Below are 483,487 nucleotides of genomic sequence, written 5' to 3'. Positions count from 1 at the left end.
CTCATCTCTGTTTTAAAGGATCGTCCCTTTAGTCTGAGCTGGTGTCCTCTGGTTCTAGTTTTTCCATAAGTGGAAACAACCTCTCCACGTCCACTTCCCGTACCAGCCTCCTCGAACAGGCGCCGGAATGTGGCGACTAGGGGCTTTTCACAGTAACTTCATTTGAAGCCTACTTGTGACAATAAGCGATTTACATTTCATTTCATTTCTATCCAGGCCTCACAGTATCTTGTAAGTTTCAATAAGATCCCCCCTCATCCTTCTAAACTCCAACGAGTACAGACCCAGAGTCCTCAAACATTCTTCATACGACAAGTTCTTCATTCCAGAGATCATTCTGGTGTACCTCCTTCCATATTCTCGTAACCTGTTCGTAGCTATACGATCTCGCCATCCTGTCAGTACTGTATCTTCCATAATCTGCTTTATCGCTGACTGACCCATTTGTGACATGAGAGCCATAGGAATTGAATGTTTCCCCAGGAACTTCTTTAAGGTCTCCATCATCTGATCGAATAAGGTATCATTATCCGCAAACTTAACTCCTGTCAAAACCAGGAGCCTATCCATATTGGACACTCTAGCACAGTCTAGTAACTTAAATGCCAACACAGATTGTGGAAATTCCAGGCGGTGTTTGTGCAACCTGTATGGTCTGCTAAATTCCATTATGTAGTCCTCAATAGAGATATCCTGTTTTCCGGAATCTATCGAATTCTGACCATGCTTCATACACACTTAACAAGTCTTATCCATAAAACGTAATAGAGCCTCCAGACCTTCATCTGAGTCTAACTCTTCCAATTCCAGTTCTGAAAACACTTTGCTTCAGATTTTACTCTCATAAGGTAGAGAAAGAGCCAATGCCATACCTTGTTTTCTCTTTCCCAAGGCAGTTACCTTAGTCCACATAATTACTGCACTTCTCCATTGGGCGTCCGATCACCTTTCAGAAAATAGCAGGGATAGTCATATCCGGCCATCTTTATCCTAGGGTCAGCCATATTTTCTTTTTTTTTTCCTTCTTACTCACTCCTTGGTTGATGTTTTTTTCCCATAAAAGCATCTTTCAACCCTTTACATTTACACAGCAACCATCCTCTGCTACCACTGTTAGCCTCTAGCTGCTGTTGAGTAAAGAGTCAAGAGATCTGCTCCTTTTCCCAAACACCTTTATTTTTCTTAGAACACACTCAGCACCAAACTCTATCATTACATCACATGCCTCAAAGGCCACCTGTAGCCTCTTTACATATCAGTGTCAATTATTGGATCAATGAGACATCTAATTGGAATGTTTCTTAACCCATTCCTTAACATCGTACACACCCCTGCCTGCACCAATGGTGCAAAGGTGGAGATGGTTCACAGCTTCAATATAAATATCACTGTAGCGCACAATGACTTACGAGAGAGACGAATAGAGATGAAGTCGATGAGGCTTTATTAAGCGTGACTTGTTCCCCGCAATTCAGCAATAGACTGGAGCGGCGGGGAGAAGCCCGGGTTCTTATACTCCGCCTTCAGGGTGGAGCTAGGGGTCAACAGCCAACCAGGACCCGGGATCTGTCAGCCAATAGCATCACGGCTTCACAGTCCCACATGACCCCTAATACATACTACCACATTCACCCCTTGTTAAAAATGAACCCGGCGGGGTGGTGGTTCGCATGGTGGTAGGGGTTTACAAGGCTGGTCCTGGGAGGAAAGATTTTTTTGGCATGTCATTACAATCCTAGCCCTACACTGGGCTATGTACAGAGTTTGTGAACTATTTACAATATTCGTAAGAGGAAAAGAACATTTTCGTTACAGTCCAACAACATTCTTGTGTTACACCGATGCCACGAGTCGAGCGGGCGGTCTGGTCTTCCTTGTCGATCGCCTCAGCCCCGGTGGTGGTGCAGGTGCTTGTTCCAGCGTTGTCGTCTCCGGGAGCTTTTCGGTGTCTGTTTCTGTTTCACTCCTGGTCGGACACGGGAGGAGGACCGATCCTCCTGGGAAGGGGGCGGTCGCGGGGTGCGCCAGTGGCAGGGAGGGGGTGATCGGTGTCGGGGCGGTGTGCGTGTTGCTGGCGGGCGCAAGGTCTCGCAGGGAGACCGTGTCCTGTCGGCCGTCGGGGTACGCCACGTAGGCGTACTGCGGGTTCGCGTGGAGGAGGTGAACCCTCTCGACCAACGGGTCCGACTTGTGCTCCCGCACATGTTTCCGGAGCAAGATGGGTCCTGGGGCCGCCAGCCAGGTCGGCAGCGACGTTCCGGAGGAGGACTTCCTGGGGAAGACAAGGAGGCGTTCATGAGGCGTTTGGTTCGTGGTGGTACACAGCAGCGACCGGATGGAGTGGAGGGCATCCGGGAGGACCTCCTGCCACTGTGAAACTGGGAGATCCCTGGACCGTAGGGCCAGTAGGACGGTCTTCCAGACCGTGCCCGTTCTCCCTCTCTACTTGCCCGTTCCCCCGGGGGTTGTAGCTGGTCGTCCTGCTCGAGGCTATACCCTTGCTGAGCAGGAACTGGCGCAGCTTGTCACTCATGAAGGAGGACCCCCTGTCGCTATGGATATATGCGGGGCAACCGAACAGTGTGAATATGGTGCTAAGGGCTTTAATGACTGTGGCCGCTCTCATGTCGGGGCAGGGGATGCCGAAAGGGAAACGGGAGTACTCGTCCACCACGTTCAGGAAGTATGTGTTGCGGTCGGTGGAGGGGAGGGGCCCTTTGAAATCCAGACTGAGGCGTTCAAAGGGGCGGGAAGCCTTGATCAGGTGCGCTCTATCCGGCCTGAAAAAGTGAGGTTTGCACTCTGCGCAGATGTGGCAGTTCCTGGTGACTGTACGGACCTCCTCCACAGAGTAGGGGAGGTTGCGGGAGTTTATAAAATGGTAGAACCAAGTGACCCCTGGGTGGCAGACGTCCTCGTGGAGGGCTTGGAGACGGTCTATTTGTGCGTTGGCACATGTGCATCGCACATATAGGGCATCGGACGGCTCGATCAGCTTTCCGGGACGGTACAAGATCTCGTAGTTGAAGGTGGAGAGCTCGATCCTCCACCTTAAGATCTTGTCATTTTTAATTTTGCCCCGCTGTGCATTATCGAACATGAAAGCTACCGACCGTTGGTCAGTGAGGAGAGTGAATCTCCTGCCGGCCAGGTAATGCCTCCAATGTCGCACAGCTTCCACTATGGCTTGGGCTTCCTTTTCCACTGAGGAGTGGTGGATTTCTGAGGCGTGGAGGGTTCGGGAGAAGAAGGCCACGGGTCTGCCCGCTTGGTTAAGGGTGGCTGGTAGAGCTACATCGGAGGCGTCGCTCTTGACCTGGAAGGGGAGGGACTCGTCGATGGCGCACATCGTGGCCTTTGCGATGTCCGCTTTGATGCGGCTGAAGGCCTGGCGAGCCTCTGTCGACAGGGGGAAGGTAGTAGTCTGTATTAGTGGGCGGGCCTTGTCTGCATACTGGGGGACCCACTGGGCGTAATATGAAAAGAACCCCAGGCAGCGTTTCAGGGCTTTGGAGCAGTGGGGGAGGGGAGATTCCATGAGGGGGCGCATGCGTTCGGGGTCGGGGCCTATTATCCCATTGCGTACTACGTATCCCAGGATGGCCAGCCGGTTTGTGCTAAACACGCACTTTTCCTCGTTGTATGTGAGGTTCAAGGCGTTAGAGGTCTGGAGGAATTTTTGGAGGTTGGCGTCGTGGTCCTGCTGATCGTGGCCGCAGATGGTTACGTTGTCGAGATACGGGAAAGTGGCCTGCAACCCGTGTTGATCAACCATTCGGTCCATCTCCTGTTGGAAGACCGAGACCCCGTTTGTGACGCCAAATGGGACCCTTAGGAAGTGGTATAGACGCCAGTCTGCCTCGAAGGCTGTGTACTTGCGGTCACATGGGCGGATGGGGAGCTGGTGGTAGGCGGACTTGAGGTCCACGGTGGAGAAAACCTTATATTGGGCAATCCGGTTTACCATGTCGGATATGCGGGGGAGAGGGTACGCATCTAGCTGTGTGTACCTGTTGATGGTCTGGCTATAGTCTATGACCATCCTTTGCTTCTCCCCGGTCTTTACTACTACCACCTGTGCTCTCCAGGGACTATTGCTGGCCTGGATTATGCCTTCCTTCAGCAACCGCTGGACTTCGGACCGAATAAATATCCGGTCCTGGGCGCTGCACCGTCTGCTCCTAGTGGCGACGGGTTTGCAATCCGGGGTGAGGTTTGCAGACAAGGATGGCGGTTCAACTTTGAGGGTTGCGAGGCCGCAGATAGTGAGTGAGGGTATTGGGCCGCCGAATTGAAACGTTAGGCTCTGCAGGTTGCACTGGAAATCTAATCCCAGTAATGTGGGCGCGCAGAGTTGGGGAAGGACGTAGAGCCTGTAGTTTTGAAACTCCCTCCCTTGCACCGTTAGGGTCACTATGCAGAACCCTTTGATCTCTACGGAGTGGGATCCTGCAGCTAGGGAAATCTTTTGCGTACTGGGACGGATGGTCAAAAAACAGCGTCTTACCGTGTCGGGGTGGATGAAGCTTTCGGTGCTCCCGGAGTCAATCAGGCATGGTGTCTCGTGTCCGTTGATCAGCACCGTTGTTGTCGTCGTCTGGAGCGTCCGGGGCCGTGCTTGATCCAGCGTCACCGAGGCCAGATGTGGTCGTAGTGTCTCAGCGTCTTCTTCGGACCCCGTGGAGCCGTCGATGCTGGGGTCCTTTGTTGTCATCCAAGATGGCGGCGTCCATGAATCGCACGCGGCCGGGGGTGGACAGAATGGCCGCCCCCACGGATCGCACGTGGTCGGGGGTGGACAAAAAGGCCGCCCCCATGCATCGCACATGGCTGGGGGGTCACAAGATGGCGGCGCCCATCCTCCCCTCGTGGTGGCCGGGACCCAAAATGGCTGCGCCCACGGGTCGCACATGGGGCGCTGGGGGGGTTGGGGAGCGTTTGGGATGCGCTGGACTCTTTCTTCTCCCGGGACAGCGGCGACCCCCCGGGACCGACACACAGCCGCGAAATGGGCCTTTTTGCCGCAGCTTTTGCAAATCGCTGCGCGGGCCGGCAGCGCTGCCGGGGGCGTTTTGCCTGCCCGCAGAAATAGCAGCGGGCCCCCCCGGGATGATCTGGCGTCTTAACCGCGCAAGCCTGTGAGGGGGAGGGGGGGTTTGTCGCGACGGGGGTCCACGGAGCCCAAGGGGCTGCCGCGCGGTCGGGGCCGTAGGCGCGGGCGTTTTGCGAGGCCACATCTAGGGAAGCTGCGATGGCCCGTGCCTCTGAGAGTCCTAGCGACTCTTTTTCTAAAAGTCTTCGGCGGATTTGGGGAGAGTTCATACCTGCCACAAACGCATCGCGAATTAACATGTCCGTGTTCAGTCGCGTTTACCGGCGGGCAGCTGCAGCCCCGTCCCAAAATTAGCAGCGCGGCGTAGAACTCCTCTAACGATTCTCCGGGACTTTGCCGTCTCGTTGCGAGTTGGTAGCGTGCGTAGACCTGGTTCACTGGGCGAACGTAGACGCTCTTTAGTGCTGCGAGCGCCGTCGAGAAATCCTCTGCATCTTCTATGAGAGGGTAAATTTCCGGGCTTACCCTTGAGTGCAGGACCTGCAGTTTCTGGTCTTCTGTGATCCGGCCGGGGGCCGTTCGGAGGTAGCCTTCGAAACAAGCTTGCCAGTGTTTAAAAACTGCTGCTGAGTTCACTGCGTGGGGGCTGATCCGCAGGCATTCTGGGGCGATCCTGAGCTCCATAGTCCTTTAAGCACGCTTAATAAATTGTAGCGCACAATGACTTACGAGAGAGACGAATAGAGATGAAGTCGATGAGGCTTTATTAAGCGTGACTTGTTCCCCGCAGTTCAGCAACAGACTGGAGCGGCGGGGAGAAGCCCTGGTTCTTATACTCCGCCTTCAAGGCGGAGCTAGGGGTCAACAGCCAACCAGGACCCGGGATCTGTCAGCCAATAGCATCACGGCTTCACAGTCCCACATGACCCCTAATACATACTACCACAATCACCAACAATCTACTCTGGTCCACCACGTTGACACGACGACCAAGACAGCACAACAGCTTCTTCAGGAAACTAAGGAAATTCGGCATGACCACATTGACTCTTACCGATTTCTACAGATGCACCAGAGAAATCATCCTATCTAGCTGCATCACAGCCTGGTATGGCAACTGCTCGGCCCAAGACTGTAATAAACTATCGAGAATCATGGATACAGCCCAGTCCATCACGTGAACACCCCCCGCCCCCACCCCCCCATCATTGACTCAGTCTACATTTGAAATTTGTTTCAGCACTGGGGAGCTGAACTCAAGAGATGGGGCCGCTATTTTGAAAGGGTGCCCCAATCTTTAAGTGAGCTTGCGGGTCCCCAACACCCTCCATCCATGGGAAATGTCACCCCCACACACATGGGCATTACCCCACACCCCCCAACTGAGGACACCCTGCTATGGGGTCCCTGAGGGCCCCCTCTTCAGGCTCCCGCAAGCCCCCTTACAGTGCCCCCTCTCTTCCAGGACCCCCACCTGCCACTCCCTTCCCCAAACCCCCGGAGGCCCCTACATACCTGCCCTGCAAAACCACACCCTTCAAACCCCCTCTCCACCCTCCTTTCATGGGCATGGTCCCCCTCAGGCCATGACTCTTGGCAGTGCCATCCGGGCATCCTTGTATTGGCACCCAGAGTGCTCCGGCCAGTTAACACATAAGCAGCGGTATTTTGGTTGATTTCAAATTTACGCATGATCCCAACAGATTAAGATCATGGGTATCAATGATAGAGCTGGTGTAATCTACTTTGAAAATGGCAGACCATTGCAATGCAGACGTTTGCAACCTGAGCCCAATAGTGACAGCCTGTTCACCAGAGCTCAATGGTGTCAGCACTGTTTACCAGAGCTCAATGGTGACAGCCCTGTTCACCAGAGCTCAATAGTGACAGCCCTGTTCACCAGAGCTCAATAGTGACAGCCCTGTTCACCAGAGCTCAATAGTGACTCCTGTTCACCAGAGCTCAATGGTGACAGCCCTGTTCACCAGAGCTCAATAGTGTCAGCCCTGTTTACCAGAGTTCAATGGTGACTCCTGTTCACCAGAGCTCAATGGTGTCGGCCCTGTTCACCACAGCTCAATAGTTACAACCGTTTACCAGAGCGCAATAGTGACAGCCCTGTTTACCAGAGCTCAATGTGACAGTCTTATTCACCAGAGTACAATGATCACCAACTATCCCATTGCAGGTTCTTTCACAGGACAATTAGCAGTATGCGCCGGGATCTGTAGTTCATTCCGTCGGAAAATCCCTCCGTACAGCACCAAGTCTGAGGCGGCCCGAACCACAATACCCACCGGCGACCGCGCTAGGGGATACCGGCGCGCCGCACACTGGGAGATGTAGGCGGCAAGGACTACGTTACCCAATGGGCTGCGCGATGGGACCGGAAGCTGAGCGCACTGAATGGAAGGCAGCATCAGGACGGTGTCGGAGCCGGTTCGGCCGGAGCTGCGGATGGTCAGTAATCGGTACCCGCTCCGGTGCAGCCTGGGCAAGGTGGTACTGGGCAAGGTGGTACAGGGCTAGTCAACACGGCTTCCCTTCGATCAACATCGCAGCAAGTGGTTGGGAGCGGAAGCAGGAGTGGGGGCGAAGTAGGTGAGGTCAGGACGACCCCGCCCCCTTTCTCGTCCCGCCCCTTTATGCCCGACCTATTCCGACATACCGCCCTTCCCCAAAGCCCCGCCCCCTACCCCACAGCCCCGCCCCTTCCTCCACAGCCCCGCCCCTTTCCCCACAGCCCTGCCCCTTTCCCCACAGCCCTGCCCCCTTCCCCACAGCCCTGCCCCCTTCCCACAGCCCCGCCCCTTCCCCTTATATCCACAGCTCCGCCCCATCCCCCAGGGCTGCCCTTCCCCTGCCCCCTCCCCCGCCCCTTCCCGCCCCTTCCCCCGCCCCTTCCCCCTCCCCCGCCCCTTCCCCCTCCCCCGCCCCTTCCCCCGCCCCTTCCCCCGCCCCCTTCCCCCTCCCCGCCCCTTCCCCCTCCACGCCCCTTCCCCCTCCACCGCCCCTTCCCCCTCCACCGCCCCTTCCCCCTCCCCTCCCCCCTCCCTTCCCCCTCCACCGCCCCTTCTCCCTCCCCCGCCCCTTCTCCCTCCCCCCTCCACCGCCCCTTCTCCCTCCCCCTCCCCCGCCCCTTCCCCCTCCCCCTCCCCCGCCCCTTCCCCCTCCCCCTCCCCCGCCCCTTCCCCCTCCCCCCTCCCCCGCCCCTTCCCCCTCCCCCCTCCCCCGCCCCTTCCCCCTCCCCCCTCCCCCGCCCCTTCCCCCTCCCCCCTCCCCCGCCCCTTCCCCCTCCCCCCTCCCCCGCCCCTTCCCCCTCCCCTTCCCCCTCCCAGTCCGGGTTGTTTCCTGTTTCCCCCTTTTTCACACCCCCTTTCCCCACCCCCTTCTCCAACCCCACCTTCCCCACCCCCTTTTACCCATCCCTGCCCCTTTTGCCCACCCCCTTTCCCCATCCCCGCCCCCTTTCCCCACCCCGCCCCCTTTCCCCACCCCGCTCCCTTTCCCCACCCCCCGCCCCCTTTCCCCACCCCCCGCCCCCTTTCCCCACCCCGCCCCCTTTCCCCACCCCCGCCCCCTTTCCCCACCCCCGCCCCCTTTCCCCACCCCCCCCTTTCCCCACCCCCCCGCCCCCTTTCCCCACCCCCCCCACCCCATTTCCCCACCCCCCCGCCCCCTTTCCCCACCCCCCTGCCCCCTTTCCCCACCCCCCGCCCCCTTTCCCCACCCCCGCCCCCTTTCCCCACCCCCCCGCCCCCCTTTCCCCACCCCCCCACCCCCCTTTCCCCACCCCCCGGCCCCCTTTCCCCACCCCCCCGCCCCCCTTTCCCCACCCCCCCGCCCCCCTTTCCCCACCCCCCCGCCCCCCCTTTCCCCACCCCCCCGCCCCCTTTCCCCACCCCCCCGCCCCCTTTCCCCACCCCCCGCCCCCTTTCCCCATCCCCCCGCCCCCTTTCCCCACCCCCCGCCCCCTTTCCCCACCCCCCTGCCCCCTTTCCCCACCCTCCAGCCCCCTTTCCCCACCCCCCAGCCCCCTTTCCCCACCCCCCAGCCCCCTTTCCCCATCCCCCCGCCCCCTTTCCCCACCCCCCCGCCCCCTTTCCCCACCCCCCCGCCCCCTTTCCCCACCCCCCCGCCCCCTTTCCCCATCCCCCCGCCCCCTTTCCCCATCCCCCCGCCCCCTTTCCCCATCCCCCCGCCCCCTTTCCCCATCCCCCCGCCCCCTTTCCCCATCCCCCCGCCCCCTTTCCCCATCCCCCCGCCCCCTTTCCCCATCCCCCCGCCCCCTTTCCCCATCCCCCCCGCCCCCTTTCCCCATCCCCCCCGCCCCCTTTCCCCATCCCCCCCGCCCCCTTTCCCCATCCCCCCCGCCCCCTTTCCCCATCCCCCGCCCCCTTTCCCCATCCCCCCGCCCCCCTTTCCCCATCCCCCCGCCCCCCTTTCCCCACCCCCCCCGCCCGCCTTTCCCCATCCCCCCGCCCCCCTTTCCCCATCCCCGCCCCCCTTTCCCCATCCCCCGCCCCCTTTCCCCATCCCCCCGCCCCCCTTTCCCCATCCCCCTGCCCCTTCCCCCTCCACCGCCCCTTCCCCCTCCCCCGCCCCTTCCCCCTCCCCGCCCCTTCCCCCTCCCCCGCCCCTTCCCCCTCCCCCGCCCCTTCCCCCGCCCCTTCCCCCTCCCCCTCCCCCTTCCCCCTCCCAGTCCGGATTGTTTCCTGTTTCCCCCTTTCACACCCCCTTTCCCCACCCCCTTCTCCAACCCCACCTTCCCCACCCCCTTTTACCCATCCCTGCCCCTTTTGCCCACCCCCTTTCCCCATCCCCGCCCCCTTTCCTCATCCCCCGCCCCCTTTCCCCACCCCCGACCCCTTTCCCCACCCCCAGACCCCTTTCCCCACCCCCCACCCCCTTTCCCCACCCCCGCCCCCTTTCCCCATCCCCGCCCCCTTTCCCCACCCCCGCCCCCTTTCCCCACCCCCGCCCCCTTTCCCCACCCCCGCCCCCTTTCCCCACCCCGCCCGCTTTCCCCACCCCCGCCCCCTTACCCCACCCCGCCCCCTTTCCCCACCCCCGCCCCCTTTCCCCACCCCCGCCCCCTTTCCCCACCCCCGCCCCTTTCCCCACCTCCGCCCCTTTCCCCACCTCCGCCCCTTTCCCCACCTCCGCCCCTTTCCCCACCCCCGCCCCTTTCCCCACCCCCGCCCCTTTCCCCACCCCCGCCCCCTTTCCCCACCCCCCGCCCCCTTTCCCCACCCCCGCCCCCTTTCCCCACCCCCGCCCCCTTTCCCCACCCCCGCCCCCTTTCCCCACCCCCGCCCCCTTTCCCCACCCCCGCCCCCTTTCTCCACCCCCGCCCCCTTTCCCCACCCCCGCACCCTTTCCCCACCCCCGCACCCTTTCCCCACCCCCGCCCCCTTTCCCCACCCCCCGCCCCCTTTCCCCACCCCCCGCCCCCTTTCCCCACCCCGCCCCCTTTCCCCACCCCACCCCTGCCCCCTTTCCCCACCCCCGCCCCCTTTCCCCACCCCACCCCCTTTCCCCACCCCACCCACTTTCCCCACCCCACCCCCTTTCCCCACCCCCGCCCCCTTTCCCCACCCCCGCCCCCTTTCCCCACCCCCCGCCCCCTTTCCCCACCCCCCGCCCCCTTTCCCCACCCCCCGCCCCCTTTCCCCACCCCCCGCCCCCTTTCCCCACCCCCCGCCCCCTTTCCCCACCCCCCGCGCCCTTTCCCCACCCCCGCCCCCTTTCCCCACCCCAGCCCCCTTTCCCCACCCCCGCCCCCTTTCCCCACCCCCGCCCCCTTTCCCCACCCCCGCCCCCTTTCCCCACCCCCGCCCCCTTTCCCCACCCTCTGCCCCCTTTCCCCACCCCCCCACCCCTTTCCCCACCCCTGCCCCCTTTCCCCACCCCCGCCCCCTTTCCCCACCCCGCCCCCTTTCCACACCCCGCCCCCTTTCCCCACCCCGCCCCCTTTCCCCACCCCCGCCCCCTTTCCCCACCCCGCCCCCTTTCCCCATCCCCCCGCCCCCTTTCCCCACCCCCGCCCCCTTTCCCCGCCCCCTTTCCCCACCCCCGCCCCCTTTCCCCACCCCCCAGCCCCCTTTCCCCATCCCTCCGCCCCCTTTCCCCATCCCACCGCCCCCTTTCCCCATCCCTCCGCCCTATTTCCCCATCCCTCCGCCCCCTTTCCCCATCCCTCCGCCCCCTTTCCCCATCCCTCCGCCCCCTTTCCCCATCCCTCCGCCCCCTTTCCCATCCCTCCGCCCCCTTTCCCCATCCCCCCGCCCCCTTTCCCCATCCCCCGCCCCATTTCCCCACCCCCCGCCCCCTTTCCCCATCCCCCGCCCCCTTTCCCCATCCCCCGTCCCCTTTCCCCATCCCCCGCCCCCTTTCCCCATCCCCCCGCTCCATTTCCCCATCCCCTGCCCCCTTTACCCATCCCCCGCCCCCTTTACCCATCCCCCGCCCCCTTTCCCCAACCCCCCGCCCCCTTTCCCCATCCCCCCGCCCCCTTTCCCCACCCCCCGCCCCCTTTCCCCACCCCCCCGCCCCCTTTCCCCACCCCCCGCCCCCTTTCCCCATCCCCCCGCCCCTTCCCCCTCCCCGCCCCTTCCCCCTCCCCGCCCCTTCCCCCTCCCCGCCCCTTCCCCCTCCCCTTCCCCCTCCCCCGCCCCTTCCCCCGCCCCTTCCCCCTCCCCGCCCCTTCCCCCTCCCCCTCCCCTTCCCTTCCCCCTCCCAGTCTGGGTTGTTTCCTGTTTCCCCCTTTCACACCCCCTTTCCCCACCCCCTTCTCCAACCCACCTTCCCCACCCCCTTTTACCCATCCCTGCCCCTTTTGCCCACCCCCTTTCCCCATCCCCGCCCCCTTTCCTCATCCCCGCCCCCTTTCCCCACCCCCGACCCCTTTCCCCACCCCCACCCCCTTTCCCCACCCCCACCCCCTTTCCCCATCCCCGCCCCCTTTCCCCACCCCCGCCCCCTTTCCCCACCCCCGCCCCCTTACCCCACCCCCGCCCCCTTTCCCCACCCCGCCCCCTTTCCCCACCCCCGCCCCCTTTCCCCACCCCCGCCCCTTTCCCCACCTCTGCCCCTTTCCCCACCCCCGCCCCTTTCCCCACCTCCGCCCCTTTCCCCACCCCCCGCCCCCTTTCCCCACCCCCCGCCCCCTTTCCCCACCCCTGCCCCCTTTCCCCACCCCCCGCCCCCTTTCCCCACCCCCTGCCCCCTTTCCCCACCCCCCGCCCCCTTTCCCCACCCCCCGCCCCCTTTCCCCACCCCCGCCCCCTTTCCCCACCCCCGCCCCCTTTCCCCACCCCCGCCCCCTTTCCCCACCCCGCCCCCTTTCCCCACCCCCCCACCCCCTTTCCCCACCCCGCCCCCTTTCCCCACCCCGCCCCCTTTCCCCACCCCGCCCCCTTTCCCCACCCCGCCCCCTTTCCCCACCCCCACCCCCTTTCCCCACCCCCGCCCCCTTTCCCCACCCCCGCCCCCTTTCCCCACCCCGCCCCCTTTCCCCACCCCCGCCCCCTTTCCCCACCCCCGCCCCCTTTCCCCACCCCCGCCCCCTTTCCCCACCCCGCCCCCTTTCCCCACCCCCGCCCCCTTTCCCCACCCCCCGCCCCCTTTCCCCACCCCCCGCCCCCTTTCCCCACCCCCCGCCCCCTTTCCCCACCCCCCGCCCCCTTTCCCCACCCCCCGCCCCCTTTCCCCACCCCCCGCCCCCTTTCCCCACCCCCCGCCCCCTTTCCCCACCCCCGCCCCCTTTCCCCACCCCCGCCCCCTTTACCCACCCCCGCCCCCTTTCCCCACCCCTGCCCCCTTTCCCCACCCCGCCCCCTTTCCCCACCCCCGCCCCCTTTCCCCACCCCCGCCCCCTTTCCCCACCCCCGCCCCCTTTCCCCACCCCCGCCCCCTTTCCCCACCCCCCGCCCCCTTTCCCCACCCCCCGCCCCCTTTCCCCACCCCTGCCCCCTTTCCCCACCCCCGCCCCCTTTCCCCACCCCGCCCCCTTTCCCCACCCCCGCCCCCTTTCCCCACCCCCGCCCCCTTTCCCCACCCCCGCCCCCTTTCCCCACCCCCCGCCCCCTTTCCCCACCCCCCGCCCCCTTTCCCCATCCCCCGCCCCCTTTCCCCATCCCCCCGCCCCCTTTCCCCATCCCCCCGCCCCCTTTCCCCATCCCCCCGCCCCCTTTCCCCATCCCCCCGTCCCCTTTCCCCATCCCCCCGCCCCCTTTCCCCATCCCCCCGCCCCCTTTCCCCACCCCCCCGCCCCCTTTCCCCATCCCCCCGCCCCGTTTCCCCATCCCCGCCCCCTTTCCCCATCCCCCCGCCCCCCTTTCCCCATCCCCCGCCCCCCTTTCCCCATCCCCCGCCCCCCTTTCCCCATCCCCCCGCCCCCCTTTCCCCATCCCCCCGCCCCCCCTTTCCCCATCCCCCCGCCCCCCCTTTCCCCATCCCCCACCCCCTTTCCCCATCCCCCACCCCCCTTTCTCCATCCCCCCGCGCCCCTTTCCCCACCCCCCTGCCCCCTTTCCCCACCACCCCGCCCCCTTTCCCTACCCCCCGCCCCCTTTCCCCACTCCCCCGCACCCTTTCCCCACCCCCCGCCCCCTTTCCCCATCCCCCGCCCCCTTTCCCCATCCCCCGCCCCCTTTCCCCATCCCCCGCCCCCTTTCCCCATCCCCGCCCCCTTTCCCCATCCCCCGCCCCCTTTCCCCATCCCCCGCCCCCTTTCCCCACCCCCCCGCCCCTTTTCCCCACCCCCCCGCCCCTTTTCCCCACCCCCCCGCCCCTTTTCCCCACCCCCGCCCCCTTTCCCCATCCCCGCCCCCTTTCCCCATACTCCCGCCCCCTTTCCCCATCCCCCCCGCCCCCTTTCCCCATCCCCCCCGCCCCCTTTCCCCATCCCCCGCCCCTTTCCCCATCCCCCCACCCCCTTTCCCCATCCCCCGCCGCCTTTCCCCATCCCCCCGCCCCCTTTCCCCATCCCCCCGCCCCTTTCCCCATCCCCCCGCCCCTTTCCCCATCCCCCCGCCCCTTTCCCCATCCCCCCGCCCCTTTCTCCATCCCCCGCCCCTTTCCCCATTCCCCCACCCCCTTTCCCCATCCCCCCGCCCCCTTTCCCCATCCCCCCGCCCCCTTTCCCCATCCCCCCGCCCCCTTTCCCCATCCCCCCGCCCCCTTTCCCCATCCCCCCGCCCCCTTTCCCCATCCCCCCGCCCCCTTTCCCCACCCCCCGCCCCCTTTCCCCACCCCCCGCCCCCTTTCCCCACCCCCCGCCCCCTTTCCCCATCCCCCCGCCCCCTTTCCCCATCCCCCCACCCCCTTTCCCCATCCCCCCGCCCCCTTTCCCCATCCCCCCGCCCCCTTTCCCCAACCCCCCGCCCCCTTTCCCCATCCCCCCGCCCCCTTTCCCCATCCCCCGCCCCCTTTCCCCATCCCCCCGCCCCCTTTCCCTATCCCCCCGCCCCCTTTCCCCATCCCCGCCCCCTTTTCCCATCCCCCCGCCCCCTTTTCCCATCCCAGCCCCCTTCGCCCTTCCCCCACCCCCCCTTTCCCCACCCCCTGCCCCTTTTCCCCATCCCCTGCCCCTTTTCCCCATCCCCGCCCCCTTTCCCCATCCCCCGCTCCCTTTCACCATCCCCCGCCCCCTTTCCCCATCCCCCGCCCCCTTTCCCCATCCCCCGCCTCCTTTCCCCATCCCCCGCCCCCTTTCCCCATCCCCACTCCTTTACGCCAGCCCCTTTTCCCAGCCATGCCCTTTTCCCCCAAACCCGTTCTCCAATCCCCCATTCCCCAATCCCTTTTCCCCAATCCCCTTCCCCAATCCCCTTCCCCAATCCCCCAATCCCCTTCCCCAATCCCCTTCCCCAATCCCCCTTTCCTCCCGCTATCCCCCTTCCCCCCTCTCCCCAATCCCCTTTCCCTCCTCTCCCCAATCCCCCTTCCCCCTCTCCCCAATCCCCCTTCCCCCCTCTCCCCAATCCCCCTTCCCCCCTCTCCCCCTTCCCCCCTCTCCCCAATCCCCCCTCTCCCCAATCCCCCTTCCCCCCTCTCCCCAATCCCCCTTCCCCCCTCTCCCCAATCCCCCTTCCCCCATCTCCCCAATCCCCCTTCCCCCCTCTCCCCAATCCTCCTTCCCCCCTCTCCCCAATCCCCCTTCCCCCCTCTCCCCAATCCCCCTTCCCCCCTCTCCCCAATCCCTTCCCCCCTCTCCCCAATCCCCTTCCCCTCCCTCTCCCCAATCCCCTTCCCCCTCCCTCTCCCCAATCCCCTTCCCCCTCCCTCTCCCCAATCCCCTTACCCCTCCCTCTCCCCAATCCCCTTCCCCCTCCCTCTCCCCAATCCCCTTCCCCCTCCCTCTCCCCAATCCCCTTCCCCCTCCCCCTCCCCAATCCCCTTCCCCCTCCCCCTCCCCAATCCCCTTCCCCCTCCCTCTCCCCAATCCCCTTCCCCCTCCCTCTCCCCAATCCCCTTCCCCCTCCCTCTCCCCAATCCCCTTCCCCCTCCCTCTCCCCAATCCCCTTCCCCCTCCCTCTCCCCAATCCCCTTCCCCCTCCCTCTCCCCAATCCCCTTCCCTCTCCCTCTCCCCAATCCCCTTCCCTCTCCCCAATCCCCTTCCCCCTCCCTCTCCCCAATCCCCTTCCCCCTCCCTCTCCCCAATCCCCTTCCCCCTCCCTCTCCCCAATCCCCTTCCCCCTCCCTCTCCCCAATCCCCTTCCCCCTCCCTCTCCCCAATCCCCTCCCCCCTCCCTCTCCCCAATCCCCTTCCCCCTCCCCAATCCCCTTCCCCCTCCCCAATCCCCTTCCCCCTCCCCAATCCCCTTCCCCCTCCCCAATCCCCTTCCCTCTCCCCAATCCCCTTCCCTCTCCCCAATCCCCAATCCCCTTCCCTCTCCCCAATCCCCTTCCCTCTCCCCAATCCCCCTCCCCCTCCCTCTCCCCAATCTCCCTCCTTCTCCCCAATCCCCTTCCCCCTCCCTCTCCCCAATCCCCTTCCCCCTCCCTCTCCCCAATCCCCTTCCCCCCTCCCTCTCCCCAATCCCCTTCCCCCTCCCTCTCCCCAATCCCCTTCCCCCTCCCTCTCCCCAATCCCCTTCCCCCTCCCTCTCCCCAATCCCCTTCCCCCTCCCTCTCCCCAATCCCCTTCCCCCTCCCTCTCCCCAATCCCCTTCCCCCTCCCTCTCCCCAATCCCCTTCCCCCTCCCTCTCCCCAATCCCCTTCCCCCTCCCTCTCCCCAATCCCCTTCCCCCTCCCTCTCCCCAATCCCCTTCCCCCTCCCTCTCCCCAATCCCCTTCCCCCTCCCTCTCCCCAATCCCCTTCCCCCTCCCTCTCCCCAATCCCCTTCCCCCTCCCTCTCCCCAATCCCCTCCCCCCTCCCTCTCCCCAATCCCCTTCCCCCTCCCTCTCCCCAATCCCCTTCCCCCGCCCTCTCCCCAATCCCCTTCCCCCTCCCTCTCCCCAATCCCCTTCCCCCTCCCTCTCCCCAATCTCCTTCCCCCTCCCTCTCCCCAATCCCCTTCCCCCTCCCTCTACCCAATCCCCTTCCCCCTCCCTCTCCCCAATCCCCTTCCCCCTCCCTCTCCCCAATCCCCTTCCCCCTCCCCAATCCCCTTCCCCCTCCCTCTCCCCAATCCCCTTCCCCAATCCCCTTCCCCCTCCCCAATCCCCTTCCCCCTCCCCAATCCCCTTCCCCCTCCCTCTCCCCAATCCCCCTCCCTCTCCCCAATCCCCTTCCCCCTCCCTCTCCCCAATCCCCTTCCCCCTCCCCAATCCCCTTCCCCCTCCCCAATCCCCTTCCCCCTCCCTCTCCCCAATCCCCTTCCCCTTCCCCCTCCCCAATCCCCTTCCCCCTCCCCAATCCCCTTCCCCCTCCCCAATCCCCTTCCCCCTCCCCAACCCCCTTCCCCCTCCCCAATCCCCTTCCCCCTCCCCAATCCCCTTCCCCCTCCCTCTCCCCAATCCCCTTCCCCCTCCCTCTCCCCAATCCCCTTCCCCCTCCCTCTCCCCAATCCCCTTCCCCCTCCCCAATCCCCTTCCCCCTCCCTCTCCCCAATCCCCTCCCCCCTCCCTCTCCCCAATCCCCTTCCCCCTCCCTCTCCCCAATCCCCTTCCCCCTCCCTCTCCCCAATCCCCTTTCCCCTCCCTCTCCCCAATCCCCTTCCCCCTCCCTCTCACCAATCCCCTTCCCCCTCCCTCTCCCCAATCCCCTTCCCCCTCCCTCTCCCCAATCCCCTTCCCCCTCCCTCTCCCCAATCCCCTTCCCCCTCCCTCTCCCCAATCCCCTTCCCCCTCCCTCTCCCCTTCCCCCTCCCTCTCCCCTTCCCCCTCCCTCTCCCCTTCCCCTCCCTCTCCCCTTCCCCTCCCTCTCCCCTTCCCCTCCCTCTCCCCTTCCCCCTCCCTCTCCCCAATCCCCTTCCCCCTCCCTCTCCCCAATCCCCTTCCCCCTCCCCAATCCCCTTCCCCCTCCCTCTCCCCAATCCCCTTCCCCCTCCCTCTCCCCAATCCCCTTCCCCCTCCCTCTCCCCAATCCCCTTCCCCCTCCCTCTCCCCAATCCCCTTCCCCCTCCCCAATCCCCTTCCCCCTCCCTCTCCCCAATCCCCTTCCCCCTCCCTCTCCCCAATCCCCTTCCCCCTCCCTCTCCCCAATCCCCTTCCCCCTCCCTCTCCCCAATCCCCTCCCCCTCCCTCTCCCCAATCCCATCCCCCTCCCCAATCCCCTCCCCCTCCCTCTCCCCAATCCCCTCCCCCTCCCTCTCCCCAATCCCCTTCCCCTTCTCCCTCTCCCCAATCCCCTTCCCCTTCTCCCTCTCCCCAATCCCCTTCCCCCTCCCTCTCCCCAATCCCCTTCCCCCTCCCTCTCCCCAATCCCCTTCCCCCTCCCTCTCCCCAATCCCCTTCCCCCTCCCTCTCCCCAATCCCCTTCCCCCTCCCCTCTCCCCAATGCCCCTCCCTCTCCCCAATCCCATTCCCCCTCCCTCTCCCCAGTCCCCTTCCCCCTCCCTCTCCCCAATCCCCTTCCCCCTCCCCATCCCCTTCCCCCCTCCCTCTCCCCAATTCCCTCTCCCCAATCCCCCCTAACCCTGTCACCCATCCCCAGTTCCCCCGCCCTGTCCCCAATCGCCGATCCCCTAACCGCCCCCTCCCCTAATCGCCCCCTCCCCAATTGCTCCCAACACCCCTGCTCCCCAATCCCCCCTACACCAAGAGGGTGGGTCCTCGAGAGGACGGGTCTTGTTCGGCACAGTTTTCGTGCTGAAATGCTCCAGTTGTATTTCCATAAAGTCTCCTAATCATTGGTATCTTTACAGTGATCATGTTTACTGGCTTCTTCCAGTAGGAATGGTGAATCAGGGGCATGCAGATTTGCTCTTTTCCATGACATGTATTTTAGGGAGCGGTTTCAAAACTGGCCTCATCCTCAGGATCATTTATAAATCCTTTAAATGCTGCATTGTTTTAAACCTCATTCTATCACTTCCAGCTTTCCTTGGTTGCTGCCCTGTCCGTGCTATTTACGTCAATGGCTACTTAGAGATCTTTGAAACAGTCACCTTCTCTCTTTGCTGCTATTAAATTAGTGTCTCTGTTCCTTTGTGGAAGTGTTGTACACAGGCAGGGTGGCAAAGGGAGAGCTTCTGACTTACGGTACGGATTTAACTTGGGAGCATGGGGCGGAGAATCGCCGGGGGCTGGTGTGAATCCCGCCCCCGCCGGTTGCCGATTTCTCCGGCACCGGAGATTCGGCGGGGGCGGGAATCGCGCCGCGCTGGTTGGCGGGTCCCCCCCCCCCCCCGCGATTCTCCGGCCCGGATGGGCCGAAGTCCCACTGCTAGGATGTCTGTCCCGCCGGCGTGGATTAAACCACCTCTCTTATCGGCGGGACAAGGCAGCGCGGGTGGGCTCCGGAATCCTGGGGGGGGGGAGGGGGCGGGGCGGGGCAATTTGGCCCCGGGGGGTGCCCCCACGGTGGCCTGGCCCGCGATTGTGGCCCACCGATCCACGGACGGGCCTGTGCCGTGGGGGCACTCTTTTCCTTCCGCCTTCGCAACGGTCTCCACCATGGCGGAGGCGGAAGAGACGCCCCCCACAGCGCATGCGCGGGGATGCCGTGAGCGGCCGCTAATGCTCCCGCGCATGCGCCGTCCGGCAATGTCATTTCCGCGCCAGCTGGCGGGGCACCAAAGGCCTTTTCCACCAGCTGGCGGGGCGGAAATCAGTCCGGCGCGGGCCTAGCCCCTCAAGGTTAGGGCTGGGCTCGCCAAGATGCGAAGGATTCCGCACCTTTGGGGCGGCGTGATGCCCGACTGATTTGCGCCGTTTTTGGCGCCAGTCGGCGGACATTGCGCCGATACCGGAGAATTTTGCCCATGGTATCCATTTTGAGCGATATAAGTTGAGCCTAATGGGTGGCTGTGCTGTGTAGACTAAATGCTGCTGTTGGGTTTGATTGCCAATCTGTACTGTTAACTAAAACCAGCCAGGGCTTTAGAGTTGCTGCTCCAATTGGCTTTTCCATCTGTGGGCTAAAGAGAGCAATGTCTTCCAGGATTGCAGTTTAAAAAAAATAGTTTTGTGGGAAGAGGGTGTTGGTGGCTTAGCCAGCATTTATTGCCCATCCCTAATTGTGCTGCTAGGAAGGGAGTTCCAGGATTTTGACCCAATGACATTGAAGGAACGTCAATATATTTCCATGTCAGTATGATGAGTGACTTGGAGGGGAACTCTTTTTTAAAATTTAGAGTACCCAATTAATTTTTTCATATTAAGGGGCAATTTAGCGTGGCCAATTCACCTACCCAGCACATCTTTGGGTTGTGGGGCGAAACCCACGCAAACACGGGGAGAATATGCAAACTCCACACGGAGAGTGACCCAGAGCCGGGATCGAACCTGGGACATCGACGCCGTGAGGCAGCAGCACTAACCACTGCGCCACAGTGCTGCCCTTGAAGGGGAACTTGCCATGTGTTCCCATGTGTCTGCTACCCCTGTCCTTCTAGAATGTGGGTTTGGAAGGGACTGTCGAAGGAGCCTTGGTGACTTCCTGCAGTGCATCTTGTAGATGCTACACACAGCTGCTACTGCTCATCGGTGGTGGAGGGAGTGAATGTTTCTGTGGGTGGGGTGCCAATCAAGTGTGCTGCTTTGTCAAGCTGCTCATTGCCTGGCACTTGTGTGGCACGAATGATACTTACCACTTGTCAACCCAAGCCTGGATATTGTCCAAGTCTTGCTTCATTTTGACATGGACGGCTTCAGTGTCTGAGGAGTCAAAAATGGTGCAGAAGATTGTGCAATCATTTGCAAACATCCCCACACCTGACCTCATGTTAGAAGGGCGTTCATTGATGAAGCAGCTGAAGATGGTTGGGCCTGAGGAACCCCTGCACTGATCTGAGACTGAGATGATTGACCACCAACAATGTTAACCATCTTGCCTTGTGATAGTTATGACTCCAACCAGCAGTGGGATTTCTCCCAAATTCCCATTGAATCCACTCTCGCCTCACCTCACCTCGAGTTCAGCTCTTTTGTCCATATTTGAACCAAGGCTGTAATGAGGTCAGGAGCTGAGTGACCCTAGCGGAACCCAAACTTAGCATCCGTGAACAGGTTACTGCAAAGTGAGTGTCGCTTGAAAGTGTTGTTGATGACCCCTTCCATCACTTCACTGATTGAGAGTAGACTGAAGGCGTGGTTGAATGTGTCCAACCTTTTGTGTACAGGACATATCTGGGCAATTTTCCGCATTGCTGGGTAGATGCCAGTGTTGTAACTCTACTTGAACAGCCTGGGCCTGAGGGGCAGCAAGTTCTGGAGCACAAGTCTTCAGTACTATTGCCACAATATTGTCAGGGCTCATAGTCTTTGCAGTGTCCATTACCTTCAGCTGATTCTTGATATCACCAGGCGTGAATCAAATTGGCTAAAGACTGGCATCTGTGATGCTGGGGACCTGTGGAGGAGACAGTGATGGATCATCCACTCAGCACTTCTGGCTGAGGATTGTTACAAATGCTTCAGCCTTGTCTTTTGCACAGATGTGCTGGGCTCTTCCATCATTAAGGATGGGGATATTTGTGGAGCCTCCTCCTCCAGTGAGTTGTTTAATTGTCCACCATCATTCATGGCTGGATGTGGTAGCACTGGAGAGCTTAGATCTGATCTGTTGGTTGTGGGAAGCCTAATTCTGTCTCTCACTTGCTCCTTATGTTGTTTGGCACTCAAGTAGTCCTGTGTTGTAGCTTCATCAGATTGGCACCTCATTTTTCAGTAGGCTGGTATGCCCTCCTGCACACGTCATTGAATCAGGGTTGATTCCTTGGCTTGGTGGTAATGGTAGAGCAGGAGATATGTCGGCTAATGTCTGAGTACAATTCTATTGCTGCTGGAGCCCACAGCACCTCATGCTTTCCCAGTCTTGAGTTGCTAGATCTGTTTGAAGTATATCCCATTTATCACTGTGGTAGTGCCACACAACACAATGGAGGGTATCCTCAGTGTGGATGACAGAATCCCTACAGTGCAGAAGGAGACCATTCATCCCATCAGGTCTGCACGACCCTTGGAAAGAGCATGCCACCCAAGCCCTATCCCCTTGCCTAACCTACACATCTAAGGGGCAATTTAGCGTGGCCAATCCACCTAATGTGCACATCATTGGACTATGGGAGGAAACCGGAGCACCCGGAAGAAACCCACGCAGACACGGGGAAAACGTGCAAACTCAACACAGACAGTCACCCGAGGTCGGAATTGAACCCGGATACCTGGTGCTGTGAGGTAGCAGTGCTAACCACTGTGCCACCATGCCGGACTGGACTTCAGCTCCTACCAATACTGTCATGGACAGATGTAACTAAGGCAGGCAAGTTGGTGAGGATGAGGCCAAGTATGTTTTTCTTTCTTGTTGGTTCCCTCACCACCTGCCGCAGTCCCAGTCCAGCAGCTATGTCCTCGGTCAGTGTGCTGCTCCTGAGCCACTTTGGTGATGGGCATTGAAGTCCCCCCACCCAGAGTACATTCTGTGCCTTTGCCACCATCAGTGCTTCCTCTAAGTTATGTTTAACATGGAGGAGTAGTGATTCATCAGTGGATGGTATGTGGTAATCATCAAGAGGTTTCCTCGCTCATGTTTGACCTGAAGACATGAGACTTCATGGGGCACAGAGTTGATGTTGAGGACTCCCAGGGCAACTTCCTCCAAACTGTATACCACTGTGCTGCCACCTCTGCTGGGTATATCCTGCTGAAGGACATTGAGAATATGGTATGATTCCGTCTGTATGAGCATGTCAGGCTATTGCCCTCCCAATTTTGGCACTGATGCCCAGATGTCACTAAGGGGACTTTGCTGGGTCAACAGGGTTGGGTTTGCCATTGTTGTTTCTGGTGCCTCGATCGATGTTGGTGGTCCACCTGGATTCATTTCTTTGAGACATTTTAGTGATTTGATACAATGGAGTCATTTGCTAGGCCATTTCAGAGGGCAGTTCAGAGTCAACCACAGCGCTGTGGATCTGGAGTCCCATGTAGGCCAGACCATATAAGGATAGCAGATTTCCTTCTCTAAACGAAATTAGTGAACCAAATGGGTTTTTATGACAATCGATGATGGTTTCATGGCCATCATTCGACTTTTAATTTCAGAGTTTATTGAATTGAAGTTCGATTCAAACCTGGGTCCCCAGAGTATGACCCTGGGTCTCTGGATTACTAGTCCAGCGACAGTACCACTACCCCATCACCTCCCCAGCATTCCTGCTAAATAGTTACAGTCATAGAATCCCTACAGTGTAGGAGGAGGCCATTTGGCCCATCGAGTCTGCACCGACCCTCCAAAAGAGCTTCAAACTCGAGAGGTGTAAGTACATCCTACATAGGCCCAATCCCCCACTTTTTTCCCCAAATCTAACCGTTGGACACTAAGGGGCAATTTAGCTTGGCCAATCCACCTAACCTGCACTTCTTTGGACTGTGGGAGGAAATTCCACAGTCACCCAAGGTTGGCATTGAACCCGGGTCCCTGGCACTGTGAGGTAGCAGTGCTAGCCACTGTGTTGCCCAAGAAAGTGATGAAGCATTGCCATTGATAACAGGATTGAGCTTGTGAAGGGGATCTTACACAGTCAAATAGCTTTCCGGAATTTATTGTCTATACACTTGCTTGTATAGACCGTTAAGAGCAAGATAGAGTTGGAAGACTAATGTCCGTGGAACCAAAAAGTCTGTTCTTTTTTGGAGAGGAAAACTGTGTCAGACTTGGCTCAGAGGATGTACTTACACCTCTAAAGTTTGACATTTGTGGGTTCAAGACATACCCTTGAACACATTATCCAGGCCTCAGTGCTGGATTGGAAGGAGTGCCTCACTGTCAGAAGTGCTAAATTTGGATGAGATATTAAACTGAGACCCCAATCCGCCCTCTCGGCTGGACGAGAAAGTCCCCTTGTACCATTTCAAAGGAGTGTCGGGTAGTATTAATTAACAACATGGCAAATTATCAGAAATAAATTAACTAACTATTTATCTCCTCGTTTGCTGGGCACAAATTGAATAATGTTTTTCTACATTAATTAGAATAGTGAGCACATTTCACATACATTTATTGGTTCTTCCGTGCTCTGGGTCATTCTGAGAATATGGAAGTAGCTATTTAAATGAAAGACAGTAGACCAGATTTAAGCTGACTCCCACAAAGATCTAGCCCTCTCCAAATGGCATGGATTTCCCCTTCCTTAACACCGGGTTGAATCTGGTGCCAAGTCAAAGGGGGGGGGGGGGTCTCCACAATACAGCAACAGTGATGTCATAAAGCGGGACACACAACCAATCAAATTGAAGTATTCTCACAGGCAGCAAGCCAGGAAGCAAAATGTTTTTGTTTCAATTTTTAATAAAATCTCGCAGAGTGCGAAATAAATGCACATGGAGTTAAATTAGAAGATGAAATATTCTCACTTCAAAAAATATTAAAATATGTAATTTTTAAAAATCAAAATGAAGAAATTTGACATTCCACAATGACAAAATTAGTTTTTCAGGGACGGGATGCTATTCAGCAGTAATTATGAAATTATTAAACCATTTTAAACCCAGTTGCCCTTCATTCAACATTTTCTAAGGTTTCCAGAGCCAGACAGATAGAGTAAAAGGTCAAGTTCACAACAATTTGATGATTTCTCCTTGGTTGCAGTCTGGCAGGGTCTTCCCATGGGAAGCCCCCTCTGGATTTTAACTCTGTATATCCTGCCTCCAGAAGTTGCTATCAGTTTCAGAGGACTACTGACGGCAAAAATTGACAGTTTCACTGGTATTACCATTGCAAAGTCTAGGCCTTTCATCTGTTCAATAATAAAAATCTTATGTCTGCATTCTTTAAGTCAACTGCTTCCATTGCTATGTCTGCATTTATAATCCATGTAAACGTATCACACTATTAACTCTCTGACCCTCCCCAATAGAAGTGATGCAATGCCATCAAGTCACATGTAACTTGGGGAGTGTGACTAGTTTACATGGGCAGTTTCCTTTACAAATGGGGACTTCATTTAGAATGAATACGTGAGTCTAAGAGGCCAGAAATTGCAATCTTTCGTTATTCATTTACAGGATATGGGTGTCGCTGGTTAGGCCAACATTTATTGCCCATCCTAGGTGTACTTCAGAAGGTGGTGGTGAGCTGCCTTCATTGAACCGCTGCAGTCCTTAAGGGTAGGTACATCCATTGTGCTTTAGGGAGGGAGTTCCGGGATGTTGCCCCAGCGACAGTGAAAGAACGGTTATATATTTCCAAGTCAGGGTGGTGAGTGACTTGGAGGGGAACCTCCAGGTTGTAGGGTTCCCAGGTATCTGCTGCTCTTTTCCTTCTAGACGGCAGTGGTTGTGGATTTGGAAGGTGCTGTATGAGGAACCCTGGTGAGTTACTGCAGTGCTTCTTGTAGATGGTACACATGGCTGCCACTGTTCGTCGGTGGTGGAGGGTTCGAATGTGAATGAAAATGAAAATTGCTTATTGTCACAAGTAGGCTTCAAATGAAGTTACTGTGAAAAGCCCCTAGTCACCACATTCCGGCGCCTGTTCGGGGAGGCTGGTACAGAAATGTTTGTGGAAGGGGGAGCAATCAAGTAGGCTGCTTTGTCCTGGATGGTGTTGAGCTTCTTGAGTGTTGTTGGAGCTGTACTCATCCAAGCAAGTGGAGAGTATTCCACTACACTCCTGACTTATGCTTTGTAGATGGTGGACAGGCTTTGGGGGATCAGGGGTGAGTTACTCGCCATAGAATTCCTAGCCTTTGACCTGCCCTGGTAGCCACAGTATTAATGTGGCTAGTCCAGTTCAATTTCTGATCAATGGTAACCCCCAGGATGTTGATTGTGGGGGATTCAGCGATTGTAATGCCATTGAATGTCATGGGGCGGTAGTTAGATGCTCTCTTGTAGGAGATGGTCATTGCCTGGCACTTGTGTGGTGCGAATGTAACTTGCCACTTGTCAGCCCAAGCCTGGATATTGTCCAGCTCTTGCTGCATTTGGACATGGACTGCTTCATTATCTGAGGAGTCGCAAATGGTGAACATTGTGCAATCATCTGCAAACATCTCCACTTCTGACCTTATGATGGAAGGGAGGTCAATGATGAAGCAGTTGAAGATAGTTGGGCCTAGGACATTCCCCAGAGGAAATCCTGCAGTGATGTTCTAGAGCTGAGATTATTTACCTCCCACCTCCAAATGCTGCCTTGATGTCAAGAGCTGTCAATTTCACCTCACCTCTGGTTTTCAGCTCTTTTGTCCATGTTTTAACCAAGGCTGTAATAAGCTCTGGAGCTGACTGACCCTGGTGGAACCCAAACTGAGCGTCCGTAAGCAAGTTATTGCTGAGTAAGTGTCACTTGATAGTACTGTTGATGACTCCTTCCATCACTTTGCTAATGATGGACTGATAGGGTGGTAATTGACTGGGTTGGATTTGTTGTGTTTCTTATGTAGAGGACACACCGTGGCAATTTTCCACATTGCCGTGCAGATGCCAGTGTTGTCGCTGTACTGGAACAGCTTGGCTAAGGATGTGGTAAGCTCTGGAGCACAAGTCTTCAGTACTATTGCCGGGATATTGTCAGGGCCCATAGCCTTTGCCGTATCCAGTGCCTTCACCGTTTCTTGATCTCAGGTGAAGTGAATCGTATTGGCTGAAGACTGACATCTGTGATGCTGGGAACCTCTGGAGGAGACTGAGATAAATCATCCACTCAGCATTCTGGCTGAGGATTGTTGCAAATGCGAAGCCTTGTCTTTTGCACATATGTGCTGGGCAACTACGTCCTTTAGTACCCGGCCAGCTTGGTCTGTGGTGGTACTACCGAGCCACTCTGGGTGATGGACATTGCAGTCCCCCACCCAGAGCATATTCTGCGCCCTTGCCACCCTCAGTGCTTTCTCCAAGTGGAGTTTAACATGGAGGAGTACTGATTCATCAGTTTATGGTGGATAATACGTGGTAATCAGCAGGAGGTTTCCTTGCCCATGTTTAATCTGAAGCCATGACACTTCGTGATATCAGCTCATTAATAATTGTCTCCTCAGGCCGTGTGCAGTGAATAGTTGGGAGTTGAATTGAGTGCAGTTAGGCAAGTGATTTTCTTCCAGTATATGGTCGGCAGGCCAGACTGCTGTTAAAAATGACCCCCGTTCTTCCTTCCTTCCCTGTACCGGGTTCTGTGCCTCTCTGATTAGGTGTCATCCATGCTTTATATGGTAGCACTTTAACCTCTTGAGTCAGAAGGTTGTGGGTTCAAGCCCCAATCCAGACGTGAGCATATAATCTGAGGTGACCTTTACGTTGTAGTGCCGTACCAAGGCAACACTGCACTGTCTGGAGATGCTGTATTCCAAACCTGACATCTGCCTCCTCAAGTAGATGTAAAAGATCTCATGGCACTATTTCAGAAAAGCAGGAAAACTCTTCCTGGTACCTGAACCAATATTTATCTTCAATCCTCATCACTGATGGAACAGGTTTTCTAGTCATTATCATACTCCTGTTTGTGGGGCTTGTTCGCCATAAAGTTTCCTTTTTTACAACGGTCTCCACTGTGTAAGATTATTCATTGGTCAGGACATCTTGAGGTTGTGATTGGCACTGTAAAGATACCCTGTGCAAGGTACTCTATATTGTCCTTTCGATTGTGAGATTAGTGCTTATCCAATTTTCCAGCCTGGACTGTTGTTTGCTTTTAATAGAGACAAAGCAGTGATGTGGAAAGAATACGTTTAAATCCTGCTCTCAAGGAAACTGCCTTTTCCTGCCCATGTTCTCAGTCCCGCTGATAAGAAAATGCTTTTGATGGTTGTTAAACTTTAGAATTCTCTATCCAATGGGACTGTGGATGCTTAGTTGCTAAGTATATTCAATATTCAAGGTTGAGATGATAGATTTGGGACACCGGCGGCATAAGGGATGTGGGCATAAGGTTGGAAGTTGGAGTTGAGATTGAAGATCAACTATGCTCTTTTTGCATGATTTAACAGGTTTTGCTCAAGCACTTTTGCCCTCTCCAGCTTCTGTCCTCGGCTTTCTGCTCGTGCATGTTCTCTCGATAGAAGAAAAAAGGAAGCATATTTAAATATTTTGTTCAATCTCCAAACACACTAAATTCTGAAGGAATGAGACTCCACATTTGTGAAATTACACATTCAGAGCCAGGGAGGTTGCTTGGCAATAACTAGGCGGTGCAAAATTCACTTACACCTGGATGCAGCAATTGCATGTTTTCCTTGCCACGTTAATTGGTATGTGCCACACCCTTGAATGCCAATTTCAACGAGTCCATTATTCAGGGTCTGTTAGAGTGCAGCATATGGAGGAGCTGAGTAACTCGAAGACAAGAAATTCCAGCTTTTTGCATTTAACTGTGCATTGTTATGGGCCAGGGTTTAGAGAACCCCAAAGTGTATCATGGAGTTCACCTGACCCACAACTTTTAATAGATTGTGGTATGGGGAGCACACGGCCCACTCTACAGGTGTGGTACAGCATAAATGGGAAAGTATTTTTTAAAGCAAAACAATGTTTATTCTATGAACTCAAGTTAACCTTTTTGAAACACAATGAACATCTTAGCAACCATTAATTCAAATACAACCCCCAAAGACTACAACACTAAGTAAACCTTTAAACTTTCCTTTTTAACATCCATACGACTGAAAAACAAAACCTTTATCAGAAGCACATCAGGTTAAAGTCACTACTGAAGACATTTATAATTCTGAATTCACCAAATGATCAAGAGATAGTCTTTTGCTGGCAGAGAGATCAACAGTACAGCTGCTCTGTCTGACTTCAGCTCCCACACCGAAAACGAAACTAAAACACCCCCTGCAGCAAACAGCCTAAAATGAAAATAAAAAGCTGACAGACAGCCCAGCTCCACCCACTCTCTGACATCACTGCAGTAATAAACACCCATTTCTTAAAGGTACTCTCACTACAGATATTTATATACACAACCATTTATAAACACCCATTTCTTAAAGGTACTCTCACTACAGATATTTATATACACAACCATTTATAAACACCCAATTCTTAAAGGTAGTCTCACATGACAGCATGTCCCTGTCAACATTTTTTTCCATTTAACAGTAAGTACTGTTGGTTGTTCCCAGCGCAAAATTTGGGTCAGTAGATTTGGGATGGGTTTGGGGGAATTGGTTGTGTCCCCCTGCCTGGTATTCCATTGATAGGCTTCATTATCTGTACTGACCTTCCTTTTTTTAGGGCCATATTTCAAAATCAGACAATGGGGAGGGGTCACATGAAGTGAACGTGGGAGCAGCTGTGTTTTTGCGAGCTTCGACTTTGCTCATCTTTCAACCCATCTTTTCATCCTTGTGCACATTTCTTTTTTGTCTTTCTTGGTTTACATGGTTGCTACTATGTTCTGAGAATTGTTGGTTGGTGTTTCTGTGTGATAGTGCCGATTTAGAATGTTTAAATCCTCGCTTGTTCGAGGAGGCTGGAAAGAGTTGAGGCGGGGCTCTGCCTTTAGTTAGCTTTGGGTGCGCTCCCGCCTTGACGGTACAGTGTGCATCGACGGATGATGGTTGCCAATGAGGAGACGATCTTAGCTCTGAGGTACAGGTTGTCAAGGCCCAATTCCAAGAGTTGCCGGGTGTTTTTATGGAGGCAATGTTGACGATGAGAGGGCTCCTGCAATAAATAGCACTCTGCCCCTGGTGGAAGCCCACCACCATGTGGTTTAATTCCTGCTGCGTGGCTTGTCGTACGGCGTAATAGAGTGGGGAGAGAGAGAAAGCGACCAGGAGAGGTGTGCTACTGAATATTGTTTCCAAGGCGAGGTGTTGGAGAAGTTCCCAGTTGAGTTCGAGAACTGGGTGCCATGTTTTGGGAATCTTGATCTGGAGGCTGGGCAAATTAAATTTGATGGAGCACATCTAATCCTGTCTTCGAGGCCTTGGGTTGGCGTGGCCTTCCAACCACTGGTCCTGTGTTGTCCTGTTCCGGATGTTGGTGATGAGAGGTTGAAGGTGGGCTAGCTCAGAGGGTCATCCCACCGAGGTTGTTGACCGCCTGGGTTCTGGTGAGATAGCATGGTGCCTCGTGCTTCGATCATCAAAATTCTTGAGAGATCCCGATGACTACTCATCGAAGCTGATCATTGATTTTGGCTTTCTTCATGCGCCAGTGAAGAAGACTTTACCTTGACACCTGCCTTGCACTTCTGCATCCTGGTTGTTATCCTGGACTTTGCTCCCTATTAATCATGTTGTTGTCTACTTGATGTTGTCAGTTTTTCTGTTTACAGGGACGTGAATAATGTGGACGTGATGGTCTGTATAATTGATTATCCTGATTTAACAAGTTCATGTCATGTTTAGCTGAATGTTGAACACGGGGTTTGTGCACAGTCTTTATTCTTTATTCTAATTGAATTTGGGTTTCATAAAGTCTGACAATCCTTGTGGTGAAGGGAAACGAGTACTTCTTGTTGCTTCCCTCCCGTCTCGCCTAGGAGGAAGATGACGGGAGCAGGGTGGAGGGTAGAGGTTGGTAGGGTTAGTTTGTCCTCGCTATGATTGAAGAAGGTTCCCCCAGTTAGAGCTAACCAGTTTCGGGCTTTTGGTTTACATTTTTTCTTTTCATTCCAATTAGAGAGCCCATTCTTTTAGCTTGTTAGGCACAGGCAGACTGTTTGTTATCCGTTTTCTTGAGAAAATATTTTATTGAGGCATTTGTAATTTTCCCAGTTTAACACATCAACATCTCTTAAACACCCGCCCAGGCGACTGTTTGTTATCCTGATGAGGGCTGGGCTCTATTTGTCATTTCCTTTTGGTCAAGTCATCTTTTCTCCTGAGGTGGGTCTCCCTCACCGGCTGTGTTCATTGGTGTTGGAGCTTCATTGAGGACGAGGGTATCCCTGGGTATCCCTGATGGAACAGTAGTTCTATGATCCAGATGGGTAACCCCCCCCTCCCCCCCCCCCCCCTCCTCCTAGGGGAGGGGGGTTCTTCTCTTGTTTTCGTCCATCTTGCGGGGTGGGAGGTGCTGGCCTGGTCTCGTGGGACCTGGGGAAATGCGATGGGGGGGGCGGGGTTGGGAGACTAGGCCTCCCTCCAATGGCATCCACGATGCAATGTTTCTTCCTCCTCGGTTCTGGGGTTTCTCATTGGCTAGGCCGGGCACCATAGTCGATATCCTGCTGTCCCCAAGGAATGTGGATGTCCTTTATCAGGGTGCCTCCAGGAGGAGCCCTGTGTGGCTGACTCCGACACCCTGGTGAACAGTGACTTTGGAATGGATCGGGCGTTGTACCTGGGAGTTATCCTTTCTTTCTTTTTTCCCCGGGATAGGCGTGAGGTCCCCTTGTGATTCAGTTGTGCGGCTCTCGTCCATTTTTGAATGCCTTGGACGGTAGCCCGGGCAGTTCTGTTCTCTGAACAGTTAGTTCTGATAATTCTTGCTCTTTCTCTTTATCCCTTTCTTCCTTTTGAGAGACCCTGGAGGTTCCCTCCTGGAAAGCTTCAGGGTATTTACTGATGGCTTCATACAGCGCTGCCCCCGTCCAGCCTAACAATCTCTAGCCAGCTCAGCCTGGTCCGCCGGAGACAATCGCTCCCCATTAATTCATAATGGTTCTTCTGTGTAAGTGGTTAATCTGACCTTCGCATCATCTAAACAGAATTGAATACCAATTTTGCGGTGATCATACGTCTGTACCCCAGTGATGGAGACCGCAGCTCCAGTGTCCACTTCCATTTTCAGTGGATGACTGTTTATCAGCAATTCCACCATTATTAGGGGAACCTTGGTCATAATGATATAGTTTAGTTGCAATTGTCCCTGTTTTTGGGAGTGTGTATGCCTGAATAGTATGGGCCTATGCTGGCCTTTGCTTCTTCCTCGGGTAACACACGTTTTGCCTATTCCTATAGCTTTGTCTTGTCTAAGCCCTTTGGCACTGCTTACAGTAGTCCTTTGTCTGACGCCCACATCCTCCCGGATCAGATTTCCTAGCTGCCCTAGGGCTATCATAATATCTCCTCGACTTCCGGGGACGAGAGCTGAGCCCCAATTTTGTAATGGACTATTTGGCATCTTACTTACACGGGTGCCTTCAGTTGAGGAATAGCCACTTTTACAAGAGGCCTCCCCCTAACTGGAGGACATTGTTGTCTGATTACCTTGGTAACTCCAGAGACCCTTTTCTTTGCATGTTCCTCTGACAGAGCTATATCGATGGCTTTTTCAAAATCCGGATTGAGTAATGACAATAACTTTTTTGAGTTGCCATATTATTTATTCTGCACACTAATCTGACTCACAATATATCGGTCAGGGATGGTCCGAATTCGCAATGTTCTGCCAATTTCCGTAAGGGGCTGGTTCCTCCTGGCGTTCTCGCTGCCTTGTTAAAACGGTATCTCTGGAGTATAACAGAGGGCTTTGGGTCATAGTGGATTTTTCACCAAGACTACTAACTCATTTAAAGTCTTCGAGTCAGGGGCATCTGGGTAGGTCAGGCTTTTTATCACGCTGCATGTTGGGGCCCTACATGCTGTCAGCAAGATCACTTTCTGCTTCTCACGTCCTTCAATATTATTAGCCCGGAAGAAGTAATACCTGCACTCTGCATATTGGGTCCAGTCTTCTCCGCTTACACCATAGGGTTCAAGTTTACCGAAGAGAGACATTTTTTTCTTTACAGGAGAAACTGATTGTTTTCAACATGAAGGTTGCCCGAAGAAAAAAACTAGTTTGCTCCTTGTCGCCAGTGTAATAACCTTGCCAAGGCCAGTCTCCCAGTACCACACCCTTGCATTAAAGTAACTGAAAAGGTCACAGCTTACAGCCCCACGCCTGGGGACTTACAGAATATTAGCCCGGGTTGAAGCAATGGGTTATAAACTCCTGCTGCTCATTCACGATTGGGCAAGCTCCCGTCCTCTTAATAGGAGAATTCATATTCCATGAAGTCCACGGGGAGATCTATCAACGATTCCCTGTGTCCTTCATGGCCGCCATAACATCATCACACCCCTGACTTGTGCCTTGGAGATGGCTTTAGGAGTCAGGGGGTGAGTGAGTTACTCATCGCAGAATACCCAGACTCTGACTTGCTCTTGTAGCCACAGTATTCATATGGCTGGTGCAGTTCAGTTTCTGGTCAATGGTAACCTGCCAGGATATTGATAGAGACGGATTCAGTGATGGTAATGCTGTTGAATGTCATGGGGAGATGGTTGATTCTCTGTTGTTGGGAGATGATCAGTGGCTGGCACGTGTGTGGCGCAATGTACCTGCTTTGCAAATTTTGTCTCGACAACTTCAAAAAAACAGCTGAAAGAAAGAGCTTGCACTTACAGAGCAGCTGGTCGGGCCCTGGATATCCCAGAATGTTGCACAGCTCCATCAACAGTAACTGTAAACAGTACTGGAGCCATAATTCTCAAAGTGCAGTTAATTAATTGCAGCAAACATGACAGTCAACAGTAAATTCCCATAAAACCGCAGATGGACGGCTGACTAGACCATTGTTTTTGATGTGTTGGTTGAGGGAGGAATCTTGGCTTGGACTCCAAAACGCCCTCATCTGTGTTTTTAAGATCCGTTCAAATAGAGTTTGGACAGGGTAAACAAAGAGAAACTATTTCCATTGTCAGGACGGAGGGTCACTAACCAGAAATTCCCAACTATGCTAACTGGAGAAAGGGAAATGCTGTCCCTGATCCATCCTGTTCTAACTTTGAGCATCATGTGATGCTCACTCTGATTTCATTCCCCTCTGAACACACAGGAACGCCACACACTTCAGTCCAGCAGCAGCTAGGAGCACCTGATCAGCCTATTCTCTTCGCTGCAGTGATCGCATGGTTAGCTGGTTCCCGACGCGGAGCGAGGCCAGTAGCGCAGGTTCAATTCCCGTACCGGCTGCAGTTATTCATGAAGGCCCCGCCTTCTCAACCTTGCTCTTCACCTGAGATGTGGTGATCCTCTGGTTAAATCACCACCAGTCAACTCTCCCCATCAAAGGGGACAGCAGTTTATGGCCATCTGGGACTGAGGCGACTTTACTTTGTACCGAGTGATTGCACCCAGTCACAGGGCCTCGGACGTACAATGGGAAAGATGGTTAAGGAAAATGTTATTTTTGCAGTGATCTGTTGTGATCTGGAATGCGCTCCCCGAAATGGGGATGGGGCGCAGGTTACATCGTGCCTATTAAAAGGGACTTGTTGGAAATGGGAGAAATTCAGAGCTGTGAGGTAAGATAAGTAGATTGGAGCATAATAAGCTGGCAGAGTGGGCTCTTTCTGTGCTGTTTGGATTTAGGGCCAGAGGATCTTTTATAATCACCTCAACTGGCAAGTAGTTTAAAGTTTCCCCTGAAGCACAGCACCTCCCCTAAGTACAGTAATGTCAGCCTGGATAATAGCCTCAGGTGAGACTGGCTGTAACTGGTAACCGTGACTTCCTTGTTTGGATGTGAGGTACTGTAAATGCCAGAGATAAGACGTGATATAATATGTACAAGGAAGGCCTGCTGAAATTTCAGTTGTGATATACCCTGCACTACCTCTCACATTTGGGTTTGACTTCATGGGCTGATATTTCTTGCTGCCTTTGTATTTTGTTTGGTTGGAGGTCATATCTCTTTTAACTTTGCCAAAGCTCATTTTGGCTTTGCTGATTTTTTACGTCATAATTATCAATGGTTTTTTGAGCAGGGTTTTTTTTTGTATCCTTTGAGGTACTGTGACTGGGTGCGCTCACTGCAGAGAAAGGCGATGAATTGATTATTGGATCTTGGCTGCCTGTGGACTGATGCGTGGAGGCTTCTGCTGTGTAATTCTGCTGAGGAAGCAGTGTGTGTTAAAGGGGAAGTGAAATCACTCTGCAGCATCACGTGATATCAAACATAATAGGATGGATCATAGAGGGGGAAGTTGTTTGCTCTTAGTTGCACCAAACGTCCCTGGTCTGAGCTGCATGATTACCTGCATACCTCATTTACCTCCAATTCCATATTTTTCTTTTATCCCAGCAGCTGCCGCAACACTAATTCATTCCGAGAAGCTCTTTGAGGATTTCAGCAAAACAAGGGCACTATATAAATGTAAGTATTCATACATTTTGTGCTGGTAAAATGCTGGTTAAAGATGACGTGGGTTGCATCACTTTGAGTGGCACTTCCTGGCATGTTGGATGTTTTTGACAACAATGGCAATTCATCTTGCTTAAAGGGGAATTGCTAAACCTGACAGTGTGAAGACTGCATGCCAACATGGTGGCACAGTGGCACAGTTGTTAGCACCACTGCCTCACAGCGCCAGAGACCCAGGTTCAATTCCGACCTTGGGTTACTGTGTGGAGTTTGTACATGCTCCCCTTTTCATTTTTTAAATAAATTCACAGTACCCAATTTTTTTTTTCCAATAAAGGGGCAATTTAGCGTGGCCAATCCAGCTAACCAGCACCTCTTTCGGTTGTGGGGGTGAAACCCACGCAGACATGGGGAGAATGTGCAAACTCCACAGAGACAGTGACCCAGGGCTGGGATTCGAACCCGGGTGCTCCGCGCTGCAGTCCCAGTGCTAATCACTGCGCCACATGCTGTCCTTTGCTCCCCGTTTCTGCATGGGTTTCCTCCGGAGCTCCAGTTTCCTCCCACAGTCCAAATATGGGCAGGTTAGGTGGATTGGCCATGCTAAATTGCCTCTCTGTGTCCAAAGGTTAGGTGCAGTTATGGGGATAGGGCGAGAAATTGGGCCTAGGTAGGGCACTCTTTCGGAGGGTCGATGCAGGCTCGATGGGCTGAATGGCCTCCTTCTGCATGTTGGGATTCTATGAATATCAGCAACGATGCGGCCGTGATAGTACTTTCAACTGTCGTACACTGCTGGATAGTTTCCCACATTGAATAGCACCGGGGCGGCAGAATAGGACAGGGAGGATCTGTTAGGTCTCAGGAGTGATTGAAGTGGAACCAAGGATCCATCTGTTTCTAGGGCAGCATGGTGGCGCAGTAAGCACTGCAGTCTCACGGCGCCGAGGTCCCAGGTTCGATCCCGACTCTGGTTCAACGTCCGTGTGGAGTTTACACATTCTCCCCGTGTTTGCGTGGGTTTCGCCCCTGCAACCTAAAGATGTGCAGGGTAGGTGGATTGGCCATGCTAAATTGCCCCTTAATTGAAAAAATTAATTGGGTACTCTAAATTTATATTAAAAAATGATCACATCTGTTTCAAATGTTAAAGCCACGTGTGGGCTAAAGGGACTTTGAAGCAAGGAGACTGTGGGGAAAGGCTCACAGGCACCAGCTTCTGAGGGCGAGGAGAAGGCTGCAGGTGGATGTAAGTGTGAGTCAGTTCCAGGAGGAGACAGACATCTCCTGCAGGAGGCAGACGAAGGAAAGTAATGGCGGTTGTCTCACAGCTGACTGGTCTCTGGAGCCTCCTGGGTATAACCGTGGCATCTGTTAGCCCACCCACTGAGCTCCAGGCATTGCGAAGATGTGGGAAAGCAGATGTAAGTGAAAAGCATAGAATCATACAATTCCGACAGTGCAGAAGGAGGCCATTCAGCCCATTGAGTCTGCATCGACCGTCCAAAAGAGCACCCTGTCTTTTATTTTTATGTTCACGTAACCCCACTTGCACATCAAGGGGTAATTTAGCATGGCCAAGCCACCTAACCTGCACATCTTTGAACTGTGGGAGGAAACCGGAGCACCTGGAGTAAACCCATGCAGACACAGGGAGGATGTGCAAACTCCACACAGACAGTATTCAAAGGGCAGAATCGAAACCGGGTGCCTGGCGCTGTGAGGCAGTAGTACTAACCACTGTGCCACCATGCTGTCCTAGCTGGAAAACAAACAGATGTTTATGTTAAGTGTCCTTTTTTAAAAAAATTTTTTTATTCTCCTCCTTTTTCACATTTCCTCCCACATTTACACCCATCAACAATAAACAATAATCAGCAAGATATGTCAATCCCCATAATAACAACGATCCCATCCACCCACCAACCCCCAAACCTCAGCCCACATGTTTACATAAACAAATGACAAAAAGGAATCAGGGATTACCCATAGTCACCCTTAATCTACACAGCCCCCCCCCCCCCCCCCCCCCAACTAATGTTCGATGTTATCCAGTTCTTGAAAGTGCATAATAAATAGTGCCCATGACTTGTAGAACCCCTCCGAGCTTCCCCTCAGTTCGAACTTAACCTTCTCAAGGGTCAAGTATTCCAACAGGTCTCCCCGCCATGCCAGGGCACTGGGTGGAGAGGCTGCTCTCCATCCCAACAGGATCCACCTTCGGGCGATCAACGAGGCGAAGGCTATGATATCTGCCTCCGCTCCCGTTTCCAACCCTGGCTGGTCCGACACCCCGAATATGGCCTCCTGGGAACCCGGGTCCAGTTTCACACGCACAACCTTGGAAATTACCCGAAACACCTCCTCCCAGTACTCCCCTAGCTTTGGACAGGACCAAAACATATGAACGTGATTCGCGGCCCCCCCCCCCCGCCGCAACGCTCACACACATCCTCTACTCCTTCAAAAAATCGGCTCATCCTCGCCCTCGTGAGGTGCGCTCTATATACCACCTTCAGCTGTATCAGCCCCAACCTCGCACATGAGGTGGAGGCATTCACTCTCCGGAGCACCTCACACCAGACCCCCCTCCTCTATAACCTCTCCCAGCTCTTCCTCCCACTTTGCTTTGATCCCTTCCAGTGGTGCCTTATCCTCTTCCAGAATAGCTCCGTACACCGCTGACATTGCCCCCTTCTCCAGTCCTCTTGTCGTCAACACCTCCTCCAGCAATGTGGAGGCCGGTTCCTCTGGGAAGCTCTGTATCTCCTTCCTGGCAAAATCCCGAACCTGCATGTACCTAAACCCTTCTCCCTGCTCTAGCCCATACTTCGCTTCCAGTTCCCTCAATCCTGCAAACCGACCCCGAAGAAACAAATCTTTTAGCGTCTTAATCCCCTTCTCTTCCCATTTCCAAAAACTTCCATCCCACCTCCCTGGCTCAAATCTGTGGTTCGCCCGAATCGGCATTTCCCTTGACCCTAAACCCAACCCGAAGTGTTGGCGAAACTGCCTCCAGATTTTCAATGAAGCTATTATTACCGGACTCCCTGAATATTTCCCCGGAGCTATCGGGAGCGGCGCTGTTGCAAGTGCCTTCAGCCCCGACCCCCTGCACAAACTCTCCTCCATTCTGTCCCACTGAGAATCCACCCCTCTGACCCAGCTCCGCACTTTCTCCACATTCGCCGCCCAGTAGTAGTACAACAAGTTCGGGAGACCCAAACCCCCTGCCAGCACCTTTCTCACTCTGGCCACCTTCCCTCCCCATATGAATGAGGTAATCCTTCCCTCAATCTCCCTGAAAAAGGTCTTTGGCAGGAAAATTGGTAGGCATTGAAAAATAAACAGGAATCGTGGCAACACATTCATTTTAACCGCCTGTACCCGACCTGCCAGTGACAGAGGAAGGCCGTCCCACCTTGCCAGATCGGTTTTCACTCTCTCCACCAAACTAGTGATGTTGTACCTGCGGAGCCCTCCCCCACTCCCGGTGTTAAGTGTCTTTAAAAAAAAAGATTGTCCATTCCTACATGAATATTTTAAATTGAGTGAGTGGAAAACAGTTCATTTTCAGTGTGTACTAGCCTGAACTTTAAGAGGAGCTATTCTTGATTTATTCCATCTCACTGGCTGTGTCTGATGAACGCAGGTCTTAGCTGCAGAAATGTAAAATAAATTTATTTCTTTTTAAAGTACCCGTGGAGTTTGGCCTTGTGAACCTATCACCATGTCAGAGGCACCTGTTGCAAGGTTCAGAGTGTTCACTCTCAATTGCTGGTAAGTCTCGAGCTATCCTGTAGTTTATTGCACATCCGCTCTGTGTACAGATAGCATCCTGTATGTTTGAATGGGTTGACAACTTTGCCTTCTCAATCTGCCTCGGCTCCCCTGCTACAGCCCTCTTGCTCAGTATATTCAAACAGTCCCTGCCATGCACCGCGCAGTGTTGTTTGTATAAACGCAGTACGTTAGAACCCTTAGATAATTGGCAAACGGAGCAGAGAGAAGATGAGAAATTTTTCTTAGGTGGCGAGTTGATCCGCAGTTGATCAAAAGGGCATGAAGGCAGATTCAGTTGTGACATTCAAAAGGGAATTGAATAAATACATGAAATGAAAACTTTGCTGAGCTATGGGGAACGAGTCGGGCGTGAGACTACTTAGATAGTTCTTCCAAAGAATCAGCACAGGCACAAAAGACCAAGTAGCCTCTCCTCTGCTGTATGACTCAATATGCATTACTCAAAATTGGATAAGTACACTTACTGCCTTTCACAAGAGGACCTTTTTAATTGTCACAGGTTTTTACCCACAGGTTACATTTGTTGCCATCCTTTACATTATTTAGTGATTGGGTAGGTTGGATCTGCTGTTCAAGTTCAGAATTACACTGGTTCCCGCCCCTGCAATTTTATTTCCTCCCTTATGCTGTGTTCCTTGGGCAACCAGCAAGCTCCCAGTAACTGGTCTCCCTGTGCCTGCCTGGACTGGTGGTGCTTCATCACTGTCAAGCCAGAACCTTCCCTGTCATGATGGTTGCATGTACCCTAACCAGCAGTAGGCACTTTTAGCAGTCAGAACATGTTGATTAAAGCAATTTTATTTTGCTTTCTCTATTTTCCTTATTGCACCTTTCTTCCAGCTAAGGGACAAGCAGACCAATGATGAGGCTTTTACTGGTGCTTGATTGAGATCTACATATTCCCAACAATAGGAGAAACTCAGAGTTGGCAGATCTGACCAGGGCTCTTGGCGTTTGGGAGAAGGAAAGATATATACACACGTTGCTGTAACCTATCACTCCAACCATCTCCCTTTCGTCCCAGATTGCAACCTTTATGCAAAAGTTTGTTCAGTCACAGCAGGCCTATGTAATTACATAGAATCCACGGCACAGAAAACAGGTCCTACGAACATACAAATTAGCAGCAGGAGTAGGCCACTCTGCCCCTCGAGCCTGCTCCAAATTCAATAAGATCATGATTGATCTGATTATAACTTCAACCCCCCATTCCTGCCAATGATTAACCGTCATTTGGCTCAACTAGTCTACACGAGTCTACATGAGTTATCCCCACACCTCATCCAACCCCATCAGCATATCTTCCTATTCCTTTTTCCCTTTGGTGCGAATTCAGCTTGCCCTTAAATGCCTCTATACTACTCGCCTCAACTACTTGTGAGGTGAGTTTTACATTCTAACCACCTTCTGAGGAATGGTTATTTGAATGGTTCAAATCCCACAATGGAAAATTCAGTTCATGGATTAAAAAACTGTCATCAGCAACGATGAGTACAAAATAATCAGATTGTTGTATTCTTTAGGGATAGTTTGATTCCACAATTCCAGTGCTGTGGTTAACTGTTAGCTGCCATCACGGGCAGCACGGTAGCATTGTGGATAGCACAATTGCTTCACAGCTCCAGGGTCCCAGGTTCGATTCCGGCTTGGGTCACTGTCTGTGCGGAGTCTGCACATCCTCCCCGTGTGTGCGTGGGTTTCCTCCCACAGTCCAAAGATGTGCAGGTTAGGTGGATTGGCTATGCTAAATTGCCCTTAGTGTCCAAAATTGCCCATAGTGTTGGGTGGGGTTGCTGGGTTATGGGGATAGGGTGGAGGTGTGGACCTTGGGTAGGTTGCTCTTTCCAAGAGCCGGTGCAGACTCGATGGGCCGAATGGCCTCCTTCTGCACTGTAAATTCAATGAAATCGGAAATGAAATCTGCAACGGTGTAGCAAGCCACTCATTTCTATCAAACTGTTACGAAAAAGCATAGCAAGAATAAAACCAGACACCCAGCCACTGGATTCAGACATGACAAAGGCTCACCCAGCTTAGTGGATCCTGCAAAGTCCAGCTCCCTAACATCTGCGCACTTGTGCCAAAGTTGCTGCCTCACAAATTTGTCAAGCAAACAACCTGACATGGTCATACTCATGGAATCATGCCTTACAGCCAGTCTCCCAGACTTCTCTAAAATCTGCCGGGGTATATTCTGCCCCACCAGGACAGAGTAACTAGAGGTGGAGGCAGCACACTGGTGGATCGGGAGACAGTAGAGAAGTATAATGTCACTGGACGAGCAATCCAGAGCCCAGGTTAATGCTCTGGGAACATGGGTTCAAAACAAACCATTGCTTCAAAACATCAATTAATAAATCCGGAATATAAAGCTACCAGAAGGATGTGGAGGCTTTAGCGAGGGTGCAGAAGAGATTTACCAGGATGTTGCCTTGTATGGAGGGCATTTGCTATGAGGAGAGGTTGTATAAACTCAGTTTGTTCTCACTGGAATGACGGGGGTTGAGGGACGACCTGATAGAGGGCTACAAAATTATGAGTGGCATAGACAGAGTGGATAGTCAGACTTTTTTCCAGGGCAGAGGAGTCAATTACTAGGGGGCATTGGTTTAAGGTGCGAGGGGCAAGGTTTAGAGGAGATGTACGAGGCAAGCTTTTTACAAAGAGGGTAGTGGGTGCCTGGAACTCGCTGCCGGAGGAGGTGGTGGAAGCAGGGACGATAGTGACATTTAAGGGGCACCTTGACAAATACATGAATAGGATGGGAATAGAGGGATACGGACCCAGGAAGTGTAGAAGATTTTAGTTTAGAGAGGCAGCATGGTCGGCGCAGGCTTGGAGGGCCGAAGGGCTTGTTCCTGTGCTGTACTTTTCGTTGTTTCTGTGTTTCTAGACTCAATAATGGTGACCATAAAACTGTCATCAATTGTGGGGGAAAAAAATTGCGTTTACTAATATCCTTTAGGAAAGAAAATGTGCTGTCCTGACCAGATCCACAGCAATGGGATTGACTCTTAACCGTCCTCTGAAATGGCCTTACAAGCCAATCAATTAATGGCCTTGCCAGTGATAACCACAGCCCATGAAAAATAACTTAAAATATAGTTAGCAGTGTGTGGCCCTACATTAACTCCATACCCCGTGAAGACACGTGGTGTTGCATCACTGACGGACACGAAAACCTCCTACTGATTATTTCTACTCCCAACTTCCTGTGAGATCCTCCATGTTGAGCACCACTTGGAAGAAACACTGAAGATAGCAAGGGAATAAGTTATGCTTTGGTTGGAGGATTTCATTGTCCATTATAGAGTGGCTGGTGTGGCAGCTCAACTGACAGAGCTGGCTGGATCCTGAAGGATTGGACACGGTGTGGGGTTGATTCAGAACAGACCTAGCAGCTTAAAACTGAGCATCCGTGAGATGCTATGGGTGCTGAGCAGCAGAATTGTATTCTGCCACAAGGCGTAATCGTTTGGCTTAACATACCCTTCCATTAGCACCAAGCCAGGGGCCAACCCGATTCAGTGAGGAGTGTCAAAGAGCATTCCTATACCTGAAAATAAGGTGCTAACCATGGTGAAGCTCCAACTAAAACCACATGAGTGCTAAACGGTGGAAGCAACATGCTGTAGACAGAGCTAAACAAACCCCACAGGCAAGAATCCGATTGAAGCTCTGCAGCCCTGCTATAACCAGTTGTGAATAGTGGTGAATGATTAAGCAGCTAACCAGAGGAGAAAGCTGGCCATCTTCAATGATGGGGGAGTTCAACACATCAGTGCAGAAGACAAGGCTTGAGCATTTACAGCCATGTTCAGCCAGAAGTACCAAGAGCATAATCCACCTGAGCCGCCTCTTGAATCCCGCAATGTCACAGAACCCAGTCCTCAACTAAATTGATTTGGTCCAAATGGTAGCAAGGAATGACTGAGGGCATTGGATGTAACAAAAGCTATGCACCTTGAAAACATCCTGGCTATACTGCTGAAGACTTGTGCTCCAGAACTTGCCGCACGCCTAGCCAAGCTGTTCCAGTACAGCTACAACACTGGCATCTGCCTGGCAATGTGGAAATTTGCCCAGGTATGTCCTGACTAAAAGTCAGGATGAATCTAATCCGGCCAATAACCACCCATCAGTCTACTCTTGATTATCAGCGAAGTGATGGAAAGTTTGTTGCCAGTTTTATCAAATAGCACATACCCACCAATACTTCCTCAACAATGCTGAATTTATGTCTACCAGGATTGATCCAGACTAATTCCAGCCTTGGTCCAAACATTGGAAAAACAACTGAATTCCAGAGGTGAGCCCTTAACTTGAAGGCGGCATTTGACTAAGTAAGGAATCAAAGAACTGCAGCAAAATTAAAGACAATTTGAAAGGGGTGGGGGAGAGAGTGGAGCATTCTACTGGTTAGAGCCATACCTAACACATAGAAAGATGGTTGTGGTTTTTAGCCATCAGTCATCTCATCCTCAAGACAGGCTGTTGGAGCTCCTCAGGGTGAGGCCCAAGGCCCACCATCTTCAGCTGCTTCATCAATGACCTTCCCTCCAACATAGGTCAGACGTGTTGATGTTCCCTGCTGAGTGCAGTGTTCAGTTCCATTCACAGATTCACAAATACCAAAGCAGCCTGTGCCCACACATCGCAACTCCTGGGCAACTTTCAAGCTTCGGATGATAATTGGGCAAGTGACAATTAAACAAATGCCAGATAATGAGCATCTCCAGTAAGAGAAGCATCAACCATACCCATGATATCAGTGACTATCAATGCCATCATTGAATCTCGTACCATCTACATCCAAAAGAAGCTTAACTGGATCAAACACATGAATACTATGGCTCAAAGAACAGGTCAGGGACTGGGAATTCCACGATGAGTAACTCACCAACCTCCTGACTCCTAAAAGTCTATCCATCTTCAAAACGGCACAATTCAAAAGTGTGATGGAATACTCTCCACATGCCTAGATAAGAGCAGCTCCAACACTCAAGAAACTCAACACCATCCTGGATAAAGCAGCCCGCTTGATCATTACCCCATCCATCATCTTAAATGTTCACTCTCGGGCGGCACGGCGGTGCAGTAGTTAGCACTGCTGCCTCACGGCGCCGATGACCTGGGTTCGATCCTGGCCCCGGATCACTGTGTGGAGTTTGCACATTCTCCTCGTATCTGCATGGGTCTCACCCCCACAAGCCAAAGATGTGCAGGTTAGGTGGATTGGCCATTCTAAATTGCCCCTTAATTGGAAAAAAAAAATGTTCACTGCCTCACAGTAACAACAGTGTGTACCATCTACAAGATGCATTGCAGTGATTCACCAAGCCTCATTCAACAGCACCTCCTAAACCCGCATCTCAACTAAAAGAATTAAGCAGTAGACGTGCAAGAGCAGCGCCACCTGACGTGGAAATATATCGCCATCTCTTCATCATCACTGTGTCAAAGTAACTCCCTAACCAACAGCACAATGGAGTACATTCACCTCATGGACTGCGGTGGACCAAGTCGGTGGTTCACCATAACCTATTGAGGTCAATTAGCAGTGGACAATAAATGCTGACCTTGTCACTGGTGCCCATGTCTCAAAAATGAACAAAATAAGTTCTCAATTTCCTCATGAATTTGTTGGTGACTATAATTATGGGGCTTAGTTTTGGAAGACGTAAATTGAGCATCTTGACATCACTTTGCTCCTGGTTGGGAAGCAGGACAGAAATTTTACTGTTCTATAGCATTTGGAGAAGGGGCATGTGTGATGCCTAAAGGTAATCCTAAATCATTTTTATAGTTTCATAAAAATACTGCGGAAACCTGCCGATTCAGAATAATGCATTCGTACTTGATACAACTGAGGAGTTGATTGACGGTTGTAGTGTTATTTGGCAACAGTCTTAATAATCTTGAGATTCAATGAGCACTCTCGATGAGCAACTACTCACACGAAGTGCAAAGCAAGAACCAACTGTTTTCCTAGTCTTATCGGATAACTTGGAATATCGGAGTGTTACCTGATCCCAACTCAATTTGAATTCTGCAATATCACTTTGTTATTTCCTTCCACTGCCTCTTAGTCCAGGCAGTGAGTGCTGACAGGCTGTTTAACAGCAGAATGGCAAGTTGTCAATCACGAGCAGAACTCTGGACTCATTTCCCACCCTTTTTGCTCAGCAATCCCTTCCTGCTCCACGCAAAAGCCTGTCAATTTGTCACGACAGAGCAACGCCTCGAGCTGGAGTAGAGGTTACAAGGGAGAGAGCTGATTATCGGGAGATTGAAAACAGCACGTGAGTGCAGTGAGAAATCCGAGTGCAAACTTGGAGTTTGGAGCTCGTGAGGTGATGCCAGGATTCAAAAGTGACGCGGAGCAAGTGAAAGCAGCTAAATGGGTGAGTAGGGTTGGGTGCTCCTCCTGCTCTATGTGGGAAGCGGGGAACAGTTCCAGTGTCTGGGGCCAGCATGTGTGCAGGCAGTGTCTCCAGCTGCCGCTCCTCGAGATGGAGAGTATCATAATAGGTATAGGGGATTCAGTTGTAAGGGGAATGATAGATGTTCCTGCAAACCTCAGAATGGTATGTTGCCTCTTGGGTACTCGGGTGGAGGATGTCTCAGAATTGCTACAGACCATAGACAGTGGTCGTGGTACCCATTGGTACAAACAAAATAGGTTTAAAAAAAAGGAATTAGGTCCTAAAAGCAGAATATAGGGAGTTAGGAAGAAAGTTGAAAAGTAGGGCTTCAGAGGTAGTGATCTCAGGATTGTCACCAGTGCCATGTGCTATTCAGAGCAGAAACAATAGGATACATCAGATGAGTATACGGCTGAAGAGATGATGCGAGAGGAAAGCTTTCAGTTTCCTGGAACTTTGGGACCGGTTCTGGGGAGGTGGGACCAGTACAAACTGGATGGGTTTCACCGCGGCGGGACTGGGACTGATATCCTCGGGGGAAGTATTTGCTGGGGTGATTGGGGAGGGTTTAAACCAAAACGGCAGAGGGATGGGAACCTATGCAAAGAGTTAGAGGAGGGGAAACACAGACAAGAACAAAAGGCAAAAAGGGAAATAAAAAAAGTGATAGGCATAAAAATGAAAGGCCAGAATAAAACAGGAACACAGTAAAAAATAATGGTAACGGGAAAAGAAATGTTAAAAAGACAAACCTTACGGGTTTGTGCTTTAATGCGCAGAGCGTTCACAATAAAGTGGATTAATTAATCGCGCAAATAGATGTAACCGGGTATGATATAGTTGGGATTACAGAAATATGCCTGCAGCGTGACCTGGGTTGGGCTGAAAATGCAGGTAATCAGTCTTTGTGAAAGACCGACAAATAGGAAAAGATGGTGGGGTTGCATTGCTGGTTCAAGAGGGTATTAACACAATAGTGAGGAACGTCATTAGCTCTGATGCTGTGGAATTTGTGTGGGTAGATTGCACCCTTAGAGAAACACCAAGGGGCAAAAAATGTTAATGGGGGTTGTAAATAGACCCCCAAATTTTAGTAGTGATGTTCAGGATGCATTTAACAGGAAATTAGAGACACATTTGATAAAGGAACATCTGTAATTATGGATGACTTTAATCTGCATGTAGATTGGGCAGATTAAATTAGTAGCAATATAGTAGAGGGGGAATTCCTCGAGTGTGTACGGGATGGTTTTCTGGACCAATATGTTGAGGAATCAACTGGAGAACAGACCATTCTAGCCCGGGTATTGTGTAATGAGAAAGGAATAATTGATAATCTAGTTGCAGGAGGCCCCTTGGAGATGAGTAGACAAAATATAGAACATAGAACGATACAGCGCAGTACAGGCCCTTCGGCCCACGATGTTGCACCGAAACAAAAGCCATCTAAACTACACTATGCCATTATCATCCATATGTTTATCCAATAAACTTTTAAATGCCCTCAATGTTGGCGAGTTCTCTACTGTAGCAGGTAGGGCATTCCACGGCCTCACTACTCTTTGCGTAAAGAACCTACCTCTGACCTCTGTCCTATATCTATTACCCCTCAGTTTAAAGCTATGTCCCTCGTGCCAGCCATTTCCATCCGCGGGAGAAGGCTCTCACTGTCCACCCTATCTAACCCCCTGATCAATTTGTATGCCTCTATTAAGTCTCCTCTTAACCTCCTTCTCTCCAACGAAAACAACCTCAAGTCCATCAGCCTTTCCTCATAAATTTTTCCCTCCATACCAGGCAACATCCTGGTAAATCTCCTCTGCACCCGCTCCAAAGCCTCCACGTCCTTCCTATAATGCGGTGACCAGAACTGTACGCAATACTCCAAATGCGGCCGTACCAGAGTTCTGTACAGCTGCAACATGACCTCCTGACTCCGGAACTCAATCCCTCTACCAATAAAGGCCAACACTCCATAGGCCTTCTTCATAACCCTATCAACCTGGGTGGCAACTTTCAGGGATCTACGTACATGGACACCTAGATCCCTCTGCTCATCCACACTTCCAAGAGCTTTACCATTAGCCAAATATTCCGCATTCCTGTTATTCCTTCCAAAGTGAATCACCTCACACTTCTCTACATTAAACTCCATTTGCCACCTCTCAGCCCAGCTCTGCAGCTTATCTATATCCCTCTGTAACCTGCTACATCCTTCCACACTATCGACAACACCACCGACTTTAGTATCGTCTGCAAATTTACTCACCCACCCTTCTGCGCCTTCCTCTAGGTCATTGATAAAAATGACAAACAGCAACGGCCCCAGAACAGATCCTTGTGGTACTCCACTTGTAACTGAACTCCATTCTGAATATTTCCCATCAACCGCCACCCTCTGTCTTCTTTCAGCTAGCCAATTTTTGATCCACATCTCTAAATCACCCTCAATCCCCAGCCTCCGTATTTTCTGCAATAGGCTACCGTGGGGAACCTTATCAAACGCTTTGCTGAAATCCATATACACCACATCAACTGCTCTACCCTCGTCTACCTGCTCAGTCACCTTCTCAAAGAACTCGATAAGGTTTGTGAGGCATGACCTACCCTTCACAAAGCCATGCTGACTATCCCTGATCATATTATTCCTATCTAGATGATTATAAATCTTGTCTCTTATAATCCCCTCCAAGACTTTACCCACTACAGACGTGAGGCTCACCGGTCTATAGTTGCCGGGGTTGTCTCTGCTCCCCTTTTTGAACAAAGGGACCACATTTGCTATCCTCCAGTCCTCTGGCACTATTCCTGTAGCCAATGATGACATAAAAATCAAAGCCAAAGGTCCAGCAATCTCTTACCTGGCCTCCCAGAGAATCCTAGGATAAATCCCATCAGGACCCGGGGACTTATCTATTTTCAGCCTGTCCAGAATTGCCAACACCTCTTCCCTACGTACCTCAATGCCATCTATTCTATTAGCCTGGGTCTCAGCATTCTCTTCCACAACATTATCTTTTTCCTGAGTGAATACTGACGAAAAATATTCATTTAGTATCTCGCCTATCTCTTCAGACTCCACACACAACTTCCCATCCCTGTCCTTGACTGGTCCTACTCTTTCCCTAGTCATTCGCTTATTCCTGACATACCTATAGAAAGCTTTTGGGTTTTCCTTGATCCTACCTGCCAAATACTTCTCATGTCCCCTCCTTGCTCGTCTTAGCTCTCTCTTTAGATCCTTCCTCGCTACCTTGTAACTATCCATCGCCCCAACTGAAACTTCACACCTCATCTTCACATAGGCCTCCTTCTTCCTCTTAACAAGAGATTCCACTTCTTTGGTAAACCACGGTTCCCTCGCTCGACGCCTTCCTCCCTGCCTGACCGGTACATACTTATCAAGAACACGCAGTAGCTGATTCTTGAACAAGCTCCACTTATCCAGTGTGCCCAACACTTGCAGCCTACTTCTCCACCTTATCCCCCTCAAGTCACGTCTAATGGCATCATAATTGCCCTTCCCCCAGCTATAACTCTTGCCCTGCGGTGTATACTTATCCCTTTCCATCATTAACGTAAACGTCACCGAATTGTGGTCACTGTCCCCAAAGTGCTCTCCTACCTCCAAATCCAACACCTGGCCTGGTTCATTACCCAAAACCAAATCCAACGTGGCCTCGCCTCTTGTTGGCCTGTCAACATATTGTGTCAGGAAACCCTCCTGCACACACTGTACAAAAAACGACCCATCTAATGTACTCGAACTATACCTTTTCCAGTCAATATTTGGAAAGTTAAAGTCTCCCATAATAACTACCCTGTTACTTTCGCTCTTATCCAGGATCATCCTCGCCATCCTTTCCTCTACATCCCTAGAACTATTTGGAGGCCTATAGAAGACTCCCAACAGGGTGACCTCTCCTTTCATGTTTCTAACCTCAGCCCATACTACCTCGGAAGATGAGTCCCCATCTAGCATCCTCTCCGCCACCGTAATACTGCTCTTGACTAGCAGCGCCACACCTCCCCCTCTTTTGCCTCCTTCTCTGAGCTTACTAAAACACCTAAACCCCGGAACCTGCAACATCCATTCCTGTCCCTGCTCTATCCATGTCTCCGAAATGGCCACAACATCGAAGTCCCAGGTACCAACCCATGCTGCCAGTTCCCCTACCTTATTTCGTATACTCCTGGCATTGAAGTAGACACACTTCAAACCACCTACCTGAACACTGGCCCCTTCCTGCGACGTCAAATCTGTGCTCCTGACCTCTATACTCTCATTCTCCCTTACCCTAAAACTACAATCCAGGTTCCCATGCCCCTGCTGCATTAGTTTAAACCCCCCCAAAGAGCACTAACAAATCTCCCCCCCAGGATATTTGTGCCCCTCAGGTTCAGATGTAGACCATCCTGTCTGTAGAGGTCCCACCTTCCCCAGAAAGAGCCCCAGTTATCCAGAAATCTGAATCCCTCCCGCCTGCACCATCCCTGTAGCCACGTGTTTAATTGCTCTCTCTCCCTATTCCTCATCTCACTATCACGTGGCACGGGAAACAACCCAGAGACAACAACTCTGTTTGTTCTAGTTCTGAGCTTCCATCCTAGCTCCCTGAAAGCCTGCCTGACATCCTTTTTTTAAAAATATATTTTATTGAAATTTTTTTCCCTGAGCAACATTTTTCCCGCTTACAAAACAAGCGAAACGATAACAGTAACAAAACAGAAATTTTAAAACTTTTTAACAATAATAATAATAGTAGTAATAATATACAAGTAACAAAACCTCGTACTCTATTGACCTATACTCAACTGCCTCCCCCCCCCTCCCCCCTGGGTTGCTGCTGCTGGTCATCCGTCTTCCCTCTAACGTTCCCCTAGGTAGTCGAGAAATGGCTGCCACCGCCTGGTGAACCCTTGAGCCGATCCTCTCAGGGCAAACTTTATCTGCTCCAGTTTAATAAACCCCGCCATATCGTTTACCCAGGCCTCCAGTCCGGGGGGTTTCGCCTCCTTCCACATGAGTAGGATCCTGCGCCGGGCTACGAGGGACGCAAAGGCCACGACATCGGCCTATTTCGCCTCCTGCACTCCCGGCTCTTCCGCAACTCCAAATAGAGCTAACCCCCAGCCTGGTTTGACCCGGGCCTTCACCACCTGCGAAATCACTCCCGTCACTCCCTTCCAATACCCTTCCAGTGCCGGGCACGCCCAAAACATATGTGCATGGTTTGCCGGGCTCCCGCCACACCTCCCACATTTGTCCTCCACTCCAAAGAACCTGCTCAATCTTGCCCCCGTTATGTGTGCTCTATGTAGCACCTTAAATTGAATCAGGCTAAGCCTGGCGCATGAGGAAGAGGAATTTACTCTGCTTAGGGCATCAGCCCACATACCCTCCTCTATCTCCTCCCCTAATTCTTCTTCCCACTTTCTTTTTAGTTCGCCCACCGACTCCTCCCCCTCTTCCCTCATCTCTCTATAAATCTCTGACACCTTGCCCTCTCCGACCCACACCCCTGAAAGCACCCTGTCCTGTATCCCCTGTGTCGGGAGCCGCGGAAATTCCCTCACCTGTTGTCTAGTAAACGCCCTCACCTGCATATATCTCAAGAAATTCCCCCGGGGTAACTTATACTTTTCCTCCAGTGCTCCCAAGCTCGCAAAAGTCCCATCTATGAATAAATCTCCCACCTTCCTAATTCCCAACTGGTACCAGCTTTGAAATCCTCCATCCATTCTTCCTGGGGCGAACCTATGGTTGTTCCTGATAGGGGACCCCACCAGGGCTCCTCGCACCCCTCTCTGTCGCCTCCACTGTCCCCATATGTTCAGTGTTGCCGCCACCACCGGGTTCGTGGTGTACTTTTTCGGTGAGAACGGTAGCGGCGCCGTCACCAGCGCCTCTAGACTCGTCCCTTTACAGGACCTTCTCTCCAGCCTTTTCCACGCCGCTCCCTCACCCTCCATCATCCATCTACGTATCATTGCCACATTGGCGGCCCAATAATAATCTCCCAAGTTCGGTAGTGCCAGTCCTCCTCTGTCCCTACTGCGCTGGAGGAACCCCCTCCTTACTCTCGGAACTTTCCCTGCCCACACAAAGCTCGTAATGCTCCTATCTATTTTATTAAAAAAGGTCCTGTTGATTAAAATAGGGAGACATTGAAATACAAATAAGAACCTCGGGAGGACCATCATCTTAATTGCTTGCACCCTGCCCGCCAGCGATAAAGGCTGCATGTCCCACCTCTTAAAGTCCTCCTCCATTTGTTCTACCAGCCGTGTCAGATTAAGTCTGTGCAAGGTTCCCCAGCTCCTAGCGATCTGAATCCCCAAGTATCGGAAGTTTCTTTCCACTTTCCTTAGCGGTAAGCCTTCTATCTCTCTACTCTGGTCCCCTGGATGTATCACATATAATTCACTCTTCCCCATGTTTAACCTATACCCCGAAAATTCCCCGAACCTCCTCAAGATTCGCATAACCTCTATCATCCCCCCGCTGGGTCCGACACGTATAGCAATAGGTCATCCGCGTATAACGAAACTCGGTGTTCTTCTCCCCCTCTAGTCACCCCTCTCCATTTCCTGGAGTCTCTCAGCGCCATGGCCAGAGGTTCAATTGCCAGCGCAAACAACAATGGAGACAGCGGGCATCCCTGTCTTGTTCCCCTATATAATCGGAAATACTCCGATCTATGTCGACCTGTAACTACGCTTGCCGTTGGAGCCCCATAAAGAAGTCTAACCCAGCGAATAAATCCGTTCCCAAACCCAAACCTCCTTAACACTTCCCATAATACTCCCACTCCACCCTATCAAATGCCTTCTCTGCGTCCATTGCCGCCACTATCTCTGCCTCCCCCTCCACTGAGGGCATCATTATCACCCCTAATAGCCGTCGCACGTTAACATTCAATTGTCTCCCTTTTACGAACCCTGTCTGGTCTTCGTGCACCACCCCTGGGACAGAGTCCTCTATCCTCGATGCCAGCACCTTTGCTAGCAGTTTGGCGTCCACGTTCAATAGTGAAATAGGTCTATAGGACCCACACTGCATCGGATCTTTGTCCCTCTTCAAAATTAGCGATATCGTCGCCTCCGACATTGCCGGGGGTAGTGTCCCCCCTTCCCTGGCCTCATTGAACATCCTCGCCAACAACGGGGCCAACAAGTCCACATATTTTCTGTAGAATTCCACCGGGAACCCGTCTGGCCCCGGGGCCTTCCCTGCTTGCATGCTTCCCAGTCCCTTAATAACCTCGTCCACCTCAATCGGCGCCCCCAGGCCTGCCACCGCCTGCTCCTCCACTTTCGGGAACCTCAACTGGTCCAGGAACTGCCGCATCCCCTCCTCTCCCTCTGGGGGCTGAGACCTATACAGTTCTTCATAAAAGGTCTTAAACACCTCATTTATCTTTCCTGCCCTTCGCACAGTGTCTCCCCTTCCATCCCTAATTCCTCCTATCTCCCTCGCTGCTGCCCTCTTTCGCAGTTGGTGCGCCAGCAGGCGACTAGCCTTTTCCCCATATTCATACCTCCTCCCCTGTGCCTTCCTCCACATTACCTCCGCCTTTCTGGTGGTCAGAAGGTCAAACTCGGTCTGGAGTCGTCTCCTCTCCCTGTACAGCTCCTCCTCCGGGGTCTCTGCAAATTCCCTGTCCACCCTTAAAATCTCCCCCAGTAATCTATCCCTTTCCTTGGCCTCTGTTTTCCTTTTGTGGGCCCCAATAGAAATCAGCACTCCTCTGACCACCGCATTTAGTGCTTCCCAGACCACTCCCACAGGGACCTCGCCGTCGTCATTGACCTCCAGGTATCTCTCGATACACCCCCTCACTCTTGCACACACTCCCTCATCCGCCATCAGTCCCACATCTAATCGCCAGAGTGTTCTCTGCTCCCTGTCCTCTCCTACTTCCAGGTCCACCCAATGTGGGGCATGATCCGCAACCGCTATGGCTGAGTATTCAGCTTCTTCCACCCTAGAGATCTTCGACCTTCCTAGAACAAAAAAATCTATCCGGGAGTACACTTTATGGACGTGGGAGAAGAAGGAATACTCCCTAGCCCTGGGTCTAAGAAATCGCCATGGATCCACTCCCCCCATTTGGTCCATAAACCCCTTAAGTACCTTGGCCGCTGCCGGCCTTCTTCCAGTCCTTGAGCTGGATCTATCTAGCCCCGGGTCCAGCACCGTATTGAAGTCCCCTCCTAAAATCAAATTTCCTGCCTCCAGGTCCGGAATACGCCCCAGCATCCGTCTCATGAACCCCGCATCGTCCCAATTTGGGGCATACACATTAACCAACACGACCTCCATTCCCTCCAGCCTACCACTCACCATTACATATCTACCTCCACTATCTGCTACGATGTTCTTTGCTTCAAATGCTACCCGTTTCCCCACCAAAATGGCCACCCCTCTGTTCTTTGCGTCCAGTCCTGAGTGGAACACCTGTCCCACCCATCCTTTCCTTAGCCTAACTTGGTCCGCCACCTTTAGGTGCGTCTCTTGGAGCATAACCACGTCTGCCCTTAGTCCTTTCAAATGCGCGAGCGCTCGGGCCCTTTTTATCGGCCCATTCAGGCCTCTCACGTTCCACGTGATCAGCCTCACTGGGGGGCTACCTGCCCCCCTCCCGTGTCGACTAGCCATTACCTTCTCTAGGCCAGTCCCATATACCGCCTCCGCGCTCCCGCTCGCTCCCCCAGCGTCGCATTCCGCCCCCGACCGCCTTCTCTTTAGCCATTTCCTTTTGGATTTCCGCAGCAGCAACCCAGTTGTCCCCTCCCCCCCTCCGCTAGATCCCTATCTAGCTTGATTGCTCTCCCCATATCACTTCCGTAAGTCAGCTGACTTCAACTGACCCCGGCTACTCCTGCTCGCTCCTCGGCCCCCCCGGTGTGAGGGAACTCCCTTGCGCCTGTTTTCCTGCCTTATTCTTTCTGGCGCGGGAACATCCCTTTACCTGTCCCGCCTCTTATGGCGCAGCTCCCTTTCCCCTCCCCCTCTCCTTCCCCATTCTCTGACTATGTCCCGCCTCTCCCCCCTCACCGGCGCCCACATTTCCCCAGTGTCCCCCCCCCCCCCCCCTTCCCTGTTTACTTCTCGCTTAACTTTCACCATCCCATTAACAAAAACAATAATAACAACAATAACAGTTCCCTGAAGCATCAGTCCCTCAGTTCCGGTCCAGTTTCTCTTCATTGATGAAGGACCATGCTTCCTCCGCCGTCTCAAAATAATAGTGTCTCTCCTGATGCGTGACCCATAGTCTTGCCGGCTGCAGCATCCCAAACTTCACCTTCCTTTTGTGCAAAACCTCTTTGGCTCGGTTGAAGCTCGCCCTCCTTCTCGCCACCTCCGCACTCCAATCCTGGTAGATCCTTACCACCGCATTCTCCCATCTGCTACTCCGCACCTTTTTGGCCCATCTCAGGACCTCTTCTCTGTCCTTAAGGCGGTAGAATCGCACGATTATCGCCCTCGGTGGTTCTCCCGCTTTTGGTCATCTCGCCGGGATCCGATTTGCCCACTCCACCTCCATGGGGCCCGCAGGGGCCTCAGCACCCATCAGTGAGCTCAGCATCTTACTTACGTACGCTCCACAGTCCACTCCTTCCACACCCTCCGGGAGACCTAGTATCCTAAGGTTCTTCCTTCGCGCTCCATTTTCAAGGGCCTCAATCCTGTCAACACACTTTTTATGAAGTGCCTCGTGCGTCTGAGTCTTGACCGCCAGGCCCAGGACCTCGTCCTCAATACCTGACACCTTCTGCTCCACCACGCGAAGTTCCGTCTCCTGGGTCTTTAAAGTCTCCTTAAGCCCCTCAATTGCCTGTAACAACGGGGTCATTACCTCCTTCTTCAGCAGGTCCACGCACCGTCTCACCACCTCGTCCTGCTCAGGCCCCCATGTCACCTGTGGTTTCTCCGCCGCCATTTTGTTTCACTCCCTCTCTCTCTCTCTCTCTGATCTTCTGGCTGCAGATTCTTCGGGCTGCAGCCGCCGCCGCCGGTTTTTCCCTCCGTCCTTCGGGGGGGACTCCCTTCCCTCGCGCCTCGCACCGGGTTTTACGGCCGTCCAAGCTCTTAAAAGAGCCCGAAGTTCCGTCGGAGCTGGAGCCGCCGAAACGTGCGGCTAGCTCATCCCTGCCGCAACCGGAAGTCCTGCCTGACATCCTTGTCCCCTTTCCTACCTATGTCGTTAGTGCCAATGTGGACCACGACTTGGGGCTGCTCCCCCTCCCCCTAAGGACCCGGAAAGCACGATCCGAGACATCACGTACCCTTGCACCTGGGAGGCAACATACCAAACGTGAATCTCTCACGCTCCCACAAAATCTCCTATCTGTGCCCCTGACTATCGAGTCCCCAATTACTAATGCTCTGCTCCTCTCCCCCCTTCCCTTCTGAGCAACAGGGACAGACTCCGTGCCAGAGGCCCGTACCCCATGGCTTACCCCTGGTAAGTCCCCCCCCCACAAGTATCCAAAGCGGTATACCTGTTTCTCAGGGGAACGACCGCAGGGGATCCCTGCACTGACTGCTTCTTCCCAGTCCCTCTTACAGTTACCCATTTATCTCCAATCTTTGGTGTAACTAATTCCCTGAAGCTGCTATCTATGACCCCCTCTGCCTCCCGAATGATCCGAAGTTCTTCCAACTCCAGCTCCAGTTCCCTAACTCGGTCTTGGAGGAGCTGGAGATATATGATAGAATTCTTCACCATGATGGAGAATGGCGAAGTTGATTCTGAAACTAGGGGCACGATTCTCCGACCCCCCACCGGGACGGAGAATCGCCGGGGGCTGGCGTGAATCCCGCCCCTGCCGTGTCCCGAATTCCCCACCATCAGAGATTCAGCAGGGGCGGGAATCGCGCCGCACCGGTCGGCGGGAATCGTGCCGGTCGGCGGGACCACCCTTAGGTGCAACTCGGGATGGCAATAAATGCTGGCCTTGCCTGTGATGTTCACATCAAAGGAGCCAATTAATAGAAATAACTTTAATCTGTAAATTATGCAGTTACTAACAAATGACAGGCTGTCTATAATTATTAAATTAAATGGAGAATTCCGCACCTTTGGGGCGGCCCGACGCCGGAGTGATCTGCGCCGCTTTTGGCGCCGGGTAGCGGACATCGCGCCAGTTTGCGGAGAATCCCGCCCTAGGTCCTGAATCCAAATAAAGGGAACCAAGGTGGTATGAAGCGTGAGTTGGCTATGATGGATTGTGGAATGTTACTGAAAGAGACGACAGTGGATAAGCAATGGCAAACATTCAAAGAGTGCAGTTGTTCATTCCTGCCTAGGACAAAAATAAAATGGGAAAGATGGCCAAACCATAGAGATAGTATTTGATCCAAGGGCATACGAACTGGTCAGAAGAAACCGCAGACCTGAGCACTGCTGCCTCTCAGCGCCGAGGACCCAAGTTTGATTCCGGCCCCATGTGACTGGGTGGGTCTCACTCCCACAATCCAAAGATGTGCAGGGTAGGTGGATTGGTCACGCTAAATTGCCCCTTAATGGGAAAATAAAATGAATTGGGTGTTTTAAATTTATGAAAAAATAAATAAAAAGGGAGGTAGAGAGAAAACAGGGAATTATAGATGAGTAAGCCTGATGGCGGTAGTGGGGAAAATGCTAGAGTCCATTTAAAAAGATTTAATAGCAGAGCACTTGAACACAATGGGGGGATCAGACAGAGTCAGCATCGATGTACGAAAGAGAAATCATACTTGACAAATCTGCTAGAATTCTTCGAGGCTGTAGCTAGTAGAGTTAATGAGGGGATGCCAGTGGATGTGGTTTATTTGGACTTCCAGAAGGCTTTCAACAAAGTCCCATATAAGAGATTAGCATATAAAATGAAAGCACTGGGGGTAGTCTATTGAGATGGATAGAAAACTGGTTGGCGACAGAAGACAGAGAGTTGGAATAAACGGGTCTTTTACCAAATGGCAGGCAGTGACTAGTGGGGTACAGCATGGATCAGTACTAGGACCCAGAGTTTCACAATGTCTATTAATGATATAGATTAAGAAACTAAATGTAATATCTCCAAATGTGCAAATGACACGATGCTGGGTGGGAGGGTGAACTGTGAGGAAGACACCGAACTGCTTCAGTGTGATTTGGACAAGTTGAGTGAGTGGGCAAAAGAATGGCAGATGCCATATAATGCAGATAAATGTGAAGTTATCCACTTTGGTAGCAAAAACAGGAAGGCAGATTATTATCTGAATGGCTATAGATTGAGAGAGGGGAATGTGCAACGAAACCTGGGAGACCTTGTACACCAGGTGCTGAAGGTAAGCATGCAGATGCAGCAGGCAGTAAAGAAGGCAAATAGTATGTTGGCCTTCATTGCGAGAGGATTCGAGTAGAGGAGCATGGATGTTTTGTTGCAATTATACATGGCCTTTGTGAGACCACATCTGGAATATTGGGTGCAGTTTTGGTCTCCTTATCTGAGGAAGAATGTCTTTGCTATGAAGGGAGTACAGTGAGGGTTTACCAGATTGAAACTTGGAATGTTGGGACTGACGTATGAGGTGAGATTGAGTTGGGTAGGATTATATTCGCTGGAGTTTAGAAGAATGAAGGGGGATCTCACAGAAACCTTTAGAATTCTAACAGGACTAGATAGAGTAGATGCAGGAAGGCTGTTCCCGAGGGTGGGGGTGTCCAGAACTGGGAGTCACAGTCTAAGGATATTGGGTAAACTATTTAGGACTGACTTAAGGAGAAATGTCTTCACCCAGAGAGTGGTGGGCCTGTAGAATTCGCTACCGCAGAAAGCAGTTGAGGCCAAAACATTGTAGGTTTTCAAGAAGGAGTTAGATATAGCACTTGGGGATAACGGGATCAAAGACTTTGGGGGAAAGGGAGAACACGTTACTTTCTTGGAAGATAATGAATGGCAGAGCAGGGCCGAATGGCCTCCTCTTGCACCTATTTTTTATGTTTCTACAGGAACTAGGACAAGAATCATAGGATAATGCAGCTTAGAAGGGGGGCATTTAGTTCATCATGTCTATACTGGCTCTTTGCAATTTGTCCCACTTTCCTTCCCTTTTCCCATAGACCTGCTAATTCCATCTTCAACTATTTATCCAGCCCTCTTTTCGTAAGCTATTATTTAATCTGCTTCCACCACCCTTTCAGGCAGTACATTTCAGATCATAACTCAATGCAGAAACAGAAATTCTCCTTTGATTCTCTACCAGAGATTTTAAAATTGATGTCCCCTGGCCAGCTAGTCTCCAAGCAGAGGAAACAATTTCTGTATGTTCTATTAAAACCCATCCTGATTTTGAGCGCCACTAACAAATCTCCCCTTAACTTTTTCTGCCCTAAGGTGCAGATTTTAAGGAGCCGGTTTTGTAAAACTCTCATGCACAAGAGCATGAGGAGAGGTATCGACAAGTTCAGGTTACCCAGAGATAGAAGACCTTGCTCTACAGTTGCTGGCAGAGGATTGGTTAACTTGCCCTTGTAGATACAGTAAATAATTAACGATAGGTAACTGAAGGATGTGTCAGAGAGTTGTGACAGCATCTTTTCTGTACTAGCGACATCCTTCTGACAACAGTGAGCAGTAAAGGAAGAAAGCGAAACAGCAGCAAGAGGCAAAAGCAACATGACAAACATAAGATAAAATCAACCCAAAGGATTACAATGCTAAAGATGAGGGAAATGAGAAAGAGACGGATTCTGTAAAGGAAGGAAATCCTGCATGGTCATTGGAGTGGGTGAAACTGGGATCAAAATACCATTTCAAAACTCAAACACGATGCGTGCTAATGTTAATGTGCTGCAATTCCAAATTACATTTAATTTAATAATTATAGACAGCCTGTCATTTGTTAGTAACTGCATAATTTACGGATTAAAGTTATTTCTATTAATTGGCTCCTTTGATGTGAACATCACAGGCAAGGCCAGCATTTATTGCCATCCCGAGTTGCACCTAAGAAGGTGGCAGTGATCCACATCTTTGACCCGCTGCAGTCTGTGTGATGTGGGTACATCCTTCGTGCCTCTTGTAGAGGTTTGATAAAACTGGATGGCTTGCTGCGCCATTTCAAAGGACAGTTAGGAGTCATTCATTTTGCTGTAAGTCTGGAGAGGCTTTAGGACAAAACTATTTGATCTTTCCGTCAGATATACTTGACTCAAACCTACACGTTGCAAAACTGCATGCTGTTGAATTCAGCTGCCATTGTGCCGATGTGCGAGTCTTCTGTAAAGACAAATACGGAACCACCTGCTCTCCCTCTCACCACTCTCTTTCTGTTCCAGGGGAATCCGTTACCTCAGCAAGTGTTGCAGGGAGCGTTATGAAATGATCGTTCAGTTGCTGAATCAGGAAAAGTACGATGTGGTCCTGCTGCAGGAGGTGAGTTTATTTTCCGCTGTTATAGTCAGCGGTTTTGCAGTCTGCTTGTCACTCTGGGTTTAGGTCAGGTCTTTTGGACTCCCTTGTGGGGATACAGAATTGTCAATGTGAGAGAAAATCGAAAGAAACAGCGCAAATACCTCTCTCGGGGTTATTGCTAGGGTGTCATTGGGACCTCTGTGTGTTGGCACAGCACAATGACTGACTGGATGAGTGGCAGAAAATTCAGAGTGATCAGTTTTAATGAATGAGAATCAACCTTCATAGAGCTGCAAAACTGATGCTAAGTTACAAAATGTGACCCATGGATTGTACCCTTTGCGTCAGAGCTGAACCTCAACTTACCTGGGAACTTGGTGCTTGGGAAGTGATTAGCGTATTTGTGTAATGCTGTCATCGAAGAAGCATTCGAGCAAATGAAAGTGTGAAATATGTACAGTCCTCACCTGCACATACTACATACATTTCAACAAGCAACCGTCAGTGGCAATCAATCACAATGATTTTCCATCACCGTAGAAACCAATTACAATACTGCCTATTAACATTTTTAAAAATTCGTTCATGGGACGTTCATGTCATTGGTTAGACCAGCATTTACTGTGTACCCATATTTGCTCTTGAGAAGGTGGTGGTGAACTGCCGCGTTGAACTGCTGCAGTCCATGTGGTGTAGCTACATCCACTGTACTATTAGGGAGGGAGTTCCAGGATTTTGATCCAACAACAGTGAAGGAACGGCGATATACTTCCAAGTCAGAATAATGTGGGACTCGGAGGGGAACCTCCAGGTGGTGGTGTTCCCAGCTATCTGCTGCCCTGTCCTTCTAGCTGGTAGAGATCACAGCTTTGGAAGGTGCTGTTGAAGGAGCCTTGGCAAGCTGCTGCAGTGCACCTTATAGGTGGTACATTCTGGTGGTGGGGTGCCAATCAAATAGGCTGCTTCGACCTGGATGGTCATAAAGTGTAGAGTCATTTGTGGCATTGAATGAGGCCATTCGGCCCATTAAATCCACTGCAGCTCCTTCTGGAGCAATCCAGTCAGTGCCACTCCCCTGCTCCCTCCCCGTAGCCCTGCAATTTATTTCCTTCGACTGCCCAGCCGATTTCCTTTTGAAATCATTGATCGTCTCCACATCCACCACCCTCATGGGCAGTAAGTTCCTGGTCATTACCACTCACAACCCACCTGCATCTCTTGCCCAAAATCTGTGTCTCCTAGTCCTGTACAGTGAGCTAATGGAAAACATTTATCCATGTCTACCTTATATATGCCTTTAATAATCTTGTACACCTCTATCAAATTTCCCCTCGATATCAACAAACCCAACTTTTCCTTTTTTAAAAAATATATTTTTATTCCAAACGTTGCCAAAATCTCACATACAAAGGCACAGTTGCTGGCCTTGAACATTCTCAGGAACTCTGCCAAGCCCCCTAACCATGCCAAGACCGGAGGCGGCACCGCCAACCTCCATCCCAGCAGGACCCTTCTCTGGGCTATCAGAGAGGCAAAAGCCAAGATATCAGCCGTTCTCGCCTCAAGAAGGTCTGGCGAGTCCGATACCCCAAAGATCGCCACCAATGGACACGTCTTCAGCCTAACCTCCACAATCTCCGACATGGTCTCAAAAAACGAGACCCAGAACCCAACCAGCTTGGGGCAGGACCAGAACATGTGTGAATGCTTCGCCGCCCCCCCCCCCCCCCCCCCCAAACAACGGCCAAACAGGGCATCACGGTGTCGCAGTGGGTTAGCATCGCGGCCTCAAGGCGCCGAGGTCCCAAGTTCGATCCCGGCTCTGGGTCACTGTCCGTGTGCAGTTTGCACATTCTCCCCGTGTTTGCGTGGGTCTCACCCCCACAACCCAAAGATGTGCAGAGTAGGTGGATTGGCCATGCTAAATTGCCCCTTAATTTGAAAAAACTAATTAGCTACTCTAAATTTAAAAAAAAACAACGGCCACACCTGTCCTCTAATCCGGGGGCGTACCCAGTCATGTCCGCTTAAGTCAAGTGAACTATGAACTACTTTAAACTGTATCATGCTCAGCCTGGTGTACGAAGCAGTGGAATTCACCCTATGCAAAATCATATTCTATATCCCTCCCTCCCTCTAACCCCAGGCCCAGTTCCTCTTCCCACTTCCCCTTTACCTCCTCTAATGATGCTTTCCCTGTCTTCAACAACCTCCCATATATATTGGCAATCTTCCATTCCCCTATCTCATCCTGAGATGGACTGACCTGATAAACACTACACCCCTGTATGCTTCACCCGATGCCAGTGTTATGTAGTTACATTGTGTACCTTGTGTTGCTCTGTTATGTATTTTCTTTTCTTTTCAAGTACTTAATGATCCGTTGAGCTGCTCACAAAATATTACTTTTCACTGTACCTCGGTTCACGTGTCAATAAACAAAATCCAAATCCAGACAGCATCCTGTCCATCAGTGTAGGCCTTAGCAACTGGGGGAACAAAGACGGCTCTTCACAAACAAAGTTCCTTACCTGCAGATACTTTTCTCTCCGTGTCTGCATGGGTTTCACCCCCGCAACCGAAAAAGATGTGCAAGTTAGGTGGATTGGCCATGCTAAATTGTCCCTTAATTGGAAAAGAAAATAATTGGGTATTCTAAATTTATAAGAAAAACAAGAAAAAAAAACTTGGCTGGCAGCAGCCCCCTCGACAGAATCATTGGACATCCCCAGTAAATGTGGCACCAACAAGGCCGCAAACTACTTGTAAAAGTCCACCCGAATAGTCGTCCATCCCCAGTGCCTTCCACGATTGCATGGAACCAATAAAATCCATAACCACTTCCACCCAACAGTTCCTCTAATCCCTGCCTCTTCATCCTCTCCACCACCGGGAAGTCTATCCCATCCAAAAACCGCTCCATCCCTGAAGCACCCTGCGGCAGCTCAGACTTCTCTGAGTAGAAAACCTCAAAAGCTTCATTAATCTTGTCTGAAGCAATAACCAGCCCTCCCCCCTCAACCTTAACCTGGACTATCTCCCGTGCGGCCACCTGTTGCCTCAGCTGGTGAGCTAATAGACAGCTGGCCTTATCCACATGCTCATAAAATGCTCCTCGCGAGTGGCGAAACTGGCTCACTGCTTTCCCTGTCGATTCAAGCACAAACTCTATTGTAGCCTCTTTCACTCCGCCGTAGGAGTACTGCCGATCCATCTCCAAAATTGTGTCACCCAAGCTCTGTATTTCTGCCCTGCCAACCTTATCCCTGTGGGCATTGTATGAGATTACCTCCCCTCTGACCACCGCCGACAACACTTCCCAGAACGTGTAAAACAAAACCTCTCTATTCTGATTAAATCCTATGTAGTTCCCGATGGCCATAGCTACCCTATCACAAAACCCCTTATCTGCAAGAAGTGACGTGTCTAACCTCTGAGCTAGGATCGGCCCATCCCCAATCACACATGCACATAATATGGAGCATGGTCAGATATTACAATCACCGAGTACCCAGCCCCCGCTCCCCCCAGGAGTAACGCTTTCTCCACCACAAAGAAGTCTATTTGGGAGTAGACCTGGTGCGCGTGTGAGAAGAAGGAAAACTTCCTCTCCTCCCCCCATTATCAAATGATGCGAGTCAAGTTCGGGGGTGGCTGCCAACACCTTGATAAAGTTTGCGTCATCCCAATTTGCTGCACATATGTTCACTAAAACCACCGGCGCACCCACCAACACCTCACTCACCATGATGTACCACCCCGGGGTCTGTCCAAGTTCTGGCTGCTGTAAAAGCCACCCTCCTGTGAATTAAGATCGCCACCCCTCTTGAATCAAAATTTGAGTGGATTACCTGTCCCATCCATCCCTTCCTTAGCCTCATCTGATCCCGAACCCTGAAAGGCATCCCCTGCAAGAAGACTACCTCTGTGCTCAAACTCTTCAAATGGGCAAACACCTAGGATCTTTTAACAGGACAATTTAACCCCCTAACGTTCCACATAACCAGCCTGACGGGGGGTCTGCGGACTCCCCCCACCTGAGGCTTCCTACCCGACACCCCTCCCAAACGCCCTCCCCCTCCTTTCAGAACCAGAACAAATCAGTCCTCCTAGCTCAGCCAAGCAACCCCCACACCTCAAACCAAAACACCTAGCCTTATGGCCTTCCCCCCCCACAAACAAAACAGAACCCCCCCCCCCGCCTGCCGGAATCCAGCCACAGCCCCTCCTCACTTTGCTTCCGTTAACCAGCATAACCGCTAGCCAGGTGGCCCCACTTGAGAACCAGAAAAAAAAACCAACCAGAAAATACCAAACACCCTCTGACCCCAATCTCTCTTCCAAAACCTTACGTACTGGGAAAAACTCTACGCTGTGTGCCTGCTAGGCCCCACCAGACAGGGGATCAGTGGAGGTTTTTTGCCGGTTTTTCGGGTGTAAAACGCCACCGTTCCCACATCAGCATCAGCACTTAGTCTCAAAATCGGAGAATCCCGCCCCTTATTCTTGTAGAACGCATCTTGGCCTTTTTGAACCCAGCTCGTTGCTTTGCCAGTTCTGCCCTGTTATCTTGGTAGCTTCAAATGGAGTATTTCTCCCAATAACTTGCACGCGTGGCCTTCGCCCACTTTAGGATCCGCTCATTCTTCAAATATCTATGGAGACGGATTATGACCGCACATGGCGGATCCCTAGATTGTGTCTTCTGACGCAGTGACCGGTGGGCTTGGTCCACCTCGGGAGGGTTCACAAAGACCCCCTCTCCCACTCACCTACAGAGCATCTTTACCACATAATCTGTGGCACTCGTACCTGCCATGCAATCCTCAGGTTCTGACGCCTGGACCGATTCTCTTGGTCATCCACTTTGGTCTTCAAAGCTTTTTAGGCCTCCGCCATCAACGCTACCTTAGCCTCCAAAGAGGTAATGCAGTCACTGTGGTCGAGACTGCCTCGACCACCTCCTGGATCGTCGCACCCTCTGCCTCCAACCGCTGTTTCACCATCTCCAAAGTTACTCGATGGGGTGCCACTATCATCACTTTGGAGAGATCCTCTGCCATCGACTGCCTTTGTTTCCGGAATTCCCCCAAAATAAATTCCACCAATATTTCCATTTGCCATTGGGCGGCATTGGCGACACGGAGGGCTCTGCCATGTATTCTTCCACTTCCCCACGAGGGACATCTGAATCTGGTGTGGGGTCTTTACTCGACTGCTGCCTGGTGTTATATCCTGCAGACATCCCACACTGGGGGAGAAACCAACCAACTTCAATTACTTCCCCTTTCTTCCCATAAATTTGACCGTTACCTGGGTAACGAGGGCCGAAAACCACGTTGTCAAGTGAGAGCCACCTTGTGTGCGACCACTCACCCCATCGCCATCATTGGAAATCCAACCCCAGATTTTCCAACCTATCCTAACCTTGTATCTAAAGCCTCATACCCCTGGAACCATTCTGATAAATATCCACTGCACACTCTTGAGGAACTTCACATCTTTCATAAGGTTTGGTCACCAGAACTGGTACTTTAGCTGTGGCTTAACCAGAGCTTTATATAGATTCAGAATAACTTCCCTGCTTTTGTACTTGATGCCTCTATTTATGAAACCCAAAATGCCATATGCTTTGTGAACCACTTTCTCAATACATCCTGCCAACTTCAAAAATCAATGCACATGTAGCAAAGGTTCCTCTGTTCCTGCACACTCTTTAGAATTGTCACTAAGTATGTATTGCCTCTCCCAATCCCTCTGCCAAAATTCATCAGCTTACACTTCTCTGTATTAAAATCTACCTGGCACTTTTATGACAATTTGTTAGCCTATCTATGTCCTGTTGCAGGCAATCTGTATCACCCTCTATGTTTGCCACTCCTCCAAGGTTGATATCATTGGCAAATTTCACAATTTTACTCCGTATTCCAATGTAATGTGGGGTTGAGTGTTGTTGGATCTGAACTTATCCAGGCAAGTGGACAATATTCCATCACTCCTGACCTTGTAAATGGTGCACAAACACTGGGGAGTCAGGAGGTAAGTTACTCACCTCAGAATTCCCAGCCTCTGACTTGCTTTTGTAGCCACAGTATTGACATGGCTGGTCCAGTTAACTAATAATGCGAATTGTCTGGTCAATGTTAACACTCCGGTATGTTGAAGTTGGAGCATTCAGAAATAGTATTGCGATTCAATATCAAGGGGAGATGGTTGATTCTCTCTTGTTGGAACTGGCCATTGCCTGACACTTTTGAGGTGGTGGTGGTGGTGGTGGTGGTGGGGGGGGGGGGGGGGGGGGGGGGAGAAGAGATGAACAGATGTCCCCTCCTGAGCTGGATAGGGTTCACTGACACTCCGGCAGGGGCCGTGTGTGAATGAGCCACAATAGGCGGTGATGGTTTGATTTTATAGCTTCCAAAAGAAGGAGCAGGTCCTGAAATGGGCCAAAGAGATCCGGGACGTGAGGTGGGATTGAAGCAACATCTGGATTTACCAGGACGTCGAGCAGAGCTGGCGAAGAGGGGTGCAGTTTTAATAAGGCAAAGTCAGCGCTATATAAGAGTGGAGTGCATTTCTGAGTGGTGTACCCAGCGAGTTTGAGAGTTACTTATAACTCGAAAGAACATTTTTTTCAATACATCGGAGGAGGTTGAAGCTTTTGTGGGGCAGCCCGGGGCTTTCCGAGGCATAGAGCTGCCCCACAATGGGAAACCGCATTGACCGACCGGCGTAACGGAGCATCACGCTGTGGGGTAAAAAAGAAATGTGGGGCGGAGAATCCAGCCCCAGATTTTCTGATCATTATCACATTGCTGTGTGTGGGGCCTTTATACGTGCAGATTTGCTGCTGGTATGTCCTGCTTTGCTCGTGTGACTCCACTTCATTGGCTGTGAAGTGTTTTGGAATGTACAGGGAATTCCAGGCCTTCTCACTAAATGAACAAATCCGACATTTCAAAAACAAAAGAGCAAAAACGAAAAGACCGGATGTTATTTTGTTTTGCAGGTGTGGAGTGAGGAGGATTATCACTTCATGAAAAGCAAGTTGATGAGCAGTCACCCCTATTCAGTATACTTCAGAAGGTAAGGAATGCAATTATACCTGTTACAAAGAGGGTCACAGGCAGGCACGTCTTCTGTATTTTGAAAGGCACAGTGAGACAGAAGAACTTGGGAAATTATACACTGCACATGATCAGATGGGCCCAAAGCACGAGCAGGGAATTCATTGAACTAGTCTGAACCAGCCGTGACTTCTTATTTTTATTAAGTCTCAGCATTCAGTACTTGCCTTCATTGTGGATATTTGTGGGAAATGGGTTGTATTGCCGGAAGGGTAGTAACAAATACTGGAAATGCAGCCGAACATCTCGCCTTTCATATGTTTATAGCTCCTGATGTGCATGTCTAACATTTTCTGTTTGTATCAGGATAACAGAGCATGGTGGAGATAAATAGGAGGGTGTGACCTGCTAATAGGAGTAATCGGGCAGGGTGTTGAGCCAATACCTCTCTCTGACAGAGTGGGTACAGTTCACCAATAAATTGCACTCTGTACACTTGGAGTATGTTGTACCCCTTTTCATTTTCCGTGACCATCTTGATTGTGACTAAGGAAAGAAGAGGCTAAGATTACTGGTCAGGGGTGTGACAGTGGCCTGATTTTAAAAGTGGGGAGCGAGGTAAGAACTGTGCTTGGGAGCCCAAAAGCAGGCGGTGCACCCAGAGAGTTCGAGGAGATGGATGCCCAGCTGCTCTCAGTGGCAGGGCCACATTTAAATAAAGGACTTCGGTATCCCATCGGTTGCCTGGGTAACTTCACTCAAGTGTGCAGAGGTGGGACTTTTCTGACAGGAGGACACTGCTGTGGAATCTGTGGGCAGGGTTCATGGTGGTCAAGGGGTTTGGTGGAAGTTGGAGATCAGGGAAGACCCATGGACTCCTTGCAGACTGGACTCCTGCTCCTCCTGTCCCATAGAGTTCCAAAATAAATACATTTTTTAAGAGTTCCTCAGGACTTTTTTTTTTAATGAACATTTTATTGAGGTATTCTTTTGGCATTGTAACAGCAGTAATATAAACAATGTACATGAGAATATAAACATAGTGCAAATAACACCTCCCTCCCCCACAGGTCCCACCATTAATTAACCCCCTAATCTATGCTAACCTAACCCCCCCCCCCGATAAATTTTCCGGAAAGAAGTCGACGAACGGTTGCCACCGGGTGAACCCTAACATTGACCCTCTCAAGGCGAACTTGATTTTCTCCAAACAGAGAAAGCTAACCATGTCCCTGTGAGCCCAGATCGAGATCAGCTCTCCTCTCACCACTGCCTTCAGCGCTTCCCAGACCACCGCTGCTGAGGCTTCCCCCGTATCATTTACCTGCAGGTAATTTTGTATGCATTTCCTCAGCCTCTCGCACACCGCTTCGTCCGCCAACAGCCCTACATCTAACCTCCATTGCGGGCGCTGATTGCTATCTTTACTAACCAGTAGGTCAACCCAGTGTGGAGCATGGTCTGAGATTGTGATCGCCGAGTATCCCGTGTCCACCACCCCTGCCAGCAAGGCTCTACCCAGAATAAAGAAATTGATCTGAGAGTATACCTTATGCACGTGGGAGTAGAAGGAGAACTCCTTCACCCTCGGCTGCCTAAATCTCCATGGATCCACCCCCCCCCCATCTGCTCCATGAACCCTTTCAGTCCCTTTGCCATTGCTGGCACCCTGCCCGTTTTCGAGCATGACCGATCCAGGCTGGGATCAATAACTATTAAAGTCCCCTCCCATGACCAGCTTGTGCAAGTCCAGGTTATGTATCTTCCCCAACATAGAACATAGAACGATACAGCGCAGTACAGGCCCTTCGGCCCACGATGTTGCACCGAAACAAAAGCCATCTAACCTACACTATGCCATTATCATCCATATGCTTATCCAATAACTATGCCATTATCATCCATATGCTTATCCAATAAACTTTTAAATGCCCTCAATGTTGGTGAGTTCACTACTGTTGCAGGTAGGGGCATTCCACGGCCTCACCACTCTTTGCGTAAAGAACCCTACCCCTGACCTCTGTCCTATATCTATTACCCCTCAGTTTAAATCTATGTCCCCTTGTGCCAGCCATTTCCATCCGCGGGAGAAGGCTCTCACTGTCCACCCTACCTAACCCCCTGATCATTTTGTATGCCTCTATTAAGTCTCCTCTTAACCTTCTTCTCTGCAACGAAAACAACCTCAAGTCCATCAGCCTTTCCTCATAAGATTTTCCCTCCATACCAGGCAAGATCCTGGTAAATCTCCTCTGCACCCGCTCCAAAGCCTCCACGTCCTTCCTATAATGCGGTGACCAGAACTGTACGCAATACTCTCCAAATGCGGCCGTACCAGAGTTTTGTACAGCTGCAACATGACCTCCTGACTCCGGAACTCAATCCCTCTACCAATAAAGGCCAACACTCCATAGGCCTTCTTCACAACCCTATCAACCTGGGTGGCAACTTTCAGGGATCTATGTACATGGACACCTAGATCCCTCTGCTCATCCACACTTCCAAGAACTTTACCATTAGCCAAATATTCCGCATTCCTGTTATTCCTTCCAAAGTGAATCACATCCTATTTATGAATTCCACGTCATCCCAATTTGGCGCATACACATTAACCAGCACTACCTTCATCTCCTCCAGCTTACCGCTAACCATAATATATCGACCCTCCCCACATCCGAAACTATTCTACCCACCTCAAATACCATCCGCTTATTAATCAAGATCGCAACCCCTCTAGCCTTTATGTCCAGCCCCGAGTGGAAGACCTGACTGACCCAGCCATTCCTCAATCTAACCTCGTCCACTACTTGAAGGTGCGTCTCCTGCAACATTACCACGTCCGCCTTCAGTCCCCTCCGGTGTGCGAACACACGTGCCCTCTTAACCGCCCCATTTAACCATCGAACATTCCAGGTGATCAGCCTAGTTGGGGGGCAAAGTGGCTCCCACCCCCAGCGCCAAATAGTCTCCCACCTATTGTTCCCTCACTCCCCTTCCGCCGCTCATAGAAACAAATTCCCTCATCTAACGATCCCCACACAATCACCCAACTGAAAGAAAAACTCCGAAACCTAAACAAGCACGTCTCCATCCCACAAAAGTGCACACCAAAGCAAAAAGCATTGCCAACATTCACCCGAAAGAAAACCCGAAAACGGAAAACTTTTTTTCCGCCCTTCTTAAACAGAACTCACAAAACAGAAGAGAGAAAAAAAAAACAATATAAGCTAACAAGTTGCATCAAAGTTCAAAAGTCCTCAGCCCACCACCAGTCCTTTTGTTTTCGCAAAGTCCAGCGCGTCTTCGGGCGACTCAAAATAATGATGCTGGTCCTCATATGTGACCCAGAGACGAGCCGGATACTGCAGTCCAAACTTCACCTGTTTCTTGAAGAAGACTGACTTAATTTGTTTGAAACCTGCCCTTTTTCCTGGCCACCTCCACACTCAGGTCCTTGTAAACCTGCAGGATACCTGTTGTCCCACTGACAGCTCCGCGTTCGCTTGGCCCCCTGAAGAATACATTCCTTGGCCTGGAACCTGTGGAATCTCACCACCTTTGCCCTCGGAGGGTCCCCCGTTCGCAGCTTCCTCGCAAACGCTCTGTACGCCCTGTCCACCTCCAAGGGGTCGGGAGAATGCCGCCTCCCCCAGCAGCTTCTCAAACATACCTGCTATGTATGCCCCAGCATCAGCTCCCTCAGACCCCTCCGGGAGCCCGACAATTCTTAAGTTCTGCCGACGGGACCTATTATAGAACATAGAACAATACAGCGCAGTACAGGCCCTTCGGCCCACGATGTTGCACCGAAACAAAAGCCATCTAACCTACACTATGCCATTATCATCCATATGTTTATCCAATAAACTTTTAAATGCCCTCAATGTTGGCGAGTTCACTACTGTAGCAGGTAGGGCATTCCACGGCCTCACTACTCTTTGCGTAAAGAACCTACCTCTGACCTCTGTCCTATATCTATTACCCCTCAGTTTAAAGTTATGTCCCCTCGTGCCAGCCATTTCCACCCGCGGGAGAAGGCTCTCACTGTCCACCCTATCCAACCCCCTGATCATTTTGTATTCTCTAGATCCTCCACCTTCTCCAGAAGCTTGTTTTGCTGGTCCCTCAACATCCCCATCTCCAGCTCCACTGCAGTTTGATGCTCCTCCTGCTCAGCCAGCATCTTCTAAACCTTCTGGATCGCCCGATCCTGGGCGTCCAATCTGTGTTCCAGCCGATCAAACGACTCTTTAATCGGGTCCAGGCAGTCCCGTTTCTGCTTGGCAAAGCCATTCTGGATGACCTGCATCAACTGCTCCGTTGATCGCTGGGCCGACACACCAGGGGTCCGGTCCTCGGCCATGCTGTCTTCTGCCTTTTCGTGCACCTTTGGTTCTTTTCTCCATAAACCGATACGTGGAAACGGTGCCCAATTGCCTCAGCCTTCGAATTTACAGTTTAAAACCGGAAGAAAGTCGGGGGGGGGAAAGGTCCAAAAGTCCGACCAGAGCGGGAGCCACGAAATGTGCGACTTACTCCTTCATAGCCGCCACCGGAAGTCCTCGGGACTTTTCTGATCACTTCACATTTCTCGTTGACGGGCAGCAGGCGGCGTGAAACGTCCCTGACATGAGAATGATAGTTGCAATGTGGTGCATTGATGTCTTGGCAAGATGCTGTGGAAAGACTGAATGGTGATTTTTGTTCCTTTGTGTGCTTTTTTATATACACCAGAAGTGAGGACACTTTAGTTCAGAAGCTGATATAGATGTCTCTGTCCAACCGCTGACCTTAAACCACTGTGAATGTGTTTTACTGACTCTCTTTCAGCGGGGCTATAGGAAGTGGACTGTGTGTCTTCGCCAGATACAGAATAACTGACTCCTTCCTCTACCGCTACTCCCTGAATGGCTACCCTTATAAGGTACAGTAGATGCATTTGGGGCAAGAGTCTCATAGTCAAATCAGAAGCAAGCTCCTAATCAATAGAATCATGCTTTTTGGTTAGTCCTTCCTGTTTATCTGATGCACTTTAACACTTGGTTTGCAAAGCTCCCTGATGACTCAGCTGACGAAGGCAGTAAGTAACAAAGAAGTACAACCATGAAGATCCCAGATACGGTCCCTGGTCTGTGCGGATTTTGGTCTGGATGATAATAGGGCTAAAATAACTAACTACAATAGGGGGAGGATGAAATTGTCCTGAGATCACACTCCAGATCCCTGCCCGGTGATTTCCTATTGGGGGGTGTCTCTATATTTTGAGAAGAACCTAAGACTTTATGATTTGAGCCAATGATCTCCGGTCGCTCAAAAGGTCCACAAAATCAAAATATTGCAGATGCTGAAAATCTGAATTAAAAACAGAAAGCGCTGGAAATGCTCAGCAGGCCTGGCAATATCTCGAGAGAGAGAGACCTACCCAGGCTCACCACCCAGAGTCACACAATGAGCCCTTGGTCAACAGGCTCAGGTGTGGTAACGCCCTTGGCCGGTGCGCGGTCAATTCCAACCCCACTTGACCCAGAGTCGTAACACCAGTGAAATTAGATTTTATATTAATATCCGTGTCTTTGGTTGAGTTAGATTGCCCACAGCCACCGGGTTTGTAACATTGAACACGAGTAACCTTTTATTATTAACAGTAATTAGAATTAAAAAGACAAAAGGAAACAACTGGCTATCCACTATCTGAGTAACAGCAAAAGGCAAAATGAAAGAAACTCAGTGTCCTCCGCAGAGCAAAGTTTCAGAACCTAGAATCTATCAATGGAGTTACTCATTGGGATTTGGAGCAATGCTCTGTTCCTTGGGATGTCACCTGCACTGTAATCCAGAGAGAGCAGGGCCTCGGCTTCTGTTTGTTCATCTCCGGTGTACAGAGACAACGCAAGGCATTTAACTTTGCTCTGAAAGAAAAATAATGTATAATCCTGCTGTTTTCTAGTTTCACCATGGTGACTGGTTCGGCGGGAAATCTGTCGGCTTAGTTATTCTGAACATAAAAGATCTCGTCGTTCACGTCTATGTCACGCACGTAAGTAGTAGCTGCAAATTCAGGCTGGCTGTGCGTTGGTGGAAATGGCAACATAACTCTTACATACACAAAACCACAACCCTCTACCTATGTGTGTCTGTCCCTGTATCTACCTCCCACTGACTTCTCTTGCATCTACTCTTTCATTCCTTCTGCCACTCACTGCGTCTCTGTTCCCCCCACTACCCCACTGCCCCTTCTCTGCTTCTCCTCCCTCTGCACCACAGCCCTCTCTCACCACCCCCCCCCCCCCCCCCCCCCAGGTTTCCCTCTTGCCTTCTCTCCACCGACACAAATTCTCTGCTGTTCTCCCACATCCCCCACCCTTGCTCCTTCCCCGACTGTCCCTCCCCTTTGCCTCTTCTTCCAGTTCTCCCTCCCCACATCCCCCCCACATCTCTCTCTCTCACTCCCTCTCCCTCTCTCCTTCCCTCAGTCACTTTCTCACATCATCCCTCCAAAGTACAGGTTTTTTTTGTTTGAAGATATTTTGCTCTTGGCAATTTCCTCTGCTTCTCACCTCCTGTCGAGCAGCTTCACGCGGAGTACTGCAGGGAAAAGGATGATTACCTCCCCCACCGTCTGCTGCAAGCCTGGGAGCTGGGACAATTTATACGGTAAGATGTTTGCGAATCCCACGCCGCTGATGCTTGCCCAAGGAGCCCTTTCAGAACTCACTACTTCTCCTTTGTCCACCAGGCACACGGGCAAAACGGCAGATGTCACAGTCCTGGGTGGAGATTTGAACATGCATCCATGTGACTTGGGGAACAGGCTCCTTCAATGCTACACAGGGATGAAGGACTCATTCATAGAGACTGAAAAATTTGAGGTAGGCTTTGGACGGAAACTGCAGGACCCGATGGTGTCTTTCATGTCTCAGAATTCCACTAAAGTCAGGGAGGAGTTCCTTCAAGTATGACAGTTGTGATTTTTAAAAATTTGTTCATGGGGTGTGGGCATCGCAGGCTGCACCAGCATTTATTGTCCATTCTTAATTGCCCTTGAGGGGGCAGTTAAGAGTCAACCATATTGCTATGGGTCTGGAGTCACATGTCGGCCAGACCAGGTAAGGATGAGAGATTTCCGCCCCTAAAGGACATTAGTGAACCAGATGGGTTTTTATGACAATCGACAGATGCATTCCAGATTTTTATTGAATTCAAATTTCACCACCTGCAGTGGTGGGACTTGAACCTGGGTCTTCAGATCATTGCTCTGGGTTTCTGGTTTACTCGTGCAGTGACAATATCATTATGCCACTTCCTCCCCTGTGAGGAATACAGCAGAGAATTTGTGCACAGCAAGCTCCCATTAAGAAAAATGATACAGTGACCAGATAATCTGTTTTTAATCTGTCATTTGAGTGACAAACATCGGGCGGGGCTCCCTTTAATTTCTTTATTGTGGAGAACTGTAGAGGCTGGGTCGTTAAATATGTTCAAGGCTAGAGCAGTACGGTGGTGCAGTGGTTAGCACTGCTGCCTTACAGTGCCGAGGTCTCAGGTTCGATCCCAGCCCTGGGTCACTGGTCATTGGTGTGTTGTTTGCACGTTCTCCCCGTGTCTGCGTGGGTTTCCTCCGGGTGCTCCGGTTACCTCCCACAGTCCAAAGACGTGCAGGTTAAGTGGATTGGCCATGCTAAATTGCGCTTAGTGTCCAAAAAGGTTAGGAGGGGTTATTGGGTTAGGGGGGGTTGGGTGGAAATGAGGCCTTAAGTGAGTCGGTGCAGACTCGATGGGCCGAATGGCCTCCTTCTGCACTGTATGTTCTATGTTCAGACCCGATGGGTCGACTGGCCTATTTCTGGTCCTCCGTCTATGGACTTATGCGACCTCAGTTTGACACCAAAGACAGTGGATCCAACTGTATAGCAGTCCCGGAGTGGGGCCAGTTTAGCTCAGTTGGCTGGACAGTTGGCACGTGATGCCGAACTAGGCCAGCAGCGTGGGTTCAATTCCCAAACCGGCTGAGGTTATTCACGAAGGCCCCACCTTCTCAACTTTGTCCCTCGCCTGATGTGTGGTGATCCTCAGGTTAAATCACCACCAGTCAGCTCTCCCTCTGAAAGGGGAAAGCAGCCTATGGTCATCTGTGACTACGGCAACTCCCTGAGTTGATGTGCTCAAGACTGTCGTAGCTGGGGCTGTAGCATAAGGAAGGTTTCAAGGAAATTTGATAGAGGTGTTCAAAATCACGAGTGGTCTAGACAGAGAGAAACTGTTCCCATTCGTGGAAGAGTCGAGCACCAGAGGACAATATTTTATGGAGATTGGCATAAGAAGCGACAGCGGCACGAGGGAAAGTATCTTGATGCAGTGAGTGGTTAGGATTTGGAATGCACTGTCTAGGAGCCTAGTGAGGCAGGTTCAATCGTGGCCTTTAAAAGTAAATTAACTTGAAGCGATGACATTTTGCACAGTTACAGTGGGACCAGTTGTTGTGGTTGGCGGGTATGGACATGATAGGCTGAACAATCTCTTCCTGTGCTGTAAGCGTTCGAACTTACTCGAGTGAGATTCACACGCTCGCACTGTTGGCTCTGAGGTACGAATGCGGCCCACTCAGTCACGGCTCACACATTCTGCCATTCTCAGAGTCATCGAACGTCCCTGACTCCAAAAACTTGGGAACCAGGAAAATTCCTGATTGGCAGCTGGTGAATGATGCTGAATTGAGAAGGGTATAGAGGATTGCACACTGACTTTATAAACGGGGGGGGGGGGTTATTACTGAAGGATATTGTTGAGAGAACTGTTCTCTCCCTTGCTCAGCTTGCTGCATTCCTGAATGGTGAGATGGATCTTCGGTGTTGTGACTGTAGGGGTCGATCCTTTGTCATGTTATAGCGACGGATAATTTATTTGTGGCCGTTCATCCTGTCAGGTGGTTGAGCTCGTTTATTTTTATTTATTTAGCATCTTCCTGCACCATCACATAAAATGGCTCTTTGCCAGCAGCAGATCGGAAGCTGCTTCTTGTTCTGCACACAGTGCAGCACAGAGAGCAGAAAATGAAACACTCTGAAGATCAGATAGAATCTGTAATGAGGAAAGGAAAAAGATGCTGATGTTTCAAAATGTTGATCAAGAGCTTTGCCTGAAATGGGAACAGCTTTCCTTGTTTTAACATTTGATGAGTATATCCAGCATTCTCTATTTTTCTTGTTTCAGACTCTGCAGTATTTTTGGTATTTTTTGCTGCCCTATAACTGCTCTGCATTACACATTGGAATGTATTGTTTCAATACTGGTTAACGTGGACTGTTTGGCTGCAGTCAGACACAGTGGTAAAAGATTGGGTTCAGATACAGCACTTTGGGATTTAATTAGAAGGATTCCTTCTCTCGACCTGTTTGGATCAAGATTTTTGCACAGGTAGATACAAAGTGGTATTCACGGCATCATTCGGGCCTGTACTCTTTTTCCATCCTTCGAGTACAAATCAGCTAGAAGGAACCGACAGGTCTGGCAGCAAAAAGGGCCAATAGACAGACGTTTGTCAGCCATGGCCCAGTTAATGGCACTGTCACCTCCTGAGACATAGGACATAGGACTATGTGTACAAACCCCGCTCTAGGCTGCACAATCTAGGCTGACACTTCAGTGCAGTCAGGCAGGATTGCTGCAGTGTTAAAAGGCGCTGACTTTTGGATGAGACCGAGGTTAACCCAGGCCCATTTGGTCCACTTTCATGAAGGGCAAGGACCTTTTCCCAGTGTCCAGGCCAATACTTACCCCCTCACCAAGAGCACTAAAACATTGCTGTTTGTGGAACTTTGCAGGATTCAAAGTACCTGCCGTGTTTCTCTTTGGGATTGTTAGGGAGGGAAAATACAGCTGTTCGGCTAGAGCATACTTCGCTCTCGAGAAAATTAGATGAAGATTCTTGGAGGTTCAAACAAGGCCTTTATATCAAGCTTTAGCACGGACCCCAGTTCCCCACTAATGGCCGGAGAGCCCTGATTCAAGGATTACACAGACAGTTATACTTAGCACAGTGGTTAGCACTGTTGCTTCACAACATTAGACAGGGACCCAGGTTCGATTCCCGGCTCGGATCACTGTCTGTGCAGAGTCATAAAATCACAGAATCATTGAATTTACAGTGCAGAAGAAGGCCATTCGGCCCATCAAGTCTGCACCGGCCCTTAGAAAGAGCACCCTATCTAAGCCCACACCTCCACCCTATCCCGGCACCTTCACCCTATTCCCGTAACCCCACTTAAACTTTTTAAAAATAAATTTAGTGTACCCAATTCATTTTTTCCAATTAAGGGGCAATTTAACGTGGCCTATCCACCTAGACTGCACATCTTTGGGTTGTGGGGGCAACACCCACGCAAACATGCCAGAGGCGGGATTGAACCTGGGACCTCGGCGCCATGAGGCTGCAGGGCTAACCCACTGCGCCACCATGCTCACCGAACCATTTTTTGAACACTAAGGGCAATTTTGCATAGCCAACCCACCTAACCTGCACATCTTTGGACTGTGGGAGGGAACCGTAGCACCCGGAGGAAACCCACGCACACATGGGGAGAACAGTGACCCAAGCCGGAAATCGAACTTGGGACCCTGGAGCTGTGAAACAACTGTGCTAACCACAGTGCTACCATGCTCCCGTGTCTGCGTGGGTTTCCTCCAGGTGCTCCGGCTTCCTCCCACATGACGTGCTTGTTAGATGAATTGGACATTCTGAATTCTCCCTCCATGTACCCGAACAGACTCTGGAGTGTGACGACTAGGGGCTTTTCACAGTAACTTCATTGCAGTGTTAATGTAAGCCTACTTGTGACAATAATAAAGATTATTATTACTTCAGATTCAATTACAAGAAATTACCATATACCAGTTAAAGTTTTACACTTATTTGAAGATAATCAAGATCCAATCCTAACTAATTGTGTCTCAATTGCTCCATCAGTTTCCCACAGTAGGATTGACCAATTACAGAAAATCTATGCTTGCCTTATTACAACATCCAATGGATACAAAGGCATGTACACAGAGCTACACTATCACTACACACAGTCTAAAGCCCTTGAGTATCTGACTCCCCGCAGAGTGAGTTACTGCCCTCCTCTGAACCCATTTGCCTTTTAAGCTGTTATCTGGACAGCAGTGATGCGTGGTTACGGCCCTCTCATGTGCCATTAAAGAGGCCCATTGTCCAGTGTCTCTACAGCTGTCAGACTGCTAGTCTAGTAACCTCACAAGTATATATTATATAGTTGCAGTCAATAATTTTTAACCCCTTCAGGAACTACTGGAAGTGATCAAACCAATGCTAGCGCTATTAAACTCATTCCGATATAATGTATAGAACTAACTCCTTTCATGGACTTTCTATGGTCATGAAAGGTGCTACATAAATGGAGCTTTATGCGTTCTTTATTCATCGCTGCAGCGGTGGGACTTTACTTCTGGAAATGGGGGATTAACCTTGCCTCATCGTGGTGGTTTGAGGCAATACTGCAGAGGTTTCTTGGATAACCAAAAGGAGTTTATTAAGAACAAGGGAAAGGCTAAGTATACACAGACACAGAGGTCTCTGAAACACATCTTCACTCTACGACTCCCATTCCACACTGCCCAGTCCCTGCGCTTTTCCCCCGTTGGTCAGGGTTCGCATGCTCATGCACGTGGACCGCGAGCGATTGCACCTTATAGGGATCTTTTTTTAAAAAATGCATTTATATGTCAAACCCTAACCTCCCCCCGATGACTTAACTATCCTGGAAGAAGCCGAGATAAACTGTTTCCATCTCTGGGGAAACCCCTCCACCGACCCTCTCAAGGCGAACTTGATTTTTTGAATATCCTAAGGAATTCCGCGAGAATCGCTCGCCCAAACACCCGGTTTCAGTGGCTCCGAGTCCCTCCGTTCCAACAGGATCCGACTCCGGGTTACCAGAGAGACAAAGGTCAAAACGTCGGCCTCTCTCACTCCCAGGTCTTCCGACACTCCAGAATATTGCCAATTCTGGACTCGGGACCACCATCATGCTCAGCACCTCAGACATCGCACAGCGATCCCCTGCCAAAATCCCTCCAGCTTTGGTCAGGCCCAGAAGAGGTGGATATCGTTCGCGGGCCCCCCCCGTGCATCGCCACACCTATCCTCCACCCCCTCAAAAACATTCTGGCCACTGTCATATGCGTCCTGTGGACTACTTTAAATTGAATGAGGCAGAGCCTAGCTCACGAAGAGGACGCATTCACCCTTCTCAGAGCCTCCTCCGATAAGCCAGCCTCCAACCCCCTTCCCAGCTCTCCCTCCCACTTCCACTTACCTCCCTCCCAGTCCATTAATTCTTTATAGATCTCCGACACCCTGCCCTCACCAAACCCGGCTTTCAACTCCACTTTGTCCTACAACTCTGGGGGTGGCAGATCAGGAAAGGATGGCACCTGTTTCCTCACATAGTCCTGCACCTGTAAGTAGCGGAACCCATTCCCGCTGGGCAGCTCATTCTCCTCTACCCATCCTTCCAAGCTCAGGAAGCTGCCCCCCCCCCCCTCCCCCATGAATCCCCACCCACCACCACCCCCGGAACCCCGCGTCCAGCGTCTCCGGAACAAACCTGTGATTCCCACAAATCGGAGCCCAAACCGAGGCCCCCTCCAGCCTCAGGTGCTGCCGCCACTGTCCCCACGCCCTTAGGGCTGCCACCACTACCGAACCTGGCCGGCGAGAACGGCAGAGATGCCGTCAACAGTGCTCCCAAGCTAGTGCCCTTACACGAGGCTGCCTCCATCTGCTCCCATACCGACCCCTTCCCCACTACCACTTCCTTTCCTTGACTATATTTGCTGCCCAATAATAATTCATTAAATTTGGCAAGGCCCGGCCCCCCCTCCCCCAACACGACCCCACTCCAGCAGCACCTTCTTCATCTGTGGGGCTTTCCCCACCCACATAAACCCTGAGATCAATGCATTAATCTTCCTAAAGAAGGCCTTTGAAATAAAAATTGGGAAGTTCTGGACACAAAAAGAAACCTTAGGAGTACCGTCATCTTCACGGACTGCACCCACCCCGCCATTGACAGCGTGAGCATGTCCTACCTTTTAAAGTCACCCTTCATTTACTCCACCAGTCGTGCCAAATTCAATTTATGTCATCGCTCCCATCCCCGTGCCACCTGAATGCCCTGATACTTGAAACTCGCTCCCACTACCTTAAATGGCAGCTTGCCCAACCTCCTATCCTGCGCCCTTTCCTGGATTGGAAAGACCTCACTCTTCCCCATGTTTAACTTATACCCACCAAAATGTCCATGATCCCTCCAATACTTTCCAATGGGTTCAATATATAGAGCAACAGATCATCTGCATGTAGCAAGATCCTATGCTCTGACACTCTCCGCACAATCCCTTTCCAACCCCTTGATGCTGTAAGCGCCATTGCCAGTGACTCTATCGCCAAGGCAAAGAGCAATGGGGAGAGTGGGCATCCCTGCCTTGTCCCACGATGCAACCTGCAATGCCCCACACTCACCCAGTTCGTCCTTACACACACTGCCTGCGCCTCATACAAAAACCGACCCAATCCACAAACCCGTGCCCGAACCCAAACCGCCTCAGTACCTCACACAAATATCCCAATTCCACCCGATCAAAGGCCTTCTCCGCTTCCATAGCGACCACCACCTCCACATTCCCTCCCTCCGAGGTCATCATTATAATGTTCAACAGAGGCCTAATGTTAGCTGACAGATGCCTCCCCTTTACAAACCCTGTCTGATCTTCCCCTATCACCCCCGGCACACGGTCCCCAATCCGCGAGGCCAAGATCTTTGCCAGCAACTTGACATCTACATTCAGCAGTGATATTGGGTGGTAGGACTCACACTGCTCCGATCCTTGCCCTTCTTCAAGATTAAAGATATTAAGGCCTTCATTAACGTGGGCGGGAGCTCCCCCTTCTCTCCTGCCTCATTGAATGCCCTCACCAACCCCAGGTCACCCACAGACGTTTTATAAAATTCTACTAAAAACCATCTGGGCCCGGGGCCTTCCCTGCCTGCATCACCCCCATACCCTCCATCACCTCCACCAGTCCATTGGGTGCACCCAGCTCCTCTACCAGGCCGTCCTCCACCTTGGGGAACTCCAACCCGTCCCCCCGGTCGGGGGATCCGATTTTTAAGGCCTCCTGTCAAACTCCTCAAATACCCCGTTCACCCCCACTGGGTCCAATACCACTCCACCCTTACCGTCCTTCATCCTTCCAATCTCCCTCGCCACCTCCTGCTTCCTGATTGGTGGGCCAGCATCCTACTAGCTTTCTCCCCGTATTCATACACTACCCATCTGGCTCTCCACAACGGCCCTACTGCCTTCCCCATGGACACCAGTCCGAACTCCATCTGAAGCTTCTACCTCTCCTTCAACAATCCTGCCTCCCGGGCCTCCGAGTACCTCCTGTCCAGCCACAGAATCACGTCCACCAACCTTGCCATCTCTGCTTGCTCCATCTTCGCCCTATGTGCCCGGATCGATATGAACTCCCCCCCCCCCCCCCCCCCAATCACTTCCTTGAGTGCCTCCCACAGTGTGGCGGCTGAGACCTCACCTGTATCATTTAGTTCCACATACCCCTGAATAGCAGCCCTCACCTGCTCACATACCTCCTCATCCGCTAACAACCCTATGTCGAGCCTCCAGTCCACCCAATGCGGTGCGTGGTCTGAAACCATGATCGCCGAGTACCCCAAGTTGATCACCCCTCACCAATAACGTCTTACCCACTACAAAAAGATCAGTCTGAGAGTATACGCTGTGCACATGGGAGAAGTACGAAAATTCCTTTGCCCTCGGTCTCCCAAACCTCCATGGGTCCACCCCCCCGTTCGCTCCATGAATCCCTTCAGCTCCTTCGCCACTGCCTTCACCCTCCCTGACCTCTGGCTCGACCGGTCTAACCCTGGATCAATGACCGTGTTCAAGAACCCCCCGATAATCAACCGGTGCAAGTCCAGGTCCGGGATCTTCCCCAGCACTCGCCTCATAAACTCCACATCATCGCAATTTGGGGCATAAACATTAACTAGAACTACTGGCACCTCCTCCAACTTCCCGCTCACCATCACAAACCTCTCCCCCCCCCCCACGAATCTGCTACTATATTCCCCACGTCGCACGTTTATTTACCAGCACCGCCACCCCCTGCGTCTTCATGTCCAAATCCGAATGGAAGACTTGCCCTACCCAACCTTATCTGATCCTCAATCTTCAAATGTATATATGTGTTTCTTGTAAAAAGGCCACATCCGCCTTCAAGCTCCTCAGTGCGCGAAAACATGCGGCCGTTTAACTGGCCCATTCAGCCCCCTCACATTCCATGTGACCAACCAGGTTCCTTCTTAGGCCAGCCCCCGGCCCATGCCACGAGGCCCTCCAAGCCCTCCCTCAGATGTCCACCGTCACCACTCCATCCCATGCTACACACCAGCAACAACACCTTTGCCAGCAGCCCCCTTTCCCCCCCCCCTTCCCTTGAACAAAACAGCTACCCTACCCTCTCTAATACACTAACCACCTGCTCTCACGTTATCTAGCCCGCCCAGCTAGCCTGGCAGCCCCCGCCCAAAGCGCCTAAGCCTCGTACCCCCGCTGATTCCCCTCTCCCCCCGCTCGCACACCTCACAAACAACAATGCAACAAGATTTTTTAAAAGGTGCACTCGCCCTCAATCGCAACAAAACATCTCGAAGGAGAAAAGTTCTCCAACAACCGACAAACAGAAAAATATAGGAAGACTCCATCAGAAAAAGCACCAATCTCTTCACACCTCCTCCACAGTTCAATGTCCTCCTTCACCTGACAGTCCATTGTCTCTTAAAATCTCCATCGCTTCCTCTGGTGTTCCAAAATAATGTTCTCGGCTATTAAAAGTCACCCAGAGTGGAGCCGGGTACAACATCCCAAACTTCACCCGATTAAACCCGGCCCTCCTCTTTGCCAGGTTCGCGCCCAGGTCCTGATATACGTGAAGCTCAATCCCCTCTCAGGTGCAACTCCTCATCTGCCTCGCCCATTTGTTCTCCTCGTCAAGGAACCGGTGAAGACTCACCACCATTGCCTGTGGCTTCCTCATTAGCGCCCATGGCGCTCGGTCGACCTCCAGGGGCCGGTCAAAGGCCACCATCCCCCATCCAGGTCTCCAACATCGTGGCCACATCCGTGCCAGTGTCCGCTCCCTCAATGCCTTCAGGCATCCTTATGATTCTTGTGTTCTGCCTCCGGGAGTGCTTCTCCAAGTCCTCCACCTTTTTCTTTAACCACTTCTGGGTCTCCTGCATCACACCTATTTCGGCCGCCAATGAGGCGAGCTGCTCCTCGTGCTCCCCCACTTCCTGAATAGCCTGGCCCTGGCACTCCAGCCTCTGATCCACACGGTCAATTCCCGCTTTTAACGGTTCTACCATCTTAAGTGAGGTCCTCCTGGACCTCCCTCCTCTGTCGGCTAAACTTTTCATTTAAAATGTCCACCAGTTGCTCCGTCAGCCATTGGGCAGGCAAGGCAGACCCTTTACCCTCCGCCATCTTGACCTGTGTTGCATGAAGATTCTCTTGCTCCAACTGCTCCCTTCTTCTCAACCCACTCTGGTTCGTGGCTCCATCCACCAGCCCCACCAGTGGAGTCAAACTTTCCTCCGGTCACCCCACACCTTGTTCCTGCAAAACATCCATCCTACAAACAGGGAAAAGGTCCAAAAAAACAGCCTCAAGAGAGAGCTGCCGAATGTGTGACCAATCACACCATGGTCGCCACCGGAAGTCTCACCTTAAAGGGGACTTGACCAAAGCTCGGGGGTGCCCCACCCCTCTCCAGCTCCCTCAGGGGCCATCGTCGGGACCTGTACGGATCTCCCCGGTTCCCTCGGTTCCTTACATGGTCAACGTGCTTCCACACTCGTCTGCCTTGCAAGTCCACCATGTATAAGACTGGATCAGACTTTGCCACAATTCCGCCAGGTAACCACAGTGGGCCAGATGCAAAGCTTCTTACAAAGACCAGGTCGCCAATTTCAAATGACCTTTTTCCTTCTACCGAATTGTGCTGCTTCTTTTGTGAGGCCTGCCAGAATTCCGCCCACCCTGCCAAATTGAGGCAAAAGAGGTGCAATCGAGTTCGGAGGCGATGACCCGTTAGTAACTCTGCCGGCGTGATTCCCATGGCGGTATGGGGGAGCAGTATTATACGAGAGAAGGAAGTTGGCCAACTTGAGGCCTAACAGTCTGTCAGATGTTTCTTCATTGCAGACTTGAACATCTGAACTGCTATCTTTCTGCTAATCCGGCTGGTAAGGGGTTGTTCAAATGTGGTGAATGCTGTTTGTTTTGACAAAGAGCTGAAATTCCTCCCGGTAAACCACGACCTCGGTGGAGGGGGGCTGTGGATAGTGAAGATGCGGTGCAGAGTGTGAATGGTGGCTGCTGTGATTGCCGTCCCCATCTCCTGAACATCCAACCCTGGAGTGGGCGGCAACAAGTATCAGGAACATTTTGCAGGCTCTAGGAAAGGGCCTGCAAAATCGACATGTAACCTCGTCCATGGATGCAGGTGAGCCGTGGGTGGCAAGGTTTGCTGCGCCTGACAGGAATCACACTGGTGAGGGCGGCATGTGGCGCAGTGGTTAGCACGGGGACCGCGGCGCTGAGGTCCCAGGTTCGATCCCGGCCCTGGGTCACTGTTCGTGTGGAGTTTGCACATTCTCCCCATGTCTGTGTGGGTTTCACCCCCAAAACCCAAAGATGTGCCGGGTAGGTGAATTGGCCATGCTAAATTTACCCTTTATTGGAATTTTTAAAAAAAAGTATATTCCAGCAAGGCTTTCTTTTTCAATCTGTGCATACTTCCGTTCTGCGTCGGTGAGAGTTTGGGAGGCAAAGTTATGGGTCTGTCTGAGCTGTCCTTCACCCTATGGGGTAGGACCACCCCTACACCATAAGACGAAGCGTTGCAGATCAAGATGATTTGTTTGCTCGGAGCGACAAGCTGGACGACTGTAGGGCCTGTTTAACCTGGTGGAAGGCCTGTTCTTGTTTTCCTTCCAGTGCCAGCGCTGGTGCTTCTTTGAAAGGAGGTGTAGTGGCGCCAACGTAGTTGCTGAATTGGGGATGAACTGACCGTAGTAGTTTACCATCCCTAAAAATGATTTTAGCTCTACGACATTCTTTGGCGCAGGGATTCTTCTATGGCTCTCACCTTGTCCTCAAGAGGGTGCAGGCCTTTTGAATCCAGTTTGAACCCTTCATATGTGACCTCGCTGGCCCGGGATGTACACTACTCTCACTTCAATCTGATGCTAATGTCTCTGAATCTTCTTAGAACTTCTCCTCAGCTGGCTAACGGGGCCAGTAGTGGGATTCGCAATGGAATCCCTTGCGATCCCCGCCATGCATAAATTTGCATGGTAGGGGACACTGAACCAGTTACGGCCATCGTTCCCAGCGCCAGCACGATTCAGCTCCGCCGAGAGAACATAGTCTCCCAAACGACGAATCCAGCCCCTTAAGTTCTTAGGTTCTGATCCACAAGTCCTTCAGAGGAAATCCAAAATTGGATTTTTACCAGCAGCTCACTGGCTGCCAGCCACCAATCACAATGTTTGTGTAGAATATTAATACTAGTTAATGAGAACTGATGTTTTATTGATGAAAGTTCCATTCATTCCTTGCCAACTGCACCACAGTACCGCAGCACAAGGTATGCTGTTGAATTAACACGTTCCCTACCCTCAGACCAGCATATTGCAATACATTTCAAAGAGTAATGTTGCTGCAGATGCTGGAACAAATACAGGAGACTGCCGGAAACACTCAGCAAGTCAGGTAGCTTTTGTGGAGAGAATGCAGAAGTTGACATTTTGGGGCAGAATCCTTGTGTCTAAGCAATCAGTTTTGTTGAAGGTTCTCGGCAGAAATGTTAACTTGTCTGATCTGCTCACACTCAGCACGTCTGGCAGCATCTCTACCAGGATTCCTGATATTGCAATAAATATGGGCTAACGGCGACTTTGATAATGGATAAGTACAGTTAAAAGAGGGCTTTGGTCCAGTTCATTCCTGGTTCATACTGAGGCACCATTTTAAATAACTGAATGCCGGTTAACCATTCCATTGTTTTATCCTTTTTTTCACTTTTTCTTCCCCCACGTCGTGACTGGCAATGAGATTACTGCTGGGTTGTGCTTGAATGAGTTTCTGAGTGTGAGCAGTCTGAAGAAGCTAGGCAGCACACACACACTTTCAGTGCTTCCAGTTTAATGACTGTGTGTCTTTGCTGATGGTAAAAAAAAACCTTTCTGTCAGATTCAGCAAATACATTTATAGCCAGATAATTGACGTTTGCAATATGCCCTGATCTAACCCTTGTCCTCACTCCTGTCAGGAAGATGTATAGTCCTGTGTGCATGGGGTGCTTTTCAGCCACTCATCTAACTTTTGAGCCTAAAGTGTGTATGTCACAAACCTGTTCGACCACAGGAGGCATCACAAACAGGTTTGATGGCGCCCCTTTATTCAATGTACAGACCTTCCAGAAGAGGTTGAGCCAGGGAATCGTAGCATATTTGTTTCGTTATTCCAGCCATGAGGCACCAAGGCTACTTGAGGCCCCTTCATTCCCAGCAGAGGTTTGCTGTTAAAATAGAAAAATTCAGGCAAGAGCAAAAAAAGGGAAGGTTTTTGCAGTTCCTCATACTATTTTTGAATTGTTGCTGAACAAGTGCTGTGTAAGTGTTCCTGAAATGTTGCAGCATGGTAGCACACTGGTTAGCACTGTTGCTTCACAGCACCAGGGTCCCAAATTCGATTCCCGGCTTGGGTCACTGTCTGTGCGGAGTAAACACGTTCTCCCTGTGTCTGCATGCGTTTCCTCCAGTTGCTCCTTCCACTAGTCCCAAAGACGTGCTGTTAGGTAATTTGGACATTCTGAATTCTCCCTAGAGGCCCTGCGGGAAAAGGAGCTGGTGGACACTGATGGATGGTTCCCTAAGCAGACTGTCAAGGTCATTTGGCAGAATGCCTGATCATCAGAACTTTCAAACCAGCACCAAGACCGAATGTGGCTGGTGATGAGAACGGCCCTCCCCGTCAGATCTTTCCTACATGCCCTGAATCCCACCTCATCTGCAAGTTACCTTCAAGGTGACTGTGGTGGGGAAGGGGCCGTTGTCCACCTCCTCGTGGAATGTGGCTTTGCAAAGAAAGTCTGGAGAGAGGTGAGGTGGTTTTTGCCGAGCTTCATCCCGAGCAGCTCCATGCGGCAGGACTCTGTGCTCTTCAGGCTGTTCTCAGTCGCAGACTGAGACAAACATCAGCTCTTGCTGGAGGATGATCAACTCGATGAAAGACACTTTGGTCTGCCTGAAACGTGTTGGTTGTCCAGTGCAAAGAGTTGTCCTCGACCGAGTGTTGTAGACGGGCACATTGCAAATCCCAGGACTGCGTGTTGAGGGATGCACTAAAGCTTGGGAGCCATCTCCGAGGCACAATGGAGAAAGGTGGCTGTCTAAGACCTTTCAGCCATAGTGACCTGAGGAGAATGGAACTGTATAACCCCCTCAGGCTTTATGACTGACACTGAATGCACACAGTAAATGCTCACAGTTGTAATAAAGCACCTCAGAGTGCAACCTGATATATGTGGACAGCTTAAATACCTTTTCACCATTTGTAATTACCATTTTAAAATGTCTGGAATGTTTATTTGACTGTATTAAAGCACCTCAGAGTGCAACATGATGTATGCAGAGAACCTGAATATTTATATGATGGCCATTTTGAAATGTTTGTAACATTCTTTCAGATATTTTATGAATAAAGTATATTTTGGGGAAAAAAATATTCTATTAGACCAGCTGTGTTGTCTTTCCCACAGGGTTGTGAAGATGGATGTACTCTGCTGTCTCAGAATTGCTTTGCCTCAGTCAGTGACCCACAATCATTCCCCTCAGGAATTCGCATTGACTACGTTCTCTACAAGGTACGCCACTGGACCCAACAGCATTTCACAAAAAACAAGTTGGGCCACGGGGGAGGGGATCGGGAGGATGGTGTGGTGGGATGTGAAAGTGGGGGAATGAGTTTGGAAATGGGAGGTCCAGGAGCATTAACTGATGTGTGTTGGGGAAATCCTAGGGATCGAGGGGATTCCCTGTGAAGTGTGAGCACCTGACAACGACAAGTGGTACAGCGCCTGGGAAAAACATTCCATACTCCGATCACGAAGCTGTGTGCGCCACCCTGAGTGTCCAGAAAGAGAAGGCTGCCTTCAGTGAGGTGAGACATGGTGAAGGTAAGTCACATTCCTGTTTCATGTGGGCCCATCACCCACTCATCGGGTTTTCAAGCCGTGTTTTAGATTTTAATAAGCAAATGTGAGACTTAGCAAGAAACAGGAAGACCTAATAAAAGTCACGGTGTCGGGGTTTGGACAGCTTGGCCATAGAGATGTTTCTAATTGTGCGGGAGTCCAAAACTAGGGGTTGTAAATATAAAATGGTCACAAACAAATCCAGAAAGGATTCAGAAGGAAAGAATGGTTAAAATGTGGAACTTCCTCCCGCATGGAGTGGCAGTGGTGATTAGCATTGATACATTGAAGAGGAAGATAGATGCATACTTGAGGGAGAAAGGAATAGGGAGATAGGACAAGCGGAGGTTCCTATGGGAGCTGAATGGACTGCAGGGTAAATGGCCTGTTTCTGTGCTATAAAATTCTATCTAATTCTTTGTGTTCTTATTCAGTTAACGTATTGGATATTGCAAAGTTTGAAGTGCATTTAAACACAAGAGTTTTACAGTTTTGGCACATTCTGGTAGCATTGATCTCGCTTGTGAGCTGGTGTTGTGCTAACTTAAAGTACCTCACTGACTAATGCACCCAATTACTGAGTCTTATCGTCCCTGTAAAATTCCGGCTTCAATATCCAGCCTGAGCTGAGTCAGAGCCCGAACAACAGGTGGAGCACTGAAACTTGCCTCAGGGGTGGCACAGTGGTCAGCACTGCTGCTTCTCAGGGCAGCACGGTGGCGCAGTGGATTAGCCCTGTTGCCTCATGGCGCTGAGGACCCAGGTTCGATCCCGGCTCTGGGTCACTGTCCGTGTGGAGTTTGCACATTCTCTCCGTGTTTGCATGGGCATTTCCCCCACAATCCAAAGATGTGCAGGTAGGTGGATTGGCCACGCTAAATTGTCCCTTAATTGGAAAAAATTAATTGGATACTCTAAATGTAGTAAAAAAAAAGCACTGCTGCTTCTCAGCGCCAGAGACCCGGGTTCGATTTCGACCATGGGTGACTGTGTGGAGTTTACACTTTCTCACCGTGTCTGCGTGGGTTTCCTCCCACAGTCCAAAGATCTGCAGGTTTGGTGGATTGGCCATGCTAAATTGCTCCTTAGTGTCCAACGGTTAGGTGGGGTTACGAGGAAAGGAGGGGGGGGGGGGGGGAAGTGAGCCTGGGAAGGATGCTCTTTTGGAGGGTCGGTGCAGACTTGATGAGCTGAATGACCTCCTTCTGCACTGTAGTGGTTCTATAGAGAAAGGAGAGGAAAATTTCTCTTTTCCTGAACCTGTGTACAAGGGCAGGATCATTCTGCATTGCATCGGCCTCAAAGTTGATAGACTGCTGATGACACTATCTAAAAATAATAGGTATGTGAAAAGGAAAAGATTAGCTAAAGCAAATGTGGGCCCATTACAGGCAGGGAGAGAAAATCTCCCATAAATGCTTAGCGATTTGTGAAACTGAGGGACCAGAAGAAATTAGTATTAGTAAAGAGGTAGTACTTGAAAAGTTAACTGGATTGAAGTAGCAAATATAACCCCACTTGTAAAAAAAATAAAATAAATTTAGAGTGTCCAATTCTTTTTCTTCCAATTAAGGGGCAATTTAGTGTGGCCAATCCCCCTCCCTGCACATCTTTTTGGATTGTGGGGGTTAAACCCAAACAGACACGGGAAGAATGTGCAAACTCCACGTGGACAGTGACCCGGGGCCGGGATCGACCCCAGGTCCTCGGCGGCGTGAGGAAACAGTGCTAATCACTGCACCACCGTGCCGCCAGTAACCCCACGTTTTAAGAAAGGAGTGAGAATGAAGAACTACAGCCTTGTAAGTTTGACATCTGTGGTAGGGGGAATGTTAAAATCTATTGTAAAGGATGTGCACACTAGGAAAATTGGGCAGAGGTCAACGTCGATTTATGAAAGGGAAATCATGTTTAACAAATCTGTTGGAGTTTTTTGAGGATATTACTTGTAGCATTGATAAAGGAGAACCAGTGGATGTGGTGTATTTGGATTTTCAGAAGTCTTTTGTTGACGACCCACACAGGATGTTCGCAAGTAAAATCAGACCTCATGGGATTGGGGGAAATATACTACTGTGGATTGAGAATTGCTAAACAGACAGGCAACTGTCAGTAGGAATAAATGGATCATTCTCAGGATGGCAGACTGTTACGAGTAGAATACTGCAAGGATCAGTGCTGGGTCCACAGCTGTTCACCATCTATATAAATGATTTGGATGTGGGGACCAATTGTAATATTTCCAAGTTTTCTGTTGACACCCAACTGTGTGGAAACGTGTTTTGTGAGGAAGGATGCAAAGAGGCTTCAAGAGGACTTTGACAGGCTAAGTAAAGGGGCTAGAACATGGCACATAGAATGCAATGTGAACGAGTGTGAAGTTATTCACTTCGATAGAAAAAAACAGAGAGGCAGCATATTTCTTAACTGGTGAGAGGTTGGGAAATGCTGGTATTCAAAGAGACCTGGGTGTCCTTGTTCGCCAGTCAGTAAAGGGTAACATGCAGGTGCAGCAAGCAATTAGGAAAGTAAATGGTATGTTGGCCTTGATCGCGAGGGGATTTGAAGACAGGAGTAAAGACGGCTTGCTGCTGTTGTATAGAACCTTTGTGAGACCTCAGCTGGAGTATTGTGTATAGTTTTGGTCTCCGTATCTAAGGAAGGATATACTTGCCATGGAGGGAGTGCAATGGAGGTTCACCAGTTTAATCCCTGGGTCGACAAGATTGCCTTAGGTGGAGAGATTGGGGAGACTGGGTCTGTGCTCCCTAGAGTTTCGAAGATTGAGGGGTGACCTCATTGAAACTTGGAAAATTCTTACAGGGCGTGACAGGGTGGATGTAGATAGGATGTAGCTGGTTAGTCTAGAACCAGAGCCATGAATCTTATAATAAGGGATAGGCCATTTAAAATTGAGATGAGGAGGAATTTTGTCACTCCGAGGATGGTGAATCTTTGGAACTCTCTAGCCTAGAGGTGGAACCTCAATCATTGAGTGTGTTCAAGACCGAATTCGGTAGATTTCTGGAGACTAATGACATCAAGTGATATGGAGATAGCGGTGCTGAGATAGATAATAGAATTTACAGGGCAAAAGGAGACTGTTTGGCCCATCGAGTCTGCACCGGCCCTTCGAAAGATCATCCTACCTAAGCCCACACCTCCACCTTATCCCCGTATCACAGTAACCCCACCTAACCTTTTTGGACACTAAGGGCAATTTAGCATGGCCAATCTACCTAACCTGCACATCTTTGGACTGTGGGAGGTAACCGGAGCACCCGGAGGAAACCCACGCAGATACGGGGAGAGCGTGCAGACTCCGCACAGACAGTGACCCAAGCCAGGAATCAAACCTGGGACTCTGGAGCTGTGATGCAATAGTGCCAACCACTGTGCTACCATGCCGCCCCTTCCCTGCAGATCAGCCAGGATCTAATTGAATTGCAGAGCAGATTCGATGAGCTGAATGGTCTACTCTGTTCCTATGTTTTAATCTTGCGCTCAAGCCAATTCACAAGAATACCCTGACTGATGAGTGCATGACGAAGGGCTTCAACTTGTGCCTTTTTCAGCACTACTCCTATTGATTCATTGAGTTTACATTTGCCATGGTGGGATTGAACTCATTTCCCCAGAGCATTAGCCTAGATCCCTGGATTAATAGTCCAGTGACATTGGCACGATGCCACCGTCTCCCCGAGATGCAGAGAATATTTTGTGGGCGAAGAAAGCAGGGAAGAGGAGCACCATGAGAAGAAGCCTAAGTGATGGAAGAAAGGATTGAAGTTGTAAACTGCCAGAGTAGTTGCATGGGTAAATTTATCGCTTGTTGGGGTACTCAGTCACAGAAACTAGGAAGGTGTCACGCTCGATTCGTCAGCCAGAATTTTACATTTTATTTCTGGGTGTGCTTCCGACCCTGATAGATGTTAAGTCGCACGCGATGATGTCGGGTACGCATCCCAAAGTCTTTGCACACTTGCATGCCCACTGACAACTAATCAGCCACTTAAAGCAATTAAAACAGCAATTTTATGTTGCCTGTGAGATTTCTCGGGTGACACACAGGCAGGCAGTTCTCCCAGGTTTTTCACTTTTCCACCCAAGGGCAGGACGAAAGTGGGTCAGAGCTTTGGATGTTTGAGTTGTTAGGAGTTCTGGTGAGCTTTTGCTATTATGTTTTTGTTGAGATTTCAGACCTTTCCCTGTGATTTTGTTCTGAAACGTTTGCTTTGTTTTGAGGAATCTTTTGTTTTGTCAACTCTGCGGAAGCATTTGTGTCAGTGCAGCCTTCAGTGCACAGGGCAGTGCCATTCAGCAATAGGTGCACAGTAGATGTGGATTGTGTACTCCACTATGGGGACCTCCTCTGAGGAGAGAGAGAGGGACAGATGGGGGAGGAAAATGAAATGAAAAATGAAAATCGCTTATTGTCACAAGTAGGCTTCAATGAAGTTACTGTGAAAAGCCCCTAGTCGCCACATTCCGGCACCTGTTCGGGGAGGCTGGTACAGGAATTGAACCGTGCTGCTGGCCTACCTTGGTCTGCTTTAAAAGCCAGCGATTTAGCCCAGTGTGCTAAACCAGCCCTTTGGGAATTGGGAACAAAAAGGAGGCCAATTGTTCCCAGGCCACGTCGCAGGGGGAAACCTGTGGGAGGAGAGGCACAGGGGGTGCAGGGCCAACAGGGAGGGCAAAGCGGAAGGACCCGCAGAAAATGCCACTATCCTGCTGCCAGAGTGTACAGGCAGTAATCCAGCCATCTCAACATGTCCGAGGTCCAGTGCTGCAGGAGGCTCCGCCTCTCTAGGGGCACCATGACACCCACTGTGTGAGTGGGCACACAATGCCAGTGGTTCTAAAGGCCACCGTAGCCCTCAGTTTTTTGCATCTGGATTTTTCCGGGGTTAGTGAGGGATCTGTGTGGATTGTCCCAATCAGCTGTCCACAGTTGTGTCAAGCTCCCAGGTCCGAGTCACTGCCCGTGCAGAGTTTGCACATTCTCCCCGTGTCTGCGTGGGTTTCACCCCCACAACCCAAAGATGTGCGAGGCAGGTGGATTGGCCACACTAAATTGCCCCTTAATTGGGAAAAAAAAGAATTGGGTACTCTAAATTTAAAAAAAAGCTCATGACTGGTGCTCAGACAGGTCCTCACATTCATTCATTACTGGACGGATGATGCCAGCCATGCTGAACGAGTCAGAAACTTTGCAGCTAATGCCAAGTTCCCCTGCATCCAGGGTGCCACAGACTGCACTCAGGTGGCCATCAAGGCACGAAGGGGTCAGCTGCTGTCTTTGTGAATACGAAGGGTTACCACGCCATGAACGTTCAGATAGAATGAGACCACAACAGCCAGATTCAGCAAGTCTGTGTAAGGTACCCAGACAGCTTCCATGATGCCCATACATACTGCAGCACACCCAGGTGCCAAGGCTGCTCATGGCTCCAGCTCGACTGGATGGTTGGCTGCTGGGTGACAAAGGGTATCCCTTGAAAGGGTGACTCATGCCGCCACTCCCACACTCTAGGACAGAGGCGGAAGAGAGATACAATCGTAGTCATGCCTACGCAAGGGGTGAGGTCGAGAGGACAATAGGGTTATTGAAAATGAGGATCTGTTGCCTGGACCATTCTGGAAGTGTTGTAAATGCCCTACAGAGCTTGTATCCCTTATCATCAAGGTGTGCTGCACTCTGCACAATGTGGCACAGGCAGTCGAGAATGAAAATACCAAGGTGACTATGCACCTCCGGGGAAGACTCTACAGATGGGTCTACAAATGAGGAGCCTGGGCAGGCATAGGGTGAGGATGAGGAGACAGACTTTGATGAACCTACAGAGAGAGAGGAAGATTAGGGAGGTGTTAATTCAATGCTCCTTTAGCTAGGCTGCCAAGGCATGGCTTCCATAACTGCAGCATTTCTTTTTTTTTTAAATTTAGAATACCCAATTAATTTTTTCCAATTAAGGGGCAATTTAGTGTGGCCAATCCACCTAGCCTGCACATCTTTTGGGTTGCGGGGGCGAAACCCACGCAAACACGGGGAGAATGCGCAAACTCCACACGGACAGTGACCCAGAGCCGGGATCGAACCTGGGACCTCAGCGCCGTGAGACTGCAGTGCAAGCCAATCGGTGCCACCATCTCTTTGCGCAGCTCCTCGAAGCAACACTTGATGAATTTTTGCATCTCTTATTTGGCCTTGGCCGCCGCCATTTTGTTTATTTTACCCTTCTTCTCCCGCTGCTCCAGTGCCGTTTTTTTTGGCCGTTTCGCTGCGGGTCCGGTCCATACAGGTTAGTGGGGGACCTCTCTCCTCTCTTCCCCACGAGTTGGCTGTGTGAAAAGTCCCGTTGGGGCTCTTCTATCGAGCCCGAAAGTCCGTCTTCGCGGGAGCTGCCGATTCGTGCGGCTTAGCTCCGCATAGCCGCAACCGGAAGTCCTTAGACTTCCTAACAAGGACTTTTAATTGTCAACTGATATGTTTCCTGTTTCCTTGTGTATGGTCGCTAGAAATTTCTCTTGTTAGTATAGTCTAATTTCACATCAATTTCATAAGTTGAAAGTTCTTTTACCAGTTCATGCATGTAAATTGGATAGGACGTTTCTTCCTAAGCACTTCCCTTTCCTTCTAAGCACTTCCCTTTCCTCCTTTTAATAGCTTTCTGATAACTCGGTCCATGATCAAGCTTTTGGTCTGATGGCTTCCTTGTATTACATCCTGGTGAAGTGCTTTCATTCTTCTACAGTAATTTCACAATATGTAAATGCAATTTCAGGTTATTTCAGATCCCCAGCATCCATGTAAATGCAAGTTGTGTTTACCATCCTCTACATGTCACCAGCCATTTCAGCAAGGGCAGACCTCGATATTAAATATTCCCAGATGTTCAGAAAAGAGAGGAAAGGAGAGAGGCATGGAGGGTACACGCTTGATAAGGATAACATAGCAGTGGTGAGAGAAAAGACATCCCAGAAGAGTCAAGGGCAGAATCTATTTTGCGAGAGCTAAGGAACAAAAAACATTCCCGATGTAGTCTGCAGACCCATTCCCCCAGCCAGTGGAAAAGATGTAGGGGACGACAAATTTGCAAGGAAATTACAGAAAGTTGCAAGAATTATAGTTATACTGGGAGACTTTAATTATCCAGCTCTGTCGAAGAGTCAGACGGACTTGAATCTTTTTTCTTATAACAGTTTACATTTAAAAAAAAAAATTTAGAGTCGCCAATTATTTTTCTTTTCCAATTAAGGGACGATTTAGCGTGGCCAATCCACCTAACCAGCACATCTTTGGGTTGTGGGGGAGAAACCCACGCAGACACGGGGAGGGTGTGCAAACTCCACACGGACAGTGACCCAGGGCCGGGATTCGAACCCGGGTCCTCAGCGCCGTAGTCCCAGTGCTAACAATTGAGCCATGTGCTGCCCCTCAGTTTGACATTTTGACATATAAAGCACGCAATATTTACAGAGTATGACGTTTTTTATATGCAATTTTACACGTACCCCTTTTATCGGCCTTCCCCTTTCCTTGTCCACCCTTCCTCCCCTGTTGATATTCAGGCTGCATCCTGCCCCATCTTTGGCCCTGGGTGTTGTTTTGTTATACTTCTTTCCTTCGTTTTGTGATTCTTGCTGTTAGCCTTGTGGCTTTGCCTGAGGGCACAAACCCCCCCCCCCCCCCCGGCGCCCCCCCCCCCCCCCCCCCCATCCTTTTTCCATGTCTCTCCCTGATACTCCCCTGGGTTCCTTCCTTGCCCCCCCCCCCACACACACACACACCTTGTTCTTCTCTTCTCTGTGCATTCTTCTTTGTCCCCATCGGCCCCCCCCACCCCCTTTCTTCCTAACCGCTATTGACTTTGAACAGACCTTGGAACAGGCTGATGAATGGCCCCCTGGCCCCCACACTTTGTGGAAGCCCCCGTCCGACCCTCAGATGGTGAACTTAATCTTCTCCAGGTGTATAAATTCCGATAGGTCTGCCAGCCAGTCTGCAGCTGTGACTGGTGCTGCTGATCGACAGTCGAGCAGGATTCTCCGGCGTGCTATTAAGGAAACAAAAGCCAGGGCATCCGTCCTCTTCCCATATGCAGTTCTGGCTGGTCCGAAACCCCAAAGACCGCCACTCTTGGGCACGGCTCCACCCTCACCCCCACAACCTTGGACATTGCCTCAAAGAAGGCTGTACAGAACCCCACAAGTCTGGAGCAGGCCCAGATCATGTTTGTGTGTTTAGCTGGGCTTCCGTGGCACTGGTCACATTTGCTCTCCACCTCCGGGAAGAACCTGTTCATTCGGGTTCTGGTCAGGTGTGCTCTGTGCACCACTTTAAATTGCATGAGGCTTAGCCTTGCGCAGGAGGAGGTGGAGTTGGTCCTACTTAGTGCTTCACTCCAGAGTCCCCACTCTACTTCTGTCCCATGCTCGTCTTCCCATTTCTGTCTTGCCCCGTCTAATGGTATTCTTGCCCTTTCCAGATGTCGCCCGTACATGTCTCCACTGTTCCCCTTCCTACTGTCCGCGTCCAGTAGTTCCGCCAGCAAAGTGTTTCGGGACCCAAGGGTATCTCGTCTTCTCTTTGCGGAGAAAGTTTTTGATTTGTAGGTGCCGGAGCTCCTGTCCTTTCAGTGGCTCGAGTTCTTCCGTTAGTTCGTCCAGGGTTACGAGTCTGTCCCATATGTAAAAGTCCCTGACCGCTAGCATCCCCCGTCCTGTCTCCACTTCTTAAAGGTGGAGTCTAGCAGGGCCGGTGAGAATTTGTGGTTACCGCAGATGGGGGCCTTGGAGGACATCTCGGTTAAACCGAAATGTTGTCTCATTTGGTTCCATGTCCTCAATGTGGCTACCACAACGGGCAGGATGCGCATTTTGTAGGAGGGGGGGAATGGGAGCGCTGCCGTGACGAGAGCTCGGAGGGTTGTTCCTTTGCAGGGGGACTCCTTCAGCTTCACCCATTCCCCATTCGGTTCTCGTATCCATCCCCTCACCTCTTGGCTGTGGCTGCCCAGTGGTAGTATTGCAGGTTCGGAAGGGCCAGGCCGCCCATGTCTCTTCTCCTTTGCAGTGTAGTCTTGGGGATCCTTGGGTTTCGATTCCCCCCCTCCACACAAACGCCATGATCTTTTTGTCTATCCCTGGGAAAAAGGCCTTGGGGGATTAAGATCGGTATGAATCTGACTGGAAGAGGAACCTTGACAGCACGGTCACCTTGATCGTCAGCAGCCTCCCTGCCAGGGAAAGCATAAGTGCATCCCATCTCTGTAGATCCTGTTTAACTTCCTCCGCCAGACTGTTCAGGTTCCATTTGTGGATCCGTGTCCAGTCATGGGCTATCTGGATGCCCAGGTAGCAGAATTTGCTTTGGGCTAGTTTGAATGGTAGACCCTCCAGCTCTGTCCATCCCCCAGTTCGGGTTCATCGGGACTGCCTCGCTCTTGCCCAGTTTGTAGCCCAAGAAGGCCCTGAACTCTCCCAGGAGCTTGCTGATTACTTTCAAGTGGTTCTGTGGGTCTGAGATATAGAGGAGCAGGTCATCCACATAGAGTGAAACTCTGCTCTCTGCATCTTCTTTGGATACCCTTCCAGCCTTTCGCGTCTCGCAGAGCGATCGCCAGGAGTTCAATTGCCAGGGCGAACAAGTGCGGGCACTGCAGACATCCCTGTCTAGTACCTCTGGAAGTATTCAGAGCTTTGGTGTTGGTCCGAACGCTCGTCTTGGGGGGCGTTGTGGAGGAGTTTCACTCATGAGGTGAACCCCGTCCCTAGCCCAAACCGCTTCAGTACATCAATGAGGTACTTCTATTCGTCTCTGTCGAAGGCCTTTTCTGCGTCCAGGGTGACAATTACCTCTGTTCTCTCCCTGGGTGGGTCATTATCACATTCAGCAGCCGCCTGTTGTACGCGGTTAGCTGTCTACCCTTGACAAAGCCCCTCTGGTCCTCTGTGACCATCTCTGGAATGCAGTTCTTCAGTCTCTTCGCCAGGTCTTTCGTGAGTATCTTCGCATCTACATTGAGCAGCGAAATGGGTCGATACGATCCGCATTCCATCGGATCTTTGTCTTTCTTGGGTATTAGCAATATTGTGGCCTGTATTAGTGTTGGAGGCAGGGTGCCCCTCGCTTGCAAATCTGTGAACATTTCCTGTAGGTGCGGAGCCAATGTTGGTGCGAATTGTTTGTAGAAGTCCACCAGGAACCCATCAGGTCCCAGCGCCTTCCTTGCCCACATGGAGTTGATACTCTCCATGATCTCTCCCAATCCTGTTGGTGCTTCCAGCCCTTTCCATCTGTCATCCCCTACGACTGGCCTGCCCAGTACATTGAGGAACAGTTTCATCCCCGAGTCCCCATCTGTGCTATCTCCCCTGTGGCTGCCTGCTTACTCAGCTGGTGAGCCAACAAGCGGTTAGCCTTCTCTCCGTGTTCGTAGAAGGTCCCCCATGTCTGGCGGAATTGGTGCACTGCTTTCCTGATGGATAGCAGGTTAAAGTCCAATTGTAGCCTTTTCCTCTCTGCCAGAAGCTCTATGGTTGGGGCCTCGGAGTATTTTCTGTCAACGTCCAGGATGGAGTCGATCAGTTGTTGCCTAGCCACCCTCTTTCCCTATCTCTACGAGCCTTGTAGGTTATAATCACTCCCCTAATCACCGCCTTCAGTGCCTCCCAGAACGTGGAAGGTGAGACTTCCCCATTCTAGTTGTTAGTGATGTACTCGCCTATGGGTTGTGATGTTTTCTGGCAGAACACCTTGTCGGCCAAGAGATCCGTGTCCAACCTCCATGCGGGTCATTCGGCACGGCCAGTCTCCAACCTCACATCCATATAATATGGAGCGTGGTCGGAGATGACTATTGCGGGGTATTCTGCTCTGACTATTTCTGAAAGCACCGATTTCCCCACTGCAAAGAAGTTGATACGGGTGTACACCTTGTGCACCGGTGAGAAGAACGAGAATTCTTTCTCACTGGGGTGCAGGAACCTCCATGTGTCCACTGCGCCCCAGTGAGAAGAACGAGAATTCTTTCTCACTGGGGTGCAGGAACCTCCATGTGTCCACTGCGCCCCCCCCCTCCAAGATCAGCCAGTGTGTCGATGTCGGGGATTTACGCCATGATCTTTTTTATGAAGTCTGTGTCATCCCAGTTGGGTGTGTACACATTTACCAGAACTACCGGTGCCCCGTCCAGGACACTGTTGACCTTGACGTACCGTCCCCCTGGGTCCGTAACCATCCTTGTCACTGTAAACACCGTCCTCTTGTTACTCAGTATTACTACCCCCCCTCCTGCACCTTACCTGCTGAAACCAATCTGAGAGCCATCCCTTTCTTCTCTCCGTGTTCCCCTTGTGTTCCTTCTCTCTCCCCCCCCCCCCCCCGCCAATCCCCCTACTAACCCCAACCCCCCCGGGCCTTCCTTCCCCATTTCTCCCTTTGGTTCTACTCCCCGCCCTGCCAGGCGCTCTCTCCCTGCCAGGTTAGTGGAATGGGTGGAGAAGTGGCAGAAGAAATTTAATGCACAGAAGTGATTCATTTTGTAGAAAGAACACAGCGAGGCAATATGACACAAAGGGGCTACGGGAGCAGAGGGACCTGGGTGTATTTGTGCATAAATCATTGAAAGTGGCAGGACAGGTTGAGCGGGCCGCTAATAAAGCAAACAGTCAGCTGGGGTTTATGAATAGAGGCACCTAGTACAAAAACAAGGAAGTGATGTTAAATCTACAGAGAGCACTGGTTTGGCCTGAACTTGAGTATTGTGCCCAGTTCTGAGCACCGTACTTCAGAAAGATGTGAAAGCAGCAGAGAGAGTGGCAGAAAGAAATCCCGAGACTGTGCGAGGGATGAGGAACGCCAGTAAAGGAGATAGATTGGAGAAGTTGGGACGGTTTTCCTTGGGGAAAAGAAGGTTGAGAGGAGATTTGATAGAGATATTCAAAATCATGAGGGGTCTGGACAGAGCGGACAGAGAGAAACCATTCCCACTGATGGAAGGATCGAGGACCAACCGGCACAGATTTAAGGTAATTGTCAAAAGGAGCAATGGAGACACAAAGAGAATCATTTTCCCGCAGCGAGTGGTTAGGATTTGAATGCACTGGGGTGTGGTGAAAGCAGGTTCAATAGAGGGATTCAAGAGACAATTGGATTGTTATCGGAAAAGGAAGAATGGGTGGGGCTATGGGAAGAAGGCAGGAGAGACACTAGATAACTTGCTCCTCCAAAGAGCTGGCACAGACAGGACAGGCCGAATGGCCTCCTGCGCTGCAACAATTCTATAAGCGGTGGTTTGAAACTCTTTAGCCCTGCGGATGCTGTACTAACGGTCTGATTTTGTTGCAGAGACTGACCCACAGCTTGTGGACATTCTAAACGAGGCTCGGGCGGAGCTGAAAATCGGCATTCATGGGGCGGAGAGAGTGCGTTACTCCTCTGGCAGGATGGCGATCCTGGGGCTCATCCTGCTGCTCTTGGAGGTTGTCATAGCAATCATACCGCTTGTCACCACCACGGCAGAGAACTCGTTCCCCAAGGTGTCCTTCTATATCCTGGGGATGGTGGCCTTTGCTGTGGCACTGCTCGCCGGTATTCTCTATGTATTCCATACCATTGAGGTGAAAATGTTGCAAGGCACAGAAGACCAAATGAGGAACGCCATCCAAGCCTTGCAGGAGCGACTAAGTCGCTAGCGGAAGTCAATGGACACATTTCAGACCAGATTAAATTGGAGCTGGAGGTTGTAATCTGACCTCCCATGCAATCTATAGCGAATGCAGTTCTGAATGATATAGTGTGATCTCAATCCTGCATGTTAATGATGCAACTTCATTTGTCAAATACATTCCAGATGGCTGTACAGCCACAGGGAACGGAGGCTAGGATTTGGTACAAGGTAATTGTTTCACTCTATGGAAGCTTGATGAGTTGTGCTTCCGGTTCATGTTTCCTTCTGTCCTCCTGCCCCTCCCCCCTCATTTTTATCCCATATTATCTGGCTAGCCTTTAATCAAGACAATGAATCTGTACAGATTTCCACTGTATCTGAGCTCTAGTTTGTGATGTGGGCCAGTTTGTAAACAGGGAGGACTGATTTGCTGGTGGAAATCTACCCCTCCGTCCCCGTCCCCACATCCTGGCTCCTTCACCAACTCATTTCTTCCTGGAATGAACCTGAGCCTGGAACGAAGGAGGTTTCCTGCTGAAGGAACAGAGCGGTTACGTTGTTGCACTTGCAATCTGGAGAATGAGTCCCGTTTCCCCCTGTGGCGGTTTGAGAAGTTGAATTCATTTTGTATATTTTTTTAAGCGGTAAAAAGTGACCGTGAAGTTGTTGGATTGCCGTAAAACCACAACTGGTTCACTAATGTTGTTTCGGGAAGGAAATCTGCTCTCTTTACCCGGCCTGGTTTTCCTGTGATTCCAATCGCTCAACAATGTGGTTGAGTCTTTTACATTCCTCTAACATAACCCAGTGAGCCCCTCAGTCGTATCAAGCAGTACAGAGATTGACAGACTTTGGCAGTTCAGCAGGAAGGTCCATCTCCACCTTTTCCAAGACACCGAGCAGCAGTGGGCGACAAATGGCAACCTTGCTAGCATCACCTACACCCTGAGACCTGTTGCCGAAGAAAAGGTGCTTTGCCCAAGTACTGCATTCCAACCAAAGCTATTCTGGCTCAGTGAAGCCCTCGGGCAAACCTGACTTCCAGACCATGGGCCTTTTATTAGGAGGCTTTAAGATGACAGCATTTATCCCAGAGCTGGGAATGAGAGAAGAACATGATTTTATTCAGAAGAGTTTATTTTCTTGCAATGCAAAGGGGCTTTACCGAGTAGTGTTCTGCCTGGGTCAAAGCCGTGTTCCTGATCCCCACCCCATTATGCCTACCCACCCCAGACTCTTCGCTCATTTTTAGAAATGGTTTTAAGTGCATATAAGGACTAAAGACTGTTGAGCCTGTTTTCTCCACTGGATCATACATAATTTGTCACTATTTTGGACTCTCCCTCTGGGACATTTGGCCTCCAGAGGTTAGTGAAAAGCTACAAAATAAATTCTGGAAAAAAAACCCACTTGAACTAACTGACCCAGAAAGTAATTGAAGGAAACTGACAAGAGATCATTCTAATATTGCTTTCATAACCGTTATTTCTCTCAGAACATATTCTCACTAGAACCGGGACTGTTTATGTTCATTTGAGCGTGTTTGAGATTAGTTCTTTCCCGAATAACCTTCAATCCCATTCTTAAACTGACATTTAGCCGTCATTTCTAAATGCATTAGGAGATAACTGCTTTTATTTTGAGCCTTTCCAGATGTCTTCTATTTTGGGGTGAAAGAAAATATACTTCATGCCCCAAGTCTTGCTTGAACCTTTCTAGTTCTGTATATTTGTTTCCTAATCCTGACCTCACATCTCTTGAGTTCGATGCGCTGGTCACATAATTCACACTGTCCAGGATGTTAAAGATTTAAATCATGGCTGCTTGTAACTTCTGCTCCTAAATTTTATTTACTGAATTCTCTCCAACGAGAGTCACGTTATATTTGCAAAAAAAAAACGGGGTGACCAAAACTACACACAATAGGCCAGACATGGCTTCACATGTAGAATTTTCTCGAACTTACAGTGCTGATTATCTGGGAAGGGCTGACCAGCTAGCTTGTTCAGAGTCAGTGCGAGCACCCTGGTCTGAATAACTAAGAGGTGATTAAATTGAGGTGTTTACGATTAATAGATTTGATAGGGTAGAAGGGGAGCAACCACTACCCCTTGTGGTATAAACTAAATGAAATGAAATGAAAATCGCTTATTGTCACAAGTAGGCTTCAATGAAGTTACTGTGAAAAGCCCCTAGTCGCCACATTCCGGCGCCTGTTCTGGGAGGCTGGTACGGGAATTGAACCGTGCTGCTGGCCTGCCTTGGTCTGCTTTCAAAGCCAGCGATTTAGCCCAGTGAGCTAGGCTGTTGGGATAATATCAGGACACAAAATAGTGGAAATCAGGAATTCTCTTCCCCAGAAAAACTTATCGTGGTCAATTAAAATTTTCAAAATGAGATAGATAGATTTTTGTTAAGAGTTTTAAGGGACATGTAACCAAGGCGAGTCGATAGATTCTAGCGAGATCATCCAAGATCGAATGAAATGGCAGAGTCTGAGCAGCAGGGTGGCATCCCCCTGCTCCGACATCCCTGTTGTAACAAGATAAGATTGTTTGGCCTCATTTCCTGTTCCTAAAAAAACTCTACATTTGTAACTTGAGTGATCGGAAATTTTTACGGTTTCGACATTAATCACCATGGAGTGTGAGCTGTACCAAGAAGGCTCTATACATGATCCTGGTCGAAGCAGGGTAGTGGGATTCATCCAGACTCGAAACGTTTGTTCCTTTCTCTCTCTACAGCTGCTGTCAGACTTGCTGAGATTGTCCAGTATTTTCTGCTTTTGTTTCCGGATCCAGCATCCGCAGTAATTTGCTTTCCATGGATCATTGTACAACTAATTCCACCTAGGGCATTCCTATTTATATCTTTGTTCGCATTGAAGAGGTGCTCTGCTTTACTTTGAAATGAAATTTTAAAAATATACCAGGTTCGATCAGAACTATTTCTTTGAACCTGCATGTTTTGTATAATCAGGTTGACAAGCTGCTGAATTTCCATTTGGTTAATTCTGAAGTAATATTTACAGTTAGCTGATTTATTTCCTCTGTGTTTCCCTGCACAACTGGGCAACAGATTGAGAAAAGGCTTGCGTTTGAACTGCTCTCAATCCAACCCTTGTTTCCACTTTCAATTCAGCTGCAAGAAGTGACCAGCTTGTAACACAGGCAACTGTTTGGACCATTGCAACAACAGTCTGTAAAAACTATTCAGATGGGCTTCTTTCTAGTTGGGGTAGAGACTTTTGGGGGAGAAAATGAAAAGACTTACATTTTATTCGTGCCTTTCACTAGCGCAGGACATGCCAATGCGTCATAGAGTCAGTGAAGTGCTTTGTGAAGTGTATTATTGCAGGGTTGAATTGAGCCAGGTTGGGTGGGCTTGCTGGGATTTTACTTGCTTTCTGACAGTGAGCATCTTGTGACTGGAGGAAGAATATAATCAGTCGTTGGCAAATCAGATGATCCAATTTGACCCAAGTGTTATGGGGATAAAGCGCAGAGGTGGAATTGAGGATTGTCATTTCAGATCAGTCATGATCCCATTGAATGGTGGAGCAGGCTTGATGGGTCAAATGGCTGACTTCTGTTCCTACGTCTTATGGTCTTAAAATCAAAGTTACTCCTAAATCTCGTGTTTGCCCCTTATTATTGAGTGGGTCAGAGATTCTAGACCATGCCATATACTGGTTTTCTTTTAATGGATACCAAAGTGGGAACGGTAAGAGGTGTTAAAATGCAGCTCTTACTGAACCATTACACTGCATTGAGAGAGGTGAGGAAAACTGTTCGGGACAACTTTATAATTAGCAATAAAAGGCATGCGATTTTCAAACCTAATCTTCATGACAGGCTGGTCTCAGAAAGGTCAACGGGAAATGCCCAGCCCTGCCATTCATAAGAAATAGGAGCAGGAGTAGGCCTCTTAGCCTATCGAACCTGCTTCGCCATTCAACACGATCATGGCTAAACTTGCCCTTCGACTCCATTTTCCCGTTCTCTCCCCATATCCCTTGATTCCCTGAGGGACTAAAGATCAGTCTATCCCAGCCTTAAATGTATTCAATAATAGGGCATCCACAAACTCTGGAGCCAAGAATTCCAAAGCTCACAACCATTTGAATGAAGAAATTTCCCCTCATGTCAGTCCAAGAATTCTTTGTTTGTCCAATGCATGCACTGACCTACTAAAGTTGCCAATTCTGGTTGGATTTATTCTTGGAGATTTTATCACCTGATTTCCTGTCTCTAGCTGCCTGCCCCCAAGCTCCAAACATTGTTTTCCTTATATGTTCATTCTCACTGTAGACCCCTCTCCAAAGTCAATAATATGGAAATGGAGATGCTGGCTTGATGGTAACATCACTGGACTAGCAATCCAGAGGCTAGCACGGTGACGCAGTGCTTAGCACTGCTACCTCGTGGCGCAGAGGACCAGGGTTCGATCCCGGCCCCGGGTCATTGTCCGTGTGGAGTTTGCACATTCTCCCCATGTCTGCGTGGGTCTCACCCCCGCAACTCAAAGATGTGCAGGGTTGGTGGATTGGCCAAGCTAAATTGCCCCTTAATTGGAATAAAAAGAGAATTGGGTAATCTAATTTTTTTTAAATCCCGAGGCCCAGGCTAATGCCCAGAAATGGGCTAAAATCCCACCATGGCAGCTGGTGGAATTTAAATTCAATTAATAAAATCTGGAATTATGAAGTTAGTCTCAGTAATGGTGACCATGACAACTATCCTCCATTGTTATAAAAACCCTAATGTCCCTTTTGGGAAGGAAATCTGCCGTTCTCATTAGATCAGGCCTACATATGATTCCAAGCCCACAGCAATTGTGGTTGCCTCTTAAATGCCCTTTGAACTGGCTGAGCAAACCACTCAGTTCAAGGGCAATTAGGGATGGGCCACAAATGCTGGCTTTGCCAGCTACGCCCACATTCCATGAAAGAATAAGTCATCAGTACCCTATTGGAGGATTGTTGACAGTTAAGCAGCCTTTTCACCATCACCAATAATTTTAATAAGTAATTGGCGATCGTGATTTTCTTTTGAAAACGTGAGAATAAATACGATCCTATGGTTTTGTTCCCGGGTTTCTCACAGCAGGGTCCAGGAGTTTAATCTTTAATTGCCGGACACTCCTGAAGGGTTGAGAACCACCCAGCCCTACCAGTCACAGTAAAACCTGCGACTAGCTTCTGCATGACAATGGTGTTAACATAAACAGTATCGAGACGGAGAGTGCCTATTGAGTCAATCAACAAATGAGAATTTGAGTTGCCTGTTTACGATGTTTAAAATATCTCTGACCTTTTAGTAAATTATATCTGGTTAATATAATGTGAGCCCGCCCATGTGCAGGTTGGGAGAGATTTTGATGCTATTGAAGATGATAGACTTTAAATTGGATCATGTGACCAGTCTGCACTGTTGGGTTGCTTGAAACAATGTTTTGAAGAAATGTTATTTGCTTCGTGTGTGTACATTATTTTTATTCAATGTATAAAATTATGGATGGTGAAGGAAGCACTTGTTGAAAAATGTTAACAGGTCTTTGGGTTAGATCCTGCTCCTTGTAAATCAAGAGCTGGAGAGATTCTGTTCAATGAGTAGCAGCTGATCAGTAAATTGAACTGCTGCAGTGACCTGTGACCTGGAAATGTGTGCTGCAGCATTGCAGTCTCCGATAGGCTTCCGTGAAACACCCACGATTGTGCCACTTGGTGGTGGGCTTGGGAAGCAATTCTTACAAAATGCTGAGTGGTTATGGAATTGCTAAGAGCTGTGTACACAGTCCTCACCTATTCATAACATGTGGACTCATGCTATATAACAATCCAATCCAAAGCCTAATTCCTTTGATATGTTGCGGTTTCCTCGGTGGTCTTGGCCATAAATAACCACAGCCATCGCATGGGGCATCAATATAGCTGTGCTTCCATGCATACTCCTTAACTACTGGCCTATTTCCTCCCCCAGCCCCAACCCCTCCCCTGGAGGGTGCCATAGCTTTCATTAATCAGCCATTCCTAAACAGCCACATGAGTCCTGGCTCCCAAGAATATGCTTCAGCACTCCTTAAATACCTGTTTGGAGGCAGATTTCTATTCTGATCAATAAGATGAATGAGCGATTGTAATTTTGGGACGTGGTGTCCGCCTCAAGCACACCCAGGCATCGGACCACTTGATGTGGAGACAGGTTCTTCGCTGTCCCAATGACATGCCTAAATCTCAGAAAACCCCTCCCCCTTCCAGAAATAAGTCATTTTCATCCCCCATACTCGCCTTTGAGCAAAATTGCCAGTTTCTGGATAAATTGGGTACTCTTTTAAACATACTCATTAGGAGCCTGATGCGACTGGTCAGAAAGTTCTCATATGGGACCCTTTCAGCCAACATAAGAGGCCTTCATTCTGTTAGGCTGGGCTAGCTTTGAACCAGCCTGATGTCTAGCCTACTCCTCCACACTGTCTGACAATACCCAGAATGGGGAGGGGGACAGAATCATTAAACTGGTGATAACTGTAGTATTGGTTTGTATTTATCCATATGTCTGAGTGAACTCAAAGCAGCTCCCTCATAAAAGAACCCTCAACTCTATAATTAGTAATAGGTGTGCGGTGTTACGGAACTGACTAGAAAACCTAGTTTGTGCCTGAACACTTTGTTTTAACTTAGCCGTAACTGCAGAGGTTCATGTGTGCTGTACAGCAACCTGAAATTGAGAACCCATTTCGCTTGCATTACGTGTCGAGGCCTAATTCTTAGGAGATGCTACTTAGTCTCAGGAAGGCTGAGTAAAAAAATTCCATCAGCTCTTTCTGATCCATTTGTTACAGCTAATTTTACTGTGAATTTACTTGCTGTAATAAATTGTTGTGCAGCTTGCAAGAACAATGATAAAGCTTTAAAATTAAACTTTGTCTTTCTCTTTTATAAATCCCATGACGTTAGCTGGTTCAAGCCATACAATGGCAAATTGGGAATTTTGATTTCTGTGGTTAAATTCAGCTGGATGCTTGCAACTAAGTCATTTGTTGGGTATCTGATATGTCAACATTACATGGGTCTCGTCTGCTTCACTGTGAATGATATTAAAACACTGACTTTTAATTTAGCTGCTAGCTACTCATGCTCGCACATCAGTACCTTTTTTTTAGGACTTTTTTTTTAGTCCCGCCTATGTTGCTGGTACCCAGAACCACTGGATTCTTCCCCTCCCACTCCTCGTTTTATTCCAGCTCCAAGGAGCTGTCCTTAACCCTGGCACTGGGCAGGCAGCACATCCTTCGAGGGCAACTCTCTCACCTGCAGGGGGCGTTATCTATCCCCCTATTGACACTGTCCTCCTCCAACTGTGTTCCACTTAACTGCCCCACTAGTATGTCTACACCACAGTGCTATGGTCAATCTGCTCGTCCTCCTTATTTCCATCCATACATGCTTCAAAGTGAGTCAGTAATTTTAAAACACTGAAGTAAGTTGGCAAACTAATAAATAGGAGTCTCACTTACACACTGACCTCTCTTCTTCTCTCCCTTTCAAATGTTCCCTGCCAGTTTTATCCTCGCCCTTCCTTTCCTGAAGACATTAACCCCTTGCCTAAATGGTCATTGTTCATTGATGAGACTTGTTGCGAACGTATTGATAGAGGATGGCACAATGGTTAGCACTGGATTTGATCCCGGCCCCGGGTTACTGTCCGCGTGGAGTTTGCACATTCTCCCCATGTCTGCATGGGTTTCACCCCCACAACGCAAAGATGTTCAGGGTAGGGGGATTGGCCACGCTAAATTGCTCCCTAATTCGAAAAAAAATGATTGGGTACTGTAAATTTATTTTTAAAAAGTGAATATTAATAATAATCTTTATTTGTGTCACAAGTAGGCTTACATTAACACTGCAATGATGTTACTGTGAAAATCCCTTAGTTGCCACACTGTTCACGTCTGTTCGGGTACACGGAGGGAGAATTCAGAATGTCCAATTCACCTAACAAGCACGTCTTTCGGGACTTGTGGGGGGGAAACCGGAGTGCCCGGAGCAAACACGGGGAGAACGTTCAGACAGTGACCCAATTGCTGGATCAGTTCACGGAACCATGCCCCCCCCCCCCCCCCCACCCCCCACTAAGGCCTGCCCCCATCACGACCCAACCTCCCCAGCAACATTCCTCGTTCAGGGAATTTGTTTAAAAGCCCCTCACTCTTTAACAATTATACAACACAAATATGGCCAACCTACAAAGAACCTGTTACAAATTTAAAGATCACTAAATCTAGGCTCCAACTGGCCTATCCAGATGTCCAACCTGTTTTCAAATTGATGAAGCTTGATGATGGGAAGTGTTGAGTATCCACAGCCTATCCATCAGAGAGAGTCCCATCTAGAATATTTTTGTTTCAGACACTAGTCCATCTGTGTCCATTTTTAGCACAAACTTTTGTCATTTAGGTTCTGAGTTATTGAAATCATAGCTGACGAGCTAATTTTAAAAAAAAGGCAACAAATTATTTCTCAGCAGCCTGGTCTCACAGTGACTTGATGGAAGTATTTTGCATAACTTCCTTGGGTGACTATGGAGTTTGCACATTCTCCCCGTTTCTGCCTGGGTTTCCTCCGGACGCTCTGATATCCTCCCACAGTCCAAAGATGTGCAGGTTAGGTGGTTTGGCCATGCTAAATTGCCCCTTGGTGTCCAAAGGTTATGTGGGGTTACAGGGATAGGGCAGGCTGCTCTTTTGGAGGCAATGGGCCGAATTTCCAAAGTTTACTTCTGTAAAAGCCAGTCTTACATCCCGTTAATAAGACTGAGTTTAATTTCCTCTGCTATTTCTGGCACCCATTCAGTGAAATTCCTGTTTTGGGTGATTTAACCGCAATCATTGAACAGTTGCCAGTGCTTTCTACTTTGACATGAAAGCCTCTGCGTAGTACTCATTAACAGATGACATTAATTAAAGGAACAGTGCATTCCAGGCAGATCCCACACAGTGCTAATTATGCCAGCTAATATGTAGGAGAGTGGTATGCAAATTAACAAAACAGCGGCAGAAGGAGATTTACATATATGTTCTGCAATACGGGGATGGTAATTTTATTTTCGTGTTCAGTCACCTGCTAGCAACGACGGAGAATTTGGTGCTCAGCCAAATCTCCCATTCACTGCAGTGGGGCCGGAGAATCCTGTCGGCATGAGTGGATAGAGAATCCCGCCCATGGACATTTTAACTGGCGGTAATTGTAACGGCTCTTGCCTTTCCGTATCTAGTGACGGCATCAGTTATAGCAGCAACTAGTCCCTGCTGCAAGTGGTTGAAATGCTGGGCGTGATGATTATACTGGAGCAAATGGGTGGGAAGTGTGACCTTTTGGCCAGAAATTCAGTGCCAGTGCCACTCCTAACTCTGGTGCATCACGTGGAATTAATGCACACCCACCAAGTAAAGAACTATGCCAATGGCGACTAGCACCTTCACTGTGGGAACCGAATAGCGACTACAGTGGCAGAACAACACTCCAAACCTCAGTGTTACAGTTGAAGCTGACTGTAGGTTATATGATGGCTTAGATTCTGCAATCTTCATCTTAAAACACTTTTCGGACCAGAGACTTGAAAATTCCCTTTTATTCAGCACTTACAGTGTACAGAATTAAAAAAACATACATTATTCTTAATACATGGTTGATGTAGAATCTAACTTATAAGATATTTTTTTTTACAATAGCACTTGATGAAACAGGGAATATACATCATGAGCAGAAACAGTTTTTTGTAAGAGTGTTGGCTGGACGGCTGGTTCGTGATGCAGAGCGAGGCCAACAGCGTGGATTCAATTCCTGTACTGGCTGAGGTTATTCCTGAAGGCCCACTTTCTCAACCTAGCCCCTTGCCTGAGTGTGGTGATCCTCAGGTTAAATCACCACGAATCAGCTCCCCGTCCCTCAAAGGGGAAAGCAGCCTATGGTCATGTGGGACTGTGGTTATTTTACTGTTGCTGAGCAGTTCCAATGAGGGTAAGGTGAGAACCTAGTGCACCCTGAGCTGTGCTAGTGACTAAGGCTGCGGTTATTCATTTGTATTAGCAGATTCCTGGGTAATGTGCCCTTGTGCAGAGCTGGCTCCAAGGTAAAGCAGACTATACCTTCCTTTCATATCAACAACTTGATGCCAGTCAGATAAAGCAGAGCATTTCAAATATGTGAGGAAAATCTTGAATGGAGTGTTTGAGAAAAAACATTTTGAATATTTCTGGTGAAATCCAAAATCTACTTGTAATGTATTTAAGACAGAAATGTAATGTATTTATGACAGAAACATGTTTGAGGTAAATTTACTGATTTTATCATTTTGGGGTTGGGTTTAGATCCTCTAGTGCAGTGGAAACAATGAACAATGCGGGCAACAGAGAGACAGGCCTAGAATCCAAGGCTGAGCCTCAAAAAGTCCTCAGTTGCTCAATATTCCAAGAGGAAGAGGCCTCAATCATAAGGCTCGGTTACTAAATAGCAAATTACAAAAATGAGGTTCTCGGAAATATTGCTGAATTTTCTTTAATAAATATGAAAGCTGAGGTGTTCTCCATGAATATTCAACGATAAAGCCCTTGTAAGGGTTTTCTGATGGGAGTACTTCTCCAATCTGAATAATCTCGGTCCACTTGAAATTAACAGCTATATTCATACCCAGGTAATGGAGGCAGCTGGAGTGAGGTCTCTGGCTGCAGCCCCAGGCACCACGACTGCATGTTGCCCTTGTTCCCCGAGTCTCTGCTGCTCCAAGAATGTGACCAGTTTGTCCCTCATCTTGACCACCTCAATCATCTCCTTGTAAATCCTCTCCTCCTCAAGGCGGTCCTTCTGTGTCTTCTTTGTCTCTGTAAAGTGAAGAGGCAACAGTCAACATGTGAGCAAGGTATCAGAATTAAGACTTTGGGTAGAATTTTCCCTGCCCGAAGTCAATGGGTCAGTCAAATTATCCATCCCACCCGCCAAGATTTCTGCCATATACAGGAGAAACCGGAAAATGTAGGCCTTTGTTCCGATAAAATTTTCATATATAGAGACCTTCTTTTCCTCTGCCCCAGTCTGCCATCACATAGCAGTTGTCCGCAAACATGTTTGTCGGCCAGCCATTGCTTTCATGATGCGTTGCACTGTCATTAGCTGCCAATGTTATTCAGATGTCAACCTTGCTTGAGTGAAGGTCGCCCATGTCAAATAGCATCCTTGGAGGCTCTTCTCATGCTTGTTACCCATTGTAGGGTGACTGCATTTCCCTTCCCCTCAGCTTGGGGAAGCAACCAGCCTAGGTTCACCAATTCCTTAATATGTAAAATTGAGCTCGGGAACTCACTGAATAAATGATAACCAGCTGTATTCTCCATCCCTGAGACTAGTGTTGATGCCGGGGCAGGATTTGTGGACTTCCATGACAGCTAAACTGGTGCCACACCTGGACCAATTCAATGACCATTGAGGGGCTAGCACCGTCGCCACGTTGAACACAATTGATTCCAATGAGAAACGGTGCCGCATTCACCAGATTTGCGATTGACACTCAGGAGGCCGACAAGCTGCAGGCGCATATACGCACATCACTCCCCACACAAACCATCCCAGGCCAACAAGATGGCACTGGTTGCGCTGGAGCCTGCCCATACAACTGATGGGTTGCCTGGGGCCAGAGGGCACCTAGGGGTGATGGCCTGTGGGGACACCCATACGTTCTGTGGCCCTAAGTTCACAGTGGGCAGACAGCGGCGTGTGCAGCTGCATGGCTGCCTTGCCGGCTGCAGCACTGGTGTTCTGTGCCCATCCACCCGACCCCACGGCCCACCTCCTGGCCACCCCCAGCTACTCCCCTCGACCCTGGCAGAAGCACCCCCCGGCCATCGGCACAATTATCAGCAAACTATGGCGCTGTTGGACACTTTCCGTACCCCCTCTCCCTCATCAGCCACAACACCGGTTTCATGATTTTTAAAAGCACAAGTGAACCTCGCCGTGGGGAATTCGCCCCAGTGGAAGCAGAGAATCGCGGAGGCCCTGGAGAATACCGGGTCAAGCTCGCTAATGATATGCAAATGGTGTTTACTGTACTTGCATTCTGGAGCGCATTGTCGCCACTGTCGAGGCGATGGAGAATTGCGATTTGGCGTCAAATCGGGCCCCACTGCAATTTCGGCATTGAGACCGATTCTCCGCCCGTTCGCATTTCGCGATTGCATTGCCAGCTGACGGAGATTCCCACCCAATACATGTAGAGAACCTGAATATTATTGCAATATGTGTGATGGCCATTTTGAAATGTTTAAAATGTTCCTTCCGATATTTTACGAATGAAGTATATTTTTGCACAAAAAAAAAGAGGAAATTGTACACCAGGGGGCTGGGAATTGTACAGACCTCCTCGTGCTTTATGACTCACACTGAATGTATATGTTATTGTGAATATTACCAGCGCAATTCTCCATCGGTGGGAACCTCTGCTTTTCCTGCAGCGCACTCATGCCGGGGTTTCCCGGCGGTGTGGAGGTGGCCACAATGGGAAACCCCATTGTCTGGCTGCCGGAATGGAGGATCCCACTGCCGGCAGGGGGGGGGGGGGGGTCGCACCAGAAAACGGGTGCGGCAGGACGGAGAATCCCGCCCTACATGTTTGCAATTGTATTGAAGCACCTCAGAGTGCAGCGTGATCTATCTAGAAAATGTGAATATTATTGCACTTTGTGTGATGCCCATTTTGAAATGTTTGTAATATTTTATGAATAAAATATAGTTTTGCAAAAAAAAAAGAGTATCGGGGAATTGTTTTTAAAAGCTTCCCTCAACACTGCCACCTTGTGGTACCAGTACTCCACAACAGGGGTAATTTTCAATGGAAGTTGTCTCAATGTTTTGTGCAGGTAAATCAATAGAAAAGGCTCTGGGAAGGAAAGGTTGGTGAGGCGCTGAAAGGAGGAATATGGACATGTATAGGAAAATAATGAGAGATATGTAGAGGAATGTCACCTACCATTCAAACCCATGTATCTCCTTAGGTCCTGTTCCAGTCTGCTTTTCTGATCCTCCAATTCCAGCTCACGGCCACTGAGCATTAAACATATAAAACAACAATTGAGTCTTTCCTTATGACCAATGGGCCTTCCAGTTACACACATACACTTTACAGAACCAATCCCACTAAGAGCTTCCAAACCATCTCTTTGCATGCAAAACTCTTTACTCTATTAAAACAACAAAGATAATTCTTTACTTTAATTTTCCTCTCGTTCCCCTCCACAGCTTCAGAAAACAGAAGCATCCTACAGACTATACCCCCCATACCCACCACCCTAATTAGTATCCTCACTTCTTCCTATCCACCATCCAGTCCCCCTATATCCACCACCCCCACAAGCCCATATCCAACATCCCATCCCCATATCCACCACCACCCATTCAGATTCAGCATCCCACACCATTTCCACCACCCCCACATGTCCATATCCAGCATCTCACACCCCCATATTCACCACCCATCATATCCAGCACCCCAACCGCATATCCACCATTCCCATATCCACCATTCCCATTTCCACCATCCCGCCCCCATATTCACCAGCCCCACCCCATATCCACCATGCCCACCTCTCATATCCACCATTCCCACACCTCCATATCCACCATGCCCAAACCCCATATTCACCATCCCCACCTCCAATATCCACTATCCCCACTACCTAATTCATTAACCCCACCCCCCATACCCACCAACCCAACCACCATACCCACCATATCTCCCCCTCTATATCAACCCTCCACTGTAGGGTTGAATTACATTGCAACACTATCACTGTAAGAATGTCTATTATTCTAGAACATTTCACGCTGAAAGAATTGCTATTGCCCTTTTCTATTTATTGTATTGAAGACAATTACGGTTACTTGGGCTTTGTATAAGGTGCTGAAATTCCTTTAAGACACAGTACAATGAATATATTCAGGACTTGAATTGTTCTCACTGTATCATTAATTCGGACTCTTCACTCAGAAGTTGGTTTTTTTCTTGCACGAGTGCGATCCACTGCTGCATTAAATCTTGCTGCTCACCTGTCACAAAAAGAATGTTTAGGACCAAGTAGATCCAACAATGCCATCCCTTTATTGATAAACCTCAGTCTCCGCAAACTGTCAGGGAGGCATCAGATTTGCTGTGAGCACACATCTGCTTCTGTGTCTTTCGTGACTTTATTACCCTTTAGTTGCACAACTTGACATCTCTTTCTCCACAATTCCCTCGATCCTGTCGAAGCTCCTCTTAATATATGCTGACTGCAGACGGCAGATGTGGTGTGTGGGAGAATGGGTCTTAGTCCAATTTTTGGGGAATGTCAGAGTATAGGTCTCACTCCGATTTTGGAGAATGTAGGAATATGGGTCTTACTCTGTTTCTGTAGAATGTAGGAGAATGGGTCTCACTCCATTTCTGTAGAATGCAGGAGAACGGGACTCACTCCATTTCTGTAGAATGCGGGGAAAATGGGACTCACTCCATTTCTGTAGAATGCAGAAGATTGGGACTTACTCCCCCACACATTCTCATTCCAGCCAAGTAGTTAGGTCAACGAAGAGCGGCCCCAAGGTTCAAAGACGCAGAGCTCAAGACACTGTTCTACACAGTCGCAGCCGCCACGCGAGGTTCACGAAAACTGAGAGCACAAGTGAACCGCGCTGTCGTGAACTCGGCCCATCGGAGGCGGAGTTTTGGGGGAGGACCTTCAGGTAACGCCCTGAAGCGTGCGGTGTACTCCCCGATGATGCCATTTTGGAGGGCGCGGAGCACCCGAAAACAGGCTCCGCCCCGGTTCTGGCCTAAAAAAGGATTCATCGCTTGATCGCCAATTACAAAATAGGTGTCGTCAAGCAGAGAATCGCGCCGATGATCTCACTCCGGTTCTATAAAGTGAGGGAGAATAGGGGCTGGATTCTTCAATTCTGCGGCTTTGTCCCCACGCGGTATGGGAACAGTGGCTTAAAACGGCCACCAATCCTCGGTGTAGCTGGGGGCTAGCAGGATGGCAGCGAAGAGCACCCGGCTCTAGCTGCCGATATGGCCCAAAGAATTGCCGTGTCCATGGCCGCGGATGTGCATGGCGGTGGCCTGCAGTGGCAGCGCCGTGCTACCTGACGGAGGCTGCTCGTGGACCCGGCCCGCAAAATAGTGTCCCCCCCCTTTGGTCGGCTGGCGTGCCCCGGACCGCCCCCCCCCATAGTGCCCCCAGCTCCTGATAAAGTCCCCACTGCCCGCGGATCGTCCCTCCCCCGACTGTGCCTGCAGCCGCCACGCCGAGTTCCCGACAGATGAGACCACAAGCGACCGACGCTGTTGGGAACTCAGCTGGTTGGGGGCGGAGCATCGGGGCCGGACCTCAGGCAACGTCTTGAGGCCATTGATACGTTGCGCGGCGTACTCACTGAGTACACTGCTTTGGAGTGGGAGGAGTTACGCGAAAGAGGCGGGAACTTTGGTTCTCCGGCCGATCGCCGAACGCGATTCCGGCGTCGGCGACCGGAGAATCCAGCCCTGGGTCTCACTCCGGTTCTGTAGAATGAGGAAGAATGGGTCTCACTCAGGTTCTGCAGGTAGAGGCAGAATGGATTTTCTGATCGCTGAACCCAAAATCCTGCTCTGCAATCGGCCGTAGAATCCCTGTTTATGTAGTACGCTGCAAGCTGTATGGACGGCCTCAGGACATCACCTGAGGCCCTCCCCCGATGGGCCGAGTCCCCGACGGCGTGGGACACGTGTGCTCACACCGTTCGGGGATCTCACATGAAGCTACGGACCGAGTCCAGCATCGCCACAGTCGGGGGGGGGGGGGGGGGGGGCGGGGGGGGGGGGGGGGTGGCATTTCACTGGCAGGGGGTGGCTGCGTTGGGGGGGACTGGTGGGGGTGTGCCAGGGGTAGTGATGCTGGTTACAGGGGGGAAGTAATTGGCAGGGTGGGTCCGCGCGCGGCTGGTGCCATGTTGCACGGCGTGACCGCCGCAGGCCAATGGGCATGCACGGCCATGGACCCTGCCATGCTCCATTGGCTGGGGGCTTCACACCGCGTGGCTGCTAGGTCCCCACCGGCCATAGGATCAGTGCGGGGCAGCGCCGACTTTCTGGTCATAACACCGGACGGATGCTGTGGACATAGACGCAGGATTGGAGAATCCAGCCCTATGGCTCACTCCGGTTCTGCTGAATGCAGAAGAATGGATCTCACTCATGCCGCTGAGGTCCCAGGTTCGATCCCGGCTCTGGGTCACTGTCCGTGTGGAGTTTGCACATTCTCCCCGTGTTTACGTGGGTTTCGTCCCCACAACCCAAAGACGTGCAGGATAGGTGGATTGGCCAAACTAAATTGCCCCTTAATTGGAAAAAATAATTGGGTACTCTAAATTTTTTTTTTAAAGAATGGATCTCCGGTTCTGAAGAATGTGGGAGAGTGGACCGCACTCGGTTTCTGTAAAATGCGGAATGTGAAGAAAGGGGGCGCGATTCTCCGAGCCCCGTGCCGGAGAATTGCCACAACCGCGCCATGTCGCCCCGATGCCGGCGCGCGATTCTCTGAGGTGCGGAGAATCGGCGCCATTTGCGCCGGCACGTTTGACACGGCTTCAGTCGCGGGCTGCTGTGCGCGACTCTCTGCCGATTCTCCAGCCCGGATGGGCCGAGTGGCCGCGCGGAAATACCAGAGTCCCGCCGGCGCCATCCACACCTGGTCGCTGCCGGCGGGAACTCTGTGCGAAGGGTCGGGGGGCGGCCTGAGGGGGGGGGGGGTCTCCGTCCCCGGGGGGGCCTCCGATGGGGTCTGGCCCGCGATCGGGGCCCCCCCCCCGAGGCCTGCTTTGTTGCGCGGCCGGCCCTGAACCCCACGCCATGTTGCGTCGGGGCCTGCGTGCTGAAGAATTCCCCCGCGCATGAACCTGTGGGGGCCAGAATCGGTAGTCCTCGCACCTGTTTCGCACCGCCGTGAAACGCGACGGCGTTCCCGACGGCAGAACACTCCAATTCACGCCCAGGGTATGGAATTCTCCATCCTGCCGTGCCGGTTTTTGACGATGCGCCCGCTCGCTGGCAGCAGGACAGCCATCTTGGCAGCCGGCCAATGGCGTTTCCTATTGTGGGCACACCCAAGCTGATGGGAAATCCGCGGGTGTGAGTGCGCTGCCGGCAAAACTGAGCATCCTGCCGATGGAGAATCCAGCCTGAGACTCACTCCCTTTCTGAAAAATGCGGGAGAATGGATCTCACTCCGTTTCTGTAGAATGCTGGAGAATGTGTCTCACTCTATTTGGTGTACAAAGCTGGAGAATTGATCTGACTCCGTTTCTGTAGAATGCCGGAGAACGGATGTGACTCTGATTCTGCAGAACATCGAAGAACGTGATTCCCTTTCTGTAGAATCCCGGAGTTTGGATCTCACTCCATTTCTGTAGGATGCGGGATTATGGGGCTCTCGCCGTTTCTGTAGGATGCCGGAGAATGGATCTGGGGCGGGATTCTCCCCTAACCGGCGGGTCGGGCTGTACCGGCGCCGAGGGGTGGCGTGAACCACTCCGGCGTCGGGCCGCACGCAAGGTATGGAATCCTCCTCAATTTCAGGGGCTAGGCCGGGGCCGGCGGGGTTGGCGCCGCGCCAACTGGCGCCGAACGTACTCCGCCGGCCGGCACAAGTTGGCGCATGCGCGGGAGCGGCAGCGTGTACTGGCATCATCCCAGCACATGCACAGGGGGGTTCTTCTCCGCGCCGGCCATGGCGGACGATTACAGCGGCCGGAGCGGAGGGAAAGAGTGCCCCCACGGCACAGACTCGCCCGCGGATCGGTGGGCCCCGATTGCGGGCCAGGCCACCGTGGGGACCCCCCCCCCCCCCCCGCGGAGGTCTCTGCAGGCCGACCGTAGTGCCAGGTCCCGCCGGTACGGACCTGGTATGATTTACGCCAGCGGGACCAGCCGAAATCGGGCAGCCGGGGTGGAGAATCGCGGGGTGGAGAATCGCCGGGGGGCCGACCGGAGCGGCGCGATTCCCACCCCCGCCAAAATCCCAGCGCCGGAGAATTCGGCAGCCGGCGACGGAGCAGCGGGCAGGATTCACCCCACCCCCCGCTCGGAGAATCCCGCCCCAGATCTAACTCCGTTTCTGTAGAATGCGGGAGAATAGATCTGACTCCGTTTCTGTAGAATCCCGGAGAATGGATCTCACTCTGTTTCTGTAGCCAGCATAGATTAGAGTTGGTTCCTTACCAGCGGGACCTGGCGGCGCGAGCGGTCTCCGGGGTTCTTGGGGGGTCGCGGGTGGATCTGGCCCCGGGACGTGCCCCCACGGTGGCCTGTCCCGCGGCCGGGGCCCACCGATCCGCGGGCGGGCCTGTGCCGTGGGGGCACTCTATTCCTTCTGCATCGGAGGCCGCCATTGCCGGTGCGGGAGTGAATCCCTCTGCGCATGCGCGGGGATGACGCCAGCACGCGCTTGCGCTCCCACGCATGCGCTGACTCGCACCGGCCGGCGGAGGCTCTTCAGCGCCATTTGGCGTGGCCCTTTCCTGCCAGCCAGTGGGGCGCCAACCACTCCGGGGCGGGCCTAGCCCCTGAAAGTGCGGAGGATTCCGCACCTTTGGGGCGGCCCGACGCTGGAGTGGTGCACGCCACTCCATCCTGCTGGGACCCCCCGCCCCGGGTAGGGGATAATCACGCCCCAGATCTGACTCCGTTTCTGTAGAATCCCGGAGAATGGATCTCACTGTGTTAGCGGAGTACGGATCTAACTCCGTTCCTGTAGAATGACGGAGAATGGATCTCAGTCCCTTTCTGTGGAACGCTGGAAAATGGGTCTAATGCCATTTCTGTAGGATGCCGGAGAATGAATCTCATGCCGATTCTGTAGAATGTGGGAGAATGGATCGCACTCCGTTTTTGTGGAATGCGGGAGAATGTGTCTCACTCCATTTCTGTAGAATACTGGTGAATGGATCTGATTCCGTTTCTGTAGAATCCCGGAGAATGGATATCATTGTGTTAGCCGAGTACGGATCCGACTCCGTTTCTGTAGACTACTGGAGAATGGACCTGACTCCGTTTCTGTACAATGCCGAAGAATGGACCTTACTCCTTTTCTGTAGAATGCCGGAGTACCGATCGGACTCCGTTTCTGTAGAATGCCGGAGAATGGACCGCACTCTGTTTCTGTGGAATGCTGGAGAATGGGCATCAGTCCGTTTTTGTATACTGCCAGAGTATGTATCTTACTCTGTTTCTGTAGAATGCTGGCCAATGGATTTGACTGTTTCTGCAGAGTGCTGGAGAATAAATTTAATGCCAACTCCGTAGAATACCGAGGAATGGGCCTCACTCCGTTTCTGTAGAATGCCGGAGTACGGATCTAACACCGTTTCTGTAGAAAGCCGGTGTATGGACCACATTCCGTTTCTGTGGAATGCCGGGAATGGATCTCACTCCGTTTCTGTAGAATGCTGGAGTATGGATCTGACACCGTTTCTGTATACTGCCGGAGTATGTATCTGACTCTGTTTCTGTACACTGCCGGAGTATGTATCTGACTCTGTTTCTGTACACTGCCGGAGTATGTATCTGACTCTGTTTCTGTATACTGCCGGAGTATGTATCTGACTCTGTTTCTGTATACTGCCGGAGTATGTATCTGACTCTGTTTCTGTACACTGCCGGAGTATGTATCTGACTCTGTTTCTGTATACTGCCGGAGTATGTATCTGACTCTGTTTCTGTATACTGCCGGAGTATGTATCTGACTCTGTTTCTGTACACTGCCGGAGTATGTATCTGACTCTGTTTCTGTACACTGCCGGAGTATGTATCTGACTCTGTTTCTGTACACTGCCGGAGTATGTATCTGACTCTGTTTCTGTACACTGCCGGAGTATGTATCTTACTCTGTTTCTGTACACTGCCGGAGTATGTATCTGACTCTGTTTCTGTACACTGCCGGAGTATGTATCTGACTCTGTTTCTGTACACTGCCGGAGTATGTATCTGACTCTGTTTCTGTATACTGCCGGAGTATGTATCTGACTCTGTTTCTGTATACTGCCTGAGTATGTATCTGACTCTGTTTCTGTATACTGCCGGAGTATGTATCTGACTCTGTTTCTGTATACTGCCGGAGTATGTATCTGACTCTGTTTCTGTATACTGCCGGAGTATGTATCTGACTCTGTTTCTGTACACTGCCGGAGTATGTATCTGACTCTGTTTCTGTACACTGCCGGAGTATGTATCTGACTCTGTTTCTGTACACTGCCGGAGTATGTATCTGACTCTGTTTCTGTACACTGCCGGAGTATGTATCTGACTCTGTTTCTGTACACTGCCGGAGTATGTATCTGACTCTGTTTCTGTATACTGCCGGAGTATGTATCTGACTCTGTTTCTGTACACTGCCGGAGTATGTATCTGACTCTGTTTCTGTATACTGCCGGAGTATGTATCTGACTCTGTTTCTGTATACTGCCGGAGTATGTATCTGACTCTGTTTCTGTACACTGCCAGAGTATGTATCTGACTCTGTTTCTGTACACTGCCGGAGTATGTATCTGACTCTGTTTCTGTATACTGCCGGAGTATGTATCTGACTCTGTTTCTGTATACTGCCGGAGTATGTATCTGACTCTGTTTCTGTATACTGCCGGAGTATGTTTCTGACTCTGTTTCTGTATACTGCCGGAGTATGTATCTTACTCTGTTTCTGTATACTGCCAGAGTATGTATCTGACTCTGTTTTTGTAGTCTGCCGGTGAATGGATCTCACTCTGTTTCTGTATACTGCCGGAGTATGTATCTGACTCTGTTTCTGTATACTGCCGGAGTATGTATCTTACTCTGTTTCTGTATACTGCCGGAGTATGTTTCTGACTCTGTTTCTGTATACTGCCGGAGTATGTATCTGACTCTGTTTCTGTATACTGCCGGAGTATGTTTCTGACTCTGTTTCTGTATACTGCCGGAGTATGTATCTTACTCTGTTTCTGTATACTGCCAGAGTATGTATCTGACTCTGTTTTTGTAGTCTGCCGGTGAATGGATCTCACTCTGTTTCTGTAGAATGCCAGAGAATGGATCTGACTCTGTTTCTGTATACTGCCGGAGTATGTATCTTACTCTGTTTCTGTATACTGCCGTAGTATGTATCTGACTCTGTTTCTGTATACTGCCGGAGTATGTATCTTACTCTGTTTCTGTATACTGCCGGAGTATGTATCTGACTCTGTTTCTGTATACTGCCGGAGTATGTATCTGACTCTGTTTCTGTATACTGCCGGAGTATGTATCTGACTCTGTTTCTGTATACTGCCGGAGTATGTATCTGACTCTGTTTCTGTACACTGCCGGAGTATGTATCTGACTCTGTTTCTGTATACTGCCGGAGTATGTATCTGACTCTGTTTCTGTATACTGCCGGAGTATGTATCTTACTCTGTTTCTGTATACTGCCGGAGTATGTTTCTGACTCTGTTTCTGTATACTGCCGGAGTATGTATCTTACTCTGTTTCTGTATACTGCCAGAGTATGTATCCGACTCTGTTTTTGTAGTCTGCCGGTGAATGGATCTCACTCTGTTTCTGTAGAATGCCAGAGAATGGATCTGACTCTGTTTCTGTATACTGCCGGAGTATGTATCTTACTCTGTTTCTGTATACTGCCGTAGTATGTATCTGACTCTGTTTCTGTATACTGCCGGAGTATGTATCTTACTCTGTTTCTGTATACTGCCGGAGTATGTATCTGACTCTGTTTCTGTATACTGCCGGAGTATGTATCTGACTCTGTTTCTGTATACTGCCGGAGTATGTATCTGACTCTGTTTCTGTATACTGCCGGAGTATGTATCTGACTCTGTTTCTGTACACTGCCGGAGTATGTATCTTACTCTGTTTCTGCATACTGCCGGAGTATGTATCTTACTCTGTTTCTGTACACTGCCGGAGTATGTATCTGACTCTGTTTCTGTATACTGCCGGAGTATGTATCTGACTCTGTTTCTGTATACTGCCGGAGTATGTATCTGACTCTGTTTCTGTATACTGCCGGAGTATGTATCTGACTCTGTTTCTGTATACTGCCGGAGTATGTATCTTACTCTGTTTCTGTATACTGCCAGAGTATGCATCTGACTCTGTTTCTGTATACTGCCGGAGCATGTATTTGACTCTGTTTCTGTATACTGCCGGAGTATGTATCTGACTCTGTTTCTCTATACTGCCTGAGTATGTATCTGATTCTGTTTCTGTATACTGCCGGAGTATGTATCTGACTCTGTTTCTGCACACTGCCGGAGTATGTATCTTACTCTGTTTCTGTACACTGCCGGAGTATGTATCTTACTCTGTTTCTGTATACTGCCGGAGTATGTATCTGACTCTGTTTCTGTATACTGCCGGAGTATGTATCTGACTCTGTTTCTGTATACTGCCGGAGTATGTATCTGACTCTGTTTCTGTATACTGCCGGAGTATGTATCTTACTCTGTTTCTGTATACTGCCGGAGTATGTATCTTACTCTGTTTCTGTATACTGCCGGAGTATGTATCTTACTCTGTTTCTGTAGTCTGCCGGTGAATGGATCTCACTCTGTTTCTGTAGAATGCCAGAGAATGGATCTGACTCTGTTTCTGTATACTGCCGGAGTATGTATCTTACTCTGTTTCTGTATACTGCCGTAGTATGTATCTGACTCTGTTTCTGTATACTGCCGGAGTATGTATCTTACTCTGTTTCTGTATACTGCCGGAGTATGTATCTTACTCTGTTTCTGTATACTGCCAGAGTATGTATCTGACTCTGTTTCTGTATACTGCCGGAGTATGTATCTGACTCTGTTTCTGTATACTGCCGGAGTATGTATCTGACTCTGTTTCTGTATACTGCCGGAGTATGTATCTGACTCTGTTTCTGTATACTGCCGGAGCATGTATCTGACTCTGTTTCTGTATACTGCCGGAGTATGTATCTGACTCTGTTTCTGTATACTGCCGGAGTATGTATCTGACTCTGTTTCTGTACACTGCCGGAGTATGTATCTGACTCTGTTTTTGTATTCTGCCGGTGAATGGATCTCACTCTGTTTCTGTAGAATGCCAGAGAATGGATCTGACTGTGTTTCTGTTGAATACCAGGTTACGGATCTGCCTCTGTTTCTGCAGAATGGGGGGGAATGGGCATCACTTCCTGTGGAATGCCGGAGAATGGATCTCACTGTGTTTCTGTAGAATGCCAGAGTATGGATGTCACTCCGTTTTGTGGAATGCGGGAATATGGATCTCATTTTGCTTCTGTAGAATGGATTTGATTCCGGTTCTGAAGGATGCCGACGAATGGGTCTGACTCTATTTCTGTATAATCCAGGACAATGGATCTCACTCTGTTTCTGTTTAATGACAGAGAATGGATCTCACTCCATGGGCTGGATTCTCCCAAAATAGGGCTATGGCCCCAAAGCAGCGTAAAAACGCTGGTGTTGCACTCCCGGGTTTCCTCAAAAATACAAGCTGATCCCCTCACTTTCAGGGGGCTGGCAGGGACCGGGAGTGCTTCACACAGTTTTAGCTGCGCATACGGGCCCCCGCACTTCCGGATCTCTGGGCTGGCCTCTGGCAGTGGCCCCCAGCCGCACAGAGTACTATGCACACGCGTCGATTTTCAGGCCCGGAGAATCATCGGACAGGTGCCTGGCCTGATTTAAGCGCCAAATTGGATTCTCCGCCCCCACACCAAACGCGATTTTGGCGCGGTGCTGCGGAGAATCCAGCCCTATTTCTGTAGAATGCCGAAGAATGGTTCTCACTCTGTTTCTGTAGTCTCCCGGAGAACAGGGGCGGGATTCTCCGACCCCCCGCCAGGTGGGAGAATCGCCGGGGGTCAGTATGAATCCCGCCCCCGCCGTCCTCCCAATTCTCCCGCCCCCCAAAAACCGGCCCGGTGTGAGTCGCGCCGCCTCCTCGGAGAATGGCGGGGTCCGGCACGACACAATGGGCCCCGGGGCTGTCCGGATTCTCCGGCCCGTAATGGGCCGAAGTCCCTCCCGTTCTATGCCAGTCCCACCGGTGTAAATTAGAGTTGGTCCCTTACCGGCGGGTCCTGGCGGCGTGGGTGGGCTCCGGGGCTCTTGGGGAGTCGTGGGGGGATCTGGCCCCGGGAGGTGTCCCTTAGTCGGGGCCCACCGATCCGTGGGCGGGCCTGTGCCATGGGGGCAGTCTATCCTTCCGCACCAGAGGCTGTGGTCATCCTCCATTGCCGGTGCGGAAGTGAATCCCTCTGCGCATTCACGGGGATGACGCCAGCATGAGCCTGCGCTCCCGCGCATGCGCCGACCCACGCCAGCCGGCGGACGCTCTTCGGCGCCATTTTGCGTGGCGCCAAGCCCCTTTACCGCCGGCCGGCGGGGCGCCAACCACTCCGGGGTAGGCCTAGCCCCTGAAGGTGTGGAGGATTCCGCACCTTTGGGGCGGCCTGACGCCGGAGTGGTTCACGCCACTCCGCCCTGCCGGGACCCCCCACCCCGCCGGGTAGGGGTGAATCCCGCCCCTGATTTGACTCCGTTTTTGTAGAATCCCGAAGAATGGACCTCACTCCGTTTCTGTAGAATGCTGGAGTACGGATCTCACTCCGTTTCTGTGGAATGCCGGGAATGGACCGCACTCGGTTTCTGCAGAATGCGGGCGAATGGGCATCAGTCCGTTTTTGGATACTGCTGGGGAATGGATCTGACTCTCTTTCTGTCGAATGCTGGAGAATGAATTTAATGCCGATTCCGTAGGCTACCGAAGAATGGACCTCACTCCGTTTCTATAGCATCCTGGAGAATGGACATCACTGTGTTAGCGGAGTACGGATCTGACTCCGTTCCTGTAGAATCCCGGAGAATGGATCTCACTCCGCCTCTGTAGAATGCTGGAGTACGGATCTGACACCGTTTCTGTAGAATGCTGGAATACGGATCTCACTCCGTTTCTGTGGAATGCTGGAATACGGATCCGACTCAGTTTCTGTAGAATGACGGAGAATAGATCTGACTCTGTTTCTGTGGAATGTGGGAGAATGTGTCTCTCTCTATTTACTGTAGAAAGCCAGAGAATTGATCTGACTCCGCTTCTGTAGAATGCGGGAGAATGGATCTCACTGTGTTTCTGTTGAATACGAGAGTACGGATCTCATTGTGTTTCTGTAGAATGCCAGAGTATGGATGTCACTCCGTTTTGTGGAATGCGGGAATATGGATCTCATTTCGCTTCTGTAGAATGGATTTGATTCCGGTTCTGAAGGATGCCGACGAATGGGTCTGACTCTATTTCTGTATAATCCAGGACAATGGATCTCACTCTGTTTCTGCTTAATGACAGAGAATGGGTCTGACTCAATGGGCTGGATTCTCCCAAAATAGGGCTATGGCCCCACTGCGGCGTAAAAACGCTGGTGTTGCACTCCCGGGTTTCCTCAAAAATACAAGCTGATCCACTCACCTTCAGGGGGCTGGCAGGGACCCGGAGTGCTTCACACAGTTTTAGCTGCGCATACAGGCCCCCGCACTTACGGTTTCGAATCCGCGCATGCGCACGCCGGCGGCCGCGCCGAGCGCCATGGCGGACTCTACCGCGGAGGCAGCTGGAAGATGTAGGCCCCCCCGATCGGCTGCGCACCGAAGATCCGTCCGGCCCGATCTCTCCCACGGCCACACATAAGGCCCATCCGGTGCCCAATCCTCCGCACCCCCACCAGGGCGGCCGTGGACTGAGTCCGCAGCCGCCAAGCGAGCATCCCGACCGGCCATAGCATGTTAGTTCCACACCATCGGGAAGTCGGCCGGTCGGGAGTGGAGGATCTCTGGGCTGGCCTCTGGCAGTGGCCCCCAGCCACACAGAGTACTATGCGCACGCGCCGATTTTCAGGGCTCGGAGAATCATCGGACAGGCGCCTGGCTCAATTTAAGCGCCAAATTGGATTCTCCGTCCCCACACCAAACGCGATTTTGGCGCGGGGCTGCGGAGAATCCAGCCCTATTTCTGTAGAATGCCGAAGAATGATTCTCACTCTGGGCAGGATTCTCCGACCCCCCGCTGGGTCGGAGAATCGCTGGGGGGCGGCGTGAATCCCCCCCCCTGCCGGCTGCTGAACTCTCCGGCGCCGGGGATTTGACGGGGACGGGAATCGCGCCGCACCGGTCGGTGGCCGCTGGTAGCGGCCCCCCCGGCAATTCTCCAGCCCGCGATGGGCCGAGTTGCCGCCCGTTTATGGCCGGTCCCGCCGGCGTAAATTACAACAGGTACTTACAGGTACTTACCTGCGGGACCTAGCTCCGCGGGCGGCCGCCAGTGTCCTCGGGGGGGGGGGGCGCGGGGGATCTGGCCCCGGGGGGGGGGGGGGGGTGCCCCCACGGTGGCCTGGCCCGATCGGGGCCCACCGATCCGCGCGCGGGCCTGTGCCATGGGGGCACTCTATTCCTCCGCGTCGGCCGCTGTAACAGTCCGCGATGGCCAATGCGGAAATGAACACCCCGGCGCATGCGCTGGGATGATGCCAGCACACGCTGTCGCTCCCGCGCATTCGGCCGGGGGGCGCCCTTCGGTGTGAGTTGGCGTGGCGCCAAGCCCCTTCAGCGCCGGCCGGCGCGGCGCAAACCACGCCGCCGCCGGCCTAGCCCCTGAAGGTGCGGAGGATTCTGCACCTTCGGGGCGGCCCGACGCCGGAATGGTTCACTCCACTCCGTCCCGCCGGAGTTGGCCGCCCCACTGGTTCGCGGAGAATCCCGCCTTCTGTTTCTGTTGAATGCCGGAGAATGGGCCTCATTGGGTGGGATTCTCCGAGTCGGCTGGAGAATAGCCGTTTTGCGAATTACCGGTCCCCCGAAAATCGAGTGATCGCGGCGTGCACCACATGGCCCGGCGAATCGCGGAAGGTGACCCGACGAGCATTCTCCGGGCCTCCAACGATTCTCTGCCCAGGATAGGCCGAAGTCCCGGCGGCGTGGCTCTAACCACATATAACAAATCGACAGCCAGACGGGTAGACTGATGACGCATCCGGAGGAGGTAGGGGTCGGCGTGGGGGGACCTCGGGCTGCCGAAACGGGCATGGCCATGGCTGCTGCGTGGGTGGGAGGCCTTCCAGGGTCGGGGAGGTGTCGGGAAGGAAGGGGGGGAGGGGGGAGACAGTCGTGGTGGCCGCGAACCACCCACCATGACAGGGCGGTTCCAACGGCACGGACGCCATTACGGCAGCCATGCTGATGGGCACCCACCCCGGGCGTTCGCTGAGCGTAGGCCGCCCGGCCGTTTGGATGGTGCCGGACCCCTCAAAGGGCACCCCACCGGCGGGTAGATCCAGGGCCGCACCCACGGCAGCCCCCGGTGAGGGCAGTGCCATTAAACGGTGGCCCTGGCAGGAGGGACGGGCGACAGGAATCAAGGCGGGTGGGGTGAGGGTCATGCATGGCTGAGGTGCGAGCTGCCAACCAGGGTGACCATGTAGTCCATGGCACCTGGTTGTGGAGAGGGGTATGAGCCATGATGAAACTTTGTCTACCGCCACCACCTCTAGATCATAATATTTGAGCATCTTCCAGCGATGTTGGCCACCGTGACGGGGGCCGCTGCCCTGCATGCAGCCATGTGGGAGCTGGAGCAGGGGCTTCACAGAGAGGAGGCGGAGGCTGCAGCAGAGGAGCGGGCCACAGAGGGACAGGTGGCAACCGCTCAGGCTAGAGGCCCGCTCTGGTACCAACCAAGGTCTGCACATTAGCAGCCATGGAGCTCAGGGAGATGGCCATCCCTGTCTGGGTCTGGGCAATGGTGCCGATGCTCTCAGCGATGGCCTGACAGAATGGCAATCTGCAGCTGGCTCTGGCTCCTGGCTGCCTGTGAGTGGGCAGCCCTGTCCTGGGCCACGGAAGCCGCATGCACAGAAAGCCCCAGGCCTTCCATAACCTCGCCCATATCCAACACCATCGACCCCATTGCCTGTATGGCGAAAGCCCCGCTTGCGGTTTCAGCCTCGGTGGCTAGCATGACTGGCACCATTCCCCGCTCCTGCCCGCCAACCGGCGCGGCCCGATTCCCGCCCCCGCCGAATAAACGGTGCCGGAGACTTCGGCAACCGGCGGGGGCGGGATTCACGGCAGCCCCCGGCGATTCTCCAACCCGGCGGGGGGTCGGAGAATGACGCCCCTTATCTGATAAAAACTTCAGATGGCAACATTCTTAGAAGAAATCGTAGAGATCTACTTCAAGTCACAGATACTACAAAGTTTTTTCCTCATCTTGATTTAAGTCACACAATTTTGAAACAAATTGAACAGCAACTGCATTCAAATTTGATGATCAACACAGACATTAAAACTTCTTCATCACCTTTGACATTAAGAAGATTGGCAAGGAGAAGAAGAAGACCGAATCGTCTGAAATTGTAAACTTTTACATAATTCTAGTGATTGCTGTACAATGTAGACACTGCCTTTCACATATAACATTTTCTTTTAATATTTGCAAGAAAATGTTAAAAAAAGGGGGGCTGTCCTGTTCTCTGTATGTGAATATACACAATCAGTGTATGTAAAACTAGTACCATCAATTCAACACTAGATGTGTCACTATCAGGTGATATAAAAAGGACCTTCCCGCTCTTTCTGCGATAGTGTGCATCAGGAGAGTGAACAGACAAGACATAGAATAGCTAGAGAGAGAGAAGTTATAAGTTATTTCATTATTATATTGTACAGTTAGTTCATTATCTTTACTATATTTTATTTGTTTACTAGTTGAGTATTATGTAAACAGAACTCACAAATATAATTTATATTACTCAATAAATTAGTTTATCTTTACAAGAAGACTACTGTTCATTTCATCAACTCGGCTGTAATAATAGAGTAATATACTATATCACACAAAGTAATATAACATACGGGAGAATGGGCCTCACTCCGTTCCTGTAGTACGCGGGAAGATGGGTCGCATTCTGATTCTGTGAATTGTTGATCGGCAACACTCGGATTCACCCTGTGACCCATTCAGCTTGTACGTGCCCCTGTCTCAGCTCCTTGACTGTCCAGTACATCAGGAAAAAAACCTCCTCAATTACACTCTTAATAAAGAGGCGGGAGGGCACTGCACATTTCTTTACCCCCCCCCCCCCCCCGCCCCCCCCTCCAACATTATCCTGAAGTCCCTAGCAATTAAAGGTTCATCTTCATACTCTGTAGTAAATAGCACCATTGGGAAGGAAAATCATCACGTATTGTTTCCCAATTTTAGCTGAACATTTCTATGTAATAGTTATAAAGATATTGGAAATGTATAAAAATGGCTGTTCGACCAGGTGGGGGTGAAAGGTCATGAGACATCCCAATGGTTACCATTGATCAGAAACTGTACTGAACTAGCCATATTAATACTGTGGCTACCAGGGAGGTCAAAGGCTAGGAATCTTACAGTGAGTATCTCACGACCTGACCCCCAAAGCCTGCCCATCATATACAAGGCACAAGTCAGGAGTGCAATGGAATACTCTCCACTTGCCTGAATGAGTGCAGCTCTAACACTCAAGAAGCTCGACAGTATCCAGGACAAAGCAGCCCGTTTGATTGCTCCCTCTTCCACAAACATTCAATCCCTCCGCCACAGACGAACAGCCGTGTGCACCATCTACACTGATACACTGCAGTAACTCGCCAAGGTTCCTTCAACAGCACCTTCCAAACCCACAACCACTACCATCTAGAAGGACAAGAGCAGCAGATACCTGTGAACCCCACCACCTGGAGGTTCCCCTACAAGCCATTGTAGGAAATAATCACCGTTCCTTCACTGTCGCTGGGGCGACATCCTGGAACTCCCTCCGTAACAGCACAGTGGATGTACTTACACCTCAGGGACTACAGCGGTTCAAGAAGGCAGCTCACCGCCACCTTGTGGACAGTAGCTAGGGATGGGCAATAAATGCTTGCTTAAACAGCGACGGACAGATCCCGTAAATGAATTTGAGCTATAATAATTTATATATATAAATATAAAAGATGAAATCATCAGAAATGTGGCCAATCAGAAAGTGACAACCCTAAGCACACATCAGGCCTTAAAAGGTGCAGGCTTATAGAAGAATGAGAAAAGTCAGTTTTTCCCCAATTCCTCTATTCGCCTCCCTCCCCCTCCTGAAGGGATTGACGAGTGTTCACTTCCGGATTCGCATTTGCACGGCACAGGTAGGCTGCTATGATGTCTATCGGATGGAGCAGCCTATTGGTCATGGTACAGTGCAACCCTTTGCTGGAAGGCAAGTTGCCTTGTATCAGTTGAAAAGGATAACTGCCTCCCATTTCCACGGTAAGTCAATGAACCCAAAGCGTCAACCATTCTTTATCATTTCTGGTGTGTTGGTGGCATGCCCAATATTTATTGCCCAACTCTAGTTTCTGTTGAGAAGATGGTGGTGAGTATCATTCCGTCCAAGCTGTGCGGGTGAGCGGCCATGCTATAACCCGGGAGCAAACAGGCCACATATATTCAGTGCTTCCTTTAAGATACTCACCTGCAAATTCCGGTGGCGGCAAGGTATTCTCCTTCAGTGGGGAATGTCGAAAGAGTACCAGACGAGGAGTGTGTCAAATAAGGGGCACTTTTCAGACCAGGAGGACGCGCATGGCACAGCAGGGGAGAAGATGGCAGAGGGACCTATGGCGTTACCCGCACAATGGTCGACGGGGCAGTTGGTCGAATTCCTTAAGGCTGTGTTTAAAAAACAGGCAGGCGGCCTCAGCGGACCTGGCGGAGGGGGCAGAGCTGATTCAGGCAGTCCTGGAGAGAGTGGAGCAGAGGTGGGAGACGCAGAGTGCGTCGATCCAAAAGGTGGCGGAGACAGTGACAGACCATGAGGATCGATTGCCTCATTGGAGGCAGATGGCAAGAAAGGGTTGAGGGAGAAGGTCAATAACTTGGAGAACTGCTCAAGGAGACAGTACCTGAGGATCGTGGGCTGCCTGAAGGTATTGAGGGAAAGAGGGCCATGGAATATGTAGCCAAGATGTTCAAGAACTTGGTGGGGAAGGGGCTTTCGACCACCCTCCTGAGGTGGAATGGGCACATCGGTCGTTGAGGAGGAAGCCGAGAGTAGGGGAGCCGCCGCGGACAATTATCGTGAGGCTGCACCGGTACCCGGACAATGAGATGATTCTGAGGGGGTCGAAGGGGATGCGGGAAAGCACCTGGGAAGGCCATGCAGTTCGTATTTATCAGGACATAGGGAAAAGGTGGCCTTGTTCAGGAACAAGATGCGGGTCAGGACGTTGCACCCTGCTCGCCTGTGGGTCACGCATGGGGGAAAGGAGCATTACTTCGATACGCCGGAGGAGGCGAGTAACTTTTTAAGGGACCTTGGACAAGGGGGATATTTGAAGACTTTCCATTTTGGGTGAATTCGCCTGTGACCTGGGCTGAGGACATTTTATTCAGTGGGAGAGGAGGGATGGTATGTTTTCGCGCACGGTTATTAAGTATGTTTTGTTAGTATTATCCACTCTGCATTGTTAATTATGTTGAAGGTGAAGGTTGAAGTTTGTACTAGTTCCCTCCCTGCGTTTAGGGGTGTTGGTGTTGGGAATAGTACAGTATGTGGGGTTTGGTGGGCAGCATGGTGCGAGGGGTGGAAAGGTTGCTTGGGGACGAAGGAGCTTGGTGCAAACTGGTGATAAGCAGGGCCAGGGCAGGAATAAGGGGGCCACGTTATAAACGAAGAGTATTCCTTTGTCTCGGGCAGGGGCTACCATGCCAGCAGGTTTGCTAGTTGATGGAATGAAGTGGGGGGGGTTACGGGGGAGGGGGGATTGAAGTTGCTTTTTCTGTTTTTTTGGTTTCTCTGTTTGGGGCTTGGGATGGGAGGGTGGGTCAGCAACTTTCTTTTTTTGGGGTGGGGAGGGTGGACTGGCTGACGTCAAAGGCTTTTTGTCAGAGGAGGTGGTTGGAAGGGGTTGGTGGCAGCCATCTTGAGGCAAGCTGGGTGGTGGGTGAGTCAGGGGCCTGGGGTACTCCATTGAAAATTGGATATGGCTGACCGGGGTGGGGGGGTTGTGAAGCCCCCTGACCAGACTGGTCTCATGGAACGATAGGGATCTGAATGGACCGATCAAGCAGTCCCTTATTTTCTCACATTTAAAGAGCTTGAAGGCAGATGGGATTTTTATGTAGGAGACACACCTGAGGGTGAAAGACCATGGCTGGGATTCTCCCGCAATTGGTGGGACGGCCCGACGCCGGCGCCAAGAGCGGCGCGAACCACTCCGGCATCGGGCCGCCCGGAAGTTGCGGAATCCTCCGTACTTCCGGGGGCTAGGCCGGCAGCGGCAGGGTTGGCGCCACGCCAACCGCCGCCGACGGGCAACCGCGGGCCTGCACGAGTTGGAGCATGCGCAGAACCGCTAGTGTGTTCTGGTGCATGCGCAGAACCACCGGTGTGTTTCCTGCGCATGTGCAGGGTGTTTCTTATCTGCGCCAGCCATGGCGGAGCCTTTCAGAGGCCGGCGCAGAGGGAAAGGGTGCTCCCACGGCACAGGCCTGCCCGCAGATCAGTGGGCCCCGATCGTGGGCCAGGCTACCATGCCCCCCCCCCGGGGCCGGATCCTGCCACCCTCCCCCCCACCCCCCCACCCCCTGAGGACCCTGCTAGCCGTCCCGCCGGGATGGACCATGTCCATTTCACGCCAGCGGGACTGGCCGAAAATGGGCGGCTACTCGGCCCATCTGGGCCCGGAGAATTGCCGGGGGAGGCCGCTGCCAACAGCCCCCTACCGGCGCGGGATGATTCTCTACTCGGCCCGAAAACCGGCAACGGAGAATTCGGCAGCCGGCGTCGGAGCGGGATTCACCCACGGTGATTCTCTGACCCGGCGGGGGGTCGGAGAATCCCGCCCCATAAGAGGTTGAGGAAAGGCTGGATGGGGAAAGTGTTTCATTCGGTGTTGGATGTGAAGGCGAGGGAGGCTGCGGTGTTAATTAGTAATGGGTTGGCTTTCTCAGTGACTAGTATAGTGGGGGACTCAGGGGTAGATATGTCATGATGAGTGGGAGACTAGAGGGGGTGCCCGCAGTGTTGGTGAATGTCTGTGCCCCTCCAACTGGGACGATGTGGATTTCATGAAGAGAGTGTTGACGAAGAATCCGAACTTAGACTCGCATCGGTTGATTATGGGGCAGATTTTAACACGGTTCAGGATCCTAGGCTGGATTGGTTGTGCTCCAAGTCTATGAAGGTGTTGGTGATGGCAAGGGAATTGTTGGGGTTTGGAGTGAATGGAAGGACTGGATCCGTGGAGGTTTGAGCGACCGAGAGCGAAGGAATATTCATTCTACTCACATGTGCATCGGGTGTTTCCGAATCGATTTCTTTGTTACGGACAAGACGTTGTTGGCAAAGTTGGTTGGGGCAGAGTATTCGGCGATTGGATCATGTGCTGCATTTTGTAGATGTGTGTGTAGAAAAGTGGGGTTCCCAGTGACGGCAGCTCACTTGGCCTTGATGTGGGATTGTATACGTCCCAATATGGAACTTAAGAAAAGTGAGGAGGTTTCTGCCTCCATGCTGTGGGAGGCGCTGAAGGCGGTAATTCGGGGGTGAGCTTATTTCGATCAAGGCGCATAGAGATACGATGGAGCGGTCGGATAAGCAGATGCGGGTGGAATCCATTTTAGCGATGGATCGGAGGCATGCTCCAGTTTGTCGAGAGGAAGAAGCTCCAGATGGAGTTTGAACTTTTGTCTACTGGGAAGGCAGTGGGGCAGTTGCGCCGGATTAGAGGGGCATTTTACGAGCGTGGGGAGAAGGCCAAGTAAGCTGCTTGCGCACCCCCCCCCCCCCCCCCCCCCCACCCCACGGTGGCCTGGCCCGTGATCGTGGCCTACCGATCGGCGAGCGGGCTGGTTCCGTGGGGGCCTACTTTACTCTGCGCCGGGCCCCTATAAGGCTCTGCCATATTGCCCGGGGGACGGCGCGGAGAAGGAAATCCCCGCGCATGCGCGGAAATACGCCGGCCGTCCTCACATGCACGAATTCGCGCCGGCCCTTCGCCGCCGGCTGGAGCTGCGGGAACCACTCCGCCGTCAACCTAGCCCCCTAGAAAGGGGAGAATTCCTCATTTTCGGGGGCCGTTGACGCCAGAGTGGTTGGCGCCGGTTTTCAGGCCGGCGTGGGGACATAGCCCCATTATTGGAGAATCCCGCCCTATGTCTTAAGATGATATTTATGGGGGGTTAATGGAGAGGGAGAGGCCTCAGTGAAGGAGGTAAAACGGAAGTTAGAGGAAGAGCAAACAGAAGTCAGAGGTATGGAGCGAGGCCCTGCGGAGCGTAAATCCGACCTCCTCTTGTGCAGGGTTGAGCCTAACTCAATTCAAAGTGGTGCATAAAGCGCACACAATAGTATCACGGATAACTTTTTTTTCCGGGAGGGGAAGATAAATGTGGGCAGTGTTCAAGGGGCTGTAAACCACACTCACATGTTCTGGTCTTGCCCGAAGTTGCTGGAATTGAGAGTTTTTTTCCGAGGTTATATTGGAAATTTTGGGAGTGAGGGTGGCCCCAGCCCATGGTTGGCGATATTCATGGTGTCGGAGCATCCGAGAGTACAGGTGGAGAGAGAGGCTGATGGGTTGGCCTTTGCCTCCCTGATAGCCCGGAGGTGGATCTTGTTAGAGTGGTGGGATCCGGAGCTGCCCAAGGCGGCAGGGTGGGTGAGTGACCTGGCGGAATTCGTATACTTGGAAAAAATAAAATTTGCCATTCGGGGGGTCTGAGGAGGGGTTCTTCTTGAGACGGAGATTGTTCATCGCCTTCTTTAAGGAGTGGTGGATAAAAAAAGATACTCACGTGTATGGCCAGCCAGCCATTTAAAGTGTCCTAAATGGGCAGTACACACCAAAGTGATATTAGAGGAAACAGTGGTGAGCTGCCTTCTTGAACCACTGCAGTCCGAGGTGTAGGTACACCCACTGTGCTGTTAGGGAGGGAGTTCCAGGATTTTGGCACAGTGACAGTGAAGGAATGGCAATATAGTTCCAAATCAGGATGGTGTGTGGCTTGGGGGGATCTGCCAGGTGCTGGTGTTCCATTCACATGCTGCCCTTGACCTTCTAGATGGTTGCTGGTTTAGGATTTCCCATACTAGTGGGTTCATTTATCCATAAGATGGGAAGACATGGAGGGGTGAAAATTCAGAGGGAGAGTAGGTCACATTCTAAAGAAGCACTTTCAGAGCAGCGTGGGGCAGGGAGGAATCTCTGTGGTCGATTGGGCATCATGCCATTTATAGGAAGAAAAATCCTGTAAGTGCCCTCATCTTTGATTGGGTCACTCTGGGGTTGGCTCACACTCAGATCTTGAATCAAACTCCAATTAAATCAGAGCAAAGCCAGGAATGATACATTCCAACCATTAGAGTGCAGCTAGACAAAGACGGAATGAGGCAGCCTGAATAGAAAGCTATCTACAGCTTTCCCTTGGTCATCTTATTTATTTCCGTGTTGTTGTAGGTTTAAGGCGAGAGAATGCTTTGAACAAGTATTAAGTTTGCTAGACCTTAATTCACCCTCTGAAAGGAGAGACAGAGCAGGAAAAGAGACAAGTTTCAGTAAGGGAGTGGTGTCGTAAGTGACCTTCAATTCAGGAGACATTCTTATCACACTATTTACACAAAGAGAGCTTTATAAAATGGAATTATGTTGGAGGGTTGGTGATCCTTACCTTTATTATTGCGTATTTCCTGCTCGAGCAGAATGCCTCTCTTCTCCAACTCAAGGAACATCTGTTCAATCTCTTCCAGCCGCCTCTGAATCATCTGTAGTTCAGGGAGAAAATGCAGGCTCAACACATGAGAACACGCAGGCTCAACACAGGAGAACACGCAGGCTCAACACAGGAGAACACGCAGGCTCAACACAGGAGAACACGCAGGCTCAACACAGGAGAAAATGCAGGCTCAACACAGGAGAACACGCAGGCTCAACACAGGAGAACACGCAGGCTCAACACAGGAGAACACGCAGGCTCAACACAGGAGAACACGTAGGCTCAACACAGGAGAAAATGCAGGCTCAACACTGGAGAACACGCAGGCTCAACACAAGAGAACACGTAGGCTCAACACAAGAGAACACGCAGGCTCAACACAGGAGAGCATGCAGGCTCAAAACAGGAGAACACGCAGGCTCAACACAGGAGAACACGCAGGCTTAACACAGGAGAACATGCAGGCTCAACACAGGAGAACACACGGGCTCAACACAGGAGAACACGCAGGCTCAACACAGGAGAACACGCAGGCTCAACACAGGAGAACACGTAGGCTCAACACAGGAGAAAATGCAGGCTCAACACTGGAGAACACGCAGGCTCAACACAAGAGAACACGTAGGCTCAACACAGGAGAACACGCAGGCTCAACACAGGAGAGCATGCAGGCTCAAAACAGGAGAACACGCAGGCTCAACACAGGAGAACACGCAGGCTTAACACAGGAGAACATGCAGGCTCAACACAGGAGAACACACGGGCTCAACACAGGAGAACATGCGGGCTCAACACAGGAGAACACGCGGGCTCAATACTGGAGAATACGCAGGCTCAACACAATTGAAAATGCGTGCTCAACACTGGAGAACACCCAGGCTCAACACAGGAGAAAATGCCGGCTCAACACTGGAGAACACGCAGGCTCAACACTGGAGAACACGCAGGCTCAACACAGGAGAACACGCAGGCTCAACACAGGAGAACACACGGGCTCAACACAGGAGAACACGCAGGCTCAATACTGGAGAATACGCAGGCTCAAAGCAGGAGAAAATGCAGGTTCAACACTGGAGAACACGCAGGCTCAACACAGGAAAAAATGCAGGCTCAACACTGAGAACACACAGGCTCAACACAGGAGAACACGCAGGCTCAACACAGGAGAACATGCAGGCTTAACACAGGAGAACACGCAGGCTCAACACAGCAGAACACGCAGGCTCAACAGAGGAGAACACGCAGGCTCAACACAGGAGAACATGCAGGCTCAACACAGGAGAACACGCAGGCCCAACACAGGAGAACACGCGGGCTCAATACTGGAGAATACGCAGGCTCAACACAATTGAAAATGCGTGCTCAACACTGGAGAACACCCAGGCTCAACACAGGAGAAAATGCCGGCTCAACACTGGAGAACACGCAGGCTCAACACTGGAGAACACGCAGGCTCAACACAGGAGAACACGCAGGCTCAACACAGGAGAACACACGGGCTCAACACAGGAGAACACGCAGGCTCAATACTGGAGAATACGCAGGCTCAAAGCAGGAGAAAATGCAGGTTCAACACTGGAGAACACGCAGGCTCAACACAGGAAAAAATGCAGGCTCAACACTGAGAACACACAGGCTCAACACAGGAGAACACGCAGGCTCAACACAGGAGAACATGCAGGCTTAACACAGGAGAACACGCAGGCTCAACACAGCAGAACACGCAGGCTCAACAGAGGAGAACACGCAGGCTCAACACAGGAGAACATGCAGGCTCAACACAGGAGAACACGCAGGCCCAACACAGGAGAACACGCAGGCTCAACACAGGAGAACAGGGAGGCTCAACACAGGAGAACAGGGAGGCTCAAGACAGGAGAACACGCGGGCTCAACACAGGAGAACACGCGGGCTCAATACTGGAGAATACGCAGGCTCAACACAAGAGAAAATGCGTGCTCAACACTGGAGAACACGCAGGCTCAACACAGGAGAACACGCAGGCTCAACACAGGAGAACATGCAGACTTAACACAGGAGAACACGCAGGCTCAACACAGGAGAACATGCAGGCTTAACACAGGAGAACATGCAGGCTTAACACAGGAGAACATGCAGGCTCAACACAGCAGAACACGCAGGCTCAACACAGGAGAACATGCAGGCTCAACACAGGAGAACACGCAGGCTCAACACAGGAGAACACGCGGGCTCAACACTGGAGAATAGGCAGTCTCAACACAGGAAAAAATGCCGGCTCAACACTGGAGAACACGCAGGCTCAACACAGGAGAACATGCAGGCTCAACACAGGAGAACACGCAGGCTCAACACAGGAGAACACGCAGGCTCAACACAGGAGAACACTCAACACAGGAGAACACGCAGGCTCAACACAGAAGAAAATGCGGGCTCAACACAGAAGGAAATGTCAGCTCAATACAGGAGGAAATGTCAGCTCAGTACAGGAGAACACACAGTCTCAACACAGGAGAACACGCAGGCTCAACACAGGAGAACACGTAGGCTCAACACAGGAGAACACGTAGGCTCAACACAGGAGAACACGCAGGCTCAACACAGGAGAACACGCAGGCTCAACACAGGAGAACGCGCAGGCTCAACACAGGAGAACACGCAGGCTCAACACAGGAGAACACGCAGGCTCAACACAGGAGAACACGTAGGCTCAACACAGGAGAACACGCAGGCTTAACACAGGAGAACACGCAGGCTCAACACAGGAGAACACGCGGGCTCAACACAGGAGAACACGCTGGCTCAACACAGGAGAATACGCAGGCTCAAAACAGGAGAAAATGCAGGTTCAACACTGGAGAACACACAGGCTCAACACAGGATAAAATGGAGGCTCAACACTGGAGAACACACTGGCTCAACACAGGAGAACATGCAGGCTCAACACAGGAGAACACGCAGGCTCAACACAGGAGAACATGCAGGCTTAACACAGGAGAACACGCAGGCTCAACACAGCAGAACACGCAGGCTCAACAGAGGAGAACACGCAGGCTCAACACAGGAGAACATGCAGGCTGCACATAGGAGAACACGCAGGCTCAACACAGGAGAACACGCAGGCTCAACACTGGAGAACACGCTGGCTCAACACAGGAGAACACGCAGGCTCAACACAGGAGAACACGCAGGCTCAACACAGGAGAACAGGGAGGCTCAACACAGGAGAACACGCGGGCTCAACACAGGAGAACACGCGGGCTCAATACTGGAGAACACGCGGGCTCAACACAGGAGAACACGCAGGCTCAACACAGGAGAACATGCAGGCTCAACACAGGAGAACACGCAGGCTCAACACAGGAGAACACGCAGGCTCAACACAGGAGAACACGCATGCTCAACACAGGAGAACACACAGGCTCAACACAGGAGAAAATGCAGGCTCAACACTGGAGAACACGCAGGCTCAACACAGGAGAAAATGCAGGCTCAACACTGGAGAACATGCAGGTTCAACACTGGAGAACACACAGGCTCAACACAGGAGAACACGCAGGCTCAACACAGGAGAACATGCAGGCTTAACACAGGAGAACACGCAGGCTCAACACAGCAGAACACGCAGGCTCAACAGAGGAGAACACGCAGGCTCAACACAGGAGAACATGCAGGCTGCACATAGGAGAACACGCAGGCTCAACACAGGAGAACACGCAGGCTCAACACTGGAGAACACGCTGGCTCAACACAGGAGAACACGCAGGCTCAACACAGGAGAACATGCAGGCTTAACACAGGAGAACAGGGAGGCTCAACACAGGAGAACACGCGGGCTCAACACAGGAGAACACGCGGGCTCAACACAGGAGAACATGCAGGCTTAACACAGGAGAACACGCAGGCTCAACACAGCAGAACACGCAGGCTCAACAGAGGAGAACACGCAGGCTCAACACAGGAGAACATGCAGGCTCAACACAGGAGAACACGCAGGCCCAACACAGGAGAACACGCAGGCTCAACACAGGAGAACAGGGAGGCTCAACACAGGAGAACAGGGAGGCTCAAGACAGGAGAACACGCGGGCTCAACACAGGAGAACACGCGGGCTCAATACTGGAGAATACGCAGGCTCAACACAAGAGAAAATGCGTGCTCAACACTGGAGAACACGCAGGCTCAACACAGGAGAACACGCAGGCTCAACACAGGAGAACATGCAGACTTAACACAGGAGAACACGCAGGCTCAACACAGGAGAACATGCAGGCTTAACACAGGAGAACATGCAGGCTTAACACAGGAGAACATGCAGGCTCAACACAGCAGAACACGCAGGCTCAACACAGGAGAACATGCAGGCTCAACACAGGAGAACACGCAGGCTCAACACAGGAGAACACGCGGGCTCAACACTGGAGAATAGGCAGTCTCAACACAGGAAAAAATGCCGGCTCAACACTGGAGAACACGCAGGCTCAACACAGGAGAACATGCAGGCTCAACACAGGATGACACGCAGGCTCAACACAGGAGAACACGCAGGCTCAACACAGGAGAACACTCAACACAGGAGAACACGCAGGCTCAACACAGAAGAAAATGCGGGCTCAACACAGAAGGAAATGTCAGCTCAATACAGGAGGAAATGTCAGCTCAGTACAGGAGAACACACAGTCTCAACACAGGAGAACACGCAGGCTCAACACAGGAGAACACGTAGGCTCAACACAGGAGAACACGTAGGCTCAACACAGGAGAACACGCAGGCTCAACACAGGAGAACACGCAGGCTCAACACAGGAGAACGCGCAGGCTCAACACAGGAGAACACGCAGGCTCAACACAGGAGAACACGCAGGCTCAACACAGGAGAACACGTAGGCTCAACACAGGAGAACACGCAGGCTTAACACAGGAGAACACGCAGGCTCAACACAGGAGAACACGCGGGCTCAACACAGGAGAACACGCTGGCTCAACACAGGAGAATACGCAGGCTCAAAACAGGAGAAAATGCAGGTTCAACACTGGAGAACACACAGGCTCAACACAGGATAAAATGGAGGCTCAACACTGGAGAACACACAGGCTCAACACAGGAGAACATGCAGGCTCAACACAGGAGAACACGCAGGCTCAACACAGGAGAACATGCAGGCTTAACACAGGAGAACACGCAGGCTCAACACAGCAGAACACGCAGGCTCAACAGAGGAGAACACGCAGGCTCAACACAGGAGAACATGCAGGCTGCACATAGGAGAACACGCAGGCTCAACACAGGAGCACACGCAGGCTCAACACTGGAGAACACGCTGGCTCAACACAGGAGAACACGCAGGCTCAACACAGGAGAACACGCAGGCTCAACACAGGAGAACAGGGAGGCTCAACACAGGAGAACACGCGGGCTCAACACAGGAGAACACGCGGGCTCAATACTGGAGAACACGCGGGCTCAACACAGGAGAACACGCAGGCTCAACACAGGAGAACATGCAGGCTCAACACAGGAGAACACGCAGGCTCAACACAGGAGAACACGCAGGCTCAACACAGGAGAACACGCAGGCTCAACACAGGAGAACACACAGGCTCAACACAGGAGAAAATGCAGGCTCAACACTGGAGAACACGCAGGCTCAACACAGGAGAAAATGCAGGCTCAACACTGGAGAACATGCAGGTTCAACACTGGAGAACACACAGGCTCAACACAGGAGAACACGCAGGCTCAACACAGGAGAACATGCAGGCTTAACACAGGAGAACACGCAGGCTCAACACAGCAGAACACGCAGGCTCAACAGAGGAGAACACGCAGGCTCAACACAGGAGAACATGCAGGCTGCACATAGGAGAACACGCAGGCTCAACACAGGAGAACACGCAGGCTCAACACTGGAGAACACGCTGGCTCAACACAGGAGAACACGCAGGCTCAACACAGGAGAACATGCAGGCTTAACACAGGAGAACAGGGAGGCTCAACACAGGAGAACACGCGGGCTCAACACAGGAGAACACGCGGGCTCAATACTGGAGAACACGCGGGCTCAACACAGGAGAACACGCAGGCTCAACACAGGAGAACATGCAGGCTCAACACAGGAGAACACGCAGGCTCAACACAGGAGAACACGCAGGCTCAACACAGGAGAACACACAGGCTCAACACAGGAGAAAATGCAGGCTCAACACTGGAGAACACGCAGGCTCAACACAGGAGAAAATGCAGGCTCAACACTGGAGAACATGCAGGTTCAACACTGGAGAACACACAGGCTCAACACAGGAGAACATGCAGGCTCAACACAGGAGAACACGCAGGCTCAACACAGGAGAACATGCAGGCTTAACACAGGAGAACACGCAGGCTCAACACAGCAGAACACGCAGGCTCAACAGAGGAGAACACGCAGGCTCAACACAGGAGAACATGCAGGCTGCACATAGGAGAACACGCAGGCTCAACACAGGAGAACACGCAGGCTCAACACTGGAGAACACGCTGGCTCAACACAGGAGAACACGCAGGCTCAACACAGGAGAACATGCAGGCTTAACACAGGAGAACAGGGAGGCTCAACACAGGAGAACACGCGGGCTCAACACAGGAGAACACGCGGGCTCAATACTGGAGAACACGCGGGCTCAACACAGGAGAACACGCAGGCTCAACACAGGAGAACATGCAGGCTCAACACAGGAGAACACGCAGGCTCAACACAGGAGAACACGCAGGCTCAACACAGGAGAACACACAGGCTCAACACAGGAGAAAATGCAGGCTCAACACTGGAGAACACGCAGGCTCAACACAGGAGAAAATGCAGGCTCAACACTGGAGAACATGCAGGTTCAACACTGGAGAACACACAGGCTCAACACAGGAGAACATGCAGGCTCAACACAGGAGAACACGCAGGCTCAACACAGGAGAACATGCAGACTTAACACAGGAGAACACGCAGGCTCAACACAGGAGAACATGCAGGCTTAACACAGGAGAACATGCAGGCTTAACACAGGAGAACATGCAGGCTCAACACAGCAGAACACGCAGGCTCAACACAGGAGAACATGCAGGCTCAACACAGGAGAACACGCAGGCTCAACACAGGAGAACACGCGGGCTCAACACTGGAGAATAGGCAGTCTCAACTCAGGAAAAAATGCCGGCTCAACACTGGAGAACACGCAGGCTCAACACAGGAGAACATGCAGGCTCAACACAGGAGAACACGCAGGCTCAACACAGGAGAACACGCAGGCTCAACACAGGAGAACACTCAACACAGGAGAACACGCAGGCTCAACACAGAAGAAAATGCGGGCTCAACACAGAAGGAAATGTCAGCTCAATACAGGAGGAAATGTCAGCTCAGTACAGGAGAACACACAGTCTCAACACAGGAGAACACGCAGGCTCAACACAGGAGAACACGTAGGCTGAACACAGGAGAACACGTAGGCTCAACACAGGAGAACACGCAGGCTCAACACAGGAGAACACGCAGGCTCAACACAGGAGAACGCGCAGGCTCAACACAGGAGAACACGCAGGCTCAACAAAGGAGAACACGCGGGCTCAACACAGGAGAACACGCGGGCTCAACACAGGAGAATACGCAGGCTCAAAACAGGAGAAAATGCAGGTTCAACACTGGAGAACACACAGGCTCAACACAGGATAAAATGGAGGCTCAACACTGGAGAACACACAGGCTCAACACAGGAGAACATGCAGGCTCAACACAGGAGAACACGCAGGCTCAACACAGGAGAACATGCAGGCTTAACACAGGAGAACACGCAGGCTCAACACAGCAGAACACGCAGGCTCAACAGAGGAGAACACGCAGGCTCAACACAGGAGAACATGCAGGCTGCACATAGGAGAACACGCAGGCTCAACACAGGAGAACACGCAGGCTCAACACTGGAGAACACGCTGGCTCAACACAGGAGAACACGCAGGCTCAACACAGGAGAACACGCAGGCTCAACACAGGAGAACAGGGAGGCTCAACACAGGAGAACACGCGGGCTCAACACAGGAGAACACGCGGGCTCAATAATGGAGAACACGCGGGCTCAACACAGGAGAACACGCAGGCTCAACACAGGAGAACATGCAGGCTCAACACAGGAGAACACGCAGGCTCAACACAGGAGAACACGCAGGCTCAACACAGGAGAACACGCAGGCTCAACACAGGAGAACACACAGGCTCAACACAGGAGAAAATGCAGGCTCAACACTGGAGAACACGCAGGCTCAACACAGGAGAAAATGCAGGCTCAACACTGGAGAACATGCAGGCTCAACACAGGAGAACACGCAGGCTCAACACAGGAGAACACGCAGGCTCAACACAGGAGAACACGCAGGCTCAACACAGGAGAACACGCAGGCTCAACACAGGAGAAAATGCAGGCTCAACACAGGAGAAAATTCAGGCTCAACACTGGAGAACACGCAGGCTCAACACAGGAGAACACGCAGGCTCAACACAGGAGAACACGCAGGCTCAACACAGGAGAACACGCAGGCTCAACACAGAAGAAAATGCGGGCTCACCACAGAAGGAAATGTCAGCTCAATACAGGAGGAAATGTCAGCTCAATACAGGAGAACACACAGTCTCAACACAGGAGAACGCGCAGGCTTAACACAGGAGAAAATGCAGGCGCAACACAGGAGAAAATGCAGGCTCAACACTGGAGAACACGCAGGCTCAACACAGCAGAACACGCAGGCTCAACACAGGAGAACATGCAGGCTTAACACAGGAGAACACGCAGGCTTAACACAGGTGAACACGCAGGCTCAACACAGCAGAACACGCAGGCTCAACACAGGAGAACATGCAGGCTTAACACAGGAGAAGATGCAGGCTTAACACAGGAGAGCACGCAGGCTCAACACAGGCGAACACGCAGGCTCAACACAGGAGAACACGCAGGCTCAACACTGGAGAACACGCTGGCTCAACACAGGAGAACACGCAGGCTCAACACAGGAGAACAGGGAGGCTCAACACAGGAGAACACGCGGGCTCAACACAGGAGAACAGGGAGGCTCAACACAGGAGAACACGCAGGCTCAACACAGGAGAACACGCAGGCTCAACACAGGAGAACACGCAGGCTTAACACAGGTGAACACGCAGGCTCAACACAGGCGAACACGCAGGCTCAACACAGGAGAACATGCAGGCTTAACACAGGAGAACACGCAGGCTCAACACAGGCGAACACGCAGGCTCAACACAGGAGAACACGCAGGCTCAACACTGGAGAACACGCTGGCTCAACACAGGAGAACACGCAGGCTCAACACAGGAGAACAGGGAGGCTCAACACAGGAGAACACGCGGGCTCAACACAGGAGAACAGGGAGGCTCAACACAGGAGAACACGCAGGCTCAACACAGGAGAACACGCAGGCTCAACACAGGAGTACATGGAGGCTCAACACAGGAGAACACGCGGGCTCAACACAGGAGAACGCCCAGGCTCAATACTGGAGAATACGCAGGCTCAACACAAGAGAAAATGCAGGCTCAACACTGGAGAACACGCAGGCTCAACGCAGGAGAAAATGCAGGCTCAACACTGGAGAACACGCAGGCTCAACACAGGAGAAAATGCAGGCTCAACACTGGAGAACATGCAGGCTCAACACAGGAGAACACGCAGTCTCGACACAGGCGAACACGCAGGCTCAACACTGGAGAACACACTGGCTCAACACAGGAGAACACGCAGGCTCAAGACAGGAGAACAGGGAGGCTCAACACAGGAGAACACGCGGGCTCAACACAGGAGAACAGGGAGGCTCAACACAGGAGGACACGCAGGCTCAACACAGGAGAACATGCATTCTCAACACAGGAGAACAGGGAGGCTCAACACAGGAGAACACGCGGGCTCAACACAGGAGAACACGCGGGCTCAACACAGGAGAACGCCCAGGCTCAATACTGGAGAATACGCAGGCTCAACACAAGAGAAAATGCAGGCTCAACACTGGAGAACACGCAGGCTCAACACAGGAGAAAATGCAGGCTCAACACTGGAGAACACGCAGGCTCAACACAGGAGAAAATGCAGGCTCAACACAGGAGAACACGCAGGCTCAACACAGGAGAACACGCAGGCTCAACACAGGAGAAAATGCAGGCTCAACACTGGAGAACACGCAGGCTCAACACTGGAGAACACGCAGGCTCAACACAGGAGAAAATGCAGGCTCAACACAGCAGAACACGCAGGCTCAACACAGGAGAACACGCAGGCTCAACACAGAAGAAAATGCGGGCTCAACACAGAAGGAAATGTCAGCTCAATACAGGAGGAAATGTCAGCTCAATACAGGAGAACACCCAGTCTCAACACAGGAGAACACGCAGGCTTAACACAGGTGAACACGCAGGCTCAACACAGGAGAACACGCAGGCTCAACACAGGAGAACACGCAGGCTCAACACAGGAGTACATGGAGGCTCAACACAGGAGAACACGCGGGCTCAACACAGGAGAACGCCCAGGCTCAATACTGGAGAATACGCAGGCTCAACACAAGAGAAAATGCAGGCTCAACACTGGAGAACACGCAGGCTCAACACAGGAGAAAATGCAGGCTCAACACTGGAGAACACGCAGGCTCAACACAGGAGAAAATGCAGGCTCAACATAGGAGAACACGCAGGCTCAACACAGGAGAACACGCAGGCTCAACACAGGAGAAAATGCAGGCTCAACACTGGAGAACACGCAGGCTCAACACTGGAGAACACGCAGGCTCAACACAGGAGAAAATGCAGGCTCAACACAGCAGAACACGCAGGCACAACACAGGAGAACACGCAGGCTCAACACAGAAGAAAATGCGGGCTCAACACAGAAGGAAATGTCAGCTCAATACAGGAGGAAATGTCAGCTCAATACAGGAGAACACACAGTCTCAACACAGGAGAACACGCAGGCTTAACACAGGTGAACACGCAGGCTCAACACAGGAGAACACGCAGGCTCAACACAGGAGAACATGCAGGCTCAACACAGGAGTACATGGAGGCTCAACACAGGAGAACACGCGGGCTCAACACAGGAGAACGCCCAGGCTCAATACTGGAGAATACGCAGGCTCAACACAAGAGAAAATGCAGGCTCAACACTGGAGAACACGCAGGCTCAACACAGGAGAAAATGCAGGCTCAACACTGGAGAACACGCAGGCTCAACACAGGAGAAAATGCAGGCTCAACACTGGAGAACATGCAGGCTCAACACAGGAGAACACGCAGGCTCGACACAGGCGAACACGCAGGCTCAACACTGGAGAACACACTGGCTCAACACAGGAGAACACGCAGGCTCAAGACAGGAGAACAGGGAGGCTCAACACAGGAGAACACGCGGGCTCAACACAGGAGAACAGGGAGGCTCAACACAGGAGGACACGCAGACTCAACACAGGAGAACACGCAGGCTCAACACAGGAGAACAGGGAGGCTCAACACAGGAGAACACGCGGGCTCAACACAGGAGAACACGCGGGCTCAACACAGGAGAACGCCGAGGCTCAATACTGGAGAATACGCAGGCTCAACACAAGAGAAAATGCAGGCTCAACACTGGAGAACACGCAGGCTCAACACAGGAGAAAATGCAGGGTCAACACTGGAGAACACGCAGGCTCAACACAGGAGAAAATGCAGGCTCAACACAGGAGAACACGCAGGCTCAACACAGGAGAACACGCAGGCTCAACACAGGAGAAAATGCAGGCTCAACACTGGAGAACACGCAGGCTCAACACAGGAGAAAATGCAGGCTCAACACAGCAGAACACGCAGGCTCAACACAGGAGAACACGCAGGCTCAACACAGAAGAAAATGCGGGCTCAACACAGAAGGAAATGTCAGCTCAATACAGGAGGAAATGTCAGCTCAATACAGGAGAACACACAGTCTCAACACAGGAGAACACGCAGGCTTAACACAGGTGAACACGCAGGCTCAACACAGCAGAACACGCAAGCTCAACACAGGAGAACATGCAGGCTTAACACAGGAGAACACGCAGGCTCAACACAGCAGAACATGCAGGCTCAACAGAGGAGAACACGCAGGCTCAACACAGAAGAACATGCAGGCTCAACACAGGAGAACACGCAGGCTCAACACAGGCGAACACGCAGGCTCAACACAGGAGAACACGCAGGCTCAACACTGGAGAACACGCTGGCTCAACACAGGAGAACACGCAGGCTCAACACAGGAGAACAGGGAAGCTCATCACAGGAGAACACGCGGGCTCAACACAGGAGAACGCCCAGGCTCAATACTGGAGAATACGCAGGCTCAACACAAGAGAAAATGCAGGCTCAACACTGGAGAACACGCAGGCTCAACACAGGAGAACAGGGAAGCTCAACACAGGAGAACACGCGGGCTCAACACAGGAGAACACGCAGGCTCAACACAGGAGAACAGGGAGGCTCAACACAGGAGAACACGCAGGCTCAACACAGGAGAACACGCAGGCTCAACACAGGAGAACATGGAGGCTCAACACAGGAGAACACGCGGGCTCAACACACGAGAACGCCCAGGCTCAATACTGGAGAATACGCAGGCTCAACACAAGAGAAAATGCAGGCTCAACACTGGAGAACACGCAGGCTCAACACAGGAGAACAGGGAAGCTCAACACAGGAGAACACGCGGGCTCAACACAGGAGAACACGCAGGCTCAACACAGGAGAACAGGGAGGCTCAACACAGGAGAACACGCAGGCTCAACACAGGAGAACACGCAGGCTCAACACAGGAGAACATGGAGGCTCAACACAGGAGAACACGCGGGCTCAACACAGGAGAACGCCCAGGCTCAATACTGGAGAATACGCAGGCTCAACACAAGAGAAAATGCAGGCTCAACACTGGAGAACACACAGGCTCAACACAGGAGAAAATGCAGGCTCAACACTGGAGAACACGCAGGCTCAACACAGGAGAACACGCAGGCTCAACACAGGAGAAAATGCAGGCTCAACACTGGAGAACACGCAGGCTCAACACAGGAGAAAATGCAGGCTCAACACTGGAGAACACGCAGGATCAACACTGGAGAACACGCAGGCTCAACACTGGAGAACACGCAGGCTCAACACAGGAGAACACGCAGGCTCAACACAGGAGAAAATGCAGGCTCAACACTGGAGAACACGCAGGCTCAACACAGGAGAAAATGCAGGCTCAACACTGGAGAACACGCAGGCTCAACACAGGAGAAAATGCAGGCTCAACACTGGAGAACATGCAGGCTCAACACAGGAGAACACGCAGGCTCAACACAGGAGAACACGCAGGCTCAACACAGAAGAAAATGCGGGCTCAACACAGAAGGAAATGTCAGCTCAATACAGGAGGAAATGTCAGCTCAACACAGGAGAACACAGTCTCAACACAGAAGAAATTGCGGGCTCATCACAGAAGGAAATGTCAGCTCAATACAGGAGAACACACAGTCTCAACACAGGAGAACACGCAGGCTTAACACAGGAGAACACGCAGGCTCAACACAGGGGAACACGCAGGCTCACCACAGGAGGAAATGCCATCTTAACACAGGGGGAAACGCAGGCTCAACACAGGAGGAAACGCCAGCTCAACACAGGAGGAAATGCCAGCTCAATACAGGAGGAAATACCAACTCAACACAGGGGGAAACGCAGGATCAACACAGGATGTAATGCCAGCTCAACACAGGAGGTAACGCCGGCTCAAAATAGCTCCATATTAATGACATGAACTGCTCAGATTACTAAGCGATCCAACATCTCAACTATTCAATACTACCGTTCATCATGATCTAATGAAATGTCATCATGTCCTGGAACATAAAGGGCAGGATTTTCCGTTTCTCAGAATAAGTGTTGACTCCGGCGCAGAGGTTGGTGGAGTTCCATGATAGCTAATCTGGCGCCACACTTGTAATGATTTTTCCACTGTTAAGGAGCTAGCACTGGTGCCACATGGAACACAATCGATTCCATTGAGAAACGGTGCAGGATTCACTGGTTTTGCGATTGACACTCAGGAGTGTGACAAGCTGCAGCCACATATACACACGTCAATCCCCACACACACCATCCCAGCCAACAAGGTGGCAGCAAGGGCAGCGACCCCGAGATTTACGGACGCCGAGCTCGAGACCCTCCTGGACACGGTGGAGGAGAGGCAGATGACTTTGTACCCTGGCCCGGGAAGAAGGCTGCCAACCACCGCCATTCACTGTGCCTGGGCACAGGTGGCAGAGATGGTCAACGCCGTGGGGAACAACGTCTGGACTGGACAGCAGTGCCGGAAAGAACTGCATGACCTCCTCAGGGCGGCCGGGGTGAGTGGGCAGCACTGTGCCCCTGGCACCAACCCGCCCCCCCACCACCCAGAGGGCGTCCGATCCTACACCCTGCACCACATTCCGGAACTCATATCGGCCACCATGCTGGGTGCTCTGGCTATTGAGGCCACCAGCTACCCACCCCTGGGCTGCATGTGTCAGACTCTCTAACACGGTTTGCCCCCGTCATCTCCCAGAAGAAGTCCGCGCATAAAAGCCGGTGTGGAAGACGACTGGAGGGGGACCGCCGGACCAGCTTCCCCTCTCCACAGCAGAGCAGTGGGCCCTGGATGTGGACGGCAGCCCAGAGGAAAGAGAGGTCTCCAAGGTGGAGTACTAGCAAGAAAGAGTGACCCTGCATGAGTTGCGGTTCCCCGTGATATGTGTGTCACCCCCCCCCACACACACCACCCCCACCCCCCCCCCCACCACCCTCACCCTCACCTTCATCCCCATCCTCAACCCACACCACCCTCATCTCCACCATCCAACTCACCCCACGGGCCCGCAGTTAACCATGCGTCTTGTCTTGTGTCTTACAGGTCCTGCCAGAGATGGGGCGGGTGCATCTGGCATCCCCCGCTCCCAGCTGGAGCCCCGTCCCGTAAGCCAAGCAGCGATGCTGAGAGCATCTCTGATTAGTAAGTTTGCAGATGACACATAAGTTGGTGGAATTGCGGATAGTGATGAGGACTGTCAGAGGATACAACAGGATTTAGATCGTTTGGAGACTTGGGCGGAGAGATGGCAGATGGAGTTTAATCCGGACAAATGTGAGGTAATGCATTTTGGAAGGTCTAATGCAGGTCGGGAATATACAGTGAATGGTAGAATCCTCAAGAGTATTGACAGTCAGAGAGATCTAGGTGTACAGGTCCACAGGTCACTGAAAGGGGCAACACAGGTGGAGAAGGTAGTCAAGAAGGCATACGGCATGCTTGCCTTCATTGGCCGGGGCATTGAGTATAACAATTGTCAAGTCATGTTGCAGCTGTATAGAACCTTAGTTAGGACACACTTGGGAGTACAGTGGTCAATTCTGGTCGCCACATTGCCAGAAGGATGTGGAGGCTTTAGAGAGGGTGCAGAAGAGATTTACCAGGATGTTGCCTGGTATGGAGGGCATTAGCTATGAGGAGCAGTTGAATAAACTCGGTTTGTTCTCACTGGAACGACGGGGGTTCAGGGGCGACCTGATAGAGGTCTACAACATTATGAGGGATAGTCATAGACAGAGTGGATAGTCAGAGGCTTTTCCCCAGGGTAGAGGGGTCAATTACTAGGGGGCATAGGTTTAAGGTGCGAGGGGCAAGGTTTAGAGGAGATGTACGAGGCAAGTTTATGACACAAAGGGTTGTGGGTGCCTGGAACTCGCTGTCGGAGGAGGTGGTGGAAGCAGGGACGATAGTGACATTTAAGGGGCATCTTGACAAATACATGAATAGGATGGAAATAGAGGGATACGGACCCAGGAAGTGTAGAAGATTTTAGTTCAGACGGGCAGCATGGTCAGCACAGGCATGGCGGGCCGAAGGGCCTGTTCCTGTCTGTATTTTTCTTTGTTCTTTGTTTGTTCATGGCAACCCTCCGCCCGAGGCACAGGAAACCCCGGGGCACGAGTCCGGTGATGTCATTGACTTTATGTCACAGCTGTGGCCGTGGCCCTCCACCATCCCAGAGAAACTCACCTCGGTTGGGCACTTTAGTGAAGAGGCTCCTGGACACTATCTGGTGCTCACCACATAGCTAATCCGGTACAGCAGGTAATAATAATCATAATAATAATCGCTTATTGTCACAAGTAGGTTTCAATGAAGTTACTGTGAAAAAACCCTCGTCGCCACATTCCGGCGCCTGTTCGGGGAGGCTGATACGGGAATTGAACCCGCGCTGCTGGCCTTGTTCTGTATTATAAGCCAGTTGTTTAGCCCACTGTGCTAAATTAGCCCCAGGTGGAGGTAGGAACACCTGAGGGGGCGAACCCCAGGGACTAGCTGCCGTCCAGAAGGGTTTTGGGCGTCTGGTGCAAATAGTCCCATCAATTGTGGCGGTGCAGTCACAGAGCCAGGCACTACATGAGGGGTTGTCGGCGAGCATCCAGTACCTTCAAGGGGAGTTGGAGGAATCCAAGCATGTGCAGGAGCAGGAGGTAGTGGTGGTCATGTGTGCCACGCAGGCCAACACCGCAAGGGTGGCATCCGCGGTGGAGGCCTTGGGGATGAGGGCTTTGGCTATGGATTGGCATGTCCAAGGCGCCTAACAGGTAACCATGTGCCAGAGCCGCCTGGAAATGGCAGCAGTGGCATTCCTGAGCGTGGCCCAGTCACAGCAGGCCATGGCCAGGTACGTCGGCGGCATTGCCCAAGTGCTGGCCAATGTGCTGCAGACACGGTGGGAGGTGGCCCAGTCCCAGAGAGAGATGGCTCAGAGTGGCTGATGTCACACAAACTCAGAGGAAGTCAACAGGCGATGTAGCGTAGTCCCAGACGGAGAGGATCAGCTCCCTGTGCGCCATGGCCGCGAGCATGCAGACCCTGGTCGAGACCAGAGCGGGCCTCCAGGACTGGCAGTGCCAAGCGGCGGGGGAGCCTCAGGGGATGGCTCCTCTCACACTCCCGTCCTATAGAGTAGCCTGGGGGCCATCGGGCACCCTGAGGGAGGAGGAGGTGATGGGGCCCTTGCCGGAGACTCCCATTGGGGAGCTGGAACACCGCAGCACGTATGGAGTATATCACATTCCAGTATGGGGTATATCACATTCCAGTCTGGGGTATATCACACTCCAGCATGGGGTATATCACGCTACAGCATGGGGTATATCACACTCCAGTATGGGGTATATCACACTCCAGTATGGGGTATATCACACTCCAGTATGGGGTATATCACACTCCAGTATGGGGTATATCACACTCCAGTATGGGGTATATCACACTCCAGTATGGGGTGTATCACACTCCAGTATGGGGTATATCACATTCCAGTATGGGGTATATCACACCCCAGTATGGGGTATATCACATTACAGTATGGGGTATATCACATTCCAGTATGGGGTATATCACATTCCAGTATGGGGTATATCACGTTCCAGTATGGGGTATATTACGTTCCAGACTGGGGTATATCACATTCCAGTATGGGGTATATCACATTACACTATGGGGTATATCACATTACAGTATGGGTTATATCACATTCCAGTATGGGGTATATCACATTCCAGGATGGGGTATATCACGTTCCAGTCTGGGGTATATCACACTCCAGTATGGGGTATATCACATTCCAGTCTGGGGTATATCACATTACAGTATGGGGTATATCACATTACAGTATGGGGGTATATCACGTTACAAGTATGGGGTATATCACATTCCAGTATGGGGTATATCACATTACATTATGGGGGTATATCACATTACAAGTATGGGGTATATCACATTCCAGTCTGGGGTATATCACATTCCAGTCTGGGGTATATCACATTCCAGTATGGGGCATATCACATTCCAGTCTGGGGTATATCACACTCCAGTATGGGCTATATCACATTCCAGTCCGGGGAATATCACATTACAGTATGGGGTATATCACATTCCAGTATGGGGTATATCACATTCCAGTATGGGGTATATCACATTCCAGTATGGGGTATTTCACGTTCCAGTCTGGGGTATATCACACTCCAGTATGGGGTATATCACATTCCAGTCTGGGGTATATCACATTCCAGTATGGGGTATATCACATTACAGTATGGGGGTATATCACGTTACAAGTATGAGGTATATCACATTCCAGTATGGGGTATATCACATTCCAGTATGGGGTATATCACATTACAAGTATGGGGTATATCACATTCCAGTCTGGGGTATATCACATTCCAGTCTGGGGTATATCACATTACAGTATGGGGGTATATCACATTACAAGTATGGGGTATATCACATTCCAGTATGGGGTATATCACATTCCAGTCTGGGGTATATCACATTACAGTATGGGGTATATCACATTACAGTATGGGGGTATATCACGTTACAAGTATGGGGTATATCACATTCCAGTATGGGGTATATCACATTACATTATGGGGGTATATCACATTACAAGTATGGGGTATATCACATTCCAGTCTGGGGTATATCACATTCCAGTCTGGGGTATATCACATTCCAGTATGGGGCATATCACATTCCAGTCTGGGGTATATCACACTCCAGTATGGGCTATATCACATTCCAGTCCGGGGTATATCACATTACAGTATGGGATATGTCACATTCCAGTATGGGGTATATCACATTCCAGTATGGGGTATATCACATTCCAGTATGGGGTATATCACGTTCCAGTCTGGGGTATATCACACTCCAGTATGGGGTATATCACATTCCAGTCTGGGGTATATCACATTCCAGTATGGGGTATATCACATTACAGTATGGGGGTATATCACGTTACAAGTATGAGGTATATCACATTCCAGTATGGGGTATATCACATTCCAGTATGGGGTATATCACATTCCAGTATGGGGTATATCACACTCCAGTATGGGGTATATCACACTCCAGTATGGGGTATATCACATTCCAGTATGGGGTATATCACACTCCAGTCTGGGGTATATCACACTCCAGTATGGGGTACATCACATTCCAGTCCGGGGTAAATCACATTCCAGTATGGGGTATATCACGTTCCAGTCTGGGGTATATCACACTCCAGTATGGGGTATATCACATTCCAGTCTGGGGTATATCACATTCCAGTATGGGGTTATATCACATTACAAGTATGGGGTATATCACATTCCAGTATGGGGTATATCACACTCCAGTATGGGGTATATCACACTCCAGTATGGGGTATATCACACTCCAGTATGGGGTATATCACATTCCAGTCCGGGGTATATCACATTACAGTATGGGGTATATCACATTCCAGTATGGGGTATATCACATTCCAGTATGGGGTATATCACATTCCAGTATGGGGTATATCACGTTCCAGTCTGGGGTATATCACACTCCAGTATGGGGTATATCACATTCCAGTCTGGGGTATATCACATTCCAGTATGGGGTATATCACATTACAGTATGGGGGTATATCACGTTACAAGTATGAGGTATATCACATTCCAGTATGGGGTATATCACATTCCAGTATGGGGTATATCACATTACAAGTATGGGGTATATCACATTCCAGTCTGGGGTATATCACATTCCAGTCTGGGGTATATCACATTACAGTATGGGGGTATATCACATTACAAGTATGGGGTATATCACATTCCAGTATGGGGTATATCACACTCCAGTATGGGGTATATCACACTCCAGTATGGGGTATATCACATTCCAGTATGGGGTATATCACACTCCAGTATGGGGTATATCACACTCCAGTATGGGGTATGTCACACTCCAGTATGGGGTATGTCACACTCCAGTATGGGGTATATCACATTCCAGTCTGGTGCATATCACACTCCAGCATGGGGTATATCACACTCCAGCATGGGGTATATCACACTCCAGTATGGGGTATATCACACTCCAGTATGGGGTATATCACACTCCAGTATGGGGTATATCACACTCCAGTATGGGGTGTATCACACTCCAGTATGGGGTAATATCACATTCCAGTATGGGGTATATCACACCCCAGTATGGGGTATATCACATTACAGTATGGGGTATATCACATTCCAGTATGGGGTATATCACATTCCAGTATGGGGTATATCACATTCCAGTATGGGGTATATTACGTTCCAGACTGGGGTATATCACATTCCAGTATGGGGTATATCACATTACACTATGGGGTATATCACATTACAGTATGGGTTATATCACATTCCAGTATGGGGTATATCACATTCCAGTCTGGGGTATATCACATTACAGTATGGGGTATATCACATTACAATATGGGGGTATATCACGTTACAAGTATGGGGTATATCACATTCCAGTCTGGGGTATATCACATTACATTATGGGGGTATATCACATTACAAGTATGGGGTATATCACATTCCAGTCTGGGGTATATCACATTCCAGTCTGGGGTATATCACATTCAAGTATGGGGTATATCACGTTCCAGTCTGGGGTATATCACACTCCAGTATGGGGTATATCACATTCCAGTCCGGGGTAAATCACATTACAGTATGGGGTATATCACATTCCAGTATGGGGTATATCACATTCCAGTATGGGGTATATCACATTCCAGTATGGGGTATATCACGTTCCAGTCTGGGGTATATCACACTCCAGTATGGGGTATATCACATTCCAGTCTGGGGTATATCACATTCCAGTATGGGGGTATATCACATTACAAGTATGGGGTATATCACATTCCAGTATGGGGTATATCACACTCCAGTATGGGGTATATCACACTCCAGTATGGGGTATATCACACTCCAGTATGGGGTATATCACACTCCAGTATGGGGTATATCACACTCCAGTATGGGGTATATCACACTCCAGTATGGGGTATATCACACTCCAGTATGGGGTATATCACACTCCAGTATGGGGTATATCACATTCCAGTCTGGGGTATATCACACTCCAGTATGGGGTATATCACACTCCAGTATGGGGTATATCACACTCCAGTATGGGGTATATCACACTCCAGTATGGGGTATATCACACTCCAGTATGGGGTATATCACATTCCAGTCTGGGGTATATCACATTCCAGTCTGGGGTATATCACATTCCAGTATGGGGCATATCACATTCCAGTCTGGGGTATATCACACTCCAGTATGGGCTATATCACATTCCAGTCCGGGGTATATCACATTACAGTATGGGGTATATCACATTCCAGTATGGGGTATATCACATTCCAGTATGGGGTATATCACATTCCAGTATGGGGTATATCACGTTCCAGTCTGGGGTATATCACACTCCAGTATGGGGTATATCACATTCCAGTCTGGGGTATATCACATTCCAGTATGGGGTATATCACATTACAGTATGAGGGTATATCACGTTACAAGTATGAGGTATATCACATTCCAGTATGGGGTATATCACATTCCAGTATGGGGTATATCACATTACAAGTATGGGGTATATCACATTCCAGTCTGGGGTATATCACATTCCAGTCTGGGGTATATCACATTACAGTATGGGGGTATATCACATTACAAGTATGGGGTATATCACATTCCAGTATGGGGTATATCACACTGCAGTATGGGGTATATCACACTCCAGTATGGGGTATATCACATTCCAGTATGGGGTATATCACACTCCAGTATGGGGTATATCACACTCCAGTATGGGGTATGTCACACTCCAGTATGGGGTATGTCACACTCCAGTATGGGGTATATCACATTCCAGTCTGGTGCATATCACACTCCAGCATGGGGTATATCACACTCCAGCATGGGGTATATCACACTCCAGTATGGGGTATATCACACTTCAGTATGGGGTATATCACACTCCAGTATGGGGTATATCACACTCCAGTATGGGGTGTATCACACTCCAGTATGGGGTAATATCACATTCCAGTATGGGGTATATCACACCCCAGTATGGGGTATATCACATTACATTATGGGGGTATATCACATTACAAGTATGGGGTATATCACATTCCAGTCTGCGGTATATCACATTCCAGTCTGGGGTATATCACATTCCAGTCTGGGGTATATCACATTCCAGTATGGGGTATATCACGTTCCAGTCTGGGGTATATCACACTCCAGTATGGGGTACATCACATTCCAGTCCGGGGTAAATCACATTACAGTATGGGGTATATCACATTCCAGTATGGGGTATATCACATTCCAGTATGGGGTATATCACATTCCAGTATGGGGTATATCACGTTCCAGTCTGGGGTATATCACACTCCAGTATGGGGTATATCACATTCCAGTCTGGGGTATATCACATTCCAGTATGGGGGTATATCACATTACAAGTATGGGGTATATCACATTCCAGTATGGGGTATATCACACTCCAGTATGGGGTATATCACACTCCAGTATGGGGTATATCACACTCCAGTATGGGGTATATCACATTCCAGTCCGGGGTATATCACATTACAGTATGGGGTATATCACATTCCAGTATGGGGTATATCACATTCCAGTATGGGGTTTATCACATTCCAGTATGGGGTATATCACGTTCCAGTCTGGGGTATATCACACTCCAGTATGGGGTATATCACATTCCAGTCTGGGGTATATCACATTCCAGTATGGGGTATATCACATTACAGTATGGGGGTATATCACATTACAAGTATGAGGTATATCACATTCCAGTATGGGGTATATCACATTCCAGTATGGGGTATATCACATTACAAGTATGGGGTATATCACATTCCAGTCTGGGGTATATCACATTCCAGTCTGGGGTATATCACATTACAGTATGGGGGTATATCACATTACAAGTATGGGGTATATCACATTCCAGTATGGGGTATATCACACTCCAGTATGGGGTATATCACACTCCAGTATGGGGTATATCACATTCCAGTATGGGGTATATCACACTCCAGTATGGGGTATATCACACTCCAGTATGGGGTATGTCACACTCCAGTATGGGGTATGTCACACTCCAGTATGGGGTATATCACATTCCAGTCTGGTGCATATCACACTCCAGCATGGGGTATATCACACTCCAGCATGAGGTATATCACACTCCAGTATGGGGTATATCACACTCCAGTATGGGGTATATCACACTCCAGTATGGGGTATATCACACTCCAGTATGGGGTATATCACACTCCAGTATGGGGTATATCACACTCCAGTATGGGGTGTATCACACTCCAGTATGGGGTAATATCACATTCCAGTATGGGGTATATCACACCCCAGTATGGGGTATATCACATTACAGTATGGGGTATGTCACACTCCAGTATGGGGTATGTCACACTCCAGTATGGGGTATATCACATTCCAGTCTGGTGCATATCACACTCCAGCATGGGGTATATCACACTCCAGCATGGGGTATATCACACTCCAGTATGGGGTATATCACACTTCAGTATGGGGTATATCACACTCCAGTATGGGGTATATCACACTCCAGTATGGGGTGTATCACACTCCAGTATGGGGTAATATCACATTCCAGTATGGGGTATATCACACCCCAGTATGGGGTATATCACATTACATTATGGGGGTATATCACATTACAAGTATGGGGTATATCACATTCCAGTCTGCGGTATATCACATTCCAGTCTGGGGTATATCACATTCCAGTCTGGGGTATATCACATTCCAGTATGGGGTATATCACGTTCCAGTCTGGGGTATATCACACTCCAGTATGGGGTACATCACATTCCAGTCCGGGGTAAATCACATTACAGTATGGGGTATATCACATTCCAGTATGGGGTATATCACATTCCAGTATGGGGTATATCACATTCCAGTATGGGGTATATCACGTTCCAGTCTGGGGTATATCACACTCCAGTATGGGGTATATCACATTCCAGTCTGGGGTATATCACATTCCAGTATGGGGGTATATCACATTACAAGTATGGGGTATATCACATTCCAGTATGGGGTATATCACACTCCAGTATGGGGTATATCACACTCCAGTATGGGGTATATCACACTCCAGTATGGGGTATATCACATTCCAGTCCGGGGTATATCACATTACAGTATGGGGTATATCACATTCCAGTATGGGGTATATCACATTCCAGTATGGGGTTTATCACATTCCAGTATGGGGTATATCACGTTCCAGTCTGGGGTATATCACACTCCAGTATGGGGTATATCACATTCCAGTCTGGGGTATATCACATTCCAGTATGGGGTATATCACATTACAGTATGGGGGTATATCACATTACAAGTATGAGGTATATCACATTCCAGTATGGGGTATATCACATTCCAGTATGGGGTATATCACATTACAAGTATGGGGTATATCACATTCCAGTCTGGGGTATATCACATTCCAGTCTGGGGTATATCACATTACAGTATGGGGGTATATCACATTACAAGTATGGGGTATATCACATTCCAGTATGGGGTATATCACACTCCAGTATGGGGTATATCACACTCCAGTATGGGGTATATCACATTCCAGTATGGGGTATATCACACTCCAGTATGGGGTATATCACACTCCAGTATGGGGTATGTCACACTCCAGTATGGGGTATGTCACACTCCAGTATGGGGTATATCACATTCCAGTCTGGTGCATATCACACTCCAGCATGGGGTATATCACACTCCAGCATGGGGTATATCACACTCCAGTATGGGGTATATCACACTCCAGTATGGGGTATATCACACTCCAGTATGGGGTATATCACACTCCAGTATGGGGTATATCACACTCCAGTATGGGGTATATCACACTCCAGTATGGGGTGTATCACACTCCAGTATGGGGTAATATCACATTCCAGTATGGGGTATATCACACCCCAGTATGGGGTATATCACATTACAGTATGGGGTATATCACATTCCAGTATGGGGTATATCACATTCCAGTATGGGGTATATCACATTCCAGTATGGGGTATATTACGTTCCAGACTGGGGTATATCACATTCCAGTATGGGGTATATCACATTACACTATGGGGTATATCACATTACAGTATGGGTTATATCACATTCCAGTATGGGGTATATCACATTCCAGTCTGGGGTATATCACATTACAGTATGGGGTATATCACATTACAGTATGGGGGTATATCACGTTACAAGTATGGGGTATATCACATTCCAGTCTGGGGTATATCACATTACATTATGGGGGTATATCACATTACAAGTATGGGGTATATCACATTCCAGTCTGGGGTATATCACATTCCAGTCTGGGGTATATCACATTCAAGTATGTGGTATATCACGTTCCAGTCTGGGGTATATCACACTCCAGTATGGGGTATATCACATTCCAGTCCGGGGTAAATCACATTACAGTATGGGGTATATCACATTCCAGTATGGGGTATATCACATTCCAGTATGGGGTATATCACATTCCAGTATGGGGTATATCACGTTCCAGTCTGGGGTATATCACACTCCAGTATGGGGTATATCACATTCCAGTCTGGGGTATATCACATTCCAGTATGGGAGTATATCACATTACAAGTATGGGGTATATCACATTCCATTATGGGGTATATCACACTCCAGTATGGGGTATATCACACTCCAGTATGGGGTATATCACACTCAGTATGGGGTATATCACACTCCAGTATGGGGTATATCACACTCCAGTATGGGGTATATCACACTCCAGTATGGGGTATATCACACTCCAGTATGGGGTATATCACACTCCACTATGGGGTACATCACATTCCAGTCTGGGGTATATCACACTCCAGTATGGGGTATATCACACTCCAGTATGGGGTATATCACACTCCAGTATGGGGTATATCACACTCCAGTATGGGGTATATCACACTCCAGTATGGGGTATATCACACTCCCCTATGGGGTATATCACACTCCAGTATGGTGTATAACACACTCCAGTATGGGGTATATCACACTCCAGTATGGGGTATATCACACTCCAGTATGGGGTATATCACACTCCAGTATGGGGTATATCACACTCCAGTATGGGGTATATCACACTCCCCTATGGGGTATATCACACTCCAGTTTGGGGTATATCACACTCCAGTATGGGGTATATCACACTCCAGTATGGGGTATATCACACTCCAGTATGGGGTATATCACACTCCAGTATGGGGTATATCACACTCCAGTATGGGGTATATCACATTCCAGTCTGGGGTATATCACACTCCAGTATGGGGTATATCACACTCCAGTATGGGGTATATCACACTCCAGTATGGGGTATATCACACTCCAGTATGGGGTATATCACACTCCCCTAGGGGATATATCACACTCCAGTATGGTGTATAACACACTCCAGTATGGGGTATATCACACTCCAGTATGGGGTATATCACACTCCAGTATGGGGTATCAAACTCCAGTATCGGGTACATCACACTCCAGTATGGGGTATATTACATTCCAGAATGGGGTATATCACACCTCAGTATGGGGTATATCACATTACAGTATGGGGTATATCACATTCCAGTATGGGGTATATCACATTACACTATGGGGTATAACACGTTCCAGACTGGGGTATATCACATTCCAGTATGGGGTATATCACATTACACTATGGGGTATATTACATCACAGTATGGGGTATATCACCTTCCAGTATGGGGTATATCACATTCCAGTATGGGGTATATCACATTCCAGTATGGGGTATATCACACTCCAGTATGGGGTATATCACACTCCAGTATGGGGTATATCACATTCCAGTATGGGGTATATCACACTCCAGTATGGGGTATATCACACTCCAGTATGGGGTGTATCACACTCCAGTATGGGGTATATCACACTTCAGTATGGGGTATATCACACACCAGTATGGGGTATATCACACTCCAGTATGGGGTATATCACACTCCAGTATGGGGTATATCACACTCCAGTATGGGGTATATCACACACCAGTATGGGGTATATCACATTCCATTCTGGGGTATATCACACTCCAGTATGGGGTATATCACACTCCAGTATGGGGTATATCACACTCCAGTATGGGGTATATCACACTCCAGTATGGGGTATACCACACTCCAGTATGGGGTATATCACACTCCAGTATGGGGTGTATCACACTCCAGTATGGGGTGTATCACACTCCAGTATGGGGTATATCACATTCCAGTATGGGGTATATCACACCCCAGTATGGGGTATATCACATTACAGTATGGGGTATATCACATTCCCTTATGGGGTATATCACGTTCCAGTATGGGGTATATCACATTCCAGTATGGGGTATATCACGTTCCAGACTGGGGTATATCACATTCCAGTATGGGGTATATCACATTACACTATGGGGTATATCACATTACTGTATGGGTGATATCACATTCCAGTATGGGGTATATCACATTCCAGTATGCGGTATATCACGTTCCAGTCTGGAGTATATCACACTCCAGTATGGGGTATATCACATTCCAGTCTGGGGTATATCACATTACAGTATGGGGTATATCACATTACAGTATGGGGGTATATCACGTTACAAATATGGGGTATATCACATTCCAGTATGGGGTATATCACATTCCAGTATGGGGTATATCACATTCCAGTATGGGGTATATCACGTTCCAGTCGGGGTATATCACACTCCAGTATGGGGTATATCACATTCCAGTCTGGGGTATATCACATTCCAGTATGGGGTATATCACATTACAGTATGGGGGTATATCACGTTACAAGTATGGGGTATATCACATTCCAGTATGGGGTATATCACATTCCAGTATGGGGTATATCACATTACAAGTATGGGGTATATCACATTCCAGTCTGGGGTATATCACATTCCAGTCTGGGGTATATCACATTACAGTATGGGGGTATATCACATTACAAGTATGGGGTATATCACATTCCAGTATGGGGTATATCACACTCCAGTATGGGGTATATCACACTCCAGTATGGGGTATATCACACTCCAGTATGGGGCATATCACACTCCAGTATGGGGTATATCACATTCCAGTCTGGGGTATATCACATTCCAGTATGGGGTATATCACACTCCAGTATGGGGTATATCACACTCCAGTATGGGGTATATCACATTCCAGTATGGGGTATATCACATTACAGTATGGGGGTATATCACATTACAAGTATGGGGTATATCACGTTCCAGTATGGGGTATATCACACTCCAGTATGGGGTATATCACACTCCAGTATGGGGTATATCACACTCCAGTATGGGGTATATCACACTCCAGTATGGGGTATATCACACTCCAGTATGGGGTATATCACACTCCAGTATGGGGTATATCACACTCCAGTATGGGGTATATCACACTCCAGTATGGAGTATATCACACTCCAGTATGGGGTATATCACACTCCAGTATGGGGTATATCACACTCCAGTATGGGGTACATCACACGCCAGTATGGGGTACATCACACTCCAGTATGGGGCACATCACACTCCAGTATGGGGTATATCACACTCCAGTATGGGGTATATCACACTCCAGTATGGGGTATATCACACTCCAGTATGGGGTATATCACACTCCAGTATGGGGTATATCACACTCCAGTATGGGGCATATCACACTCCAGTATGGGGTATCACACTCCAGTATGGGGTATATCACACTCCAGTATGGGGTATATCACATTCCAGTATGGGGTATATCACACCCCAGTATGGGGTATATCACATTACAGTATGGGGTATATCACATTCCAGTATGGGGTATATCACATTCCAGTATGGGGTATATCACATTCCAGTATGGGGTATATCACATTCCAGTATGGGGTATATCACGTTCCAGACTGGGGTATATCACATTCCAGTATGGGGTATATCACATTACACTATGGGGTATATCACATTACAGTATGGGGTATATCACATTACAGTATGGGGGTATATCACGTTACAAGTATGGGGTATATCACATTCCAGTTTGGGGTATATCACATTACATTATGGGGGTATATCACATTACAAGTATGGGGTATATCACATTCCAGTCTGGGGTATATCACACTCCAGTATGGGGTATATCACACTCCAGTATGGGGTATATCACACTCCAGTATCGGGTATATCACATTCCAGTCTGGGGTATATCACATTCCAGTATGGGGTATATCACATTCCAGTATGGGGTATATCACATTCCAGTCTGGGGTATATCACATTCCAGTATGGGGTATATCACATGACAGTATGGGGGTATATCACGTTACAAGTATGGGGTATATCACGTTACAAGTATGGGGTATATCACACTCCAGTATGGGGTATATCACATTCCAGTCTGGGGTATATCACACTCCAGTATGGGATATATCACACTCCAGTATGGGGTATATCACATTCCAGTATGGGGTATATCACACTCCAGTCTGGGGTATATCACACTCCAGTATGGGGTATATCACACTCCAGTATGGGGTATATTACATTCCAGTATGGGGTATATCACACTCCAGTATGGGGTATATCACATTCCATTCTGGGGTATATCACACTCCAGTATGGGGTATATCACACTCCAGTATGGGGTATATCACACTCCAGTATGGGGTATATCACACTCCAGTATGGGGTATATCACACTCCAGTATGGGGTATATCACACTCCAGTATACGGTATATCATATTCCAGTATGGGGTATATCACTTTCCAGTCTGCGGTGACAAAGAGTAATCCAGCCTCGAAACATGAGGCTGGATTCTCCGTTTCGCCAGAACCTGTTTCTCAGCAGCACGCCGTTTGCTGGTGGCAGAATTCTCGACTGCTGCCGCTTGTCAATGGGATTTTCCATTGAAGCCACCCCACGCCGCCGGGAAACACCCAGGAGGGGATGCGCTGCTCGCAGGAACAGAGAATCCCACCAGCTGGAGATTTCCGGCCATGGTCGGGATTCTCCGGTCGCGGATGCAAAAATTGTGTTCAGCGATCGGCCGGAGAATCAACGTTTCCTCCGAAATTGGAGGCGGCGCCGCTTTCGCGATACTCCAAAGCGCGTACTCTAGGAATACTCCACACGCCGTATCGACGGCCTCAGCACATTGCCGGAGGCCCGACCCCCAAAGCTCCATCGCCGACCGGCCGAGTTCCCGACGACATCGGTCGCGTGTGCTATCATTTGTTGTGAACTCGGTGTGGCGGCCGCGGACTCAGTCCAGCGCCGCCAGAATCGGGGGAGGGCCGATCTGCGGGCAGGGGGGATTTTGGCAGGGGCTGGGGCACTGTTGGGGGTCAGTCCTGGGGTCGCGAGCCGGCCAAAGGTGGGGAACTATTTTGCAGGCTGAGTCCATGCGCGGCCAGCGCCACGTTGCAAGGCGCAGCTGCTCAGGCCGCCGCCATGCGCATGTGCGGCCTTTCTCCGGGCCATATCGGCAGCTCGAACTGGGTGCTCTACGCTGCCTTTCTGCTAGCCCCCAGCCAAACAGAGGATCGGTGGCCGTTTTGCGCCAAACGTTCGGTCTTAAAAGGCCACTGCTCCCACGCCGGCGTCAGGACATAGCCTGAGAAACGGAGAGTTCAGCCCTGGATCTCCATTCTCTCGCCACAGATGCTATCAGACCTGCTCACATTGTCCAGCACCTTCTGCCTTTGGTCCAGTTTGGGAGGTCCGACTGTGTGGTGGAGGGTAGGTGGGGTGGCTGGTCCTTTCCCAATGTCCCCCTTCCCGGAGATCCCTCAAGCCTGTTGTATGTGCAGTTCCGACCACTCCGAATTAAATAGACTAACTGCCTGCGGGGTGAAGGTGAAACTTTCCTAAAGTGTGAGGGTCAGTCACAACATGTGGCACTTCTACAAGAGCACTGAACTTCACATGTACAATGTATCCAAGTATTAGCTCATTCAGAACAATTATGTTCAAAACTTGACTTTGTTAAAATATGCCTTCCCATCTGTGGCCACCCTTCACAAAGAGCTTCATGGATCGTAGATCACTGTTCCCGAGATGGTGAAAGGTGAAAATCCACCAGTTCTTTCAAGCCCTTCTTTAAAATCAAAGTCATTTATATGGAGCTGATGATTTCTAATAATATCCTCATCAACTAGGCTGGGGGAACACATTCCAAGAAGTGTTTTAATGTAAACAAAGTGGATGTCGTCAGATTACCCACTATCTCACGTTTACTGAGAAAACCAAGAAAACCTGTTCCACAAGCAGCTTTCCGAGGCAGCAGGAAGTATCAAATGGAACCCAACATAATCCTAGTTCTAGGTTTCTAATAGTTTCACTCTCAAGATTCCTCTCAGAATCAGACTCTTAAAGGAGCTGGATTGCTCCTAATCTCGGTCTGATTTACTCTCTTCCTGAATAGTTTTTCCTGTCTATTCTTTTATGAAGTGAGTGTTTGTTACTGGACCTGGCGATTTGGTACAAATAGCGGTTCTCTTGGTCGACCAGACATAGCCCAGCTCACTGTGCTTCAGTGTTAAAATTCCATGGGCGGGATTCTCCGTTCGCCGAAATCGGGAAAGGTGATTGTCCGGAGAATCAGTTCCGACACCAAATCGCAAAGCTCCAGCGCCTCGACAGCGATGTCAATGCGTTCCGGAACGCACGTACAGTAGACACCGTTTGCATATCATTAGCGGGCCTGAACCAGTATTTTCCGGGGCCTCCGCGATTATCCGCCTCCAATGGGCCGAGTTCCTGACGGCGCGGTTCCCTTGTGCCTCTAAAAATCGTGAAACTTGTGTGGCGGCTACTGACGGAGAGAGAGGGGTTACGGAAAGTGTCCAATGTCGCCATTGTGTGCTGACAGTTGTGCCGCACGCCAGGGTGCTTCGTACCAGCCGGAACAACATATGGGGAAGAGGGCCGATGGCTTTTGATTCCTTAATCACACTCTGGAGCAGGCATTGTCAAACTCGGGGGCGTGATCCGTGGGTGGGTCGCGGGCGGGTGTCGGGAGGGTCGCTGAGCCGGCTGTCGCGGCGCTCCCGATCGCACAAATCTGCGCGCAACAGCCGCAGCAGCTGGCTGTTAATAACGGCGGCTGCAAGCGGCATTCAAAATGGCCGCAATCATATAAAACAAATACGGCCGCATCGGGCGTGCCCGATCATCGGTGCGCATGCGCAGTGTGGCCGCTTTTTTTTTTAAACGGTCGCAGCTTTTTGTTTTACAAGTTCGGGGGGGGGGTTTATTAATTTATTTTATTCATTTAATTTTTATTTTTTTCATTTATTTTATTAATTTCCTTTTTATTTTTCTTTACAAGTTCGGGGGGGATTTATTTGATAAAAAGTTTACAGGAAAAAAATGCAGAACTTTGAATAGATGGAGACTCCATACTTTCCAACACCGGAAGGCTTCACCTTCATCCAACAGGTTCCATTGGAGGAGTGTGTACGAGGGCCAAAGGGACCCAAAACCATTTCCTCCATTTTTGTCAGCAGCAAACAAGGTAAGAGAAAATGGTGGGTCGCGAAGGTCGGCCGGCGTGGGTCACGAAGGTTGTCCGAAAAATGGGTCCCCGGAAAAAAAGTTTGAAGAACACTGCGCTGGATATTCCTGCTCGGCTGCCGATCAGCAGCACCTCCCACAGCTGCAGACTGGCTGGCACACCAGTCAGAATTTCTCCACCTGGAGAAAATCGAATACTCCATCCGAGGGTCGGACGAAGGCTTCCACAAAGCGTGGAGGCTATTCATCAGCCTGTTCCAAGACCTGTTGAAGGCCAATAGCGGATAGGAAGGGAGGGGGGTGGGGGCAGTGAAGGCAGACAGGACTGCACAGAGAAGATGGGAACAAAGTGGGGGGGGAGGGGGCAGCAAGGGAGGAACCCAGGGAAACATCAGGACGGGACACAGGAAAAGACTGAGGGGGTTGGGGGGGGGGGGGGGGGGGGAGCGGGGGAGGAGAAACAGAGCTCCTCCCCCCCCCCCCCCCCAACAAACCATAGGGGCAACAGTAACAAATCCAAATTAAAAAGGCCTGCAGCATCTACGGCAGCAGAAAGGGCCCAAGATGGAGCCCGAACAACAAAAAGGCGGGTGGGGGGTGGGGAGTACAGTGGAACCGTCTTGCTCACCGCTGTATAGTGTACAGATGTAAAAATTCAATAAGAATAATCTAAAATTAAATAACAAAAAAGGATGGGGGGGGGGTTAGAAGCTTGGGAGTTAATTCTAATGTTTGATTTTTGTAAATTGTTTATTTTGTACTGTATAAAATGAAAAACCTGAAATTTTTTTTTTAAAAAATGTTAGTCAAAAGGGTAGATTTTAAGGAGTGTATTAAAGGATCAGAGAAGGAGATGTTTAGGGAGGAACTTCTAGAGCTTAGTCTGTAGAACAAATTGCACATCCTACACATGATGTCACCTGGTGGGCGATGACTGAGGCAGGTTACTCAGCAAGACACAGTAAGGAAGCTGATGGTGAATCATTAAGCAAGGGACTTGGGTGTTGGCTTAATGAAAATCTGCTGCACACTCAGGTAAAGTAACCTTTTCAAAGCCAATGGTGCCACTAACTGAGGGATATTTGATTTACTTGACATGGAATTGAGCGCTGTGCAATCAAACCACTCTGGGATCCCACTCCATCACTTTGAAAGTAAAACCAAAAGCCACCATCTTGTTCCAGGAGGTGAACCTTGCGAATGTTGCAGTGGACCTTCAGTTACCTTCAGTAAGGGGTGCAATGGGGCAGTCTGGAATGTGAAAGTAGCTCATATCCCACATTACCTGTGCTTCCAAAAGCCTTGCCATTTCTTGCTGCTTTGCACGCCGTTCAAAAGTACAGCGTCGCCATGTTTCTCGCCTGGCAGAATATCCCTCCGGGCTTAGTTTCTGTGAGAAAAGGAACAATTTATTTTACTTTTAAACTTCAGTTTCAGCCCTTACTGACAAGACAGATTTGAATATCTTTTGTGTGGGAGACATTTCTAACTACACGTTTTCCAGATACAACTGTACTGAGAGCCTCACATCAATCACTGTGCACTGCGGGTCAGTCAGTTAGTTAGGTTTTTCTCCTCCCCTAAAGAACCTGCCTTATGCTCAGGGAGAGTCCCATGGACCTGACATCTCTTTCATTGTCTCACCCAAGTGGCCATCCCTCATAGCCGTGTCTAAATAGCATCAGGTGGATATTTGACCACAGAAGACATCAAGGTCAAGTCCTAACCTGTCCCTGTACACTTCTCAGAGGGAGTCATTGAAAACAATCAACAGCATGAACCCAAGCTGGTGTGTTTCCTTCATGCAGGGCACTGATTTCCTTGTGTTCAGTTTAACAACAGTCCCTAGGTCAGGGAGATTCTTTTGTAGGTCAGAACCAAACAAAAGAGGAAAAAAAGCTTTAGCAATGGAGAACCATGGGTGGCGCAGTGGTTAACACTGCTGCCTCACGGCGCCGAGGACCCCGGTTCGATCCCGGTCCCGGGTCACTGACCTTGTGGAGATTGCACATTCTCTCTGAGTTGTTGCCGTGAGTCTCAGCCCCACAAGCCAAAGATGTGCAGGCCACGCTAAATTGCCCCTCAATTGGAAAAAAAAAGGAAATGGGCACTTCAAATTCATTTTGGAAAAAGCAATGGAGAACCATGTATGATAAACAAGTAAACGTACAAATTAGGAGCAGGAGCTCCTGCTCTGCCATTCAATAAGATCAAGGCTGATCTGATTATGGCCTTAATGCCAAGCTCCTGCTGACCCCCAGTACCCCGATAAAATAAATGCCAATGAAAACAGTAGCATAATGAACTTAAAACAAGTTACTGTGTCTGTGCTTCTGGTCAGAATAGAAAGTAGCAGACCTCCGGTGGCGACCATGGAGTGAGCGGTCGCACATGTGGTAGCTCCCGCTCAAGGTGGGATTTTTCGGCCCTTTCCACGTCTGAGTGGTGGCATTTTGGATGGAAAGAGGTGTAACTCCTCTGGTGCGGCTGGTGGATGGATCCACAAACTAGGAGTGGGTCGAGAAGAAGGGAGCTGTTGGAGCAGGAGAGTCGTCGAGGTGCGCCACAGGTTAAGATGACAGAGGGCAAGGGCCTGTTCTGCCCGCCCAGTGGTCAACGGAGCAGCTGGTGGACTTCTTAAATGAGAAATTCAGCCAGCAGAGAAGATATGCCCTGGAGGACCTGGTCAAGGTGGTAGAGCTGCTAAGAGCAGGGATTGATCAAGTGGAACAGAGGCTAGAGTGCCAGGGCCAGATGATCCAGAAAGTGGAGGAGGCGATGTGGGAGCACGAGGAGCAGCTCACCTCATTGGCGGTCGAGGTGTGGGTGATGTGGGAGGCCCAAAAGAAGCTGAAGGAGAAGGTGGAGGATCTGGAGAACCAGTCGAGAAGGCAAAACCTGCAGATCATGGGGATGCCCAAAGGCATCAAAGGATGGTCAAAACGCTGGAGAAGCTGATGGGGGAGGGGCCTTTGACCGGCCTCTGGAGGTCGACCGAACGCACAGGGCGTGATGAGGAGACGCAGAGGGCAATGCTGGTGTGGTTGCACCACTTCTTAGACAAAGAGATTATTTGGTGGGCGAGGCAGGCGAGGACGTGCACCTGGGAAGGGAATGAGCTGCGGGTTCTATCAAGACCTGGGCGCAGAACTGCCGAGGAGGGGGGCCGGGTTTAATCGGGTCAAGGCTGCCCTCTTCAAGAAGGGGGTGAAGTTTGGAGTGCTGTACCTAGCCCACCTCTGGGTGACTTTCCAGATCGAGAATACTGGGCGGGATTCTCTCAGCCCACGTCAGGCCGGAGAATCACCGGGCGAATCGCGCGACGCCGGACCGCCAATTCTCCAGAGAGTGGAGAATCGGCGCCATTGCCGCCGGCGCGGCGCCGGTCGGGGGCCGGTCTGCCCGCCCCCCCACCTCCCCCCCCCCCCCCCCCCCCATGATTCTCCGCCTGCGATGGGACGAGTGGCCACACAAAATATCTGAGTCCCACCGGCGCCGTCCACATGTGGTCTTACCCGGTGGGACCTCGGCGTGCGTGCACCCAGGGGTAGTCTGGTGGGTTGGAGGGGGGGGGGGTCCGACCCCGGGGGGGGGGGGCTCCGCTGTGGCCTGGCCCGCGATAGGGGCCTGTCAATCAGCGGGCCGGCCTCTCGGGCTGGGGGCGTCTTTTGCTTCGCGCCGGACCCTGTAGCCCTACGCCATGTTGCGACGGGGCCAGCGCGGAGAAGGGAGCCACTGCACATGCGCGCATTGGCGCCGGTCCCACTGCGCATGCGCAGACCTGCGGCGCCCATCTGACGCCGGCATCGGCTGCTGGAGCAGCGTGGGTCGCTCCAGTGCGGTGCTGGCCCCCTGTAGGGGTCAGAGCTGTTGCTCCTGAGGGCATGTTGACAGCGTCAACACTTAGCCTCAGGATCAGAGAATCCGCCCACTATTTGGGTACCCCAGAGGAGGTGATGGAGTTTATTTTTAAGAAAATATTTTATTGAGGCATTTATAATTTTAACATTCTAAACAACAGAGCAGTCCAACACATCCAAAAACCCACAGCACACCCAACTTCCCCCCGCCCTAACTCCAACGACCCATATAATAGATTCCCTGCCATTCTTCACTTCGATGCCTCCCCCCCCCCCCCCCCCCCCCCCCCCCGCACCCCCCACCCCCCTCCGCCGCTGAAGATCAGGTTCCCTTAAAGAAGTCGATGAATGGCTGCCACCTCAGAGCGAACCCCTGTAATGAACCCCTTAAGGCGAACTTAATCTTCTCTAGGCTGAGAGACCCTGCCATGTCACTGACCCACAGCCCCGACTTTGGAGGCTCCGAGTCCCTCCATCCCAGCAAAATCTGGCCTCTCTCCCCCCCTGGGCTCACGGATCTTCCGACACTCCCACCTCTGGACCCGGAGTCACCCTCCCTCCCAGGACCTCTGACATGACTTCTGAGAATCCCTGCAAAATCCCCTCAGCTTCGGACAAGCCCAAAACATATGTACATGATTCGTCGGACTTCCCCCGCACCGCCCACATCTGTCCTCCACCTACTCATCCAGGCCACAGTTATATGAGCCCTGTGGACCACCTTGAACTGAATCAGGCTGAGCCTGGCACATGACGAGGATGCATTGACTCTCCTCAGGGCCTTCTCCCATAGCCCGACTTCCAACTCCCCTCCCAATTCTTCCTCCCACTTCCTCTTCACCTCCCCGATTGGGACCCCTTCCCACTCCATCAGTTCCTTATACATTTCCGAGACCCTCCCCTCCCCAAAACCTGTTTTAGACATCACCTGTAGTCCCCTTAGAGGGAGGCGAGGGAAGCTTGGAACTTGCCTCCAGACAAAGTCCCGTACCTGCAGGTACCGAAGTCCGTTCCCACCTGGCAACTCAAACTCCTCCTCTAGCTCCTCCAGGCTCGGGAAACCCTCCTCAATGAAGAGATCCCCAAATCTCTCAATCCCTGTGCGCTGCCACCTCCTAAAGCCCCCATCCAGCCTCCCCGGAGCAAACCGGCGATTATCACAGATCTGTGGCCTTATCGACGCCTCCTCCAGTCTCATGTGTTGCCTCCATTGCCCCCACACTCTCAGCGCTGCCACTACCACAGGACTTGTGGAGTACCGAGCTGGCGAGAACGGCAGAGGTACCGTTAACAGAGCCTTCAGACTCGTGCCCTTGCAAGATGCTGCCTCTGCTCGCTAGCGATGGAGTTTTTGAGGGACAATAAAATGGCAGGAGAAGGAGGATACTGAACTTTTGAGGAGTAGTTTTCTTTTGGTTGTTCTTGGAATACGTTTTCTCCTTTGAGATGTTTTGTTGGGTTTGGGGGCAGGGTGCTTGGGGAGCATCAAGGGTGAGTGCACCTTTTTTTCTATTTCTTTGTTTCTTGAGGGAGTGTGAACGGGGTGGGGGGGGGTGGAATCGGGAGAGGGGGTAGGAGGTTTGGAGGCCTTGGGGAGCGGCTGCCAGGCCAGCTGGGCGAGCTAGTTAACGGGAGCACAGTGGGGATGGTCAGGTGGTTGGTACAGGGGAGGGGGATGGGGTTGTTGTTTGGGAGGGGGAAGGGGCGGTGCTGATAAGGGTGGGGTTGTTGTGGGGCAGTTGGAAAAGGAATGATGACGGTGGACATCCGAGGGTGGGCAGGGAGGGTCGCGTGACACGGGCCAGGGGCTAGTCCAAAATGGGGTATGGCTGATCGGTAGGGGAGAGCGGTGGGGAGCCCCCCAACCAGGCTGGTCATGTGGAATGTGAGAGGCCTGAATGGGCCGGTCAAATGGTCACGTGTGTTCACGCACCTGAGGAGTCTGAATGCAGGCGTGGCCTTTCTACTAGAGACGCATTTAAAGATTGGGGACCAGACAAGGCTGAGGAAGGGATGGGTAGGGCAGGTGTTCTATTCGGGACTGGACATGAAGATGAGGGGGTGGCGGTGCTGGTAAATAAGCAGGTGGCAGATTCGGGGAGGGTGGTTCATGCTGGAGGTGATGCGGGTGGTCCTGGTGAATGTTTATGCCCCATATTAGGATGTGGAGTTTATGAGGCGGGTATTAGGGAAGAATCCAGACCTGGACCCGCACCGGTTGATCATGGATTGGGGAGGATTTTAACACGGTCATTTAGCCATGTTTGGACCGGTCGAGCCTGAGGTCGTCGGCGATGGCGAAGAAGCTGAGGGGGTTTATGGAGTATATGGGGGAGGGGCTGGACCCGTAGAGGTTTGGGAGGCCGAAGGCAAAGGAATTTTCGTACTTCTCCCATGTGCACCAGATATACTCCCGGATTGACTTTTTTGCGATGGGCAAGGCATTGCAGGCGGGGATGGTCGATTCGGTGTATTCAGGGCCACACTGGGTGGGTTTGCGAGTGGACCGGGAGTTGGAGGGGCAGTGCCCGCAGTGGAGGTTGGATGTGGGGCTGTTGGTGGATGAGGAGGTGTGTGAGCGGGTAAGGGCCACCATTCGGTGGAACGTGGACCTAAACTACATGGGGGAGGTCACAGCCTCCACGCTATGGGAGGCACTCAAGGCAGTGGATCGGGAGGAGTTTGTCTCGATTCGGGCACATAGAGAGAATGCCGAGTGGGCAGAAATGTCAAGGCTGGTGGAAGAGATTCTGAGGGTGGAAGGAGGTATTTTGAGGCAGGGTTGTTGAGGGAGAGGCAGAAGCTCCAGATGAAATTTGGATTGAAGAGCAGTCCAGGCAGTTGGCATTTTCACTTACCCTTTCCAAACATCTACTGCCTCAGACAGGAGTGTTTAAAGCAGCAGCTGTTACAAATGTTAGAGGCTTCTAGGAAAGCCCAGGGCTTCAAATCTCTTGACAGCCTTTGAAATGCAGATCTTCCATTCAACTGCACACAGCAATACATTGTATTAGCCAGTGATTGACAGTTTTATTACTCCAGCAACAGCTGCTTAGTGGATTGTTCATTGATCTTTCCCTTCACGCTTGGATGCATCTCCATTTCTCTGCTTTGATACTGACCACAATGTTTATTAGCACTCGTACTATGATTGACAGTCCCATACCAAAACGCTACTTCCTGCTGTGAAGAAGATCAAAATCAAAGCACTTAGCTGCTTGTGATGTGCTGCAGACCTGTGACAATACCACGATGCTATCATCTCCCCAGATTATGCTATTATTCCATTAGGATCGAATGTCATGTTTAGTGAAAAATCGTCATCTGCCAGGTGTGGAGTCTCTTATACTTACAGTTTCGAACAATGGCTCAATGTTATGTTTCAACTCATCTTCACTAAGGGACTCCTCCTCATCCTCATCCGATTGCTCCTTGTCCCTCAGATTGAACGATTTTACTGGATAAAAGAAAGACAGATCACACAGTAAGGTCCTGGACTCTGATGGGAAATGAAGCACAATGTAGTAGAGCTTCAGGGAGCAGGGATTCAGTGCAAGTGTGGGTGAATCAAAATTTTGGGGTATATGTCATTGAGAATATTCAAGACAGAGGTCAATAGCTTTTTGGTTACTAAAGGAATATCGGAATAATGTGGGAAGGGGCGGAGGTCGAAGTTCAGCCATGATTTTGTTGAATGGTGGGGCAGCCCAAAAGATCAAATAATCTGCTACTCTATCTTATGATCTTGGATACCTTTCAGATAGAAACTTTTGTCATGTGAGAGTGTCTTTAAGAAATGGATGTTTAAGCAATGTACCTTTAAGAAATGCAGTGATGTCAGAGTGTGGGTGGAGCTGGGTTTTAGATCAGCCATTTTGCAGTTTAGTTTCAGTTTTGAGGAAAAGAGCTTGGGAGTGTCTGTGTTTGCAGTGAGCTGGATCTGCTGTGATCTCTGCCATGAAAGACTATCTCTGGATCATTTGGGTGATTTAGACTCATAAAAGTAATGCCTTTAACCTGATGTATTTCTGTTTAAAGGTGTTAAGTCTCTTGGATGCTGAAAGGAATAACTGAAGGATTATTTAGTGTTGTATTATTTTTGGGGTTATCTTTGAAGAAAGGGGTGTTAAGTGATCCAATGTTTATTGAAAAGGTTAAGTTGAGTTCATGGAATAAGCATTGTTTTGTGTTTAAAAACCCACGTGTCCATAATTGTAATACCACACCTGGGGAACAAGCCGTGTGCTTCAAAAGCAACAATCCATTAAAGGGGAGGTTGGTTGAACTCCATGATACATTTTGGGGTTCTGAAAACACCTCTCCCATAACACCTTACACAGTTTAGACAGACGTTACTATGCACACACAGTATTTTTAGCATTGGACATTGAACACCCAATGAATATTGCCTCCTCCGTGACCAACGTCATTGAAACTGCTCTTGGGCATTGGCTCCCTTTGTCATAGTAGCACAACAGACTGATGAGCACAAAAACACAAGAAAAGGCAGAAAGACACACGTACTAGCCACACAGTACCATGCAGGTGAATGATGAGATTGTATCTAGTGTTCACCATATTACGTAGCACTGCAGCATTCAAAATGATGCTCAGGATCCACATGTGAGCCTATAAGTGTTTTTCTGACTTATCTATGGGTAGAATGCTCCCATTTTTGAGATTAAGTGCAGTAGTGGGTGACTCCAGCAGTGCCTTTCCCACTGGCCAGAATAACCGGATCCTTCACCAGATTCTGTGTTTGAAACCTCACTAATTATGCCCAGGCGGGTGCCCCTCGGAGTTACCTGGCAGGCCTGCAGCTGATTCGTCTGCCTGCCGTCAGCAGTTCAAAGTTACCAGAACCATATTTAAATATCAGTACAGCACACTCATATCGCTCTCTCCAGTCCCCCTGCCGGATGCCAGCAACCCAGAGGGAAAAAGCTAGCAGCCTCAAGAGGAGGTCTGTGCCTCAATTCAACCATCCCACCCCTGAGCCCATCGCCTGCGAGGCGCCTAAGCCCCCTTGGACCTCAACCTACCTCTTTTGGAGTCTTCATCCATCCCCTTCCAGTAAAGGATCTGGTGTCCCTTTGAACCCTTTGTTTGTGAGCTTTTCATGCAGTCTTGTCAGGGTCAGCTTCTCCCCTTGATCTTCGTCTGCCTTCCATTGTTTGTCTTCTTCACCTCCTTGCTGCTTTGCCTTCCATTGTGAACCCTCCCCCTTACACAGCCCTCCTAGCACACTTCCCTCCTTGTCTTCATTAGGCCAACCTCCCCCCTCCTTTTCCACTCGCACTCCACTCTCAGTCGAACTTTGGATCTTTGTTGCAGTTGCTGCATGAGTCCCCGCAGCACAGTCCTATCTAAATAGACACTGGTGTGTGGTGCCGGGGTGGGGCAACCCCAACCCCAGGCGTAGTACTGATCAAAGACAATGGTACAGGAGGGTCCATGGGTCCATCAGCACGATGCTGTCCATGAAGACCAGCTTGGCATGGAGAGAGGGGCAGGGACCTGCAGCCCTGGCAGAGTGATGCACGGCGCCTCTGGAGCAGCACAGCATTATGGCATGAAGATTTTGTTGCACTCACCCCCAAGTCTCTGGTAACCGAGGATCGTATTGTGCACTCTACTCTTCAGCAATCGGGATTAATACTGATGCAATTTCACGCTGGAGTGATGCAAGATTGAAAGGCCCGATGGCGGGCCGCTATTTTAACGAGCATTCATGAGATGCAAATGGCATTTATACCACCCAGTCAGTGGGAAGACCGACCCATCATTAACCCGTCATTGGGAGAATTTTCGACTTTTGGCTCCCGCTACATTCTCCGCTCCTGCTGGCCACCAAACCCACTGCGGGTGGGAAGGGTAAACTGCACCCTATGTCTCATTCCACTGCTTGAATAGTATGTGGCTAGAAGTTTTGAGATGCTCTGTCTTGCTCTCTTATTGGCAATGAGAGTTTGGCAGTTTCCAGAAACCTCTGCAGTAAAGACAGTCAAAGTTCATCAGCATAACTAACCGCAAAATTACAGAGTATGGGGAACTCAAAAGTGAAGATACTGTTTCAGGGGCTGATGCCTCGAGCTATTGTTGGGGCATTGCGTTAGGGAACTCACATTGTATCTGCCCAATGCACACCTGTCCTGGGAGGGTGAACAGTCAAGTGGGTTGAAGAACCATGGCAAGTTGTTGCAGGGCATTTTTACTCATTCATGGGATGTAGGTGTTGCTGGTGAGAGCAGAATTTATTGCCCATCCCTCATTGCTGTTCAGAAGGTGATGGTGCGCCACATTCCTGAACTGCTGCAGTGTGGTGAAGGTACATGGTGCTGTTAGGAGTGCTCCAGGAATCTCTGGCACGGTGGCACTGTTGCCTCACATCACAGCGCCAGGGACCCAGGTTCGATTGCGGCCTTGGGTGACAGTCGTTGTGGGGTTTGCACTTTCTCCCCGTGGCTGCTTGGGTTTCCTCCGGGTGCCCCGGTTTCCTCCTACAGTGCAAAGATGTGCAGGATAGGTGGGGTTACAGAGATCGGGGGCGGGATTCTCCAATAATGGGACTATGTCCCCATGCCCGCCAAAAAACATGGGCGAATCACTCCGGACTTTCCTGAAGAAAGTCTGGAGCGATTCACTTACCTGGAGAGGGCTAGCAGGGCCCTGGAGAGCTCCTTGCAGCTCCGGCTGCCGATACGGGTCCCTGCATTTCCGATCGGGGGTCCGCGCATGCGCACGGTGGCAGCCGTCCTGCGCTTTATGGCGAACCCACATCGCGGACCGGCACCGAAAACATAACGCCCCCCCCCCCCCCCACATGATCGCGCGCGCTCGCAGTAGCCTGGCCATCCTGGAGGCCCCCCGGTGAATGATCCCCCCCGCCCCCACCAGGGAGGCCGCGGACCGATTCCGCAGCAGCCACGCCGGGCTCCCGACGGGTGGAACCATGTGAGAACCACGGTGTCGGGAACTCGGCCAGCTGCACTCGGTGAATCGCCGCGGGGGCCTCTTTCAATGGCCCCCGACCAGCGCCACGTCAGATGCCCATTGTATTGGCTATCCCCTCATGATGTTGAAGTTGTGCAGCATGCAAGAGTCCACCACAAAGCTTAAGAGCCGTTCTCCTGAGCACAGCAAGGCTCCCGCACAGCAAACAAGGGCAGTGAAAATTTTCACCATGTCAGAAATCTGCTTTATCGCATTCAATGTGGCATCATGGCAGCTATTGTATGCACGCTATATGCATGCATCTATATAAGATCTTGGGGTGACTCAAATGTATATGACACAGTGAGCCATTGTAGAATGATGGCACCATGACTGCTGCCCATATTTGTTACCTGTGGTCACACACGAGTTGGAAGGAGCAAAATTTCTCTGTTGCAGTCTGAAGCAGTGGGCAGCACCCATGTGGCCATGTTTGTGCAATCAATGGCATCCTGCACCATGGGGGAATTTGTAATCCAAAAGAAGCCATGTACTCACTCGGCAAGCTCACCTCTGGCAAGAGAGAATGAGATGGTGTTGGCCCTCATTGAATAAAACGCATCCGTGATTTCCCTTATGCAGTGGTGGATGGCAAACTGTAAGGTGTTGCTAATATCCCCAACTGCGGCCTGGAAGAAGCCAAACACATAAAAGTACATAGGCACATCCACTGGAAACCTGGCCCTTGTGCTTGCTCAGAGGTTGCAGTTGCAGCTGCAGCAGCTGCCGGATGCCTTCACTAAAATGCTGACACCTTGCACATTGGAAAACAGTCGGAAACTTTCTCCCTGAACCCCTGAGCGGATGTGGTCTCCTTCCAAGGGCCCTTCCTCCTCCCCTCATCTTCCCTCTTCCAGAAGTTTGTCCTTCTCTGTGTGGCCTTTGTTCATTCTCCGAGACTTGCAAGGGAACAACCTACTAGTCCCACCTCCCCCCATGTCTGGGAGCAACTGATTTATGCAGAAGCATTGTTTTCAGCAAAATCCGCTACAGCGTCTGCCACACCACCCGCCGAGAGATTATTCCCATTTGAAACAGCTACAGAAAGTGCAAAACACTGACTGAATTAAAGCAACAACCGTAAGAATTCGATCAGCAACTAACCTGTAAGTAATTGATAGTCCCTTTCAATAGCACTATTGGGAGAGTCCTTTCACCTACTGAACACCTGTCCAACCATGTAGGTCAAGTGCCAGCTGGAGGCTGGAGCTCACAAATGGCAGCCTTACCCCTTGACCAAATGTGCAAGTACACTGTGAGCCATTTTGGTCAAAATAGAATGCCTAAATCCAGGCATAAAAATCTGGGGCAGAATTCTCCGTTCCAGCGGCTAAATGCCAACGGAGAATCCACGGTACAGGAGAACCGGTACAAACTCTTCCACGATTCTGGTACCGGTGAGGGTCTAGCACCGGCACCGAGAGAATGGTCGGGTCCCAAGCCGAGCATGCGCAGGGCTGACGGCCTGCATCGATTGTGCCGAAAAACATGGCACCAGCCGTGCTAGAACCCTAACCCGCCCACCCCGACCCCACAGCCCACCACCTGGCCACCCCTAAGCCCGAGCAGAAGCCCCCCGGTCAGCGGCACGGATCCCGGACGGGTGTGACGGCGCTGGACACAGTCCACAGCCAGCACACCGGGTTCCCGACTGCTGGGACCACACGTAGCCTGAGAAGTCGGGAACTCGGCCCATCGGGGGCGGAGTATCACAAGTGGGTCAGCCGATGACCTTGCGACTGTGCGCGCGTCACGATGACGCCGGTTTGGAGGGGGCGGGTCATCGCAAACTGGGGTCAAACCGGCACCTGCCCCGGTTCCGGTGTCGGAATCCACTCTCTGCCCGATCGCTGATCCTGATTTCGGTGTCGGACTACGGAGAATCCAGCCCCTGAACTTTTCACCTGCCATGTTTACCTGTCATTTATTGAAATACTCAAGGGGTTCCCAATGATTCTGGGTGTTTAATCACTCAGTGGAGCTCGGCTGAGAGCCACACATGTGCACTTCCCTCTGGAGCCACTGGACAGTGATCTGTGTAGCCCTGGCCCTATGCCTACTGGGAAAAATGGCCCGGTTAACAGAGCCACTATAGTCTGGTGAGCATTCGTAAAGTCAAGACACCAGATGGTTAAAATGGCTGTATCAGCATAAGCAGCATAAACAGTGGGGGTCTGCAGTGAAGAACAGGAGATGCAGTGAGGGATTGAGTACAGGATCTGATTGGACAATGGTCATTGCTATATATTGTCCAGACAGTGATTGAACACAGACCCCTGTAAGGGCAGCACGGTAGCACAGTGGTTAGCATGGTTGCTTCACAGCGCCAGGGTCCCAGTATCGACTCCCGGCTTGGGTCACTGTCTGTGCGGAGTCTGAACGTCCTCCCCATGTCTACGTGGGTTTCCTCCGGGTGCTCCGGTTTCCTCCCACAGTCCAAAGATGTGCAGGTTAGGTGGATTGGCCATGCTAAATTGCCCTTCGTGTCTAAAAAGGTTAGGTGGGGTTATGGGTATAGGGTGGTGTCGGGCCTAAGTGGGGTGCTCTTTCCAAGGGTCGTTGCAGACTCGAAGGGCCGAATGGCTCCTTCTGCACTGTAAATTCTATGTTCTATGCTCTATGTTCTGCTCCTGAGGAAAAAATACGACGCAAGTGAGTCACGACTCTTTGAGTATGTGTTCAGAAAAGACATTAATTGATTAGTGCTGCCCGGTGAGCACATGACTGGAAGCATGAGATCAGTGCCAGCAAGATCTGTACACAAAGGAGAGACAGAGAGATTTCATCAGCGAAACCTTGAGGAACATCGCAGAAAGAAGAAACCTCAAACTGTCATCTTGAAGATGGAGTCCGATCCCCACTTGTGCCTAGCCAGTGCAATGGGGCAATGATGTCCTCCACAAGTCCACTACCAGAAGTTAGATAAGTATTAACAGTTTAACCTATGCTTGTGACTTGTAGTGGTAGCAAAGGAAGATAGAATCATTTAAATGTTTTTGATGCTGAGCACGATAGAACCTCTCTTATACAGTGATGAGCATTGGGATGCTATATTGTGTCCAATAAAGAAGTGATTTGATTCAAAGTTAAAGGATTTGTGTCTATTGTGAGGGACCCAATCAACATCTGAAGCAGGAACAATTGTTTCCAGTCTATTGCGGTCAACTACAGCACATCTACCACTGTCAAGATGAGACAAGTGAGCAGAGGTGAGGTGAGGAGGTTTGTAAGAATGATTCCATGTCTGTGCTGAGTTAGCTGGTCCCATCTCGGCAAATTCCCATCCGTGTTTTCAAATCACTCCATGGCCTCCCTCACTCTCATCTCTATAATCTCCTCCAGCCTCACAACCTGCTGAGATATCTGCGCTCCTCTAATTCTGGCCTCTTGTTAGTCCCCTATAATAATTGCTCCACTATTGGCTTCAGTTACCTAGGTCCCAAGCTATGGAATTCCCTCCCTCCACTCGGCTTCCCTCCTCTCCAACATTCCTCAAAACCTACTCCTGTGACCAAACTTTTGGCCGTCTGACCAGTATCTTCTCTTGGGACTTGTTTCATACTTTGTTTTATAATGCTCCTGGGAATCACCTTGGGACTTTTCATTAGGTTAAAAGCGCTATATAAATGTAAACTGTTGTTGCTGGGGTGCTCTAATTGGCCTGTGTTTCTCTGGTTCAGGCAGGAAATAAATGCACTACTCTTCCTACTTTGGATTGCTGCCTGGTGGCCTCAGAGGGGAAGTGTATGTGTGTGGATCTAAGACAGATTCTGGACTGGGGTGAGTTGTGATGCCTGTGGGATCAAATGGCCAATAAGCATGTCAAGGTGCATATCAAGTGAGGTATAGTCCCTCTCTCACTCCGGTGTACCTCTGGGATATAGTCTCCATCTCTCTCTCTCCCTCTGCTGTAGCTCTGTGGGTATAGCCTCTCTCTCCGGTGTAGCTCTGTGGGATATAGTCTCCATCTCTCTCTCTCCCTCTGCTGTAGCTCTGTGGGTATAGCCTCTCTCTCTGGTGTAGCTCAGTGGGCTACAGTCTCTCTATGGTGTAGCTCTGTGGGGTATAGTCTCTCTCTCTCTCCGGTAACCGGTAGCTCAGTGGGGTATAGTCTCTCTCTCTGTAGTGTAGCTCTGTGGGGTAGAGTCTCTCTCTCTCTGTGGCGTAGCTCTGTGGGGTATAGTCTCTCTCTCTCCGGTAACCGGTAGCTCTGTGGGGTATAGTCTCTCTCTCTGTGGTGTAGCTCTGTGTAGTATAGTCTCTCTCTCTGGTGTAGCTCTGTGGGGTATAGTCTCTCTCTCTCTGGTGTAGCTCTGTGGGGTATAGTCTCTCGCTCACTCTCCGGTGTAGCTCTGTGGGGTATAGTCTCTCCCTCTCTCAGGTGTACCTCTGTGGGGTATAGTCTGTCTTTCTCTCTGGTGTAGCTCTGTGGAGTATAGTCTCTGTGGTGTAGCTCCTGCTGTGGGGTATAGTCTCTCTCTCTCTCTGGTGTAGCTCTGTGGGGTATAGTCTCTCTCTCCGGTGTAGCTCTGTGGGGTATAGTCTCTCTCTCTCTCTGGTGTAGCTCAGTGGGATATAGTCTCTCTCTGGTGTAGCTCTGTGGCGTATAGCCTCTCTCTCTAACTCTCTCCGGTGTAGCTCTGTGGGGTATAGTCTCTCTCTCTCTCTGGTGTAGCTCAGTGGGATATAGTCTCTCTCTGGTGTAGCTCTGTGGGGTATAGCCTCTCTCTCTAACTCTCTCCGGTGTAGCTCTGTGGGGTATAGTCTCTCTCTCCGGTGTAGCTATGTGGGGTATGGTATCTGTCTCTAGTGTAGCTTTGTGGGGTATAGTCTATCACTCTCTCTGGTGTAGCTCTGTGGGGTATAGACTCTCTCTCTCTGGTGTAGCTCTGTGGGGTATAGTCTCTCTCTCTGGTGTAGCTCTGTGGGGTATGGTATCTGTCTCTAGTGTAGCTTTGTGGGGTATAGTCTATCACTCTCTCTGGTGTAGCTCTGTGGGGTATAGTCTCTCTCCGGTGTAGCTCTGTGGGGTATAGTCTCCTCCTGGTGTAGCTCTGTGGGGTATAGTCTCTCTCTCTCCGGTGTAGCTCTGTGGGGTATAGTGTCTCTCTCTCTCTCAGGTGTACCTCTGTGGGGTATAGTCTGTCTTTCTCTCTGGTGTAGCTCTGTGGAGTATAGTCTCTGTGGTGTAGCTCCTACTGTGGGGTATAGACTCTCTCTCTCTCTGGTGTAGCTCTGTGGGGTATAGTCTCTCTCTCTCTCTGGTGTAGCTCTGTGGGGTATAGTCTCTCTCTGGTGTAGCTCTGTGGGGTATAGTCTCTCGCTCTATCTCTCTCCGGTGTAGCTCTGTGGGGTATAGTCTCTCTCTCTGGTGTAGCTCTGTGGGGTATGGTATCTCTCTCTAGTGTAGCTCTGTGGGGTATAGTCTCTCACTCTCTCTGGTGTAGCTCTGTGAGGTACAGTCTCTCTCTGGTGTAGCTCTGTGGGGTATAGTCTCTCTCTGGTGTAGCTCTGTGGGGTATAGTCTCCTCCTGGTGTAGCTCTGTAGGGTATGGTCTCTCTCTCTCTCTCCGGTGTAGCTCTGTGGGGTATAGTCTCTCTCTGGTGTAGCTCTGTGGGGTATAGTCTCTCTCTGGTGTAGCTCTGTGGGGTATAGTCTCTCGCTCTATTGTTGCTCTGTGGGGTATAGTCTCTCACTCTCTCTGGTGTAGCTCTGTGGGGTATAGTCTCTCTCTGGTGTAGCTCTGTGGGGTATAGTCTCCTCCTGGTGTAGCTCTGTGGGGCATAGTCTCTCTCTCTCTCCGGTGTAGCTCTGTGGGGTATAGTCTCCTCCTGGTGTAGCTCTGTGGGGTATGGTCTCTCTCTCTCTCTCTGGTGTAGCTCTGTGGGGTATAGTCTCTCTCTGGTGTAGCTCTGTGGGGTATAGTCTTTCTCAGGTGTAGCTCTGTGGGGTATAGTCTCTCTCTGGTGTAGCTCTGTGGGGTATAGTCTCTCTCTCTCTCTCTGGTGTACCTCTGTGGGGTATAGTCTGTCTTTCTCTCTGGTGTAGCTCTGTGGAGTATAGTCTCTGTGGTGTAGCTCCTGCTGTGGGGTATAGTCTCTCTCTCTCTCTGGTGTAGCTCTGTGGGGTATAGTCTCTCTCTCCGGTGTAGCTCTGTGGGGTATAGTCTCTCTCTCTCTCTGGTGTAGCTCTGTGGGGTATAGTCTCTCTCTGGTATAGGTCTGTGGGGTATGGTATCTCTCTCTAGTGTAGCTCTGTGGGGTATAGTCTCACACTCTCTCTGGTGTAGCTCTGTGGGGTGCAGTCTCTCTCTGTTGTAGCTCTGTGGGGTACAGTCTCTCTCTGGTGTAGCTCTGTGGGGTATAGTCTCTCTCTGGTGTAGCTCTGTGGGGTATAGTCTCCTCCTGGTGTAGCTCTGTGGGGTATGGTCTCTCTCTCTCTCTGGTGTAGCTCTGTGGGGTATAGTCTCTCTCTGGTGTAGCTCTGTGGGGTATGGTATCTCTCTCTAGTGTTGCTCTGTGGGGTATAGTCTCCTCCTGGTGTAGCTCTGTGGGGTATGGTCTCTCACACTCTCTGGTGTAGCTCTGTGGGGTATAGTCTCCTCCTGGTGTAGCTCTGTGGGGTATGGTCTCTCACTCTCTCTGGTGTAGCTCTGTGGGGTATAGTGTCTCTCTCTCTCTCAGGTGTACCTCTGTGGGGTATAGTCTGTCTTTCTCTCTGGTGTAGCTCTGTGGAGTATAGTCTCTGTGGTGTAGCTCCTGCTGTGGGGTATAGACTCTTTCTCTCTCTGGTGTAGCTCTGTGGGGTATAGTCTCTCTCTCTCTCTGGTGTAGCTCTGTGGGGTATAGTCTCTCTCTGGTGTAGCTCTGTGGGGTATAGTCTCTCGCTCTATCTCCGGTGTAGCTCTGTGGGGTATAGTCGCTCTCTCTGGTGTAGCTCTGTGGGGTATGGTATCTCTCTCTAGTGTAGCTCTGTGGGGTATAGTCTCTCACTCTCTCTGGTGTAGCTCTGTGAGGTACAGTCTCTCTCTGGTGTAGCTCTGTGGGGTATAGTCTCTCTCTGGTGTAGCTCTGTGGGGTATAGTCTCCTCCTGGTGTAGCTCTGTGGGGTATGGTCTCTCTCTCTCTCTCCGTTGTAGCTCTGTGGGGTATAGTCTCTCTCTGGTGTAGCTCTGTGGGGTATAGTCTCTCTCTGGTGTAGCTCTGTGGGGTATAGTCTCTCGCTCTATTGTTGCTCTGTGGGGTATAGTCTCTCACTCTCTCTGGTGTAGCTCTGTGGGGTATAGTCTCTCTCTGGTGTAGCTCTGTGGGGTATAGTCTCCTCCTGGTGTAGCTCTGTGGGGCATAGTCTCTCTCTCTCTCCGGTGTAGCTCTGTGGGGTATAGTCTCCTCCTGGTGTAGCTCTGTGGGGTATGGTCTCTCTCTCTCTCTCTGGTGTAGCTCTGTGGGGTATAGTCTCTCTCTGGTGTAGCTCTGTGGGGTATAGTCTCTCTCTGGTGTAGCTCTGTGGGGTATAGTCTCTCGCTCTAGTGTTGCTCTGTGGGGTATAGTCTCTCTCTCTCTCTGGTGTAGCTCTGTGGGGTATAGTCTATCTCTGGTGTAGCTCTGAGGGGTATAGTCTCCTCCTGGTGTAGCTCTGTGGGGTATAGTCTCTCTCTCCGGTGTAGCTCTGTGGGGTACAGTCTCTATCTCTGGTGTAGCTCTGTGGGGTACAGTCTCTCTCCGGTGTAGCTCTGTGGGGTACAGTCTCTCTCAGGTGTAGCTCTGTGGGGTATAGTCTCTCTCTGGTGTAGCTCTGTGGGGTATAGTCTCTCTCTCTCTCTGGTGTAGCTCTGTGGGGTACAGTCTCTCTCTGGTGTAGCTCTGTGGGGTACAGTCTCTCTCAGGTGTAGCTCTGTGGGGTATAGTCTCTCTCTGGTGTAGCTCTGTGGGGTATAGTCTCTCTCTCTCTCTGGTGTACCTCTGTGGGGTATAGTCTGTCTTTCTCTCTGGTGTAGCTCTGTGGAGTATAGTCTCTGTGGTGTAGCTCCTGCTGTGGGGTATAGTCTCTCTCTCTCTCTGGTGTAGCTCTGTGGGGTATAGTCTCTCTCTCCGGTGTAGCTCTGTGGGGTATAGTCTCTCTCTCTCTCTGGTGTAGCTCTGTGGGGTATAGTCTCTCTCTGGTATAGGTCTGTGGGGTATGGTATCTCTCTCTAGTGTAGCTCTGTGGGGTATAGTCTCTCACTCTCTCTGGTGTAGCTCTGTGGGGTGCAGTCTCTCTCTGTTGTAGCTCTGTGGGGTACAGTCTCTCTCTGGTGTAGCTCTGTGGGGTATAGTCTCTCTCTGGTGTAGCTCTGTGGGGTATAGTCTCCTCCTGGTGTAGCTCTGTGGGGTATGGTCTCTCTCTCTCTCTGGTGTAGCTCTGTGGGGTATAGTCTCTCTCTGGTGTAGCTCTGTGGGGTATGGTATCTCTCTCTAGTGTTGCTCTGTGGGGTAATATCTCCTCCTGGTGTAGCTCTGTGGGGTATGGTCTCTCACACTCTCTGGTGTAGCTCTGTGGGGTATAGTCTCCTCCTGGTGTAGCTCTGTGGGGTATGGTCTCTCACTCTCTCTGGTGTAGCTCTGTGGGGTAAAGTCTCTCTCTGGTGTAGCTCTGTGGGGTATAGTCTCCTCCTGGTGTAGCTCTGTGGGGTATAGTCTCTCTCTCTCGCTGGTGTTGCTCTGTGGGGTATAGTGATTCTCTCTTTCTCTCCGCGTTACCTCTGTGGGTTATAGTCTCTCTCTTGTGTACCTCTATGCGGTATAGTGTTTTTCTCTCTCTCTCGGGTATAGCCATGTGGGGTATGGTCTCTCTCTCCCGCTCTGGTGTAGATCTGTGGGGTATAGTCTCTCTCTCCCTCTGGTGAATTTCTGTGGAATATAGTTTCTCTCTTTCGCTGGTGTACCTCTTATGGGGTATTGTCTCGCTTTATCGGTCTGGAGTAGCTCTGTGGGGTATAGTCTCTCTCTCTCTGTCTTGCCAGTGTAGCTCTGTGGGGTATAGTCTCTCTTTTTGGTGTAGCTCTGTGGGGTGTAGTCTCTCTCTCTCTCTCTGGTGTACCTCTATGTGGTATTCTCTCTCTTCCTCTGTCTGGTATAGCTCTGTGGGGTATGGTCTCTCTCTCTCTAGTGTAGCTCTGTGGGGTATAGTTTCTCACTCTCTCTGGTGTAGCTCTGTGGGGTATAGTCTCTCTCTCTGGTGTAGCTCTGTGGGGTATAGTCTCTCTCTGTCTGGTATAGCTCCTGCTGTGGGGTATAGTCTCTCACTCTCTCTGGTGTAGCTCTGTGGGGTATTGTCTCTCTCTGGTGTAACTCTGTGGGGTATGGTCTCTCTCTCTCTCTTTGGTGTAGCCTTGTGGGGTATAGTTTCCCTCTCTCTCTCTGGTGTAGCTCTTTGGAGTATAGCCTTTCGCTCTCTCTCTCTCTCTGGTGTACCTCTGTGGGGTATAGTCTGTCTTTCTCTCTGGTGTAGCTCTGTGGAGTATAGTCTCTGTGGTGTAGCTCCTGCTGTGGGGTATAGTCTCTCTCTCTCTCTCTGGTGTAGCTCTGTGGGGTATAGTGTCTCTCTCTCTCGCTCTCTGGTGTAGCTCTGTGGGATATAGTCTCTCTGGCGTAGCTCCTGCTGTGGGGTATAGTCTCTCTCTCTCTCTGGTGTAGCTCTGTGGGGTATAGTCTCTCTCTCTAGTATAGCTCCTGCTGTGGGGTTTAGTCTCTCTCTCTCTCTGGTGTAGCTCTGTGGGGTATAGTCTCTCTCTCTGGTGTAGCTCTGTGGGGTTTAGTCTCTCTCTCTGGTGTAGCTCTGTGGGTATAGTCTCTCTCTGGGGCTGAACTCTGGTAGCAGCTCAGAATCTCAGGTCTCTGCACAGCACAGAGCCAAGATCCTGAATCACATACACACTCCTGGGTTTGTATAAATTGCTTGTAATCCGAATGACTGAGGTAAATTCGGATCTCCATATACGAATGCCTACTTAGATATGAATTGCGCTGTTTATTTTGGGTTAATGTTTATTTGGAATTTATTACCTCTCCGCACACAGGGAAGCTCTCATTTTTGAGATGGTCATTGATGCAACAACCTTTCCTTTGAATACACAATAAACAGAAATTAAAACCTAAACTAGTCATACTGTCTGGAATCTGAGAAGCATTGCTCTGCTCACATGTGGACTAACATCATAAATGATTAATTCCTCTGGCGAGTAGTTCGTGTGAACTGATGAATCTGTTCAACAAGAGCATGGCGTTTGTCAAACCACTGAATGTTACTGTACAGAACAGCCCATCCTCTCATCCCTATTGTAACTCAGGGCTAAATCGCTGGCTTTGAAAGCAGACCAAGGCAGGCCAGCAGCATGGTTCAATTCCCGTAACTGCCTCCCCGAACAGGCGCCGGAATGTGGCGACTAGGGGCTTTTCACAGTAACTTCATTTGAAGCCTACTTGTGACAATAAGCAATTTTCATTTTCATTTTTCATCCCTAGAAAATTGAATAAAAACAAACACAAGAGGCAGGAGAATCCTTACCTTCCTTCTGAGGAGCAGAAGGCAACTGGATTGCTGGTATCTCTGCCTTTGGTTGATGAGCAGTAGTGTTTTCCTGCTCTTTATTTCCCTTCTCTTTTCTGGACACACGAGAAAACCGTTTGGTGAAAGAAAAAACTTTTAATCTTGATTTAATTGGAGTTTCTGAAGCCAAGTTTTTCTTGGTTGACTTTGCACTGGGTTTTAATGCCCCCGTGGCTTTATTCTTTGAGACTTCTGATTTGTTCTTGGTAAGCAAGGGCTGACCTGCATTTGGACTGGACCTGTCCTTCAGGTCAGGACTGTGTGTATCCCAATAAACTTGATTTTTCCCCTCTTGCTCTTTGAGACTTTTGTTATTTGATGTGCTCAGAACTGGTGAGGAGTAATCCAGTGGTTTCTGTTTCTGGTCTGGGTTCCCAGGTTCTACACCGGTGCAAGCTGCTGCCTTTCCTGGATGAAGCCTTGCGCTCCCGGATGGTATTCTGTCAGACTGAACGCTGGACTGTGTACCATCCTCCTGACTTTCTGAATCAGACTCGGAGGTTACACTTAGTCTGGCTAAGTTGTGTCTTAGGGATGGTGAAAGATTCAATTTCTTCTTTGGGGTGTTGCGATCGTCATTCTCCTTGTCCATGACGAACTTAAAATCAAGATGTGCTGAAGCAAATTCCTTGGAAAGATAGCCAGACTCCGACTCCCTTTTGGTATCCTCTCTGTTCTCTTTAACCACTGGACTAGGAATGTAACCCAGATGTTCATTTGCGGAAGCTCCTTCGCAATCAACCGGATCGGTTGTGCTGTTGGCATCTTCCAGATGTAAGGGTTCGGTAGAATGTGAAAGTGAAGATTCATTGGTGTGGGGTTCAGAGATCTCAAGTGATGGTAAGGAGGTCTTATCAGTAATTGAACTCTGCCTCTGCTGACAATTATTAAATCTCTCAGTGTTACTCTCTGCTTTGATGCCAGATGGCATGACGCTGTGATCAAGCATTGGCAGGGGTTTAACAGAGGAAGATGAAGCCTTGTTTGTACCACATGATGCAGATTGGTTAGGCGTCGGAGATGGAGATTCTTCACTATGGTGGCAATGTGCTTCATTGGCTCGTTCAGCAATAATTTTATAATCCATGGAATTCCCTTCAGTCCCTGCAGTAAAGTTGGAATCAGTGCTAGATCCAAATTCCATGCAGATCCCACTTTTGGGCCACTGATGTTCTACCATAAGATGGGAAACAATATCCTGTGGATTATCAGGAGAATGGGAAAATGACAACAACAACAAAAAAACAAAATGGATGGTTAGAAATGGGGTTTCTTCAGAGCAGGTGAAGCTGCCTTCATTCATTACAGCTTGCAGCCTATTAGTGAGTTAAGCTGGCAATGCAGAAGTTATTTGAGCAAGAGGTTAACACAGTGCGTGGGAACAGTTTAATGAAAAATCAATTGCAGCACAACAGTCAGCTTTGCCTAGCACTGAAGTGATAAATAGTCTGGGCCTGTGATGAACTCTACCAAAGGAAAATATGAAACGTGTGAATGATGGCCAGGAAATGGGTTCATAGTGGGATGAAATCTCTCAGTGATTTGCCTCAAATGCCTTCCATCTGATCCAAATTGCAAAATGTGCCAACTCTGAACAGTGGCTAACCTTCATTCAAGGGAATCTTTTCTATTCCTGACATCGAAATTGGGAACATTTGAGTTCTTTTACTTTGGGAAGCCGAGGTGAAGAGCCAAGGTCCATTGTATAGAATCCCGCAAAGGATGAAAACAGTAGAGAAGTGGACAAAGAAGAAGCGATTAGGCATTGCTAATATTGAGTTTTAAAGTCTGAGACAGCATCAGAGAGGAAAGAAGGAGGGGAGTAGAGTGTTGTGGTTTAGATGGCCAGGATATGATTCAAACTTGAGATTGCAGTGAGATGTAGCAGTTTATGGAATGACACTTTCAACTTGGAGGAAGAACAAAAACAGAAAATGCTGGAAAATCTGTGGTGAGAGAAACAGAGGGTGAAATTCTCTGCCTGATGTCGCCGGTAGCGAAGTTTCCGGTGAGGTGGGAAATGCAGCATTAGTAAAGGAACCGGGGTCAGCACCCGTTTCCGATGGTCCAACCCCCCCCCCACCCACCCGTCCGCACCGGGTCGGGGTTCATACCCCTTGCCAGCAGGAGAATGCATATGGATCATTGCGAGCATTTGCATCCACTTTACGGACTGGGCACCATTTTCTCTGGGCCCGCCTGATTCTTCGGTTCTCTGGGCCGGGAATCACGTGGGCGAGAATTACTACAGGGCTGGAGGCAGTTATGCCTCAGTTAAGTCCAATCAATTTCCAGCTGAACACTTTAAAACCACACAAGCCTGAAGGGAGGTGATTGGAAAGCATTTAACTCTGCTCAGGGCAGCACAGTGGCGCAGTGGTTAGCACTGCTGACTCAAGACGCTGAGGACCCAGGTTCGATCCAGGCCCCAGGTCACTGTCCGTGTGGATTTTGCACATTCTCCCCGTGTCTGCATGGGTCTCCCCCCCATAACCTAAAAATGTGCAGGGTAGGTGGATTGGCCACGCTAAGTTGCCCCTTAGATGGGAAAAAAAAAAGGATTGGGCACTTTAACTTTAAAAAAAACTCTGCTTGAAGTGGTCCAGGACCTGTCAATCAAAGCTTGATATTTGTAAACAGTGCGGTTAGAGCAACTCAGAATTACTCAAGTATGAAGGAAGATGAACAGAGAATGTTGACAACTGTGTGCATGTGGAAGTTGTCAATCACAGCCTCATAAAATTAAAGAGAAATTAATGAATGGCTTCCAACTCAAAGATCTGGGGTGAAATTCTCCGGAAACGGCGCGATGTCCGCCGACTGGTGCCCAAAACGGCACAAATCAGATGGGCATCACGCCACCCCAAAGGTGCGGAATGTTCCACATCTTTGGGGGACAAGCCCCAACCTTAAGGGGCTAGGCACCCGCCGGACGAATTTCCGCCCCGCCAGCTGCCGGAAAAGGCCTTTGGTGCCCCGCCAGCTGGCGCGGAAATGACATCTCCGGGCGGCGCATGCGCGGGAGCGTCAGCGGGCGCTGACAGCTTCCCACGCATGCGCAGTGGAGGGAGTCTCTTCTGCCTCCGCCATGGTGGAGACCGTGGTGGAGGCGGAAGGGAAAGAGTGCCCCCACGGCACAGGCCCGCCCGCGGATCGGTGGGCCCCGATCGCGGGCCAGGCCACCGTGGGGGCACCCCCCCGGGGCCAGGTCGCCCCGTGCCTCCCCCAGGACCCCAGAGCCCGCCCGCGCCACCTTGTCCCACCGGTAAGATAGGTGGTTTAATTTACGCCGGCGGTACAGGCATTTTAGCGGCGGGACTTCGGCCCATCCGGGCCGGAGAATCTTGCAGAGGGGCCCGCCAACTGGCGCGGCGCGATTCCCGCCCCTGCCGAATCTGCGGTGCCGGTGACTTCGGCAACCGGCGGGGGCGGGATTCACGCCAGCCCCCGGCGATTCTCCGACCCGGCGGGGGGTCGGAGAATCTCGCCCCTGAAGAGGTTTAAACACAGCTGGTTGGTTTTCTCTTTCCAGGAATTGACAGATGATGCTACCTGTGTCTGAGCCAGAAGGTGTATTGCCCAGGTGAATATTAAAGCAGCAATTTTTTCACTGCCTCTGTCTGGACTGATCTTCAACTTCCACTCAGACAGGTGTCTCTCTTCTGAGGCTTCCTGACAGGGTTCTGTTTTGGGCGCATTCTGGACAGATCATAGAATTTACAGTACAGAAGTAGGCCATTCGGCCCATCGAGTCTGCACCGGCCCATGGAAAGATCACCCTATCTAAGCCCACAAATCCACCCTATCCCCGTAACCCAGTAACCTCATCTAACCTTTTTTGGACACTAAGGGCAATTCATCATGGCCAATCCACCTAACCTGCACATCTTTGGACTGTGGGAGGAAACCGGAGCACCTGGAGGAAACCCACGCAGACATGGGGAGAACGTGCGGACTCCGCACAGTGACCCAAGCCGGGAATCGAACCTGGGACCCTGGAGCTGTGAAGCAACTGTGCTAACCACTGTGCTATCATGCCACCCAGGGGACCTCTTTTCTGGGGGATTTCTGACAGAGTTCGCTTTTCTGGGGGGTCTGTGGAGGGGTCTCCTTATTTAAGGGATCTCTGTAGGGGGTGCCTTTATTTAGAGGGTCTCTGTGGAGGGACGCGATGGGTCACCCCCAAACTGCCGTACAGGAGGGGGATGGGAACCAAGAAAATCCAGGTGTGGGGGCTTCGCATTTGCGCTCCAGTCAGGTGCAATTCAGCTTCGGTGGGAGAACACAGGGCTGGATTCTCCGCCCCGCCACGCCGGCGGGATTCTCTGTTATGCCGGCCGGTCAATGGGGTTTCCCATTGTGGGGCAGCCCCCCACCGCCGAAAACCCCCCGGGCGCCAGCAAAGCAGAGAATCACGCTAGTGGAGAATCCAGCCCATAGTCTCCCAAACTGATATTTCGTCCCAGAGGTAACAGGCGTGATTTAACGGCGCGTGTGCCCAACACAGATCCAGGCGTGCTGGTTAAATTATGGGAGAGGCCAAAATTGGGGTCCGCACCGAGCGCCAATTGGTTCACAGTGTAACCGGCCACCCCCATTGGCGGGTTCCGAATCTCGCACGGACGTGGCGAGACACCAATTGAGACCAATTAGGGGCAATTTCCATCTCATTAGCGCGATGGAAGCACAATCTAATGGTCTCCCAGGAACTAACTGGCTGCCCGACAAGTGGTCACATGGCCAGCGGTTAGCACTCCTATTTAAAAATGGTACACCCGAGGCAATGGAGCTGCTTACCCTGGACTTGGGGGAGACGGGCCTGGTTGGGGAGCTAGGCACCATCGGTCGGGGGACGCCCCTGGGCTGGGGAGGGATGTGGTTCTCAGTGTCTGTGGGTCCTACAGGCCTTCCCCCAAATTGTGTACACCCATGATAGGGGCAACTGCAGCTGCTGTCTGTTTGTCCCATCAAACACTTCCAGGACAGGCGGGGTTGTGGTTATATGCTGATGGTCACTTTAACTCCCTCTGACTGTGAGCAGCCTCTGGCTGCACAGCTGAATTGGAAATTAGTTATGTGAGCACTTCACAGCTGCAGATTCATAGATTCATAGAATTCACAGTGCAGAAGGAGGCCATTCGGCCCATCGAGTCTGCACCAGCTCTTGGAAAGAGCACCCTACCCAAACGCACACCTCCACCCTATCCCCATAACCCAGTAACCCCACCCAACACTAAGGGCAATTTTGGACACTAAGGGCAATTTAGCATGGCCAATCCACCTAACCTGCACATCTTTGGACTGTGGGAAGAAACCGGAGCACCTGGAGGAAACCCACGCAGACACGGGGAGAATGTGCAGACTCCGCACAGACAGTGACCCAAGCCGGGAATCGAACCTGGGACCCTGGAGCTGTGAAGCAATTGTGCTAATCATGATGCTACCGTGCTGCCCTTCGTGTTGTGCCCTTGATTATGTTTGCTGCTTGTGGAAATGCCAGGAGGCGGCTGTGCTGTTTCCTTCCTTTTCTGTAGCCAGAAAGAACAGAAAAAATTTATAAGATACCTGGGTCCTGGAACACCGAACTCAGGGGGAGTATGAGTCCAGAAGGCAATCCAGTTTGAAGCAAAAAGGCGCTGCGGAACCTGCTGCATGACATTGTTCCAAATGGGGCCACCTGATGACATTGTTGCAGAAATGCTTTTGCAGATTTCTGATACTTTTGTTGCTGGTGAGTGTTGCACGTAACTGGCACATCACCACGGGTTAAACACACTGGAAGTCAGGGATGTTTAATTGCACCCTGAGCATCAGTGCAATATGCGGATGCCAGGATTTGTTTCCGGTGAGATTGGGCCGTGTGGGATGATCTGCACAGCTGCGGATCCTGGATGGAGAATGGCACTGATACGTGGAACAAGAAACGCATTGATGGACAGATCATTTCTACGGCAAAGTTCTGGACATGACAACACATTCTCAGGCTTATCCTCCATTTCTGTTGAGGAACCTACAAGGGGTGACACGTGGGGCAGGATTCTCCCATCTGAAGGCAGAGTGTTGACGCCGTCGTAGGGGCTCCTGATATGGCCGGGGGTGAATGTGCAGTGCGGGGTCCTCCAGCACAATTGGCTCGGTGGATGGCACTCAGAAAAGGCGGGACACATAAGGGTGGGGAGGCTTGACTGATTTTGAGGATCCCGGGGTGCAAGTCCTAATTGATTGTTGGTCTCTCAACTTCTCCAATTCCTTACAGTGTGACGATTGGAAGATTTTAAATAAATTGGATTATAAATGTATTGGCCAATGTAAGGGTTAAAAGCCTGGGGTTAGAATGTGTTTGTTGCCCTCGTCATTTTTTTTAAGAGTTCTGTTCTGTAGGACCTAGGTGATTTCAGCAGCCAGCAAGTGAAACTGATGAAGGAATGTGTTTTTCAGTCTGGTTTAATGCATAGTGGTTTGCCTAGGGATGTCCCAGGAGAGTTAATTTGTTTTTTCGCTTGGGGAGCTGAGGTCATTTCTGGGTGGAGTTCAGAAAGAGAGAGCAACATTTTGAGAAGCTGTGGAGAGAGGCAGTTCTGGAGAAAGCTGTGGCGAGAAAGCAGTTTTTGAGAAAGGCTTTTGGAAATGAGGTTTGATCTGGCCATCGTTGTTTTTGTTGGACCACAAGTAAAGGCAGTTTTTTTTCCCAGTTGGAAAGTTTTAAGAAAAAGAGTAATAATATTTTAGAAGCAGAACAGTCTTGTGTGAAGACAAGGGGCTGAAACAACCCAGCTGAAGCAGCCATTTGAAGATACTCAGCCAGAGTCTGAAGGGGTTCTAACAAGTGCCACAACTTGTTCTGTAATGCAAATATTACTTTATGCCATGCTGGTTTAAGTTGGATTGAGAGCTGTATGTTTATTTTCTTGTAGTTTAATGGGTAATTCAGTAGTCGTGTTAAGGTGCAAATGTAAGCTGTTCTTTTCGGTAAGAAGCTAAAAAAAAGTTAAATATTGGGCTCAATTCTACGCAGCCCGATAGCGAAATCGGGATCGGCGATCGGGCGGAGAATAGATTCCGACGCCGGAATCGGGGCAGGAGCCGGTTGACATCAATTTCCGATGCTCCGCCCCCTCCAAACATGCGTCATCGGAGGCTGCCCGCGCGCAATCGCAAGGCCGTTTGCGTGTCATCGGCCGGCCCACCCACAATGCTCTGCCCCCGATAGGCCGAGTTCCCGACAGCGTGGGCCACGTGTCCCAGCGGTCCGGAACCCGGCATGCCAACTGTGGACTGCGTCCAACACCGCCACACACGTCCGGGATCCGAGCCGCTGGCCGGGTGGCCTCTGCTAGGGCTGGGGGGATTGGTGGGGGTATCCAGGGGGTGGGCTGTGGGGTCGGGGTGGGCGGATTAGGGTTCCAGCATGACTGGTGCCATATTTTCCGGCGCGACCGATGCAGGCCGTCAGCCCTGTGCATGCGGGGGCCTGGGACCGGCCGATTGTCCAGCCGTTTTCCGCGCAATCCACGGGTGATTCACACGGCGCTGGTGCTAGCCCCTCACCAGTACCGGAATCGGTGACGGGTTCACGCCAATTTTCCTGTCGTAAACCACCAGCGGATTCTCCATTGGCGCCGGCACGTAGCCGCTGGAATGTAGAATTCCGCCGATAACATTTGCTTTTAAAAATAACCAAGCCCTATTTTTTTCATGCAATCACTTCTGAAGTGAAGCATTCTTTCCGCACAGTTTTACAAAATAAATAGTTTCGGTCCAGTATCGTAGCCACGGTTGGGGTCTGGTCTGGAATCATAATAAAATACGTAACAACATGATGCAGTTGACCCCGCAAGTGGCAGCCTAGGCAGGCAGATGAAATGAATGAAATGAAATGAAAATCGCTTATTGTCACAAGTAGGCTTCAAATGAAGTTACTGTGAAAAGCCCCTAGTCGCCACATTCCAGCGCCTGTTCGGGGAGGCTGGTACGGGAATTGAACCGGAGAAATCAGCAGCGGCAGCGGCAACGCAGGCTCGAGACAGTATGCCATGTGCAGGGGGCCGCTGCACACCCAGGATGACGGCGATGGCCCAAGGTGTACAGGCGTTGTTGGCCGTTCGAGGAGATGACGGACAGCACATGCAACTTCTCAACAAGACAACTTGGCACCCTGTGGAGGAGGAGGATACCCACTCCCGGTGGCCATCAAGGGCACCGCAGCCTTGAACCTTTATACAATGGGAGCATTCCAGGCTCGAGGGGGACTTGTGCAGCAGTTCCCAAACTCCAGCCCACAAGTGCATCCGTTAGGTCATGGATACCCTGTATGCCCGGGCAGCAGACTACATAAACTCTGAGCTGGACCAAGCCCATCAAGGTGCCCAGTCAGCACGATTCTCCATCGCCAAGGTGCCCCAGGTTCAGGGGGTAATTGATGGCATGCATGTTGCCTTATGCATATCGGGGCATCAGGAAGTGCCCTTCAGTAACCGGGCCAGGTTCCACTCCCTGAGTTTTCAACTCGTGTGCATCCACCACCTCCGGAGCATGCACGTATGTGAACGCTTCCCAGGGAGTATGCATGACAGCTACATCCTGGGACACTCTTAAGAGTGTCTTCGAGGACCACCCAGGATGGCAAGTTGGCTTCTGGGGGTTAAGGGGTACCTGCTGAGACCCTGGCTGATGCTGCCAGTGCAGAGGCCAACAACCAATGCGGACGCCCGATGTGACAAGGCCCATGTTGCCACCTGTGCTGTCATGGAGTGATGCATCGGACTACTCAAAATTCGGTTCCGATGTCTGGACCGCTCTGGTGGTGCATGGCAGTACACCCTCAGAAGGTCTTCCACGTTGTGGTGGTCTGCTATGCCCTCCACAACCTGGCACAGCAGCAGAGCAACATGGGGCAGGAGGAGAAGGGACATGCGGCCTCGTCCGAGGGGGGGGCTGGACTGCGGGGAGGGAGGGTTGCTGGAGGACAAGCCCAGCGAGGACCCACGGGAGCTGTCGGAGGAAGGATGGACTGGTATGCCCGGAGGGCTAGGGAAGCCCTCATCCTCCCCCGCTTCTCATAGGATGAGGCTTTGTCGGTCAGCTCCAGAGGGTAACAGGAGGTGGGGGTGTAGGCCGACCCACTGTGACGAATAACGTGGCAGAGGCTTTGTATATAACAGATCTAACGTGGTTTAATTGTGAACATTTGAAACCCTCATTGTCCCGAACTACAGATGGTACCAGTCTTCCCAACCCTCCCATTGCCCACTCCGATTTCCTCATTCCTCTTAAGCCTCCATGCTCTGCTGCAATATCTAGTTGTGTCCCTTGGATGCACATTGGAGGTGGTGGCTGCCTAATGCATCTCACAACCTGTGGCCTTTGATGCCCTTGGAAGGTGACCCCATAGAGAGTGAGGACTATGGAGCGGGATTCTCCGATCCCCCGCCGGGTCGGAGAATCGCAGGGGGGCGGCGTGAATACCGCCCCCGCCGGCTACCGAATTTTCTGTTGCCGAGGTTTTGGTGGGGGCAGGAATCGCAGCGTGCCGGTCGGCGGCTGCTGGCAGCGCCCCCCCCCCCCCGCCCCCCCCCCCCCCCAGCGATTCTCTGGTCCGCGATGGGCCGAGTGGCCGCCCGTTTGCCCGTTTTCGGCGGGTCTCACTGGCGTAAATCACAACAGGTCCTTACCAGCGGGACCTGGTTCCACGGGCGACCTGCAGAGTCCTCGGGGGGGGTATCTGGACCCGGGGGGTGCCCCCACGGTGGCCTGACCCGCGATCGGGCCCACCGATCCGCGGGCGGTCCTGTGCCGTGGGGGGGCACTCTTTCCCTCCACACCGGCCGCTGTCAACCTCCGCCAGGGCTGGTGCGGAGAAGAACCCCCCTGCGCATGCGCTGGGTTGACGCCAGCACACACTGACGCTCCCGTGCATGTGCCAACTCGCGCTGGCCGGCGGTGATCATTTGGCGCCGGTTGGCATGGCACCAAGCTCTTCCGTGCCGGCTGACGCGGTGCCAAACACTACGGCCCCTGAAGGTGCGGAGAATTCTGCAACTTCGGTGCGGCCCGACGCTGGAGTGGTTCACGCCACTCCTCAGCGCCGGAGTGGCCGCCCCCCCCCCCCCCCGCCGGTTCGCGGAGAATCCCGCCCCTGATGTCCGGAACCCCGCCGCCAGTCTGGGTCCTTTCCCCCCTATTATGCGCTAACCTCTCCTGCGGGGACAAAGAGAGGGCATTGTAAGCTGCACGCTTGATGCATGGGAGGGGGAGGTCTATGGCAGGTGGAATATGTGATAATCGCTCCTGTGCATGGAAGGGTTGTGCTGATGGGTACCAGGGTGCTCTGGAGCACAGGTGTGGTAATATGCTGGGGGTGTGGGCTGCAAGGTGCCAGCTGCGAACTGGTTGGGGGAGGGGGGTGTGGGTGAGGTAAGGGTGTTGGCAGGTAGGACCAATGTCAGGGGGCCGGTGTGACTTACCCCTGCAGCCGGCCCCCTCGGGGCAACAGGGCATCCTGTCTCGCCTCCACGACATTCAGCAGCCTGGCTAGATCGGCATCCCCGAAGCGTGGAGCAGGTCTACGTGGTGACATGGCTGTATGTTGACTGGACAGTGTTCAGAGTGAGCGTTTATGAGCATCTTCCCCTGGTTAGTGGGGACCAGCTGGGCACGGTCCAGGCGAATCAGCTGGCATGATAGCCATTTCCGCCACGATGCTTGTGGGGAATCATTTCCAGTACTAAGTACCATTAAATATGGTCGCCGTCTCGCCGGCACAGTCGTCGGGAAGCACCCGGGAAGTCACACCCGATAAGGGACTTCGAACTTTTCTCGTTAAGTCGTGCCCAATGTTTCGAGTCCAATAGTACTTTTCTTCGGAACTGAAGGGGGACAGGAATGTGATGGTTTTCATAATGTTGACAAAAGGGGGAGATGAAGCACAAGAGAAAGTTCGGGATAGATTAAGAAGGCGAGGGAGATAAAATGACAAAGATGTCACGGGACAAAAGGGCAATGGGTAATGGTATTATTAAAGGAACAAAGCATTGGACCAGAATAGGTCTTAATAACAGAGTAAAGGTCAACGCAGTTTGAAAGCAACACATAAGAACAAGATACAGACTGTCATTGGGGGTAAAAAATACAAAATAGAGGACAGACTTCATAGTGTGAGGTTAATATCGAGTCCAGAAGGCTGTAAAATGCCTAATCGAAAGATGATGTGCAGTTCTGCAAAGCGGTCACTCAGTCTGTGCTCGGTCTCCCCAATGTAGAGGAGACTGCATTGTCCGCAGCATAATGGACTGAATTGAAGGTACAGCAAGAAAATTGCTGCATCACCTGGAAGGAACGTTTGGGGCCTTCGAAGAGATGAAAGGACAAGTATTTACGTGCTGTGTTTGCAAGGGAAGGTGACGTGAGAAGAGGATGAGGTGTTGCGTGTGATAGAGGAGCACGCCTCAGTGTTGAGGAGAGAGTAATCTCTTCACAATGCTGACAGATGCGGCGAGGGGAACGATGTGTTTTGTGGTGGAATCATACAGGTGGCGGAAATGGTGGCGGGGGATCCTTTGAATGCGGGGGTTGGTGGGGTGAAAAGTATGGACACCGTATCATGGCTCTGGAAGGGGTGAGGGCAGAAGTGTGGGGAATGGGTTGGATACAGTTGCGGGCCCTGTCAACCACAGTAGTGTGGGTAGGAGTGGCGAGTCCTTGTTTAAGGACAAAGACGGTGACCGGAATTCTCCAGTCCCACTGGCAGTGCATCCCTGCTGGCGGAGTTCCCAGTGGTGTGGGGTGGCTTCAATGGGAAATCCCATTGACAGCGGCGGCAATAGAGCATATCGCTGGTAGCGAATGGTGCACCACCTCCGGCTGCAGGGACACATGCGTCCGGGGACTGGAGAATCCAGCCCGATCATTGTTGTGGAAAGTGGGATCATCAAAACAGATAAGATGGAGACAGAGAAACTGGAAGAATAGAATGGACTCCTTACAGGAAGCAAGATGTGAGGTGGTGTAGGTGAAGAAGCTGTGGGAGTCCGTGGGCTGTAATAATATTAGTAGACTGTCACCAGAAATGGAGACAGAGAAGTCAGGGAAGGGAAAAGAGGTGTCGGAGATGGATCATGTGAAGGTGGGAAGGGTGGAAATTGGAAACAAAATAATTAACCTTTCCGGTTCCGGATTAGAACAGGAAGCGACACCCATCATCAATGTACCAGAAAAAAGGGGCAGCACGGTGGAGTAGTGGGTTAGCCCTGCAGCCTCACGGCGCCGAGGTCCCAGGTTCGATCCCGGCTCTGGGTCACTGTCCGTGTGGAGTTTGCATAATCTCCCCGTGTTTGCGTGGGTTTCGCCCTCACAACCCAAAGATATGCAGGGTAGGTGGATTGGCCACGCTAAATTGCCCCTTAATTAGAAAAAATGAATTGTGTTTAAAAAAAAAAATCAATGTAGCAGAAAAAGAGAGTGGCCCCCAAGTAGGACTGGAACATGGAATGTTCCACATACTCTACAAACAGACAGGCATAACTGCGACCCATGATGGGACAGGTAACCACATCCTTTATTTGGAGGAAGTTAATGTAAAACAAAGTAAAGGGAAACAAAATCGTTTGCAACAGAGAAAGAAATGAGTGGCTGCAGAGAGAGAGGAATCGCCTGTTCTCCCTGCATCTTGTTCAAGAAGCATTTCAAATGACTGAACAATGCAACAGCTAAATCGAGCATAAATCGAGAAGTAAATGGGACATGGGAAGGGCGAGATACATTAATAAGAATGTAGCAATCTCCCCTTCTTGTAATTAGAATTTGTAGTAATCAGATCACTAAACCTCCTCTTGAAAGCACAAACTAATTTACTTCACCATACGTTCCGGATGCTGTGACTGATTCAGCACTTTGTTAATATTTAACCTGGTGAGGGTCACTTCAGGTTGTGGTCCCTTTAAGAACACTCACAGCCTCGCCACTTTGGTTGTTGGACTGCGTTCTCAGAATGCGACACTGCACCAGTTGGGAAACGGGACAATGGAGCACCATCACCGCAGGGCAGGCTCAAGTCCTGGAACAGCTTTCTCCAAAACCTCCGCCCTAAATTGACCACACCCGTCACCTCAGAAACACTTTCCCACTCCACAAACTGTGATAACGTCATTTCAATTTGGAATGAGAAGGTTTGGCGTCCGCTGCTTCTGACCATGCACTGGCACGGACGCAATTTCCCCACTAAATGCGATGATTGGTGCAACAGGATAGCACAATTACAGTACTCTATTATATAACTAGATCAATCATTCTAAAATCCGGAATGATCGATAAATCATGAGATCCTTCAATCCGCCTACAACAGAAGTAGAAAAGCAAGGAAATTTCATGGAATAAGAAGGGCTTAAGTACACATAAAGATCATTTGATTTTAATGAAATGGTATTTGATTAAATTTTACTTATATTAGTCGTGAATTCAGAGCATCTTAACCAGGTGAGGAATAGCAAGTAAACTCAACTACTTCTGCGCAAAATAGGCGGAGAATATAACACGTTTTAGCAGAAGCTTTGAAATTGGTGGTAATGCAAAAAGCTAAGGCCGGTATAAGCAGCTGACAGTTTTAAACATGGATGTTTTAAGCGGTGAGCAATTTAATGCCTTCTCAATGATTGGTGTTCTGTTAAACAGTGACACAATTGCTTCATCAATCTGTGTCACTGCACTCTCTTCATTCACAAATCTCATTTTGCCAGACCCGATTTAGTATTCTCAGCGTTTATTATCAGTACATGGAGCTGCAAAGCACTGACACAAGAATAGCAAGAGCAGAATGGTAATGTGATACCTGATCCATATCCAGTGAAGGGCTCCTGCCACGTGATGGAAGATGCCCGATAGCAGGCGTTCTGCTATGTTCTGTACTTTCATAAGGACCTTATCACAAAGTTAGATGAATAAGTTAGGGGGAAGCTTATTTTATACCTTCATATTGTTTTAAATTGTTAAGTTACAGAATAAAGGCCAGTGACAGTACAGCAAGTTGGATGTGTAGTTTCAGTGAGATAGGAGCCAGAATTCCCATTCCACTGGTTTCCCAGCGGCATGGGGTGCCCTCAATGGGAAATCCCATTGACATGCGACGGGAGTAGAGAATCCCGCCACCAGCGAGCAACGCACCACATTTTTCGTCCTCGATAACACTGACAGTGGGGCGGAATCGCAACAGAGAATCCCGACCAGGATGTGATTTTGCATTTGCAATTCTCCGTCTTACTGGTTTCAGGGGGGAGCGATATATGGCGGCCAGAGGCTGGATTCTCCGGTCCCCCCGCCGCGTATTTCTCGGCGGCGCAACGTTCACTGGCGGCGGAATTCTCTACTCCCGCATTTTGTCAATGGGATGTCCCAGTGAAGCCACCCTACGCTGCCAGGAAACCTGCGGGTGGAGGTACACTGCTGGCGGAATCGCAACGGCCGGAGAATTCCAGCCCAGCGTTTCTCTGTCGAGTGGGAGAGTCAGACTGGAATGCTCTTGTACGAATTATAGGAGCTGCTTGCATGTGGCAGATGGCAGGAAACTAGTTCACTGTCCACTCTCCTGGCTGAAGGTGGTTTGTGTGCTGCGATATCCACAAAAAGGGAAGAAGAGAGAGTCTTATAGAAAGAGGAACTCTTGTCATTAACCAAAAGAAAACTGACGACTGTCTTTAGCTTCCATGGCTAGAGCACATGGCAGTATTCTGAAGGCTTCAATGTCATGGCTTGATCAGTTTACATCCTTAAACTGAAACTCAGGATTAGATTACAGCCATGATTACACCACCGGGTACAGGAACATAATAACAGCATTCTGCTCCTCAAGCTTCTTTCACCATCGACTGAAATCATGGCTGCTCTGTATCTTACCTCCAACTACCTGCCTCTGTTCTGTAACCCTTAATACCGTTGATTATTGGTAACATAGCAATCTCAGTATTGACGTTTTCAATTGACCATCAACAGCTGGATGGAGGAGAGATACAGATTTCATTCCTCTTTTCGTGAAGAAATTTTGGGTTTTCCAAAGAGGACATTTGCTTGTATTTCACTGTAAACTGTGTTGAGATGCCCAGGTTCTCTACTGTGCAATTAATTCACACTCACCATCAATGGTTACAATCTTAATCAAAGAGGCTTACGGATAAATGACTAGCAGTGCTGAGTAATTCTGTGGTACACAATAAAAGCAAGATATTGCAGATGTTGAAAATCTGAAATAGAACTGAAAATGCCGGGAAACACTCTGATAGGATCCGTGGAGAGTGAAATAATGGGGGCGATTCTCTGATTGCGGGACTAAGTGCCCGCGCTGTCGTGAACGCCATCGCGTTTCACGACGGCCCGAACAGGCCCCCACTGCGACCGATTCACAGGCTGAAAAGGGACCAGCAGCGGCGCCGTGAGAAACGCGGTGGGCGGTGCGCAGGAACGGCGGCATCATCGCGCGACGGCACGATGACGCCCCGCTACCTATAAGGAAGTGCGCGGATCGGCACACACACACACCGGGGCCCAACATGGAAGAGCCACAGCGCGCCGCTCCCCTCTTCTGGGACAGAGACCTGGAGGCACTCCTGGAGGCAGTGGAGGAGCGCCGGGCCATCCTCTTCCCCAGACGTGGACACCGGCAGCCAAGCAGCACCGTGAGGCGTGGATGGAGAGAGGTCGGACGGCAGTCAGCGCTGTGGGGCACATCCCCCGCACGGGAGACCAGTGAAGGAAGAAACTGCACCACCTCACGAGGGCAGCGAGGGTAAGTACCCTGACAGTCCAGCCGGGCAACGCCCCCCCCCCCCCCGCCCCCACCCACCCCCAAAGGGCAAGACAGCTCACAATTACAGGGAGCGTGCAGGAACCGGAGGGGGCTCGCCTGAGCTGCACCCCCTGACCGTCGATGAGCAAAAGGCACTGGACCTTGCTGGGGGAGCCGCCAGCCGGGAGGTAGCGCCGTGCCAGGTCGGAGGCGGAGCTCCAAGTGAGAATCCACTGTATGCATGTAATCCTTCATCCCATCAGTACCCCCACCCCCCCTCACACCCCGCCGCCTGACACTGCACCAGCCCCACAGTCCACACCCCCACACCCCACCGCCTGACACTGCACCAGCCCCACAGTCCACACCCTCACACCCCACCGCCTGACAGTGCACCAGCCCCACAGTCCACACCCCCACACCCCACCGCCTGACAGTGCACCAGCCCCACAGTCCACACCCCCACACCCCACCGCCTGACAGTGCACCAGCCCCACAGTCCACACCCCCACACCCCACCGCCTGACACTGCACCAGCCCCACAGTCCACACCATCACACCCCACCGCCTGACACTGCACCAGCCCCACAGTCCACACCATCACACCCCACCGCCTGACTCTGCACCAGCCCCACAGTCCACACTCTCACACCCCACCGCCTGACACTGCACCAGCCCCACAGTCCACACCATCACACCCCACCGCCTGACTCTGCACCAGCCCCACAGTCCACACTCTCACACCCCACCGCCTGACAGTGCACCAGCCCCACAGTCCACACCCTCACACCCCACCGCCTGACACTGCACCAGCCCCACAGTCCACACCATCACACCCCACCGCCTGACACTGCGCCAGCCCCACAGTCCACACCCCACCGCCTGACACTGCACCAGCCCCACAGTCCACACCCCACCGCCTGACACTGCGCCAGCCCCACAGTCCACACCATCACACCCCACCGCCTGACACTGCACCAGCCCCACAGTCCACACCCCACCGCCTGACACTGCACCAGCCCCACAGTCCACACCCTCACACCCCACCGCCTGACACTGCCCCAGCCCCACAGTCCACACCATCACACCCCACCGCCTGACACTGCACCAGTCCCACTGTCCAAACCCTCACACCCCACCGCCTGACACTGCACCAGTCCCACAGTCCACACCCTCACACCCCACCGCCTGACACTGCACCAGTCCCACAGTCCACACCCTCACACCCCACCGCCTGACACTGCACCAGCCCCGCAGTCCACATCCTCACACCCCACCGCCTGACACTGCACCAGCCCCGCAGTCCACATCCTCACAACCCACCGCCTGACACTGCACCAGCCCCACAGTCCACATCCTCACACCCCACCGCCTGACACTGCACCAGCCCCGCAGTCCACATCCTCACAACCCACCGCCTGACACTGCACCAGCCCCACAGTCCACATCCTCACACCCCACCGCCTGACACTGCACCAGCCCCACAATCCGCACCCTCACAACCCACCGCCTGACACTGCACCAGCCCCACAGTCCACATCCTCACACCCCACCACCTGACACTGCACCACCCCCGCAGTCCACATCCTCACACCCCGCCGCCTGACACTGCACCAGCCCCACAGTCCAAACCCTCACCATGCCCCCTCCACCCCTTCACATACAACCATGCGAGTCTAACAAAATGTGCCTTACTGTGTTCTCCAGGGCCACATGAGCACCGCCGTGGAACTGCCCGTTCACCCCGCCGCCGTACAGCTCCAACCTCTTCTGGCCACAGGGACGCACAGACCCAGCGGGAGGTAGCGCTGTCCCTGACAGGGATGTCGCACTTCCTCAGCTCCATCACCAGGAACGTTCAGACCCTGGTCGATTCCACGGCGGGCCTCCAGGACTGGCAGCGCCAGGTGTCGGTGGTGCAACGGGGCTTGCCTCCGCGTGCACCACTGTTCCTTAGAGAGGCCCGGGAGCCACCGGGCTCCCCGAGGGAGGAGGAGGTCCCAGTGCCTGTCCCGGTAACCACAGCAAGGGAAGGACCGGAACACTCCCCCCATCCTGTCCCTGGTGCATCGGGTGGGCAGCGGGCAAAGGAGGGTGGCAGCACGCCATCCAGCACGCCCGTCGAGCAGCCTGGCCCACCCAGGCCGGGCCGCCCCCGGAAACGCGCGCCGACGGGGAGCCACGTCGAAGGGCAGGATTCTCAGCAGTCCGCCTCCACTCCTGATGTACCGTCTGGGGAAACACCGTGACGTAGTGGTCGGGCTCGTAAGGCCAAAATGTTAGCCACTTAGTAAGTTGGCACGGGTGCAGGGCACGGATTAGTTATATGGGCTAGGGCACGTGTCACTCAATGTCACAATTAAAGTTGCTGCACCAAACCTTCATGCGTCTGTCCTTTTCCAGTGCTGGGTGCGGGAAGGGGGGGGGGGGGAGACACACACACACGTGAGGGTGCACGGTGATGGTGGTGTTCGACGATCATCGCGCAGGGATTACCCCCCCCCCCCCCAAACACCAAACACGCCGTCGTCCGCAGTACTCCGACGACCGCTGTCCCACATGGACATGTGATGGAGTATCCGTGACGCATAGGGGGGACACCGAGGTGGGGGGTGTTCAGATATGGCCATGAGTCAGGCATTCAGTAGCGATCTGTAGCTCACAGCTCATCGCAGAGCGGGTTGTCATCATCCAACATGGCATTGTTCATACCCGCTTACGGAAGTCGAGGTCTACCGACAGTAACGAGGTGCCGCAGATGTTGTGTTGCTCGACGGTGGTGCCGTGTATGGTAGGGTTGTGCTGGTGCAGGAGGTGAGTGAGGAGGGTGCTGGGTTGTGGCAGTATGTGCGGTCAATGATGCCAGTGCCCTTAACAACGATGCCCTCCACCTAGTGTGCGAATCATGCAGCGATCAACGCATCGCGTGCCCGCTGTCCCAAACGGTGGCGTCGTGCGGTCTCCCGGCCATATCCCGCGCCCCGATGGTGTCTGTGCCCCGCCGCCCTCCCATCCTCCCCCTCCTCCTCCTCATCTTCCAGTTCAGAGTCGCTACCCTCTTCGGGCTCACCTGATTGTTCCTCCTCCATCACATCGCCCCTCTGTTAGGCAATGTTGTGCAGCACGCAACAGGCGACGACGATCCCTTTGACCCTGTCGGGGTCGTACTGCAGAGCGGCCCCTGAGCGGTCCAGGCACCGGAACCTCATCTTCAGGAGGCCGATACGAAGCACCTCTCCACGACACCCCTGGTTGCCGCATGGGCCTTATTGTACCGGCTCTCCGCGTTGGTCTGTGGCCTCCGTATGGGCATCATCAGCCCGGCCGCAACGGATAATCCCTGTCGCCCAGCAACCAGCTCCCCATCCGGGGTGGGTGACCCTCGAAAATTGCGGGATGTAGAACTGCGCCAATATAAAGGCGTCATACACGTTTCCCGGGTACTGGGCGCACACGTGCATTATTCTCATTCCCTGGTCGCACACCACCTGGACGTTCATGGAATATGTGCCCTTCCTGTTCAGGAAGACGTCCCTGTCCCGCGTTGGTGCACGGAGGGTGACGTGCACCCCATCCACGACGCCCTGTACCATCCGGATGCCGGCCACTGCGGCGAATTGCGATGCCCTGGCAGCCTGGTGCACGTGGGCCTCCGGGAAATTGAGGTATCGTGCCGCGACTGCATAAAGGCCATCAGTGACTGCTCGGATGCACCGGTGCACCGAGGCCTGACTGATGCCGCAAAGATCTCCGCTCGGCGACTGGAAGGAGCCAGTCGCAAAGAATTGCAGGGCGACCGTCACTTTCACCCTCACTGGGATGGCATGTCCATTCAGGGCGACCGTCACCTTCACCCTCACTGGGATGGCATGTCCTCCCCCAGTTCCACGTGGTTCGAGGTGCGCCATCAGGTGGCATATATGGCCGACCGTCTCACGGCTAATCGGAGTCTCCTCCTGCATGACACCTCCGTTAGGTCCTCGAAGGAAACGCAGTCCCTGTACACACGGTGACGCATGGGACGCCTCCGCCGCCTTGGCATGACCACCTGCTCTTGCTCATCCCCTGGTGACCCATCAGGATCGGTGTCGTCGCCCTCTTCCTGGCCGACGACGTGGAGGTGATCCGCACCCTCCGCCTCCTCTTGTGCTTGTCGGGCATGATGGCCTGCAGCGCAGCGGCTAGCACGGGGCCCTCCGCAGCCACTCCCTCTGCAGCATCCGCCTCTGCAGCGCCCTCCCTGAGCCGCTGTGCTCAGCCCGCGACGGTTGTCCATCTGCATGGCTGCCGCTGCCGCCACGGCGGCGGACACCGATGGCCGCTGCGAATACATCATCAACTTGCTTGAAGGGGGGTGGGTTGGTTTGGGAGGGAGAGGCAACGACATTTGTTAGGAGGGCGCTTTGGCAGGTAGGCAGCCAGGGCCCTTTCGATGAATGGGTGCCCCGGTTGCTTGGTCACTGTTCATTCAGGCAAGCATCGTGCCACCTGCCCACAGTATCCGTATCCCACACAGTTCACCCCGTCCCTCCTCATCGCAGCGCCAGCGGACACAGCCCTTCACCATGCCCTCGATTTGGAGGTTTGTCCTCGTCACCTTCCTGCCACTGCACTCCAGCTGGGGGTCACGGTCCTGCAGGCAACCGTGGAGGTCCGCGCTTCCCAACCCTGCATGATGGTGGCATCTTTTGCCCCGCCCCTCCTCCTTCCCCTTTCTCAATCCTTCACCCCCGCGCCCTTCTCCTACCCCATCCACCATTCCCTGTGCCCCTTTACACTATCCATCCTCCTTAGTCCTCACGTCGCCCATCCCAGACCCCCCTCCCCCCAACCACGTCCACCCTTCCCCACTCCCCCACCCAACCACGTCCACCCTTCCCCCCCTCCCCCACCACATCCACCCTTCCCCCCTCTCCCCCACTACCCCCCCCAACCACGTCCAACCTTCTCCCCCCTCTCCCCCCCAACCACGCCCTGCCTTCACCACTCCCCCAACCACATCCACCATTCCCCCCTCTCCCCCACTTCCCCCCCCTCTACCCCCCAACCACGTCCTGCCTTCACCACTCCCCCCAACCACGTCCACCCTTACCCCCTCTCCCCCACTTCCCCACCACCACATCCACCCTTCCCCCCTCTCCCTCACTACCCCCCAACCACGTCCACCCTTCCCCCCTCTCCCCCACTCTCCCCCCCAAATACGTCCACCCTTCCCCACGCCCCCCCCCAGCCCATTCCTCCCCCCCATGGGGGATTGCGACAGACACTTCCTACAGCCCATCATTTCTCTAAAGTCGATGGACTCACCTTTTTCCGGCAAATCAGCTTCTTCATTGCATCGGTCGGAGACATCAACCTCATCGTCGAGACCTTCATCTATGTCATGATCTTCATCTGTGACAATAAGGAAGGCACAAAGGATTATTGCTGAAGATGGTGGTACACAGTAAAATGTTATTCCTGAACATCCGACGGTCCTCCCAGTACAGTAGGTACTTTTTTGGTGTCTTAAGGCACACATTTTAGGTTCAAAATGACTTCATAATTCTCCTTTTAGTTAATATTCACAAGCATATATCCAGAGCAGAGAGGCCATTCAATCCATCCACTGAAACCTACGATCCAGCTGCCTCTTCAGGGACCACCTCCCCACTTTTACCGCTTTTAATTTAGTTTGAGGCATATGCTTCTGAGCATGCTCAAATCCAAACTTCCTCATCACTGCAGTGATTTCCCCACATGAATTTTCTTCATGCTGTATCTGTGATACACTACAGTTGAGAGTGCACCCAGAACACTCGGTGAGGTGGTGGCGTAATGGACCAGTAAACCAAAGACGCAGAGTAATGCTCTGGGGCCAAGGTTCGAATCCCACCACTGAAATTTGAATTCAATAAAATCTGGAATTTAAAAAAAAATTCAAATGACCTTACCTGGTCTGGACTCCCAGCAATATGGTTGACTCTTAATGCCCCCTCAAGGACAATTAGGGGTGGGCAATAAATGCTGACACATCCAGTCCCATGAACAAATTTAAAAAAAACAACATGGTGACAAATATCAATAGAAAATGCTGGAAAAACAGCAGATGAGCTTAGTGTAAGGAAAAGTAGTAGAAAAACAAAAACAAACTTAAGAGTTCAGACGCACGTAGCATTGAAAAAAAACAAGATAAATGAACTAACGGCACAAATAGAATTAAATGGGTATGATCTGTGCCGGTATTCTCTGAGCCTCCGCACCGAAATCACGCTCAGCGCGGGGGCGGAGAGTAAAGCGTCAGAACCGCGATCGGGTCCGACACTAGGACGCAAAGCTCTGGCGACTAGAGAGACTGTGCCAGTCGCACGCGTGCAGTCGACGCGGCGCCGGTCGGGGACCGTTAAAAGAGGCCCCCGCAACAATTCTCCGCGGTCGACCGGGCGAGTTCCCACCGGCGTGGTTCACCCGGAGGGAACTCAGACTCGCGGCTGCGGTGGCCGTCCTGGAGGGGGCAGGCGGATCAGTCTCCAGGGGCGGCCTTCATGACGGCCAGGCCCACGCTCGGGGGCCACCGATGAGCAGGCGCGCGTGGTCTGGGGTGGCCTACCTTCTTCCGCGCCGGCCCGCAGTGTGGGTCCTCCATGTCGCGCGGGCCCGGTGCAGAAGCGGCCACCGGACCCGCGGTCGGCCACGTATCGGCATCCGGAGCTGCGTGGAGCACTCCAGCGCCGTGCTGGCCCCCTGTGGGCCATAGAATCGCTGGGCCAAGAGGCCCGTTGACTCCAGCGTGAAACATTCCGGTGTTTACACCAGCGTCAACACTTAGCCACCGTTTTGAAGAATCCCAGCCACGATTGCAAGGAGATCAAAGTTGGGGAAGCAATATTCAGGGTTATCTGACTTTTAGAAGGGACAGGGGGGAAGGAAAGATGGTGGGATAGCTAATAAGGAAATAAATACAGTTCTGAGGGATGATTGAGGCTCAGAGGTTGTGGAGTCGATATGGGTGGAAGTGACAAATGCCAAAGGAAGGAAGAGAGTGGCTGGAGTATGGTGTGTTGTATTGTATAGCCCCCTGAAAGTAGCCACACTGTAGGAAAGAGTTTAAATCAAGAAATAACAAATATATGTAAAACGAGTACTGCATTAATCATGGACGACTTTAATTTTCATACAGATTGGGGGACTATAATTGGAAATGGCAGCCAAGAAAATGAATTTTCGGATATTTTTCTCCAGAGTGTCAGGCTCCAACTTGTGGCTCTTCAGCTGCACAGCCGAGTTTTTAATTCAGATCTTCAGTCACTTTGGAAAATAAATTCTGTGGGCGTGGTTTAGGCTGTCAGTCTGGTGGGGTGGGCTTGTTAGAGCTCGCAAGACCGGCTGCACAGAGATCAGGGCGCCATCTTTAAAAGGTGTCCCGATCAGCACTGAGGATAAACACTTCCCCACCCCGCACCATGGCACAGTTATAGAGTCATATACGTTTACAGCATGAAAACAGGTCCTCTGGTCCAACTTGTCCATTCTGCCCCGTTTTTACCACTAAGCTCGCCCCAATTGCGCACTTTTGGCCCATATCCCTCTACCCCCACCTTTCCCATAAAACTGTCTAATGCTTTTTAAAAGACAAAATTGTTCCCGCCTCTACTACAGCCTCTGGCAGCTCGTTCCAGACACTCACCACCCTGTGTGTGAAATAATTGCACCTCTGGACCGTTTTCTATCTCTCCCCTCTCACCTTAAACCAATGCCCTCTAGTTTTAAACTCCCCTGCCTTTGGGATAAGATGTTGACGACCTACCTTATCTATGCCCCACATTATTTTAGGGACCTCTACAAGATCATCCCTGAACCTCCTACGCTCCAGGGAAAAACGTCCCAGTCTATCCAGCCTCTCCCTATTACTCAAACCATCAAGTCCTGGTGGCATCCTAGTAAATCTTTTCTGCACTCTTTCTAGTTTAATAATATCCTTTCTATAATAGGGTGACCAGAACTGCACACAGCATTCCAAGTGTGGCCTTACTAATGTCTTGTACAACTTCAGCAAGACGTCCTCTGCTGTATTCAATGTTCTGACCAATGAAACCAAGCATGCCGAATGCCTTCTTCACCACCCTGTCCACCTGTGACTCCACTTTCAAGGAGCCATGAACCTGCACTCCTAGACCTCTTTGTTCTATAACTCACCCCAACACTCTACCATTAACTGAGTAGGTCCTTCCCTGATTTGATCTACCAAAATGCATCCCCTCACATTTATCAAAATTAAACTCCATCTGCCATTCATCGGCCCACTGGGCCAATTGATCAATCCTAGATAACCTTCTTCACTGTCCACTGTGCCACCAATCTGTGTCATCTGCAAACTTAGTAACCATGCCTCCTAAATTCTCATCCAGATCATGAATATAAATAACAAATAACAGTGGACCCAGCACTGATCCCTGAGGCACACCGCTGGTCACAGGCCTCCAGTTTGAAAAACAACCCTCTACAACCACCCTTTGTCTTCTGTCGTCCAGCCAATTTTGTATCCATTTTCCTACCTCACCCTGGATCCCATGAGATTTAACCTTGTACAACAACCTACCATGAGGTAGCTTGTCAAAGGCCTTGCTAAAGTCCATGTAGACAACGTCGACTGCACTGCCCTAATCTATCTTCCTGGTTTCGCCCTTCAAAAAACTCAGTCAAATTCATGAGACATGATTTTCCACTCACAAAGCCAGGCTGACTGTCCCAAAACAGTCCTTGCCTGTCTAAATGCCTTGAGATCCTGTCTCTCAGAATACCTTCTGACAATTTACCCACCACAGACGTTAGGCTCACTGGTCTGTAGTCCCCAGGCTTTTCTGCCTTATCTGCCAAAGCAATTTCATGTCCCCTTTTTGCCCTCCTGATTTCTCTCTTAACTCTACTCCGACAACGTCTATACTCTTCAAGGAGTCAACTTGATTCCAACTGCCTATGCATGTCACATGCCTCCTTCTTCTCTTTGACCAGGGTCTCAATATCCCGAGTCATCCAGGGATCTCTACTTCTACCATTCTTGCTCTTCACTCTAAAAGGAATGTGCTTACCCTGACCCTGGTTAACACACTTTTGAAAGCCTCCCACTTACCAGCTGTCCCTTTGCCTGCCAACAGACACCCCCAATTAACTTTCTAAAAATAAATTTAGAGAACCCAATTCATTTTTCCAATTAAGGGGCAATTTAGCGTGGCCAATCGGCCTAGCCTGCACATCTTTGGCTTGTGGGGGCAAAACCCACGCAAACGCAGGGAGAATGTGCAAACTCCACACAGACAGTGACCCAGGGCCGGGAACGAACCCAGGTCCTCAGCGCCATAGGCAGTAGTGCTAACCACTGTGCCGCCCTTGCTGTGTTTGGAGATTGACTGTTGGCTCCGTGTGCATATTATGGGCTCACACAGAATGCGGAGGCGCAGCTCCAACTTCCTAGCTTTAAACAATTTTCACTCAATACAGAAGAGTTACAGAAGCTCTGTAGTACCGGCGGCACAGTGGGGCAATGGTTAGCACTGCTGCCTCACGGCGCCGAGGACCCGGGTTCGATCTCGGCCCCGGGTCACTGTCTGTATGGAGCTTGCACAGTCTCCCTGTGTCTGCGTGGGTCTCACCCCCACAACCCAAAGATGTACAGGGTAGGTGTTGTTGGCCATGCTAATTTTCCCCTTAATTGGAAAAAAAAATCTAAATTTTAAAAATGGAATCTCTGCCGCACAGACTGAGCATTCGATAAACTTCTCCAACATCAAAAATTCAACTGAGCTCCATTAATAGTTACACTGCGTTAATTCTACAAGTGATCATCAGACCTCCATTACAAATACCAATAAAAGCTGTGCCTTCGTAAAGGAAAACAAATCAACCCACAGTATTAGAGAATGCTGAATGTTCTGTGGATGAACTCAATTGATTTGTCATCTGAAAAGGATCACTGAATCATTAATTCATTGGCTTGAACTTCTTGTCTTGTCCTCTATTGCCTCCAATAATAAGTTCCACTGAACTCATGCTAAGTCACATTTCACTGTGAAGTCATTGGCACTCACCTGGAAAAACAACAAGTAAGATAGCTGTCACATTTCAGTGAGGACAGTTCTGTGTTGCAGACTCAGTTGCTTCTTAGCTAGATCTCAGCCTGCTAAAGATCATCACACTTTTGCTGTCAATCCAAGCACCCCAAACTGAATCAGTCACCGGACTCATCAGGTCCCTCTTCAGATCCATTTCTCTAAAGTCGATGGACTCACCTTTTTCCGGCAAATCAGCTTCTTCATTGCATCGGTCGGAGACATCAACCTCATCGTCGAGACCTTCATCTATGTCATGTTCTTCATCTGTGACAATAAGGAAGGCACAAAGGATTATTGCTGAAGATGGTGGTACACAGTAAAATGTTATTCCTGAACATCCGACGGTCCTCCCAGTACAGTAGGTACTTTTTGGTGTCTAAAGGCACACATTTTAGGTTCAAAATGACTTCATAATTCTCCTTTTAGTTAATATTCACAAGCATATATCCAGAGCAGAGAGGCCATTCAATCCATCCACTGAAACCTACGATCCAGCTGCCTCTTCAGGGACCACCTCCCCACTTTTACCGCTTTTAATTTAGTTTGAGGCATATGCTTCTGAGCATGCTCAAATCCAAACTTCCTCATCACTGCAGTGATTTCCCCACATGAATTTTCTTCATGCTGTATCTGTGATACACTACAGTTGAGAGTGCACCCAGAACACTCGGTGAGGTGGTGGCGTAATGGTATTGTCTTTGGACTAGTAAACCAAAGACACAGAGTGATGCTCTGGGGACCCGGGTTCAAATCCCACCACTGCAGATGGTGAAATTTGAATTCAATAAAAATCTAATGATGACCATGAAACCATTGTCAATTATCGGGAAGGAAATCTGCCATCCTTATGTGGTCTGGCCTACATGTGACTCCAGAGCCCCAGCAATATGGTTGGCTCTTAATGCCCCCTCAAGGGCAATTGGGGGTGGGCAATAAGTGCTGGCACATCCAGTCCCATGAACAAATTTTTAAAAAACACCATGGTGTCAAATATAAATCGAAAATGCTGGAAAAACAGCAGCTCTATTGTCCATAGAGATGAGCTTGGTGTCAGGAAAAGTGGTAGAAAATAAAAGTAAGAGTTCGGTATCTTAATGCATAAAAGAACAAGATAAATGAACTGATGGCACAAATAGAGTTAAATGGGTATGATCTGATAGCCATTACTGAGACATGGTTGCAAGGAGATCAAAGTTGGGGAAACAATATTCAGGGTTATTTGACTTTTTGGAGGGACAGGTGGGAAGGAAAGGTGGTGGGATGGCTCTGCTAATAAGAGAGGAAATAAATACAGTTCTGAGGGATGATCTAGGCTCAGAGGTTGTGGAGTTGATTTGTGTGGAAGTGACAAATACCAAGGGAAGGAAGAGTGGCTGGGGTATGGTGTGTTGTATTGTGTAGCCCCCTGAAAGTAGCCACACTGCAGGAAAGAGTTCAAATTAAGAAATAACAAATATATATAAAACGAGTACTGCATTAATCATGGACATCTTTAATTTTGATACAGATTGGGCGAATATAATTGGAAATGGCAGCCAAGAAAATGAATTTTTGAATATTTTTTTCCAGAATGTCAGGCTCCAACTTGTGGCTCTTCAGTTGCACTGCCGAGTTTTTAGTTCAGATTTTCAGACACTTTGGAAAATAAATTCTGTGGCCGTGGTTTACGCTGTCAGTCTGGTGGGGTAGGGCCTGTTAGAACCCGCAAGGCCGGCTGCACACAGATTGGGGCGCCATCTTTAAAAGGCACCCCGACCAGCACTGAGGCTAAACTCTCTCTCACTCTCTCCCCCCCCGGCCCCTCCCACACCACGGCACAGTCATAGAGTCATAGAAGTTTACAGCATGAGAACGGGCCCTTCTGCCGAACTTGTCCATGCCACCCCACTAAGCTAGTCCCAATTGCCCGCATTTGGCCCATATCCCTCTACACCCAACTTTTGCATATAACTGTCTAAATGCTTTTTAAAAGACAAAATTGTACCCGCCTCTACTACTGCCTCTGACAGCTCATTCCAGACACTCACCACCCCCTGTGTGAAAAAAGTGCCCCCCTGGACTCTTTTGTATCTCTCCCCTCTCACCTTGAACCTATATCTTCTAGTTTTAGACTCCCCTATCTTTGGGAAAAGATATTGACTATCTACCTGTTATAACCTGCCTGCTTACCATCGGCTGGGGACTAATGACAATCCCACAATCCTGTGGGAGTATGAGCTTCCCCAATGAGGGGGACGGAGAAATCATTAGCAGACTCCCTGTATAAATAAAGCTGGCCAGTTTGGAACCAGCAGGAAGGTGTAAGCAGCAAGTGAGGTTGCTGCTGTTGTGTATATAAAATAAATGTTATTTCTTTGTATCCTTGAAACTCGTGCTGGATTCTTCGTGGCCCTCACAAAACTGGCGACGAGGGTTAAAGTGAATAGCTGTCTACACTGCTAACGCCACCTCCCTGGATTCTTGTTGGATACAGGTTGGAAGTTGTTTTCTATTATACCATGCCTTTGTACGGACATTTGGATGTTTTTGATGCTGCGCTGGAAAGCTGGAACAAGTATGCACAACGGATGCGTTACTATTTCCGGGCAAACAGTATCACCGAAAACAAGCGCTAGGTGGTCATATTGCTCACCGCCTGCGGCCCGCATACGTTTGGGGTGATTAGGAGCCTTACGTACCCAGCTGCGCCAGACACCAAAACGTTTGATGAACTTGTGAATTTAGTGGGGCAGCATTTTAACCCAACCCCGTCCACGATAGTCCAGCGTTACCGGTTTAATACCGCTGAGAGGACCCCAGGAGAATCCCTTGCCGACTTTCTATCCAGGCTACGCAGGATTGCGGAGTGCTGTGACTATGGTGAGACCTTGTCAGAAATGTTACGCGACCGTTTGGTTTGCGGTATTAACAATGCGGCCACCCAGAGAAAGTTGTTAGCTCAGCCAACATTGACTTTTCAACAGGCCATTCAAATAGTATTGTCCCGAGAGAGCGCAGAACGAGGAGTGCAGGAGATACAGGGAATGGAAGTGCAGACCTTGGGGCGCAACCCCTTCCGTCCGAAAACGTCCCCCCTGCGGTACCTTGGGCGAGACGACCGGAGCCATGTCAGTGTCAGACTTGTTGGCGCCGACCCTGTCGCGGACGCCGGTCCTGGGGGCGCCAGAGGCGCCGTTGTTCCGACCGAAACTGGGACCAGCCCAGGGGCCGTACCTTCCATGTGGATGAACCTGCCGCGACTACTCCCGAGGACGTCGAGACGGAGGACGACTGCCTGCAGCTGCATTGTGTGGCAGCTCCCCGTGTGGCCCCCATTAAGGTGACAGTATGGGTCAATGGTCACCCGCTTGAGGTGGAGTTGGACACTGGCGCAGCGGTCTCCGTGATGCCCAGAGGAAAATCGACCGCATCAAGCAGGGTATACAGACCCTTACATTAACCGACACACAGGCCAGGTTGGCCACCTACACGGGGGAACCATTGGACATCGCAGGAACTACGATGACCCATGTCGTTTATGGATGCCAGGAGGGGAGTTTCCCGCTTATCGTGGTGCGTGGCCATGGGCCCAGCCTGTTGGGTCGGGACTGGTTGCGCCATTTGCGCTTGCAGTGGCAGCACATCCTCCAAACAGTTTCTGGAGGGTTGACTGAGGTGCTAGGACGATACCCAGATGTATTCCAGCCCGGTTTGGGGAAAATAAAAGGGGCCGTAGCCCGTATCAAGTCAAACCAGGAGCCACGCCGCGCTATTTCCGGGTGCGCCCAGTGCCTTACGCCTTGCTCGAGAAGGTAGAAGGGGAGCTCACTCATTTGGAAACTTTGGGTATTATCAGGCCCGTCCGTTTCGCTGACTGGGCAGCACCAATTGTACCTGTAATGAAGCCAGATGCCACAGTTCGCTTGTGCGGCGACTATAAACGTACAGTGAATACGGCTTCCCGACTCGACCAATATCCAATGCCTCGCATAGAGGATCTCTACGCAAAGCTTGCAGGTGGACTCTCGTTCACAAAATTAGATACGAGTCACGCCTACCTACAGTTGGAGCTGGACCCTGCCTCCCGACCATATGTAACGATTAATACACACCGGGGCCTGTATGAATATATACATTTGCCCTTTGGAGTATCCTCTGCCTGCGCTATTTTTCAACGCGTTATGGAGGGCATTTTGAGAAGTTTACCGCGTGCCGCTGTCTACTTAGATGACGTTTTGATCACAGGGATGTCGGAGCAGGAACATTTGGAAAATCTGGAGGCTGTCCTTAGACGCTTTTCGGAGGCTGCAGTCCGTTTACGTCGCACAAAGTGCGTCTTTCAAGCGAAGGAAGTAGTCTACCTGGGTTATCGGGTGGACTGCGAAGGTTTGCACCCCGTCGCAGAGAAGGTGCGCGCGATTCAACAGGCCCCCGCCCCAACTGACACTTCGCATCTTCGTTCTTTTCTCGGCCTCGTAAACTATTACGGGAAGTTCCTCCCCAATCTGGCAACTACGCTGGCCCCGTTGCACCTTCTGCTAAAGAAAAATCACACCTGGGTTTGGGGTCAGCCGCAAGAAACCGCTTTCCGGCGGGTAAAACAACAATTGTCGTCGTCTGGGTTACTAACCCACTATGATCCTGGAAAGCCTTTGCTCGTCACATGTGATGCATCCCCATATGGTATTGGGGCCGTCCTGTCCCACAAGATGGAGAACGGGGCCGAGCGGCTGATAGCTTTCGCCTCCCGCACATTGACTGCAGCGGAAAAGAAGTACGCGCAGATCGAGAAGGAGGGCCTGGCAGTGGTCTTTGCGGTGAAACGTTTCCACCAGTACGTGTATGGCCGCCACTTCACTATCGTGACTGATCATAAGCCTCTGCTGGGACTTTTCAGAGAGGATAAGCCAATACCGCCCATTGCTTCCGCACGGATCCAGCGCTGGGCTTTGTTGCTCGCTGCATACGAGTATTCTCTGGAGCACAAACCAGGAACGCAGATAGCGAATGCCGACGCACTGAGCCGATTGCCTTTATCGACCGGCCCCATGTCGACCCCCACGACCGGTGAGGTGGTTGCAACCCTAAATTTTATGGATACCTTGCCTGTCACGGCATCACAGACCAGTGAGTGGACCCAGACGGAGCCAGTCCTGTCAAAGGTTCGACACATAGTCCTGTATGGTGGGCAGCATAGACAGCTCCCAGGCGAGTTGCGGGCATTTCCCTCCAAGCTGTCAGAATTCAGCGTGGAAGACGGCATCCTCTTGTGGGGGACGCGTGTGATTGTCCCGGAAAAAGGACAGGAGCTAATACTAAGAGACTTGCACAATGGGCATCCAGGTGTGACCAAAATGAAAATGTTGGCCCGGAGTTATGTTTGGTGGCCAGGCCTCGACGTCGACATTGAGAAGGTAGCCCAAAACTGCTCCATTTGTCAGGAGTATCAGAAGCTTCCGCCGGCAGCGCCCCTACATCACTGGGAATGGCCAGGGCGGCCTTGGGCGTGCTTGCATGCAGATTTCGCCGGCGCTTTTCAAGGATCCATGTTCCTTTTATTAATCGACGCCCAGTCTAAATGGCTAGAGGTGCATAAGACGCACAATGTCCTGCGCAACAATTGAGAAGATGCGTTTGTCTTTTAGTACACATGGCCTCCCCGAGGTGCTGGTCACGGATAACGGCACACCATTCACCAGTAAGGAGGTTCATGAAGATGAACGGCATACGCCATATCCGCACTGCCCCTTACCACCCGGCTTCAAATGGGTTGGCGGAGTGCGCAGTGCAGACATTCAAACGAGGCCTAAAGAAGCAGTCTTTCCGGGTCAATGGACACGAGACTGTCTCGCTTTTTGTTTTCGTATAGGACCACCCCCCATGCGGTGACTGGGGTAATTCCCGCAGAACTCCTAATGGGCCGGAGACTTCGCACCCGCCTTAGTATGGTTTTCCCGGACATTGGCGCAAAAGTACGCCGCACACAAGAACGGCAGGGACAGGGTTTTTCTCGGCATCGGCCGATTCGGCAGTTTGCGCCCGGTGACCCAGTGTTCGTTCGCAATTTTGCTGATGGTGCCCAGTGGGTCCCTGGCGTAACCTTTCGCCAAACGGGCCCTATCTCTTACCAGGTGCAAGCCCTGGGTCGTCTCCAGCGCAAACATGTAGACCACGTTCGGTCCAGAAGACTATCCCTTCCAAAGATTCCCCTCGCCCCCCCCGGAGTTCATTTCTACAGCCGCAGACCAGTGACAATGGAAAGTAGTCCTCACAATCTTCGCCTGGTGCCTCACTCAAAGCCTGCGCAGGTCATTAAAGAACCGCGCGGAGATAGAGACCCCAAGATGACAGAGGCAGCAGACTCTGACTCCGAGATGGAGACACAGGACGCATCAGAGGGGGAATCTTCGGGCCCACAGGTCGTGGATGTACAACCGTTACGCCGTTTATCATGGAAGCGCCGGTCTCCGTCTCGTTACACGCCGCCCGATCCAGCGCCTCGTGCAAATGGTGTCCGGCCTGCGGCAAAACGTGTCCTTCGCCAGGGTTTTCGGTGGATTCCTTGGACTTTGCGGGGAGGGATGTTATAACCTGCCTGCTTACCATCGGCTGGGGACTAATGGCAATCCCACAATCCTGTGGGAGTATGAGCTTCCCCAATGAGGGGGGCGGAGAAATCATTAGCGGACTCCCTGTATAAATAAAGCTGGCAAGTTTGGAACCAGCAGGAAGGAGTAAGCAGCAAGTGAGCTTGCTGCTGTTGTGTATATATATATATATGTTATTGTAAATAAATGTTATTTCTTTGTATCCTTGAAACTCGTGCTGGATTCTTCGTGGCCCTCACAAAACTACCTTAAATATGCCCCTCATTATTTTATAGACCTCTATAAGATCACCCCTAAGCCTCCTAAGCTCCAGGGAAAAAAGTCCCAGTCTGTCCAGCCTCTCCTTATAACTCAAACCATCAAGTCCTAGTAGCATCTTAGTAAATCTTTTCTGCACTCTTTCTAGTTTAAGAATATCCTTTCTATAATAGGGCGGCCAGAACTGTACCCAGTATTCCAAGTGTGGCCTTACTAATGGCTTGTACAACTTCAGCAAGACGTCCCAACTCCTGTATTCAATGTTCTGATCAATGAACCAAGCATGCCGAATGCCTTCTTCAGCAGCCTGTCTACCTGTAACTCCACTTTCAAGGAGCTATGACCCGTACTCCTAGATCTCTTTGTTCTATAATTCTATCCAATACTCTACCATTAACTGAGTAGATCCTGCCCCGATTCGATCTACCCAAATGCATCACCTCACATGAGAGTCCCACACCGTCGGGAACTCGGCCGGTCGGGGATGGAGCATCGGGGGCGGGATAGGTGGCGCTTTTCAGGGGGCAGAGCTTCGCAAAAGTGATGCCGCCCCCGATATTGGCGTCATCAGGGATTCTCCGCCCCTGCGCCAAACGCGATTTCGGCGTCGGGGAGCGGAGAATCCAGCCCCCTATCTAATACCATCAAAATTGGCCTTGCCCCAATTTAGATTTTTACTTTTGGGCCAGACCTATCATTCTCCATAGCTATCTTAAAACTAATGGAATTATGGTCACTCTTCCCAAAGTGATCCCTCACTACCACTTCTGTCACCTGCCCTCCCTAATTTCCCAAGAGGAGGTCCTGAATACATTCAACAGATTTCTCTCCATCCAAGCCCCTAATGCTATGGCTGTCCCAGTCAATGTTGGGAAAGTCCCCGACTATTACCAGTCTATTTTTCTTGCAGCTATCTGTAATTTCCTTCCATATTTGCTCGTCAATTTCCTGCTGACTATTTGGGGGCCTGTAGTACAATCCTATCAAAGTGATCTCTCCCTTCTTATTTTTCAGTTCTACCCAGATTGACTCAGTGGGCGAACTCTCGGATATATCCCCTCTCAGTACTGCCGTGATATTCTCCTTAATCAAAAACGCAACTCTTCCTTCTCTTTTACCTCCTGTTCTATCTTTCCTACAGCATCTGTACCCCGGAACATTGAACTGCCAGACCTGCCCCTCCCTTAGCAATGTTTCAGTAATAGCTATAACATCCCAGTCCCGTGTATCCACCCATGCCCTGAGTTCATCTGCCTTGCCCGTCAAGCCTCTTGCATTGAAATAAATTAGGTTTAATCTGGACTTCCTTTTCTCTCTGCCCTGCTTTCTCAGACCATCTGTCCGGTTATGTTTTATACACTTTTCCTGTATTTTATTTTTCTTAACCTTACTGGACCCATTCACTGAGTTCTCCACAGTCTCAGTACTCTGTACTGTGGCCCTTTTTCACTTTTGACTTTGGTTTCTCTGCCTTTCACTTTCCCCCTTACTGCCTTTTGTTTCTGTCCCCATTTTAATTCCTTCTGTCTTCCTGTATCGGTTCCCACCCTCCTGCCACATCATGTGCAGTTTAGGTGGATTGGCTATGCTAAATTGCCCTTAGTGTCCAAAAAAGGTTAGGTGGGGTTATGGGGATAGGGTGAAGGGGTGGGGATAGGGTGGAGGTGTGGGCTTAGGTAGGGTGCTCTTTCCAAGGGCCAGTGCAGACTCAATGGGCCGAATGGCCTCCTTCAGCACTGTAAATTGAATTTAGAGTGGGCAGCACGGTGGCGCAATGGTAGCACTGCAGCCTCAAGGCGACGAGGTCCCAGGTTCGATCCCGGCTCTGGGTCACTGTCCGTGCGGAGTTTGCACATTCTCCCCGTGTTTGCGTGGGGTTCGCCCCCACAACCCAAAAAGATGTGCAGGTTAGGTGGATTGGCCATGCTAAATTGCCCCTTAATTGGAAAGAATGAATTGGGTACTCTAAATTTATTTTTAAAAAGGATAGAATTTAGTATTCAGCTCAAATGTGTGAAAATTGGAACTGAAATATCCGTGTTAAAGGCGAGGAAATATGAAGGTATGAGGAAGGACTGGACTGGTCATACAGATTGGTAGGCGAGATAATAGATAACTCAATGACTCCCAGCAAAGTAACATCGCAATGAAGAGGAAAGACTGTAAGGGGAGGCAGGACCTACCATGCACAACCAAGGAAGTTAAGGAGGGTATTAAGTTGAAAGCAGAAACATATAGGCTGCGATTCTCCGTTGCAAGTGCACTCTGCTACTGCTGCTGGAAAGGACGGAAAACTTGGCGCTCAGTCAAATCTCCCGCTGCTGTGAATGGATGAAGAATCCTGCCCATAATCTGGCCAAGGTTAGTGGTCGGCCAGAAAAGTGGAATAGATTGTGAATGCAGCAACGATGGACTAAAACAATAATTAGGAAGGAGAAAATAAACTATGAGGGCAGGTTTGCGCGAAATATAAAAATACACAATAAGAGCTTTTTGAAGTACATTAAAAGGAAGAGAGAAGTAAAAAAAAACATTGACCCTTAGAGAATGAAACTGGGTAAGTAATTATGTGGAACAAGGAAATGGCAGAGGAGTTAAATAGATACTTTGCATCGGTCTTTACTGGACAGGATACCACAAGCCTCCCAGAAATAGTAAAAGAAATACGGGAAGGAATTGAATACAGTCACCATTACCGGAGAATTTGTTTCAGGCAAACTAATGAGGTTAAAGGCTGACATGTCCCCTGGAGCTGATGGTTTGCACCCCAGGATCTTAAAGAAGGTAGCTACAGAGATTGTAGATGCACAGATAGTCATTTTTAAAAAATCCTTGGGTTCTGGAATGTGCCAAAGGATTGGGTAACAGCCCCTGTGGTACCCTTTTGTAAAGGGAAAAGAGGCAAAATGCAGGAAACTACAGGCCACTTAATCTAACCTCAGTTATTGGCAAAATCTTCGAATCGATTGTTAAGGAGATGAAAGCAGTGCATTTGGAAAGTCATAATCTGATCAAGCAGAGTCAGCAAGGTTTCATGAAGGGGAAATTATGTCTGATGAATTTATTAAACTTCATTGAGGAGGTATCAGCCTGTGTAGATAGAGGAGGTCCAGTCGATGTTGTATATTTGGGTTTTCAAAGGGCATTTGTTAAGGTGCCACACAAAAGGCTCCTATGCAAGATAGGAGCTCATGGTATTGGAGGTACTGTTTTGGCATGGATAGCAGATTGGCTAACTAACAGGAAGCAGCGAGTAGCAATATGGGGGTCTTTCTCAGGTTGGAGGGCAGTAACCAGTGGAGTGCCACAGGGATCAGTGCTAGGACCGCACTCTTTACAATATATATTAATGATTTGAAGGAAGGAACAGAGTGTATTGTGGCCGAATTTGCGAATGATACAAAGGTGGGAGAGAAGGCAGGTTGTCAGGAGGATGTAAATAGTTTACAGAGAGTTATTGATAGATTAAGTGAGTGGGTAGAAAATTGGCAAATGTGGGAAAATGTGAGATTTTTAATTTTTGAAGAATGTATGGGAAGGCGGATTACTACTTAAATGGAGAGAGACTGCAGAAAACTGTAGCCAAAAGGAACTATGGGGTCCTTGTTCATGAAACCCAAAAAACTAACATACAGGTTCAGAAGGTAATAGTGAAGGCAAGTGGAATGCTGGCGTTTATTTCATAGGGACTGGAGTATAAAGGAAAGAGGTGCTGCTGCAACTGTACGAGGTACTGGTGAGGCCCCATTTAGAATACGGTGTACAGTTTTGGTCCCCTTATTTAAAGAAAGACATATTATCATTGGAAGCAGTACAGAGGAAGTTTACGAGAATGGTCCCGGGTATGGAGGGACTGCCATATATTAGGAAAGATTAAGCACGTTGGGTCTTGCTATAGAGTGTTATTATTATGCATCTTCTTATTTGAATCCATCGCTGATGTCATCAGTAAGTGCTGTGACATCATTAGTTGCTGTTGTTACTTGTGTATATTCGTAATAATTGCAGCTAGTTCTAACTCTACTCAGTTACTGGTATTTCCATGTTTAACTATCTGCTTCCATTTTTGAATCCATACTGGTATTGTAAACTTAATTATTTTTATATATTAAAGAAGATTAACTTATAATGGGCGCGATTCTCCGACCCCCCACCGGGTCAGAGAATCGCTGGGGGCCGGCGTGAATCCCGCCCCCGCCGTGTCGCGAATTCTCTGCCACCGGAGATTCGGCGGGGGCGGGAATCGCGCCGCGCCGGTCGGCGGGAATCCCCCGGCGATTCTCCGGTCCGCGATGGGCCGAAGTCCCGCCGCTGTCAACCCACGCCAGCCGGCGTGGATTGAACCGCCTTTGTGACGGCGGGGGTCGGCGGCGCAGGTGGGCTCTGGGGTCCTGGGGGGGGGGGACGCGGGGCGATCGGGCCCCGGGGGGTGCCCCCACGGTGGCCTGGCCCGCGATCGGAGCCCACCGATCCGCGGGCGGGCCTGTGCCGTGGGGGCACTCTTTTCCTTCCGCCTTCGCCATGGTCTCCACCATGGATGCCGTGAGCGGCCACTGACGCTCCCGCGCATGCGCGGCCCGGCAAAGTCATTTCCGCGCCAGCTGGCGGGGCGGAAATCAGTCCGGCGCGGGCCTAGCCCTCAAGGTGAGGGCTCGGCCCCTCAAGGTGCGGAGACTTCCGCACCTTTGGGGCGGCGCGATGCCGGACTGATTCGCCCCGTTTTTGGCGCCAGTCGGCGGACATCGCGCCGATATCGGAGAATCCCGCTCAATATGTTTTTGACTACTTTTTTGCGATCAAGTTACCACAGGTGTGTACTCCTTAGCACTCAGAAGAATGAGAGGTGATATGATTGAAACATATAAGATTCTTAGGTGGTGAGAAGGGTAAATGTCGGGAGGATGTTTTCACTCACAGGGGAATGGAGGACATAGTCACAGAATATGGGGGTGCTCATTTCAGATGGATGTGAAGATGAATTTCTTCTCTTAAAGAGTGGTGAATCTTTGGAATTCTTCACTCCACGAAGCTTTGGAGGCCGAATCCTTGAATATTTTCACACTGAGGTCACTAGGTTTTTAATCAGTTCGGGAATTAAGGGTTATGGAGATAAGGCCGGAAAATGGACTCAGTAAGTGTCAGATCAACAAAGGTTTTATTAAGTAGCAGAGCGGCTCGAAGGGCTGAATGGCCTGCTCCTGTTCCTATTTCTTATGGTCTTATCTGTTCTCACCAGAGACACTGCAAGATTTTCTGAGCTACTCCAGTATTTTCCATTTTTATTTTAGATTTTCAACATCCATATAGCATTTTGCTTTTAGTTTATTTAGTAAAGCTCATTGTCACACTGATTGAGGTCGGTGGACTTTTAAAAAAAAACTACACTGCGGCATAATGAAATTCTACATTTAAAATTTTTTTCTCCAATTTAGCGTGGCCAATCCACCTATCCTGCACATCTTTGGGTTGTGGGGTGAGACCCATGCAGACTCAGGGGGAATGTGCAAACTCCACACAGACAGCGACCCGGGGCCGGGTTCAAACCGTGAGGCTGCAGTGCTAACCATTGTGCCACTGTACCGCCCAGTCAGTGGACTTTATTAACTGTCTGCATAATTTGGTGATGTAAGACTCATCCCTATGATGCACTGAATGAACGTAATGGATGAGCCAAAAGGCACCAATGAATGAATAAGTTCGATGGTCAGATCTTTTGAAACATTCTTGGGATACAATTATTGCTTTGTCTAATCATAGAATCATAGAATTTACAGTGCAGAAGGACGCCATTCGGCCCATCGAGTCTGCACCGGCTCTTGGAAAGAGCACCCTACTTAAGCCCACACCTCCACCCTATCCCCTTAACCCCAGCTAGCCTTTTTTGGACATTAAGGGCAATTTATCGTGGCCAATCCACCTAACCTGCACATCTTTGGACTGTGGGAGGAAACCGGAGCACCCGGACGAAACCCACGCTGACACGGGGAGAACGTGCAGACTCCGCACAGACAGTGACCCAAACCGGGAATCGAACCTGGGACCCTGGAGCTGTGAAGCAACTGTGCTAACCACTATGCTACCGTGCTTCCCAATGGGCAGGCATCTCTAAGAGCCCTTGAAAGAGCGAGCTGACTTCTTTAACCAACATGGCCAGTACAGTGAAGGCATTTTTACAATATAGAAAATATCAGGATTTTGACACAGTGAAGGATTGATGGTATATTTATAATCAGAATGGCGATTTACGTCGAGGGAACTTGGTGAAGGTTCCCGTGCGCTGCTGCCCTGACTAGATGGTGAAGGTCATAGGTTTCAAAGGTGCTGTGGAATAACCTTTCTGCTCGTTAGTTATCCTCGTGATCTTTGTGAGAATATCTTTCCCTTTGTTTATTGCACATGCTGGAAGATTCCAGTTTTTAAAAATTGCTCCAGCCTATTAATGGTCAGTGGATTGACACCGAAATGGCCGTCACCTCACTTCCCTGTGGATTACCACTTTGCTGTTCTTCGAATTGTATCAATAGCACACATTACTACTTCTCTCACCTTCATTTTCAATGTCCATCTGATCTTCCGTAACATCTACATGGTCAATATGGGCCGTGACTGGGATGTCATCTGTGAACATGAATCCATACAAGTGTTAGTTTTCAGTGCATCATGCCTCACACATGGAAACAGTCAATTTATCCAAGCAACAAGAACTTGCATTTATATAGCATCTTTGATGCAATTAAAATGTCCTAAGATGTGTCACAAGAGCATAGAATACCTTCAGTGGAGGAGGCCATTTGGCCCATCGAGCCTGCACTGGCCCTTGCTCCAATAGAGCATCCTATTTAGGCCTGATCACCCGCTCCTATTCCCGTAACCCCGCTTAATTTTGGGGGCAAATTAGCATGGCCAATCACCTAACCTGCACATCTTTCGACTGTGGGAGGAAACCGGAGCACCCGGAGGAAACCCATGCAGACACGGGGATAACGTGCAGACTCCGCACAGACAGTCACCCGAGGTCGGAATCGAACAATTGGAGCAATAGATATCAGGAAAGCATGAGAGGCCAGAATACGGAGAAGCACAGAGAGTGTTTCTTGATTAATAAGGGGATCTGGAGTTATGGGTAGAAGGCCGGGAGAATGGGGATGAGAAAATATCAGCCATGATTGAATGGCAGAGCAGACTCAATGGGCGGAGTGGCCTAATTCTGCTCCTATGTCTTATGGTGCTGTAGGACTGATGGAGGTTACAGAGATGAGGGATCATGTGAGGATACCAAAACACAGAGGAGAATCTTTGAAATGAAAGGGTGCCAGAGCCAATATGACGACAGAAGTGATGGTTCAGCTGGAAACAGCATAATCTTACAGTAGAAAAGTGGTTCTTGATTAAAGGAGTTAATTGGCTCAGGTATTTAACACTGTGCCTGTTTAGATATTACGCCAATCATACACTGAAATGTTTTAAATTAATGCTTTTTTTACTCCGATTTTTCATCCCTCGTATAGGTTTCCCTTCAACGAGGTGTGGGCAATATTTGTTGAACCTTTTTTGTTCCTGAATGTGTCAGCTCTCTTTGGGCGATATTTCTCATCATTAACTAACCGCAGTGGTCATTCTTTACATGCCTGTTCACACAGTCAGTGTTAGCGGATATAGAGACCATGGGGAGCATCGGTTCCGTGCTTGACCCTGACCTCACCGAGCATTAACAGGTGGCCACCGTCAGGTGGAGGTGACTGGATGGGGGAACTGGTCCTGATTATCTTCCGCCTAGGCCAGAGCGAAAAGGCCTACTGCAGTACCTGCCACAACTGAGGTCAGCACACAGCATGTGAGACCTTCTGACCTCTTACGTCTTTGTAGGCAAATCATTCAACAAATGAATCATTGTAGGTCACCCTATAGTTAGTATTATATTATCTGATGGGTGATTGCAGTGGGGTCTTAGAGCGTCTCCAATAGACTACTGTTTATCAAAATAAATTTTTTGCACTTGTTAATAATGAGCAGTCAGTTACCTCCACTCATTTCCACAGCATTATCCACTTCCATTCCTTCTTCCAAACATTCCTGCCAAAGTGAAAAAAGGAGATAAGAGAAGCCATTGATGGTATAATCTATTTAGTCCACCAAAGACCATCCATCCAATACATAAAATTTTCGCATTGGAACCCATCTGTCCGGCACACTAATACACTAGTTGAAGCCCATCCCTTCCGGTATACTCATTCTTGCATTGAGGTTGATTTCTCTGAACGCTGATACTGCTGTTGACGGCTCGTTTCCCCAATCACCTTACACTCTCAGCTAACAACGGGTTCTATTGCACAAATACTCAATGACCAGCATTTTCAGCATGGCAAGGGTTTCCCCTCTCACCATCCGAGGAGTTGGCGGGAGAACACATCCCTGCCAATACTACCAACCCCGCAACCGCTTAACGCTCTGGCAGGCATTAATTGGCTGGAGGTGGGACTTGCACCCCTCACTTGGAAGGAAGTCCTGTCTCAAAGCTGCCAGCCAATCAGATTGACCAGCAGCCCCCGAGTCCCTGCAGCACCAGAAGGAGGCTGCTGGTGGAGGAGGTCCCCGCCCCCCCATGACACCCACTTTCCCACCCCCCGATAACTTAGCAGGTTCACGTTCAATCTCTCCCCCCCCCCCCCCCACCCCCCACCCCCTGCGTTTGAACTCTTCCCGCCAGTCTGAAAAACAAATACAATAAGAATCCCCGACACACAAACCGCACCCCGTTCAATATACAGACCAAAACATCAACCCGTAGATTCCAGGCAAAAAACACAAATTAACAATCAATCCATAAACAATGAAACCAAAGACAACAATACCACAAACCACCCCCCCCCTCCCCCCCACCTCTACAATGTTCAATGGCAACCAATTCTCGGAAGTGCATAATAAACAATTCCCATGAATTGTGAAACCCTTCCTTCATCTCCTTCTGCTGAAACTTCATCTTCCCGAGAGTCAAAGAAATTCAAGTAGGAGCCCCCCCCCCCCCCCCAAGCCATGTCGCAGGATGGAGAAGCTTACCTCCACCCCAACGGGACTAGGGGCGGGATTTACCGACAACCACACCGCATGATTTTCTTTGGCGGACGTGGCTCGCGAGCAGGATTCTGGGAGGGGGTTCAATGTTAATAATGGATAGGGGCGGGTCAGGCTCATGGGGCAGGGCCCAATGGTATAATGATGGTGGATAAGGTGAGTCCAAGTCGGGGATGGCCCCACACACCTTCTTCGCAAATCCCTCATCGTCACAATTGGGACCATATACACTTACCAGCGCCACCAGTCTCCCTTCCAGCGCCCCTGTCACAATCACATACCTACCCCCCTGATCTGCAACTGTACCCTTTTGCTGACCAGTACCGCTACCCCTCGAGCCCTTCCGTCACATCTAGAGTGAAACACCCGACTATCCCAGCCCTTTTCAAGTCTCACCTGGTCCTTCACCCTCAAGTGAAACTCCTGCAGCATTGCTACATCGGCCTTCAAACTTTTAAGATGCGCAAGCACCCTTGACTCTTGACTCGGCCTCCCAACCCCCTCACATTCCACGTGACTATCCTAACTGGGGGTCTTTCTCCCCCCCCCCCTTCTTATCCACCATCATCATACCACCGGGCCCTGTCCCATGAGCCTGACCCGCCCCTATCTATTATTAACATCGAACCCCCTCCCCCCTCCCAGAATGCCCCCCTGCACTTCCCCTCGAAAAAATCTCACCCAGTATCGATCCTCCTCCTGTCCCCACTCCCTTGCTCACCTCGTAGGCCCATCGAAACCTGCCAACCAGATTCCAATGTCCGCAGCCCTCCTCTCACCTCGCCTCCGTTCACTAGCCGACTTTAGTTGACTAGCGCGGGTGGACCCACCCCCACCCAAAGGCATACCGTCCCCTGCATTCAGCACATTCTTGTTTTTTTGTCCCACATTCCCAGCATTTACAGCTCTTTGCTTTTTATTTGAGCAGGCTGTGTCAGAGGCCTGGTATGGTCAGCTTTCTCTTGGCCTGATGCAGAGCATCAATATTTATGAATGGATAAACTCTAGCATTTTAAAGGTTTAAGTTCTTGCAAAAGCACTAACAATGATGCTAAAAACATTATGGGCGCGATTCTCTAAAAAGGGAACAAAGTCCCCGAGTAATTGGGTTTAGTGCTGAGAAACACATGTCTATTCAATGTGAATCGCGCCAAATAAGGGGCCTGAATGGGGAACATGCGGCCCGGGCCGCACATAGCTCCATTTTTTACAAAGAGGAGCTCCTTTCACTGAAACTCCCCATTGTAGCAAGAGATAAAATGGGGCCGATCTCCGAGGCCCCCAAAACAATCCCTGACATACCCCCAAGCCTAAACCCAATATGGGAGGGTCTCTGTACACTCCCGTCCCGGGAAACCTGGCCCAATCACACAAGCACAAATAAATGTCAGCTTGGCACTGTCAATCTGGAACCCTGCCATGCCTCTGTTAGCTGGCAGTGCTACCTGGGCACCTTGGCAGTGCCAGGCTGGCACACAGGTGGCACCACCAAAGGGCATGCAGCTGGGGCCTCCAATCCCCTGGGAGACCTGCATGAGTGCCGTTCCATCTGGTCCCCGTTTGTGGGGATCACTACCAAATGGTGCTTCTCCAAGGACTCTGAGGCGAAGGAGTTTAAACGCAAAGCCTCAGGTACCTTGGGAATTTGCACATTAGAGTAAGGCTTACTGCCTCATTCTAATATGCAGATTTGCTGAAATGTGATTGCATTGAATCTCGAGAGGCATTGCGAGACGGGTAGATCCAACGGCCATGCTGCGTCGCGGCGAACTGCTTCTCCGGCGCAGCATGGTTACGATTGCACCCAACATCAGGAAGGTAGTCACAGGGGATAATTTACCATCCTAAAACAGCACTTACCAGACTGATAATTCATTTAGCATAACAACGGAAAATGATTTCACTACCTTCTGTCTGGAGATTCCAGCTGTGTCTTCCCATTTACTCTGACTCAAGCCGAATAATCCGTTATAGTGGAGTGTGCAGTAGAACTTTCCTAAAAGAAAAAATTAAGCGATGAATCCTTTCTTCCTGAATTCATTTCTCCACTCTGCCGTTCTATCAGACAAAGCAGTCTTCATATCCTCACCCTCTGCTGATCTGGGGCTTTGATGAGTTCTGTGGTGAAGAACTGAGCTGATTGAATCAAGCAGGACCCAGGTGTAATTGCCCATCTGTGTCGAGTTAGTTGGTCAAAGCAGGTGGCCCATTGGAACTGGCCACAGTCCACTAGACATGAGAAATGGTGGCTTTGTGCTAATGTCACTGGACTAGTAATGCAAAGATCAAGACTATGACGGATATAGGTTCAAATCTCAGCAGGGCAGCTGGTGAAATATAAATTCAATTCATTAAAAATCTGGAATAGAAAGCTAATCTCAGTCACGGGGTCTGTAAGAACTATGGTCAATTGTTATAAAAGCCCATTTGGTTCACTAATGTCCTTGAGGGAAGGAAATCTACCATCATTACCTGGTCTGGCCTACATGTGACTCCAGACCCACAGCAATTTGGTTGACTCTTAACTATGAAATTAAAAATGAAAATCGCTTATTGTCACAAGTAGGCTTCAATTAAGCTACTGTGAAAAGCCCCTAGTCGCCTCATTCCGGCGCCTGTTTGGGGAGGCTGGTACGGGAATTGAACCGTGCTGTTGGCCTGCCTTGGTCTGCTTTAAAAGCCAGCGATTTAGCCCCTAGAAAGTCACTCAACTCAGGGGAAATTAGGGACGGGCAATAAATGCTGGCGTTGCCAACAAGCCCTTCAAAGAATAATGAAAAAAAGATGAAAAATTAGCACCTGTTCCTGATCATCATCATGCAGTGATCCGTGCTGGTGTGGTCACGTGTATGAGTGTTGGATAAAGATTGGATCAGGCTTCCCTCCTCGCCTGGTCAAATAGCCTGAAAACACTTGGTTAAACCATCACGTTGGGAGCAGCAAACGGGAGTCTGGTATCCGAATCATCCCCTGGGAGAAAGGGTCACTCGGAACTTTGACCTGGGTGCCCTCTTAATCAGCACGGAGACAGGTACCCTGTCCAATTAAGGATGGTGGGCAGGCTCTCAAATTAACGGGGACAATCAGAAGCCTTCCAGCCTCTAACTGCAGTAAATGGTAAGGAACTGAAGAGGCACTTCAACAAGACAGAGTGGCCTCTTATCACTTCAAAAAAAATAGGGAAAGCAGCCGAGCTACCTGAGCAGGGTGGGAAGGGGCAGTGCGTGGGTGGGTTCTTAGGTTGTGTGGTGGAGAGGAAAATCCCACCAGCCTTTCATACTTCCACCCAGGCAGGCAGGGAGAGACTGTAGGACTGTCCTGCAGCACTGACACCTGGGCCTATCATTAATTGCCCACCTCCAGGTAGTTGATCCCACCTGCACCATTGGGAATTTGCAGGCCAGCTGAAAAAACCCTTGTTAATTAACTTTTAACATGATCTTGATGAGCCTAATTGACCCCCGTCATATTCTGGGATCGAACGTGCTTCAGCCAAATTGACCAATGCCAGAGATGGGGTTAAATATTTTCAGGCCCTGTCTATCTCCGTTGGGTGGGGCCTCAAAATCCTTTCCTCAGTGACTGGCTTACACATAAACTGAGATCACATGGCTTAACACTGAAGGTTGAACTTCACCCCAGCAATAGAATGGAAAGGGATTTGGAAAGGTATTACATACTGCTATTATTAGCAATTAGTGATAATCGCGGGTCAATATTTGTGATTAACTTAGTGACAACCAGAGGTTGTAAACAACTTTGTTTTCGCAAAAAGCATTGAAAATGATAATGAGAGAGCAAAAAGGAGGTCATTTGGCCCACCCCACCCATGGTGGCTCTTTGAAAGAGTTATCCACCAAGCCCCACACTTCATATTGTCCTGCAAAAAAGATGCAAGGCAGTGGCAGCAGATGAGGAGGAAAGTAGGCAGCTCCAAAGCCTTTGCCCTCAATTGGGGGACTCCAGGAGTGTTACTGCTTCTTACTTGGGCCTATACCACCACCTTTAACAAGGCAGACCCCTGGAAGTGGCACAGGGTGGAGGAGGGATTTTCTGGACACCTAGTTGCCTCCATGGACCCACCGGTGATGTGAAATGAAATGTAAATCGCTTATTGTCACAAGTAGGCTTCAATGAAGTTACTGTGAAAAGCCCCTAGTCGCCACATTCCGGCGCCTGTTCGGGGAGGCTGTTACGGGAATTGAACCGTGCTGCTGGCCTGCCTTGGTCTGCTTTCAAAGCCAGCGATTTTAGCCCTGTGCTAAACAGCCCCTGATGTGATGGCCAGCTTTGTCCCCTGTGAGTGTAGGGCAGGTGACAGGAGGTTCTGTTCGGCCTCGCTGTCCATAATACTCCCGAGTAAGCCTGTCCTGGTTTCAACAAAACACCAGAAACTAGGTGAGTGTTACAACCCACACAAGCACGAGCCAATTAATCTCCCCGTGAACCTCGTGGAGCCTCCTGGAGGCGGAGGCCCAACAGTGGGATAGTTAACTCAGAACATTAAAAGCTGGCCCAGGCTGCAGAGAAGTCCCGGCTATATACTTGTACATGCTTTACTTTGGTAATCAACCATTCAGTTCGACTCTCCTTTCCAGACTCCTTTGTGACTACTAAAGAGAGTTTACCTCATAGAAGTCCTGGGATGGTTTGCAGGAGATAGAAATGGCACATTGGATTCAGGTAACGGGACAATGGGCGACGCTGCATAAATGGAATTTAACAAAGCTGGTGGAAGAGGTTAGGGAGGATCTTACGAGGTGGGGCATGCTGCATCTGTCTCTTGCAGAGAGGATCCAAGTGGTTAAGATGAATGTTCTGCTAAGGTTCCTATTCATATTCCAGACGCTTCCGATTTTTGTACCAAAGGCCTTTTCCGGAAGCTGGACATGATTATCTCAGAGTTTGTGTGGGCAGGTAAGGTGCCGAGGGTAAAGAGGACCCTGTCACAGAGACAGAAGGGAGGGGGCGGGGGTTGCTGTTGCCAAACCTGCTGCATTAGTGTTGGGCGGCGATCGTGGAGAAGGTGAGGCAGTGGTGGAAAGGAGATGGGGCAGAATGGGTTAGGACGGAGGAAGAATCTTGTAGGGAGTCCAGCTTGAGGCGGCTAGGAAATATATGGAGAGCTGAGCCCAGTGGTGCAATTCACAGTGAAGGTCTGGAACCAGCTGAGGAGGCACTTTAGGATGTCGGTGTTAACGGTGTTGTTCGAAAACCAAGGATTCGAGCCGGGGGGGGGGGATAAATTGGGAAGTGTGGAGTGAGGCGCTGAGCAGGGTAAACGCGACTTCCTCGTGCGAGAGGATGAGCCTGATACAATTAAAGCTGGTACATGCGGTGTATATGACTCGGGCAAGAATGAGTGGGTTCTTCCAGGGAGTGGCAGACAAGTGCGAGAAATGTGAGCGGGGACCAGCCAACCACGCACACATGTTTGGGGGCTGCGAGAAGCTAAAGAGATACTGGGCGAGAGTGCTCACAGCACTAACAAGGATTGTGAGGGAGGAGGTTGGGCCGGACCCCTTGGTGGCAATATTCGGGATATCGGAGAAGCCGGAGCTGATGGAGGGGAGGAAGGCCAATATTGTGGTCTTTGCTTCTCTGGTTGCCCGGCGAAGGATCTTATTGAAATGGCGGTCGGCAACGCCACCAGGGGGTGGCGGCCAGGCTGGGAGACTTATGCAACGTTCTCTGTCTGCAAAGGATTATATACAAATTGAGGGGTTCAACGGAGGACTTCGAGGCAAGGTGGGGCTGTTCGTGGCCATGTTTGTGGTATTATCGTACATGAAGGCAATGCAAGGGTTAATAAAATATATACAGACAGCCACTAGAGGGAGCTAGTCCTATGAGTACATAAGGGATGACGCTAAGCCTTGTGGGACAGTACGTTAGAGAAGATGGTGAGGCCCATGAGAGAGCAGTTGTGTATTTGAGAGTTCTGCAGTTAGAGATAGTGTACTTTTATACAACAACCTTCTATTTTAGGAATGTGAATGAATCTTAGTTAGTAGTGTAATAAATTTATAGTTTTGTTTGTTAACAAAGCTTTGTGTTCTTTATTTAACACTACGCATCCAAGCCATCCAGGTCAAGTAAAATAGAGAACACAACAATGTTTGAGGAATTGTCCATCACAGGGGGCGGGGGGTGAAAATGGGAAAAATTTGTAGAAATTGTGTGGTGGGGAGTATGTTCGCTGGACTGTTTATGTTTTGTAACTGTTTGAATAAGTTTAGAATAAAATGCATTAAAAAAAAAAGAAATGGCACATTGGTAATGTAGGTATGTTTTCTTAGAAATTGGCAATAATCTATTGAGAACGAGAGCAGGGACATTTTCTCTACATCAAACTTGTGCTGCTCGTCACATGAGAGTGCTGAATACTGACATTGAATTGAACAAATAGAAACATTCCCAGAACTTAAAAGTATAAAAATTCCCCCCCCCATCACCGTTCTCCCTCCAAAATATAATATATATAATATATTCAATATAAATACAAAGCTGGACTGGGTGGTGCTGCCATCACAGTGGCCATTGATTACGCTTAGCCCAAAGTGACAGGATGAAGGTTTCCTAGTGGTGAACAGCCTGTCTCAACCAAAATAGGGCAATCTTAGTTTGTAGTGGGCCTGCATGACAAAACTAACATGGTATCATTGACAATCTTGTCCAAAGAGACCACGGGATGATAAGGAACCTCTCAGATGCAGGGCCCCCCTCCTGAGTTTGGGGCTGATGTATCTTGTTGGGGTACGGTAGAGGGAGCTTCACTCTTTCATTCAGCAGTGTTCTACTCGACCTGGACACCGTGTGGTTGTAATGGAATGTGCTGTGGCTCTCCCTCTTAACCATCACAGAATCCTGGCGGCTACTTGCCATCTCCGCTGCTGAACGCGTAGCTTCCGAGGCGCAGGGTGGTGCCACACAGGTCACACATGAAGCAACCCCGGTGGAAGAACTGGCCCTCGGCACTGAAGCGTTCCACCACATAGACACGCTTCTTACAGAAGTAGCACTCCTCACTGCTGCTGGGGCCCACTGTCTGACTGACGGAGCCCTGAGGCACAAAGACACAACACACATTCAACATTAACATGAGATACACACAGATGTACTTTGCATCCTACATGCATAAATACATTATATGCTGTAATCTATATACTGTGCACTTTTATCGTATATACACATTAACATCATATTTTTGATCAACAAGGGGGTCACGGGTAAGGGGACAGACAGGAAAGTGGAACTGAAGCCACAGTCAGAATCACCATACTCTTATTGAATGGCAGAGCAGGCTCGAGAGCTGAATAGCCTACTCCTGCTCATAATTCTAGTATATACAATGCCATGTTTGTGTATATTATATGGAATATATATTATATACGCATATCTTTTTTCATGTTATATACACAGATTGCGTGACCAACCAGTCTAAGACAAAGAATTTAGGCTCCAGTCTGTGCGTGGGAGTGAATTTAGGATGCTGCTCACTTTGGTTGGGTTAGTAACCCGAGAATTCTCGAAGGCAATCGGCAAAAGAACAATAGGGAAGAATGTTTCTTTGTGTATCAGATGTTATAATTTGGAAAATACAGCCTGAAAGGCCGATTCAATAGTTGCTTATTGGATACTGGACTGGTAATGCAGAGGCCCAAGTTAATAAAATCCCTACAGTGCAGAAGGAGGCCATTCGGTCCATCAGATCTGCACCGGCCCTTGGAAAGAGCACCCTACTTAAGCCTGTGTATCCACCCTATCCCCATAACCCTGTAACCCTACCCAATTTGGACATTGAGGGGCAATTTAGCATGGCCAATCCACCTAACCTGCACAACTTTGGACGGTGGGAGGAACCCAGAGCATCCAGAGGAAACCCACGCTGACACGCGGAGAAAGCTAGGTGGATTGGCCACGCTAAATTGCCCCTAAATTGGAAAAAAATGAATTGGGTACTCTAAATTTATTTTTTTTAAAAGACACGCGCAGAATGTGCAAGCTCCACCACACAGTCACCGAGGCCGGAATTGAACCCGGGTCCCTGGTGCTGTGAGGCAGCAGTGCTAACCGCTGTGCCACTGTAATGCTGTGGGGACATGGGCCCATATCCCACCATGACAGCTGGTCAATATTAATTCAATTAATAAATCTGGATTTGAAAGAAAGGGCATGATCCATGGCCACGCTGCACCCAAAAAGTAGTCCGCCGTGGTGCAATGTGGCCTATAATAACCAGGAGACCGCGCTCCCAGGATCTACACAGCTTGCAACACTTTGTGAGATCCAACGTGATCTCCTGAGATGTTGTCATGTAAATCCTGCCCCTTGTGGAATCACCTTTTGGCAAATCTGCCAATCTACAGTAACTCTCAATCAAATGTGCAGATTCCGAGGTACCTGAAGCTTTGGGATTCATCCCATTTGTCTCGGAGACCTCGGGAGAGCGCCATTCTGCACTGGTCCTCACAAACGGGGATCAGACGGAATGGCACTTGCGGAGATCTCCCAGTGATTGGAGGCCCTCAGTTGCATACCCTATGGGTAGGGTGGTGCCCTGGCACTGGTGTCATCTGGGCACCCTGACAGTGCCAACCTGGCACCCTGGCACGGTCATCTGGGTGCCAGCTTGGCATTGCCAAGGTGCCCAGGTGGCATTACCAGCTAGTGTGGGTACTGTCAGGGTGCCAAGCTGTCAATTTTTGCACACACGCAATCGGGCTAAAGGTGCCTTGCGTGGGTGTTGGGGGGCTGTGGAGGCAGCCGGGGGCTCTCCCATAGTGCGGTCTCCCGGCTCCGGTTTCCTCCCACCGTCCAAATAATGCATTTGGGACTGGCGGGTCGGGGGCCTCAGAGATCCGGATGTCACATGATCTGCTACACTGAGGAGTTCCGGCAAGCAGAGCTCCGCAGTGTACAAAACGGGGCTATGCGTTGCTATAGCCTCGGCATGCAATGCAAGTCGCAAGTCACGATGAATAGCCATGTGTTTTTCGGCACTGTGAGCATCAGGAAATACACGGCTAAATGTGCTCACTGTGGGACTTTGTTCAACTTTAGTTGAATAGGGCCCCTAGTCTCAGCATTGGTGACCATGACAACTATCTGATTGCTGTAAAAATGCACATGGGTCACTTAATGTCTTTTAGGGGATGAAATCTGGCATCCATACCTGGTCTGGCCTACATGTGATTCCAGACCCACACTAATGTGGTTGACTCTTAACTCCTCTGAAATGGTGCGGAAAGCCACTTAGTTCAAGAGCAATTAGAGATGGGCAACAGATGCTGGCCTTGCCAGTGACGCCCACATCCCATGACAGAATAAAAACTGTATTGAAAGGAAGCATTTGTACATCTATGCAGAAAGGTGGGAATACCACGATTCCATGACAACACGCACACAACACACACGTTACATTTGTATTTGAGAATACAGGCGTCACTGGTTAACAGATCTGGGAGCTCAGGGATCATATTCAGACCGGGCTATAGATTTGAAACACTGAAGCACTGACCTGTCTTTTAACATTAGCCGGTGCCTCATCGGGCTTTTCCTGTGGCTGTTCTGCTTGTGACTTGCTGCTCTCATTGTTACCCTGCGAATATGATGATAATTGGTCAGCAAAAGCCTCATTTAGATCTTTCTTCAGTAATGCTTCTTTTTCAGCTTCTGACTAAACACAGATTAAGTTCTTTCAATGAAAGTCCTGTTCACTGAAACTACACAGACATGAAGCTGGGTTTTAATTGGAGGGGGTGACACCCACTCACCCATTGAAAACTCAGGCGGGTAGGCAGGGATGTGAGCCCACTTCTGATAATTCAGTAAACCACATCCGATTTAATGGTTGTCGGGCAATTAATTGCCTGAGGCTATAGCTTCCGCCCCAATGTGGGCAGATGTCCCTCCTCCAAGAGTTGCTGGACAAGGCAGCTCTCCAGTCCCAGTAGGGACACTGCAAGGAGTGGTCACTTCTGGGGGTACAGTCAATCCCCAATGAGGATTCATGGAGGAGGGCGGACTGGAAACCAGTACAGGGTGGGGCTCGCAAGGGCCAGTCAGGCAAAGTGGGAGGAGAGCTGTGCCAAAATTGGGAGGCCAGGGAAGTGCTTTCAGGGAAGGTGTCCCTTTCTGGGAGCACCTTCCGTGATGTACACAGTGCCCAATCAGGTGAGACCTGCACCTGCAGCTAAGGAAGGCCCTTACATGGCCATTGATTGTAGATGATAATTTCATGGTATTACGGGCAGGGTTTAGAGAACCCCAAAGTGTATCATGAAGTTCACCTGACCCACAACTTTTAATAGATTTTGGTTATGGGGAGCACAAGGGCCCACTCTACAGGTGTGATGCAACAGGGATCTAAAGTACTTTTAAAACAAAACAATGTTTATTATATGAATCCAGTTAACATTTTATAAACACACAGTAAACATCTTAGCAACTATCAACTCAAATACTTCCCCCAAAAAATACAGTACTCTATAAGTAACCCTTAATCTTTCCCAGCAACATCCATAAGACAAAGAGGGTATACTCATAATATATTAAATTCTCTACTGAGAGCAGTTAACACTTTTGAATTAGCAAGTGATCTGAAGACATTCTTTTCATGCAGAGAAAGATCAAAATTATACCTTGTTTGGCTGGATGCAGCTCCAACTCTGAAAACAAAACTAAACACATACTGTAGCTACCAGCTCAAAAACGAAAGTAAAAGCAGACAGACAGACCAGCTCCACCCACACTCTGACATCACTGCAGCTACTTGATAAACACCCATTTCTTAAAGGTACATCCACGACAGCTATTTGATAAACACCCATTTCTTAAAGGTACTCTTACATGACAATTGTCCCTTTGCCATCTCTACGCCTCAAAAGCGGCCAGTATTTGTTTTTACCTGTGAGCTTTGTTTGTTGGCCACACTTTTCCGGAGTGTACTCAGGAACAAGAGCGCTGACTTGGCTGTTGACAGGGTCATTATCTTTCTTTTATTGCCGCCTTGGACCTCTGAGAGAAACAACAGAGTAAAAAGGTTATCCATAAACTATGCTTTCAGGATTATTCTGAGGTAAGAGGATATTTCAAACTCTCGCACGTCAACATGAAACCCACCAGGAGATAAATCCTTGAAGAACTCATTGAACTGGATCAGGTACATGAACATACTGAGCTTATCAGGGCTGCTGGCAACTGCCATTTCTCTCCCAGTCATGATGGGTGAGATTCCAAACTCCTTTTCAGCGATGTTGAAGGCCATTTGGTTGTTTTCAGCTGCAGATTCTTCTTTCAAACTCCCAAAGTTACTGGAAAGAAGGGAGAGAGTTCAGTGCTGAGGTTGCCTCATTTTAAAAGCTTGTGTGATGGCAGTGACAGCAATGAGTCTCACTTGAATGGAGCACATGTCAGTATGTTATGTGGCGGTGCTTTGTACTTCCTTGATCTGTGCTCTCCGCAAGCTCTGCTCTTCACTGGGGCCACCAGTTTTCAGAACCAAAAACATTTATTTTGCTTGTTTCAAGTTGGTCACCTCAATAGTCACTTTTACTGACTAAACGTGTGACTAGGTTACCTACTCAAAAGCCTCTGCCAGTATTAATATGTGCTCATCCTTTGGCAGTAAATGAGATTTTTCATTTATAAATTCTTTCTTGGGATGTGGACATCACTGACTAGGCCAGCATTTATTGCTCATCACTAATTTCTCTTGAGAAGCTGCCTTCTTGAACCATCACAGTCCATGGGGTTTACATACACCCATAGTGCTGTTAGGGAGGGATTTCCAGGACTTTGATCCAGCAACAGTGAAGGAATGGTGATATTCTTCTAAATCAGGATGGTGAGTGACTTTGAGGGGAACTTGCAGGTGGGGGTGTTGCTATGCATCTGGTCCTTCTAGATGCTAGAGGTTGTGGGTTTGGAATATGCTGCATTAGTGAGTTGCTGCAGCGGGTATAGTAGGTAGTACACATTGCTGCTACTGTGCATCAGAGGTGGAGGGAATTAATGTTTTTTAAAAGGTGGGTGGGGTGCCAATCAAGCAGACTATTTTGTCCTGGATGGTATTGAGCTTCTTAAGTGTTATTGGAGCTGCACTCATCCAGGCAAGTGGAGAGTGTTCCTGACTTATGCCTTGTAGATGGTGGACAGGCTTTGGGGGGGGGATCAGCTGGTGAGTTACTCATCACAGAATATTCGCAGGTTCTGATTGGCAGATTATGTCTTTGTGTTTCCAACCCTCACAGATTGCTGTAGAGTCTCATGGAATTAAAGTCCAAAGATGTGCACGTTAGGTGGACTGGCCATGTTAAATTGCCCCAAAGTATCCAAAAGATAGGTGTGGTTGCGGAGATGGGGCAGAGGAGTAAGACTGGGTAGAGTGTTCTTTCAAAAGGTCGCTGCAGACTCGATGGGCAGAATGGCCTCCTTCTGCACTGTGGTATTCTATTAATTAAGATTAATTTGGGGTGGTACGGTGGAATGTGGTTCGCACTGCTGCCTCACAGTGCCAGGGACCCGGGGACAGCCTGGGGTGACTGTCTGTGTGGAGTTTGCATATTCTCCCCATGTCTGTGTGGGTTTCCTCCAGTTTTCTCCCACAATCTCAAGATGGTGGTTCGGTGGGGTTATGGGGATAGAACGGGAGAGTGGGCCAAGGGTGCTCTTTCAGAGGGGCGGTGCAGAGTCAATGGGCTCCTTCTGCACTGTAGAAATTCCATGGATTTTCTGGACACTTTTTTTCAGGGAGATTTTTATCTTCCATTTGACACCATCAGGCCTCACAATATATTTAAGATACAATGCATCACTGGGTGTATGCACACCTTGGTAAGACCCATGACTGATAGAGCGGTCTGTGGATTGCATTGGATACGTGTATTGTAGTTGCCATTATTAACGAATTTAAATATCAGACGACCAATGACAAGGAGGTTGCGAGTAAGGTAGTGGGAGAGGGGAATCTGATTAAACATCTTGTGGTATAGGGCAGCACGGCGGTGCAGTGGTTAGCACTGCTGGCTCATGACGCCGAGGACCCAGGTTAAATCCCGGCTCTGGGTCACTGTCCGTGTGCAGTTTGCACATTCTCCCCGTGTTTGCGTGGGTTTCGCCCCCACAACTCAAAGATGCACAGGGTAGGTGGATTGGCCACGCTAAATTGCCCCTTAATTGGAAAAAATTATTGGGTACTCTAAATTTATTTAAAAATAAAACCATCTTGTGGTAGATTCCAAGCAGATTTGCTAGTCTAGTATGTAGCAGCTCATGTATAGACCAGGCCCCATCTACTTTCCTGTGCCAACCTGGTATCGCGTCTACCTCTGAGTTAGCAGGCTGTTGATTCAAGGCCCTCTCTAGAGTTTTGTGCTAGGCTGACACTCCAGTGCAGTGCATAAAGGAGACTCTCCAACCTTGCTGTACTCAATGTACCCGGGCCACCCCGGTGTGGAAACGCTCGGTTGTCTCCCCAGTTCCCCCCAGCGCTACCCTATAAAGATGAACTGGACATTCATTCAGACATTGCTGTGTACTAATTGACTAATATGTCTGCCTACACAATACGTGGCCACATTTCAAATTAATTTGTTGGCTATAAAAAGGCTGTGGGATGTCCTGAGGACAGGAAAGTTGCCATATAAATGCAAGTTCTTTCAATGTACACTTTTTCTTTGTAAATCAGAACAGAATTTTAATCCAGACAGGTCACAGGATAGAAGGCAGATAACAAGTAGCTGTAGCCACAGATACACACAGGGAAAGGAAAAGACTTGCACGGCCTTTCACACCCTAAGGATATTCCAACCTGCGTTCTAACCACGCCATATTTTAGAAATACAGTCGTTGTGGTAACGGAAGCCGACATATATGCCAACCTGGGCACAGCAAGATTCCATGAACAGTAATGGGATTAATGATTGGGTAATCTGTTTTCATGCTGGTGGTTGAGGAATAAATGTTGGCATGGATACGATTGCACTGGTGACATGACTTGCTGGCCTTCTGGGTTGTTGGGAGCATTAAAGCATCATGATACCAAGGGCAGGCAATCTCAAAAGGGATTAGAAATACACAAACTATCATTCTTTTGTTGTCACTCACATAAGGTCTGGGCAAAAATGGTGAATGAGCGCACACAAGGCCAGGCCGCTCTTCCAGGATGTTGTCAGGTCAACCACCTTCACATTCTTGTAGTCTTTTGTGTGCTGTTTGCACCAGCTCAGGAGCTCTTCATATCCTACAACAGAATCTGCAAGACGAGGCAATGGTCACATTCAGCATTCAGTCAGTTACCATCATGTTTGGGAATAGGATGGGTACCAAAGCGCCCTCTGTTGCGGATTGATTTGTATAGTTAACGTTTCTCTAAACCACTATACCTCGCAAATAACATATTTTCTTGTTCATCCTTCTACTGAGCATTGCTCCCTTGGTCAATTGGCAGATAAAGGGATTGTAAATGACTTTCAGGAGGTCTTGTGTCATAGTGCGTAGCGTCCCCGTCTCTGAACCTGAAACTCTGGGTTCCAGTCCCACCCCAAGACTTGATGGTCAGGGAAGGTGTGTTCATAATGTGGCCAAACAGGTTGCATAACAACCCAAAATTCCTTCCAATACACGCCAATGGCAGGAGGCTAGAATGGAAGAGACTCATGGCCAGCCCTGTGATGGAAAGAAAATTGCAACCTCTACCATCACTATCCCTAGCTTCAGAATGCAACGTGCATATAAGTATATATTACCACAGCAACCAACTTCTTAGGGCAGAGGCCTGGTTGGATGGCTGGTGTGGATCAGATTAGTGGCAACAGCACAGGGTTTGATCCCCGTTCTGGCTGAGGCAAACCTCCTTGGCCTACCCATGTTTGGGCTCGCAGCAATGTGGGTCAGATCTACCTTCAGGCAGAGAACACAAGAAGAAATGTTTAGCATATAACCATACATACAAATATATATAGATGCCCACACATATGTATCGACATGCATGCACACAGCAGTTTAAGTTCATCTTGGACAGCATTGGAGGTCGGACAATAATGAATTGGCACCAGTTTTAAACTTGAAGTTAAATATATTGAAAAGTGTGCAAGTGTAGGTTGCTGACTTACAAACAACTGCTTTAGGCTTCTTTGTTAGACAAATTTCATCCTGCTCGCCATATACACGAGTGTTAAACACCTCTTCGGATTCGAAAAGTAATGAGACCAACTACGGTGCTTTTAGTGGTTCAGATTGGCTAGCACAGCACAGATCAAGCACTGAATGTGGTCTGCTGAGTTTAGCTCTGTTACTCAAAGAGGAAATTGGCATGTATGGCATGCAGCAAGCCAATGTAGTTTAAAATGATAGCATGATCCTGGAGCTCGGTGGATGGCTTGCCAGCGGTGTGTGTTTATACAGGAAGAATCAGCCAGGTTACCTCCTGCTGGATACTACCCATTGACTATCACTGGAAAAGGAGCACAGGACTAGGTATGGCTGTGGTGTCCTTTATTAGAGAGCGACCTGTCGACATTCACCGCCAAGAGTTAGACATGAATAATAACATAGTGGAGGCAATGGTGTAATGGTATTGTTGCCGGACTCGTAATCCAGAGACCCAGGGCAATCCTGATGAGTGGCCCGGTGACAGAGTGGTTAGCACTGCACCAGGGACCTGGGTTCGATACCAGCCTTGGGTGACTGTCTATGCAGAGTTTGCACATTCTCCCCATGTCTGCGTGGGTTTCCTTCGGGTGCTCTGGTTTCCTCCCTCAGTCCAAAAGGTGTGGAGGTTAGGTGGATTGGCCATGCTAAAATTGCCCCTTGGATGTACGCATGTCAGGTGGGATTACAGGGGTAGGACAGGGGAGTGGGCCTGGGTGGAGTGCTCATTTGGAGAGTTGGCGCAGACTCGATGAGCCCAATTGCCTCCTTCTGAACTGTTGGGATTCTATGGAACTTGGGTCGAATACCGGGGGGGGGGGCCTTTATGTGCTGGTAACGAGTCAACACCAATAGGCGATAAGGGGTAAAATTGGTAATAAAAATATACAGAGAAATATACATTTTAAAATGAATGTGAGGAATTTGATTAGTCCTCGGTATCTTACCATTTTGTAGCATTTTCCCCTTTGTCAGGTCAGTGTCCTTCTCTGCAAATGTGGTTCCTTCTGCATCATACAAGTGCTGGACCTTAAATAAAGATAGTATATAGCACGTTCTGGTTTTGGGCTGTTTCATAATTGACTTAGAATTGAACTGATTAGAAACACCCCCCTTCAGTAAACAAGCATGATCCTGAGCTTCCTGTCACTTGCCATTTCAATCGTGCACCTTGCTCTCACTCCGACTTTTCCATCCTTGCTCTGCTACAATGTTCCCGTGAAAGCTCAGGACTCAATATTGAGTTCAACAAGGTTAAATCGTAGTGTTGGCTCCATTTTGTTTTTGAGTTGTTTTGCCAGTTCCGCTTTTTCCCTTTGTTCCTTCCTTAATCCCTTTACTTTGCATTTAGACAGATGTTATCCTGCCGTTAACACATTGTCGAGACACATATTTTTTTTTTTTTTTTTAAATTGTCCCACGACCACTACCTTTTGTTTTTGTAACATGGAACCGCTCATCATTGAGGCATTCAAAAGGCAATTAGACATTTATTTGAAGGGAAAGATTGTACAGGGTGATGGGGAGGAGCATGAAATTGGCACTAGGTGCTTGTTGGGAGAGCCAGTGTAGGCATGTAGGGCCAAGAGGAACTCCCTTCCGAACAATACCATGGGTATTCCTACAATAAAAGGACTGCAGAGGTTCAAGAAGGCAGCTACCTTCACAAGGGGTCAGTAGGAATGGGCAACAAATGCTGGCCGAGCCAGCAATGCTCACATCCCATGAATGAATTAAAAAAACATAAATCCTCCTTCTGTGCTATCAGAGTTCTGTGATATCTCCACCCTATCACACACCTTCCCTTTTGTTCCTATTCTCCCGTCTTCTCATTTTCACTTTCTTAAAACCGATTATCTTTCTAACTTTCCTCCGCTGGGATTTTGTGCCCATGGCAAACAACAACGTGGGCACAAAAGCCCACGAGAGGCCAAAAGCAAGATTCTCACCAGCGAGATCTCACTACGTGATCGGCCCCGCCTTCACCATTGACATAATGAAATAATCTCAGTAGCAAATTTCCCTGTTGTACCATTCTCCCACATTGGGATTTTCCGACCTTGCCAACGTGACATTATATTGGTGAGGTGTACTGTTATGATGTGTATTGTACAAGTGTAGTAAAGGGTTAACACCAGAAACTGTGTGTAAATCAAACACTAGATGGTGTTACTAAGTTATTGTATATATGGCAGCATCTCCAGGAATTTTGTAAGAACATGGAGAAGCTGATGAGAGCAGAGTTAAAATTGATTGTAGAGATATAGCACGTGGTCTAGTTATAGTGTAGTTTAATAGTTAGAGAGAATATGACTTCCGATGGCGGCTATGAGGGAGTAAGTCACGCATTTGGTGGCTCTCGCTCCGGTCAGACTTTTAGACCTTTTCCCCTGACTTTTTCGAACTTTTGAGCACTGGAGGGGAAAACAACAGCGCTGTAGATCTGGATCCATATAGAGTTGTATGGACTTAAGGAGTAGAAGGGAGTGAAAACGGGCAAAGAAGGGGCTGAACAAAGGTGGTGTGGAAGTTCAATTGGGAGGAAAGATGGCCGACGAACAGACCATGGAACGGACGGTCCAGACAGCACTGGACAACATGCTGAAGGTCCTGAAGGAGAGCTTTGCAGCACTGAAGCGGGATAATTTGGAACCACTTCAGAAAGCGGTGGAGCGACTGGACCAAAGGCTGGACGCCCAGGATAAGAAGGTCCAGGCATTGGAGAAGACAGTGGAGGAGCAGGCGGATTTCCAAACGGTAGCGGACGTGGAAATTAGAAAGTTGAAGGAGCAACAATCAAGGCTGATGGACAGGCTGGAGGACCTGGAAAATAGGTCTCGCCGGCAGAATCTGAGAATCATTGGGCTCCCGGAGGGGGCCGAGGGAGTGGATACCACGGCGTATGTGGCAGACATGCTGCAGAAGCTGGTGGGGGATGATTTCTTCCCGCGTCCGTTGGAGCTGGACAGGGCACACAGAGTGCAGGCGAGGCAGCCGCGAGGGGGGGGGGCCAAGCGATGGTGGTCAGGTTCCATAGGTTCGTGGACAAGGAGCGGGTCCTACAGTGGGCCAAGAACACGAAGAGCTGCTTATGGAACAACAGCGTCCTGTGCATCTATCAGGATCTGAGCCAGGAGGTGGCCAGAAGGAGGGCAGCCTACAGACAAATTAAAGAGATCCTGTTTATAAAGGTCAAGTTTGGGCTACTTTCTCCGGCGCGGCTTTGGGTCACAGACCGGGAACAGCAGCATTATTTTGACGACCCGGAGGAAGCGATGGACTTCGCTAAGGGGCATGGACTGGTGCCGAACTGAGGACTCATGGACTCAAGTTAGAGTGTTTCAAGGGATGTTTGCATTTGTTTGTGGATTGCCCTAGTGTTAGCAATGTCGTTCGGCATGTTCTTTTACTTAAAATTTGGGGTGTTCTTGTATTTGTTTTTGCCTGTTTGAAAGTTTTAAAGTTAAAGCCAAAGTCATAGTTGAAGGTTAAGTTATTGGGCGCTGGGGGGCTGTACGGGTTCTTTTTGCTATTTTTCTGGTAATGTTGGGAGGGGGGTGGTAGCGCCCACCTCATTACACAGTTTGAATTGCACGATTGTGGGGGGGAGCTTTGTTCTTTGTTTATTTCTCTCTGTTTCGGTCCCAGAGCGATTGCTCGAACTGGGCTGTTCTGGGGAAGTGGTGTTGATGGGCAGGGGGGAGGGGAGCGGGGGGACAATAGGTGGGAGACATGGTGGCGCCGGAGTTGAGAGTCACCAGGCTAGCTGCTTTGACATAGTCAACGGGAGCGAGGTGGGGTGTGTGTATACAGCCAGTATATGGCAGGGGCTAGGTTACAGGGGGTTGTTGCTGGGGTGGGGGGGGGGGGGGGGGGGATGATCTGCTGACGAGGGAGGGAACTGAACCAGGTAACAGGAAAGAGGTCGGGGGTGGGAGCTGCCAAGAGGCGGACCAGGGGAGGTGTGGCACATGGGCAGGGGGTGGGCCGAAGAAGGGGGATGGCAGATCGGCACGGGGGGGGGGGGGGCAGGTGAACTCCAACCAGGCTGATCACCTGGAATGTTTGAGGGTTAAACAGGCCGGTCAAGAGGGCACGTGTGTTCGCGCACTTACAGGCACTGAAGGTGGGTGTAATGTTGCTTCAGGAGACACATTTGAGAGTGGCGGACCAGATTAGATTACAGAAGGGCTGGGTTAGCCAGGTCTTCCATTCGGGGCTTGACGCTAAGACCAGAGGGGTCACGATCATGATTAACAAACGTGTTCAATTTGAGACGGACAGCACAGTTGCGGATGGGGATGGTAGATTTCTCATGGTCCGGGGGAAGCTTGAGGAGGTGAGAGTAGTCCTAGTGAATGTTTACGCTCCAAACTGGGATGATGTAGATTTCGTCAAAAGGCTGCTGGGGAAAATCCTCGACTTGGATTCACACAAGTTGATTAGGGATGGGGACTTCAATACAGTCCTTGATCCCGACCTGGATTGGTCGTGCTCCAGAACGGGCAGGGTCCCGGCAATGGCAAGGGAACTGAGGGGGTTCATGGAACAAATGGGGTGGGTAGACCCCTGGAGAATCAGTCGGCCGACGGGGAAGGAGTTCTCGTTCTATTCACATGTTCACAAGGGTTATTCTCGTATTGACTTCTTTATTATGAGTAGGGACTTTTTGAAGGGGGTGAGAGATACAGAATACTTGGCGATCACTATTTCGGACCATGCTCCACATTGGGTCGACCTGCAGGTCTGCAAAGAAAGTTACCAACGCCCACAATGGAGGTTAGAGGTGGGATTGTTGGCAGATGAGGGGTGCGTGAGAGAGTGGGGAAATGCATGCAGAACTACCTGCAGGTCAACGATACAGGGGAAGTCTCAGCAGTGGTGCTGTGGGAGGCGCTGAAGGCGGTGGTGAGAGGGGAACTGATCTCAATCAGAGCCGATAGGGACAGACGGACAGGGCGGAGGTGGACAGACTGGTTCAGGAGATGATACAGACGGACAGGGAATATGCAGAGTCCCCGAGGGCAGAGTTACTTCGGGAACGACGGAGACTACAGGCGGAGCTGAGGGCGTTATCCACTGGGAAGGCCGTAGAGCAGCTCAGAAAGGCAAGGGGCGCAGTGTATGAGTATGGGGAGAAAGCCAGCAGAATGCTTGCACAGCAACCTAGGAAGAGGGAGGCGGCCAGGGAAATAGGGACGGTAGTGGACGGGGCAGGGAACCGGGTTGGAGACCCGGCAGGATTGAACAGGGACTTTTACAGCAAGCTATATACCTCGGAACCCCCCACTGGGCCGGAGGGGATGAGGCGCTTCTTAGATGGGCTGACCTTCCCAAAGGTGGGCTGGGGGATGGTAGAGGGGCAGGGGGCCCCGATTAGGGCTGAAGATGTAATGGGGGCCTGAAGGCCATGCAGTCGGGTAAAGCCCCGGGGCCGGACGGGTATCCATTGGAGTTCTACAAAAAGTTCTCGGGGATAGTGGGGCCTGTGCTGGTTAGGGTGTTTAACGAGGCGAGGGACAATGGGATGTTACCCCTGACGATGTCGCAGGCCACCATCTCGTTGATATTAAAACGGGATAAAGATCCGGAAGCCTGTGGGTCCTATAGGCCAATCTCCTTGATTAATGTTGACATTAAACTACTGGCCAAGATCCTGGCGTCCAGAATCGAAGACTGTGTACCGCACGTGATTGTGGAGGATCAAATGGGGTTTGTAAAGGGCAGGCAACTGGTAGCCAACCTAAGAAGGCTGCTCAATGTGATTCTGATGCCCCCGGAGGGCAGAGAGGTGGAGGTAGTGGTGGCAATGGATGCCGAAAAGGGTTTTGACCGGGTGGAGTGGGACTATTTATGGGAGGTGCTGGGACGGTTTGGGTTTGGGAAAGGCTTTGTGGACTGGGTTAGACTGCTATATCAGGCCCCGGAGGCTAGTGTAATGACGAACCGGACGACATCTGAGTATTTCCGACTATACTGTGGGACAAGACAGGGATGCCCCCTCTCTCCATTGCTGATTGCGTTGGCCATAGAACCGCTGGCAATTGCTCTGAGAGCGGCAAGGGAATGGAAGGGAGTGGTCAGGGCGGGGGGGGGGGGGGGGGGGGGGGGGGGGGAGGAACACAAGGTCTTGCTCTACGTGGACGACCTGCTTTTGTACGTGTCGGATCCAGTGGCAGGGATGGATGGGATTATGGAAATCCTAGGGGAATTTGGCCGGTTTTCGGGGTACAAGTTGAACATGGCAAAGAGCGAGATGTTTGTGGTGCAGGCGAGGGGTCAGGAGAATAGGCTGAGGGAGCTACCGTTTAGGCTGGTTGGGGAAAGTTTCAGGTATTTAAGGATGCAAGTGGCGTGGGACTGGGGCAGGATGCATAAGTTGAACTTGTCTAGGCTGGTGGAGCAAATGAGGAGCGAGTTTTGCGGGGAGAGTACAGACGGTGAAGATGACGATCCTCCCGAGATTCCTGTTTATTTTTCAGTGTCTCCCTATTTTCATTCTGCGGTCCTTCTTTAAAAGGGATCAATAAAATCATCCTGGGATTTGTTTGGGTGGGGAAGACCCCACGGGTAAAGAGGGGGATGCCGGAGGGGAACCGTAGCGACCCCCTAACTGGCGTTGCCGAACCTCAGCAACTACTACTGGCCGGCGAACATAGCCATGATAAGGAAATGGATGGTGGGTTCGGGGTCGGTTGGAGGGCGGGTGGAGGCTGCTTCGTGCAGGGGCACCAGCTTGGCAGCCCTGGACACGGCTCCTCTGCCGCTCCCGCCGGCCAGGTACTCCACCAGCCCTATAGTGGTGGCAGCTCTGCGGATTTGGGGCCAATGGAGGAAGCATGTGGGGGAAGTGGGAGCGTCGGTCCGGTCCCCAATATGCGACAACCACCGATTTGTCCCAGGGAAGATGGACGGCGGGTTTCGAGTGTGGCGGAGGGCGGGGGTGGGAAGGATGGGCGACTTGTTCCTGGAAGGGAGCCTCGCGAGCATGAGGGCGCTGGAGGAGAAGTTCGGGCTGGCATGGGGAAATGACTTTCGATACTTGCAGGTGCGAGATTTCGTACGTAGACAGGTCCCGTCCTTTCCACGCCTTCCACCAAGGGGGATCCAGGACAGGGTAGTTTCCAGGGGAGAGGTAGGAGAGGGGAGAGTCTCGGATATTTATCAGGAGCTTATGGGAGCGGAGGACACAGGACCGAGGAACTGAAACTCAAGTGGGAGGAGGAGCTTGGTGGAGAGTTGGAGGGAGGCGTATGGGCAGACGCTCTGAGAAGGGTAAATGCCACCGCAACATGTGCCAGGCTCGGCCTGATTCAGTTCAAGGTAGTTCACCGGGCCCACATGACGGTGGCCCAAATGAGTAAATTCTTTGGGCTGCAGGACAAATGTGATAGATGTGCGGGAGGACCAGCGAACAATGTCCACATGTTCTGGGCGTGCCCAAAACTCAGAGGGTACTGGCAGGGATTTGCGGACGTCATGTCCCGGGTACTGCAAACAAGGGTGGCGATGAGCCCAGAGGTGGCGATTTTTGGGGTGTCGGAGGACCCGGGAGTCCAGGAGGGGATAGAGGCCAACGTTGTGGCCTTTGCTTCCCTGGTAGCCCGGCAACGAATACTATTGGCCTCGAGGGACTCAAAGCCCCCAAAGACCGAAGTATGGCTGTCGGACATGGCAAGTTTTCTCGGCTTGGAAAAAAATCAAGTTCGCCTTGCGAGGATCACAATCGGGGTTCGCCCAGAGGTGGCAACCATTCATCGACTTCTTCGCGGTGAACTAATCGTCAGCAGGGGGGGGGGGGGGGGGGGGGGGGGGGTAGAATACTGTAGAGTAGGGGGAAGAATAGGCGGATCTATTTGCGAGAGAGGAACTGTTATTTGCACTATGTTTTTGTGATTGATGTTTGCACACTAATGTATATTGTTACTGTTTACAATGCCAAAAATACCTCAATAAAATTGTTTGTTAAAAAAAAAAAGTTAGAGAGAATATTGATTACTGTACTACAGATTCAGTATTATTAGTTTATTATCTGTCACTTAGTTAAAGTGTGTGTGGTGAATGTATTATGCCAATAATCCACCAGTGTATTTGTATCTGTGCTGTTGCCCTTGTATCTGTATCTGTGCTATGCTGTTGCCCTTGTGGGCTCCTCCTACGGGCCATTGTTTGGCATTATTCATAGGGGAACATGTTGGGGCCTGTATGGGCTCCACCCATGGCTCCTCCCCTTGAAGGGAGGTATAAAGAGCAATCGACCTGCAGGCGGTTCTCAGTATTGGATCAGTCGCAGGCAGGCACTGTTCTAAGTTGATTAAAGCCACGGTTTACTTCTACTCTTGTCTCGAGTTACTTGATGGTTGCAGCAATGTGTGAATGTAAGTATAAAATACATTTGTTTTGATTAAAACTTCTTATTTTTATATTCTTTGTCAACACTACATATCTTGCTATCTTGAAGGAAAAGGCAAGGAATATAACATAGACCAGGTCTGGAGCCATATGAACCAGGTGAAGAGACCATGCCCGCCGGCCGGCATTGTCAAAGGGCAGTTCAAAGGGGCAGTACTGGGGGGGGCCTTCCTCTGTGGAGCTCCAGTTGGTGGGGGGGGTTCCCCATGTGTGTGTCCATTGTGGAGGGTGGGGGGGCTTTCTTAATTTTTTATTTAAATCGGAGATCAGGGCACCCCAATCTCTGGAAAGCCGATGTTGCCAGCTCATTCAGGGCCAGCCCTGCCAATGTGACAGTGTGGGACATGCCCCGGGATTTCTTTCTTCTTAAGTGCTGGACAGTATGGTGAGAAAGGCCAGCTGGTGGTCTGCGTGCTGCACGTCGCTTTTCTTGTCTGGTCCAGCACTTAAAAGGAAAAGACTGGAAATTCCACCCCTCATTTCTGATGAAAGGTCATCACGCTGAAATGTTTCTCTCTGTGCAGATGCTGCCTGATCTGCTGAGTATTTCCAGCAATTTTCTGTTTTTATTTCAGTCTGTCTGGTTTGCTACAAGTTGGATCTTCATGAACTGAAGTGTTTTAAGGGGGAATTGATGGATGCATAGCAAGCAGGGATATTGAGTAAAGGTATTGAAGGATGTAGAGAAGATGTGGCGAAATTAGATTGTCAAACAAAGAGCTACCATTGTGAAAAGGCGGAGGGGAAAGGCTCAATGGGCTGAATGGTCTACTCCAGATCCCATGTGCATCATCATGTAACTATTATTCAGGACTTGGTTCATGCACAATATTTTCATTTGGAAATAGGGGCCGGGATTTTCTGGGACCGCTCGCCAGAGGAAGGAATCCCGATGGCTCGGGCATCAGGCCAAAACGGGTTTCACGTCAGTCGTGAAACCAGTTGCGAGTCTCCAGGCCCACCTTATGGTCTTGTGATCTTATGAATTGGTGCAAGTCCTGAGCTTCCCGATGAGCTTCCCGACGAGGCTCCTGCCCAGAATCGGTGGGAACATGCAAATTACTCAGAGCTGTTTTGAATGTCATGTATGGGCAGAACGCCCAATTCACCTGCCTCCTGGGATGCTCCAGCTCCCCCAGCCGAGAGTCCCTCTGGCATGAATATAAGAGCAGGGATGTACTTCTGAGGCTTTATAAGGCTCTGGTCAGACCCCATTTGGAGTATTGGGAGCAGTTTTGGGCCCCGTATTGAAGGAAGGATGTGCTGGCCTTGGAAAGGATCCAGAGGAGGTTCACAAGAATGATCCCTGGAATAAAGAGCTAGTCATATGAGGAACGGTTGAGGACTCTGGGTCTGTACTCGTTGGAGTTTAGAAGGATGAGTGGGGATCTTATTGAAACTTAATACTGCAAGGCCTGAATAGAGTAAATGTGGAGAGGATGTTTCCACTTGTAAGAAAAACACAAAGCAGAGAACATCATCTCAGACTGAAGGGACTATCCTTTACAATAGAGATGAGGAGGAATTTCTTCAGCCAGAGGGTGGTGAATCTGTGGAACTCGTTGCCGCAGAAGGCTGTGGAGGGCAAATCACTGAGTGTCTTTAAGACTGAGATAGATAGGCTCTTGATTAATAAGGGGATCGGGGTTATGGAGAGAAGGCAGGAGAATGGGGATGAGAAAAATATCAGCCATGATTGAATGGTGGAGCAGACTCGATGGGCCGAGTGGCCTAATTCTGCTCCTATGCCTTATGGTCTTATGAATTGATGCAAGACCTGAGAAGCTGGGACCTGGCAGCTTGGAGTCCGAGGGGTGGCAAAGGGGTGAGAACCCCCCCTCCCCTTCAATTGCCTCCAGGGTGCTGAGGAGGGTCAGGGGCTTATATTGGGCTGGAGGAGCTCAGGTCATTCCTGGGATTGGCGTCGTTTGGGTCCACTTCCAAACTTCTGTACCTCTAAACCCTTTAAACAGTCTTTCAATATGCCAAGTTCAAAGATCTGTGAGATGAAGGCAAACCCTTTAATGTGATGGAAATTTTTGACGTGGTTTATTCACAAGTCAATTTCTTTTCTTTTTTTAAATTTAGTGTACCAATTAATTTTTTTTCCAATTAAGGGGCAATTTAGCATGTTCAATCCACCTACCTTTCACATCTTTCGGTTGTGGGGGCAAAACCCACGCAAACACGGGGAGAATGTGCAAACTCCACATGGACAGTGACCCAGAGCCGGGATCGAACCTGGGACCTCGGCACTGTGAGTCAGCAGGGCTAACCCACTGTGACGCCGTGCTGCCCTCACAAGTCAATTTCATTGCCCTTTAACATTGTCTAGCCTATTTGTATGCCTAGAAACCAAAAAGCTTCGAACTGCTTTGTTAACATTCAATTTGTTGCCTTTTACAAGCTTTCTAATTGCCAGGGCCAGGCAGTTTCAAAGAGAGGATTAAAATTACTTATTTTACTTATTTAATAGCACTGCAGGGATCCATTAACTCAGAGGAACAGCTGACTTTCTAACCGCAGTTTATTTTTAAGAGGTTGCCTCTTTGTTCTCTAGCATGCGGAAAATCACTCCGATTTTCCCCTTGGTTGGAACACTTCGTCTCCATTCAGGAGAATTGCACCTAAGTAGTCTGCTGATGGGATAAAAACACTTGCTGGAAAAACACAGCCAGCGGGATTTTCCAGCTCTTCCCGGTGGCAGGTTATTGTGCTCCCCACGAAGGTGAACCCCCCACAGCAGGGCAGGTGATCAATACAAAACGCCATAGACCTCCCACTGGCAGCCAAAGGCAAGCCGCCTCTGCCGTCGGAAAACACACCGGGGTGGGAAGGAGGTGGAAAATCCCGACCAGCCGGTCTGAGCAGCATTAATGGAAGGAGAAACAGGAGTCTGGCTGTTCCCGCCAGAGGCATCTCTTCCAGTCCCGCCAATGGTGAACCGTTGCCTCAGTTTCCCACCGGCAACAGCTGGGAGGTGCATTCGATGGGAAAGCCCCAGTGACAGCGGTGGGACCAGAAAGATCCCGTCACTGGCCAATGGTGCGCTACTCCATTGTGAAACACATCGCGAAAGGCTTGGAACATCCGATGCCCAAAGCTTCAAGTCCGATATGACTCTTCAGAAGTTCTGCACTACCTCTGTCAAAAATGTATCAAGAGTATTAAACAGCACCAAGATGCCCTTTGTAACTTCCATTCTCACTTCCATTTAGCATGAAATTAAAAGTCAAAGTACATTCAGTGAGAAAGGTTAGTTCTAAAAGGTTACAGTGCTATGCAGCAATGAGGGACCTCAGGCAGGGTATGGAATGCCTTAATGCTACAAGTCTTTGGTTTGCTACCGGACTTCAAAGTCTTATTATTTCATAAACGTGCAGGATATCCTTGCAACGAATACTATCAGCTGAGACGGCACAGTGGAGACATTCAGAGCCAAGTCATCAAACAAGGCTATTGCATCACTCAATGTTGGGGAGAATTTTAACTATTACACTGACTGCACTAGAGCACTGTAGTTATAAGCATCGTACTCATATCAGCATTTCACGGGCCACTTTCCCCAACTCATACCTTCTTTTACAGTGTATTTCATTTTCTCTCAGTGTGAGGGCCTCCACATCATTCTCTCGCTATGAGGGCCCGGCAGCATTTTGCGTCAATGGGGGTGCCAGGAACCTTTGAAGGTCTGAACGGTAACTTAGGAAGGGTCTTGGGTTCCATTTGACCCCTTCCCCACAGGGGGAAAAGTTATGATGCGGATCCAAGCAGCTGAGATGAGGAACTCAGCAATTTATATTTTCATTTGTAGTCATAAGAAATAAGAACAGGAGTAGGTCTTATGACCTCCCATCCTGCTCTGCTATTTATTAAGATTATGGCTGAACTTAGCAATCAGCTCCACATTCCAGTTGATTCACAAATCACTTGATTCCTTTAAATGTTAAGATCTATGATTCTCAACCTTGAAAATACTCATCCACCGAATACCCACACCGCTCTGGGATTGAGAATTCCAAAGATTTACAACCCTTTGAGTGAAGAGATATCTCCTCTTCTCTGTCCAAAATGGCTGACCCCCTAGCCTGAGGCTCACATGCTGAAGATATATTCTATCCCATTTCTGACACCTTCATGAATGGTGAGCCTTATGGCACATACCTGGTTAGGTGCGAAGTAGCTGAGGTTGAGGTTGGGATACCGAGTGAGTGGGTCGATACTGTACTGGCTAACCTTCTTGCTTGTGTTTCCAGGAGTGGTCTGAGACAGCAGCTGATAGATGCTCTCTCTGGAAAAGAACATTCAATAAGAAAAACACATGGGTTACTACTCAAAACCTCAGTGCAGCTAACTATACCTGATCAATGGAAAGCCTGAGTTTGACCAATAGCCATCTTATTAGCTCCTCATCTTTGAAGCTCGATGTGCTTCTCTGACATTTCCTCAGTGTTGCTAACACAATTTACTCACTCCTGCTCTTCAAGGCATGCAAGTTTTTTTTTTTTAAATGTTCACATCTCAAACATAAAATTTACACAGATTCGAAACATTCCCACAAACTGCTAGGCTTTCAAGTAAATCTCAAGTGTTGGTTGTTTAATTGGGTTCTTTTCTCACACTAACCTCCCTTAGTTTGTCAGCCATGGGCACTACTTATCAACGTGAACCCCATTCAGCAGGAACATATCGACAAATGGCGTGTCCACCACCAAACCTTTTGTTTGGCTGGAGAGTACTTTGGGATGTAGCAAGGTAGCACAGTGGTTAGCACTGTTGCTTCACAGCACCAGGGACTCTGATTTTGATTCTCGGCTTGGGTCACTGTCTGTGCGGAGTCTGCACATTCTCCCCGCGTCTGCGTGGGTTTCCACCGGGTGTTCCGGTTTCCTCCCACGCGTCCCGAAAGACGTGCTTGTTAGTTGAATTGGACATTCTGAATTCTCCCTCTGTGTACCCGAACAGGCGTCGTGGTGACTGGGAGATTTTCATAGTAACTTAGTGTTAATGTAAGCCTACTTGTGACACTAATAAAGATTATTATTAATTCTTATCATTTCCAATGATGTTGCCCTAGATTTGGACAATAAGGAATCGTGAAGAGTCAAATTGTGATACTTTGTTCCCCATTACTGAGATCTCGTTCATTTACTAATAATAACATAATAATATTTGGAATATTTACTTGGAATATTGTGTCCAGTTCTGGTCGCCCTCATTATAGGAAGGATGTGGATGCTTTGGAGAGGGTACAGAGGAGATTTACCAGGATGCTGCCTGGACTGGAGGGCATGTCTTATGAAGAAAGGTTGAGGGAGCTAGGGCTTTTCTCACTGGAGTGAAGAAGGCAGAGAGGTGACTTGATAGAGGTGTACAAGGTGATGGGAGACATGGATAGAGTGGGCAGCCAGAGACTTTTCCCCAGGGTAGAAATTGCTGTCACGAGGGGATGTAATTTTCAGGTGATTGGAGGAAGGTATAGGGGAGATGTCAGAGGTAGGTTCTTTACACAGAGTGGTGGGTGTGTGGAATGCACTGCCAGTGGAGGTGGTGGAGTCAGAGTCATTAGGGACATTTAAGCGACTCTTAGACAGGCACATGGACAGCAGTAAATTGAAGGGGTGTAGGTTAGGTTGATCTTAGATTAGGATAAATGGTCGGCACAACATCGTGGGCTGAAGGGACTGTACTGTGCTGTACTGTTTTATGTTCTATAATTATTCAATCCCTATTACCCTGGATCAATTCCTGCAGATCTCCTGAACTCAAGGAGGTGGAATGATAAGATTGCCACAGGCCGTCAGCACAATTAATACAACAAAATCCATCCAACATTCATCCCTCAACCAACAGCCAAAAACAGATTATCCAGCCACTATCACTTTGCAATTTGTATATCTCGCTGCGTGCATGTTTAGTTGCTGTGTTTCCTATGTTGCAATAGTGCCTATGCTGCAAACGCACTTCACTAATGTTTTGAGGTTGTGCAAAGTGCTAAATAACTAGTCGTTTGGTAGTGCAGCACTTGAATATTACTGAAAAAAGACACATGTTGTTGAAGATTTTCATCTTGCACTCATTCGAACTATTCACAAGAATATCAAATTGTAATGGGAACAACAATTTATACTGCATGGGAAGAGGGTGCAGAACAGTAAGGTGTCTCAAAAATTTGAGGAACATGTGAAGCTAACAGTTTCACACTGCTACAGTGCAGTAGCAACAGGACTGCTGTTTTGCACTTACAGGATGTTGCCGTCAAACCAAAAAGATGTTCTGCCTATCAGACAAGTGAGTAATATGGTATGTGGATTTCAGTGCCGGTGTGATGGGAAGTATCATAAACAGCATGTCCTTTTGGCCGTTACATTAAATTTGATTCCGTGATTGGACAACATTTACGAAATAAACCTGAAGTGTGCTAAAGATTACACTGTCAATCAATTTCAGATTATCAGTGTGGCTCACATACACGTGCTAGAAGCCTAATGCACAGGGCCCTGCATCGTGCTTTTTTCAACTGAACAAAGTAAGTGACAGCCAATCCTTCATACATTTTCTGGGACAATGCCTTGATCAATCATAGTCAACCTGCTTGGTTTGAATTTAAAAAAAGCTTAGCAGTTAACAGTCAGTCATTGATTAACTGGTACATTCTCCATGGCAACACCTCCACCGATCAGAGTCCACTTGGCAACAAATTAACGCTCTCTTCTCAGGCGGTACAGATTGTTGTTCCCTTTACAATTTTGTATTCTTGCGAATTGTCCTAATGAATGCAGGATGAAAAGCTTCGACAACCTGTGCCATTTTTTAGCAATGCGATTTCCGGTGGCACGAAGTGAGGGCAAGATGTGCAAGAGGTGGCTCTCACTGGAGACCTGAAGTTTCTCCCCTTTTTCCCAGCGCCACAAGTCTTTAACTTACTGAAACAACTCTGAAGTTATCAGTATAGTGTTCCCTTATGTTTGGGGTGCCCAAGCGAGGCAAAGCAGGAGAGAAAAGGAATCGGTCCAAAATTCGATGACAGACTCAGACTCTTGAGGCCTGAGTTCAACTGGAAGTAAGCTTCTGCTCCCGCCACTTCGCTACTGGCCGAAGAATTCAGCAAACGTTTGGCAGTTGAACTCAAGAAATACCAACAACGCTCGACTGTGGATCTTGAAAGATCAAGTGAGGAGGCCTTGGCACCTATTCATTCGGTTCGCGAGATCACCAGCCAGACCATCGAAGCACAAGGAGTCACAATCCATAAGGCCATAAGACATAGGAGCAGAATTAGGCCACTCGGCCCCTCGAGTCTGCTCCGCCATTCAATCATGGCTGATATTTTCTCATCCCCATTATCCTGCCTTCTCCCCATAACCCCTGATCAATCAAGGGCATAGAGATTGCACTGCTTGATCATAATGATAGGATCATCTCCTTGCCACTGTGATCAAGGAGAACAGGACATTGGGCAGCACAGGGGCGCAGTGGTTATGGAGCCAAGGTCCCAGGTTCGATCGCGGCTCTGGGTCACTGTTCGTGTGGAGTTTGCACATTCTCCCCGTGTTTGCGTGTGTTTCGCCCCCACAACCCAAAGATGTGCAGGGTAGGTGGATTGGCCACGCTAAATTGTTCCTTAATTGGAAAAAATGAATTAGGTACTCTAAATTTATTTTTTAAAAACAAGAACAGGACATTAACATCTAAGCTGGAAAAACTGGAGAAGAGATCCAGAAGGCAAAATGTTCATATTGGGGGTTACCAGAGCGGATGGAAGGTTGCACCTCAATATTTCTCAGACGTGTTCCACAAAATGGTGCTTCCAAACCCCAGAATTCGACCAGGCCCATAGTTCGCTTCGGGCCCAAGCCTCACTTTGGAGATCCTCCTCATACTGTAATCGCTAGGTTTCACAGCTTGAAGGAGGAGTTGGTGCTTCGATGGGCAAGAGAGCATTGGAATTTTATGTGGGAAGGTCACTCACATCAGGTTATACCAGGACAAGAGTGCAGACCTAGCGAGAAAAAGAGTCGCCTTTAACAAAGTTAAATCTTCCCTGTACAAGAACAGAGTCAACTTCAGGATGATTTATCCAGCCCGCCTTCGTGTAACATTCTGTGAAAAGGGACATTTTTTTGACTCGCCGGGAGATGCAGACTCCTTTGCCCAGAAGCACAATTGGTATTGTTTAATCTGATTTATGGCTCATTGTATGTGCACTTTTCATGTCTGTTGTCTTGGCATATGCTTAACGTCCTTAGCTGTATATGACTGATTTTTATTATTATTCATTCCCTACAATAATCTATTTCCTTTCTTTTTGTTATTACGATTTGGTGCAATTTTTGGTCGCCCTCATGGCGCTCTAAATTATTTAGGTTTTTACGCCCCAGTTGGGAGTCTCCCTGCTAACAAGGTGTGTTAATGAACGAGAGCGATATTAAAGGGTTTTCTACAGCTCAGAATAGTTTTTAAAATGAGCTTAGATTTTGTGTTAAGTTGTGTTTTGTTTTTTTTGTAGGTTTTTGGTTAAGTTATTGTTTGCCACTGTTCCATTTGCTTTGGGTGTGGTTATGCTTGACTGCGATGGCGTATTTGGGTTGGGGTGGGGTGGGGTGGGTTTTCGTTTTAGTCTACTGACGGTGTTTGCTGGTCTCTCTTTGTCAAGTCACCTGACTGGGCTCGGTGGCCAAGTCGGGTTGATCTTCTTGCTTTGTCTTCTCAGTGACCCTTGTTTAACATCCCTCCTTGGCAATGGCTGACTCCAGTTTGTGGGATGGCGGGGACCTCCAATCCAACTGATTACCTGGAACATTAGGGGTTTGAATGGCCCTGCATTCGTGCATCTTTTTTTAAAATTTGGAGAACCCTATTAATATTTTCAAATTAAGGGCAATTTAGCGTGGCCAATTCACCTACCCTGCACATCTTGGGTTGTGGGGGCGAAACCCACGGAAACACGGGGAGAATCTGCAAACTCCACATGGACAGTGACCCAGAACCGGGATCGAACCTGGGGCCTCCGTGCTGTGAGGCACCAGTGCTAACCACTGCGCCACCGTGCTCCCCTCAGCATTCGTGCATCATAGGAGCCTAAATTCAGATTTTTTTTTCTTTGCAAGAGACCACTCTGCGTTAAAGATCAGACCAGGGTGTGCAAAAGCTGGGTTGGGCGAGTTCTTCATTCTAGTTTTAATAGCAGAGCCAGGGGCATGCCGATTTTAATCAATCAAAGAGTCCAATTCTCCTCATCCCAGATTGTGTCTGACCCCAAAGGTCAATAAATAATCACTTGTGGCTTCCTACTGAACACCCCAGTTCTGGTCCACATCTATCCCCCCTCATTGGGATGATCAATTATTTGTTGTCTTCCCTCCCAACCTCGACACATGCCATCTTATTTTAGGAGGCAACCTGAACTGTGTTTTGGACCCAAAATTGGATTGAAAACCCAAATCTTTTGTCCCATCGGAGATGGCCAAGGTTTTGTCAGAAGCGTCCAAGCCAGAAGTGATATCTTTAGATGCAGAGAAAGCATTTGACAGACAGCACGGTAGCACAGTGGGCTGCGCGATAGCACAGTGGATAGCACAGTTGCTTCCAGCTCCTGGGACCCGGGTTCAATTCCCGGCTTGGGTCACTGTCTGTGCAGAATCTGCACATTCTCCCCGTGTCTGCGTGGGTTTCCTCCGGGTGCTCCGGTTTCCTCCCACAGTCCCAAGATGTGCAGGTTAGGTTGATTCGCTATGCTAAATTGCCATTGCCCTTAGTGTCCAAAAAAGGTTTGGTGGGGTTACTGGGTTACGGGGATAGGTTGGAATTATGGGCTTGGGTGGGGTGCTCCTTCCAAGGGCCAGTGCAGACGCGATGGGCTGAATGCCTCCTTCTGCACTGTAAATTTTATGATTCTACGATTCTATGAGGGTAGAATGGGACTATTTGTTTGGGATTCTTGGAAGATTCGGGTTTGACCAAAGAGGTGTTTCATGGATCCGTTTGCTCTACAATGACTCCATTGCCAGCGGTCACACAAATACTTTATATTCTGACTATTTCCCTTTGAATAGGGGTACTAGGCTAGGCTGCCCATCTCTCCATTTTCATTTGCCCTGGCAATAGAGCCTCTCTCTATAATTCTGAGAGTTTCCAATCATTGGAGGGGTATTGATCGGGACAGGGTGGAACATCGGCTATCTCTTTATGCAGATGACTTACTTTTATATATTCCAGACTCATTTCCCTCCATCAGTGGCATAATGAAGACACTTAATACTGTTGGCTCCTTCTCTGGCTATAAATTAAATCTAGGTAAGAGTGAATGTTTTCCAGTCACCCTTGGAAGATGAGCCCATTTAGACCTCACTTCACAAATTGAACTATTCCAGCCTGATCAAAAATGCTAGAACTAACCTACAGAGATGGAACAACCTTTCTTTGTCTTTGGCTAGGAGGATTCAAACAATAAAAATTAACATACTCCTCAGATTTTTCTTTTTCTTTCAATGCCTCTGCATTTTCCAGCCCAAATCTATTTTTAGCAAGGTTAATAAATTGATTCCACCTTTATCTGGGCGAGCAAGAATCCCAAAATCCACAGCGTTCTCCTCCAGAATGAAAGACAGACAGGGGGCTTGGTCCTCCCAAACTTATTGTTATTACTGGGCTGCCAATACCCAACAGTGTTACTGTGGATCATCGATCTCAAATCAACCTGGGGCCAAATGGAAGCTCACTCTTTCACTAAATCCACTCTCCTAGTCACAGGTACTACAGACATGTCCTTTCCTCAAACCCAATGGTGCTCTCCTCCCTTAGAATCTGGAAACAGTTCTGACACCATTGAGCTCCTGTCCTTGGCCTCACTGGCCCCTACAGGTCGGTAATCACCACCTTTTCTTACCTTCAGGGCTGAACTCAACCATTAACTTGTGGAAATTTAAGGGACTTGAGCACTTTGATAACCTGTTCATAGAGGGGAGGGTCACCAGCTTTAGAGATGTGGCAGACAAATTTCAGCTACCCAACTCTCGTCTTTTTCGTTGCTTTCAAGTTTGCGATTTAGCCCGTTTGGCTTTCCCTTCCTTTCCTCTGACTCCACTTTCCACCTTACTGGAGAGGATCATTCCTTCAGCTCGGCAGGGCAGGGGGTCTACTTCTAAATGGCCACATTGGATTTGGATTTGTTTATTGTCAAGTGTACGGAGGTACAGTGAAAAGTATTTTTCTGTGAGCTGCTCAAATAGATCATTTATCGGGTGAAGCTACAGGAGTGTAGTATTAATCAGGTCAGTCCATAAGAGGGTCATTTAGGAGTCTGGTAACAGTGGGGAAGACGTTGTTTTTGAATCTGTGCGTGTTCTCAGACTTTTGTATCTCCTGCCCGATGGAAGATGTTGGAAGAGTGAATAAGCCGGGTGGGAGGGTCTTTGATTATGCTGCCCGCTTTCCCCAGGCAGCGGGAGGTGTAGATGGACTCAATGGATGGGAGGCAGGTTTGTGTGATGGACTGGGCTGTGTTCACAACTCTGAAGTATCTCGCGGTCTTGGGCCGAGCAGTTACCATACCAGGCTGTGATGCAGCCAGATAGGATACTTTCTATGATGCATCTGTAAAAGTTGGTAAGAGTCAGTGTGGACATGCCGAATTTCCTTAGTTTCCTGAGGACGTATAGGTACTGTTGTGCTTTCTTGGTGGTTGCATCGACGTGGGTGGGCCAGGACAGATTTTTGGTGATGTGCACCCTTAGGAATTTGAAGCTGTCAACCATCTTCACCTCTGCCCCGTTGATGCTGACTGGGGTGTGTACAGTACTTTGCTTCCTGAAGTTAATGACCAGCTCTTTAGTTTTGCTGGCATTGAGGGATCGATTGTTGTCGTTGCTCCACTAGGTTCTCTATCTTCCTCCTGTATTCTGACTCGTCGTTGTTCGAGATCCAACTCACTACAGTCGTGTCATCAAACTTGTAGATGGAGTTGGGACCAAATGTTTCCACGCAGTCGTGTGTGCATCGGGAGTATAGTAGGAAGCTAAGTACGCAGCCTTGTGGGGCCCCGGTATTGAGGACTATCGCGGAGGAGGTGTTGTTGTTTATTCTTACTGATTGTGGTCAGAAAGTCCAGGATCCAGTTGCAGAGTGAAGGACTTTTTCCCCAGGGTGGAGTGGTCAATTACTAGGGGGCATAGGTTTAAGGTGCGAGGGGCAAGGTTTAGAGGAGATGTACGAGACAAGTTTTTTTTACACAGAGGGTAGTGGGTGCCTGGAACTCGCTGCCGGAGGAGGTGGTGGAAGCAGGGACAATAGTGACATTTAAGGGGCATCTTGACAAATACATGAATAGGATGGGAATAGAGGGATACAGACCCCGGAAGTGTAGAAGATTTTAGTTTAGACGGGCAGTATGGTCGGCACAGGCTTGGCGGGTCGAAGAGCCTGTTCCTGTGCTGCACCTTTCTTTGTTCGAAGATATGAGCTTGGCTGGGATTATGGTGTTGAAGGCAGAGTCAATAAATAGGAGTCTGATGTAGGAGTCCTTGTTGTCGAGATGCTCTAGGGATGAGTGTAGGGCCAGGGAGATGGCATCTGCTGTGGTCCGGTTGCGGCGGTATGCGAATTGCAGTGGATCTAGGCGTTCTGGGAGTATGAAGTTGATGCGCTTCATGACCAACCTCTCGAAGCACTTCATTACAACTGATGTCAGGGCCACTGGACTTTAGTCATTGAGGCATGTTGCCTGGTTCTTCTTTGGCACCGGGAAAGTGAACTGGACCCTACACTCACAAGCAAGGTTTGGAGAGAGGCCCCTATATAGAGTCAACTCCTTGTACTCATGTGCTCGGTTGAGTCGAATTCTGTTCAAAGTGCTACGTAGCACACTTTTGTTTTAAAACTTCCAATTAAGGGGCAATTTAGCGTTGCCAATCTACCTACCCTGCACATCTTTGTGTTTGAGACCCACGCAGACAGGGTAGAATGTGCAAACTCCACACGGACAGTGGCCCGGGATCAAACCCGGGTCCTCGGTGCCCTGAGGCAGCCGTGCTAACCACTGCGCATCATGCCGTCCTCACTTAGGACACTTGACCACGGCAAAGATGAGTGTATTTTTCCCAAATGTTGAGAACAGATGTGACCGCTGTTCGCTTGCCCACGCAGATCACGGACATTTGCTTTGATCCTGTCCCAAAGTCGCAAACTTCTGGGTTTCCTTTTTTTTTAATAAACATTTTACTGAGGTATTTTAGGTATTCTAACAACAACAAAATAAACATTGTATATGAAACTATAAACATAGTGCAAAATCCATCTCCCTTCTTTACAGGTCCCACCTTTATTAACCCCCTACTCTAAGCTAAACTAACCCCCCCCCCCCCCCCCCCCACTTCTGCGGACGATTAATTTTCCACGAAGAAGTCGACGAACGGTTGCCATCTCCGGGTGAACCCTAACGGTGACCCTCTCAAGGCAAACTTGATTTTCTCCAAACAGAGAAAGCTAGCCACATCCGATAGCCAGGTCTCCGACTTCGGGGGCTTTGAGTCCCTCCAAGCTAATAGTATCCGTTTCTGGGCTACCAGGAAAGCAAAGGCCAGAACGTCTGCCTCTTTCTCCTCCTGGATTCCCGGGTCTTCCGACACCCCAAAAATCGACGCCTCTGGACTCAGCGCCACCCTTGCCTTTAACACCGTGGACATGACGTCTTCAAAGCCCTGCCAAAATCCCCTAAGCTTCGGACATGTCGAGAACATGTGGACATGGTTCGCTGGTCCTCCCGCACATTTTGCGCACCTGTCTTCCACCCCAAAGAATCTGCTCATCTGGGCCACTGTCATGTGAGCCCGATGAATGACCTTGAATTGTATCAGGCTGAGCCTGGCACATGTTGCGGACACGTTGACTCTACTCAACGCGTCCACCCATAAACCATCCTCTATCTCTCCTCCCAGCTCCTCCTCCCACTTGCGCTTCAGCTCCTCAGTCTGCGTCTCCTCTGACCCCATAAGTTCCTTGTAAATGTCAGAGACGCTCCCTTCTCCTACCCACCCTCTGGAAACTACCCTGTCCTGAATCCCCCTTAGCGGTAGGAGCGGGAAGGTTGACACCTGTTTACGAAGGAAGTCCCGCACCTGCAGATACCTGAATTTGTTTCTCCTCGCCAACCCAAACTTCTCCTCCAGCGCCCTCATACTCGGAAAGCTCCCCTCTATGAACATATCCCCCATCCTCTCAATCCCTGCTCTCTGCCATATCCGGAACCCCCCAACCATACTTCCCGGGGCAAACCGGTGATTATTACAGATTGGGGACCAGACCGATGCTCACTCTGCTCCCACATGTGTCCTCCATTGCCCCCAGACTCTCAGGGCCGCCACCACCACGGGGCTGGTGGAGTACCGTGTCAACGGGAATGGCAAAGGCGCAGTTACCAACGCCCCCAGACTGGTGCCCTTGCATGAAGCCGCCTCCATACGCTCCCATGCTGACCCCTCCCCCACCACCCATTTCCTGATCATGGCTATATTCGCCGCCCAGTAATAGTTACTAAAATTTGGCAGCGCCAGCCCGCCTTCTCCCCGACTCCGCTCAAACATTACCTTCCTTACTCGCGGGGTCTTGTCTGCCCAAACGAAGTCAGTGACCACTTTGTCGACCCGTTTAAAAAAGGACCGCGGAATAAAGATGGGGAGACATTGAAACACGAACAGGAATCGTGGGAGGACCGTCATCTTCACCGTCTGCACCCTCCCAGCCAGTGACAACGGAAGCGCGTCCCATCTCCGAAAATCGCCCTTCATTTGATCTACTAGTCGGGCCAGATTTAACTTATGCAGCCGGTCCCATTCCCGCGCCACTTGAATGCCCAGGTACCAAAAGCTTCCCCCTACTAATCTAAACGGCAGTTCCCCCAATCGCCTTTCCTGTCCCCTCGCCTGGACCGCAAACATCTCACTTTTCCCCATATTTAGCTTATACCCTGAATACCGGCCAAATTCCCCTAGAATCCTCATATTCTCTAATGGGTCTGATACATTCAGAAGCAGGTCGGCTGCATAGAGGGAGACTCTGTGCTCCACCCACAACCCCCCCCCCCCCCCCCCCCCCCCCCCACCTTCCCCCGCGATCAGCCCCTTCCAGCCCCTTGAGGCTCTCAGAGCAATTGCCAACGGCTCTATAGCTAGCGCGAACAACAGAGGGGAGAGGGGGCATCCCTGTCTCGTCCCCCGGTGCAGTCTAAATAGTCCGATGTTGTCCTATTCGTCCATACGCTTGCCACAGGAGCCTGATACAGCAGCCTGACCCAGTCAATAAAGCCCCGCCCAAATCCGAACCGTCCCAGTATCTCCCACAGATAGTACCATTCTACCCAATCAAAAGCCTTTTCTGCATCCATTGCGACCACTACCTCCACCTCCCTACCTTCCGGGGGCATTGGGTTTCCTTTTTTAAGACTATGTCTAATATTCTCTGATTAGAATCACAGCCATGCCCGCTGGTGTCCATATTTGGAGTTTCAGACTCTCTGGTGATTCACTCTGGGGTTGAGGTGGGCATTATTGCCTTTACCTCATTGATAGCCTGGAGGCGGTTACTGCTTGGCTGGAGGTTTCCTGCCCCACCTAGTGACCCTTACTGGTTGGAGGACTTAATGTCCTTTTAACATCTGGAGAAAATTAATTGAACTATCAGGGATTCTGATGAGAGATTCTTCCTGAGATGGCAGCCATTGTTTCCTTTATCAAAGAACTAGTCACCGTCAGCTGTTAGGGTTGCTGGGAATAGAGGATAAATTATTTACTTTTTCTTTGTATTATTAGGAAACATTTATTTTGTTCTTAAATTTGCAATAATTCTTGTTCTATACTGTAGCTGTTTTGCATTGAAAATTAGGTTGTTGTGCTGTTTGTAAAACAAATTAAACCCAATAAAAATGTTTTTCGCACCAATGCTACATAACAGTTTTTTTGTTTATTGATAAGAGCTCAGAAACTTTGGTGACAGATGTCTCCAAGTCTGGGTCAGCTGGACTTTCAACATCGACAAGAAAGTGTATAATATTCTTTTAAATAATATCAAACTTGATTAAAATGTTCCGTGGCATCTCTGTTAAAATCAAACATTAGCATACTAGAAAACTTGTTTGTTTTTAAAATCTCATATCGTTGGGTTGTCTTTAGTGGATGTTAACATGAGGTTGTCTATCCAAATCTGCAGGTTCAACTCCGATTTGTCATAGAATCCCGACAGTGGAGAAGGAGGCCATTCAGCCTATCGAGTCTGCACCAACCCTCTTAAAAAAAAGCGCATCCTATCTAGGCCAAAACCCACATTATCCCCATAACCCCACCTAGGACCAATTTAGCATGTCCAAGCCACCTTTGGACTGTGGGAGGAAACTGGAGCATCCAGAGGAAATCCACGCAGACAGGGGGAGTATTGCAAACTCCACACAGTCACCCGAGGTCGGAATCCCACCCATCCCTGGTGCTGTGAGGCAGCAATGTTAACCACTGTGCCACCGTGCTGCCCCTTGTCTTGCATGATTCTTGCCCAAGGATCCACTCAAACTCTGAGATACTTCTCAAAATCTCCAGGTGTAATGGATTTGAGCTCAGCAACATTTAATCGCCATGGTTTTTGTTGTTATATGTCTTGTTCTTGGAAGCCACCATTTCTTTCAATCAGATTTTCATATTCGCTCACTTCTTGTGATGCTAAATATTCTCCATGACCTTTTTGTCCCCCCCAGTTCCTTTCCCTTCGGCAGAGCATGGTTCAATGGATGGTTCTTCCCTCAACGCTTCACTCAAGATTTCATAGATCCCTACAGTGCAGAAGGAGACAATTCAACCCATTGTGTCTGCACTGACCCTGCAAAAGAGCACTCTACGTGGCCCGTTTCCCCCATCCTGTCCCTGTCACCCCAGTTAACTTACACATCTTTAAACACTAAGGGGCAATTTAACATGGCCAATCCACCTAACCTGAACATCTTTGGACTGTGGGAGGAAACTGGAGCACCCGGAGAAAACCCATGCATACACAGGGAGACGGTACAAACTCCACACAGTCACCCAAGATCGGAATCGAACTCGGGGCCCTGGCAATGTGAGGCAGCAGTGCTAACCACAATGTTAAGGGAGGTAGGGGAATTAACCTAAATGTCCCTTAAGGCAGAACATCAACAGATAGTTGTTGAGCAGCCCATAGTTGAAGAATTATACATGGACTGTGGATGGAGCGGGACCTTTCCTGGCACTGGAATGTCTTCATTCTTGTGCTTGGACCATACCTGTTGGTTGACTGTGACACTGTTTTAGGACAACCCAATACATCCCAACCCCGACTCATCCAATATTCATCACCACACATTCCCAGTAGACAGTGATCAGGAACGAGAGTCTGCCCAATATTCCCTTCTCCCACCAACCAAATGAAACTGAGGTCAGCTGAGCTAAATCTGGTCCAACTGGCCGCCCAGGCTGTACTTATTCAACTTACCATGAGTGAGCACGCGAGACAAATTTCATGCTTTAAGCAGGGCAACCGTCTGAACCTTGCTTAGAAATTAAACAGCCCCAAAAAAATGTCAATGGCAATGCATTCAAACCCGTGTCTATCTTACCTCTCAGCCAATAGCTCCAGGGGGGTGATCCCCATACTCCATTTCCGCACTAACCACGCAGCATCAAATGCCGCAAGGAATCCTCGTGCGATTCCAGTCCCTAGGGGCCAGAAGGGCTGAAAATAAAATTCAGAGAACAAGTGGTAACGTATTCACTTACATATTGCAAATATCAAGGGAAATGGCACATGACAGGAAGACTTGAAATTCAGCTTAGAAGCTGCTATTATCAGCTTGCTCAGTTAATTGCAATTTTGGCCCCGATTTTAACTGCCCTTACTTGGTGGAAACTGAATAGGGGGGGTTAAAATAACAGGAGTCACTTACTGTCACAAATCCCACTTCCTCACCATGACACCATCATGCCACATATTAACCAGCTCTTTTGAGCAGGACACCAGCAGGAAGGAAGAGGGGAGGTGTTTTAGCTTCCCCACAGACTCCAATCTATAATGTCAACCGGAGGTCGGAGTTTGGGGATGGGGTGGAAGTCTCAATAGGGGCTGTGCTGACAAAATCTGCCAGGGACCAGATTCTGGGCCAGAAGAAAGTTATTTTTCAAGTTTCCAAGTGGAGTAAGGATGTGGGTGTCGGTGTGCATTTATAAGACAATTGACTATTAAATCTGTTATAACCTGCCTACTGACGATTGGCTGGGGACTAATGATTATCCCACAATCCTATGGGAGTATGAACTTCCCCAATGAGGGGGGCGGAGAAACTCCTACTATAAATAAGCTGGCCAGTCCAGGAACCAGGAGGAAGGAGAAGGTAGCAAGGGAAGTTACTGCTACTACTATGTATATATTGTTATAGTAAATAAACTTTATTATTTTGTATCCTTAAAACTCGTGCTGGATTCTTCGGGGCCTTTACAAAACTGGTGACGAAGGTAAAAGTGAATAGCTGTCTACACTGCTGAAGCCACCTCCCTGGATTTTTGTTGGATACAGGTTGGAAGTTGTTTTCCATTATACCATGCCTCTGTACGGACGTTTGGATGTTTTTGATGCTGCGCTGGAAAGCTGGAACCAGTACACGCAACGGATGCGTTACTATTTCCGGGCAAACAATATCACTGAAAACGAGCGCCAGGTGGTCATATTGCTCACCGCCTGCGGGCCGCATACGTTTGGGGTGATTAGGAGCCTTACGTACCCAGCTGCGCCGGACACCAAAACGTTTGACGAACTTGTGAATATAGTGGGGCAACACTTTAACCCAACCCCGTCCACGATAGTCCAGCGTTACCGCTTTAATACCGCTGAGAGGACCCCTGGAGAATCCCTTGCCGATTTTTTTATCCAGGCTACGCGGGATTGCGGAATACTGTGACTATGGTGAGACCTTGTCAGAAATGTTACGCGACCGTTTGGTTTGCGGTATTAACAATGCGGCCACCCAGAGAAAGTTGTTAGCGGAGCCAACATTGACTTTTCAACAGGCAATACAAATTGTCTTGTCCCGAGAGAGCGCAGAGCGAGGAGTACAGGAGCTACAGGGAATGGAAGTGCATGCCTTGGGGCGAAACCCTTTCCGCCCAAAAACGTCCCCCCGCACTCCTGCGGTACCTTGGGCGAGGCAACGACCAGACCGACGCCAGTGGCCATCGGACATTCCTCCCCGAAGGGAGCCTTCTCCAGAGCCAATGGATGAGGAGCCATGTCCGTGTCAGACTTGTAGGCGCCGACCCCGTCGCGGACGGCGGTCCTGGGGACGCCAGAGGCGCCGTCGTTCCGACCGAAACTGGGACCAGCCCAGGGGCCGTAACTGGGACCAGCCCAGAGGCCATACCTTCCATGTGGATGAACCTGCGGCGACCACTCCTGAGGACATGGAGACGGAGGATGACTGCCTGCAGCTGCATTGTGTGGCAGCTCCCCGTGTGGCCCCCATTAAGGTGACAGTACGGGTCAATGGCCACCCGCTGGAGATGGAGTTGGATACTGGCGCAGCGGTCTCCGTGATCGCCCAGAGGACATTCGACTACATCAAGCAGGGTATACAGACCCTTACACTAACTGACTCACAGGCCAGGTTGGCCACCTACACGGGGGAACCACTGGACATTGCAGGAACTACAATGACCCCTGTTGTCTATGGACGCCAGGAGGGGCGTTTCCCACTTATCGTAGTGCGTGGCCATGGGCCCAGCCTGTTGGGTCGGGACTGGTTGCGCCATTTGCGGTTGCAATGGCAGCACATCCTCCAAACAGTTTCTGGAGGGTTGACTGAGGTGCTAGGACGATACCCAGAGGTATTCCAGCCTGGTCTGGGGAAAATAAAAGGGGCCGTAGCCCGTATCCAAGTTGAACCAGGAGCCACACCGCGCTATTTCCGGGCGCGCCCAGTGCCTTACGCTTTGCTCAAGAAGGTAGAAGGGGAGCTCACTCGTTTGGAGAGTTTGGGTATTATCAGGCCTGTCCGTTTTGCTGACTGGGCAGCACCAATTGTGCCAGTAATGAAGCCAGATGCCACAGTTCGCTTGTGTGGCGACTATAAACTTACAGTGAATACAGTTTCCCGACTCGACCGATACCCAATGCCTCGCATAGAGGATCTCTACGCGAAACTTGCAGGCGGACTCTCATTCACAAAATTAGATATGAGTCACGCCTACCTGCAGTTGGAGCTGGATCCTGCCTCCCGACCATATGTAACAATTAACACACACCGGAGCCTGTATGAATATACACGGTTGCCCTTTGGAGTATCCTCTGCCTGCGCAATTTTTCAACGTGTTATGGAGGGCATTTTGAGAGGTTTACCACGTGTGGCTGCCTACCTAGATGACGTGTTGATTACAGGGACGTCGGAGCAAGAGCATTTGGAAAATCTGGAGGCTGTCCTTAAACGCCTTTCGGAGGCTGGAGTCCGTTTACGTCACACAGTGCGTATTTCAGGCAAAAGAAGTAGTCTACCTAGGTTATCGGGTGGACCGCGAGGGTCTGCACCCCGTCGCAGAGAAGGTGCGTGCAATTCAACATGCCCCCACCCCGACTGACACTTCGCATCTTCGTTCTTTTCTCGGTCTCGTAAACTATTACGGGAAGTTCCTCCCCAATCTGGCAACTACGCTGGCCCCCTTACACCTGCTGCTAAAGAAAAATCACACCTGGGTTTGGGGTCAGCCGCAAGAAACCGCTTTCCGGCGGGTAAAGCAACAATTGTCGTCGTCTGGGTTACTAACCCACTATGATCCGGGAAAGCCTTTGCTCGTCACATGTGATGCATCCCCGTATGGTATTGGGGCTGTCCTGTCCCACAAGATGGAGAACGGGGCCGAGCGACCGATACCTTTCGCCTCCCGCACATTGACTGCAGCGGAGAAGAAGTACGCGCAGATCGAGAAGGAGGGCCTGGCAGTGGTTTTTGCGGTGAAACGCTTCCACCAGTATGTGTACGGCCGCCATTTCACTATCGTGACTGATCATAAGCCCCTGCTGGGACTCTTCAGAGAGGATAAGCCGATACCGCCCATTGCTTCTGCACGGATCCAGCGCTGGGCTTTGTTGCTTGCTGCATATGAGTATTCTCTGGAGCACAAACCAGGTACGCAGATAGCAAATGCCGACGCACTGAGCCGATTGCCTTTATCGACCGGCCCCATGTCGACCCCCACGACCGGTGAGGTGGTCGCAACCCTAAATTTTATGGACACCTTGCCTGTCACGGCATCACAGATCCGTGAGTGGACCCAGACGGAGCCAGTCCTGTCAAAGGTTCGGCACATAGTCCTGTATGGTGGGCAGCATAGACAGCTCCCAGGCGAGTTACGGGCATTTTCCTCCAAGCTGTCAGAGTTCAGCGTGGAAGACGGCATCCTCTTGTGGGGGACGCGTGTGGTTGTCCCGGAAAAAGGCCAGGAGCTGATATTATCAGACTTGCACAATGGGCATCCGGGCGTGACCAAGATGAAAATGTTGGCCCGGAGTTATGTCTGGTGGCCAGGCCTCGACACCGACATTGAGAAGGTGGCCCAAAACTGCTCCATTTTGCCAGGAGCATCAGAAGCTTCCGCCGGCCGCGCCCCTACATCACTGGGAATGGCCAGGGCGGCCTTGGGCACGCTTACATGCAGATTTCGCAGGCCCTTTTCAGGGATCCATGTTCCTCCTACTAATTGACGCCCAGTCCAAATGGCTGGAGGTGCATAAGATGCAGGGGACAACGTCCTGCGCAACAATTGAAAAAATGCGTTTATCATTTAGCACGCATGGCCTCCCCGAGGTGCTGGTCACGGATAATGGCACTCCATTCACGAGTGAGGAGTTTGCTAGGTTTACAAAGATGAACGGCATCCGCCATATCCGCACTGCCCCTTACCACCCGGCTTCAAATGGGTTGGCAGAGCGTGCAGTGCAAACATTCAAAAGAGGCCTAAAGAAGCAGTCTTCCGGATCAATGGACACGAGACTGGCTCGGTTTTTGTTTACGTACAGGACCACCCCCCCATACAGTGACTGGGGTAGCTCCCGCAGAACTCCTAATGGGCCGGAGACTTCGCACCCGCCTTAGTATGGTCTTCCCGGACATTGGCGCAAAAGTACGCCGCACACAAGAACGGCAGGGACCGGGATTGTCTCAGCATCGTCCGATTCGGCAGTTTGCACCCGGTGACCCAGTATTCGTGCGGAATTTTGCTGGTGGTGCCCAATGGGTTCCTGGGGTAATCTTTCGCCAAATGGGCCCTATATCGTACCAAGTGCAAGCCCAGGGTCGTCTCCAGCGAAAACATGTAGACCACGTCCGGTCCAGAAGATCATCCCCGCAAAAGATTCCCCGCCCCCGGAGCTCAGTTCAACAGCGGCAAAGACCAGAAACAAGGGAAGGTAGTCCTCCAAATCTTCCACTGGTGCCTCACTCAAAGCCTGCGCAGGTCATGACGGGACCGAATGGGGACAGAGACGCTGACATGACGGAGGCAGCAGACTCTGACTCCGAGATGGAGACACAGGATGAATCAGAGGGGGAATCCTCGGGTCCACAGGCCGTGGATGTACAACCGCGCCGTTCATCACGGAAGCGCCGGTCTCCGTCTCGTTGTACGCCGCCTGATCCAGCGCCGCGTGCAAATGGCGTCCGGCCTGCGGCCAAACGAGTTCGACGCCTTCCTTCGCCAGGGCCTACGGTGGATTCCTTGGACTTTGGGGGGGAGGGATGTTATAACCTGCCTACTGACGATTGGCTGGGGACTAATGATTATCCCACAATCCTATGGGAGTATGAACTTCCCCAATGAGGGGGGCGGAGAAACTCCTACTATAAATAAGCTGGCCAGTCCAGGAACCAGGAGGAAGGAGAAGGTAGCAAGGGAAGTTACTGCTACTACTATGTATATATTGTTATAGTAAATAAACTTTATTATTTTGTATCCTTAAAACTCGTGCTGGATTCTTCGGGGCCTTTACAAAAAAATCAAAACGTACTATTATATACATGACCTTCTTCAGGCATCAGAGCACATTGTCCAGTTATGCTCTCTCACCATGGGGCGTCACCCTTGAGGTTTTGTAAAGGGCACAGAGGATGGACACTAGGCTGATTCCTGGTCTGTAGAATCTTAGCTATCAAATAGATGGAAAGAATTGGGACATCACTTTAGAGGAGTATAGATTAAAGGCTGATTTGATCGAGAATTATAAAATAATTGAGGAAATAGATAATATTCCAGTTGACTTCCAATAAAATAGATTAGGGATGAGCAGGGGGGATGAGATTCAGTTGTTTCAAAGCTGGTCCAGGTTAGACATCAGGAGGTGACTTTTTTCCCCAGAGAACAGTGAACCTCTGGGATAGGCCTCTGGCTCATTCACTGGGCAATGATTTGCTCAATTTCTTTAAGCCACAATCTCCTCGACTAGTTTCAATTGCCATGGGGGAATCAGAGGAGAATCCCCAAAATTGTTTCATTTTTCGCTTTTGAGGTTTTGACTCTTCCAGAAGATCACATGGTTTTGGGTCGGGTGCAAGGTGTGAGGTACAGATATGGTGAAGTACAAGGTACCGCATGCATTGTGCAGGAGAGGGTGGATGGATCCTGAGGGCCACTTCCCTCTATCATTATCCACTGTTTGTATTAATACCGGGTCTCACTGGGAACTGATTTAACTGGTTAAATCCACCATCGGGTCAAGGCCTCTTGTTCCAGCATGTTGGAACACAGGCGTGCTTTGTGCCCTGGAGCTCCCTGTCCCAGGGTGGAACCCAGCATCCTTCCAGAGACCAGGGTCTGAGGGAAATGAGGACAAAGAACAATATAGCACAGGAACAGGACCTTCGGCCCTCCAAGCCTGTACTGGTCATGATACCAACATTGGCCAAACTCCTCGGCACTTCCTTGTGCCGTATCCCTCTATACCCATCCTATCCATGTCTTTTGATTGCTGTTAATGTATCTGCTTCCACAACCTCCCCTGGCAACGCGTTCCAGGCACTCATCACCCTCTGCGTAAAAAACGTGCCTCGCACACCTCCTCTAAACCTTGCCCCATGTACGTTAAACCTTGCCCCTTGAGAAGATAAGCATGAGGTGCAGGGAGGTACTTTCTGTAAAACAGCTGAAGGAGTGGAATTGGCGAAGAAGAGGGCATAGTGGTAATATCATTGAACACATAATCCAGAGGCCCAGGCTAATGCTTTGAGGATATGGGTTAAAATCACACCATAGCAGCTGGTGGATTGGTTTTATTCTCTTGCTAAAGTAAGACTGCCTGATGGGTTAGCGAGTATACTTCAAGTAAGGGTGAGTGGAATCTCTTGAGAAAATCTCTGTCCTGTTTACAGTGACTTGTGTGCCTGATTCCCCGAACTCTTTTTGCCAGGCTATCCAGTGACCAACTGGTCAGGAAAGCTCCATGTGCAACTCTTGTAAGTAAATCGCCTGCAGTTACCACTCCTGATCAAAATCCAATGATACTGACTGGAGGTGTCCCTATGTGGATCTCAGCTGATAACAAAATTGTGCTGGCCTGTGAGGTAGATGTGGTGGAATAGCTTTCAACATTTACCAAAAGTTGATACATGGAGAATAACCACTTGGGCAGGGGTACCAGAGGGGAACTGGCATACCATCAAACATGTGAAAATATAATTCTATGTAGTCAGCCCAGATATAGTATTTCCAACCAGTCCAAATGGACGGATCAGTCCCAGATGGACCAGTCTCAATGGATAGACTGATCCCAATGGATGTATCAATTCCAATCTATCCCAATATAAAATCCTACCAAACGAAGGCACCCTTTTATAACCAGCAAACACTCACCTCCACCAGGCAGTCTCCCACCAGGGCAACCAGCAACCGGTGCCCACGTCGCTCCTTCACCAGAGCGGCGTTCTCCGACCTGTACATGCAGGTGAAATCAAACATGGCCACGTCCGGCTCTCCACGGTGATTCTTGGCAAATTCCAGATCTGGAAGTTGGTACTTTGTGGAGAAACTGGCAGCCTCGTGAGCATAGCGTAGGAGAGATTCAGAATTGACATTCTGTGCAGACAATAAGGAATTTGCATCTTGCCTGTCCTGTCAAAGTGAGACAGATTATGGATTTTGCTTTAGAACCAGAATCATAAAATCCTTACAGTGCAGAAAGAGGCCATTCGGCCCATCGAGTCTGCACCGACCCTCCAAAAGAGCATCTTAGCCAGGTCCACTCCCCTACCCACCCCACCCTATTCCCATAACCTAAACAATACATTCCTAAGGGGCAATTTACTATGGCCAATCCATCTAACCTACACATCTTTGGGCTGTGGGAGGAAACTGGAAAACCAGGAGAAAACCCACGCAGACACGGGGAGAATGTGCAGACTCCACACAGACAATTATCTAAGGCTGGAATTGAACCTGGATCCCTGGCACTGTGAGGCAGCATTGCTAACCACTGTGCCACCATGCCATCCCAAATGGTATGATGTGGAAGGGTCCTTCCTGTCAGATAGCTTGACACCACTCCGTGTCAAGGCGTAGCCGTGAAGAAGAACCATTTGAGAGAGGTGCAGAGGTCTATTGTCTATTTATCAGGAAGAGGTAGCATCATCACAAGACAAATAGTCTCAGTCAGTAACACAAAAATGGGCAACAGCAGTTTGGCAAATTGAATTTGACAAGAATAATAGAGCAAGGTAAAAGACGGGCGGCTGATTTCCTATCACCCATTCTGGACTACTGCCCGAGAAGGCATTCACCCCCTTGTATCTCTCAGTGACCTATTCCCATTTTTTACAGTTTAATTGTTTATGGAGCCCTCCATAAAGAAGACAGACAAGAAAATAAATGGGCTTCACCTGATCAATGACGCCATACTTCAGCAGACTCTGTTTTCTTGCCGTCATCACAAAATAGTGAGTGTCATCCTTGTAGTAAACAATGTTTTCCAAGTCAATGCCTGATTGTCAAACACAAAATTAATGTGGGTCATTTAATAGAATCTCAGTGCACAGGGCACTTTTGAAATGGTCATATATTTTGATCTAAATACTGTTATGTTTTAAGAAGTCACTGTTGTTACATCGTTCTAGGTTGAGTACATTGATGCATGTCCATGCTCTCAGCTTTGAGGGTCCATGCACCCTCAATGGGAAAGTCTCACATGTTACACAGGCACTTCCCAGAGGGAAGTGGTTTTCTTATTAGCGACATTAGGCACAGCGAGGTGACAGTCGCGTCCCTCTCCTTCTCGGCTGGTGAATCTATCACTCCTGCAGATTACAGCAAAACTGGAATGGGCAGAGGGCACAATTTCATTTGTTTTTGTCATAAGACCCAAGCTCACATTCCCCATGTACCTGAAGGCCATGGGTAAAAACAGGTGCACCTGTTATTCTGCCCCTGCCTTCGGGTCTCTACAAGTGTTGTGATCTTCCAAAATATCATGAGTACAACGAATGGAAGGAATTTGCCAATGCACAGGTACCTTGGAAAGAGAGAGATTAATGGGTTAAGGTACTGGATAGTGATGGGTAGAGAGTAGAGAAGTGGATGTGGACGCTTGCAAGGAGGGTATGAAGGGGAAAGGGAGAGCTGTGGTTAGGATGAGGGAAGCTAATGATGCTTTGGGGGCAGGAGGGGCTGTTGTGGCTTCGACGAGGGTGCTGTGGGATTGAGGAGAGGCTGTTCTGGTTGAGGAAGGGCTGTTCGGCCAGCACTGTGGTGCAGTGGTTAACACTGCTGCTACCCAGCTTCAATCCCGGCCCTGGGTCACTGTCTATGTGGAGTTTGCACATTCTCCCAGCGTCTGCATGGGTTTCACCCCCACAATCCAAAGATGTGCAGGGTAGCTGGATTGGCCATGCTAAATTGCCCCTTAATCGGAAAAATTTGGGGGGAAAATGAGGCTATTCTGGTAGAGGAGGGGCTGTTCTGGTAGAGGAGGGGCTGTTCTGATTGGGAAAGAGATGTGTTGGAGATGGGGGATTTGAGTTGGGGCAGAGGGTGTTGGAGCTGGGTGAGGTGTGCTTGAACTAGAGGAGTGTTGGAGAGTTGAGAAGTGGCATTTTGTGGGGGAGGGATGGGTATTGAAGTGGAGGAGGGGTGGGCTTTGATGGATGTCTAGGTTGAGGTTGATGCTTCTTCAACCAAAGCCTCCTCTCCTCTCTCAAATATTTCATCCCTCAACCTTTTACATTCAAGTGAATAGATGGCCTAGTCTATGCAACTTGCTCTTTTAAATTTAAACCGTTTTAGCCCTGGTATGATTCCAGTGAATTAGGATTACTCCCGAATATCCAGAGCTGGAACCTCAACACAGTCAGCACGGCAGCTGTAAGAGAGAAACATGTTTAATTCCCAGTGCTGTCAGTGGTAAGTGAATCCTCTATTGGGGCACACGCTCCTGACCTGTGTCCTTGCGAAGCTGTTGGAAGAATTTCTGGTTGTAGAGATAAGCGACTCCACTAATTTCTTCAACTTTGGCTTCGGCGGTGCTGCGGTGGTTAATGAAATTGGCCGTGATCCCAATTGCCAGTTTTCCTCTCATTTCCTTCTTCTTGAATCCTGCAGGTTTCACACATGGAACTCACTGAGTTGATGATGTTTCAAGACAACCCGACTCCCATTAATGTAGTCCCATGTATGGAAATGTGAGGAGACTATAAATAGCAATGCTGATTACCCTTCAGTGGTCATAGTGCCACTCACTGAGGCATGAAACCCACTCAGACTAGGGTGGGCTCATGTTAGTCACGGCAGAATTCCTTTTGCGCAGTCAGAAGGCCGTCGGTTCAGGTTTCATGCCAGAGACGTGTGCACGAAGAAAACTAAGCTGACCCTCCAGTGCTGCACCGTTTGAGGCACTGGGTAGGATTCTCCGGCCTCCCAGTCGCGTGTTTCTCATTGGTGGGCAGATTGTCTGCTCCCACCGCTGTCAGTGGGAATTCCCATTCAAGCCACCCCACACCGTCGGGAAAGCCGCAGATGGGGATGCCCTGCTGGCGGGACCAGAGAATCCCACCACCAGCGTACGGCTGGAGAACTCCAGCCACTATCTTTTGGATCAACCAAGGCCTCATCTCTGTCCTCTGAAGTGGATATAGAAGATTCCACGGAACTATTCGAAGAAGGTATGCTGGCGCAGTGGTTAGCACTGCTGCCTCACAGTGCCATGTTCGAATCCGGCTCGGAGTCACTGTCTGTGTGGAGTTTGCACATTCTCCCTGTGTCTGCGTGGGTCTCACCCCCACAAACCATAGATGTGCAGGGTAGGTGGATTGGCCACACTAAATTGCCCCTTAATTGGGGGGGGGAAGATGAATTGGATACTCTAAAAAAAATTTTTTAACTATTCGAAGAAGGGACAGGGAGTTTTCCCCAGTGTCCTGGCCAAAATGAGTCTCAATCAACACTACTTAAAAAGAACATCTGTTTATTATCACATTGTTTGTGGGACCTTGTCCACACTTGGCCACTGCATCTTGTGCCTCAAGTGGTTACATTTCAAAAGTACTTCATTGACTGCAAAGTGCCTTGGGATATCCTACGGTCATGAAAGGCATTACATGGGGCAGCACGGTGGCACAGTTTAATTCATGGTGGTACAGTGGTTAGCACTGCAGCCTCACGGCGCTGAGGTCCCATGTTCGATCCTGGCTCTGGGTCACTGTCTGGGTGGAGTTTGCACATTCTCCCCGTGTTTGCGTGGGTTTCGGCCCCACAACCCAAAGATGTGCAGGGTAGGTGACACTAAATTGCCCCTTAATTGGAAAAATGAATTGGGTACTCTTAAAAAAAAATTTTTTAATGAAAGGCTTTACATCAATGCAAGTTCTTGCTTTTACATTTTCTGCCTATGTGGAGTTGGTAGACCTCAGCCAGGCAGAATTATTTGGTCACACTATGTCTTACCCAGGGTTCCGACAGTACATTAGGCCACTGGATGACAATAATATGGGCCAGGATTCGGCCATCCTGCGGTCAGGTTTTGACGCCAGCGTGAAAAGCGGCGCGAGCCACTCCGGTGTCAACGGGGCTCAAGTGGCATGTATTCACTTCTTCCTAGGGGGTTAGTACGGCGCCAGAGTGGTATCCGCAGTTCCAGCACCTGAAAGCCGTCGCGCCATGGCCGGCGCAAGTCCGCTCATGCGCGCCACGGCCCACGTGATTCCGCGCATGCGCGCCATGGCCGCCGCGAGTCTGCGCATGCGCGCCACAGCCGATGCGAGTCCACGCATGCACATGGGTTCCCGCCTCCGCGCCGACCTCCGGGCAATATGGCGGAGCCCTACAGGGGCCCGGCGCGCAGGAACATAGGCCCCCCACAGAACTAGCCAGCCCGCCGATTAGTAGGCCCCGATCATGGGCCAGGCCACCGTGGTGCCCCCCCCCCCCCGGGGTCGGGCCCCCCCCCCCCCCCTCCCCCCACCAGGACGGCCCCCGCAGCCAGAGCTCCGAGGTCCTGCCGGGTGGAACCATACGTAACCCATGCCGGCGGGACTCGGCCTGTCGAGGCCCGGGGAATCGCTGCGGGGGCTGCTTTCAACGGCCCCCGACCGGCGTGGCGGCAATCCTGCGGGTGCCCGGGAATCGGCGGGCTGGCGTGGGGCCAGCGTGGCGCGATTCTCGCACTCCCCGGCGATTCTCCGACGCGGGGTCGGAGAATCCCAGCCATGGTGTGCAGCATTTAAGGGCAGCATGGTGGCACAGTCATTAGCAATGCTGCCTCACAGCGCCAGGGACCCGGGTTCTAATCTGACCTTGGGTGACTGACCGTGTAGAGTTTGCACCTTCTCTGCGTGGGATTTCTCCGGGTGCTCCAGTTTCCTCCCACAATCCAAATATGTACTGGTTCGAGGGATTGACTGTGCTAAATTACCCCTTCGTGTCCAAATGGTTAGGTGGGATTATTGGACTAGGACGGGGGAGTGAGTCCAGGTAGGGAGCTCGTTCAGATGGTCAGTGCACACACAATGGGCCAAATGGCCTCCTTCTGCACTGTGGGGATCCCATGAAGGTAAAATAATTTGCTCATACTCACTCTCCGGTGTTATATACAGGAAGCATAGGCACTTGGGCAGTTTATAAGGGTTATCAGCACCTGTGGAACCTTAACTCCAATGAGCGGGAAGTGGCAGAAACAAGTAACATAAGAAGGGGCTAAGTATTAATCTTGCACCTTCTTGCCCACTCAATGGAAAAGTACCTAACTACAGTACCGCCATTGCTATCAGGCACTTTCCATTGAAAAACAGTCACAACTGCAGTGAACCTAGTCACTCAATGGTTTACAGTTGCACCTGGGCACATTACCACCCCCAAGTCCATTCTTCAATATGATTCACCTTTTTGTGCATTCTCTGTGCTTCTCTGTTCAAAACTCCTCTCCGTCACAATGAGAAATTAGCAAGCAGAATGCATTTATCACTGTGCATCACCTACATCCTCAAACTACCAACATTCTCAACCAATAGATCATTTGTATCTTATTTTGCAAGGTTGACCGAGTGTTATTTTCTCGTTTGTGGTGAGAGGGGTGGTTTGTGTGTCATTTCCTATCCAGCTGCCTTGTTAACGTCACACATCATTGTTCCAGTAGATTCACAGAGGACAACTGCAGTTCCGCTTGCTCCCCGCCCCCGTTTCTAAGATTTCCTGTGGTATTGCAGATGGTCAGATGATACACTACAAGGTGTCTGTTAAACCTGTTAAATGCACATCATATTAGTCTGCTAAAGAGCAGCTATTCGGCTTTGGGGATTAAAAAAAGCTAAGTACCTTATTAGCTCATTTGCTTTGAACAGTGTTACATTTACAACGGTTGCAAGATCCGCGATTTAGTTGATTACTGTTACCTAAACACAAAGAGTGGCAGGGTCATCTGGGACCTCAGGGGGTGATCGTCCCTGTCTTTTTGTAACCCCAGTCACCCCAGGGACAGGTAGGGCTCCCAGCTCAGGGTTACAAGCCGTGGCCAACGGCGGAACCACCACATTTTCAATGGTGATGGCGGAAGAGCTCGTACATCGAAGGACAGTGATGGCTAAAAGTGGAGGATCAGGAAGGGGAGTCGCCTTTCCTTTCAGCACACACAAGAGGAAGGCAACGGCAAACCACGTCACTTATTCTTTTCCCTAGTCGTATTGCTTGTTGCGATAGAAAATAGAGATTCTTCCAATCAATTTAAGCGGAAAGCCCAGGATCGTGGAGAAATGAGCAGAGGACCTGTCCTTGGGCAGATAATCCCCAAAAATGCAAATGCAGTTTTCAATCCCAGCTTTCCTTCTCTACTATAAATTACAGACTCCCATGAAGTTAGTGCCCTATTTTCTTTCATTATAATGATGATTACGTTTCAAAAGAATTTCATTGGCTGTAAAATGGGAACGGTGTTATAAAAATGTTCTTTTATTATATTCAAAGTGTGTTTGCTCAGCTAACTCTGCGATTACGGACAAACTGCCTCCTGTATCATAATCATTTCTTGGTCATTCTTCCTTTATATTTTCCTCATGATCTGGTACACAAAATGTTCTTGTTATATTTGAAGTGTATTTATCAGGTAATATGTACAAGATGTACTAGGTTATGTTAGGGCATCATTGTGATGTGTTTTATTACAAAGTAACAGATCCAATTACATCCTGACTCCTGTTCCGACACAATCTTACCTTCAGGGACGTACTGGCCTCCACCAGCAGAGACAAACACATCAAACTCATACTTGGACACTGGGTGACCAGCTGGGAGAAGATCAGCTCGCCATCCGATCCCTGTAAGACAGAGACAGAGAATTATACCTATCAATGTACAAAGAGCACACAGGGGCTGTGCCTCATACAAGACCCAGCACAGACAGGGGCTACAAGAGGTATACAGCAGTCAATGCACACAGATTATCTCCTGTGTATGGATAATTCCATTTTCACGCAAATGGGATTTCCCTAATGTATCAGTTATTCTATCATGTATGGATTATTACCTCATGTGGGGGAGGGGTATGGGCTTTTCTTCAAAGGTTAAGTTAAGGGGTTAAGTTATTCCCACCCGCAACCCCTTATGAACTTGCTCCATGGCCAATGGGTAGTCACCTTGGGTGGATTATACCCACCCCAGTGCCTCAACACAACCTTGCATCTCCTGAAGTGTAGCGTAAGCTCCCTGTGTGTGATACCAAGTCCGTACCTTTCTCCTTCTGATCCGTCGAAGGTTCTATGAATCCCTTGTATTCAACATTTACGTGGACTTCCACACCCAGGATGAGGGCCACCTTCAGCAGAATTAGCTGTAGTTGCCTGATGCCTATAGCGATAAGGATCAGAAAGTGGAATCAATCATTGTAAGATTTTCAATAATTCAGAAGATGAGTCGATAGCTTTAAATCTCCATAGAATGAATGCGGTACTTGAAGTTCTAAAAGAAGTCTAATAATAAGTTACAGAGAAAGTACATGTGCAGTGTGATAAATTCAGGAGCTTAGTTCTGTTAGGTTCATATTAAGGTTTCAAAACTACACAAGATTTTGCACATTCAGCGGTCTTGAAGGGCTCTCTATGAATGCAATACACACACACACAGACAGGCACACACATAGACATGCACACACACCATCATGAAGTCTCACTCATCCCCGACTCTCTGAACTTACTGATATGGTCGAGTGAACCAGAACAGAATTTTCCATAGAATTTCTTGGCTCCGAGAGCTCGCAGATCGTGTATCGTGAACGGCCATAGATGGAGAACATTGTTCCGTGAGAAACTCTCTCTCTTCTCCACAACAATGACTTTGGCGCCAAGAAATGCAAGCTCAATGGCAGTGCGTAGGCCACAGGGTCCAGCTCCTAGAACCAGAGACTGTAAGGACAACAATTCCAAGGTAAAAAATCCGAAAGATCAAAAGAATCACATATATCGCACATGGTCTATTACTGCTGCCTCACGCCGCCGAGGACCCGGATTCGAACCTGGCCCCGGGTCACTGTCCGTGTGGAGTTTGCACATTCTCTTCGTGTCTGCTTGGGTCTCACCCCCACAACCCAACAAGATGTGCGGGGTAGGTGAATTGGCCACGCTAAATTGCCCCTTAATTAGAAAAAAAAAATTGGGTACTTTAAATTTAAAAAAAAGCCCTGGTAACATTAGGGAAAACTCAACAATCCTCAGTCAATGGGAACATAGGTCAAGGATTCAACTGTACGGTGTGGTAATTCCATCTCTGATCTGAGCCCCCGTACCTTCAAGTGGCCGAGTAATCCATTCAATGGATTTCATTTACGGTGGGCGGGAATAGCGGCGGGGTGGAGAATCGAATGGGGGTGTCCCAAAATGGCTTTCACGCTGGCAGAACTGTCCCACTCGATTGTCCCCATCACTGCACCAGCAATGTAACTGGGTTCCCGTCACTTGAATACATCTAAATATACTTTGCAGACATCCCCACTTTATCACTCCCCACATAGGGACCCCACCCTGGCATTGTGGCATCATGGCGCCAGGTTTTGATAAATGAGGAGTCTGTGAACAAAACTTGCTGGGGGCATGCAAGTGAGTACAGCCACTTGGGGAGGAGGTGAAGAGGGCCATGCCCAGGCTGCCTGGATGGTGCCAGGTTCTATACCCAGACAGTGCCAGGGGGCATTGCCAGAGAGCATTGCTGGGGGTGGGCTTCTTTTGAGGTGCTTCAGGGTGGTGGTGGTGGGGGGGTTCCGTGTCCATGGGGTCTTCCCTTTGCTTTTCCTGCCGGAGCCAACTCTTTTGAAATAAAAAATCCAAAAACCTTGCCCACTGTGTCAAATTACTATAAAGTGTACAAAACAGACTTTAACAGCTCACGATGGAGAATGTCACAGAAACAAATTGTCAAACTACAAAAAAATTATTACTATTAATATTTTATTACTGTAAATACAATTTATGTGAGAACTTGAAAAGTTTTTTATTTATTCAAAGAGGTGGATACCACTGACTGGGCCAGCATTTATTACCCATCCCTAATTGAACGGAGTGTAGTAATCTTGGTGGGTCATTTCAGAATCAACCACATTGCTGTGAATCTGGTCAGGTAATGAAGATCTGGTCAGGTAATGAAGATCTGGTCAGGTAATGAAGATCAGTCAGGTAATGAAGATCTGGTCAGGTAATGAAGATCTGGTCAGGTAATGAAGATCAGTCAGGTAATGAAGATCTGGTCAGGTAATGAATGTAATGATTTAATTCCCTAAACAGGTGGGTTTTTACAACAATGTCGTTATTGTGTCGTCATTAGATTCTTAGGGTGGGATTCTCTAATCCCGCGGCAGAGCGTCCACGCCATCGTAAATGCTTTCGCGTTTTACGACGGCGTGAACGGGCCGAGCCAAGGACTAATTCTGGCCCCTACAGGGGGCCAGCATGGCACTGCATCAGTTCACGCCGCTCCAGCTGCCGATCCCGGTGTGAACTGGGCACCGCGGGATCCGCGCATACGCAGTGGCCTCCTTCAACGCGCCGGCCCCGACGCAGCATGGCGCAGGGCTACAGGGGACGGCGCGTAGGAAAGGAGGCCCCCAGGCAGAGAGGCCAGCCTGCCGATCGATGGGCCCAATCGCAAGCCAGGCCACATCGGAGGCCCCCCCCCGGGGACGGACGGACCTCCTCTCCCCTCCCTTCCCTTCCCCCCCCTCCCCCACCTTCCCCCCCCCCCCCCTCACAGGCCGCCCCCGGACCCTCCAATGCCGAGTTCCCGCCGGCTGAGAGCAGGTGTGGATGGCGCCGGCGGGACTCGCCGTTTTTACGATGGCCACTCAGCCTATCCCAGGCCGGGAATCGGCGGGCCGGCCGCATAGAGCAGCCCCCGACCGGCACCGTGCCAACCACGCCGGCGCCAATGGCGCTCTGCGGAGAATCGGGTGCCGGCTTCGGGATGGCGTGGCGTGATTCGCGCCGGTCGCGGGGATTCTCCGGCCTGCCCCCAGGCTGAGAGAATCCTGCCCCTAATTCCAGATTTTAATTACCCTGAGTCTCTGGATTAATTTGTCAGAACTTCTGACAAAGAGCCAAAGGACTCGAAACGTAACTCTCCTTATCTCCTAATAGATGCTGGCAGACCAGCTTCTTCTGTTCTTGTTTCAGATTTCAGCATCTGCAGCGTTTTGCATGATTTGGGTTACGTGTCAATACCGGGACCCCACCACCTCCCTCAGACCGACTAAAGAAAGGGAGAGTGCTCCTTTCAGACTCTCTGGGCAGTTGGTCAAGCACCGTTGAGATTTTTGAGTCCAGGCTGCAGTCAAAGCTAATTCTGACTTCTATACTCATTACAATTCAGAAGGAAGGGAGCCTGCTGATGATAATTAAATAGGATCAGGAAGAGAGAAATGGATCTCTCAGGATAAGTTATCAAACTGAAGAGGGAACTCTGCTTGTCCTTGCAGTGTCCAGCAGTGAACTGTTCATGTTGCAGTTGCTGTGTGAGACCCACTGGACATGAAAATGTTTGCTGCATCAATAAAAGTCACAAATAAGAGAGCAGCAATTGGGAATGGAGGCAGTAAGGGTGGGTGAAGACCACAGACAGGCGGCAGAGCAGAGAGAAGAGAAGCACTCAAAGTGGAAGGGATTTGTAAGTAGCAGGACTGTGAAGAAAAGAGGACAGACGTAACAAAGCAAGGGGAGAACTGGAGGACAGCTGCATGTGAGGGGCTCTTGAGAAGCAGGGGAGAAATCAATTATCAATTTACAAAAGAACAAAATTAAAATTTAATGAGATAAAATTGGAAAAGGGAAAACTAACTACAAAAGGAGGAATGATAGTTTCTTGAGAAACTGTCACTAATTCAGAGGCCATAATTGCAATTTGACAATCGCAGACAAATTGAATCCCCTGGAACTGTAGCAACAGTCTGCACCTTGGGTCGAGAGGAACTTCAAGCAAAACCTAGTGATGGGCAGCACAGTATGACAGTGGTTAGCACTGTTGCTTCACAGCGCTAGGATTCCGGGTTTGATTCCCGCTTGGGTCACTGTCTGTCCGGAGTCTGCACCTTCTTCCCGTGTCTGCGTGGGTTTCCTCCGGGTGCTCCGGTTTCCTCCCACATTCCCAAAAGGCGTGTTTGTTAGGTAATTTGGACATTCTGAAATCTCCCTCAGTGTACCCGAACAGGCGCCAGAGTGTGGCGACTAGGGGCTTTTCTCAGTAACGTCATTGCAGTGTTAATGTAAGCCGACTTGTGACAGTAATAAAGATTATTATTATGGTGATTTATTTAAATTCAAAGGCTGAGTCCGTGACTTGGCAGAATGATTGCAATCTGTCCAAACATGAATTTGGCTATCCGCGCTTTACACAAAGGATGACACTTGCCTTTGTACCAGCACAAGCCTTGCCTTGTTCATAATCTTTCTGTGACGCTCGTTTGTCGAGCTTAACCCATAGGGCTTTCGCTTTCCAATAGTTAAGGCTGCCTTTCAGCTTGTGGTAGAAACTACGATAGTCACCAGGATCCAGGTGGGAGAGGTGGCAGAGCTCGCGGAACACGCTCAGAGTCTCTTGGCACGTCTTTCCTTGCAGGAACTTGTCAAAGAGACTGTGGGCCTCATTGGCCATCGTGGTAAGTGTTATCACTCTTGGCTGTCTGACAGGGTCCTCAGTGTTCTTCCAGGCTGTACATCTGAGAGCTGAAATACAGTAGAGTGAAACATTACTCACATTCCCTGCCAACATCCTGCTTCAGGCTGTTCATCACGCAATCCATGACTAACTCTTTCCACATTACACAAGGAAATGCTGCACAATTGAAGATCTTTATTGTCCTTCCGCTCCAGATGGGACATTTTTCCATGATACTCTTGTACCTCGCCCGAGTGCCCATTTATCCCTGGCTCTAGTCAGCGAATATCATCAGGTTATTTAAATATAGAAGCATCACAAACTAGCCCAATTCTGTCCTTAAATGTTCTTGCTATCCAGCAGGAGTCAGGAGTGATCAGGAATAGGAACACTGGCTGAACTTAGATCTTCCAAAGTCTGGTCATGCTCTAAAGGCCTGATGTCACCCTAATGGAGATGAGTTAATTCAAACCCAACGATTTCCCACTCTGCAGGAACTTCCTTCCCCAGTTCACCGTATAACAATCCCTAAGACATTACTGACAGATAAAAAAGATTGCTCCTATCTGTTTAGGTTGCAGAGGTGAATAAAGAATGCCGCTCATTTATTTGGATGTTTTTTATTTATTTTATTTTTTATAAACTTAGAGTACCCAATAGTTTTTTTTTCAATTAAGGGGCAATTTAGTGTGCCCAATCCACGTACCCTGCACATCTTTGGGTTGTGGGGGTGAAACCCACGCAGACAGGCGGGGAATGTGCAAACTCCACACAGACAGTGACCCAGGGTTGGATATTTTTTACGACTGTTGGATGTTTCCAAGTTCGTTAAAGCAAATGAGGTGTTTTTTTGAAACGCAAGTACTGTTGTAATGTAAGAAATAGAGCAAACAATTTGGCACAGCAAGCTCCCGAACAGCAATGATTTTTGTGATGTTTATTGAGGGGTAAATATTGGCCGGGGGACCAGGGATGACTGATACCCAGGGGGAGAGATGGTTGTGCAGTGGTAATGTCAGTGGACTAGCAATCCAGAGGCCCAGGCCTATACTCTGGGACCATGAGTTCAAATCCCACCATGGTAGCTGGTGGCATTTTAAATTAAATTAATAACTCTGGAATATAAAACTAGGCTCTGTAATGGTGGCCATGAAACTAACATAAATACCTATTTGGTTCACAAAAGGGAAGGAACTCTGTCACCCTTACCGGATTTGGCAAGCAAGGTAGTTGCTCTCTGACATGGGCCCAGAAAGCCACCAGTTCAGGGACAATTAGGGATGAGCAACAAAATCTGACCGTACCATTCCCTTCTTCCTTGCAGGCAATGCATTTGTGTTTCCAAGGAATGCAGCAATAGGGAGAGATCTGAATGATAATATGCACAAGTCGCTAATCTTTGAAGGGGGCAGGACGGGGTACAAAGCTGTTAGAAATAATTAGCATGATCTACCGGCCACGCCCCGCCCAACTGGGAGCGCGGGCATGGCCATTAGATGCCGGGTAAGGCCTCCCGCGGGATTCCCGGCAGCCACCACCTTCATACGATCTTCCCATGTCCAGAATCCCGCCCACACTAGGTGGGACCAAGTCAGTTGCGTTTAAATCGGTTTTAAACCAACTTAAGCATACTCACCTGGGATCAAACAGCCTCCCTGCCTCTCCAGGGAGTCTGTAGCCAGGTGCCATTCAGTACTGACCCACACAAACGTGGACCAGAAGAACGGTACTTGGGCGGGTCTCTTGGGCCATTGGAGGCCCCTGGGTGGCCAGTGATAGTGCAGGGTGGCCCCCTTGGCCCTCCCCCTGGAACATGGGCATCTTGGCACTGCCCAGCTGGCACCTTGGCACTGGCATCCTGGCACTGTCAAGGTGCCCAGATGGTACCGCAAAGCCAGCAGGAGCACTCCCAGGGTGATAGTGCCAGGTTTCCTAGGTGTTGAGGTGGCACTGCCAAGGGTCAGCGCCTACAGGGGGCCATATCCATGAAAGGAGGGTACAGGGGCCTCTTGAAAGTGGGGAGATGAAGGGTGGAGGTTCTGGATGGGAGGGGTCCAAATGGGTGCATGGGAAGACCTTAAAAGGGGGGCACTCAGTAACCCCATAGCGGGGCGTCCTCACCTGGTGTGGGGGGGGGGAATACTGCCCATATGTATGAGGGGTGACATTGCCCATGGGTTGGGGGAGTGTCAAGCTTTCCATTAGATCACGCCCAGTATATGTGATTCCTGGATTTATCAACAGAGGGCTGGATAGGTACACAAGTATCTGATGGTAAATCTTCATAAAACATTTGTTCGGCTTCAGCTAGGGCATTGTGGAACTTTAGGAAAGATGTCAAGGCCTCGGCGAGGTTGTGGAGATTTATTAGAATGGTAAGCAGGTTTGAGGGACTTCAGTTATGCAAAGTGATTAGGAAAGCTGGGATTGTTCTCCTTAGAGCAGAGAACGTTAAGTGAACAGGTGTTCACAGGCATGAGGGGTTTTGATGGAGTAGTTTAAAGTCAGTAACCAGAGGACACAATTTTAAGATAATTCTCAAAAAAGATAAGGTGAAGATTAGGATGATTCGTTTTAAGTGGTCAGTTGGTACGGTCTGATAGGATTGCCTGAAAGGGTGGTAATGGAAGCAGATTCAAGAGTAATTTTCAGAAGGAAATTGGATCCTGAAAGAAGCCATTCGGCCCATCCGAGTCTGCACCGACCCTTGGAAAGAGCACCCTACAGATGCCCACACCTCCACCCTATCCCCGTAAACCACCCCACCCCTCCTTTGTGGAGAGTAAGGGTTATGGGGAAAACAGCAGGGGAACGGGACTAATAAAATAGTGCTTTCAAAATGCCAACAGGGCCATGATGGGCCAAAAGTCCTCCTTCTGTCCTATATCATTCTATTAATGTTGATTGGAATATTACGGAATGTTTGATCAAGTGACAACTTACAGTTGCCCAAGTTTGCATAGAAGATAAGGCTCCCTGTAATTTTAATGAGCAGCCTTTCAATGTCCCGATCTGAACACTTTGCATAATGGTGTATTGCACAGCTCTATTTGTGCAGTTGGAGCTGAGAGGTGTTTGAAAACAATGTGGGAATAAAAGATTTATCATTTGGCTATGGATTCGGAGGCCAAACGTTACATCCTTTGCAAATAAAAAAGTCAAGGCTATGGTTATAAATAAAGTTCTGTCGACGTCTGGATGGTGTTCATTCTACCTGTTGAGTTCTAGAAGAGCCTTCAAAAAATAAATTTTAGTAGGGTTGCCAACTGTGACTATCATAGAATCATAGAATTTACAGTGCAGAGGAAGGCCATTCGGCCCATTGAGTCTGCACCAGCCCTTGGAAAGAGCACCCTACAGAAGCCCACACCTCCACCCTATCCCCGTAACCGCACCCCTTTGTGGACACTAAGGGGCAATTTATCATGCCCAATCCACCTAATCTGCACACCTTTGGAGTGTGGGAGGAAACCGGAGCACCCGGAGAAAACCCACGCAGACATGGGGAGAACATGCAGACTCTGCACAGACAGTGACCCAAGCCGGGAATCGAACCTGGGACCCTGGAGCTGTGAAGCAACTGTGCTAACCACTGTGCTGCCGTGTTGCCCACGGTAAATGTATTCCTGGAGGTTTCATCGCATTATTTTCCCTCACATTTGGGCCATCAGTCAGCCAATACACCCCTTGCCATCCTACACCAATTAGAAAGCAAAAAAGACTCCCTTATCTAATTGGATGATGCTTGGCAGTCAGACAAAAGCCTTTTTTCTCCCATTTTTATTATTTTTATATCTGGTAAAGAGGAATGTTCAAAGGAAATGATAAAGGAAGAATCATTTTTTAATGTCCACATGATTTGTCTCCAGATTGCACACAGCAGTGTCCTGGTGATTGATCTTCAACTCCTCGAGATTCCAGCACGGTAGCACAGTGGTTAGCACTGTTGCTTCATAGCTCCAGAGTCCCAGGTTCGATTCCCGGCTTGGGTCACTGTCCGTACGGAGTCTGTACATTCTCCGTGTATCTGCGTGTGTTTCCTCCGGGTGCTCCGGTTTCCCCCCACAAGTTCTGAAAGACATGCTGTTAGGTAATTTGAACACGCTGAATTCTCCCTCTGTGTAGCCGAACAGGCGCCGGAGTGTGACGACTAGGGGCTTTTCAAAGTAACTTCATTGCAGTGTCAATGTAAGCTTACTTGTGACAATAAAAGATTATCATTTTGGTTTTTAAATTTTTTTTATAGTACCCAATTCATTTTTTTTCCAAATTAAGGGGCAATTTAGTGTGGCCAATCCTCCTAACCTGCACATCTTTTGGGTTGTGGGGGCGAAACCCACGCAGACACGGGGAGAATGTGCAAACTCCACACGGACAGTGACCCAGAGCCGGGATCGAACCTGGGACCACTGCATCACCGTGCTGCCCCTAGGATCAATGTTTATACCACTGAAGGCAGTCGGTTGTAACAAATGCCTGCTGTTATTCCAAATTGTCTCCTTGGGTGTGTCACCATGAATATAGTCAGTATGCTAATTCCAGAACTTCCAAACAGTAACATGCAGGGAAAGAAAGAAGGTTTAATCATTGATGTTACAAATCTCAAAACATGGGGCTGGATTCTCCGTTTCACGCCGTCGTGAAAACTGTGGGCCGTGATTTTCCGAGCCCCCACGCCGCATTCTCGATCGGCGCGGGGGCGGAGAACGGGGTGTCGGACTCCGGCGACCAGAGAATCGCAGGCAGTCTCGCGCGCGTGACCGACCCTGCGCCGGTCGGGGGCCATTGAAAGAGGCCCCCCCCACGGCCATTCTCCGCGGTCGACCGGCCGTGTTTCCGCCGGCGTGGTCCCGGATGATTTCATCCGGCGGGAGCTCGGCGTCACGGCTGCGGTTGCCGTCCTTGTGGGGGGGGGGGGCGCGCAGGGGGAATCAGACTCCGGGGGGGGTGGGGGAGGGCCTCTACGATGGCCAGGCCTGCGATCGGGTCTACCGATCGGCGGGTGGACGCGATCCGGGGTGGGCCTGTCTTCTTCCGCACCGGCCCATTGTGTGGCTCCGCCATGTTACGCGGGGGCCGGCGTGAAAACGGCCGCCGCGCACATGAGCGGACCCGCGACCATAAGTGCAGGGCCCCATATCGGCAGCAGGAGCTGCGGGGCGCACGCCGGGGACTTTTTGAAAAAAGTCTGAAGTGATACGTGCCCCATTTTTGGAGAATCCCGGCCGCGGTCTTTTATGGCAGGAAAACCGGCGTATAAAGTGCACCGATTCCCAATTTTGCATGGGGCTACCAGGGAGCGTTGTAGAGCTTGGAGCTCTAGCTGCCGATACGGATTGGATTGGATTGGATTTGTTTATTGTCGCGTGTACAGAGGTACAGTGAAAAGTATTTTTCTGTGAGCAGCTCAACAGATCATTAAGTACATGAGAAGAAAAGGGAATAAAAGAAAATACATAATAGGGCAACACAACATATTCAATGGAACTACATAAGCACTGGCATCGGATGAAGCATACAGGGTATAGTGTTAATGAAATCAGTCCATAAGAGGGTCATTTAGGAGTCTAGTGACAGTGGGGAAGAAGCTGTTTTTGAGTCTGTTCGTGCGTGTTCTCAGACTTCTGTATCTCCTGCCCGATGGGAGAAGTTGGAAAAGTGAGTAAGCCAGGTGGGAGGGATCTTTGATTATGCTGCCCGCTTTCCCCAGGCAGCGGGAGGTGTAGATGGAGTCAATGGACGGGAGGCAGGTTCGTGTGATGGACTGGGCGGTGTTCACGACTCTCTGAAGTTTCTTGCGTTCCTGGGCCGAGCAGTTGCCATACCAGGCTGTGATGCAGCCTGATAGGATGCTTTCTATGGTGCATCTGTGAAAGTTGGTATGAGTCAATGTGGACATGCCAAATTTCCTTCGTTTCCTGAGGAAGTATAGGCGCTGTTGTGCTTTCTTGGTGGTAGCGTCGACGTGGATGGACCAGGACAGATTGTTGGAGATGTGCACCCCTAGGAATTTGAAACTGCTAACCGTTTCCACCTCAGCCCCATTGATGCGGACAGGGGTGTGTACAGTACTTTGCTTCCTGAAGTCAATTACCAGCTCTTTAGTTTTGCTGGCATTGAGGGAGAGATTGTTGTCGCTACACCACTCCACTAGGTTCTCTATCTCCCTCCTGTATTCGGACTCATCGTTGTTCGAGATCCGGCCCACTATGGTCGTATCGTCAGCAAACTTGTAGATGGAGTTGGAACCAAGTTTTGCCACGCAGTCGTGTGTGTACAGGGAGTAGAGTAGGGGGCTAAGTATGCAGCCTTGCGGTGCGCCGGTGTTGAGGACTATTGTGGAGGAAGTGTTGTTGTTCATTCTTACTGATTGTGGTCTGTTGGTCAGAAAATAGAGGATCCAGTTGCAGAGTGGGGAGCCAAGTCCTAGGTTCTGGAGCTTTGATATGAGCTTGGCTGGGATTATGGTGTTGAAGGCGGAGCTGTCGTCAATAAATAGGAGTCTAATGTAGGAGTCCTTGTTTTCAAGATGTTCTCGGGATGAGTTTAGGGCCAGGGAAATGGTGTCTGATGTGGACCAGTTGCAGCGGTATGCGAATTGCAGTGGATCAAGGCGTTCTGGGAGTATGGAGGTGATGCGCTTCATGATCAAACTCCCGAAGCACTTCATTACGACTGAAGTCAGGGCCACTGGTCGGTAGTCATTGAGGCACGTTGCCTGGTTCTTCTTTGGTACCGGTATGATGGTGGTCTTCTTGAAGCAGGTGGGGACCTCGGAGTGGAGTAGGGACAGGTTAAAGATGTCCGTGAATACCTCTGCCAGCTGGGGGCATACGGCCCCCATCACTTCGAGCGGCAGCGCCGTGCTCCATGGCGTAGTCAGCCCGCGGACCTGGACTCGCACGCCACGGAACGCCCGCCCACATTGCCCCCAGCCCCAAATGAAGCACCCCCCTGCCCGCCGATCGGCCTCCACCCGACTGTGGCGGTCCCGGGCTGAGTCCGCAGCCACCACGCGAGGATCCCAGATGGTGTGAGCACACATAAGCCACGCCGTCGGCATTTCGGCCGGTCGGCAACGGAGCATCGCGGGCCAGGCCTCAGGCAATGGCCTGAGGCAGTGGATACTCGGTGCGGTGTACCCCTCGAGTACACTGATTTTCGGAGGGCGGATAATTGAAAAACCGGCACCGCTCCCTATTTCGGCACCAAAACGGATTCTTCACCCCGTCGCCGAAAGCAATTTTGCCATCGGGAAGCAGAGAATCCAGCCCATGATATCCTGATTTCATATCTTTCATTTGTGACACAGTGGTTAGCACTGATGCCTCATGGCACCAGGGGCCCGTGTTCAATCCCAGCTTTGGGTAACTCTGTGTGGAGTTTACACATTCTCCCAGTGTCAGCATGGATTTCCTCTGGGTGTTCCGGTTTCCTCCCGCAGTGGATCAGCCATGCAAAATTGCCCCTTAGTTTTCAAAGATGTGCAGGGTAGGTGGGGTTACGAGGACTGGGCAGGGGGGTGGTGTGGGCCTAGCTTAGGTTCTTTTAGAGGGACAGTGCAGACACGATGGGCCGAAGGACCTCCTTCTGCAAAGTAGGAACTTTATGGTCTATTTTTTTTCCCCGCACGGACAGTAACCTGGGGCCGGGATTGAACCCGGGTCTGCGCAGTGAGTGCTAACCACTGCGCCACCATGCCATCCCATGAATTCTATGTTCTATGCATCTGTAAACATATACACCACTTCACAAAAGTATCAGGGGAATTATGGGCATTTCATCATTCAAACGGGGCAATGTTTGCTACACGATCGGGTTACACAAGTCTTTCTACCTGCTTTTGGGGAAGGAAGTCTGCAAATTCCAATCCACATGGGATTCCAGCATATCCTCAGTTAAGTCCTGACCAAGACAGTGTTACTAAAGTCGGAATGTTCAGTTCCACATCTTACAATCCAGCACTTTGAAATAAAAATGGAAAGCAAGTGTGAGATTTTGCAAGCCCTGAAAAAGGTTCCAGCAATTTACCTCAAAATCATTGGGCTAGGCCAGTGGAACCAGTTCCTCACAGAGTGACTCATTATCAAAACACAGTTCCTTTCATAGCCTGCAGTCACATTGGTGTTTAGTCCAAGTATGTTTGGTCTGAACCTGCATTTTATAATTCTGTGCGTTATTCACTACTTAACATAGTAATACACCCAAACCTGCGAATGGTCCCCAATTTATCCAAAGGCTAGATATTATTATCATGAAGTAAATGCCCTGTTGATGAATCTGAATGGGCCTGGGCAGTATTCCTGATCAGAAAACTGTTTAAATTGGGAGTTTAGCATGAAAGGGATATAAAGCTTTAAATCCAAACAAAAGAAAGAGATGTAAATCTCTTTTTGTCACATAATACCCTGATTGTTAGTAAAAGATTAAAGTTCAACAGGTTTGTTTCAAACACTAGCTTTTGGAGCGCTGCTCCTTCCTCAGGTGAATGAAGAGGTATGTTCCAGAAACATATATATAGACAAATTCAAAGATGCAAGACAATGCTTGGAATGTGAGCATTAGCAGGTAATTAAGTCTTTACAGATCCAGAGATAGGGGTAACCCCAGGTTAAAGAGGTGTGAATTGTCTCAAGCCAGGATAGTTGGTAGGATTTCACAAGCCCAGGCCAGATGGTGGGGGGATGAATGTAATGCGACATAAGGCCGACAGCGAACCCAAGGAGACTACCAATGAAGCGGAACAGCAGACCGAGATCTGCGGTTCGGCAACCGAAGAGGAAAGAATCAAATTGGACCCCTCCGGAAGGCCGCTGCTCTAGACTCGACATGTATGATCAAGTCGTCAGGAGTCGCGTCAATGCCAGATTCATCAGTCGCATTCACAAGACAGCCACGAACGCCACCCAAGTACAACGCAACGCCATCAGCGCTCTCAAGACCAACCGCAACATCGTCATCACACCAGCAGACAAAGGAGGGGCCACCGTCATACTGAACAGAACAGACTACTGCAAAGAAGTATACCGACAACTCAACAACCAGGAACACTACAGACAGTTACCCGCAGATCCGACCAAGGAACACATCCGGCAACTCAACAGACTGATCAAGATCTTAGATCCAGACCTTCAGAGCACCCTACGTGCTCTCATCCCACGTACTCCCCACATTGGAGATCTCTACTGCATCCCGAAAATACACAAGGCCAACACACCAGGCCGTCCTATCGTTTCAGGCAATGGGACCCTGTGTGAGAACCGCTCTGGCTACATCGAGGACATCTTGAAACCCATCGTACAAGGTACGCCCAGCTTCTGTCGCGACATGACGGACCTTCTAAAGAAACTCAGCACCCATGGACCAGTTGAACCAGGAACATTCCTCGTCACAATGGACGTCTCAGCACTCTACACCAGCATCCCCCATGACGACGGCATTGCTGCAACAGCCTCAGTACTCAACACCGACAACTGCCAATGTCCAGATGCAATTCTGCAACTCATCTGCTTCATTCTGGATCACAACGTCTTCACCTTCGACAACAAGTTCTTCATCCAGATGCACGGAACAGCCATGGGGACCAAATTCGCACCTCAATATGCCAACATCTTCATGCACAAGTTTGAACAAGACCTCCTCACCGCACAGGACCTTCAACTGGCGTTATACACCAGATACATCGATGACATTTTTTTCCTTTGGACCCACGGTGAAGAATCACTGAAACTACTACACAATGACATTAATAAGTTCCATCCCACCATCAGACTCACCATGGACTACTCTCCAAAATCAGTTGCATTCTTGGACACACTCATCTCCATCAAGGATGGTCACCTCAGCACTTCGCTTTACCGCAAGCCCACAGACGTAAAGCTGAAATTTCTGCTTGAATGTCCGCCAGTTGGCACTGAGATTGCCGGAGGTCCTGAGCTGGTGAGGAGCCGGAATCTTTTCCATTGTGCCAGTATACATTCGCTGGTCGTCACGGATCTTGCGGAATTGAACTAACTAGATTGACCAGACTCCTGGTATCATGTTGTGTTATGTAATTTGGAATAACACAAGCTGCCACTTGATGCAGTTTTGAGTAAAAGATGCTCCAGACTTTGTAGTGAGTTCAATGTGTTTCATTGAGCTATTAGCACAGTTCTCAATGAGTTTGACTCTGCTAATCTAAATGTAGTAACTCAGTCTAACTGAACCAGCCTTGCTCTAAGCCACGTGCTGGGGTGTGATGCTGAGGATACACCCTGTCTCACTCTGTAGATGTTGGTCTGTGGAAAGAGGCGGGGTGCGAGTGCCTCATCCCTTTTGTGAGATACCACCCCCGAGTGTCCTGACTGCTCATTGGTCATGTCCTACTCGATGTGTTCATTAGCTGCATGTTTGCATATCATGACATCTTCCCTTTTTAAAAATGTTTTGTTGGCGTATGTGAATGTATTTACCTGTGAATGAGTCTGTCTAATGTGACTCAAGGAGGACAACAGAATAGAGCAAACAAAACAAACGTTCACAAGTCCAGTCTCCGAGGCTTGCGTCTGATCCTGGTCGACCGCCGGAGAAGTGGCGGAGGCGACAACAGCGCCTTGACAGGCGGGATGGAAACCTAACTGGTGGCCTCGTGGTGCGAGGTATCAGGAGTGGCAATTCAACATATGGAAATGGAGGAGAAAGTGGTTGCGGGCAGGCAACTTTGCGCAGTGCCCGTAGATTCCTTCGCACGATGGAGCCATCAGCCATACGTACAACATAAGAGCGGGGCGCGGCCTGTCGAACAACGACAACCGGGGCACACCACCCACCATCCAGTATCTGAATCCTGACAGTTTCTGCCGGTAGCACGGCCAGATGGGCATCATAGTCCTGCTTTTGACGGTCTCTTAGCTGCTGCATCTTCTGCAGGACCGGGAGGTGATCCAGTTGGGCAAGTGTATAGCTGGAAGCGTCGTCCGCGGGTCCCTGTTCATCAGGAGTTGAGCCGGCGACGTGCCAGTAGACAATGGAGTCGCCCTGTACGCGAGCAGTGCAAGGTGTATGTCGGAAGCATAGAGGGTGCAGAAGAGATTTACTAGGATGTTGCCTGGTATGGAGGGCATTAGCTATGAGGAGTGGTTGAATGAACTCGGTTTGTTCTCACTGGAACAAAGGAGGTTGAGGGGAGACCTGATAGAGGTCTACAAAATTATGAGGGGCATAGGCAGAGTGGATAGTCAGTGGCTTTTTCCCAGGGTAAAGGGGTCAATTACTAGGGGGCATAGGTTTTAAGGTGTGATGGGCAAGGTTTAGAGGAGATGTGCGAGGCAAGTTTTTTTACACAGAGGGTAGTGGGTGCCTGGAACTCGCTGCCGGAGGAGGTGGTGGAAGCAGGGACAATAATGACATTTAAGGGGCATCTTGACAAATACATGAATAGGATTGGAATAGAGGGATACGGACCAAGGAAGTGTAGAAGATTTTAGCTTAGACGGGCAGCATGGTCGGCACGGGCTTGTGGGCCGAAGGGCCTGTTCCTGTGCAGTACTTTTCTTTGTTCTTTGTTCTTGTATCAATACGGCAGCGTGCCCATCTCGTCAAACACATCTGGATACTGGCCGAGGATGTCGTCGATGCCGGCCTGGAGATCCACATGGGAGGATGTCGTGGTGTAAACCCTTTGAATGAGGTTCAGCTGCTTGCTGGCGTGCACACCTAGTACGTATGCCCTGTCCAGCTTAACAATTTCAAAACGTAATCGTGCTTGTGTGTGTCGGTTGGATACGTGCAGATGGCAGGATCCCAGTGCCGTGATGGCATTCCCGTTGTAATCCAGGAGCTTGCAGGCATCTGGAAGGACCGTGGGGGGCTTCTTAATGTGTCTGAAGTCTGCCTGTGAGAGGAGGTTGGCAGAGGCACCTGTGTCCAGCTTGAACTGGATGGGGCAGTGGTTGACCTTCATCACTGCTCACCATTCGTCCTCGGAATCCACAGCTAGGATTGATTGGACTTGCGATGAGTCTGGTGTGGCATATTCACATGTTGTAATAACGCCCACACTGTAGGCGTTGTTCAGGCATTCATCATCTGGATCCGTTGCACTGCCGGGATCAGAATCCTGGAGGCGTTGTTGCACACTCCGGATGCGCCGTCGTCGGAATTGGGAGCGCTGTCTCCTGACTGGAGGTGCAGATCTGCACAGGGCTGCATAGTGGCCTGGCTTCTCGCAGTTTAAACAGGTCTGCCTCTTGCAGGGCAGTGTTTCTTTAAATGGGCGGTGCCACAGTTCTAACACGTCTGGACGTCGGCGTCCTGACGCTCTGTGCGTCGTTGCACATACGCAGTGCGGTTCTCAGACATCTGCACCTGCGCAGTGCGGGATTCGGCCGCTTTGTTATCCCGTTTGCATCGCGCATGCGTCGGGCCCCGGGAAGAGTGTGCGAAATGGACGCTTTCGTCAATGTTGAGGCGCTGCATCCGGGAGATGGCCTGCACACTCTCCGCCTCGTGGGAGGCTAGTTTATCACTTTCTGCCGTTTTGTATTGAGAATAGTGATTTTCAGCGTGCTCATGCACTGTGCATGTTTCAATCGTGACTGACAGGGTCATATGCTTGATCTTCAGTAACTGCTCTCTCAGAGGATCAGAGTGAACTCCAAAAACGATTTGGTCTCTGATCATGGAGTCAGTGATATCACCGAAGTTGCAGGATTGCGCTAGCAGTCTAAGGTTAGTTAAATATGAGTTGAAGGATTGGTCTTTACCTTGCAGTCGCTGCTTGAATATGTAGCGCTCGAAGGTTTTGTTGGTGTCCACCTCACAGTGGCTGTCAAACTTGTCCAGGATGGTCTGAAACTTTGTCTTGTTCTGGTCTTCGGCGAAGTGAAAGGAATTGAATATTTCCAGGGTGTGATCACCCCATGTGGTGAGGAGAAGAGCTATCTTCTGTACATCAGACGCACCATTGAGGTCTGATGCTGCGACGTAAAGCTGAAATTTCTGCTTGAATGTCCACCAGTTGGTACTGAGATTGCCGGAGGTCCTGAGCTGGTGAGGAGCCGGAATCTTTTCCATTGTGCCGGTATACATTCGCTGGGCGTCACGGATCTTACTGAGTTGAACTAACTAGATTTAAAAATTTTTTTTTTAGAGTAACCAATTCATATTTTCCAATTAAAGGGTCAATTTAACGTGGCCAATCCACCTAACCTGCACATCTTTGGGTTGTGGGGTTGAAACCCACGCAGACACGGGGAGAATGTGCAAACTCCGCACGACAGTGACCCAGAGCCGGGATTCGAACCTGGGTCCGCAGCGCCGTAGGCAGCAATGCTAACCACTGCGCCACCGTGCTGCCCCTGAACTAACTAGATTGAACAGACGCCTGGTATCATGTTGTGTTATGTAATTTGGAATAACACAAGCTGCCACTTGATGCAGTTTTGAGTAAAAGATGCTCCAGACTTTGAAGTGAGTTCAATGTGTTTTAATGAACGATTAGCACAGTTCTCAATGAGTTCGACTCTCTGCTAATCTAAATACAGTAACTCAGTCTAACTGAACCAGCCTTGCTCTAAGCCACGTGCTGGGGTGTGATGCTGAGGATGCACCCTGTCCCACTCAGTAGATGTTGGTCTGTGGAAAGAGGCAGGGTGTGAGTGCCTCATCCCTTTTATAGTGAGATACCACCCGAGTGTCCTGACTGCTCATTGGTCGTGTCCTATTCTATGTGTTCATTAGCTGCATGTTTGCATATCATGACAATGTGTTTTTGTGATGTTGATTGAGGAGTAAATATTGTCCAGGACACCAGGGAAAACTCACCTGCTCATATTCAAAATAGTGCTCTGTGACCCTTTACATCCAAACAGGCAGATAGAGTCTGGGTTCAATATCCGGATACAGACATGGAGGGGATCTGGACGCGGAGAGACCCTTCCACCAGCTACACCAGAAGCAAGTAAGTCCAAGGTCAACGCTCGCTACCAGACGGACGACCTTAGATGTTCTCCTGTACCACTTCGAACCCAGCCGCCTCAGATCTGAACAACGGCCATCGTTCCTCTGACTAAGTGGGCACCCGAAGCTAAGTATAGGCGTTAGCGTTAGAGATAGTTTAGTTTGTAGTACTTTGTGCATGTGTAGATGAAATGAAATGAAAATCGCTTATTGTCACAAGTAGGCTTCAAATGAAGTTACTGTGAAAAGCCCCTAGTTGCCACATTCCGGCGCCTGTTCGGGGATCTTACTGTGTGTGTAAATGAATAGTATTGACTTTGAACTAACTAACTGGCATATCAGCTCTTTGATCAGTATTCGGGTTTGAACCTTGTGGCGGTATCCTGGCGACTCTAAAGCAAACATAATTAGGATTAAGGAAGGCGACCATATTGACCGCAATATTCATAACCAGAGAAACAGAGCAACAACCTACACCCACATCACGCGCATCAACCGCCTCTTTGAATGGTTTGGTATAATTTGGGATGGCTAACACAGGAGCAGTGGTTAACACTGCCTTCAGGCCGTCAAATGCCTGTTGACATTCCGGTGTCCAATGGAATTTGTTACGCATCTTGAGCAAGTCCATCAGTGTAGCGACCACACTGCTAAAATTGGATACAAATTTCCGATAAAATCCACTCATACCAAGAAATTGCATTATTTCCCGTCGTGTCAACGGTATCGTAAACTCCCCAATAACTTTTGTTTTCACATCCCGTGGGACAATTCGACCCTGTCCGATGGTATGGCCAAGGAAAGTGAATTGGGCTTTTCCAAATTCACTTTTGTCTAGGTTTATCACCAAATCCACCTCCTGAAGTTGATCGAATAACTCCATCAGATGTTTTAAATGGTCTTTCCATGTCTGGATGAAAATTACCAGATCGTCGATGTATACCGCATAATTGGGTAGTCCTGAAACGACTTTGTTAGTTAACCGTTGAAATGTGGCTGGGGCGTTTTTCATGCCAAATGGCATAACTTTGAATTGGTATATACCATCTGGAGTCACAAAAGCTGAAATCTCCTTCGCCCTTTCGGATAAAGGTACCTGCCAGTAATGTTTAAGTAAATCCAAATTGGAAATAAAAGCTGATTGTTCCACTTTCTCAATGCAATTCTCCAAACGTGGGATAGGATAAGAGTCTGTTCTTGTAACTGCATTAACCTTTCTATAGTCCACACACAACCAGTGGGTACCGTCTGGTTTAGGTACCATCACTATTGGTGAGCTCCATTGGCTGCAACCCACTTCAATTATGCCATTTTTAAGCATACTCTCAATCTCTTTGTTAACCTGTGCCAATTTTAAAGGGTTAAGTCTACATGGATGTTGTTTGATTGGAACAGCATTTCCCACACCTACATCTTGTACAGCCATTTTAGTACATCCCAATTTATCTCCACAGACTTGCCCATGTGATATCAATAACTCTTTCAGGTCAGTTTGTTTTTCCTCTGGGAGATAACTCAACAATTTATCCCAATTTTTAAGAACATCCTCATTTTCCAATTTAATTTGAGGTATGTCAAATTCACAGTCATCTGGATTTGGTTTGTCACTGAGTTAAAATCATTAAAACCTCCTCCTTTTTCTCTCCCTTCCCTTTCAAAGTACCTTTTAAGCATATTCACATGACACACGCGGTGATTTTTCCTTCTAGCTGGTGTTTTTACCACATAATTTGCCTCACTTAATTTCCTTTCAATTTGATAAGGTCCACAAAACCTTGCTTTTAAAGGCTCACCTACCACTGGTAACAATACTAAAACTTTATCTCCACTGGCAAAACTACGAACTTTGGATTTCTTGTCCGCGACCCGTTTCATCACATTTTGTGCAACTTTCAAATGTTGTCTCGCCAATTCACCTGCTCTATTTAATCGTTCCCTAAAATTTGACACGTAATCCAATAATGTAATTTCCGATTTCTCACTCGCCAATTTTTCCTTAATCAATTTAAGTGGTCCTCTTACCTCATGACCAAAAATTAGTTCAAAAGGACTAAATTTGACTCATTAGGAGCATCCCTAATTGCAAACAGTACGAATGGAATTCCTTTATCCCAATCCTCTGGATAATCTTGACAATAAGCCCTCAACATTGTCTTTAATGTCTGATGCCACCTTTCTAATGCGCCCTGCGATTCTGGATGGTACGCAGTTGATTTAAATTGTTTTATTCCCAAGCTATCCATTACTTCTTTGAATAACCTGGAGGTAAAATTTGATCCTTGATCTGATTGTATTTCTGTGGGTAGTCCATATCTAGTAAAGAATTTAAGTAACTCCTCCACAATCTTTTTAGCTGTAATATTACGTACTGGAATGGCCTCTGGAAACCTAGTAGACACATCCATTATAGTCTAAAGATATTGATTCCCACATTTTGTTTTAGGAAGCGGTCCTACGCAATCAATTAGGACCCTTGTAAAAGGTTCCTCAAATGCTGGAATGGGTATTAAGGGCGCTGGTTTTATCACTGCTTGAGGTTTCCCTATCACTTGACATGTGTGACATGATTGACAACATTTAACTACATCTTTATGTAGTCCAGGCCAATAAATATGTTTCTGGATTTTAGCTTGAGTTTTCTTTATCACCAAATGACCTCCCACTGGTACCTCATGTGCAACTCGCAACACCTCCTTTCTATTCCCTACCGGCAATACTACTTGATGAACTTCTGCCCACTTTTCATCCGCCTGCACATGTAAAGGTCTCCATTTTCTCATCAAAACATCAGTTTTACGGTAAAAACACTCTGGTATACACTCAGATTCCTCTTCCGTATATGCTTTCCTACATCTTTTTGTTGTAACTCCGCCAATTTTCCTGAACTAAAAATATCCGCCTCATCCTCCACCTGTTCTTGTTCTTTTTCAACCATCTGATCAAAAATTGTTTCTGATCATTGCACTGGAACATCATCTTCACTCTTTGATTTCTCCTCTTGTCTTAACCTGTGACTTTGCGACCTTGTTACTACACAATCCGGAAAAATCCCAGGATATTTGTCCTTCAACACTTCAGTTGTCTGATTTTCCACTGGCTTATCAACCACAGTAGGCATCACTCCCACTTGCGATCCAGCTATATCATTACCCAAGATAAACTGTATTCCTGGACAAGATAGTTTCTCTATTACTCCTACTACCACTTCACCACTCTTCACTGGGCTTTCCAACTTTACCTTATATAATGGAAGACTACTCCTCTCACTCTGAATTCCACATATTACCACCATTTCTGGCAACATTCTTCCCAAACGACATATCTCCTCATCTCTTACCATTAAAGATTGACTTCCTCCCGTATCTCCTAAAATTGTGACTTTTTAACCTGCTCCTCCTGATACACATGAGTAACTTTACCCACACAAGTAAATTCTTTAAAGAGATCTGGCACCTTCTTATCAATCACCTCTTGATCAGGCTGTACAATCTTTTGTACCTCCTTCGCTTCACTTGGGCTTTCTTTTACCACTTTAACCCCACGGTCTTATCCTGTTTTACCACATCAGTCTTCCCAGTGCTTTTCTTCAACCACCAACACTGTGACTTTACATGGCCTATTTTATTACAGTGAAAACATTTGAAACTTTTAATTTATTTTCCACCCTCCTGGATTTCTTTTTTAGTCTGAGGTACACTCTCCTTAACATCTCCCATCAGATCACCTTTACCTCTACGACTTGAGTATTTCTCATGTCCTCAGTTTCTGTCCCTCACAGGCTGAAACTGATGTCGGAAACCAAGCTTTGATTTATGAACTAATTCATAATCATCTGCCATTTCGGCTGCTAATCTCGTAGTTTTAACCCTCTGCTCTTCCACATGAATTCTCACTGCATCAGGAATTGAATTTTTAAACTCCTCCAAAATTATAATTTCTCTGACAGCTTCATACGTTTGGTCTATTTTCAAAGCCCTTATCCACCTACCAAAATTACTCTGTTTGATCCTTTCAACTCCATGTATGTTTGACCAAATTCTTTCCTTAAATTTCTAAATCTTTGTCTGTAGGTTTCAGGCACTAGTTCATATGCACCTAAGATGGATTTTTTCACCTCCTCATACGACTCAGATACCTCCTCCGGTAGTGACGCAAACACTTCACTAGCTCTACCTACCAGCTGTGTTTGAATCAGTAATACCCACATGTCCTGTGGCCATTTCATTTGTTTTGCTACCTTCTCAAATTAAATGAAAAAGGCTTCTACCTCCTTCTCGTCAAACCTTGGCAATGCTTGGACATATTTAAATAGATCCCCACCAAGCCTTCGACTTTGACGCTCTTTCTCACTATCCTAATCACTATCATCCAACTGTACGTTTCCCTTTACGTCTGCCAATTTTAACTGACGGTCATGTTTCATGGCCATTTTCTGAAGTTCAAACTCTCTCTCTTTATCTTTTTCCCTGATCTGTATCTCCCTTTCTCTTTCTTTTTGTTCTGCTCGGCTATTCTTTCTTTTCTCCTTTCTCTTCTCTCCTTTTCTTTTTCCTCTCTCTCTCTTTCGTATTCAAGCTGCTTTAATTCTTTCACATGTTCCATTTGTTTAATTTGTAACTGAATTTTTGCCATTTCCAATGAGTCAAACTGTATCTCAGGCAATTTTAAATGCTTAACCACCGCCATAATTACCTCATCTTTTCACATTTTGACAAGTCATGTTGACTGCAATGTTTTTTGCCAAATCTAACAGTCTGCTTTTAGTATTTGTCTGTAAGGTACTGCATGTGACCGTCTCCACCCTCAAAAACTTCTGAGCCTCTGAAAGAGCCATTGTCCACAACACACACCCCACTTAAACTAAAACACATGAAAAGCAACCACAATATGCTCACCCCTCACTGTCTTAAGTTCACTAAGCCAATCCAATAGATAGACTTTTATCCCGGACGAGCCCCCAATTGTTATGGGCCAGGGTTTCGAGAATCCCAAAGTGTATCATGGAGTTCACCTGCTCCACAACTTTTAATAGATTGTGGTATGGGGAGCACACGGCTTACTCTACAGGTATGGTGCAGCAGAAAATGGACCAGTGGTTTTTAAAACAAAACAATGTTTATTCTATGAACTCAAGTTAGCCTTTCTAAAACAAATAGTGAACATCTTAGCAACCAGTAAATCAAATAAACCCCCCAAAGAATACAACCTGCATGCTGTCCTTTTCACATCCAAAAGACTTAACAAACCTTCAAACAGGAGCACATCAGGGTTTACATTCAAGACTGAAAACATTTATACTTCTTCTGAATTCACCAAATGATCCATAGATAGTCTTTTGGATGGCAGAGATCAACAGCAGTGCAGCTCACAGACACACCCAAGCTTTCAAACTGAAACCAGAAAAACAGAAGTAGAGCTCAGTTCCACCCACACTCTGACATCACTCCGGTAACATGAGCAGCTCCATTTCTTAAAGGTACATTTCTTAAACACCCATTTCTTAAAGGGTACTCTCATATGACACACTTAACCAGCTGAGAGAGTCCAGATATCTCCTCTTTTCACACTGGAGCAATCCTGGATCCAGGAATCTCAGTTCCACCTCTCATTCGAACCATTGCCAGGATTTGATGCTATGTCCAGGTTACAATGGCCAATTAATTCTGCTAGCTAGAGCATAGTGCTAAAGACGCTGAGCTCCCTTATTCCACCCACATGTATTATTGGGTGTCCTTTTAGTTGGCAGGGTATAAAATGGGAAAAAGACTTGCTAGAGTAAGCTAAAGAAAAATATCTCCGCTGTTCGGGAAGTCAGAAACATTAGAGCTAGACCATAATAGAGGGAAATCAGGCAGCACGATGGTGCAGTGGTTAGCATTGCTGTCTCACGGAGCCAAGGTCCCAGATTCGATTCTGGCCCTGGGTCACTATCTGTATGGAGTTTGCACATTAGCCCCGTGTTTGCGTGGGTTTCGCCCCCACAACCCAAAGATGTGCAAGGTAGTTGGCTTGGCCATGCTAAATTGCCCCTTAATTGGAAAAAATGAATTGGGTATTCTAAATTTTTTTTTTTTTTAAAAAGGAGGGAAAGCAGGAGGCCATTTTCTCAGAAAGGATAATGAAAAATCTGGAACTTGCTCTCCACAAAACTGCTGGGGCTAGGCAACAAGTGGAACTTTCAAAACTGAAACTGGTGGATTTGTATGGGGCAGAAGAGTAGATGGAGTTAAGATATAAAGCAGCCATGATCTAACTGAATGGGAGAACAGCCTCAAGGGCTGAATGGTCTCCTCCTGTTCCTATTGCATTTGTTTCTGTATATTGACAGTTCACTGATAGAATTCTCACCTGCCACACGAGTGGTCCCAATTTAACGGCGAGTCAATGCTTATTCATTCCTCCCCCCCCCCCCCCCCCCCCCCCCCCCCCTCCTCTGAAAACACTGCATCTGACCTTGGCAGGATCTGTCAGGTCAGTACTTGGAGATTGCCTGGGAATGCCAGGTACAGAAGGGTCTTGGCCAATCAGGCTTGAGATTTTAACTCACCCAAAACCCATTCACTTCTACAAAGTGAGGATCGGGCACAAGGATCTATGGAGATCAATTGGGATAGGAATCCTGGTTGAATGTTATCGTCCCCTGTCCCGAAACTATTGAGATTATCTACAAAACACCAATAACATCATATCCAACCGTTTTTCTCTGACATGAGGAGGCAAGGAGGATAATAGCTACTGCATTTAAATAAATCAAATTTATTCTTCATATGTGGATTTATGAATTCATTTAGAGTCAGCCATCAAGCACCTATCTATTCTAATCCTATTTTCCAGCACATGGTCTGTAACCTTGTATGCTATGGCGTTTCAAGCGGTCATCTTTTTTTTATTGCGCATCTTTGGATTGTAGGGGTGAGACCCACACAGACACAGGGAAACATACAAACTCCACACGGACAGTGACCCGGGCCGGATTTGAACCCGGGTCCACAGTGCCGTGAGGCAGTAATTCTAGCCATTGCATCACAGGTGCTCATCTGAATGCTTCTTGAATGTTGTAAGGTTTCCTGCCCGTACCACCCTTTCAGGCAGTGAGTTCCAGATTCCAATCAGTCTCTGGGTGAAATTGTTTTTCTTCAAATGTCCTCTCAGTCTCCCGCCATTTACTTGAAATCAATACCCTCTGGGGGTGGTACGGTGGCACAGTGGTTAGCACTGCTGCCTCTTGCCGCCGAGGACCCGGGTTCGAATCCTGGCTCTGGGTCACTGTCCTTGCGGAGTTTGCACATCCTCCCCGTGTCTGCGTGGGTCTCACCCCACAACCCAAAGATGTGCAGTGTAGGTGGATTAGTCACGCAATTTAGCCTCTTAATTGGAAAAAAAGAATTGGGCCCTCGAAATTCATTTATTTTAAAAATCTATGCCCTCTGGTTATTGACCCTCTCGACGAAGGTGAAAAATGTCTTCCTATCTATGTCCTTCACAATTCTATGTATCTAAATCAGATCCCCCGCTGCCTTCTCTGCCTTAAGGAAAACAATCCCAGTGTCTTTTCATAGCTGAAACACTCCATCCAAGGCAACATCCTCTGTACCCATTCTAGTGCACCATATATAAAATCTCCTGTTTAACTTTCCTCCTGACTTCAGTATCCATTTCCAAGAGGAAACAGGACAACGCAAGTGGGCATTAGCTACTTGCTCTCAGTTCCATTATTAGCCAATCAGAACATGACATCTTTGTGGTTCTTACAGTGCAACAGCTTTCTGTTCCTCTCTCAGGGGAGTACTTCTATATAATGTCCACCTGATTTTGTATTCTGCATGATCAAACCTGAACTTTGTAAATACCCTGCGACTCACTACACAGGCCACAGGCCAAGACTGGATCTGGTCACATGTTGTGGAAGGCAAGTTTCCAACAGGTTGTCCAAGAAGTGACAAAGCATATCCCTTTAAAGATGCTCAACAAGGATGACACGGTGGCGCAGTGGTTAGCACTGTTGCCTCATGGCACCAAGGAGCTGGGTTCGATCCCGGCCCCAGGTCACGGTGCTTGCTTAGTTTGCACATTCTCCCAGTATCTGCGTGGGTCTCACGCCCACAACACAAAGACAATTAAGGGGTAATTTAGCGTGGCCAATCCACCTACACTGCACTTCTTTGGGTTGTGGGGGCCAGACCCACGCAAACGCGGGGAGAATGTGCAAACTCCACACGGACAGTGATCAAACCTGGATCGAACCACGGCCTCGGTGCCGTGAGGCAGCAGTGCTAACCACTGTGCCACCGTGCTGCCCCTTCCAAGATGACAGGGATGACAGCAATCTCCCTGACATCCCAGCTGGAACATTGGCTGCTGGGATATTTACGCTAGAACAGAGCCACCGATTAAGGCGTTTCTCCCATGTGCATTCTGGGACGAGTGAAAAGTGCTCCTCGCCTTCCCTTATCCTTACACCCTTTTTCTGTTAATTTCAGAATTCACTCTTGTCCGACAAGTTAAAACCTCTGATTATGGAATGCTGTACTGCAGTCACACTGGCTCATTTTTGGTACCTCACTGATTTTGTTATGATTTTGAGTGATATTCCAGTTTAGAATCGAATCAAAACAAATCAAATCGAACAAGAGTGGCACAGTGGTTAGCACTGTTGCCTCAGGGCGCTGAGGCCTCAGTTCAATCCCGGCCTCGGGTCACTGTCCGTGTGGCGTTTGCACATTCTCCCTGTGTTTGCATGGGTTTCACCCCCACAACCCAAAGATGTGCAGTGTCGGTGGATTGGCCACACTAAATTGCCCCTTAATGGGAAATATGAATTGGGTACTCTAAATTTAAAAAAAAAGGAAAGGTCTCGACCAGGTATATGTGGAAAGGATGTTTCATATCTTGGGTGAGTTAGAACGAGGTGGCCCTATTTAAAAAAAAAAGATTGTCCCTTAATTGGAAAAAGAGAATTGGGTACTCTTTTTTTTTTTTAAATTAAGAGTACCCAATTCATTTTTCCAATTATGGGGCAATTTAATGTGGCCAATCCACCTACCCTGCACATCTTTGGGTTGCGGGGGTGAAACCCACACAGACACGGGGAGAATGTGCAAACTCCACACGGACAATGACCTAGAGCCGGGATCGAACCTGGGACCTCGGCGCCATGAGGCAGCAATGCTAACCACTGCACCACCCTGCTGCCCGTGAATTGGGTACTCTAAATTTATTTTTTAAAACCTTGTTTCCCTCTTCAAGATGCTATCCGACCTGCTGAGTATATCCAACATTTTCTGCTTTTATTTCAGGTTGGCAGTATCTGCCATATTTTGCTTTTGTTTTATTTCTGGATGTTTGTTCTTACATTCCCAACACCTTAACAAAATATGAGCTAGGGAGTAAACACACATTTTTGTTTTTGCATAAAATGGAGCACCGAAAAGCCAACTTTGAAAAGTGAGTGGCACGGTGGCACTGCTACCCAACAGCACCAGGGACCTGGGTTCAATTCCAGCCTTGGGTGACTGTGTGGAGTCTGCACTTCTCCCCGTGTCTGCGTGGGTTCCCTCCGGGTTCTCTGGTTTCTTCCCCAGTCCAAAGATGTGCAGGTTAGGTGGATTGACCATGTTAAATGGCCCCGTAGTATCCAAAGATGTGCAGGTTAGATGGGGTTACAAGGATAGGGTGGGGGAGTGGGCATAGGCAGGGTGCTCTTCGGTGGGTCAGTGCAGACTCAATGGGCCAAATAGCCTCCTCTGACCATAGGGACACCATGAAGATGACATTAATGCAGAAGATTAATTACATTTTGTTAATTGATCGATATCGATCTTCCAAAGAGACAGCACAGATATGATGGGCTGTAAGGTCTCCTACTACGCTGTACAAGCTACTCTCCATTTTAAACCTGGATATATTAAATGGCGGGAATGTATTTGATTAAATGTTGCTTGTCATGTATGTCTTCTGAACCCATTGGCCTGAAATATTAACTCAGTTTCCCACCCCACGGACCCCCAAATGCTCCTTGAGCTGCTGAGTGCTTCCAGCTTCAGAGGCTTCATCTGCCCTCTCTGGTGGACTGAAACGCCCCATGCCACTATGATGAAGAAGAACAGGGGAGCTCCCACTTGGATCCTGGCCAACATCCATCTCTCAATCAACATCACTATAGCACATTAACTCGTCATTACTGCTACTCGTGAGAATTGCTGCACACAATTTGGCTGCTGCTTTTCCTGCATTATAAGAGTGACTACATTTCAATAAAGTCCTTCGTTGGCTGCAAAGCACTTTGCGCTGTCCTGTAGTAGTGAAAAGCACCGGATAAATGCAAATCTTTCTATTTTTATTGGTTCAATCCTCTTATGAAAGTTATTAAAAAATATGCTCCCACCACTCCCCCGGGCGGTTGATGCCAGAACTCGCTGGCTGGGATTTTCCAGCCTTTTACGCGAGCGGGATCTTCAGGTCCCACCAATGTAAACAGGGATTTCAATTCCAGGCACTGTGTGCACAATAAGTGTTTCCTCATGTCTCGACTGATTCCTTTGACAGTGACCCTAACACGTGTCCCCTGGTTACCAACTTTCTGCCACTCAAAACAGTTTCTCTTTATTCACTCTATCAAAACTCTTCATGATTTTGAACAACTCCATCAAATTTCTGGTTAGTCTTCTCTGTTCTAAGGAGAAAACCCCAGCTTCTCTTGTGTCTCTACATCATTCAAGGTTCCCAACGCTGGTACCATTCCAGTAAAGCTTCACACCCAGGCTTGGAAACATACTCTAGCTAAGGCTTTTGTAATATCTGTACTATTAATACATGCAATATGTTTGTTTATTTTAAAACAGACTCCTCCACTTGGTCCAAAGATTTATGTACACACCCACACCCACGTTTCTCTGTTCTTTCTTAGATTTCGAGCATCCAATTCTTTCTTTTCCAATTAAGGGGCAATTTAGGGTGGCCAATTCACCTACCTTGCACATCTTTTTGGGTTGTGGGGGTGAGACCCACCAGACACTGGGAGACTGTGCAAACTCCACATGGACAGGGACCAACCGGAGTCCTCAGTGCTGTGAGGCAGCAGTGCTAACCACATGGCCACTGTGCCGCCCACGTTTCTCTGTTCTTGCACTGAGTTTACAATTGTACCATTCAATTCAGCTTGCCTTCCCTCATTCTTCCTACGAAATGTACCACTTCACACTTCTATGTGTTAAAATTGTATCTGCCATGTCTCTTCAAACTTCACCAGTCTGTGACCTCCAGACGTCTGTTACTATCCGTTGTTAGCAGATGTCAGCCTTGGCTCTCAGTCACAAGGATCTGGATCCAAATTCCATATCAGGGCTTGAGCACAAATATCAAGACCGATGCTCCAGTTCAGGAGTGAGAGAGGGCTGCACTGATGGAGGTGCTGACTTCAACATCAGTAGGATGTAAAAAGGGAGACCCCATCTGTCTGCTTGTGTTGATGTAAAGGAACCTGTTGTAGTGATCTGCATATCTGTGTATATATACAAAGGGTCAATGTAAATGCAATACAACTAAGCAATCACTAGAGGGAGCACGGGAGATGTATAAATACAGAAACAGGAAGTCAGGCACTCTTCACAGGAATGGCAGCTGGTGAGCAGGACACAGGCAGGCAGCTCAGATGTAACATAGTATAAGCGCTGGAGAGAGAACAAACTCACAATAAAGCATCTACTTCAACTGTAAGACTACAAGCTTTATTCAGACACAAGGAATAACACATGGTACCAGGTGTCTTCAGAATGCTTACTAGAAGATTACACAAGATGCAGACACAGAAAGATCGAAATGACAAGAAAACTCGTACCGGACATTCGACGTGGGGAGACTTCGCTGATTTAATTAAATTTGTTGGAACTCCACCACAGCTGACCACAACCGGTAATTTAAGTCTAGCTGGAAAAGTTTTAAACAAATGTTCGAAATATATATCATACTTATGATTTGAAAGCAGCCTCAGAAGAAATGAAAATAGCACTGCTCCTCGCAGGACATGAAGCTAGAGAAATATATAATGGCTTTAAATACTTGAAAGATGAAGACAACACCAAATTAGAAGTAATACTGAAAAAATGTGAAGAGTACTGTAACACCAGTAACAATGCTGCTTTAAGACATTCAATGTTTGGAGACCAAAATGCACAGGGAATGAGTGATGCGAAACTCAACCAATCATTACCAGAACAGAAAGATTTAATGCTGGAAATCGCGAGTGATAAGTGCAGATTGCAAGAAAAATATAACTTTCAGTGCTTACCAAGAAAAAATGCCGATAAAGTTCTTTTCCACGGGTCTAAAGCAGTTAAAATGGCGTCTGAGCACATTTTAAACTGTCCGGGGAACAAAAGATGCAAATCTGGGTCTGCGCATGCGCAGTTGAAATCAGCCGTTTTGCGCGAAGACAGTTCTGCGCATGCACAAGCCGCGCATGTGCAGTTAAAAACAGAAGTTTTGGGCGCAGATCGTTCTGCACATGCGCAGTTGGAAGAAAAGACCGCACAGTGCAGAGATAGATCCGCGTATGTACTGTTTATAAAAAAGCGCACAGTAAAAGAAAATCGATTTGCGCATGTACAATTGATTCCTACGCTTTATGTCACGAGCATCATGACGTCATCAGACGCAGACCACGCCCACTTAAAGGGGAAATGCCCGAAAATCACAAACAAGACTTTTAAAGGCACAAAACCACCAAATTCAACCTCAAAAGGCACAACATTGCCTGAACTTCTACCAGCAGTTGAAAATAACTTTCGCAGCACCCTGGAACAAGCAGTCTGCACCACCCAAAGTGAAGAGCGCAATGACAAATCCAAAACCAAAGAAGATGATTTGTTCATTGAACATGAAGAGAACGATAACAACTCCGAAACAAAAAGAGATGATTTGTTTATCGAAAAATACTACTCGGACATGGCTGAGTTATTCGGATATGCTGATCACAGCATCAGCAACACGGTTGCAAAGCTCCACACGACTCTACTCATGGTAGATGAATCCAATACCATGATGCAATGGCAGATAGTCGATACATTGGATGACAGCAACCTGTCAAATATCCAAGAAGAACACAATCCACACAGCGAGTATTGACCGATTCCATTGAGAGAGCACAGATCGACTCCACAGAGATAACACTGCACGACTCCACATAGAGAGCAATGAAAGACTCCACAAAGAGAGCGACGCAAGCCTCCACAGAGAGCTCGTTGACAGACTCCAAAATGGAAGCAATTAAAGACTCCATAGTGAATGCCATTCATGAACAAGACCATGAAGGTCTACCCACCGTATCTGAGCAACCAGAAGCAGACTATGAAAGTCTACCAAGCTCACATAATCAACAAGACGACAATGTAAGTCTACCCACTGTATGCAAAAACAGTGACAATGTGATCACAATCGACATACAGGATGTGCAGGATCACAGCGAGACTGACAGACCTCAGCTCGTCTATACAGAAGCACTCAACAATCAGAGTAGGGCTACTCATGAGTCCAGAGAGACCACGTCAATTGAAACCTCATCCACTCTAAACGACCCACAAGAAAATGAAATCTTGGAGATTTTGACTCCAGAAGAGGAGCACCAAGAAACCAAAGGTGATTCAAATGTACCGGAAATGACTCCAGAAGAGGAGCACCAAGGAAGCAAAGAAGAGGAATCAAATCCACCACAGATGACTGATGTCACCAAGATCAATGCAACATCAGATCATTCTCACAATCCTCAAGAAGAAATGCCCAACGAAACAGCAGATACCACAGAGGACACTGACACCAATAACTTGGAGAATGACTTGAATTACCGCAGCGCGGTGGCGGAAGTGGGTAGCACGGTTGCCTCACGGCGCCGAGGTCCCAGGTTCGATCCCGGTTCTGAATGAAATGAAAATCGCTTATTGTCACAAGTAGGCTTCAATGAAGTTACTGTGAAAAGCCCCTGGTCCGGCACCTGTTCGGGGAGGCTGGTATGGGAATTGAACCGTGCTGCTGGCCTGCTTGGTCTGCTTTAAAAGCCAGTGATTTAGCCCAGTGTGCTAAACCAGCCCCAGTCACTGTCCGTGTGGAGTTTGCACATTCCCGCCGTGTTTGCGTGGGTTTTGCCCCCACAACCCAAAAAGATGTGCAGGCTAGGTGGATAGGCCATGCTAAATTGCCCCTTAATTCGAAAAAATTAATTGGATACTCTAAATTTATTTAAAAAAATAAAAAATAAAGAAAATAAATACATATTAATTGGCTTTGTAGAATAACCAATATCTTCACCACCTGTACAGATATACATATCATAAGTAATCTAACTGTTTTGTACAATTTTCTTGAACACTGTACAGAAAATATGTAAAAGAAAAAAGGGGGGATGTAGTGATCTGCATATCTATGTATATGTACACACAAGGGGTCAATGTAAATGCACTACAACTACGCAATCACTAGAGGGAGCACGGGAGACGTATAAATGCAGACAAACAGGAAGTCAGGCACTCTTCACAGGAATGGCAGCTGGTGAGCAGAACACAGACAGGCAGCTCAGATGTAACATAGTATAAGCGCTGGAGAGAGAACAAACTTACAATAAAGCATATACTTCAACTGTAAGACTACGAGCGTTATTCAGACACAAGGAATAACACACCTGTGGCAGTATTTAAAAGAGGAGTTGGGGGTGGTGGACAACAGTGGCTGGAGGGTTATCGTTGGTGTCCCATCCAACATTTCCCCCTCGAAAATCAACATTATAAAAATCAGGAGTGCGATCGAACCAAGTGGGAACAGAGTGCATTAACGAGCGCGTTTAGCCAGATATTTCCTGGTGCTCGCAATGCCGAGTAACACCACGCCATCTACTAGGACTCTGAATTCGGGTCCTGAGTGGGGAACGCCCCGCCGAGGAAACAGTTAGCCCCATTTCTTACACTCAGTGCAGGAGGGGATCGGGACAACTTGTTTTAAATGGCGTCCCGATTTCTCAAGCCCCAACGCACCTATAAACGGGATTCGCAGGCCCCTCCGCATCGGCGCAGGGCACCCCTGGGCCCGATCTTCATGGTGGGTAGAATGCCAGCTTTACACTGCCAGCCTGGCACCTGCCAGCTGGCAGTGCCAGAGTGCCACCCTGCCCGAGGACAAGCACCTGGGGACATACTATCCTCTGGGAGACCCCCAAACTAGTGCCACCTGGTCCCCGTTTGTGGAGACCAGTACTCAACTGTGCTCGCCCAAGGTCTCCGAGGCGAAGGGACTAGATCCCAACACCTCAGGTGGATCGTGGGAGGACATGTAAGAGTGAGACAGGGCAGCACGGTGGCACGCTGGTTTAGCACACGGAGCTAAATCGCTTGCTTTTAAAGCAGACCAAGGCAGGTCAGCAGCACGGTTCAATTCCCGTACCAGCCTCCCCGAACAGGCGCCGGAATGTGGCGACTAGGGGCTTTTCACAGTAACTTCATTTGAAGTCTACTTGTGACAATAAGCGATTTTCATTTCATTTCATAGGCACGGAGGACCCGGGTTCAAATCTCGGCCCCGGTTCACTGTCTGTGAGGAGTTTGCACATTCTCCCTGTGTCTGCGTGGGTTTCACCCCCACAACCCAAAGGTGTGCAGAATAGGTGGATTGGCCACGTTAAATTGCCCCTTAATTGGAAAAAATAATTGGGTACTCTAAAAAAAAAAACTAAGAGTGAGACTAGCAGATTTGCATAATAGTGGTCCCACCCACATGAGCGAGATTCAGATCGCGATGACTCACAAGATCCCTTTAGATCTCGGGAGGCTTGGCAAGCTGGGTAGATCCCAGAAGAGGGATCTCCTGGCATCTACTGGCCATGCCGCCTTTCTGGCGAAATGCACAATGTAGATCGTGCCCCAGATTATCTGATCATTATCAGATGGGAATAAACTGTGCACAGATTGGCTGCTGCTTCCATATTACAATAGTGACCACACTATAAAGCACTTTGAGACATCCGATGGTTGTGGGAATGTTATGTAATGCAAGCCATTTTTTTCTTAAATATTACATTTCCAAGTTTCATATCAGCTGCCAGTTTTGAAATTATGCCCTTGAAGATCATGTTCAGGTGATTAACACTGTAGATATCAATTGCTTCCGGGGTCGGTTAGCTCAGTTGGCTGGTCAGCTAGTTTGAGATGCAGAGTGACGCCAACAGCGTGGGTTCCAATCTCATACCAGCTGAGATTATTCATTATCCGGTTATAACCTTGCCCCTCACCTGAGGTGTGGTGACCCTCAGGTTAAATCACCGCCAGTCAGCTCTCAAAGTGGAGAACAGCCTATTGATCCACTGGGACTGTGGTGACATTTAGATTTTTTTTACTTTCTTCTGCAGCCTGAAGCATTTTGGCTCTGGTCTAACTTTCACCCGGCATTCCTGCATCATCATTCTCATCTGTTCAAAGTGGAGGTTTGAAATACTCCTGGCTAGTGGCGGCTGCATTGCTTCCTACAAATGATGCCATCAGTTCATTTCTGCGGCACTCTGAACTTCAGGATGCCCAAAAGTTGTTTAGAGCCAATTAAGTACATTTTAGAAATGAAGTCACTGTTTTAAATGTAGGAATCGTGGCCCAATTTCCACACAGCACAACCCCACAACAGCAGTATGAAATTGACCAGATAATCTGGTTCAGTGATGTTGGTCGAGGGATAAATAAATAATTTTTTAAAAAGATATAGTACCCAATTCTTTTTTTCCAATTTAGCGAGGCCAATCCACCTAACCTGCACATCTTTGTTGATGTTGAGACCCACGCAAACAAGGGGAGAATGCGCAAACTCCACACAGACAGTGACCCGGGGCCAGGACCGAACCTGGGTTCTCGGAGCGATAAGGCAGCAGTGTGCCACCGTGCTGCCCGGGATAAATAAATAGTGACCAGTGCACCATGGAAAACTCCTCTGTTCTACTTCAAAGGTCACCATGGCATCCTTTATAGTTACCCGCGGGAGCAAATGGGACCTCACTTAGAGCCATCCAAAACAAGCATCTCCAGCAGTGCAGCATTCCCTCAATACTGCACTAGGATGCCAGCAATGGTAACACGCTCAAGTCTCTGGGCTAACAACGATCTGACTCGAAGATGAGAGTCTTGAGCCATGGCTGATATGTACAACTGGGGTCCGTGCTCTTGGGTTAGGAAGAGGAATCATTTTTTTTTTCAATTAAGGGGCAATTTAGCGTGGCCAATCCACCTAACCTGCGCATCTTTTTTTTTGGAGGGGTAGGGGCGAAACCCAAGCAAACACTGGGAGTGTGTGCAAAATCCACACGGACTGTGACCCACAGCCGGGATCGAACTTGGGACCTCGGCGCCGTGAGACAGCAGTGCTAACCACTGTGCTGCCCTTGGGAAGAGGAAACTTGTAGAGTTTGCAGGATTGTCCTGGAGTCTCCAGGACTTCAAGCTAATACCCTAGCTGATGCTGTAGGCAACCCAGGAGAAAGATCATCAGGCCTTTAAAAAGGCTATTTTACCAGGTTGGGGCACTTAGCGGTCAATTGATAAAAACTCAGGAATACATCCCCACCACTGTTGGTGACCCCCTGAGCCAGGATTTCTGTAGCTTCAGGCCATTAGGAGGAGAGAACAGGGCCCAGCTATAAATGGCATTAGAACAGTCCATACTCAAAAAAAGGGAACCAATCAATAAGTGACACAGCAGAGGATAAGCGACACCGCAATGCCGTTCCCAACAGGGATTGAGCCTTTCAAGACAGGATAAGTAAAACTTGCTTTGACATGGCAGCATTGATGGTGTTGGGGCATCTCAAAGGGCTTCACAGCCGATGGCATACTATTGAAGTGCAGTCAGTGTTGTAATGTGAGGAAACAAGGCGGTGAATTTGTGCACAGCAAGGCTCTACAAACAGCAGTGTGATGTTGGGGGAGGGACAAATATTGTCTAGGAAAGCAGCAAGAGCGCCCTTGTTTTTCTTTGATTTGGGATGGAAAAGCCATTGGATATTGTAGTTCCCCCTGAGAAGGCAGATGAATCTTTGTTTCAAGTCTCATCGAAAAAATGCAACATTCTCTCAGCGCCGTACTGAAGTACCAGGGTAGATTATGGGGTCAACTCACAATTTTCTGTCTGAGAGACGCGACTGTTATCCCCCCCCCCCCCGTGGTACAGTTGACAGGAGGGGAAGAATTCCTTTTTCTAAATTAATTTACGGGATGTGGGCATCGCTATTAGGCCAGCATTTAATGCCCACCTCTTTTTTTTTTTAATAAACATTTTATTGAGGTATTTTTGGTATAGTGACAACAACAAGATAAACAATATACATGAAACCATAAACATAGTGCAAAAGTCATTTACCTCTCGTGCAGGTTCCACCCTTATTAACCCCCTACTCTAATCTAAACTACTTCCCCCCCCAACCCCCCCTCCCAACGATTAATTTCCCGCAAAGAAGTCGACGAACGGTTGCCACCTCCGGGTGAACCCTAACAGTAACCCTCTCAAGGCGAACCTGATTTTTTCCAAACAGAGAAAGCGAGCCATGTCCAATAGCCAGGTCTCCGACTTCGGGGGCTTGAGTCCCTCCAAGCTAATAGTATCAGTCTCCGGGCTACCAGGAAAGCAAAGGCCAGAACATCTGCCTCTTTCTCCTCCTGGATTCCCGGGTCTTCTGACACCCTGAAAATCGCCACCTCTGGACTCAGCGCCACCCTTGTTTTTAACACCGTGGACACGACGTCCGCAAACCCCTGCCTAAATCCCCTAAGCTTTGGACATGTGGACATGTCCTCCCGCACATTTTGCGCACCTGTCTTCCACCCCAAATAATCTGCTCATCCGGGCCACTGTCATGCGAGCCCGGTGAACAACCTTAAATTGTATCAGGCTGAGCCTCGCACATGTTGCAGACGCATTGACTCTAATCAACGCGTCTGCCCATAGGCTATTCTCTATCTCTCCTCCCAGCGCCTCCTCCCACTTGCGCTTCAGCTCCTCGGTCTGCATCTCCTCCGACCCCATAAGCTCTTTATAAATGTCCGAGACGCTCCCTTCTCCTACCCACCCTCTGAAAACTACCCTGTCCTGAATCCCCCTTAGCGGTAGGAGCGGGAAGGTTGACACCTGTTTAGGAAGGAAGTCCACACCTGCAGATACCTGAATTTGTTTCCCCTCGCCAACCCAAACTTTTTCTCCAACGCCCTCATACTCTCAAAGCTCCCCTCTATGAACATATCCCCCATCCTCTCAATACCCGCTCTCCGTTAATGCATATCCCTAGTTGCCCTTCAGAAGGTGGTAGTGAGTTACCTTCTCGAACCGCTGCAGTCCTTCAGGTGCAGGTACATCCACAGTGGTTAGGGAGGGAGTTCCAGGATTTTGACCCAGTGACAGTGAAGGAACGGCAATATAGTTCCACATCGGGGTGGTGAGTGACTTGGAGGGGAACCTCTAGGTGGGAGTTTCCCAGGTCTCTGCTGCTCTTGGCCTTCTAGATGGCAGTGGTTGTGGATTTGGAAGGTGCTGCCTAAGGAACTTGGTGCGTTCCTGCAGTGCATCCCAGAGATGGCACACATGGTTGCCATTGTTCATCAGTGGTAGAGCGAGCAAACAAGCAGGCTGCTTTGTCCTGGAGGGTATCAAGCTTCTAGAGTGTTGTTGGAGCTGCATTCAGCCAGGCAAGTGGAGAGTATTCCATTCCACTCCTAGCTTATGCCTTGTAGATGGTGGACAGGCTTTGGAGGGGACCTCCCTCCGGGCCCTCGCCACGGCGGCGCTACCATCCCCACCCAAAAAACACTCCAGCAGCCCGGTGGTGATGGCCACCTTCCAGTCCTGGAACCAACTACGGCAGCAATTTGGCCTGACCAAAATGTCGGACAAAGCTCCCATCTGCAACAACCATAGGTTCACACCAGTGCTGACTGACGCCACCTTCAAAAAATGGGGACAGGACGAGGGGACACTGACAGCCAGGGACCTATACACGGACGGCAGGATCGCAACACTGGACGAACTGACAGAGAAATTCCAGCTAACCAGGGGGAACGAGCTAAGGTACCTGCAACTCAAAAACTTCATACGAAAGGAGACAAGGACGTACCCACAACCGCCACAACAGACATTACTGGAAGAGTTACTGGAGGCAAGCATACTAGATAAAGGAAACTGTAGCGACATGTATGACCGACTGGTAGAAAAGGCCGACACCGTATTGGACGCAACAAGAAAGAAATGGGAGGATCTGGGGATTGAAATAGGGTGAGGACTCTGGAGCAAAGCACTGCAACTCCACCTCCACATGCGCAAGGCTCAGCCTGACGCAACTAAAAGTGGTACATAGAGCCCACTTAACAAGAACTCGTATGAGTAGGTTCTTCCTGGAGGTGGAGGACAGATGTGAACGGTGCCAAGGAGGCCCGGCCAACCATGCCCACATGTTCTGGTCTTGCCCCAGACTTGCGGGGTACTGGACAGCCTTCATCGAGGCAATGTCCAAAGTGGTGGGGATGAGGGGGGAGCCATGCCCTAAAGTGGCGGTCTTCAGGATATTAGACCAGCCAGATCTATTCCTGGGGAGGAGGGCGGACGCCCTTGCCTTTGCCTCCCTGATCACCTGTCGTAGAATCCTGTTCGGCTGGCGGTCAGCAGCACCACCCAAAGCTGCAGACTGGCTGTCTGATCTCTCAGAATCTTTCCAAATGGAGAAAATCAAATTCGCCATCCGAGGGTCAGACGACGGCTTCCACAGAACGTGGGAGCCATTCACCCAATTGTTCTGGGACCTGTTTGTGGCCAACGAACAAGCAGAAGAATAGCCAGGTAGCCAAGAATCAGGGGAAAGAAGCCAAGGCATGAGAGAGAGAGATAGACTGGGAGAGGGGGGTGCGGGGGGGGACTACTACACCTAAGAGGAAGGAAAGGCGAACCACAGGAGAGGGGGGGGCGGGGGGGGGCAAGAGTGAAGAGACAGGGAACAATAGAGGAGAACCAGGGAGGTGGGGGGGGGGGGGGAAAAAGAGGTAGGGAAATGATAGCCGGAAGGAGGGCACGGGAAACGATAACAAACTTGGCATCTACAGGAACAGAGAGCAAGGAGCGGAGGTGAGCGCTAGAAGACAACGGCAGCGAAATCCATCCGGGAGAAGCAAGTGACAACACCAACACCAGACCCATTTGCGTATTACCCTCTCCAATTGTTTTTCCAGCACCCAAATGTATATCTACCTCCCCAGTCTCCCCCCCACCCCTCACACACACAAACAGATGCCTACTTATGTATTGTAAATAATATTGCCAAAGAAATAAAAAATTGATGAAGCAGCTGAAGATGGTTGAGCCTCGGACTCTACCCTGAGGAACTCCTGCAGTGATGTCCTGGAGCTGAGACAATTGACCTCCAACCATCACAACCATCTTCCTTTGTGCGATGTATGACTTCAACCAGCGGAGAGTTTTTCCCCTTATTGCAATTGTCTCCAGTTTTGCTCGGGCTCCTTGATGCCATACTTGGGCAAATGCTGCCTTGATGGGTCATTCTCACCTCACCTCTGGCATTCAGCCCTTTTGTCCATGTTTGAACCAAAGCTGTAATGAGGTCAGAAGCTAAGCGACCCTGGTGGAACCCAAACTGAGGATGGGGATATTTGTGGAGCCTCCTTCTCCAGTGAGTTGTTTAATTGTCCACCACCATGTGGCAGGACTACAGAGCTTAGATCTGATGCGTTTGTTGTTGAATCGTTCAGCTCTATTATTTGCTGCTTATGCTGTTTGGCACACAAGTAGTCCTATGTTGACGCCTCATTTTTCGGTCTGCCTGGTGTTGTTTCTGGCATGCCCTCCTGCACTCTTCATTGAACCAGGATTGATACCCTGGCTTGGTGGTAATGGGAGTGTTGGGGATATGCCGAACCATGAGATTGCAGATTGTGGTTGAGTACAATTCTGCTGCTGATGGCCCACAGCACCTCATGGGTGCCCAGTCTGGAGTTGCTATATCTGTTCGAAGTCTATACCATTTAGCATGGTGGTAGCACCACACAATATTTCTCTGGGACACAAAGTTAAAAGATCTTTAAAAAATATTCACTCTTGGAATGTGTGTGTCGCTGGCTCGGACAGTATTTATTGCCCATCCCTAATTGTCCTTGAGAAGGTGGTGGTGAGTCATCGTCTCAAACCACTACAATCCATGTGGTGGAGGTCCAACCACAGTGCTGTTTGGGAGAGATTTCCAGGATTTTGGCCCAGTGACAGTAAAGGTACGGTGATATAGTTCCAAGTCAGGTTAATCTGTGGCTTTGAGGAGAACTTCCAGGTGGTGGTGGTACCCTTGTCCTTCGAAGTGGTAGAGGTGACATGTTTGCAAAGTGCTGTCAAGGAGCCTTGGTGAGTTGTTGCACTGCATCTTGTAGATGGCACACACTACTGCCACTGTGCATCGGTGGTGGAGGGAGTGAATGTTGAATGCTTGTGCAAGGGGCAATCAAGCAGACTGCTTTGTTGTGGACAGTATTGAGCTGCTTGAGTGTTGTTGGAGCTGCACTCATCCAGGCAAATGGCAAATGGAGAGTATTCCATTGCACTCCTGACATGCGCCTTGTACAAGTGGACAAGGTGATGCTTTGGTGGACAGGCTTTGGGGAGTCAGGAGGTGAATTGGTTGCCACAGAATTCCCAGCCTCTGATCTGCTCTTACAGCCGGAGTATTTATCTGTTTTTTCAGATTAAGATTCTGGGCAATAGTAATCTTCAGGCAGTTGATGGTGGGGGATTTAGTGATAGTAATGCTGTTGAATATCAAGTGGAGTTGACTGACTCTTGTGCATGTTATTTGCCATTTATTAACCAAGCCTGAATGTTCTTCCGGTCCAGTTGCATGCACTGACAACCTCAGTATCTGTATTAAAAGTAACATGTTTGTGCTTGTCTGCTGCTTTTAATGAAAATATTGTATGTGGGTGATAATACTTCTGCATTTTATACTGAATGCTAATGAGCACTCAGGTGCTTCACAAGTAATGGAAACGACTCCATTTCTTTAACAGCCCTCACAACGTCAGCCTTGTAAGTAAGATAACCCCAATGTAACTGTGATGCTCACTTTGGTCGGGGCTCATCTCCTGTTCAACAGCATCAGTACTACCACACTTCCTGGTGTCAGTATCCAAATACAATAATTTCAGAGCCATCACTGTCGGGGATGAAAGCTGGACGTTCAGAAAGGGTATTAAGGGATATGCAACTGAGGCAGGATGGTAGACTCCAGATCAGCCATGATCAATCTGAAAGCTAAGACAGGCTTGGCAGGCTGAATGTCCTCCTCCTGTTCTATGTTCATAGCGTGCCAATTCTCCAATGAGAATATTTTCATTAAAAGCAGCAGGCTAGTGCCAAAATGCTACTTTTAATACAGATACGGAGGCCATCAGTGCCCATGTACAATTAGACCTGAAGGACATTCAGGGTTTTCGTCAATAAATGGCGCATAACCTGCACAAGGGTCAAACAATGAGCTCTGATGACTATGGAGTTACCTCATACTACTTATGAATTTTTTGGTCCTTCCTGCCAATGGCAACCATCCCCCACCCCCCGGCAGCAAGGCTGGCAAACAACGCAAAAGGCCGTCAACGGGACTGGAAGATCCCTCCACTGGCCAATGGTGAGCCAGAGGGGATGGAAAGTCCCGCCCATTATGTTTGTCAGCTGGGATGAGTGAGGAGTCTGGCTATTCTACCATGGAGTGCATCACCACCATGTCTGACATTCACAGATATGCAAGGATTGATTCTGCATTGTCAGCAGGGAGTATTTAGCAAAGAGATGGTGGCGTAGTGGAAATGTCACTCGATGAATAATCCAGAGGTCCAGGCTAATGCTCTGGCGGAATTTAAATTCAGTTAATAAAATCTGGAATTATAAAGCTAGACTAACGGTGACCATGAAATTATCATCGATTGTTATAAAAATCCATCTGGTTCACTAATGTCCCTTTTTTAAAATAAATTTAGAATACCCAATTCATTTTTTCCAATTAAGGGGCAATTTAGTGTGGCCAATCCACATATCCTGCACATTTTTGGGTTGTGGGGGCAAAGCCCACACAAACACGCCAAGAATGTGCAAACTCCACACGGACAGTGAACCAGAGCCTGGATCGAACCTGGGACCTCGGCGCCGTGAGACAGCAGTGCTAACCACTGTACCACCATGGTGTCCTCACTAATGTCCCTTTAAGGACAGAAATCTGCCATCCTTACCCAATCTGGCCTACATGTGCCTCCAGACCCGCAGCAATATGGTGGACTCCTAAATAGCTGAGCGAACCACTCCGTTCAAGGGCAATTAGGGAAGGGCAACAAATGTTGGCCTTGGCAGTGACGCTAACATTCCACAAATAAAATAACAAAATAATCATGAGAAGGCAGTGCATAATGGCAGTGCAAAATTTCTTGTCACATTCTGATGAGCACTAATCCTTGTTGGGAATGTAGCAGGGAACATGGAGATGTGAGATTTGAACCAGATGAATTCTAACCTCTCCTCGCCACTCTTTCCTTCCCTTGTCTCTGTCCGCCATAGGGATGAGCTCACTACCTGGATTGACCGCGATGCCACTATAGTGGAATAGCTCCACTGACACTCAGTCCTTAAGACTCGAGAGTCGGTGACTGAATGTGCCCCAGCATGAGATAACATGCAGTTTCATTACTCACCATGCTAGCTGCACTATGGAACGACTAATGTTTCTGAACGGTGTCACTATGAGATTTCAATGGTCAGATAGTAGCTGGCGATAATACAGTGTAAACCACCAAAGTGCTTAATGTCTTACTTTAGAAACTTGACTTTCCTGTGACCAATGCAGAGACAAGCTTCTAAGTGTGCAAGATTCTTTACAATTTTATACAATGCTTTGAAATGTCTTACCCGTTCGTGCTTCTAAAATCATAGAATATACAGTGCAGGAGGCCATTCAGCCCATTGAGTCTGCACCGGCCCTTACAAAGAGCACCCTACTGAAGCCCACGTATCTCCCCTATCCCCGTAACCCAATAACCCCCAAGTAACATTGACACGAAGAGCAATTTAGCATGGTCAATCCACCTAACCTGCACATCTTGGGACTGTGGGAGGAAACCGGAGCACCCGGAGGAAACCCATGGACACGGGGAGAATGTGCAGACTCAGCACAGACAGTGACCCAGCCGGGAATCGAACCTGGGACCCTGGAGCTGTGAAGCAACTGTGCTAACCACTATGCTACTGTGCTGCCCAAGCTCCTTCTGATTAGTTTTCTCAGAGTCACCACCCATATTTAGTTTTCTCAGAGTCACCACCCATATTTAATCAATCAAGCACAGTGAGCATCGATCAGTTATCAGACTTGCACAAACATAAAACAACTAAACAGTGCACTCAGTGTGTCTAACGGTGAGGATGGATGGTCAGCAGGGTCCAAAAAGGAACTTCGCCGCATTTATTTCGAAATCATTCCTCCTCTCCCCACCACTTCCACCCATCTCCTACACCACTATCCTCCACATCTCCTCTCTCCCCCATCGCTCTCCCCTTCCCTCACGTCAATCCTTGCTCACCGCTTCCCTGCACACCTCACTCCTTCCACCATTTTCCCCCTCTCCAGCATGCATAGACTCCAGGTGGAGCCCACCGCACACCATAATCCCAGTAAATTTACTGTTCTTCCTCGGGGAGCTAATGTTGGAGTGCTCTTGTGTAAGGCATTGCTCCTTTGTCTCGTCCTTGATTTTCACACCCACGTACCTTCAAACCCAAGGACGGGGGAGTTGGGGGGCCGGGGGGGGGAGTCAGTGGTTTGCAACCGAAAGCAGGGCAGATGAATAATTTGTTCTGTTTCCAGAACCAGTAGCAGAAGCATTGACGTGAATTCCAGCGATCATTTGCTCTGTGTCGAGCATGAACTGGTTCAGCACAGACTGAACGAGTCCGCACAGCATGCATCAGGAGAGGGGGAGGGGGGCGGTGTGTCATGACACATTCATGTATCATTTTGCAAAGCTGAGGGCTCAGAAATACAGACCACGTGGAGGGAAGTGAGTCTGGATGGCTGCTTTTGACCAACATCCTCCCATAGATCTGTTAAAAAGAAATAGCTGCAGATTGCACCTGCAAGATCAGGGGAAAGTGCTCCTTGTTTAAAAGCGAGGGTGCAGCCACACTGTTTGAAGAATTTAGCCAGTGTTTAATCTGGGCAATGCCCAAATAATTTGAACAAGCACACAGTTCTCCAATAAACCTTCTCCCAAGTGCATGTCGAGGTATAAAGTGTGGGTTTCTACGCCCATGTGCGTGTATCTTTCAAGAATGTGCAACCAGCCGGATTTTGAGTGGACGAGAAAAAAAATAAGTGAGTTCTGAAAAATTTCCAATGTCTTGAAGTTACCATCAGCAACATCAGTAGTTTAACATCTCGAATATTGCGTTGTCCGCACTGTATGGTTTATAAGCTCACGGTTCTGCAAAAATAGCTTTGTCAGAGGAACGCCCATTGGCTGATATACCAAGGTAGGGTGCTCTTTCAGAGAGTCGGTGCAGACTTGATGGACCGAATGGTCTCCCTCTGCACTGTAGTGATTCTATGGATCGAAATAGCCTTTCCACAGAACTGATTAAAGGTAATTCCACCGGGAAACGGTTCGGTTTCTCTCTCCACAGATGCTGCCTGACCGGCTGAGTAACATTTTTGTTGTTAATTTGGATTTCTCCTTGCCGCAATACTTTGCAAATTGGATTAGCTGAACTTAAATTTTTGGCTCATTGCCTGTGAATTAGAATGCCGTGGGTGCAAAACCTCACTCCAACACTAGAGTATGTGGTAAACCACTGTGTTCCTATATTAAGGGGTGTACGGTAGAACTTGCACTACAGGTTCACCTGGGCCCCTGCATGCTAGCTCCGCCCAGGAGCCAGGTTATAAATATGCGTGGCCTTCAGCTCGCAGCCATTTCGTCAGCTGCTGTAGGAGGCCACACTTCAGATACTAATAAAGCCTCAGTTTGAATTCTACTTTGTCTCCAGCCAAATTGATCGTGCCTCAGAGTACAAAATCTAGGCTGACAAGGTCCACCACAGACGAGACATTAAAACCAAGACTTTGTCTGACCTGTCAGGTGGATTAATAAAATCCCATAGCAACTATTTGATGAAGAGCAGTACAATGCTCCCAGGCATCCTGGCCACTACTTTTTTTCTCAACCAAGATCACTTAAAAGAACACCTTGGATTGTCACATTGCTGCAATTATCACATTGCTGGTCGCCACAATACAAGAAAGATGCAATTAGACTGGAGAGGGTACAGAGGAGCTTTACCTGTTGCCAGGAATGGTGAATTTTAGCTCGGAGGCAAGATTGGATAGGCTGAAGTTGTTTTCCTCAGAGCAGAGGAGGGCGAGGGAGATTTAATTGAGGTATATAAAATGACAGGCCACAAACAGCGTGGACAGGAAGGGACTATTTTTCTTAGCAGAGAGCTCAATCAACAGAGTGCATAGATTTAAAGTACTTTTTTTTTAGAAAGGTTAGAGGGGTCTTGAGGGAAACCTTTCACTCAGAGGGTTGGTGGGGTGTGGAACGTAGTTACCGAAAAGCAGAAACACTCACTCATTTGAAAAAACACTTGGGGGGGGGGGGGGGGGTGGAAGAGGATATGCACTTGAAGTGCTTGTCCTTCAGAGGGGCTGAGTGTACTCCACCTGTTAAACTTCCGACCTTTATTTTGCCGTTCGTGAGCTGTGTTCAAATTGGCTGCCACATTTCCTCCAATACCAGTGACTGCACTTCAAAGGTATTTTACTGGTTCCAAAGGGTTTGGGGATATTCGGAGGTTGAAGCTGCAATATGAATGCAAGCTTTCAAGACGGTAAACTAATAAATCTCTCCTTTCCAGCCTTACTAGAATGGACTGCCAGTCAGGCGCTGAGCTCACGGTGGAGTGAGTTCCATTGAAGAGAATCATGGACCAGTTAGTTATCCCAAGGGAAATCTGCAGCATGGTGCAGGATAACGAAGCTCAAGAGGATAGATAGAGGCAGGCAGGTTTTGTAACTGCAGGAAAACAAAGCATTTAGCATATTCTTGGATAACCTGCTCTGTTAAAGCATGAAGCCTGTTAGCACTGCTCACATCTCCACAAGTGAAAGACTTACCGACTTCTCCACAGTTGTCCGTCTCCCAGTGCAAGATTTGTGTAATCGCTGAACAGAGACACTGCCTGCAGCAGCAGCAGTTCCTTGTCTGCTATTTCAACTCAGGGCGGGGCTGAAAGGAATGACACAATCAGGAAGTAGAAAAGGAAATCGTGCTTCTAAGAAAATGCCTGGGCAACAGTCAGATCGGGGCTGCAAACAACGGGCGAATGAGCCCTTCACCAAAGCTCCCGAGGGGTTCATGCTGTTGTGGCTGAACCCTCTGGGAACAGTGCTGTCCCTTTAAGCAGGAGCGATGCCTCCTTTTAAACAGAAGTAGCAACCTGTGTGTTAATGGAGAACATTCGGTATTCACAGTGTGGCACAGAAGTTCGGGGCAGTGGCCTCCACTGACCACTGTGGTTGTTACAGTGCTCTGCATTTGTTTACAACTCCACTTTTCCTTCACCGTACCAGGTGAGCCTCACACTCCAGGAACGTGACCAGCTACCGGGAAAGTCAAGCCGCCCATGGGCAAAGCGCTTCGAGTCCAACATCTGTGTGTTCTCATAGTCTCCCTCCTCTCCTCGTGGAGGGATGTCCTGAATTAATTGCAACACAGAGTGGTAGTTGTCCCTCCCCGTGCCTCACTCAGGCGCACGAGTCTCGACGGTGATTCCCGACTGTGGAAGGCATCACTCTTGAGCTTGACCCTGTTTCCACCCACCTTTGTAACAGGGCTGGACATTTATGGCGAAGGTTTTTCCTCCCCGCTCTCCCAGTGTGCCTCAGAATTCCGACGCGGAGAGGGGAGATTAGCTGAGGAGGAGGCCAGGGGAAGGAAGCAGCCTAGGAGTCACGTAGAGACGGTGGGAGATCAGGAGAGGGCTGGCAGAGGAGGAGGAGAGTGGCAGCATAACCTTGTGAGGTTGGAGTCAGAGAGTTTCTGTTTATCATTTCGGGAATTGATGCTCTTGTTGGTCAGTGGTAAACCTCAAATGTTACTTTATATTTTATTACTGTTCTCGTTTTGAAACCCCAGCAAGTTTGAAACAAAAGTTTGAACAAGCTCACAAATGCCATGGCTACTGGAACAGGTCAGAGGCTGGATATTGTTTTAAAGTTTTTTTAAACATTTAGAGTACCCAATTGGTTTTTTTCCAATTAAGGGGCAATTTAGCGCGGCCAATCCACCTACCCTGCACATCTTTGGGTTGTGGAGGTGAAACCCACGCAGATACGGGGAAAATGTGCAAACTCCACACGGACAGTGACCCGGGTCCTCAGTGCTGTAGGCAGCAGTGCTAACCACTGTGCCGCCCAGAGGCTGGGTATTCTGTGACCAGTGACTCACAACATACAGGAGGGTATGCAGAATTGACATTTAATTGGCAAATTTCAATTATTTTAATATAAATAACAGGTGGTGCATTTGTGTTGGAGATATCGGTGTTGGACTGGGCTGGGCACAGGAAGAAGCCACCAGGGTTAAAGTCCAACAGGTTTGTTTCGAATCACTAGCTTTCGGAGCGCAGCTCCTTCCTCGGGTGAATCGTGACCAAAAAAGGTTAGGAGGGGTTATTGGGATAGGGTTGAAGTGAGGGCTTAAGTGGGTCGGTGCAGACTCAATGGGCCAATTAGAACATTACAGAGCAGTACAGGTCCTTCGGCCCTCAATGTTGCGCCGACCTGTGAAACCACTCGAAAGCCCAGCTACACTATTCTCCTATCGTCCATATGTCTATCCAATGATCATTTGAATTCCCTTAGTGTTGGCGAGTCCACTACTGTTGCAGGCAGGGCACTCCACGCCCTTACTACACTCTGAGTAAAGAACCTACCTCTGACATCTGCCCTATATCTATCTCCCCTCACTTTAAAGCTATGTCCTCTCGTTCTGCATTGTATGTTCTATGTGATGATCACCAATCTACATGACGCCCCTTCATGCCCCCGCTTCAACGCCCATTCTTCATAACCCCCTTCACCCCTCCATTCATGGGAATGGCCCCACTCCAGCCCCGACCCCTGACACTGCAAACCTGGCACCCAGGCAGTGCCCCTGACACCCTGGCAGTACCAGGGTGCCCAGGTGCCAGGAGGGAGCCAGGGCATTGCCTTGCCTTGGCCCCGACCATCCTGGGGCTCCAGTGGTCTCCGGGATTTCTGGGGTGGCCTTCACAGCCGATGTTCGCTTGTGGAGACCAGTATTAAATAATGTCTGGGTGAGGCCTCATCGCTGGGGCCGGGAGCCAAGAGAATGTGGCTTCAAACAGGCCTTGCATTTTTAAATGAGATTATCTAGATCACGCTTAGATCGTGCCGGACGCTGTGGGTCACGTGACTCGTGTGCGCAAAAGCCCGATTTGGGCCTCACCTGCAATTCTTCCAGCGCAATGAGATCAGCGCCAGGCCCATTGCAGTGGCAAAGTCACACTCAAGAGTATGAGATTCCAACAACACAAGCCTTATTGATATTAGGCTGCAATAAAGCCATCAAAGTGAGGGAGCTATTGGCTCAAATGAGAAACTGGACACTCAGTCAAGGCTCCTGGAGTCACCTACAAATGGACAGCAATTTCCTGTGTCAGATTTCCAAAAGAAGCCAAACATTGTAATAAAAATGCCTTAAAATAGTTTTGAGTTGCTGCAATTTCCTGTGAGCGAATCAGGTTTACTCAAGCACCCAATGTAATGAGACACTGGTGACCAGTGCTTCCAGCAATCATAGCACACTGTTCCACCAAGAGATAAATAGAAAGGTTCTGCCAAACAGATACAGACACTAATCAAAAAACGTTTCTAAGTGTCATTTCAGGTGTGTTTTGCTGGGGGTTTTGCCCCGGCTCTGTTGGCGATTTCCCCACCGCTATCTAACCACACTTTTTTTTTCTTTTTATAAATTTAGTGTACCCAATTATTTTTTTCCAATTAAGGGGCAATTTAGCGTGGCAAATCCACCTAGCCTGCACATCTTTGGGTTGTGGGGGCGAAACCCACACAAACACGGGACGAATGTGCAAACTCCACACGGACAGTGACCTACAGCCGGGATCGAACCTGGGACCTCGGCGCCATGAGACAATAGGGCTAACCCACTGCGCCACCATGCTGCCCTTATCTAACCACATTTAGTCACTTTTTCAGGCCCTGGGGAATTTCTCTCCAGGCTAGCCCACATTGAATTTTTTCCATCGCTGGGAGCCAAAATCGCTGGCCAGACGGGCTCCTCAGAGATCGGGCCACCATTTTGAAAGGGGGCCTCGATCTCGAGGTGAGCTTGAGGGTCTCCCCACATTCCCCCCCCCCCCCCCCCCATGGGCAATGTCACCCCCCCCCCCCCGCACACACATGGGCACCACCCCCCACTTCCCCAAAGTGAGGACACACCACCATGGGCTGAGTGCCCCCATTTACAGGCCTTACCGTACCCCCTTTCGGGCACTCTCCTCCCCCACCATGCACCTCCCAACCTCCCGGAGGCCCTTTCATTCCAGCCTTTCACCTCTCACACCCTTCATAACTCCTAATCCCTCTCATAGGCATGCCCCCCTCAGGCCCTGACCCTTGGCAGTGCCACCCTGACACTGCCACTGCAACCCTGGCAGTGTTCTTGCCAGCTTGGCAGTGCCACCAAAGCACCTTGCCAATGCTAGTATGGCAGTGCCAAAGCCAGCCTGGCAGTGCCAGGGTGCCACACTACCATGTGCCTGATTACCCAGGGGCCTCCAATGGCCTGGGAGACCCACTGGTGCCATTGCACCTGGTACATGTTCGTACTAATTGGTGCCCGGCTGGGGTTTCCCTGGGGAGGCTGGTGGGTGCCGGGAGCCGGTTAGATCTGGCGTCAGCGTGATTAAGTGGGCAAGATCACGATGTCTCGCGAGATCGCAACAGCTTTCGGGAAGCCTGGGGGAAACTTCTCCTGGCATCTACCAACCGCGTTTTTCATAGATTATCATAGAACTTACGGTGCAGAAGGAGGCCATTTGGCCCATCGAGTCTGCACCGGCTCTTAGAAAGCGCATCCTACCCAAGTTCAACACCTCCACCCTATCCCCATAAACCAGTAACCCCACCCAACACTAAGGGCAATTTTTGGACACTAAGGGCAATTTATCATGGCCAATCCACCTAACCTGCACATCTTTGGACTGTGGGAGGAAACCGGAGCACCCGGAGGAAACCCACGCACACACGGGGAGGATGTGCAGACTCCGCACAGACAGTAACCCAAGCCGGAATCGAACCTGGGACCCTGGAGCTGTGAAGCAATTGTGCTATCCACAATGTTACCGTGCTGCCCTGTTCGAGGGCCTCTGTTCGAGCGCAACATGGCGGTAGATCGCGCCTGGAATAAAAATGGGATTTGATGCCGTCAGTGCCATTTGTCAATATCAGTGACAGAGAAAATCTGATTGATTTTTGTTACACCCAGTTATAAAGTTGTCTTTTTGTTAAACCATGGTGTTCGTAAAATAACTGGGAGAACAATTGGTGTTCAGGGGCAGCACGGTGATGCAGGGTTAGCACTGCTGCATTACGGTGCCGAGGACCCGGGTTCGATCCCGGCCACGGGTCACTGCCCATGCGGAGTTTGCACATTCTCCCGTGTCTACGTGCATCTCACCCACCAACCCAAAAAGATGTGCGGGGTAGGTGAATTGGCCTCACTAAATTGCCCCTTAATAGGAAAAAAAGAATTGGGTATTCTAAATTTTTTTTTTTAAAGGAATAACTAAGCTCAATGCTCCCTGAGCGGAAACTGAACAGCCCCATTCTAAAAGTTGGTGCAACATTGGGTTTGTCTTGATAGCTGGTCAGCGTTAATGTGGCTCGCTTAAGCCAACAAAAAACTGAATTGTTCCAGTCAACAATGTCTCAAAAGTGATTGATTTAAACAGAAAGGAACACAAATTGACGTAAAAATTTATTACAATTCTTGTTTTTCTTTGCTCAAATGAAAGCCAGTTAGTGCCCCGTCACACGCCAGGATCCAAGCATTTAAAGGTATTCCAAAAATTTAGAAACAATCTGGACAGCAGGAAGGGGCAAGGAGATCCCTAGGCAGCTTGGAGGTCTTTTTAGCCCCTGAGTGATCAGGGCCATGGCTGGACAGTGTGCTGCCACTGCCCCCTGGCAGTGCCACAGTAACAACCTGGTAGTGCCAGATTGGCACCGCCAAGGGACAGCAACTATGGGGGGACTGGAAATGGGGGGTAAACAGTGGGGGGGGGGGCTGTTGGCAAACCCATGGCGAGTGTCGCTCAGTTGGGGACTCCCAAGTCACTCACTTGGTGACAGTGATTAGTGTTATGGGGGAGGGGGGGCGGCAGCGAGGTCTTTGTTCGCGCGAAGGGAGGTGGTGGCAGGGCTGTAGGGTTATTCTGAGATCGGAGCACCCTTTTTTGATCTCTGAGGATCTGGCCTTGCTGGATCCCACACATCACATTTTTGCACGAATCACCCCTGGCTCCAAAAAAACTTCTTAAGTGTGGGTGGATTGCAATCTGGATCACACAGATCCACCCGGTGGGAATCGTGCTTCGTTTTCAGTCAGAGACCAAAATTAGAAAATTGTGGGGAGAATTCTGCCCAGTGTTATGTGCATATTTCTGGACTTTACAGTATTATGATCAGATGAGGCGCCCTTCTCTTTTCCCATTTCTCGTTTGACTACAGGTTCTTTTAAAAGGATACTTGTCAATTTAGTAACTGATTATCTATTTACTCATTGTGATCGTAAAAGACACAATCAGACAGATTCCATTGAGTTTTAACAAAGTGAAGAGGATAGCTTTAACCGTACTTAACTTCACCCACACACAGGGCAGCACGGTGGCGCAGTGGTTAGCATTGCTGCCTCACGGCACCGAGGTACCAGGTTCGATCCCGGCTCTGGGTCACTGTCCGTGTGCAATTTGCACATTCTCCCCGTGTTTGCGTGGGTTTCGCCCCCACAACCCAAAGATGTGCAGAGTAGGTGGATTGGCCACGCTAAATTGCCCCTTAATTGGAAAATATGAATTGGGTACTCTAAATTTATTTTTAAAAAGAAAAAAAAAACTTCACACACACACACACATGCAGGTGACACACAAATACATGCATGCACACACACACATGCACACATATAGATGATTTGTCTGTTCAGGGTCAAAAGCTTGCAAGTTGGATTGGAAAGAGAGAGGAAGGAGGGACCCCACTTGGGTCTTCTTCCTTCAGTGGCTTGATGGTGGTCCTGCAGAGAAAGCGAATGCTTAAACACACAAATAGTAAGATTGTCACATGACTGTCAGCCAGTGATTCAAACGTGGTCATGACTAGTGTATTACATTGTAATGTGATTAGTTCACGCTTGGGCATCCCTGTCTCAACAAGGGTCCCATTGTCCAAGTGGTTAGATGTAATGGTTCATCTCCATCCTGTTGTGTCTTGATGCTTTGCTTATGGGACAGGATGCATTGTTCAACAACATTCACTTGAGACCATTGTCTCTGATGGACTTTTGCAAACTTGGGGGACGGGATTATCCATCCCGCCGCACCCGTTTTCTGGTGTGAAGCGCCGGCAATGGGACCCTCCGTCCCGGCAGCCGGCCAATGAGGTTTCCCATTGTGGGCACCCCCACACTGTCAGGAAATCCATGGGTGTAAGTGTGCTGCCGGCAAAGCGGAGGATCCCGCCGGCAGGGAATGCAGCCGGGTCTCTATTTCTTTTTTTTAATTTAGAGTACCCAATTATTTTTTTTCCAATTAAGGGGCAATTTAGCGTGGCCAATCCAGTTACCCTGCACATGTTTGGGTTGTGGGGGTGAAACCCACGCAGACACGGGGAGAATGTACAAACTCTACACGGACAGTGACTCAGGGCCGGGATTCGAACCCGGGTCTCTATTTCAATGGGTTGAAATGGGAAAGGACAGTGATGCAAATTAGTGTAGCCATCTTTGGCTGTCAGCTCAAGTGATTGGAATTTTTACTCTTTTATTAAAACAAACATTCAAATTGTTTTTTCCAGCCAGCGGATTCAGAAATTATTTGATATAAAACACATTTTTCTGATAATATTATGAGAATAAATATGGAGGAACCAGAAGGTGGAAAAACAGATGAACATGAATTATATCAAAACTGAGCGAATATATTTATCAGGAAAGGGTGAACACCTGGGGCTCTTTTCTCTAGAAAACGGGAGGTGGAGGGTTGACTTGCTGGAAGTCTTTTAGAGTTTGATAGGCTAGACATAAAAAAGATGTGCATAGTGTTTTTCAAGACAACCAGATGTCTTGAGGCACTTTACAGTCAGTGAAGTAATAGGGGAAAAACAGAGTCCCGTTTTGGGCGTGTTTAGTGGGTGTTTTAAACAGGACTCTGTTTTATTTTGGCCTTGGCAAGGAACATCCTGCCAAGGTGGCACTTACCTCACATCCAGGAAGAGATCAGTGCGGCATTTTAAAAGCCCGCCCCGATATCCCAACTCCCCTCGGACTACCCACTTTAGCCCCCGGAGTCCCCCCGCAATGGCCCAACTTACCTGTTAGGGGGTCCTCGAGCCCTCCCCTCACCCCACCTCATAAGGGCAGGGATACCCCAGGCTCGATCCCAGGCATGAGCAGCCTGGCCTCCTGGCAGTGCCACCAAGGAACCCAGGCAGTGCCAGAATGGCACTGCCATGATGCTTGGGTGACAGTGCCAAGATTCCAGGCTGGCAGTGCCGGGTGCTAGTGGGAGTGCCAGGGGACCACCCTCCCCAGAGTCCAACTACCCTGGGGCCTCCAATGGCCTGGGTGATGCCCCTTGTACATGTTTGCCTGGACCAGTGCTAAACGGGCCATGGCAAGGTCCCCCAGGGAGAGGCATTCGGTCCCAGGCCTCGGGAGCATCAGGCACCGACATATTTAAGTGAGCCTAATTGAACACTACTCGCCCTCACAGTGAGGGCGAGATCCAGATCACAACACCTTGCAAGATCTCGTGAGGCATTCCGAGCGTCTCAAATCTCACGAGAGGCCTCTTGCAGGGTTTAATGGCCTCATCGCATCACCGAGTCGGGCGCAACGAGGCCGTTCAATCGTGCCCGCAATCACTATTTCATGATAGGAAATGCAACAGCCAATTTATGCACAGCAAGTGCTCACGAACAACAAAGTGATAAAGACCAGATAATCTATTATTGCGATGTTTATTGAGGATTAAATATTGGCCAAGCCATTGGAGAGATCGATGGATCCGGAAGCATGAACTAGTGCCATGGAATCTTCTATCAACCTTCAAGGTCAGATAGGGCCTCAGTTTAATGTTTCAGCTGAAAGACAGAATTCTCCATTCCTGAGACAAAGCTACCACAGCCAGCGCGTGGAATACAATCAATTCCAAGGAGAAACCGGTGCCGGATTCACCGGTTTCGCCGAAATGGGGACCCTCCTAGATGCGGTGGAGGACATAGACATAGACATAGAATTTACAGTGCAGAAGGAGGCCATTCGGCCCATCGAGTCTGCACCTGCTCTTGGAAAGAGCACCCTACCGAAGGTCCAAACCTCCACCCTATCCCCATAACCCAGTAACCCCACCTAATCCCCATAACCCAGTAACCCCATCCTACGGGCAATTTTGGACACTATGGGCAATTTAGCATGGCCAATCCACCGAACCCGTACATCTTTGGACTGTGGGAGGAAACCGGAGAACCCGGAGGAAACCCACGCACACACGGGGAGAACGTGCAAACTCCGCACAGACAGTGACCCAAGCCGGAATCGAACCTGGGACCCTGGAGCTGTGAAGCAATTGTGCTAACCACCATGCTACCAGTGAGGCGGTTGACCCTGTACCCTGGCCCGGGAAGGAGGCTGCCAGCACCCGCTATTCGCTGTGCCTGGGCACAGATGGCAGAGGCGGTCAGTGCCATCAGCAACACCATCCGGACCGGCCAGCAGTGCCGGAAGAAACCGCATGACATCCTCAGGACGGCTCGGGTGAGTAGGCAACATTGTGCCCCTGGCACTGACCCACGTCCCACACACCTGTAACCCAACCCCTCCCAGCCCCACACACACACACACACACACACACAGAGGGCAGCTGAACCCCCACCCTGCACCACATGCCGGCACCCTTACCAGCTGCCATGGCCAGATGCCCTGGTCACTGAGGCCACCAGTTACCCACCCCCCTGGATTACATGTGTCGGACTGTCTAACACTGTCGTTTTCTGTTTCCGCCCCCCAGATAAAGGCCACTCACAACTGACGGGAGCAGGAGAAAACTGGAGAGGGGCTGCTGGACCTGCTGCCCCTCACTGTGGCAGAGCAGAGGGCCCTGGCGGCCCGCAGGAAAGGCAGGTCGCTGGGGTGGAGGACAGCCATGGGCAAGGAAGTGAAACCCTGCTGAGTTTCGCTTTCCCATGCCACGTGGGTCAGCCCTCATCCTCAACCCCACCCCCACACCACCCTCCACCTCTGCCCTCACACCCAAAACAACCCTCAACCCTAACACACTCACCCCCTCCATCCCCACCGCCCCCCCAGCCAGTGCCCCACCCACCGTGGGCCGAGCAGTGATGACGACAGCAGCATGGACGGCAGCCCCTCCGCCCGAGATTCAGGACACTCTGGAACCCAAGTACGAGGATGATAGTGATTTTCCATCACAGCTGTCTCCAACACCCTTCACCATCCCAGAGGCACTCACCTCGGTTGGGCACTTTAGTGTAGAGTCTTCTGGGACACTCTATGGTGCTCACAACACAGCTGCTCCAGCACATCAGGTGGAGGCAGGAACACCCAAGGGGGGGGATGCTCGGAGGCGGACCATCCCCAGGAACTAGCTGCCGTCCAGATGGGTCCCAGACTTCTGGAACATACAGTCCCATCGATTGTGGAGACACAGTCTCAGAGCTAAGGACGACATAAGGGGTTGTAGGGAGCATCCAGCACTGCATCCGCAGGTGGAGGAGTCCAACCACGTGCAGGAGCAGGAGGAGGTGCCGACCATGTGTGCCACCAAGATGTAGTATTAGGGCCCGCAAGGCCAGAAATTTAGACACCAGTTAAGTTGGCATGGGTGCAGGGCACAGTTTAGTTCTAGGGGCTAGGGCACAAGCCTGTATCTATGTTGTCGCATTTCACACAGTTACAACCTGCCACGGTGCTCTGTCAGTTGGGTGTGAGGGGTGGGCTGTGTCATAATATGCCCTCATGTTCATAATGAGATACAGACAGGCAGTGATGGACACACACAGGAACCAATCACCACACAGAATACAGAACAACCAATCACCAGGCAGGACACTACAGGATACATTACCAGTATTAAACACACCAGGCAGGAAGGCTTGGCCTCTTCGAACTGGTGATAGCTGTAGCAACAGTCAGGATGCAATGTACAGTCAGCACCTACTACACATGGCACAGAGCAAGTCTGGGCAAGCCAGACCAAGGTTAGCAAGCTTAGATTAATAGAGTGTCGACCCACAGCGAACTATGTACATTACTCGGCAAGTTCAATAAAGCAGTGTTGAACCATTGACAGCGTTGGAAACCTGTTTTCAAGTGATACTGCATCGAGTTGCTGTCGTGTTTATCCAACATATATAACACATCATGGTACCAGGAAACTATTAACTCTAACGGACCTACCTCGAGTAAATCTGAAATAACCGGAAAGCAAGTAGCAAACAGCCAGCGGTATGGAAAAGATCCAGGCCCCTCCGCGGCTCCGGATCTCCGGCAACCTCGGCGCTAACTGGAGGGTCTTCAGACAGAAGTTCCTCCTACACCTCGGGGCATCCGACCTTGAGGAAGCATCAGATGCCAGGAAAATCGCGCTGCTCCTGTCGACGGCGGGGGATCATGCCATCCACATCTTTAACTCGCTCACGTTTGCCCAAGGGGAAGATAAAGCAAAGTTCCAGACCATTCTGCAAAAATTCGACAGCCACTGTGAAGTAGAGCTAAATGAGAGCTTTGGACGGTACATCTTGCAACAGAGGCTTCAGGGTAAGGACGAACCTTTTCACTCCTTTTAGACCCATCTCCGCATCTTAGCGCAGTCATGTAACTATGACTCAACTGCTGATTCTATGATCCGGGATCAGATCGTTTTCGGGGTCCATTCCGACTCCCTTCGGGAGCAGCTCCTTAAAATCAAACGTATGACCCTCCCGATCGCCATCGAAACGTGCGTTGCCCATGAACATGCCAGAAATTGCTATCCCACACCAAGGCGGCAGAAACGGCAAAACTAGCCTCCCGCATGGCAGAAAGTGCACAGGCCATCGCTAGGCTGCAGGGCCTGAGCACTGAGGAGAGTGGCCATTTTGCGGGTTACAGTGGCCGTTTCGCGGGCTTTCCACAGGGCCCCGCGCAGGCGCACCGCGACTGGGAGGACAATGCGGCCGGAAACCCCCTGCGCATGTGCGAACGTCGGCCGACCGCACTGCGCAGGTGCGAAGGCGCACGGGACGCACTGACGTCAGCGTCATGACGTGCCAAAATTGTGGCTCCGACCATTTAAAGCGGCAATGCCCAGCCAAAGGAAGGCGATGTCTACAATGTGGAAAGCCTGGGCATTATGCGGCCTTATGCAGGTCCGCTCCACCAGTCAAAAGCCAGTGATCCCAGCTGCAACGCAGACCTGTCCACTGCATACAGCAAGGTATGCAGGATTCCAATCCTGAAAGCCCAACGGACCCAAATGATGACTGCCTCGAGCCTCCATATCAGGTGGGCATTATCACCACACGTGAGACGGTCTCCTCCACTCATGCAAAGCGCCTCGCAATCCTAAGTGTGGATTCTGGTGACGAATGGCTGTCGTTAAAGTGAATCAGTGCAGAATCCAATTCAAACTGGACACTGGTGCATCTGCAAACCTCATATCCCGGGCAGACCTCAACAGCATCCGAGACCAACCCAAAATTCTTCCGCCAGCCTGCCAGTTCCTTGATTACAATGGCAATGCCATAGCTGCTAGTGGATCGTGTCATCTAGTTGTATCCCACAAGGCAATCACGGCGACGTTAAGATTCAAGATTGTCAGGCCTGACAAGGCATCCCTGCTCGGTGCCCGTGCATGTAAACTCCTTAATCTGGTACAGCGAATCCATGCCATGTCCTCTGCACCTCCGACTGCCTCATCTCATGTGAATCTACAGACTCATATAGACGACATCCTCACGCAATATCCCGATGTGTTCGATGGGATGGGTACTCTCCCGTATCGCTACAAAATACTACTTAAGCCGGATGCCACCCCAGTCATTCATGCACCACGCCGGGTGCCGGCTCCTCTAAAGGATCGTTTAAAAGCGCAGCTGCAAGAGATCCAAAGCCAGGGCATCATCTCAAGGGTCACGGAACCAACAGACTGGGTCAGCTCCATGGTGGCGAAATATGAATCAGTATCGATCCCAAAGACCTCAATCGCAGCATCATGAGGGAGCACCACCCGACCCCGAAGCGGGAAGAATTAACCTCTGAGATGGCATCTGCCAAATTCTTTACCAAGCTGGACGCCTCACATGGTTTCTGGCAGATACACCTGGATTACTTCAGCAGGAAGCTCTGCACGTTTAACACTCCGTTCGGCAGGTACTGTTGTAACCGCTGCCTTTCAGTGTTATTTCAGCCTCCGAAGTCTTTCACCGCATAATGGAGCAAATGCTGGAGGGCATCGAGGGTGTGCGAGTCTATGTGGATGACGTGATAATCTGATCCACGGCCCGCGAGGAGCACATAGATCAGCTCCAACAGGTCTTTAAAAGGGTCCACGAGAATGGCCTCAAGTTAAACAGGGCCAAATGCTCCTTTGGTCTGTCATCAATCAAATTTCTGGGTGACCAAATATCCCAGCAGGGTGAGCAACCTGATTCCGACAAAGTAATGGCAATCAATGCCATGAAGACCCCAGAGGACAAAAAGGCAGTACTACGCTTCCTGGGGATAGTGAATTTTCTGGGAAAATGCATTCCTAACATGGCATCCCACACCACAGCCCTCCGGCATCCAGTAAAAAAGACCACAGTATTCCAATGGACACCAACACACCAAACGGACTGGATGGAGCTCAAGGCAAAGCTCACCACGGCCCCAGTCCTGGCGTTCTTTGACCCGACCAAGGAAACAAAAATATCCACGGACGCAAGCCGGGACGGCATTGGTGCGGTGCTACTCCAAAAAGATGGTTCCTCGTCCTGGGCTCCAGTGGCATCCAGGGCCATGACTCCGACCGAGCAAAGGTACGCACATATTGAAAAGGAGTGCCTGGGTCTCCTAACAGGAATCGTCAAATTCCACGATTACGTACACGGTCTGCCAAAGTTCACGGTGGAAACAGACCACAGACCCTCAGCCCACATCATCCAGAAGGATTTAAATGACATGACGCCCCGGCTACAGCGCATTCTTCTGCGACTCCGCCGATATGGTTTCGACCTCGTCTACACACCGGGCAAGGAGCTGATAATCGCGGATACCCTATCCAGATCCATCACCACGCCCTGCGAACATGTAGACTTCATTCGCCAAATTGAGGCACGGGTGCAGATGTGCGCCAGCAACCTCCCGGCCACTGATGAACGTGTCATCGAGATACGAGCAGAAACTGCCAAAGACCCTCTGCTGAAAAGGGTAAAGCACCACCTCGCAAATGGGTGGCGCAAGGGGCAATGCCCCCAGTTTTTTAATGTCAAGGATGATTTGACGGTTGTTGAAGGGATCATTCTGAAACTGGATCGAATTGTTATCCCCCACAGCATGCAGGCCATGGTGCTCAAGCAGATCCATGAGGGTCACCTTGGAGTCGAGAAATGCCGACGCAGAGCTCGACAGGCAGTTTACTGGCCTGGGATCAGCCAGGACATCTCCAACATGGTCCTCTATTGCACCACATGCCAGGGATTCCAACCATCTCAGCCCAAGGAGACGCTCCAACACCATGAGCTCGTGACCTCTCCGTGGTCCAAGGTGGGAATAGACCTCTTTCACGTAAATGGGCGTGACTATGTACTTTTGATCGATTACTTTTCGAACTACCCAGAAGTTGTGAAGCTGTCGGACCTCACGTCAAAATCAGTCATCAAGGCCTGCAAGGAGACGTTTGCCAGGCACGGTGTACCACTCACAGTGATGAGCGACAACGGTCCATGTTTCCACAGCCAAGAGTGGTCTGACTTTGCACAATCCTACCATTTCAAACATGTCACATCCAGTCCCCATTACCCGCAGTCAAATGGGAAGGTGGAAAAAGAGGACTACATTGTCAAGCAGCTGCTCTGATTTTAACCTTGCACTGTTGGCATACAGGGCAACCCCACTGTCGACTGGTCTGTCTATGGTTCAACTACTCATGAATCGCAACCTGCGGACAACTGTTCCAGCCATCCACGTTCCAGACCTTGATCACGTCACGGTGCTAAGAAAAGTGCAGCGACTCAGGGACCAGCAGAAGATCACGTATGATGCTCATGTCACTGATTTGCCTGTGCTGGCTCCAGAAGATGTTGTTCGCATCTGCCTGAGAGAGGTTGGTCAGCCCCAGCTGTTGTTATACGACAGGCTGCCCCCAGGTCTTTCGCTGTTTGCATGGCTGATGGCTCCATTCTCAGGCGCAACAGAAGGGCACTGCGCAAAGTTGCCTGCCCACCACCACCTGACCACACCCCTCCGTATGTCGAGACGCCTCCTCCGGACATTTCAAATCACGAGCCCGCCAATCTGGCAGCAATCCCGCCTGTCGAGAAGCCAGCGCCCCCCCCGCCACCTCTGAGGCGGTCGACAAGAATCCGTTGCCCACCACAAAGACTGGACTTATAGGGCGAAATTCTCCCCCAACGGCGCGATGTCCGCCGACTGGCGCCAAAAACGGCGCCAATCAGACGGGCATCGCGCCGGCCCAAAGGTGCGGAATGCTCCGCATCTTTGGCGGCCTAGCCCCAACATTGAGGGGCTAGGCCGATGCCGGAGGGATTTCCGCCCCGCCAGCTGGCGGAAATGGCGTTTGTTGCCCCGCCAGCTGGCGCGGAAATGCGGCGCATGCGCGGGAGCGTCAGCGGCCGCTGTCAGTTTCCCGGTTGCATGCGCGGGAGCGTCAGCGGCCGCTGTCAGTTTCCCGCGCATGCGCAGTGGGGAGAGTCTCTTCCGCCTCCGCCATGGTGGAGGCTGTGGCGGAGGCGGAAGGGAAAGAGTGCCCCCACGGCACAGGCCCGCCCGCGGATCGGTGGGCCCCGATCGCGGGCCAGGCCACCGTGGGGGCACCCCCCGGGGTCAGATCGCCCCACGCCCCCCCCCCAGGACCCCGGAGCCCGCCCACGCCGCCTGGTCCCGCCGGTAAATACCAGGTTTGATTTACGCCGGCGGGACAGGCAATTTCTGGGCGGGATTTGGGCCCATCCGGGCCGGTGAATCCAGCGGGGGGTCCCGCCAACCGGCGCGGCCCGATTCCCGCCCCCGCCCAATCTCCGGTACCGGAGACTTCGGCGGGGGCGGGATTCACGGCGGCCAACGGCCATTCTCCGACCCGGCAGGGGGTCGGAGAATGACACCCATAGACTTTAACTGTGCAAATTTTGTTCACCTTGTTCTGTATATGCACGATAGACACCTTCCCATGTATATATGTTCACTCACTCACCATTTTGCACATAGTCACACATGTAAATACAAGCACACAGCCACAAGCATCCAAAATTTATTTAAAAGGGGCAGATGTCATAATATGCACTCATGTTCATAATGAGATACAGACAGGCAGTGATGGACACACAGAGGAACCAATCACCACGCAGAATACAGAACAACCAATCACCAGGCAGGTCACTATAGGGTACATTACCAGTATAAAACACACAAGGGAGGAATGCTCGGCCTCTTCGCACTGGTGATAGCTGTAGCAACAGTCAGGGTGCAATGTACAGTCAGCACCTACTACACATGGCACAGAGCAAGTCTGGGCAAGCCAGACCAAGGTTAGCAAGCTTAGATTAATAGAGTGTCGACCCACAGCGAACTGTGTACATTACTCGGCAAGTTGAATAAAGCAGTGTTGAACCATTGACAGCGTTGGAAGCCTGTTTTCAAGTGATACTGCATCGAGTTGCAGTCATGTTAATCCAACATATAGAACACACAGGCTGGTCTGGGCTGGCCAGAGAGGGGGCGACGGGAGAACTTTGCAGGTGGCTTGTGCTCCATGATAGCGCAGATGCACCTGTGCACCGAGGTTTGTGAGATCCCGGGCAGGCCCCACTTGGACCTGGATGGACCCCGTTGCGTAAAGGTTCAGGGCGACCGTCACCTTGATGGCAACTGGGAGTGAGTGTCCTTCCCAATGCCTCTGCGGTGCCAGGTGTGCCATGATCTGGCAGATTAATCGCACTGTTTCCCTGATCAGCCGGAGTCTTTGACGGCATGCCCGGTCCGGCAGGTCCTCTAATGTCAGGTGCTGCCGGTATGCACAAGACTTCATGCGGCGCCTCCTTTGCACCTCCCCCACCTCCTCGGCCTGTTGGGCGGCTGGCTCTCCATCCTGGACGGCTGCCTCCTGTCCCTCTGTGGCACGCTGTGCTGCTGCACGCTTCACTGCTGCAGCTTCCCCCTCGAGCAACTCCAGCTCATACGGCCGCAGGGCATCCCCAGGGCTGCAGCGACTAGGAGGAAGGCCACCGTTGTTCGTTGAATTCCAACTGGCTGCAAGGGGTGAAAGTCCGACATGTTAGCATGGTGCGTACCCCTGTGCCCAACCAGGTCCACCAGGCTACATGGTGGCCCCAGTTGGCACTGCAGGCTCTGCCCCCGCAAGTCCTCACCCCCCATCACCCTGGCCCCATCATTGCCCGGCACCATGGGGGCCTCTGGCCCTAGCGCTCATCCCTGCTGCCAGGGATACCGTCGGCTGGCATTGCCCTTTACAGCGGTACACTCCCTGGCCCCTGCCCGGCACCCCGGTAGGGGCTACAGTGGGCGTTGCACTTGAGTGGGCCGCTTGATGCCCCACTGGCGGGTGGCGGCCGGGTGGGGTGGGGGACGGGGGCACCTTATGGCCAGTGTCACTTTGCAGAACCAAGGGCCAAGGTGGGTGGTCAGTGTGGTGCGCAGCAAGATGGCTGCCTTGCAGGCCGCGGCCCAAGCCTGAACACACCCCAGTCCCATGGGGGGTCACTCCAGCCCCACGGCCGATTGCCCTGTCCCCCCCCCCCCCTCCCCACCAGCCATGGAAGGGCCCCCTCAGCCCAGCCAGCCCAGCCAGTGTCTGGCCCAGCAACCCACAGCTGGGCCTCTCTGTGCCCTACCTCCTCTCTCTCTCCCTCATCAGCCACGACGCTGGTTTCCCGATTTTTAAAAGTACAGTGAACCGCGCCGTTGGAACTTGGCCCATCGGAGGCGGAGAATTGTGGAGGCCCCGGAGAATACCGGGTTGGGCCCACTAATAAAATACACACGGTTTTTACTGTACGTGCTTTCCGGTCCCCATTGACGCCGCTATCGAAGTGACGGAGAATCATGATTTGACAAAATCGCGCTCGCTGCAATTTCAGCTTCCTAAACGATTTTCCACCCAATTGCGTTTCCCGATTTTGACGTCAGCCAATGGAGAGTCTCGCCCATCATCTCTGACAGTGCTGCACTCCCTCATACTGTACTGGAGTTTCAGCTTTGATTTTTGTATTCATGTCTTCGAGTAGGTCTTGAACTCAGCGATGAGAGTAGTACCAGCTGAATCATGGCTCACTGTCACATAGAGAAATCGTGTTGACTTGTGCAAAAGTCCAAACGTAGGTGTCCTAAATATCAGATGGTCACTAATAGCTTCAAACAGGAAGTGAGGAGAAACATCTTTACCCAGAGATTGGTTAGAATGTAGAAATTGCGGGATGGCATACGCCGAGGACCAGGGTTCGATCCCGGCCCTGGGTCACTGTCCATATGGAGCACATTCTCCCCGTGTTTGCGTGGGTTTCACCCCCACAACCTGAAGATGTGCAGGGTAGGTGGATTGACCACGCTAAATGGTACCTCAATATAAAAAAAAAAGAATTGGGTACTCTAAATTTATTTTTGAAAGTATGTGGTACTTGTTACCACAAAGAGTTAGCTGAGGCAATTAGCATAGATGTATTTAAATGAGACAAACTGCTGAGGAAGAAAGGAATAGAATAGAATCCCCACAGTGCAGAAAGAGGCCATTTGACCCATTGCGTCTGTACCAACCCTCTAAAAGAGCGCCCTGACCAGGCCCACTCCCCCACCCCATCCGATAACCCCAGTTGACCTTTTTTAAAAAAAAATGTTATTCTCCTTTTTCACATTTTTTCCCACATTTACATCCATCAACAATAAACAATAATCAGCAAGATATGTCAGTCCCCATAATAACAATGATCCCATCTACCCACCAACCCCCAAACCTCAATCCGCATGTTTACATAAACAAATGACAAAAAGGAATCAGGGATTACCCGTAGTCACCCTTAATCTTACACAGCTCTCCCCCCCCCCCCCCCCCCCCCCCCCACCTCCCCCACCTCCCCCAAGGTCTCCAGCTCCTCCCGTCCACTGCCTCTTGTAAAACTCCTCCTCCCAACCTCGGTTCCTTCCCCCCAACTTTCCACCCCGGCTAGACCACTCGGACCCTGTTCTGCCAGGCTCTGATGGCCGCAGCCCCTCCCCCCACCTCACTCCCGTTCACTGGCCGGCTTAAACCGGACAGCATGGAGGCCCTCGCTCAGGGACTTTTACAAGCTCAGGGACTTTTATTTTGGAACGACAGAAGCAGCGGAGGAGTTTGCGAAAGCAGAAGGACTGTGGCAGAACTGACAAATTGAGGAATGGCCATGTGCCGATGTAACCTCATGACAGAATTTGAACAGAGGATTGCAGGGTTCCTCAGAGAAAGAGGATTTTTAGTGCTGATATTAATTATCTCTAGTGATAGAAACTGGCTGTTGGGACAGAGTTGTCTGACTTTGATGTTCCTGTCCCCTAACACACAAGGAGCCGTGGGCCTGCTAGTGACCACGTTTCCATCAGTCCAGTTTGCTGTCATCTGTGACTCATTGGAGCGCTCTCACCTCGGTATCAGTCTTTGGTCCTGAGACTTTCATTCCTGGGCAGTCACAGTGGGTTGACTACCCTGGAGCCGGGAGGTATCCTGAGTGCATCCTTCCCTTGCCACATATGTATGAAATCATGCTTCCCCCAGTTATCACAGAATCTAGCTCCCAGCCCAGTTCCCATTGGTCCGGACACATTTCTGCTGCTTCTGATCGAAAGATACTTTTAAAAATTGTAAATGCTGCTTGCCGTTAAAATTGGTTGGGCCTCACTTCCTTCCTTCGGGAAGTTTCGAAAGGAATGAAAGGGGCGGTCACTGTCTCACTTTCCACCTGCAGTGATTATCGAATAACTGAATTGAAAATTATTTCACATTTAGTATGCTTTCTGTATCCAATCCACTGTTTTTTAATATAAATTTAGAGTACCCAATTGGTTTTTTTTCCAATTAAGGGGCAATTTAGCATGGCCAATTCACCTACCCTACACATCTTTTATGGTTGTGGGGGTGAGACCCACGCAGACACAGGGAGAATGTGCAGACTCCACACGGACAGTGACCCGGGGCTATGATCGAACCTGGGTCCTCAGTGCCGTGCTAACCACTACACAACAGTGCTGCTCCATGCAATCCTCTATTAAGTGGATAATAAATAAATAGATCTCCAAATGTCAGATTAAAAAGATGCTGATTCCTGTGAATGCGTGAAACGTTCCTATTGAACAAAAGCTGAGGGTAATGATACCCCAACGCTGTTACCCATGCAAATTAGATGCTGAATCCCCCTCCAGATGTTTGTGAAGCAGGTGAGTCTCCACTTTCCCATTATAAAATTAAGGACCAGGGAAACCTGTTTTCAACAAGCTTTAGCCATCTCTGCCTCCTCCCTCTCTGTACTGCTGTTGAATTTCAGGGCCATTGACTGGAGGTCTGACGTGCAGGGGAGCAAAATACTCAATGCTCCACTTCCGCTGAACAGCCACAGATTACTGTACACTGATCTTTAACAAGGCACCAACAAGCTCAAATAAACTTTCCATGAACCTTTACCATTTCTTTTCTAGGGATATGAAAACTAAAAGTAATCCGTTTACCAGGTCTGTTGAAATAGCGGATAGAGGAATTTCTGTTCACCAATCTTAGGAATGAGTTTCAAGGCCCACATCAGACAGTGAGCAGAGTTTTCAGGACCCTTGCAGAGAACAAGAAATGTTCCTTGTGCTTCGTGCAAAATTTAAAGGTAAAATTATGCAATTAGTCAGTGTTGAGGACCTTTATGGAGTAATGAGGAGGGCCAATTGGATTTCCTCATCCAATAATCATCTTGCGACACATACAGCCTGCTTTTTAACAGCTGGATCCTGATCAAAATATGACCTGGTTTGGCAAGAATATATTCCACTTAGATCCGGGTCCGCCCAAACCACAGATACAGCTGAACTGTTGACCAATCTCATGGCTCACATCATCATCTGTGACTGAGTCATTCCTCCACCCTTCCAAATAAACACTGAGTTAACAGATCGCAGACAATGAGCTGATCTCCCCGGATGGTAATTTGTTGGTGATTCAACCACAATTCTCATGGGAGTCTAAAAAAAGGATAATTTCTATTTGCTTTTGCATGGATCTTACACCACAGAACCAGGCTGCTTGGCTCATCAGCTGTATGCCAGCTTTTATGGTTCGGATGAGCCTTCTCATTATCTCCACCCTAACAGCATATCCTCCGACTCCTTAATCCCACAGGTGTTCATCAAGTTTCCCCTTAATAATAACAGCAACTAGGGCAGCACGGTGGCGCAGTGGGTTAGCCCTGTTGCCTCACAGCGTTGAGGTCCCAGGTTCGATCCTGGCTCTGGATCACTGTCAGCGTGGAGTTTGCACATTCTCCCCGTGTTTGCGTGGGTTTCGCCCACCCCCAATCCAAAGATGTGCAGGCTAGGTAGATTGGCCACGCTAAATTGCCCCTTAATTGGAAAAAATGAATTGGGTACTCAAAATTTATAAGAAAAGTTAATAAGTTTTAAAATAATAACAGCAACTTATATTTATGTAGCATATTTAATGTAATGAAACATACATAGAAAATAGAAGCAGGAGGAGGCCATTCGGCCCTTCATGCCTGCACCGCCATTCATCATGATCATGGCTGATCATCAAGTTCAACACTCTGATGCCACCTTCCCCACATATCCCTTTCCCCGTAGCCCCAAGAGCTATATCTAATTCCTTCTTGAAATTGCACAATGTTTTCGCCTCACCTACCTTTTGCAGTAGTCAGTTCCAGAGGAAAGTCCCAAGGTGCTTCACAGGAGCTTTAGAGAACAAAGTATGACTCCGAGCCTTGTAAGGTGATTGTGGTCTATAACATCCTGGTACCCCAGCGAGAGATTTAGGGGGGTACCCTAATGATGTGCTGGGAATCCCTTGAGGAAGTTCCCATATAACGGTTTATCCGGCAATTGCCCAGAAGTGCTAGGTTGTTCCTCTGGACATTTGCGTTGGGCTAGGAACTATCCGACAGAAGTGATTTAAATCGCTAACTTAGGATGGTTCTGCCCGTTTTACCCTGATAGTTACTCTGAAAGAGTCAGAGGAAAAAAAATCACTTATGATTCCAGAGTAATTATTTATAAAAACCCAGACGCAGACTCGCACGGGACCCCCACACACACGACCACTCCCCCCCCGTTTCGAGTCTGGATGACTCTTTGTCGAATAACAAATTTTAACCTCAGGACGTGGATGAGTGAGGAGAAAAGAAGTCCAAAATGTTTCTAGTTATACCCCTGGCAGAAAGTATGTATGCTTGCATATTTGTAACTGCGTATATAGGGATAGCACAGTGGTTAACACTGCTGCCTCACAGCGGCAGGGACTTGGGTTCAGCTCCGACCTTGGATGACTGTGTGGAGTTTGCACATTCTCCCCCTGGGTGTGTGGGTTTCCTCCCACAGTCCAAAGATGTGCAAGTTAGGTGGAGTTACGAGGATAGGGTGAGGGAATGGGCCGAGGTAAGGTGGTCCTGCAGAAAGTCAGTGAAGACTTGATGGCTGAGGTGCCTCCTTCTGCACTGAAGGTGCACTGACTATGTTCTATACGCATGCAAGAAACAAAGGCAGAGGTTTCATTCGTAGAGAGGGAGCGTTGTACTTTGCGATGTGGTGTCTTTTGGATGAGGAATTAAACTGCTCAAAGCCCCATCTGCTCTTTCAGGGGGACAGACAAGATCCTAGGACACTATTCAAGGAGCAGGAATGTTCTCACTTTTAATTTGGTCAATATGTGACCCTCAACCAGCACCTAAAAATAGATTAAACATAAAATACTGCAGCAATCCAAAATAAAAATAGAATTCCAGCATCTGCAATATTTTGCTTTAGTATTAGTGTTTAGTTCACAACCACTTCCTTTCCCAGGGAGGCTCACTCTGAAGAAGTTATGCTCTTCTCTCTGATGGGGTTTCCATTCGCAGCCTTGTTCACCTACATTGCTTACTGTTTTCCTTCTCGTCTTTGATCATGTATCTGCCGAAACTCGCATTCACAGCCACATATCCCCTTCCTTAGCAACCCATTTCAGGCTCCAAGTTATTCCATGTGGGTTCCAAATAAAAATTCCAGTCTTCACATTTTGGATCCAGCCAGGATTACAGGTAGCCCTGAGCCACACAATGTGCTGAATTTCACATTGCCCCCTATCCCCTCGGGCGGATTTGAAGGCAGGGAGAGAATGGAAAATGAAGCGGGCGGCCAGCCCACCCTCCGGCCTGTCCCCCAAATTACAGGGAATGGGTACCATGTCAGGCAGCTCACCTGTCTTTATGCTCTTTTGAGGCCTCTAGGTGGCCAGTTAATGGCCACTTAGTCTTCATTCCATTTCTGCCACTATAATATGGCAAGCTATAATATGACAAGCTGGGGAAGGGCCTGGGTGGGGGGCTATGGAGGAGGCGGGGAGGGGGGGGGGTTAGTGGAGCAAGGTGGCCAGCCCAGCCAGTTTTGGACTAAAGGAGGGCAGGAAGTGGTGTTACCTTCTTTGGGGCACACTCTGTGGTGTTCTTTGTGTTGCCAGGATGGATTTGTAGTGTACACAAAGAACACACAAAGCTAAGTCAAATAACAAAGCTAATATTTATTACACTACTTATTTTTTTTTAAATTTAGAGTACCCAATTCATTTTTTCCAGTTATGGGGCAATTTAGCATGGCCAATCCACTTAACCTGCACATCTTTGGGTTGTGGGAGCGAAACCCATGCAGGCATGGGGAAAATGTGCAAATTCCACACGGACAATGCCCCAAAGCCGGTATCGAACCTGGGACCTCGGCGCCGTGAGACAGCGATGCTAACCACTGCTCCACCCTGCTGCCCCTATTACACTACTTATTATACAATTCAATCATTATTCTTAAAGCAAGCAATATTCTAACTAAACTACAATCTACACTATATTAACACATCTCTCATGCACACCATCTTAAATTGTACTCTGCTCTGCTCGTTGTCTCGCTAACCTTCTCTTGCCTTCTCTACCCTCTCCCAGAAGCCTGAGAGGCATTCCCTTTTATAGGTCTGCTCTCCAGCTCCGTCTGGTGGTAGAATACAATGTTACATTAACTCTTAATGTGCCAGACATTACACATAATGTCGCACACCCCACGCAAAAGATGATACCCCACCCTTCCTATCTCCTTCTCAGTCTCTAAAGCTCCCCTTCATTTCCTCCCCATCACCCCCCTCCACTTCCCCCCCACCACTCCCCCTACCACCCCACCTCCCCACTTTTAGCTTAGGGTTGTGGGGCTGGGGGGGTAGTGGGTCATTCTTCTCCCTATAAAATCCATCCCAGTGTTCCTCACACCACTTTACCCCCCGAGGTCCAGGCTCAGTGCCATGTGCCTGCACGTGCACAACCTCGATCTCTCACTTCAGCAATACTGACTCACTCTATCTTAAAATTAACCTGGTCTAAGGCAGCATGATGGTGCAGTGGTTAGCACTGGGACTATGGCGCTGAGGACCCGGGTTCAAATCCCTAGCCCTGGGTCACTGTCCGTGTGGAGATTGCATATTCTCCCTAAGTCTACGTGGGTTTCGCCCCCACAACCCAAAGATGTGCTGGTTTGGTGGATAGGCCATGCTAAATTGCCCCTCAATTGGAAAAAAATAATTGGGTACTCTAAATTTTTTTTAAAATTAACCTGGTCTGTCCTGTTGGAAGGTTACAGACCTGAAAAGTTAACCCTGCATTGATCTACTGAGTATTTCCAGCGTTTTCTGATTTTATAACGTAAAAGTAAATTATTGAGTCATTTATTTCATTGTTTCCAGTGGGACACTGCAGTGCTCAAATTGGCTACATGTTTCGTAAATTGCAGTACAGTACTTGTCAGAAGCAACAAATGAACTGGAAATCACCTTGAGATGTTCAGCGGTAATGAAAAATACAATGGAAATGTAAGTCTTTCTTTATGTGAGTGTGTGTGTGCCCATGAGCGCATATATGTGTGTTTGTGTGCACGTATATATGTCTGGGTGGATATGTGTTCCTGTGTGCACGTATATGTGGGCGGGTTTAGCTCAGTGGACTAGACAGCTGGTTTGTAATGCAGAACAAGGCCAACAGTGCGGGTTCAATTCCCGTACCGGCTTACGCGAACAGATGCCAGAATGTGGCGACTAGGGGCTTTTCAGAATAACTTCATACTTGTGACAATAAAACATTATTATTATGTGTGCCTGTATGCATGTATATGTGTTCCCGTGTGCATGTGTGCGCGTACAGGTGTGCCTGTCTATGCATATGTGTGCCTGTGCACATGTATATGTGTGTGTGTGTTTGTGTGCGTCTCTGTGTTGCCTTGTCTGTGTATGTGTATTTGTGCCTGTGTGCATGCATATGTGTGTCTGTGCACACGTGTATGTGTTCCCATGTCCATGTATATGTGTACCTGTGTGCATGTATTTGTGTATTTGTGTGCACACATGTGTATGTATGTGTGCCTGTGTCTGTATATTGTGCTTGTGTTCACATATATGTGTACTTGTGTTGGCATATATATGCACCTGTGTGTGTACATGTGTCCCTGTGTGCACGTATATGTGCATCTGTATTCCCGTAATGTGTGATTGTGTGCATGTATACATGTGCCTGTGTGCATTGTGTGTGCCTGTGTATGCGTATATGTGTCCATGTATTTGTGTGCTTGTTTTTGTGTATGTGCATGTATATGTGTGCCTTTGTGCATGTATATTGTGCCTGCGTGCACGTGCATGTGCCCCTGTGTGCGTGTATATGTGCACCTGTGTGTATATATATATGTGTCCCTGTATGCATGCATATGTGGGCCTGTGGGCACATATATATTTTTTTATTTTGCCAACCCACCTACCCTGCACAACTTTGGGTTGTGGAGGTGAGACCTATGCAGACACAGGGCGAATGTGCAAGCTCCACACGGACAGTGACCCAAGGCCGGGATTGAACCTGAGACCTCGGCGCCATGAGGCAGCAGTGCTAACCACTGCACCACCGTGCCGCCCCCACAGCTGTTTATTTATAACAAAAATAGAGATAAGACATGCAATAATCGGGGGATGGTGCAGTGGTTAGCACTACTGCCTCACAGCGCCGTGGACCCGGGTTCGATGAAGCCTTCCTACCTTGGCAGAACATTCCAGAATGGTCAGCACCAATTAGAATAGATTATCCGCTAAGTGCCTGGCAATGTAAGCAGCTCAATGGCCACCAGCCAAGTCCATCAAGATATATCATCATTGATGTCAGACCAAACTGCTCATCCTGCTGGATGTTCATTTAAAAAAAATTAATGGTGAAGTCCATCTGAAAGGCATAGGTCCCAGGTACAAAAATTGAAAGAGAAGAATAACAGAAATTAAAAGGATAAACAAAGGGCAGACAAGGATTAACAGGAAGATCCTTATATATGTGCGTCCATGTGCATACATTTGTGTACTTGTGTGCTTGCACATATAATGTACAATGTGCCTGTGTGTGTATATGTGTGCCCATGTGTGTTTGTGTGCCTGTGTGTGTATATTTAAAACAAAATTTAGAGTCCCCAATTCATTTTTCCCAATTAAGGGGCAATTTAGCGTGGTCAATCCACCTAACCTGCACATCTTTGGGTTGTGTGGTCGAAGCCCACGCAAACACGGGGAGAATGTGCAAACTCCACACGGACAGTGACACAGAGCCGGGATCGAAACTGGGACCTCGTTGCCGTGAGGCAGCAGTGCTAACCACTGTGCCACCATGCTGCCCTGTGTGTGTATATTTCTCCCTGTGTGTATATATATGCACCTGTGTGTACGTATATGTATGCCTGTGTGCGCGTATATGTGTGCCCGTGTGTGTTTGTATGCCTGTGTGCACGTATATTCTGTGCCTGTTGCACATATATGTCCTCGCATACATGTATATGTATGGCTATGTGTATGTATATGTGTGCCCGTGTGTGTATATATATGGCTGTGTACACGTCTATCTATGCTTGTTTATTAGCTGGAGATCTTTTCCCAGTTAGCCTTTATCTCCAAAAAATAGTTACCAATGCTGAGGATAGCTGTCAACTATCAAGAGCTCTTCAATCACCTGGCTGTAGGAAGGAAGAGACCTTTCACTGGAATTGCATTTAATCCTGAAATATTAACTTGCCTGTTCCAGCTGAGAAATCTGCCTTTTCACTTTATTACCTATTTACAGCATTCCTATTTTTAGGTTCTATTTCTGGACGAAGACTGCACTGCAGCAGATGTTGTCATCACTGCATTGTGAGCATCAGTGTAATGCTAATTTGCCTGTGGAACTCAATAACATCTTTCAAAGGTCGTCCTAAAAATCTGCAACAGCACTTCGCAATGTCAAAATGATCAATTTCTTAACTTAAGCTCGACATCTCTGTAAGGCACACTGGTTGCCAAAACGCTGAGAATTGAATACTCGGTGGACATTGAGATCAAGTTGGAGCAGCACTAGGCTCACTTGACATTTCGGTACTGGAGAATCACGAGATGGTAAGGGCGTGGGAGCATTGCCACATAGACATTGGCATCATCTCCCTTGCCGTCAGTTTAAAATCCCTTCTTTATATTAAGTTTCTCAGTGCTGTTTAAAGCCGTACACTTATAGTAAACATATTCTAGGCAGCCATTCAGAACTTGTATATTGGCCGGCTTAAAACAGCAACAACATTTAGAACAAGTCCAATCTCCATTATATCTAGCAGCTGGGTACTAGAGAAAAAACATTCTGACTGCTGTAAATCCAGAGTCGCATTGAATTCCCACTTCCTGTCTCTGAGGTTTTGCAGCCCTTCCCTCCAGTGGGAGCTTTTCCCTCGCCACCATAGCAGGTTTCCTGGTGGCGGGACTGGCGAGCCATGTAAAAGACCATTGACTTCGATGGAACTGGAAGATCCCACCGCAGCCAAAGATTCACCACCTCCAACACAGGAAAACCTGCTGTGGGGGGGCGGGTCGGAAAACTCTGCCAGTCTCTAATCCCAGTTCTCTATTCCCAGTCAAGCTGTCCTGGTCCCTAATCCCAGACCTCTATTCTCAGTCACCCTGCCCTGGTCTCTAATCCCACCTCTCTATTCCCAGTCACCCTGTCCTGGTCTCTAACCCCAGCTCTCTATTCTCAGTCACCCTGTCCTGGTCTCTAACCCCAGCTCGCTATTCCCAGTCATGTGTCCTGGTCTCTAATCCCAGTTCCCTATTCCCAGTCACCCTGTCCTGGTTGCTAACCCCAGCTCTCTATTCCCAGTCACCCTGTCCTGGTCTCTAACCCCAGCTCTCTATTCTCAGTCACCCTGTCCTGGTCTCTAACCCCAGATCTCTATTCCCAGTCACCCTGTCCTGGTCTCTAACCCCAGCTCTCTATTCTCAGTCACCCTGTCCTGGTCTCTAACCCCAGCTCGCTATTCCCAGTCATGTGTCCTGGTCTCTAATCCCAGTTCTCTATTCCCAGTCACCCTGTCCTGGTCTCTAACCCCAGCTCTCTATTCCCAGTCACCCTGTCCTGGTCTCTAACCCCAGCTCTCTATTCCCAGTCACCCTGTCCTGGTCCCTAACCCCAGCTCTCTATTCTCAGTCACCCTGTCCTGGTCTCTAACCCCAGCTCTCTATTCCCAGTCACCCTGTCCTGGTCTCTAACCCCAGCTCGCTATTCCCAGTCATGTGTCCTGGTCTCTAATCCCAGATCTCTATTCCCAGTCACCCTGTCCTGGTCTCTAATCCCAGCTCTCTATTCCCAGTCATCCTGTCCTGTTCTCTAACCCCAGCTCTCTCTTCCAGTCACCCTGTCCTGGTCTCTAACCCCAGCTCTCTCTCCCAGTCACCATGTCCTGATCTCTAATCCCAGCCACCCTGTCCTGGTCTCTAACCCCAGCTCTCTCTTCCAGTCACCATGTCCTGGTCTCTAATCCCAGCTCTCTATTCCAGCCACCTTGATTCAGTCTCTATCAATTCTGAAGAAGAGTCAATTGGACTCAAGACAATTTCTCTCTCCGCAGATGCAGCCAGACCTGTTGAGTTTTTCCAGCACTTGCTGCTTTTATTCCAGTCTCTCTTCCCAGTGCTCCATTCCCACTAACACTGTCACATAATTATTCTCACTCAGCCTGTTCCAGTTTTCGATTCCACTCATCCTGACCCAATCTCTGTAACGCCAGCATGCGAAAAACGCTGCAATAAATGTGGAAAGTGGAATCACTTTGCCAAATGTTGCAGAATGAAATCACAGCAGTCTTCCTTTGACAAGAGCCACATTGCAGCCGGTCAGTCCTCCAAAGTTGGGAGCATCAGCAAAGTGACTGAGTTGGAGCTCAGCCAGAGCAACCAAACCACTGAGCCTCTCATAACACCCTACTGTGAGAGGGTCATCACAGTGACCGAAAAGAACGAGGGCATCATCACCGTGAACATGATATGCAACAATGCAAAACTGAAGGTAGCAACAAAATCCTTGTTTTACTCAGCATTTGATATTCCTGGGAGATGCTACTCCAGAATGCTGACAGTCACATGGGCTTTTGGTGTGGTTTTTAAAATAAATTTAGTGTACCCAATTCATTTTTTCCAATTAAGGGGCAATTTAGCGTGGCCGATCCACCTACCCAAACTCCACATGGACAGTGACCCAGAGCCGGGGTCGAACCTGGGACTTTGGCTCCGTGAGGCAGCAGTGCTAACCACTGTGCACCGTGCTGCCCTTTTTGTGTGTTTCTAATGTGTGTCGCAGGACAAGTACAACAGTGTAGTCTTTTCAGTTGGAGTCAGCAGTAAGTTAACAACTGACTCTGGGGTCTCAACCTCAAAATAAATTTTTCACCCACCCCTTCTCTTTCAAAATCTGAAACTTCTCCTCTCATTCTCCAATACTTCCCTGCATATAACACACATGAGCTTTCCACCCTTACTCAAAAAAAATCGTATTTATATTGCTTTGTTCCCGATTGAACTTTCTTCTTGGTCGGCTGTTCACCAGAGGCCTTGGAGCTCTGCAGAGACATAACATTAGCACTGCTCCGACCTGCCTGTGGAGAAACCTGTGGATTCTCCTGAGCAGCACTCTCCAGCATATTCTGTTGTGAGATCCTGTCCAGTAGGTACACTGCCTATTTGTGTCTCTGGTCATCTCTTACTTGTAAGAAAACTATTCATCTTCACAGTCCCCTTGCCTTGCTTGCCAGCAGCTAGAAAATGGAAGAAGCTCTCCTCCGTGACTTGGCGCCAAAATCAGGTATATACAGGCTACTTGTCACCTGCCAGCGGCTCACCCGAGGGTCACGACCCACACTTTGAAAAACTCTGCTATACAATACCAGGCACATGAATAAACAAATGCAAATTAACCCTGCAGATGACGGGTTATCAAATTTCCACTGTTGGTTAATACAGTAAGATGTCTCACAAAATCAGATTAAAGTCCAACAGGTTTGTTTCGACTCACTAGCTTTCGGAGCACTGCTCCTTCCTCAGCTGCGCTCCAAAAGCTAGTGATTCAAACAAACCTGTAGGACCTTAACCTGCTGTTGCAAGACTTCTTACTGTGTCCACCCCAGTCCAATGCCGGCATCTCCACATCATGGTTATATATAGGAAAAAGGGACTGGTTGTTTAGCAGGAAGCTGCTGAGTGATTTCAATCCAGAGTTATGGTTGAACTTGGCTCCAAATGCTGAAGCAAACTGACCCCGGGAATACTCAGCTAGCTCCGTTTCCCTGTCCCTGTACTGTAACTGCTTAAAAATGTTATATCTCTCATTTTTTCCTGTTTTGATGAGAGGTCACCGACCTGGAAGAGTAATTCTGTTTCACCTTTCACAAATGATGCCTGTTTTTTCCAGTATTCTGCCGTTTATATTACAAATTTCCCAGCAGGACAGAATCTTGTTTTTACATATGTCTCCCAGGTTTATTTCCTGCTCAGAGAGCAATGCCAAAAGACCTGATTGTCCACTGGAAAATTCTTTTTTTTAGAGTAGAACATAGAACATAGAACAAAGAATAGTACAGCACAGAACAGGCCCTTTGGCCCTCGATGTTGTGCCGAGCATTGTCCTAAACCAAGATCAAGCTATCCCACTCCCTGTCATTCTAGAACAGATATCCCCCCCCCCCCAGTACTCAATTCTGTTTTTCCAAATAAGAGGCAATTTGATGTGGCACGGTGCAGTAGTGGTTAGCACTCTTGCTTCACGGCACTGAGGACCCGGGTTCGATCCCGGCCCCAGGGCACTGTCCATATGGAGTTTGCACATTCTCCCTGTGTTTGCGTGGGTCCCACCCCCACGACCCAAAGATGTGCTGTGTAGGTGAGTTGGCCACGTGAAATTGCCCCATAATTGGGGACTTCAATTTTTTTAAAAGGCGCAATTTTGCATGACCAATTCACCTATCCTGCACATCTTTTTGGGTTGTGGGGTGAGACCCACGCAGACACGGGGAGAATGTGCAAACTCCACACGGACAGTGACCTGGGGCTGGGACGAACACAAGTCCTTGGTGCCGCGAGGCAGCAGTGCTAACCACTGCGCCACCGTGCGCTAGAGAATTCTGTGCAAGTCCAAGGGTCATAATTTTTATTGAGTACCTGTTAGCCCTGTTGCATGAAATCTATCTAGCCAACTGCGCTGCTATCTGTGCCTTTATAAATAATAACATCAATACTGAAAGAAGAAAACAATTAATTCCTATCACCAGCACAATCTAATGTAGATAAAAGTACCTTGTGATGCTGAGTCACAGTCTGGGAAGGTCCCAGGTTCCACCTCCAAGTCTATGCTGTTAAGTGATCCACAATTAATTTCCTGGGAGTTACCATTGACCAGGAACTCAGCCGTATAAATACTGTGGCTACAAGAGCAGGTCAGAAGCTGGGAATTCTGCGGCGAGTAACTCAATTCCTGACTCCCAGAAGCGTGTCCACCATCTACACAAGCCAGGCACTTGCCCGGATGAATGCAGCTCCAACAGCAGAGGGAGGAAGAGAGGGAGGCCAGTCCTGGTGGACTGGAGCTCAGTCAAGGAGGGAGGGATGTCGGTCCGGGAGGGAGGTTGGTCCAGGAAGGATGAGAGGGAGGGAGGTCCGGGAGAGGTGTCAGTCCAGCAGGGGGGAGGGGGGGGGGGTAGTTCAGTCCGGGAGGGAGGGACGGGGGGAGGGTCAGTCCGGGAGCACGGACAGTCCCGGTGGTAGGGAGGGTCAGTCCGGGACCGGGGTCAGTCCGGGTGGGAGGGAGGGTCAGTCCGGGAGGGAAGGAGGGTCAGTCCGGGAGCGGGGTCAGTCCGGAGGGAGGGAGGGTCAGTCCGGGTGGGAGGGACAGTCAGTCCGGGAGCACGGACAGTCCGGGAGCGGGGTCAGTCCGGGAGCACGGACAGTCCGGGTGGGAGGGAGGGTCAGTCCGGGTGGGAGAGAGGGTCAGTCCAGGAGCGGAGTCAGTCTAGGAGCACGGACAGTCCGGGTGGGAGGGAGGGTCAGTCCGGGTGGGAGAGAGGGTCAGTCCAGGAGCGGGATCAGTCCGGGTGGGAGGGAGGGTCAGTCCGGGAGCGGAGTCAGTCTCGGAGCACGGACAGTCCGGGTGGGAGGGAGGGTCAGTCCGGGAGGGAGGGAGGGTCAGTCCTGGAGCGGGGTCAGTCCGGGTGGGAGGGAGGGTCAGTCCGGGTGGGAGAGAGGGTCAGTCCAGGAGCGGGATCAGTCCGGGTGGGAGGGAGGGTCAGTCCGGGAGCGGAGTCAGTCTAGGAGCACGGACAGTCCGGGTGGGAGGGAGGGTCAGTCCGATAACGGGGTCAGTCTGGAAGGACGGACAGTCCGGGTGGGAGGGAGGGTCAGTCCGGGAGGGAGGGAGGGTCAGTCATGGAGCGGGGTCAGTCCGGGAGGGAGGGAGGGTCAGTGCGGGAGCACGGACAGTCCAGGAGGGAGGGAGGGTCAGTCCTGGAGCGGGGTCAGTCCGGGAGGGAGGGAGGGCCAGTGCGTGAGCACGGACAGTCCGGGAGGGAGGGAGTGTCAGTCCGGGTGGGAGGGAGGGTCAGTCCGGGGACACGGACAGTCCGGGAGGGAGGGTCGGTCCGGGAGGGAGGGAGGGTCAGTCCAGCAGGGGGGAGAGGGGGAATTCAGTCCGGGAGAGAGGGACGGGTGGGGGAGGGTCATTCCGGGAGCATGGACAGTCCGGGTGGGAGGGAGGGTCAGTCCGGGAGCGGGGTCAGTCCGGGAGCGGGGTCAATACGGGAGCACGGACAGTCCCGGTGGTAGGGAGGGTCAGTCCGGGAGCGGGGTCATTCCGGGAGCGGGGTCAGTCCGGGAGCGGGGTCAGTCTGGGTGGGAGGGAGGGTCAGTCCGGGTGGGAGGGAGGGTCAGTCCGGGAGCACGGACAGTCCGGGTAGTAGGGAGGGTCAGTCCAGGAGCGGGGTCAGTCTGGGTGGGAGGGAGGGTCAGTCCCGGAGCACGGTCAGTCCGGGAGGGAGGGAGGGCCAGTGCGTGAGCACGGACAGTCCGGGAGGGAGGGAAGGTCAGTCCGGGGACACGGACAGTCCGGGAGGGAGGGTTGGTCCGGGAGGGAGGGAGGGTCAGTCCAGCAGGGGGGAGAGGGGGAGGGGGGTGGGGGGAATTCAGTCCGGGAGAGAGGGACGGGTGGGGGAGGGTCATTCCGGGAGCATGGACAGTCCGAGTGGGAGGGAGGGTCAGTCCGGGAGCGGGGTCAATACGGGAGCACGGACAGTCCCGGTGGTAGGGAGGGTCAGTCCGGGAGCGGGGTCATTCCGGGAGCGGGGTCAGTCCGGGAGCGGGGTCAGTCTGGGTGGGAGGGAGGGTCAGTCCGGGTGGGAGGGAGGGTCAGTCCGGGAGCACGGACAGTCCGGGAGCGGGGTCAGTCTGGGTGGGAGGGAGGGTCAGTCCGGGTGGGAGGGAGGGTCAGTCCGGGTGGGAGGGAGGGTCGGTCTGGGTGGGAGGGACGGGGAGAGGATCAGTCCGGGAGCACGGTCAGTCCGGGAGGGAGGGAGGATCAGTCCGGGTGGGAGGGAGGGTCGGTCTGGGTGGGAGGGACGGGGAGAGGATCAGTCCGGGAGCACGGTCAGTCCGGGAGGGAGGGAGGATCAGTCCGGGAGCGGGGTCAGTCCGGGTGGGAGGGAGGATCAGTCCGGGAGCGGGGTCAGTCCGGGTGGGACGGAGGGTTAGTCCGGGAGCGGGGTCAGTCTGGGTGGGAGGGAGGGTCGGTCTGGGTGGGAGGGACGGGGGGAGGATCAGTCCGGGAGCACGGTCAGTCCGGGAGGGAGGGAGGATCAGTCCGGGAGCGGGGTCAGTCCGGGTGGGAGGGAGGGTTAGTCCGGGAGCGGGGTCAGTCTGGGTGGGAGGGAGGGTCAGTCTGGGTGGGAGGGAGGGTCAGTCTGGGTGGGAGGGAGGGTCAGTCCGGGAGCACGGACAGTCTGGGTGGGAGGGAGGGTCAGTCCGGGTGGGAGGGAGGGTCAGTCCGGGTGGGAGGGACGGGGGGAGGATCAGTCCGGGAGCGGGGTCAGTCTGGGTGGGAGGGAGGGTCAGTCCGGGAGCGGGGTCAGTCCGGGTGGGAGGGAGGGTCAGTCCGGGAGCGGGGTCAGTCCGGGTGGGAGGGACGGGGGGAGGATCAGTCCGGGAGCGGGGTCAGTCTGGGTGGGAGGGAGGGTCAGTCCAGGAGCGGGGTCAGTCCGGGTGGGAGGGAGGGTCAGTCCGGGAGAGAGGGAGCGGGTCAGTCCATTAGGAGGGTCAGTCCGGGAGCACGGTCAGTCCGGGTGGGAGGGACGGGGGAGGGTCAGTCCGGGAGCACAGTCAGTCCGGGTGGTAGGGACGGGGGGAGGGTCAGTCCGGGAGCACGGTCAGTCCGGGAGAGAGGGAGCGGGTCAGTCCAGTAGGAGGGTCAGTCCGGGAGGGAGGGAGCGGGTCAGTCCAGTAGGAGGGTCAGTCCGGGAGCACGGTCAGTCCGGGTGGTAGGGACGGGGGGAGGGTCAGTCCGGGAGCACGGTCAGTCCGGGTGAGAGGGAGCGGGTCAGTCCAGTAGGAGGGTCAGTCCGGGAGCACGGTCAGTCCGGGTGGGAGGGACGGGGGAGGGTCAGTCCGGGAGCACAGTCAGTCCGGGTGGTAGGGACGGGGGGAGGGTCAGTCCGGGTGGTAGGGACGGCGGGAGGGTCAGTCCAGGAGGGAGTGAAGCGGAGGATCAGTCCGGGAGAGAGGGAGCGGGTCAGTCCAGTAGGAGGGTCAGTCCGGGAGCACGGACAGTCCGGGTGGTAGGGACGGGGGGAGGGTCAGTCCGGGAGCACGGTCAGTCCGGGTGAGAGGGAGCGGGTCAGTCCAGTAGGAGGGTCAGTCCGGGAGGGAGGGAGCGGGTCAGTCCAGTAGGAGGGTCAGTCTGGGAGCACGGTCAGTCCGGGTGGTAGGGACGGGGGGAGGGTCAGTCCGGGAGCACGGTCAGTCCGGGTGGGAGGGACGGGGGGAGGGTCAGTCCGGGAGCACGGTCAGTCCGGGTGGGAGGGACGGGGGAGGGTCAGTCCGGGAGCACAGTCAGTCCGGGTGGTAGGGACGGGGGGAGGGTCAGTCCGGGAGAGAGGGAGCGGGTCAGTCCAGTAGGAGGGTCAGTCCGGGTGGTAGGGACGGGGGGAGGGTCAGTCCAGGAGGGAGTGAAGCGGAGGATCAGTCCGGGAGAGAGGGAGCGGGTCAGTCCAGTAGGAGGGTCAGTCCGGGAGCACGGACAGTCCGGGTGGTAGGGACGGGGGGAGGGTCAGTCCAGGAGCACGGTCAGTCCGGGTGGTAGGGACGGGGGGAGGGTCAGTCCAGGAGCACGGTCAGTCCGGGTGAGAGGGAGCGGGTCAGTCCAGTAGAAGGGTCAGTTCGGGAGCACGGACAGTCCGGGTGGTAGGGACGGGGGGAGGGTCAGTCCGGGAGCACGGTCAGTCCGGGTGAGAGGGAGCGGGGGGAGGGTCAGTCCAGGAGCACGGTCAGTCCGGGTGAGAGGGAGTGGGTCAGTCCAGTAGGAGGGTCAGTCCAGGAGCACGGTCAGTCTGGGTGGTAGGGACGGGGGAGGGTCAGTCCAGGAGCACGGTCAGTCTGGGAGAGAGGGAGCGTGGGGAGGGTCAGTCCAGTAGGAGGGTCAGTCCGGGAGAGAGGGAGCGTGTCAGTCCAGTTGGAGGGTCAGTCCGGGAGCACGGTCAGTCTGGGTGGTAGGGACGGGGGGAGGGTCAGTCCGGGAGAGAGGGAGCGGGTCAGTCCAGTTGGAGGGTCAGTCCGGGAGCACGGTCAGTCCGGGTGGTAGGGACGGGGGGAGGGTCAGTCCAGGAGCACGGTCAGTCCGGGTGAGAGGGAGCGGGTCAGTCCAGTAGAAGGGTCAGTTCGGGAGCAGGGTCAGTCCGGGTGAGAGGGACGGGGGGAGGGTCAGTCCGGGTGAGAGGGAGCGGGTCAGTCCAGTAGAAGGGTCAGTCTGGGTGAGAGGGACGGGGGGAGGGTCAGTCCGGGTGAGAGGGACGGGGGGAGGGTCAGTCCGGGTGAAAGGGAGCGGGTCAGTCCAGTAGGAGAGTCAGTCCGGGAAGGAGGTAAGTGAGGGAGGGAGGGTGGTCAGTTCAGAATGGTGATATATCTGGTAGGGAGAGAGGCGGGTCAGTCTGAGAGGGAGGAAAGAGGATCAGTCCGGGTAGCAGTCAGTCTGAGAGGGGGTCTGGGTTTATTTTTATAGTTACTCAGTAGTGGAGGGTGTGCAGAGGAGATTCACTAGGTTAATCCCAGAGCTGAAGGGGTTAGATTACGAGGAGAGATTGAGTAGACTGGGACTGTACTCGTTTGAATTTAGAAGGATGAGGGGGGATCGTATAGAAACATATAAGATTATGAAGGGAATAGATAGGATAGATGCGGGCAGGTTGTTTCCACTGGCGGGTGAAAGCAGAACTAGGGGGCATAGCCTCAAAATAAGGGGAACTAGATTTAGGACTGAGTTTAGGAGAAACTTCTTCACCCAAAGGGTTGTGAATCTATGGAATTCCTTGCCCAGTGAAGCAGTAGAGGCTCCTTCATTAAATGTTTTTAAGATAAAGATAGATAGTTTTTTGAAGAATAAAGGGATTAAGGGTTATGGTGGTCAGGCCGGAAAGTGGAGCTGAGTCCACAAAAGATCAGCCATGATCTCATTGAATGGTGGAGCAGGCTCGAGGGGCCAGATGGCCTACTCCTGCTCCTAGTTCTTCTGAAGATTCCAGAAATAAAAGCAGAAAATAACGAGGATTACAGACCGGAGCAGTTAATAGTTTTTCTCAGCACAGATGCGATCTGTCCAGCTGAGCTTGCACAACATTTTCTGTGTTTATTTCTGATTTCTTGCATCTGCTGTATTTGTTTTAACGCAGACCCAGTCCCTTGCAATGTATAGTCAGCAGAGTCCCGGTTAAACTATAAATTGGTCATTTGAAGCCAGAATGGTTTTACCGGGTAAATTTAATTCATGTAACTCCACAGGGCTACATAGATCACAGTGGTTCAGTGCAGGTTTAACAATGACAACTTCCATCTGGTGACCATCTTTACAATGTCAGCTATGGCTCAGCATCTTCCATCACTCAGTTGGGGTTCCAACCCCACACCAAAAACCTAAGCTGACAGATAAGATCCTGAGGGGTCTAAATGTTTCCTCGTGTAGAAGAATCTGGGACCAGGGACCACTGTTTAAAAATAAGGGGTGGGTTGCCCATTTAAGGTGGCTAAATTAAAAACTTAAAACATGTTCCCTCTCAATAACACATCAAGAACTAGAGGGCATAGATTCAAAATAATGGGCAAAAGGAGTAGAAGGAAATGTTTTTTCACTCAGAGTGGGTTGGAGTCTGGAACAAACTTCCTGAGAGGGCGGGGGACGCAGGTCCGATCGAGATATTGAAAAGGTACTGGATTGCTATCTGAAAAGAAAGAATGTCCAAGGTTAGGGGAATAAGACAGGGGAGTGGGATTAGGTAGAATGATCATTCCAGAGTGCCAGCGCAGACACGATGAGCCGAATGCACTGTAAAGATGCTGTGATTCTGCGACAGAGATGAGGAGAATTATTTTCCTTTCTGAGGTAGTGAGTCTTTGGAACTCGCTTCCTGATAGTCTTCGAATACTTTTAAGGCAGAGGTAAATAGATTTTTGATAAACAAGGGGGTGAAAGGTAACCGGGGGTAGACGGAACGTGACAATCAGATCAGCCCGTCCACACATACAATCTGGCCATTAGCACATTGCTGTTCGCAGGAGATTACAGTGTTTCCAGCATTACAACAGCGGGGGTGTGTGTTACATATCACTCAGGGACATGCACTTTTACATTTGTGGTGCATTCTGGAGCTATGGACTGTGATGGTAGAGGTTCCAATGGTCTTGCCGTCATTTGGCTGACCAGGAATCTCTCCCATTCTTACCACCAATGGCATGTGTTAGAAGGATTTGCAGGTTGCTACTTAACCAGCAAAGTGAACACACCTTCCTTGGCTATCAAATCCTGGACTGGGGCTCGAACCCAGGGTTTCTGGCTCAGAGACAGGGATGCTACCCACTGCACCACAAGACCTGCCCACATTATAACAGTGATACTTTCAGAAAAAATACTTCGTAGGCTGGAAAGCACATCTTGAAAGATACTCCATAAATACACAACCTTTCCTTTCTTCTTCCATCTTTAACATAATGAAATATTCCTGCAGCATGGGAGCTCTGGAACCAGACTTACAGCCATAACAAAGAGCACTGCACACCAAAGATGTGGAACTCCTTTGAGACATTCTGAGCTGATAAGGTGCTCTATAAAGGCAAGTATTACCATTGAGATTGATTTCACTAATTTGTCCAGATATTGTCTGATACTTCAATATTTTGTTTTACCTATTCTTCCCCCTCCTCTCCTGGATGATCTGATCCATTCTGGGTTGGGATTCCATGATGGGCACCTGCTATCTCTTGGCAATTTGGACAGATTGACTTCCTTCATGCCTGAAGCCTGAGTGTGTGTCTTATGCTATTTGTCTTTGGAGGGCACCACATTGCTGAACTGTCTGCCTCACTCGATGTCCATACAGAGGCACTCTCCATTTGATCACAATAAAAGGAAGAATAAGGGGCGAAATTCTCCTACCCGCCCCGCCACTTTTCTGCCCCGACCGGCCGGCGGGAGTCTCCGTAACACCGGCCGGTCAATGGGGTTTCCCATTGTGGGGCACCCCCACGCCGTCGGGAAACCCCCGAGCGCCGGCAGAACGGAGACTCCTGCCGGCGGAGAATGACGCCCCAGATATTCCTTCTTCCCACCCCTGTGATGCTGGTGCAATAATAATTCTTCAGCTTCTGCAACCGCCAACTCTGTTAACTCAACACAGACTGGAGTTCATCCTTGACTCTTCCATTCTGAGCCAGGGACAGGAAAAATAGGCATCGCCGATTGCTCAGTGAGCAGAAACTTACAGCCAAGTTCCCCACACATGAGTACGGCCTCAACTGGGACCTTGGATTCATGTCGCCCCCCATCATCTGGCCTGGGCTTGCGAAATCCTACCAACTGTCCTGGCTTGAGACAATTCACACCTCTTTAACCTGCTCCATCTGGATCTGCAAAGGCTTAATTACCTGCAAAGACTCGCATTTAAAGTATCGTCTTGCATTTTTGACTTTGTCCATATATATGTTTCTGGAACCTACCTCTTCATTCACCTCAGGAAGGAGCAGCGCTCCGAAAGCTAGTGATTCTAAACAAACCTGTTGGACTTTAACCTGCTGTTGTAAGACTTCTTACTGTGCTCAGTGGGAAGTTCACCTGCCTCAGAGTTAGAAAGTTGTGTGTTCAAATCTCACTCCAGGAACCGGAACCCATAATCCAGGCCAACACTCCAATGTGGTAATGCAGTTTAGGATGTGTTAAGGTTAGAAAAGGTATTATGGAAATTTAAATTCCTTCTTTATTATTCTTCCCCTTGGCTTTCATGATCTATTCACCATCTCGCTGTTTGCCTTGGAGCGAGGCTTAATTATTAATGTCAACAGAGGTGACAAACCTGCTGTGCATTTGTATTGCTCTCTGCTACTATTTAGAATTATTTAATTGCTTTGTCTCCACTGGTAGAGGTGTGAAAAAGAGATGAGATAGGGATTCCATCACAAGATAATTACAGGTCAGACAGGACTTTCAATCGATCACAACTCATCCACCCAGAATACATCACAGAGGTTACCCCATTTCAATGTGTTTACTTTTTAATTTATTTTTTAATAAATTTAGAGTACCTAATTCATTTTTTCCAATTAAGGGGCAATTTAGCAAGCCGGGATCGAACCTGGGACCTCGGCGCCATGAGACACCAGTGCTAACCACTGTGCCACCATGCTGCCCCTTGGGTTTGCTTTTTAAAGTTATCTCAGAGTTTTCATCTCCGCCACTCTTTCGGGAAACTTATTCCACACGTTGATTGGATTTTGTGTGAAGGCGAGCTTTCTGTTGTCAGTCATGGCCGACACATTAGTTCCACTCATTACGAATCGAGGAAATGGGAGCAGGTGGCCAGGGAGATCAGTCTCCAAGCTCTCCTCGATGACCTGCTAGTAGTGTGGCCAATTGTTCAATAAACTCACAAAGGTGGTCAATATTAAGAATGGTGGGACTTCCGGTGGCGGCCATGGAGTGAGTGGTCGCTTATTTGGTAGCTCCCGCTCATGGCCGACCTTTGAGACCCTTCCCCCCGATTTATGGGGGAATTGATGGGCAAAAAGAAGATTGGTGAGGTAGTGGAGTAGGATTCCCCACCAGTGTATGGATTTGTGGACCAGAGGTGGTCTGAAAAGGAGAGATCGTTGGGCAAAGAAGGGAGTGAAGTCTGCAGCACAGAAAACATGGCGGAGGGTCAGGGACTTGGATTGCCGGCCCAGTGGTCAACAGAGCAGCTGGTGGAATTCCTCCAGGAGAACTTTACTAAACAAAGACAAGAGTACCTGGGCCCAATTAAGATGGGGATTGACTGGGTGGAGCAAAGATTGGAAGCCCAGGGCCCGGCGATCCAGAAGGTGGAAGAGGCGGTGGCTGAGCAGGAGGACCAGCTAACCGCGATGGCGGCGGGGATGGAGCTGATGAGGGACCACCGGAAAAGGCTGCAAGAGAAAGTGGAGGATCTGGAGAACAGGTCGGCAGGCAGAACCTGAGGATCGTTGGCTTCCCGGAGATCGGACGCAGGGGCATATTTGGCGTGAATGTTCGATAAGCTGCTGGGAGAAGGTGCGTTTACTCAGCCCTTAGAGGTGGACGGGGCGCACAGAGCGCTTATGAGGAAGCTGCAGATGAATGAGCCGCCCGAGGGCGATGGTGGTACAAATGCACTGGTTCCTGGACAAGGAACGGATCTTGAGGTGGGCCAGGCAAACGAGGAGCTGCAAATGGGAAGATAACGAGCTGCGCATTTACCAGGATTTGGGTGCGGAACTAGCCAAAAGAAGGGTGAGCTTCAATAAAGTTAAATCGGCCCTCTTCAAGAAGTGGGTGTAGTTTGGCATGTTGTACCCAGCTCCTTTGTGGGTCACGTACGAGGGTCAAGAACTGTATTTTGGATCGCCTGATGAGGCGATGAACATTGTTAAGGACAGAGGACTGGCAGGTGACGGAAGATATTGAACTTGGGGGTGAGTAAATCTGTACTTATGCTGCTAATTTTTTTTTCCCCTTTGGGTTCTGTGTGTATTGTTTTTGTACCAATTTTTGGGCTGTTGCTCAGTTCTGTATGTGGGTTAACTTTGTTCTTAATGGGGATGGTGGGTGGAATTTTCTTCCTTGTGTTTGCTGGGGATTGTTATGTTTTGCATATGTATGTTCGAGCGGGGGAGGGGGAGATCAGTGGGGGTCAGGATGCTTGGCGCCATGGGCGGGGGCTATCAGGCTAGCTGGGCGGGCTAGCTCACGGAAGCGCAGTGGGGGGGCGAGCAGGTGATAAGTTTGTTGTGGGGGGTTGGGATTACTATTTTGTTATGGGGTGTAGGGCAAGGGAGGGGGGAATTGTTCTGCTGACAGGGGAGGGACTGACGCTTGGAGACAAATTGGAGGTCGATGACGGTGGACACCCGAGGGCGGGCCTGAGGAGGTGCGGAACGCGGGCTGGACGCTGGCCGAAGAAGAGTGATGGCTGATCGGCGGGGGGGTGGGATGGGGGTGCCCCCTGACCAGGCTGATCATATGGGACGTGAGAGGGCTGAACGGGCCGGTCAAGAGGGAGGGCTTGCATGTACGCACATTTGAAGAGTTTGAAGGCGGACGTGGCAATGCTACAGGAGACACACCTGAGGGTAGTGGATCAGACTAGGCTGAGGAAGGGGTGGGCTGGGCAGGTATTTCATTCGGGGCTAGATTATAAAACTAGGGGGATAGCGATCTTGATCAATAAGCGGGTGTCATTTGAGGTAGGGAGTATAGTGGCAGACTCGGGGGGTAGATACGTTATGGTGAGTGGGAAGTTGGGGGAGATACCGGTGGTTTTAGCGAATATTTACGCACCAAACTGGGACAACGCGGGTGCACAAGTGGATAGCACTGTGGCTTCACAGCGCCAGGGTCCCAGGTTCGATTCCCCGCTGGGTCACTGTCTGTGCGGAGTCTGCACGTTCTCCCCGTGTCTGCGTGGGTTTCCTCCGGGTGCTCCGGTTTCCTCCCACAGTCCAAAGACGTGCAGGTTAGGTGGATTGGCCATGCTAAAAATTGCCCGTAGTGTCCATAAGGGTTGGGAGGGGTTATTGGGTTGCGGGGATAGGGTGGAAGTGAGGGATTAATGTGGGTCGGTGCAGACTCGATGGGCCGAATGGCCTCCTTCTGCACTGTATGTTCTATGTCTATGTCTATGAGGTGGGTGTTGGGAAGATTCCGGACCTGGATTCGCATAGGTTGATCATGGGGTGGGGAGTCTTTAATACGGTCATTGATCCGAGATTGGATCGGTCAAGTTCAAGGACAGAGAAGGTGTCAGCCACGGCGAAGGAACTAAAATGGTTTATGGAGCAGATGGGAGGAGTAGATCCATGGAGGTTCGGATGGCCAAGAGCGAAGGAGTTTTCTTTTTTCTCCCATGTATACAAAGTGTACTCCCGGATTGATTTTTTCATTTTGAAAAGGGCTTTGCTGGCGAGTGTGATAGATGCCGAGTATTCAGCGATTATTGTGTTGGACCATGCCCCACACTGGGTGGATATACGGGTGAGCAAGGAGGGGGGGTCAGTGCCCACAATGGAGATTGGATGTAGGATTGTTAGCGGATGAGGGGGTGTGCGGGTGGGTGAGGGAGGCCATCCAGAATTGTTTGGAGATAAATGACACGGGAGAGGTGTCGGCAGCAACGGTGTGGGAGGCCCTGAAGGCAGTAGTTAGGGGGGAGCTAATTTTGATATGGGCTCATAGGGAAAAAGTGGAGCAGGCAGAGATGGATAGGCTGGTAAGGGAGATACTCTAAAGCCCCGGAGGCGGGGCTGTTGAAGCAGCGGCGGAAGCTGCAGATGGAATTTGGTCTGATATCTACAGGGAAGGCGGTGGGACAGTTGAGGAAGGCGAGAGGAGCGATATATGAGTATGGTGAGAAGGCCAGTAGGATGCTAGCACACCAGCTCAGGAAAAGGGAGGCAGCCAGGGAGATAGGAAGAGTGAAGGACAGAGGGGGGAACATGGTCTTGGACCCAGCGGGGATGAACGGGGTGTTCAAGGAGTTTTACAGTCGGCTGTCTGAGTCGGAGCCCCCCGCTGGGGTGGAGGGGTTGAGGCAGTTTTTGGAAGGGTTGGAGCTTCCGAAGGTGGAGGAAGGGTTGGTGGAGGGGTTGGGAGCCCTGATCGGGATTGTAGAAGTAGTAAAGGGATTGGAGGCCATGCAGTCGGGCAAGGCCCCGGGACCGGACGGCTACCCAGTGGAATTTTATAAAATTTCTCTGGGATGTTGGGCCCGCTGCTGGTGAGGGCATTTAATGAGGCAAGGGAGTGAGGTGTTCTTCCCCCGACAATGTCACAGGCTTTGATCTCACTGATCCTGAAGCGGGAGAAGGACCCAAAGCAATACGGCTCATATAGACCAATTTCCCTACTGAATGTTGACGCCAAATTGCTGGCCAAAACTTTGGCCTCAAGGATAGAGGACTGTGTTCTGGGGGTGATAGGGGAAGACCAGACTGGGTTTGTCAAAGGCAGGCAGCTAACGACCAATGTTAGAAGACTCTTGAATGTAATGATGCCCTCCGAGGGGAGGGAGGCGGAGGTGGTGGTCGCTATGGACGCAGGGAAGACCTTTGACCGGGTGGAGTGGAATTATTTGTGGGAGGTCCTGGGACAGTTTGGGTTTGGGCAGGGCTTTATTGACTGGGTTCGGTTGCTGTACCAGGCACCGGTGGCGAGTGTGCGGACGAACACGGATGGGCAGCACGGTAGCATAGTGGTTAGCACTGTGGCTTTACAGCACCAGGGTCCCAGGTTCGATTCCCTGCTGGGTCACTGTCTGTGCAGAGTCCTCACGTTCTCCCCGTGTCTGCGTGGGTTTCCTCCGGGTGCTCCAGTTTCCTCCCACAGTTCAAAGATGTGCAGGTTAGGTGGATTGGCCATGCTAAATTGCCCTTCGTGTCCAAAAAAGGTTAGGAGGGGTTATTGGGTTAGGGGAATAGGGTGGAAGTGAGGGCTTAAGTGGGTCGGTGCAGACTCGATGGGCTGCATGGCCTCCTTCTTCACTGTATGTTCTATGAACCGGGTGAGTTCGGACTACTTTAGACTGCACCAGAGGACAAGACAGGGATGTCCCTTCTCCCCACTGTTGTTTGCCTTAGCTGTAGAGCCATTGGCGATGACACTGAGAACGTCAAAAGACTGGAAGGGGCTAGTCTGGGGGAGGGGGTGGAACACAAGTTCTCAACGACCTATTCCTGTCTTTTTCTGACCCGTTAGGAGGGATGGATGAGATTATGCGGATCATAGGGGAATTTGGCCGGTTCTTGGGGTACAAATTGAACATGGGTAAGAGCGAGGTTTTTGTGATCCAGGCGAGGGGCAGGAGTGGAGACTGGGGGAGTTGCTGTTTAAAGTGATGGGAGGGAGTTTTCGCTACTTGGGTATTCAGGTGGCACGGGGATGGGAGCAGCTACATAAATTAAATTTGGCCCCGTTAGTTGAGCAAATGAAGGAGGATTTCCAGAGGTGGGCATGCTCCCGTTGTCACTGGCGGGGAGGGTACAGATCATAAAAATGATGGTTCTCTGCACTGCCGAACTTTAGGAACTACTATTGGGCAGCAAATATAGCCATGATTAGGAAGTGGGTAGTGCGGTAAGGGTCGGTGTGAGCGGGTAGAGGCGGCCTCATGTGAGGGCACAAGTTTCGGGGCATTGGTAACGGCTTCTCTGCCGTTCTCACCGACTCGGGTACTCCACAAACCCAGTGGTAGTGGCGGCCCTGAAAGTTTGGGGGCAGTGGCGGAAGCATATGGGAGTGGAGGGAGTGTCGGTGTGGGCTCCAATTTGTGGTAATCACTGGTTTGTCCCCGGGAGGATGGGTGGGGGATTTCGGAGGTGGCAGAGAGCAGGGATTGAGAGGCTGGGAAAATTTGTTTATTAATGGGAGCTTTCCCTATTTGGAGGATTTGGAGGAGGAGTTTGAATTGCCGGGTGGGAGTGGGTTTCGTTATCTGCAGGTGAGGGATTTTGTGTGAAGGCAGGTTTTGACCTTTCCGCTTCTACCGCCACAGGGGATACAGGGCAAGGTGGTTTCTAGAACGGGGGAGGGGGAGGGGAAGGTATCGGAAATCTATAAAGAACTTATGTAGTGGGAGGAAACCCAGATAGGTGAGCTAAAGTGTAAATGGAAGGATGAGTTGGGAAAGGAGTTAGAGGTGGGGCTGTGGGAGGATGCTCTGAGCAGAGTCATCATGCGCCAGGCTCAGCCTGATACAATTCAAGGTGGTTCACCGGGCACACATGACGGTGGCCTGGATGAGCAGGTTTTTTGGGGTGGAGGACAGGTGTGCGAGGTGTGCAGGAGGGCCTGCAAATCATGTTCTGGGCATGTCTGAAGCTCAGGGGATTCTGACAGGGATTTGCGGATGTCATGTCCACGGTACTAAAAACAAGGGTGGTGCCGAGTCCAGAGGTGGCGATTTTTGGAGTGTTGGAAGACATGGGAGTCCAGGGGGCGAGAGAGGCCGACATTTTGGTCTTTGCCTCCTTGGTAGCCTGGAAACGGATCTTACTAGCGTGGAGGGACTCGAAGGGATTAGGGAGTAAGGGGGGCAGGGGGAGTTAGGTTATTTTTGTCTAGCTTAGGTGGGAACAGTGAGAGATGGGTGGCGCATTGAATTATGTTTACATTTGTCTTTGTATCTTTTGTTATTATAAAACCATAAATGCGGGCAGCTTATGGTGGCACAAGTATTTAGCACAGTTCCCTCATGGCGCCGAGGACCCAGGTTCAATCCCTGCTCTGGGTCACTGATCGTGTGGAGTTTGCACATTCTCCTCGTGTTTGCATGGGTTTCGCCCCTGAAGCCATCTGGAATGGCCACGTCCCGGTTAGAAAACGGACACTCGCAAAGAATGCAGGGAAAATTGGACAATACTAAGAAGAAAGCAGGTGCAAGCTCTGTCTGTTGATTAGAACCTTAAACTCTCAGACAGGACAGAAACTGCCAAGCAATCTACATACTAATGAGCCATCTCCGGGGACAAAAGGGAAACATTTAGATACACAATGTTAAGGCAGACACCCCGGCGCCAGAAGAGACTAAAACAAAGCAGACCAACGGTCACTGGGACACGCCCAATGATCAGGAAACCACCCCTCTATTGGAGGAAGAACGATACGGATCATTGGGAAAGACCCAATAGTTGAAGCCAAGTTCAAGGTCCGCCCAAAAGCACGCAAAGCCCTTTTTAGTATAAAAGGTATCCCCAAGGGAGAATCTTTCTCCTTTGGCTTTGGCTCTTGGCGAATGAGAGACCAGCCGAGCAGCTACACCAGACCAAGTAAGTTCCAAGTCAGCGCACGCTACGAGATAGACGCTCCTACTTGTTACCCTGTAAACAGCTCAACCCAGCAGCCTCAGAACCGAGCAACGGCCATTGTTCCTCTGACTGAGTGGGCACCCAAAGCTAAGTATAGGCTTTAGTAATAGTGGTAGTTTAGTTTGTAGAGTTTATGCATGAGTAGATTTGACTGTGTGTAAATAAATGAGCATTGCTTTTGAACTTACTAACTGGTGTATCGAGTCTTTGATCAGTATTCGGTTCTGAACCTTGTGGCGGCGTCGAAAGATACCTGGCAACTCTTGAGCAAACGTAATTAAACAGAGCCAAATTAAGAAACAAGTAAAGTTAGCAACATTTACTGGCGACATCTGACGGGACGCGACTTAGAAGCGGCCTAACCACTCCGAGAGAACCCAAAATTTGAATTGAGAATCCAATTGGGAACAGAAAGAAAAACCACAAACGTCAAAACAGTACTGATCAAGCCTCTGAGATTCGGAAGTGTGTTAATGCGTGCGTACTAACAGGGATATAAGGTAAACCTGAGAGATTTTGTTGCGTAAAACTGTCGGGAGTTTTGTAGGCCGGAAATTAGCGTAAGCCGTAACCGTGTTTACATCACCACTTTATCACCCCCTGTTCCAAATTCAGTAGAGAACCTAGATAGAGAGAATGGCGATGAAGGCAATGGAACTCCTTATGAACCACCAGGAATTTGAGGTCACAGTGACCAGCAGAGTAGGACAGTGTCCCGTTTGGGAAGATGAGATCAGGAAATATCTCAAAGGGAAAGGGTGGCCCCTTTGGAGTGAATTCTGCAATAATGAGGAAACAGGACCCGGGAGTATAGGACATGCTTGGTGGGAGAACCTGTCAGAGATCCACAAGAAGAGCTTAGGGAAAGCTCGCAAGCCGATGGCAATCGTGTCCTGTTTGGCACAATTGCCAGGCACAGAGGAGGTCGTTAGGACGCTTCGTAGAGAGATAGAGGTGAGAGACAGAAGCAGTGAGGTAGACGTGAGTGAGGTAGAGAAGGAGAATCGAGATTTAAAAGAGCAGTTAGCAGCAAGGGACAGAGAGGTGGATGATGCCAAGAGGGCACACCAGTCTTGTCTCACGCATTTGAACAGTTTTCAGACGCAATATGATAAGGCCTACCAGGACACGCAACGTGCGGTCTTGGTAAGACAAGAACAACAAAGAATAAAGAACAAAGAAATGTACAGCACAGGAACAGGCCCTTCGGCCCTCCAAGCCCGTGCCGACCATGCTGCCCGACTAAACTACAATCTTCTACAATTCCTGGGTCCGTATCCCTCTATTCCCATCCTATTCATGTATTTGTCAAGATGCCCCTTAAATGTCACTATCATCCCTGCTTCCACCACCTCCTCCGGTAGCGGGTTCCAGGCACCCACTACCCTCTGCGTAAAAACCTTGCCTCGTACATCTACTCTAAACCTTGCCCCTCTCACCTTAAACCTATGCCCCCTAGTAATTGACCCCTCTACCCCGGGGAAAAGCCTCTGACTATCCACTCTGTCTATGCCCCTCATAATTTTGTAGACCTCTATCAGGTCGCCCCTCAACCTCCTTCTTTCCAGTGAGAACAAACCGAGTTTATTCAACCACTCCTCATAGCTAATGCCCTCCATACCAGGCAACATTCTGGTAAATCTCTTCTGCACCCTCTCTAAAGCCTCCACATCCTTCTGGTAGTGTGGCGACCAGAATTGAACACTATACTCCAAGTGTGGCCTAACTAAGGTTCTATACAGCTGTAACATGACTTGCCAATTCTTATACTCAATGCCCCGGCCAATGAAGGCAAGCATGCCGTATGCCTTCTTGACTACCTTCTCCACCTGTGTTGCCCCTTTCAGTGACCTGTGGACCTGTACTCCTAGATCTCTTTGACTTTCAATACTCTTGAGGGTTCTACCATTCACTGTATATTTCCTGCCTGAATTAGACCTTCCAAAATGCATTACCTCACATTTGTCCGGATTAAACTCCATCTGCCATCTCTCTGCCCAAGTCTCCAAACAATCTAAATCCTGCTGTATCCTCTGACAGTCATCATCGCTATCCGCAATTCCACCAACCTTTGTGTCGTCTGCAAACTTACTAATCAGACCAGTTACATTTTCCTCCAAATCATTTATATATACTACAAACAGCAAACATACTACAAACAGAACAGCAAGTTGAGAAATTGCAGAAACAGTGCAATGATTTAAAAGCAGCCCTACGAGCACTCCATACTTCCACAATGGAACAAAGGCAGAGCTCCGTAGACCACGCAAAGTGCCGGAAGCTAATTACAGAATTGCAATCTCTGCATTCCGTTCAAAATGGATTTCAAAGTACATTCGGACCCCAATTAGATCAGGAAAACGGCCCCGATTGGCAGGAATTGAACGAGACTGCCCATAGATACGTACATGGGACATGTACGCAGGGAAAACCCCAGAAAAGGAAAGTGCCCCAACCCCCAACTGAACAGGCAGAACACACCCCCATGAATCCTGTGACCAAACACCGCAGGGCCGCAGGAGAAGGAGAAGCAGATTTCCTTTACACAACCCCGTTTACCGTGACCCAATTACGGGACGCGTGTGGAAAGGTTACACCGTTCCTTCCCACATCAGACCCCCACCAATTTTTCGCGAAAGTCAAACAACAGGCTACCATGTACGGCCTGGACGAAAAGGAGCAAGTGAAGCTCACAGTTCTAAGCCTCGACCCTTCAGTCGTGGCAGCCCTTCCCAACCCACAGAATGTAGGAGGAGGCACACTCCAAGAGATGCACACAGCGATCCTTGATGCGATCGGCTTTAACAGAGGAGACCCCGTAGAAGGCCTAAATAAGTGTCGGCAAAAGAAGACAGAGCACCCCACAGCGTTTGCTGGACGTTTGTGGATTCGCTTTACCGCAGTTTTTGGAGAGTTAGCCCGCGCCCATTTGTCCCCAGATAATATGGCCAAATGGACCCGAATTCTAGTCTCCCACGCCACAGACGCAGGACGAAAAGCTTGCACAAATTATGACCCCTCAGATGAGGCCCACAGTGAAAAATGGGGTTTGAAGAGATTGTCCCGCGCTTGGGAGCAATCAATTGCAGGCAAAACCGCATTTATCAAACCCAATGAAGAGCAGGCAGAGATGAACCCAGTTAAAGAACACCAGAACCCCACATGGGTAAATGAGGGCAGGAACAGTGCACCCCAGCCCAAAACTCAGGAATGTTACAGCTAGGACACTTTGCACGAGAGTGCAATGCACCCCAGAAGCAGCAGAGAAACCAACAGACAGGCACCCTAAACAGGAATAGGGCAAAGCCGATCCATAGCGTTAGCGCCCGTTCAGAGAATGCAGACATGAACGGCACCGACTGACAGTGTTCGGGCTCCCCAACTTGGGTCTGCGACACCCTTTGGGACAAGTCCGGTGATGTGTTGGGTGTTCTGGATCATATACAGGTCACCAACACTTGAAGTAGTGGAACACCATTTTATTAAAAGGTTAACTATTTAAACATACTTGAACTGTGGGTAAATACGATACCAGCTTTAACTAAAGCCTTGTCCTAACCAGTTGATGCACTCAGCACATGGTGAATGTCTGTGTTGCAGGTTGTGAGATCTGTGCTCCTAGCTAGCTGCTACTCGAATGAGCGGGACCTCTGATGTCCCCTGTCTTTATAGTGCGTGTGCTCTCACTGGTGATTGGCTGCGGTGTTGTGTATGCTGATTGGTCCTACTGTGTGTCCATCAGTGTGTGGCTGCACCATGATATACTGGTGTATATTATGACATCCGATTGACCGGTAGTAGCAGGCAAAGTCCGGGGACAACCCGTAGAATTTCTTTGGGACACAGGAGGGTCCCCCACCACACTCAATTCCTCCACGATGTTTCAGCGAGACACGTGGCCCACAACAGAGACCATCACACTCAGCGGTTTTACAGGCCATTTACAGCAGGGACACATCACAGCCCCTGTAGCAATACAGATAGGGAACATCACAACTAATCACCCCGTAGTTTTAGTTGATCGGCCCCAGACAGCAGAACATATCCTTGTGATCGATTTCATGAGCTCCCATAACATTTCTTTTGACCCAGTTAACAAATGTGTTTGGAAAATGGCAAAGGCAGCACGAGCCCCCGCCACGCTCACAGTAGGAGAGTACGTAAACAGGATTAGCTCAGTAGGAGACTTCTGGTTCGACCCTCAAGCCAGAAGTGCAGACAAATAGGTTAGGGCAGTCCTGCAGGAACATAAAGCAGCATTTGCACAGCACAAGCACGACTGTGGCAATTTGGCTGGCTTTGTGAACATTACAGGTCCCAACCCTAAACCCCAGAAGCAATACGGATTTCCCCAGGAAGCAGAGGGAGAAATCTCCAAAGTAATAGAGAGTTTGGTGGATCAAGGCGTACTCAGATCAGTAGCCTCCACAAACAACACACCGATTTGGCCCGTCAGGAAACCGGAGGGATCATGGCGACTGTCCATTGATTACCGGGAACTGAATAAAGTAACCCCAGCAGCAGCCCCCACCGTAGCCACGAGACCCGAGACCATGCTCAAACAGGGACTCCAGTCAAAATGTTTTTCGGTTTTGGACATGAGTAATGGCTTTTGGTCCATTCCATTGGCTAAAGCGTGCCAGTACAAATTCGCCTTTACATTCCAAGGGCAACAGTACACGTGGATGTGCCTTCCAAAAGGCTTCCACAACTCCCCCTCCATTTTCCACCGACAGCTGGCAAATGGATTAGCAAAATCTTCCCGCCCCGATTGTCTGGTCCAGTACGTAGACGACTTGTTACTAAAGACAGACACAAAGGGAGAGCACATTTTGCTTCTCGCTGAGCTCCTAGGACTCCTAAAAGAAATTGGCTATTCCCCACAATGTCTCAGCCCTCTGGTCATTTTTAGGACTGGTTGGCTACTGCCAAAACCATATTGACGGTTTTGCCACTAAAGCAGCGCCCATTTCCGACCTTCTCAAGAAAAAGGCACCTTGGGAATGGCTTCCACAGCACACGGATGCCGTGGATGCATTAAAAAGAGCCCTCAGCACAGCCCCGCATTACAGGTCCCAGATCCACTTTCCCCATACGCAATCGAAGTTGCAAGCACCGACTGAACCCTTTTGGCCGTACACCTCCAGGAACGCCATGACCACTTACACCTGGTAGCATATGCCTTACGCGTGTTAGACCCTGTAGAGCAAGGATTTTCTGCCTGTGAAAGGCACCTGCTTGCAGGTTTTTGGGCAGTGCAATACTTCGCATACATTACAGGACTCAACCCCATCACCATCCTCACAGAACACATCCCGACACAGCTATTGTTAGACGGCCGACTTAAGGATGGCACAGTCAGCCAAATCCACGCAGCCCGTTGGACCCTTCTTTTGCAGGGACGGGACAGCACGGTAAAGAGAACCAAAACCCACACATTCCTTGCCGATAATTTGCAGTATGCAGGCACCCCTCACGGATGTGAGATCATCACCACGAAACAGAACATAGGCCCATTTATTCCCAAGACACCCCCCAGGAAAGCAGGTAATACACTCCAGAGACCCCAGCCCACATACAGGTGGGCACCCCTGAAGATTTATGTGGATGGCTCATCCACAGTATTAAATGGAGAATTACCGGTTGCGGTATATATGTAGAGGACGCGCAGGGACGCGCCCTAGATGAAATTTCCTTGAAGTTGCCAGGACACTTAGGCTCGCAGGCAGCAGAGCTGCCAGCGATTGCATATATTGTAGACCACCCCGACTCGTTCCCAACCCCAGCAGACATCTACTCAGACAGCTTGTATGTCTGTAATAGTTTGACAGAGTTCCTACCACTCTGGGAAACAAGAGGATTAGTTTCCGCGGACGGTAAACCCCTACCCTCAGCCCCATTACACCGCCATATCCGAGAGACAGCGAAGGATAGGAAATATAGAATAATTAATGTTCGCAGTCATCACTGTTCTTCCCCCCCGGTAACGTTAAAGCAAACACACTAGCGAAGGCAGGCTCCAGGCACGGTTATTTTTGGAACCCCCCCCGAAAGCACACCAGTACACACAGTTCAGGTCTCACAGACCAATATTCAGGATCTAGCAAAGGCTCAGAAAGAGGACGAGAAACTAAGGGAAGTTTTAAAGGGAACCTTCCCAGCCACGTACGACAAGTTTAAAAATGCAATCACCACACATGACGGTGTGATTTTAAAGGATGGCATTTATATAGTTCCCAGCCAGGACAGGAACCAGATCATTTGTTAGTTCCATGACAATCATGGACACCAAGGAATTGAACCCACCCTAGCCCACCTCAGACCGCTCTGCTGGTGGCCTGATTTAAAAATCGATGTAACACACTACATTGAGAATTGCTTGATCTGTGCACAGAACAATCCAGACAGATATGCGAAAAAGGCTCAACTTAGTCATACCCGCCCCGTTAATGGACCCTGGACAAATCTCCAGATAGATTATGTAGGACCCCTACCCCTGTGCAGAAATGGTTACAAGTATGTGTTGGTGGTCATAGAAACCTTCACAAAATGGGTGGAAGCATTTCCATCACGAACTAATACGGCCAAGGCAACGGCTAAAATATTAACACACCACATCTTTACAAGATGGGGCCTCCCCACAGAATAGAGTCCGATCAAGGCTCCCATTTCACCGGACGTGTAATGAACAAAGTCCTCATGATTTTCGGCATTAGACAAAAGTTTCACATTGCATACCACCCCCAGTCAAGTGGTATTGTAGAATGAATGAATAGAACATTAAAAGCCACCCTCAGGGAGATGGTACAGCAGAATAACAGCACCTGGGATTCAGTTCTCCCATTTGCTCTAATGTTTTTAAGAAAGACGGTATCCACGTCCACAGGATACACCAACCACACCCTCATGACCGGATGCTACATGAAAGGCACTGAGTATTTATTAGGACTGGATTTGACCAGCCCCGCAGTTACAGCCCTCATGCATGAAAATGCAGTTAAACAACTGATACAGAATATAAAGGCAGCCCAACTCGCAGCAGCAGTGAGACTTGGAACTAGGAAGAAACAGAGCAAGGCTTGTTTCGACAAAACAGTACATGCCACTGAGTTTACAGTAGGGCAACAAGTTATGCTTTCCCTTTACAACCCCAGCTCATTCCTTTCCCCCAAATTTTCCGGACCGAACTCCATTTCGGACAAAGTCAGCCGCTCAGTGTACAAAATAACCTATCCCAATGGTAAGTCTGTGTGGTTTCATATAAACCAGCTCAAGGCTTACAGCTCATAGAATAACCACACACACCACATCCTGCTCGCAACAGCAGACGAGCACACCCCGCCCACAGATGACGTATTCCTACCCTCCCCCAACCTCTCCAGCACCCCCTCCGACACAACTTCAACTGCGCCCCCAGAGGCACGACTGCGCCTCTCCCTTCCCTCAACCAGCAGCGACAGCGACAGTGATAGCGATAGCAATGACGACAGCCACAGCACACCATGTTACGAGTATACCCCTGCACCAGGCCCCATTCCCAGCAAATCTGAGCATGATTCTACTGACCCATTTGAGATCACTTATATCAGAGCCCCTGACCCAGACCCACCGCCCGACGATTACGGATTGAAGCATAGTAGCTCCAACCTCGACACACAATTCTGGCACCGGGACAATTTGTTCAGGCTCATCCGGAATGGTGAGATGGACCCCAATTCGCCCCAACCAGCTTTAGCACGGTTACTACAGACAAGAGTTTGGCAGCCGGGAGAAGATGACTTAGAGTCTGACTCCCACCAAACAAATCCCTTTGCGACCCTGTTCGCTATTGAGCAGTGAGGTGTCCAGATGATGGAGTAAAAAGGAACCGATGGAGAGATACGGTGTCCTTTCTCATATAACCTGCACCATGTTTGTTGAATGTTTGTTGTTAGTGCTAATGTTAAGTGTTGTTCGTAAACTCGAAAGTTTTCACGGCCCCACCTCACCACTCCTTTGACGCCCCCTGGCTGTTAGAGGAACTAATTTGTCCCCAGAAACTTGTTAATGGAACAAGTTTGTCCCCAGACAATAGTTCAGCGGAACTAGTTTGTCGACAGAACACGACTCATAGTTGCTCTCCTATTTCGAGAGGCAGCCCCCCATGATGACCACATTCTTACCCATTCTTGCCGGTTGCTCAGGCAGTGGAGAAATGGCATTGGTCCCCGCCCTGCCTGAGGACCCCCCTCTGATCAGCTATGCTCGGGTAGAGCACATATGGCATTGATCACCGTCCTACCCAGGGATTCCACCCATTTCTTACCCGCCCGCGGCCCATACGCACCCCATTTTTGGCTTGTTATGTTCAAAAATTTTTTGTTTGGTTTTAGCAACCCTTAGGTTGCTTCCCTGTGCTATTTACATCCTCAAACCCTGGGATGGTAAATCACACAGGCTGCGAGACGGCTCGCAGTACGGCAGTATTTTTCTTCGATGTCTAGTCCAAATATTCGGTTTAACAAAAAAATGAGGGAGTCACAGATGGTGATCAATTATAAAGGGAAATTGGCAATAAAAGACAAATAGACAGACATACGAGATCTTAAGCAAGATAATAACAGAAATTATGCTTGTGTTCACAGAACTCCGGAAACCCAGGAACCCCAGAGGAAGACAAAGAAGAAGACCGACAAAGATGAAGACAGTCTTCGTGTTCACATGGATCTTAGCGGGATCCCTTCAGTTGCACGCGGACACTACCCCCCCTGACCCCTACCACACAAACCGTAAATGATTCCCACCCCTGCAATACACGGAACCCCGAGATAACTAGCCCAGCGACAGCTAGCAATACCACGACCTGGTGTGATAAGTTTAACACCTGATACTCACCCTCATATGTAGTCGAAGCACTCTTAGTGCTGGCAATACTTTGCAGTGTTGTGCAAACGTTTAGAGTTAGGAAATGGCGAAAGAGAGCATATCGCTCTCGCACCCCGGTATACAGGTTTAGGTCCCCCATTTTCAGATTTCACCAGACCCCCCGAACCCATTGGGTCGGATTAAAGAGCATCCATTTTTCTTTATGTATTCTGTGGAATAAAGAGATGTAAACCTCTGTGTCTGACTGCCAGGCCAGAGAAATTTGTGTGCTGCTATTTTGTACAGTTTAAGATGTAGAGATTATTTTTGGATTGTTTGTATTTTTGGATTGTTTGAATGAGGATAGTTTATTGAGAATAGTTAGAGGTTCCAGTTTTTATTTTTCTGTAATGCATGTATTAATGTCATAGCGCCCCGTAGAGTTTTTATGATAATGAATGTATTTAAAATGGTTTAGGTAAAATTGTGTTGCATAGGATAGGACAGTGTAGAGCCTAAGTATGGGTGCCCCGGTTGGTCAGAGGATGAAGACGACATAGTAGGGTGATCCTTCACGCTTCGCGTTGAGGATCACAAGGAGGGAGTGTAATCATCTGGGATGGCCACGTCCCGGTTACAAAATGGACACTCTCAAAGAATGTCGGGAAAATTGAACGATACTAAGAAACAAGCAGGTGCAAGCTCTGTCTGTTGATTAGAGCCTTAAACTCTCAGACAGGACAGAAACTGCCAAGCAATCTACATACTAATGAGCCATCTCCGGGGACAAAAGGGAAACATTCGGGGCAGCACGGTAGCCTTGTGGATAGCACAATTGCTTCACAGCTCCAGGGTCCCAGGTTCGATTCTGGCTTGGGTCACTGTCTGGGCGGAGTCTGCACATCCTCCCCGTGTGTGCGTGGGTTTCCTCCGGGTGCTCCGGTTTCCTCCCACAGTCCTAAGATGTGCGGGTTAGGTGGATTGGCCATGATAAATTGCCCTTACTGTCCGAAATTGCCCTTAGTGTTGGGTGGGGTTACTGGGTTATGGGGATAGGGTGGCGGTGTTGACCTTGGGTAGGGTGCTCTTTCCAAGAGCCGGTGCAGACTCGATGGGCCGAATGGCCTCCTTCTGCTCTGTAAATTCTATGAAAGTCTATTTAGATACACAATGTCAAGGCAGACTCCCTGGCGCCAGAAGAGACTAAATACAAAGCAGACCAACGGTCACTGGGACACGCCCAGCGATCAGGGAACCACCCCTCTATTGGAGGAAAATCGATACAGATGATTGGGAAAGACCCAATTAATTGAGGCCAAGTTCAAGGCCCGCCCAAAAGAGCGCAAAGCCCTTTTTAGTATAAAAGGTATTCCCCAAGGGAGAATCTTTCTCCTTTGGCTTTGGCTCTCAGCGAAGAGAGAGACCTGCCTAACAGCTACACCAGACCAAGTAAGTTCCAAGTCAACGCACTCTATGAGACAGACGCTCCTAGTTGCTATCCTGTAAACAGCTCAACCCAGCAGCCTCAGAACCGAGCAACGGCCATTGTTCCTCTGACTGAGTGGGCACACAAAGCTAAGTATAGGCTTTAGTAATAGTGGTAGTTTAGTTTGTAGAGTTTATGCATGAGTAGATTTGACTGTGTGTAAATAAATGAGCATTGCTTTTGAACTTACTAACTGGTGTATCGAGTCATTGATCAGTATTCGGTTCTGAACCTTGTGGCGGTGTCGAAAGATACCTGGCGACTCTTGAGCAAACGTGATTAAACAGAGCCAAATTAAGAAACTGCCAAAGTTAGCAACACCCCCACAACCCAAAAAAATTTGCAGGATAGGTGGATTGGCCACGCTAAAATTGCCCCTTAATTGGAAAAAATGAATTGGATACTCTAAATTTTTTAAAAATAAAACCATAAATGCCTTAATAAAATGTTTGTTAAAAAAAATAATAAACTGACACAGGTGGTCAATGTTAAGAATGTATCTGGTGAAATGACCATTATCTTGAAGGTAGACAATTGTTAAAAGCCAGAGCTGCCAAGCAGTTAGGAATAGTTACTGCCTCTTGGTACAACAGCTGAGACTTAGCGATTGAAAGTCAGAAGATCGCAAAGTCAGGGAGCCAAAGTCAGCTCTCCTTAGTTACTGGACACTGTAACCTATTCGCATCTGTGAGACTATTGGATTAGTCAGGCATAATACCCACTGCAGAATATATCCATACCATGATATGTTCCACTGATACCCAGGTTTGTTACCTGGTCTGTGTGTTGCTTTTAGATGGGACCAGTGTACAGACTTTCCAACCCCACCAGCTCATGCATCAGACATTCAACATTCTCTTTCCTCCCTAACATACTCATAAAGCTGTTAATTAAACACAACCAGAGAAAGCCCCATTGAAGAAAACTTTAATCCTCTTAACATGTCTGAATCTTGTCCAAATAAACAAATAGGCATTGGAAAACCACGTCAAAAAAAGATAAACATACTACATTCTCATAAATATGTCGATAATACAAAGCTAGCAGTCCCATTCAAACTGTGTAAACAGCAGCCCCCCCTCCCCTCTGCCCACCTTGTGACTGAATGCATTATTTCATCCTGGAGCACAGCTAAATATTCAGTATGAGACCAACTGGCAAAACAAGTGCCAAAAAATTACCATCTGCAACAGGAGAGAACCTAACCATCTTCCTTTGACATTCAATGGCATTACCATTGGGGCATTACCATTGGGGGCGGCACGGTAGCACGGTGTTTAGCACTGTTGCTTCACAGTGCCAGGATCCCAGGTTTGATTCCCGGCTTGGGTCACTGTCTGTGCGGAGTCTGTACGTTCTCTGCTTGGGTTTCTTCCAGGTGCTCCGGTTTCCTCCCACAAGTCCCGAAAGACGTGCTGTTGGTTGAATTGGACATTCTGAATTCTCCCTCCGTGTACCCGAACAGGTGCCGGGATGTGGCGACTAGGGGCGTTTCACAGTAACTTCATTGCAGTGTTAATGTAAGCCTACTTGTGACAATAAAGATTATTTTTTAAATATATATATATAAAATTTAGAGTACCCAATTCTTTTTTTTCCCAATTAAGTGGCAATTCACCTACCCTGCACATCTTTGGGTTGTGGGGGTGAAACCCACGCAAACCCACGGGGAGAATGTGCAAACTCCACACGGACAGTGACCCAGAGCTGGGATCGAACCTGGGACCTCAGCACCGTGAGGCAGCAATGCTGACCACTGCCCCACCGTGCTGTCCATAAAGATTATTATTATACCATTGCTCAATCCCCACTATCAACATCCTGGGGGTTACCGTTGACCAGAAACTGAACTGGACCAGCCATATGAATTACTACAAGAGCTGATCAGAGGTTAGGAACTCTGCGGAGGATAACTCAACTCCTGACTTACCAAAACCTGCCCACTGTCTATAAGGTACAAGTTTGCTGTGTTATGGAATACTCTTCACTTGTCTGGATGAGTGTAACTCCAATAGCACTCAAGAAGCTTGACACTATCCAAGACAATGCAGCCGACTTTTTAAAAAAGAATACCCAATTCATTTTTTCCAATTAAGGAGCAATTTAGCGTGGCCAATCTACCTATCTTGCACATCTTTGGGTTGTGGGGGCAAACCCACGCAAACACGGGGAGAATGTGCAAACTCCACACGGACAGTGACCCAGAGCCGGGATCTGACCTGGGACCTCGGCGCCGTGAGGCAGCAGGGCTAACCCACTGTGCCACAGTGCTGCCCTCAATGCAGCCTACTTGATTGCCATCCCGTCCACAACATTCATTCCCTCCACCATCGATGCACGGCGGCAGTGTGTGCTATCTACAAGATGCCCTGCATCAATTCACCACAATTCCTTTAACAGCAACATTTAACATTGCAATCTCTATCATCTCGAAGAAAAAAGGCAGCACATGCATGGGAACACCACCGCATGCAAGTTTCCCTCCAAGTCATTTGCAATATTAATTTGGAACTATATCACTGTTCCGTCACTGTCACTGGGTCAAAATCCTGGAACTCTTTTCCTATCAGCTTTGTGGGTGTACCTGCACCATATGGACTGCAACGATTCAGGAAGGCAGCTCACCGTGACCTTCTCAAGGGCAATTGGGGATGGGCAGTAAGTGCTGGCCTAGCCAGTGCAGCCCACAGCCCATGAAGAAATAAAAAAAGGTCTGGCCATCTGATTCTGCCACAATTTCTCCACTGGTTCTAGAACCAGCAACAATAAACTGCAGCCGTAACTAACATTATTCAGGTACAGGTCAGTCTGTACTGATGGTCTTTTATCATTCTTGTGTTGCTGCATAATGACTCACACGTAAGGATGCCGTTTCCTCTCCTCAGCCCAAGTTGTAAGGTGGACTGGTGCTCCTGTTGTGATCAGCTAATTCAGCACACCCAGGCTTAGTAACACAGCACTGCTTTTAGACAATTCCTGGCAAAATTTAAGGCAAATAGAATAATTCAAAAGGCATTTTCCACACCGTGTTAATTTGTGAACTATGCAAAATGATTTCTGTTTTCTCTGTAGCACGATGTGTGATAACATCAGTTCAAAGTAACAGGGTGGAGTTGCAGTTCTAGTGATGTCTGACTCCCCCCATAATCTCTACTTACAAATGATTTACTAATTTATTGTGCACATATCTAAGGGTGTAGCTAAAGGGCCATCAGTCCAGAATGGCCACTAAACTGGAGCTAGTTTAAGTGACAATCTCAAATTCACGGTTTAAAGTTATTGGTCTTACAAAGGTTTTAGTGAGTGAATGCAGGATAGTAAGTCTTCATTTTAAGTCGTTCCCATTTAAGTTGTTTTGTTTTATAGTTGGTTTTGTTTTAGGTCCATTTCCCGGATTGGCTACGACCAAGGAAGCACAACAGTACCTATACTTTCTCAGGAAACTAAGGAAATTCGGCATGTTCACATCAACTCTTACCAATTTTTACAGATGCACAGAAAACCATAGAAAGCATCCTATCTGGCTGCATCACAGCCTGGTATGGAAACTGCTCGGCCCAGGACCGCAAGAAACTACAGAGAGTTGTGAACACCGTGCAGTCCATCACGCTAACCTGCCTCCCATCCATTGACTCTATCTGCACCTTCTGCTGTCTTAGGAAAGCGGGCAGCATAATCCAAGACCCCTCCCACCGGGTTGTTCTCTCTTCCAATCTCTTCCATTGGGCAGAAGATACAAAAGTCTGAGAACACGCACTTAACAGATTCAAAAACAGCTTCTTCCCCGCGGTTACCAGACTCCTGAACGGCTCACTTATGGACTGAACTGATCTCTCTACGCATCTTCTCTACTGTTGTAGCACTATGCTCTGTATGCTTCACCCGATGTCTATGTCTATGTATTTACATTGTGTATTTATCGTATGTCCTATGTTTTTCATGTATGGAACGATCTGCCTGGACTGTACGCAGAACAATACTTTTCACTGTACCGCGGTACACGTGACAGTAAATCTAATCTAATCTAAAAATATGATTTCAGCTCTAGAGTTGTTTCATGTTGTTTCCTTCCTCATGCCACCGCTGTCCTTTTCATTCGTTCCCTGTCTTCATTGTCATCTGCTCCCCATAGCTCCCATTGTAAGCTGGACCCAGATCACAATGTCTCGTGAGAGGGGGGGGGGGGGACTTTAATGCAGGTATTGACCCAGGGCTAGACCGGTTGAGCTCAAGGACAGGCAGGGTGCCAGCAATGGCAAAGGAGCTAAAGGGGTTTAGGGAGCAAATGGGGGTGGGGGAGTGGGGGTGGGGGTGGTGGACCCATGGAGATTTGGGCGGCGAGAGTGAAGGAGTTCTCCTTCTACTCACATGTGCATAGAGTGTACTCCCGGATTGACTTATTAATTCTGAACAGGGCTTTACTGACGGGAATAGTGGACACTGGGTATTCAGCAATCACGATCTCGGACCATGCCCTGCACTGGGTTGACCTACAGGTGAGCAAGGAGAGTAGCCAGCGGCCGCACTGGAGACTGGATGTGGGACTTTTAGCGAATGAGGAGGTATGTGGGCGGCTGAGGAAATGTATCCAGAACTACCTGGAAGTTAACGACACGGGGTGAAGTTTCGGCTGCCGGGGTCTGGGAGGCGCTGAAGGCGGTGGTTAGAGGGGAGCTGATCTCGATACAGGCCCACAGAGAGAAGGCAGACAGAGCAGAAACGGACCGATTGATAAGGGAAATACTACAGGTCGACAGGAGTTATGCGAAGGCTCCAGAGGCAGGGCTTCTAAGGGAACGACGGAGGCTACAGGCGGAGTTTGGCTTGTTAACTACAGGGAAGGAGGTGGAGCAGCTGAGGAAGGCGAGGGGGGCGATTTATGAAATTGGAGAGAAGGCCAGCAGAATGCTCGCGCAGCAACTCAGAAAGAGGGAGGCAGGCAGGGACATTGGGAAAGTAAGGGACGAGGATGGGAACCTGGTCGGAGATTCAGCAGGGATTAATAAGGCGTTTAAGGAGTTTTACAGCAGGTTGTATGAGTCGGAACCCCCAGCTGGGCCGGAGGGGATGAGGCAATTTTTAGGGGGGCTGACGTTCCTGAAGGTGGACGAGGGGTTGGTAGAAGGGCTGGGGTCCCCGATCGGGTTGGAGGAAATAGCAGTTGGTCTGAAGGCCATGCAGTCAGGTAAAGCCCCGGAGCCGGACAGGTACCCAGTGGAGTTTTATAATAAGTTCTCTAGGATATTGGGGTCGCTGTTGATGAGGACATTTAATGAGGCAAGGGAGCGAGGGGTGCTTCTCCCGATGAATGCACAGGCCATGATCTCACTGATCCTGAAGCGGGAGAAGGAACCGGAGTTATGCGGGTCCTACAGACCGATCTCCTTATTAAATGTAGACACCAAACTGTTGGCCAAAATCTTGTCCTCTAGGATTGAAGACTGCGTTCCGGATGTGATTGGGGAGGACCAGACGGGATTCTTTAAGGGTAGGCAGTTGGCGGCCAATGTAAGATGGTTGCTGAATGTGATCATGATGCCCCCAGAGGGTAGGGACGTGGAGGTAGTGGTCGCAATGGACGCAGAGAAGGCATTTGATCGGTTGGAATGGGAATATCTGTGGGAGGTACTGGGGAGGTTTGTATTTGGACGGGCTTCAATGACTGGGTCAGACTGCTCTATCAGGCTCCCGTGGCATGCGTATGGACGAACAGGTCAACATGGGACTATTTTAGGCTGCACCGGGGGACAAGGCAGGGATGCCCCTCTCCCCACTGCTGTTCGCGTTGGCCATAGAGCCGCTGGCAATTGCGTTGAGAGCCTCAAGGGGCTGGAAGGAGCTGGTCCGGGGAGGTGGTGGAACACAGAGTCTCGCTATACGCAGGCGACCTGCTCCTATATGTTTCGGACCTACTAGAAGGGATCAAAGAAATTATGATTCTGGGGGAATTTGGCCGGTTTTCGGGTTATAAATTGAACATGGGGAAAAGTGAGATGTTCGCGATCCAGGCAAGGGGGCAGGAGAGGCGATTGGGGTAGCTGCCATTTAGAGCGGTAGGGGGAAGCTTTCGGTACCTAGGAATCCAGTTGGCGCGGGAATGGGAACGGCTACACAAGTTAAATCTGGCCCGACGAGTAGACCAAATGAAGGATGATTTCCGAAGGTGGGACGCATCCCGTTGTCACTAGCTGGGAGGGTCCAGACGGTGAAAATAACGATCCTCCCGAGGTTCTTGTTTGTGTTTCAGTGTCTCCCCATCTTTATTCCACGGTCCTTCTTTAAACGGGTCAATAAGGTGATCACTGGCTTTGTGTGGATGGAAAAGACCCCGTGAGTAAAAAATGGCATGCTGGAGCGGAGCTGGGGGAGGGCGGGCTGGCGCTGCCGAACGTTAGTAATTATTATTGGGCGGCGAATATAGCCATGATTAGGAAGTGGGTGGTTGGGGGGGGGTGCAGTGTGGGAGCAAGTGGAGGCGGCATCATGCAAGGGCACTAGTTTGGGGGCATTGGTAATGGCGCCTCTGCCGTTCCCGCCAGTACGGTACTCCACCAGCCCCCTGGTGGTAGCGGCCCTGAGAGTCTGGAGGAGACATGTGGGAGCGGAGGGAGCATCGGCTGGTCTCCAATCTGCAATAATCACCGGTTTGCCCCAGGGAGGCTAGATGGAGGGTTCCGGAGATGGCAGAGAGGAGGGATTGAGAGGATGGGAGATATGTTTATATAGGGGAGCTTTACCAGCCTGAGGGAGTTGGAGGAGAAATTTGAATTGATGGGAGTGAATGAGTTTAGGTACCTACAGGCATGGGACGTCCTACGTAGGCAGGTCTCAACCTTCCCGTTCTTACCGCCAAGGGGACACAGGACGGGGTAGTTTCCAGAATGTGGGTGGGAGAAGGCAGGGTTTCTGACATTTACAAGGAACTCATGGGGTTAAAGGAAACGCAGACTGAGGAGCTGAAACGCAAATGGGAAGAGGAGTTGGGATAGAAGATGGTCTCCGAGTGGACGTGTTGAGTAGAGTCAACGCATCCACAACATGTGCCAGACTCAGCCTGATACAGTTTAAGGTCATTCACCGGGCTCACATGATAGTGGCCCAGATGAGCAGGTTCTTTGGGGTAGAAGATCAGTGCACAAGGTGTGCGCACCATGTCCATATGTTCTGGGCATGAGCGAAGCTTAAGGGATTCTGGCAGGGGTTAGTGGATGTCATGTCCAAGGAGTTGAAAACAAGGGTGGCACCGAGTCCAGAGGTGGCGGTTTTCGGGGTATCGGAAGATCCGGGAATCGAGGAGGAGAGAGGCAGACGTTCTGACCTTTGCTTCCCTGGTAGCCCGGAGACGGATACTATTAGCTTGGAGGGACTCAAAGCCCCCGAAGTCGGAGACCTGGCTAACTGACATGGCTAGCTTTCTGTTTGGAGAAAATCAAGTTCGCCTTGAGAGGGTCAATGTTAGGGATTGTCCGGAGGTGGCAGCTGTTCATCGACTTCTTTAGAGAAAATTAACTGTCAGCATAGTAGGGCATTCGTAAAGATGGAACCTGTGAAGGAGGAAAACGGCCTTTGCACTATGTTTATTTTTGTATGTACATTGTTTCTTCTGTTGTTGTTATAAAACCATAAATACCTCAATAAAATGTTTATTAAAAAAAACGTAGTAAAGCTTCCCAAGGTGCTTCATGGGTGCAAAATCAGAGAAGAATTGATAGTGAACCAAAGAGGGAGACATTCGGGCAGGTGGCCTAACAATTGGTCGGAGAAGTTTGTATTATGGAGCATCTTAAAGGAAGAGGGAAGTGGAGACGTGAGGAAGTTTGGGAGGCTATGACAGAGCGTAGGGCTGTGTGCACGTCTGCCAATGTTAGCAACAAAGGGAGCAGAGGATGGAAAGGAGGTCATTCAGCCATTGCATTCATACCAACTCTCTGCAAGAGCAATTGAGCTAGTCCCACTCCCTGGATCTCTACCCATAGTCCTGTACTTTTTTTCCCCCTCGAGGTACTTATTTACTTTTTAAAAGCCATTATTAAATATTCCGCTCTCATCCTTTCAAGCAGTGCGTTCCAGATTGTAATCAAGCACTGCGTAAAATGTATTTTCCTTATGTCACCTTTGGCTCTTTTGCTAATCACTTTAAATCTGTATAATCTGGTTCTCGACCCCTCTGCCAATGGTAACAGTTTGTCTTGAGCTCCTGCATCAAGATCTCTCGAGATTTTAAATGCCCCTATCAAATTTTCTCCCAATCTTTTAAGAACAACCTTAGCTGCTCCAGTCTATCCACCTAACTGAAGTCCCACATCCCTCGGACCTTTCTCGTATATCTTTTCTGGATCCTCGTTAAAGCCTTCACAATCTTCCTAAGGTGTGGCGTGCAGAACCTATCCTACCACCTTCAATGACCTATGCACATATAGCTCCACGTCCCGGTTCCCCAATCAGAATCATACCCTTTAGTTCATGTCTCCTCATTCTTCCTACCAAAATGCATGATCTCTGCACGATAATATAAAAAATATTAAGGTAGATAAGTCCCCAGGGCCTGATGGAATCTACCCCAGAATACTGAAGGAGGCTGGAGAGGAAATTGCTGAGGCCTTGACAGAAATCTTTGGATCCTCGCTGTCTTCAGGGGATGTCCCGGAGGACTGGAGAATAGCCAATGTTGTTCCTCTGTTTAAGAAGGGTAGCAAGGATAATCCCGGGAACTACAGGCCGGTGAGCCTTACTTCAGTGGTAGGGAAACTACTGGAGAGAATTCTTCGAGACAGGATCTACTCCCATTTGGAAGCAAATGGACATATTAGTGAGAGGCAGCACGGTTTTGTGAAGGGGAGGTCCTGTCTCACTAACTTGATAGAGTTTTTCGAGGAGGTCACTAAGATGATTGATGCAGGTAGGGCAGTGGATGTTGTCTATATGGACTTCAGTAAGGCCTTTGACAAGGTCCCTCATGGTAGACTAGTACAAAAGGTGAAGTCACACGGGATCAGGGGTGAGCTGGCAAGGTGGATACAGAACTGGCTAGGCCATAGAAGGCAGAGAGTAGCAATGGAAGGATGCTTTTCTCATTGGAGGGCTGTGACCAGTGGTGTTCCACAGGGATCAGTGCTGGGACCTTTGCTCTTTGTAGTATATATAAATGATTTGGAGGAAAATGTAACTGGTCTGATTAGTAAGTTTGCAGACGACACAAAGGTGGAATTGCGGATAGCGATGAGGACTGTCGGAGGATACAGCAGGATTTAGATTGTTTGGAGACTTGGGCAGAGAGATGGCAGATGGAGTTTAATCCGGACAAATGAGAGGTAATGCATTTTGGAAGGTCTAATGCAGGCAGGGAATATACAGTGAATGGTAGAACCCTCAAGAGTATTGAAAGTCAAAGAGATCTAGGAGTACAGGTCCACAGGTCACTGAAAGGGGCAACACAGGTGGAGAAGGTAGTCAAGAAGGCATACGGCATGCTTGCCTTCATTGGCCGGGGCACTGAGTATAAGAATTGGCACGTCATGTTGCAGCTGTATAGAACCTTAGTTAGGCCACACTTGGAGTAGTGTTCAATTCTGGTCGCCACACTACCAGAAGGATGTGGAGGCTTTAGAGAGGGTGCAGAAGAGATTTACCAGAATGTTGCCTGGTATGGAGGGCATTAGCTATGAGGAGCGGTTGAATAAACTCGGTTTGTTCTCACTGTTTCGAAGGAGGTTGAGGGGAGACCTGATAGAGGTATACAAAATTATGAGGGGCATAGACAGAGTGGATAGTCAGAGGCTTTTCCCCAGGGTAGAGGGGTCAATTACTAGGGGGCATAGGTTTAAGGTGAGAGGGGCAAGGTTTAGAGTAGATGTACGAGGCAAGTTTTTTTACGCAGAGGGTAGTGGGTGCCTGGAACTCGCTACCGGAGGAGGTGGTGGAAGCAGGGACGATAGTGACATTTAAGGGGCATCTTGACAAATACATGAATAGGATGGGAATAGAGGGATACGGACCCAGGAAGTGTAGAAGATTGTAGTTTAGTCGGGCAGCATGGTCGGCACGGGCTTGGAGGGCCTGTTCCTGTGCTGTACATTTCTTTGTTCTTTGATCCATCCATTTCCCTACGCCCCAGCATTTCTCTTTAAAGTCAGATACTTTAGTTCAACCTGATCACAGGTAATTCTTGTAATTCTCCAACACAGGAGCATTATCACAGCTTTCAGGCAGTCAAATGCCTGTTGAAAGTCCGCTGTCCACTGAAATTTTTGACGTTTCTTCAGCAAGTCCATCAGTGGAGCAATCAGGCTACAAAACCTTTGCGCAAATGTTCGATCAAATCCACTGGTGCCAAGAAATCGCCTTATTTCTCTTTGTCTCGAGGGTATCGGAAACTCAAGGGAAGTGATTTGGGCTTTTCCAAATTCACTTTTGGCTAGGTTTATCACCAAACCCGCCTCCTGAAGTCGATCGAATAACTCCATCAGATGTTTTAACTGTTCTTTCCATGTCTGCCTGAAAATTACCAGATCGTCGATGTATACCGCGCAATTGGGTAATCCTGAAACGACTGTGGTAGTTAACTGTTGAAATGTGGCTGGGGTGTTTTTCATGACCAAATGGCATAACTTTGAATTGGTATATACCATCTGGAGTCACAAAAGCTGAAATCTCCTTCGCCCTTTCGGATAAAGGTACCTGCCAGTAACCTTTAAGTAAATCCAATTTGGAAATAAAAGCGGACTGTCCCACTTTCTCAATGCAATCCTCCAAACGTGGGATAGGATAAGAGTCCGTTCTTGTAACTGCATTAACCTTTCTATAGTCCACACACAACCGGTGGGTACCGTCTGGTTTAGGTACCATCACTATGGGTGAGCTCCATTGGTTGCAACCCACTTCAATTATGCTATTTTTAAGCATACTCTCAATCTCTTTGTTAACCTGTGCCAATTTTAAAGCATGAAGTCTATATGGATGTTGTTTGATTGGAACAGCATTTCCCATCATGTATAGCCATTTTAGTACTTCCCAATTTATCTCCACAAACTTGCCCGTGTGATATCAATAACTCTTTCAGGTCAGTTTGTTTTTCCTCTGGAAGATAACTCAACAATTAATCCCAATTGTTAAGAACATCCTCATTTTCCAATTTAATTTAATGCATGTCAAATTCACAGTCATCTGGATTTGGTTTGTCAATTTGAGTTAGAATCATTAAAACCTCCTCCTTTTTCTTTCCTTCCCTTTCAAAGTACCTTTTAAGCATATTCACATGACACACTCGGTCAGTCTTCCTTCTATCTGGTGTTTTTACCACATAATTCACCTCACTTAATTTCCTTTCAACCTGATAAGGTCCACAAAACGTATCTTTTAAAGGCTCACCGACCACTGGTAACAACACTAAAACTTTATCTCCACTGGCAAAACTACGAACTTTGGATTTCTTGTCCGCGACCCGTTTAATCACATTTTGTGCAACCTAGTAGACACATCCATTATAGTCAAAAGATATTGATTCCCACTTTTTGTTTCAGGAAGCGGTCCTATGCAATCAATTAGGACCCTTGTAAAAGGTTCCTCAAATGCTGGAATGGGTATTAAGGGCACTGGTTTTATCACTGCTTGAGGTTTCCCTATCACTTGACATGTGTGACATGATTGACAAAATTTAACTACATCTTTATGTAGTCCAGGCCAATAAAAATGTTTCTGGATTTTAGCTCGAGTTTTCCTTATCCCCAAATGACCTCCCACTGGTACCTCATGTGCAACTCGCAACACCTCCTTTCTATACCCTACTGGCAATGCTACTTGATGAACTTCTGCCCACTTTTCATCCGCCTCCATTTTCTCATCAAGACATCACTTTTACAGTAATAACACTCCGGTATACACTCAGATTTCTCTTCCGTATATGCTTTCTGATACATCTGTTTTATTTTTATATCTTTCTGTTGTAACTCCACCAATTTTCCTGAACTAAAAATATCTGCCTCATCCTCCACCTGTTCTTGTTCTTTTTCAACCATCTGATCAAAAATTGTTTCTGATAATTGCACTTCAACTTCATCTTCACTCTTTGATTTCTCCTCTCGTCCTAACCTGTGACTTTGCGACCTTGTTACTACAATCCGGAAAAATTCCAGGATATCCGTCCTTCTACACTTTAGTTGTCTGATTTTCCACTGGCTTATCAACCACAGTAGGCATCACTCCCACTTGCGATCCAGCTATATCATTACCCAAGATAAACTGTATTCCTGGACAAGATAGTTTCTCTATTAATCCCATTACTTCCCCACTCTTCACTGGACTTTCCAACCTTACCTTATATAATGAAACGCTACTCCTCTCACCCTGAATTCCATATTACCACCTTTTCTGGCAACATTCTTCCCAACCTACATAACTCCTCATCTCTTATCATTAAAAATTGACTAGCTCCTGTATCTCTTAAAATTGTGACTTCTTTACGTGCTCCTCCTGATACACATGAGTAAACTTTACCCACACAATTAAATTCTTCAAAGACATCTGGCACCTTCTTATCAATCACCTCTTGAACAGTCTGTACAATCTTTTGCACCTCCTTCGCTTCCCCTGGGCTTTCCTTTACCACTCTAACAAACCCCACTGTCTTATCCGGTTTTAGCACATCAGCCTTCCCAGTGCTGTTCTTCAACCACTAACACTGTGACTATACATGGCCTAGTTTATTACAGTGAAAACATTTGAAACTTTTCATTTCTTTTCCACCCTCCTGGATTAAAAAAAAAAAATCTGAGGTACACTCCCCTTATTATCTCCCATCAGATCACCTTTACCTTTACCACTTGAGTATTTTTCATATCCCCAGTTTCTATCCCTTACAGGCTGAAACTGATGTTGGAAACCAAGCTTTGATTTATGAACTAATTCATAATCATCTGCCATTTCTGCCGCTAATCTCACAGTTGTAACCCTCTGCTCGTCCACATGAGTTCTCACTACATCAGGAATTGAATTTTTAAACTCCTTCAAAAGTATAATTTCTCTGAGAGCTCCATACGTTTGGTCTATTTTCAAAGCCCTTATCCACCTATCAAAATTACTCTGTTTCTGCCTTTCAAACTCCATGTAAGTTTGACCAAATTTTTTCCTTACATTTCTAAACCTTTGTCTGTAAGCTTCAGGCACTAGTTCATGTGCACCCAAGATGGATTTTTTCACCTCCTCATACGTCCCAGATACCTCCTCGGGTAGTGATGCAAACACTTCACTAGCCCCAACTACCAGCTTTGTTTGAATCAATAATACCCACATGTTCTGTGGCCATTTCATTTGTTTAGCTACCTTCTCAAATGAAATGAAAAAGGCTTCTACCTCCTTCTCGTCAAACCTTGGCAATGCTTGGACATATTTAAATAGATCCCCACCACGCCTTCGACTATGACACTCTTTCTCACTATCCTCATCACTATCATCCAACTGTACGTTTCCCGTTAAGTCTGCCAATTTTAACTGACTGTCATGTTTCATGGCCATTTTCTGAAGTTCAAACTCTCTCTCTGTATCTTTTTCCCTGATCTGTATCTCCCTTTCTTTTTCTTTTTGTTCTGCTAGGGCTATTCTTTTTTTCCTCCTTTCTTCTCTCTTCTTTTCTTTGTCCTATCTTTTACATTTTCCTCTCTTTCGTATTCAAGCTGCTTTAATTCTTTCTCATGTTCCATTTGTTTAATTTGTAACTGAATTTTTGCCATTTCCAATTAGTCAAACTGTATCTCAGGCAATTTTAAATGCTTAACCACCGCCATAATTACCTCATCTTTTCGCATTTTGTCAGGTAATTTTAACTGCAATGTTTTTGCCAAATCTAACAGTCTGCTTTTAGTCTCTGTCCGTAAGGTACTGCGTGTGACCGTCTCCACCCCCAAAAACTTCTGAGCCTCTGAAAGAGCCATTGTCCACAACACACTCCCCATTTAAACTAAAATACCACACCTGAAAAACAACCACAATATGCTCACCCCTCACTGCCTTTAAGTTCACTAAGTCAATCCAATAGATAAACTTTTATCCCCCTCCAGCCCCCAATTGTTATGGATCAGGGTTTACCGAATCCCAAAATGTATCATGAAGTTCACCTGACCCACAACTTTTAATAGATTGTGGTATGGGGAGCACACGGCTCACTCTACAGGTGTGGTACCGCAGAAATGGACCAGTATTTTTAAAAACAAAACAATGTTTATTCCATGAACTCAAGTTAACCTTTTTAAAACAAATATCTTAACAAAACTGAATATCATAGCAACCATTAATTCAAAGGTAACCCCCAAAGACTACAACACTAAGTAATCCTTTAAGCTGTCCTTTTAACATCTAAAAAACTTAACAAACCTTTAACCAGGAGCACATTAAGTTCACATTCACTATTGAGAACATTTATAATTCTGAATTCACCAAATGATCCCGAGATAGTCTTTGGATGGCAGAGATCAACAGGACAGCTCTTTGTTTAACTTCAGCTGCAGCTCACTGGAAAACCCAGACACACCCAGGCTTTTTCTCAAAGTGAAACTTAAAAGCAGAACCAGAGCTCACTCCACCCACACTCTGACATCACTGCAGTAAGACGAGCAGCCAAACATTTCTTAAAGTGACATTCACATGACAATTCAAAGTTTTAGCATCAACTACTTCCTGTGGTCATGAATTCCACAAGCTCACAACTCTTCGTGTGAAGAAATGTCTCCTTACATCTGTCCAAAATGGTTGACCCTGAATCCTCAGACTGTGACCCCTGGTTCTGGACACACCCATCATTGGTAACATCTTCCCTGTCTAGTGCCATTAGAATTTTATAAGTCTCTATGAGATTCTCCCCTCATTCTTCTGAATTCCGGCGAGAACAATCCCAACCTAGTCAACCTCTCCTCATATGACAGTCCCGCCATCCCTGGAATCAGTCTGATAAACCTTTGCATGCTCTCCCTCGAGAGCAAGAACATCCTTCCTCAGAGAGGGAGACCAAAACTGCACACAATACTCCAGGTGTGGCCTCACCAAAGCCCTGTACAATTGCAGCAACACATCTCTGCTTCTTTACTCGACACCTCTCGCAATGAAGGCCAACATACCATTAGCCTTCTTTACTGCCTGCTGCACCTGCATGCTTACCTTCAGTGACTGGTGCACAAGGACATCCAGGTCCCGCTGGACACTTCCCCCCCCCCCCCCCACCCCCACCCCCCAATCCCAATTTACAACCATTCAGGTAGTAATCGGTCTTCCTGTTTTTGCTTCCAAAGTGAATAAACTCACACTTATTCAAATTATACTGCATCTGCCATTGATTTGCCCACTTGCCCAACCTGTCCAGATCTTGCTGTAGGATCCCTGCATCCTCGTCATAATTCACCCTCCCACCTAACAACGCGTTCCTTCTTCGATCCGGTATCCTTGTTCCGGTACAGGGTGATCGAGTGGACAGTGTGTTTGCTGAGCCCCTCCCGGGCTGAAAACCCCACACAGCAGCAGGGAGGAGGTGTATTCTATTGGGTGGTCATTCCAGGGTGGGAGCACAGACTGTGTTTTTGCTGAGCCCTACTTGGGCTGAAGACCTTGCGAACCAGCACCACTTACCTCGGTGTGGTCGACCTAGGGTGGGAGCACAGACTGTGTTTTTGCTGGGCCCCCTCCCAGGCTGAAGATCAGCCTATACTCCCCAATCCTCCCATCCTCCTTCACCGGAGTCTCCCACCTCAGGCATCCTTCAATCTACCGTGCCCCACCCTTCTGTGTTGCTAACCTCCTTGCACTTTGTCCCTTGCTCTCTCTTCCCTTCCTTGCCTCGCTCTTCCAAGGGGGAGAATACATTGTTCCACCTCACGCTGCCCCTAACACCCCCTCCCCCACTGTCTATTGTCCTTCCATTCCAACACAACAAAGCCCACATTGGGGTGGGCGTGGCACTTGCCCGGATGGCCACTCCACCTATGCCGGTGGCGCGATCGTCCAGAGCCACCTATGCAGGGGTGGTGGCCTCTTCACCCTCCACTACTCCCGCAGCCCCGCCACCTTTCCGGTTGCTGACCCGAAAGCTGGGCGTAAAGTGCGACGCTCACCCCACTGTCACCATAGAGGCGTGTGTTCGCGCAGTGGCAGGGTCCACGGCCCCTCAGCCATTGTGGCCGCCCCTCGAATGTACGGGAAAGTTGTGTTCTTCCTGAGGGCGGTTCACCTTGTCCATGAAAAGGGGATCGATGTGGGTGGGGCCTAAGGGTGGTGGACCCTCTTGAAGCCACCGCCGAGAGGGTCATCCTCTCCAATTCCTGCCTTACCTCCCTACCGAGCTCCTCCTCCCCACCTCCAACTACTGGGGGACGTTCGTTCCGAGGTGGCGCCGTTCCCTCTCGGCCTGAAGGAGGCTCCCCTCAGACACATCTACTCCTTCCGGCGCCAGGCTTCCATCCGCTTGGCCCGGGAGGATGTATTAGAGGGAGGATTTGAGGTCTCCCATCTCGGGTAGACCTTCCACATCTTTTGGTCTGCAGATGGTGTGCGGTACCATGCCTGCAAGGTGGGGCATGTGAGGAAGAACTGCCCCGTCTCCAAAGCCACCACAGACACCAAGGCGGCTGCGGCTGACACCGCCACCCCCTCCTCCTCCGTTGACGTTACCACCCCAAACCCGCAGGGGGACACCGCGCTGGCGCTTACTGGCCAATCGGCTGCCATTGTGGAGGAGGGAGGGCCGAAAGAAGGTGAGGCGGGGACCGATTCCTGATATTGGGAAGACACCCAAGTCTCAAACCCGGGGGCAGAGTGTTGAGGGAAAGGGGGGTGGGCAACTTCTTGAGGATGGAGTATTGTTCGGCGCAGGCCACCCCCCGCAAGCAGCGCCACTCCTTGGAGAGGGGGTGAGAGAAACATCATGCCAACCCACCCCGCCAGTGTGGCGAGGTAGCGCCCCAACCCCTGCCCCTCGACATTACACCGCACCCCCAGAAGAAAATTGAGAAGATTAACCATTTTTCGACCCCTGAGCTGTCGCAGCCCCCTGAGCAGGACGCCTCAGGTCGGGTGCGAGCAAGACCCCCGAAGGCTCGTTCCGCCCGGTGTAATTTTGCACCCCAGAGGCGATCCTTTTCACAATGACGAAGGGCTGTGGCAGTTCCCTGACCTCAAGGTCCTTGGGCGGTGGTGGCGACGAGGTCCCTCCCTCTCCGCCCCAGCCTCCGACACCGGGCGTCCCCATCTCCATCCTGGAACATTTTCCGGAACTGTACCTGGGTCTATCCGCTGGCCCGGCGTCACAAGAGGAGGGGGTTCTGAACCGCCGCCTCCCTCTGGCCTGATACCGCGAGAGGAGCCTGCAAGGAATGCCTGTTGACGATCCCGGGGGGGTGGGATCGAGGCAGGCCCAGGGCTGGCTGGTGGGACCGTGCCGTCTGCCACACTCAATGTGGCGGAGGATTCGGTCCCCGACGGCAACTGCCCGGAGGACGGCTGCTCGGTGGGGCGGCATGCGGGTTAAATGTGGGTCGATCTGCAGCAAGGCGGTGGACTCCCGCGTGCCCGATATCAAGTCGCCTCTCATCCCCCGAGGGGAACTCCGGGATTTTCTGCACGCAAACCACGGTTACGGAAACCGAGTGCAGCTATCCTTCGGCCGGTGGTTGGACATGGCGCTGCTCATCCGGTCTTCCCGCGCCTGCATTAAAGAGGCGGGAGATGCAACTGAGCAACACTGGCTCAAATCTTTCCTCGCCGGACTCCTGAGGGAGCAGAGTGGCCCGCACTCCTCTGCTCCTTCCGAGCACTGAAAATGTGACAGTGAAGGTAGCACTTTACTACTGACATGGAGGTAACCATAGCCAGCCTCAACATCAATGGCAGCAGGGACACGCTCCGCAGGTTCCAGAACTCCTCGGTACTCTGGGACGGGAATTATGCGGCGTGCTTCCTGCAAGAAACCCACATCGCTCCGGGAGACGAAGCCACATGAATCCTTGAGTGGTGAGGAGGGGTCTACATGAGTCACCTTTAGGCGGGGTGGCTACCTTGTTGGCTTCACATTTTCAGCAGGAGATCTTGGGGGTCAAGGAGCCAGTGCCAGGCCGGTTGCTGTACCTGACGGTACTTGAGGTGAATGTCGATGCTCCCCAGGCTGGCCAGCAGCAGACGACTTTCTTCGAGCAGACGACTTTCTTCGAGCAGGTGTCCACTCCTCGTGGCAACATCGCTGCGGGTGAGTGCATCATCCTGGGGGGGCATTTTAATTGCACCCTCGTGACAAAGGACCGCCTCGGTACCCAGTGCAGCTCTCGTGCGGTGGTGAAGTTAAGGAACCTGGTCGGGTTCTTTGACTTGGTGGATGTCTGCCGGACTCTCCATCCTGATTCTAGCATCTTCACTTTTGTGAGGCCTGGAGTTGGAGCATCCAGAATCGACCGCCTCTACATTTCAAGGGCGTACCTTCCCCGCATCCCAACAGCCTCTGTGCAGCAGGTGCCGTGCTCGGACCACCATATGGGGTGGGTGGGGGTCGCCCTGTCTCACGCTCAGTTACGGTCCACGTACTGGCATTAACATTTTTTTTTAATACTGATTAGAAATTTAGATTTAAAGTACCCAATTCATTTTTCCACTTAAGGGGCAATTTAGTGTGGCCAATTCACCCTGCACATCTTTGGGTTGGGGGGGGGGGGGGGGTGAAACCCACGCAAACGGAGGGAAAACGTGCAAACTCCACATGGACAGTGACCCAAAGCCGGGATCGAACCTGGGACCTCGGCGCCGTGAGGCAGCACTGCTAACCACTGTTTTTTTAGTTAGGGCATCATGATCGGCACAGGCTTGGAGGGCCGAAGGGCCTGTTCCTGTGCTGTACTTTTCTAACTTTAAATTCTAATATTTTATCCATTAAATGAATTCATTCCACCAGCTGCGGCTGTGGGATTTGAACCCTGGTCCCCAGAGCATGGACCTGCTGGATTACTGGCCCAGTGGCAATACCACTACACCACCGCCTCTACTGTCATACTGGCATTTTAACAACCTGCTGCTAGAGGACGAGTGGTTCCTGGGCTCGTTACGTCTCTTCTGGACCGGATGGAGAAGGAAGCGGGGAGGCTTCCTTTCCTTGAGGCTATGGTGGGACATGGGCAAGACTCACATGCAAACCTTCTGTCAGGAGTAAGCGAGGGAGTCGATAAAGAGGCGGAACTCCCTGGTCAAGGAGTTGGAGAAGGAGAAGCTCGACCTGGAGTCACGTCTCAGTTAGCCCGATGAGGACCTGGTCCTGCAGCTGGTATACAGAGAGAAGGATGCGCTGCGGTACCTGAAACTTGTCGGGTCCCGGGGCGCGTATGTGAGGTCGCAGATCCAGATCCTCGTGGACATGGACTGAGGCTCCCCCTTCTTCTACTCACTGGGAAAAAGGCACGGGGTCCGTCAGCAGCTCTTTATGCTACTGGCCCACGATTGGTCCCTCGTCTTGGATCTGGAGGTGGTTAGGGCTCAATTTTTTTTTTTAAATTTAGAGTACCCAATTCATTGTTTCCAATTAAGTAGCAATTTAACGTGGCCAATCCACCTACCCTGCACATTTTTGGGTTGTGGGGGCGAAACCCACGCAAACACGGAGAGAATGTGCAAACTCCACACGGACAGTGACCCAGAGCCGGGATCGAACCTGGGACCTCGGCGCCCTGAAGCAGCAGTGTTAGGGCTCAAATTTTGAAGCCCGCAGGTCAGCACGGAGGGCGCCGGATGGCTTGATACCCCTATAAGCATGGGGGAGCTGACTTGCGCCCTCGACAGCTTGTCCAGGTGCAAGACCCCAGGGCTGGACGGGTTGACCATGGAGTTCTTCAGGGCATTCTGGGACATCCTGAGGAGCGACTATGCAGGGGTCCTGGGGGAAAGTATCGTGACCGGGGAGATGCCCTTCTCATGGCGCAGAGCCATTATCCTGCTGCCAAAGAAGGGGGATCTCTGCCATCTTAAACACTGGTGTCCAGTTTCCCTCCTGAGCATGGATTACCAGATTTTCGCCAAGGCAATGAGTTTGCGCCTTGGCACCCTGCTGGGTCACATGATCCACCCCGACCAGTCCTACACAGTGCCGGACTGCACAATCCACAACAACATCCATCTGGTCCGGGACCTGGTTCATCATTCCCAGAGGGCTGGTTTGTCGAGTGCCTTCCTGTCCCTTGATCAGGAGAAGGGGTTCGACAGGGTGGATCACGAATATTTATTCGGGACTCTGCAAGCATTTGGGTTCGGGATGCATTTTGTCACCCGGATCCTACTTCTGTACACTGCCGCAGAGTGTCTCGTTAAGGTTAATGGGTCCCTAATGGCAACCCTTCGCTTTGGAAGAGGAGTGAGTCAGGACTGCCCCTTGTCTGGCCAACTTTATTCTATTTGCGTGGAGCCTTTCCTGCGCCTCCGCTTCTGTTTCTGCGTGGGCCAGGCATTGGGCGGTCCTTTTGGCTTACGCAGATGACGCGTGCTCCTAATGTTCACCGACTCTGCTGACCTGCGGAGGATGTGGGAGTGCCAGGCTGTGTACTCCGCCGCGTCCTCTGCCAGGATCAACTGGGCCAGGTGTTCCGGACTCCTGGCAGATGGAACCCCTCCCAGAGGAGCTCACGCCTTTCACCTGGAGCAGGCCCAGCTTCCTCTACTTGGGAGTTCATCTTTGTCCGGTGGGGGAATCCTGGCTGGCTAACTGGCAGGAGCGGGAGACCAAGGTCACCGCTCGCTTGAGACGCTGGACAGGACTGCTCCGAGTGCTGTCTTACAGGGGTCGAGTTCTCATCATAAACTAGCTGATAGCCTCCATGTTGTGGTACTGGCTGGTCACTTTGATCCCTCCCCCTGGTTTTGTCACAAAGATCCAGAGAATGCGTGTAGAGTTCTTCTGGGACAAGTGACTGCTCTGGGTCGCTGCTGAGGTTCTGAGTCTCCCGCTTAGGGAGGGCGGCCAGGCGCTGGTGTGCCTCTGCACCCAGGTGGCGGCTTTCCGCCTTCAGACCCTGCAGCGATACCTTTTCGTCGAGCCCCCTCCACGATGGCGTGCCCTGGCGACGCATTTCTACCGCCAGGCGCACGGCCTGAATGATGACCTGCAGCTCTTGTTCATAGACCTGCAGGGTCCTCTGCAGGCGCTGCCAGTCTTTTACCAGGACCTGCTCAAAGTCTGGAACATGGTCGCCTCGCGCCGCAGCTCTCCCCCCATCGGGAGAAGTGGCTGTCGTCAGGGAGCCGCTGCTCGGGAATCCGCACCTCCACCATTTTGAGTGTCTGGCGGAGGAGCGAGCTGCGGCTGCCGGGGTGACCAGGACCGAGGACGTGCTGGGTGGCGGAGGAGTGGGCTGGACGACACCCCACGAGTTAACTCAATAAAAGAGAAAATATTTAAATTCAGTAGCTGTGAAGTAAATTGGAAAATCGCTTCAACTATTTTAGATTTAAACTGGCTATATTAAAAAGTCAATGTCTGGATGTGTGTCAATTAGCTGCACAATCCCGGCCCTTCTGAGGAGGCGCCCACTGCTGGGGGACGGGAATACCTGTTGCACCAGTGAAGCGGCGAAGAATTTTACAGCTAGAAATGAATCTTATAATTAAATAGTCTCTGCATCATAACACACGGAATAAACATCCAAACCCGCTACCCCGAACGAAAATAGAGAACTAAATGATCCAAAGATTGCCGGAGTGACTATCGCGAGATTCTGCGAGGCGAGACGCCTTTAAATGGGTCAGTTCCGGGCCTTCGGCCTCTTTTCTCCCGAGTCACCGGCAGGATGAGGTAAGCAGGCCCGAGGTCTCCCAGACAATCCGCTGCCATCCGCCACTCTCACCGCCCCTCACCAACCGGTGGCTGACGGCAGAGCTCTCACGAGCACCTGAAAGACAAGTTGGTGGGCCGAGGATGACTGAATCCCTGCCGATGGATTTATTCTCCGGGCAGCTCAGGACGGGGGTGTGCGATTGGCGGCCGGCTCCGGGCTCAAAGCGACTTTGGAGTGTGGCTGGGGCCTGTCTGTCCTGCAGAGGGAGTTGTCAAGACAGAGTTTTTAGGCATAACGCAGCCTTGTTATACACTTGAGAGGCGTATTGTACAAAAGATGGGAGTTAAGATGTAGATAAGCCATCAACTGAATGGGTAGTAGATGTAGAACCTTCCATTCGTTTAAAAGGTGTGTCTGGCTATGCACCCTGTGTGTAACCTACGTGCCAATTGCTGAAAAGTAGCATTGGGCTTGTTTTTTTGGCCTGTGCAGGCACGGGGGAAGTGTAATAATTGTAAGTTTTCTATGATGCCCTTGAGTATTCCTCTCATGTCCTGGTCATTTCTTACCCGGTCTATCAGCTCCCAATATCCCAAAGCCTCTGATTTCAAATTCGTATTGCACTCTGTCTAGCCAACAGTCGTGATTTCTAGACTTGACCCCCCAACACGTGCACACAACCGAACTCCCTGTACACTTGCACCGTTTCTTTGTTTCTGTGCTGCCAATTATGGCTTTCACTGCCTACTCCACGATCTGAGACTCTTTCACTTTCATTTAAAGCCCATCTTGGAGTTTTGATCACTTCTGATGAATTATAGTGTAAGAAGCTGGTGTGCGGGGTGGTGCAGTGGTTAGCTCTGTTGCCTCACTGCCAAGGACCCATGCTCCATCCCGGTCCCAGGTCACTGTCGTGTGTGGGGTTTGCACATCCTCCCTGTATCTGTGGGTCTCACATTCCACACTCCAAAGATGCTAAATTACCCCTTAATGGGGAAAAAAAATTGGATACTCTAATTTTATGAAGAAAATAAGCCACAGGAGACGGAGGGACAGGTTACAATTGTTTATTCATGATTTAAGCATGGTGGGGACTACCCCAGCGAAACCTCTGGAGGAGCACCTTCCTCTAACACCGCAATAACAGCATTCTAATAACTCCGCTCTAGTCACAAATACAAACTGCTATACAGTTAAGCCACTTCGCAGAACATTGTTTAACATTCTGATCTTGCCTGTTTAACATTCTGATCTTGCCTATGTAAGTTTATTATTAAACCTTCACCCAAGAGCTTGTCTGCAATGTTCTACCTAGGAACTCTGTCTTTCTAACAAGTAAACAATAACAATCTTGCTGATATCAAGACCTTGAGGTCTTGCATTTGACTCGCATGTAATTTTACTCTAATGCAGGAGGAGTGCTAGATCTATCCCCCTGCTACTAAATCAATTAATTTCCCTTTTCATGGGTTTAATTGTTTACTTTTTTGTCTTACAGCAGCAAAGTTTCTCGCGATACCCTGTACGAAGCTGTCCGTGAGGTCCTTCAGGGATCCCAACAGAAGCTTCGCAAGTAAGTCACTCGTCTTGAGTGTCTGAATGGGAGATGTGTATGTGTGGAACCTAAACTTTTGTATCTAGTAAAGTCGATATTACAGTATGCCTCATGAGCAGTGAAACATTTTTGAAGCAGTGGTGTGTTTCTCCTTCAACCTTGTATATTCTTTTCTGAAAGGGGCTCTGATAGGCTATGGTTATTGAGCAAAGAGTGTGTTTGAGTGAAGAAATGCTTCCTAGCATCTCTCCAGAACGGCCTGGCCTTAATTTTTAGACTGCCCCCCCCCCCCCCAAATTCCCAGTTTTAGATTACCCTGCCTGACTTCGGTCAGATGACCCCTTAACCTTCTAAATTCTAACAAATTGACCTAATTTGTGTAATCTCTCATCGTTCCTTAAACCCCTATAATCCAGATATTATTTTTGTAAACCTACATTGCACTCTCTCCAAAGCTGATATGTCCTTCCGAGAATGGTGAAGTGTGACTAGAACTGTACTCCCAAGTGGGATCTAACCAGGTTTTGTATAGCTGAAGCATCACCCCAGTGTCTTCATACTCCAATCCTCCAGATATAAAGATTAGCATTCCATTGGTCTTTTTGATTATTTTCTGCACTTGTTAGAGCCATTTTATAGATCTATGCACCTCAGCCCTCAAGTCTCTTTGGCTATCCACTCAACCTCTTTCCATTTAGAAGGTACCAGGTTCCATTTTTTGGTCCAAAATGGATAACCTTTCACTTGCTTATTTTGAGTTCCATCTGCCAAAATTTTGCCCATTCATTCACCTAATCTGTCAGTATCTCATCGCAATTTTAAGCTTCACCTAGACTGTCTACAATGTTGTCTAACTTTGTATCATCAGCAAATTTGGATATATGACTTTCTGTGCCACCATCCAAGTCGTTAATAAATATGAATAATTGAGGCACCAACACAGCCCTAATATACCACTAGTCTCATCCTGCCAATTAGAGTACTTGCCTCATTCTGTCTTTGCCACTTAACCAATGTCAATAATTTGCCCTCAATTCTGTGGGCTTCGGTAGCTAACAGTCTCTAATGTGGGACTTTATCAAATGCTTCTGGAAGTCCATATAAATAATACCTGTCCACTACGTTAGATTTGTCAAGCATGACATTTAATAATCCATGCTGGCTCTCCCTGATCGACCAACATTTTTCAGTTACCCTATTCCTGATTATAGACTCCAGCAATTTCCCCACAGATGTTAGGCTAACTGGTCTGTAATTCCCTGGTTTCGCCCTTCTTAAAAGGTGGAGTGATGGGTAATTTTCCAATCCAGAGGGACTACTGTATCTAGGAACTCTGAAGGTTTATAGTTGGGGCATCCAATGTGCTCCCCTACTTTCTTTAATGTCACAGATAGTAAGTCCGGTCCTGGGGATTTGTCACTTTTTAGTTCTTGCGTTAATTATATTAAGTCCCTGTCCTCTATTGACTATTAATTGTTTTGGGACTTTGACCATAAGACATAGGAGCAGAACTAGCTCACTCAGCCCATTGAATCTGCTCTGCCATTGAATCGTGGCTGATATTTTTCTCATCCCCATTCTCCTGCCATAATCCCTGTGTCCTGCCATTCCATGCTTTGTCGTTCAAATATTAATGTCCTTGTGGTGACTTTGAATGCTTCCTTGTTACATCCCCGGAACAACTAAAAGTGTTAGAAGGTTGGAGTAAGCTTGCATGTGTGGAAGTATTTCTGGTAGGTTGGTAACTTGCTCTGCACAACTGATGGGACTATCTTCTGTTTAGGTTCCTGGAGACTGTGGAGCTGCAGATCAGTCTGAAGAACTATGACCCTCAGAAGGACAAGCGTTTCTCTGGCACTGTCAGGTTCGACTTCTTATTGCTCAACCCAGTTCTCAGTGCACAAGCTGTAGAATAGGAATTGGATTTGCTTTATTTGCAAACAATTTTTAAGTACTACTTCTATGCAGCTTGTGGGTACTGAAAAACATGGGTAGTTCAGCCCCGTAAGGGGTTTGGACGGACCCCCACCCTGGGTCTTAAAACATGAGGGGAGGCTAGGTGAGGCAATATTGCCAACCCTGCCGACCATTTGTAAGGAGTAAGTTGCTGGTGGATAAGGCACTTGAGAAGCCAGCATCAAGGGTAAGGCACTTACAGAAGCTTCCCTCGCATGATCTCAGTTTAAGCTGTTTCTCTGACATTTGACTCTCTGCTGTGCTTGTCTAGGCTGAAGAGTGCTCCTCGGCCTAAGTTTTCCATATGTGTGCTTGGAGACCAGCAGCACTGTGATGAGGCAAAGGCTGCTGACCTCCCTCACATGGACATTGAAGCTCTGAAGAAGTTGAACAAAAACAAGAAGATGGTCAAGAAGCTTGGTGAGTTTGAGGGTGTTTGTACTTCAACTGTCAGAATTGAAACGTCCCTAAGTATCCAGGGTACTGGCGAAGGTCCAGGCGAAGCTGGGTTTCGTCTTGTTTTACGTCTGTATCTAAAGATGTTCAATATTATTTCCTTACGTGCTAATGAAGCTACATCCATTTATTGGTACTTGAGGTGGGGCAGTGCATTGTTTTTTAAAACTGTTTATTGGAGGTGTTTTCAAATATATACAGAGGAAAAAGACACCCATAACACACCATCAACAATGTCTAATAACATTTCCCAGTCCCTCCTACCTCGCCGTCCCCTCCTCCTTTTCCAGTATAACCCTTGATGTTTCCACTTGTAGGAAAAACTAGAACCAGAGATCACCATCTCTGATTAAAGGGACGATCCTTTAAAACAGATAAGGAATTTTTTCAGCCAGAGGGTGGTGAATCTGTGGAACTCTTTGCCGTGGAGGCCAATTCACTGAGTGTCTGTCTTCACGGCAGAGGTAGATAGGTTCTTGATTAATTGTCTCAGCTGGGTGCTGTTGGTGCTTTTCCAAAGGGAAGATGCCAAATGGCCTCATGCTATGTCTTCTACCTCTGGGAGTTCTATAATGTTCTGAAAAGTACCACTTTTTTACAGGTTGTGGAAGCAGAGGTGAATTGTAACCAGGGAAAGGTTGGTGTAGGTCAGTCTGGAGAATAGACCCAATTCCACTGGTGAACACTGACTAGGCTTGGTGAGATGTTCCAGTGTTTAATCTGTGCCCTAAAAACAGATTTTAAGTTTGACGACTGGCTAGAATGTTTTATTGTGTTCATCTGTACACTGGTATTAAAACATTGGGATACAAACATAGCTTTCAGTTCCAAAATATTTACAGCCCAGTCTATCTGTTTGCAAAGCAGTGTCATTTGATCAAAGTATTGTGATAGCTGTAAACAGTGCATCTATATAGATAAATTCCTGGGATCATTATTCATGGGATGATGTCATTGGCAAGGCCAGCATTTATTAACCGTGCTTAAATACCCCTTGAGGTGGTGGCAAGCTGCTGCCTTGTGTGGTAGATATGGATTCAGTCGAAGCCTTAGAATGAAAATTGAATAAATGTAGTAACATTGGGGGGGGGGGGGGGGGGGGAAGAGAGCCGGAGGTGCGGCCAGTTGGATGAGTACAGACTCAAATGGGTGAATGGCCTCTTGCTGTACTATTCTGATGCTGAATGCTTTCCTTTGCAGCAAAGAAATATGATGCTTTTCTTGCCTCGGAGTCCCTTATTAAGCAGATTCCTCGTATTCTGGGTCCTGGTCTCAACAAGGCTGGCAAATTCCCCTCTCTCCTCACTCACAATGAGAACATGCTAACCAAAGTGGATGAAGTCAAATCGACCATCAAGTTCCAAATGAAAAAGGTGTGTTTAATCTGATGGTTAAAGTTAAGTTATGTGCGTTTACTGTTAGTGCAACCAGTCAGAGGATCTCATCTGATCAGGATTCAGTTCAGAGGATTAGGCTTATGATTGAATGATCCACATTTTGAGGTCTTTCACTTGTCTTGCTAAATTTGAACTGTGCATATTAAATAGACTTCACCAATAATGAATTAACATTCTGACTAAGTGTTAGTGCGTAGTCCCTAGTTTCCCAGTGGATTGGAAAAACACAAATTACTACCTCTTCAAGAAAGGATGGTAATAATGACTGGAGTTTGCATGTTCTCCCTGTATCTGTGGGTTTCATCCAGGCGCTCTGGTTTCCTCCCACAGTCCAAAATGTGCACTTTAGATGGATTGGGCATGCTAAATTTTAGAATTATAGAACCTACAGTGCAGAAGGAGGGCATTCGGCCCATCGAGTCTGCACCGGCACTTGGAAAGAACACCCCACCTAAGCCCACACCTCCATCCTATCTCTGTAACCCCACCCAACCTTTTTGGACTCCCAAGTTTAATTTAGTATGGCTAATTCACCTAACCTGCACATTTTTGGACTGGGAGGAAACCGGAGCACCCGGAGGAAACCCATGCAGACACTGGGAGAATGTGCAGACTGCGCTCAGACCGTGACCCAAGCCGGGAATCGAACCTGGGACCCTGGAGCTGTGAAACAACTATGCTGCCCACAGTTGATAAATTGCCCCTTGGTGTCCAGATGTTAGGTGGGGTTAACAGGAATTGGGTGGAGGAGTGGGTCATTATTAAGGAGGGTAATAAGACATTTAGTAAATCATAATACAATCCGGCAGAGTCAACTTTGGGAAAAGGAAATCCTGTTTGATTAATTTATAGTTATGGATGAAGTAAAAAAGGGGGTCCTGTAAATGGTGGGTCCTTGGATTTTCAAGAGACACTTGGTAAGGTCCCATGTCAAAGTTTACTACATATAATTGCGTGTAATCTATTAGCATGGATGGGGGAATTGTTAGCTAGCAGGAACCAGTGGGGACAAATGGATAATTTTCAGTTTGGCAGGCTGTAACTAATGTAGTGCGACCTGGATTAGCATTGGGTCTTCAACTATTTGTAGTCTATATCAATAACTTGGATGAAAGGACCGAATTTCTGGTAATGAAATTTGCTGATGGCACAAAGATTTATGCCCTCTTGACAACTTCCTGTACCCCCTGTGGACAAAAAGTCTGGCAGTGGCAAGTGGCGTATAATGTGCGAAAAATGTCAACTTTCACTTTGGTAGGATGAACAGAAAAGTAGTATGTTTAAATGAAGAGATTTGCAGATCTCTACAGCAGAATCTTGCTGTCCTGGTACATATATCACAAAAAGTTAATATGCGTTTTGGCCTCCCATGAAGAAAGGATATAATTGCCATAAGAAGCAGGTTCCCAAAGCTGATTCTTGAGATGCAGGGGTTATCTTGTGAGGAAAGGTTGTGCAGGTTGGACCCCTGGGGGTACTTTCCAGGATAGATGATGAAGATGGTTCCCTGAGAGGAATTCTAGAATTAGGAGGCACAGTTGATAAATTAGGGGTCTCTCATTTAAGAGAGTATTTTCCTGAGGGTTGATAGTCTGTGCAATTCTCTTTCCCCAGTGTGCAGAGAAGGCTGGGGTATTGCATATATTCCAGACTGAATTGGGCTTTTTGATTGGCTGGGGTGTTGGAGATTATGGGGAGCAGATGGAAAAGTAGAGCTGAGTCAACAATCCAGCATCAAATGGTGGAGCAGGCTTGAGGTCCAAATGACCTATTCTCCGGATCATCAAGATGATCCGACTGAGACATTACTGCAAGGCCTAATGTTAATATCAGGATGTTTAAAGACCCCAATGAGCTTTAATGGTATTTTTATGTTAGTGGTTTACTGACTGCGGCAAATGGTGTGTGCTAGTTGGGTGCTTGCAAATGTAATGGGGTGATGACCAATGTTTGCTCTAATTGTTCCATCCACACAATGGATTTTGTGTTCATCAAATAAAGGCTGGCATTAGAAGCAACATGTTATAATTCATATTTTTTATATGTTGCTATAGGTATGGCAGAGAATAAAAGATCTACTATAGCTTATGAAATAAAATTTAGTGTTGCAAAACTTTCTGTAGCCTTTTGGAATCTTGTGTAATTATTCTTTTGTTTCCAATGAAGAACATTGATCATTTTATTGTCTCGAAGTTTAGTATTGATGCCCAGCATAACTTAATTTTACACTTTTTATGCTTGAAGTTAACAAGTCTTAATAACACATGTTGACTTGCCTCCTGCTGGTCACTTCCTGTCTTCCAGTTGACTACCTTTCCCGACTCACTGCTTCACCGTGGCAGGTTTCAGGAGAAAAGTAGTGCCGATTGGTTGGGGGGGGGGGGGGGAGGGGAAAGAGGTGGTGACTAGGAGGGTTTCAATAGGAAGTGGCGAGCAATGACTGTAATCAGATGTACAGACCAGCAGATCGTAGTGAAGGTGATGGCTGCCTTGATAGTTGCCTGTTGAGCTACGTAGCTCTTAGTCATGTGTTTCTGCTTAAATGCTGCTTGTCTGGGCTTATAATTTTAATATAAACTGGTTAGGAGCTGTTCGGGGTAGTTTGGGAATTAAGCAGTCTGGAGTGCTGATATAGGGATTAATCATGTCTTCATTCTCCCTCAGGTGCTGTGCTTGGCAGTTGCTGTAGGTCACATTAAAATGACTGAAGAGGAACTGGTCTATAACATTCATTTGGCCATCAACTTCCTGGTTTCACTGCTGAAGAAGAACTGGCAGAATGTGCGTGCCCTATACATCAAGAGCAGTATGGGCAAGCCGCAGCGCCTCTATTGAGTGCACTGTGCTGTTGTATATTTTAAATAAAATATTTTACAGCATTTGGTGTCTTTCTATTCGATTTTTCATATCAAGGTCCAGACTGCACCCATGTACAGGTTACGGCCCAGGATGATATTTGAAGCCAGGTCTCTGGCCAGCAATGCTAGGCTTCAGGCAAGTGTTTCTGTCTGATGAGATTGGTTTCTATCAAGCCAGCCATTTTCCTCACTCAATCCTTTGTCGAGCACCTATTGTACCTGATGAGCCTAATCCTCATGACTGAAGTTAAATTTTGTTTAAATCTTAAATTAATCATTGGACTCGCACTGCGGAAATTGTCAGTATGAACAAAGTTTCTCAAGATATGGATGATTGACAGCATTATGCCATGGTTGATTTCCTTGGAGGTAGTAGTTGACCTTCAGTGGCTAGGCAGGATATTGAGGGATGCATGGAATGTGACACTAGTATAAATGGATTTGGCACAAATACCCTTTCTCGAAATCAACTTTGGTCAATTGAGTTTGGAGTTCTTTTCTAACCTTGTTCTGAGGCCCGATCCAATTCAGGAAGTATCTAACCCCTTCCTGACCACCTTTTCCACCTGCCCTACAACCTTGGGGGTGTAGGAATATATTCCCACGGTCTGTTTATCAGCCTCTCGGAATCTGACCATTTATTCCACATTCCCTTGTTTGTCCTCCCCAAGTGCATTGCAATTGTTGGTTAAACACCATTTACACTTCTGACAAATCTAGGTGTGAGATTTCCTTTCCTGAGGTACAATACTGCACTCGTGAGTGCCAATCTGGTTGGAGGAATAGGGGAAGTGAATAGTTTTGTGGTTGTTTAGCACACACAGGTTCTTTGCATATTGTGTTGATTTTGTGGGGTGGTGCCTGAGTAGTATGGTGTTTGTGGGTATTGGGATTAAACTAATTCAAGTTCCCTCAGCTGGCGAAGCAAGGACTTAAGGGCACAGTTAGGCTTTACTGACATAATATGAATGGTGAACACTTTGATCTCCTCTTTTGCAAGGAAGGTTGAATATTGGTAGCTCATTTAAACTAGTTTGTTGGGATTTGTGTGTTACAAAGTGTTGAGCTGCTGGCTACCCTGGTGGGCTTCCATTGTTTTATCCCCACCCCTCAGGAGCTGGCCACCTAAAGTAGAGGAAAAGGTTACAAGGGAGAATTCTCAAAATAAATTTGAAGTGCCCAATTCTTTTCCACTTGAGGGACAAATTAGTGTGGCCAATCCACCTAACCACATTTTTGGATTGTGGGGGTGAAACTCACGCAGACATGGGGAGAATGTGCAAATGGACAGTGACGCGGGGCAGGGATCGAACCTGGGTCCTTGGTGCCATGAGGCAGCAGTGCTCACGACTGCATCACCGTGCTGCCCAAAAGTTAACATGGTGCTGCTCTGGTATTCCCCTTGTGAGGATCCTAAATAGGCCTTGTGCAGGGAGGGTGCTGTCGTATTTGCACTTAATATTGGGCCACATCTGATTAAGGAGTGCCTGTCAAATGCTGTTTGCGAGAAATTACATTGTCAGTCACTAGCTTGAGGCAACACCATATACAGACAATTTGCTGTTGTGCACTTCAAAAGAAAACTTGATTCCTCCCTCCAACCTCACTTTTTCCTCAGTCCTCTAATGTGTTTTTCCATGCCCAATTTTCTTGCAATGTTATCTTTTCACCTTCCAATCAGGCTTCCACCTATGCAGAAACATTAAAGCAATTATCAGTATAATTTGGGGTGGCACTGCTGCCTCAGGGCCTGGGTTAAATTCCAACCTTGGGTGACTGCCTGAGGCTTAGCCTGGCGCAGGAGGTGGTGGAGTTGGGCCTACTCAATGCTTTGCTCCAGAGTCCCAACCCACTTCTGTCCCCAATTTGTTCTCCCATTTTCGTCTGGCTTCGGACAGTGGTAGTCTTGCCCTATCCAGTAACCGTACGTATATATTCCCGCAGTTTTCCATGTTTATTAGTTCCTCCAGTAGTGTCTGTTGGGGGTTATTTTGCCCTCCCCTTGTGGAGGAAGTGTTTAATTTGGAGGTGTCATTGAGTTCCTGTCCTGTCGGCCCTCCATCTAGGTCCTCCATCAGTTCGTCCAAGGTCGTGAGTCTCCTATGTAAAAGTCCCCAACCGCTCGCATCTCCCTTTCCTGTCGCCATTTTTAAATGTGATATCAAGCATGGCTGGTGGGGATCTGGTTGCCACAGATGGAGGACATCCCGGTTAATCTGAAATGCTGCCCCATTTGGTTCCATGTTTTCAGAGTGGCCGCCGCCACTGGGCAGGATGTGTACTTTGTTGGGGGTGCTGCAGTAGTGAGGGCTTGGTGGGTGGTTTCCTTGCAGGAGGACTCCAGCCTTACCCATTCTGTGTTTGGTGCTCTTGTACCATCCCCTCACCCCCCTCTGCTGTGGCTGTCCAGTGGTAATACTGTAGATTCAGCAGGGCTTGACCGCCCATTTGTTCTTCCTTTGCATGTTATCATTGGGATTCTTGGGTTCCTGCATGCCCCCCCCCCCCCCCCACACACACACACAAGCCATGATCATTTAGGAAAAGGGCCTTGGGGATGAAGATCGGTATGGATCTAAACAGGAAGAGCATTACGTTCATTTTGATCGTCTGCACCCTCTCCGCCAGGGTAAGCAGGAGGGCATCCCATCTCTGTAGGTCCTTTTTAATTTTCTCCGCCAGGCTGGCTAGATTCCACTTGTGAATGCGTGTCCTGTCATGGGCTATCTGGATCCCCAGGTATCGGAATATGTTTTGGGTTGTTTGAATGGTAATCCCTCCAGCTCTATCCCTTCCCTGATAGGGTTCACCGGGAATGCCTCGCTCTTGCCCAGTTGTGTTTGTAGCCTGAAAAGGCTCCAAACTCTTCCAGCAGTTACATGATTGCTTTCCGGCCGTTCTGTGGGAGACGTAGAGGAGCAGGTCATACTGCATACTGGAGACAGTGTGCATCCCTGCCTTGTGCCTGTGTAGCTAGACATATTCTGAGCTGGTGGTGTTGGTCTGAATGCTCGCCATGGGAGCGTTGTACAGGAGTTTCACCCACGAGGTGTACCCCGACCCTAGCCCAAACCGCTCCAGTACCTCTTATGAGGTACTTCCATTCGACTCTGTCGATCACCTCTGGTATTCTCTCCCCAGATGGGGTCATTATTACATTCAGCAGCCGCCTGATGTTCGCAGTTCGCTGCCTGGCCTTGACAAAGTCCGTCTGGTCCTCTGCGACTACCTCTGGTAGTTCTCCAATTTCTTGGCCAGGACATTCGCGAGTATCTTCGCGCCTACATTGAGTAGCGAAATGGATCTGTATGATCTGCATTCTGTCGGGTCCTTGACTTTTTTGGGTATCAGCAATATCTTAGCCTGTGTTAGCGTAGGAGGCAGGGTGCCCCTCGCTTGCGAGTCTGTGAACATGTCCTGTGGGTGTGGGGCCAGGGCTGGTGCTAATCTCTTGTAGAAGTTTTCTGGGAACCCATCTGATCCTGGTGCCTTCCCCGTCTGCATGGAGCTGATACGCTCCATGATCTCTCCCAGTCCTATCAGTGCTTCCAGCTCCCCCTGTTTATCGTCCCCCACCACTGGCATGCCCAGTCCATCGCAAAACCGTTTCATCCCCATGGCCCTGTCGGAGGGCCCAGAGGTGTGCACCCACGGTAAAAGTTCTCAAATGCTTGGTTGACCTCTTTTTGCCTCTGCAGTTCCTCACCTGAACTATCTCTCTCGTGGCTGCCTGCTTTCTGAGCTGGTGAACCAGTAGGTGGACAGCCTTTTCCCCGTGTTCGTAGAAGGTCCCCCGTGTCTGGGGGAGTTGATGCACTGCTTTCCTGGTGGATAGCAGGTTAAAGTCCATTTGTAGCTTTTTCCTCTCTGCCAGAAGTTCTACGGTCGGGGCCTCAGAGTACTTTCTGTCGACCACCAGAATGGAGTTGATCAGTTGATGCTTGGCCACCCTCGCTTCCCTGTCTCTACATGCCTTGTAGGCTATAATCTCTCCCCTAATCGCCACCTTCAGTGCCTCCCAGAGCTTGGAAGATGAGACTTCCTCGCTCCGGTTATTTGTCATGTATTCGCCTATGGCTGGTTGTATTTTCTGACAGAAGTCCTTATCGGCCAGTAAGTCTGTGACCAACCTCCATGTGGGGCGTTTAGCACGACCTGACTCCAACCTCACGTCCATGTAGTGTGGAGCATGGTCGGAAATAACTAGCGCGGAATATTCTGCTCTTACTATTCCTGGAAGCACCGCTTTCCCCACTGCAAAGAAGTCTATTCTTGAGTATTTGTGGACCAGTACAAAGAATGAGAATGCCTTCTCACCGGGGTGTAAAAACCCTGCCCGGATCCACCACACCCATCTGCTCCGTGAATGTTCCCAGCTCCATAGCCATGCCCGCCCTTTTCCCTGATCTGGCATTCGATTGGTCCGTCGGCGGGTCCTGTACACAGTTGAAGTCGCCCCCCCATGATCAGTTGGTGCGTATCAGCGTAGGGGATTTCTGCCATAGTCCTTTTTATGAAATCTGTTCCCAGTTTGACAGGAACACATTTACCAGGACTACCGGTGCCCCGTCCAGGACACCGCTGATCATGTCGTACCGTCCCCCTGGGTCGGTAACCGAGCTTGTCGCCGTGAATCTCATCCTCTTGCTAATCAGTATGGCCACTCCCTTAGCCCTCGTCCCATAGCATGAATCGTATGTCTGTCCCACCCAACCCTTTCTTACCTGCTGTCGGTCCTTCTCCCTCAGGTGTGTCTCCTGCAGGAAGACTGTCAGCCTTCAAACTCCTTAGGTGGGCGAAGACTCTGGATCTTTTCACTGGGCCGTTAAGTCCCTTGACATTCCAGGTGATAATCCTGGTGGGGTTTTCTGTCCCCCCCGCTCCTGCAGGATCCACCATACTTACTTGGTGGACATGCCCCTGCTCTTCGGGGTTTCCCTTTGCCCAGGGGGCATTCAACATGGCTGCCAACTGTGGGTACTCCAAGTGGGTGCACCCCTGCCCAAGTTTCCCTTTGCCCAGGGACCCTCCAAAGTGGCTGCTTTCCTCAGCCTGTTCCTCACCCGCCGAAGCCCTTGCGAAAACCAACTCATTCTCCCTGTTATTCTTCTTTTGCACTCTATCCCTCCTTCCTGTGTCACCATTTCCCTGTCTCCCCCTATGCTTTCCCTTTCCCTCCCCCCCCCCCCCCCCCCCCCCCCCCCCCCACACACACACACACACAACCCCGACCAGGCATTCCCTCCCTGCTGGGAGGTACATCGTGGTCCCCTTTGCTCTCTGTCTTGCCTAGCAAGCTATTTCTGCTAGTGTGGTAGCTCCCCTCCCGGGGCTGGCCTAGCCCCTACCTAATGCCCACTGACTGCCTTTTTCCCTGTCCAACCTCTCATCTGCCTTCCCCTTCTGCGACCCAGTCTTCCCCTCACTATCAGAGCAAGGCAGCACAGTCCCGTGCAAACATGCTCACAGTCCAATGAGTCTTTGATTTTCCCTCTCACAGTCTTTCCCTGCACAAACCTCACCGCTGCCTTGCCTGTGCCTTGTCCAGGCTGTTTTTTTTTTCTCGAATTCATTCACTTCCTCCAGGGTGTTAAAGTAATGTTCTCTCTTCTGGTACGTGACCCAGAGCCTGGCTGGGAACAGCATACCGAAACGTACCCCGTTCTCAGACAGGGCCGACTTCGCCTGATTGAACTCGGCCCTTCGTTTTGCTAGGTCTGCCCAATGTCCTGATGGATACGGATTTTATGTCTTCCCAGGTGCTCGCTTTCATCTGCTGCGCCCACCACAGGATCCTCTCAAGGTCCTGGTATTGGTGGAGCTTCGCAATGATCGCCCTCGGCTACTCTCCGGCTTTGGGTTTCGGCCTAAGCGACCTGTACGCTCTGTCGAGCTCTCGGGGGTTGGAGAGGTTGTTTCTCCTGACTAAGTCGCCCAGATCCGTCGGATCCCTGCCCTCGATGCCTTCTGGCAGGCCAATGATCCGAATCTTCTGACATCGGGATCTAGTCTCTTGGTCCTCGACGTTCCCCCTTGCGTTCCCCTGGGACATCACCAACATTTTCTCTTCAGCTTCCAGGGCGATGATTCTGTCACTTTGGTCTGTTGAAGCCTTCTCCAGGTCTCCACTTTCTTCCCCAGCCCATTGATTGCTTTTGCATGGTGGCCATCGCCTCTACCATCGCCACCTGGATTACTATCCTGATCGCCTCTTTCATGGCGGTCAGCTCCTTGAGGAGGAAGTTCTTCCATATATCTCCAGGGGGTGTGGGGGAGGCTGATGCTCCGGTCATTGGTCTCCCTGTCTCCTGGGCGGCCGGGGCTCCATCGCTTCCTGGGTCCGCCGCCTCGCCCGCCTGCTGCTTGTTCCGCCACTTCTGTCGTCTTTTTGGCCCCTCGAGCTCCCGTTTGCCGGCATACTCTCATGGTTGTTTTCTTCTCGTTGTTGAGGTCGTTTAGTCTTTGGAGTTTGGGCAAAATTCGACTAAAACTGCCCTTTCTGCTTCTGGTTTGGAGGAGAGCCACCTGATGGGCGTCTGCTCAGCACATCACCGTCACTGGACGTCAGGTGACTATGTTGAGTCTGCACGTTCCTGCTGTATCTGCTTGGGTTTCCTCTGGGCACTCTGGTTTCCTCCCAATCCAAAGGTGTGCAGGTTGGATGGATTGCCATTCTAAATTGCACTTTAGTGTCCAACGGTTAGGTGAGACTATGGGATTACAGGGATAACGTGGGGGAGTGGGACAAGGTAGAGTATTCTTACAGAGGATCGGCATAGACCCGATGGGCCAAATGGCCTGCACTGTAGGGATTCTATGACAGACTGGTAAAATATTCCTTATTCTCTTATTCAGTCTACATGGTTAACCACCACCAGCTTTTGTATGGCAGGCTGGGACTGTCCTCAACTGATTCCATTCTTGCCTACCCATTTGGAGCGAGAGGATCGTCTGAAATGGTTTCCTGAATGAGTAGAAGTTTCCTCCCAGCTGCATATTGGGAAGGCTACCTCAATCCCTGCCACAAATTGTATCCTAGCCCCCAACATCAACTAGATTGTTGTCAACCTTGTGACTTCTGTTTTAGATGAGGTTCTCATCCCATATGCACTCCCAACACCTTCAGCATGCATAACCTCACCCGTTTCCATGCCTGCCTCAGCTCAACTCTAGAATTGCAGTGCTGTACTAGCTAACTTCCCATCATTCTCCCCCTGGGAACTTCCGAAAGGTTGCCCATGTTCTAACTTATTCCAAGTCCTATTCACCCATCATTGATGTGTTTGTTGACCTGCATTTGCTCCCAGTCCAGAAATGCCCCAGTTTTCAAATTCTAAATGTTTTTAAATCCCTCCAAGGTCTTACCCCTTTTCCTTTCTCTAACCTCTGCTCGCCAACAATACTCTGTGCTCTTCCTATTGTGTCTTTCTGCACCTCCATTTTAATTGCTCCACAACTCAGCTGTCGAGGCCCAAAGTTTTGGAATTTCCTTCCTTAAGTCTCTTACCTCCTTTCAGGTGCCTTTTAAAACCTACCTGTTTGGCCAAGCTTTTGGTTACCTCTTCTAATATTCCCCAATGTAGCTTGGTGCGAAAAATTAAAGGTGCTATATAAATGTAATTTGTGGGTTACCAAAATGATGCGAATAATGCTTGACAGTGTGAAAGCTGATTATTGTGGCTCTTTTCTCAATGAGTGCTGCTGGTGCAAGGATGCTCAGTGATCTGGTGGTAACGTGTGTAGTTATAGCAGGTTTGCAGACCAGCTACGCCCTTACATGTAAGCCTGGACTGTAATGGACTTGAATCTGGGCTCCCTGGGTTTACCTCTGGAGCTGCATCCACACCAGTATCAGTGAAATGATAACTATCCTGACCAAGATTTCTGCAATTTGCATTAGAAAGTTTCACTGATTTTACACCCAGTTGAGCAGAAACAAGCCTTAAGGTGCAGTGACATTGTTTGCCTGTTGGTGGCACCATGAGGCCTTCTGTACAAAGATGTTGGGCAGTAACCTCAGCTCGAGAGCCAGTGAAGGGGTATCCCATAGCTGTGATGGGGACCCCACCAGCCTAGGGGTTCCCAGGTAAGGAGAAGTTAAAACTTCCTTTGGCCAATTAGCCTGCTATGGGAGCCATCTGAAAATGCGATTTGAATTGTAAACTTGGTTCTGAATGTCATACACCAATAGAATCATAGAATTTACAGTGCAGAAGGAGACCATTCAGCCTATCGAGTCGGCACCGGCCCTTACAAAGAGCAGCCTACTGAAACCCATGTATCTACTCTATCCCAGTAACCCCCTCTTAACATGTTTTGGACACTAAGGGCAATTTAGCATGGTCAATCCACCTAACCCGCACATCTGTACTGGGAGGAAACCGGAGCAGCCGAAGGAAACCCACACAAACACGGGGAGAACATGCAGAGTCCGCACAGACAGTGACCCAGCCGGGAATCAAACCTGGGACCTTGGATCTGTGAAGCAACTGAGCTAACCACTATGCTACCGTGCTGCCCCAGAAGATTAAAAACCTTACCTAACTTCTGCGTGCTGATGCGGAATCTGTAACTTGCTATAAGTTGAGTTATGGGGTTCAGATTGCAGTGAAGATAAACTGGGGAATGTAACACAATGATGACAATCCGGATCCCTTATAATTTTCCCTTGGAGACACTTTTTTGTAATAAATTTAGAGTACCCAATTAATTTTTTCCAATTAAGGGGCAATTTAGAGTGGTCAATCCACCTACCCTGTGCATCTTTGGGTTGTGAGGGCGAAACCCTCGCAAACACAGGGAGAATGTGCAAACTCCACACAGACAGTGACCCAGAGCCGGGATCGAACCTGAGACCTCGGCACCATGAGGCAGCAGTGCTAACCACTGTGCCACCGTGCTTACCCTCAATTGGAGACTTTTGGCCCATGCTGAGTGCATAGCACATGCTCGGGAGTGACTGTGTGTGTGTGAGACCCATTCTTGTGTGTGTGTGACCCATGACCAGCATCAACAGACTCTGACATCAGGGATGGAACAGCCTGATTCTTTTCCAGAGAATGAGGCCCAAAACTGGGAGAGTGGGGCTGTGGAAGGCTCCTCCCAATTGAGCGGGAGGCGGAAGAGGGGGGGGGGCTGCTGGTGGGTGCTGGTGAGTGCGAGAGCAAGGTAGGGGGATGAGTGGTTTTCTGCTGATCATCACAGCAGGCGTGTGGAAAGAAACCAAACAGTATGACATTTTTAAAAAAATGTTTTAAAAATTAAATTTAGAGCACCCAATTATTTTTTTTCCCAATTAAGGGGAAATTTAGCACGGCCGATCCACCTAACCTGCACATCTTTTTTGGGTTGTGGGGGCGAAACCCACACAGACAAGAGGAGAATGTGCAAACTCCACATGTACAATGACCCAGGGCCAGGATTCGAACCCGGGTCCTCAGCGGCGTAGGCAGCAGTGCTAACCACTGTGCCATGTGCCGCCCTGAAATTTTTTTAATTGCGTTTTCATACTTTATTTCCCACAATTTATAAGTTACAAAACCACACCAAAAACCAACACATATTCACAAACAAGTAGAACATGGAACATAGAACATTACAGCGCAGTACAGGCCCTTTGGCCCTCGATGTTGCGCCGACCTGTGAAACCACTCTAAAGCCCATCTACACTATTCCCTTATTGTCCATATGTCTATCCAATGACCATTTGAATGCCCTTAGCATTGGCGAGTCCACTACTGTTGCAGGCAGGGCATTCCACGCCCTTACTACTCTCTGAGTAAAGAACCTACCTCTGACATCTGTCCTATATCTATCTCCCCTCAATTTAAAGCTATGTCCCCTCGTGCTAGACATCACCATCCGAGGAAAAAGGCTCTCACTGTCCACCCTTTCCAATCCTCTGATCATCTTGTAAGCCTCAATTAAGTCACCTTTTAACCTTCTTCTCTCTAACGAAAACAGCCTCAAGTCCCTCAGCCTTTCCTCATAAGATCTTCCCTCCATACCAGGCAACATTCTGGTAAATCTCTGCACCCTTTCCAATGCTTCCACATCCTTCCTATAATGCGGCGATCAGAATTGCACGCAATACTCCAAATGTGGCCGCACCAGAGTTTTGTACAGCTGCAACATGATCTCATGGCTCCGAAACTCAATCCCTCTACCAATAAAAGCTAACACACCGTACTCCTTCTTAACAACCCTCTCAACCTGGGTGGCAACTTTCAGGGATCTATGTACATGGACACCGAGATCTCTCTGCTCATCCACACTGCCAAGAATCTTACCATAGCCCAGTACTCAGTCTTCCTGTTATTCCTTCCAAAATGAATCACCTCACACTTTTCTGCATTAAACTCCATTTGCCACCGCTCAGCCCAGCGCTGCAGCTTATCTATGTCTCTCTGTAACTTGTAACATCCTTCCGCACTGTCCACAACTCCACCGACTTGAGTGTCATCTGCAAATTTACTCACCCATCCTTCTACGCCCTCCACCAGGTCATTTATAAAAATGACAAACAGCAGTGGCCCCAAAACAGATCCTTGTGGTACACCACTAGTAACTGGACTCCAGTCTGAACATTTCCCATCACCCACCACCCTTTGTCTTCTTCCAGCTAGCCAATTTCTGATCCAAACTGCTAAATCACCCTGAATCCCATGCCTCTGTATTTTCTGCAGTAGCCTTACCGTGGGGAACATTATCAAACGCTTTACTGAAATCCATATACACCACATCAAGTGCTTTACCCTCATCCACCTGTTTGGTCACCTTCTCAAAGAACTCACAACAACTGTGACCGTGACCCCCATTTAGTCGACATACATATCTTACATTCCCCAATATGGCCAAAACCCGTATTGGCCGGCATTTATTACAATTTTGTTTGGGTCTTAGCTTGCCCTCGGACCGGCCTCTTGCGGCTTTGTCCTTCCAGCTTGTCCCTCGCATTCCTTTTGCGTGCCTTCACCGCCCTCCTGCCCCGCTTAATCTACTGGTAGCCGGCCACGAACAGGCCTTGAAACAAGTTGTTGAATGGCTGCCACGTCCTGTTGGAAGCCTTCCTCCAACCCATGGATAGGGAATTTTATTTTCTCCAGCCTGAGAAATTCCGTCAGGTCGGACAGCCAATCTGCAGGCTTGGGTGGTGCTGCCGATCGCCAGCCGAGCAGGAACCTCCGGCGGATGTTCAGGGAGGCAAAGTGTCAGCTCCCTTCCCCATGAAGAGTCCTGGCTGATCTGATACCCCGAAGACCGCCACCTTTGGGCAGAACTCCACCCTCACTCCCACAATCCTCGACCATGGCCTCAACGAAGGTCATCCAGTACCCGACAAGTCTAGAGTATGCCCAGAAAATGTGGGTGTGGTTAGCCGACCCTCATTGGCACCGTTTGCATTTGTTCTCCGCCTCCGGAAAGAACTCACTCATTCGAGTTCTGGTTAGTAGCGCTCTGGTGCAACACCTTTAGCTGTGTTAGGCTCAGCCCTGTGCACGTGGAGGTGAAATTCGCCCTATGTAGTGATTCGATCCAGAGTCCTCCTCCTATCTCTATTTTTTTAAGGGGCAATTTTATCATGGCCAATCAACTTACCCTGCACATCTTTGGGTTGTGGAGGTGAGACCTACACAGACACGGGGAGAATGTGCAAGCTCCACATGGACTGTGACTCGGGGCCGAGACCGAACCCGGGTCCTCAGTGCTGTGAGGCAACAGTGCGAACCACTGTGCCACCGTGCCACCCCTTCCCAATCTCTATGCCTAGTTCCTCCTCTCTTTTATTTCCTTCTCTCTGGGCGGCACGGTGGCGCAGTGGTTAGCACTGCTGCCTCACAGCACTGAGGACCCGGGTTCGATCCCGGCCCCGGGTCACTGTCCGTGTGGAGGTTATACATTCTCCCGTGACTGTATAAGTCTCACCCCCACAACCCAAAGATGTGCAGGGTAAGTGGATTGGCCATGCTAAATTGCCACTTAATTGGGAAAGAAAAGAATTGGGTACTCTAAATTTATTTCCTTGTCTCGTCCAGGGGGAAGCATACCTCTTCCAGCAGTCGCCCGTACAGGTCTGCACAATTCCCCTTCCCTTGGTCGCCCACGCCCAGCAGTTCTTCTAATAATGAATGTCCTGGTATCTGGGGTACATCATTGTTTCTTTGTGGAGGAAGTTTTTGACCTGAATGTATCTCACATCGTTTCCTCTTGGTAGCTGGAACCTCTCCGTGAATTCCCCCAAGGTTACTACTTTATCGTCTGCGTACATGCCCCTAACCGCCAGAGTCCCCTCGTCTTGTCTCCACCTTTTGAAGGTGGTGACCATTATTGCGGGACTGAACCTGTGGGTGTTGCAGATGGGGGGATTGTGGACATTATGGTTCAGCCAAATTGTTGCCCTGTTTCTTGCTACAGCGCGACTACCATTGGCTCATAGATTATCATAGAATTTACAGTGCAGAAGGAGGCCATTCGGCCCATCGAGTCTGCACCGGCTCTTGGAAAGAGCACCCTACCCAAGGTCAACACCGCCACCCTATCCTCATAACCCAGTAACCCCACCGAACACTAAGGGCAATTTTGGACACTAAGGGCAATTTATCATGGCCAATCCACCTAACCCGCACATCTTTGGACTGTGGGAGGAAACCGGAGCACCCGGAGGAAACCCACGCACACACGGGGAGGATGTGCAGACTCCGCACAGACAGTGACCCAAGCTGGAATCGAACCTGGGACCCTGGAGCTGTGAAGCAATTGTGCTATCCACAAGGCTACCGTGGATATGGTAAATGCTCCTCGAGTATTTGGTCGGGATGATGGGAGAGTGGATGTGGCTAAGTCTCAGAGGGACGACCCTTTGCAAAAGCCCTCCTCCGTCTTCATCCACTCTGATCCCAGTTCCTTTACCCATCCCCGTACACTTTCTGCAGTGGCCACCCAATGGTAGAACCATAGATTCAGGATGCCAGGACTCCCACATTTCTTCTACTTTGTACGACCTTCTTTGGGATTCTCGGCACCCTCCCCCCGACACACACACACACAAAATGCATGATTAGTTTGTTAACTGTGTTGCAAAATGCCTTGGGGATATAGATCAAGAGGGATCTGAACAGGTAGGAGAATCTGGGCAGCATGTTCATTTTGATCGTCTGTATTCTCCCTGCGAGGGAGAGTGGGAGTGTGCCCATCACTGCAGGTCCCTTTTGACTTCCTCCACCAGACTCTTGAGGTTCCATTTGTGGATCCGTGTCCATTTGTGGGCTATTTGAATCCCCAGGTAGCAGAATTTGGGCTGGGCTTGCTTAAACGGCAGTCCACAAGCTCTGTCCCCCCACCCCTGCGGGTTCACAGGGAAGATTTCGCTTTTGCTGAGTGTGGTATTATAGGTATTACGGTACCTGAGAGGCTAAAGTACCATTGGTAGAACCTGTATGCTTGCTATTGGCTAGAGCTCCGCCCTGATAGGCGGGGTATAAGAACCCGTGCCGCCCCAGCACCCCTCATTCTGTACCTGAGCTGCTGGGGGAAACATCTAGCTTATTAAAGCCTTCAGTTGGACTATAACCTCGCTTTAGTGGTCATTGATCGTGCATCAATTTAATAAGCTAGATTTTAAGAAGAAAGGATGGAGCTCAGAATCAAGCCGGAGTGTCTGCAACTTAGCCCCCACGCAGCGAACTCAGCGGCAATCTTTAAGCACCGGCTGCCGTGGTTTAAAGGGTATCGCGAGACGGCCGAAAACGCACCCACGGGAGAGCAGAAACTGCACGTCCTGCACTCAAGGGTGAGCCCGGAGGACTTCCGGGTGCGGCTATGCAGAGCTAGGTCGCATGTTCGGTAGCTCCCGCTTGGAACGGACTTTTGGGCTCTTTACAGGGCCCCCAACGGCATTTATTTGACATTTCCCGGTGTGGGAAGAAGACTGCAACATTCCCCCGACAGTGTCCCCCAGGAATGGTATGTCTCTTGGTTACCAGACCCGGCAGAAACAGTAAAAGATTTGGCTGTAGCTGCAGGATAGACAAAGCCTCTTCCAGCATGCAGGCGGGGGAAGGGCAAGCTTAAAGGCTGCAAGCTGACTTGAGGGCCTTTATTAAAGGTGAATTCTAGCAGCAGAGGGAACAACTGTGAAAAGATTTACCAAGGCCATTGAAGAAGCGGGGACGAGGCTTCTGGTGGCGGCCATGGAGGAGTAGGTCGCGCATTCGGCAGCTCCCGTCTGGAACGGACTCTCAGGCCTTTTTCAGGAGTTTCCACAGACCTTTTGGGGCCGATTGGTGAAGCAAACACTGCCAAAAGGATTTCCTCTCGAGGCTTCTGGTTGTGGCTATGTGGAGCTAAGTCGCACATTCGGCGGCTCCTGCAAAAACGGACTTTTTGGCTCTTTTCAGGGCCCCCAAGTGAACTTTTTCGACATTTCCTGGTGTGGGAAGGAGTTAATAAAGCTCCCCATCAGTATATGGCTTCAACTAGGAGCGGGGCGACAAAAAAGGTGGTGGTGGACCCGAAGAAGGGAGGGAAGAAAGAGAAAATGGCGGCGGGCGGAGACCAGGCAGCGTGGAGGCACTGGGCGGAGGAGCAACAGGAGGGTATCCAGCGCTGCCTCAGAGAGATTAAAACGGACCTGCTAGAGCCGATGAAGGCTTCTATTGATAAGCTGCTGGAGACACAGACGGCCCAGGGGCTGGCGATCCGAGAGGCTCGACAAAAGATCTCTGACAATGAGGACGAGATCTTAGGCCTGGCGGTAAAGGTGGAGGCGCACGAGGCGCTCCACAAGAAATGGCAGGAGCGGTTCGAGGAGATGGAGAATCGGTCGAGGCGGAAGAATCTGCGGATTCTGGGCCTCCCGGAGGGGCTGGAGGGGCCGAACGTGGGGGCCTATGTGGTCACCATGTTGAACTCGCTGATGGGAGCGGGATCTTTCCAGGGGCCCCTGGAGCTGGAAGGGGCCCATAGAGTGTTGGCGAGGAGGCCCAAGGCTAACGAGCCTCCGCGGGCGGTGCTAGTGCGGTTCCATCGGTTCGTCGATCGGGAGTGTGTGCTCAGGTTGGCCAAGAAGGAGAGGAGCAGCAGGTGGGAGAACGCGGAGGTTCGGATATATCAGGACTGGAGTGCGGAGGTGGCGAAGAGGAGGGCCGGGTACAATCGAGCGAAGGCGGTGCTGCACAGGAAGGGGGTGAAGTTTGGCATGTTGCAGCCGGCACGACTGTGGGTTACCTACAAGGACCGGCACCATTATTTTGAGTCTCCGGAGGAGGAGTGGGCCTTTTTTCAGACACAGACTGAGGGTCGGGATGGGCGATTGGGGACTGCGGTGGTTATGCCTATTTTTGGTTCGGGGGTGGGGGGGGGGAAGGTGCCTTTGCATTGTTTTGGGTTTCTTTTTCTCTGTGTTTTTCTCTTTTGGGTTGGGGAAGGAGGATGGGGCGGGTTGGGCACTGTTTTGGAAGTCAGTTAGGACCTTTAATGAGGCAAGGGAGGAGGGGGCTTTACCCCCGATGATGTCCCGGGCACTGATCTCCTTGATCCTGAAGCGGGACAAGGATCCCCTGCAATGTGGGTCTTACAGACCGATTTCCTTGCTAAATGTAGATGCCAAGGTGCTGGCGAAGGTCTTAGCCACGAGGATTGAGGATTGTGTGCCGCAGATCATCCATGAAGACCAGACGGAGTTTGTGAAGGGGAGACAGTTGAACAGGCGCTCTTCGCACTGGCGATTGAACCCCTGGCTATGGCACTGAGAGAGTCGAGGAACTGGAAGGGGTTGGTGCGGGGTGGGGAGGAGCATAGGGTGTCGCTTTATGCGGACGACCTGCTGCTGTATGTGGCGGACCCGGTGGGAGGAATGCCAGAGGTAATGAGGATCCTGAGGGAATTCGGGGACTTTTCGGGGTACAAGCTCAATATGGGGAAGAGCGAGCTGTTCGTAGTTCAGCTAGGGGACCAGGAGAGGGGGATTGGCGCGCTCCCACTAAAAAGGGCGGAGAGGAGCTTCAGGTATTTGGGGGTCCAGGTGGCCAGGAGCTGGGGGGCCCTGCATAGACTTAATTTTACAAGGCTGGTGGAGCAAATGGAGGAGGAGTTCAAGAGGTGGGACGCGTTGCCGCTGTCCTTGGCGGGTAGGGTGCAGTCAATCAAAATGACGGTGCTCCCAAGGTTTTTGTTCCTGTTCCAGTGCCTCCCCGTGTTTATCCCGAAGGCTTTTTTCAGGCGAGTTAACAGGAGCATAATGGGGTTTGTGTGGGCGCGAGGGACTCCGAGGGTGAGAAGGGTGTTCCTGGAGCGGAGTAGAGATAGGGGGGGCTGGCGCTGCCCAACCTCTGTGGGTACTACTGGGCCGCCAATGCGACGATGGTGCGCAAGTGGGTGATGGAGGGGGAGGGGGCTGCATGGAAGAGGCTGGAGACGGCGTCCTGTGTGGGTACGAGTCTGGGGGCGCTGGCAACGGCGCCGCTGCCGCTCCCTCCAAGGAGGTATACCACGAGCCCGGTGGTGGTGGCGGCCCTCAAAATTTGGGGGCTGTGGAGGCGGCATAGGGGGAAAGTTGGGGCCTCGGCGTGGACCCCATTACGGGGGAACCACCGGTTCGCCCCAAGAAGAACAGGTGGAGGGTTTTCGGGGTGGCACAAGGCAGGCATACGAACGTTGGGGGACCTGTTTGTGGTCGGGAAGTTCGCGAGCTTGGGTGAGCTGGAGGAGAAGTACAGGCTCCCCCTTCAGGTACATACAGGTAAGGACGTTTGCCAGATGGCAGGTGGTGGAATTCCCGCGGCTACGGCCACACACAATACAGGACAGGGTGCTCTCGGGGGGGTGGGTGGGAGTGGGGAAGATCTCGGAAACGTACCATGTGATGCAGGAGGAGGAGGAGGCCTCGGTGGTGGAGTTGAAAGGTAAGTGGGAGGAGGAGTTGGGAGAGGAGTTCGAAGAGGGGACGTGGGCAGATGCCCTAGGGAGGGTGAACTCTTCCCCTTCGTGCGCGAGGCTCAGCCTCATACAGTTTAAGGTGCTGCACAGGGCACACATGACCGGGACAAGGATGAACCGGTTCTTTGGGGGTGAGGACAGGTGTGTTAGATGCTCAGGGAGCCCAGCAAATCACACCCATATGTTCTGGGCATGCCCAGTGCTGGACGAATTTTGGAAGGGTGTAGCGAGGACGGTGTCGAGGGTGGTAGGATCCAGGGTCAGACCAGGCTGGGGGCTCGCTATATTTGGGGTGGCAGAGGAGCTGGGAGTGCAGGAGGCGAAAGAGGCCGGAATTCTGGCCTTTGCGTCCCTGGTAGCCCGGCAAAGGATTCTCATTCAGTGGAAAGATGCGAGGTCTCCAAGCGTGGAATCCTGGATCAGCGATATGGCAGGGTTCATTAAATTGGAGAGGGTGAAATTCACCTTGAGAGGGTCGGTACAAGGGTTCTTTAGGCAGTGGCAACCGTTCTTAGACTTTCTGGCAGAACGATAGACATTGGTCAATGGCAGCAGCAGCTCGGGGGTGGGGGGGTGGTTTACTTTATTTTGTTTATGTTATTTACACTGGAGGGTCTGAGGGGGTGTATACACCTGTTGTGTTAAGTCGGGGTGTACAGGGGGGAGGGGTTTGGGGGGTTGCTTTTTTAGATTGTGTTTTGTACTTAATCCTGTTGGGTTCTTTTTTCTTTCTCATTTTGTTATTGATATTTTATGAAAACCTTTAATAAAAATTATTTTTTTAAAAAAGAGTGAGCCCGGAGATTTACACCCTCATCGAGGACGCAGAAGACTTCGATGCAGCAATCGAGCTGCTAAAAGGACTCTATATTCGCCCGGTAAACCAGGTCTACGCCTGGCACCTGCTTGCAACAAAGACGGCAAACCCCTGGGGAATCGCTGGCGGAATTCTACCGCGCACTCCTGGTGCTGGGAAGAAGCTGCGGCTGCCCACAAGTTTCGGCGAGCGCACACACGGAACTCTTAGTCCGGGACGCTTTCGTGGCAGGTATGCTTTCATCACAAATCCGTCAGCGCCTGTTAGAGAAGGACACCATGGGTCTCAGGGAGGGACAGGCCCTTGCAGGCTCCCTGGACGTGGCCTCCAGGAACGCCCGCACCTACGTTCCCGACCGCACGGCAGCCCCCTGGGCAGCGTGGAACCCCGCAGCAGCCGACCCCGAGACTTCCCCCGTTCCCCCGCAGGCCTGCGCAGCAAGGCGGCCTGGCAACCCAGAGGAGCCCCGCTGCTACTTTTGTGGGCAGGCCAAGCACCCCCGCCAGCGCTGCCCGGCCCGCGCATCCACCTGCAAGGGATGTGGCAAAAAGGGCCATTTTGTGGGGGTATGTCAGGCCCCAGCGGTGGCTGCGGTCTCCAGCAGCCACAAACCTCTCCACGGGCCCCGTGTGGCCAGTGGTCACCGGCACCCCCATATCCCAGGGCCACGTGCGGACCCCGGGTGCCACCACCTTGTTCCACGGACGCCACGCTTGAGGGATGGGCGCCACCATTTTGTGCACCCCCGGACATGTGCGACCTATGGGAGACGCCATCTTGGATAAACCCCCAGGACTCCAGCTCGGCCGACCACACACTGCCTGAACAGAATTCCCACCTACTGCGATTGGCCTTGGTGACTCTGGATCAGACTCGACCTCGAACACTCTCAACCACTACGACGAGCGTTTTCATCAAAGGGCACAAGATGCCCTGCTTAATCAACTCTGGGAGCACGGAGAGCTTCATACACCCCGACACGGTAAGGCGCTGTTCTCTCCTCGTCCACCCCGTTAATCAAAAAATCTCCCTGGCCTCCGGTTCCCACTCAGTGGAGATAAAGGGGTTTTAGGTAGCAAACCTCACAGTCCAGGGAAGGGAGTTCAAAAATTTCCATCTCTGCGTCCTTCCCCACCTCTGCGCGGCTACACTCCTAGGTTTAGACTTCCAATGTAACCTTCAAAGTCTGACCTTCCAATTCGGCGGCCTTATACCCCCCCTTCCTGTCTGTGGCCTCGCGACCCTTAAGGTCGACCCGCCTTCCCTGTTTGCGAACCTCACCCCGGATTGCAAGCCCGTCGCCACCAGGAGCAGACGCTACAGAGCCCAGGACCGGATCTTTATTAGGTCAGAGGTTCAAAGGCTACTGAGGGAAGGGGTCATTGAAGCCAGTAACAGCCCCTGGAGAGCTCATACAGTGGTGGTAAAGACCGGGGAGAAGCATAGGATGGTCATCGACAACAGCTAGACAATCAACAGGTTTACGCAGCTGGACGCTTACCCCCTCCCCCGCATATCCGACCTGGTAAACAGGATCGCGCATTATAAGGTCTTCTCCATGGTGGATCTCAAGTCCGCCTACCACCAGCTCCCCATCCGCACTAGTGACCGCAAATACACTGCCTTTGAGGCAGACGGGTGGCTCTAACACTTCTTAAGGGTTCCCTTTGGTGTCACTAACGGGGTCTCGGTCTTCCAGCGCGAGATGGACTGAATGGTTGACGGGTACGGTTTACGGGCAACATTCCCGTATCTCGATAATGTCACCATCTGCGGCCACGACCAGCAGGACCACGACACCAACCTCTGAAAATTTCTCCAGACCGCTAAAATCCTTAACCTAACATACAATAAGGATAAATGTGTGTTTAGCACCGACCGTCTCGCCATTCTCGGCTACGTAGTGCGAAATGGAGTTATAGGCCCCAGCCCTGAAAGCATGCGCCCCCTTATGGAGTTCCCCCTCCCTCACTGCTCTAAGGCCCTAAAACGCTGCCTAGGGTTTTTTAGATACTACGCCCAGTGGGTCCCCAACTATGCAGACAAGGCCCGTCCCCTGATCCAATCCACAGTTTTCCCTCTGTCGATAGAGGCCCGCCAGGCCTTCAGCCGCATCAAAGCAGACATTGCATAGGCAACGATGCCGCCATCGACGAGTCCCTCCCCTTCCAGGTCGAGAGCAATGCGTCCGACGTAGCTCTGGCGGCAACCCTCAACCAAGCGGGCAGACCCGTGGCCTTCTTCTCCCGTACCCTCCATGCTTCCGAAATCCGCCATTCCTCAGTCGAAAAGGGGGCCCAGGCCATAGTAGAAGCTGTGCGACATTGGAGGCATTACCTGGCCGGCAGGAGATTCACTCTCCTCACGGACCAACGGTCGGTGGCTTTCATGTTCGATAATGCACAGCGGGGCAAGATAAAAAACAAGATCTTGCGGTGAAGGATCGAACTCTCCACCTACAACCACGAGATCTTGTATCGTCCCGGGAAGCTAAATGAGCCTCCTGCCGCGGCACATGTGCCACCGCACAAGTGGACCGCCTCCGAGCCCTCCATGAGGACCTCTGCCACCGGGGGTCACTCGCTCTTTCCATTTCGTCAAGACCCGCAACCTGCCCTACTCCATCGAGGAGGTCAGGACAGCCACCAGGGACTGCCAAATCTGCGCGGAGTGCAAACCGCACTTCTACCGACCAGAGAGAGCGCCCCTGATAAAGGCTTCCCGTCCCTTTGAACGCCTCAGCATGGACTTCAAAGAACAAAGAACAAAGAAAATTACAGCACAGGAACAGGCTCTTCGGCCCTCCCAGCCTGCGCCGATCCAGATCCTTGATCTAAACCTGTCACCTATTTTCCAAGGATCTACTTCCCTCTGTTCCCCGCCCGTTCATATATCTGTCTAGATGCATCTTAAATGGTGCTATTGTGCCCGCCTCTACCACCTCCGCTGGCAAAGCGTTCCAGGCACCCACCACCCTCTGCGTAAAAAACTTTCCACGCACATCTCCCTTAAACTTTCCCCCTCTCACCTTGAAATTGTGACCCCTTGTAATTGACACCCCCACTCTTGGAAAAAGCTTGTAGCTATCCACCCTGTCCATACCTCTCATAATTTTGTAGACCTCAATCAGGTCCCCCCTCAACCTCCGTCTTTCCAACGAAAACAATCCTAATCTACTCAACCTTTCTTCATAGCTAGCACCCTCCATACCAGGCAACATCCTGGTGAACCTCCTCTGCACCCTCTCTAAAGCATCCACATCCTTCTGGTAACGTGGCAACCAGAACTGCACGCAGTATTCCAAATGTGGCCTAACCAAAGTCCTATACAACTGTAACATGACCTGCCGACTCTTGTACTCAATAGCCCGTCCAATGAAGGCAAGCATGCTGTATGCCTTCTTGACCACTCTATCGACCTGCGTTGCCACCTTCAGGGTACAATGGACCTGAACTCCCAGATCTCTCTGTACATCAATTTTCCCCAGGACTCTTCCAATGACCGTATAGTCCGCTCTTGAATTAGATCTTCCAAAATGCATCATCTCGTATTTGTCTGGATTGAACTCCATCTGCCATTTCTCTGCCCAACTCTCCAATCTATTTATATTTTGCTGTATTCTCTGACTGTCCTCCTCGCTATCTGCAACTCCACCAATCTTAGTATCATCTGCAAACTTGCTAATCAGACCACCTATACCTTCGTCCAGATCATTTATGTATATCACAAACAACAGTGGTCTGAGCATGGATCCCTGTGGAACACCACTAATCACCTTTCTCCATTTTGAGACACTCCCTTCCACCACTACTCTCTGTCTCCTATTGCCCAGCCAGTTCTTTATCCATCTAGATAGTACACCCTGAACCCCATAAACCCCTTACTGAAGTCCATGTATATGACATCTACAGCCCTTCCCTCATCAATTAACGTTGTCACTTCCTCAAAGAATTCTATTAGGTTTGTAAGACATGACCTTCCCTGCACAAAACCATGCTGCCTATCACTGATAAGTCTATTTTCTTCCAAATGTGAATAGATCCTATCCCTCAGTATCTTCTCCAACAGTTTGCCTACCACTGACATCAAACTCACAGGTCTATAATTCCCTGGATTATCCCTGCTACCCTTCTTAAACAAAGGGACAACATTAGCAATTCTCCAGTCCATTGGGACCTCACCCGTGCTCAAGGATGCTGCAAAGATATCTGTTAAGGCCCCAGCTATTTCTTCCCTCGCTTCCCTCAGTAACCTGGGATAGATCCCATTCGGACCTGGGGACTTGTCCACCTTAATGCCTTTTAGAAACCCAAAACTTCCCCCTTCCTTATGCCGACTTGACCTAGAGTATTTAAACATACATCCTTAGCCTCAACATCTGTCATGTCCCTCTCCTTGGTGAATACCGATGCAAAGTACTCATTAAGTATCTCACCCATTTCCTCTGACTCCACGTATAAATTCTCTTTTGTCTTTGAGTGGGCCAATCCTTTCTCTAGTTACCCTCTTGCTCCTTATATACGAATAAAAGGCTTTGGGATTTTCCTTAACCCTGTTAGCCAAAGATATTTAATGACCCCTTTTAGCCCTCTTTATTGCACGTTTGAGATTTGTCCTACTTTCCCGATATTCCTCCAAAGCTTCATCAGAGGCCCCCTCCCCTCCACCGACCGCAACACGTACTTCCTGAACGTGATTGACAAGTACGCCCGGTTCCCATTCGCCATCCCCTGCCCCGACATGATCGCCTCCACCGTCATCAAGGCCCTCCATGGCATCTTCGCACTGTTCGGGTTCCCCGCTTACATACACAGCGATAGGGGGGTCCTCCTTTATGAGCGACAAACTGCGTCAATTCCTGCTCAGCAAGGGCATCGCCTCGAGCAGGACAACCAGTTACAATCCCCGGGGTAACGGACAGGTAGAGAGGGGGAACGTAACATTCTGGAAGACCATCCTACTAGCCCTACAGTCCAGGAATCTTCCAGTCTCCCGCTGGCAAGAGTCTTCCCGGATGCCCTCCACTCCATCCGGTCACTACTTTGTACAACCACCAATCAGACACCTCACAAACATCTCCTTGTCTTCCCCAGGAAGTCCGCTTCTGGGACCTCGCTCCCGGCCTGGCTGGCAGCACCCGGACCCATCCTGCTCCGAAAACACGTGCGGGCGCACAAGTCGGACCCGTTGGTCGAGAGGGTCCATCTGCTCCATGCTAACCCCCAGTACGCCTACGACGGCCGACAAGATACGGTCTCCCTACGGGACCTGACGCCCGCCGGAACTCCGCGCACATTCCAGCCACCAGTCCCACCCTCCCCTCCACCGCAGCACCTTACAGGAGGATCGGTCCTTCCACCGCCCCTGTCTAGGCCCCCCACCCACCGACGCCACCCGCAGGTGCTCCCTTCCCAGGTCAGCTGTTTTCCCCACCAGCACCGTCTAGGGGTGACAAAGCTGCCATGGAGATCGAAGCCACGCTCCCGGAGTCACAGACGCCCGAGCCTCCACCGGAGTCCCCACCGAAGCTCCGATGATCACAGAGGACGACCAGGGCCCCCGATCGACTGATTGCTTCATTTTAACTGTAATCTGTAAATATAAAACACCAAATGTACATAGCTACCAGACTTGTAAATACTTACTAAACACTGTACAGAGGTGTTACGGTACCTTCATAACTAATTATACCATGTTATGTTTTGTAGTTTCTGGCCACCACCCCCGCCGGACCTTTTTTTAACAGGGGGTGAATGTGGTATTATAGGTATTACGGTACCTGAGAGGCTAAAGTACCATTGGTAGAACCTGTATGCTTGCTATTGGCTAGAGTGTATAATAGCTCCGCCCTGATAGGCGGGGTATAAGAACCCGTGCCGCCCCAGCACCCCTCATTCTGTACCTGAGCTGCTGGGGGAAACATCTAGCTTATTAAAGCCTTCAGTTGGACTACAACCTCGCTATAGTGGTCATTGATTGTGCATCACTGAGGTTAAGCTTGTAACCCAAGAAGGCTCCTAACATTATCCCTTCCATCTGGTCCGGGGCTTTGAGATGTAGAGGAACCGGTCATCCGCATAGAATGAGACTCTATGTTCTTTGTCCCCCCTTTGGAAACCTCTCCACCCCTTCGCCGTTCTGAGGGTGATCGCAAGTGCTCGATTGCCAGAGCAAACAATAGCAGGGATAGTGGGCACCACTGCCTCATGCCTCTGTGCAGCCGGAAGTATTTAGAACTGGTGGTGTTAGTCCCCATGCTCACCATGGGAGTGCTGAACGGGAGTTTCACCCAGGAGGTGAACCCTGGCTCAAACCCAAACCGTTCCAGTACCTCTATGAGGTACTTCCATTCGACTCTGTCCATGCCCCTGTGCCCCCCCTCCCCACCCCCATCCTGTCTTTCACCCTCTTCCACTCATTTTCTCGTGCTAAGCCCCCCCTTCTGCCAGGCACCCCCTCCCTGTTGGGAGCTGTACAGCAGCCCCCCTTCGCTCCTACTTTCCTGCACTGCCTTGCTCGCCAGTGTGCACAACTCCCTCCCCTCCACCCCGGGAGCGATCCCTGTCATCCTACGCCCGTTGTGTTCTTCCCCCCACTCTCTCTGTCTCCACCTATTTCTACACCTCTCTGTTCTCACCCTCTCCTTCCTGGGACACAAAGCTAGGTCGAAAGTGAGGCAGTTCTGTGCTGCACAAATGTATTTTTCTTTACATATTCGTCTTCACTGTTGGCTCTGTTGCTGCTGCCTTCCCGCCCATATCCGCACACAGCCCCATCCGCCTTGGCCGGTATGGTGAAGTAGAATGCCTTCCCCTGGAAGATTACCCACAGTTTGGCTGGGTACAGCATACCGATCCGCACCCCACTCTTGTACTGGGCCGCCTTGGCTGTGTTAAATTCAGTGCGGCGCTTGGCCAGGTCTGCCCCAATGTCCTGGTACACTCGGACTGAATGGCCTTCCCACTGGCAGGACTGAGTGTGCCTTGCCCAGTTCAGGATCTTCACCCAGTTCTCAGGATCTTGGTAGCGCTGCAGCTTCGATATTCTGGCCCTTAGCTGCTCACCCACTTTAGGTTTTGGCCGAAGTGACCTGTGAGCTCTGTCTATCTCCAGGAGTTTGGGAAAGCTCTCCCTTCCCACCAGGTTACCCAACATCTGGGCCACATATTCTGTGGGGTTCCTGCCCTCGATGCCCTCCGGCAGGCCCACGATATGGAGGTTCTGCCGGCGCGACCAATTCTCATGGTCCTCCATTTTCCCCTTCAGTGCTCCTTGCGCCACGACCAACCTTGCCACTTCTGTTTCCAAGGAGGTGATCTGGTCACTCTGGTCGGTCACCGCTTTCTCTGGGTCCCTGATTGTTGGCTCCTGTACATCCAGTCATCGCTCTGTTTTCTCCAACACCACCTTGAGGTGGCCAGGGCATCCGCAACCGGCGCCTTCACTGTCGCCATCATTACCGGTTTGATGGCATCTCTGTGTTTCGGGATCTCCTGAGAGGAGGTCCACCTGCTCGCTTACCAGTGGACAGTTTGGTGTAAAAAATGCCGTTTTTCTGAGTTCTGGAGGAGTGCCACCTTCTCTTGCTCAGCACAACCTTTTCACCGGAAGTGAACAATGTGATAATTACCAAAATATCTATTCTTGTGTAATGTCTGTTTTCTATTTTTCTAGGGATGTGGGCACATTCATCTGTGGTTGGGTATTTATGTCTGTCTCCCTTTTCCTGGCCCCACTACACACTGCAAAACTTTGCTTTGCTTCCAACCTCTTGTCTTGCATCTTTGACTTTGTCTGTATATATGTTTCTGGAACCTACCTCTTCATTCACCTGAGGAAGGAGCAGTGCTCCGAAAGATAGTGATTTGAAACAATCCTGTTGGACTTTAACCTGGTGTTGTAGAACTTCAGAAAGACATTGACTAGCAGTCATCGCAGCGCATCAAAGATCTTTAACCTTTTATTTTTATTAACATTTTATTTCCCTTCCACCACCCTTTCCCCTTTGTGTTGTTTGTCTGTGTGTGTGTGTAGAGAGTGGGGTAAGTTCGGAAGGGGTTTGGAAAGGCAATAGATAGTTACATTATCTGTCCGTTTAATTATTTTTTTAATATAAATTTAGAATACCAAATCCATTTTTCCCAATTAAGGGGCAATTTAGTGTGGCCAATCCACCTAGCCTGCACATCTGTGGATTGTGGGGCCGAAACCCACGCAAACACGGGGAGAATGTGCAAACTCCTCACGGACAGTGTCCCAGAGCCGGGATCGAACCTGGGACCTCGCCGCCGTGAGGCAGCAGTGCTAACCACTGTGCCACCGTGCTGCCCATCCATTTAATGCTAATACTGTACCAAATAAAATGTTGTGTTAAAGTTACAAACCTGGTGACTGGATTTCATTGGACTCAACCAAGGACCTTGGGTATTTTACATAAAATCTAATTTCACCTGCATTGTGACTCCGGGTGAAGTGGGGCTGGAATTGACCACAAACTAGCCCAGGAGATTGTGACACCAACTTTAGGCTGGCTGAAAGGAGCTGAATGCGGATCTTATCATCAACATAATTTGTCTCAAAATATCTCTTCAGGCATGATCTCACTTTCAAAGACATTTGTCAAATGCCTGTATCTTTGGAGAGTAATCCTACATGCTTTGCTCAGCCTGAGCAGCTCTTATTCATTGTTAACATTTAGCATAACCAAAAAGGTTGTTTACATCAGAACTCAAACCGGAATGTGGAAAAGTACCAGAACAAATACTCCCCTGAAGGCTGAGGGAGAATAACGGGTGTTTGGAGAATGCTGCATTACTTGTGGAATGCACAGGATTTTACAATGGATCAGTTTACAAGGGGGTTCACCCTCGTTGAGGTATTTTTAGACAATGTTGTAAACTAACCAGGTATTGGGAACAAGAATGGTGGAAAGACTTGTATGGGAAGAGAGGCTTAGTCAAATGAGAAAGTATTACCCAAGAATGGGAGTCTGCATACTGGAATCCCCTGGAGGTATGAGGTTGGCGCCATGTTGTAGATGCATTTGGGGCACAAATATAGTGCTGACCATGATGACCATTATCACACTGCTGGTTTACTATAATCTGATAGGAATTCCACCTAAACAACCAAATGATCAATCAGATACTGGCAAAATCCAGATCCCAGAAATTCACCTTAACTGATCTAGGACTATGAATAACACTCTATTGATCTATTTAGCCTCAAAAGACTCAACCTCATCACCTTGAGAACAGTTGGACAATGCTGGAGAAAATAATGATTCCTTAAACTAAACAGGATTGTCATCTTTACTCTTCGAATGACTTGGTGTTCCTGAATCACTGAGATCAACCTGGCAGCATTCATCACGACGGGTGTGTGAGAGCACGGTTTGTGAAGCCAGTAAATAATTAACATGAATCACTTCCTGCTGCAATATTCTGTGGCATGTGGTGAATGTAGGAATTTCAGATATAGTATATTATATGTATTTGGTGCAGTAAGGCTCGAAAACCTGGGTTAGTGTGTGTGACTGCTGCAGTCATGTTTTAAAAAATCCTGAGTTGAAAAGCAGTAGACGTTTTGGAAAGAGAGGTGCAATTAAAGAATCGTTAACGTTTGGTCTAATGGACTTTTCTTCATATTAAGAGGATTCCCTGAGTAGATAATGATGGATGTTGGGGCGAATGCACTGAATCCTTCGAAGGAAGGATTTCCCATGGAATTCAGAATTTCACTGCAGGTCACCGTTGACATCTGCAGCATCTGGGCAACATCTGAGCCTGGCAGGAGTTCGAATGATTGAACTGCACATTGATTCCTGAGTCTTCAGCAACAACAGGAATGGAGAAGAGAAGAATTGGGAAGGCTGCCCCTGAGCCTCGGACACTTCGCTGAACATCCTGCTGCAGGATTTGAGCAACAGAAATGAGATGATGTTTGCCAAGGATGAGAGGGAGAGGCTAGATTATCAATGGAGTAAGCAGGCATGGAGGTGGCCGTGGAGGTGAGCAGCACCAGTGCAGTCCCTTGATCCTGGAGACAATGCCTCAAAGTACTCAAGGGCCTTAGGTGAGCAGGAAAGGTGAGCGGCATAACTGGTTCAGGTGCCAAACTGCACACCCTCTCAGCAAATGTTGTCCTTCCTTCCTCTGCCACACAATCACAATTCTTTGCTTTTTCTTCTTGCAGAAGAGAGCGCAGAACTCCAGGGAGAGGAGTGACCGGCACCTTGACGACCATTGGCACTGTATGCCCAGCCAATCCACTGGGAAGGAAGCCTTGATCCAGGAGGCTGCAGATGTCAGCATTGACCTGCCATGAAAGCTTGAACCTCCTGATGAAGCTTAATTGCTTGGATCAGATGTTCCCACATGTTGAAAGTGCTGACCCTCTGCCTGCAGACCCCGTGTTAGTGTCTCGCCAGCAGGATCTTTGTGTTCATCACCTCTGCCCTGTGGAGCTCCATGTGGCTGTGGAGAAGGCAGCTGGTGCTGCTGCTGGTTCTGCTCCTGCTGCTGCTGGTGTCAGTGCTGCTGCTCCTCTTGTTCCTCATCTGTTGGTCAAGCTGGAGCTGAATAAGCTGCTCCCGTGCTGTGGGGAAGGGTGACAGCAGGGAAACATTGATCAAAGTGAGTGAAGTGAACTGACTTTCAATAAGTTGGAAATCATCCGTCAACTAGTGAAAGTACACTTTCAGAAGACCCCCCCTGAGCAGCTGCCTGTAAGATGGACATGGCTGCAGATCTTCATTTTCACAGTTTAAAGGCTTCCCAGCCTGACATTTCCACTGAACAAGCTCTGCCGCTGCTTTTCTCTCACCTTCCTCATCGTGGCAAGTTCAACTCTGGAGAGGATAGGGAGTGTCATTCCAGTTGCTGACTCACTGGCGTGTTGTGGTAATGGGCTGGTTAATTTCCTCATTAACGAGTCTCTGCCATCCTGGTCCACTCCATTGTGTGAGGCACCATTGCTAATACTTCCCAAGGTTTGTCAGAATAAAGTAGAAGACCCTCCTTTGGGATCAGTTGACTCTGAAATGGCCATGTGAACTGATACTAGGATCCGTTTCCCAAGGCAACACAAGCTGCTGTTGGGGAGTCTTTCACCAGAGGCATCCATTGCCCCTCCATTGGAACCAACACCATCCCACACTACTAGCCTCCATATGGCATCCACTCATTTGGCATCCATCCAGTCCAAGGGTGTGAAGGTTAGATGGATTGGACATGCTAAATTGCCCCTTCATTTTCTTTTTTTAAATTTAGAGTACCCAATTCATTTTTTCCAATTAAGGGGGCAATTTAGCGTGTTCAAATCGCCTACCTTGCACATCTTTGGATTGTGGGGGCGAATCCCACGCAAACACGGGGAGAATGTGCAAACCACACAGACAGTGACCCGGAGCCGGGATCTAAATCTTTCGAAGGAAGAGTGCTAACCACTGTTGCTTCACGGCGCCAGGGTCCCAGGTACGATTTCCCCCTTGGGTCACTGTCTGTTTGTGAGTCTGCACGTTCTCCCCGTGTCTGCGTGGGTTTCCTCAGGGTGCTCCGGTTCCTCCCACAAGTCCCGAAAGACGCGCTTGTTAGGTGAATTGGACATTCTGAATTTTCCCGAACAGGCACCAGAATGTGGAGATTTGGGGATTTTCACAGTAACTTCATTGCAGTGTTAATGTAAGCCTATTTATGACACTATTAAAAATTATTATTATCTTGTATTATTAACCTCTTGCCTTTTCTTGTTTTGTGTCTTGTGATTTGCATCGCGATAAAAAAAATTCCTCTCACTCACCCTGACACAAACGGCATACCTGTGGCAGAAGAATGAATATACACAAAAAATATTGCAACAAGCACAAAGCTCCCCTCATATAATAAAAACCATTTAACCCCTAACTGCTGAATAAAATTCTGAGGGAAAGCTGATTGGTTTGCTTTGTTTCTTGTAATTTACTGTTGGTCAGCTAACAACCCCTTTGAAACATTTTACGGTTTCTGTCTCAATAACCATTAGTTCTAACCATCTGTGTGCAGAATTTCTTCAGCTCCCCACCCTTCCCACTTCAAGTCTTAACCCTGAGTTATGAGTGCCGGCGGCTGGTTTGAGAAGCCGATAATTAAGTTGTCACTCCCGCCCACTCAGCCTCTGCCGTTCGTTAGCCACGCATTCTATCGCAGAATAACACTCAACACCAATCCAGTGGTCTCAACAGGAAGGCTCTCAGCTACTCGTGTAAACAAACCTTTTGCAGCAGCAACCTTCGGAGTGTCGGCTGGCTACCAATATTCCCATTGTTCAAGCTCCCCTTTCCTTCACAAAGCAGTGCTGTTCAGATCCACTGCACATCCACATTCTCTCCTAAAGGGATCAGCCGGACAACAGTGGTTAGTACCGTTGCTTCACAGCGCCAGGGACCCGGATTAGATTCCCGGCTTTGGTCACTGCCTGTGCAGAGTCTGCATGTTCTTCCCGTGTCTGCGTGGGTTTCCTCTGGGTGCTCCGGTTTCCTCCCACAGTCCAAAGATGTTTCTGTTGGGTGAATTCGACATTCTGAATTCTCCCTCTGTGTACCCGAACAGGCGCCGGAATGTGGCGACTGGGGGATTTTTACAGTAACTTCATTGCAGTGTTAATGTAAGCCTACTTGTGACAATAAAGATTATTATTACTATTATTATAATAAGAGTCAGAGCAACTCCAATTCTATCACTGAAACTTGTTGTGCCTCCAGCCTCACGTTTACCAGCAGAATTTTCCATTTGGGAGTGTTCCCGCCGGAACTGAATAGTGTGCGATTCGCATTTACGTTGGGGGCTATCGGTTCCACGATTCAGGACATGCAAATAGACCAGCACTCTGCCGGCATGAATTGAAAGCAATTCCCAGCCCAGTGGGCAGTGTAACCGCTGGAGCCAGTGTTAGCCCTAAAGAGCCTGAGAGCTGGAGCATTTTTAAGCATTCCACTTACCGAACACTCATTGCAGCCACCAAGATGGCTTACAGAAGGCCTGTCCCACCCAAGTTCAGGAGTCCGAGGTGGACGGACAGCTCCATGTCAGTGAAGAGAGGAGGGACATCCTCTGCCTTTAGTTGGGCTGCAGACTCAAGCTCGCTCTCCTGAACAGAGCCTGAGATGTGGTGGCATTGACAGTCAGCACTGCCAGCCTCACCAGCAGGAGACAGCTGGTGATACTGAGGGGTGGGAGTCACTGATGAGGTCTCTGCCCCGAGAGGGGCACAAATCTGAAAGGCAATGGTGCGCGTGTCCTCTGGTTCGGGTGAGTTCTGCTAATCCCCTGCTTCTTCTGCAGTGGGGCAGCATTTCTATGGAGTGTCAACACCTGGTGAGCCATTGATAGAGCATGGCCACACCTATCCCCTTGATGCTACAACTGGGGTATGAGGGTGCCCAGAGGGGCTGCCTGGGTGTGCTCCCAGATGACCAGACGTTCACTGAGTATCCACAGGACACAATGAGCAGTCAGAAATGTGAGCAGCCAGGTGCCCCTATGTATCACCATAATACTAAACCATAAATTGTTCCTGCCCTGAGGAAATGGATAGATCACTTTGCATGTACACAGATAATTGTCATCACAAAGTTCTCTTCCTTCAATATACATTTTTCTGTCTTTACTTTCACTCTCATTGATCCTTTCTTCATTTGCTGATCCTCAATTCTTTCCAGTAGAAATAAATGGGGAATAAATGAGAAAGATCCGTGCAAAGTGACTTTTTGGTTTAACATTGGATATTGAAGGTATATTATTAAAACTGCAAGACATTGCATTAATCTGACTCAAATGATTTGTTAAGTGACGAATGTGATATAAAATAGTTACTTTAGAGATACTAGTTAATGTAATGTAGAAATAAGCCACTTTGATTCTTTTAGTTAGGGACAAAGGAATTTGGGACCGCATGGAAAAAGCAGGAAGAGGTGTGTCTATGAGAGTGAGACTGCATTGATAAGGGCCAGAGAAAGGGATTGGAAGTGAGCCAATCAGAATGGATTAAACAGGTCAGGAGGGACCTAGGCTGACCTATGTCCGTCGAGTATGTGAAACTTGATACCATTTGAACTGATTTTGCAGAGATTCCTTTGTCTGTTAGTTCAGTCGTTTTCTGGAGTGTAAGAGGCAGGACGTCCTGTTACATTTCTGTAAGATGATAAAGCTTGCAAGCTAAATAAATAACTTCTGTTTACGTGCGAATCCGTCTCAACTTTTATTGAGGCCAGACTGACAGAGAAAGAAAATAGGAGATCAACATTTGGTGCCGAAAACCGGGATTTCTCAGGGCGATCCTGTTCCAACTGCGAAATCAGAATTAGACTGATTATGAACAGGAGGACGGGGAACAAAGGGCCCTCAATGTAGAAATGGAAAACGACCAGCATTGATTGTTCCCCCTCTTCTCATCGTCTGATTAGTCTGGTCACTCGCGGTTGGCACAGAAAGACCGCCTCGACGAAATCACAGGTCAGTCTGGGGATAAGCACTTTAATTGTGAGTTAATTCGGCTGGGGAAGGCTATATTGTTGATGTAACATTTAAGATAAATGGTTCAACTTTAATTGTGAGTTAATTCGGCTGGGGAAGGCTATATTGTTGATGTAACATTTAAGATAAATGGTTCAACTTTAATTGTGAGTTAATTCGGCTGGGGAAGGCTATATTGTTGATGTAACATTTAAGATAAATGGTTCAACTTTAATTGAGAGTTAATTTGGCTGGGTTATGTTATGAGGGGTAGATGTAACATTTGAAATTGAAACAAATGGTTCACCTCTATATGTCTGTGTGTTAAAAATATAGTTGATTAAGTTAAAGAATTTTCCTTGGATTGTAGTGGCGAAAAAACGCAGTTCCAAGGACTAGTTGAGATTATGGGAAATTCCTTGGATAGCACAAATGATCCAGGCATGCCACTGCAAATATTATGTGATAAGTATCCGGACAAAGCTAAAGACTTTAGAAAATTGTCAGCACAGTTAAGAACTAAAATGGGAGATGAATGGCCACTAGGGGGAACCAAAGACCTAGAAATGGTTAAGAAAATCCAGGGACTGATATGGAAAAAAAATCAAAGTATGAAAACTAAAGAATTAATTGGATTATGGAGGCAATATTGTCAAGAGGAAAAAGATAAGATTATGTTGTCCAGCTGGCAGGATAATGCACTTAAAATGGGGATTTCAATTAGTGAACAGGGTAACCTAAAAAACATTACAAATCTTGAAAAAGGAATGTGCATTTAAAAAAAGAGCAAATAGAGACAAGAAGGACCCGGGTCACACAAGAGGTGAACTACGTAGTTCAATGGCTGGCCTTGAATTGTCGGAAGAAGAAAAATTCAATAAGTCGGAAAAGTCAGTAGAAATTCCGTCTGCACCCATAGTATGGTCTGCGCTCATTCCAGAACCACCAGAGTACAATAATATATACCCAGCCATTGCTCCCCAGATTTCAAATATGCCAGAAACTCAAGCCCTTTTGGGTGATAGTGTGGGTCCTGTTTTACCAACTTCACAACCGAACGAGCAAAAGGAACTTTGTCCCACAAGCCCAGTTAGCTCTAGGACAAGATCTCGGACAGCAAGAGAGGGGCTTGAAGCTCACCAGAAACAATTAAGCATATCACCTCAGTCTCCCCAAACTAAGGAGAAATCACAAGAGTTGGGAACAAAGAAAGCTGAAACAACTTCGGTTGAAGAGAAAGAACTCCCCCTAGTGACAGGGAGAGACGTTGAAGTCTTGGAACAACCAGGGGAAATACCTAGAGTGCCCCCTGGTGACATTCGGAGACAGTTACCGATTAGGAAGATGAGAAACCCCGATCCAGGGACAGCAGCTGCAAACCCCACAATAGACGTTTACTTCCCATGGACACCCAGTGAGATGATGGCTATTATGACTACAATCCCAGATAGAAAAAAATCTCCTGCTGCCTTTGTGGATTCATTGAGAACTACTATCTCAATTTATCAAGCTGATTCAAGGGACCTCTGGGCCCTAGTTCAGCAGATTTTAACCCCAGCAGAGTACCGCACTTGTCTTAACCACCTGAATTATGCTAGTCATGCCGCACTCCAGCAGGCCTATGCGTTAGACGACGATAGAAGGACACAGATCTTAAATGCATTGAATAGCACATTTCAAAGGCCCATAAATCTTTCTGTTATCTTAGACCTAAAACCTAAGAAGAATGAAGACCCAGAGGAATTTCTGGGGCGTTTTAATGAAATCTACCGGGGGCAGTCAGGCGATTTGCTGTATCAAAATGGTCAGAATTCCCCTCAATACTGTGCTATGTTAATGCATTGCCTACCACCTTCTGTGGTTACTGCTGTGAAATGTAATAACATGAATTGGACGGAGAACGACCCTTCCCAGATGGCAAGGGCAGTCAGATTTTACTGGAAGGAGGGTGTAGGCCCAGAAGGAGGCTCAGTTACAAAGGTTAAGACTGAGTATGTAATGAAAAAGGATGATCTGCGACCCCAACAAGGGGCAGAAATGGTAGTTTACCAGCAGGAGCCCCAATATAGTGACTTTGGGTGGGTGGATCAGCGAAGAGGGGGATACCAAACCCACCCAAAAGGACCCTCACCCCATTTTTATGGTCCACTGAATGAATCAACAGCTCTACAACCGCAGCCCCCTCTGAGGGGCCATTGGTCTACTGGAAGACGAGGCCGGGGCAGATATAAAGGGAACAATGGATGTTTTAATTGCGGCCGTGCAGATCACTGGCAACAGGAATGCCCTTTTAAAAGACAGACAGTAGAAGGAGATTATCCGACCCAAAGGAGGGGGTACCCACAAAGGGGAGGACAGATGAGATACACTGACTTCTCCCAGGAAAACCCTTTCCCAACACAGGATTGACTAGCTAATTTAGCCATCAGGACTCTCCAATCCGACAGGGAACCTATTATCTCTCTGCAGATAGGAGATCAACATCACTCATTTGTCATCGACACAGGGGCAGCGATGTCTTCTGTGCAATCAACACTTAAATTACCAATATCCAACCACACACAGCAATTATCAGGGTTCCAAGGACAGGTGTGTGAGTATCCTATTTCTGAACCTGTGACAGTCACTTACGAGAATACGTCTGCAGAACATCAGTTTGTAGTGACTACTGGATTGGACTGTAACTTGTTGGCCCGAGATTTACTGTGTATCTTCCAGCTACAGCTAGAATGCGGAGATGAGGGGGTAACGGTTACATCATGGAGGATGAGACAACAGTGCTATATTTCTATCACCCCCCAGTGGTGGACGTTAGACATTGAACAGTCACTGCATCACGTTACCCTGGCCTATGACAGAACTGGACGAAACAGGGAGTTGGAGGACAAATACCGGCCATTACTTGAGACCGAATGGCCAGTCAAGGTTACAGCCACAGTCACGGGAAAAGAAGGTACAGCCGATTTTGTTACAATATCACCACATTTATGGCCACAGTCAGCTTCGGTAAGCCCTCACATTACACGTCAGGTCTATGACCCGTACCATGCCAGGGATATGGGACGAATGGTCAGGAGGGCAGTGGATCATTCAGATCCAACAGACTACGCACTTCAAGCCATGCCAGACGGCACTACCATAAAATATTTTGAGGTCCCTGAAACGATTAACACTCGACTGCAGCATCACAGGGGACATGATGTGTTGGAATATGTCAATCCACAGGTCTGGGCGGAATACCCATCACAAGTGGGAAAGACAAATGTTACACCTATCAAGGTAATGATTAAGGATCATGCAAAGCTACCTTCCATTCGGCAATACCCCCTCAAATCTCAAGCTGCTCCATCAATAGATAAATTAATTCAAGAACTATTGAAACAGGGTATTTTGGTCCCTTGCCAATCAGAATGTAACACCCCCATACTTGCTGTGCCTAAACCAGCCAAACCAGACCAGTACCGATTAGTACAGGATTTACGTTCAATCAATGCCATCGCACAGCCGTTACATGCTCTCGTCCCTAACCCTGCCCACATACTGGCTCAAATTCCAGCACAAGCCCGGGTCTTCGCCGTAATTGACCTTCAGCACGCCTTCTTTGCCCTCCCACTTGCGACTGAAAGTCAATATTTGTTTGCCTTCACTTACAATGGGCAGCAGTATACCTGGACCCGACTGCCACAGGGGTTTGTCAATTCCCCTACACTCTTCTCCAGATGTTTGCAGACCCAACTGCAGGCCTTGACATTGGAGCATGGTTCCACTCTAGTGCAGTATGTAGATGACATATTGGTGGCAAGTCCTGACGAGCCCAGTAACAGGGATGATGTGATCCAATTACTGAACCACCTATCCTCGTTGGGTTATGTTGTTTCACAAGCAAAGGTCTTGGTGGCTCAGAGAAAAGTTAAGTTCTTAGGAGTTTTACTTACAGCCACAGAAAGAAGTCTCGACCCCAGTAGGATTGAACCAATATGCCAATTCCCTGCCCCTACAATAGCCAAAGAGGTTCGTCATTGGCTGGGTATGGTGAATTATTGTCGGCAGTGGATACCAAACATCGCTGTCTATACAAAGCTGCTGACACCTTATACGAGTAAAGAGGGAAACTTTACTCTCACCACCGAGGCAGTCGAGGCCTTCCGTTGCCTGAAGCAGGCCTTGCTACAAGCACCGGCCCTCGGTAGGCCCCTATACGACCGACCATTCCAGATATACTGTACTGTTCTGGAAGGATGTTCAACAGCGGTACTCACCCAGCAACATGGGGACAAGCACCGGCCCGTAGCATATTACTCTTCCAAACTCGACCCAGTGGCGTTGGGTCACCCTGTTTGCACCCAGATCCTGGCAGCGATATACAATAGTTTGCAGGCTGCTGCCAATATAACTCTCCAACAGGATATTACGGTGTATAGCTCCCACTCGGTAATCGCACTATTGGGGCAACTGCAGACTCAGCATCTTACCGCAGCTCATCAGAATAGGTATGAGATATACCTTTTGAACAATCCACGTCTGACATTTAAATATTGTACCACTATCAATCCAGCCTGTTTTCTTAGCGGTCCCCCTGTCCATGAGGACGCGCCTGGTCACGACTGTTTAGCCTTGATTCAGGAAACTACAACAATAAGGGACGATCTGAGTGATATTCCGTTCGAACAACCTGACATGATTATGTATGTTGATGGCAGTGCATTAATAAGCCCCATTGGCCGGAGACTGTCCGGTTACGCAATCGTAGATCAGGATGGTCTGATCCTAGAAGCGGCAGCTTTCCAGACCCCTTATTCAGCCCAACATGCCGAACTTTTTGCCCTGACCCGTGCATGTATACTTGGGGGAGATCGCCGGGTAAATATCTACACTGACTCCCGATATGCTTTCGGGGTAGTTCATGACTTCGGACAACTCTGGAAGAATAGGGGATTCCTTACCTCGGCTGGTACAGAAATATCCAACCGGGGTTTAGTTAATGACCTACTGCAGGCCCTCCTTCTGCCCGCGCAGATTTCCGTTATTAAATGCGCTGCCCACACGAATGGTACAACCCCAGTTGACGTTGGTAATGAACGAGCAGATCGTGCAGCGCGCACAGCCGCACAAATTCAGCAAGTAATGGTGCCTAAAATGTTAAGTCAGACTAAACGACCTACTATGAATGTGTCTGCTTCTGACAAGCCAATGCCAACCATCCAAGACGTCATAAGGTTACAGGAGGACGCTCCTGAGAGTGATAAACAAATGTGGAAACGGTTAGGTTGTACATATGATTCTGTTTCCTCTTTATGGACCACGCCTGCACATCAGACTTGTATGTCTGATGTGCTGGCTTTATGGGTCATCGAATGTGTACACTTTGCAACTCATTGTGGGGCTCGGGGGACTAGTGATTTGTTGCTGGACACTTGGTGGCACCCTAAAATGCAGGGGTTGGCCCAAAGTATCAGTAATCGGTGTTTGATTTGTCAGCAATATAACACCGGAAAAGGTATCCCTTGTGGGAAGGGGCAAACCCCGTTGCCCAGTGGTCCCTTTGAGACGCTCCAAATGGATTACATTGAGTTGGAAAGGTGTCAATGTTACAAATATGTTTTGGTCATTGTGGATGTGTTCAGCAGATGGGTCGAGGCGTATCCGACTATCGATAATAAAGCTGCTACTGTGGTTAAAGTCTTGATGAGGGAAATCATTCCCCGGTACGGTATACCAGCTCAGTTAAGTTCTGATAATGGGCCTCATTTTATTGGACAAATTAACAAGGAGTTTTGCTCCCAGTTGGGCATACGCCAGCAGTTACACTGTGCTTACAGACCGCAGGCAGCCGGGTTGGTTGAAAGACACAATCAGACCCTCAAAACTAAATTGGCTAAATTAAGAGCAGACACGGGACTGACATGGCTTAAGTTGCTCCCCGTTGCCCTCTTCCAGCTGCGGGTTACACCTGCGGGACCAGCCCGGCTCTCTCCCGCCGAGATTCTTTATGGCAGGCCTCTTAGAACTCCTTGGAGCCTGCAGGTTCCCAGACGGGTTCAGTTTCATCAGATGACTGAGGAAATGACCACCTATGTTCTGGCCCTTACGCAAGTGCTCAAGGAACTCCATGGCCAGGTCCGCGCGGCTCACCGGCCATTGCCCCCAGTACCTAGCTCACTTTCAGTCCAGCCCGGTAGTTATGTAATGGTCAAAAATTGGACTAGGAAGGGGTCGGAGCCGCGATGGGACGGGCCCTTCCAAGTTCTCCTTGCCACCCCCACAGCAGTTAAAGTGGAGGGGCGAAGTGCTTGGGTCCACCTACATCACTGTAAATTGAGCCCATCTCCACTACTGTAAAAGGTCGGATACTAACCTGCCTCCCTTCTCCAGTGCTATTTTACAGGTGTGGAGCATGATGGAGTGGCTACGCATCGTCTGTCTGATATTTGGCCTCACTTCGCTTGGCGTGTTATTGGCGATGGACATGGGAAAGGGGAATATTATGTATCTGTGTAGCCCCAACCAATCTACAAGGATACATCACCTATGCACAGGTGATGTTCTTCACTGCCCCCATATACGAGGACATGGTATCGACTCATGGAAGGTCATCAAAGTTAAGGAGAATGCGGGAGTCATGAAGCAGCTGCACCGGTCCCGGCGATGGGAAGGGAACATTATATGGACATTGCCTTGTTTTTGGAATACATGTAAATTTGATTTTGGATGTGTTAAGAGTGGTACAATAAAGGTAACATCAGGCTGTCAGAAGAGTGTAGGAAGAGGCTATGAGAAAGAGAAAGGGACTAGAGAGAGGACGGGGCGTATGAGAAGGGAAGTACAGCTAGAACGTAGGTTACCGGGAGATACACTTAAGTTAATTAAAGGCCAAACTGAGGAAAACCCGGGTAGTATGAATCTCTTCTACCAGATTTACCACCGTCTGTATGGCCAGGGACGGGTTGTCTGCTACCCAAACCCCGCAGCGGTGTCTCGGTTATTTTCTGTTTCACCGCTTTGGGGCACTCCCCAAACGGTGGTTCATTGTCAGCGTTCCGAGCCACTGCCCGAGCACGTCACTCTTCCTTACGATCCGGATTCAGCACCACCGGCTATTTGCCTTCCCCTCCCTCGGGATAATTCCCATTCACAGTATGATAGGCTGCGACGGTGGAGGGCGTACATACCTAGCCACTTCACTCCCAATAGGGATTCCCGGTCGTACGAGAATTGCTTCAGCAGTGAAGGATACGGCTGTTTGCTGGTAGAGGTGGACACAAATATAACATGTCTGTTTCCCACCTGTACGGACAGGAGGTGCCATATCACCCAGGCGTCTGGCAAATGCGTTTGTTATAGCACCACTTGCGTTCCATTGAACGCTGGCCTCCAGCTCCTTTGTGGCTGGGCGAATGTCTCTCATATCACTGTCGGGAATAGGGCTTTCCGCATTGCTGGGCGGCCCGAATGGGCATTTCAAAATTGGATAAACTGGGCTACTGGGAGGTCCTTACGCAACCGATATACTGATTGTGATGCTAGTCTCCACACGGACCAAGGATACTACTTTTTATTTAATGGTACGGCGACCAACGTTTTGTCACCCCCATTTCCCCGCCGAATTGCTGTAGGGACTCTAGTCCCTACCACAGTCCCCTGCCCTTCGGCGTGGAACCTGCATAATCAGTTAGCACGCCGGGCAGTCTCTGCTGAATTTTGCGAGAACTGGAAAAAACCTCAGGTTCTTGCACCCAACCGGGGCCACTCAGCCGGGTGGGGCATTCTGAGCGTATTGACACTGGGAGGTGTGGGGGGTTCCTTGGCTGTTAGTGATCGGAATTATTTTATTTGCGGCCTTACCATCTTGGGAAATGAAACCTTGGGAGCCCTCGGGGCAATAACTAAGGAGTTGTCTCAGCTACGGTTGTTTGCAATGCAGAACCGGTATGCTCTTGACTATCTTCTGGCCCGTGAGGGTGGGGTATGCGCCATAGTACAGGGCAAGTGTATTATGGGTGTTCAAGACTTGACCGCTAACATCACTAAATTTATGGATCGCATACGGGATCACTTGGACGGGATGCAGGATCCTGGCTCTTGGGGTAACTGGGGATTTGGGGGATGGAAGGACTGGTTGATAAATATGGCCATGTATCTGGTGGTAGCTATCGGCTGCATCTTTGTGGGCCTGGCCATCCTTAAATGTGTGATGGGTAGAATGCGGGGTGCACTGGATCAGATCACCGCCCCAATCACCGAGAAAAAGATTTTAACTGTTAAAATCCATGAGGGTGAAGCAGATGAAGGGGGGCTAAGACAGGAATTGGAAATGCAGCGACGAATCTTTTTAGATGAGGAACCGTAGCTATAGATTGGATAGTTCGGTTATCATGGAATGATAAAAGGAGGGAATGACGAATGTGATATAAAATAGTTACTTTAGAGATACTAGTTAATGTAATGTAGAAATAAGCCACTTTGATTCTTTTAGTTAGGGACAAAGGAATTTGGGACCGCATGGAAAAAGCAGGAAGAGGTGTGTCTATGAGAGTGAGACTGCATTGATAAGGGCCAGAGAAAGGGATTGGAAGTGAGCCAATCAGAATGGATTAAACAGGTCAGGAGGGACCTAGGCTGACCTATGTCCGTCGAGTATGTGAAACTTGATACCATTTGAACTGATTTTGCAGAGATTCCTTTGTCTGTTAGTTCAGTCGTTTTCTGGAGTGTAAGAGGCAGGACGTCCTGTTACATTTCTGTAAGATGATAAAGCTTGCAAGCTAAATAAATAACTTCTGTTTACGTGCGAATCCGTCTCAACTTTTATTGAGGCCAGACTGACAGAGAAAGAAAATAGGAGATCAACATAAGAACCTCGCTGATGTTACCTGCGAGAGTGTCTCAAAACCCTGAAGGATAACTTGAAACACTGGTTCTTAATGGTGTATTTTTGTTTGGAATAAAGTGAGGAACCATGTACAACCCAGTGAGGAACCAGTCTAATCGTTGTGTAAACAATTAAAAACAATATTTATTAAAGTGGAAGAAAATAAATTTTAAAAATGACAAAAGATTAATATACACTGGCGCTTAAGTATATTAATAACTAAACACACTGTGTTATCTGAAGTTACGTCTTGTTCTCAAAATATACCCACATTCCCTGAACTCACTGAAGCACCCCTTTTCCCAAACAACATCCAATTTTAGTAACTCTATAGGTCAAATCCAGCTAGTAGTTACCGCAAAACATCACTTAGGTGACTAAATCTGGGAAAAGATCTCTTCCTGGTTCAGGCACAAAACTGCCTCTTATAGAGGAGAATATCTGCAGTCTGTCATGGTTCTAACAGCACTCTGTGGCTTGGATCACAGATGGAGAACTAGCCTCCTTGCCCAATGAGGATGCTAGCAATTCCATTGATACTTCACTCTGTGGATTCTGCTGTCTACCTCGCTCAGGTTCCTCGCCATTAGCAGTTATCATTTATGTAGCCTCACTGATCTCTGGTAAACAATGGGCTGGATTCCCCGGTCCCCCAACCATGTGTTTCTCGGTGACGTGGGATTCTATCTTCCTGCCGCTTGTCAATGGATTTCCCATTGAAGCCACCCCATGCCGCCGGGAAACCCGTGGGCGGGGATGCGCAACCAGCGGGAACAGAGAATCCCAACAGTCGGAGAATTCCGGCTAATGTTGCACCTCAATGTCTCTCGGCTTCTGCTAAACTTCTTACTTTCTTGTTATTTAATTTTCATCCCAAATGCACTGTTAATCTGGTTCACTGGTGCAGGGCAATGGTCCACAGGGAGGGACGCAGAGGAGGATTTTGGCATAAGTATGCATATATATTATTATGATTGGCAGTCTCCTGTATATATTACAGTGGATGACTGACAGCATATATTATAACAATGATAGGAGCTGTATTTATTATAGTGGATGACAGACTCTGTATATACTATAGTAATTTACTGACCCAGTATATATTGTAACAAGTGATGGGTCCTGTATCTGTATATATATATATATACATACGAGTGAATAATAGACTGTATATATTACAGTGAGTTACTGACTGTATATAGTATGGTGAATGATAGACCCTGTATATATTGTAGCGATTGATGGAATCTGTATGCATTGGAATGAATAAAAGATGCTGTATATATGAGAGTGAATAATAGGCACTGTGTAATGTTTCCAAATCCTGTGGATTTTATGGGAGCCAGTAGATGTGTAAACAGTTGTGCACTTCAGAAACACATAAGAATTCCACAACTGATGTGTGTGAGGCAGGGAAGAAATATCAGCTTCAAACTGAAGATCGTATCAGAAGATAGTATAGAGCTGAGCTGCCCAGCTGAGCGGCTTGATTTGTAGACTGACTGTAGGTGCATGGCTCTACAAGGGTCCTGAGCTCCATTAGTATTCTACATAATGAATTATGAAGCATCAATCAAAGCCCAAGGACTCTGTACTTTTGCGGTTAACCTCAGTGGAATTCCGTGGAGGGCTGCCAGTGTGAAAATAGACAGATATTCATCTTTTAATACACCATAGCTAGTGTGACAACAACATTAACACTACTGTGAGAGATGTTTCGAGAAGGTAATACAGCAGGAAATCAATGTAATTTTTATCAAAGCGTTGCATCCAACTGTCAACTGCTTGTGCAAAATCAGTTACACCCATTAGTTGAAGGCGGGGGTTGATTAAATTAAATCTTATGGACAGCGGGGGATGTAATGTGTAACATGATAAAACCTGGGACTTTCAGGCTGAAATATGAATGCAGCCTGCCCTACATGGCAAGAACAAGGATAAACAGCACATCCCAATAAGGGCTGTGAATGCTTCAAATGAACTATTTCCTTTGCTTGCTCTGTATTAATATAAGCATGAACGTGCTGAGGAATCTGGTCTAAGAACATTAGGAACAGCGACAATCTTTCCCAGACAGGAATGTTTAAGGCTGGAGAAGTACATTTTGAATTCTATCATCTGTACAGGTGTCAACATCTTCGGTAGTATCAGCTGGAAGTGATGAATAGGTTAGCTATGATTAGAGCAGGTTTCAGGAGCCGAATGCCAATTAAGACTCTTCTTGTGTTCCAATGAAATATTAAAAATGTTCTTTCAATTCATGTTTTTATTTGTCATCAATCTCAATCTCTGAACAAGTTCACACACATTGACATGGTTACTGGATTCATTGTGATACGAGATCAGAGCTCATGTGCTGATGTTACACTGCGAAAGCTTGAGCACAAAATCCAGGTTGATGCCCCAGTGAGGGAGTGCTGTAATGTCAGAGGTGCCATAACCGAGGACCAGTATGTCTTGTCTATTCCTTGCACTTACGTCTTGTTTAGCACAATGGGCTAAACAGCTGGCTTGTAATACAGAACAAGATCAGCGGTGCGGGTTCAATTCCCGTACTGGCCTACCTGAACAGGTGCTGGAATGTGGCGACGAGGGACATTTCACAGTAACTTCATTGAAGCCTGTTTGTGACCACAAGCTATTATTATTATTCTTTACCAAGCGTGATTTGTGTTTGATATTTTGCATGTCAGCCTGCAGGGAAATTCACATCGACCCAATTTGAATACATCGATAAACCTCCCACCTGTCTGAAATTTCATTTGCATCTTTGGTTGGTCGTTTTAAACCTGTCTGAAATTTCAATGGAGTCAATAGGAGATAGGGGAAGATTAATGCTCTGCTGTGTCTAGGTTGCATCCTCTATCTATCGCAGTGTTTTTCAAACTTTCTTTCCCAGGATCCACTTTTGCCAAACGGCTGCCATTCAGGACCCCAGCCCAGCAGAGCCACCGACCACCCATAACTCCCACTGACCGTGGAGGCCTCTGGCCCCACAGTTTTCAAAAAGGTTAGAGTACCCAATTCATTTTTTCCAATTAAGGGGCAATTTAGCGTGGCCAATTCACCTACCCTGCACATCTTTGGGTTGTGGGTGCGAAACCCACCCAAACACGGGGAGAATCTGCAAACTCCACATGAACAGTGACCCAGAGCCGGGATCGAACCTGGGACCTCGGCGCCGTGAGGCAGCAGTGCTAACCACTGCGCTACCATGCTGCCCATCTGGCCGCACAGTTAAAGGCTATTGCTGATTGGGAATTGGCAACCGTAGTTAGGTGAGCACTTCATACCTCCCAAGTAGATCCCGGTGGGTGGGCGTGCCATGTAGTGGGAGTTATTGCCTTACATCCCAATCAGACTGTGATGCATGGACACTGTGCCTGAACACTGCGGGAGGCAACACTGGGGACGCAGCAGCCAACATCTGAACACCAGGGGCTGGGCCCAGCACTGGGGACATTTCAGCGACCAGCGAGTGGCCATTTATACTGGAGAGGGGACCAGCATTTGGTAAAGGTAATGTTGCGTGCGGGTGTCTGGAGTCCAGGGTGTGGGGTCCGGTGAGCAGGCGCCCCCGCTGAGGTTAGGGGTACATGGGCAGGGCACGTCAGTTGGCAGTGGATGTGGCGGGGGGAAGGGGGAGCAATGTGGAATGGGGAGGTGGGGAGAGCAATGGGGGAATGGGGGGGAGGAATGGGGGAATGGAGGGTCCCGGGGTGGGAGACACCGCTGGTTGTCAGTCTCTCACCCTCTCCCAATTCCTTATATATATTAGATGCAGTGGACAATATCTTGGACCCCGCAGAAGCTGCCGTCGTGGTGCTGCTGGCAGGCACGGCGGCCAGATGCCAGAGGAGGCAGTGGTAGCAGAGTCAACGGAGACTCGAGATGGTTGCCAATGTGCAGGGCCCCACCTCACACCCCGAGAACCCGGCCGCCCATCAGGCCAGGGAGGGACCCAAAGAGGGAGTCCGGTGATAGCCCAAGGTTACAGGCTTTGCTGGTCTTACGCACTGATGACAGACACCATGTGCCGCAGGAGGGTCCGCCTCAATAAGGGGATGGTGCGGCACCTGTGGCATGTCCTCGTGAATTTGGAGGAGGAGGATACCCGCTCCTGGTGGCTGTCAAGATCACCGCAGCCCTGAGCTCCTACACCTCAGGGTGAAATCGTGCCTCACTAACTTGGTTGAGTTTTTTGAGGAGGTGCCAAAGATGAGGGGAGGGAGGTGGATATTGTTTCCATGGATATCAGTAAAGCCTTTGACAAGTGAGCCTGCACGTTTTCCCAGTGTCTGCCTGGGTTTCTTCCGGGTGCTCCGGTTTCCTCCCACAAGTCCCGAAAGATGTGCTATTAGGTAATTTGGACATTCTGAATTCTCCCTCCATGCACCCGAGTAGGCGCTGGAATGTGGCGACTAGGGGCTTTCCAGAACTTCCATGTCCGGGAAGCTGAGGCATTGGTGCCCGGCTTGCATTGAGGAGAAAAGTGCCAGAAGCGTTATATTGATCAAGATCAACTTTTTAAAATTCTATACACATGTGCCCCAAGCCCCACTCTCCCAACCGCTCTCCTACCCCTTCCTTCCCAACACACCCTTAACCCACTATCCCCACTCAGTGATCCTTGACATGCTTAGCCTTCTGAGCTCTACCACTGCGACTAGGTGTGTCCCCAGGATGCACAGCAGAGGTGGTGGCAGCCTTCTGCCTATTGCATCCCAAGGCCTTTAATGCCCCTGGCAGGCGTACTATGGGAGTCCTGGAGCCGGATGACCCAGCTCACTTGCCGGTGGAACATACCTCTCTGTGCCGCCCTGTTCTGGATGCTGACTCCAAGTCATGCAGTTGTCAAGGGGTGGGTCTCAGGGGAGCTGGTGGGCGGCATGCAGTGCCCCCTCCTCTTGGTTGGTGCCAATAGGGCTCTGGGAGACATTTTGGGACGGAGGGGCAGCTGGATTGCGCCCTGGCTACCCCTGCGTCATCTGGCTCTGCCAACCCTGGCGGCGCCCCAATGTCTGCAGCACAGAGTTGATGCCCTTGTCGATGCTCCTCAGTGACTGGGACATGCTCTGGAGCACCCTAGCAATGCTCACCTCCGACTGTGACAAGCTCCATAGTGCCTTGGCTGTGCTCACATGAGATTGGGAGACCTCCCCCAGTAACTGGGACAGGCTTTGGAGGCCCTTGGCAATGCCCACCTGAGACTGGGCCAAGCCCCGCAGCGCCTAATCAAGGCCCAGCTGGCACTGGGTCATGTCCCCCAGCGAGTGGGATATTCTGTCGAGACCCTCGGCCATGGCCGTCACCGACTGAGCTCCACCTTGGACACCGCCACTCATGCTGCTGACGGCGTGCACCAAGCTCTGCACTGCGGTCGCTACCCGAGCAGTGTTGGCCTCAGTGCCACGCATTGCCGGCACCATCTCCCCTGCCCATAGCCTCTGGGACTCCTCCAATCGGCTATGGGCCTGCTGGAGTGTCGCTGACATCCTCTGCTAAATCTCTCGGCCGCATGCTAGAATCTGCATCAGCCCTGGGTAAACCTGTTCCAGAGGCTCAGCATCTGGTTGAGATCCAGCTGGGCCCTGGGATCCAGTAGACCTCTGATGCTGTCTCGCCTGAGTGTTCCTGCCTCCATCTGATGTGCATCAGAACTGTATGGTGCTCACCAGATTGTGCCCCAGAAGCCTGTCCATTATTGCCATCCACCAAGGTGCGTGTCTCTGCGCTCGTGGAGGTTGGGAATGAAGCTGTGCCGTGATCACGATGGTGTCCTCAGAGCCCCCCTCTGAGATATTCTCATGGGAAGCGGGGAGCGGGGGAAACTACCCCAGATGGGCCAGCATCGACGGATGAGGATCCTGCGAGAGAATGGACATGTGGCTAATGGGAGGGATAGGTCATTTTGTATGGCTCTAACAACTTGCATTTTTCAAGTCATCTGGGTCAGTGGATCCTCACCTTTGCACCGTACGCCAACCTCTACATCGGTGACAGATCTGTCCTCTGCCATCCACGCGACCTCCAGAGCCCGTTCCTTGTAGGTGGTGATGACTCTGATGTCCGGCACCCTGCTGCTTATCTGGGCCCTCTCCCATCTGTTGTGGGCCAACTCCTCCTGCTGGAGTGTGGGGCCAGATGGGCCGTATGCAGAAGGGGTAGGAAGACGGGGGATGGGGATTATGGGGGCAGTGCAGCATGTGCGGCACAGCTGGACATGGGAGATCTGGTGCAAGGAATGGTGCTTGATAGGAGGTGGTGCCAGGCGCATGATCGGAGGGGGGGTGGGGGTGGTTCTGGGGTCTGGTGCCAACCCACCCTTGCGGCCCGGTGGAGGTTGTTGATACTCTTACAGTGCCGGTTCTCCTGGTGACACTTCCCAAGCTGACGGCCGCTGCTACTTCCTCCAGGTGGCATTGCCTGCCCTGTGGCTGACCTTCCGAGACACTCGGGGAACAGGGCATCCCGTCTGGCCTCTACCGCGTCCAACAATCTGCCCAGGTCAGCATCCCCGACTCATGGGGCTGGTCTCCTTGGTGGCGTGGTTGTGAGCTGAGTGGGGTTGGCTGTGCTGGAGCGGTTTATGTGCTGCTCTCCCTTGTTAGCGGGGGGGGTAGCGAGGGCGGTCCCAGCAAATAAGCAGGCCGGATCATCATTTGTGACGTGAAGGGCCTCGTTAATAGACCAATTAACGTTTTATAGCTGTGACTGCCTCGCCAGTCCGAGCATTGGGAAGCTCCCCGCTGTTCCCGCTCGCCAACACACTTCGAAACCTTTTGGCTAAATCGCGCCCTGTATGTTTTGAAGCAGTTAGATTTCACACTTGGGGCAAAGGGATTAAAGGATATGTAGGGGGGGTGGGTGGCGGGGGAAGGTGGGATCAGGCTATTGAGTCGGAAGATCAGCCATGATCATAATGAATGGCGGAGCAGGCTCGAAGGGACAAATGGCCTCCCCCTGCTCCTATTTTTATGTTTCCATGTTTCCTTGTAACAAAGCTGTCCATCTTCACAGTCCTCTTGCCTTGCTCGCTAGCAGCTAGAAAATGGAAGAAGCTCTCCTCGGTGATTTGACACCAAAAGCACGTATGTACAGCACACTTGACGTCAAGTGTATGTGCAGGGGCACGTGGCCTGCTCACTGCTGCCGCTTATGGCCGGAAGACTGCACACAGCCTCATTCCGTTCCCATTTTAAAGCCTGTAGCGGCCACCATTCTCAATTTAAATGCTGGTAGCGGTCGTTGGGCCCTTCACCCGCGATCAGGACCACTGTGGGAAAGCTGCGACCAATTGCTCTGCGACCCTCCTGACACCCGCTCGCAACCCACGGGTGGCTCGCGACGTGCACTTTGAAAAACACTGCTCTATCGCTTACAAAACTAATTAATTGTTTGGAGTTGGTTTATCAATCTCAATCTGATTTACCAACCTCATGTCTGTCGACACCATGCTAGAAAGGGAACCATTTGTAACAAATTAAAATACCAATTTGCACATATGTCAAAGACACTTTAAGAGGTTAGCTATGCCAAATCAGGCAAAGAAAAAATCTATAAAATGCCAACAAAGTGATTGGGATCTATTTTAGGCCAGCTGTTAAACAGCCATGCATAATAAGTTATTTATAATCAAAATTCAAAACTAGGATTTGACTAGCACTGACCAGGTGCAAGATTTCACATAACCAAAGTCATTCGCTTCAAATGGAGTCAATCTATTAGGGCTGATATTGTGATTCAGACATGACTGCAACTTGGGGTTGTTATGTCCTTGGGCACGGTGGGCAGATGGATGCATGAAAATTAGGAGTCCAATTCATGCATATAATTAAAATAATTTTTTTTTTAGAGTACCCAATTAATTTTTTCCAATTGAGGGGCCATTTAGCGCGACCAATCCACCCACCCTGCACATCCTTTTGGGTTGTGGGGCGAAACTCATGCAGACCTGAGGAGAATCTGCAAACTCCACACGGACAGTGACCCTGAGCTGGGATTGAACCTGGGACCTCAGCACCGTGAGGCAGCACTGCTAACCCACTGCGCCACTGTGCTGCCCTCATGCATATAATTTAAGTACATTCCATCAAGTATTGGAGTCATTTACTTTGCTGTTCATGGGTGCATCGAAGAGGTACCAAGTGCACCCTAACAGCCCTAACAGCACTGTGGGTGTTCCCACACCACATGGACGGCAGTGGTTCAAGGGAGCTCACTACCACCTTCTCAAGGGCAATTAGGGTTGGGCAATAAATGCTGGCCTAGCTAGCGATGCCCACATCCTGTGAATGAATTAAAAAACACGCGTGTCAGAATTGATCCTGTGAGCAAATAAGAAGAAAAAGATCATTTGTATTCAGTGTCTTTCCTAATCTCAGAACATATCCTCAAAACATGTCACAGCTATTGAATTATTTTGAAAAGTAATCAGTGTTGTAGACAAAGGCCATTTGGTTCTTTATAATGTCACAAACAAAACAGGAGATGAATGGTCAGTTCATCAGTTATTTGGGGGAGAAGTGTTGACTATAGGAGAACTTCCTTGTTCTTCATGGGGTGGCACGGTGCCACAGTGGTTAGCACTGCGGCCTCACAGTGCTTGAGACACGGGTTCAATTCTGGCCTTGGGTGACTGTGTGGAATTTGCACGTTCTCCCCGTGTCTGTGTGGGTTTCCTTTGGGTGCTCTGGTTTCCTCCCACAGTCCAAAGATGTGCATGTTGGGTGGATTGGCCATTCTAAATTGCCCCTTAGTGTCCAAGAATGTGCAGGTTAGGTGGGGTTACGGGAATAGGGCAGGGAGTGGGCCTGGGTAGGGTGCTCTTTCAGAGGGTTGGTGCTGACATGATGGGCCGAATGGCCTCTTTCTGCAGTTCATTAACCAATGAAATGGGATTTTTACATCTACCTGAGATAGGGCCTGTTTTGAACTGGAGTTCACTGGTATGGGTTGACTGGTCTCCCCAATGGTTCTGCTGTTGCCATGGGGGAAAACATGGGGCTGAATTCTTCGGTACACAGGGAGATCCCACAACCAGGGATGAAAATGAAAGCTGACTTTGCTCCGTCAGGCAGTGGGACCATTGGTAATTTGCTGCCAGCCAGTTAACAGTGAGCCGCGCAGCTCACAGTGAACATCAGGCGGCTGCTGAATGTGATAATGACTGCCCCCCCCCCCACACCGCCCCCCTCCCCCCGGGGAGAGAACACCAGAGATGATCATCTCCCTGGACGCAGAAAAGAGTCGAATGGAGCTACCTCCTCGATTTACTGGAACGGTTTGGGCTAGGAGCGGGGTTCACCTCCTGGGTGAGACTCCTGTACAACGCTCCCAAAGCGAGCGTCCGAACTAACACCACCAGCTCTGAATACTTCCAGCTACAGAGAGGAACAAGACAGGGCTGTCCCCACTCTTGTTCGTGCTAGTGATCGAACCCCTGGCGATAGCCCTGCGGGACGCAAAAAGCTGGAAGGGAATCCGGAGAGGAGACAGAGAGCACAGAGTCTCACTCTATGCAGATGACCTGCTCCTCTATGTCTCGAAGCCACAGGAGGGACTGAAGGCAATACTGCAAATGCTGAAAGAGTTTGGAACCTTCTCGGGCTACAAACTTAACCTGGGCAAAAGCGAGGCATTCCCAGTGAACCCAAAAGGAGGAGGGACAGAGCTGAAGGGGCACCCGTTCAAAACGGCCCAGAACAGATTCCGTTACCTGGGGATCCAAATAGCCAGAGACTGGACACAGATCCACAAGTGGAACCTGACCAGCCTGGTGGAGGAAGTAAGAAAAGACCTTCAACAGTGGGGTTCACTCCCACTCTCCCTGGCGGGAAGACGATCAAGATGAACGTACTGCCAAGGTTCCTCTTCCTGTTTAGATCCAACCCAATCTTCATCCCCAAGGCCTTTTTCGAAAACATAGATCAGCTAATCATAGCATTTGTGTGGGGGGGGGGCAAGAACCGGAGAATTCCCAAACCAACACTGCAAAGAGGGAAAGTCAGAGGGAGCCTGGCTCTACCGCACCTACAATACTACCACTGGGCAGCAACGGCAGAAAGAGTGAGGGGATGGGTACAAGAACCCGACACAGATTGGGTACAAATGGAGGAAACATCCTGTAAAGGAACAACCCTCTCGGCCCTGGCCACAGCAGCACTCCCGTCCTCCTCAACAAGGTACACAACGTGCCCAGTGGTAGCGGCCACGCTGAGAACGTGGACCCAGTTGAGACAGCACTTTGGGATAACCAAAATGTCCCTTATGGCCTCCATCTGCGGCAATCACAGATTCCCCCCAGCCATGCTAGATACCACCTTCAAAAGATGGAGGCGGGACGGGGGCACACTGACGGTCGGGGACTTCTACGTAGGGCACAGACTGGTGACACTTCCTCGACAAACTGACGAGGAAGTGGAAACTAGCACGAGGACAGGAATTGAGTGTGGTAGACTATATTAGGGGTATCGCGGTACCTAGGTGGGATGCACCTTATGCTGTAGTATGAGTGGTAGAACCTGCCCGCTGGTTCCGCCCAGCAGGCGGAGCATAAGAGTCTGTGTTTCACTCACAGCAGTCATTCTGTACCGGAGCTGCTGGGGGAACTACTTGTTCATTAAAGCCTTCAATTGGACTACAATCTCGCTTCAGTAGTGATTGATTGTGCATCAATTTAATGAACAAGAATTGAAGAATGGCTGCTCTCCGCTTCAAGCCAGTGTCTACAAATCAACCCCCACGCGGCAAATGCAGCAGCAACTTTTAAACATTGGCTGGCATATTTCAACGGGTACATCAGGACGGCCCCGACTACCCCCACGGAGGGACAGAAAATGCAAGTCCTCCACTCAAGGGGAGGCCAGAAATCTACACGCTTATTGAAGACGCGGACGGTTTCGAGGACGCAATTACTTTGTTAAAAGAGCACTACGCCCGCACTGTGAATCAGGTACACGCTCGGCAACTTTTAGCTACCAGACGGCAGGTTCCAAGGGAATCACTGGACGATTTTTACCGCGCATTGTTAGTGTTAGGTAGAAACTGTAACTGTCCACAAGTTTCAGCCAATGACCACACCGAACTCTTAATATGGGATGCTTTTGTTGCGGGCATGCTGTCCTCTAAAATCCGCCAGCGACTGCTGGAAAACGACACGCTAGGGCTTCAAGAGGCATGGAAACGTGTGCACTCCCTTGATGTAGCCTCCGCAACGTCCAGACCTACGTTCCCGACCGCGCGGTACCCGCATGGACTGGGTGGACCCCACCCGCGGCCGATTCCAAAGCACCCCTAAATTCCCCACAAGCTTATGCAGTGAGGCAGCCAGGAAACCCGGGGGGGTGGGGCTGATGCTATTTTTGCGGGCAAAACAAACACCCCCGGCAATGCTGCTCGGCCCGATCCACAATCTGCAAGGGCTGTGGGAAGAAGTGGCACCTCGTGGCAGTATGCCAGGTCCGGTCGGTGGCGCTGTCTCCACAGGTGAACCGGGCCCGCTGCCATTCCTCTCCTCACAGGCCATGTGCGATTCATGGGGGCAACCATCTTGGATGACGTCTCAGGACCCCGACTCGGATGGCCATGTATCGCCTGAAGAGATCTCCCAGCCGGCCATGTGCGATTCATGGGGGCAGCCATCTTGGATGACGTCTCAGGACCCCGACTTGGGTTACCGTGTATCGCCCGATGAGATCTCTCAGCTTCTGCCACAACTTGCCTCAGTGACACTGGTCCCGAACGCTTTCAACTGCTACGACATCGGCACTCATCAACGGGCACAAGACATCCTGCTTGATCGACTCTGGGAGCACGGAGAGCTTCATCCATCCCAATACGGTAAGACACTGTTCTCTCGCTGTACACCCGATTAAACAAAAGATCTCCCTGGCCTCTGGGTCCCACTCTGTGGAGATCCGGGGGTACTGCATAGCCAACCTCACGGTCCAGGGCATGGAGTTCAATTACTTCCGACTCTACGTCCTCCCCCATCTCTGCGCTGCCACACTCCTTGGACTGGACTTCCAGTGTAACCTGCAAAGTTTAACGTTCAAATTCGGCGGCCCCTTACCCCCTCACTGTCTGCGGCCTCGCGACCCTCAAGGTCAACCCGCCGTCCCTGTTTGCAAACCTTACCCCCGATTCCAAACCCGTCACCACCAGGAGCAGATGGTACAGTGCCCAGGACCGGACCTTCATTAGGTCGGATGTCCAACGGTTACTAAAGGAAGGCATTATCGAGGCCAGCAACAGCCCCTGGAGAGCTCAAGTGGTGGTTGTAAAGACCGGGGAGAAACATAGGATGGTCATAGACTACAGTCAGACCATCAACAGGTATACGCGGCTCGACGCGTACCCTCTCCCCCGCATATCTGAAATGGTCAACCAGATAGCACAATACAAGGTTTTCTCCACAGTAGACCTTAAATCAGCCTACCACCAGCTCCCCATTTGCCCGGACGACCGCAGGTACACTGCATTCGAAGCAGATGGGCGGCTCTATCACTTTCTAAGGGTTCCCTTTGGTGTCACAAATGGGGTCTTGGTCTTCCAACGGGAGATGGACCGAATGGTTGACCGGTACGGTCTGTGGGCCACGTTCCCGTACCTCGACAATGTCACCATCTGCGGCCACGACCAGCAGGACCACGACACTAACCTCCGCAAATTCCTCCATACTGCAAAAATCCTTAACTTAACCTATAACAAGGATAAATGCGTGTTTAGCACCAATCGCCTAGCCTTCCTCGGCTACGTAGTGCATGATGGAGTCATAGGCCCGAACGCATGCGCCCCCTCATGGAGTTTCCCCTCCCCCAATGCCCCAAGGCCCTGAAACGTTGCCTGGGCATCTTTTCTTATTACGCCCAGTGGGTCCCCAATTAAGCGGACAAGGTCCGCCCACTAATCCAGTCCACGGTTTTTCCCCTATCGGCAGAGGCCCGCCAGGCTTTCAGTCGCATCAAAGCAGACATCGCCAGGGCGATGATGCACGCAATTGATGAGTCCCTCCCCTTCCAGGTCGAGAGCGCCGCATCAGACGTAGCTCTGGCTGCCACCCTCCATCAGGCGGGCAGACCCGTGGCCTTCTTTTCACGCACCCTCCACGCCTCAGAAATCCACCATTCCTCCGGCGAGAAGGAGGCCCAAGCCATCGTCGAAGCAGTGCGGCATTGGAGGCATTACCTGGCCGGCAGGAGATTCACTCTCCTCACTGACCAACGGTCGGTAGCCTTCATGTTTGACAATGCACAGCGGGGCAAAATTATGAATGATAAGATCTTACGGTGGAGGATCGAGCTCTCCACCTATAATCACGAGATCTTGTATTGTCCCGGGAAGCTTAACGAGCCTCCTGATGCCCTGTCCCGCAGAACTTGTGCCAGTGTACAAGCAGACCGACTCCGGACCCTCCAAGACAATCTCTGTCACCCGGGGGTCACCCGGTTCTTCCACTTTGTTAAAACCCGTAATCTGCCCTACTCCATCGAGGAGGTCAAGGCCGTAACCAGAAACTGCCAAATCTGCGCGGAGTGCAAGCAGCACTTCTGCAGGCCAGAGAAAGCGCACCTGGTGAAGGCTTCCCGCCTCTTTGAACGCCAAAGTGTGGATTTCAAAGGGCCCCTTCCCTCCACCGACCGCAACACGTATTTCTTAAACGTGATTGATGAGTACTCCCGGTTCCCTTTCGCCATCCCCTGTCCCGACATGACGGCTGCCACTGTCATTAAAGCCCTCCACAGCATCTTTACCCTGTTCGGTTTCCCCGCCTACATCCATAGCGATAGGGGGTCCTCCTTCATGAGTGACGAGCTGCGTTAATTTCCTGCTCAGCAAGGGCATTGCCTCCAGCAGGATGACCAGTTACAACCCCCGGGGAAACGGGCAGGTAGAGAGGGAGAACGGGACGGTCTGGAAGGCCATCCTACTGGCCCTACGGTCCAAGAATCTCCCAGTGTCCCGATGGCAGGAGGTCCTCCCCGATGCACTTCACTCCATCCGATCACTACTGTGCACTACTACCAACACCTCATGAACGTCTCCTTGCCTTCCCTAGGAAGTCCTCCTCGGGGACCTCGCTCCCAACACGGCTGGCAGCCCCCGGACCCGTCCTACTCCACAAACACGTACGGGCCCACAAGCCGGACCCACTGGTCGAGAGGGTACATCTCCTCCATGCTAACCCCCAGTACGCTTATGTGGCGCACCCCGACTGCCGACAAGACACAGTCTCCTTCCGGGATCTGGCCCCCGCTGGTTCCCCACCCTCAACCACCCCACCAATCCCAACCATTTTTTCACCGGCGCATACCACCACAGCTCCCTTCCCAGGAGGATCCGTCCTCCCACTGGCCCCATCTGGATGCGATGAAGCTGAAGGCGACACACTCCCAGAGCCACTGATGCCCGCGCCGACGCCAGCATCACCGCCGGGACTGCGACGATCGCAGAGGACGACCAGGGCCCCCGACCGGCTGATAGTTTAATTGTAAAATGAACTAGTAAATAATTGTCTGTAATGTGTACTGCATGTAAAGGCACTGAAGGGTACAGCTATAACCTCTACCACTGTAAAAGCAAGGCCACCACCCCCGCCGGACTCTTTTTTAAACAAGGGGTGAATGTGGTAGGCTATATTAGGGGTATCACGGTACCTAGGTGGGATGCACCTTATACTGTAGTATGAGTGGTAGAACCTGCCTGCTGGTTCCACCCAGAAGGCGGAGCATAAGAGTCTGTGTTTCACTCACAGCAGTCATTCTGTACCGGAGCTGCTGGGGTAACTACTTGTTCATTAAAGCCTTCAATTGGACTACAATCTTGCTTCAGTAGTGATTGATCGTGCATCATTGAGACACCTCCAAATAAAGCACTTCCTCGCAAAGAGACAGTAGGGTATCCCGGGGCCCCAGAAAGCACACTATTAGAGGACCTGATAGGCACAAGCAGCGAGAAGGGGGGACTATGTGGGAAAATATACAGACATCTACTGGACAGAGCCCGAACACCACTGGACGGGACCAGACAAAATTGTGAGGACAAACTGGGGACAGAGGTAGGGTGGGGGACTCTGGAGCGAAGCACTGAGCAGGGTGAGCTCCACCTCCTCCTGCGCAAGGCTCAGCCTAATGCAGCTCAAAGTGGTGCACAGAGCGCACCTGACCAGGACCCGAATGAGCAGGTTCTTCCCGGAGGTGGAGGACAAATGTGAGCGATGCCAGAGGGGGCCGGCCAACCACACCCACATGTTTTGGGCTTGCCCCAAGCTTGCTGTGTTCTGGACAGCCTTCTCCGAGGCAATGCCCAAGGTTGTGGGGGTGAGGGTGAAGCCATGCCCAATAGTGGCAATCTTCGGGGTATCGGAGCAGCCAGAGCTACACATGGGGAAGGGGGCCAACGCCCTTGCTTTTGCTTCCCTAATCGCACGCCAGAGAATCCTGCTCAGCTGGCGATCAGCAGCACCACCCACAGCTGCCGACTGGCTCGCTGACCTCTCGGAATTTCTCCACCAGGAGAAGATTAAGTACGCCACCCGAGGGTCAGAGGAAGGCTTCCTGGATACTTGGGGGCAGTTCGTCGGCCTGTTCCAAAACCTGTTCGAGGCCAGCAACGAGGAGTAAACCAGGGGAAAAAAAAAGATAAAGAACCAAAGGACTGCGCAACCCGGGCGGGGGGAACCACAAGAGAAGAGGAAGGGGGGGGTGGGTGGGGGGTGGGGGTGGGAGGAGGAAGGGGGGGGATATCATAGACCGATCCAGAGGGTAGCAAAATGTACGTACAGTTAGTCAAATGAAAGACAAAATAAACCTCTCTGTAAAATAAAGCAAATTAGCGCAGGCAAGAAAAATGTAATGTATATAAGTAACAACTGTTTATAAATATGAGAAAAGCCAATAAAAAGATTTTCAAATCAAAAAACAGTGAGCCGCTGTCCAATTGAGGGTGTTGACCTTCCTTTCCCGGCCGAGAGCTGCTTGGTCAATCAGAGGGCTGATAACCTAGCAGCCGCAGCATGGCTACCACTAGCGATGACCATTGTTGGAGCTGCATCACCAGGGAGATGGTGTCTTAATGGCGAGGCACTTTTGAAGACATGTAAGTTTCTCTGGGGTTGCCAGGGCCAGTCAGGCTCCAGCAGCTTTTGGGGGCCTTACAGCCTTGGGCAAGGGCATTGTTCAGAGAGATGGACCGGCTTGTGACTGGACGCAGAACCCATAGGTGTTAATTTAAAGCACCTTAAATACAACAGGCGCGTGTCACGGGTGACATTATTTGCATTTATTACTTTGAGGTTTCTGTAGGTTCGGAGTATTTGTATGTTCTTGTTATGTTAATGTAGAATCACATTAACACTTTCCTCAGTTCAATGGCTGTGTTGGCTGCATGCTTTGTACATTGGCCAGATATTGCACAGGCTTTTGTAATGCAACATTTCTGGGTTGGGCTCTGAAGGAAAGTTTTATCGCGATCGAGACATTGTCATTGGATTGAGACGGCCTCCATACCTGGCATGCCCAGCTGAAGGTTTGCTGGATCAACGCATCCCTCCTGTCCCTGCCCGCCTGAATGTTCCTATCGTCCACCTCAAAGTCCTCGCCCTGTGTGGTTCCAGGCTCATCCTTTGACCCATCACGGGTGTCATCTTCCCTGGCCTGTGGTCCTGCTTTGCTCTCCTCAGCCTCCCCTCGTCAGAGCAATATTATACAGGGCTCAGCACATGACCTACGAGAGAGACACGCTTTGGAGGATACTGCAATGATCTTTCAGATCGGTCAAGCACATCTTCAGCAGCCTAACGGTCCTCTCTACCACCACTCTTGTGGATGAATGGCTCCTGTTGTGTCTCTCCTTTGTCTCAGTTTTTGGGTGACGGAGTGGGATCATCAGCCACCTCTTCAAGAAATAGCCCCCGTCACTCAGGAGCCATCCATCCAATCTTGCAGGAGCCATGGACAGGCTTGGTACCTGGGAGTGCCGCAAAATGTATGAATCCTGTGAGCTCCCTTGATCACAGGCATAGAGTGGCAGAACCTGTGTCCTGTGGTCACAGGCAATCTGCACATTATAAGTGCTACTCCTTCTTGTTGATGAAAGCTCCCGGCTTGGTGTCCTGATGGCCACATGCACACAATCTATAGCAAACCCAGCCATTGTTACGAACCCTTGTGCTCTCCCCGCCTGCTGCCCCCTTCTGTCTGGTAGTTGATAAACGTGTGTATGTGTCTGAAGATGACATCGGTCACTTTCTTTACACAACCATGTGCAGCTGATGGAGAGATACTGCACAGACCCCCCCGCCCCCCCACCACTGATCCTAAAATGTACCAGAGGTGCAGAAGTTCAGGGCCGCTCTGGCCTTCAACGCCACCTGCATGGGGTGGCTCCCCACGCAGTTGGAAGTGATTTCAGGACCTATCATGTCGCAAATGAGTGTCCACCTGTTTTGCCCATGCGACGAGCTAAATATCGCACAGGCACAGAACGTCATTGATGCACAATTGAAGATGCTTGGGCCTAGGTCACTACTCCTGGCAGGAGACCGGAATGGTGGCAGGAAATTGCTGGCCTGGCCACCTCCCATCCCACCTTCCCGGCTGTTTGGTCAATTCTTAGCAGTTCATGAAGGAAATTTCTATATAGCCCTAGCCCAAGTGACCATTTGAAGGAGGCAGCAGAAGGTGAGAGCCTTTGTGAGATGCCCTACAACATTCATGGTGTGCTACATAAAGCAACTGAGTCAATCATTTGAGAGAAAGAATGCATTGCATTGGGCGTTCGGACATCGCCAGGTGCTTTATAACCAGAGGTGTATTTTTGAAGTGTAATTACTGGTGTAAAGTAAGATTCACATCAGTCAGTTTGCGCACAACACTGCTAATCAGTTTTAGTGATGCTGGTTAAGGTTGTGGTATTGGTCAGAAAAAAAACTCCCCTTCAACTAGTGTTCTCCAAAGAGCACCATGAAACATTCATGCCCCCTTGCAAGGGTAGATATGACTTGGGTTTAACATCTCATCTGTTAGGTGGCATCTCTTTACAATACAAGACTACTACAATTATGTTTCAGAACTGTGGTAGCTTGGCCCCTTTAAGGGGTGATCTTTTGCGGAGCACGTGACCCACTCGAGGCCTATTGCATGGGAGTGCACGAATCATGACCAATGGGGAAAAAAAGAGCGGGGCCATAAGAGCAGGGACCCCGCGCAGTGTGAACCCGGGAGTCAAGGAGTAAAGAAAGACCTGTGTGATAGGCACAACAGCGCCTATACTTCCTCAGGAAGGAAATTTGGCATGTCCACATTAACCCTTACCAACTTTTACAGATGCACCACAGAAAGCATCCTATCAGGCTGCATCACAGCCTGGTATGGCAACTGCTCGGCCCAGGACCGCAAGAAACTTCAGAGAGTCGTGAACACCGCCCAGCCCATCACACGAACCTGCCTCCCATCCAGTGACTCCATCTACACCTCCCGCTGCCTGGGGAAAGTGGGCAGCATAATCAAAGACCCCTCCCACCCAGCTTATTCACTCTTCCAACTTTTTCCATCGGGCAGGAGATACAGAAGTCTGAGAACACGCACGAACAGACTCAAAACCAGCTTCTTCTCAACTGTCACCAGACTCCTAAATGACCCTCTTATGGACAGACCTCATTAACACTACACCCTGTATGCTTCATCCGATGCCGGTGCTTATGTAGTTACATTGTATACCTTGTGTTGCCCTATTATGTATTTTCTCTTATTCCCTTTTCTTCCCATGTACTTAATGATCTGTTGAGCTGCTCGCAGAAAAATACTTTTCACTGTACCTCGGTACACGTGACAATAAACAAATCCAATCCAATCCAATATACCTCTGTGCCTGTATATAGTTAAACCTCAGTGTTGTTTCCAATAAACCTTTTTGTATACAGGAATCCTCCTAAGTGATACCTCATGCTATTACAAGAACATAAATACTAAACATTCATTAATCACTGCTCAAGCCCCAGTTAAAGCATCGTGTCCCCATTACTGGCACCACACTTCCGGAAGGATGTCAATGCATTGAAGATTTTACCAGAATGATATGCAGGTTAGGTGGATTGCCAATGCTAAATTGCCCCTTAGTGTCCAAAGATGCACAGGTTAGATGGATTGGATATGCTAAATTGCCTCTTAATGTCCAAAGATGTGAAGGTTAGGTGGATTGGCCATGACCAACATGTGGGGTTACGGGGATCGGGTGGGGGCCTGGGCCTACTGGTGTGCTCTTTTGGAGGGTCAGTGCAGACTTGATTTGCCGAATGGCCTCCTTCTGCATTGTAGGGGCTCTATGAATTCTACGGATGCTCAGGATGAGGGACTTCAATCATGTGGAGAGGCCTGAACAGCTGGGAATTACTCCTTAGAGAAGAAAAGGCCAAGAGGCGTTTTGCTAATGATCAGAGATTTGAGGGGTTTTGGTTAGAATTTAAAAAAAAGAAACATTGGTTTCCACTGGCAGGTGGTTGAGTCACCAGAACGGAGACAAGATGTGTTTTTGACTTAGCAAGTTGTTATGATCGGGCTTGTATTGCCTGAAGGCAGTCGGAAGCAGATTCAATAGTAAATTTCAAAAGGGAATTGGATGTACAGTTGATCACAGACAGTGTTGCAAAGCTTTGTGAGAAGAATGAAAGAGTGGAACTAACTGATTATTTCTTTGAAAGACTCAACACAGATAGGATGGGTTGTGTGGACTCCGCCTGCGCTGAAAGAGTTCATGATTCTATGAACAAGTCGATTTACACAGCTATTTTCAAATAACAAATTAACAAATTTCCTTTTCGGCGGGAATTCAGCTGTTGGAGTGGGCGGAACTACAGAGTCGAGCGGTGAGTATTTAAACTCGCTGCTTCGCGGATTCGAGTCTTTCCGGCGGGAATTCAGCTGTTGGAGTGGGCGGAGCTACAGTGTCGAGCGGTGAGTATTTAAACTCGCTGCTTCGCGGATTCGAGTCTTTCCGGCGGGAATTCAGCTGTTGGAGTGGGCGGAGCTACAGAGTCGAGCGGTGAGTATTTAAACTCGCTGCTTCGCGGATTCGAGTCTTTCCGGCGGGAATTCAGCTGTTGGAGTGGGCGGAGCTACAGAGTCGAGCGGTAAGTATTTAAACTCGCTGCTTCGCGGATTCGAGTCTTTCCGGCGGGAATTCAGCTGTTGGAGTGGGCGGAGCTACAGAGTCGAGCGGTGAGTATTTAAACTCGCTGCTTCGCGGATTCGAGTCTTTCCGGCGGGAATTCAGCTGTTGGAGTGGGCGGAGCTACAGAGTCGAGCGGTGAGTATTTAAACTCGCTGCTTCGCGGATTCGAGTCTTTCCGGCGGGAATTCAGCTGTTGGAGTGGGCGGAGCTACAGAGTCGAGCGGTGAGTATTTAAACTCGCTGCTTCGCGGATTCGAGTCTTTCCGGCGGGAATTCAGCTGTTGGAGTGGGCGGAGCTACAGTGTCGAGCGGTGAGTATTTAAACTCGCTGCTTCGCGGATTCGAGTCTTTCCGGCGGGAATTCAGCTGGTGGAGTGGGCGGAGCTACAGAGTCGAGCGGTGAGTATTTAAACTCGCTGCTTCGCGGATTCGAGTCTTTCCGGCGGGAATTCAGCTGTTGGAGTGGGCGGAGCTACAGAGTCGAGCGGTGAGTATTTAAACTCGCTGCTTCGCGGATTCGAGTCTTTCCGGCGGGAATTCAGCTGTTGGAGTGGGCGGAGCTACAGAGTCGAGCGGTGAGTATTTAAACTCGCTGCTTCGCGGATTCGAGTCTTTCCGGCGGGAATTCAGCTGTTGGAGTGGGCGGAGCTACAGAGTCGAGCGGTGAGTATTTAAACTCGCTGCTTCGCGGATTCGAGTCTTTCCGGCGGGAATTCAGCTGTTGGAGTGGGCGGAGCTACAGAGTCGAGCGGTGAGTATTTAAACTCGCTGCTTCGCGGATTCGAGTCCGGCGGGAATTCAGCTGTTGGAGTGGGCGGAGCTACAGAGTCGAGCGGTGAGTATTTAAACTCGCTGCTTCGCGGATTTGAGTCTTTCCGGCGGGAATTCAG

The 483,487-nt window shown here is 50.0% G+C and overlaps 4 protein-coding genes and 1 long non-coding RNA gene across 18 annotated transcripts; 4 read left to right on the top strand and 1 right to left on the bottom strand.

Moving 5' to 3' along the window:
- Nucleotides 1-7,431: 7,431 nt before the first annotated feature.
- On the top strand, nucleotides 7,432-107,341 carry LOC140393937 (sphingomyelin phosphodiesterase 2-like). Of its 7 annotated transcripts, none has more exons than XM_072480593.1 (12): nucleotides 7,432-7,513; nucleotides 34,632-34,700; nucleotides 38,385-38,468; nucleotides 59,233-59,329; nucleotides 66,318-66,394; nucleotides 71,206-71,299; nucleotides 72,323-72,412; nucleotides 72,947-73,029; nucleotides 73,112-73,244; nucleotides 87,308-87,412; nucleotides 87,568-87,724; nucleotides 100,098-107,341. In XM_072480593.1, the coding sequence occupies exons 3-12, from the start codon at nucleotides 38,419-38,421 to the stop codon at nucleotides 100,442-100,444; spliced, it is 1,233 nt and encodes a 410-aa protein (XP_072336694.1). In that variant the 5' UTR covers nucleotides 7,432-7,513; nucleotides 34,632-34,700; nucleotides 38,385-38,418; the 3' UTR covers nucleotides 100,445-107,341. The 7 variants fall into 7 exon arrangements, with proteins under 7 accessions (XP_072336694.1, XP_072336699.1, XP_072336698.1 ...); XM_072480598.1 differs by having other exon boundaries at nucleotides 7,440-7,513; nucleotides 34,629-34,700; XM_072480597.1 differs by having other exon boundaries at nucleotides 7,458-7,650.
- A 2,692-nt stretch (nucleotides 107,342-110,033) lies between these two features.
- LOC140393935 (F-actin-monooxygenase mical1-like) lies at nucleotides 110,034-394,326 on the bottom strand. Of its 5 annotated transcripts, none has more exons than XM_072480588.1 (30): nucleotides 334,405-334,505; nucleotides 311,444-311,587; nucleotides 292,011-292,324; nucleotides 288,316-288,523; nucleotides 287,853-287,969; nucleotides 287,339-287,440; nucleotides 283,077-283,232; nucleotides 281,525-281,625; nucleotides 280,503-280,760; nucleotides 273,236-273,351; nucleotides 259,789-259,915; nucleotides 248,160-248,241; nucleotides 246,169-246,316; nucleotides 243,184-243,374; nucleotides 242,969-243,078; nucleotides 241,580-241,660; nucleotides 238,942-239,122; nucleotides 233,967-234,055; nucleotides 231,009-231,060; nucleotides 229,534-229,605; nucleotides 216,320-216,406; nucleotides 211,362-211,448; nucleotides 204,108-204,196; nucleotides 190,244-191,483; nucleotides 176,058-176,161; nucleotides 170,130-170,234; nucleotides 136,209-136,302; nucleotides 114,430-114,517; nucleotides 113,442-113,515; nucleotides 110,034-111,300 (listed from the first exon to the last, which is right to left on the bottom strand). In XM_072480588.1, the coding sequence occupies exons 2-30, from the start codon at nucleotides 311,487-311,489 to the stop codon at nucleotides 111,104-111,106; spliced, it is 4,716 nt and encodes a 1,571-aa protein (XP_072336689.1). In that variant the 5' UTR covers nucleotides 311,490-311,587; nucleotides 334,405-334,505; the 3' UTR covers nucleotides 110,034-111,103. The 5 variants fall into 5 exon arrangements, with proteins under 5 accessions (XP_072336689.1, XP_072336690.1, XP_072336692.1 ...); XM_072480589.1 differs by lacking the exon at nucleotides 311,444-311,587 and adding an exon at nucleotides 300,094-300,220; XM_072480591.1 differs by lacking the exons at nucleotides 311,444-311,587; nucleotides 334,405-334,505 and adding an exon at nucleotides 394,178-394,326.
- Nucleotides 333,983-395,433, top strand: LOC140393936 (uncharacterized). 4 transcript variants are annotated; one of them, XR_011935787.1, is made up of 3 exons: nucleotides 333,983-334,043; nucleotides 358,776-358,901; nucleotides 394,687-395,433. It is a non-coding gene; the product is annotated as an uncharacterized lncRNA (long non-coding RNA). The 4 variants fall into 4 exon arrangements; XR_011935785.1 differs by lacking the exon at nucleotides 333,983-334,043 and adding an exon at nucleotides 334,770-335,363; XR_011935786.1 differs by lacking the exon at nucleotides 333,983-334,043 and adding an exon at nucleotides 334,776-334,860.
- A 17,588-nt stretch (nucleotides 395,434-413,021) lies between these two features.
- Nucleotides 413,022-421,339, top strand: rpl10a (ribosomal protein L10a). The gene is made up of 6 exons (XM_072480586.1): nucleotides 413,022-413,113; nucleotides 414,595-414,669; nucleotides 416,435-416,515; nucleotides 416,879-417,027; nucleotides 418,264-418,436; nucleotides 421,125-421,339. The coding sequence occupies exons 1-6, from the start codon at nucleotides 413,109-413,111 to the stop codon at nucleotides 421,293-421,295; spliced, it is 654 nt and encodes a 217-aa protein (XP_072336687.1). The 5' UTR covers nucleotides 413,022-413,108; the 3' UTR covers nucleotides 421,296-421,339.
- A 31,890-nt stretch (nucleotides 421,340-453,229) lies between these two features.
- Nucleotides 453,230-462,343, top strand: LOC140393933 (uncharacterized). The gene is made up of 3 exons (XM_072480585.1): nucleotides 453,230-453,240; nucleotides 459,187-459,264; nucleotides 459,932-462,343. Exons 2-3 carry the CDS (start codon nucleotides 459,245-459,247, stop codon nucleotides 461,904-461,906), a joined length of 1,995 nt encoding a protein of 664 aa, XP_072336686.1. The 5' UTR covers nucleotides 453,230-453,240; nucleotides 459,187-459,244; the 3' UTR covers nucleotides 461,907-462,343.
- The last annotated feature ends 21,144 nt before the right edge of the window (nucleotides 462,344-483,487 follow it).

This window comes from Scyliorhinus torazame, chromosome 17, assembly GCF_047496885.1.
Source record: "Scyliorhinus torazame isolate Kashiwa2021f chromosome 17, sScyTor2.1, whole genome shotgun sequence".
Lineage (NCBI taxonomy): Eukaryota > Metazoa > Chordata > Chondrichthyes > Carcharhiniformes > Scyliorhinidae > Scyliorhinus > Scyliorhinus torazame.
Note: the sequence above shows the minus strand (reverse complement) of the source record. Positions and strands in the feature narration are given on the sequence as shown.

Bases quoted from the DNA above. Each gene is read 5' to 3' on its own strand.
- LOC140393937 (XM_072480593.1), top strand. From the start codon at position 38,419: ATGTCAGAGGCACCTGTTGCAAGGTTCAGAGTGTTCACTCTCAATTGC. The intron at 87,413-87,567 runs GTACGCCACTGG...GGGAAATCCTAG, and splicing joins TTGACTACGTTCTCTACAAG to GGATCGAGGGGATTCCCTGT. The intron at 87,725-100,097 runs GTAAGTCACATT...ATTTTGTTGCAG, and splicing joins TGAGGTGAGACATGGTGAAG to AGACTGACCCACAGCTTGTG.
- LOC140393935 (XM_072480588.1), bottom strand. From the start codon at position 311,489: ATGTTTTCAGTCTTGAATGTAAACCCTGATGTGCTCCTGTTTGAAG. The intron at 288,524-292,010 runs GCAAGTGTCATC...TTGTCCTTACAG, and splicing joins AGGCTTGTGCTGGTACAAAG to TCTCTGGTTCTAGGAGCTGG. The intron at 211,449-216,319 runs GTGAGTCCATCG...TTATTGTCACAG, and splicing joins AGCTGATTTGCCGGAAAAAG to ATGAAGATCATGACATAGAT.
- rpl10a (XM_072480586.1), top strand. The intron at 414,670-416,434 runs GTAAGTCACTCG...TCTTCTGTTTAG, and splicing joins TCCCAACAGAAGCTTCGCAA to GTTCCTGGAGACTGTGGAGC. The intron at 417,028-418,263 runs GTGAGTTTGAGG...TTTCCTTTGCAG, and splicing joins GAAGATGGTCAAGAAGCTTG to CAAAGAAATATGATGCTTTT.
- LOC140393933 (XM_072480585.1), top strand. From the start codon at position 459,245: ATGAGGGAAATCATTCCCCG. The intron at 459,265-459,931 runs GTACGGTATACC...TCCCTTCTCCAG, and splicing joins ATGAGGGAAATCATTCCCCG to TGCTATTTTACAGGTGTGGA.